Source organism: Hyperolius riggenbachi, chromosome 3 (assembly GCF_040937935.1).
Source record: "Hyperolius riggenbachi isolate aHypRig1 chromosome 3, aHypRig1.pri, whole genome shotgun sequence".
NCBI lineage: Eukaryota > Metazoa > Chordata > Amphibia > Anura > Hyperoliidae > Hyperolius > Hyperolius riggenbachi.
Window position 1 is genome coordinate 328,537,761 of NC_090648.1, and position 471,742 is coordinate 329,009,502.

Sequence of the window (471,742 nt, forward strand, 5' to 3'; positions counted from 1 at the left end):
AGGCAAACTTCTGTTTTGCATATCATTTTTGTAAGAGGACTTTTTGGTCCTTTTTAGCTCCTTACACACTGGTTCTGGTTCACCTGAGCTTGCTGGGCAATCTGTAACTTAAAACAATTTTTATAATTTACATTTTTGGAGGATGAGGGAGAGCCACTTATACTCAAATACAATTTCTGTATTTGTATTCTTCATGGATATGCATGGCAAAAAATAAGAAATAATAGATTATTTATTAGAGTTCATGGCATATTATATTTATTTATAACATAAGAAATATTTTACAAGATTTCAATGAAAAACAGGGCTTGTATATTCTGAAAATAATCTGCACACTGGCTTTATACACTGTTAAATATTACAAAATATAATGTTTTCCTTTTCATTTAAAAAAAAAGTAGTTACATTTACATTGCCCATGAAATATTGGCTGTGTGTTCTTTCGCTTTCATTCGAAGGACAGCAATACTCGATGACCGTCTTTCAAATTCAGGCTTAGTTTCGAAGGAATGTCCATTTGTAGATCCTGATAATAATGATTCAGTGAAGAAATTGTTAAGTGGCATATGGCTAAACTGGTTCTGGTGATTTGTGAAGCTGGGGTATGAGGAATCTGTACGGGAAGAGTGAGAATAAGGGGACATACAAGATGATGGCTCACGAGGCAGCATACACGACGTCACCACAGATCCTCCAGGTGGGTTCCCTGCCCACAAGTTGTTCTGAATCTGTAAAAAAATGATAATAATATTAATTGCTTCAATACAAACCTTACATTTTTAAAGTATCTATATTTTCTACTATAAAATTATTATTATTATACACAATGCACCTATAAAGTCAGGATTAACAACGGAGAGAGGTGTGATCATGGGCGTAACAATCACCCCTGTGACACCTGCCATTGCAGCGGGGCCCAGAGGCTTTGAGGGCTCCTCCTCTTTCCTTTCCCCAACCGCAAGTGCAGCCAATTAGAAAAGAACTATCCACTATCGCTCACAAAAAAACGTGTGCAGGAGCATGTGTAATTTTTTTTCTGCTTCCAAACGCTGCTTCACAGCAGAACACTCTCTGCTGCCATTCGTTGTCTCCCAATCACATGACCCTCATGGGGTTCAGGGACCAAGGGGGCCCCATGCTATCATTCTTTGCAGGGAGGCCCTATTAAGTCTAGTTACACCCCTGGGTGTGATATTGAGAGTGAGAACAAAAACATGATATTTCATGTATGTTCTCTGTTACAAAGCCTGAAAGAATAAATTCATGAAGTGTCATTTGATTGGGCATTGGTTATGAATAATATTTGCATGTTATCCCTTTTTAATACTTTTTGCCTTTCAAAAGTTATCAACACTTGCTATAACCAGCTGGCACATGAATTACGTGAACAAGTCTTTAAAAAAAATAGAAACAGATTACTTGCATTTTAGCTACCTTGCAAAATGGTAAGCTTTGAGCACAAAAGGATGCCTGAGGGAAACAGCTTATCAGTTTTAGTACAGTAGAAGAAACAAAAAAGTTCAGAATGTATCTCACGCCATGATACTCAGTTTTTACAACAGAAGAATGGATGTTATGTTATATGTTATATCAGCAAAAAAAAGAAAAAAGAATAACAAAACAGTTACAGCTTCTTATGTCTGAGGTGCTGGCCTCAAATAGATCAGCTATCGTCTTTACTTTTATAAAGTTAATTGGTATAAAAGCTTCAATAACTACTAGGACATATTTTAATCCATGGCCTATAGCAGCATTATTACTTAAGTTAAGGGATGCTATAGGGATGCCCCACGGATGATTGTCACACAAATACAAATACTCTGCTTGCTCCAGTGGTTTTGGTATCCAAAGTTTTTTTTTTCTTTATCATAAATACATTAAATTTTTACCTAAAATATTTAAAATCCACCTTCTGGAGCTCAAAAACTTAGCTATGTGACCAAAACAGGACAAAGTAAAGCAGGTAAAAGTGTAATCTCCGGAGTATCTATTAAAAACTAAATCAACTAACCTCTGTTATTTTTCATTGGGTACAATTAATTGAAGATCGTTGCTCTTTTGTCTATTAATTAATGCATTAAAACTTGAGATATTTTACTTCAGCAGAGGTTATTGATTATGCTTCTATGTTTCATAGCAAGGAAGCATTATTTACCTTTGCAGGAAACATTTTTTGTCTTAATTAGAATTTCTTTGCAGTATTTTTTCACCCGGCAAAATTACATAGTTACATAGTTATTTTGGTTGAAAAAAGACATACGTCCATCGAGTTCAACCAGTATAAAGTACAAAATGCAATTTCAGGGCAGTTTCTGGACATTAGCACTAGCTTGAGTGCATCTGTTCCTCTACATACAGTATACTACAGCTGAGACTATGTTCATATGGGGAATTTTATTGCACTCCTTGCAGAAGTGCAATGGAATGGGAAAGTCGCCCATTCCACATCTTGCATAGCATACAGGGATACATACACTCAATGCGGTATGCAGTGCGCTGAGAGGCCGTACACCTATAAACCACACTGGCTGGCTGTGAACATCACATAGGTGGTGCATTGCAGTGCATAAAGCACCATTACATTGGAGCAGCACAACGCACAACTGTAAATATAGCCTGACAGAGAGGTCTCTGCATATTAACCACTTCGGTACCAGCAGCCTCTGCCCCCTTAAGGACCAGAGACTGCTGGTACGCTAAAACGCTGCATACCGACGAATCGCCGCAATAATCCGTCGCTCCCGCCAGTCACGCCACACTCTATGATGGCAGAGCGCTGTGCGCCGGTCAGGAGCCGCTTTCATTGGCTCCTGACCCTGTCACTCAATGTAAGCCAATGGGATTGGCTTACAGTAATGACAGGACCAGGAGCCAATGAAAACGGCTCCTGCCCGGCTCACAGTGCTCTGCCGTCATAGAGGCGGCAGGGCAGCACATTGCGGCGGGGGCAGAGCGCGAGAGCGGCGGGAACGGGCGGGGTGCACAGTGAATTGGACGTAGAGTTTACGTCCGGTCAGAACCGCAGCACCACCCGCCCGACGTAGATTTAAACTGCGTCGGTCCCTACGAAGTTAATGGCGGTTCAAACTTTACACTAAACATTCTGGGGTAAGTAAATGGAGCTTGTAACATTTCACGGACTAATCAAGCCATTTACTGCATCCAAGATGTTATTTACTGACTAAAAATACCAGATGTGGTCCATAGCAACAGTTTAATGAATCAATAGAGTTGGAAATAATACAATTTAGGGAAGTTACCACAAAAAATGTTAAATATCTCATGCAGTGCAGTTTAAAAACCTACTAAATCCAAAACCGAACAAGAGAAATGCTCAATGCAGTCATGTTTATTAGTGTAAATTATACATTATAAATATTAACTTTGAAGGTGAATTTTTCAAATCTGAAAAAAACATTGTTAAGCTTTGTTTGCCTACAGCTGTACATGCATTTATACATGCTTAGCACCGCTATTGTCTGGCCAATTCCCTGTAGCTCATCATAACCTTCTTCCTGTAAACTGCAAGTCCCGCCTCATCCTCATGCAGACAAAGGGTTTCTACTTTAGTTGATGGGAATGGTAGGCTTGTATTTATTGGTCTTCCTACTTTGAGTATCACAAGTTTACATCTCACAACTCCTCAAACAGCTGAGCCCAGAGAGCAGTGGAAGCAAGCAATACTAAAGTTTCAAGTACATACGCCATATGAAACAGACTCGTCTACCAGTTTGCGTCTATAAACTGCTTACATTGCTATTCAAAATGTCTTTCTTCATTTTTGGGTTTAGTTGGACCTTAACCACTTATGGTTTTTGGACATGAATCTCACATCCACTTTAGTGCTCCTGTATGTTCCCGGACATGAGACACACATCCTGCACTAATTGCCACTTCAGTGCACTTGTGCACACATTTTACAAGTGTATCATTTAGTAATGTTTTAGAAAAAAGTTTAAGAATTTTATTTTTAAGTTTATCAAAGTTACAGTGTCTAGTAAAAAAAAAAAAAAATATATATATATATATATATATATATATATATATATATATATATATATATATATATATATATATATACATATATATATATATATATATATATATATATATACACACACATATATATATATTTATTATAATATATATATATATATATTCATTAGGAATGCTCGTTTGGATTCTGCGGAAATGCAATTTCCGAATTTCCGATCAGAAATTGCATTTCCACATCGAAATTCGGAAATCGGTAGTGGAAGTGCAGTAGGTGAATTTTCATGGAAATGTTTGCGGAAATCGCAGAAATTTCCGCCGATTTTAGCATCAATTTTCTCAAAAACTACAAGGACTTTTTGAAATATTTGTTTTCCCACTTATCTGCTTAACATTCGTGTTTCTAGCATCTATGGGGGATTTGCTATTAACCTCTAAAGTCGGCATCATACCGCATAGCTGTTCCAATGCGGATTTTCCTGGTATATTCTGCCAAATTGAACATCGATTTTCTCAAAAACTACAAGGTCTTTTTGAAATATTTTTTTCCCCTTGTTTTCACTTTTCTGCTTAACATTCCCTGAAAATTTGGTGTTTGTAGAACCTACGGGGGCTTTGCTATTGACCGCCAAAGTTATACCGTCACTGTTGACCTTAATGTAAGATGCAGAAGATTTGCATTACCGATATGCGGTATTATGCCGACTTTAGAGGTTAATAGCAAAGCCCCCATAGGAGCTAGAAACACCAAATTTTTAGGGAATATTAAGCAGACAAATGGAAACAAGAGGGAAAAATATTTCAAAAAGACTTTGTGGTTTTTGAGAAAATCGATGTCAAATTTGGCAGAAATTACTGTGAAAATTCACATTGGAACCACTATGCGGTATGACACCGACTTTAGAGGTTAATAGCAAAGCCCCCATAGGTGCTACAAACACCATATTTTCAGGGAATGTTAAACAGACAAGTGGAAACAAGAGGAAAAAATATTTCAAAAAGACCTTGTAGTTTTTCAGAAAATAAATGTTAAAGTCAGCGGAAATTACCATGAAAATTTGCATCAGAATGCGGAAATCGGTAACAGAAAGTGGAATCGGTAGCGGTAATTGGAAATAGCGGAATGCAGATTTTTGACGGAAACAGAAATTGGCATTTCTGACCATCCCCAGGCCCGGATTTCTGCAAAGGCTACAAAGGCCATGGCCTAGGGCGATAAAATCAGATAAGATCAGAAGGGCGGCATGACTTGGAGAGAGAAGAGGTCATATATCAAAGTAAATCATCTCCCCTGTTCCCGCAGCGCAGCCATCCAGCGCCCTGCTCTGCACTAATAGCTGAATTCCAGAGTTCCCCAATCCCTGCACCTCTCACTTCCTGATGTGTTATAACAATCAGGATCAATCATAACTGTCACCCAGTGATGATCCAATTATGATCGACATACAGTACAAGTGGATGTGAGAAATACCAGGGATTTACATTACAAAGCAGATAAAACGAAGTTCCGCTGAGTTCTAATGCAGGCATTCACAAACATTTCTGCTAGTTTCTTTGCCTTCTTTTTTACAGCTGTGACACTGACCCCAGCAGTTGTAAATTACACTTTCTTATCTAGGCCTAATTTATTGCTTTTTTTTCTTCCTAGCCAGTGATCTCCTCTCTGCTTAAGTTAACTCTTTCCTGACTCATTTTCTGTCCTTCAGCTCCGACCATCTATGAGAACTGCTGCAGCCTGGAATAAAAATGCTGTATGCTTCCCTTTCATTGCTAAACTGTCACTGTCACCTGAGCTGTTACTACCTCTATGCTAGTGTGTATGGTTTGGCATCCTTCTGCTTTCCTGTAGCATTAGAGCATTCTACCATCTTAGCCATCAGGAAAAGCAGAGAGTTTTGAATCAGGATGATACCATTTATTGGCTTAAAAGAAAAAGAGTAATCTTTCTGCTAATAAGCCTTCTTCAGACTTTGTCCCCGTATACTGTCAATATGTTAGAGCACACCACCATATGTACATTCAGCATTCAAAAGAGATACGTAGATTTTTTCAGCAAATATAAATAAATGTCATTCAGATGCTTTAAAGTGGAGCTGAACTCTTGCACAGGACAGAAGGAAAACAGAGAAATGCACCCTGTATGTATTTAGAGAGCCTTTCGAATTCTTCCACATCTGTGTCTAATCACAAATTTTATATCTTCCCTGTGTCACCTGACTGCCACAGCATATAAGCTTATTTTAAAGCACAAGATGTTAACATATTTGCTTCCATGAAAGTAGGAATTAGACACAATGGCCCATATGCAATTCACTTTTTCACCTGAGTTTTCTCCTAGGAGATAATTTTTCATCTTCGATTTAAGATAACTTTCCAGTACTTTTCAATTTAAAAAGTACCATAAAGTAGGTAAAAAAAGTAGTATCAAATTTATTTTCAGTATGTTCTTGCTTTCTCATGGCTTAAAAGGCATTTTATTGACAAGTTTAAAATTATCATCTAGGAGAAAACTCAGGTGAAAAAGTGAATTGCATATGGGCCACTGTCTATTTATTGCAGGATTTGTATCAGCTTTAACAAAAAATGTTTTTATGTAAAGGTTATGTTGTTGCGTATCTTTTAGAGCAGAGAGGAAGTACTGAGTTCAGAACATCCAAAGTGGGTCTTGACAGGATGTTTGCTACTTGCCTGTTCTCTGTTTTGGATGGGCTTCTCTCCAGTGCTCTGCCCTGCCACCTGTTTGTGGCTCCGAGTGCAGCCAGTCGCACAGAGGACAAAGAAGCAGCGCATGCTCTGGCCACTCACGCTCCCTGTCACCTGTGTGTGGCTCTGACTGCAGCCAGTCGCACAGAGGATAAAGAAGCAGCGCATGCTCTGGCCACTTGCGCTTCCTGTAATTTCCTGCTCCTGCCCAGACAAGTACCGATCATACATCACCGTAATTTCTCAAGTATGCATGCCCAGAACACTATCGGCTGCTGTGCACATTCGGGCAGGAGCGCAAATTTCCATCGTGAGAGGACAGAGCATCCACTGATTCTTTGTTCAATGAGGGGCACAGCAGCACAACTGAAATGAGCCCATTCAAACCAGTGATCGCTAGTCAGATAGTTGGCCAGAATGTTTTTTGGTGGTGGTGGTGGTGGTGGCGGGGGGGGGGGGGGCGCTTGGTGACAGCCGGCCTAGGGCACTGGTAAGTACAAATCCGGCCCTGACCATCCCTAATATTCATGCATTGAAGTTTTAACCCCTGCCAAGCCTATTAACCTCTCATGTCACCTATACTTGGCCTTAAGATCTCTTGACACTTGTAATGGCTGCCGCTCGTAGTCGTAGCGATGGATGTGATCACTAGGGGGATGGTTTGGGGACCCAACACAGTACAGATGCATCACTGTGCTGTTGCCTAGTGATGCATCTGTACAGCACTGGGGTCTTTAACCCATTCAGGTTCCGTGGTTTTCACGTGAGAAATGTTCACCTCCCATTCATTAGCCTATAACTTTATCACTACTTATCACAACGAACTGATCTATATCTTGGGGGGTACATTTTGCTAAGAGCCACTTTACTGTAAACGAATTTTAACATGAAAAATAAGAAAAAAATTGAAAAATTCATTATTTCTCAGTTTTCAGCCATTATAGTTTTAAGATAATACATGCCTCCATAATTAAAACTCACATATTGTATTTGCCCATATGTCCCGGTTATTACACCATTAAAATTATGTCCCTATCACAATGTATGGCGACAATATTTTATTTGGAAATAAAGGTGCATTTTTTCCATTTTGCATCTATCACTATTAACAAGTTTAAAATAAAAAAAATATAGAAATATTTCATCTTTACATTGATATTTAAAAAGTTTAGACCCTTAGGTAAATATTTACATGTTTTTTTGTTTTTTAATTGTAATGTTTTTTTTTTTTATAGTAAACATTTTATTTGGGTAGTTGTGGGAGGGTGGGGGGTAAACAATAGATTTATAATGTAAATGTGTGTTCATTTTAATTTATTTTTATTTTCAGTTATAGTATTACTTTTTGGCCACAAGATGGCGGCCATGAGTTTGTTTACATGACGTCACTCTAAGCGTAACACACGCTTAGAGTGGCGCATCGGGGAGGGAACGGCCAGAAAAGGCGCAGCTTCCGAGAGAAGCTGTCGCTTTTTCAGCGGGGGAGAGGAATCAGTGATCGGGCACCATAGCCCGATACATTGATTCCCTGGCTAACAATCCGCGGCCGGGAGTGCGTGTGCACGCACGCGATCGGCCGCGGGGGCGCGCGGCAGCGCGCATGGTTTCTGGACGTAGTTTCTACGTCCAGGAACCAAAATAGGTTAAACTGTGTGCACTAGTGATCGCATCCAATCAATACAGATGCACAGGTTGGAGATGATCCACTACATGCACAACTAGTATCACAATATGGCATATATGGTATCATTAAAATTGGGACAAGCCAAGAAAATATGTTTTAAGATGTTTTATACTGTAACTGTGGCGCTTGTCATGTGAAAAATAGGAAGGGTGAAATGAAAAAAAAATGTGTATTCTGCGTTTACGCCATTTTTTTCCATGTAGAATGACTAAAATTTAAAAATTATTGGAAAAAAATTACCAAAAGAAAGCCTATGTAGTTTCTACATTTTTCAAATTAAGTTTTTTTTAATGGCCGCCATGTTTTCCTGCCTAAAAATTGTTATTTGCAACCACTGTAGCAGAGGCCTTAAATATTTGGCATTTATCTGCTTCATTTTTAAAGTGCGCGGTGTTCAAAAAATATGCCACTTGTGCAACGTGAACCTAACACTGCATTACCAACAGTGGTGGAACTTCAATTCATGGGGCCCACCAGCGAATCTTTGATGGGGCCCCTTTATGTTCACATCACTTCCCTTCCCTCCCTTTGGTACTCTTCATGGACTTGGGGCCTATCTCACAAGGGTCATAACACAAGTGTGGCCATCATCCTCTTCACACCTGATCTGAAGTATAGTTATCTGTATCAGAGGAAGGGAAAGATATTAATTGGGGCCCTCTTACAGTTCTGGGCCCCACTGCAATCACAGGGGCTGCTATCGTCTAGTTACGCCCCTGTTACAAACTCAACAGTGGTGTAAAATGCTTTGTGTGACAATATCAGGTGAGGTGGCACAACATTGCTGTCACAAAATATGTTGCTTGTGCAGTGTGGCTCTAACATTGCACTACAAACTCAACAGTGATTTGAGACACTTTATGTAAGAACAGTGCAGTCACAGGTGAACTGCTAGGAGCAGACACCCTATGGAAGCAGCTACATAGCACTGGATAACACAAAACATTGTCAGCAAGCTATCTATCTCTCCCTAAATCAGCAGCACAGATTTCCCTACACTGACTCCGGACAGGCTGTAAAATGGCTGCCAGGTTCATTTCTTTTATAGGAGTGTTGTGGCCATGTGGCAAAAATATTTTATTGGCTGTCCTCTCCAACCTGACTTAAGAATGAAGGGTCAAAATATGGCTCTTTGTTAAAGTATGGAGAGAAAGCAAATTTAGCACCAAGTTAGCAGTAATTGCAAACGGTGAATGTTTGCCACAAACCACAGGCTATCTCAAGTCAGGTATACTTTAACTATATGGAAAGAAGGGCTGACACTCCAAAGCTAGTAAAAGGTAAAGGGTCAAACAGGAACTTTCTATTAGATGTTTGAATAACCATTTGTAGTACTCAAAACAGACAGATCCTTAGCAAATTGAATTTTAGTCACATTGATCTGTTCTACAGGAGGAGGAGGAGGACGAGGAGGAGGAGTATTAATAGAGCAACGACATCTTCTGCAGCGTTGTATATATTGTTGTGTCACTAACTGTCCCTCAGAAGGTTGAACAGCGAGGAGAACGCCAGCGCATACCACTAACGCTGCATCTGAAATGACCACCAGCTCAGTGTGTAGCACCTAAATAGATTTTCTGCACACTTTGCATTCAATTCAGATGCAAATCATGTGCAAATCTGCTACTACTTATTATGCAAACAGGAAACTCAGGAGGAGGGGCTGGGAGCAGCTAACCTGACAGTTACATAGTTACAAAGTTAAGAAAAGGTGGGGGGAAAGGCTGCGCGTCCCTAAACATATGTTGCAATTGAATGGTTAATCGCACAGGCATACACTGCCTCTGTTAGACTGGTGGTCATTTCAGATGCAGCCTTAGTGGTATGCGCTGGCGTTCTCCTCGCTGTTCAACCAAATGTAAGTTACACATTTTTTTGCTTAGCTGCTCCCAAGGTTTTAAATTTAGGTTAGGTCACCTGCTCGGAGGTTTGCCTCACCGTGGCGTAAGTGTCTAGTATAATATACTTTGCATGCAAACCATATTGGAAGCTAAAGTTCCTCCGAGTTTAATAAATGTTAGCACTTGTCTTCGATGCAGGGCATGCGTTTTTCAGTCTAACAGAGGTGGTGTATGCCTGTGCGATTAACCATTCAATTGCAACTTATGTTTAGGGACGTGCGACCTTTCCCCCCACCTGTCCCTCAGAAGGGCTCATAATCTAATCTTTATCATATATTGCTTACACCTTAATTTTCTTAGCATCATATGCATCACATAGTTACACTTTGACCTTACTGTACTGTTTAAACATGTAAATTTTGCTTGGAATTCACTTGCAAACCAATGTAAACGTGAAATACAAGACTGCACTAACATCTTTAGGAGCATTTTGTAATTATCCTTCATAGACATGTTTTAGATAGACCTGTTTTAGATAGTTCTATTTACCTCACACTGAAGGGGGAAGGACAGTGCATCTGTCTAATGGTGCCCATACATGGTACCATTTTTTCCATCCAATCTTACCATTTCTATGTAGTATAAGGGTAAATTAAGCGAATATACTGGGTTAATGTAGGCAGTTCCCTTATATTACATAGAAATGGTAAGATAGGATGAAAAAAATTGTACCATGTATGGGCACCATAAGTCTAAGCACATACAATCTGTCATGAAGGAAGTGGTCAGTGTCTAGGCCACCTACCAGGTATTTAAAAGCAACATATTTCAAGATGAGTAATTAAAAAGGTTTAATGCAAACAACCAATCAACTGGGTGCCTACACAGATCTAGAAATCAATCTTAGGTGAATGTGGAGAAAAGAAGATACTGGCATTCCCTGTGTGATGAACTATATGAGATGACACTCTGATTGAAATGATTCTCACCAGATACGTTGACAATTCCTTTGACAATGTGCAGCAATAAGGCTTTCTGCAGATACTTTTTTTCTATATGGCTTTAGACTGATAAGGCTGTACACCTGAATTAAACTACTGCATGTCCAGAGCTATGGTTGCATATTGAGCTCCCCCGGTCCCTGCAACCGGGGTCCTTTTTTTCTTCTTCGCTAATGTGAATGTCTTAGTAACTGTGAATAAGTCCTCACTTTGGAGTGAAGCGGATCAGGATAACAATAGAAATGGTTGTTTTAAAAAAATAACTGCAATGATAGATGTGATGCTATTAAAAAAAGGTTCACTTTAAAGCGTACTTGGAGTGAGAGGGATATGGAGACTGACATATTTATTTCCTTTTAAGTGATGTAAATTGCCTGACTGTCTTTCTGATCATCTGCATATAATATCTTAAGCCATAGACCCTTAACAAGCATGCCGATCAGATGTTTCTAACTAAAGTCTGACTATATTAGTGACATGTTGGCTTAGATGTGGGTCTCAGAATGCCAAAGCATTCAACAGGAGGCCAGGCAACTAGTATTGTTAAAAAAGGAAATTAATGTGGTAGCCTCCATATCCCTCTAAGTTCAGGTGTACTTTAAGGTAAAGCTAGCCATATACAGGTCCATAATAGCAAGCAAATGATCACTCCTCAACAAAAAGTCAATAATGCCCAGTAGAGGTGATCAATTCGGCCACTTTGTCCACTCAATCTTTATTAGATTTTAGAAAAAATGTAGCTGAAACTTGTCTGATTTCCAGTACTGTGCTACTTGATACAGTCACAATACTATCATTCCTCCCCACTCCTCCCTCCCACTGGTTAGACTGAGATTTTCCAACAGGTTTAATCACTGTATCCCCCTGGCCACATTAAATTAAAACTTGATTGGTTAGGCATTTAGGTGAAGATAGATCCCCATCCAATTTTTCCAAGCGGCCATGCTGGAAATAAAAATTGATACATGTATGGTCAGCCATATACAGTACATGCACAGATTCTAAAAATATTTGCTGTTCTGCTCCCAAACCACTTGTTTTCTCAGAATTTCTTAAATTGTGTTTCAAAGTTTGTAGAGGTTAAATCAAATTACACGTTATAAATAATATCATTATGTGCCATTATTCCTAACCTGTTCATGTACCATAAACTTCAATTGGCCACTAAATACACACTCTTGATTGTGCAATCTACCAGTAATCATTTCCATGCAGTTTTAGAACTTACCCAGACAACCTGCTTAGCCTATTCTCAGTCTGTTGGGGCTTATGACTGCATGGATATGGTAGGATAGCACAAGATGTAGATTGATAAATAACTGTATCAAAGTCAATCATTGTATGTAATAAACAATTCAATTCTATTTTTTTTTTTTTGTTAAATGGTCCAATCACAATCTTAGTGGTGTTTTATATTTTAATAATTTAGAATAATGTTTTTTGTTTTAAAGAAGAAAAGTCACTGCTTACAAATCAAGCTGGTTTATTTTATAAAAATAGTTCCTTTGTCTTTAAAGCTGGTAGCATACACATACAACGGAGGGACGACGGAGGGAAAGAACAATACCCTCTGTCATGGTGGATATCCTGCTGGCAAATCAAGAGTAATTGGGGGCCGATGTACACAAGCTAGACTCCCAGCCCAGGGCCATAACTGTACTTATGAACATGAACACAGATATCTGTCCCCAAGAGGGCTACCTGGGATGTACAGATAAAGAGATCTGCACCCCTATGCAATTCAATTTTTCTCCTAGGTTTTCTCCAAGTTGATAATTTTTCATCTTTTCTTAAAAAGAACTTTTTTTTAGCATTTTGCAATTTTGCAATTTAAAAAAGTACCAAAAGTAGTAGAAAAGGTACTATCAAAATTATTTTGTGTATTCTCTTGCTTGCTGGGGGTTTAAAGGCATTTTATTTATATCAATTTTGAGAAAGCTAAGGAGAGAAAAGTAAATTTCATACGGCACCTGATCACTGCTGAAGCCCAGTTTTCAGTTGCACATAATAGTGATGTGTGTGAGTGTGAGTGTGAGTGTGAGTGTGAGTGTGAGTGTGAGTGTGAGTGTGTGTGTGTGTGTGTGTGTGTGTGTGTGTGTGTGTGTGTGTGTGTGTGTGTGTGTGTGTGTGTTGTAGGGGGACTTCAAGGGAAGCACATAAAAAGCAGTGAAAACCAAAAATAGCAGTTTGAACTCTACCAAAATGAACTCAGAAAAAAAAGTTGTAATTGATATCGTATATAGATTAAACTTAAAAAATAATAATAATTTTTTTACCAATTTTCTTCACAATTAAACTTCCTGAGAATATCAACCAAGATGTTATTTAAAACCCAAAAATTATGAGGAAAAAAAAGAATATATATATATATATATATATATATATATATATATATATATATATATATATATACATATACACATACACACACAGTATAGAACTCACAAAGAAACAACTAATATTCCAGTTTCATATAATAAAAATTATTTTGCACCAGTAAAGAGGATATGAAGCAAAAATCACTGAAAAAGGAATAATAAAGGACAAAGAAGTAATAAAAACACATGTACTGGCTGGAAAAATTTATTTCTAGCAATTCTCTGCAACTGTTGGCCACGTTTTATCAAGAAAGTCCCCGAAGGTATGATACTATCTAATATCGAACTGTTTATTTTTCAGCAGTCAACAAAGCCAAAAAAACTACAGTAAAACACTTCAGAGCTCAAAGAAGTTCGGCGACTATGCCTGGAGATTTGGTTACAGTGATGTTATTTTCCCTCCAAATGCTAGTCAGACATTTAGATCTTTCTCACAGAGGAAAATTGTTTGAGAAAAATAAACAGAAACACAAATACAGTCCAAGAAAAATACAATTAAAGGAACACCGAAACTGAAAAAGAAGAGATCAACCAATGCCGTAAAATACATCTGATTTTTCACTAAAAAAGCCAGTACTGCTTGGAACTAAAAATAATATATTAGACAGAATCAGTTCAGCTTTATTGTCCCACAACAATTACATGAGTGAGATGATGGCAGCTTACTGCAGATGCCTCTCAAATAGGCAGGTTTTTTATGGCAAATTCCCTTATACAATGTAAGTGTCCCTAGGGCTGTTTTCCACTAATGATTATGACAATATCCAGCAGGTTTTACACCATGATTGCTGTCAATACAAGCACATGCGGGAATGATGCATGGTGTACAACAGGGCAGCTTCCTTTTGGAGGGCCAAGGAGAGGTTCAATGGATTTGGCCATTGATTTACACTAACAAACCTGGAATGCAAAATCATTAAAGGACCTTGGCAAACTACAGGGGACACCTGTACACATGCTAGATTCTCAGTCAAGAACAGTGGCTTTTATGCTGGCCATACACTAGGCCAATTCCCCGCCGATCGACAGCAGATTTGATCACTGGGATCGAATCTGCTGTCAAATCGTTAACATTAACGCTAAATTTCGATCTATTTCATACGAAATAGATCGGTCCCTTTGATCGCTCCATGTGGGAAATTACCGTCGATCGCCCGCGGGTAGGGAACGCGTCGCTAGCGGCGTTCGAGTGCCTGACGACCGACGCAATACAGCTGCAATACATTACCTGCTTTGCCGGCGCGACTCCCCAGGTCTCCGCTGTCTTCTTCTCCGCTCTGGTCTGGTCTCCGGCTGGCTTCACTGAACTTCCTGTCCCGGCAGGAAGTTTAAACAGTAGAGGGTGCTCTACTGTTTAAACTTCCCACAGACAGGAAGAAGTGAAGCCTGCTGGACCCGGAGACCAGACCAGAGCGGAGAAGAAGACAGCAGAGACCGGGGGAGTCGCGCCGGCGGAGCAGGTAATGTATGCGGGCAGGGGGGGGAGCGGCGGCAGCACCACCACCACCACCACAGATTGTGAACAGTTTCAGGCTGAAATCGGTTCACAATCTGTTTGCAGTAAAGGCAGCCATACGATCCCTCTCTGATCAGATTCGATCAGAGAGGGATCTATCTGTTGGTCGAATCTGATGGCAAATCGACCAGTATATGGCTACCTTTAGATTTAGAAAAAATTGTAGGCTTTAGATTTCAGCATTGTTTGCAGTATCAAAAACACCTAGGGGTTGATTCACTATCACTATAGCTCCCCTTACTGCATGCTTAGCATGCCTTATCAGAGTTAACCTGCCTTATCAGAGTTAACCTGCCTTATCAGAATTGACGTGCCTTATCAGAGTAGCATAGCGAGCGCTACGAACTTATGCCTGCTAATTGGCAATGACGAGAGCTCCACTCCAAACACTTTAAAGGACATTATCCCCACACTTTGATTTGCCTAATAGGCTGCCTGTCACTTGACAGGAAACTTGACAGGCAGCCTATTGGGCCAATCAAAGTGCGGGGATAATGTCCTTTAACCTCCCTGGCGGTACGCCGTTGCAGTGGCTGTGTCCGCGGGAGGGATTTTTTTTAATAAAAAATGTTTTTTATTTATTAGCTAGCACTAGGCTAGCTAACTATGTGCCCCAGGTCCCTGGCACCTCTCTGATCCCCCGATCACCGCCAGTAATATTTACCTGTCCGCGATCCCGCGAGAGCCGCAGCTTCACCTATGAGCTTCACTCGTTGCAATGGGGACGATCAGACATGACGTCATCGACGTCATGCGCAGTCGCGATCCTCCCCATAGCAAAGCCTGGAGCTGATTGGGAGGCTGCGCCATTGCGGGATCCCTGGGGAGGTACGTATTACGGCAGCGATCGGGGGCAATCGGTGGGAGACTTTGGTTAGCTAGTGAAATTGCTAACTTAACAATATAAAACATTTTTTATTAAAAAAAAATCCTCCCGGGGCCATGTCAGCCCCTGCGTCGGCTAGCCCGACCGTAGGTCGGGCTTACCGCCAGGGAGGTTAAAGTGATTTAACCCGCCAGGGCTCAGGGCAGGACGAGTGGAGCTCTTGTCGTCATTGCCAATTAGCAGGCAAAAGTTTGTAGCGCTCTGTAACGATTGGTGTTAGCAAGAACAAAGTTTCTGATTATCAGGTGATCTGCAGTATCACCTATAATACAGATATATACCTGATTATATGATAATCTGCAAAATCACCAATAATACAGATATATAGATACAGATGTGTCAGCTAAGCAATGCTAATATGCCACTAAGAAGTGACATAACCTAATCACACTTTAATGCACTAAGTGTAGTGATTGGTGTAACAGTAGTACTGGCAGTATTTGCACTACCTCACCAGAGGAGCTGGTGGGCACTACCCATACTGAACCTCTCACCAGAGACAGGGGGTCCCTGGTGAGAGTAGAATGGTCAGACAGATCAGATCGGCAACAGACAGACAGGTCAGGTACAGAATCGACAGACAGAGACAGAACGAGTATCAGGCAAGGTTGGCAACAAGGTCAGATGGGCAGAGGTACAAAATCAGGAGACAGAGACAGAACGGTAATCAGGCTAGGTTTGGCAACAGGATCAGATAGGCAAAGATACAGAATCACTGGGAGTAAGATTGGTCAGAACTAGCCAGAGTCATACACAGATAATCAAGCAATAATAACAGTAGTAATAATAATTCCTAGTCTTGTATGAAATCCCTGGTTTCCTCCCAGATCAAAGCACACCGGAACTATCTAAGGTCTGAGCGCTAACACGAAGTATTCACGACAGAAGACAACTAGCAAGTGAAGCCGAAAGGCTTAAGAAGCGGAGGAGACCCCCAAGGCACGCCCACCAGCCTCGGCCAATCAGGAGCGGCAAGCGTGCCCTCTGACGTCAGCCGACCAGCCGGTCAGCTGACGCGCCTCCTCCTAGCATAAAGATCCTGACGGTGAGCGCACGCACGCGCTAATGTACCCCTGAGCCCAGCAGAGACACGCGTCCTCAGCGTGCTAGACGCCCGAGGCACAGGGAGACTGGCAGGCAGAAAACCAGAAGCAGCTGCGGCTGTACTGCTAGTCACCGCAGCTGACATGTCACTATGCATTACACGCTCACTATGCTACTCTGATAAGGCACACTAACTCTGATAAGGCACGTTAACTCTGATAAGGCTTAACTCTGATAAGGCACATTAACTTTGATAAGGCATGATAAGCGTACCATAAGAGTAGCTATAGTGATAGTGAATCAACACCTGAGTAATCAAATGTCTTTCAATCTGTAATTTTCAAGTATTATAAGCTCTGCCTCTGGTGTATGCTCCACAGAGCTTCCAGTGGACGTTTGTTTACTTCTTACAGTGCTATAGCCCTTGCTGCACTTAGGACATGCTGGACCAGTAGCATGTAGTGCCATATCACCTTCTTCTAGGCTGGAAACTTGATGTGTCTCCTTAATTCTCTTCCCTTTCTTTGTTAATTGTGACATTGATGTCAACAACAAAACATTTATAAAGCGCTTTTCTCCCATAGAATCCATAGCGCTGGATCCTATTTATTGGCCTATTAGCTAACTTAACCTTATGTCGGAGAACTGATGACTGGCATATAAACTGGCCTACATTGGGTATATTTGTGCCACTATCCCTAGACAGAAATACCCTGAACAAAACTGTGCTATATCAGTTGCTGACAGGAGGGACACACCAATGTCACAAACTGTAGGGGATGGAGATTGAGGTAAAACATCAAGGGCAGAGTCAACAGAGGGAGAATATAGTAATATATACATAGTTTATTTGGGTAGGTACAAGCAGTCCTAATATTGCTATAATTACAAAGATCTAAACTTTCAAATGCAAACCAAACTTCCAAGTTCCAAAGAAGGGATTAGGGAAATGATATGCATATATTTGTGCTATGATTTAAATTGAAATTCAAACTCTACTTTGTAAATTGCTACAAACTTTCATTAGTGCTTCACTAAATGTTTTGTAATTGAATAAATAATCAATTTTCATTTGAGATCAATTATTAATTTTCAGAACTGAAATAATTCTTCTTTGCAAACCTGAACTTTGTTCTCTCTTTATGGAGTACAGACTGACCAGAAACTTCCTTCTTTCACTGCAAGAGTTATAGCTGCACAGACTAGCTAATAATCTATTAGGTCTTTTTTTACACCAGCAGCATTCTATGTTCCTATGTACTGGCCAGGTGCTTGTCAGCATTTGGCATAGTCAGTGCACAGGCTTTAGCCTAATGAAAGCATATCTGAGCATAGGTGCACTCAGACACAGCATGCAGTGGTTTCTTTCTCACTGATAAATATGACGTGTGTCAAATGCTGACACATGCGAGGTTACAAATGCTGCCATTTAGCTTAATTAAATTGCAGCTTGAAGGCACTCACTGTGACAGAAACCTTATGATTCGTGTTGAATAACTATGTTTTGCCTGCACATTTTACATGCTTAAATTTCACACGTAAGCAAGCTAAAATAAGACTTGCTAACAATGATGAGCGAGCACTGTTTTGTGGGGGGAAAACTGTATCCACATGTGTGCGAACAGGGAGCTGCACACTGCTCTCCATCTGCCCGACACTTCCACTTTCGCTGTGGAAGTTCCTGCTGTGAAGAAAGAAGTGTCAGGCTGATGGAGAGCAGCGTGGAGTGCAGTGACTAGAGACAGGTAAGTTGACCCTCTCTGCCCCAGCATCCGCTCACACACGGGTTACATTCTCATGAAACTGGGCTTGCTCATCCCCAATTGCCAATAATCCTATGTATAAAGCTGAACTGGAGTGATTGCTTTTTCTAAACAGCAGTGAAGCTTCACTTTGACAGCTAAGGTTATCACTGATGATACAATACTGATTGTACAATCATTCCACTTCTATGTAATGTGAGGGAATATAAAAGTAACCATTTAAAGTTCATTCACTTAGTTTAACCTTCTACTACATTGATTTTCATAAGATTGTGCAATCAAGACTGAATCATTGTTTTACAGCCAGATCGAACAAGGAAATGGAATGCTTTTTTATTAGGAATGATTGAATCATTTTGATTGCTTTTCTTACTGAAACCAATCAACTAATCAAGTACAATAGCATAAAAATATTTGTTTTTAATATTACTAAACAAAAAACAAGCAGCTAAAATTAACCCAAGGCCTCCTGCACCTACAACAAATTTTTGACTCCACTCCCAAAAGCGGAATTATATTTAAAGGGGCACTACAGTGAAAAACTGTAAAATGTTAAATATGTGCAAACATATACAAATAAGAAGTACATCTTTTCGAGAGTAAAATGAGCCATAAATTACTTTTCTCCTATGTTGCTGTCACTTACAGTAGGTAGTAGAAATCTTACAGAAGCGACAGGTTTTGGACTAGTCCATCTCTTTATAGGGGATTCTCAGGGATTTATTCATTTTCAAAAGCACTTGCTCTGTCCAACTGCCAAAAAACTGTGTAAGGAGCAGGGAAGCTGGCCAGCATCATTGTTTAAATCCTTTTTAGGGAATATCTTTATAAAGAATAAAAGCCTTGCTGGGTATCCCCTATGAAGAGATGAACTAGTCCAAAACCTGTCGCTTCTGTCAGATTTCTACTACCTACTGTAAGTGACAGCAACATAGGAGAAAAGTAATTTATGGCTCATTTTACTCTGAAAAAAAACATATTTCTTATTTGTTTAGGTTTGCACATATATTACATTTTAAAATTTTTCACCATAGTGCCCCTTTAATAGTGACTGTCATGTACAATCATCAGATAACAGGTAGTTAGACGTGGCACTTTGCGGCTTGATTGTTTTCATTTCCAAATATCTAGGACGTTTTGCAATACTAAAAAAATAAAGAATTTACTTTGACATGTTTCAAGCCAGCATATGTTCATTTCATTTTACTTCGCTGTTATAAACACACCAAAAAAGAGAAAAGAAAAAACTAAACCAAAAGCAATCTTCTGACCACTCAAATGCAATGTTAAAAGCCAACTTTGATGTGTATGGCCTATTTAGGCAGCCCTACAATTGACTATAAAGTCTTTTTCGTGTGACTGCTCATAGGCTAGACATGGCAGATTTTTATTTGTTTGATATGTCTTTCTTTATAACTGGAAAACTTTGTTGGACTTTAACCTAACCCTTTTCTACAATTTTCTATTAGATAATGTTTTATTTGTCCTGCTATTTTGTACCGTGCTTTATATTTCTTTCAATAAAAAAAAGGAAAGTCGAAAAAAAAAACTTTTTTGTATGATTCTGAGAATTAGATATGTATAGGAGTGCTTACCTGAGGGTAGCTGTCACTCCTGGGCAAGACAGAGATATCATAGGTGGCAGCAAAGTGGCTTTTGGCTTGTTGTATCTGACCATAGCGTTCTCTTTTTCTCCACTTAGCTCTGCGGTTTTGGAACCAGACCTGGTAAAAATCAACAAAATGCTTCACTCAAAGCTCACATTCTAAATGTATTAACCACTAATGCATCATTTTATTTCATAATCCTTTTAGTCTACCGCTGCCACTGTGTTTGCACTATTACACAACTGCCAGCATGTGTTTCTGCAAAACATATTTACCAATCATCGTGATGGTCCTTCTGGAGCTTTAAGTCAATTTCACTTTCATAAAAAAAAAAAAAAATACTATGACTTTTTGATATTCAAATTTTGGGCTAAAGTGTGTGTGTGTGTGTGGGGGGGGGGGGAGTAGGGGAGAATTATCTGTGAGTGATAGGCTGATGTGGGAGTGATAGGCCTTTATGTGCAATAGAAGCATGCCCATAGCCATAGCTTCTTCTCCTCGCTCCTGCTCCAGTCCTCATGTCTCCCCTGCAGCTTCATAACTCACCACAAGAACTGCAAGACTTCACTGCAGTCACATGACAGTGAGCTCTCACAATGACTTTCAGAGCTACAGAGGAGATGTGAGGACTGGACCTGGTGCGATGAGAGGAGTGCATCTTGCACCAGGGACACACTTTCAACTCCCGCTCTGAATGGAGGACTATGGTAAGACATTGGGGGGAGGGGGAAGGCCTATCGGAGGATCAATGCAATTAGCCTAGGCCAAAAGTATGTGTGTGTGTGTGTGTGGGGGGGGGTTATCTGTGGGTGAGTTTATCCATGCTAACATACACTAAGGGCTGGTGCACACCGAGCGGCTTTTGGGGCGTTTTCAGATCCGCTTGCGGCTGCGGATCTGCTTGGTCAATGTATCTCAATGGGGTGGTGCACACCAGAGCGGGGGGCGTTTTGCAGAAACGAAAAATGCCTGGGTGAGGCATTTTTTGGATTGCGGGTGCGTTTCTGCCTCAATGTTAAGTATAGGAAAAACGCAAACCGCTCTGAAAAACGGCACTTCAGAGCGGTTTTGCAGGCGTTTTTGTTACAGAAGCTGTTCAGTAACAGCTTTACTGTAACAATATATGAAATCTACTATACTGAAAACCGCAGCAGCAATCCGCAAAACGCTAGCAAAACGCCTCATAAAAATAAAAAAAAGTGTTTAAAAATCTGCTAGCGTTTTGCGGATCTGCTAGCGGGTTTTGGTGTGCACCAGCCCTAAGGGCTTGTTCAAATGCATTAAACAATGTGACTACCCGTGACAATCGTTCATATTGAACAACCCTTATGACGAATCTCTGAACAATCGTTCAGATGACCATTGACTCTCACACAAATACTGTGATTGTTAAAATGTTTGCTCATGTTCCGTCATTCATTTCTGTAGTACACTATTGTGATTGATAGATAGATCAAGGAACAACGGTTTGTCGTTGCCACAAATTCCCCCATCCATCTTTTGGTGAGTACTTAAAGCATGGTTGTTTGACTCCAATAACACATTAAAGAGACTCCGTAACAAAAATTGCATCCTGTTTTTTATCATCCTACAAGTTCAAAAAGCTATTCTAATGTGTTCTGGCTTACTGCAGCACTTTATACTATCACTGTCGCTGTAATAAATCAATGTATCTTTCCCCTGTCAGACTTGTCGGCCTGTGTCTGGAAGGCTGCCAAGTTCATCAGTGTTGTGGTTCTGCTATGAACTCCCCCTTCCAGCCCCTCCATGCACACTGCCTGTGTGTTATTTAGGATTAGAGCAGCTTCTCTCTTCTCTCTTATCTTTTACAAGCTGGATAAATAGTCCTCTGAGCTGGCTGGGCTTTCACATACTGAAGAATTACAGACAAGGGCAAAGCTGTTTGCAGGAAGAAACGAGCAGCCTGAAACTTCAGTGCATGAGAACAGGGGGAAAGAAACACACACATGATCTCTTGAGATTCAAAAGGAAGGCTGTATACAGCCTGCTTGTGTATGGATGTATTTTCTATGTGTGGACATACTGTACATCAACCTACTTCCTGTTTTGGTGGCCATTTTGTTTGTTTATAAACAAACTTTTTAAAACTGTTTTTAACCACTTTTAATGCGGCGGGGAGCGGCGAAATTGTGTCAGAGGGTAATAGGAGATGTCCCCTAACGCACTGGTATGTTTACTTTTGTGCGATTTTAACAATACAGATTCTCTTTAAGGTTAAAAAGAAAACTGACATAATGTTTGTGTCAAAATTCACCCAATGTATAAGCTAAGAAGATTTCACTTTACAGAGTACCTTGCAAAAGTACAACCCATTTGAATTTAGTGAAGACTAAAATTACTACAGGTGAGTTTTAAGAATAAATATAGTTATTTGTTCTTCATCATTTTTTTTTGTCTTGTCCGAAAGCTAATCATGCCGTTGTGTCTTCTTTGGGAAAATATCTGTAGTTAATAACTATGCAGTTTTCAAAACAAATACATTTGGGAATGTGCTGCATAAGTTGTTGATCCATCAGAAAATTAGGCACGGCAATCATGATCCAGCTATACCAACAAACTTCCAAACAGAGTGTAAACCTGTGAACCTGCATTCTTAGATTTGCTAAAGATGAATATTTATTTCTATGAAGGAAGGATAAGGAATACAGGAATGAGACCTTTAGCAACATAGGAAAGCATTAAGAACTGGCCAGGAAAAATCAACCTGATGGATCACTCACTCTTTCTTTGCACAGAAGTTTCCACAGCTTTTTGTTGAGCATATACACAAAAGTGATCATTGCCCAATGCAGACAGTGAATCATTCATGAGAAATCAGTTAATAAGCATATTACATATGGACATTGAAATCTGTGCATGGCAGTGTAAGGGCTGGTACACACCATGCAAGTTCCCATCAGATCGACTGGTCAATTCAATAATTTCTGAACCATCAGATGAGCTCCTGATCGACAACGGGATTAATTTTCCAATCACAACTGCACAAAATCCATCCTGTTATCGATCGGGAGCTGATTGGGCTGGTCATAAATTTCCCATTCAACCCATCGATCTGACAGGAAGTTGCATGCTGTGAAACAGACGTAAGGGCTGGCTCAAATATTTAAAAACGTACCATTTTTTCGGACTGTACAGAGACAAGTAAGAGGACAGGAAAACAGATTAAATGCATGGAACCATTCATACAATTGAGTTCCTTTTAAAGCCACAACCTGCAGTATTTTTCCAGACCTTAAATAAATTCTACTGCTACCATGTTCAAACAGACACAGCGGTAGTCAAGAGGAATGGACAGTAGTTGTTCACACTATACATTTTCAAAGAAAGTACTGCCATCAGCTTTCATGGGAAGTAACAAGGAGTTTTTTGCAGCACACAGCATTGCAAGTGGAGAATCGTCATACTACAGTCCTCCTGTTCTGTCAGTTGCATTCCTGTTCGTTAAAGTGTAACTGTCAGGCATAACATCAAAAATCTATTCTTTATTTTTATCTGGTAAACACGTAATAAGGATGCTAACCAGGCAATCGAAAAGTCAAAAACCACTCTTACTTTTCTTCTCCATAAAACATCATTCCCCAGTTTCCCTGGCTCTTATTTGGTTCCTCTGCCGTACCAAAGAAGTTGCACGGCATGCTGGGTTTTCTTCTTTACTTTCCTCTCAGACATAACTAATGCAGCCTGATTGGCTGAAGCATCTTTCCCTCCTGTTTTCCCCTCCTACACCTCTGTTCCTCTCTACTTGGACAATATTTCTCATGCTGAGACAATGCACTTTCCAAGGGAGGAAATTATGTCAGGATTGGCTTCAAGATAGACATAGTCAAAAATGGAAAACCCTAAGAAAAATTAAAAAAGCCTTCTCTTTTTTTTAATCACTAAAATCAAAATGTTGACAGTGCAATACATATGTTATGTAAGTAGAGCAAGCATTTATCTACTTATATATGAGTTTTTTTCTAAGATAGTATAGCTGACAGCTCCTCTTTAAAACGTATACAAAACTGATGGAAAAACTGAGGAAAATGTACTGGACAGGACTGAACAGGACATTTTCATCTGGTGTATGTGTGAACCAAGTCTTAGACCAAGTTCACACGGAATCCTTGCGGCACATCACTACAGATTTTAAAATTAGTATCTTCCAGTAATGTACAGTATGTCTCAAAGTACCATGTGCGGTGCCTGGCAGGACACAGCTTGACTCACATTATCACAAAAGAATCTGCTGCACCACAGTGGATGCACACAGGTGTTAACGTACCAATTGCCTGATAATTGCAGTATGTCGCTTTATGATCATACTATAACATCACGTCGCCCACATGGTGTGAACATACCCTTTGTACAAATGTTATTTTATAAAATTAATAAATCAGTAATAATCATAACTTTGTTAGCTTCATTCAGCTGACATAAAAGCAATGATTGCATATCATTTTGTGACAATTTTTCAAAGGCAGAGAAAGTATGCAAATACATTCTGTGCGATTATTCAGATATGTTTAAATAGTAAAATAGATGTGTGGAAGGACTAACCCCCCCCCCCCCACCACACACACACACACACACACACACACACACACACACACACACAAATGCCCAAAAAATTCCAGCTAGAAAATCCCCCAAATCATTGCTTATCTCTAGACAAATGCAATCTTAATGTAAAAAAATAAAAAAAACTCCAATTTGTATATAGTTTCAAATGTTTTTCAACACTGTGATCTAGGTGTCTCTAATTTCAGCTACCTAATTATGATGATTATAATACATAACGTATTAGTCAGCACCTAGTTTACAGTGACCATCAGATGCATGGAAACAAAATATTAAAGTCAAACAGTATCAAAGCATGAATTCAAGTTACTAAGAACAACAACAACAACAAAAATTGGACTGTTACCACAGGTTATTATTATTATTTCCTATTTACATAGCGCTGACATATTCCGCAGCACTTTGCAGAGTATATAGTCACCAACTCTAAATCCAGCATATTACCTTCTCCACGTGCAATCCCCTCTGCCCAATTCTTCCCATCTTTTTACATCAGCAGTTTCCAAACCACACATGGCATGAAATGAGAACCAGTTTAAGTTTTTTGACACACAAAAAATTGTTCAACTTAATCTCCTGGATATTTGAAGTAATGGCAAGTTTACATGGCTGTAGTCCAGGCACAGAAGTGTAAAGTAGTGCCTTTATGCCTTCACCAACTGTATGTTAAACCATCTTAGGTTGGGTCCCATTGTTGATGGGAGTGATTTGTTTTAACAAGACGCTACAGTTTTTTGCAGTAACACTACTATTACTGCTATCACTACTGCTACTACTGCTTCCTAAGCTCCTACTACTAGCACTGCTATCACTTCATTTTTTTATTACAAAGTTTAAAACCGAATGGTTTAGATTTTAAAAATAAATGGTTTTTAATTAACATAACAGAGAATTTAGGGCAAACATTCATAGTTTATAAAGTAATAGTACTTTATTGTTATTAATATTGATTTAACAAATGCAATAAAAACTGTGGGCTTCATTTAACCAGGAATATATTTAAAAAATGGTCAAATCTGTCAAACGGATTTTCCTTTTCTTACAGCTCTACTTTCTGGCTTAACCAGTAATAGCCAGTAGTAGTAACCAGTAGTAGTAATCAAACCAGTAGTAGTAATAAAAGTTTCTAGTTTCACAGCTGTGTAATCAATATAACACAACTCTGTAGAGTACCAATGAATGGACACTAGTTAACAACAGTAATAAATTACCATTACGTGTAAATTTCCACTCACCCAGAAAGAGAAGAAATTGAGGAAATTAAAGGCAGCATCTACTGATCAATTCACTGCAGCTAAGTGAACAGAATCAAGTAACAAAAGCCTTCCAGTGAGTTAAGCCTAGCCAAAGCATTAGAATTACATTTGTTCCAGTAGCATTTCTGCCTTAAAAAAAGGTGGCCTGAACAAAAATTTGGATTTATGCTTTAGCATTACATCGAAGATTATTGTTTTTAGAAGATATTTGTTATTATTTTATTTAAATAGTAGCAGTAATATTTATAGAGTATTAACATATTATGCGGTCCTTTACACAAGACACTGTACAATTCACAGCACTCTATATTCTAAAGGGACACACAAATAAACTTTCCATAATGTTAGTTTGGGGAGAAGCCAGATAAACCCACCAATATGTTTAAAAGAGTCATTGCTTTAATCCTGTAATGTTTTAGTGTTGCAATTTCACATTGAAGGAACAGTGATGAATTCACCACAAAGCCATATTTCAAAATAACGTTTTACTAATCTGAGAAAGCAGTGGGAAAGAACACAGATATTACTTGGACTGGAATTAAATTATTTTTGAGGACTCAACTTATTATTGACCAGTGTAGATCTTGGTGAGTTACTGCTCCATGCAGCTAAAGAAGTGCCTTTCATTGAAAAAAAAAACCATCACTTTAGTTTATGCAGTAATCTCAGTACTTTTTGAAGGTAAACCTATACTTGATTCAAGCTTCAAACATTCAATCATTTTATGGCACAATTTTATTTATTTGTATTTTTTTCAATCAAAACAGTCAAACCATAAACAAAGAAAAGATAAGGAATGAAGCATATTTGAAATATCTACTCATAGACCTTTACTAATTTACTTCCTTTACTAATAATGATTGTATATTTTTTTTAAATAATTTACTGAAACTTAATTAGCATTCCCATGAACCTGTGTGTGTTTTGTTGTACTGCGCATGTGCAGCGACGGACACAGAGACACTGAGGGGGAGGAAGGGGCGGGCGCACACGGCGGATGTGCGCGGCGGACATGCATATGCACGGCAGGCGTGCGGTGACAGACCTAGCCCGTTTTTAAATGAGTAAGGTAACTAGTATAAGATATGTATTAATATGATATCAGGAAGAAAATTAATAATGGATAATTTTTAACGTTTGTCTACATGTAAACAGAAAAATAACTATCTGTAAAACACCTGTTTTGCTCTTGTAGCCAATGCTTTAGCTTGCAGTTTCAAAAAGAATGGCACATAAGACATACGGTACTACCTTTACTATAAGTTACTTTTTTTAAAGGCCCAACAAGGTCAAAAGTGTCACAAAAAATATATTGTTGGCAAATTGATTTTTTTTCAACAAAATATGCAGATTATTTTTAAGTTTGCTTTACTGAAGAAATAATGATAGCTTTTTAATAACATTTTGGCAGTAAAATTGACACAAAACTTAGTAAATTCATTGGATTGTAATAAATGCACAAGGCAAAAGAATTTGAAGAAGTTCCACAATGAATGAATCATCTTTTTCTAGTATTTAGTTTCATTACAGAAGATGTAGATTTTATGTCAGTCACATCTATATGCACTGGTATCCAGTTTTGACAGCCACCAAATAAATTACATTTTTGGCACTTCCTGGCAAGCTACAAACTCACACACCTGCTAGTGTTTACACTTTCAGGCAAGGCTGGATAAAGGAAAAATGCATACCTAAGGCAAAAGTTTTACACTGGGGCATTGTGTTATAACATACAAACAAAACACAATTTGCAGTGACATACATTGTAAAGCTGACAAAGAAGCAGCTGACAAACATGCACCTTTATTAACGTGTCATCAAGTACAATTCTAGCAACACACTACATGTTCTGCATGCTAACAGTGAGATCAGTTGCATTGCATCACAATAGTGAGGTATGAACTGATCAGAGACTGTGGATGAGGGGTAGTGGGGGAATTTTAAATAAAGTATGCAAACCATGATGCACACTACTTCCCAATACTAAGAGCAAGCTGATGGAGCTAGGTTTCTCAGTTGCTGATGTTTGCAAAAAAAAAAAAAAGGAATGGAAGAGGAGGAGCAAAAGCATAAGAAAAAAAAAATAGACTTTGGCTATCTTCACATTACAGTGCACAAAACAGTATCAGTTATAATGCAATGCAAGATGTCAGTGAGAAAGTACCCTACAGCTCATCTATTGCTATGGTTCCCCTAAACATGAATAAGCATGACAAAATAACTAAGGGCAACTATGTTTGCTGACTGTAGAAGGCCTTTTTCATGGTTGTGTCTTCATATTTATGTCATCTACATTAATGATCTTCTATCTAACATAGGCAGACTTTATCCAGTGAAATAAAAGCATCTCTGAAACAACTAATTATAAATAAATAATGGTTTAAGGTTTAACCACTTGCCGACCGCGCACTCATAACGCGCGTCGGCAAAGTGGCAGCTGCAGGACCAGCGACACAGACTTGCGTCGCCAGCTGCAGCCTAATTAACGAGCGATCGCGCGGCTGTAGCCGCGCGATCGCTACGTCATACTATTCGGCCCCCATGTGACTTCAGCCCGCCGGCCAATCAGCAGCGCCGGCGGGCTGTAAAATTTCAAAACCACCAATAGAACGCGTATAATACAGTTTGTTTAGGTAACAAACTGTATTATACTGCCTGCCTCCCGCTGGTGGTCACACTTAGCGATCGACCACCAGCGAGGAGAGCAGGCATAGTATCAGCACACACACACACACATTAGGAGCCCCACAGACCCCCCGATCACCCGCAGCACCCATCAGACACCCCCCTGTACCCCCCTGCAGCACGCAGATCAGACCTAACCAACCCCCATATCACCCATCAATCAATCCCTGTCACCACCTGTCACTCCTATTGATCAGATCAGACCCCTAACTACCCCTTAGGGTTATCTGATCACCCCCCACCCCTTCAGATCTCCCCCCCGACCCCCCCCCCCTGTATACTGAACCTATCTATCTCCCCTGCATCTGTCTATCTCCCCAGTGATCAGCTGCCAATCACCTATCAGTCACCTGTCAATCATCCCTTGTCACCACCTGTCACTGCCCCCATTAGATCAGACCCCCAACTGCCCCTTAGGGGCTTCTGATCACCCACCCACCCTTTCAGATCCCTCCGAGACACCCCCCCCTGATCACATCAGCAGTCCATTGTTTACATCTGTTTTTCCCTGTAAACACCCACTTATCACCTGTCAATAACCCATCTATCACCCCCTGTCACCACCTGTCACTCCTATCCATCAGATTAGACCCCCAACTACCCCTTAGGGGTATCTGATCACCCCCCCCACCCCTTCCGATCCTCCCCACACCGTCCTAGTTCATTGATTGCGTATATTCTCCCCCCTGCCATTGTGTATCTTATCTCCTGTCTGTAAGGCTTGATTGTGCTTTGTTTGGCTACAATTGTCTCAATTGCACTGTGATTGGCATCGATTGTCGTGTGATTGGCTTCGATTGTCACGTAATTGGGCTTCGATTGTCGCGTGATTGGCTTCAATTGCCCGTAATTGGTTTTGATTGTGCCAATTGCCCACTGATTGGCTGTTTTGCCCTGTGATTAGCATCGATTGTCGTGTGATTGGCTTCAATTGTCACGTAATTGGTTTTTGATTGTCACGTTATTGGATTCAATTGGTCCGTGATTGGCTTTGATTGCGCCGATTGCTGTAATTGTGTTGTAATTGTCTCGTGATTGTTTTTGATTATTTGTGATTGCTCTCTGATCCCCCCCCCCCCCCCCCCCCTCACCATCACTATCACTATCCTAGTGATCTAAAAACTTTTTTAGTATCACTAGTGGTAACAAACAGTTAGGCCAGTTAGCTAAGCAAAAGGGTTGTTAGTGTCAGTTAGTGCTCAGCCCACTGCACCACAGTCACTAATTAGCGTCATCACTGTCGCTAATCAGCATTGGTACTATATAGTATCTGTAAGTGATTATTAGTGATCACAGTCAGATCTATATTAGGGTCTCTAGGATCCACAAAAAAACGCAGTGTTTGCCCGATCAGACCTGATCGTTCGCCTGCACTGCGTTCAGCCCGCCCCACCGCAGTGACAGAAATTTCTTTTTTCTGATCACTGCAAAAAACACTGTACACAAGCTGTGGCACTGTAAACATCAGTTTTGATTTTTTTAATCTAAACTCAGTGACCACAGCTTTCTACCTCTCAAGTACTCCCTTTCGCTAGGTAGGTGCTCTTTTCCTGGGTAGTCTCAGAGGAATACCTCCTAAATTTAGCAGGCCACCATGGCAAAAAAGAGGTTTTCCAATGAAGACATCTACAGGTACATGGACCAGTCGGATGAGGATGATTGGGTCGACTTATTCGACGAATCTTCGGGTTCAGAGTACGATCCTGTAGACAGCAGTGGCTCTCAGACCGATAGTTCCGATGACGAGGTTGAGGTCCCGGCTAGAGTCAGGCGTACCACACCCCATGTCACTGGACTGCAGGTGGCGGAAGATCAGTCTCAAGGGCAGCAGAGTGGCGCTGATCTGATTTTTCTTGGTGAGGCATGCACCAGCAGCGCAGCATCTCCTGGGCCTATCAACACCAGTACTTCCGCAGAAGACCCTGATGAAGTGGCGGACACCATCCTGGAAGTAGAAACTGGTTCGGTGGTACGTGAATTAAGATCCGATCCGCAGCCACCAAGTAGACGGGCCCGTACTCCCATTGGTTTTCCAGAGGTGCTGGCAAACCCTGATTGGCATTCCCCTGATCCCGCCGCACCCATACTGCCCCCTTTCACCGCCCAGTCTGGAGTCCAGGTGGAGACAGTTGAACTAGGATCGGCCCTAGACTTTTTTGAACTGTTCCTCACCCAGGATCTCCTTGACTTAATTGTGGCTGAGACCAACCTATATGCCACACAATTTATAACCGCCCATCCGAAAAGCTGCCACGCCCAGCCTTTTCGGTGGAAACCACTCCAAGTTTCCGAACTTAAAATTTTTTTGGGCCTTCTCCTCAACATGGGTATTACTAAAAAAAATGTATTGCGCTCTTATTGGTCTACACGCCAAATACATAACATGCCCGTGTTCTCTGCTGCCATGTCCAGGACGCGATTTGAGATCATCCTGCGCTTCCTGCATTTCAATGACAACGGCACCTGTCATGAAAGAGACCACCCAGCTTATGACCGGCTCCACAAAATTCGGCCCCTCATAGACCACCTGTCATCCACATTTGCAGATGCTTATACCCCTGAACAGAACATCTGTGTAGATGAGTCCCTCGTACATTTTACCGGGCGCCTTGGCATCAAACAGTACATCCCAAGCAAGCGCGCCCGGTATGGGGTGAAACTGTATAAGCTCTGTGATAGGGCCACAGGCTATACATCTCGTTTTAGGGTCTATGAGGGAAAAGACTCAAAATTGGAGCCGGTCGGATGTCCTGACTACCTGGGGAGCAGTGGAAAGATTGTGTGGGACTTGGTGTCACCCTTGTTCCAGAAGGGGTACCATCTTTATGTGGACAACTTTTACACAAGTGTGGCCCTCTTTCAGCACTTAAAGTTAGAAGGAATCCGATGCTGTGGCACCGTGCGGCCTAGTCGCCGGGGCTTCCCCCAACGGCTCGTTAACACCAGACTTCAACGGGGGGAGAGGGCCGCCTTGTGTACCGATGACTTGCTCTCGGTGAAATGGAAGGACAAGAGGGACGTTTACCTTCTGTCTACCATTCACACAGACACAACAGTACAAATTACACGGGCAACAGAGGTCATTGAAAAGCCCCTCGCCGTCCACAGCTATAATGCCAACATGGGAGGGGTGGACTTCAATGACCAGATGTTAGGGCCCTATTTAATTTCCCGGAAAACCAGACGCTGGTATAAGAAAGTGTCTGTGTATTTAATTCAATTAGCGATGTACAACAGCTTTGTTCTCTACAGTAAGGCTGGGAGAACTGGATCTTTCCTTCAATTCCAGGAAGACATTGTTTCGGCACTCCTCTATCCAGAAGGTGCCAGAGCCCAACCCCCAAATGCAACTAGCCGGCTGCATGGAAGGCATTACGCCTACCCGATTCCCAGTACCCAAACTCAACGCAACCCCAGAAAAAGATGTCGTGTCTGCAGCAAGGCTGGAATAAGGCGTGACACCCCCGTTTACTGTCCCCGCTGTCCTGACCAGCCTGGCCTATGCCTAAGGGAGTGTTATGAGAGGTACCACGAGAAGACACACTTTTAGAACCTAGGGAACTACAGACACAGCAGTAGGCACACAAGGGTCTCTCAGTGCTATTTCACACTGGCGCGATGCGTTAGGGCAAATTGCCTAGCAAAAGTCACACTTTGCGGTCCCCCCCTACGCCGGAAGTGCTTGACTTAACGCTAGTGCATGCCTACGTTACTGCGTGGCTTCTGCGGCAATTTGGGTCGGCCCGGAAGTCATGTTAGTCTACGGCGACGCAGTTAATTACTAGGCCGAATGCTACTCTTGTGGTATTCCCTGAAGATCTATTTTGGGCGAGACGGTGCGGCGGGCTCGACCGACCGGATAGGCCAGTATGCAGTGTGAACCCAAACATCAGGTTTTGAGAGATCCAAATACACTGGCCTGCCAGAAACCTCTCCTTTCACTTGGGACAGAATGCATAATGTACTTCGCCACATATCTGTGCGATTTGCACTTTGCACATTGACCCATGGGGGAGGAGAAGTTTATCCTCAGCTCGCAGGTAAAAAAAACAAAACAAAAAAAACAGGTAAGCAAAAAAGTTAATATTTGGTTACCAATGTTATTGTTTGGTTTGAACATATTTAATAAAGTTTAAAAAATTAATGTTATTGAAGTGCTTTGCTGCTTGCTTGCTTTTTTTTTTTTTCTTCTTCTCTCTTTTTTTCTAACCGACCAATCAGCTGCAGCACTGATGATGCATCCTGACAGAAGCATTGCGCTTCTGTCAGGTTACACAAAATCGGTGCATGCAGCGCTGTAGGACGAGATTTCTCCTCCACAGTACAAAAGATACGTTTGCCGAGGCATATGGACCAAGGTGTGGTGTTGGGGATTCATATGCTTTGGCAAGCACTTTGTATCAAAAAAGAACTCAAGCAATGATTTCTCCATTCACATCGATCAATGTGGATGAATAAATCAGGATTGCCTGGGCATACGAGCTGGTGGGTTTGGATTTTTGGGGTGGCAGCTCCTATGTCCAGGCGGACGCCTTCCCCTCCTTTTTGTTTTGTTTTTTTCGTTTTTCTTCTCTCTTTTTTCTATCCAGACCGACCGACCGACCGACCAATCAGCTGCAGCACTGATGGTGCATCCTGACAGAAGCATTGCGCTTCTGTCAGGTTACACAAAATCAGTGCATGCAGCGCTGTAGGACGAGATTTCTCCTCCACAGTAAAAAAGATACGTTTGCCGAGGCATATGGGCCAAGGTGTGGTGTTGGGGATTCATATGCTTTGGCAAGCACTTTGTATCAAAAAAGAACTCAAGCAATGATTTCTCCATTCACATCGATCAATGTGGATGAATAAATCAGGATTGCCTGGGCATACGAGCTGGTGGGTTTGGATTTTTGGGGTGGCAGCTCCTATGTCCAGGCGGACGCCTTCCCCTCCTTTTTGTTTTTTTTTTTTCGTTTTTCTTCTCTCTTTTTCTATCCAGACCGACCGACCGACCGACCAATCAGCTGCAGCACTGATGGTGCATCCTGACAGAAGCATTGCGCTTCTGTCAGGTTACACAAAATCAGTGCATGCAGCGCTGTAGGACAAGATTTCTCCTCCACAGTAAAAAAGATACGTTTGCCGAGGCATATGGGCCAAGGTGTGGTGTTGGGGATTCATATGCTTTGGCAAGCACTTTGTATCAAAAAAGAACTCAAGCAATGATTTCTCCATTCACATCGATCAATGTGGATGAATAAATCAGGATTGCCTGGGCATACGAGCTGGTGGGTTTGGATTTTTGGGGTGGCAGCTCCTATGTCCCTCTTTCTTTTCTTTTTGTTTCACATTTTTTGGCAGATATTTGTTCATCCACATTGATCGATGCGAATGAAGGGATGTTTGCCGTTCATTTTTCCTTTCAGCCCAGAATGCACTACCTGTATGCCCAATATAAGGAGTATAGCAGAAATACTGGCCATACATGTAATGATTGCAGAGGCCCTAAAATGCCAGGACAGACCCCACAAATGACCCCATTTTGGAAAGAGGACACCCCAAAGTATTCCGTGAGGTGCATGGTGAGTTCATAGAAGATTTTGTTTTTTGTCACAAGTTAGCATAAATTGTTGTTTTTTGTTTTTTTCACAAAGTATCCTTTTCTGCTAACTTGTGACAAAAAAGAATTTTTTTTATAAACTCACCATGCCCCTCATGGAATACTTTGTGGTGTCTTATTTTTAAAATGGGGTCATTTGTGGGGTTTGTTAACTGTCCTGTCATGTGGGGGGGGGGGGCTAAATTGTGAGCACCCCTGTAAAGCCCAAAGGTAGTCATTGCACGTTGGGCCCCTTAGCGCACTTAGGCTGCAAAAAAGTGCCACACGTGCTATCGCCGTACCCGGGAGAAGTAGACCAATGTGTTTTAGGGTGTATTTTTACACATACCCATGATGGGTAGAAGAAATCACTCTGTAAATGACAATTTTTTGATTTTTTTTACACACATTTGTCCATTTACAGAGATATTTCTCCCACCCAATATGGGTATGTGTAAAAATACACCCCAAAACACATTGTACTACTTCTCCCGAGTACGGCAATACCACATGTGTGGCACTTTTTTGCACCCTAACTGCGCTAAGGGGCCCAGAGTCCAATGAGTACCGTTAGCATTTCACAGGTCATTTTGAGAAATTTGGTTTCAAGACTACTCCTCACGGTTTAGGGCCCCTAAAATGCCAGAGCAGTATAGGAACCCCACAAATGACCCCATTTTAGAAAGAAGACACCCCAAGGTACTCAATTAGGAGTATGGTGAGTTCATAGAAGATTTTACTTTTTGTCACAAGTTAGCGGAAAATGATTGTTATTGGGTTTTTTTAGCAAGTGTCATTTTCCGCTAACTTGTGACAAAAAATAAAATCTTCTATGAACTCACCATACTCCTAACGGAATACCTTGGGATGTCCTCTTTGTAAAATGGGGTCATTTGTGGGGTTCCTATACTGCTCTGGCATTTTAGGGGCCCTAAACCGTGAGGAGTAGTCTTGAAACCAAATTTCTCAAAATGACCTGTGAAATGGTAACGGTACTCATTGGACTCTGGGCCCCTTAGCGCAGTTAGGGTGCAAAAAAGTGCCACATATGTGGTATCGCTGTACTCGGGAGAAGTAGTACAATGTGTTTTGGGGTGTATTTTTACACATACCCATATTGGGTGGGAGAAATATCTCTGTAAATGGACAATTGTGTGTAAAGAAATCAAAAAATTGTCATTTACAGAGATATTTCTCCCACCCAATATGGGTATGTGTAAAAATACACCCCAAAACACATTGTACTACTTCTCCCGAGTACGGCGATACCACATGTGTGGCCCTTTTTTGCACCCTAACTGCGCTAAGGGGCCCAGAGTCCAATGAGTACCTTTAGCATTTCACAGGTCATTTTGAAACATTTGGTTTCAAGACTACTCCTCACGGTTTAGGGCCCCTAAAATGCCAGAGCAGTATAGGAACCCCACAAATGACCCCATTTTAGAAAGAAGACACCCCAAGGTACTCAATTAGGAGTATGGTGAGTTCATAGAAGATTTAGCTTTTTGTCACAAGTTAGCGGAAAATGATTTTTATTGGGTTTTTTTTACCAAGTGTCATTTTCCACTAACTTGTGACAAAAAAAAAAATCTTCTATGAACTCACCATACTCCTAACGGAATACCTTAGGATGTCCTCTTTGTAAAATGGGGTCATTTGTGGGGTTCCTATACTGTCCTGGCATTTTAGGGGCCCTAAACCGTGAGGAGTAGTCTTGAAACCAAATTTCTCAAAATGACCTGTGAAATGCTAACGGTACTCATTGGACTCTGGGCCCCTTAGCGCAGTTAGGGTGCAAAAAAGTGCCACACATGTGGTACCGCCGTACTCAGGAGAAGTAGTATTATGTGTTTTGGGGTGTATTTTTACACATACCCATATTGGGTGGGAGAAATATCTCTGTAAATGGACAATTGTGTGTAAAGAAATCAAAAAATTGTCATTTACAGAGATATTTCTCCCACCCAATATGGGTATGTGTAAAAATACACCCCAAAACACATTGTACTACTTCTCCCGAGTACGGCGATACCACATGTGTGGCCCTTTTTTGCACCCTAACTGCGCTAAGGGGCCCAGAGTCCAATGAGTACCTTTAGCATTTCACAGGTCATTTTGAAACATTTGGTTTCAAGACTACTCCTCACGGTTTAGGGCCCCTAAAATGCCAGAGCAGTATAGGAACCCCACAAATGACCCCATTTTAGAAAGAAGACACCCCAAGGTACTCAATTAGGAGTATGGTGAGTTCATAGAAGATTTTACTTTTTGTCACAAGTTAGCGGAAAATGATTGTTATTGGGTTTTTTTAGCAAGTGTCATTTTCCGCTAACTTGTGACAAAAAATAAAATCTTCTATGAACTCACCATACTCCTAACGGAATACCTTGGGATGTCCTCTTTGTAAAATGGGGTCATTTGTGGGGTTCCTATACTGCTCTGGCATTTTAGGGGCCCTAAACCGTGAGGAGTAGTCTTGAAACCAAATTTCTCAAAATGACCTGTGAAATGGTAACGGTACTCATTGGACTCTGGGCCCCTTAGCGCAGTTAGGGTGCAAAAAAGTGCCACATATGTGGTATCGCTGTACTCGGGAGAAGTAGTACAATGTGTTTTGGGGTGTATTTTTACACATACCCATATTGGGTGGGAGAAATATCTCTGTAAATGGACAATTGTGTGTAAAGAAATCAAAAAATTGTCATTTACAGAGATATTTCTCCCACCCAATATGGGTATGTGTAAAAATACACCCCAAAACACATTGTACTACTTCTCCCGAGTACGGCGATACCACATGTGTGGCCCTTTTTTGCACCCTAACTGCGCTAAGGGGCCCAGAGTCCAATGAGTACCTTTAGCATTTCACAGGTCATTTTGAAACATTTGGTTTCAAGACTACTCCTCACGGTTTAGGGCCCCTAAAATGCCAGAGCAGTATAGGAACCCCACAAATGACCCCATTTTAGAAAGAAGACACCCCAAGGTACTCAATTAGGAGTATGGTGAGTTCATAGAAGATTTAGCTTTTTGTCACAAGTTAGCGGAAAATGATTTTTATTGGGTTTTTTTTACCAAGTGTCATTTTCCACTAACTTGTGACAAAAAAAAAAATCTTCTATGAACTCACCATACTCCTAACGGAATACCTTAGGATGTCCTCTTTGTAAAATGGGGTCATTTGTGGGGTTCCTATACTGTCCTGGCATTTTAGGGGCCCTAAACCGTGAGGAGTAGTCTTGAAACCAAATTTCTCAAAATGACCTGTGAAATGCTAACGGTACTCATTGGACTCTGGGCCCCTTAGCGCAGTTAGGGTGCAAAAAAGTGCCACACATGTGGTACCGCCGTACTCAGGAGAAGTAGTATTATGTGTTTTGGGGTGTATTTTTACACATACCCATATTGGGTGGGAGAAATATCTCTGTAAATGGACAATTGTGTGTAAAGAAATCAAAAAATTGTCATTTACAGAGATATTTCTCCCACCCAATATGGGTATGTGTAAAAATACACCCCAAAACACATTGTACTACTTCTCCCGAGTACGGCAATACCACATGTGTGGCCCTTTTTTGCACCCTAACTGCGCTAAGGGGCCCAGAGTCCAATGAGTACCTTTAGCATTTCACAGGTCATTTTGAAACATTTGGTTTCAAGACTACTCCTCACGGTTTAGGGCCCCTAAAATGCCAGAGCAGTATAGGAACCCCACAAATGACCCCATTTTAGAAAGAAGACACCCCAAGGTACTCAATTAGGAGTATGGTGAGTTCATAGAAGATTTAGCTTTTTGTCACAAGTTAGCGGAAAATGATTTTTATTGGTTTTTTTTTACCAAGTGTCATTTTCCACTAACTTGTGACAAAAAAAAAATCTTCTATGAACTCACCATACTCCTAACGGAATACCTTAGGATGTCCTCTTTGTAAAATGGGGTCATTTGTGGGGTTCCTATACTGTCCTGGCATTTTAGGGGCCCTAAACCGTGAGGAGTAGTCTTGAAACTAAATTTCTCAAAATGACCTGTGAAATGCTAACGGTACTCATTGGACTCTGGGCCCCTTAGCGCAGTTAGGATGCAAAAAAGTGCCACACATGTGGTACCGCCGTACTCAGGAGAAGTAGTATTATGTGTTTTGGGGTGTATTTTTACACATACCCATATTGGGTGGGAGAAATATCTCTGTAAATGGACAATTGTGTGTAAAGAAATCAAAAAATTGTCATTTACAGAGATATTTCTCCCACCCAATATGGGTATGTGTAAAAATACACCCCAAAACACATTGTACTACTTCTCCCGAGTACGGCGATACCACATGTGTGGCACTTTTTTGCACCCTAACTGCGCTAAGGGGCCCAGAGTCCAATGAGTACCTTTAGCATTTCACAGGTCATTTTGAAACATTTGGTTTCAAGACTACTCCTCGCGGTTTAGGGCCCCTAAAATGCCAGAGCAGTATAGGAACCCCACAAATGACCCCATTTTACAAAGAGGACATCCCAAGGTATTCCGTTAGGAGTATGGTGAGTTCATAGAAGATTTTATTTTTTGTCACAAGTTAGCGGAAAATGACACTTGGTAAAAAAAACCCAATAATAATCATTTTCCGCTAACTTGTGACAAAAAGTAAAATCTTCTATGAACTCACCATACTCCTAATTGAGTACCTTGGGGTGTCTTCTTTGTAAAATGGGGTCATTTGTGGGGTTCCTATACTGCCCTGGCATTTTAGGGGCCCTAAACCGTGAGGAGTAGTCTTGAAACCAAATTTCTCAAAATGACCTGTGAAATCCTAAAGGTACTCATTGGACTTTGGGCCCCTTAGCGCAGTTAGGGTGCAAAAAAGTGCCACACATGTGGTATCGCCGTACTCAGGAGAAGTAGTACAATGTGTTTTGGGGTGTATTTTTATACATACCCATGCTGAGTGGGAGAAATAACTCTGTAAATGGACAATTGTGTGTAAAAAAAAATCAAAAAATTGTCATTTGCAGAGATATTTCTCCCACCCAGCATGGGTATGTGTAAAAATACACCCCAAAACACATTGTACTACTTCTCCCGAGTATGGCGATACCATATGTGTGACACTTTTTTGCAGCCAAACTGCGCTAAGAGGCCCACAGTGCAATGACTACTTTTAGGCTTTACAGGGGTGCTTACAATTCCGCACCCCCCAAAATGCCAGGACAGTAAACACACCCCATAAATGACCCCATTTTGAAAAATAGACACTTCAAGGTATTCATTGAGGGGCATGTTGAGTCCATGGCAGATTTCATTTTTTTTTGTTACAAGTTAGCAGAAATGGAAACCTTTTTTTTTTTTTTTTTTTGTGACAAACTGTCATTTTCCGCTAACTTGTGACAAAAAATAAAATCTTCTATGAACTCACTATGCCTCTCAGTGAATACTTTGGGATGTCTTCTTTCCAAAATGGGGTTATTTGTGGGGTATTTATACTATCCTGGAATTTTAGCACCTCATGAAACATGACAGGTAGTCAGGAAAGTCAGAGATGCTTAAAAATGGGAAAATTCACTTTTTGCACCATAGTTTGTAAACGCTATAACTTTTACCCAAACCAATAAATATACACTGAATGGGTTTTTTTTTCATCAAAAACATGTTTGTCCACATTTTTCGCGCTGCATGTATACAGAAATTTTACTTTATTTGAAAAATGTCAGCACAGAAAGTTTAAAAAATCATTTTTTTGCCAAAATTCATGTCTTTTTTGATGAATATAATAAAAAGTAAAACTCGCAGCAGCAATCAAATAGCATCAAAAGAAAGCTGTATTAGTGAGAAGAAAAGGAGCCAAAATTCATTTAGGTGGTAGGTTGTATGACCGAGCAATAAACCGTTAAAGCTGCAGTGGTCTGAATGGAAAAAACAGCGCTGGTCCTTAAGGGGGGGTAAAGGCTGAGTCCTCAAGTGGTTAAAGAATAAGCCCATGGGATATTATTAAATTGTCATTAATTGCTTTTGGCCAGCACTCAGCGAAGCTGATCCACTGGGCTGATTTCTAGCTGAGTCGATCTGCTGGGCAGATTTCTAACCAAGTCATCAGGGAGCAACAGTGACAGCTGTACATGTGCTAGATGCTCTGCAGAGAAAGTCGTTATCAGCCGTCTTTTGCAAATTTTACCTAGGTGTGCACAGTTTTAGTTGGAGAGATAATGATAGATTGCTTGGATGTCAGATTCAAATTATAATTGAATCACCCTGAAGAACAACAAAATGGGTGGACTTTACCTGGGACAACTTGATCATATTCATTAGCATAGCAACAACTGTAGAAATGCCTTCTTAAAGAGACTCTGAAGTGAGAATAAATCTCGCTTCAGAGCTCATAGTTAGCAGGGGCACGTGTGCCCCTGCTAAACCGCCGCAATAGCGCCGCTAAACGGGGGTCCCTTGACCCCCAAATCCCCCACTGCAACACTTGGTCACAGACTTGGTCGCTCCTGGAGGCAGGGCTAACGGCTGCATCCCTGCCTCCAGTCGCGTCTGTCAGCGGCGCATCGCCGCCTCTCCCCCGCCCCTCTCAGTGAAGGAAGACTGAGAGGGGCAGGGGAGAGGCGGAGATACGCGCTGACAGACGTGCGTGGGGCAGGGCTGCGGCGGTTAGCCCTGCCCCAACCAGGAAGCGCTCCCCCGCATTACGGAGGGGATTTAGCCGGGACAGGGACCCTCGTTTAGCCGCGGGATAGCGGCGGTTTAGCAGGGGCACACGTGCCCCTGCTATCTATGAGGTCTGAAGCGAGATTTATTCTCGCTTCAGACTCTCTTTAACCACAGACCAAAACAAAGAAAATTTTCATGTGTAGAAAAAAACAGTGTGAAGTGTTCTTTCAAGGTGGATCTCAAGGGAGTTAACAATCCAACAGCTACCATTGTCTAATATAATGTCCCCACCTCAGTCTAAATCCCTGTACACACCCTAGATGAAACTTGACTGAGGCAGCAGCCCTTGACCCTGCTCAGCTAATGATATGCCTGGCGGATAGCTTCAATCAAGCGACAACAGAGAGCATGTTCTGCCCACTTACACTGCCCACCATGTGACTTTCCTGCCACACTGCTCCATTCCTGTATAGGATCAGAACATATCACTAGCCTGTAAGCTAGTTATGCGTCGGTACAGCCTTATCCCTGCAATGTCACTCGAGGAATCAAGTGCCTGTTCCCATCACTCAAGGAATCGAGTGCCTGTTCCCATTGAGCAACATGCCTCCTACATGTGTACAAGACCAGTTTTGGTATGAAATTACTAACTTATCAGTGCTGGTTGATTTTTGAACCTGGGACACAAGCTTGCCGTTTACACATATTTTTATACATGTCTTTCTAATTTCTCTTTTTATGAACTACTTTGTGTACTTAACTTATTGTGTAACATTGAACAAATGAAAAGGCACTAAACATGACTGTATTTTTATGGGTACCTCCTCATTTCTTAACAGTTTCTCTATTTATATACGTAATACATTTGTTTTTATTTTTAGAATTGCTTTGGGTGAGTGGACAGTGCGTGTGTTCAGAGACACATCTTTGTGATTACCAAAATGTAATTGTCTATTAATACTCACATGTGCTATCATATTGCATCATGTTGGCTCTTTTTATTTTAACTGTTTGGTGTGTGTGTGTGTGTGTGTGTGTGTGTGTGTGTGTGTGTGTGTGTGTGTGTGTGTGTGTGTGTGTGTGTGTGTGTGTGTGTGTGTGTGTGTGTGTGTGTGTGTGTGTGTGTGTATAGAGGGGTTGGAATGTTGAAGAGGTGCCATCCTGCAGTCTTATTCTGCAGTGCATTTGTAAAGTAGTTGATCAGGTAACGGGCACATTCACACCTGTGCATAGATGGATGTAATGGGGCTCTAGGCAAGGTAGTAGATTTGATGCCACCTTGTGGTCTTTTTGGTATGCTGAAGTAAAGAGAGGTCAAAAAAGGTAGCAGGTGGGCCCCTTTGCAGTCACTAGACCCCAAACACCTGCTTAGGTTACCTGGTGGATGATCCTGCTCTGCACCTGTGTGTTAAAAGGTGATTTAACTAAATGTTTAAAGCAGATATAGATGAACTATGAGGGTAAATGTTCTGAGCAGGGGTTTCAAGAACTGCACACATTTCACTAATTTATGCGTCATGGCTGCTCAGTACATGTGTCACATCTTCTTCCCAGCTGTTTGCGTGTTTACTGCTCAACACTGTGATAACATTACACTTACTGTTTGCAATGGATGGGGAAATTTGTTAGGATTTCGTAGGAATCCCCAGTTTAGGCGATAGATAAAATAATATAATATGTAATACATGTTTCTCTGTAACTCTAAAGCAATCCTCGGCCAACATCTAACACTCAATGCCTTACCTTATCCTTCAGCGTCCTGGTGAAAAATGGTGCCCATAAAATAGGGAGCACTTGGCACACACTATTTTATCGATCACCCTTTTCACCAGGCCGTGTCTCATGCCCATTTCAACTGTTCCGCCAAAATGTCACCCTATAAATCAAGTCCTGATCCCTGCGGGTAACTAATTGTGCGTTTGTGTCCATCTTTAGGGTGATAACTCATCTAACTCTGTATTAGGCTCAGTTTTTCACCTGTTCCATTAGTAGTCGGTCAATGGCGCATCCATCACTCCAGAATTATCAAAGCCGGCCTAAACTTGTGGTCCATTTGGCTAAACAGGCCGAACGGATCCTTTCTAACGGAGCAATGTGAACGGATCCTACTGAACACAGGATCCGTTCAGCTCCGTTATGATCCACTCAGTTTAGCTCCACTAAACCAGGACTAATCAATTATGAACACTTACTACAACACTGTCTTAATGTTACCGCCATCTGCCTAAGTGCCATGAACATCTCCAAAAAAATCGTAAAAAAACAGTTTAAAGTGAGTGAAGGAACTGCAGCTATACCCTTGTGTAGATTATAAGATGCTTTTTTGGTACTTTTCAGTTAAACATCTGCAAACTCCTGCATAAAAACTGTTTGAACACAGAGCACTTGCAGTGTTATTGTATGTGTGAGGCCCCCACATGACTATCCAACATTACTACATACAAAGTCAAGGGTATTCTTGGTTATACTTCACTGACAAATAAATAATTCATTTTTTTTATGTACTTTTTTTCTTAACAGTATATTTTTGTATCATAAAGTATTTTGTCCTTTTTGACAGGTTTTCTTTAAAGCAAACCTATGCCACAAACATGCTTTATAAGTTAAATATGTGTACAGGTATTCGGAGTGATTATTATGAGTTTCCTGCTCTCTTTTATAACTTCTGTTTTACAATCTGCCGTGTTAAGTAAAGAATACCTGCGGAAACATTATATAGGCTGCCAAATTTTATAGTTGCTCCTTGTCTGACTTCAGTGTAATTTTTCTTTACACTGAATTTGCCCTCTTTCTTCTGTATATGGAGTGGAGTTGTAAATTATTTCCCCCTTTGTCTGCCTCACTACACGGTTTCAACTGGACAACTGTCATCATCTCTAGTCACGTGATATTGTTGACAGCATTAGTTGGCATCAGTCTAGATTTAACCTAGAACAGCTTTTCCTATGAGACAGATAAAATTGCAGCACAGAGCCTTTTGTGGGAGAAGCATTCTGCTTGTATTTTTGATGAAGGTATGTTTTAAATCTGTGATGACTACAGAAAGTTCAGGAAATCTGCCACCTGAATTTGACTTCCTCAGTGTGAATATAACTGCTGGTTCCCCTGAAACATTTCCCCTGCTTCTGTCAATCCTTCTGTGCCGGTCTGCAAATTAAACTTGTTTCTGTGGGATAGTCAGTTATAAAATCAAAATCCATTTGCCTACTGCTCTGTGTTTATTATGTAGTCTACATGCAATCCGAATTGCAAAAATTCCAGTATAATAATAAATGTGTCGGCTGTAATGAATCTTATCTCAGTCAGCTTGGCTCTTAATCTGGTACAGTGCCAGGAAGAGGGAAGCTTATCTCCCCTCCCACATTCCTGCTCCTTACTAATTGGCTGAGGGCAGTTCAGTGTGATACGAGGCTGAGAAGGGAAAAACACATCACCTCTCTGCAAAAGCTGCTGAAGTACAATCTGTGTTTACAAAGCAAGGTATTTATGACAGTGCAGGCTTTAGTACAGAGCTCAGTGGGGAGGAGGTCTGGTAATGCAAACACCATTTCAGGCAGGTTGAAAAAAAAAGAATAAGGGAGGGAATATCAGGACTAGCTTCAGTCAAAGGCAGTAAAAATAAAAAATGCCTGGAACAGTTTCCTCTGTATTTACTATGTAACATTCACTGAAATCAAAATGTGGACAGTACAATACATCTGTTATATAAGTAGAACAAGTATTTATCTACTTATATATGTGTTTTTCCTGGAATAGTATGGCTGTCCCTGCTGCTTTAAACATATCTCCATGAAAGCCCTAAGTTGTAATTTCATGTTCTTCAGTAGAAGACTATATGAAACACTGGTACCCACTCTATCACATAACCAGACAAGGGGACAGTTGACATATGAAGCACCTTAGTTAGGGATAGAGCACAAGTACAATTTACAGCTGAAGTCTTATGCCTCCCATACACTATCACATTTATGGTAGACCATCAAACAAGCAATATCTCCTTTAAAATTATTATTCACCTGGTTAACTAGTTTTCAAAACTTGTATGTAATATTGATAGGAATGCTGTCACTGCTAGCTTTGTACTGCTTGATACAGTACCTAAACTATGTGGCCTTCAATTTCACACTGCTTCCTCCCAAAGCTCCCTTTCTCACCCCTTTCCTTTCCCCATATGCCTGTCGGTACTTGATTGTGATGAGGAAAGCCTTTCCCTATCAGTCACAGAGCCCTTAAGGTGCCCATACAATACTCAATTATCCTGACAGATTTGATCACTATGATTGAATCTGTCAGAGATCAGTGCAGCAACTTGGCTGCCGAATCATGATTATGATTGATTTCCAGGCTAAATCGGTCGCAATTATTGATCGGACAGGATTAAAACCCGAAACAAGGTGATCAGATGTATGGTAGTTACGGTGTTCAATTTTGGGATGACCATCAGACCCCAGGCCAGTCTCCCTCCCTCTAAAAGGTGCTCCACCCGGGCTGTGCAGAGTGTTGCAGTGAAACTCACAGAAGACACAGGAGGAGGTGTGCTAGCAGATACATGGACGGGAGTCCACTCCGCTGCAATACTCTGCATAGCCCCGGAGAGAACATAGATGGCGCAGCAGGTGGAGGAGGCTCCACATATTTCCAATAAATGGCATGCTGAAATCTATTGGAAATCTGTGTACAGTGTGTGATAGGTGGTGGTGGCTGGAAATGGTTCAGGGTTCTTCCTCTGACACAGGAGACCTGAGTTCCAATCTTGGCTCTTCCTGTTCAGTAAGCCAGCACCTATTTAGTAATAGACCTTAGACAAGACTCCCTAACACTGCTTCTGCCTACTGAGCACAATCTAGGGGCTGCAGCTCAGGTGCTTTGAGTCCACCAGGAGAAAAGCGCAATATAAAAGTTATTTGTTTTGTCTTGCCTAAGCAATAGATTCCTCTCTGATCAGACTCGATCATAGAAAGTTCTATCTGCTGTTCAAATCTGGCTGCCATCTAGTGATGTATGGGCACCTTTAAGCCTCATCTACATGGTACAATTTTCCGTCAGATCGGATATATTAGACGGATCCATTCGATAATTTCCAACCAGTCCAATCGGATTGCGTTAGATGTTGCAATAGATTTTGGGTACCTATCAAAGCAAAATCTATCACAAAATTGATCTAAAACAATTTGGACGTCTAAACACGATGCAATTTCTTATTAGCTCTATCTAATAGATCCGTCTATCTGATGGAAAATTGTACCATGTAGATGAGCCTTAAGTTCCTACTACATTTCTGTTAGATTCAACCTATTTTTGTCAAATCTTAAAGCCAATTTGTTAAAAATATTGAAAAGGGTCTAAGAGACTTAACATCATAAACACTTGGTCACAGGTTCATTTTAAGTAAAAGTTACAAGAAAATGTTGCTAATTTTTGCTGCTTCATTGCCTGCCTGGGCCTGGCTGCCTCAGATTGAGCCTATGTCCTACCATATAATGATGTCATTTTGTATTTATATAGCACTGGAATGTACTCCAGCACTTTACCACACACCTGTTTTTGGCCACGCCCTCTTTTTGGCCATGCCCCTCTTTTTGGATACACCCCCTAAAACTCCCCCTCAAAATTATCCAGCACCTGCATAACACCCCCGTAAAAAAAATCCTTGAGCCACCACTGTAGGCACCAATCATGACAAAGGGTGTAACCTCACATGGGGGAGGAGGGGCAATGTTAATGGAGACCATGAAGATAGTACTATTCATGTCTGCTTGTAACTGCTGTTTAAATATGGCCTAGATAAAAGATGGGCTGCAATATATTTTAAAATCAAACAGCTCACTGGGCAGCACGTTGGCAAAGTGATTAGCGCTCTCGCCTTGCAGTGCTGAGTCTCTGGTTCGAATCCCAGCCAGGTCAACATCTGCACGGAGTTTGTTTGTTCTACTTGTATTTGCATGGGTTTCCTCTGGGCACTCCAGTTTCCTCCCACATCCCAAAAACATACAGATAAGTAAACTGGCTTCCCACTAAATTGGCCCTAGACTACGATACACACACTACATGATACATACATAGACATATGACTATGGTAGGGACTAGATTGTGAGCACCTCTGAGGGACAGTTAGTGACAAGACAATATACTCTGTACAGCGCTGCATAATATGCTATATAAATACTTAATTAAATAAATAAATATATAATATCTCCACTGGAGATGATTGGAGATTACCCTTAAAGTGGTCCTAAAGTGAGGGGTCAATGGAGGCTACCATTTTTATTTCCATTTAAACAATGCAAAATATCTTGCTGAGCACCTGATCTACATCCTCATTCTGGGTCTGTGACAAAGTATTACAGGCAGAAAAACAGCAAGACAACCACACAAAATGCCTTGTATAAAAGGGAAAAAAAATATGGCAGCCTCAGTAAAGGGTCAATTTAAGCCTGTGGCCAGCTTTTCCCCCAATTACATCACATTACAGGCACACTGGATATGATTAAACTACATAAACATAGATAATTATGCATTAGCGCTGTAACACATTTCCATAAGCCTTACTTGACACACATAGAGCTGTCATAACCTGCATCACAGCAAGTAAATAGGAACCAGATTTCTTACATTTGAAAACTGTTTTATTAGGCTGATGTATTTACTTGATACAACTATTAATCTGGAAGCATTGCTGTTTAAAGAGTTTATAGAAAATAACTCAATTAAGTTCAAAGCTGAAACTGCTAACGCTAATGAAAAATTCTCCCCCTAAGGTACACATAGCACAGTGTGGTAAAAGTGTAATGTCTTGTGGGCCATTCTCAGCCCCAGCTCTTGTAGCTGTGTAGCACCATTGCTCCCAATGGAGAGGAGGCCGCTTAGCGAAATCCTACCTTCAAACGGCTTAATAAACCGATTTATTGCTACCAAGAGACAATAAATATGGCAATGGTGAAATATATGCCTAGGAATAAAAGAAAGGCAAATATCAGCTCGGTAAATGTATTCATCATGTCTGTGACTGGAAAAAGTGTTTCCTGCACTCTCCCCGGGGGACAGCAAGAACATGCTAGGAGAATTTGGTAATGAGACTCTTTCACTAGGGGAAAGAAAGACCTTGACAATCTCCTTTAAATGGGTGCCAATTACTACACTGATGTGAAGCAGGAAAAGCAACCGGTGAGATAAATTAGTTTCAGGTTTTCTTTCTGTGCGTGCAGCAGAGGGCACTGGAAAAGGCACAGTTCAGGCACGGTTTTTATATTCTATAAGACGCTATTATCAATTATTGGCACTCGAAAAGTCTGAAAAAAGTTTAATATCTGAAAAAAACAAAAAGAAAACTACTGAGATACCCGCTACGTGTTGTGGCGCGGCTGCCTGGGTTGGGTGCCAGGTGGTGCCGCTAGTAAAAAAATATTGGAAGTACAATCGGCTACAACTAACGATAGTTTGGGTGCCGGGGTTAGTGCTAGGAATTAGAAGGGGAGGTTAGTTTTAGGCACCATTAGATGCCTGTTGATCGCCACCTGATGACCAGATCTGACCTTCTACTCTATGGGCTCGTTTCCACTATAGCGAATCCGCATGCAGGCACCGCATGCGGATTCGCATAGGCAATACAAGTGGATGGGATTGTTTCCACTTGTGCGTCGTGCGGGTGCGTTTTGGCGTGCGGGGGAAATCTGCACGGCAGAGCCGTCAGATTCCGCGTGCGGCAGGAATGCGGGCGAATCGCCCACAATGCTTTTAATAGGGAAATCGCATGCGGCTTTGTCGAGCGAATTTCCCCGCGATTTTGCGTGCGATTTCGCATGTAATGCTATGGAGCTTTACACAGGCAGTGACATGGTTAAATTCGCCAGGCTCCTTGCCATGCGAAATCGCATGCGAAATCGTGGGGAATCCGCATGCGGAAACGCATCCGCATGCGATTTTGTCTGCGGTGGAATCCAGGCGATTCCGCACCGCAACAGTGGAAACGAGCCCTATCTCCACCTCAGAGACCTACAGCTGCCTGCTTGCTCCCAGTAAGTCTGAGCCCCTTCTGGTTTGGTCACATGGGTGTGCGGGAGGAAAAATTATTGCTCTGTCAGCTGAAACCATATCTCCCTACTGATGGCTAGAGATGGTCTTAGGAAATGCTAATGTATGTATGCCGATGTAATGCAAACCAGCTGGAATTGGGCCAATCAAAACATTTAGTGTATGTTAGCACTATTTTCACTGCTAATGCCCAAGCTACAATGCAGGCATACATAAACACCACACGCATTATTTCAGACCATGGTTATTTGCTTTGCGCAGGAGGTGTATGTCAATTGTATTGTTACTACCACCAATAGTGTAACGCCTGTTGCATTATTAGTGCGACTCGTGTTAACTTCGTCTTAAGTTGTTACTGTATTTCAACATGAATACAGAGTTAATGGTAATTATACAGTGTGGGGTATAGTGCTGTTTTTTATCCGAGGCCTATTTTTAACATGGACTCTCAAGCAATCAGGAACTATGCTTACCAATACCAATCCCTGTTGGTGTCCTGAATAATGGGGGTTTTACTCTATAAACATTTCTTTGTAGGCTGTAGCCTCTTGACAACTACACCCTCCCTTCCTGTGGTTTCTTTAGGAGCTGCTTGGGCTACTTTTGCTATAGTGCCAATATGCACTAAAATACTCAAGCGAATATTGATAGATGACTTCAAATACTGAGAAAGGCTGATGATGACAGAATTAACTTACTATGTGGACTTTCGATTCCAAGTGGAGACCTCAATCGTGAGATTGAATCATTAGGATTACCAACTTTCAACAATTGCCATATCCATCCCAAAACCAAATAATGTCTCAAAGCTGGGACCCACAGGAGCTGTTTCAGCAGCATTTTGGAATCGTTGGCGATTCCAAAAGCACTAGGCTAATGAAAGTCAATGAAGGTGACTCCACAGAAGCATTTGTGATATCCCTATACCACAGTCACAGGTCCTATAGCATTTCTGCGGTAATTGCTTTTCAATACGAAGTATAGGAATACTGCAAAATAGTTTTTCAATTACTGCACAAATCGATTTTGCAGTGCTTTCAATACCCAGAAACACAAAAAGAAATCGCATTTGCTGTACAAATCGTTAACATTCATTTAAAATCACTTCTGAATCACCAGAATTCGCTCCAATAAACGCTGAAAATATCGCTACAAAAAGTGCTTTAATGGAATCCGAGGCGAGAGTGATATGGAGGCTGCCATATTTATTTACTTTTAAACAATTCCAGTTGCCTAGCAGTCCTCCTAATACGGTGTTTCCAATACTTTTAGCCATAGACCCTAAACAAGCATATGCAGATCATGTACTCTGATTCGGCTGATTCGGGGTTTCCTGACTCAGACACTACGTATGCCAGAAGATCAACAGGACTGCCAGGCAACTGGTATTTTTTACAATTAAATAAATATGTCAGCCTCCATATCCCTCTCACCTCACGTTCTCTTTAAGCACTTTTGATTGCGATTCGCCCTTTCTAGGCCCCAGCCCTTAACCATTTACCGACATCCTATCGTATTAAAACGTCATGCTTACCGCTATTAACGGCAACATGACGTTTTAATACGTCGCGCATTCCCGCCGCTGCTACCGCCGTGTGTGTGCCACTACCGCCGCCATTACCGTCGATATCCCGTGCTGGGTGATTGGGGAAGAAGACCGAACGGTCCTCTACCCAATCGCAGTGCCTGGAGTGAATGGATGTGACCGCGAACAGCGGCTACGTCCATTCACATAAACAGGAAATGTAACAGTTTAATAAAGTGTAGAAGAAAAAAAAAAAAAAGTGAACACGTCCCATGAGTGTTCACTAGCGCCATCTTGTGGCCAAAAAGTATATTACACCTACAAAATACATACATTTTCAAGTATATACACATCATTAATAAAATTACACTTCCAACCCTCCCCCCCCCTCCCCCCAAAAAAAAACACTTGTACAAAAAAAAATCAGCTTAAAAAAAATAAATAAATAGTTGCCTTAGGGACTCAGCTTTTTTTATTCTATATTTTATGGGGGAAAATTATTTTTAATTTATTACATAGGGGCTTGTAATTATGGCCAGAACAAACAGAAAAATAACCACTTATATTTCAAAATAATATACTGTCGCCATACATTGTGATAGGGACATAATTTAAACGGTTTAATTATCGGGACCACTGGGCAAATAAAACGTGTTTGTTTTATCCACAGGAGAATGTTTAATTTTAAAACTATAATGGCTGAACACTGAGAAATAATGATTTTTTTTTCTGTTTTTCTCATTAAAATGCATTTAGAATAAAAAAATTCTTAGCAAAATGTACTATCCACAGAAAGCCTAATTGGTGGCGAAAAAAACGAGGTATAGATCATTTTCTTGTGATAAGTAGTAATAAAGTTATTAGGGAATAAAAGGGAGGAGCGCTGACAACTGAAAATTGCTCTGGTCCGTTAGGATAAAAACCCTTGGGGGTGAACTGGTTAAAGTGACAGTGAAGTGAAAAAAGTTATGATATAAAGAATTGTATGTGTAGTACGGATAATTAATATAACCCTAACATCCCCCCCCCCCCCCACACACACACACACACACATATACACATACACACACACAAACACCCTTCCTGATGATTAAAGGTGGCCACTAACGGTCAAATTTCTAGCGAAAAATCATTCGAGCAATCAGAAATTCTGATCGGATTGGTTGTAAATAATCTCCATTGGTGGACACAATCGATTATGAACAAGTGAAAAAAATGTCGTCCGAATGAATTTTCGTCGAACCAAAATTTGGATTTTCTTGTTGGTTGTGATAGATAGAAAGCAAAGATTGGTTCGTTGATGGTGTAGTGAAGTTTAACCCTCCTACCCCACAAACCCCGGTCCTGACACCTAACACTTAACCCCCCACAAACCCAAATTCTGACTCTTACCACTTAACCCCCTACAAAGCCAGGTTCTGACTTTTAGCACTTAACCCCCTACAAAGCCCAGTTCTGACTCTTAGCACTTAACCCCCCACACACACGGAGGAAAATGCAATACTTGCTAAATATCACAGGGCCGCCAATCCAGACCAATAAAAAAGAGAAGAGAAACCAAGCAATATGCTAAATATGATATCGGACACCACCAAGCACCCAAATTTCCACTTTGAAGCTGGCTTACCAATATTTAACATGTAAGTCTTTGTCCAGGAGCCACATGTGCCCGATTTGCTTGATACCCATAAAGCTAGCCCAGTTTATACATTGCCTCCTGTTGTAGAACTACAAGTTACACAGTGTCTTCTGCTGGTTGTACAGCTTTTATCTGCGCAGTAAATATAACTAATGCATTTCCTGAGATGTATGTTACCCCAGTATAACACAAAGACATTCCTTCGAGATGACTGAACAATTCCAGAATCTATAATATGAAAACACACTACATCATCAATCTATTGGATCTAAAAATACATTCCACATGTGGGATTCTCTGCTGCGGCTATGCGGAAAACAAGCTCAAGCCCTACAGCTTTGTACTGGGAGACTTCTGTGCTGCCCGTGCTGCAGCCTCTCAATCTGCAAACTATAATAATGAGAACATAAAACAGTGCCCCAAGCTGCAGGGTGGGTTGCAGAGGCGGACACTACACTGTGATGTACATGGCTTTTGCCATAGAAAGGACATTTTATAAACTTTTCTTGAAGAAACAAAGCTAAATACTTTAAAGTAAGAGGGTGAGTTCTAAGAAAACATTTACCTTACCTCAGCAAGTCTGTTACTAGTAAGGGAAATGTATTTTATTCCTTAGTTACAGGAACATCTTAATGTGCAAAATCTGAAGTTATTGGTCTAATATACACCAGAAGAATGAGAAAAGCCTGTGGGCATGAATTACTGCAAGGGTGTTCTGTACACATAACTCATCATTTACAAGGGACATTCTGTTTCTCTTAATTTACCTGATTCTGTATGAGTGTTGTAACCGTAAAACAAACGATCCTGATTTTACTTTTTATTGAGCAGTTGTGTAATAGTGACTGTATTTCAGAAGAATTATGCAAGGAAGGTTTGCAAATGACCCAGTTTAACACTGGAAACTATTATTATTAGTATTGTTGTTATTGGTATTATTGTTGTTGCTCTTGGTGTTGTTCTTGTTGTTGCTATTTACTTCAATTACCTTCTATTGCATAAAGAAAAGAAAATTGGATCCCAGTGTGAATTCAATTAACAAATCCATTAAATTTGTAATGTACTGTATACACAAATTGATTTATGTTTTTTTTTTTTTATCTCTGCTTATTTATAATCTGATAATGTTTGCTCACTACATTACTTAGGTTTGTGCAGTTTAAGAAGACAGAGTAAAAATATTGCCACATAACCTAAAAGCATGAGCAGCTCACTGAAAATAAAAATGAATAATGCATAATAATACTTAAATCCATATTTGGACTTTTTTTATATTTTTAATGTAAGTGTTGCTCATTTACACACAAAAGTGAAGCTGGTCATACAGTTCTGATTTAGGGCCCATTTCCACTAGAGCGAATCCGCATGCGTTGTCTGCATGCGGATTCGCATAACCAATACAAGTGGATGGCCCTGTTTCCACTTGTCAGTTTTTTCCTGCGGTTTTCTGTGCAGGATTTTTCTGCACGGTAGAGCCTGCAGAATTCGCCTGCGTGTGGAATGCAGGCGATTCGCAGGCTATGTATTTGATAGGGAAAACGCACATGCGTTTTTTGCCGCGATTTCGTGTGCAAATTCGCAAGAAAACGAATGCAAATTGAACCAGGCAGTGACATGTTTAAATTCGCATATACCCTGCCTATGCAAAATCGCGGCAAAAAACGCACGCGGAATCGCATCCGGATGCGATTTCGTCAGCGGTGGAATCCCAGTGATTCGCACCGCACTAGTGGAAACGAGCCCTTACACTCCACTTCACAACCTATTAGGCCTGTTTCCAGATTTACAATGCATTGGTGAACCACACACACAGCATCACACTGTCAGTAAAGCAAACATGTGATGCTTGCTAAATCCTTAGTAAAGCCATCTCTTCAGGGGCACTGCAATAGCCATAGCAGCTGTGGGGCCCTGGTGTAGAAGGGGGCCAGGTGGCACTTGATGCATTCACTATTAACGTTCTTATCTTCCTCCAGGCTTGGACTTTATCTCAGTGCCCATGGACTATATGGAGTGCAGATTGCATGAGAATGTAAATTGCTCAGTTATTTTTTATCCATAAAGTAGGGACGGGAAGCATTGCTCAAGAGCGCCTACATCTGATGGCCCCATAAAAATTTTGCTATGGGGCCCCAAAATTGCTTTTTTAGTATAGACTATATAGACTAATGGAGGTTGACACTGGTATTTAGTATGATATATATATATATATATATATATATATATATATATATATATATATAGATAGATAGATAGATAGATAGATAGATAGATAGATAGATAGATAGATAGATAGATAGAGCAGGCCAGCACGGTGGCGTAGTGGTTAGCGCTCTCGCCTTGCAGCGCTGGGACCCTGGTTCGAATCCCAGCCAGGGCACTATCTGCAAAGAGTTTGTATGTTCTCTCGGTGTCTGTGTGGGTTTCCTCCGGGCACTCCGGTTTCCTCCCACATTCCAAAAACATACGGATAAGTTAATTGGCTGCCATCTAAAAATTGGCCCTAGACCACAGTACTTGCACTACATAATATAGACATATGGCAATGGTGGGGATTAGATTGTGAGCTCCTTTGAGGGACAGTTAGTGACAAGTCAATATATATATATATATATCTATATATACACACTGTACAGCGCTGCGTAATATGTCGGCGCTATATAAATACTAAATAATAATAAAAATAATAATAGATAGATAGATAGTGTTGACACATTTTTCACAGGACTTCTGGACAAAATCATATCACTCGCTGTCCCTCAAAGAGGCTCATAACTCATTAATAATCTATAACTCTCTATAATTCCTACATTTGTATTGTAAACCAGTTTGAAGGAAAGCCACTTCATTTATCAGTATCTTTTTGGAAGTAAGAGCAGACCATAGTGTCTAGAGACGGCTACACAAACTCTTGGGAGACATACAAACTTCAGACAAATAATCAAACCCAGGACTCCAGAGCTGCTAGATCAGACTGCCAACCACTTTGCCACCATGCATGTCATAATGTTGTGAGTGAGATGCCAAAATAACTTTGAATGATTAACATGGCAATATTAAAAACATCTTGATAAAGCTATTTGCAGATTGGCCCTGAGCATATCACATCTTTGAAGCCGGCAATAACAGTGTGTTTGTGGGAAGACAATGAGCTAATCAGAACTTCTTCCTCCTGGGTGAGGCTATTTAAAATATTACAAGAATAAAGGGGCATATACTTGCATTTTTCATGTCACCCATAGGCCCCATAAAACAACAGTTTTGGCCACAGCTTCACACAGATGCAACGCATGGCTACAGCCAATTGACACATACTGTTGCCAGGGAGGGGAGAGGAGAGACAATGGTGTGCCACACTAGGGGTAAACAATGCATTTTGCTATTACCATCATGTACAGGTCTTTACGTGACCTTGTGGGACACTTGTCAACAGAATAGATTTCATATTTTAAACTGAGATGGCACCAATATGGCCAATTTAGCCAAGTTTGACTGAAATGCATTTGACTGGACAAACTCCAAGTTGTACTTAGCTTGCATACATTTTGGAGGTCTGCATTATTAGCATCTCATTGCCCATCTTTATTAGAACAAGCCAGTGACCATAAGGCTAGGTTTCCAGTGGGCATTGTGTTGCATTCCCTGTAAAAGCAGGAACTCAACAGAACGTAAAAGTTGCACTGCTTGTTATCCACACATTGTGTCGCATACAGTGAAGCATAAAGTCCATTAAACATGGGCTTCATTTTCAGGCTGGTAGCACACTAGGAAGTGCAGAAAACCATGTGTTTTTACACTGTGCCCTTTTATTTATTTTTTTTGGTTCATTTTGGGTGTGTTTTTGCATGCATTTGCATTTACGATTTTTGTACGTTTCACGTTTGCGATTTTCTTAATTACCCTGATCAATAGTGTATAATACAGTAACATATTTAAAAAAAACGCATGTAAAATGCCTTCCTCTCCATTGTGATACTTTATGTGCATTTTGCATGCGTTTTTGTAATTCATGAAGCAAGTTGTGCATTTTTAAACATGCACAATGCAAAAAGCACATACAGTATATGCATTTTTGCCTGTTGCCCATAGACTTTCAATAGTGGCAAAAATGCTAGTGTTTTCTGCAACGTTAGCATTTCTGCCTAATGTGTTCCTAGCCTGACTGTTAACACCATGTGTGGTTTGCGCTAAAACACTGCATGCAATGCATTGGGGATGCTGCACTGTTTGCACTGTGAACATCACATTGGTATTTCTTATCAGTACAGAAAGCAGAGTTGTAATATGGTTGCACTTGCTCTGCCACATCACAATGCCCCACTGTGAGGCCTGGAACCCACTGAAATCAGCAAACGCAAAACGCAACCGCTAGCGTTTTGTCTGAGCGGATTGCAAGCGGATTCATGCGCGTTTTTGGTCGTGTTTTGCAACATTGTATTTTTTTGCCCAGCGGGTGCGTAGCGTTTTGCGTTTGGCGTTTTTATTTTGATTGGTCCTGTGAATTATTTTTCATTTTGTTACAGTGTGCTGAACCGCAAAACGCTAGCAAAACCGCTCAGTTTAGGTTTTGCTGATCGTTTCTGCTAGCGTTTCAATACTTTACATTGAAGCGCTAAACGCTCCCAAAATGCTGCAGGTCCTGCGTTTGCGTTTCTGGGAAACGCAAACGCTCCTGTGGAAGTTGCCCCATCCATTAACATTAGCCCAGCGTTTTGGCAAACTGCTAGCGTATCGCAGTGCTGCCAAAACGCTGCCAAAAGCGCTCCTGTGGGTTCTAGCCCTGAAGGTGGCCTAAGTGAGCTGCCTGGATTTATTTAAAAGCTGCTGCAAAAGTTTTCAACTTTTCCATGTTGTTGTTTTTTGTAGGGAGAACTTTTATAATAATTCCATGCTATCATCATGGATTTATTAAAGAAAAAAAAATCACATTGACAATGCATGCATGCAAATGTTATATTGCTATTTTTTTTTTGCAATCCTTGTTATGTTCTAACACGATCCAGGTAAGGGTTGCAAAGTCTTTCAACATAGCAACTGATAAAATGTGCAAACCCTGAGGACTTGTTCACACCTAGAGCATTTTCCGGGTTTTTTAAGCACCGCCGATTTTTTAAAAACACCCTATGCGCTTGTGCAATGATTCCCTATGAGAGTGTTCACAGGTGGGCGGTTCGATTGCGATTCGCTCACCAAAGCGCTGCCTGTACCATTTTCGGGGCAATTTGCCTCAATGGAAAAAGCGCTTTGTATAGCGATCTCCCCAGCGCTTTCATGAATAAATACATTGTATTTATTCATTTCCGAGTGAAAGAGTTCCCTACCTGACTGACGAATCCCTCTGCGAAAGTGCTTAGAAAAGCGCTTTACAAAAAAACCCTAACGCCCAGGTAAGCGCCGGATGCCGCTTGAAAAAAAAATCGCTCACAAAATGGCAAACTCAGGAGTCAGCGATTGCGATTTATGATGTGTACAAGGCCTTACCAGGTTTGCAGCATGCTTAGTATATTATTAGACAGTTTGTGTTATAAATAATAATATTACATTATTATTATTATCTGTGGCCAGCATAGTGGATAGCACTCTAGCCTTGCAGCACTGGGTCCCCAATTCGAATCTGAGCTAGAACACTATCTGCACAGAGTTTGTTTATTCTCCTTGAGTCTGTATGGGTTTCCTCCAGGCACTCCAGTTTCCTCACATTTCCTAATAACAAAAGTAAATTAATTGGCTTCCCCTAAATCAGTCCTAGAATAAAATGTACATATGACTATAGAAGGGATTAGAAGCACTGCACAAAATGTCAGCACTATATAAGTACAAATCATCATCATCATTATCATCATCACTATTGTGCTTGCTTGCTTATGTTTTCAGCAATAGAAGCTTCTCCACTTGACTGCCTTCTAATTTAATAATTATTATTATATATGCAAAAATACATTAGCAGCCATATTAAGAACAAAACGAATTACTATTTTGACAAAAGAAATGAGACAAAAATGAGACAAAAGAAAAAAGAAATACAGCTCTGCTGTGCATGTAGTCTTGAAAAGAGCTCCTAAAAAAACGTTCTTAATTTTTATAGGTTACTATGTTCACTATATTCTATTACCATCTAAATGGTAACGAAATCAGACCAGATATAACTTATTCTGCCCCCGGTTACTCCATGTTTCCGTCTAATAACTGTTTATTTTCCTACAGCTTTACTTCTTTTGCGTTACAGCCTCTGAGGTTATTTTATAGCGGGTAGATTACAGCAGTGAGAACTAAACAAGTTTAGGACAAAGAAACTTCGGGGGAAGAGAGAGGATTTATGGACTCTTCGGCAAGCATAGGGGCTCAGCTTATGCAGCACTAGAGCCGGTCACCTTGTAGCCGGCTGCCTGGCTTTAGCGCTAGTCCCACTTCTCTGTTTTATCTTCAATGCTCATTATTTTCAAGGAAAAGGGGGAATGAACTCTAACCACATGTTCCACCTTATGGCCTTTAATATAAAATTAAAAACAGGAAAACATGTAGTCAGTTAAATCCCCCATTAGAGCGAGCTGCTGCCTGTCTGCGTCGTGCAGTGATGGGAGATTAGTGTGCCTGTTCAGAAGTGTCATGTTTATGGCTCTGCATTAAGTAGAGACCCTGTCAGCCCCTATGGTTAGCTGTGTATTAGCGGCAGACCCTGCTAGCTTTATGTTACCACTAGTACCTCTCACTGAGCTACACTGCACCCCGGCTTCCCTCTATTACCTGGACAGCAGCTTACCTTCTGCTTCCTACGGGGAATATACACCAAGCACAACTAAAATGTACCCTGTACATAATTGTGCGAAAAAGACCTAAGTTCCTGCCCAAAACGTTTGTTAATGAACTGATATTTTCTTCTTTAAAAAAAGTACAAAAGTAATTTTGCAAATTGAGGCTGAAATGTGGACCTTAGATAAATAAACTAGTATCTAACTTGCAACAAAAATATAAGTGCAGTTATCAAAGTTAGGTGTTTGAAGCTGCCTATCAAACTATATAAACCCCTTTCCACTGTACCGTGCTTTCAACGATGGTTTTGCTGAAGTTAATTTTGTGCATTGCTATAAATGTACACTACTACTTGATAGGTAGTAACAGAAATGTAATATGTAGTAATATAAACATATCATATAGTAACATAAAAGATGATACGCATTATCATCTTATATAGTAACATACAAGATAAGCATTAAAAGGAAAGCACGCCCTGATATATAAACAGCATATGCAAACCACTTACGTTTTGGCACTTTCGGACCAGCAGAGCAGATCAGACATAGGCTGATATTGGAGTGATATGTTATGGTCTGTATCATAACATGCATGTACAGTACGCATGCACAAGTATTGTGCTGGACAGCATGTCAATGGCTGCATGGGCTTGCAGTAGCAATACAACAACAGCAGGAGTAGAGGAAGTAGTATGAAGAGAGAGGTGTACCTGCACTCTGGCTTCTGTCAGCTCTGTCCTGAGGGCCAGCTGTTCCCTGACATACACATCTGGGTAGTGAGTCTTCTGGAAGACTTTCTCCAGCTCCTCTAGCTGCAGGCTGGTGAAGGTGGTGCGGTGTCTTCTCTTCTTGCTGCTGGACACATTGCTGTCACATTTGTCTGCCAGTTCCTCCAGCTCTGCCTTGTCCTGCTGCATCCCTTTCACTGGGGACCCTCTGAGGCTGCAGCAGCTGTCCAGGGGTCTGCTCAACTCGCTGTGAAGAGGCTGCCCTTCCACTTTGGTGATGCCATAGTTCACTGGGGAAGCAAAATGCAGTCTGATCTCAGTAAGAAAACATGGATTCTGGTGGGATACTGATAACCAGAAACATCTGGACAGCATATATCGAACATATACGTGGAATTCTTTGGATAATTTGTTTAGAAGTTACTTACTTTTTCTGCACCTTGTTAGAATGTCTTTAGGGCTCCTTGGCAAAAGTTAGAGAGTGAAAAATCTAGAGTGGTGGCCAGTTTCCTCAAATCAGGGTGGGGATGTCTAGTTGCTAAGGGCAACAGTGATAGTTTTTGCTGTAGTTTGATGAATTATCCAAATGATAGTTACTTATTAATGATAAAAGAAGCTAACAGCAATCAATGTCAGAAAAGGGGAGGGGGGTGCCAAAATACAAACCATCTGATTATCTGTGCAAAAATCACAGTCTGGTAGAGCAAGCAGACATTGGGCCTTTTTTAATTGACTTTTTTTTTTTTAAGTGGTATTTTATTACATTATCAATAAAATGTCTTTTAAGCCACCAGAAAGCAACAAAATACTCAGAATAACTTTAGCAGTACTTTAAAGCCTCTTTCACAGTGGGACGTTGTGTTTGATGCGACGTTAAAGTTGCACAATGTGCCCCTAGCGCAGCGCATGTAGGTTATGAAATTGGACGTTATTTTGCACTGCGTTATGTGCCTCTTGGTGCGCCGTTTTCGTTGCATACTGATGGAATGAAAACGGTGCATGCGTCATATTTTAAAAAGAAAAAAACCTTACTGAGCATGTGCAACACACATATCACAGCGAATGTATAGCTAAACGCACAGAATGCAGCACTTTCTAAATATTGCTACACGTTACACACAACGCAACATGTGCACTGTATAAATGTCGCACAGACTTTGTATAGCTGTGCGTTAGTCTGCGTTATAATTTTTTATAACGTGCGACTTTAACGTCCCACTGTGAAAGAGGCCTTACACCTACTTTTGGTTCTTTTTCAACTGCAGAGTGCTGAAAATTTACATTACACAGAAGATGACAAATTATCTCCTTGGAGAGAATTAAGGAGAAAAAGGGAATTGCGTAAGGATCAGTAAAGGCCTACATACAATTAACTTTTTCTCCTAGGAGATCATTTTCATCTCCTCTTTAGAATAACATCTCAGCATTTTGCAATTGAAAAAGTACCAAAGATAGTTGAAAAGACACAAGCAAAAGTATTTTGAGTATGTTCCTGCTTCCTGGTGGCTCAACAGTCATTTATTAATAAGGTGTAAAAATATCATCTAGTAGACAATTTAGGAGAGAAAGTGAATTGAATACGGGTCAGATTGCTCTTGCTTTTATATGTCTACATTCCTGTTTCTTTTGAATGGGAATATCATGTTTTTGCACATTTATATATCCACCACCAGTTTTGCAAAGAGAAGCCTATTAGCAGCTTTGAAGTAGGGCCATAGTTCTCAGGAGTCATTATTCATCAATGGGATGCCAATCATTTGAAATTGATACAAGTTTTATGTTAAGTTTAAGCAGGCATATATAGCAGCTGTGGATTTTCATTGGTCCATTCCCAAGCAGCATACATTTCCATAAAATGAACATGCCAACATGCTATTTATATTGGCTCTAAATTAATAACATCTTGGTGTCCTATGGGGGCCTTGGTTCTACATAGTCAATGTCCTCCAACATGATAGTGCCATGTCCTCCAACATGATAGTGCCAAGGTTGAATTCAGTATCTTTTTAATTGTGGTATCTCTGCATCTAAAACCATGCCAGCTTTTTGTAGATAACAGAAGGATCTCTGTTTAAAATATGCCTAATGTTGCTCTATTGTTCTTCACTGTCTTAAGCTCCCTTTAAAGAGAATCTGTATTGTTAAAATCGCACAAAAGTAAACATACCAGTGCGTTAGGGGACATCTCCTATTACCCTCTGTCACAATTTCGCCGCTCCTCGCCGCATTAAAAGTGGTTAAAAACAGTTTTTAAAAGTTTGTTTATAAACAAACAAAATGGCCACCAAAACAGGAAGTAGGTTGATGTACAGTATGTCCACACATAGAAAATAAATCCATACACAATCAGGTTGTATACACCCTTTCTTTTGAATCTCAAGAGATCATTTGTGTGTTTCTTTCCCCCTGCAGCTATCTTCCACTGAAGTGTCAGGCTGTTTCTTACTGCAGAGTGCAGACAGCTCTGCCCATATGTAATTCATCAGTATGTGAAAGCCCAGCCAGCTCAGAGGAGGATTTATCCAGCTTGTAAAAGAGAAGAGAGAAGCTGCCCTAGTCTAAATAATACACAGGCAGTGTGCAGAGAGGGGCCTGGAGGGGGGAGATGCATCACAGAACCACAACACTGAAGAACTTGGCAGCCTTCCAGACACAGGCTGACAAGTCTGACAAGAGAGAGATAAGTTGATTTATTACAGAGATGGTGATAGTAGAACGTGCTGCAGTAAGCCAGAACACATTAGAATAGCTTTTAGAACTTGTAGGATAATAAAAAACAGGATGCAATTTTTGTTACGGAGTCTCTTTAAAGGGAACCAAGTATCACTTTTTCTAGTTTCTAATAGCTATATGAGCTGCCATGTTCCCTCCTCCCCTTCTAGCTGCCCATTATTTATCCAGGAGAAGGTGTGAGGGATCTGTGACTTTTCTAAACTCTTTGAAGCATTGTGTACTATCTACCCCCATTAAAGCTGTTGTTTGCTCTCTGCTAATGTGTGCACTAAAATAATAACATCTGTCCTTATCTGCTTAAAACTTCTGTGGTCAGGCAGGTCTCAGAAGTAATGTAATATAACCGTCTGTAAATGAAAAAACAGGTAAAATTGATTTTTTTTTTAATTAATGGGCCACATTGTTGGCATGCATGTTAAATATGCTGTTGAGATGCCCTGGGTGCTAAAATGGTGCTTGCTTCACTTTAGAATGAAGCAGTAACGCTGTGCATGTGAGCTATATGCCTACATTGCACTGGCCAGTCTCATAGGCAATGATCTAACCATCCAGCCTGGAGAGATTTCTTTTATGAGACAGATAATAAACATGGGCAGATTGTGTCCTGTGTACGCAGACTGAGGTGCTTGTTGATGTGTTTCAGGAGGTATGAAACAATAACAAGGCAGTCACGGTTCTGAACTCCTATGTCAGGCCACTGGATAACTGATCCAACATGTTACTAAACATGAAAGATCCCTTGTAGCCTGAGAGAAAACACTCAGTGGTAGGGCAGCTGCTTATTGACATGCAGGCAACTTGGAGACTGCAGCTGCGGTGGAACTGGAAGTCCCAGCCAGCAATGGGAGAAGATGCCAAAGGAAGGGCTAGGATGTGCCAGACCGCAGCTACAGAAGAGACAGATCATACAGATGGGGTGACAGATCCTGCGTGGGCGAGGTAGATCACAAAGCAAAAATGACCCTTTCATTCTCTGTTAAGTTCTTATGTGTCCAGATGATGGCGCTCCCAAGGAAATAATAAGGTTGCTTCAACTGGACATCTTTTTGCTCCTGGCCTGGCATAAATTACCTGTACCTATAAGCAAACAAATGCCCCCTTCACTCATCAGACCAGAGGAAGCTGCCCTGTAAAAGTGAGAAAACATCTTCTAGAAGACAAAAAGATGTCTAGCTGAAGATAACACTTATTATTTTTTTTTTATTATTATTATTATCATTATTATTATAATGGTCTGTCCCTTTAACATTATTTGAAGAAGACAGGATTAGTGAATTACTTTATTTAGCATACACATCTACCACTACCTGACATGAAGCTGGTTCACTGTAGAATGAAGACCATTTGTGGACAGTGAAACTGATAATAATTGTTAAAGGACAACTGTAAGGAGAGGGATATGGAGGCTGCCATGTTTGTTTTCTTTTAAACATAAGGGCCCATATGCAATTAACTTTTTCTCCTGAGTTTTCTCCTAGGTGAAATTTTCAATTTTTTTTTTTTTATTTTTTTTTTTATAAATTGCCATTTAAACCACCAGCAACCAAAAAGATACTCAAAATAATGTTGATAGCACTTTTTCACCTACTTTTTGGTACTTTTTACATTGCAATGTCCTGAAAGCTAAATAAAAGATGAAAAATGATCCCCTAGGAGAAAACTCAGGAGAAATGGGCCAAGGTCTAGCTGTGGAACAGATAAGTGGCGATGAATTTTGTACATTCATTGAAAAATACCTGAAAGAGCCCAGATATAAATGTAGTTAGGGAGGGGGTGTTGAAAGAAGCACAGCTAAACATATTCCCTATGAAATCCCCCCGAACTGCTGTGTATAAATGTTATTGGGGTGAGGAACTTTTAAGCAAGTTATTGCAAAGAAGAAATAATGGTGTCTGTCACTGATCACTGCAGCAGGCCTTCTCTGTCTACAATGACAGGAAAGTCAATTTGTTTGGTGTTTTGTTTTTGTACTTGCTTTGGAGGCATATCTGGTGCAGAAGTGGAGCAAAGCGGCCCATTAGAATCCCTAATCTGGATATCTGCTCCATTTTAGCAAAAGATCTGCTCCTGCGTTGGCTTGCCCTGATTTTCATGAATCTACCCTGTGTTTCTGCAGTTATTTGATGTACATACTGTGGTAATATAAAAGGGCTTATGTCTTCCAATGCAGCATCCTGCTTTATTTTAGCCTGCTGCATTATTTATCCAATGCAGTACATACTTAGCAGACTTTTTATAGCAGCATAGACAAGACAGACAAATAACATTTATATTGCACTTTTCGCCTGGCGGACTCAAAGCGCCAGAGCTGCAGCCACCAGGGAGTGCTCTGTAAGCAGTAGCAGTGTTAGGGAGACTTGCCTAAGGTCTACTACTGAATAGGTGCTGACTTACTGAGCAGGAAGAGCCAAGATTCAAACCCTGGTCTCCTGTGTCAGAGGCAGAGCCCTTAACCATTATACTATGCACTATCCAGCCCCATAGAAAAAAAATTATATACACACACACACACACATATATAGATATATATAGAGATATATATATATAGATATATATATATATAGATATATATATATATATAGATATATATATATATAGATAGATATATATATAGATATATATATATATACATATATATAGATATATATGTAGATATAGATAGATAGATAGATAGATAGATAGATAGATAGATAGATAGATAGATAGATAGATAGATAGATAGATACACACGCACACCCATATATATACTTTATACAGAACTCAACAACAGCAACATGATGTCTATGAACAACCTATCATTATTGTTGCAAATTATTATTATTATAATTATTAAGAGAGACACCTCACATATATTGTATATAAATATATATGCAGATGTATGAAGGTATACCTCTGTACACATAAATACGCATAAATATTCTATAAGACCATGTGATGTGAACTTTAGATCTTTATTCTATCCCTTGACATACCTTACATACTCCGTTTCCTCACAGTTGGACAATTTCTTCAGCAAGATATAATAATTACGCTTCACTAATTATACGGCTTAAGGTAGAGAAAGTAATAAACGTACTACAAATCAAAAACAATAAGCGCTAATAATGTTAATTATTCATAATAATAATACAAATATGATTGTCTTTGTTATTCATAACAGTCTGTTAATAATAATAGTAGTGGAGGTAGTGACGCTACTATCACTGCCGTCCTATGGAGCAGAGCAGCTATATGGTTGCCCATCACACAGATGCTGCCTATGCCCACTATCAGTGATGATACACAGAGGAGCTGGGCAGTGCCTTACCATTGTTATCCTGGCAGGGCGAGCTCCTGTCCATGCGCACATGATGCTCGTTCCTCTGGATGGCATTGAAGGCCTGCACACATTTGCTGGCCGGGTTCTTGCTGTAAAAGGAGTCATTGTCCAGAGTCTCCATAACATGCTCCAGGGTGCCCCCCGCTCCCATGTAAAAGTCGCTGTTTTTACCAGCCTGGCTCTTCAGGGCAAACTTATCGCTCAGAAAATCCATAATCATGAAGGCTGCTTTTCTAGGGCTCCTCTTGTGACAGAGGCGAGAGGTGTGGGGCTGTGCAGCGGCTGCTGAGCCTGTTCATTTGTACTTGTCTAGGAGGGGGGGAGCTATGGGTGCTTTTATAGTGTGCAGCTCTGCAGGACCCCGGAGCTGCCTCCCATCACTAATGAATATGGAGAGAGAGACACAGGCTCCACCCAGACCCCCTAAATCTCTATCCAAACAAGGGGATGACTCTGGCCTGTTGTCCCCAGGCAAGCTGATCTTCTTTCAGCCAAAAGCCTTGCTAGAAAAGAGGAAATCTTTATTACCAAAATCACTGCTATTTTCCAGCACATCACAGGAACCAGACAAGCCATTATACTGGACCAGTAATGTGCCTTATTGCAAGGCCTGGGAGGCCTGACTTCTCATGTTCAGGTGAATCCTTAGCAAATAGCAAGCAACAGATCTCCATCATCATTTACAGGCTGATACTTAGTGACATCTGGCCAAATGATTGGAGGTGTCCAGTGAAAATAGCCAGATAACTAATACATCATTACTAATACATATTCACTGTATTTATAGCTTATTTTTCATTTGTACTCTTTACTTCCAAATGATTAGTTTTTATGGAATATAGATCGTCACTGTATTTTGAGTAATATGCAAGAAGTCTATTCCTACTTCTTTATTGAAGACCATCAACTCATAATATCATAAGCTATCCCGAACGGTGAGGAATCTGATGTGGATTGCTGTCGTAGGTAAATGATGAGATAAACATTTGTATATTATTATTAATTATTATTATTAGTCTTGTAATGTCATATTTGCAAGTCAATTTATCGACCACTGTGTGCATACTGGTCCAATTCACCAATGTCGATTTTCTTTCTCCCTTTTTCCACATGTGTGTATTTGTATAATATTGATTTTATGTTTATTAGGTCACTTATCAATCCGGGGTCATTTACTACCATTCGTACACTAAAAAACACCACCAGTGCAAGTTCTTATGATCACATGACAATAACGTTGTGATATGATATATACCTGACCTCTTTCATGTATATATGAGGTTCTCAATAGAAATTGATAGTATGGCTAATAACTAGCTAAATGATTATGATTATGAATGCGAGTATTTTCTGACTATACCTATTCTGTAGTCTAACTTGAGCAGCCATAAGGTAAGTCTGTCTGTCTAGAAGAGAACCTGTTGTGGTTCTGATCTGTCCAGCCATGACATTGTGTAATATTGTGCCTACAGACAAGGACTGTTTGGCTGCTTGCTAGGACTGCTGGCATGGGCATCAGCATAGCAGCGATCTGACTAGTGCCAGTATGCGTGTTTGGCCAGCTGCCTTTGGTCTCATAGGACCTCTAAATATCATCCTTAGTGCGGGAGCTGACAACCAATCGCTGGCTGGAAGAGACCAGTGGTTCTGATATCCACCTTGATGACTTCACAAATGGACAGATAGAAATCTTTAGACCCCTGATTCGTCTACCCATACACTAGATAGCACCAGAGACAGTAATGGCATGCCATTATTCAACAACTCTCTGCTAATGCCAGTTTCTTCCGCGTGCCCCCTGGATCTATTCTAGATGAGGGTTCCTAAAAGGTTAATGAATCAGGAATTGTGTAACTACAGTCAAGACAGATCCCCACCCGCGGTCTGGGCTAATACACCAATACATTCTGGATATTCTGAAGATAAAGAGACAGTTAGTGACTGACGGTTGTAAATCTGGACCGCTAAATAACTGCTGTCTATTCCAGCAGGCCATGTTAGCGGGATTAGTGGGTGCCGCTAGTGTTTTCAAGTTCTCTAGCTCCAGGTAACTGTAATGAATCAGCCTATGCCCTGAACCAACTAGTGTGTGTTATTTATGTGAGTTTATAAAGTATGCCAGGTACTATCCCTGTATACTTGTTTTTGAAGGGGAGATTACCTGATAGAACTGTATAGTGATTTTAGTGGCAATAAAGCAAAGGGCTTAAGCAGGGATCTAGTAAACTTCAGGGGGTTGATCCCCAGACCCCGGCTTACCTTTGAGGCTGAAGACTCCCTGCAGATGAGGAATATAGAGTCCTTTCTACAGTGTCTAATAAATAACACTTTAAGTCCCCTCATAGCATCATGTAGGAAGCAGCTGCCTGCCTGTTATGGTATATGGATCTCTCTGTAACGTTTACAAGGCTATAGGTGTGCTATAAAGTAGCAGTACTGATATTTATGCCTGGCTTTTCCGGGAAACAAAGGAATCCTTTGCGCATTCAGTCACTGTCCTATGGTGATGCGTTATGGGGGCAAGCTCTTTCTCATACTATAAAATAACCTTTATGTAAAATAGGGCAGTTCTGTACCGTGTTAGCCATCGGTACAAGAAAGAAGCTTTGAATCAGGATGATACCATTTATTAGTTAACTTAGAATAAAAGGAGTGAGCTTGCGGCTATGAAGCCTTCCTCGGGATATACAGGAATCAAGTCATAGCCGAAAGCTTACTCCTTTTCTACTAAGTTAACCGATGTACCAATGTACCCTGATTCAAAACGTCTTGCTTTAAAAAAAAAAAAAGGCAAACTTGTACTTCGTACAACTGGTGCAGTTTGGAGCAGTAGTGGTCTCTGGAAAAATATTCATCACCAATTCATGAATTAGGGCGGCAGGCTGTCACATCTCTTACTATTTGTCACAAGAGGCTTCTACAGTCAGCACGGTACAGACTAACCAGCAAGCTCATGGTGACCCAGAACTCATTGGAGTGTGTCAGCACGTATCCCCTACGCTGGAATCTACCGCGTTTCCTTATCTACAGATATTTTATTGCATGACTTTAGGTAATCCCTTATAATTTAGTGGCTAAACTTCCCAGTTCTTACTGGTAGAGAATGTGCAGTGCCCTAATAGAGACCAGACAGTCATTAATCTCTCTAATGATGAATGAATTAGAGACAAGGAAACATGTCAGAGTCAATGAAGGATCAGCAGCATCCAGCGTGCTTTCCCTTCTCTCTTTATTGCATATGATAGCATCACTAATGTTTGTATTGCTGCTTTATAAAATAATGAGTTACTGCCAGTTGCAGGAGTATAGCAAAGTGGACTATGGTACTAGCAATAAACGGATTGGGTGGGTGGATGGACGGACAAGCAGCCAGACAGGTAAATGGGAGGAAGTCAGGAAGAGGGGATGACTGTATTTTATTCCAGATAAAGACTATTTAGAGGTCCTATGAGAGCAAAGGCAGCTGGGCAAACAAGCATACTGACAGAATGCCTCTCTGCAGATGCCAATACCAGCAGTCCCGGGCTCCCGGCGGTAAACAGCCACGCAGTTTCTGCCTATAGGCACAATGGACACGATGAGCTGTGTGTCACTTGGTCTCCAATCAAGAAAACACTTATGCCACAAGAGTGTGCTATCATTAACCATGTCATAACGCAACCAATCATTCATTATATCAATGTCCAGCTTTATGCAAGGTGACAAATTCTACTAGTGACACTAGTAATTTAAAGATAAGCAGGTCACCGAATAAACTACTAGATACGTATTTCTGTCATCTTTGTTCGGATTGACTGATGTACTGTAGTTCTGCGATATATAAAGTGATGGGCTACATACTAGAGAGATACCTCTTCATAAGACGTTGCAAAGAAGGCAGAGTGAGAGTGGGGTTCTATCTGTTCATTACTAGGCACGGCATGAATATGGAGGTACAGTTCCTATAATTAGACTGATCGTGGTGTTTGTTCTGTACACACAAAAAGTCAGAATTGACAATGAGAATAATTTTATGAAACATACTAGATTAGTGTATCACAACTACTAGTTTGAACACACGTAACTAAAAACGTATTGACATCATTTATTCAGTTAAAAAAATCGACTTTTCTTATATTTGTTTCTATAAACTCTTTTAAATAACTGCATCCACAAACATTGATACGTTTGTAAATATTGATAGCATTATTGATCTATTTGATTAATACTTACTTTTCCTGCAGTGAATACCTGCACTAGCGACGTATTAAATTATCATCCCTCCTAAAGAAAAGTCCTCGCTGGTTTGCATCATACGCTAGAAGGTGTCCCGATGGACTGTGTCAGGCGCAGGACTTGTAAGAGAGTCATTTGCTCAGTTCTACAGTGCAGCGATTTCCTCTAATTCCACACATGCTCAACTCTCATTTATCTGACAAGGGGTTCATCTAGCTGTCACCATTGTACAGATAGGGCTTTCGCTTTTTGATGTTGTTTTCTGTGGTATGCGCCTTATCCTGGATCAGGTCTGGACTCTGGAGGAGTCCCATAACATGAGTGCCTGGGAGCCAATACTGCTCATCCTCTCCTGTCCTCTCATCATAGCACAAGACAAGAGAGGGAGAAACACTGCAACTACCGTTCTGTAAACTTCTACCGAGGATGGCCATCATCATCAAGGACTATAGTGTAGAGTGTGAGCTCTCTAGGCAAGGTGATCTGAAACAGGTTACTAAAAGGTGCACGTATGAGAGACAGCTGACATAGCATAGTGATTGAATTGGCTAGTAATTATACTGCATCAAATCTAGAGACTGCGACAATAGATAGATGACAGATGGCTAGATATTGTTGGATGTAATGGGCAGTATGCACAATAGAGTTCAGTTATATTGCGTAATTCATCAAAAATATGATGTACAGATAGATTTGAGCGTGTGCATCGTGTATGCATAGTGTAACCAGAGAAGAAAGAAAGAAAGAAAGAAAGAAAGAAAGAAAGAAAGAAAGAAAGAAAGAAAGAAAGAAAGAAAGAAAGAACAGGGAGCAGAATGCCATAAAAGGAAATGCGCTATAAACTAGGAAAAAAACTATTGCAAATATGTAAATTAGCTAATTCTTGAAATATGCTAATACTCAATAACACTAATTATTATCCATTTTGAGCCAGGCAGAACCAATATTCAGCATTTACAAAGCGCATCCTAAATAAATCAGGGTCACTTTGAGAACTTTTTATCAAACATGCGTATCTTGCTGTTAGAAAGAAAGGATTATGTAAAAAACAAATAACCAAGAAACAGATAGACATGTGCCAATCACTAACAAGTATTGGTAGTGGTTTATTATCTAATGGAGAAGTGAAGTTTGGGAGTTTGACATCAATTCAGAACAAGCGGCAAGTGTGAGAGATTGTGAAGAATAACTTCGTAGAACATGATTGGATTAGTAACCTGAATCAAAACGACTTCACAGCTCATCTTCTTCATAAATCTTAATACGCTCTTAATAGATCATAATAAACCCCCCACATGTAATATATTTGGGTGAGGAGTCCAGGGCAGCCGTCTGTTTGTGTGTTTCCCAACATGCAGCCCCAGTAGGCACTCATTGGTTTCCCCAGTCCTCATCTCCAGTTTCCCCCACACTGTTTTTGCTGTGCCCTTGGAAAAACAACACATTGAAACGTCCCATGCAAATATTGATATTGGCAAATACTGATATTAGCAAACAAGAGAAATCCCCAGGTCTGTGGCTCCTTGCAGTGTTATTACTGTTACACTGTCTATCAGAATAATATACATATATAGCCCCCTGCACATGCTGCTGACCGTACAGAAGAGCTGTAATCCCACATATGTCATATTCAGAAGACATCTAAGAGCCGGATAGACTATAAAAAGCCACTTCTGATTTCTCCCACCTGCAGTACAGCACAGAGATACGTCCTCCCAGGCTTCACAGCCAACTACAGTCATTTTCTGCCTAGTCAAACTCCAGATGTGTCCATTAATGGGTAAGATGCATATCTCTAGCTTTACATATGAATTATTAGCGACATAGGGCAATGTGACACAATCTATTCTTCTAATATTATACAAAAGTGACATTCCTTTTTTTTGTCAATCTGTGTACTGACCATTTCATATATAATTCCTTAATAATAGTGGAAGGATTTGGTTTGTGGAGCAGATGTGGGCTTTAGCTACCATATAATAACTACCTGCTGAGTGAAATAATACAGATAAATAATAACATATACTACTGGCTCCTATCTGAGCAATTTATCTGAGTGAAACAACAAATACAGCCATAAAAGCCATAGCTTTTTTTTTTTTTTTTACTGCAGGGCGATCTGGCAGCATTGATATGACAAAACTCACAGCGACTGGCACAACTATAACCAATCAATTTATCTGGAGAGATGGAACCGACTGAGAAAATGAGAACCAGCTATGTGCTGAGGTCGGAACCGACTGAGAAAATGAGAACCAGCTATGTGCTGAGGTCCAGTGTCATTCATGTATTTGTGCTGAATAGGACTGTCTGCGTCTATGTACTTGGAATAAAGGGCTACAAAGAATAGATCTATAACATAGGCAGGTATGAGGGGAGCTACATTGAGCCCCATTCTCTTTACAAAAAGTATGAGGTCACTAAACTACGAATTATTTATTGGGCAAAAAACAGTAGCTATTGTAAGAGGGTGAAATACACTGGTGTGATTATGGCTCATGTGCTGTACATATACATAGTATATTCTTAGATGCTGTTTTCCGGCTTCCATGCAGGAACGTCATGTATATTGTGTTCAGTTTGGGTCTGGGCTTATCAAATGCACTTTATTTGGCTGCGCCAGTTCCGTGCTGCATGCCATTTACATTACATTATATGCCATTCACATTATATTTGCCTGTAAGCCGGTATAATGAGAATCTTATTGACTATTTTCTAGCACTGCATATATAGATATGGCTCCGATGTTTTTTGTGAAAGGGGTACATCTGAAATTCTCATTCAAACTATTCAAATACTTCTCTCTTGTTCTTTCCATAAATTATACGTTCAAATGTATAGTTTTTAATAATGTCGATAATGAGCCAATATTGTCTATCTATCTATCTATCTATCTATCTATCTATCTATCTATCTATCTATCTATCTATCTATCTAGTCATAATGTCCGCTGTCCCTCAACAAAAACACAAATATTGAACTTCCGTTCTGGACTACCATCAACTATGTATAGCGCCATGGAAGAAGTTGGCGCTATATAAATAAAAACAAAATAATAATATAGTGTCGCAGCTTGTATCTTCTAGTTGCGCCCACATGGAATTGTCATGCATATTATATATATATATATATATATATATATATATATATACATATATATCCGCATATCTATTTATTCTTTATTTGAGTTTGGGTCATTATAGAACATTTCAAGAAACGTATACATTGTAAACGACTAGAATCTTGTTGGTTCCGGTTGCTGCATTTCTGCCTGTCACTCTCATCTGGCCCTAAATAGTTTTGACACATATTAGAATATCAGGTTATAAGAAAATAGTCCTAAACGCCGGTATACTATACCTTTGCAGCAAGCTGTCCGTGTAAATTGCAGATTGCAGTCACTAGATCTATATTTATTTCCAGCAGCAAATGTCTAGACTTGTCCCTGGTTCGTCTATGATAACATCGCTAGATTATTGATGAAAATTCTTGTTGCCAAATACGTCAGACCCTAGCTAGTGATCTCTTCATCAATAATGGAAATGTACATTTATTCAGTGACATCTAATGAAAAACTACTGAGCCCTTTATGTGGGAGAATCCTGTTCAAATAGATCCATTGGGAAGACGGATGCATGTCAGGGGAAGACCATGTCTGGTCAACATCAAAATCTCTTGGCCAAAATGTCTACAGCCCTCAGTAATTGGCTATATTACTTATACCAGTGACTACAAATACTCCTGAAATTGTGAGTGCAGGGAATCTGTGGAATCACCCACTTAAACATCTATCTATCCATCCATCCATCCATCCATCTATGCATATGCACTGTGAAATGCACATTTATGTACTACATTTTGTAGTATTGAAACCCCTGATGTACAACATTTCTATGGCTGTAATAGCCAATTAGCCATGATAATTTGAGAATAACAATGCAATGCAATAATAAAAGGTTGGTACTTTACTTAGCATCCTATAAGCACAAATAGTGCATAGGAACATGTTGCTTCCACTTTCTATGATGACTATGATCCCCACTGCAGAGAGGCAAGTGTTTGTTCTTCTTGCATAGGCCATATATAAACACAAAGAGGATGCCACAAGGCTCTATAGTCACATCACTTTAAGGAAGATTTGCATGAATATGTCCTGTAGAACAGGGATACAAATAATGAAAGGTTGATACATTATTCTACTTAATTTTATGGTGGAGATTTTTTTTAACTGATAAGTAAAAGACAAAGGGTCTGATTGTAAGAGATCTCCAGTGACCCTCAGTGTGGATACCATATGTGATCCTGCAAGCCAAGAATGTATCACCAATTATCTGCTATAGAGTACTGAACATTTGCCACAGTTGCCTGGGTCATATCAGAACATAGTGTTGGTGAGATGTGTGTGAATAAGTAACATTCACAGCAAAACATTTTTGGAATTACACTTTAGACGGAGTGCATTAAAAAGAACATCTCACTGTGTGCACTTGTATGAGACAAAAATCACAGGACTGTCATCTCACTGTTCAATAACTCCCCATGTTTCAATATGAGCCAGACAGGGGCTCTTTTTTACCACCTAGTCGCAGACAATTTTTGCAATAAAGAAATAGAGTCCCAGGTTCAAATTAGGACTAGGGCAATATCTGCACAGGGTTTGTATGTTGTCCCATGTTTGTGTAGGTTTCCTGTCATTTCTTCCCACATACCAAAAACAAATTGATAAATACTTGGTTACCCTCTACAGGTAGAATTGCACCACAGTAGGGACATTAGAGACTATAGGCCCATACACATGTCGGATTTTTGCGAATGACGGGTCGTTTGAACGTCCCGTCGTTCAGTCGTCTGCACGCCAAATCGGGCGTGTGTACAGACTGTCGTTCGGGTATTAAGACTGGTCTTGAGCAATCCACCTGGCGGATCGCTCAAGACCAGTCTTATCACCCGAACTACAGTCTGTACACACGCCCGATTTGGCGTGCGGACGACTGAACGACGGGACGTTCAAACGACCCGCCGTTCGCAAAAATCCGATGTGTGTATGGGCCTTATGCCTTACCATAGCCGCTTGTTCAATCACTTTTTCCCCCAAGTTTTCTTCTAGGAGATAATTTTTCATCTTCTGTTTAAAATAACTTTTCAGCACTCTGCAACTGAAAAAAACTACAACAAAAAGTAGGTGAAAAAGTACTGTCTAATATGATCTAAGTATTTTTTTTTTGCTTGCTGATCGTTTAAAATGATATACTTGCCCAAGAAGAGGGAAGCCTCTGGATCCTCCAGTGGCTTTCCATGTCCTCCTAGATACCACCGCTGCTGCCCAGGATCTGCTTTATCATTGTGACCACACTCTTCTCCATGCAAGAGCACAGCCATACTGAACCTGCGCAAAATGGCTGCCCCTGCGTTTGTGTACAAGTGGCTCTGGGGTACTGTGTAGAACATAATTTTCACAGTTGCAGTATGGCTGCACTTCTGCATGAAGAGGAGTGTAGCCACATAACATGTCCAACAAGCTCGTCAGATATGTTCTCTGGGTGTCTGCATGCTGCAATGGTGGGGGCATGAGGATGTGGGAAGCCTCTGGAAGTTCCAGACACTTCCTTCTTCTAAGGTGGCTGGATGGTGTAATGGTTAAGGGCTTTGCCTCTGACACAGGAGACCGGGGTTTGAATCTTGGCTCTGCCTGTTAAGTAAGCCAGCACCTATTCAGTAGGAGACCATGGGCAAGTCTCCCTAACACTGCTACTGCCTGTAGAGCATGTCCTAGTGGCTGAAGTCTCTGTAACAGAAAAGGGATGAAGCAAACAGATAAAGGGCTTGTTTCCACTGTAGCGGTGCGGAATCGCCTGGATTCCACCGCTGAAGAAATCGCATGCGGCTGCGTTTCTCCATGCGGATTTCCCCGCGATTTCGCATGCGATTTCGCATGGCAAGGAGCCATGCGAATTTAACCATGTCACTGCCTGTGTTAAGTTCCATTGGCTTTCATGCGAAATCGCATGCGAAATCGCGGGGAAATCCGCATGACAAAGCCGCATGCGATTTCCCTATTAAATACATTAGCGGCGATTCGCCCGCATTCCTGCCGCACGCGAATCTGCACGACCCTGTCGTGCAGATTTTCCCCGCACCGAAAAACGCCGCCGCCGCCGCACACGTGGAAACAGCCCCATCCACTAACATTAAGTAAGCGAATCCGCATGCAGTGCCCGCATGCGGATTCGCTATAGTGGAAACGAGCCCAAAGTGTTAGACCCAGATAAAATATTCACTTTGTTCCATCTATATAAAACATAATAATCCATATATTTTAAAAAGCCAGCCATATGGCCTACTGGCCTACTCAGATGATTTTCTAGAGCCGGGGAGGATGATAAGGTGCAGGTCAATGTTTTGAGCTTTGATGGGCTCCCTAATCTGCCCTGGCTCTGGAATGTCATCCAATCTGAATTATCGCAAATACAGTACTTTCTGTTTTAAGAAAGCAAACTTGTTTTCCATAGCATTTTAGTAAGGGGGCTTTTAGGACCATTGTAGCCCCTTACACACTCCAATGAGTTCTGGGTCACCATGAGCTTGCTGGGTAGTCTGTTTACTTTCTTGAGTCACAGAAAATGTGTATGTAAGGGCCCGTTTCCCCTAGCGCGAATTTGCATGCAGACAACGCATGCGGATTCGCATAGGCAATACAAGTGGATGGGACTGTTTCCACTTGTCAGTTTTTATTTGCGTTTTTATGTGCAGGATTTTTCTGCACCGTAGACCCTGCAGAATTCGCCTGCGTGTGGAATGCAGGCGAATAGCAGGCAATGTATTTAATAGGGAAATCGCATGCGTTTTTTGCATGCGTTTTTTCCCGCGATTTCGCGTGCGATTTCGCATTGAAAGTAATGTAAATTGACACAGGCAGTGACATGGTTAAAATCGCATATACCCTGCCTATGCGAAATCGCGGCAAAAAACGCATGCGGAATCGCATCCGCATGCGATTTTGTCAGCGGTGATATGCGGCGATTCCGCACCACACTAGTGGAAACGGGCCCTAAGAAGTCTCTGTTTAACACTATTTGAAGTGGCCAGAAATCGATTACTGAATATTTGAATGAAACAGTAAGATGCTGCTGCCTGGGTAATTCCCTCATCTGAACACAATGGCTGTAGTATGGTTAATCACTGGCATTAAGGTTGGTTGCCCCAATATGATGTGTTCCACCTTAAGCTGCTCTATGAACCCCATCAACCACTGGAAACACAATACATAATTTCTTGTCTGGAGTCTTCAACTTACTCCCTGGCACAATCCATTTACAGCTACAAGCACAAAAACAATTGTCTGTTTTGAAGTTTTAGAAGTAGAGGTCACATGATCATGCCACTTCAAAATTCTGGTGTTACTTCTCTAATCTTTAAGCGTCAACTTCTATGTGAAACTCCTTAGATAGCCACTGCAGCAGCAGCTAGGAGGAGGGGTGTTTGGTCATCAGAATATTGCACCAAAATAATCCCAGATTTAGAGAAAAGCTATGTCCAGCAATTTAACTACCTAAAGACCGTCCCACGCCAATGGGCGTGGATGCGGCGGCATCCCCAGAACCGCCTAACGCCAATTGGCATCAAGTCATGGGGCTCTGATTTGCAGGAGATCAGGGGCAGGCTGCGCGCGCATCTCCTGCTCGGGGGGCGGAGGTCCGCCCCCTCTTCAGTCTCCGATCGGCGATTGCCGCTCGGGAGACTGTTAGACTGCGTGACCGCCGTCTATTTACATAGTACAGTGCTGCAACCAGCAGACATGGCTGTCCCCCTGGGGGACAAGAGAGCGATCGGCTCTCATAGGCTGAAGCCTATGACAGCCGATCGCAGGATTGGCCGGCTGTAGGGAGACCACAAATAAATATAAAAAAAAATTCCTGGGGGGCGATCAGACCCCACGAACAGAGAGCACTGTTGGTGGGGGGGGGGGGGGGGGAAAGGGGGGGGGATCACTCGTGTGCTGTGTTATGTGGCCCTGCAGCTTGGCCTTAAAGAGACACTGAAGCGAAAAAAAAAACTATGATATTATGATTTATATGTGTAGTACAGCTAAGAAATAAAACATTAAGATCAGATACATCAGTCTAATTGTTTCCAGTACAGGAAGAGTTAAGAAACTCCAGTTGTTATCTCTATACAAAAAATCCATTATCTCTACGACTTTCAAAAGTCGTGGAGAGGACTGTTTTCTGACTTTTATTATCTCAACTGTTATTTAACTATTTACTTTTCCTCTGGCAGAGGAGAGGTCATTAGTTCACAGACTGCTCTGAAAGAATCATTTTGAATGCTGAGTGTTGTGTAATCTGCACATATTAGAGAATGATGCAATGTTAGAAAAACACTATATACTTGAAAATAAAAATATGAGAATATTTTCTTTGCTGCTAATCTTCTAGTAATTATTCATAGTACACAACCAATTCATTATATCAGATATTTTTTTTCGCTTCAGTGTCTCTTTAAAGCTGCAGTAGCCATTTTAGCTAAAATTGGCCTGGTCTTTAGGGGGGTTTATCAATGTGGTCCTTAAGTGGTTAAAATAATTATTATAAATAATAATTAACATAAATTGACTGTACATGTGGTTGGTTTCTCTTGAGTTTTCTACTGGGAAATATTGTTTCATCTTCGATTTAAAATAACTTTTTAGCACTTTGCAATGGAAAAAGTACCAAAAAGTAGGTGAAAACCTTTTGTCAAAATTACAGTTGCTTGGCAGTCCAGCTCTCTTTGGTTGAAGTAGTGTCTGGATCACACACCTGAAACAAGCATGCGGCTAATACAATCAGACTTGCGTCAGTTGCACATAATCTGCATGCTTTTTCATCGTCTATGGCAAATAGCATTAAAGACACAGGATCAGCATGACAGCCAGGCAACTTGCATAAAAGGAAATAAATATGGCAGCCTCCATATCTCTCTCACTTCTGGTTCTCTTTACCTGAACCTCTGCATTAGAAACTCACCAACACGAGGTAGACTGGATTTGTAAGAAATACCACAATTCCCAAAATGCAATGCAAAAATTTCCTGTTCTGTTCCTACATGAGTTAGGGTATCAGCGAAGATGCAGCAGACCCAAATATCCAATCTGAGAGCGTTCTGGCCAATGATTGTCTTTTCCATATCAGTCCCTCTGTTTTTTCAGGGAAAGCAAGTACTATTTATTAAAGATTGCAGTTTTGAAAGGATGAAAGCTGAAGGCTGATTGATTGATATGGATAACGGTTCATCCTTGTTCTTAATAAGTAAGCCCACGGGAATGTAACTTGGATTAGACATGTGATGTTGAAAGCTCGTGGGCTTTTGAAAGGGGGTACAAGAAAAAAAAATTCATCCTCTGCCAAATTATTGAATGTTAAAAAGATTGTGTTTGCTTCCTGTTATTTAAACTGCATAAGACAAGCAGTTTTGAGCATATCCTTAAAAACCTATTCCTGGCAGAGGATTATGTGAGCCAGATAAAGATGCTCTGATATCCAGCATTGTTTCTTATATTCTGGACTTACTGCTATGCGGGAAAGAAAGGGATGTGTGTCTTCAATCTAGTCTAGTTGACATGCAACCCTGATGTTGTAATGGCCACATGCTATTCATCAAAGGGCTTAGATCCCATCGTTAGATCAATATCTGAGATGTATCATATGAACTGTCATGCTATATGCAACCTATTTTCACATATGCTCTCCTTACATATTTACATGTAGTCTGGCTATTCCTCCCAGCTATTTCACATATTTTTCTCCATCTTGCATATTTCCTCAAAAGGAGGCTTTTTATTATTGTTGGCTAGAAAGAAAAGTGAGAGAATGACAGTGTGGTTTAAAATAATATGTGTTGCATAAATCATTACTGACCAATAATCCTTTTATTAGCATTACAGAAAAGACAATTAGGTTGCTAGTTCTTTGATTATACATTTTTGACATTTCCGTATAGTAAACAAGAGCAGCTTGTAGGACAACACATATGGAGACTGGAGAACATACATGGATCAACATCTTCGCCTGACATAAAAATGAACATTGATTACACACCAATAACTACTGCTCATGCCCATTGCAGAGGGTGTAATATTTGTTTCTGCTCTCTCAACCCCATAAAAATACCCACAAAAGGTCAGTAAAATGTGTTTGTGCAGACAGAGAGCACATAAAGTTTACAGGGATTATGCTCATTTAGGCTGCTATTTTACTGTGACACTCCTATTTACCTGTTTCTGGTGGCAGCATAGTGGAACATTTATGCTTTATGTGCAAATAAAAACAAAGTAATCAAACTAAAAAGAAGTTTGGGACCTTCTTTGAAACGCATAGAGTCAAACTGAAAACATTTGACCTAATTTATAATGAATTGTCAAGAGTCCCTAATCCCATATTTTCTCAAAATTGGATCTGAATCCTAAAAGGTTTTTGAATATCTAAACTTTTGAATACTTTCTATAAAAATGATCCGACCTGTGTTAGAAACCTGTGTTAGAGACCTATCTATATAGTACCCCTTCAGATAGGTAAGGCCCCTGCCCCCCTCCCCATTATATAGTGCAGCAACACTACTATACAATGGCGTTTACATTACATGTCAAGAGGCAGGTCTCTCTATGGTAGCTGTTCCTCAGGCAGTGGGTCTCTTTCTGGCACCAGCTTCTCAGGCAGCATCTCTTTCTGGCAGAAGCTTGTCCAGTGGTGGCTTGTCTTTCTCTCTCAGAGCAGTTTCTAGGCTTTTGAGCTCTTGTGGCAAAATTGGAAAAATGATCCCCTCCCAGTTGCAGACTCTGGCACACTGTTGTGATGAAGAAGCTAGCGGTAGCCCCCAGGGTAGGTAGCCCTCCAATAGTTGGTAGCCAGCCACAGGGACATCCCCAGTACATGTAACTAGATGTGCCCTCCAGTACAAGTAGCTGGAGGAGCCTCCAATGTAGGTAGCTGGAGAAGTCGCACCAGTAGAGGTAGCCAGTGAGCCCCCAAGTATAGGTAGAAATTAGAGAGGGTGCTTCTTCCCCCAATGCAGAGTGTGCAGTGAAGGAGTGACGTAACCCACCTCTCCAGGATTCACATACATCCTCTTCCTCCCCTCTATATGGTGCCAGTGCCATCTGTAGTCACATAAGCATCCAGGATAACAAGCTAGGAAAAAAAGATGGTCCGTGTGTGAACCCCAGAGAGGCGAGTGAACTTCACACCTCTGCAGAAGGGACAGCTGCTTACTCACTGATTCTGGCTAGAAATGGCCCAAACAGTTTGCCGGTGAATAGTTCCTGCCAAACATCAGCTGTTCGCCGTTCGTGTTTAACGCAAATTAAAAAAAATTTCACGATCGCATTATTTACATTGAAGCCAATAGTGGCCAACTAACGGTTAATAGCAATGCCCCCTTACATGCTAGAAACACCAAATTTGCAGGGAATGTGGAGGGGGACAGTGGATACAGAGGAGGAAAAAGGAGAAAAGTGAAGAGGAAGAGGAAAAAGTATACATTAGAATGCAGTAAATGACAGTTAATGTAGCAAACCTAACGGTAGTGTAAATTTACATATATCAAAAGAAAGAGCAATGAATTTCATGACGGGCTTCCATGGGGTCCATATGCAGTGTGTATGGACCCCCTGGAAACCCCCCTGGAATCACAACGCTTTAGCCAGGGATCGCTATACAGCAGCAATATGGCTGTATAAAGATCCCTAGCAACTGTACCTATTTTTAAAAAAATTTTTTTTAAATGTTCAGTATGGGAAATTAAAAAAAAAATGACATGAGGTCCCCCCTCCCGAGCCTCTTCAACCCCTTGTCCCCCATGCAGACTGGGATAGCCAGAATGTGGAGCCCCGGATGAGTGGGGCTTTGCAACCTGAGCTATACCAACCCCCTCTAGCCATCCTGTGCCCTTGCAGTCACTCACAGAGCCACCGGTCTCCCGCTGCCAGCTAGTTTAGTTTTTTGCTGACAGGCCCGACAGGCCTGGTCATGCGTATTTTTCCTCACGTTCCGATCCACAATAGCGTCCTGTGCAGGACACTATTGAGGACAGGAACACGAAGAAGGATACGTGTGACCAGGCCTGCACAGGCACAAAAAGCCCGTCGACTCCCTGTAAGGGCCTGTCAGTGAAAACAAAATTAGCTGGTGGTGGGGGACCAGAGGCTCTGTGAGTGACTGTGAGGGCATGAGACAGCTACAGGGGGCTGGTAGAAGCCCCAGGCAAGTAAAACTGATTTGTTTTATTCCTGGCTTAAGTGTCCCTTTAAAGGGGACTCCGAAATTCCTCCATGAACCCCCCCAGGCGGCCCCCACCTCCTCCTGGGGCACTGGAGGTGGGGAAGAGCCCTTGTTCATGCATTAGACAAAGGCTCCGGGGAGAGAGGAAGGCTTGGCTGCCCCTCCCCCCAGAGTCCCCCCATACCACTGACCATGCGGGCTGGTATAGCTCAGGGTGCGAAGCCCCACTCAGCCAGGGCTCCGCATTCTGGCTTTCCCAGCCTGCATGGGGGACAAGGGGTTGAAGAGGCTCGGGAGGGGGAACCCCACATCATTGGCTGTTCTTAATCCACCACACTTTAAAATGATCTTTAAATATTTTTAAAGAATACTAGAGCTGAAGTAAATAGGAAAAATGGGGCAAGCAGGCATGTAGTGGAAGCTGTCTTGATGCCCACCATCCATTCCCCCCGTTCTCCTCTTTGCCCCTCTGATCCTACCAAAATGCCCCCCTCCCGGAAGCCTCTTTCAGGTTGGCCGGTTTGGAGCATCAGTGCGCAGGCCTGGCTCTGCACTTCCTACAACCCCAAGCCAGGGGCACACTGCGTATGCACATGATGTCACAACTATGTCATGCGCCTGCGCAGTGCGCACACAGCCGCGAGTGCACGATTTAGGACACACAAAGCAAGGTATTCACCTGCGAACTGATGCCTGACCCATCTGATCTGGAAGAGGCTGCCGGGGGCATTTAGGTAGGATCTGAAGGGCAGAAAGGAGAACAGGAGGTGCAGTGGGCACCAGGACAGCTTCCACTAAATACCTGCTCCTCCCGTTTTTTTTTTCTATTTACTTCAGCTCTGGTATCCTTTAAAGGGGTTCTTTCGCGAAAAAAGTAGGCAGTTGAAAAATGTGACAGATGACAGGTTTTGGGCAAGTCCATCTTTTTAAGGGGGATTCTCAGGGCTTTCTTTGTTTTCAACAGCATTTCCTGAACAGCAGTTTAACTGCCAAAATAGCAAGATACCAGCCGGCCTCCCTAATCACTTGCACACTATTATGTCAGTTAGATTTTGCAACTGTTGTTCAGGAGATGCTGTTGAAAACAAAGAAAGCCCTGAGAATCCCCCTAAAAAAGATGGACTGGCCCAAAACCTGTAATCTGTCACATTTTTAACTGCCTACTTTTTTCGCGAAAGAACCCCTTTAAGACCAGGTTCTAATCAGAAACTCCATTCACTTAAATACTGTAAATAAATCCTCATTGCGGTTTTCTAGCCCCTGTGGTCGGGCTGAGGTAGTTCAATGACAGTTAAGTGACCAAAAAACACTGATTCTGCAACGAGGCCTCATACAGGGGGTAGTAGTGAATACTAGATGCCAGTAGTGGTGATAACGATGCCAGTAGTGGGGGTTATACAGTCGGTGCACTACTATGACCTCCAGCAGACCGGTCTCCAACAGCTTACATGTGCACTGGACACACAGAACTGCAATATAACAATAGCAAAAAAAGAAAAAGAAAAACAGCCCTTACAAGGGCGATTTATTTATCAAGTCAGTGCAGTACTAGGACCAGCAGACCTGTCTCCAACAGCTAGCTAATGGGTGCACTGGACACACAGAACTTCAAAATAACAATAGCAAGAAAAAGAAAAACAGCCCTTAGAAGGGTGAAATACTGTAGCACTAACCCAGGGGTCAGGAACCTTTTTGGCTGAGCAGCCATAAATACCACATATTTTAAAATGTAATTCCATGAGAGCCATACAATATGTTTCAAACTGGCACAGTGCGCATGCGTAGCACTGGGTTTACATCCCTGTTGCCATGGTAATGTGTCTACAGTTGATCTGCCAGGCATCGGAAGTGTCAGACATGTCTTCAGCTTCTCTTGGGTTTCAGAAACATCAACAATTTTTCCTGAGAGCCAGGCAGGAGAAATACAGACTAACAGCTTGTACAATTAGATAGCTGACTTGGGGGTTGATTCACTTTGTAGGACAAGATCCTTGCACTTTGGCCCAATAAGCTGCCTGACAAGTGACAGGCCGCTTATTGGGCCAATCAAAGTGCAAGGATCTCGTCCAACAAAGTCACTGAACCTGACAGGATCCAGGGTGGGATAATTGGAGTGGCCGTTAGTTTTGGGGGGAGCTCAAGTAAGTTAGTAGTGCACGCTACAGCGGAAGTTTGCCTACTCTGAAAGTTTTACTTGCTCTGCCACACTAAGCTGCGCTGCTTGAGCAGTGTAGCTTAGAGAATCAACCCCTACTGTGAGCCAGATGTAGCCATCAAAAGAGCCACATCTGGCTCCAGAGCCATAGGTTCCCTACCCCTGCACTAAACACTGACTGCACCTGTCTGCAATAGCTAAAGTGCAGTAGTGCACTGTGTGGACACACTGAACAGCAATATCACAAATTAAAAACACAGGCTTTAGAAGGGCTCTGGGGGTTATGTAGATGGTGAATTGGTACTGTATAAGCAAGAAATTCTACTGGGGACACAGAACACAGGCCTAACTAACACTTTCCCTAATAGTAGTACAGCTCTGTCCCTAGTCTCGTTCACAGCAGCCAAAGGCAGAGTGTAAAATTGCTGCTATGCTGGCTTCCTGATAAGTGGGGAGGGGGGAGGGTGGTCCAGGTGGGAGGGATAGCTGATTGCTTACCATGTGTCTCCTGACTCAGGGGTGAGTGTTCAATTTCTGGCTCCATTATAATGTATAGGTAATGTATAGGGGTGGGTGGAACACGCCATATGTGTGTGAAGAGACGTGAACACGCGTTGTTCGCCGGTAACTGTTCGCCACCAAACAGTTCTGTCCATTTCTACTCATGTGGTATTCTCTGTCAAGAGGATATGGCGTTGGATCATTTCTGAGGATACTGTCATGGGATTAATGAAAGGTAATTATTTATGGTTAATTCAGATTAATAAAGGACTTTTCTTGTGGTTGCATTTTTATTTCATTTTAACACTTTGTGGAAATGAGTAAGGGCTACCTTACCCATTTCCACAAAGGGGTAGATTACCCATTTTCACGAAGAGTATATGGGTACATCAGTAACCCTATAATCATTTCACCTGGGGAGGGGGCAGGAATCTGCCAGTTGCTTTCTTAAAGAGGACTCCTAGATGCCACAATGAACCCAGTGCATTAATGCATCACCATGTAAATTTGGTGATTTTAGCATGTATGGGGGCTTTGTTTTTAACTACAAGTCGGCAGCCATTGCAATTTCTAAATAAAAAAACATTAAAAAGCGTTTATATAAAATACATATGACGTCTATTTTGCTATTGATTCCCCTCCACCAAGCCACTGTTTACAGGTTTACACTTTGTACACCTTTTCAACAACAAAAAAATTGGCTACAGGAATAGTGGAGATGTTTTTTAAATGAAAAAGAATATTTCCACACAACTGATTTTATCTACAGCCAAAGGGCAGGCGCGGAGCTAGGGGGGGGTCGGGGTAGGACAAGTGCCCCGGGGCGCCTGGTCCCCGAGGGCGCCCTCAGCCTGGCTGAGCTGCGGGTTTGTTTTTTTTTTGCGGCGGAGGGGAAGGGGGCCAGCGCAGAGAAGAGGGAGAGCTGTGCGGACGGTGGGGAAGGGGGGCCATCTCCCCCCTCCTTCCCTCACCTTAGGTGCTCTCCCTCCCTCGCTGTCCCCTCCAATGTCCTCCAGGTGGCTGGCCTGGCAGCGGTGGGCGGAACTCACCTCCGTCTCGCTCCAGCGCCGGCCGGAAGTTCGGGTGCGCAGCCGCTGCTCTGGTCTGGACCAGACCAGAGTAGTGGCAGATCCATCCGGCGCTGCGACGAGACGGAGGTAAGTTCCGCCCGCCTGAGCCACCCGGACATTGGAGGGGAGAGCGAGGAAGGGAGAGCAGCTCTTCTCTGCGCTGCTCCCCTCCTGCTGGGGAGGGGGACATCTGACCTGGCTACCTACTCTGGGCACATATACCCCTGCCTACATATACTGGGCATATACCCCTGGCTACCTACTCTGGGCACATATACCCCTGGCTACCTACTCTGGGCACATACACCCCTGGCTACCTACTCTGGGCACATATACCCCTGGCTACCTACTCTGGGCACATATACCCCTGGCTACCTACTCTGGGCACATATACCCCTGCCTACATATACTGGGCATATACCCCTGGCTACCTACTCTGGGCACATATACCCCTGGCTACCTACTCTGGGCACATATACCCCTGGCTACCTACTCTGGGCACATATACCTCTGCCTATATATACTGGGCATATACCCCTGGCTACCTACTCTGGGCACATATACCCCTGGCTACCTACTCTGGGCACATATACCCCTGGCTACCTACTCTGGGCACATATACCCCTGCCTACATATACTGGGCATATACCCCTGGCTACCTACTCTGGGCACATATACCCCTGGCTACCTACTCTGGGCACATATACCCCTGCCTACATATACTGGGCATATACCCCTGGCTACCTACTCTGGGCACATATACCCCTGGCTACCTACTCTGGGCACATATACCCCTGCCTACATATACTGGGCATATACCCCTGGCTACCTACTCTGGGCACATATACCCCTGGCTACCTACTCTGGGCACATATACCCCTGCCTACATATACTGGGCATATACCCCTGGCTACCTACTCTGGGCACATATACCCCTGGCTACCTACTCTGGGCACATATACCCCTGGCTACCTACTCTGGGCACATATACCCCTGGCTACCTACTCTGGGCACATATACCCCTGCCTACATATATTGGGCACATATACCCCTAACTACATATACTGGGCATATACCCCTGGCTACCTACTCTAGGCACATATACCCCTGGCTACCTACTCTGGGCACATATACCCCTGGCTACCTACTCTAGGCACATATACCCCTGGCTACCTACTCAGGGCACATATACCCCTGGCTACCTACTCTGGGCACATATACCCCTGGCTACCTACTCTGGGCACATATACCCCTGCCTACATATATTGGGCACATATACCCATAACTACATATACTGGGCATATACCCCTGGCTACCTACTCTGGGCACATGTACCCCTGGCTACCTACTCTGGGCACATATACCCCTGCCTACATATACTGGGCACATATACCCCTAACTACATATACTGGGTACATATACCCCTGGCTACATATACTGGGCATTTATACCCCTGGCTACATATACTGGGCACATATACCTCTGGCTACATATACTGGGGACACATACCCCTGGCTACCTGTTCTGTGGACATCTCTACCCCTGGCTACCTGTTCTGGGGACATCTATACTGCTGGCCACCTATTCTGGGGACACCTATAGACCTGGGGCTACCTATTTTTGGGCAAGCACTGCTGTCAGATTGAGTGTATTTTGGGGAACTGCTGCCAGGTGAGAGGTGTCTACCATATTAAGGGGACATTCTGCCTATTTATGTGAAATGCTGTCTATTTATGTGCCTCATGACTGCTGAATTTGTCTTGTTGGGGGCCTCATGGTTACTGAATTTGTCTTGTTGGGGGCCTCATGATTTGTTGGGGGCCTCAAGATCGCTGAATTTGTCTTGTTAGGGGCCTCATGATTGCTGAATTTGTCTTGTTAGGGGCCTCATGATTGCTGAATTTGTCTTGTTGGGGGCCTCAGGATTGCTAAATTTGTCTTGTTGGAGGCCTCATGTTTGCTCATGATTGCGGAATTTGTCTTGATGGGGGGGGGGGCTCATGATTGCTGAATTTGTCTTGGAACATGCTGGAAGGTAAATACTGAGGGAGGGTGGGTGAGCGTGAGCCTGCTAACTTCCATGTACATTTGAAGGGCCTGACCAAATGTGGAGTACCCATAACCACGCCCACATTTGGTCACGACCCTTCACCTTAGGGGGCGCATTAATAGTCTTTGTCCCCGGGCGCTGAAAACCCTAGCTACGCCTCTGCCAAAGGGAGAAGACAAAATGACAAACAAGCGTGACTGAGGAACATGGAATCATTTGAAAATGATAAGTTAAATTTAAATAATTATGAGCTGATCCAGATGCAAAAGGCTTTTTATCAGTTTTGTCAGTTGATCTCTAGGATGGCTCTTTTGGATATCTTTCTTGTGTTTGAATTAAAGTAAATACAGTACTTTTGGATGCTTTAAATGGGCATTATGGTGAAAATATTTAGGCCGGTTTCACACCAGCAACCAGCATTTTAGTTGTGGTGCGATCGGAAAACACTAAAAACAGGCTTTGGAGATATGTGGGGTAATGCAACCTTTGGTAGCAAGCCGAACTATAAGTGAGGCTCTCTGGTGCTCACTTCTTGTGGCCGAAATATGAATTGAAAGGAAGTGTATACGCTTCCACGCATGCGCACTGCAACGCACATGCAGGCCCGGCCCTAGACTTTTTGCCGCCTGAGGCAAGCTTTAAGGAAATCACCGCCCCCCCCCCCCCCCCCAAGCCGTGGGTGTGAGGGGCCGCCCAAGCTGGAGGGGATAGCGGGCAGGAAGGGGGTATTGGGCCTAGCGGCGGGGAGGGGAGTCGGACCCCCCCTCCCTCGCCTGGGTCCCCCGTCCTCCGCTCCCCTCCAGCTTTAAAAAGTTGCGTGGCTGGCTGCAGCTGTAAGAGGCAACGGGCAGGGATCACTCACCTCTTCCTCGTTCCAGCCCAGCCTGCGCTCCACTGACGTCACTTCCTGCTCCGCCGCAGGAAGTGACGTCAGTGGAGCGCACGCTGGAACGAGGAAGAGGTGAGTGATCCCCGCCCGTTGCCTCTTACAGCTGCAGCCAGCCACGCAACTTTTTAAAGCTGGAGGGGAGCGGAGGACGGGGGACCCAGGCGAGGGAGGGGGGCGTCCGACCCCCCTCCCTGCCGCTAGGCCCAATACCCCCTTCCTAACCGCTATCCCCTCCAGCTCAGGCGGCCCCTCACACCCACGGACGGGTGGGTGCTGCCCCCCCCCAGAAGTGCCGCCTGAGGCAAAAGTTTCACCCCGCCTCATGGACGGGCCGGCCCTGCGCACATGCAAAACAGTTTAAAATATCTGCAGCGCCATTGACTAATATGACTTCTGGTCAACGCACGTTGCTCCGGCTGTTGACCTATAACGCGCTGATGCATTTGCATCAAAATCGGATACTTCCATCGCACTGCATCGGGTATGAAATGTCCCAAAGACTTTCATTGCTTTAGCATTACCCTGCTGTAAAAATGGGTAGAGCAATGAAAACACACAAATGTAAAAAGGGGCCTAAAGGACAACTGAAGTGAGAAGAATATGGAGGCTGCCATATTTATTTCCTTTTAAACAATACCAGTTGCCTGGCTGACCTGCTTATCAATTTGGCTGCAGTAGTGTCTGAATCACACCAGAAACAAGCATGCAGCTAATCTTGTCAGATCTGACAATATCATCAGAAACACCTAATCTGCTGCATGCTTGTTCAGGGTCTATGGCTAAAAGTATTAGAGGCAGAGGATCAGCAAAATAACCAGCCAATTGTTATTGCTTAAGGCCTCTTTCCCACTAAGACGTTGCGTTAGATGCGACGTTAAGGTCGCATAACGTGCCCCTAACGCAACGCATGGTGGTGTGGAAGTTGGACGTCAGATTGAGCCGTTATGCAGCTCTTGATGCGTCCTTGATGCCGTGATGCGTACTTTTTGACGCATGCAGACCACGTGGTCCCGCCAGCCAATCGCCGCACAAAGCGGCCGCTCCAGGAAGTAAACACTGCACGTCACACAGTGCACTGAATATAGTGGACTCTCCCCTCCTCCTCCAACATTGCTGAGCATGTGCAAACAGTCTAACGCAGCTTAGCCGTGTTTAACGTATTGCATGCAGTACTTTCACTTAACGTGCAGCGTTACAATGTAACGCAACGTGGGCACTGTGAACAGCCCATTGATTTTATATTACTGTGCGTTGAGCTGCTCTAACGTGCGCCTGTAACGTCCCACTGTGAAAGCAGCCTAAAAGGGAATATGTATGCATGTTTTAGCACACATTCATCTAGACCACGTTCCAAATTATTTTGCAGATTATATTTTTCTCTGATTTTCCTAAATAGTTGATGCAAGTGGCAGTCAGCATCATTTTTGAGTAATCAACCATTAGATTAGAGGATCATTTGAATGTTATTGAATAAACCTCCTAATTATAACGGTATGTCTTTTAAAAATAGAAAATGTAAAATGCACTGTTTCAAATTATTATGCACCATAGAGTTTCACAACATTTTATGGGTTGTAAAGAACTAAAAATTGTCATTTTATGAACTTGCAGCATTAGGAGGTCATGTTTACTGAAATCAAAAACTATTTCATTCAAAAACATCTTAACAGGTCAAGTTTAGGCATGGTCGGAAATGCCAATTTCCGTTTCTGTGGAAATTCCTATTTTCTGTTTTCCATTTGTCTGATTTCCATTTTTATCTGATGTATGATTTTCGAAGAGCATTTTATTAGTCATTTTTTGCATCAGAAAATGCAAAAAATGAAGAACAAAAAAATCTGAAAAATGGAAATCTGAAAAACCGAAAATCAGTCTTGTGATTGGACTGAAATTAAAATTTTGCAGAAATTCTGCATTATCTGACTGGACTAAAATAACAGAGTTGCGGTAAATCAGATTTCCAATCAGAAATGCGGAAATACAAATGAGCATCCCTTGTCAAGTTACATATGAACATAGTACCTCTTATTTGATAGTAGCTTTACAATTCTTGTGATTTTTGGAGAGTTTCTACTTGAATTTCTTTGCAGGATGTTAGAATAGCCTCCCAGAGCAACTGTTTGGATGTAAACTGCCTCCCACTCTAATAGATCTTTTGCTGAGGTTGCTCTAAAGGTTCTCAATAGGATTGAGGTCAGGGGAGGATGGGGGCCACACCTTGGGCTTGATTCACAAAGCGGTGCTAACTGTTAGCACTGCACAAAAGAAGCTGGTTTGCCTGGCACTCAGCGGGGGGGGGGGGGGGGGGTTATCTATGAGAAGGAAACAGTCTATTGCACCTGTGAGTGCCACCTCCGTCCTGGTTCACTCCACTGCTAGCTTTATGTGAGGAGGCGTGCTTCCGGGCAAATTGAAACACAACAAGTTCACAGAGCATACAAGGCAGTCCGTGCACAGCTTCCCAAAATCACATTTATTTTGCCATAATTTTTCGCCAGCAGGCAAGAAACATGTCACATTGCATAAGACATATACACAGTGGATCGATCTGACCTGAGTGAAGGACGGGTGCGGGAGGGTGACCAGGGGATGAGAGGACGGCGCAACAGCCGTTTCGCGCTGGTGTGGCGCTTGTTCACGTGCGTTTGTCCCAGGGCAATGGCGGCGTGCACGGACTTCTGTGATGTTAGCTGGAAGCCCCGCCCATCACGCTCGCCATTGGCCCGCAGTGTTGGGGAGTGAATGTGTTCGGGTTGAGGGGGAGGAGACCTATTGGGTGTCATAGTGGGTGTGAGAGGTGATGTGTCCGCCTATGGGGTGAGTCTGTGAAGGAAAAAGGGGAGGATCGCCTGTCACGGCGAATGTCAAAGTAACGTGCCTTACTGTATTCAACAAGTGCCGAAATATCATATATAACTTACATTCTTGGGCTAACATGCCAAACAAACCATCCCTGTTTCAAATCTTGGTGAAAGTGCGTGCTATACCTATCAGGAAGACCTACATCACCTCAAATAGATCCCATTGTCGTGACTATTACAGTCTCCATATGCTGACATTAAAACCACCTCGTATCCCTACTTAAAAACACTGAGGGGGAGGGATGAATGGAAAAGAAAAGGAGCAATCGAAGCCTAGGGACTTTTCTCTGGGTAAAATCTTTTACTCCCACCCACTGTCCTATTTCTATTTTGAGCCGACCGCCATTGGTTCGGCTGGACCTGGGTGTCCCCCAGAGTACTAAGTCAAAAAGTGCAAAGAGATGAAAAGAAGCAGAGATCACTGGCACGCAGCCCACCAAAAAGGAACATAAGGGAGCAGCCTTGCACCATAGAAAAAGGGGAGAATTGCATGAGACTAACGCCACCATCAGCGTCCATTGGGGTTAAATCAGGAATAGGGTAAGGGCGTGCTGGACTAGACGGTGCATCAATGAAAAGGTCTCACTCCAAAGGGGGAGAAAGGCAATCACCGAGCCCACTCTTCCCCCATAAAAAGGAGAGTGAATATGGCCACCAAAATACTGGTGGCACCTCTTGTCACTTCGACCTCGGTACTCACTATGCACCTGTCTCTCCGCCCACCCACTCCATGCAACATCGCTCTAGGCATGCCCATGAGCTACGGTGCAGAATTTCCTGTGCCCTGGACGTCCACCGATGTGCGGAAATTTCAAGGAGGCACATACAGAGATATATAAAGCAGGGAAGTCTCCTATTATGCAGAGGAGAGAAATTTCCCAGGAAAGGGAGAAGAGGGGAGGATGGAAGAGAGAAGAGGAGGAAGAGAAAGTGTGTTGGGGGAGGAAGGGAAGGGACACGGGGGCCATACTCACTAGGGCTAGAGAGAGGGGGAAACACTCCCATGTCCACCCACGGGTCTATGGGAAGAGGGGAAGCCCCAGAAGCTCAAGGATCAAGGAAACAGGATAGTTCCAACCTATCATTGAGGCCCAAAGGCCCCATTGCTCCTGTGCGTAAGATTACACGAGATTCACGACGAGTTAACTCCTGATCTCTATTGCCTCCCCTTCTGGGGTTTGCAACATGCAGGAGTCCCGCAAATTTTAAACATTTGGACCTGCCTCCATGGGCTTCGCTGACATGTTCAATTAGGCGAGGGCACCCCCTCCCCGACCTGATGGACTTGAGGTGTTCCCCTACCCTCTCTTTGAGGGGCCGAGTTGTTTTGCCCACATAATAAAAGTGGCAGGGACAGAAGATGACATAAGAGACAAATTCTGTCTGGCAGGTTATGAAAGCCCTAACCTCCCACTGTACCCCTCCCAGCCTGAGATTCGTACCTTCCGACATCTGTGGGCAATATTTGAAGTTGCCGCATTTATAGTCCCCTCTAGGACGTCTGATGGTCAACCAATTGGGTGATGTGACGGAGCGGAATTCACTCCGTACAAGGACATCACCCAACGTCGGGGCTCTTCTGTAGACCACTCTTGGGGGGTCAGGAAAAATCCGTTGCAATGTAAGTTATATATGATATTTCGGCACTTGTTGAATACAGTAAGGCACGTTACTTTGACATTTGCCGTGACAGGCGATCCTCCCCTTTTTCCTTCACAGACTCACCCCATAGGCGGACACATCACCTCTCACACCCACTATGACACGCAATAGGTCTCCTCCCCCTCAACCCGAACACATTCACTCCCCAACACTGCGGGCCAATGGCGAGCGTGATGGGCGGGGCTTCCAGCTAACATCACAGAAGTCCGTGCACGCCGCCATTGCCCTGGGACAAACGCACGTGAACAAGCGCCACACCGGCGCGAAACTGCTGTTGCGCCGTCCTCTCATCCCCTGGTCACCCTCCCGCACCCGTCCTTCACTCAGGTCAGATCGATCCACTGTGTATATGTCTTATGCAATGTGACATGTTTCTTGCCTGCTGGCGAAAAATTATGGCAAAATAAATGTGATTTTGGGAAGCTGTGCACGGACTGCCTTGTATGCTCTGTGAACTTGTTGTGTTTCAATTTGCCCGGAAGCACGCCTCCTCACATAAAGCTAACAGTGGAGTGAACCAGGACGGAGGTGGCACTCACAGGTGCAATAGACTGTTTCCTTCTCATAGATAAACCCCCCCCCCCCCCCCCGCTGAGTGCCAGGCAAACCAGCTTCTTTTGTGCACTGCATTTACTCTAATAGCCGTGAGCACCAGCCGCATCCATGAATGTTGCAGGGGGCACACCTGATGTGGAACTACGTGAATCAGGGAGTGACAGTGATTCCTCCCTGGATTATCCACTCATCAGTCAAGGTGTATCAGAAGGCCGCGCTGGAGCCAGCACAATATTCGATCACAGCGCTAGTCCTGCACCAGTTAATCGGGAGGTAGTGACCAGGGTGTTGGAATTGAGGTTGGGAGGCCTCTGTGAGAAGGAGACGAAGCTTTTTTGGACTGCCACCACCCTCAACAAGTATAAAGAGGCTGGCTATATTGCCCGAGGCTTCAGGTCCTATAGGGAACCCTCAGAGTATCGAGAAGACAAGCAGTTTGTAGAGAGGTGGGAGACAGCTCATCTGAATTACTGTAGAACTCTGCAAGAGATTGTCAGAGAACGGACCATTGTGGAGCATAACAAGGTATCGGGGGAGCTGCAAGAGACCAGGGAACAGCTGCAGGAGGCCACAACAGAGGAGAATTTCGATACGATAATCAAAAAGATAGAGAGGAAGATCTTACCCATACAGAACGAACTTAAAGCTAGGAAGTTAAAGAAATTCCATCGAGATCAGGACGACTTCAAAAGGGGAAAAATTTTCTACTGGGGTCAAGGGGGCACTCCTAACAAAGGGGGTCCAATCAAGAAAGGGAAAGGGTATTGGACAACAGATTCAGGGTCAGACACGGAGGACGAGAGGGGTGAGAGGCACCCCAAGCCCAGAAAGTTCAAAAAGAAGGGATCGAGGGGTAACCCGGATCCCAAGCCCAAGCAACCAACCCCCAAACCATGTGCCTCGACCCCTTTAGGAAACGAGTCCGCCGAGGAGGCAGAAGTCGGAACAAGCCTGGAAAGGACAGTGACATGGGACTCTCCAGTGGCAGTCAGGAATGCCCACGGGAGCAACAGCATGAAGAAGAGGAGAACCAGGGAGTAGTGGAGGGGAGGGGGGAGGATCAGGTGGGGGAATTGCAGGTGGTCAATCTCACTGGGGAATCCATCCCCGAGGCATGCCTGACCCTCCTCAAAAAGGGTCTAGGCTTTTCACCCACCAGGGACTTTGACTATGTGGACTTTTTTGTAGATTTGTACAAGACCACCAGAAAAATGATGCTCACTCAGCTGTACCGGGATGGCAATGCAGAGCCCCAGGGACGGAGCGAAGGAGACCCTATGCCAATGGCGGACCCAGAATCCACTCTGGGGTTTAGCCCCACGGTGGATTGGGATCTGGCTGAGATGGAGGCACTTCGAATATTGGAGGAACTGTGGGAGGAGGGTGGGGATTGTTCCATGGATGAAGAGGGCCCTCCATACCCCTGCCTGAGCATGGGTAATCCTGGGGCCTTCTGGGCGTGCAGGTCCACCCGGGCGGTGACGATCCCCCCCGGTTCGCCAATAGATCAATTTTTCCACCAGGTTGAAAATGAAGGCCCTTTGTTAAAACAAGGTGCCAGATAACCTAAGCAGCTCAGAGAGAAGAGCCGTCCGTTGGCTCAAGCAACGCCGTGACCTGGTGGTGAAACAGGCGGACAAGGGGGGGAATGTGGTCATCATGTCGGGTGAGGCCTACACACGGGAGGCATATAGGCAGTTGGAAAACAGGGAGTTCTATGAGCGCCTGGATCGCAATCCGACCACTAAATACCAGTCACTCCTCCGCACTTTGCTGAGACGGGGGGTTGAGCTGGGGTACATGCCACAGAGGTTAGCCACAGATTTACTGCCTATGTCCCCCCGGTATCCTGTGTGGTACCATCTTCCCAAGTTGCACAAATCGATGGAGAACCCTCCGGGGAGGCCCATAGTCTCAGGATGTGGGTCTCTTACGGAGCGGCTCTCTCGTTTTTTGGACCACCTGTTGCGCCCTCTCCTCACGGGGGTTCCAACACATCTGGCAGACACGCTGGATGCAATTAATGTTGTTGAAAACGTGAAGTGGCGACCTGGATACAGGCTCGCCACAATTGATGTAGAGAGTCTCTACAGTCGGATACCCCATGAGGAGGGTATAAGGGCGGTCCGTCGGTTCCTTGACAGGACCAACAAAGATACGGGATACAAGGACTACCTTTGTGAGTGTCTCAGGTTTGTCCTGACACACAACGCTTTTTTGTTTGATGGAAGATGGTACCACCAGACCTCCGGGGCGGCCATGGGAACCTCTGTGGCGTGTACCTATGCTGGGCTCTTTTTAGGAGCCTGGGAAGAGGACTATGTTTTAAGTCCCTCAAACCCCTTTCGGGGGAACATCAAAAAGTGGTCGCGATACGTGGACGATGTGCTGGTCGTGTGGCAGGGGGACCTCGACGTCTTTGGGGAGTTCATGCAGCACCTCAACGTGAACAAGATTAACATGCGGTTTACATCAGAAATCAACGACAGGGGCGTTTGCTTCCTAGACTTGATGATCAAACCAGATGGGGCTAAACTGATCTGCGAAGGCTTTAGAAAATCAACGGCGGTTAATTCACTATTGCACAGAAGTAGCTACCATCCTGAGCATGTTAAGTCATCCCTGCCATACGGCCAGTACTTACGCCTCAGACGCAACAACACCAATCCTGATACATGTGAGGTGCAGGCGGGGGAGCTTACCACCCGTTTACGGGCAAGGGACTATGATAGTGCTGCCCTTGAGGCAGCCAAGGAAAGAGCTGGGGGGAAGGACAGATCCACCCTCCTGACTAGGCAGCCCAGACCCGATAAAAGTGGTTCCCTCACATGTACATTCGATTATACGCCCATGACCAGGAAGTTATCTCAGGTCATAAAAAAGAATTGGTCATGTATAACCAGGGACCCCACATTGCAACGGATTTTTCCTGACCCCCCAAGAGTGGTCTACAGAATAGCCCCGACGTTGGGTGATGTCCTTGTACGGATTGAATTCCGCTCCGTCACATCACCCAATTGGTTGACCATCAGACGTCCTAGGGGGAACTATAAATGCGCTAACTGCAAATATTGCCCACAGATGTTGGAAGGTACGAATCTCAGGCTGGGAGGGGTACAGTGAGAGGTTAGGGCTTTCATAACCTGCCAGACAGAATTTGTCTCTTATGTCATCTTCTGTCCCTGCCACTTTTATTATGTGGGCAAAACAACTCGGCCCCTCAAAGAGAGGGTAGGGGAACACCTCAAGTCCATCAGGTCGGGGAGGGGGTGCCCTCGCCTAATTGAACATGTCAGCGAAGCCCATGGAGGCAGGTCCAAATGTTTAAAACTTGCGGGACTCCTGCATGTTGCAAACCCCAGAAGGGGAGGCAATAGAGATCAGGAGTTAACTCGTCGTGAATCTCGTGTAATCTTACGCACAGGAGCAATGGGGCCTTTGGGCCTCAATGATAGGTTGGAACTATCCTGTTTCCTTGATCCTTGAGCTTCTGGGGCTTCCCCTCTTCCCATAGACCCGTGGGTGGACATGGGAGTGTTTCCCCCTCTCTCTAGCCCTAGTGAGTATGGCCCCCGTGTCCCTTCCTTTCCTCCCCGACACACTTTCTCTTCCTCCTCTTCTCTCTTCCATCCTCCCCTCTTCTCCCTTTCCTGGGAAATTTCTCTCCTCTGCATAATGGGAGACTTCCCTGCTTTATATATCTCTGTATGTGCCTCCTTGAAATTTCCGCACATCGGTGGACGTCCAGGGCACAGGAAATTCTGCACCGTAGCTCATGGGCATGCCTAGAGCGATGTTGCATGGAGTGGGTGGGCGGAGAGACAGGTGCATAGTGAGTACCGAGGTCGAAGTGACAAGAGGTGCCACCAGTATTTTGGTGGCCATATTCACTCTCCTTTTTATGGGGGAAGAGTGGGCTCGGTGATTGCCTTTCTCCCCCTTTGGAGTGAGACCTTTTCATTGATGCACCGTCTAGTCCAGTACGCCCTTACCCTATTCCTGATTTAACCCCAATGGACGCTGATGGTGGCGTTAGTCTCATGCAATTCTCCCCTTTTTCTATGGTGCAAGGCTGCTCCCTTATGTTCCTTTTTGGTGGGCTGCGTGCCAGTGATCTCTGCTTCTTTTCATCTCTTTGCACTTTTTGACTTAGTACTCTGGGGGACACCCAGGTCCAGCCGAACCAATGGCGGTCGGCTCAAAATAGAAATAGGACAGTGGGTGGGAGTAAAAGATTTTACCCAGAGAATAGTCCCTAGGCTTCGATTGCTCCTTTTCTTTTCCATTCATCCCTCCCCCTCAGTGTTTTTAAGTAGGGATACGAGGTGGTTTTAACCAATATGTCCAAATTAAAAACGTTTTTTAATGGCAGCATATGGAGACTGTAATAGTCACGACAATGGGATCTATTTGAGGTGATGTAGGTCTTCCTGATAGGTATAGCATGCACTTTCACCAAGATTTGAAACAGGGATGGTTTGTTTGGCATGTTAGCCCAAGAATGTAAGTTATATATGATATTTCGGCACTTGTTGAATACAGTAAGGCACGTTACTTTGACATTCGCCGTGACAGGCGATCCTCCCCTTTTTCCTTCACAGACTCACCCCATAGGCGGACACATCACCTCTCACACCCACTATGACACGCAATAGGTCTCCTCCCCCTCAACCCGAACACATTCACTCCCCAACACTGCGGGCCAATGGCGAGCGTGATGGGCGGGGCTTCCAGCTAACATCACGGAAGTCCGTGCACGCCGCCATTGCCCTGGGACAAACGCACGTGAACAAGCGCCACACCAGCGCGAAACGGCTGTTGCGCCGTCCTCTCATCCCCTGGTCACCCTCCCACACCCGTCCCTCACTCAGGTCAGATCGATCCACTGTGTATATGTCTTATGCAATGTGACATGTTTCTTGCCTGCTGGTGAAAAATTATGGCAAAATAAATGTGATTTTGGGAGGCTGTGCACGGACTGCCTTGTATGCTCTGTGAACTAACTGTTAGCACGCCTGTGAAAACCCCCTTAGCACGTCTAAACGAGCTTTTTGCGCATAAAACTTTATGCGCGTAAAACTTTACACGCGTAAAACTTTACGCGCACACTGCACAGAGCGCAGGGCGCACCGCGCGAAGTGCCCATTAAAGCCTATGAGACTTGCCGCGCATAAAACTTTGCATGCGTAAAACTTTGCGCGCGCAAAGTTAGCGCGCGATCTGATTGAGAAATCCGGTGCTAACCTACTTAGCACCCTGGTTACCACGTCTAAAGACTTTAGACGTGCTAAGTAGGTTAGCACCACTTTGTAAATCAAGCCCCATGAGTTTCTTTCCTTTTATGCCAATAGCAGCCAATGATGCAAAGGTAAACCTTGCAGCATGATATGGTACATTGTCATGCATGAAGATGATTTTATCTTGGAAAATATGGTGGTTCTTTTTGTACCATGGAAGAAAGTGGCCAGTAATAAACTCTACATACATTTCAGAGGTCATTTTCATACCTTCAGGGACCCTGAAGGGGCCAAACAGCTCTCTTCCCATGATTCCAGCCCAAAACATTACTCCGCCACCTCCTTCCTGACATTGCAGCCTTGTGGGGATGTGGTAGCTACTACCCAACCATCCACTACTCCATCCATCTGGACTATGAAGAGTTGCATGTTACTTCAGTAAACAAGGCTGTTTGAAAATTAGTCTTCTTATAGTTCTGGACCCACTGCAGCACTTTCTGCTTGTGAGCTTAGGTCAAGGGTGGTTCAATAGAGGGTTTATGCACTGAAATCCTCTGAAGAATCCTGCATTTGGATGTTCGCGGAACTCTGGAGGCACCAGCAGCTTCAAATATTTTTTTGCTGCTTTGTAATGGCGTTTTATCAGCTGTTCTCTTAATCTAATGTATTTGTTTGGCAGAACCCTTCATAATTTTGCTTTTATCTGCTTAAACCCGTGTGTGCAACCACACATCTTTTAACAGTATGATGATCATGCTTAAGTTTTCGTGAAATATAAAGGTCTTCATACCTTATCCAAAGCATTCAACTATTTCACACTTTTCGGCAGCAGAGAGATGATTTTTCTTTCTCATATTGCTAGAAAATAGTAGTCTGCTACAATACCATCAATGAGTTTAATTGAAAAACAAAATATTTAATTTTTATGACACTTATCTACAGTTTGCATAATAATTCGGAATGCAGTGTAAATATTTCTCCATGAGGCTGTGGAAGGGTACTTCTTAAAGTGAACCTCCGGACTAAATATCGACTCAGCAGCACTGAAAAGTCTTGGTGTTTCTTTAACAGTTTCACAGCATCAGAACTTTGTTTCTCTTATACAAACCTCATTTTTAGCTGCACAGAAGAAACCTGCCCGGGCTTTTTTCCCCTGATGCTGTGCAAAGCATGATGGGATTTCTGATGTTGTTTTTCTCGTTCTGCTGTTTTGGTGCAATTTTTTTTTTTACATTTTGAATTTGACATTTGAAGCCTAGTGTGTGCAGCTGGGAGGGGTTATCAGGACACAGGACAGTTGGAACTGTGTCTCCTGCTCCTTGTCACCTCCTTTCAACCAAAAAGATGGCTGCCCCCATAACAAAGATGGCAGCCCCCATGAATCACAAACATTTGCCTGTTCTTTTAAAACAGGGTGGGTGAGAGATTATATTACCTATCTATTCTAATTAACATAACTAATGTAACTTAATAACAGTATGTTTGTTTAGGCTGAAGTTCCCCTTTAAGCGCTTCCAGACTTACGTGAATAAAACCGATTCCCTTTTTACGTATTGTTATCCCTGCCAGGGAGTAGATTAAACCAATCACAGTGATCACAGAATTAATTCTGTGATAAATCATCTCTGGTCCTTAAGAGGCAAGAGACATTTGGTACTTAAAGGTTTAAAGAAAATCTTTAGTAAGCACAGTGGCATCGTGAATAGCATTGTCGCCTTGCAGTGCTGGTGTGAATACCAGACAGGGTACTATCTGCACAAAGTTTGTATGTTCCCCCATGTCTGACAGTGTTTCCTCCAGGCAATCTGGTTTCCTCCCACATCCCAAGATCATACAGATAAGTTAATTAGCTTCCCCTAGACTTGGCCAGCACGCTGATGGAGGAGCATGTTGTCCGAACAGGTGAGTTCGCTTTGCTCATGAATGCTCCACAGAGGACCCCGGAAACCACTATACACTTGGGGGGAGACCTGGGTGGGTCCATTAGCCAGCTTTTGGGAAAACACCAGGGGGCACAGGATCAGAAGCAAAGGAGCCTAATGCTGCTAATGGGGTGGGGGTCAGAAAGTCTAATGCCACCTACGAAGGGGAGATGGGTTATGGAAGCTCCATGTTATTGATGTTCAAGGCCCCAATGTGCCTAGAACCAGCCCTGGATGGGAAGAAAGATGAAGGAACAGGGCAAGATGAAGCAGATTTTAACAGGCAAGATAAGGATGGTCTTGGCCATCACTGTTGCTTAAAGATCTCCTAGGACAACTGTTAACATTGTACATTCTTGACAAAAATTGCCCCGAATGGCAATGAATGCACTAGTGAGTCCTCTCTAAAAGAAATTCTGGTAAAGACATTTAGCCACAGTTTTGGGCTACTAAAAAGGTATGTGGAATGAATTTACTTTTCTCAAATATGATGTTCTTACATATGCAGTAGTTAGAGAAACAGAGCTAGAAAATATCTGAGCCATAGCCCTACTAAAAAAATCATTCTCACAGCTTATTTGACATACCCCACTGATGGTTGTATAAGTGCATGGTACAGAGCTGACTGTTCTACTGCAGCCCCATTGCCTGCATGGATGTAGTTAAATAGCTGGAAAATTGGCACTGGAAGAATTGTGTAAAAAAATGCTGTTGACATTTTATTTGCAATGTCCGCTACCTACGTAGCACAAACGTAATGCTACTTGTACTGTTAAGCAAATGTTTGCTTTGCAGCTTTGTTATTGTGTACCAGTACATAAATAGCTCCTGGAATAAGTTCTAAGAAGACACATTAATCATTTTTTTTCTTGATAAATGATTCTCAGTGTGCAATGGTAGTACAACCAAGGACGTAACTTGGCAAGAAGCAGATGGTGTGCTTAATTTAAGAGTAAGCTTCCTTGCCAACAGGAAAAAAGGCTTTCTGTCCAGCATTGGCCTTAGGTGTCTTAGAAAAGAGTGAGTCAATTTAAACATCCATAAAATAAAATTGTGCAAATATTTTTAACAAAAATGGAAGTAAATATTCCAAATGACTCCAACCCAATTTATTTTTAACAGAGAGTCCTATAATTTATTAGAGGGGCCAAAACAACCTTCACATTTCTAAGGATGAGTTTGTATATGGGCAGAAAAAGCAACATACAATGTTTGAAAGGTGTTCTTATAATACAAAAATGCTAAATCAACCTCAAATTTATTCACGAAAATTGCAATTGAAATGCATTATTGATTTTGCTCCCCTCGATGGATCGGAGGGAGAAAAAAAATGCCTTCTCTGTGCAAGAGTCCCTACTTACGCAACATCCAGTGAGTTGCTGCATGAGGGGGGGGGGGGGGGGGGGGCGGAAACCCTAAATGGAGGTGGCTGAACAAGTTTTATTGCATGGACTGATTCTGAGTGCTACATTCTTACATTTATACATACTGACACTTGTCATGTAGGAGTGCACCGCCTAATATTGGTGTTATCAGCCATATTTATTATAATTTTATATGGAAAAAAATCTTTTACAGATTGTTTTTACCACTGAGTGCTGTAATATTGTTTTTTTTTACATATGGATGATGAAGGAAACACTGGTTTACTGCACTGCAAAATCACTTCTCATCAACTCTCCTCTCCCATACCTGTGACAATACACCAGCCTAAAATGTCCCCTACTTATAATTCCCCTGCTTATAGATAGCATCTTTTGAATTAATGACAGGAGATCTGTGATCATGTGACCACATCAATAACCAGTTAGTATAGCTGTATGGCTGTTTTACTACAACAAAAATGTGATGCAATAGATTCAGGAACCTGCCAAGGTATATGCAGATGGTGTGTTGCTTGCTTGGACTGAGGCTTTAATGCTGTTCATGTATTAAATGGCTGGTTGTGCAGTGATATCATACATTATATAGGTTTTTGTACTACAGTAGAGCTAGTTTTATGGAATGCATATATACAGTATTTTGACTTTCAGTGGAACTTATTTTTGTAGTTTTGAGTAGTGGGCAAAGGTTAGAACTTGTGCTGGGTTTTTTCTATTGTGTGTGCCTTTACTGGAAAGATTACATTTACTTTCTATGGCTGATGTAAAGAAGTTAATGGATATCATTTCCTGTCATTCCAAATGAATCTCAGAGCAAATTATGAAAATTCTCCAGCAGAGATTAAGGCTGATATTTACCTCCCCAGTAAGGTTCCTCCTGGTCTCTGGCCCAGGTCTCTTCTGCCTCAGTATGGATGTGGGATGTTGTGGCAAAGGTAAGAATAGATCAAAGCAATTTTGCAAAAAACCCAGGTACAAGAAGGGGATACAACTGGTGGAGCTTCACTGCTGTTAGAGAAATGTCAAGGGAGCAGAAGCCTGCTGAGGGGAAAAAAAAGAGGACTAGGGACTAGTGGAGGTTTTCTTGGGGGAAAGTTTTCCCTATAGGTGATTTTTGTGTAGTGACTGTAGTTCTGAATTCATATGGAATACAATTGGGAGGAGGTGAGGGTTAGAAAGAAAGAAGAAGAGAATTGGTTAGGGAAAGACAGTAAGCGGGGGAGGGGTTGAAACAAAAGGATGCACTGAAAACTGAAACAAAAGGACCATCACAGAATGCCTGAACCAACTTTTTACGCTTAGGGTGCGATTCCACTTGAGCGGCGCGCGTCTGCGAGACGTGAGATGGCTCTTCTGGGTCTGCGGGGAAAGCAGACAAATCCCATCAGCCATGCCATGCACGACTATGGGATCCGCAGCCTTCCGCGCCAATTCGGATAGAAAAGCCGGCCGAATCGCTAGTGGTAGCGAATCGGCCGGCGTTACCATTGCACCCTATGGCAGTTTCCCCGCACTATTCGCCTGCGGGGAAACTCTGCGGATTTGCGGCGGTTTCCACTCAAGTGGAAACGCGCCCTAACTTCATCAACTATGGGAGTCAACAATTAATTGGATGAACAGGAGGCAACAAACCAGAAGTGTGGCAAAACTGCATCCAATAACCGAGATGCTCGTATTTCAAGATTATGGTGATGTCATCCATCATGGGGGTATGCATAAAGTACTTTCATTCACTTTCACTCACACTGCTGGATGGTACTGAATGGAGTTTTTCTTCAAAATAGAATGCATTGCAATCATTTTCAGCACAGATTTAAAAACAGGGATTTATGATCATTTCAAGACAAAATTAGAGCCCTGACATGCAAACAGTTTCTTATAAATGCTATTTATTATTATTATTTATTTATTTTTTGCCTTACATTTTTATGTAGATCAAATGTAAGGCAGATATATTATAGGGCTGTAGTATACATCAAACAACCAATCATATACAGCGAAGGTCATACCCTCTGCACAGGATTGGATGATGAAGGAAACACTGGTTTACTGTACTGCAAACTCACTTCACTGTTACAGTAAACCACCCCTTGCTTTTGCGAAGATCATAAATGAGATGAGATAAAAAAATGGAGGCAAATAAAGTATAACAAAGTTAGTGAACAAAGGAGATATTTCTTTCTTTCATGTTTACTCTAAAGCTCTTTTAACACAGTCTCTAATTTCATTAAACTGTAAATAAAAAAGAAAAAGAAAATAACATATAATAGCAGCATTTTGCAACTCTAGACATACAAAATGTTTTATTTAAGTAATTTTCCCTTCTTTTTTCCACTACCCCAGCCTCCACTAAGCTGAACTGGATTATCTCGGAATGAAATGCGTTCTTTCCGTTGAGGCCCTGAATTTATTTTCAGCGGAGTACATTCATTTCTGTCTAAAGAGAAAATGGAACAACTATTAGTATTTCAAATAAGTGGATTCTTTGTCATTAGGCACTTCTGAAAATAAATTAGAAGAAATGCACTGCTAATTCTAAAAGCAGTTAATCAATACATTATTATTACTACAGCAACGTTCTTTTGAAAACAGCCTCCCAAAAAAAACCAAAAAAAAAACAATTTAAAGAATATATATTTTTTAAAATACAGCATCTTACTTTTGTATTTAAAAAGGATTTAAATTATTTTATTCTCCTCCTTCATAATTCAAGAATTATTATTATTTTTTTTGGGGGGGGGAGGGAGGGTCAGTAATGCAGATTAGTGTTGGATTTTAACTGTTCCCCACACCGCAAAAAATAAATAAATATTGTTATAGTGAATCAACCCATATAGCCCGTATTCATTTCAGTTTTCTCCTAAGAGATCATTTTCATCTTCTGTTTTCAATATACAACGTACCAAAAAGTAGGTGAAAAGTACAGTCAAAATTATTCATAGTATTTAATTACTGTAGTGGCTGGTGGCTTAAAAGGTGTCTGATGTCACTGGGCAGCAGGAAATACGCACACTGAGAGGAACTTGGAAAGCGGAAGCTCGGGACGCCGGCGCCACCAGAGGATGAAAAATACTGCTGGGCTGTAACACCCGATGAGCTTCATTATCATCTAACTCAAGTGAGTGGGCTGTATTGCACAGGCCCTGTTACTGACTGAATAAGATTGTATTATGCTATATTGTTTTATTTTGCTTTTACATGTGGATTGTGCAATAAATACTGAATTTATACTTTTGGAGAAATGGAGCTGTGAAGGTTGTGGTTTTAAAGTTTGCCGCTGTAAGGCTACGCGCTAGACCCACCTGGACTTTGAGGTGGTGTCCATCTGGTGAGCTGCTATATTGGAGGGGTGCTTGCTATATCACTGAGAGTGGAGCACAGTGAATCACTTGTTGCACGTTTGGGTGGCATGTGTGTTATCTGCAATATGAGACTACAGTAATACACTATGTGAAGCTTTTCTGTTTAGCTTTTCAGATATGAAGAGGAGCGCTGTCACAACATCTTCTACAAACTTAAAAGGCAATTTATTAATAACGTGCGAAAATATCATTTGGGAAAAATTTTGTCAAAAAAGTGAATTAAAAAAGGGCTTATTAAGTAGTTTCAAATGGACACCTACACAATTAACTTTTTCCCCTGAGTTTTCTCCTAGGTGAAATTTTCACAACTTTTTAAAGAATACAAGAGGTGACATGTGATATGATGAGATAGACATGTGTATGTACAGTAGTGTTGGGCGAACACCTAGATGTTCGGGTTCGCGAACGTTCGCCGAACATCACCGCGATGTTCGGGTGTTCGCGCAGAACTCCGAACATAATGGAAGTCAATGGGGACCCGAACTTTCGTGCTTTGTAAAGCTTCCTTACATGCTACATACCCCAAATTTGCAGGGTATGTGCACCTTAGGAGTGGGTACAAGAGGAAATAAAAATATTTGAAAAAGAGCTTATAGTTTTTGAGAAAATTGATTGTAAAGTTTCAAAGGAAAAACTGTCTTTTAAATGTGGAAAATGTCATGTTTCTTTGCACAGGTAACATGCTTTTTGTCGCCATGCAGTCATAAATGTAATACAGAGAAGAGGTTCCAGGAAAAGGGACCGGTAACGCTAACCCAGCACCAGCAGCAGCACACGTGATGGAACAGGAGGAGGAGGCGCAGGAGGAGAAGGCCACGCTTTTTGAGACACAACAACCCAGGCCTTGCATGAGGACAAGAAGCGTGCGGATAGCATGCTTTGTACCGCCATGCAGTCATAAATGTAATAAAGATAAGAGGTTACATAAACAGGGACCGGAAACGCTAACCCAGCAGCAGCACACGTGATGTAACAGGAGAAGGCGCAGGAGGAAAAGGCCACGCTTTGAGACAAAACAACCCAGGCCTTGCATGAGGACAAGAAGCGTGCGGATAGCATGCTTTTTACCGCCATGCAGTCATAAATGTAATAAAGATGAGAGGTTCCATAAACAGGGACCGGCAACGCTAACCCAGCAGCAGCAGCAGCAGCAGCACACGTGATGGAACAGGAGGAGGCGCAGGAGGAGAAGGCCACGCTTTGAGACACAACAACCCTGGCCTTGCATGAGGACAAGAAGCGTGCGGATAGCATGCTTTGTACCGCCATGCAGTCATAAATGTAATAAAGATAAGAGGTTCCATAAACAGGGACCAGAAACGCTAACCCAGCAGCAGCACACGTGATGTAACAGGAGGAGGCGCAGGAGGAGAAGGCCACGCTTTGAGACACAACAACCCAGGCCTTGCAGGAGGACAAGAAGCGTGCGGATAGCATGCTTTTTACCGCCATGCAGTCATAAATGTAATAAAGATGAGAGGTTCCATAAACAGGGACCGGCAACGCTAACCCAGCAGCAGCAGCAGCAGACGTGATGGAACAGGAGGAGGCGCAGGAGGAGAAGGCCATGCTTTGAGACACAACAACCCAGGCCTTGCATGAGGACAAGAAGCGTGCGGATAACATGCTTTTTACCGCCATGCAGTCATAAATGTAATAAAGATGAGAGGTTCCATAAACAGGGACCGGCAATGCTAACCCAGCAGCAGCAGACGTGATGGAACAGGAGGAGGCGCAGGAGGAGAAGGCCACGCTTTGAGACACAACAACCCAGGCCTTGCAGGAGGACAAGAAGCGTGCGGATAGCATGCTTTTTACCGCCATGCAGTCATAAATGTAATAAAGATGAGAGGTTCCATAAACAGGGACCGGCAACGCTAACCTATCACAGATGGTCATTGTTCATGTTACTTGGTTGGGGTCCAGGAGTGTTGCATAGTCGTTTCCAATCCAGGATTGATTCATTTTAATTTGAGTCAGACGGTCTGCATTTTCTGTGGAGAGGCGGATACGCCGATCTGTGACGATGCCTCCGGCAGCACTGAAACAGCGTTCCGACATAACGCTGGCTGCTGGGCAAGCCAGCACCTCTATTGCGTACATTGCCAGTTCGTGCCAGGTGTCTAGCTTCGATACCCAATAGTTGAAGGGTGCAGATGGATTGTTCAACACAGCTACGCCATCTGACATGTAGTCCTTGACCATTTTCTCCAGGCGATCGGTGTTGGAGGTGGATCTGCATGCTTGCTGTTCTGTGGGCTGCTGCTGCATGGGTGTCAGAAAATTTTCCCACTCCAAGGACACTGCCGATACCATTCCCTTTTGGGCACTAGCTGCGGCTTGTGTTGTTTGCTGCCCTCCTGGTCGTCCTGGGTTTGCGGAAGTCAGTCTGTCGGCGTACAACTGGCTAGAGGAGGGGGAGGATGTCAATCTCCTCTCTAAAGTCTCCACAAGGGCCTGCTGGTATTCTTCCATTTTAACCTGTCTGACTCTTTCTTCAAGCAGTTTTGGAACATTGTGTTTGTACCGTGGATCCAGAAGTGTATAAACCCAGTAATTGGTGTTGTCCAGAATGCGCACAATGCGTGGGTCGCGTTCAATGCAGTCTAGCATGAATTGAGCCATGTGTGCCAGAGTCCTGCCAGAATCCTCATCATCCTCTTGTGAGCGTTGTGATAGTTGTTGTGATGCATCATAGTCGTCACCTTCTTCCTGGTCTGCTTCTGCTGACCATTCGCGCTGAATTGTGGAAGTCCAACGTGCACCGCTCTGGCCCTTGTCAGTGGTGGCATGAAATTCCTGCTCCAACTCCAGCTGTTCCTCCTCCTCTTCTTCGTCATAGCTGCTGGGGCCAGCGTTTCCTGAGGCGGATGGCCTGATGTTGGTACCATCACGCTGATCGTTTTCTCCTTCAGATTCCCCCAGTTGCATCATGACAGCTGTTTCCTTGATTTTCAACATTGACCTCTTCAGTAAACACAGCAGTGGTATGGTAATGCTGACTGAAGAGTTGTCACTGCTCACAAGCAACGTGGACTGCTCAAAATTTTGAAGGACTTGGCAGAGGTCCAACATGTTGGCCCAATCGGATCCACAGAAGCTTGGCAGCTGTCCGGATGCGCCTCGGCCCGTCATGTACTGGACCACTGCACTCTTCTGCTCGCAAAAGCGGGCTAGCATGTGCAGCGTAGAATTCCAGCGCGTAGGGACATCACACAGCAAGCGATGGTGGGGGAGATTGAAGCGCTCCTGCATCTTGGCGAGGGCCCCCGAAGCAGTACTGGAATTTCTACAATGTTTGGCCACTCGTCGCACCTTCAACAGAAGATCGGCCACGCCTGGGTATGTCCTCAGGAACCGCTGAACTACTAGGTTCATCACGTGCGCCAGGCAAGGGATGTGTGTCAGCTTAGCCAACCTTAAAGCGCGAATGAGATTACTCCCATTATCACACACAACCATGCCCGGTTTCAGGTCCAGCGGTGCCAGCCACAAATCCGTCTGTTCCTTTTTTCCCCTCCAAATTTCCTCCCGTGTGCTGCTTATCCCCAAGGCAGATCAGCTTCAGCAACGCTTGCTGACGCATGCCAACAGCTGTGCTGCACTGCTTCCACGATCCTACTGCTGCTGGTGCTGGGTTAGCGTTTCCGGATGAGGTACAGCTTTGAGATGCGTTGGAGGAGAAGGAGTCAGAGAGGTAGGTGCTGCTGTTGTTATCCAGTGGGAGGGACGGCTGTGCAGCTGTTTGCGGCGTGGGCAACACCCGCGCCGTAGCAGGTGAGGAATCGCTGCCAGGCTCCACAAGGTTCACCCAGTGCGCGGTAAGGGAGATGTATCGACCCTGGCTGAACGCACTCGTCCAGGTGTCAGTGGTGAGGTGAACCTTGCAGGCAACGGCATTCTTCAAGCTTCGGGTTATTTTGCTGACCACGTGCTCATGCAACTCAGGCACTGCAGAGCGCGCAAAGTGGTAGCGGCTGGGAACCACGTAACGTGGGATGGCCACTGACATCATGCCCTTGAAGCTGTTTGTCTCCACCACTCGAAATGGCAGCATTTCGCAGGCCAGAAGCTTGGCTATGCTGGCTGTTACTGCCACGGCCCGGGGGTCATTTGCTGGCAATTTCCTCTTGCGATCAAACATCTCCAAGACACACAACTGAATCGTAGGGCTGCACACTGAAGGGCTGTTGGTTGTTGTGTTTGATGAACACTGGGAGACCTCAAGAGCACTACTCCGGAAAGTGACAGTGTCAGCGTCTGATGTTTGTGAATGTTGTGAACCATGTAATGGCTGGGCTACTGCTGCTGCTGAGGCGGGTCTGGTGGTGAGTCTGGTGACCCCAAGGGAGGCAGTGTTGCTGGTACCCTGTCCTACCGCGTTTTCCCACAGAGTGGGATGTTTGGATAGCATGTGGCTGCTCATGCTGGTGGTGGAGAGGTTGTTAATACTTTTCCCCCTGCTAGTACCATCCTCAGTGCAGTCTTCAAAGAAAGCCCAGACTTTGGAGCACCTGCCTTGCTGGCGATTTCTGTTTGCGCCTCTTTTGCCTCTCACTTGAACTTCCACGCTTGTGGTGCCTGAAATTGCGCGCCGCCTACCTTGTGGTACAAGGCGAACTCGTGCAGCAGTGGGTTCTTCAACAGACTCATCTGTGCTGCTGCTACGACGGCGATGTTCTCGTTCACAAACAAAATCTGGGTCTATGTCCACATTGTCCATACCCTCCTCTTCCATCTCCTCAAACTCGTCATATGTCATTGTGGGGGGCCGCCGCCGTGGAGTAGAGCTCCCCAGAACAACCTCTGCGCAGCTCACTCCAACGTCGTCTTCCAGATCTTGTTGGCCGACCTCCTGCAATTGCAACCCCTCCTGCCCAACTTGCTCTGGGATTTGGGTTTCGAAGTCCTCGGACTCGCCTTGCATTTCAGTGCGCGGTGCATTTCCCACAGTTAATGGTTGTAAATCCGGGCACAACATTTCTGGCTGTTCCTCCATTGACCTTTCAAAGGTGGAAGTTTGTTGGGCTGGGAATAGCTCCTGCGAATACTCCATTGTGTCCTGAGGTAATTCATCGGACTGGTTATCTGGCAGTTGTGTGCGTGGTGTCGCTGCCGGTTGTGTCAGCTTTGTGCCCACTGGCTCCTTGTAACTGGCTGAGGACTCAGACCTCGTGCGTGATGTGCTGGTGCTGCTTAACCCACTGCTGGACGCTTGAGAGGTCATCCAAGTAATTATCTGGTCCTGTTCTTTTGGATTTGTGAGGGTTGTTGTCCTGGACAACATGGGCAGTATTGAGTGGGTTTTCTTGGGTGCTCCCCTGTGGCCTGTACGTGAACCATCAGGGGAAACACCTCTTCCCTTGCCCCTCCCTCTTTCACCGGATTTCTTCCTCATTTCACTTATCCTTAAAGTACACGCTGACTGGCAGCAGTACAGTGGCAGTACAGAAATGCTATACAGTAGTGGGTGAGCGGTGTTCCACTATTCCCAGCAGCGACACAGAGCACAATGCTATACAGTGGTGGGTGAGCGGTGTACCACTATTCGCAGCAGCGACACAGAGCACAATGCTATACAGTGGCGGGTGAGCGGTGTACTACTGTTCCCAGCAGACACAGAGTGGCAGTAAACACAATGCTATATAGTGTGGCTGAGCAAGGTACACAGATAGGCAGTAAACACAATGCTATATAGTGTGGCTGAGCGAGCGGTGTACTACTGCTCCCAGCAGACACAGAGTGGCAGTAAACACAATGCTATATAGTGTGCTGGGTGAGCGGTGTACACAGAGTGGCAGTAAACACAATGCTATATAGTGTGGCTGAGCGAGCGGTGTACTACTGTTCCCAGCAGACACAGAGTGGCAGTAAACACAATGCTATATAGTGTGGCTGAGCGAGGTACACAGAGTGGCAGTAAACACAATGCTATATAGTGTGGCTGAGCGAGCGGTGTACTACTATTCCCAGCAGACACAGAGTGGCAGTAAACAGAATGCTATATAGTGTGGCTGAGCGAGGTACACAGAGTGGCATTAAACACAATGCTATATAGTGTAGCTGAGCGAGCGGTGTACTACTATTCCCAGCAGACACAAAGTGGCAGTAAACACAATGCTATATAGTGTGGCTGAGCGAGGTACACAGAGTGGCAGTAAACACAATGCTATATAGTGTGGCTGAGCGAGCGGTGTACTACTATTCCCAGCAGACACAGAGTGGCAGTAAACAGAATGCTATATAGTGTGGCTGAGCGAGGTACACAGAGTGGCAGTAAACACAATGCTATATAGTGTGGCTGAGCGAGCGGTGTACTACTATTCCCAGCAGACACAGAGTGGCAGTAAACAGAATGCTATATAGTGTGGCTGAGCGAGGTACACAGAGTGGCAGTAAACACAATGCTATATAGTGTGGCTGAGCGAGCGGTGTACTACTATTCCCAGCAGACACAGAGTGGCAGTAAACACAATGCTATATAGTGTGCTGGGTGAGCGGTGTACACAGAGTGGCAGTAAACACAATGCTATATAGTGTGGCTGAGCGAGCGGTGTACTACTGTTCCCAGCAGACACAGAGTGGCAGTAAACACAATGCTATATAGTGTGGCTGAGCGAGGTACACAGAGTGGCAGTAAACACAATGCTATATAGTGTGGCTGAGCGAGCGGTGTACTACTATTCCCAGCAGACACAGAGTGGCAGTAAACAGAATGCTATATAGTGTGGCTGAGCGAGGTACACAGAGTGGCATTAAACACAATGCTATATAGTGTAGCTGAGCGAGCGGTGTACTACTATTCCCAGCAGACACAAAGTGGCAGTAAACACAATGCTATATAGTGTGGCTGAGCGAGGTACACAGAGTGGCAGTAAACACAATGCTATATAGTGTGGCTGAGCGAGCGGTGTACTACTATTCCCAGCAGACACAGAGTGGCAGTAAACAGAATGCTATATAGTGTGGCTGAGCGAGGTACACAGAGTGGCAGTAAACACAATGCTATATAGTGTGGCTGAGCGAGCGGTGTACTACTATTCCCAGCAGACACAGAGTAGCAGTAAACAGAATGCTATATAGTGTGGCTGAGCGAGGTACACAGAGTGGCAGTAAACACAATGCTATATAGTGTGGCTGAGCGAGCGGTGTACTACTATTCCCAGCAGACACAAAGTGGCAGTAAACAGAATGCTATATAGTGTGGCTGAGCGAGGTACACAGAGTGGCAGTAAACAGAATGCTATATAGTGTGACTGAGCGAGCGGTGTACTACTATTCCCAGCAGACACAGAGTGGCAGTAAACAGATTGCTATATAGTGTGGCTGAGCGAGGTACACAGAGTGGCAGTAAACACAATGCTATATAGTGTGGCTGAGCGAGCGGTGTACTACTATTCCCAGCAGACACAGAGTGGCAGTAAACAGAATGCTATATAGTGTGGCTGAGCGAGGTACACAGAGTGGCAGTAAACACAATGCTATATAGTGTGGCTGAGCGAGCGGTGTACTACTATTCCCAGCAGCGACACAATGACTGGGGGGACCCTGGCTAGCGTGGCTGGAGCGCGAACTACCCTGCCTGCCTACCCAAAGCTAAACCCACAGACAAATGGCGGAGATATGACGTGGTTCGGGTATTTATTTACCCGAACCACGTGACAGTTCGGCCAATCAGAGCGCGTTCGGGTCCAAACCACGTGACCCGTTCGGCCAATCACAGCGCTAGCCGAACGTTCGGGGAACGTTCGGCCATGCGCTCTTAGTTCGGCCATGTGGCCGAACGGTTTGGCCGAACACCATCAGGTGTTCGCCCGAACTCGAACATCACCCGAACAGGGTGATGTTCTGCCGACCCCGAACAGTGGCGAACACTGTTCGCCCAACACTAATGTACAGTGCCAAGCACAAAAATAACTATGCTGTGTTCCTAATTCTCTTCCTATGATGGAAAGAGTTAAATATCAAGTATGCAAGTGACAGTTTCTGTCTAGGTTTGAGACCAGGTTGGACTATAGCGTGACACTCACTGATAAGGAACTACAATCATATAACTCTTCTCTGGCAGAAAACAACTTACAAGAGCAGGGAATAGATAAAAATGGTCAATAGTTTATAGATTTTAACTCTGGCATGCTTCAGTGTCATTGAGCAGAGATAATGAAACAGTAAAAACTTAAAAAGTAAATTTAAATATAGAACAAAACATGAGATAGCTAAAAAAGTCATTTTAGGAGGAGGAGGCTAGATACAATTGTTTATCTCCTACGTTTTATTTCACCTCGTGTTTCTTTTAATAAAATCCTTTTTAACCCACCAGCAAGCAAGAAAATACTTTAAAAGTTTTGATAGTACTTTTCCACCTACTTTTTGGTGCCTTTTTAATTGCAAAATGCTGACAAGTTATTCTAAAGAGAAGATGAAAAATGATCTCTTAGGAGAAAAGTCAGGAGGTAAAGTTAATTTGCCGAAGACATTCCGTCACTAGTGCAAAAAACTACTTCAGTTCACGTGAGGTAAAGAAATATCCAGATATTTATTATGTACGGGCTACACTAACTTTTACACTAAATTAAGTTACTTCACCTACACTAAGTTAAGAACTGGTTCCCTGTACTAATAACAACATAACATTATTATAACATTATTTTGGCTCTGTACATATTAACAAGCTGACACATCATTGCATTCCAGCGGTTCTGGAGGTGTGTTTAGCTTCTAAGGGTACAATGGTTAATTTGCATATATTCAGCAGTGGTGCCTGGGAGACATCTCGAGCTCACTCCAACCTGAATTATCGCAAATTCTTTCTGTTTTAGGAAAGCAAACTTTTGTTTTTTTTTAATAACAACAAGTGTTCCAGAGCACAGAAGGCGTGTCCTGTTGAAACTACCTTATTTTTCCAGTGGTTGGCAACCTAAACTCTTATTCTAAACAAGTCATCTGAGAGTTGGGAATAGATAATATTTCAGAGAGATTGTCAATGAGATACTGTTTGCAGATTTAATGCATGCAGCTTAGAATTAGGCCAATGAATACACTTTCTGATCATCTGGAGTGGCCCAATTCTAAACTGAATATAATCTGCATGCCAGAATTATTAGCATCTTATTGACCATCTGCAGTTGTTACCTGTAATGTTAGGTACACACCATACAATTTTCTGTTAGATTTTCTGTTAGCTAGATTTACCTGCCAGATAGATGTTTCCAACATGTTGGAAATTATCTATTTAACCATCTATCTGCCTAGAAATTAGGTACTGCTTTACTAAGGAGGAGATAACCAGAAGACAATGCACTATATATAGATAATGACCAGTCTCTACCAGTACTTTACAGAAAATAATCTAACAGAAAATCTAACAGAAAATTGTATGGTGTGTACTGGGCATAAAATGCATTATGATCTGAACACAAAATCCATACATCATTTCTCTAGCAAGTACACACATAAGCAAGCTATATTCTACTGTATAACATCTGCTATAAAGAAGAATACATGTGTACTAATCAACAGTGCTAAAGACACCGCCAAGGAGCAGCATTGATGTAGGAGATCACGGCCATATTCAAAGATAATGCTAGGTACACACTATACAATTTTCTGTTAGATTTTCTCTTAGATTTACCTGCCAGATAGCTTTTCTCCATGTAGTAGGTAAATCTAACAGAAGAATCTAACAGAAAATTGTATGGTCTGTACCTAGCATTAGTCTATAAAAAATTACACAGGCATGTACTGTAATGTCCCCTGCTACTTACTTGATGATATTGATGATGATGATGGGGCTCTCTGAGTCTCCAAATGCTTTGCTCTGTGCTGAGATAAGGTACTTCCAGACTTCACAGATACCAGGTCAATATCATCAGCATCCTTGCTTACTGGGTTAGCCTAAAAGAAAAGAAGTCAAGTTAAATGAGAAAATTAGTTTTCTTAAAATATGTGGAAAATAATTTAGGAAACAGGCTTATTTATGGTAGAACCACTATTTGAGTTAAGCTAAATACAAAGTGCACCCTATGGCTTAAAGTGTAACTGTCAGGCATAAAATTAAAAATCAATTCTTTACTTTTCTATGGTAAACAAGTAATAAGGTTGCTAACCAGGCAATCCAAAAGTTAAAAATCACTCTTTTTTCTGCATAAAATATCATTCCCCAGTTTCTCTGGCTCTTATGTGGTACATCTGTCGCACAAAGGAAGTTGCAGGGCATGCTGGGTTTTCTATTTTTCTTCTTACCTTTCCCCTCAGACATAACTAATGCAGCATGATTGGCTGAAGCCTCTTTCCCTCCTGTTTTTCCCTCCCACACCTCTGTTCCTCTCTAATTGGCCACCATTTATCATGTTGAGATAATACACTTTCTATTGCAGAGCTGGGTGGGAGTGTCTGAATTCTGGGGGGAGGGCAGGCAATCATACACAGACAGAGTAAGGGAGGAAATTATGTCAGGATTGGCTTCAAGATAGACACAGTCAAAATGAAAACTCCTAAGAAGGATTTTCTCTTTTTTTTACAATAGAAAAAGCATTAAGATGAAAATGTGGACAGTGCAATGCATATGTTATGCAAGTAGAGCAAGTATTTACCTATTTATATATGTGTGTTTTTTTCTGAGATAGTATAGCTGACAGCTCCTCTTTAATGCATATTGTCATCTTACTGTTAAAGCAATACTGAAGTGAGATGAAAAAGAAAAACAATGAGTTGGATACTCACAAACAGAGATGGAAGGCTCTGGATGTCTTCCCAGTTATCTCTCCGTCCCCTTGCTTTACCACTGTCACCTGTTGAACTTATGCGCCTTCAAGACTTCTTGGCAGGCTTTGGAAGCACTTGTGCCCCTGAGTGCTTTCAAAAACCCGACACATTCATACTGCGCATGCGCAAGCTCAGACTTGCACATGCACAGTACAGATCTGCTTGTCTTTGGAAGTACTCAGGGTAGTACTTCCAAAGTGTACTACTAAAGGCTGCCTGAGGAGCGCTGAAGAGATATTCAACCAAGCTGTTTAAAGATCTTCATCGTGGCCCAGCTGTCGAACAAGAAAGGACAGAGGACCGGGAAGACTCTATGGGATCCAGAGCCCTCCCTCTCCATAGGAATTTAATTTTTTTTCAGCTCCATTCAGTATTGCTTTAAACAAATTAAAAATAAAAATAGTGATCACTGCAAATAAAGAAATATTTCTACATAGAAATATCAGTTGAATTTCTCAAGGTTAATAAATGGTCCGCAGGACGAATTTTTTTTAGCTTGTATTACAGTGTTCCGGAAAAGGATGCAAGTTGTTCTCTGACAACCATCTTGAAGGCACAGCAGTCTACATGCCTGTCTGTTTTTCATCTTTGTGATTGGTGGAGTCACCTTCTTAATAGCACAATTGCAAAAGTAAATGTTACTTTATAAGTTCATTCAAATGACTATTTTACCATGTCCTTGATTTGGAGGAAAATCATGATCAACAATAGGTACAAAGAGGGACAGATTGATTAAGGATCCCCAGGGGTCTCCAAACAGCTCTAACAGGCATATCATTAGTAGGGATGTTCATTCGGATTTCGCGGAATTGAAATTTCTGAATTTCCGATCGGAACTCGGAAAACGGAACTCGGATTTCTGCAGAAATACTGCATTACTGCAATTTGGTAATTTTAGCCCAATCACAGAACTCAAAACCAATGGACCAATCAGAGAATGTAGAAACAACTCAGAAGTATTTAGCTAATCAGAGAATGCAAAAAATGACAAAAAAAAAACACTTCTCAGAAATCAGAAATCCAAACTCGGAAATCGGATTTCTGTAGAAATACTGCATTACCACAACTTGGTAATTTTAGCTTAATCACAGAACTCGGAAGCATTGGACCAATCAAAGAATGCAGAGTCAACTTGGAAGTATTTGGCCAATCAGAGAATGCAAAAAATGACCAAAAAAAACCCGCTAGTCGGAAAGCGGAAACCGATCAGAAATCTGTGGAATTGGTAATCGGCATAGGCGAAAATTGGAATTTCTGTGGAATCGGAAATCGACATTTCTGACCATCCCTAATCATTAGTGATTCAGCAATCCCGGAGTGAAAGATTTAAAGTGAAGCAGAGACTTAACACCCTCATGTATTTTACCATATATATCAGTAGGAACATTAGAGAAAACACTTACCATGCTCTCTGTTTCATCCTCATTGCTAAAAGTGTCTGTTATCAGCTGTGATAAGAATCCCGGACTGAGCATTCAGGCTGGCTTTGCAGGGAATAATTATAGCTGAGTCATTATAGCAGAGCCACAAGGGGGCAGGCTTGGGCTTGAAAAGACACCAGAGAAGACAGACTCAGCTATAATCATTCTGTAGCAAAGCCAGACTGAATGCTCAGTCGGGGATTCTTATCAGAGGTGTTAACAGTCAGATTAAACAGAGAACAATGAAACAAAGAGCAGATTAGGTGTTTACTGTCATGTTCCCACTGATTTATAAGGTAAAATACATGAGGGTGCTTCGTCTCTGGTTCTCTTTAAACCCGTAATTATAAAATGGTCAGAATTTGTCATGCTCACCTGGGTTAAATCAGATCATTGACAGGATTGCTTAGAAGATTTTGAATTTTAAGATTTTTTTTTAAATAAAAGGTTCACATTGCAGGTGCCTGTATGCCTGTACTGGATCCTATAGCTGCTAATTCAGAACATTTTCAGCAACCTCCCATTCTTCCATATTTCAACAGTTCCCAGATAATAATTACAGCTGTTTACTGCATCATAGCAGATCATTCAAAAAATTCCAGTCCAGGCTTGGTGGGTAATTTATAGATATAGCATATGCTCAGGTAATTCTAAAGTTCCCCCAGGCCCAGAATATAATGCACAAAGATAATTATTGACAAAAATGTTGACAGAAGCAGGGGATATTGTTCTAGGTGACAGAGGATGTTCGCTGAGTTACCTAGTAAACATGGAGAGACTCTGAAGCTTTAAGGCCCATAAACACGTCGGATTTTTCAGAATAACGGGTCGTTTAAACGTCCCGTCGTTCAGTTGTCCGCAAGCCAAATCGAACGTGTGTACAGACCGTCGTTTCGGGTGATAAGACTGGTCAAAATCAGTCTTATCACACGAACGACGGTCTGTACACACGCCCGCTTTGGCGTGCGGACAACTGAACAACGGGACGTTCAAACGACCCGTCGTTCGGAAAAAATCAACGTGTGTATGGGCCTCAACTTACAGGAAATGTCCTTTTGTTTAATAGTGAGCTTCTTATTGCACTGTACACACAACCTTTCAGACAATCAGCCCCTTATCAACTGCGTCGACCCTTGGGCATTCATCTTAAAATATAATTCAGGCTGCCCACCCCTAAATTGTGTTGCCCCAAAGTCACCTCACTTTTTAAATGTATCCATATTGCATTGATGTAACTACTGTTGCAGGTAAAATACATTATAAATTATAATTATAGCTAGGGTGCAGTTTTGGAATGGAACTTTAGTCCAGAAGGATTCATGGTTGGGTTAGGACCTGGAAGTGTCAAGGTGTAAGTGGCTACCAGAAAGTAATCTACTCAAAGGCTCAAGTCAGTGCTAAATCTCAGCGTCTTGAAAACGTCAATAAATGAATATATAAAGAACATAACTCAGACAGGAGAAAGAAAACTGTCTGATGCCGACAGTGAATACTGGCAAATCAACACTCCACACTGGACTATAGATCTCCATCAGATCTCACAGAAGATATTGGGATGTCCATAGCATAATAAGGTGAGGAAACTGTGCAATAAAAAAAAATAACAATGGCTCAAACCTTCCCCAAGCCATCAAATACCGAAGAAAACTTTTAGCTGGAGTTCTTCTTTAATTGCATTTCTGCTGAAAATAATGTAGTAGCAAATGTGGACTGTTGACCAAATTTAATTTATTTTAAGTGTACATATAACATCATAACAGATCTAGGCTAGATAACATGAGCCATAACAGACTATAAAACAGCAGCCTATATGCTGATTCTATAGCTGATTCAGTTTTCCATAGATTATCCTAATAATAAATACTGAAGCATGAATAATAAGCATGGAAATTGCATGATCAGTTTCTGATTCCTGATTTAAACCATGTGATATATGTAGCTGTACAACTCTCCAAGGAAAAACCTTGATACAGTCGCAGTCATTATTTATGGTCTGCCATGTATTACGTGTAGTATCTCGGCAGACAGTTGTACAATATGTGTAACACATGGCTACTTATTGTATGTAAATGTATTCAGAGTACTTGGCAGCCTCTGCTCTATCAGTACATTATCAAGATCTTACCACAAGCTGAACACGCCCACCATTCAGAACTTCATGATTCAGTTCAGGCAAGAATCTCTTACTGCAAGACAAGAAAAACAACACGCTATACTTTTAACTCTTTGACCAGTGGAAGGAAACAGAAATGGAAAGCTTGGTTGCTAGACAAATATAACTAACCACATATTTTCATGCCTATCTTTTCAAACAAACCTCACTAGTTATCCATGAAAAATGCAAGCCGAGGCCATGTAGACTTGTGGTCTAGATGTGGTCTGTGCAAGATGAGCACATCATCTAAGATTCTACATGCATGGGATTAACATCCTACTGGCATAGAGATAAAGGTATTCTAATTTAATAATATGCACCTTTTATTAATGCTTCCACAATCTCTTTCATACACTTCCACAATCTCTTAATTTAGGTGAACGTTACTAGCCGCTACGAGAGAAGAGCATAGAAACACATTCTATCACTTAAAAGTTACATTTGGAAAATAATCTAAACTAAATAGACTCGATCCTAGTGCAAAATCCTTCAAATATTTTTTCTTCTTTATATACAATGATTTAAATTACCAGTATTTCTAATCTCAATGCAAAGTCCCTCCTCATGCCTGATAATTTAATATGCACCTACTGTAGCTTTACAATTTAGGCCTGCTTCAAAACCTTATGGAATAGGATTTTAAAAATGTGACTTCTGTATAAAGGAGAATTGTATCTACAGTACTGTATCTATACGCAAACACGTATGCACACACTTACACACACACACACACACACACACACACACACACACACACACACCTACAATCATCCACTCTCTTTAAAAGACCACGATTACAAAAACTGTAAAATTTAAAATACATGTATGTGTATAGGAAGTACTTTTTTCCCACAGTGAAATGCACTACAAATTTATTTTCTCCTATGTTGCTGCATTTGGCACCAGATAGGTTTTGAGTGGCTGGATAGTGTACTGCTAATGGCTCTGCCTCTAACACAGGAGACCAGGGATAGAATCTCGACTCTTCCTGTTCAGTAAGCCAACACCTATTCCATAAGGGACCTTGGGCAAGACTCCCCATCACTGCTACTGTCTACCCCAGTGGCTGCAGCTGTGGCACTTTGAGTCTGCCAGGAGAAAAGCACCATATTCAATGCTCTGTGTCTTGTCTTGTTTCAAACTTCCATGTTTTGTAATTATCTGTATGGAATGCTTCTGCATGATGCAAAGGTCACCAATGGTCAACAATAGTAAACCAAATAATCATATGATTCCACTACTGCATTAGCAGGAGCAACATCACTCAAGCTACAATCTAGTCTCAACAACAATCATGGTAACACCGCTTTGGGATTCAGTTATCAAAATGCAGCTTTATATAAGCTACTGAATCCCAGAGCAGTGTTACCATCATTGTTGTTGAGACAAGGTCACCACTGGCTCAGATACCGAACTTCATCTCTCCATCTCTGCACAAATACTTGTGTTATTCCCACTTTCACATCCAGCATTATTACTTTGCTAGAAGCCTACAATTAATAGAGAATCTCAGTATAGTCTGTCATACATTACTTCAATTAACCACTTACAACAAGAGTAAAATAGCAAGTAGGTATTTACCACTTAGATGTTGTAGAACTTATTGAGTCTGAATCTCCACATTGAGTATGCAGCCACTGGTATGTAAGCTCCCTACTTCTTGCCAATGTCTCTGAGGATAACTCATGCAAGCGGCTTGATTCTTCTTCTACTGCTGAAATAGATAAAAACATATACACAGTGTCACCAAAATGTCACATAATTTAGGCACTTTTGTTAGTTCAACTCAATATCAGCTCTTAGACATAATCATACATTAGCACCAATATAAGAATTAGACCAGACATGATAAGTTCTCTGTGATTCATCAGAATGTTACTGCAGAAGATGTCTAATGAATAATAACAGTAATGAAACTGGTAAAGGTAACATGGTATGAGAAATATGTTTTCCATATGCCATTTCCCCAGGTCAAGTATAAAGTGGAAATATATTACTTTTTTTTAAATGCTATTAAATAAGAAAACATGGATACAGTACACTAGGAATGTGCATACAGGATTTTAAGTGGTGGTGAACTTGCCTCCTTGAAGTAGACAAGATACTGTCAGCTTTTTAACAACAACAGGTTTATTTATATACTCCAGACAACCATGCAACACGTTTCACAGGTATATTCCTGCTTCCTCAGGCCTCAACAAATAGTACAGTCTCTAGGTCACGATAAGTGTCTCTATCTTTATCTTAACCTAGAGACTGTACTGCGTGTACTCCTATTTGTTATTGCCTGAGGAAGCAGGAATATACCTGCAAAACACGTTGCATGGTTGTCTGGAGTATATAAATAAACCTGTTGTTGTTAAAAAGCTGACAGTATCTTGTCTACTTCAAGGAGGTGAGTCTACCACCACCTTTTTAAACTTTTTACTACCTTTTATCCTGCTGGCACCTCTGTTCACTCTTATATTACCAATATCCACCCCTGGTGGAGGGGTCGATCCCCGTCTCTTTTTTCCTGATCTACAGAAAGCGACTTTTAATCCTGAGTGAGGACAGGTCTAATCTCACCTGCCTGTACAGTGGTTACCTAGGAGGTTACCCACTTTTGTGAGTATATACACTATATACTTTTCAATTCCAACCTATTGTTTTGCTTACTACACTATATTGGGCTCTCGGTGTCCCCACTTTTGTTTATTTTTAGAATAACCACATGCTAGTTTAAGATCAGCAGGACTGCCAGGCAAGTGGTATTCTATAAAAGGAAATAAATAAGCTAGCCTCCATATGTCTCTCACTTTAGGTTCCTTTAATCAAATTATCACAATGTATTTGTAGGGCCTCATCTTTTACAGGATTGTGTAATAGAAGAAGACTTTACATATGAATGAAGAAAGAAGACTACTTTGGCTTCAGTGAATCTGGTGATAGAATAGAAATTAATTTGTTTTATTTCCAAAATAATTTATTAAAATTAAGCCTTTAACCTCCTTGCCGGGTATCCCAAGCTCAGCTCGGGGTAACCTACGTAGGAGGATTTCTCAGGCCCCGCTGGGCCGATTTTCAAAGTTTTTCTCCCTACACGCAGCTAGCACTTTGCTAGCTGCGTGTGGTACGCGATCGCCGCCGCTACCCGCCGATTCTCCGCTACCCGCCGCGCCCCCCCCAGCGCAGCCTGGCCAATCAGTGCCAGGGCGCTGAGGGGTGGATCGGGATTCCCTCTGACGTCTCGACGTCCATGACGTCGGTGACGTCATCCCGCCCCGTCGCCTTGGCGACCGGGGAAGCCCAGCAGGAAATCCAATTCTGTACGGGATTTCCTGCTTACTCTGATCGCCGGAGGTGATCAGAGTGGGTGGGAGGATGCCGCTGCTCAGCGGCTATCATGTAGCGAGCCCAGGGCTCACTACATGATTTTAAAAAAAAATAAAAAAAAAGTGCTCTGCTGCCCCCTTGCCGCGGGAATTGGACCGGCAAGGGGGTTAATCATTAATTATATGTGCGCTTTTTATTCTTAATTTATCTTGTTGCCCAAAAATGGACAAAACTATTTCTTCACCAGCTCATCGGGAAAAGGTATTGCAGCTTCCCTGATAACATCAATATGTAAAGAGGGCCATGAAATTTTTAAGAAAATAAAGTACTGTATATAAGTGATCCACAAATGCTTTATTTATCAGTTTCAGATTTTGTAATAATGGACAAAATCTAGCAAATACAAAAACAAAGCAAGCTTCCTTATAATACAATCATGTAAATACATGTATCCAAACATTCAATTCATAAATACCGCACTTTACAGAAAGCAGTGCTGGCTACTGGCTAGGTCTGCAGCATGGTGTCCCTCTATTTTGCAAAAAGGATTATAGCATTGAGGCAAATCACACTTAGATAATAATTTTATAATAATATACCTATAATAATTTTCAATTTCACATTACCTATAATATATAAATGTGTCCTCCTGGCCAGCTCATGACTTGCTCCATTATGGTAATAAATAATGACTGTTGGTGCTATCTAGCATTTTTCTTGTTTGCTATTAGTAAAGATGATGATGTGCATGCTCATTGTGGATCAAACAACATGAACCAATTACATGGCAAATATCAATCATTTCTTGATCTCTCTTCTATTTTTAACTTCTCACTTTGCAATGTATTGATTCTTTAAGTTCCTCTTTAAGACTTGAGTCATAAATTGTGCCCACCCTTCCTTTTACATCAAGCTGTTTCTATTGGGAAACGGTCTTTATATAGATGAGCTGCCCACTAACCCTATCACTAATATCAAATGGTTAGAGAAAGTGAGTGGGAGGAGCTTATTAAGGAAGGGAAAGGGTGAACAAAACTTATGACTTAAGCCCGAGTCTCACAGCATAAACAGATGGACACAGGTTCACTTTAAATATCAGTGAATCAAATAATATGAACACATGCTGGATTAGATTGGGTTGATTGGCATCAGAATGCATACGTAACTATTCACACCTCTGTAGTTGTCACTTGGGAAGCAAAAAATGTCTCTTTGTGGATGTAAAAAAAAATGTATATTTACATATCTCTTCTCGTAAGTGCAGAGTAAGTTAATAAGTGTTTCTTAGACGTCATTTGAATTTTTAATGTTCCTTGGAATAAGCAATTCAGCAGCCATTACGTCTGCCCATATCTAAATTACCAGCATTAGCAGTTGGGGAAAGACTGAAAAGTTTAATACTGAAACATCAGAAACAGAAACCCCATAGGAAAAAGTCAGTATTTTAGCAGTAATTACAGTAAACAAACGGTAAAGATTTGAATCAAGTTATTTGAAAGTCTGAGTCGGAAAAACAAACTCGAGTAAGACGGAGAAACCGCGTCCCAAGGTTTTTAAATGCATTTGTCCTGTGGGCAAGTAGCTACTCAAAACCAGCTGCCATGACAAAATCTTTTATCCTGTGCAAAAATAAGCTATTGTTTACTGATCAATGGGCAGATAAAGCAAAACAGAGAGATATAGATCTTGCGTGTGTTATAACCCAATGCCAATCTCGCAGATTGCTCCCAGGAATGTTGAGGAGTTGGAAAGTGTACGCTTATATAAAAAATATACACGCAGTCCATAATTTTGTTTACTCTGAATTTGCTGGAATTTTCTAATGCGCTGTACTTGAGAAGGGCTACTGTTGTCTCCGCGGTTTATATAATTATTTACCAATACTGTGCTCACTATTTATACATTTTCTTAAAGGAAACCTGAAGATAGAGGTATCTGGGAGCCACTATCTATATTAACAGTCAAGTATTGGCAGTGGGAAATTAATTAAATAGTGGGACATACATCCCCTGATGGTATAATTAAATAAATACCTCTAGAACTGTAGAAATGTAGAAAAGCAATATCAAACTTTTTTGTTTACTAAGTGAAAATGCATAAAAATATTAAAAGATACATGGGATGGCCACCCCGTCACGACTCATACATCCAGACAGGGCCGGATTTACAACTCAGGAGCCTGTAGGCACAAGGTTTCTGGCGCCCTAAGCTCCACCTCTGAACCCAGGCCACACCCACAACTCCCGTTCATTTTTCCTTATGTCACATAAAGCATTCACGGTCGTTGAAGAGCTTACAATCAAATTTCATGCCTGCAGACAGCACAGCAGTAGCCATGAGCCATCACATCTGGGGACACCACCAGATGGTCAGCAAGATTTTTCGCTGAACATCTGTGGTAGTGTCCCCAGATTTGATGGCTTATCTCAGGGACGTAACTAGCAGCATAAACATTTCACCAGAAAATAATCGTAAGGCCCCGTTCACATCACAAACGCGGATGGCCATGCGTGCGGAATGCGTGCGGACCGCAACGCGTACGAACGCATGACATCCGCGTTTGTGTGCGTTGTGTGGCTGATCCCATCACTGAAAAGTGAATGGGACAGCCATGCGTTTTTACAAAAAATGCGTGCAGCATGCGTTCCCGGACCGCACAGGTCCGGAACGCATGCAGTGTGAACATCAGACATTGCACTCTATGCAATGTCTGATGTCGTGCGTGTCGGCCACCTGCACGCGTTTCCAAAACGCGGCTGGAAACGTGTGCAGTGTGAACGGGGCCTAAAGTGGGCAGCATTTCACTAGAAAATAATCACAAAGTGGGCAGCCTTTCACCAGAAATTCATTGTAAAGTGGGCAGCATTTCACCAGAAAATAATCGTAACGTGAGCAGCATTTCATCAGAAATTAATTGTAAAGTGGGCAGCATAAGCATTTCACCAGAAAATAATCGTAAAATGAACAACATTTCACCAGAAATAAATTGTAAAGTGGGAAGCATAAACATTTCACCAGAAAATAATTATAATGTGGGCAGCATTTCACCAGGAAAAAAAGATCGTAATGTGGACAGCATTTCACCAGAAAATAATGCACATGCAAAAAAATAATTGACTCACCTGGCAGAAGTCTACTCTGCCCCAACAATTCTTGTGTAGCAAATCTCCCACACGGACAGGCAGAGAGCAGGGCTACGGGAAGCCCAGTACTGTGGACACAAATAGTCTCCAGTGCAGGGCTTCAGACGCCATCTTCCCGTAGCCCTGCTCTGCCTCCCGGGAAGACTCCTGAAGGCTGAGGTGAGCTGTGGGTTGCTGGGAAAGAACTGGCTAACTAATAGACACCGCGGCCAGCTCAACACCTTAGGGGTCAACAATTGGGCAGCATCGCCTGCTTCTGCCCCCCCAAAATGGCATCTCTGCAGCTGAAGGGGTTGCAGCCCCTATAGTTACACCCCTGGCTCATCTGGCTATACATGGTCTGTAGGTATACTGGAGATCATCGTAGTACTGTGCAATATGATGGCTTGCATACAGGGCAGAATTGTGGTTAGCATCTAGCTGATCATTTGGTACTGGTAGTGTCTATAAATTTAAAGCGTAAGTGAAGATAAAAAAAAGCGTTTCACTTAAGCCAGCCCCTTGCAGCCGTCCTGTCCTGCGCTGGTCAACGATCCTCCATTCCCCCGCCGCCAGCTAGTTTCAGTTTCACCGACAGGCCACTGCGACTTAGCAGCTCTGGCCACGTGTATCCTTGCTCACGTTCCTGTGCGCAATAGCGCCCTGCGCAGGCCATGGTTGCAGACGGGAACACGAACAAGGCTACTCATGGCAGAGCTGCGAAGGCGCAGTGGCCCATCGACTTACAAGTCGACCAAACTGAAACTAGTTGGTGGCGAGAGAACGGAGAATGGTAGAGGACCGGCACGGGACACGAAGCCTGCAAGGGGCTGGCAGAAGCCCCAGGTAAGTAAAACTCTGTTTTTGTTTTTTTATTTTCCGTTCTGCTTTAATGGCTCATCATGGTTGTACTGCCTGTAGGCAGCAGACATGTAATGTGATGGTCAGGCCATCAAGTGCCTGCCATTGCCTACAGAGAGACAGTACAGGCATGATGAGCAATCAGATCTGGGGACACTACCAATTATGCCATGGCATGAATGCTGAAGAACAGAAAGTGTCACTTACTTTGAGTGAGTTTCTGCCTCTCTGGTCTGTGTCCTCCTCGCCTGAGTGCCACTGCCACCACAGCAAGTCAGTCTCCACAGACCAGGGAGCACTGTGTCACACATGTCTGCCACATGTGCACAGACAGCCTCAAGCCCCCAAGTATACACACAGGGGGCGGAGCTTCAGCGTACATAGAGCAGGGCTATCTCTCCTACAGGGCTGCTTTGATCACCCCCTCCCTGCCTGTCACAGTGTCACTTGAACACAGACCTCCTGGCTGGCACGCTGCTTTTGTGTATCTGACAGGAGAGGGGGCGGAGCTTTAGCGCATATAGAGCAGGGCTATCTCTCCTACAGGGCTGCTTTGATCGCCCCCCTCCCCGCCTGTCACTGTCTTGAATAGACATCCTGGCACCAGCACACTGCTTTTGTTTTGTGTATCTAACAGTAGAAGGGGGGGCGGAGCGGAGCTTTTTGCCTACCTCCACTCGACTCCATTGTCTCTCTATCCCCCTCGTTCAGGTTCAGGGCTCTGGGTGCAAGCAGGCTAATTTCACTGCGGCTGCCTGTAAGTGTTGCCCGCCTCGCTCTGGCCGCCCACGTGGTTGCTCGAGTCCCAGACAGGAGTCCCATCCCAGCGGGCAGCAAAGTCTGAAAAGCCGCCTATGCACGCAGCTGCTGCTCACTTGCACTGCGTGCAGGCATGAGAGCGGGACAGACTGACTGTACTGTGTATAACTAGCCACCCGCCCCCCACTGTACTTGCGGCCACCGGATAAAGGCGCAAGTGGGCGGGGCAAGTGGCACTGTTACGGAGGATCGCTTTTAATGTTTTTAATTGTTAAGGGGACATTATTTAAACCCGCCCTTGCCCAATCAGGCGCCTGAAGGCACGTGCCTACAGTGCCTTATGGTAAATCCGGCCCTGCATCCAGAACTCCAAACACACTGACATTCATATGCCGACTTATAGTTTGACAGGACGAGACTGATGACAACGGGCTTAGATCCAAATGATAGCCAGCAGATAGTAGAGCTTATTATATAGTTCATATTATGAGTAGAGATGTCGCGAACCTCCGATTTTAGGTTCGCGAACCTCCGCGAAAGGTTCGGTTCGCGAAAAAGTTCGCGTACCGCAATAGACTTCAATGGGGAGGCGACCTTTGAAAATTTAAAAAAATTCTACCGGCTTGAAAAATGATAGAAAACATGTTTCAAGAGCTCTAATACCTGGAGGCACACCTGATTGAGTGAAATACACATCACTGCTGGAGGACCCGCCCTCCCTCCCTCCCTCCTCCAAGCAAGGTCCTTATACCATTTGACTCAGTTGTCTGCCTACACTAATTAGTTATGGGACAGCTGCTACACACTCTGCTAGGGAGATTTTAATTAGCCTCTTGTGGGTCTCCTCCTCCCTCCTCCCTTTTACCCTTCTACCTATTCCCTACCGGAGGGAGGAGGGTCTCATCTGCCAGGGAATTATACTATTTCAAAAACCAGTTTACATCATACCATGGCTGGGAGTCGAACCCAGATCTCACTGTGTGGTGGGCAAGCACACTAACCACTGTACCACTACAGTAGTAACTGAAGATGGCCTAAAATTTACCATGTATGCTCAATGCAATAGAAACATTAGGTTTCTTAAAGGGAACCTTAACTGAGAGTGATATGGATGTTTCCTGTAAACAATACCAGTTGCCTGGCAGTCCAGCTGATCTTTGTGACTGCAATAGTGGCTGAATCACACCCTGAAACAAGCATGCAGCTAATCCAGTCTGACTTCATTCAGAGCACCTGATCTGCATGCTTGTTCAGGGGCTGTGGCTAAAAGTATTAGAGACACTGGTTTAGCAGGCGATTCAGGCAACTGGTATTATTTTAAAAGGAAAAATCCATATCCTTCTCTGTTTAGGTTCCCTTTAAGGATTTGTAGCATAAAAGCCAACTCACATTGGCTGGGATTTGAACCTGGGTCTCACTGTGTGGTGGGCAAGCACACTAACCACTGTACCACAACAGTAGTAACTGAAGCTGGCCTAAAATTTACCATTTATGCTCAATACAAGAGAAAAAGTAGACAAGACAAATAACATTTATATCACACTTTTCTCCTGGCGGACTCAAAGCACCAGAGCTGCAGCCACTAGGGCATGCTCTATAGGCAGTAGCAGTGTTAGGAAGACTTGCCTAAGGTCTCCTACTGAATAGGTGCTGGCTTACTGAACAGACAGAGCTGAGATTTGAACTCTGGTCTCCTGTGTCAGAAACAGATCCCTTAACCATCACACCTGCAGCCACTGCTTACAGATATGTAGCCAGACATGGCCTTGTCTTTTGTGTTCAACAGTTGTCAAGAGAAAATTTAGACAAGATAGCAGTGTTAGGAAGATTTGCCTAGGGTCTCCTACTGAATAGGTGCTGGCTTACTGAACAGACAGAGCTGAGATTTGAACTCTGGTCTCCTGTGTCAGAGGCAGAGCCCTTAACCATTACACCATGCAGCCACTGCTTACGGATATGTAGCCAGACATGGCCTTGTCTTTTGTGTTCAACAGTTGTCCAAAGAGAACCCCAGATAGCCAGGTAGATTCATCTCTCTCTCTCTCTCTCTTACCAACACTACATGCTGAAGCCAGCCTAGCATGTACCATTTATGCTCAATCTATTTATGCTCAAAAATACAATTCCGCGGAAAGCGGTGACCATCCATCCCTACGAGAGAGAGAGAGAGAGAGAGAGAGAGAGAGAGAGAGAGAGAGAGAGAGAGAGAGAGAGAGAGAGAGAGAGAGAGAGAGAGATGAATCTACCTGGCTATCTGGGGTTCTCTTTGGACAACTGTTGAACACAAAAGACAAGGCCATGTCTGGCTACATATCCGTAAGCAGTGGCTGCATGGTGTAATGGTTAAAGAGACTCTGAAGTGAGAATAAAACTCGCTTCAGAGCTCATAGTTAGCAGGGGCACGTGTGCCCCTGCTAAACCGCCGCAATAGCGCCGCTAAACGAGGGTCCCTTGACCCCCAAACCCCCCACTGCGACACTTGGTCACAGACTTGGTCGCTCCTGGAGGCAGGTCTAACGGCTGCAGCCCTGCCTCCAGTCGCGCCTGTCAGCGGCGCATCGCCGCCTCTCCCCCGCCCCTCTCAGTGAAGGAAGACTGAGAGGGGCGGGGGAGAGGCGGAGATGTGCGCTGACAGACGCGCGTGGGGCAGGGCTGCGGCGGTTAGCCCTGCCCCAACCAGGAAGCGCTCCCCCGCATTACGGAGGGGATTTGGGGGGACAGGGACTCTCGTTTAGCCGCGGGATAGCGGCGGTTTAGCACACGTGCCCCTGCTATATATGAGGTCTGAAGCGAGATTTATTCTCGCTTCAGACTCTCTTTAAGGGCTCTGTTTCTGACACAGGAGACCAGAGTTCAAATCTCAGCTCTGTCTGTTCAGTAAGCCAGCACCTATTCAGTAGGAGACCTTAGGCAAGTCTTCCTAACACTGCTATCTTGTCTAATTTTTCTCTTGACAACTGTTGAACACAAAAGACAAGGCCATGTCTGGCTACATATCTGTAAGCAGTGGCTGCATGGTGTAATGGTTAAGGGCTCTGCCTCTGACACAGGAGACCAGAGTTCAAATCTGAGCTCTGTCTGTTCAGTAAGCCAGCACCTATTCAGTAGGAGACCTTAGGCAAGTCTTCCTAACACTGCTATCTTGTCTAATTTTTCTCTTGACAACTGTTGAACACAAAAGACAAGGCCATGTCTGGCTACATATCTGTAAGCAGTGGCTGCATGGTGTAATGGTTAAGGGCTCTGCCTCTGACACAGGAGACCAGAGTTCAAATCTCAGCTCTGTCTGTTCAGTAAGCCAGCACCTATTCAGTAGGAGACTTTATGCAAGTCTTCCTAACACTGCTACTGTCTATAGAGCATGCCCTAGTGGCTGCAGCTCTGGTGCTTTGAGTCTGCCAGGAGAAAAGTGTGATATAATTGTTATTTGTCTTGTCTACTTTTTCTCTTGTATTGAGCATAAATGGTAAATTTTAGGCCAGCTCCAGTTACTACTGTTGTGGTACAGTGGTTAGGGTGCTTGCCCACCACACAGTGATGACCCGGGTTCAAATCCCAGCCAATGTGAGTTGGCTTTTATGCTACAAATCCTTAAAGGGAACCTAAACGGAGAAGGATATGGATTTTTCCTTTTAAAATAATACCAGTTGCCTGAATCGCCTGCTGATCCTGTGTCTCTAATACTTTTAGCCACAGCCCCTGAACAAGCATGCAGATCAGGTGCTCTGACTGAAGTCAGACTGGATTAGCTGCATGCTTGTTTCAGGGTGTGATTCAGCCACTATTGCAGTCACAAAGATCAGCTGGACTGCCAGGCAACTGGTATTGTTTACAGGAAACATCCATATCACTCTCCGTTAAGGTTCCCTTTAAGCAACCTAATGTTTCTATTGCATTGAGCATAAATGGTAAATTTTAGGCCAGCTTCAGTTACTACTGCTGTGGTACAGTGGTTAGGGTGCTTGCCCACCACACAGTGAGGCCCCGGGTTCAAATCCCAGCCAATGTGAGTTGGCTTTTATGCTACAAAATCCTTAAAGGGAACCTAAACGGAGAAGGATATGGATTTTTCCTTTTAAAATAATACCAGTTGCCTGAATCGCCTGCTGATCCTGTGTCTCTAATACTTTTAGCCACAGCCCCTGAACAAGCATGCAGATCAGGTGCTCTGACTGAAGTCAGACTGGATTAGCTGCATGCTTGTTTCAGGGTGTGATTCAGCCACTATTGCAGTCACAAAGATCAGCTGGACTGCCAGGCAACTGGTATTGTTTACAGGAAACATCCATATCACTCTCCGTTAAGGTTCCCTTTAAGCAACCTAATGTTTCTATTGCATTGAGCATAAATGGTAATTTTTAGGCCAGCTTCAGTTACTACTGTAGTGGTACAGTGGTTAGGGTGACTTGCCCACCACACAGTGAGAGCTGGGTTCGATTCCCAGCCATGGTATGATGTAAACTGGTTTTTGAAATAGTATAATTCCCTGGCAGATGAGACCCTCCTCCCTCCAGTAGGAGGGAGGAGGGAATAGGTAGAAGGGGAGGAGGGAGGTGGGAGGAGACCCACAAGAGGCTAATTAAAATCTCCCTAGCAGAGTGTGTAGCAGCTGTCCCATAACTAATTAGTGTAGGCAGACAACTGAGTCAAATGGTATAAGGACCTTGCTTGGAGGAGGGAGGATGGGTGGGCTTACAGCAGTGAGTCTAGTGTGTTTGGCAATAATGTGCCTGCTGACAGTGATATAGAGGTTCAAAATTTTGCTCAATAGAGCATTATGGGGTGAATCAAACTTCCGCAAAAGTTCGCCTGCTGCAGGCGAAAGTGAACCCCCAGAGTTCGCCTGGAACCGTTCGCCGGTGAACAGTTCGCTACATCTCTAATTATGAGCTTGACCCTCCAAGATGATGAGGAGCCACTTAAATGTGATTCTTAAAACTCTTCCTTATAAAACTATTACCTTATAAAAATAGCAACTGACTGAATAGCTATCCTGCTGATCTTCACTATTGGTGTCACACCTGAAAAAGCATGCAGTCAGTGGAGTCAGAGTGGAACCCAAACACTCAGCCAGTGATTAAATCAGTAAGCCAAGGTAAAAGCCTCATACACTTGTAAATGGACGGGTTCATACGTTAATAGAAAAAATTATAAGATAAAAAAAAAACCAGTAGATCTAAGCCTTTTATGAGTCTTTTTACAGGCGCTCAATGCCGATCCTCTAATTGCCTTTGACGATTTTGACCTGATGAAGCAGGAAGTTACCCACGAAACACCTAGTTAAGTGTACTTGATAAATCATTACTTGTGACCTTGTTTTTTTTTTTTTTTTTTAGAAAATTACAATAGGTAAGACGTTTCTTACCTTTTAAACGGTTTTAGATCATTTTAGGGGGTTCCCCCCTCCTGTTGATCTCAAGAAAACTCACTGAGGGGGATCGGGGGCTGCTGCATACATTCTAGACCAGAAGTGCCCACACATTTTCAGCTTACTTTGCAAATTACAAATTGAAAGTGGTCTACTAGGTAGAATCTGACTATAGATGCAAGCCACAATTGCAGCACCTGCACAGCAGCAGTTCATTAGTGATTACCACAAGCTGCCGGGCTATTAGAGTAGTCCTCCTCAGTAAGCCAAATAGAACAGTGCTTGAACAAATAGAGGCACAATACCATGCTTACAATATCATGCTCAGTGTCCAGCAAAATTGAAATCAGCAGCAAAATGCTTCTAAATGTATGACTCCTCACCTTGCAGCATCATAATTCTCTACACTGCTGCATAAAACGTCAGGAGAGCATATCACACTAAGCTGTGCAAAGTCAAAGAAACAGAGTACGATGCGTATGTCACTCAGGTAGGTGGTGTGGGATTAGCCCAAAACTCCTTTGTGATCTACCCAGTGGGCAACCCTGCTCCATCTAGCAGGTATACAAGGATTAAGTCAGTGATTTAAACAGAGGCTAAAGATCAGCACAAATCCATGCAAGTTGCATTTTGAAATGTAAGTCAACAGCAGCACCCCCTCCCTTCAGGTTTCACTTAAATGTTGAAGTGAATAGGGGCACTAATAGAATAAAAGTAGCTAAAACTTTAAAATAGAGGAGGCAGTGGTGGACACAGAATAGAGTTGATGTATTAACAAATAGATTTATTTATACACTCCGGGGTTCAAGTAACGCATTTCACAGGTATGCCCCTGCTTCATCAGCCAATAAAAGATGGAGTATACAGCAAAAATAGGTTTATGACTCAGCCAAGTGCCTCCGTGAACATAAAAATAACCTACCACTTTGGTGCAGTTTTCTATCACCTTCTCCTGCACTGGTGAGTAGAATGAAATGGAGACCTCACAGTGGACATCATGCCACCAAAATACATCACAACATCTGATATTTATCTATAATGAATCAAAATAGTATCCCCAAACAAAAGCCATTACTTTGCTCACAGTAATGCTGGGAACACACAATACAATTTCCCGTCCGATCGAATAGGAAGTTGTAACGTGTGTAAATGTCCAAACTGCTCCTAATTGATAAAGGATTGGATTTGTCAATGATAACTTTGCAAAATCGATTCCTTTCTTCATTGGAAACAGATTGGACATGTCGGAAATAATCGCCCTATTCCTGTCAATAGGATGGGAAATTGCATCATGTGTACCCGGCATAAGTCCTCTATGCTTGATTAAATAACCATTATAAAAAGTTAAAAAGTATACCAAGTAGGACAGTAATAAAAACATTCAATCAGCTCATAAATGGACTCCTCACATTGCCATCATTAAATCAATAATTAGTGCACAAACTAATTGCCACAAGAATAAGTATCAATCTATGTACAATAACCCATTAGGTGGACAACTAAACTAGCCTTTAAAAAGTTTCCCATGCAGGGTTATAGTTTATTCACGTGGAACAAGTTTATAATACCTGTAATTGAATGAGATTCAGTTTACATTATGGAAACAATTAAGAGTAATACTAATAATGCACAGCTTACATGCAGCATTTGTTAACATCCATGGAAGACTTGGCTAATGACAGAGCGATTCAACCTATGGGAAAGTTACTTGAGTTTTACGAAAATCTCACAGCTAGTTAATGAAAACTGTCAGTTGGTTTAAAAAAATGTAAAGGAATATTCTTCCGATGTATTACTTAATAGCAGAGCTGTCTATCACAGAGTAAGACTAGACAGTTATACATTTAAACAGGCAGTGGTGGGAAGAACAGGATATTTTTGGAATGTCTGGGGTTGGTTTGTTGTTTTTATAAATGCATTAGTGCTCTAACCAGCAAGTCAATCACAAGTCCTATTTAATGACCTTGCAGAAAACAGGCTGTACTGCAGTACTTACCAGCCATTTATATTAATAGGGAACTTTAGCCAAAACTTTTGTTTTTTAAAAGCTCTGAAAAGAGTAAGAGTTAGAATAACTCATGTTTTGCTGTCTGTCTTGGCTGTAGTTATGGAGATTACCGTAATATTCACTCTCTACACTAGATATCAGAATACATAGAATAGGAATTAAAGGCCCACAATCAAGACAGCTTTTAAGATATAAAATACATACATATACAATGCACATTTATTTCCAGAGTAAATTGTAATATAAATTACTTTTTTCCTATGTTGCCATCACTTCTAGTACATAGTAAAAAGCTGATAGATCTGACAGATTTTGGACTAGTCCATCTCCTCGCGGGAATATTCTCCATATAGCCTTTATTCTTTACAAGAGCACTCTCTGGAAAGTATCTATACGGAGAAGCTAGCCTCTCTACTCATTTGTATATTATTTTGGCAGTTAGATAGTTGAGCAACTATCATTCACTAAGTTCTTTTGTAAATAAATAAATGAGAGCAGTTGGCTCATGGGGGATTCTCAGTTATTTCTTTATTTACAAAAGCACTTACTGAATTGACAGTTGCTCAGTCCAACTGCCAGTTGCTAGTCCAAAAACTGTCAGCTCTTTACTACCTACTGTAAGTGACAGCAACATAGGTAACATGTAATTTATACTGCCTTTTGTGCTAAGAGAAAATCACATTTTATATGTATGCATTTTAAAGTTTACAATTGTTTGCAATAGCTGTTAGACAGCTATTAGACAGCAAAAGACCACCAATTGGTACTTAAGAAAGCGTAAGTATATTAACCTTACCGGCGTTCAATCATCAGTACTCGACTACTGCAATCAGCTATTGTTTAGCTGATTGACTACTCTATAGCCAATCAGCTATTGTATAGCCAATAGCCAATCATTGCTGCACCCAGGTCAACTATTACGATTAAGTGGGTAGTATTAAGGTGGCCATACACTGGTCGATTTGCCATCAGATTGACCAACTGATAGATCCCTCTCTGATCGAATATGATCAGAGAGGGATCGTATGGCTGCCTTTACTGCAAACAGATTGTGAATCGATTTCAGCATGAAATCGATTCACCATCTGTGGAGCTGCCGCTGCCACCCCCCGCCAGCTATACATTACCTGATCCGACCGGTGCGAGTCCCCTGGTCTCCGCTGTCTCTTCTCCGGTCTAGGCTCCTCCAGCTTCACTCTACTTCCTGCCGGGGGAAGTTTAAACAGTAGAGAGCGCTCTCCGCCCAGGAAGAAGTGAAGCCTGCCGGATTCGGAGCCCAGCGCGGAGACGGAGCAGCAGAGAGAGTGGGGACTCGCGCAGGCAGAACAGGTAATGTATTGCCGCTGTATTGCATTGGTCGTCGGGCATTCGAACGCCGCTATCGACGCACTCCCGACCCGCCGGTGATCGAGCGAAATCTTCCACACGGACAGGAACGACAGGAACGATCGATTTCGGACAGAAATCGATTGTTCGGTCAGCATTTGCGCGACGATTTCACAGCCGATTCGATCACAGTGATCAAATCGGCTGTGTATCGGCGGGAAAATCGGTAAGTGTATGGGCCCCTTTAGGCGATATGGTAGGGGAAGAACAAGAAAAATAGTCAGGGTGAGGTACATAGTGTTAGGTATCAGGGTGAGGAGGATTGTGTTAGTTGAAGAATATGCTGTTGGTATTAGAAATTTAGAATGGTGGTGGGATAATGATTTAATAAGGCTTGCGATAGTGGCTGAGCAGTTTTACATAATGATTTAAATAAAGTGATTAATATAGTTAATTAATTAATATTAATATAATATTTTGTTGTGCTCACACTTATGTTTTATACAGTAAATACTTTCCCTGACAAAGGGGTATATTCATGAAAGTGTAGTAAAATTGCTGCGCTATATGCATAACGCACATCATTCTAGCACATTGTGTACATAATGCAAGTTATGTTATGTGCGCAACACACATCATGTTACTCGCATAAACTCAGAACATTTTTGGTGTGCTCTGTCTGCGCACAACAATTTTACTGGACTTTAATGAATAAACCCCCAAATCCCTCTCCACAAAGCAGTATCTCTCGCTTTTTGCTTACAAACACTGCAGCCCTCCCCTGGAGCATAAAGCTACACAATGAAGGCTGGGAATCTTATAGTGAATTCCTAAAGTGACAGCGTGTGTTGAGCATGTGCCTGCTCTTGGCCAGGCAGCTTTGGTAGGTCCAGAAATGGGCTTTTTAGCCCAATTGTGGGTCACTGCTGATCACAGCCTAATGGGGCTTTCAAAAAACAGTCCCTATAGTTCTCCAATATAATATTTGTAACAGCTGAGTCTCCTTCTCAAGGTCAGAGGTGCCAACACTTTTTCGGCCTGTGAGCTACTTCAAAAAATTAGCAAGTCAAAATGATCTACCTATGTACAAGTTTAGGAGCACACTCGTATATACAGACTGGAAAATGTAGTGGGGACGAGATCTACCATAAAGTCCTTCACGATCTACCGGTAGATCCTAATAGGCACCCCTGCTCAAGGTCAACAATGCCAAGTAAATGTGTACAGAGGAGAATCAACTCGATGTGCTGCAAACACCCATGTGTACACATCAAGTTGATTACCCTCTGATATCAGAGCACGAGGAACTTATGGGCTACACCTTATGGTGTGCATCACTGCTTTGATTGCATGCATTTAAAGCCTGATACACACCTTCAATTTGGATTGGCCAATGACTGGCCAAATTTACCACCTCTATCTAGTACGAGGACCAACAAATTCTGAATACTATGAACAGATTGTGTAGGGAAACTTTCATACTACATGGAGGTGGCAAAATTGGTCAGTGATTGGCCAATTAAAAGGTGTGTACCAGGCTTAAGTGATGATAAAATGGGTGTCCATTCATTTAGGAGAAAAACGTACCCAGAACCTATGTGTAATGAATAGCGGAGATGCCACCGCGCGGTCTGGCGGCGGGGCGGCTGTCTCCGCGTTCAGACCGGCGGTTTCCGCACAGCAGCATGCGTCTGGTTTGCCTGGGCCTTCTAGTGCACACAGATGGAGAGCTACGCGCGTGCGCGCTAGAAGGCAGGACCTTTATGCCAGCAGGAGAGGTATCAGCTGACCAGGACGATCAGCTAATTCCAGCGGAACTCCTGATTGGCTGAGTGGCTGGGGGCGGCGCTGAGGAGCGCTGGAGTATATATACATCTTGCCTGTCAGTTGCTGGTTGTCTGTCGTTGTGAATACTTACATGTGAGCACTCAGACCTCAGTCAGATCCTACAGTGTGTTAGAACCAGGTGGACCTGGGAATTCACACTTAGCCAGATTACTTTCTTGTTATTTTCTGTGTTATACCGACCAGTTCCAGGGTGTTGAGACCAAGGACCTCACACCCAAGATTAGGATTACTGTGTCATTGCTGTGTTATATCTTAGACCAGTTCTGGGGTGTTGAGACCAAGGACCTCACACCCAAGCATAGGATACTGTGTTATTCCTTAGACTAGTTCCTGGGTGTCGAGACCAAGGACCTCACACTCTAGATTAGGATTGTGCTTTATATCTGTTATGACCATTTGCTCTGTTGACCTCTCCTTTGCTTTCTGATTCGGTACCTCTGCCTATCTGCCTACCAGTTGCCAACCTTGCCTGTACCCGGTTACCGAATCAGCCTCCTGTCTTTGTACCTTATCTGCTCGTGTGTTGCCGACCTGGCCTGCCCGACCCTTCTGACTGGCACTCATCCCTCGAGTGTTCAATCTGTCTGTTCTACCCGTGACACTAATCCACCAAGTGTCAGTTAGCTGCAAGGACCTCTATCCCATAGGAGTCCTTTGGCTGCAGTGCAGTCTGATTACCAGGTTACCAGGGAATCACTGGCTGCCAGAATATCTCTATCTCCTCTCTTAAGGAGATAGTCCCTGCACAGCCCAGAGCCACCTGCTCCTCAGGTGGTCTCTGGCCTAAGTTATCTATGTCTCTCGCCCCACGGGAGATAGCCTACAGTTGCACCAAACACTTACACTTCATTAGGTGTCCAGAGGTTAGTCATACTTGCATTATTGGTGATTCTGCAGATCATCCATAATCAAGTATACATCTGTATTGTTGATTCTGCAGATCATCAACAATCAGATTATTCTCTCTGTGTGCTGACACCGATCGTTACACTATCCCTATTATTTGTATCCTTTTACCTAGTTTAGAGAGAAAAGCGCTTTACAAATGTTATTGAATTGTAGTGTAACCCTAAGCTCAATGAACTAAACCTAACACCCCATCCCACCAGCTAGCAATAACACTAACAAATCATTTCATAAAAACTCTTTCCATGTCATCATGGGGGAGGAACAATGCTCTCGGGCATCGCTCGGCTGAAGTGGTCAGCCAGGACCAGCCGAAGGGGTCAGGGACTACTGTACACACACTAGATTCTCAGTAGAAGCAGTTATCAGCCCCATTGGCTGCCTTTTATCTACTGTGTGTACACAGCATAAGGGTGCACATTCAATTTTGATAAGTTAATTTTACCACTTCCATGTAGTATGAGGGCTAGCTACCTTACCTACACAATCTGTTGACAGTATTCAAAGTCTTTTGGCCAGTATACTAAATGAAAGTGGTAGATTTGTCCAGTTTTCACTAGCCAATTAGAAACCTTGATGATAACCCCATGGTCAAACAGCACTTTCCCTGACTTTCCCATTTCGCAGAACATGAAATAGTCACTTAGTGTCAAGAAATCTGCTGATGGTTAGTATTGGTTATCTGTTCAAATGAACAGAGTAACCAAGCAGCTTGGGGTGACCCAAACCACTAGGAATGTATAGTAGGATCAGCGGTTCTGGATGCTTGCCTGGCTTACGGGGTGAAAAGATATCATTTGCATATTCAGTAGTGGTGCATTGTGGGTAACCAAAAATGTTCACTTATAGCTGAATTATTGCAAGTTTCCTTCTGTTTTATGAAGGCAAATTTCACCAGTCATTGCTTACTAGTAGGAGGGCTTTTCGGTCTCTTTTATCCCCTATACATTCCTAGTGGTTTGGGTCACCCCAAGCTACTTGGTTACTCTGTTGTACTGGTCCAAGCCCTATCCCACACAGCCGTAACAATCCCTGCCATGTACTGATGAATACCAAAAGTCTGAAACAGGCTGTCTACATGTGAGGTTGATGTGGCTGTGTAATATTTAAAGCTATAGGTTTGCTATATACCAGTGGTTCTGGATGCTTGCCTGGCTTACGGGGGCAAAAAGAGAAAATTTGCATATTCAGTAGGGGTGCATTGTGGGTGAATTATTGCAAGTTTCCTTCTGTTTTAAGAAGGCTAATTTCACCTGTCCAAATGAACACCCAGATTATCAGCTTCAGCGTGGCGCTATAGGAGTAATGGTTTGCCTATTTAAAAACAAATGCCTGTTCAAAAAGGCATTTTAAAAGAATTCACTTGAATTAGGATCATAACAGTTTTGTTCTGAAAAATTTGAAAAATGTTTCATTACTGACATCTGCCAGCGCACTACATGAATCTACGCACAAAGCAGACAAACCGGACAAACAGTCAAACTGTTGCAATAAATAGCTCTAATCAGTTTGTAATTCATTCCCACTGGGAACACAGCTTCATTTGTTACTTCAGACACCATTCGTCTTTCATAACAACATTTACAAATCACAACTTTATCTATTCTGTCATCTGCTGTGAAAAAGGAAAGTGGTTAGTCAAAAGTCAATCAGTAGATCCCTAAGTGCCAATCATGTCCTTCCTGCAACAGCCCAATGTGCTCTTTTACCCTCAAGACATGTTTAAACAACACTTTAATTGATCTCTGAGTGTGGCTGCCCACAAGCACATTCATAAACTGGTTTTGTCCTTTTAAATGGGCAGAAAAAAAGCAGATATACATTAAATATAAAACACACACAAACTGTTTGTTCAAGTTCAAGGCACTACATTTATTTCAAACAGCAAGTATAGGGAGCACAGAGCTAGTGGGAAAAAACTGTATAGAATCGTGAAATGTCAACATAAACGCAGTGACTAACAAGAACAATACATATACCCTCCCCTAAAAACAAAATGGAGCTATTTCTAGGGCTATAACGAATGTCCTGATTGGAGTGCACTCCTATCTAAATCAGAAGCAAATGCATATGCAAATCTTCACGCCCATAGTAATGTAGATAGCATCCAGGAATAAAAGCCTTAGAAAGCAAAAGCAGTAGCAGTTGAATGTGAGCCCCACGTGTAATTAATATACATGCCTCTCTGTAGTATATTACATACACCCTCATTACTGACACTAAAGTAAAAGTGTCAAACCTCTACCTTTTGTCCGCTGCTAATCCCCCAATTATGGGGAAGCTCACTCACATATATGATCCGCCAGTTTTCAAGATATAATTATTAATAATAATAAATATAAAAAGAACCGATACTTACCCGCTGCTTCCTCCTGTAGCATAAACACGTGTGAGTCCCTCGCCGTCCTCCCACGGTCTGCAGTTCAGCCGCGATCAGACCCAGTAATATGCTCAGTCGGGATCAGTCTGGGCTATTGCACATTTAAGCTTTAAATCAGGAATAAACAATGGCAGGGTCGTAATTAGAGGGGAGCAGCTTCTGTGATCGCAGGGGAGCCCCAACTACTAACCTTCCCTTCCTCCGATACAGGGGACTAGATCAGGTTTTTGTGGCTACACTTGTTATGGGTGTGAAGATCAGGATGGCCACACTTGTTTTATGACCCTTGTTAGATGGGCCCCAAGCCCATTAGGGTCACCATAGGGAAACAAGGGAAGGGGTGTGAACACTTGGGGGACCCCATCAAAGTTTTGCTGGGGGGGCCCCATGAATTGTAGTTACGCCAATGAACAACAGGTATCAGACAGTAGTACTAGAGGACATATACAAAAATTGCCAGATTTGATAGTCACCATCACAAATCTACATCAACATTAATGAAATTACTACATGGAGCTATAGCCCTATGAGTACCAGAAACTGCACTTTGTACAAGCTAGTTGTAATTACAGCTTTTGTTGGATAGCAAAAGAGAATCCTGAGGTGGTCAAATTGGATAATTACACACAGAGCTTCAGTGATGTCATATGCCACATTTGACAGACCTTCTACAGCTAGCATCTACTCCTCTACCATAATAACAGCAACCTAAATACACTGTAGTTGGTGAACTACTACAACATATAATGTAATAAATCTGCAGATTGCGGTTTTAATTAAATTACAAAAAAAAAAATGTATTTGTAGTCAGATTCTCATGAGAAAGAATTGCCTAAGCAATCAGCGCACGTAAAATGATTTTGTGTCTGCTGTTTAGTGGCCACAGGCGTAACTGTGTGTAGAAAGAACAAAATTAAGCATACTAAATTAAATCTTAAATGTAATCATCAACATGCAAATTTAGTTTTTTACAGTTGAACTTGAGAGAGGAATGATTAAGGGTGCCTTCACACCTACAGTATCTCTGCGATTTTTGGCCATTTTTGTACGTTCTTTTGAATTTGTGATTCAGCGTATTCTGATTTTTCATGCATATCAATTAAGTTCATTAACCTGAATTTTTATACAATTAACTTTACAATTATTTATTTATTGTATTTATAAAGCACCAACATATTACACAGCGCTGGACATTAGTTTAGGTTACAGACAATATTTAGGGGTGACATACAGCAATAAGACAATACAGGAATACAAGAAAAACCAGATCACGCAGCACAGTATGAGTACAAGGTAATGCCTAGTCAGTCACTGGATGGGGGTATGGAGATTAGGCAAGTCGAGCTCACTCAGATCCCTAGGATGGGTGTACAGTAATGAAGGTGCGTTAAAAGGTAGGAGACATAAGGAGGAGGAACCTGCCTCGAAGGCTTACAATCTGGAGGATTTGCATGCAAATGTTCACATTTGAATTGCATTGTATGTCCGTTCTGAAAAAAGCATACATGTACTGTAGGCCGGGTTTTTTTTCTTCAGAAAATTCAGATGCAAACATTTGCACAACAACGCAAGTCAAATGCGATGCCATTGAATCTGCATCAGATGGGCGGGGAACACAAATTCACAAAAATGGAAATTGCACAGGAATTCAGTCGTGTGTGCAAGGGGGCCTTATTGGTCAACTTGACAAAGGCAAACTAAAATGCACTATAGAAACAGCAAAACAATACTGAACAAATATTTAGTTGAAATAAGTATTTCACACTTTATTGCTAGCAAAACCAAATAACCTATTAAGTGTGTAACATAAGTCTTCCTTTGAACTGGCAGGGAATTCTGTTATTCTTCTCTTATTTAAAATGAACAATCTAGTCCCAATACCTTCAGAGGTAGAGTAAGAAATGTAGCTAAGAAGCAGGAGTCATGCCTATTATCTGGCGCTCTCAGGGGTATCGTGTAATCTGAGGTCACAATCGAGGCAACAGAAGCAATGTCACAATACCACAGAATGGGCCAATTCAGGGCTCCCCTGGACAGACGGAAAGGTCAAGACTTGTGGCACATAATTGTATTAAACCACAGCGTTCTGTGCACACTTTTAGAAATGTCATCTGAACAAACAAGACAGGGTCATTTGCAGGGTAAATTAAATCAGACTATTTCCTTATACTTTTTTTCTGACAATTAAATATTTTGATGCTCACTATATACTAATAATGCCTACAGAAGCAAATGCACCGATAAACAGTGGAAATGAGACAGGCAGACTAATAGAGATAAATGGATAGACAGATCTGGATTAATATCTATGATGGGTTAAATACACTCAGTATTTATTGGTCCTTTTCAGTTTTACAAGGAAAGACTACACAGGATAGTGGTAATGCAGATTACTTGTTGACATGAAGGACCTGAAGCCTGATTTCAGTATAACACATATTAGCTTTAGGTGCAAAGAGGATTAGGACACTATTTTTTTTACTGCTGTCTGTATATCTACCTGGAAGAATTGAATTGCTTGACAAGTGAGTACTTCTTTAAATGAGAGACCGCAAAACACAAAAATACTTTTTTTTAGCACAAATAATTATTGTAATTAATTTTTATATAATGGATATTGTATCTGCAGCACTTAACAGAGTACATAGAGCAAAGTCATGGCACCTACTGCCCCTCAGAGGAACACACAATTCCTACACAGTCACAGTTTATTGTCCCTACTAAGCTGGGTTTGCACAGATGTGTGTGTTGTCTAGCCGGTACATTTTGTGAATACCATTAAATTAATTTTTACAAAACGTGTTATACTATTAAATTTTATGTTTCCAGAGTCAGTCATGTTGCATGTTCTGAGTCCTATTTTGGGAGCTTTAAATAATAATATTTGTGAGGGTTGCTTGTTCCTACTACAGTATAGGGTCAATCGTGGGCGGGGGGGGGGGGGGGGGGGGGTGTTAGGGTCAGCTAATCAGCAGGTGGGGGTGGGCTTATCCACAGATGGGCCTGTCCATGGTGATATATAGGCTATATGTACAAGTAATACATTTATTCTAGCAAACAGTCTAGCTAACTAACAGCTATTATTACACTAGTGTGCATGCAATGGGGCAGGGCTAAAGCATGCAAGCTAGGTCCAGCCCCCCCTCCGTTAATGTTGAGCCGCCTCCTCACTCTAATGTGCCGAGGTAGAGAGCCCTCTTCAGCACACAGCAATCACTCATGTCACACCCCCTCAGGAAAAAAGTAAGTGCGGGAGAGGGGGGGGCGTGGGTGTTTGTTAAACAGATTGGAAAAGGTTAAACGTAGAGTATTTAAAGCAAAAATACCAGCATACAAAGTTAAAAACTATGTACATTACAGGTGAAAACTAAGCAACAACATAAGGTCATGAGAACTGGGTTATTACCACAACTGTGGTATAAAAAAATGATGATTTCATGTGCATACATCCCTGGTACCAGCTATGATTACCTGGAGAGTCAGGGGATGCAGGCCAGGCATACATCACCTTCATGTTGGTAGAGCAAGAAATACAAAATACAAGTAGTTTGTTAGGTCACTTGTGAACATAATTGGTGCTGTTTTATGGAAAGACAGATTTGCTTTCCATGAGCCGTTAACCAAACGTGGCTATTAAGTTTCCCTTACCATGTTATAGGCTCATTGAATTACATTCGGTGACTGGCAACATGTCAATAACATGATTGATTCGTGAGGCTCCCTTTGCCATATCGACTTGTTCATTTGGCACTTTTATTGGCCTGATGAAGCGGGCTTGGACCCGCAAAACGCGTTGCCTGTGCTAAATAAAAATCTTTTGTCATATACAAGGATTTTGTTATTGAGGTAAGCCACCTCATATTATTTCCTCATATTTTAAGCTGTTTTTAGATGCTTTTATTTCAACCAGGGCGCCTCTTTACCTTCAATTGTGCATAGCTATACCCCCAAACAATCTGTGTTTGAGGGGTGGTGACAGACCACCTGTGGGTGCCCCACAGTGGACACCTGTCCCTACTTTTTCAAGGAGAGCGACCACATCCAGGTCCCGGCTGGGACTACCCCGAGTGGAGTCAGGTTTATGGTCTCCACCTGCTTCCTACGGTTGGTTGCCCTTGCAACCTCCTTTTGTGAGTAGTAATTTATTGAAATTCCTTTTTTCAATTGCATACTAATATACTACACTATTGGGCTCCCGTATTTGTCTCCTATATTTTTTTCCCTGCAAGGTGCTGAGACACCCCCACTACACTATGTAAATAACATTATTGGGTATAAAAAGGGCAACTCAGTGAGGGTGAGTTTCTCAGTAGTGTAGAGTAGGGTATGCAAACACAGAAGAAAAAAACAGTGAAACAATTGAAGAATACCATACCTCACTGGAAATCAGCATAAAGTTCCCTAAAAATGTATTGTTTCTTCATCTACAGAAGTTATATCTTTAAGATATTGCAAGAAAGCCCCGATATCACTGGTATAACGGTGTAAAAAAAGGCTGATATATGTATTGCTACACAATTGATCATGACAAAAAAAAAAATGAGCGTAAACCTCCAGCCTTATAAATGTTTAGTTAGCCATATGTGAAAGTGGCTGATCACAGCATCTGAGCTTACTACCATCAATAAGCCTGCAGATACCGCTAGCGTTCACACCATTCTAATGCAAAAGCTGCCAGATTTGTACCTAGAAAGCCAAGAAAGTAGAATGATTTGATAGCTATCTGCAAGACAGTCTATTATATTTCAAGTTGTATTTTCACTGGCATCTTTCCAGTCATTTTGTCCTATCAGATTAAAAGATAAATGCCATTAAAATCCTGTACAATTTTTTTTTCTATCATTTCACCAATGATCTTGTTCTGGTAACAGAAAGCATAACACGTGAATATGTCATAGCTTCTGGTACATAAAGAATGAAGATTAAATAAAAACAGAGAAATGTAATAGTTTCAAAATAAAAACTAAAATTACTGTACATTGAGCAGTATGTCTAGTCTCAAAGAAATGGGCATAAACGGGGGGAGCCACTGAACTCTCTTCGATGCTCTAATGCACAAGTAACTAAATTGCTGAACAAAGATTGCCGATAACTTGCTTCATGATTCAATTAAATTAACACTTGGCTTAATTAAATGAATATAGGCTGCAGGAGCACAGCTGTTTGCTGGTGCTGCGCCTATCCTTCACTTAGGAGAGCTGTAATGATTGGACTACCTCTGAGGCAGCCCCTCTCTTCGAATCTCTCCATTGGTTACCAATTATCCAAAGGATCCAGGTGAAACTCGTCACGCTACCATACAAAGCTCTTCACAAGTGGTCTCCTCCATACATTTCCTCATTAATCTCCAGATACCTCCCTGCCCAAAACCTTCACTCCTCCCAGGAAATTCTTGTGTCCTTTAGCTTGGTCACCTCTTCTCACTCTCGCATCCAGGACTTCTCACAAGCGGCCCCTCTCCTTTGGAACTCTCTCCCACAGCCTGTCCGTCATACACCGAGGCCTGGAAATCTTTAAATGTATTCTAAAAACACTCCTTTTCAGATAAGCCTATAAGTTGTTATAGGTAGCATTGGAGGTTCACTTTCTCTTCCACTTACCCCTGTGTCTCCTTCCCTAATGTTTCCATCTCACCACCCTCTAGATTGTAAGCTCCCAAGGGCAGAGACTACCAATTTACCATATGAACATGTACCAATTTTAGTGATATCTCAAACCACACATTAACTATGTATGTATTTGTACTTGTATTGCTGGATGTCATGATGATGGCTGTACAGTGTCTTGAACTTCTCATTTTTGTATGTTCCCCAATATTTGTTTTGTACCATGTATAATGCTACAGAAGATGCTGACATTATATAAATGAAAAATAATAATGAATCTGAGCAGGTACAAAGAAAGCTGAAATATATAAAGGTACATACACACGCACTACTATAGAGAACGACGGGTCCGTCAGACCCTCCCGCTGAGCGGGCGTTCTCCCGACAGTAGTGCATGTGTACATGCTGTTGGCAGACTGATAAGGCTGTCTCTGAACGATCCGCTGAGCGGATCGTTCAGAAAGAGCCTTATCAGTCTGCAGACAGACTGTACACACGCACTACTGTCGGAAGAACTCCCGCCCAGCGGGAGGGTGTGACGGACCCGTCGTTCTCTATAGTAGTGTGTGTGTACGCACCTTAAAGGAAAGGTGCACTTAGGTGGTAATGAATTGTGCAATCTCTTTTTTCTCTCTCTTGTGTTCTTTGGCTGCCTGTGATAATGACATTTTGGCTGAATCAGGGTCTGAGTCACACACTTGCAATCAGTATGCAGGTAGTAGAGTTGAGCTAAATATACATTTAGGATTATTGTCGCACATAAACAATTCCTGATAGTTTCAGGTAACTGTTTACCCAAAAGCCTTGTAAAACACACTGATTATGTCTCTGCTGAGCTTGCTCTTCTCTATGGAATGAGAAAATGAGATTGACAACAATGGTCACCTAAAATGATCATCAACAGTCATGTTAGGCAATGAAAACCTAGTGTGTGTAGATAGCATATGAGTGACATTAAACTACCTGATCTGCATACTTGTTTAAGGTCAGTGACACAACAAGTATTAAAAGTCAGGCATGTACCAGTGTTGCAGAGATTATTAATGCCTTCTTCCTCTCTGTTCACGTCTCATTTAAGCGACAACTGAAATAAGAGGTATATGGAGACTGCCTGATTTGACTGCAGTACTGTCCAAATCACACCAGGAACAAGCATGCACCTAATCTTCTCAGATTTGATAAAAATTTCAGAAACACCTGACTGCTGCATGCTTATTCAGGGTCTATGGCAGGACTGGGCAACTTTGAGCGGCCCGGGCCGCATGCTGCGGACCGCATTCCATGAATTCTCCCCTTCCCTCCCCCCTCCCTCCCTGCAGAGTCACGAGCGGGCGGTAACGGGGGACACTTAAAACTCACCTGATCGCCATCCAGCATTGCGTCTCCATGGCAACAGGGCGCCACATGACGTCGGGACGTGCCAGCGTATTACACACTGGCAGCCAGCGTGTAATACGCTGGCTCGTCCTGACATAATGTGACGCCCTGTTGCCATGGAGTCGCGTAGGTTTGCATAAACAATGAAGGTGAGAGGGAGAAAGCCAAGATGGCCACCGAAACAAAATATGTCCGCAAATGACGATTCCAGTGGCCATTTTCTTGTAGTCCCATAGCAACTTCTATAGGACTACAGTAAATGCAAGCGGAGCAAGCGGCAGAGCGGTGGCAGAATGTGATACTTCAAGTTGGAAGGGGGCCCCACTCTCCCCCCCCGCCCCCTCCTTCCCTCCCAACAACTCAATCGCAGCAGGGGAAGTTGGAGAGGAAAAAAAAGGTGTGTATACACAAGGGTGTTTGCCGGGCCCCATACACCAGGCCCACCTGTGATGCCCTATCAGCGGCCATGGGTTATTATTATTATTTAGTATTTATATAGTGCTGACATCTTCCACAGTACTGTACAGAGTATATATAGTCTTGTCACTAACTGTCCCTCGGAGGAGCTCACAATCTAATCCCTACCATAGTCTTATGTCTATGTATGTATTGTGTAGTGTATGTATTGTAGTCTATGGCCAATTTTAGGGGGAAGCCAATCAACTTATCCGTATGTTTTTGGGATGTCTGAGGAAACCCACGCAGACAGGGGGAGAACATACAAACTCCTGCAAGATGTTGACCTCGCTGGGATTTAAGCCAGGGACCCAGCGCTGCAAGGCGAGAGCACTATCCACTACGCCACCATGCTGCCGGGTTGCACTATAATAAAGTTAGCACTATGGTGGCACTAGCATACTAAATAATACCCTTCATATCCCATTACATTTAACCTGACAGCTGACTCTACATAAAAATAGGCAATGTCTAAGTACTTGTTCAAGAAACAGGGTACTTAGTACAGTATTACCTAAAAAATTGCTCCTGCATAAAAACAGAGAATGTCTTAACACTTCTGTTCAAAAGCAGAGACTCTAAAGGCAGCCATACACTGGTCGATTGCCACCAGATCGACCAGCAGATAGATCCCTCTGCTATCTAATCTGATCACAGAGGGATCTATTGGCTGCCTACACTGCAAACAGATTTTGAATCGATTTCACTATTAAATCGATTCACAATCTGTGGAGCTGCCACTTCCCCCAGCATACATTACCTGATCCGGCCGGCGCGAGTCCCCGCGGTCTCTTCTCTGCTCTGGGGTCCGGCTTCACTTTACTTCCTGTCGGGGGGAAGTTTAAACAATAGAGGGTGCTCTACTGTTTAAACTTCCCCCGACAGGAGGTAAGTGAAGCCAGCCAGAGCCCAGCGCAGAGAAGGGACCGCAGCGACACGCGCCGGCGAAACAGGTAATGTATTGCCACTAGCGTCGGTCGTCGGACATTCGAACGCCGCTATCGACGCACTCCCGACCCGCCGGCGATCGAGATCCACATGGGCAGATCGACAGAACCTAAGGAGTATACTATAAGGAGAGTACCATCGAGTGTACAGCATTTCACTAAAATGAGGTAAGTACTAACAGGGAGCACTGTGAGAAAAGCATAAGAGGGTTACTATTATGAAGGGAGCTCTATGGGGGTCATAGTGGGAGGTCAGCACTAAAATGGTGGAGACACTGTAATGAAGAAGCAGAGGACACACTACAGAAGTGTGGACTCTGTTGGGAGTGTCTAGAAGCATACGTATGTGTTTGCCACTGGTCAGTTGGGCGCATGGTGAGCCCAACCCAGGGTGAGCCAATATCTGCTGCGTCCTGCACTGAGGTGAATGGAAATGTTCATCTCAGTGCGTTTACTGTCAATTGCCGACATCAATAGAAAATGTATTGTTCAAACCTTACAGTCAAACCTAAGCCTGAAACTGATAACTCATTTTCCAAAGGTTTTTATTTCATGTGTGTATGCATCTTTAAACAATTGCAAAATAATTAACAATAAACAATTACAAAAGAAATCAGTCGACTTTTCATGATTATCAAAAGTTTGCTTTCTTAAAGAGAACCCGAGGTGGGATTTAATTATGTTAGTGGGGCACAGAGGCTGGTTGTGCACACTAACACCAGCCTCCGTTGCCCCATGGTGTGCCTCCAGGATCCCCCTGCGCATTGCTATACCCCCCCGCAGTGCTAGCGAAACACACCCCCCTTGGAGGGAAGGGACGCGGGCGGGTAGCGCCGATACGGAGGAGGCGGGGAGCGGCGCTGACTGACACCGCATAGGTAAACATTGTGCTGGCGACACGCTGTGTGTCGCTAGCACTGCGGGGGGTATAGCTGCGCGCAGGGGGGTCCTGGAGGCACACCATAGGGCAACAGAGGCTGGTGTTAGTGTGCACAACCAGCCTCTGTGCCACACTAATATAATTAAATCCCACCTCGGGTTCTCTTTAAAACAGAAAGTATTTGCAATTATTCGGGTGGTAGTGAGCTCTGAGATGTCTCCCAGTGCATCACTGCTGAATATACAAATCATCCCTTGGTGTCCTTGTAAGCTATTTGATTGGTTTCAATCAGACTGAGCACGTTTCTGAATGCTAATGCATTTTATGTAGCAAGAAGTGAATTTCCATGAGAAATGAACCGCAGAAATGGAAATCTAATGAATATTATGATATACTGTATTGCAGTATAATACAGGGCAATATATTGCAGGATAATAAGATGAACAGTTTCTTTCATCTCCATACACATTACAAATGAAAACTATACAAGTGGAGTTTTAGAAGACTTCTCATTGATTTGCTTCAAAAGACAAGTACATCAATTACATTATATAGCTACTTCTACTGAGATGCTACAGAAATTACCATCTTTACATGATACTAAATTGAGAATGGGAAGGTCATTCAGATTCAAATGTCGAGCAGTAGAATAAGAGAGGTCAAAACTAGTTGAGTTGATAAAATCAAGGGATAAAGCCACATGCTTACGCTAGATAAACCTCAGCTAATAACGAACACCTCTGCCGAGAATGCAGCACAAGCACAGCAGCCCCGGAACCCCCTTGGCCAGTAATCCACCTGGTGGATCACATTAACCGAGTGCCAGATGAAGGCATTGTGCTCCCCACTCACCTGGCTCCCCATGATGTCACACCTGTGCCGCTCTGTTGGTCCTCCGCACAGCAATCAAACAAGACATCAACCTGCAGGTTAGCAACACACTTGTACAGCATAAACCCTGCAATGTCACCAAAAATATTGGACAACATTCCCCATCGGGTGGCATTCCTTGTATGCAGCTTAATACAGAGTTACAGTTGAGGGTTGGGACACACAACCTCACACATTAGGTGCAATTAAACTGGAGCCAGGACTCAGAATAAAATGTATTTTAGACCTTTTTGTGTAGAAGCAGAAGTGCAGTTTGAGTAGAATGAGATCTTATGTGCTGGGATAAACAGATTTCTCAACATGGTGAGGGTTTATGAGTAGGGGTATTAGCAAAGTTTTAATAGGAGGTATGTACTGCTGTTAGGTAATAAGCACTAAGGGGTAGCACTTCTGAAGGATAAACTTATCCATCAGTTTTCCCGGCAGACCCCAATAACAACACTTTCAACTCTCAGCATTTTCAGGTAAAAAGGTCTACCCTTCTGATGCACATCCCCATAGAAGTATCCCTAGAAACATCTTATAGGTGGCCTCTCCAGCCTCGTGCTCATTATATGCCTAATACAGCCCAAAGCAGAATAGGCATGGGTACTGACCCCAACCTAAAGCAAAATATTTCTGCAAGTTGGGGGCTTTCCTCCTTATAAGATCTCTCGTAGGTGATATTTTCATACCTTATCAATAAAATGCATTTTAGAGAAACGGTCAGGCATAAAATAAAAAAATTATTTATTTTTATCTGGCAAACAAATAATAAGGATACTAACCAGGCAATCCAAAAGTTATAAATCACTCTAATATTTCTTCTCCATAAAACATAATTTTCCACTTTCTCTGGCTCTTATTTGGAGCATCTGCCACACAAAGGAAGTTGCAAGGCATGCTGGGTTTTCTTTTTTTCTTCTTTATTTTTCCCTCAGACTTTTATTGATTTTATTTAAGTATTTTTATAGTGCCAACATATTATGCAGCGATGTACAGAGTATATTGTCTTGTCACTAACCGTCCCTCAGAGGGGCTCACAATCTAGTCTCTACCATAGTCATATGTCTATGTATGTGTGGTGTAATGCATGATGTATCATACTCTAGGGCCAATTTTTAGGGGGAAACCAATTAACTTATCTGTATGTTTTTGAGGTGTGGGAGGAAACCCGAGTGCCCGGAAGAAACCCACACAGACAATGGTAGAACAAACAAACTCCTTGCAGATGTTGACCTGGCTGTGAATCAAACTGGGGAATCAGCGCTGTAAGGCGAGAGTGCTAACCACTACGCAGTATGGTGGTACATAATTAATGCAGCCTGATTGGCTGAAGCCTCTCTCCCTTCCGTTTTCCCCTCCTACCCCTCTGTTCCTCTCTGATTGGCCAATATTTCTTATGCTGAGACAATGCACTTTCTACTGCAGAGCTGGGTGGGTGTGTCTGAAGACTGGGAAGAGGGCGGGCAAAGTATACACAGACAGAGTAAAGGAGGAAATTATGTCAGGACTGGCTTCAAGATAGACAGCCAAATTGGAAAATCCTAAGAAGTATTTTTTTTTTTTTACTATAGAAAAATCACTAAAATGTGGACTGTGCAATACATATGTCATGTAAATAGAGTAAGTATTTCTCTACTTATATATGTGTTTTTTTTCTGAGATAGTATGGCTGACAGCTCCTCTTTAATCTACCAGCAAGCATTAAAATACTCAAAATAATTTTGACAATACTTTTTCACCTACTTTATAGTAATTTCTCAATTGAAGAGTGCTGAAAAGTTATACAGAAGATGAAAACAAATCTCATAGGAGAAAACTTAGGAGAAAAGGTGAATATTGCCCAGAGGGCCATATGCAATTCACTTTTTCTCCTGCATCTTCTCCTAGGAGATAATTTTTAATCTTCAATTTATAATAACTTTTTAGCACTTTGTAATGGAAAAAGTAACAAAAAGTAGGTAAGGAAAAGTACTATCAAAATTATTTTGAGTATTAGTTTGCTTGCTGGTGCTTTAAAAGGCACTTTATTGACAAGTTTGAAAATTTCACCTATGAGAAAACCCAGAAGAAAAAGTGAATTGCATATGGGCTAAAGTCTCTAAAATGTGAACCCAGCAAACAAAACACTAAAGTGCTCTATTAATATGAATGCAATATAAACTGTGTTTGCCTACTGACAGTCAAGGCTGTAAACCACATTGGACCCAAGTACATAGTGGATCTATTGAAACTATACCTCCATGCACCCTCCACTCTGAAAATAAGACAAATTTGGTTATTCCCAGGAACTACTCAAAAATATTTTGGTGCACAGGCCTTTTCCCATACTGCCCCTTTTCTTTGGAACTCTCTTCCAGAATCAGTGCAAGAGGATCCATCTCTGGACAGCTTTAACCACTTAAGGACTGCAGTCATAAAACCCCTTAAGGACCAGAGCCTTTTTTTCCATTCAGACCACTGCAGCTTCAACAGTTTATTGCTCGGTCATACAACCTACCACCTAAATGAATTTTACCTCCTTTTCTTGTCACTAATACAGCTTTCTTTTGGTGCTATTTGATTGCTGATGCGATTTTTAGTTTTTATTATATTCATCAAAAAAGACATGAATTTTGTCAAAAAAATTTAACTTTCTGTGATAAAACTTGTCAAATAAAGTAAAATTTCTGAATACATTTTTGTCCAAATGTATTGTGCTACATGTCTTTGATTTAAAAAAAAACATTCAGTGTATATTTATTTGTTTGGGTAAAAGTTATATTGTTTACAAACTATGGTGCAAAAAGTGAATTTTCCCATTTTGAAGCATCTCTGACTTTTCTGACCACCTGTCATGTTTCATGAGGTGCTAAAATTCCAGGATAGTATCAATACCCCCCAAATGACCCCATTTTGGAAAGAAGACATCCCAAAGTATTCACTGAGAGGCATGGTGAGTTCATAGAAGATTTTATTTTTTGTCACAAGTTAGCGGAAAATGACACTTTGAGACAAAAAAAATCCATTTCTGCTAACTTGTGACAAAAAAAAATGAAATCTGCCACGGACTCACCATGCCCCTCTCTGAATACCTTGAAGTGTCTACTTTCCAAAATGGGGTCATTTGTGGGGTGTGTTTACTGTCCTGGCATTTTGGGGGTGCTAAATTATAAGAACCCCTGTAAAGCCTAAAGGTGCTCATTGGACTTTGGGCCCCTTAGCGCAGTTAGGCTGCAAAAAAGTGCCACACATGTGGTATTGCCGTACTCAGGAGAAGTAGTATAATGTGTTTTGGGGTGTATTTTTACAAATACCCATCCTGGGTGGGAGAAATATCTCTGTAAATGACAATGTTTTGATTTTATTTACACACAATTGTTCATTTACAGAGAGATTTCTCCCACCCAGCATGGGTATGTGTAAAAATACACCTCAAAACACATTAAACTACTTCTCCCGAGTACAGCGATACCACATGTGTGGCACTTTTTTGCACCCTAACTGCGCTAAGGGGCCCAAAGTCCAATGAGTACCTTTAGGATTTCACAGGTCGTTTTAAAAACTACGCCTCACGGTTTAGGGCCCCTAAAATGCCAGGGCAGTTTAGGAACCCCACAAGTGACCCCACTTTAGAAAGACAACACCACAAGGTATTCTGTTAGGGGTATGGTGAGTTCATAGAAGATTTTTTTTTGTCACAAGTTAGCGGAAAACTCAATAAAAATCAATTTCCACTAACTTGTGACAAAAAAATAAAATCTTCTATGAACTCACCATACCCCTAACGGAATACCTTGGGGTGTCTTCTTTCTAAAATGGGGCCACTTGTGGGGTTCCTATACTGCCCTGGCATTTTAGGGGCCCTAAACCGTGAGGAGTAGTCTTGAAACCAAATTTCTCAAAATGACCTGTGAAATCCTAAAGGTACTTATTGGACTTTGGGCCCCTTAGAGCAGTTAGGGTGCAAAAAAATGCCACACATGTGGTACCGCCGTACTCAGGAGAAGTAGTATAATGTGTTTCGTGGTGTATTTTTACATATGCCCATGCTGGGTGGGAGAAATATCTCTGTAAATGACAATTTTTTGATTTTTTTTTACACACAATTGTCTATTTACAGAGATATTTTTCCCATCCAGCATGGGTATGTGTAAACATACACCACAAAACACATTATACTACTTCTCCTGAGTATGGCGATACCACATGTGTGGCACTTTTTTGCACCCTAACTGCGCTAAGGGGCCCAACATCCTATGAGTACCTTTAGGATTTCATTTGGTTTCTATACTACTCCTCACGGTTTAGGGCCCCTAAAATGCCAGGGCAGTATAGGAACCCCACAAGTGACCCCATTTTAGAAAGAAGACACCCCAAGATATTCCATTAGTAGTATGGTGAGTTTATAGAAGATTTTATTTTTTGTCACAAGTTAGCGGAAATTGATTTTTTTTCCCACAAAGTGTCATTTTCCACTAACTTGTGATAAAAAAAATAAAAACTTCTATGAACTCACCATACTACTAACAGAATACCTTGGGGTTTCTTCTTTCTAAAATGGGGTCACTTGTGGGGTTCCTACACTGCCCTGGCATTTTAGGGGCCCTAAACGTGAGGAGTAGTCTGGAAAGCAAATGCCTCAAAATGACCTGTGAATAGGACGTTGGGCTCCTTAGCGCACCTAGACTGCAAAAAAGTGTCACACATGTGGTATTGCCGTACTCAGGAGAAGTAGTATAATGTGTTTTGGGGTGTATTTTTACACATACCCATGCTAGGTGGGAGAAATATCTCTGTAAATGGACAATTGTGTGTAAAAACATCAAAAAATTGTCATTTACAGAGATATTTTTCCCACCCAGCATGGGTATGTGTAAACACCCCAAAACACATTATACTACTTCTCCTGAGTACGGCGATACCACATGTGTGACACTTTTTTGCAGCCTAACTGCGCTAAGGTGCCCAATGTCCTATTCACGGGTCATTTTGAGGCATTTGGTTTCTAGACTACTCACGGTTTAGGGCCCCTAAAATGCCAGGGCAGTATAGGAACCCCACAAGTGACCCCATTTTATAAAGAAGACACTCCAAGGTATTCCGTTAGGTGTATGGTGAGTTCATAGAAGATTTTTTTTTTTTTCAGAAGTTAGTGGAAAATGACACTTTGTGAAAAAAACAATAAAAGTCAATTTCCGCTAACTTTTGACAAAAAATTAAATCTTCTATGAACTCGTCATACACCTAACGGAATACCTTGGGGTGTCTTTTTTTTTTCTACAATGGGGTCACTTGTGGTGTTCCTATACTGCCCTGGCATTTTAGGGACCCAAAACCGTGAGGAGTAGTCTGGAAACCAAATGCCTCAAAATGACTCTTCAGGGGTATAAGCATCTGCAAATTTTGATGACATGTGGTCTATGAGGGGGCGAATTTTGTGGAACCGGTCATAAGCAGGGTGGCCTCTTAGATGACAGGTTGTATTGGGCCTGATCTGATGGATAGGAATGCTAGGGGGGGGGGTGACAGGAGGTGATTGATGGGTGTCTCAGGTAGTGATTAGAGGGGAAAATAGATGCAATCAATGCACTGGGGAGGTGATCGGAAGGGGGTCTGAGGGGGATCTGAGGGTTTGCCAAGTGATCATGAGCCCACATGGGGCAAATTAGGGCCTGATCTAATGAGTAGGTGTGCTAGGGGGTGACAGGTGGTGACAGGAGGTGATTGATGGGTGTCTCAAGGTGTGATTAGAGGGGGGAATAGATGCAAGCAATGCACTGGCAAGGTGATCAGGGCTGGGGTCTGAGGGCGTTCTGAGGGTGTGGGCGGGTGATTGGGTGCCCTAGGGGCAGATAGGGATCTGATCTGATGGGTACCAGTGACAGGTGGTGACAGGGGGTGATTGATGGGTGATTACAGGGAAGAACAGATGTAAATAATGCACTGGCAAATTGATAAGGGGGGGTCTGAGGGCAATCTGAGCATGTGGGCGGTTGATTGGGTGCCCGCAAGGGGCAGATTAGGGTCTAATCTGATGGGTGATAGGGGGTTATTGATGGGTGATTGAAGGGTACTTAGTGGGTGTTTAGAGGAGAGAACAGATGTAAACAATGCACTTGGGAGGTGATCTGATGGTGGGTTTGCGGGTGATCTGATGGTGTGGGTGGGTGATCAGATTGCCCGCAAGGGGCAGGTTAGGGGCTGATTGATGGGTGGCAGTGACAGGGGGTGAAAGGGGGTGATTGATGGGTGATTGACAGGTGATCAGTGGGTTATTACAGGGGGCTAGATGCATACAGTACACAGGGGGGTCTGGGGAGAATCTGAGGGGTGGGGGGTGATCAGGAACCCCCAGGGGGAAGTTGGGACCTAAAATAAAAAAATAGCGTTGACAGATAGTGACAGGCAGTGATTGATTGGTGATTAGGGGAGTGATTGGGAGCAAACAGTGGTCTGGGGGGTGGGCAGGGGGGGGGGGGTCTGAGGAGTGCTGTGGGCGATCAGAGGAAAGGGGGGGCAGGATCAGTGTGTTTGGTGCAGACTAGGGTGGCTGCAGCCTGCCCTAGTGGTCCCTCGGACATTGGAACCACCAGGGCAGGAGGCAGCCTGTATAATACACTTTGTATACATTACAAAGTGTATTATACACTTTGTATGCGGCGATCGTGGGGTTAACAACCCACCGGCGCTTCCGAACGGACGGCGGGTTGTCGTCGCGGGTGAGCGGAGCCTATTGCCGGCGGATGCGCGCCCCGGCCTGGAAGAGACCCAGGACCCGACAACAATGTGCGTTACGTGGTCCTGGGCATGCCACTTTGCCGCCGCCAATATACAGTCGGCGGTCAGCAAGTGGTTAAGAAAAAGCTAAAAACCCACAGAGCCTTTGAGACTGCAGAACGTAGGGTCACAGCACTTCGAGTCCCCTGGGAAAAAAGTGCAATAAAAATACTATTGATTTTATTTACATCTTGCTTCATGCCTTGCAAGTGTAATACTTTTCATCATGAATGAGAAACACTAGAAAACACAGCGAATTAAAATAACTAATTTATTTTATATAATTAAAAAACGGATAAACTATCAGCTATATTACTCATTGTCATTCTGACCTCAGAAGCTGCACATAAAGGTATTTTGCAAATAACACAGACTACCTGCCTTGTCAAGTCCTATAGAATTACACTTCCCCTTCCTGGATGTCTCTCTTCTTAACAGTGATGTCTGAGCAGGAAGAGAAGCTACAAAGTGAATTAAACACATCTTCAGATCTGTTTCTAATGGCGAAGGAAAAACAGTGTCCTTCCATTTTATGTTATTTTATTTAAAGACCACCTGAACCTCCTGAACTTCAGCACATGGCTGCAGACCTTCTGTTTATTTTTAACTATTCCGATTGAATCCAAGTGTGGAAAAGCAGAGTTTACCACGGAATTAATTCAGACTTTGTCCTCCCCCTATAAGAGAAAATCATTCAGGTTTAAATGAAAACTAAAATTATCTGTATCTTGCTCTGCCTGACCCAGGTCATAACCTTGTTTAGGCACAGGAAATAGTTATCAGGTCATACAATGGTCAGATGAAAAAGAATGTGAGTGGTCCTAACCCTGTCTCAGTGGGAGTAGGTTCAAAAGAAACTGTCTAGGAGGAATCAAATTGACAATAAAACATATCATCAACTAATTACACTTGCTAAGGTGTTTGAGCTTTGGCCTAGATTTGCCTAGATTTGTCTCTTTCAAAAATGTTTAATTGTTAAAATAAAATATAAAATACTGGATCTTCCTGTTAGGATTTTGCTTTCCCCATCTTCACAATCGTATACAGTGATGCCAGCAAATGTCACTTTAGATTTCCAGCACTAATTATAACACCCCCCCCCCCCCCCCCACATTCAGCTTTGAATCTGTTGCAAAAACCTCACTTAGTTAAAGGGAATTAACATTTTTTAGCAATTTCATTGTTGTTGTTTTATTTATTGTTATTGTCTTAAGTGTAACTTTTTTTTATTCCACTTATTACAAATACACCTTTCAGCTGTTGGTGCTCTGCTAGTAATATTCTTAAAGCAGAAGAGGCTCTAAAGTCAACTATATAGTAGGATTTTTGCAGATATCTTTAGCAGATTTAGACATATTACATTTGATAAAATATATTTAATTTAGAAAACATCTATTAAAAATATCAATAAAAGTAATTTTTAACTTTAATTAAAAAAAAAAAACTTTGCACCTTGATTATGACCCAAATAAGCCTTCTATGTAGAAAGCTTGTCAATTTGACCACTATGTAGAGTTCCAAACAAATATCTCATTAATTTATGTATTGGGTTTAGTACAAAAAAATATTTTTACCTATTTTGCCCGCGGTTCGTTAGCCAGGCAATCAGTGAATCGGGCTACGGTGCCCGATCACTGATTCCTCTCCCCCGCTGAAAAAGCGACAGCTTCTCTCGGAAGCTGCGCCTTTTCTGGCTGTTCCCTCCCCGATGCGTCACTCTAAACGTGTGTTACGCTTAGAGTGACGTCATGTAAACAAACTCATGGCCGCCATCTTGTGGCCAAAAAGTAAAACTACAACAAAAAGTAAAAAAAAATTAAATCAACACACAATTACATTAAAAAAATAGGGTTTACATCCCACCCTCCCAAAAATACCCAAATAAAATGTTTCATATAAAAAAAACAAAAAACATTACAATAAAAAAAAACAAACATGTAAATATTTACCTAAGGGTCTAAACTTTTTAAATATCAATGTAAAGATGAAATATTTCTATATTTTTTTTTATTCTAAACTTGTAAGTAGTGATAGATGCAAAACGGAAAAAATGCACCTTTATTTCCAAATAAAATATTGTCGCCATACATTGTGATAGGGACATAATTTTAACGGTGTAATAACCGGGACATATGGGCAAATACAAAACGTGAGTTTTAATTATGGAGGCATGTATTATTTTAAAACTATAATGGCTGAAAACTGAGAAATAATGACTTTTTTCAATGTTTTCTTATTCTTCCTGTTAAAATGCATTTACAGTAAAGTGGCTCTTAGCAAAATGTACCCCCCAAAGGAAGCCTAATTGGTGGCGGAAAAAACAAGATATAGATCAGTTCATTGTGATAAGTAGTGATAAAGTTATAGGCTAATGAATGGGAGGTGAACATTGCTCAAGTGAAAACGATGGAACGCGAATGGGTTAAAGGTGTTTTTTTTACGCTACGTTCACAGTGGGACGTTATTGATCTGCTTAATAAAGTGTTATAATGCAGGTTACCACACTACAATGTTAAGGCTATTCGACGTTTAAAGTGTGACATTAACACTGCATTGTAAATGTTGCGTTATGGTAACACATTGCTGCAGTGCATTACCTCTAAAAGCACACGTTACCAGGTACAGGGAAGCATACTTTTCATTGTCAGTATGTTCCACTGTTTCTACTATATGCCACGGTAACGCAATGTTAAGGTGCATTGTGGCTTTTTTGTTGCATTGTAATTATGTATTGCGACTTTAAAGTCGCATTGCAATGCAACGTCCTACTGTGAACATAGCCTTGATCAGGAAAGTATTGTATGTCACAAATAAAAAACCCAAAAAAAAATATCACTATGCATCACCTTTAAAACTGGACAAACTTTTGAAACAAAAAAAACAAAAGTCAGCTTAGAAGATATCTGGAGGGTATCATCAGTGGCTGAATAGTGTAATGGTTAACCACTTCACAACTGAGGGGTTTTACCCCTTCAGCATCCAAGCAATTTTCACCTTTCAGCTCCTTCCATTCATTTGCCAATAACTTTATCTCTACTTATCAGAATTAAATGTGTTAAATGTGTTTTTTGTTATCACTAATTAGGCTTACTTTGGGTGGTAAATTATGCCAAGAATTATTTTATTCTAAATGTTTTTTTATGGAAAAATAAGACAAAAATTGGAAAAAAATCCTTATTTTTCAGTTTTCGGCCATTATCATTTTTAAATAATGCATGCTACCATAATTAAAATCCACGTAATTTATGTGCCCATTTGTACTGGTTATTACACCATTTAAATGATGTCCCTATCACAATGTCTGGAGCCAATATTTTATTAGGAAATAAAGATGCATTTTTTCAGTTTTGCATCCATCATTAATAAAAAGCCCATAATTTATAAAGTAACAGTATTATACCATCTTGACATACATATTAAAAAAGTTCAGTCCCTAAGAAAACTATTTATGCATTTTTTATAATTGTAAATTTATTTCATTGTATTTTTTTACAAAAAAAATAAATGTTGGTAACTATTGGGGAGTGTGGGAGGTAAGGGGTTAATTTAAAATGTAAAAACAGGTCTTTGCATTTTAAAAAAATACTTTTAGATGTAGTTTTACTATTTGGCCACAAGATGGCCTCAGTCTTTTTTTTATACGTCCTGTAAGCAAAATATGTATGCTTACAGGAAGTGTACTGAAGATGGGAAACTTTTATTTATTAGAATGATCGTGCAGCTTCTCATAAAAGGCGCCGATAATTGCTACGGGGACTTAGATCAATGATTAGGAATTGCTTTCCCATTCATTGATCTCCTGGTGGGCAGATGGCAACATGAACGAGCGCACAAATAAGCGGGAGCGGGTACAGTAGTGGTAGCAGCGGGAGTACGTATATTTACTCCCCTGGGCGGTTAGATGAAGTCTGCAGGGGAGTAGATATACTGTACTGGAGCTGTGAAGTGGTTAAGGGCTCCGCCTCTGACACAGGAGACCTGGGTTCGAATCTCGGCTCTGCCTGTTCAGTTAGCCAGCCCTTATTCAGTAAGGAGTTCTTTGGGCGAGACTCCCTAACACTGCTACTGCCTACCGAGTGCGCTCTAGTGGCTGCCTCATACATGCTTTGAGTCTAACAGGAGAAAAGCGCTATACAAAAAAAGGAATTATTATTATCTGCTTTTGTTCACATGTAGTAATTAGAAGAGGTGCTGCAGTGTATGACTACTCAGGCTTATGAGCAAAGATAGATGGCTGTCATGCTACAAGTAAATATTTAGATATGTGATTTCGAAACTGAATGGAAGCAGTGCCTGGATAGTGTACTGGTTAATGGCTCTACCTCTGACACAGGAGACCAGGGTTTGTATCTTGGCTCTTGCTGGTCAGTAAGTCAGCACCTATTCAGTAAGGAGACGTTGGGCAAGACTGCCTGGCTGCAACTCCGGCGCTTTGTGTCTACCAGGAGAAAAGCGCAATATAAAATGTTCTGTGTCTTGCCTTGTCCAATCACTAAGCTAGCTCGTTAGCATTAAGGCGTACTGGAAAACCATGCCTCATCAGTACCATTATGCTGCAAATGCTTACTCCTGTATATATTGTCCTCCCTCCCCTCCCCTCTCCATAGAGTTGAACATGGTTATTGTCAGAAATCTGGTCAGCGGGTTTGTAGAAAAAAGTGATCAAGAACAGAAAAATAGAGCATGTGCACAGGACATCAGCCAAGCAGCCAACCAACTTTGGTACTGGTTTAGTATAGGTCTGATTTTGTGGATAATCTACATAACATCTTGTAATCTACAGTAGACCACAGTTTGAGGCAAAAGCACTGAATATGTGTGACTCGTTTAAAAAACATACTCCAACCTATGATTAAAAATTTTAACTGAATTAAGTAAAATGGACACAAAACTTGTGTCAGTGGACAGCAGTACTTTAGAAGCTAAGCCATGATGTCCAATATGCAGACTAACACCAATCAGCATATTCCTTTATTGGACTGCTTGAAAAGGCACATTATGGTTGCTATGAGTTACTAAGCTTGGCACATGACTGCTGTTCTTTCAAACTATGGATAAAGTCAACCGCATATGTCAGCATTTGAATATGGCTATGTTTTGGTTGTAAGATGCTGGAATTCAAAATGCTATGCACGCTGTATTTCATGTTTTATTCTATTTAAAAAAATGGTTATTAAAGCTTTGTCAGTACACGCAAGACCACAACAGTATTTTTCTTATGGCCGTGCTAGTGAACTGGGTTTGCACTCTGCCAACAGAGGAGATCTGACCCATGGAGAGCACTCCTTCAGATCAACACTGCCTCAGGCCTAACTACTTTCTCCAAGAAGTCTAACATTTCAGGCATCAAGTTGAAATTCTTCTGGAGATGATTAACCCAAACCCATGACAGATTTTTTCCAAGATATCCAACTCCTCATGTTTATTTTATCCTGGCTCTTTTTTTGGATGTATTGGACATAACTAACCTCCTCATTTTACATGTTAAGGGGCTGGTAGAGAGCCATTTATTTCTTAAAATGAGAAAATATTCCAATGTGCAAGCCTCTATTGTTGTGTGAGCTCACACTAGATAATAAGAAACAAAGCTACAAAAGCCCTCTGATTCTCGGATTCAAACTTCCTCTGTTTCATCACATCTTAAGATAAAGATCTTACATGTTTTTGGAAATGTATATGTTTAAGTTTTACTCGCTATGTCCAGAGTCAGAGTTGAACTGCTTTAATTAAAAGTTGATTGATCAAAAAAAAAAAAAAGAATAGGGTAAATAAGTACAGCTGATTCTATTTTCAACTAGATACGTATACTTCTTGATCTTGAAGCACACATTAACAGCAGTACATATAGGGGGTTTTAAAGATTACAGATGGTGTAAAAATGTCATATCCAATGAGAAGCTTGATAAGAGATTTTTCTTTCACCATTGCCAGAAAGGTTCTCTCATTGCAAGCACACTGGGGGAAATCTATTTGCAGCATGATAAATGAACATAAAACGGTTTATGATATGTACCGTAAATATGTCTACCGTATATGCCATCTGGCAAGAGGAGTGCTGAAAACATTTAAAGAAAACATTTTGAATATGGCCATTTTACAAATAAAACTGTGAAGCATGATAGGTAATAAGCATAAAAGATAAAGAAATGAATTGTGCTGCAGATTTGGAAATTAAAGCCCAATTACAGGAAATTTTTATGTACTTATCTTTTGTTTGGAATAATAAGGGGATTGGCTTGGACAAATTTTTGTGTTTAACTGCAGTGTGCATTCCCACTGAGGAGTCTTCAGTACCTATTATCTCCTTTGGGATACCCATGAGACTGGACATACACTATTTTACCATGAAAAGATTATAATTTTTTTTATGATTGATACTTTGATGCCCAGACTGAGACTCTATGGACCCTGTAAAATTCACTTTTTCTCCTTGGTGATATTTTCTCAGCTTACAAATAAAATGCTTTTTAAGCCACCAGCAAGCAAGAAAATACTCAGAATAATTTTAACAGTACTTTTTACAATATTTTTGGTACTGTATCAATTGCAAAGTCTTGAAAAGTATGTTAACCTCTTCAGCCTATCAGGACGAATATGTTCGTCTAGATAGACTGTGCTGCTGCAGCTGCGCTGTGCGCTCCTGCCGCCTGCCGTCAGCCCCCCGATTAGTGAATGGGAATATAGTTCCCATTCACCGATCTAAGACCCCCGCAGAAAAAGTGACGGTCTCTTATCAGAGACCGCCGTCTTTCTGCAAAAAAAAAAAGCAACATTTCCCATCCTCTTTCTACTTCCTAGATGCGAGATCGTTCGCATCCAGGACTTTGACTGTGGCCATCTTGTGGCCAAATAGTAAACTACACCCACATACATTTTTTTTATTAAACAATTACATTAGATTACATTTAAAATTAGCTGTTTCCCTCCCACACCAAAAATTACCCAAATACATTTTTTAATAAAAAACAAAACATAAAAATTACAATTAAAAAAAAAAAACCCAACATAAATATTTACCTAAGGGTTTGAACTTTTTAAATATGCATGTCAAGAGAGTATATTATATTTTTTTAAATTATGGTCTTATAAATAGTGATGGTTGCAAATTGAAAAAATGCACATTTATGTCTAAATAAAATATCGGCGCCATAAATTGTGATAGGGACATCATTTAAATGGTGTAATAACTGGGACAAATGGGCAAATAAAATACCTGAGTTTTAATTACGGTAGCATATATTAATTTCAAACTATAATGGCCAAAAAATGAGAAATAATGATTTTTTTCCATTTCTTTCTTAATCTTCCTGTTAAAATGGATTTAGAAAGAAATAATTCTTAGCAAAATGTACCACCCAAAGAAAGCCTAATTAGTGGTGGAAAAAACGGGATACAGATCAATTAATTGTGATAAGTAGTGATAAAGTTATTGGCGAATGAATGGGAGGTGAACGTTGCTCGGATGCATAAGGTTTTCGACACTGTGGTGCTGAAGTGGTTAGACAGAGGATGAAAAATGGTCTTCTAGGAGGACTTAAAAGAAAAGTGAATTGAATTAAGGCCTATGTCCTTCATCAATCATAATACCATAAACTGGTTGGATTGTGCTTCTATATGGTGATCAATTAGATTTCTCAGTTGGGGCTACTGTCCTATTAAATCTGCAAAGCTGAAATAAAATGATACAATTAATCTTAGATTAGACATCAAACTATGCAATACAGGAACCTTTTGCGTAATTTTTCTTCAATCGATTTTAACAATACTGAACTAGAATTAATTGAATACAGTAAGTGGACTTGATCATGAGCAACCTGACAGTTTTATTGTTTCTTAAGATCAGTTGTAGTATGTTTTATCAATTGAATTTACTTGAGAAATACTTGATTTTCACATCAATTACTTTTTGATTGGAGGATTCATCTGCTTCAATGTTGAATAGTGTATGCCCACCCTTAGAACAATTCTACCAGTCTGGACTACACACCTACACACGCACGCACGCACGCACACACACACTCACACCTTCCAGAAATCAGAAAATCAGAAACTTTATTTTCGCCAAGCACGACTGGGTTGTGCCCGGAATTGGGCTTGCCACGTACAGGGGTACTGATACATGAAGAAGTTACAAATACCGGACAGGACATGCAGTAGGAACAGAACATTATATAGCATTTATGCAAAAGGAAACAATGTGGCATAAGTAACACACATACAAATAAATAAATAAATAAATAAATAAGTACACTTGAACTGGAGCGTCGTCTATGTGCAGAGTGCCTCAGTGCGGGCATGTTATTGTGGGGTGGGGATGGGCATTTCCATGGAGAGAGTTTAGAAGGTTGACAGCCGAGGGAAAGAAACTGTTCTTATGTCTTGAGGTCCTAGTGAAGATGGATCAGAACCGGGGTCTCCGGCTCGAGGGGAGCTGACTAAAGAAGCGGTAGCCTGGGTGTAAGGGGTCGTTGGTGATCTTTAAAGCTCTGGAGTTCAGCCTGGAGTGGTAGAGGAGGTCTAGAGTGAAAAGGGATCTTCCGATGATCTTCTCAGCTGCTCTGATGACCCCCTGCAGTTTGAGCCTGTCGCTGGCGGAGGAGCTGGCATACCAAACCAGGATGGACGAGCATAGGACAGATTCGATTGCGGCGGAGTAGAAGTTTGTCAGAAGTTTTTGGGCCATACCGAACTTTTTCAGTTGGCGGAGAAAGAAAAGTCTCTGTTGGGCTTTCCGCTGTGTTAAGGCAGTGTTGGCTTTCCACCTCAGGTCATTGGAGATAGTTGTGCCCAGAAGGCGGACACTGGGGACTCTTTCTACTTCCTTGCCATCAATGCAGATTGGAGGTGGGGTGGAGGTGCGCCTCCTGAAATCAACGATCATCTCCACAGTCTTCGCTGTGTTTCGGATCAAACCGTTCTCTCTGTACCAGTGGCAGATGCTTTCGACCTGGTGGCGGTACTCCTTATCGTTTTTGGTGATGAGACCGACAATGGTCGTGTCGTCGCCAAATTTGATTACTTTTACAGAGTCTGATGTGGATTTGCAGTTGTTCGTATACAGAGAGAATAGAAACGGCAACAGGACGCAGCCTTGCGGGGCTCCTGTGTTGGTGATCCTAGGTTGTGAGGAGTGCCTAACCTGACGACCTGGGACTTGTTGATGAGGAAGTCCGTGATCCACAGGCGTAGGATGGGGTGGATTCCTAGCGCAGCGAGATTGTCTTGAAGTATTTCAGGGCTGATGGTATTGAATGCCGAGCTGAAGTCCAGTAGAAGGATCCTGGCGTAGGAGTCTGGTCTGTCCAGGTGTTCATAGACGAGCTTCAAGCAGATGTTGATGGCATCATCAGTGGACCTGATTGCTCTGTACGCGAATTGGTGCGGGTCCAGCAGTCCCTCTGAGGAGTGCTTAAGGAGGGGGAGCACCATGCTTTCAAAAGCTTTCATGATCACGGATGTAAGTGCCACGGGCCAGATGTTGTTTAGGTTGAGGCTTCCCTGCTTTTTGGGGACAGGGATAATGGCGGACCTCTTAAAGCACAGGGGTACTTTGCCTTCCTGGAGGGACCTCGTGAAGATGGAAGAGAGGGTAAGAGCGAGCTGACGAGCGGAGGTTTTCAGGCAGGCTGGTGACACTCTGTCTGGACCCGAGGCTTTCCTAGCATTTAGCCTTAGCAAGTGTTTCAGTACATCCGCCTCCCTCACTGACGGAGGGTGCGGAGTTAGGGCCCAGGGCTTCAATGGCAGATTGTGCAGGTGGCTGTGGGAGTCCTGCGGTGGCTGATTCTCGAATCTGCAATAGAAGTCACTGAGACTTTTGGCAAGCTCAGTGCTGGGTGTGGCCTCCTGGGGGGGGCAGGGCTTGTAGTTGGTGGCCGCCTTCAGCCCTTTCCACACAGCTCGTGAATAATTTGAGGAGAAGTTCTGTTCCAGCTCTTCCGCGTAGCACTTCTTTGCGGACCTCAGCTCTCTGTTTAGGTCGTTTCTTGCCTTCTTGTATTCATCCTGGTTTCCGGACTTATATGCAGCTTCTTTGCTGGGTCATAGTTGTTGTAGTCTTTTTGAGAACCACGGTTTATCATTTGGATACAGTTTGAAGGTTTTTGTTGGAATACAGGAGTTCTCGCAGAAGCTAATGTACGAGGATACGTTGTCTGCCCACTCATCCAGGTTAGGCGATTCCAGAGCCTTCTAGTCTGTGCAGTCAAAGCAAGCCTGAAGTTGTAGTTTAGCCTCACTTGACCACACTTTGAAGGACTTGGTGACAGGCAGCTCTTTGCGGAGGTTTGCCTTGTTGAAATCCCCCAAGATAATGAACAGCGAGTCCGGGAGGGCCGTCTTCCACTGCATGATGATATCACTGAGATCCCGCAGGGCAGCATTTACCTCTGCATCAGGAGGGATATACACACCCACGAGGACGTAGGAGGACGTAGAACGTAGGAAAACTCCCTGGGTGTGTAGGTTGGTCTGCAATTATATCTGAGTTATAAACAAACCATAGTGAAGTTTGTTGAAATGTTACTGAATTTGATTTTGCAGAATCACACACAGTATCTTTAATAAATCCAGGGCAGTCTGCCTTAATTATTGATACAGAAGCTGCCATCATGGGCCACTGCCACTGTGCACTATCTCAAGCTAAGTACACACATGCAAAAAATGTTGTCTGTTGAGGGTTGGAAACGATCTCTCGGATGACAATTTGAGGACCAATGCTGTACAGATACATCTCTAGCCTTCAGGCTAGCGAAGCGTTCTGTTGCTATGCAGTGGGGCAGAGAGAGATCAGTCAGCAGACAACAGAGGGGATCCCTGTAGGTTGGGGGAGTGGAAATGAAACTGCAATCAGTCCGATCAGGATCGGTCGGGGGGCCTCTATAAACACACTCGACTGTTGGCGTAAACAGTCACTATTGGCCATTTCAGCCAACATCTATCACATGTGTATGGACCTTAACCTTTAACCTCCCTGGCGGTATATTAAAAACCGCCAGGGGGCAGCACTGCCGTTATTTTGCTTTTTTTTTTTCTCTTTAAATCATGTAGCGAGCCTAGGGCTCGCTACATGATAGCCGCTGCTCAGCGGCATCCCCCCAGCCCCTCCGATCGCCTCCGGCGATAGGCGATCAGGAAATCCCGTTCAAAGAACGGGATTTCCTGGAGAGCTTCCCCCGTCGCCATGGGGACGGGGCGGGATGACGTCATGGATGTCATGGACGTCGTGACGTCTAAGGGAGTCCCGATCCACCCCTTAGCGCTGCCTGGCGCTGATAGGCCAGGCAGCGCAGGGGTCTAGGGGGGAGGCTCTACGGCGACGCGGATAGCGTGATCAAGCGCGGGTCGGCGGCGACCGGTGTGCTGGCGCAGCTAGCAAAGTGCTAGCTGCGTCCAGCAAAAAAAAAATTACGCAAATCGGCCCAGCAGGGCCTGAGAAAACCTCCTGCATGGCTTACCCCGAACTACGTTCGGGGTTACCGCCAAGGAGGTTAAACAACTTCTCCCTATTCTAATATTACCCAGATAATGGTGGCAAGCATTTGCCACTTAATAGACAATTGTTTAAAAATCCTGTTCACTCATATTCTCATCGGTTTTGCAACTTCAGTAAATCAACCTGAAAGAGATAAGCAAAAATCACACAAGAGACTCTTATTCTTGTTCTTCTTGTTTGTGATGGGTGCCAGTACTTTTTCACATTAATACCTAAACCTCCCCTACCCACCCTTTCCTATAAAGAGCCTTACTCTAATTACCATTCCCAATTTAGTTTGCAAGCAGTAGCTTGTTATATGCTTGTTAAATACTACCCCAACCCTATCCTAAGGGCCCAATGTTGATTGCCCAATGACTGTGCAGTTTTACTACCTCCATGTGGTATGAGAGCACTTATGTGAACCAAGTAAAAGTGGAATGATCAGTTGCTTTACTTTCATTTTAGAGCTGCTACTCGAATGTACTTGGCGGGAGACTTTGGCCTTGCACGTGCATTCATTTGCACTAGTGTTCTTTTATGCTCCATCTGTATTTACAATCCAATTAGGAGCAAGTCTTCCCATAGAATCACTGAAAAGCTCTATGCTGTTAAAAATGTGGTGCAATACTGTATTTGAGCTTAGGCCTCATCCCCACTTTAACCCTGTAATTGCATTACCTTTCTGTAGTCATTATCAACATTTTTTAACAGGCTGGTATAAAAATAGACTGAAAATATTAAAAATGGCAAAATATATATTCTTTGCCACAGATCCGATAAGGTTATCAAACAAGCAGCTGAGTAATCCTAGGCTTCTAACCTCAAATCCCCTGACTACTAACCTTCTCCTATAGAGGAGGCTTCACTTACTACTTCCTGGCTGTGGTGTATGCGGAGCACATGGAATCCAGACACAGTATGAATGTGGGATTTTTAAATGGAATGCAATAACATACCATATACCTCCTTTAAAATATACTTTGCTTATACTACTGGAGAAGGAACTCAGAAGTAGAGACGACAAGGCAGAGAGCTTGCCTTGCTATCTTAAACAGGCACTGTAGTGAAGTATAGTAAAATGCGGTAAATGATTCAGGATACACACTTTTATGGTAATTTTCTTGGTTTCAGCATCAGAAACACTTCCTATATCTATATATAGCTATATATTAGCATGCATCCCTACCCTCTTAATGATGCTCAGCCTAGGCTGTTTAGCTATGTGAAATTCAGCAATTATTTTCACTGGCTGTGGAATTCTTAGAAACAAACATTCTGCAGAGCTGCACCTGACAGAACAAATGATGTCGCTACCTATGATAAATTCAGAATGGAAATCAGGGCGACAAAAGATTTTACAGTGGGCAAACATTGAGTAAATAATTTATGAATGAATATTGTAAAAATAAATATGCAATTTTGTTAATTACATTTTTTTTCAGAACAGTGTCTCCTAAGAGCTGCAAATGTTTAGAAGAGTTTGGGTACATGCACTGAAAAGAGTTTAGTCTTAAATCAAACTGAATATGTGCAAGGAGAATATGGCAACTTTAGGCTGCTTTCACAGTAAGACGTTACAGGCGCACGTTAGTGCAGCCTGCAATGCAGCCTAACTCACAGCAATGAAAACTAAATGGGCTGTTCACAGTGCCCACGTTGCGTTACATTGTAACGCAGCACATTTACACAAAGTACTGCATGCTGTACATTATACGCGGCTAAGCCGCGTTAGACTGTTTGCACATGCTCAGAAATGTTGGAGGAGGAGGACTCCCCTCATACTCTGCGGCCAGCCACATGGCTAATTAATATTCACTGCACTGTGTGACGTGCAGGGTTTACTTCCTGGTGCGGCCGCTTTGTGCGGTGATTGGCTGGCGGGACCGCGTGATGCCACATGCGTCCAAAAGTACGCATCACGGCATCACGGACGCATGAAGAGCCGCATAACGCGGCTCAATCTGACGTCCAACTTCAACCCCACTATGCATTGAGTTAGGGGCACGTTATGCGACCTTAACGTGGCATCTAACGCAACGTCTTAGTGGAAAAGAAGCGTAAGTGTCAGTTACCAGTGGCAGGTATAGCTTTGAAGCACTGTTATCATGGTCTTGTATGAGTTGAAGACAACAACACTGTGCTGCTTGAATGCTTCCAACTTAGATCATTGGGACATGTGGCTATGTTTATTAATACAGTATATTTACGGTAGTACGTTGCAAACATTATGATGGTAATACACAATTTAACAACGTTTAGGGAAAAGTTACTTAGAATATTACTACTATGTGAAAATAGCTGCTGCCTGCTGTAACTAAAAGCTAATGCAAACACAATCAGGCTAAGTAGTTAAAGCTGTAATGCCTATCCTATGGCTAGAATGATCACTTGGAACAAGCAGGCATATTAGGTGATATGACTTTTCTCAGCTGCTCCTACACGTCAGATGTGATCAGGATGAGTGAGTCAGAAAGTATTATAACCAAAGGATCACTTGGTGTGATTTGCCTTCTGACCCTACTCGATGCCTTCTTAAAACAGAAGGTACTTGCAATAATTCAGCTTTAAGTGACTTCAGTGGTTACCCACAATGCACCGCTACTGAATATGTAAATTATCTGTTTATGCCCCTGAAGCCAGGCTTGCATCCAGAACTGCTGGTGTAAAGCGCGCCTATAGCTTTAAATTTTACAGAGCCACATCAACCCCACATGCAGACGGCCGTTTTGGACTGTTGGACCTCCTCAGTGCATGGCAGGAATAGGTATGGCGCTATGACATAGGGCTTGGACCAGTACAACAGATTAACCAAGCAGCTCAGGCAGAAATAGCATATAGTTGTTTTTTTTTAATTCATGAAACATGCTTAGAAGGTTACTTGATCAATAATTCTACTCATTTTACTTATTGATGTTGACCCCATTCCAAGATATCAGTACAGCAACAGTGCAGTGTACACAGTATCACCTGGCTTTAGCTGGCCATATGCTGATATCACCCATCACTGTACTGTAATACTCTGATCTGCCCACCACATTACTACAAATATATAGCACAGCAATGTGTCTAGTGAAAACGGGCCCTAAGGGTGTGGTTTTGGCATCTTGGCATGGGTCCCCATTTAATAATACAAAAATAAAATGCATTACACATGGTTACCCTTTAAGTTATTTTATTATAATGTAGCTGTTACTGAAGTTACACTTTCAATTAATAGTTGATGACAACTGGTGGATTTTGTGAGAGGTTCAACAAAATTGACTTTTTTTTTAATTTTACACAGCTATATAGATAAGAAAATAAGTATAAACATTAAAGGCAACAGGCATGCTGCCCAACAATTGTTTTGCCCTTATCAGTAAAACTTTGAAATTTAAAGGGAACCGAGTATCATTTTAAACTCCCAGGACAGCTCAATAGCACAGTAAAAACGCATGCTAAAATGTGGCTCATTAATAAAAAAAACATTATTTTACCTAATCTTTTTACATTTAAGGTTTAATTACAGGCAGTATCCTTCTACTTCCTCTACTTACTCCTTCCACAAGCTGTCTGCAAGTAGCAGAAAATAGAAGACAGATAAGGACTCTTCTAATTAGACTAAATTGACCAGAAGCTGAGATCAAACAAACCCATTCAGCATTAGGGAGGGAGAAAGAGGGAGGATGCTGTGCTTTAAACAGATAACATAAGTCACACTTGATTAATTACACAACACCAACCCTGGACAATGGCGGTAAAAAAGGAGCGGGGTGGTAGGTTAACTTCTCAAACATGGCATCCCTTTCAGCTATTTAAAACCATGAGCTGCTAACATCCCTTTAAGAAGGTACAACTCAAAATATTGTGCTAGATTGAATTCCTGTTCTTTTTTCATTAGTTCATCTTAGTTATACTTTAATAATAATTAAAAAAAACAAACATACTTATGTGAATTATACAGCTGTAAAAATTAGACATGGGTTCTTTGCCCCCCCACCCTAAATTAAACTACAGATTATAATCTTATCTCAGGACTCCTGTACAACAATAAGTCAGGCCACCCTGTTATTTAAGTGGATTATAAATGCCCCTCAGGTACAAAATAAGACAGCTGAAGCATGAAACAAACAAACAAAGGCTGTTTTATTAACCTTAAGGTGCTCATAGACTGCAGAAGGCAGATGGAGGTACAAGCATGATCTGATTGCAATGAGGGCTTTGCACTATTTGTCCGCACTACTATTATGAATGGGGATGAAATGTTCCTACCACCAGCATGTGCTTATTGGGATCCTTCTCTGTGTTTTCAGCTTTGCTGAAAAATTGTGTAGAAATGGTTTATAGGATATTTGAAGCTGGTTGTTGGTTTATGTCCAGAGAGGTCTTTTCAGGCAATTGTAATGACTGAAAACACTTCAGATCTGATTAGAGCAGCATTTCACAGGCATTAAGCTGTCAACTCATGCATTTTACATTTTAGCTTTGAATAGACTTAAGGGAGGATCATACCTTTCAATTTCTGTGACAAGAAAGAGGAGCATATTTAAGACACACCCCTGCCAGGCTCTTAGTCATGCTCCGTCTCCCAAACCACACCCCTACCCACGCAATTCTCGAGCAAAAGATGTGCACTTGCTATTTAAAAACACTCTGATCCTTTCTATGATCACTACTTTTCTTTTATATTAACATTTGAAAATAATCAATTTAGAGGGAAGGAATAACGTTTAGAAACACATTTCCACAGAGAATACATATTTTTAAAAACACCTATAAACCAAAAACAAAAAATCCGCTTAACATTAATGTGCTGAAATGTAACAAGCCATTTTATTACAACAGACTGGACAGATAAAGGTATACAGAGAATCAGTAGAACTGACCGCTCAGCCACTGAACAGCTGATGCGTTTCTGACCCTGTCCAGGTCCTTAGCCATAGCCATGTAAGCTTGCAAACAGTCAGTTATTTATATAAATGTTGCCCGAAGTCCAACCCGATTCCTCCTCCAATCATCAAATTCAACCTGCCCCGATGATCGTAATGGGGACTCACCCGGCCCTAATAGACAGGAGGAGGGCTCAAGGGGAGGTACAGGCTCTTACACAATAACAAAGTTTGATGACTTGTCTGTGAGTCTACAGGTTTGCAGCATCCTGTCCTGCACCACCAACCCCTATGGAACATTCCACACATGAGCAACTGCCCCAGAGGATTAAGCTGTATTTTGGTGTTTCAACCAATCTACCGTAAAACCAAACCTACAGTAAAAGTAGGACAAATGAGGCATAAAGACAGACAAAAGAATTTGGTTCCAAAAGATGAACAGCTTCTAAAAATTGACAGTTAGAAGCTACTAAGGATTAAAATATCTGTCTGAATTTTATTGATTTCTATGTCTCTAGTATAGAGTTTTTCCCTCATCTCCTGTTCCTGGCGACCTTTTCAGGGATACAGAAAGTGAAAAAATCTTAATGGGGTGATAGCGAACGACTAAAATACCACAAAATGTTCTGACAAGTTTCAAGGGCGCTAAGAGAGTCATTTATTATTAAGCCATCAGAACGACAATGGTAACTTAGCACTGCTATTGGTGGTGTTGTCACTGTGTGCGTTTAGTACTTGAAAAAAAACATGATAAATTAAAATGAAACACAGCAACAAAGGTAACCATTTAACTGCATTACTGATATGCTTCCAGCAGCAATAAGACAGCAAGAACAGAAGCAAAAAACAACCATCACAGTGTGGTACCTGACAGTAGCATCCAGCCACTGCTTTGCATTGGCATACCATCTTCACGATGGCAATATCTACTACTGAGCAGTTCAGTAACTTATAACTAGAGATGGCCCGAACCTCCGATTTTCGGTTCCCGAACCTCCCGCAAAAGTTTGGTTCGCGTGAACTTTCGCGAACCGCAATAGACTTCAATGGGGAGGCGAACTTTGAAAAACATGAAACATTTATTCTGGCTACAAAAGTGATGGAAAAGATGTTTAAAGGGGTCTAACCCCTGGAGGGGGGCATGGTGGAGTGGGATACACGCCAAAAGTCCCCAGGAAAAATCCGGATTGGACGCAAAGCAGCGTTTTAAGGGCAGAAATCCCATTGAATGCTAAATTGCAGGCCTAAAGTGCTTTAAAACATATTGCATGTGTATACATCAATCAGGGAGAGTAATTAGAGTGCTGCTTTACACTGACACACCAAACTCACTGTGTAACGCACCGCAAACAGCTGTTTGCGTAGTGACGGCCGTGCTGGACTGGTGCGCACCATGGCCAGAGTGCAGGCCATGGCGGTTTTCAAGCCCATATGGTCACTGGGCTGTGGTAGCTCAATGATAGAACAACAGTGACTGTCCAGCTGATCAAATTTGGTCTGTATTATAATTATATAATAATATAATATATAAACTAATTATATAATTAGTATAGCGTCCGCTGCTAGCAGCGGCCTTATAAATACAGGAATCCGCCTGGAGTCCTGGACCCTGTTGGTGGTGGCGGAGAAGGCAAGCGGCCTGCAGGCAGAGATGCTGTGTGAGGAGTGACTTAGTCTTGGGGCAGGCAGCCAGTCACACGGCATCCAGGCAGGGATGCTGTGTGTGGGGACTGACCTAGTCTTCGGGAGGGCAGTAGCCCTCCAGGATCCATGCCTCATTCATTTTGATTAAGTTTAGGTACTGAACACTTTTGTGACTTAGGCGACATCTCTTCTCAGTGACAATGCCTCTAGCTGCGCTGAAGGTCCTTTCTGACAGGACGCTTGAGGCAGGGCAAGACAGAAGTTGGATGGCAAATTGGGACAGCTCTGGTCACAGGTCAAGCCTGCGCACCCAGTAGTCCAAGGGTTCATCGCTGCTCACAGTGTCTACATCCACACTTAAGGCCAGGTAGTCGGCTACCTGCCGGTCAAGGTGTTGGTGGAGGGTGGATCTGGAAGCGCTAAGGCGAGGCGTTGGACTAAAGAATGTCCGCATGTCCGACATCACCATGAGATCGCTGGAGTGTCCTGTCCTTGCCTGCGTGGACATGGGAGAAGGATTACTGGCAGTGGTACCTTTATTGCATTGTGCTGTGACATCACCCTTAAATGCATTGTAAAGCATAGTTGCCAGCTTGTTCTGCATGTGCTGCATCCTTTCTGGCTTCTGGTGAGTTGGTAACATGTCTGGCACTTTGTGCCTATACCGAGGGTCTAGTAGCGTGGCCACCCAGTACAGCTCATCCCCCTTGAGTTTTTTTATATGGGGGTCCTTCAACAGACTGGACAGTATGAAAGACGACATCTGCACAAAGTTGGATGCAGACGTACTATCCATCTCCTCTTGCTCTTCCTCAGTGTCGTCAGGTAAGTCCTCCTCCTCCCCCCAGCCACGAATAATACCACGAGAAAGTCAAGCAGCACAAGCCCCCTGCGACGCCTGCTGCGGTTGTTCTTCTGCCGCCTCCTCCTCCTCCAAAGAAACACCTTCCTCATCATCCGAGTCTGACTCCTCTTCCCCACGCGACGCTTCCTCCTCCTCCCCCCTCTGTGCTGCCGCAGGTGTTGAGGAAACATCTGATTCTGATGTAAATTGCTCCCACAACTGTTCCTGCCATAACTGTTCCTCTTCACGCTCCTCCACAGCTTGATCCACCACTCTATGCGCGGCACGCTCCAGGAAGTAAGCATATGAGATCAAGTCACTGATGGTGCCTTCACTGCGACTCACCAAGTTGGTCACCTCCTCAAACGGCCGCATGAGCCTGCATGCATTTCGCATAAGTGTCCAGTTCGGGGGCAAGAACATTCCCATCTCCCCAGATTGTGTCCTTCTACTGTAATTGTACAGGTACTGGTGGACGGCTTTCTCCTGTTCTAGCAGGTGAGAGAACATGACCAGGGTCGAATTCCAGTGAGTCGGGCTGTCACAAATCAAGCATCTCACCGGCAAGTTGTTTCTTCTGCTGAATGTCCGCAAAGCGTGCCATGGCCGTGTAAGACTGCCTGAAATGCCCACACAACTTCCTGGCCTGCTTCAGGACGTCCTCTTAGTCTGGGTACTTTGACACAAATCTTTGAATGACTAGATTCAGCACATGTGCCATGCAGGGTACATGTGTCAGCTTTCCCAAATTCAATGCGGAAAGGAGATTGCTGCCGTTGTCACACACCACGTTGCCGATCTCCAGCTGGTGCGGGGTCAGCCACTGATCTACTTGTTTGCTAAGAGCAGCCAGGAGAGCTGGTCCAGTGTGACTCTCCGCTTTGAGGCAAGACATGTCTAAGATGGCGTGACACTGTCGTACATGGCATGCAGCATAGGCCCTGGGGAGATGGGGCTGTGTAGCTGGAGAGGAGATCGCAGCACCAGTAGACTTGAAGTGCCACTCAGCCAAGGAGGAGGACGACGACAGCGAAGAGGATGTAGCAGGAGGAGAGGAGGTGGCAGGAGGCCTGCCTGCAAGCCGTGGAGGTGTCACAAGTTGGTCCGCTGCACAGCCACGTACTCTCTGCTTGCCATCGGTCACCAGGTTGACCCAATGGGCTGTGTAAGTTATGTACCTGCCCTGACCGTGCTTGGCAGACCAGGCATCCTTAGTCAGGTGGACCCTAAACCCGACGCTGTGTGCCAGAGATGACACCACTTGCCTCTCAACTTCATGGTACAGTTTGGGTATCACCTTTTTAGAAAAAGAATTGCGGCCTGGTATCTTCCACTGCGGTGTCCCAATGGCCACAAATTTACGGAAAGGCCTCAGAGTCCACCAGTTTGTATGGTAACAGCTGGCGAGCTAACAGTTCCGCCACACCAGCTGTCAGACACCGGGCAAGGGGATGACTGGCAGAAATTGGCTTCTTCCACTCAAAGATTTCCTTCACGAACACCTGGCTGCTGTGGGCAGAGGAGCAGGAACCGTTCAAGGGCAGAGGCGGAGAGGAGGCGGGTGGCTGTGAAGGTGCAAGGGAGAAAGCGGCTGAAGATGCTGCACCTAAAGGAGGAAGAGGAGAAGGAAGTTGACTTTTCTTTTGTGTGCTGCTTTTGCTCAGGTGCTCTTCCCATTGCAGTTTGTGCCTTTTCTCTATGTGCCTTCATAGGGCACTTGTCCCTACGTGAGTGTTGGCCTTTCCACGGCTCAATTTTTGGAGGCAGAGAGAACAGATGGCATTGCTCTGATCTGAGGCAGACACATTAAAAAAATTTCCAAACCGCTGAGCCCCCCTGGGGTGATGGAACTATGGTGGCATCAGCAGCTGATGCTGAAGGGCATGTTGGCTGGCTGTACATAGGTGGCGATACATGGCGCTGCTTCTTTCAGGAACTCGTCTCCTCCTACTCCTCTCTGACTCCCCCTCTGAACTGTCCCCTTGGTCATCTTGTCTATTAGGAACCCATGTGGTATCCATATCATCATAATCATCATAATCATCCTGCCCAGCTTCGCTTGCCTTAGACACCTCCAAAACTGCACCAAGAGCAGGTACTTCATCATCCTCCTCCTCACACATTACGTCCATAGTGTCGCCGCCTAAATCAGACATATGAGGTGGGGTAATTTGCTTAGCGCCTTTATCTGGTTGTAACAATAATGGTTGTGAATCCGGTTATTCCACACCAATTAACTCCTGTGAAGTGTCAAATGCAACGGATGTGGTGCTTGTAGTAGCGCTGGTGGCTGCGGAAGATGAGGTGTTCTGTGTTAAATACTCAACCACGTCCTGACAATCTTGGGAGTTGATGGGACGTGCCTTCTTCTGAGCACTGTACTTTAGGCCAGGGCCGCACAAAATCACATCAACACGACCTCGCACAGACCTGCTGGGTGGCCTGCCTCTGGGTCTGCCTCTACCTTTGCCTGTTTTGTCCGTTGTGTCCATATCGGGAGGGATGAAGTGAAAGGTATGCACTGACTTGACTAATACAATGTGCAGTCACACAGGTGCAGTTAACAGGTATGCACGGAGTGGTATATCACACTGCGTGCACTCACGTAGGTAGGTGGGTGCACTGAACAGAAAAGGCAGGTATATGCAGTGATGAGGTGGGTGCACCAAACACAACAGGTAGGTATATGCAGTGATGGGTATTACAATGTGCACACAGACAGGTACCAGACAGGCACAGTGACACTGCGTGTGCTCAACTCAAATAGGTAGGTGGATGGGTGCACTGTGAACAACAGGTAGGTAGGTATATGCAGTGATGGGTATTACAATGTGCACCTGTCACACACAGCCAGGTAGTGGACAGGCACAGTGACACTGCGTGCGCTCAACTCACGTAGGTAGGTGGGTGCACTGTGAACAACAGGTAGGTAGGTATATGCAGTAATGGGTATTACAATGTACACCTGTCACACACAGACAGGTAGTGGACAGGCACAGTGACACTGCGTGCGCTCAACTCACGTAGGTAGGTGGGTGCACTGTGAACAACAGGTAGGTAGGTATATGCAGTAATGGGTATTACAATGTGACCTGTCACACACAGACAGGTAGCGGACAGGCACAGTGACACCGCGTGCGCTCAACTCACGTAGGTAGGTGGGTGCACTGTGAACAACAGGTAGGTAGGTATATGCAGTAATGGATATTACAATGTGCACCTGTCACACACACAGGTAGTCACTGAATGTGCTGGGCCTGGCAGTGGCACAAACACAGTATAAATTAGCAAGGCTGTCTATGCAACACAAGTGTCAGTGGGACACACAGAAAAAAAATACATCAAAAGAACAAGATTAGCTCTCAAAAGAGCTGTTGTGGGGTGCTATTTTAGCAATAAGAATCAGCAAGGAGCAAGCTAACAAGCCTACAAGAGCCTAACTAATCTTTCCCTATGAGAGTGTGCAGCAGCTGTCGCTTCTCTCTATTTACTGCAGGCACACGAGTGAGTAAAATGGCCGGCGATGCCTGCCTTTTATTAGTAGGGGGAAGTGGATCTAGAAGGGAGTGTAGCCTGATTGGCTACAATGTGCCTGCTGACTGTGATGTAGAGGGTCAAAGTTGACCCTAATGGTGCATTATGGGGGTGAACCAAACTTCAGCAAACGTTTGCGGTTCTCCGCGATCGCGAACCGACCGGAAGTTCGCCGGGAACCGTTCGCCGGCGAACCATTCGGGCCATCTCTAAAACAGCAGGAAGAAGGACACCACAGCAAGGCTCGGTTCCCACTTGAGTGGATGCAAATAAGCATGATAAGATTTTGCACACGCTCGCCAATCGCCTGGCCCGAAGCGATCACCACTTTCGTGTCCTACTGCCGCTTGGTCCCTCTGTACTTAGCTCAGAGGCCAGCAGGAGCATGGGGCTCTCCATAGGCTGCATTACACCAATTATCCCTAGCAACAGGGAGAATTTTCATTGGTACACCATGAATCAGTGAGAATTCTCCCTGTTGCTGAGGATTCCCATTTGTCTTTTGCAGCCCAGTGGATATCCCCATGATTCTGCCAGCCACTGGGCTGTGTACAGGGACTGAGAGGCAGTGGGACATGTCGCCCGGGGCAGATGCATTACCCGCATAGGCTATATGGGGGAAACGAATCTGCCTGCCCAGGATTATTGCAGACTTCACAAAATTGTGTACAAACAAAGGAAAAGAGACGGCACACTACTGGCTGCAAACTTTTGCTGTATTGGGTGGACAAACACTACATGTTGCGGATCCAACGATCCTTCATCAGGTGTTAAAAACATGATGAAGGATCGTTGGATCCGCAACATGTAGTGTTTGTCCACCCAATACAGCAAAAGTTTGCAGCCAGTAGTGTGCCGTCTCTTTTTCTTTGTTTGTATAGCATTGTGGCTGTGGGAGCAATCCAGCCGAGACAAGGCACCGGCAATTGTCCAGGTTTATTCACCTGGATCACCGTTTATCCAGCTCTACGTATCTTCATTCACAAAATTGTGGTCTGCTTACTGCAACAGATCCCATGGATCCGTTGCAGAGTGGCAAGTGTGTACACTCTTGGGTGCTGCCTCTGAACCAGAGCCCCCGAATCCTGAAAATTATCGGGCCGTCTGGGGGAGCTGATATTTCCTTTGCTTCTCTTGCCTGTTACCTTGCCTGAAATTTGCCTGTATATTGACTATCCTTCTGATTGCTGCCAAGACTGACCTGCTAGTATTTGACCACTCTTCTGAACCTGGTAGTGTCTGTAGGCCAGATTTATACTAAGCATTACTGACAATTTTTTCTTCCTAAACAGTCCTAACCCACAGTAGGAACAGTTCTGCATGATAATAAAAACATTCCTAAATTCTACTTTATGGCGGCAGTTTAGTGTGAATTTCTAGAACTGCATTACAGTTAAGAAAAGTGCAAATCCATTACTAAACTGCTGCGTCTTAAGGAGTGCTTATTAGCACTTCTACACACCTTGTGCAGTGCAGACTAGACATGATTTGTGAAGTGCTCACCCCTGCTGCCAGGTGTCCTGTGAAGCTGTTCTGTGTTTAACCCTTTCAGTGCCGGGCATTAATCCACTGTTTCAGTTCTAATACCTTTATATTAAATACTTATTTACATTACATCTTGTCATTTAATCTAAAATAATCTACCGTAAATAATATATTTATGCTTGTAAATAGCAAAGTTCTGAAAGCGCTCTTTATCAGAGTCTGTGTAGTCCAAACGTTACAAAAATAGTCCTTATCTTCCCTTCATAACATATAATCCTCTCACCAGATGTTGTTGCTGATTATATTATAGATCAGCAATGACAGCATTGGTTGATAGCATTGGTTGATATCTCAATCTTCACCAGGCTTCGAATTCACCAAAACATGGATTACCTCAAAGAGATGTATAGAACAACACATAGCGTAATACTGTCACATATATTGTGATTATCACCGTGCACCAACACCCTATGTGTGCTTCCACCTCTCGTTTATGAGCAACTTAAACGCTCACCAGATATTATGCTGACCACGTGGACCAGCCAGTACGCTTATGATCGGTTAGTCCCTCCTATGGATATATCCGCATTGACCTCACTCCTCTGCGAAGTACCCAGGTTGCTGTGAACTCGAATTAATAAAACAACATAGCGTAATCCAGATCACAAAGCTTAGATCTACTCCTACACCTCAGTGCAAAACAGCAAACCACCAGTGCTCCCAGGCATATAGTAATAGGTTACGCTCACCGCATATAGTGGCTGACCTCAAGATGACCAGCAATCGCGTTTAAATGGCGTTTAGTAGTCTTCTATGCACGCTGCCAAAAGCACACTTCCATATCCTCCTTCAACTCAAACAAACAGCATAGCATAGCATAATACTGTTTTATTTTATGTAAAAATTTAAAAGGTTACACTCACAAAAGTAAAATGATATGCGCATATCTCAAATAAGATCCCAGGCTCACCGCCGCTGCAGCTTGTACATGCGTCTAACCCGTCTGCCGGAAGCCACGCCCTACCGGTTTCGTCACTTGTGACTCATCAGGGGCTTGTCCAAGCACGGCAGGTCAGACGTTAAAGAACCCTCCTTATGCAAATTACTGCTTATGACGGCGGTATATGTTAACTACTTGTGCGACTACATAACCAGCAAACATCATGTAGTGTTGCGTAATTGCTCTATAGTTTCCTTTGTATGAACGATCTTTTGACATAACTACACCCAATCCCCTGCCTACCTACAATACTCCCAAAGCGTTATATTTATATTAATGTGAACCCCTCTCATTTAAACCCTCCATTTAAATGCACAGACTGCATACATATAATAAAAAATAAAAAATAATAGCATTCCCTACATTCCCATAATCTAATATACCATATTATAAACACTCATTCCCCGAGTTGCATGTGAATTCCAAATCTTATCTGCTGTGATTAACTTTACCACCCCCATATATGGTTGGAACTGAAATCTACACCCCCTAGTGGTCATAGCCCAAAAAAGGAGAGAGGGGGGGGGGGGAGAACATTTGTGCAAAGAGCATCCCATATGGGATATTACCTCAGCCCAGTTGAAGATCATAGTTGCCAACACATGAAATTACAACTGGACTGGATTAAGTGCATACTGCCCACACCAATCAATTAAATATTACTATTAATCCTTTGTTGCCCTGCCTCCCCTTACATTTATATGTGGCCATATTTGCCAAATGTCTTCCATAATATGAGCCACACTGTTCATCTTGCAATAAAATGAATATATAAAATTATAAAATTATAAAATCAAAATTGAAACGTATCAGAAACAACTGTACATGCCATCCAATTTACATATACATGTTGTCTCAAACCTCCAATGTTTTCTTACTCTTTAAAATATCAGTCATCTGCAATAAAGCAGTTCAAATCCAATTCCACATTCAATCCTCCTGGCACCATAGTTTTCATGTTGTATATCCACTTAGTCTCCATCCGTGAAATTTCACGGATTTTGTGACACCCCCGCCATCTGGTGGTCAACTTCTGCAATGCCCCAAAATGCATCACAGCAGGGTTTTTGTCGTGTTTCTCAGCAAAATGTCTCGATACATTGTGGCTCTTAAAACCCTTTTCAATATTTTTGACATGTTCATTAATTCTAGTCTTCAACATACGTTTCGTTCGACCAATATATTGAAAACCGCAAGGGCACCATATGATATACACAACATGTGTGCTACTGCATGTAATAAATTCTTTGGTAGGGAAGCTTCTTCCAGTTACAAAGGAAACATTACATTTTGATTTATTTGTTTGTGATACTAAACATGGGTTACACTGCTTGCATGGAAAGAAACCCACTTGGCCACATAAATCGGTCTTATTCTTCACCAGTGGTTCGTCTATGCATGTTTTAACTAGACTCCTTTCTAGGTTGTTGGCCCTTCTGTAAATAAACTTTGGGTTGGATGGGATGTTGGTTTTCAGGAGTGGGTCATTCATCAATAACCCCCAGTATCTTTTAATGATGTGTTCAACTTGTTTGTGTTGGGTATTGTATTCAAGGCAAATGGCGTAATCATATTTGTCATTAATGATAGTCCTCTGCTTGTCCTGCAACATTTTGGTCCTGTCATATTTTTCAATTTTATGTATTTCTTGTCTGAGGGGTGTTGCATGGTAACCCTTATCCACGAATCTCTGCAACAACATTTCAGATTGTTCTAGGTAATCTTTAGTATCCGTACAATTACGTCTGATTCTGGTAAATTGGCTTCTGGGAATTCCATTTAACCACTGTCTGTGGTGGCAGCTTGTGACCGGAATATATGCGTTTCTGTCCGTTTGTTTAAAAAATGTTCTGGTCCCAAAACCGTCCCCCGACTTGTATATAACTACGTCCAGAAAGTCAATACTGGTATAGTCCCATTTTGCTGTCAACTGTATACCCTTATCATTGTCATTGAGCCATCGTATATATGTTTCTAATTCACTTTCTGTTCCCTCCCACACCCATAGCAAGTCATCTATGTATCTTTTCCACGACATAACTTGAATACTGTTGGGGTGGGCCAGGACGTTAAGTTCCCAGTCGTCCATAAATATATTTGCCACACTTGGTGCAAATTTTGCCCCCATGGCACAACCTAGTGTTTGTAAGAAGAATTGTCCGCCATACCAAAAGTAGTTGTGTGTTAAAGAAAAATGTAATAGTTTCAAAATAAAATTAATCTGAACGTCTTTCAACTCTGTGTAAACATTTAAGGCTTGTCTGACTGTTCTCAGGGCCTCGTCATGTGGAATTATTGTGTACAATGCTGAAACATCAGCTGTCACTAGTAAGTGTTCCGGTCTCACCTTTAGGTGTTCCAAACTATGTAACAGTTGTTTAGTGTCTCTTAGTAGCAGAGTCAACTTCTTCACAACAGGCTGTAAGAAGGAGTCGATGTATTCCCCAACTCTTTGATTCATGGATCCCATGCCACTAACAATAGGTCTCCCCGGTGGTTGTTGCAGATCTTTGTGGATTTTCGGATTATAGTACATAACGGGAATTCTCGGAGCGTCTATTATTAAATATTTAAATTCCGCATCGTTAAGGACCCCCTCCTGAAGGCCTTCTTTCATCAGAGACCTTAATTCCCCCATGTAACGACTGGTGGGGTCCCCTTTCAGTAGTTTATATGTGGATTGATCACTTAATATCCGTGCCATTTCACTCCTGTATTGGTCTGCATGTAAAACCACAACACCCCCTCCTTTTTTGTCAGCTGGTCTGACAAGTACATCTTTCTTCTGACTCAATTCACTTATCTGTTTCAATTCCGTTTTATTTGATTTAACCTGTAATTTCTCCAAGTCCTTTAAAACCATGTTTTTGAAAACCTGTATTGTGCCATCTTTACTGTTATCTGGAGGATTGAATGTGGACTTATTTCTCAATCCAGTGTGTACATAAGTTTGTGCAGTAGCCCCCCCCATTTGCTCTAGTGGTGGGCCCCTCTTTGGAAAGAAAGTATTTCTTAATATTTAGTTTTCTTACATATTTGTTAACGTCAATATAGGTTGCAAATTTGTTTAGCCCTTGTTTCGGAGCATATTTAAGACCCTTATCCAGGATTTTTAACTCATGATTTGACAAAGGGACCCCGCTAATATTAAATATACCCTCCCCTTTGCTCATCTGCGCCTTTTTGCTGTTTCTACCTCCTCTTGTTCCTCTTCTATTCCTCTTTTTCTTACATGCCTCTGATGGTATTCTAGATCTTCCCAGTCTTTTCTCGGTGACTGCCCCCCTAAAAAATGATGATGGACTGTCTCCGCTGTCTGCCTTTCCAGTGGCTCAAATCTGTTGTAAGTGGGTAAATATCTATCATTGTTTCCCATGTAATGAGCATATGATTGGTTGTATTCTGTATTCCTTTTTGGTCGATTTTTTATATTAGGTCTATAGTCACTGTATTCTCCTTCATATTCAGGGCGTGAAGGGCCTACGTTATCGTACATTCTCTCATAGCTAGACTGTGGGTATTTTCTGCTATTATCAAATCTAGGATGCTGTTGATCTCCGCCTAGTGGTCTCTTATTTTGAGCAGGTAAGGGCCTATTCCTCGGGGATTGGTATATCCGGGGGTTAGAGCGGGGAATAGCACCCCCACCCCTTCCACCGGTTCCCTCCTCTTTTTGGATGACCCGTCCTTGATGCTGTATCCTGTCCGAATCCTGTACATTATCATGATTATCTCTCTGCACTGTGCTCTGAGTCTGCTGCTCACTAATTACTTCCTGTGCTTTCTTTCTTTTCGTTTGTTCCAACTGCCACTTATAAGCCGTTTTATTTTTGACTCTGCTACTAAGAGACACTAAACAACTGTTACATAGTTTGGAACACCTAAAGGTGAGACCGGAACACTTACTAGTGACAGCTGATGTTTCAGCATTGTACACAATAATTCCACATGAGGAGGCCCTGAGAACAGTCAGACAAGCCTTAAATGTTTACACAGAGTTGAAAGACGTTCAGATTAATTTTATTTTGAAACTATTACATTTTTCTTTAACACACAACTACTTTTGGTATGGCGGACAATTCTTCTTACAAACACTAGGTTGTGCCATGGGGGCAAAATTTGCACCAAGTGTGGCAAATATATTTATGGACGACTGGGAACTTAACGTCCTGGCCCACCCCAACAGTATTCAAGTTATGTCGTGGAAAAGATACATAGATGACTTGCTATGGGTGTGGGAGGGAACAGAAAGTGAATTAGAAACGTATATACGATGGCTCAATGACAATGATAAGGGTATACAGTTGACAGCAAAATGGGACTATACCAGTATTGACTTTCTGGACGTAGTTATATACAAGTCGGGGGACGGTTTTGGGACCAGAACATTTTTTAAACAAACGGACAGAAACGCATATATTCCGGTCACAAGCTGCCACCACAGACAGTGGTTAAATGGAATTCCCAGAAGCCAATTTACCAGAATCAGACGTAATTGTACGGATACTAAAGATTACCTAGAACAATCTGAAATGTTGTTGCAGAGATTCGTGGATAAGGGTTACCATGCAACACCCCTCAGACAAGAAATACATAAAATTGAAAAATATGACAGGACCAAAATGTTGCAGGACAAGCAGAGGACTATCATTAATGACAAATATGATTACGCCATTTGCCTTGAATACAATACCCAACACAAACAAGTTGAACACATCATTAAAAGATACTGGGGGTTATTGATGAATGACCCACTCCTGAAAACCAACATCCCATCCAACCCAAAGTTTATTTACAGAAGGGCCAACAACCTAGAAAGGAGTCTAGTTAAAACATGCATAGACGAACCACTGGTGAAGAATAAGACCGATTTATGTGGCCAAGTGGGTTTCTTTCCATGCAAGCAGTGTAACCCATGTTTAGTATCACAAACAAATAAATCAAAATGTAATGTTTCCTTTGTAACTGGAAGAAGCTTCCCTACCAAAGAATTTATTACATGCAGTAGCACACATGTTGTGTATATCATATGGTGCCCTTGCGGTTTTCAATATATTGGTCGAACGAAACGTATGTTGAAGACTAGAATTAATGAACATGTCAAAAATATTGAAAAGGGTTTTAAGAGCCACAATGTATCGAGACATTTTGCTGAGAAACACGACAAAAACCCTGCTGTGATGCATTTTGGGGCATTGCAGAAGTTGACCACCAGATGGCGGGGGTGTCACAAAATCCGTGAAATTTCACGGATGGAGACTAAGTGGATATACAACATGAAAACTATGGTGCCAGGAGGATTGAATGTGGAATTGGATTTGAACTGCTTTATTGCAGATGACTGATATTTTAAAGAGTAAGAAAACATTGGAGGTTTGAGACAACATGTATATGTAAATTGGATGGCATGTACAGTTGTTTCTGATACGTTTCAATTTTGATTTTATAATTTTATAATTTTATATATTCATTTTATTGCAAGATGAACAGTGTGGCTCATATTATGGAAGACATTTGGCAAATATGGCCACATATAAATGTAAGGGGAGGCAGGGCAACAAAGGATTAATAGTAATATTTAATTGATTGGTGTGGGCAGTATGCACTTAATCCAGTCCAGTTGTAATTTCATGTGTTGGCAACTATGATCTTCAACTGGGCTGAGGTAATATCCCATATGGGATGCTCTTTGCACAAATGTTCTCCCCCCCCCCTTCTCTCCTTTTTTGGGCTATGACCACTAGGGGGTGTAGATTTCAGTTCCAACCATATATGGGGGTGGTAAAGTTAATCACAGCAGATAAGATTTGGAATTCACATGCAACTCGGGGAATGAGTGTTTATAATATGGTATATTAGATTATGGGAATGTAGGGAATGCTATTATTTTTTATTTTTTATTATATGTATGCAGTCTGTGCATTTAAATGGAGGGTTTAAATGAGAGGGGTTCACATTAATATAAATATAACGCTTTGGGAGTATTGTAGGTAGGCAGGGGATTGGGTGTAGTTATGTCAAAAGATCGTTCATACAAAGGAAACTATAGAGCAATTACGCAACACTACATGATGTTTGCTGGTTATGTAGTCGCACAAGTAGTTAACATATACCGCCGTCATAAGCAGTAATTTGCATAAGGAGGGTTCTTTAACGTCTGACCTGCCGTGCTTGGACAAGCCCCTGATGAGTCACAAGTGACGAAACCGGTAGGGCGTGGCTTCCGGCAGACGGGTTAGACGCATGTACAAGCTGCAGCGGCGGTGAGCCTGGGATCTTATTTGAGATATGCGCATATCATTTTACTTTTGTGAGTGTAACCTTTTAAATTTTTACATAAAATAAAACAGTATTATGCTATGCTATGCTGTTTGTTTGAGTTGAAGGAGGATATGGAAGTGTGCTTTTGGCAGCGTGCATAGAAGACTACTAAACGCCATTTAAACGCGATTGCTGGTCATCTTGAGGTCAGCCACTATATGCGGTGAGCGTAACCTATTACTATATGCCTGGGAGCACTGGTGGTTTGCTGTTTTGCACTGAGGTGTAGGAGTAGATCTAAGCTTTGTGATCTGGATTACGCTATGTTGTTTTATTAATTCGAGTTCACAGCAACCTGGGTACTTCGCAGAGGAGTGAGGTCAATGCGGATATATCCATAGGAGGGACTAACCGATCATAAGCGTACTGGCTGGTCCACGTGGTCAGCATAATATCTGGTGAGCGTTTAAGTTGCTCATAAACGAGAGGTGGAAGCACACATAGGGTGTTGGTGCACGGTGATAATCACAATATATGTGACAGTATTACGCTATGTGTTGTTCTATACATCTCTTTGAGGTAATCCATGTTTTGGTGAATTCGAAGCCTGGTGAAGATTGAGATATCAACCAATGCTATCAACCAATGCTGTCATTGCTGATCTATAATATAATCAGCAACAACATCTGGTGAGAGGATTATATGTTATGAAGGGAAGATAAGGACTATTTTTGTAACGTTTGGACTACACAGACTCTGATAAAGAGCGCTTTCAGAACTTTGCTATTTACAATCATTTAGGGTGTTCATACCCCCCATATCTGAAGCGATCCAGAGCCTTTTTTGACTGGTGTGTTGTATTTGGGGCAGGTTTGCCCAGGGAGGAGCGCTCTGTCCACTGTGTACATAAATATATTTATGCTATTATAACTTCTTTTTTCTGTCTTAATACAGCAGATGTATTGGTTACCACAGCAACTGCAATTTTCCTCACACACTGCACTGTCTGAAAAACATTCCTAGCTCCTCCTATTTTGCAACAGTTTAAGAAGGAATCTGTACTATCTAGTGATTTCTTAAGATGTCTGAGACAGTTCTCCATGGATTTCTAAAAACCTACCAACATTTTGTCTCAGACACTCTGTATGTGTATGACCTCTGGCTTGCTGACTACCATATTGTATACCACTCTGATTGACGGTTATCTGATTACCGTGTATGACCCTGGACTGTTTGACTACAATATTTGTATCACTGCCTAGTGAGCCTTGGTAATACCACTGTCTTACGGCCTTCAGTTTCTATACCTTGTGCAGTAACCATGTGCTCGGTAGACCTAACTTGTCTCTTGAGCAGAGACATGCCACATGGGGTGAAGACTGAGGTTGAAATTGGGGCATAGGAACTGATATAAGGCGGTGGATCCACTAGGCCTTACAATACCAATAGCTGCACATTTACAACTTTAGAGTAATTTAACTGCTTAATACTATAATGGATCCCTTTTAACTGGCAGTGCAATAATTCTCCAAGTAACAAAATGTATTACCGTAAATACTATGCTGCCAACATGTCGTTTTGTGACTAATTCTGCAGTCACTAAAAATGTATATCTCTGACTGAATTTTGAAGTGGAAATAGCCAAGAAAGGGATATGATTGTGTAAAAAATAATTATACAAAAATACCAATTGAGAAAAATAATGACACACAGGTATCAGTCAGGAGTATCGTAAACCATGTAAACCTGGGTATTAATGGACACATCCAGTGAGAGACAAAGACAGGTCCAAGAAAAGTGCACACACACACTTACACACACACATATATGTGGCATGCTTAGTGTTCACAAGATTAAATGTTACATACAGTAACGTAAACATTGTTACTTTGATCTTTGAAAGATTTTTGCTTATCTAAACCATTAATTTCATTTTTTTGCTTCAATAAAAGGCATTTCCATGTTTTCCTCCAAAGAATTTCCACACTATCCAAAATTAAAATAACTTATTTTCTTTTTTGGAGTTGGGTCTTACATGTCATGTGGACACCTGAACTTTAGGGATTGCATCAGTTTGAAATAGCACTGACTGTGAAATGCAGATGAGGTGATCTTCATCTGATGTGGCCTATTTTATACATGTTTGGAATTGAAGCCTAAGTTTGGGGACATCAAGAGGGTCTATCTCCCCTCCCCCCCCCACATCAATAGCCATAAGCATTCACATTTGGGCAAGCTGAGCATGCAAGTTTCAGGAAAGCAGTTCCATAAAACAATCAGCATGACGATAACCGTCTCTATTTTTCTATTTTCCACTACGTTTTTGAGATAACAAATTAATACTATTAGCCTTTGATATAGGATTTCACTTTTTGCTGGTGTTTAGGTCTGACTGTCTCTGTTCGCTTTGATTCTCCCCTTTGTGAGGATTTCTGGTCTGTCTTGCTTTCCTAACCCTGACATTGAACAGTAATAGAATCATGCCATTTTTACCACAGGCTTTCGACCACTGGCCATCTGTGCTTAATGAATAACTGTTATTGTTTTGGCCCTTTGGAGCCTCATTGCTGTTAGGTGGTGTAAATGATACAGCTTTATGCCTTAGATGTCAATTTATTAAGCTCTCATCTTATTTAAAAATCTGTTTAAATTATTTTATTTATTTAGCCTAAAAGCAATATTGAGCTATTTGGCACACAGTTCAATACGACCTTAAGAACTATGACAAGCGGCACAAATCACAAATTATCAGAGCCAGACCAATATAGCTACAAAAGCAATTACACATACTAGTTACTAGCTTTACCACACTATGAGAACAAAATATAGTATTCAATATCATGCACAATATTAGACCTACTAATTTTCACAGGTATTAAGCATATGTATTGTCTTTTATCATTATTTGCAAATAGATATTATGTAATTTATTTTGATTCACATCTTGCATCCATGGATTTTGTTCTATCCTGTGAGTATTGGTATGTTGTGATTTGTAATACAAGCAAAGCAATGCTCCATAATGATATTACTACACTATCAAAAATCTGTCAGCTGTGTTATACATGACATACTGGGTAATATGAAATTACCCAGTGTTAGAACATGATATCATTAAACCCACCCAGAAATATAAATTCCATTTAAAATTGTAATTTCCCTCTGTACATTTATTATTATGTTTTATATAGCGCTGACATTTTCTGCAGAGCTTTTGCATTGTGTATATAATCAGCTCAGGGGAGCTCACAATCTAATTCCTACCACCGTCAGTCATTGTCTTAAGGTCCTTTTCCACTCGCAGTTTTGCTGATCGCTAGATCACCCCAATATCAAGTAAATCGCGGTGCTCATTTTCCAGTACTGCGTTTCATGTTTTGCAGAATCACGATTGCGCTACATTCCCGAGCGAGGGCAAATGTGCTTAGTGGAAAAAACAGCCTGCACAAGCGCAGGTGATTTGCGCATGCTATCAGGCTTGCTAGTGGAAAAGGGCCCTTACAGTATGTTCCTATTGTATTAAGACAAATTAACATTTAATGTACACCCTTTCGCTCTAGTGCTGGGCCCTTCGACAATATTGATGAAAATGCTGCTGGTGGCCACTCATCTTCGTGGACAAGCGCGGCTGCACTGTGCATGTGTGAGTCTTGGCTGTGCCTGCTCATACATGGAGGGGAGAGGGGTGAAGGGGGATCTGGGAAGCCTCTGGAGCATTTAGAGGCCTCCCTACTGAGGTAGGAATTTCGTTTTTTTTCCTATGACTTCAGATTTTATTTTTTTTAGAAGGGTTCAATTACAATTATCTCTTTTTCTGATTCTTTTCCTAATGACAAACACTGTACAATTTATTTATTTTTTTTGCTTGTATTTTGCTGTACTACTTAATCAGCCCTTAATGTTCCCCCATACAGTCAGCTCTTGCTCTCTCTGCTTCACAAGTATCATCAGTTATGCATTTTACTCCCTCCCCAGGGTGTTGGCACCAAAAATTATGCACTCACCACTTCCCCAATCCCCAATGTAGTCACCCCCCCCCCTCCACACACTCAATAATTTGCCTGATTCTTCCTCAGCACCCTTAATCCTGTGTTTACACCCTCCCAGTACACCCCATCCCCGAAGCATCCACAATCATGTGCACACTCCCTTCCAGCACACCCCCTCTCCCAGCACCTACAATTCATGTGCACTACCCCTCCCAGCACCCAAAATCATGTGCACACTCTTTCCCAGCACACCCCTCCCTCCAGCACCCACAGTAATATGCACACTCATTCCCAGCACACCCCCTCCCCTCCCAGCACCCACAATCATGTGCATGTTCCCCCTCAGCACACCCCCTTCCCCAGCACCCACCTAGAAACTGCCCTTTGGCTAGCTATACTAAGGGGCTATATAGCTACCTATACTGAGGGGGGCTACATGTGGCTACCTATACTAAGGGGACATCTGGGTAACTGGGGGCTGCCTAATATTAGAGTTCTCGAGCCTACGGGAGAGTGAAATGTTTAAACCCTCGCCCTGGGAGCGATTTAGCCTAGATACTGCCCTGGTGCCAGCTATAGATTATCATATAAAACACTTATTTTATCAGGACTACAGATCCAGACAGTAACACAAAACAGTTTATCACAAGGGTCCATTTGCACTGTGCACACTGTGTTGCAACACCATCACAATACAACGCTGCTGAAAAGTCACACTGCATGTTACATGTTGCAGTGCTACTATACAGTGAAGCCACTGCCACTGTAAATGCACACATTGCATGCTGTGCATTACTCTGTCCGAACTCCACACTGAATGTGAAAGCACCATTGATGCGATATTGTCTGTTGCGGTGGAACACAACTGTGACAGTGTGAAAGGACCCTAACAATGTAAAATAATAATAAGAAAAAAATATTCAGTTCAACTATTGCTTAGTGACAGTAGACTTTGATCCCCAACTAAAAACAGACATGTCATAGATACATACACACGTCTTAGACTCCCTGCAAATCCATTTTGCGATTCCGATTCGCAATTCCGATTTTCCCTGAATGCAATCAACAGAAAAACGGAAGAAAAAAAGTAGCATGCAGTAACAATTAAAAGTTGGAATTGGATGTAAAAACCGATTAAAAATCGGAATCGCATGCATTGTGCAGGGAGCCTAAATATTATTTACTGACAAGAATTAACAATTTTATTTATATCTTTTTAAGAAGACTTGAGAGACAGTATAGACATATTAGGGAGAAATATTCTCAGGTACTAACCTTGGAAATATGCTATTTTTGTTAACGGAGTCTTCTTTGGTGGTATTACAGGAGATTGTTTATTTTCATTATTTTTGAACAACGCCAGGCGCACAGCTGGGTCTAGATGAAAGAAAAGTGCATTCAAAATTAAAAGAGCATGATATGTTTTTACTCTTTAAAGGTTAAGTCACTCTTGCTAGGATGTATACGCCATGTGCAATGTCTTTGGGAGGAATACATTACCTTTAAGAATTGATCATGGTTTTAAAAGTTACAAACAGTAAACGCGAACAAAATGGCAAACAATACCACTCATGACCAAAGACAATTAAATTGAAAGGCATGTCATTTTCAGTTTGAGTACAATATAACACAAAAAGTTACTATTTATACTTCTATATACACATTACAATTAACATTATTCCCTCACAAGTTTATGATAAATAAGGTTTAAGCGATTTCTAAAAAGGAATAACAGTACCAATATGAAAACATGATACACAGAAATAACCTTAAAATAGTCTAAGCTTTGTACTAGCAGACACAAGACAAGATATACAAAAAGGCACATATACTTCAAAAATACCGTGCAAATTTAATACATCAATGCAAAAAAGATGTAGCTAAAAAATGGATCCTACAGAATTATGCAACTGAAGTTCTCTAATCAAGAATCAACTAAGTAGATGAAAATTTTTTGAAAATTTAGACTGTCATGCTTCTGAAACCTTGAACCAATTTTTTTTTTAAACTGTTTCAACTTCAAAGCATGTCTGTGCTATGATGCTTCTCATTTGTTTGAGAAATGCCTCTTTTCTGAAAGACTCCATTTGAAAACCACTGAAATCTGAACATGCGTTTAGGTACTGTAAGCATTTTGGATGTATTACTGTTTTTTATCATTGCATTAGCAGTCCAACCCTTTGCCATCATGATGACCTGTTAAAGATTAATTCTAACTTATGCTAAGGATTACGGTAATTCTGTTATAGAATGTTGTTTTCAAACTATACAAATATATCATATCATCCTGCTTGTAATGTATATGTTGTTAAGCAAATGAAGCTGCACAGCGACACAGCATGAATGACACAGTAAAGACCAATGAGTTACTGTATTAGAACTCTGCTTTTTGGAGTTTCTGTCCCTTTCCAAAGCTTTGACAGTCCTCATAGTTGACATCTTAAAGGGACACTTAAGTCAAACAAAAAAAATGAGTTTTACTCACCTGGGGCTTCCAATAGCCCTCTGCAGCTGTCCGGTACCCTCGCCGTCTCCCTCTGATCCTCCTGGCCCCGCCGGCAGCCACTTCCTGTTTCGGTGACAGGAGCTGACATGCTGGGGACGCGAGTGATTCTTCACGTTCCTGGCCACAATAGCGCCATCTATGTTGCTATAGCATATATCATATACCATATAGCAGCATAGAGGGTGCTAATGTGTCTGGGAACGCGAAGAATCACTTGCGTCCCCAGCCTGTCAGCTCCTGTCACCGAAACAAGAAGTTGCTGCCGGCGGGGCCAGGAGGATCGGAGGGACACTGTGAGGGTACCGGACAGCTGCAGGGGGCTATTGGAATCCCTAGGTGAGTAAAACTCATTTTTTTTGTTTGACTTAAGTGTCCCTTTAAGTTATTCTTGCTGAGGGAGATAAGACATAATCAGCAAAGTGCACCTGCTGTTTTATAGTACTCAAGAAATACAGAACACATATAGATAGGTAAACTGGTAGAGCTACCTACCTGAGTAAGTGTTGTAGTGGCTCTGTTGTTCCTCTGCACCGCCATATGGCATCATCTCGCGCAAGCTCCCGTTATTGTAAACAGTGGGGCTGATCAGCTGCTGTCAGGCTGATCGTTGTCTGCCAGCAGCTGATCACCACTGGCAGGCTGTTTTTTCTATTTATATGAGTAAATGTATTTATATAGTGCTGACATGTAACGCAGCACTGCACAGAGCCTTGTCACTTAAAGAGGAACTCCAGTGAAAATAATGTAATAAAAAGTGCTTCATTTTTACAATAATTATGTATAAATGATTTAGTCAGTGTTTGCCCATTGTAAAATATTTTAAATCCCTGATTTATATTCTGACATTTATCACATGGTGACATTTTTACTGCTGGCAAGTGATGTAGCTGCTACTTGCTGTTTTGGCATTCCCACAGTGCAACAGGGTTCACAGACAGGAAACTGCCAAGAGTATGTACTCAGAATTTCTTTGTGGGAGGGGTTTCACCACAACATCAGCCATACAGTGTCCCTTGCTGGTCTGTTTGTGAAAAGGAATAGATTTGTCATGTAAAAGAGGGTATCAGCTACTGATTGGGATAAAGTTCAATTCTTGGTCGAAGTTCCTCTTTAACTGTCCCTTGGAGGGGCTCACAGTCTAACCTCTGCCACAGGCAAATGCCTATGTATGTATAGTGATTGCATTTTAGTCTAGGGCCAATTTAAGGGGAAGCCAATTAACTTAACTGTATGATGATTTTTTAAAAAGATTTTTGTCTTTTTTAAATTAAAAAAAACTACAAATCACAGCAGCAACCAAATACCACCAAAAGAGAGCTCTATTAGTGAAAAGAAAAGGGGGTAACATTTATTTGAGTGGTAAGTTGTATGACCGAGCAATAAACCGTTAAAGTTGTGAAGTGCTGAATTGTAAAAAATTGCCTGGTCCTCAAGTGGTTAAACTCTGTAAATTAATAGCTTCACGATATACAGTATCTGTATTTAAAGTCTAAAATAATATTAATTAATGGCATATCCTAAGGCAGAAGTGTGAATTATGGCATCTGTGGGTTACCCAGTTTGCAGGTCAGATCAGGGCAGCATTTACTGTAGTTGTGTGTGATTGTCAATCAGTAGAGAAAGCATCCATGCACAGGATAATAAACGCCAGCTTTGGAGTGCAACTCACCATCCAGTAGGTAACAACTTTTGTAGACGAAAGAGTAGTGGTGCACATCCAGCTAAAACACCAATTTTATTGTTCCAATTAAAAATGCACTTCCAGCAATGACACAAGTCTTGTCCTGATGATGCGCCACACTTTATAGGGAGCGAAACAGTTGTAGACTGCTTAACTGCCTGTACCTTTCTCTGTCTTTTTTGGATTGTGTCATTGCTGGAAGTGCATTTTTAATTGGAACAATACAATTGGTGTTTTAGCTGGATGTGTACCACTACTCTTTCTTCTACTCAAGCATTTAGTTGTGTGCGAGTTAGATGTGGGCCAAGTGAGGCTGGAAAGTATTGCAGGTCGTGTCGGGAGCAAGTAGGGATTTGTAGAATGACTTTGTATGGCTGCCTGCTGTAGGTATTCCTATGCTGATTTTAATACTACTGTTTTTGCTTTAAGATTCAGCTTCATGGGTAGCTGAACTCTAGGTAGATCCGGTCTCTTGCATTGTTAGCGCTGGAGATGCTACCATGTAGCCGAATTCCAGGTTGTGGTGGAAGTGGTGGTGAATCAATCGCAAGAGTTCGTGATAGTGGTGGTGCAATTTGGCTACTAGGTTGCTGAACTCCAGGTTAATGGCAGTGGATAGCGGCTGCCTCAGTTTTAGGTGTAGGAAGGGCGTAGCTTAGTGTTGGGTGAAAGTAGGGGGTAGGTTAGTGTTACACTTAGATAGGGAAGAGTCTAGTGCAGGCATGGGCAAACTTGGCCCTCCAGCTGTTAAGGAACTACAAGTCCCACAATGCATTGCAGGAGTCTGACAGCCACAGTCATGACTCATAAAGACAAATGCATTGTGGGGCTTGTAGTTCCATAACAGCTGGAGGGCCGAGTTTTCCGATGCCTGGTCTAGTGTGAGGATAGGATAATATAAGCGGATAGTAGAATACCTGAAATAATACCAATATTCTACTATCGGCAACATCTCATGCACAATTTACCTTGAGTTGCTTTTAAATGTACTCGCTGGAGTGTGCCATCTGATCTTTGCTAGATTACTCTCTTTTGTTCTTTTGCATGCGCTATCCACTCAAAGCCCCTGCCAAAACTAACAAATCCTCATGTAAAGAAGTGTCTGCTCAGCATGCACCTGTGTGCAGGTTGTATGGAAAAAAAATGTTATATGACAACAGTGAAAAAAAACCAAAATGGGGGTTTCAGTGGAATTACAAATATCATAAAACCACAATTGTATTAATTACAATACAGATACACGAAATACACAGACACTAAAATCAAACATACACATATAGTTATGGTGCAAATTAATGGGAAAGCCCTTAATTATATGTATGAGAATAGGTAAATAAAACAAAAAAATCCCTGCCACAAAGAGCAAAAGATTATTAAAAACAAAAAAGTCTGCACCCAAAGTCCCGTTTTCAGACAGAAGCTCTTAACAATACTTAATTCTACTTCAGTGCAGGTATTTGATCTTCCACCACCACACCAAAATATGTGAATATGTTTACCAGCTCTTAAAGGGACTCCGAGCAGTGCAGAAACTATGGAAAGATGCATATCATTTTAAAGCTCTCTTTCTCCTCTTTCCAATGATATATAAACTGCCACCCTACGCCTTTTAGTTTTCGCTATTTTCGCGATTGAAATTGCCGCGGCCGCGATTTCAATCGCGAAAATAGAGAAAACTAAAAGGCGTAGGGCGACGATTTAGGTGTCTCCAGAAAGAGGAGAAAGAGAGCTTTAAAATGATATCCATCTTTCCATAGTTACACTGTATTACACAGGACGACTTTTTCCTAAAGTCAGCAGCTCCATTCTGCTGAATGGAGCTGCTGACACTGGGGAAAGTGTCGTCCTGTGTAATACAAGTAACTATAGAAAGATGGATATCATTTTAAAGCTCTCTTTCTGGCGACACCTAAATCGTCGCCCTACACCTTTTAGTTTTCTCTATTTTCGCGATTGAAATCGCGGCCGCGGCAATTTCAATTGCGAAAATAGCGAAAACTAAAAGGCATAGGGCGGCGGTTTATATATCATTGGAAAGAGGAGAAAGAGAGCTTTAAAATGATATGCATCTTTCCATAGTTTCTGCACTGCTCGGAGTCCCTTTAAGACCCAAATTACAAAGTCTTATCTCATATTATGGATCAACAGCAGGCATCCTCACCATCGTCCTCACATAACCAGGCTTATACTATTCATGAAATCCATCATATCATCACAAATTAAAAAAGCAATAGAGACTCCTCTAACTGTAGACTGTTGACATTTTATTGCACATTTAGGTGAAAAACTATATAAACCGTATAAAATGGAAAAGGGAATAATACAACACATGGGGGATGTGTGCGCAGTTATGGTGCCCTGTTTATATTGGTCAATGCCTTATCTCCAAATTGGGTCCCTGTAATTTGGACCCAGATGTAAGTTCTATTTCTTTTTATATGCTTTGTAACCTAAATGGTCCATAATATGAGATACGACTTTGTAAATTGGGTCTTAGGAGCTAGTAGGCATATTTGCTAATTTTGGTGTGGCGGTGGAAAACCAAATACCTGCGCAGAATAATTATTAGATATATGTATATGTTGCTAATTGGCTGGCTGTCTTGCTAAACTTTTTTGCTTCAGTAGTGCCTGATTCACAAACTTGAACCAAGTATGGAGCTAGTGGACTGTCAGTATATATGCATTGTTTAAAGGGCAATAAATGTGCCAGCATCCATATATCTAGCTCTACAGAGTCACTATAATTAAGTAAAATAGAGGAGACTGAATAGTCCAAATTCCTGTTGGTATGAGGTCAGAGCTATCCGATTATTAACACTTACTATAAGTGGTAGTGACAAAGGAAGAAAGTCATTACAGTATACTTTACTCTGTGACAAATGTACATCTTATATGTAAGTGTACATATGTAATTTAAAATGGATAGTCTTTTCTATTAGTGCGCCTTTAACTGCTTCGGGACTGCCTGCAGTAAAACTTTTGCCCCACTTGTGGCTGCTTACACCTGATGCAGCGTAGATTTTATTACACCGGCTCCCTTGCATGGGACACAATCCCCACCGGCACTAAACTCCGTTGTCTAAAGACAGCTGAGCTCTGAACCATGGTCAGGAGCCAATTAAATTACTTGTCTTATGCCCATTGACTTCAATGCAGTTGTCAAAAACTGCCCATATACTCTTCCCATATTTTCATCTGTGCAAAAATGTTACATTTTCACAAAAATTATAGTGTAAAGAAAATGGCCATATTTGCTCATCACCCAGAGGTAAAGTACTAGTTCAGGGGTCAAGAGCCATTTTGGCTGAGAGAGCCATAAACGCCACATATTTTACAATGTATTTCCGTGAGAGCCATACAATGTTTTAAAACTTAGACAGTGCGCATGTGCAGCAGAGGGCTCACATCCCTGTTGCCATGGTGATGTGTATACAGTTGATCCCCCGGGCAGCGGACGTGTCAGATATGTCTTCTGCTTCTCTTGGGTTTCAGCAACATCAGCAATTACCCAGAGAGCCAAACAGGAGAAATACTGACTAAGGCCTAGTGCACACCAGAACGGTTCTGTTGCGGTTTGTGATCCGCTTGCGGGTGTGGATCCGCTAGGGTAATGTATTTCAATGGGCTGGTGCACACCAGAGCGGGAGGAGTTTTGCAGAAACGCATACTCCCGGGCTGCTGCAGATTTTGGATTGCGGATGCGTTTCTGCCTCAATGTTAAGTATAGGAAAAACGCAAACCGCTCTGAAAAACGGCACTTCAGAGCGGTTTGCCAGGCGTTTTTTGTTACAGTAGCTGTTCAGTAACAGCTTTACTGTAACAATACATGAAATCTACTACACCAAAGACGCTTCACAAAACTGCAAAATGCTAGCTAACGCTACAGAAAAAGAAGAAAAAGTGTTTCAAAATCTGCTAGCATTTTGCGGATCTGCTAGCGGTTTTTGGTGTGCACCAGGCCTAACAGCTTGTACAATTAGCTAGTTGATTCACTTTGTAGGGTGTATTGCACTGCCACACTAAGCTGCGCTGCTTAAGCAGTGTAGCTTAATGAATCAATCCCTACTGATATGTCTGTGAGCCAGATGTAACCATCAAAAAAGCCACATCCGGCTCCTAAGCCATATGTTCCCTACCCCTGTACTAGTTTGATATATTTTTTTGCCTGCACCGGGGCTTTAAAGGCTAAAAGCAGAGTAAAGCCCTCTAAATTCATTATGGTAGCCACTAATGATCCAATCTTTTTCATCCAATCTTACCAAATCTATGTAGTATAAGGGTAAATTGAGTGAATATACTGAATGGATACTTCAGGCAGTTACCTTATATTACATAGAAATGGTAAGATTGGATGAAAAAGATTGGATCATTAAAGGTCACCCTTAGGCTTTTGATGATAGTGTCTGCCGATTGTTTGATCTCTACAGGCAATATCCAACATCATTCATCAAATTTTGAATCTGAAGTAAATGGCTGCGGTAGAACTTTGCAAATGAGTGATTTATACCCATCCACAATTAGAAGCCACATGCTTCTCTATTCCCTTTTTTCCTTATAGGGTATTATATATTACTCACTGGTGAAGAGAAACTGGTAGACTGTTGAATGACAAAAACTAATATTGGTTCAGATCAATATTTCAGTCAGAAAATTTACAAAAAAATTGCTGGTAACGAATTTGTTGTTAACAATACCACTTAGTGAAGAGCACATATGGGCACGTGTATACAACTATTTTTTTAACCTTTTTTATTTATTACAGCTAAATCTGCAGTGTGTCTACTTCCAGCTTTCATGGCAGCAGACATATTAACATCCTGTGTTTACAAATTAGCTGCTCTGCCGTGGCAGAGGAGATTCCTAAGCCGACACAGATTAGAGATCAAACTACAGTGGTGATTAGTCACGGAGGAGGGAAAAGAAGAACGGCTGAGCTCCCTAAATACATACAAGGTGCATGTCTCTATGTTTTCCTTCTGTCCTGTGCAAGAGTTCAGGCCCACTAGAATACTAGCCTTTGAGCTATGTCATAACAAACTGATGCTATAAAACAACATGATAAAATCTTTGAATGGACATAAGCTGTGGAAAGTCTTGAAGGTAAAAATCTGGCTAGTCAACAGGGGAGTGGACAGTACAGTTAAAAAAACAAAATCTGCAATACTTTCCTATATATACTGTCATGACACAGTGAAAAAGAAATGCAAATGGAAATACAATATTATGGGTACAGTTGTATTAAATTGTATTCCATATGCCACAATCATTATTATATGGGGAAGACCAAAAGCTGTCACACTGATCCGAAGCTGAAATCCCAACGCTGAAAAAGGTGACGGAAATATGGAGCTCAAGTGAGGTAATTTGTAATCCCCAGCAAAACTCTGATGCGTTCCATCTGTCTCTTAAAATATTAAATACATCTTGACAGACCAAAAGCGAATATAATCACATTTTATGCCCATTTTCCACTTTACTATACTTGCCTGCAGGATGAAAAGCTTGGTGGCTACAAATTGGGGCAAAGTTCTTCAGTAAATGATGTCACATAATGAAAAAGTTTATTAAGTTTAGTACAATAATAGTAAAGGAAAGAATACTTAATTAATTAAGAAGATATTATACATTCATCTATAGTCCCTGTCTAAATGTTGTATACACAGCAAATCTGGCTGCATCTAAAGAAAAACATCCACAAGGCACGATGAGCTGTATTTGTTAGGTGTGGGGAAATGATGCCTTGATCCAGTAAGGGATATATTTCCTGCCCTGGTGGCTTTGCATTCCTCTAGATTAGGGGGCAGTGAGGCTGAACTTGATGGTCATGTCATTTTTTTTCAACCTAGGTACCCATGTAGTTCTGTGACGTTTTTACAGGGCTGAGCAGTTGGTTGATCCATTTGAATTTAATAGCAGTTGCAAAAGTTTGTAATATTGCCCTCAGTGTACCTCCAGAGGGGATAGACTCTCTATTAGAGTAGACTCATGGTTTATCCAGAACTCTATCAACTGGCAGTCTCAATCAACCAGCAGGTCATGGGGGAGCCATGGGGACATAGCTCTCTAAGTTTGCAGACCAGCGCGCATCAGAAACTACTTATAAAAGCTCCAGACGCCGGTCCTCTTTACCCTTGCAGCTGCTGACTGTTCTGCTGCTTTCATATAGCTCCCAATGTGTTGCCGACCAACATCGGGTCATGTAACGCAGCGTGAACCGTACAGGGTGATGCAGCAAAGAATAAAGAGGACCGGAGTTTGGAGCTTTTGTAAGTAGTTTCTGTTGCACACTGCTCTGCATTTGCTCTGTGGGGAGAGGTAAGTGTAAAATTTAGACCTGGTTACTTGACTTCTCAAGCAACCTGTAAGAACACATACCCGTCATCAGGCAATCCCTACGTTGCCAGAAAAATGAGGCTTTACTGCACTTTGAATTTTTTACCTTTACTCATTTTAAATGCTTATAAAGGTGGCCACTAACGATCTAATTTCTAGCGTAAAATCGTTTGAGCAAATCAGAAATTCTGATCGGAAGTGAAATCGTTCACTACACCATCAACGAACCAATCTTTGCTTCCTATCTATCACAACCAACAAGCAAATCCAAATGTTGGCTTGACGAAATTCGGATGACTGATTTTATAATCGTATGTAATTGATTGTGCCCATCAACAGAGATTTACAACCAATCTGATCAGTATTTCTGATCGCTCTAACAATTTTTCGCTAGAAAATGGACCATTAGTGGCCACCTTTAGAGACTATCATGCTTACTGCTTAAAGACCACACTAAGTGATCTGAATATATTCTCTTAAAGTACCCCTGAACTGAGAGGGGTAGTTGGCACGCATGCTAAATTTTGCTTGCGGTGCTGTGCTGTAGTGCCCAGCACCATCCTCATGTCGCAGCTTTCCCAGGGGTCCCCGCAGTACTCAGTCGAAACCTTCAACTGGTACCGAACGTCAAAAGCGGGCAGGGGGAAGTGGCAGTTTCCTCTCCTGTTGCCCCTAGCAACACCCACGATCATGTTCTGCAGCTTTATCCTGGATCTGTTTAAAAAAAACCATCAGATCATAACTCACCTACTCCGCTTTCCAAGCGCTGCCTTTGCCGACCTGCCAGCTCCTCCATTCAGCCGCAGTGTGACTCGTAAGCACTGGCATCTTCACAGCAATGGCGCTGACCCGGAAGTACTTTGTATCAGTACTTCCGGGTCAGCGCCATTGCTGTGAAGATGCTGGTGCTTACGAGTGACACTGCGGCTGAATGGAGGAGCTGGCAGGTCGGCAAAGGCAGCGCTTGGAAAGCGGAGTAGGTGAGTTATGATCTAATGTTTTTTTTTATAAATATGGTCATAACCGCATAAGGAGTACTTTAAGAGTGGTCACTCATTCATTCTCCACTGAAATATGTGTTAGCTCACAAAGTCTACACCCAATCTTTGGTTTGATTTCTATTTGCAAGCAGGATTGTCAGTAAAGTTTAGCAAAGCAGGTGTACAAATCTATATGTATAGGTATGTGGCATTAGACAACATATTACTTGCTCTCCCACTGCAAAAAAACCCTGTGGGCATCAGTCAACTGAATCTTGTGGTTTCACCCAAGGCCACAAATACTATAATACTTACAAGAAACCTGAAGTGAGAGGCCCATAGAGGATTCAGTTACTCTTATTTTAACTATTCCAAAGGCTTAGCTGTTATTCTTGCATTTTGCCTTCTGCCATTTCTGACTCTTACCTAAAACAATCATACCACTTGTGCAATAATAAAAAAAAACAGTCTGCATACTCATCCTAGGCTAGTGATTTATAAATTGTTAAAGGCAGAAGATCAGCAGAGCAAAAGCTAGGAACATAGCAAATTTTAATGGGGAAATTTTCATGGTCCTTTCACTTTAGGTTTCTTTAAAGGGACACTGTGGCGAAAAATGGTAAAATGTAACATATGTTCAAACATAAACAAATAAGAAGTACGTTTTTCCAGAGTAAAATGAGCCATAAATTACTTTTCTCCTATGTTGCTGTCACTTACAGTAGGTATCAGAAATCTGACAGAAGCGACAGGTTTTGGACTAGTCCATCTCTTTATGGGGGATTCTCAGGGATTTATTTTCAAAAGCACTTAGTGAATGGCAATTGTTCTGTCCAACTGCCAAAAAACTGTAGCGAGCAGGGAAGCTGGCCAGCATCATTGTTTAAATCCTTTTTAGGGAAAACAAAGAATAAAAGCCTTTCTGAGAATCCCCTATGCAGAGATGGACTAGTCCAAAACCTGTTGCTTCTGTCAGATTTCTACTACCTACTGTAAGTGACAGCGACATAGGAGAAAAGTAATTTATGGCTCATTTTACGCTGGAAAAAAACATACTTCATATTTGTCTATGTTTGCACATATTTTAAATTTTACAATTTTCGCCACAGTGCTCCTAAAAAAAACAACAAAAAAAAAAACATTTAAGAACTATGTTTTCTTGTATCAAATCAATATATAAATAATGAACTGACTCTGTAAGTAATAAAACGTATTTTAGGCTGTGGTGTTGCAATGATGCAGTTACAGTTCTCTTCTGCAATGGTGTCCGTGATCTTTCAGGTTAATGTGAGGGTTTAAGAGTGAATTGCCATGTGATTGGGTAGACAGTAAGTTCGACCTTCAAAAAACTCTCAAAGCAGTTCTGAAGTAAAAAATTTACTTCGGGTTTTATACATACATATGTAAAGGGAAAGCTCTGCATTCCATAGAGCCTTCCTGTGCCTCAGTCTGTCTAGTCATTCCTGTGCCATCCCTGGTGGAAGCAACTTTAGAACTACTCTTGAGCTTGGACTCATGGGTGCGCAGTATTGGCTGTGAGTAGTTCCGAAGGCTGCCTCTGGATTACCAAGAGATACTTGATTTAGCTGGTTGAATAGCTTCCACCGGAGATGGCGCAGGGACGATGGAATGGACTGAGGACCAAATAAATGTGTCAGCCTCCTCTCACTTCAGGTGTGTTTTAAGGAAGGGTACTTTTTTCTGTCGTGTCAATATCACAAATATTCTAAGGTATCAAGAGCCTTCCCTCTACATTTGTATGTATAAAACATGAAGTACATTTTTCACTTCAGATTCCCTTTAAAGGGAACCTAAAGTCTTGTAAAAAAAAAAGTTTTACTTACCTGGGCCTTCTTGCAGTCGCCCTGTGTCTGTACTCAACTATCCTCCGGTCCCCACCATGGCTCAGTTTGATTTCGCGGACTGAGCTTGTTGCTGGTTACTGCACCTGTGCAGCCCTGGATACGCATGTCCTTGTTTTGTGCTCCCATCACCAGGACCATCCTCTGCAGGTGCAGTAGAGATTTTCTCATACTGCACCTGTGCAGGACACTCCCGGCAGTGGGAGAGCAAACAAGGATGCGGGCGGCCAGGGCCGCGCAGGCGCAGTGGCCAGCGACAGGCTTAGTCGGCAAATTGAAACTGAGCAGCGTTGGGGGACCAGAGGATTATTGAGTACCGGCGCTGGCACAGGATGACTGCAAGGAGCTGGTAGAAGCCCTAGGTAAGTAAAACTGGCTTTTTTCCAAAGACTTTAGGTTTACTTTAACCTGTTGGGGACCGCCGCATGTTGAATCAACGTCCGGCAGGTGGTGGTACCCTTCTGACCAGACGTTCATTCAACGTCCGCGATAAACCACCGCTCCCAACGCGATCGTGCGCACCCGGAGGGGGAGATTAAGCTGTCATATGACAGCTGGCATCTCCCCCTAGTGATCAGCAGATATTGCGTAAGGCTGCTGATCACGTGATCACTACGATCGCCGTCGGATCGTAGTGATCACTCTGACAGCGGCGGCGGCAGGGGGAAAAGAAGAGGATCCACTCACCTCCCTGCCGTTCCAGTGGCGATCAGCACCCCCCTCTTCTCTGGCCGGCATCTCTGCTCCGTCTGACGTCAGCGCCGAGTCCCGGCTTGATGACGTCATCAAGCCGCGACTTGACCTGAGCGTCATTTGGAGCGGAGATGCCGGCCGGAGAAGAGGTGGCTTCTGCGGCTCATCGCTGGAGCCTGGAAGGTAAGTGATGGATGCCAGCTACAGGGAGGACACTTTCCACCATGGGGGGGACACTGCCCAGCCAGCCACAGAGGGGATCCGGCCGCCCGACCACCCTAAATGCGCGCACCCCCCTCCACCGCAAAATGCCCTGGTCCTTAAGGAGGGTTAAGCGGCCAGTCCCGAAATGGTTAAAATAACTGGGATAGCAGAGAATACTTTTGTTGTTGTTGCAAAAATAGTGTTCCGTCTCCATTTCTAATACAACTTCTAAAAGGTTAAAAAATGGTTAAAACAGTTGTGTTGCTTTGACCCAGATGAGAAATCATTATGCACCAAACTATGAGACTGTTTACTCCTTACACCTATGATTTGTACTGTGCAGGTTGCATAATGCACACATTCTAATGTGTGAACTGCAATGGACACTGCGCATTATAACATACATATATAATTCAAAGCCTTCAAGCAGCGAGTTAGAATAACGTGATGCATTATAACACAGAGATGTCAACAGGCCCATAGCATTGCATGAGCCATAAGTTGACATGCAGAATTTTTCTGGAATGCGAAGGATATAGTGTGAATGCATCCGTAAGGTGGCCACACGCATTACAATTTTTTTTAATTTTAATTAAATTTGACCAATCTGATCCAATTTTTCAGTTAATTGGAGGTTTTGAAGAAATTGTAAGATCTAACACACACACAAGCATTCGAATTTCGGAAACAAAAAGATTGTAAATATAGAAAACCTGGTGGGATAGAAAACTCTTCCTGTATGGCAAAATTTCACTAAATAATGAACTTTTGATAATATTGTATTTTTATAGAACTACATTTTCCACTGTGACATTTATCATCATTTTCCATTTCTATACATCTATCAATATCTCATGCGATCATCATTTAGTCTTACAATTACCACTGATCACCACATTGCTACTTACAACTTCATGTACCACACTTTATTTTGCTAGAAACACTTAATTTCTGTTTATTAATTATGTAAATAAACCAAGGGCAATACAGTTACATATTATGACAATTCTACAAACAAAAACAAAACACAAATCTATATATATTAGTTTCACACTACATATCATAACATACTCTTTCCATCTTTTCATCACACACCATACAATTCTAGGTAAAGCTGATCTGAATTTTCTAACATGTCCAATTAAAAAACAAAACAAAACAAGAAAAATGGGAAATTTGATCAAAAAAACAAAAACAAAACAAAAACGTTTTCATTTTATGGTACAACCAATAATTTTAATCAAGCTGTGGTAAAATCAAACAGAAAAATTGTAACACGTGTAGCCACCTTTAGGGTGAACATATTTTCAGCTTACAGTAATGTTAAGAAGTAGTAACTGAGAATGAAAGTCAACAAGCACTTAATTGTTCAAATCCTTCAATCATCTCTTCTTAAAAGATCCTTAAACTCTCTAGATGAGACAACATAGTTCTAGTTGTTCTTCTTCCACCGGTTCCCAACTTCTGCCTGTCCAATGAAAGCTGTGCACACACATTGTACAACTTGGAGCCTCAAATAACATTACAACAACCTTATTTCAAAAAGTCACTGTTTTAAATTTAGAGGAAAAAAATGTTAGAAGCATGCGTATGTATTTATTAGTGACGTCGATCCTCATTGATAAAAACGTATGTCTATAAATATATTTTCCCTAAAGTGTTAAAATTAGGTTTCTTATAGGAAACCTGTACTTACTTTCAGATATTAGTACTAACTAGTGCACAGAGTACATTATCAATGTTTATAATGACTTTTTAAACTGGAATTGTACAGTATTTAGAATCTTACTCAATTTAAAATATATATTATTTTATCTTAAATATCAAATAGAAATAGTGTGTCATTAATAAGAAAAGGTTTATAAAGGCACACCATGCTTACATGCAAAAGAAACAAAAATGAGAATATCGCAACGTAACTCGAAGGAACTAACATGTCATGACCTTCAGGAGGGCTTCACATTCTTTCATGTGGGTTTAGCTTAGGGATTAGATGTGCAGTATTCATAAGACTGTACCATAATCCTGGAGCCTGAATCTCTGAAAACTTGAGGGGATGAAATCTAATGGAAAAGGCATGTTCTATATAGTTTGGTGGTGAAATAACAGAGTACTGAAATGCTGTGCTTTGAAAAGCTCCAGCGTTCTTTCAGAGAACATGCTGCCTTGCAAAGCTTTAAGTTCCTGTGGTGGTTTCCATTTGTGAACCTGGAGATGGCTTCTCTAAAAAGACAGGCTACTGTTTTAGATCATGTATGTAGCGTTACTATAATGATGTAATAAACATAGCTGGTTTATAAAAAATAGTTAAAACATTTTGGGATAAGTAAGATAAAGCTTCAGGAAATTATCAGAACTGCATATATTTAAGCTGAATGTGACTAGGTACAGAACAAGAGCTTCTTATTTATAGAAAATTATGAGAAACAAAAATTCAAAATGAAGTTTTTATCATTATATAGCAGCTGGCAATATCTAAAATATCAGTGGGAGGCCAGGATATTCACTAACTGGGCAATGCATTTTATGTCTACGAGAGGCAGGCATCCTCAACAACCCCTGAAAAACTAGTTTTGTTGACTTTTTTTTGTATAAACACATTAATTTATCCCAAAATAAGGCTAGTAACTCAGTTGTCAGAATATTTATCTTTTTTTCAATATTAGCATGAATATACATATCTGGGCATAATGAGAGGGTGTGATATTGAAGTGATAATTCAAAATGGGACAAATAATAAATTGGACATTGCCCAGCATCTATCTACACATGTATTTCATATTTTCCAGGTAGAAGCAGTAGAGTATTGTACCGTGTTAGCGATACGTTACTTTTGTCTATATTTTACAGGCGTGTGTATATGTGTGTGCCTGCAGTACTTCTCTAATCATATTTATTGTAAGAGTGGGAGGGTTAGCAGGTATCATTATAATTTCATGCTTCATGGGTTGAACAATTTATAATTATGTGTGCTGGCATTTATTTTTACATGTTTTACTCTATAAACCTTTTAGTTATTTTATTGTGTTACATGATATTACAAACATTATCAGCGCTTTTGTCAAGGTTGATTAACCCTGACGCATGCATACAACACTGATTAGAGTATATATCAGCCACAAAGATCTGTCTCCTAATCACTTACCCAACATTCTTTTATGTTTTGCTTGCTTAGACTTCATCTTCTGGGCCCTTCTCAACATCATCTGTGCTGTAGCCGCATCTTTAAAACCCCTACAGGAAAGCATATTTTCTTACATACATATGCCATGTCCACATTTTGGTTCCACGATGACACATCAACACAGAGTAAAAGGAAGTCTTTTACATACCACTCCTGGGAAATTTTTTCCTCTTTTTCTGACTTGAAGGAAACATCAATATTGGACTTCAAGCTAGACACATGTGACAAATTTTGTTGCTCCAACCTGACATCAGATGAAATCATAAGCCAAATCAGTTAAAAGAAAAACGCATTGAGGCTTTGTAGTCTAAGACTGTTTCAGCTAACTGTTTATGCATTCCAAAATCTGAAATAAAATCTAGTTTAAATAGTGGTAGGAAGCCTTACCGTGAAAGGTTCTAAAAGTCTGTTAGCATTTTGATATGTTTACATTTCAATTACTTAAAGAACATTTCAAAAATTACCATCAGCACACAAATCCCGACCTGCACAGAATAACATCTATATCTATATCAAGATAGGTAAAGGCATGTTCTTCCACTAAATGCAACAGTTAAATGCGTTTATATGACCTTACAGTCTTTAAGCCTCATTTTTTTTCTCAAATAAATGGCACTATTTCAAGTGAAGATATGGATGACAAAATTAAGCTGCAAAAATTGCATCATAATATTTCGTTGCTTGAATACGTTGAATTTGCTTTTAAGCCAAGCAGTGCCCAGCAAAACGAAAGAAAAAAAGATCTTAAAAACACACACACACGCACGCAAACACACGCGCAAGCACGCACACACACACACACACACACACACACAGAGTTTATTATAAGATGTTTCTGTGTGTAGGTAGTTCAGAAGAATATTCTAAAGAGAATATACATTACAAATAAGTTATTCAATAAGCACACGCATACACACACACAATGTAAATTATAAGATGTCACTGTGTGCAGGTAGTTCAGAAAAATATTCTACAGATAATATACATTAGAAGTAAATTATTTAATAATAAGATTGGAGAGAGCACTGCTATGCACTACAAGAAATATATGTAGAAATATAAACTGCCTTTATTTCATGCTAGCACTGCTTGTCCCATTAAACTGAAAACTCATATGAGCAGGACCCTTTCTCCTAGCGAATATTTCTTTATACACCTTGCTATTTAATCTACATATATTTTTTTATTAGATGTGCTGCATTACTGTTATCCGTTTTGTTTTTGTTGGTTCATATTTACTATGTATTTATTGCATGTGTCAGCTTCATTGCACAGTGACACAGAATATGGTGGAGATACAGGATATGATCATGATAATATTACCAACTACCTACCACTACTAAATAATAATAATGTTAATAACAACACTTGAGCTTTTTACCATTTTTAAATGACATTTGTAGTAAATGTGTAGTATAATCTACAAATATAGTTAATGTGTCTTTGGGTATGGGTTAGTAAGTAGCTCATTATGAACTGAATATGGGGAAAAAAACAATATTTATTTAACAAAAGACAAAGTACATTTTGTAACTACATCTCCGCATTTATTAATACTTATTTTAATAATTTTACCTTTATCTATGTTTGGCATTCAGTCAATAGTCTAGCAAACAGCAAGGGGTACTATGCAAAACGGACTTAAATGAGCACATAATAAAGCACAGAAGCACTAGTTTACATTAGACCATTTGTTCAGTTTTACATCAACAGCACACACTCTACACGCCTCCAGTCCAGACTCTCATGAACAAAGCTATTATAGATGAAAAGCAAAAGCACATGTTTATAAACCCGTAAATAAACATTCAGTGGCAATGGGAAAAGTACAAGGCAGTTGATACTCCTGCAGCACCATGTCTTATATGCTAAAATTCTTCTATTTTATCTCGTTTTCTATTCTAAGACTGTTAAACCAACTTGCTACATTACTTTCCTGTTAATTTAATTATCAGTTTGAAAAATGCATATAGACATGCTAAAGGATCTAGACCCTATAGCCCAATAATATTGTTTTTTCTTGAAAGGCCATTCACAGATTAAATTTAAAATAACATTCCTACCTGCTCTTAAGGCGTTCCCTGTCCTGAGTTACTCCACTGTGTAAAGACGCTGCATCAGAACCTGACCAAGCTTCTTGTGGTATCCATGGCAAATAATGAGTTCTGCTTTCCTGAATGCCACTCATCTGGGCAACAACAACAACAAATCAATAAACACAGCAGTAAAAAAAGAGTGGAATATGTACATAAAATTGGCTGGCTTTGGTGGCCATTAGTGAGTTAATCAGTAGCATGAATTTGCCTAAACGTGTGCACGTAAGTGCTGAGCTTCACTGGCAGATTAAAGGCTCTTGTTTAAAAGGTTGCCAATTATAAACAATATTGAAGTTATCTTTTAGTAAAATGGGTGCCAGGAAACGCCATAAAATATAGTTTATGATACGGATATTCTAATATTTCTCACTGTAGCCTCTATTTTTACGTTTAGTAAAATGGGCCCAAGTAAAAGTGTTAAAATATTGTATAATTTACCGATATTGTACTACTTCAGTCATATAGTAAAATATCTTTAATACTTGGCAAGAAAAAAAAGGTTTACAGGTGAGCTAGTCATTAAAAATAATCCTTAATCCCACCCCTCTTTTATCAGGAGGGAAGGCTGGTCTGTAAATGTATACACCACAGACCAATAATCACACTGCCGCACACCGGGACTTATAAAAGGTTTATTGGGATCGAAATAGTTCAAAATTGTAACAAAGACACCCCTCAAACACCAAATCCCTTTAAAAACACTGAATACTAGACATACTATCAGGAGCGCTCCCAACTACACCACTCACTATTGACCTTACATTCATGCACACATTGATTGGCCGATCATATATACCAATACTTACTAATATTTTACTATAACCTAACCTCTCCCTACTCTCACGTAGAACCCCTCCTCTGTTGGTGCCTAACTCTAAGACCCCCCTAGTGTTCCATAACCATAAGACCCCCATGGTGGTGTCTAATCCCAAGACCCTTCCTGGTGCTGCCTAACCCTAAGAGGTATGACTAAGAACCTGGCAGGGTCAGACAAAAGTATTCTTTCATGTTGTCATGGCTTGTGCTGTTTGATCGATATCTAATAAAGTGATATTGCCTAACCTTAATTGGCACTGGTGGTGCCTGACCTTAACCCCCCGGAGGGAACCTAACCTTAATCTCCCATTTTGTTTGTGTAATTAAAGAGAGTCTGAAGCGAGAATAAATCTCGCTTCAGACCTCATAGATAGCAGGGGCACATGTGCCCCTGCTAAACCGCCGCTATCCCGCGGCTTAACGGGGGTCTCTGATCCCCCAAATCCACTCCGTAATGCGAGGGAGCGCTTCCTGGTTGGGGCAGGGCTAACCGCCGCAGCCCTGCCCCACGCGCGTCTGTCAGCGCGTATCTCCGCCTCTCCCCGGCCCCTCTCAGTCTTCCTTCACTGAGAGGGGCGGGGAGAGGCGGCGATGCGCCGCTGACAGGCGCGACTGGAGGCAGGGCTGCAGCCGTTAGCCCTGCCTCCAGGAGCGACCAAGTCTGCGACCAAGTGTCGCAGTGGGGGGTTTGGGGGTGAAGGGACCCCCGTTTAGCGGCGCTATTGAGCTCTGAAGCGAGATTTATTCTCACTTCAGAGTCTCTTTAAACTTTAGTATATGATGGTTTGTGGTTTTATTTAACATAGAATAAAAAAATGATAATTGAGGAGTCATATATATATAAAAATGATATATATTTTTATGAGGAATTTTAGCGATTAAGGGAAAAAAATAAATCAACACACTGCAAAGTGAGAAGTTAAAAAATACAAGAGAGATCAAGAAATGATTGATAATCGCCATGTAATTTGTTCATATTGTTTGATCCACATTTAGCCTGCACGTAAAATCCTCTTTACTACTGGCAGATATGAAAAAAAGACAGTCCCAACTGCCATTATTTATAACCACACCCCCTAAGAATTCCATAGTCTAAAAGATTATTTTTTTTATAGATATACCTATACACAGAGGCAGGAACTGGTTACTTGGCAGTTGGATACAGCCAATATGTCCCACAATGAAACGAGGCTCCCACAGTTTGATGTCAGGACCTAAGTCTTGACATCACACTGTGGAGGGGTTTTACCACATCAGCCATACAGAACTCCCTGATGATCTATTCGAGAAAAGGTAAAGATTTCTAATAGGAAAAGGGGTATCAGCTACTGATTGGGATGAAGTTCAATCCTTGGTTACAGTTCCCCTTTAAATTGGTCTGAGACTCAGCAGTTTTTTCTTTGCTTTAAAAGATTATTTACAGTCTTAAACCTACTATCACAAAAAAATTGTAGCAGAACAGCATTCAAACGCAGAACATTGCTCTTTAGTGGAAAGCTCCTTTAGCTTGAGATCCGCATCTGAAGAAGTGATAACATTATCTTTTGCTTACATTCCTCTGTTTCTACAATTAGTTACAGCCATTAATGGAACAGAAACGGAATTTTACTGAGCTGACAAGCAAAGACAGATGAGAACTTTTCACTAGATAGCTGCTGTAGTTACAGGGCCGGTCCTGGACTTTCTGCTGCCTGAGGCAAAGATCGTAAAGGCCCCCCCCCCAATATTTCTACAAAACATGAGCGGCGGCCGGCGGCAGCCAGCCAGCCTTATCATTATCGACACGTCGGCGGCGCTCGCTGCTCAGTGACTGACCGTGACAATCAGCCGCAGCCAGGGCAGCAGAGCGGGCGGCAGCCGCCGCCATCAAATCAGCAGGCTTAGGCACTAGGCAGCGTCACCAGCATGCAGCCTTGGAGGAGACAGGAGAGGCCGCAGAGCTCAGAGTCATCGGACTCGGAGGCCGGCGGCAACAGTGCAGTTTCTAGGCTAAAATGCACCCAGGGCGAGGGTGTAAAAATTGCGCCCCCCCCCCCCCGGTATAGGTAACCAGCTATAGGTCCCCCCAGAGTATAGGTGGCCAGGCATGGGTGAGCCAGTAAAGTTGCCCCCAGTATAGGTTAGCCAGGTAGTTGCCTCCAGTATAGGTAGCCAGTATAGTTGCCCCCAGTATGTTAGATAGGCAGGCACCCCCCGGTATAAGTTAGATAAGTAGGTGCCCCCAGTACAGGTTAGCTAGGTAGGTGCCTCCAATATAGGTAGCTAGTATAGTTGCCCCCAGCATAGGTTAGATAGGTAGGTACCCCCAGTATAGGTTAGTTAGGTAGGTGCCCCCAGTATAGGTAGCCAGTATAGTTGCCACCTGTATAGGCTAGCTAGGTAGGTAGGTGCCCCCAATACAGGTTAGATAAGTGCCCCCAGTATAGGTTAGATAGGTAGCTTCCCCCCAGTATAGGTTAGATTAGGTCGCTGCCCTTCAGTATAGGTTAGATTAGGTAGGTGCCCCCAGTACAGGTTAGATTAGGTAGGTGCCCCCAGTATAGATTAGACAGGTAGCTGCCCCCAGCATAGGTTAGACAGGTAGCTGCCCCCCAGCATAGGTTAGATAGGTAGCTGCCCCCCAGTACAGGTTAGATTAGGTAGGTGCCCCCCAGTATAGGATAGATAGGTAGCTGCCCCCAGTATAGGTTAGATAGGTAGCTGCCCCCAGTATAGGTTAGATAGGTAGCTGCCCCCCAGTGTAGGTTAGATAGGTAGCTGCCCCCCAGTGTAGGTTAGATAGGTAGCTGCCCCCCAGTGTAGGTTAGATAGGTAGCTGCCCCCCAGTGTAGGTTAGATAGGTAGCTGCCCCCCAGTGTAGGTTAGATAGGTAGCTGCCCCCCAGTATAGGTTAGATAGGTAGCTGCCCCCCAGTATAGGTTAGATAGGTAGCTGCCCCCCAGTATAGGTTAGATTAGGTAGGTGCCCCCCAGTATAGGTTAGATTAGGTAGGTGCCCCCCAGTATAGGATAGATAGGTAGCTGCCCCTAGTACAGGTTAGATTAGGTAGGTGCCCCCCAGTATAGGATAGATAGGTAGCTGCCCCCAAAACAGGTTAGATTAGGTAGGTGCCCCCCAGTATAGGATAGATAGGTAGCTGCCCCCCAGTATAGGATAGATAGGTAGCTGCCCCCCAGTATAGGTTAGATTAGGTAGGTGCCCCCCAGTATAGGATAGATAGGTAGCTGCCCCCCCAGTATAGGTTAGATAGGTAGCTGCCCCCCAGTATAGGATAGATAGGTAGCTGGCCCCCAGTATAGGTTAGATTAGGTAGGTGCCCCCCAGTATAGGATAGATAGGTAGCTGCCCCCCCAGTATAGGTTAGATAGGTAGCTGCCCCCCAGTATAGGATAGATAGGTAGCTGGCCCCCAGTATAGGATAGATTAGGTAGGTGCCCCCCAGTATAGGATAGATAGGTAGCTGCCCCAGTACAGGTTAGATTAGATAGGTGCCCCCCAGTATAGGATAGATAGGTAGCTGCCCCCAAAACAGGTTAGATTAGGTAGGTGCCCCCCAGTATAGGATAGATAGGTAGCTTGCCCAGGTAGGTGCCCCCTCATAATGGCGGAGGGGGGAGCCGGAGCCGCAGTGAGGGCAGCCCGACCTCTCCCTCCCTCTCCCCGGGCCGCCCTCCATGCTCCCCCCTCGGACTTTAGGCAGCAGAGTTAGCGCGCAGGGAAGCGCTGCTGTACACAGTCACAGCCTGTTACTCACCTCCCTGGATCCGATCGCCGCTCCCGCCCTGCTGGTCTCCTCTCTGCCTAGCCGGCTGATACACACGCGGCTGCTTCCTGTGTAAACAGGAAGCAGCCGCGTGTGTAATGTATCAGCGGCTACATTGCAGAGAGGAGACCAGCAGGGCGGGAGCGGCAATCGGATCCAGGGAGGTGAGTAACAGGCTGTGACTGTGTACAGCAGCGCTTCCCTGCGCGCTAACTCTGCTGCCTAAAGTCCGAGGGGGGAGCATGGAGGGTGGCCCGGGGAGAGGGAGGGAGAGGTCGGGCTGCCCTCACCGCGGCTCTGGCTCCCCCCCCCCGCTCAGTCACAGCCATTCATCTGGTGCCGCCCCTCCACTTCCTGCCGCCTGAGGAACCCGCCTCACCCCGCCTCATGGGCGGGCCGGCCCTGTGTAGTTATATATTAAAATCTATGAATACAATGCAATGTTAGCTTTCAGAGCAGATAAACTGTACTTTGGCACCTTGTAATTTGTAAACAGACAATATTACTTGTGCACAAAAGCAAATATGGTAACTGTATGGGTAATAAAAAGTAGGAAAACACATTTATTGAATGTTATGTCAGAATTGTATTCCACTTTAAGTTTGATGAAAAATGATAATTGGTAACATAAGTAAGAATCCAAAAAAGCTGCTGGTTGTGGTGCAAAAAGCTGAAACGTAAAAAATATTTCCTGAGAAATCATACAGTTTCAGAAATGATTATTTGTTAAATAATGGGTTATTAAAATCGATACATTTTCTCTGGAAATGAAAGTTAAACATAATAAGGGATATAGTTGTTTTATATTTACACGGCGTCCTTTTTATACACCTAATGCCCATAGAGAAATGATTTACATTCATGTGAATGAGGCGCTCTTTTTAATTGACACCATTATTACGTTCTACCACTAGAAGTGCAGATCTGAAAATCCTGGCCAGTACACCGACCCTTAAGAAACATGTAAACTTCCTTCCCTTAAGTGGTGCCACAGCTGTGTGTTGTGTAATAGCTCACTACAATTGATTCAGCTTAAACCAGCCCTAAAATAGACATATCCTTCGTTCAGCTCTGTTCACCACAAGGGATTTTGCAAATATTAGTTCAAAATTGTTCCCTCAATGTCATTTGCATTGCATCTTCCTGCCAATACACTGAGTGAATAAGTTTCAGTATCATGCCATTTGATAGTTCGCTAGAGCTGCAATACTTTCTGCTCTTTTCCGCTAAATACTCACGCAGGAAGAGGAGAGTTACCAAGGCATTACTGGGCATTTACTGCTTTACAGAGAATACCAAAATGTATTAATCGCTTTCTTAAAAAAACTGCCATCTAAGCATTTGGGCCCTTTAATCACTTCGTATCCAAACCTTGTTTTCTCCTTGTGGACCAGAGCAGTTTTGACGCTTTAGCCATGTCCCTATTTAAACAGTCATAACTTTATCCCTACTCACGACACCTAAATGATCTACATATTGGTTTTTTTCAGAACATACTAGACTTTCATAGGGGGGTATTTTGACCCAAGAAAAAAAATTCTATGCATGTGAAAAAAGAGGGAAAAAATGAAAAATTGCACATAATTGTAGATAACAAACATACCACCAGCATTACGTCCCCCAAGGATAGATAGCCAGTTGTGTCCCCAGTATACGCCCCCCCCAGTATAGCCAGATGTGTCCCCAATATCAGCCCCCCCAGTATAGCCAGATTTGTCGCCCATAATTGCTAGCCCCCCCTATAGACAGATGCACCCCCCAGAATAGGGCCCATCATTATAGCAAGATGTGTCCCCGGGATCAATGTTCCCCATTGCAGCCAGATGTGCCCCAAGGATTAGCGCCCCCTCCCCATCATAGCCAAATGTGCCCCCAGTATTAGGTTATGCCCCCCCAGGACCATCAGATGTGCCCTCATTATCAATTCCCACACCCCTAGTTACCCAGATGTGCCCCAAAATACATTTCAATCCCCCCTTTCAGATGTCTGCCCCCCGACACTCTGTTATGGGTAGCCAGATGTGTCCCCCCCCCCCCTTAACACTCTGCCCACTCCGTGGCAGAGTGTTAAACAATGCCCCTGCAAGGAGAATATCTCACCTTACCTGGTTCCTGTGATCATTCTTCAGCCCCAGCTTCCATTCACCGCGGTGCACGCAGCCCTGTTATACTGAACATCTGAGTCCCGACTTGATGATGTCATCAAGCCTGGACCCGGATATTCGGCATCACAGGGCTGAGTGAAGAGCGGTGAACAGCGGCTGAGGCTGCAGGATGATCACAGGAACCAGGTAAGGTGAGATATTATTCTTGCAGGGGCATTTTTTTATAAAGATCTGGCAACAGAGGGGGAGAGATGAAGGATCACTGCTGTTGGATACAGCAGTGATCGTTCATCCGTGGGAAGGGGGGGGGGTCATTAATTGGCTACAAGGGAACATGTTCCCTTTCACCAATTAATAATGCAGCTGACAGTGCCGGGGTACGCTCTGAAGTGCACCTGATCATGCACAGCAGGGCTGCAAACTAAAATCGTATATCTAGGTCGTTGTGGCTTGGAGGATGCCACAGACGACGTAGATGTACTGTATCAGTGGAATAAGTGGTTAAAGAGGAGTTGTGATGACTCATAGCAGAACATAAAAAATGATATAGGACAGCCATTTTTACCTTAATTATCCTGGTTTCAGCCTCAGAAATGCTTCTTATAGCAATATATTGGTGTATATTGCTATGTAACCCCGCCCACTCAGTGATGCTTGGCCTAGGCTATGATAAAGCCAGTTGCGTGTGGTCCGGTATTAGTCATGGAGAGAATCTGAAAACATAACAACAAAAGTTGTTTAGGTGATACCTTTAATGACTAACTGTACAATATTTTTTTGCAAGCTTTCAAAACTTTAGGTTTCTTCTTCAGGCATGTTTCAGAACTGGATCCAGTTCTGAAACATGCCTGAAGAAGAAACTTAAAGTTTTGAAAGCGTGCAAAGAAATCTTGTACAGTTAGTCATTAAAGGTATCACCAACTTTTGTTGTTATGTCTTCGGATTCTAGGCTATGATGGCATACAGCCTTCTGCCCCAGAGCGCTCAATTTACTTTGCCAGCAGTAAAGATGCCACCATCACTGATACATTTCAAACCGTAAAATGGGGTGAAATAAGATTTTACTACAGGTAGACATTTACAAAATAATAAAAAGTGCATATTGTAAAAAAATAAGCAATTTTATTCATTAAGATATTTTTCAGTAACATTCCGCTTTAAAACATACCAGCAAGCTGCTAATTAAAATGGAGAAATAATATTTAATAACATTAAAAAATTAGTTGTTGTACCACTGATCCATGTTACTGCAATTTTTGTTTTAAATGAAGATGGAATATCACATGCCTGTAACCAGATTTGCGACCCCAGTTACTGGAATGAAGCAAAGCTGCCAACAAACCTGTTCAGTATGGATCATGTGGGCTTTTAAAAATGAAAATTCCAGTGAAATTGGATGAAATGGTTTATATATAAATGTACTGTGTGGCTTCAGTCTTTTGCCTTTTTCAGCAGAAATGCCTAGATCTGGTACAAGTTATTGGTTATGGGATAAGGTTAAAGTGTACCTGAGACAAGTACACTAAAAGATTTTTTACTTACCCGGGGCTTCCTCCAGCCCCATCAACAGTGATGCGTCTCTTGCCGTCCTACAGAGGAGGACTCTGTTAGCCTGGTAATCTGTCTCAGTTGCGCCAGTCAGCTCTTCTGCGCATGCGCGTCAAGGCTGAGCCAGTTACCAGGACCGATACCAGGCGAACTGAGGCACTTGGGAGGACAGCGAGAGACACATCAGTGCTCATGGGGCTGGAGAAAGCCCCGGGTAAGTATAAAATCTTTTAATTTGCCATCTCAGGTTTCCTGTACTAATCCGTGTCTCTCTTTGTTTCAAAATATTATCAGTTATTTGTGGCATGGATCGATTCCACAAGATGTTGGTGATGAAAGCATTCTTTTGAGCTTCTGGACTATGACTGGACTGCATCATGCAGTTTCTGCAAATTGTTCTGCTGCAAATTTGTGCTACAGATCTCCCTTTCTACCACAACCTAAGCCACCATCAGCAGGGACTGAAACAAGTTAAATTGTGTCCATCGATTCATGCTGCTGATACCACATTATGCCTCTACCTTCTGTATGCCTCAATAAAATTTGAGACTTCTCTTATAAGCCTTAATTTTCCTTTCAACTTTCCAGTTTGATGACCTCAGATCTACTACACGTTCAGTTTTCTGTTCTTGTCCAACAGGAATAGAATCCAATGCGATTCAACATGTGTTTGTAGTGTTTTTGTTGCTCATCACATACCTAACGAGTGGATATTTGAATTAGCCTAGCCTGTCAACTCTTACAAAAACTACTATGTACCACTTGATAAAAGGTTTGCCCATTGAAAATGAAGTGCTAGTTCGCGGAAGCTATCCTACTGACCAGAGTACGTTCGCAACCCCCCCTGGAGCCGTCCTTTTCTGCTCTCTGAAGTCCGTCCACGTGCCATAAATGCACGTGCCATAAATCTTCGCATTTAGCTAGTGTTTGTTATTTTCCTTGTTGTTCTGATTGTTCTTGCTTGCTGTGCCTTTTGCTACTCTCGTATTCTGCCCTGCTCAGTCTTGTGTCTGTTGGCAATAGCCCGTCTTGCGATTGCATTCGTACTTTGTTTCTGCGGATGTGTGTGCACCGTTGCTGGGTGGCGACTAGATTGGTGGACACACATTCATTCTGTCTCTGTGCTCTTTCTCTACACTTGTGCTCTGTCTAGTTCGGTCTTGGCAATCGCTACTCTTGCGATTGCGTTCCCACTTCGTTTCCATTGTTGTGTGTTCACAGTCGCAGTCGCTGTGTGGCGACTAGATTGGTGGACACACATACACTCTGTCTCTGTGCTCTTTTTCTACACTTGTGTTCTGTCTACTTCGGTCTTGTGTCACTTTTGGCAATCGCCACCCTTGCGATTGCGTTCCCACTTCGGTTCTGTTGTTGTGTGTTCACCGTCGCTGGGTGGCGACTAGATTGGTGGAGACACATACATTCTGTCTCTGTGTTCTCTCTCTTTAAGGGCCATCTTTCCCTGCATTGCTCCAACTCGTACAATTCCCATCTGGCATCTGTGGCCGTGCAGAGGCTCTGCTCATCTGCACTCCACAGCTCCATCTGCCGGTGGGAATTGACCTCTACAGGTGCATCGCACCCAAGCTGGGTTCTATCAAATTACACGCTTGTGGAGGATTTCTGCAGTGTCAGCGCGTGTCCTGTGCGCTGACCATGGAAATAGTTCCGCAATCGTTACAGAATGACCAGCCAAACTGAAATTCCCAGTGTAGAGGGAATGTTCGATTTGTTTCATATTTCATTGCCCAAGGCAAAAGCATATGTGGATCCTATTATAGGTAGGATTATACATTGTATTAAAGCAGTAAAAAAAAATCTGTGCATGTTTCAGATCCCCACCCGTATTGTTGGAGCCTCCATTAGCTCCGTGGGAGATTGGGGCTTTGATTGAGGAGTTTGAATTTGATTGGAAGGCGTTTTGCGATTTTTACATCGCAGAAAGTGAAGAGATTATTAATGCTTGTGTTGATTCTATGTACACTTTGATTGAATCTGGTGAGTGTGACGAGTGTTTAGTGGATCCGGTGATTTGTGTGTGGCAGACGATTTTGGATGAATAGCACACATACCAACCAATTGATTCCAATAAAGAGACACCGTTATCAGATGATTGTTCCTGCCTTTCTGGGGTAAAGCAAGTGAGTTTAGACACTGTGCGACCTGAAATGAATGGGTGTACCTCGATTGTGGACACCTGTGTGAATTCTGATAGATTCTCTTCTGCTTGTGTGAAGTTTGAGTCTGTGCGATCTGATACCTGTTTCTCAGAGGATCCTGCTATGGGGAAAATTCCTAAACCATGCAGCCTCAAGAATAATGTTAATATGACTAATAAAGTTCCTCATGTTGTTGTCACAACCTATTCTGCAAATAAATCTATGTCTCACTCTGTTAACACCTGTAAAGGCACGTTGCCAGATAACAGTTGTGCCAGCATTTCTGTTTTGAACACTTTGCAGTCTGCTCTACAAATTGCAGAGACTTGCGCTTTGGAAGTCTCAGTTTCACAACCTAAAGCAATCTTGGATTCGCAAATTTTGCGTTCTGTCTCCTCGGATTCGACATTGTTAGCCAAGTCTAGGGGTGAGACAGCGCTTCGGTTTTGCAAATCTGATACTGAGGAAAGTAATGATTTTCCACCCTGTACTCTGGATGAGTCAATATTGCCTTGCAATGAACCTCCAGCAGGGAGCCCAGAGGCTCCTCTAGGTATTGCAGCTAATTGCATCTGTTGTTCTTCCATTTCAGAATTGCAGTCTGGTTTGACTGCTATGAAGGATTCTGCCTGCAGTGAAACAAGACTCAAGGAGTCAGAGTTAGTTTCACTAGATATTCCTGTGCATCCTGTTCTTGATGATGAAATTCAGTCTCAGCATATGGTAGAACCATTCCTGGGACATCTGCCCTGTCTGCAGAAGGAATTTGATGTTCGGCCCTGTAACATGGATAGTTCAGAATCCTTGTCAGAAAACTTGAGAAATTATACTTCTGAGGTCTTGATTGATGTTTTGGAGGTTTTCAAGTTCCTCCCAAAGGGTGCAGAACTTTTAGGAGATTCCTCCTGCCCCCCAGATCCGTCTGAGGTTATGCCCACTTAAGTGGGCATTGCTATTATGCTGACTACCTTTGCAGCTCTTGTGGAGCTTCAGTCATGCATAGTCAATGATGAGTTTTGGTTAGATACAATTATAGTCACAGAAGCTTCTAAGTCTGAGTCCAAGTCTTCTTTTGAAAGACCAGTACCTGTGACCACTATTGTGATGATTTTCTGCCCGGTCCTGGTTTTGGTCTTGTCGTGTCGGACTCTGAGGTTGGCAGTTCCCCAACATGTCCCGAGGTTTCTCTTGTGCTAGTGTACCCCGATGTGCTCTGTGACCCAGAAAGCCCAAGTGTGCCTCGGTTACCAGCATGCTCAGATGTTTCCTCGGTGGAGACATGTTCTGATATTGCCTGCCTGCCTGCATGCCCAGAGGTGGTCCCTGAAAGCCCTGATCTTGATGGTTGTCCTGGTAATCCTGAATCCGGAATTGTCAAAGGTTCCATAGGGGTTCTTGATAGTTCTCCAATCTCCATGTGAGCCTGGTGAACATTCTGGCCTCTTGGGATCTCTGCGGTGCTTCAAAGTGTTCTGGGAGATTCCGGGAGAAATTTTGCTTGGTACCCTGGATGGGATCAACAGTGGCTTTTGTGTTGAAAGGGACACTTCGAATAGGTATTGTGGCAGGTTTGGTATTTTTGGACTGTCCCTGGAAGGTGGTGGGTATTGCTCGGAGTGTGTCGATGGGTTCTTCTCTGGCATTCACAGTTCTGATGGGTGTTACGCTGAGACTTGTAGTACTGACGGGCATGTTTCGGTGGCTTCTGCTTGCGACGAGGTCGGTTTCGGGAGGATTGACTCTGGAATTGGGCCTTGTCGGGCTGACCCGACCTTCATGAGTCTTCAGTTAGATTTTTTTGGAAACGTCAGTTTTGAGAGACGTCTGGAAGCCATCCCTAGAGGGGGGCGGGGGGGGGGGGGAGGGTACTGTAATGATCTGCTCAGCTGTCTGCATGGGCAGACAGCTGTTTGTCCATTCTTTAGGTCTGAGTGTTGCAGGTCTCTGGAAAAGAGACCTGTCTTCGCTTTGCAAGTTTCAGAGTTGCTCTGCTGAGGAATTAGCATACACTTGTCATGCAGATTGCCTAGCTGCCTCCTCTGATGGCTTGCAGTATAAATACCTTTTGCTCCCAGAATCCCTTGCTGGTCATGATGGTTTGTTCCTGCAAACTCTCCTGGAGTGTCAGCCTTGCTGTCGTTTGCTAAGATTATCTTAGAGTAATTCCTGGGGACTGCACTAGGCATCCCTTCTAGTGCAGTCAGGATGTATTATCTGTATTGCCTTGTTCTGTCTCTCTGTCTCGATTGTCTTGTCGCCAGGGGAGGTCAACAGGACATCGTTCTGTCTGTCTGGGAGTGTAGGCCAGAGCTGCGGTTGCTACTGGCTGCTCCATCTGTCTGGATTGCATTCGCCCTAGTGGTAGTGGCAGTGCTTCCTTCTGCATTCTGCCTTAGGGGTGCTAGCCAGAGCAGCGGTTGCTACTGGTAGCCCCATATGTCTATCTTGTCTGGTACGAACGCTTGCTTTAGGCTCAGTGAGGTAACCGTTTAGCAAGCGTTCGCGTTCTCTATTTCATGTTTGTGTTTCATTGGTTAGTTAGGGTGGCACGCTTATCACTGGGCGCCTAACGCGCGGTGATCGTGTCTTTAACGCGTTCGCTGTTGCGAATGGGTGCGGTGTTCGCGTTTAGCTAGCGTATGTTATTTTCCTTGTTGTTCTGATTGTTCTTGCTTGCTGTGCCTTTTGCTACTCTTGTGTTCTGTCCTGCTTGGTCTTGTGTCTGTTGGCAATCGCCAGTCTTGGGATTGCGTTCGTACTTTGTTTCTGCGGATGTCTGTGCACCGTTGCTGGGTGGCGACTAGATTGGTGGACACACATTCATTCTGTCTCTGTGCTCTTTCTCTACACTTGTGCTCTGTCTAGTTCGGTCTTGGCAATCGCTACTCTTGCGATTGCGTTCCCACTTCGTTTCCGTTGTTGTGTGTTCACCGTCGCTGGGTGGCGACTAGATTGGTGGACACACATACACTCTGTCTCTGTGCTCTTTTTCTACACTTGTGTTCTGTCTACTTCGGTCTTGTGTCACTTTTGGCAATCGCCACTCTTGCGATTGCGTTCCCACTTCGGTTCTGTTGTTGTGTGTTCACCGTCGCTGGGTGGCGACTAGATTGGTGGACACACATACATTCTGTCTTTGTGTTCTCTCTCTTTAAGGGCTATCTTGCCCTGCATTGCTCCAACTCGTACAATTCCCATTGGCATCTGTGGCCGTGCAGAGGCTGTGCTCGTCTGCACTCCACAGCTCCATCTGCCGGTGGGAATTGACCTCTACAGGTGCATCGCACCCAAGCTGGCTTCTATCAAATTACACGCTTGTGGAGGATTTCTGCAGTGTCAGCGTGCGTCCTGTGCGCTGACCACGGAAATAGTTCCGCAATCGTTACAGTTAGGTCATAGTAAAATGCCGGATATTTTGCTGTAGGAATTAACTACTTAAATATTGGTAATACCGATATCCTACTAGCAGCTACTACATCCAGCTCCCTTTTTACCAGGCACTTTTTTTACATGTACGCAGCAGATGAAGAGGAGCTGGTCACTTGTCATGTTAATGCATGATCAAGTAAAGAAATATCGGCATTGTAGAAGCTTTTTCGATTTAGTCAAACTATTGTCTATGTATTCTATGGGAAGGGGATGTACAGAGGCAATTACCTTGAATTCCTGAATTAGACTTTAATACATCTAAATACCTGTAATTCAGTACAGTAAAGAACTGTATTAATTTGACTTTGGGTAACATTATTTTTTGGGAAACAGATTTTGTTTTGTATGAAATAACATAAAGTGGGGTTTGTGCTTCCAAACTGCTTTTTATATTTTTTTTGCCTTTAATAAGTGTTTAGAAACTTACCTGTAAGTTTGTTGTTCTCATTTTGTTTAATGTTTTTTTTTTTTTTTTCATTTTTGTGCATTTTATTTTTATAAGAGAAGAAAATCCCAAGACAAACATTGTTAGAATGTAAAAGCTAAAACATAATTAACATAAACAATAAACTTGTTGTTGTCCTGATAATACTCAGCTGTTGATATGAGAGATTTTTAGAACTACTACATCAGCTGGCCATTTTTCAACTACTGCCAAAAACACAGCTGGTAAATATCAGAAACGTTCTTTTTGCCTGTTTTTCTCCCTTAATGTTGTGCTACTGTGATGCAGTATTGAAATGTATCCAAAGCAAAGACAGTTGAATAAAAAAAGGAAGAAGAATAGCATCTGGGGATATGAAATAAGTCAGTGGCATCTTACAATAAGCCAGTAAATCACTACATTAATCATTCTGGTATAGAAAGCTTTAGTGGATGATGAAAGAGCGAAACACTGCAATGATATGTTACCTTTGCTTGCTCTGCTTTATTGGAAAGATGTATAATTCCATGATGTGAAGCTGTAGAATCTAGTGACCAGCCTTTTTCCAGAATATCCTGGAAACAAAAAACAATGTGCATGAAGAAAATAGATCATACATAAAAAGGAATGTTTGTCACTGAACAGCAACAGAAAAAAAAACATTGGATAACTGGACAAGCATACATTGCAATACACTAAAGAGAAAGGGCTTGATTCACTAAGACAAATAGCATGCCTTATCAGAGTTAACACGCCTTATCAGAGTAGCATAGCGAGCGCTACAAACTTATGCCTGCTCATTGGCAATGACGAAAGCTTCACTCATCCTGCCCTGAGCAATCACTTTAAAGGACATTATCCCCGCACTTTGATTGGCCCAATAGGCTGCCTGTCACTTCACAGGAAATTTGACAGGCAGCCTATCGGGCCAATCAAAGTGCGGAGATAATGTCCTTTAAAGTGATTGGTCCCACCGGAGCTCAGGGCAGGCTGAATGGAGCTCTCGTCATTGCAAATTAGCAGGCATAAGTCCATAGCGCTCGCTATGCTATCCTGATAAGTCGTGTTCACTCTGATAAGGTGTGTTAACTCTGATAAGGAATGCGATTTGTCTTAGTGAATGAACCCCAAAATATTTTACGATTTATTTTAGTTACGTTGGGGCATATGCACAAAAGTTTGGTAAAATTGCCATGCTCAGTTATGTTACTGTTTCTTATGCACACAAGTTGGCATGCATTGCGCAATTAGTGTGACCCACGTTATGTAGGTAACACGGGCCACGCTTATTGCACACTTGTGGTAATTCCCATAGTAATGTCGGTAAATGTTACCAATATTTTACTAACGCCAAACTCAACCCACTTCTCACACTAGCCCTCCCTCTATCGATGCCTTACCTAAACATCCCCCCCATGATGCCTAACCCTAACTGCAACCCACCAATGCCTTACCCTAACCAAACACCCAACAATCCCTAACTCTACCCTACCCCCCATGATGCCTAAACCTAGCCCACCCCCTACCGATGCCTAACTCTAGCTGACCCTGTACCCATGCCTAATACTAACTGCCCTTCCCCCTGCAGCAATCCATGGAAGTATGGGCCCCCCATAGGCACTGATGTTAACTGTGGCTATGGGGCCGCCTGCTTCATGCTTGATATTTGTAGCTGAAGATCTTTTAGCAAGCAGCCCTGGATATTTTATTTCCCTTTATAGCCCCAATTAATGCCTTAGCTGCACCACTGGCACCCGATTTCTCATTACCACCACATGATGCCCTCAGGGGTATTGTAGAATTCATGTCTCAATAGATCAAAGCCGTTTTGAGAGCACAAGGGGGACCTACACAACATGAAGCAAGTGGTTTTATGTTATTGCTGATGAGTGTATGCAGCCTAGAATATATAGGATAAGCACATTCACCTACTTTTGCACATATGACATATTTGGAGGAAAACACTCTTTTCTGTTGACCTTAGAACACTAAATGGGCATGCTTTATTGATTTTGTCCACTGAGGAGATCTGGAACTCCCTTCCCCCTGCTGACTAATATTTACATGTGCTTCCATTTTAGCATCAATCTGTACACATACACAGCACAGCTGGGACTAATACCTGCTTCCCTGACAGCTTATTCACGCTTCTCCCTGCAAACTTCCATACTGCTCTGTATGATGGCATTGCTCACATATCAGTGATTTGTTTTCTGCACCAATAAGACCTGATGTGTAGATAAACAAATCAGAGTAATGCTGTTTGATACATCAGTAGGCAGGTAGTGGGGACTGTATATAAGGAAAGTCAGTGGAAAGTTCTCAGACGAGCAAGCAGCAACCACATATTTGCTCTGTATGTATATGGACAACCACTAAAGAATACAATTAATAGCCAACCAAGGTGTCCCATATCTTTTCAAAGAGGTAAACAATTATAATTTGATATAGCAAGGGCAATGTACTACAATTTAGTATCATTTATGTAATACATATAAAACAATTGTATTTTAATCAGTCCATTTGTTAAGTGAGCAGCACGTGACATTATTCATTTTGCAAAAGATCTGCAGAGGAATCGCCTGTATTATTATGAGCTTTAGAATTCCACTGTGGCTTCCATAACATAAATTCATGTATTTGACAATGCGTGGGGAAGGCTAAACAGTATGAAATCTATAATATATACTTAACAGATGCTTTGTGAGAAGAGAATTGAGTAAAGAATTTTTAAAGGTACATGTGTCAAACAGACACGCAATAATTGCAGTACTGGTTGCGCACACATGTAGCAACATTTTTGGACTAAGCTACACCAGTGGGTTTTGATATCTTGAACTCTTTAAAATTACCAAAATGTAGCCACTGCTAATGTGTAAGAACTGTATATGCATTCCAAAGATTTTAGCAACGTTTGAAAAGCATCTTACTGCTTTGTGACTATTAGTGACTATGCTTTACACCTTAAGTTGAAGAGAAATCGAGAGCCCAATATGGTGTAGTATGTCAAAATTGATTGGATAAATGAAACAGTGAGATGGTAATACTCACAAACACGGGTTACCACCTAGGTAACCACTCATTAGGCAGGTGAGGAGATTAGACCTGTCCTCACTCAGGATTAAGAAGTCGCTCTCTGTAGATAGGAAGAAAGGGGGTAGATCACCCCTCCACCTGGGGTGGACTCAAATATATTGGTAGGTGAACAGAGGCGCCAGAAGGATAAAAGTACATACAATTTTTAAATAATTGCTGGGAGGAAGTGGTGGACTCGCCTCCGTTAAAGCAGACACCAAGGACTGTAAATGTATAGATATACACATTTATTGAAAATACCCCAAAGATGCAACGCGTTTCGCGGGCACAGCCCACTTCTTCAGGCAATAAGCAGGGGATAAACAACAGCAATTCAGTTATAGCAAGCAGAGCACCTCTGAAAATTGATTTTATGGTTTCAAATGGTTTTTAATTTATCTTTGAGTTATTATTGATTCATATTTAGCCTCCCCCATGCACTGTTGAATGCATGAATTTATGTTATAAAAGCCACAGTGGAATTCTACACATACTTGTGTCTGTAGCAAGCAAGCACACAAAAATGGCCTATAAGCAATTAACTTTTTCACCGGAGTTATCTCCTAGGAGAGCATTTTCATCTTCACTCTAAACTGACTTTTTTGCATTTTACAATTGAAAAAGAACCTAATAGTTGGTGAAAAAGTGCTATCAAATTTATTTTGAGTGTTTTCTTGCTTGCTGGTGGCTTAAAGAGAGACTGAAGCGAACAAAAATTGCTGTTATTACCTGCTAGTTCGCTTCAGTCGTCTCATTAGATCTAAATCGCTGCATCCTCGCCGCAAAATGAGCGCTTTAGACCCCCCAAATCCCTGGGGGGCAATCCGGCCGGCGCTTCCTGGAAGAGGCAGAGCTTTCAGCTGCAGCTTTGCCTCTACTGATGTAAATCACCACGGATCGCCACCTCTCCCCGCCCCTCTCACTCTTCCTTCACAGAGAGGGGTGGGGAGAGGCGGAGATCTGCACGGCGATTGATGTCAGGAGAGGCAGAGCTACAGCAGAAAGCTCCACCACTCAGGGAAGCACAATCCATGACCAAGTTGGTTGTGGATGTTTGCCCAGGGATTTTGGGGGTCTAGAGCGCTCGTTTTGCGGCGGGAATGCAGTGGTTTACACCGAATGAGACTTCTAAAGCGCAGTAGCAAGTAAAAATAGCAAATTTTGTTCACTTCAGAGTCTCTTTAAAAGGCATTTTTTGACACGTTGTGAAAATATCATCTAGTGAATTGCATATGGGCCAATGGCCTCAATTCACTAAGCTTATCTCCTGTCTTAAATAACATTTCTATAGTTATCACCATGGTGATAAGGCATGTAGTATTCAGGAAACCTTTTACCTCAGGCAAATCTAAAGTTAACTCTTCTGTCTTTAAGTTAACTCTTCAATCCTTAAAATAACTTTAGAATTCTAAAGTTAAAGACCGGCTGTTAAATTTCCTGCGTGTGAAAATAACTACAGAGGAGGTCACTTAACTACTGAGGATGTAACTTAAGGAATGAAGAGATAAGATAACTCTCTCACTGTGTGGTGGCAAGTTATCTCTTGCCTTATTATCTCCAGCTGATCTTAGTGAATGGAGGCCATTAATATCTGTTATTCAGTTATCAACTTTTTCTAAGTTTTTCAGGCTTTAATATTTTAATATATGCTTAAATAAACAGAATACATTGCATAATGCAGGGCTGTGGAGTCAGAGTCGTGGAGTCGGAGCAATTTTGGGTGCCTGGAGTCGGAGTCGGAGTCGGGAAAAAAATGCACCGACTCCGACTCCTAATGAATTTAAACTGTAATTAAAATAGAAAATATGATAAAATGTTCTATTTCTCAGATACTAGTCATCATAAATAATTTATACCTACAGTAATAGCTGTGCTTAGTTCACAAAAATGAAATAAACCAATCAAAAATGAGCTACTTGTGCTGCTTCAATAAAGCAGTCCCCGTATTTTTAAAGTCAGATATACACATCTGATTGTGATTGTATATATGATGTGTACACAGGAATCTCATATATACGAAATAACATATATGCTGTAAGTGTAAAGCCTAATTTGTAGCCGTGTCACTAATAGAGATGGTCAATGAGATGGAAATAATTCTGTGTTGATTCTGATTTATGCAAATGCACTCTCTTTGCTCATGAAATCAAATAATTTGATAAGTTGTTAAAATTTGGTTTGGTGACTACGAATTAAATGGTACCTAAGAAGGATGAAAAGAAAAAGTTTTATACATACCTGGGGCTTCTTCCAGCCCTTTTCAGGCTAATCAGTCCCTCGCTGTCCACCTCCACCACCTGGATCTTCTGCTATGAGTCCTGGTAATTCAGCCAGTCAGCGCAGTCCGGCCGCATGCCGCTTCCACAGCCAGGAGCGCTCTGCACCTGCGCAACAGTGCTGCGCAGGTGTAGTACGCTCCCGGCGGCGGAGTGTGTGCATGCGCACTACGCCAGATTGGCTCAAGTACCTGGACTCATAGCAGAAGATCCAGGTTGCGGGGAGGACAGTGAGGGACTGATTAGCCTGAAGGGGGCTGGAGGAAGTCCCAGGTATGTATACAATTTTAATTTCATCTGTCTCATTTTACTTTGTTACACAGTAGTACTATACTCTACATATGCACTCTCCACAGAGCTGCAGGGAATCCACTGAGAATGTTGTGCACATTGAACACAGAGGTGTTGTCTATCACCCATAAACCTGGTTCAGATTGTGCATGAAGAATGTGTAATAGAGGAAGAATATCCTTATTCCCCTGCAGAGTACCTGCACATCACTCTTACATGTACCCACAGTTACATTGCCTAGGGCCTGATAGATGTTCTTTGTTCTGGCCTCTACCTTTTACAAGTACTCTTACCAAGGACTAGTTTTAGTCTATGACTAAAGGGAATAAATATGGCAGTCTCCATATCCTTCTCACTTCAGTTGTCTTTTAAAAATCCTAAGCGTTGGCAGTTAAGAGACAAATTTCATGTTACATACTTTCAATCAACAAGATTGTAATATGCAAATTAGAGGAGTTGGAGTTGAGGAGTCGGAGTTGGAGTCGGTGGAATCCTAAACTGAGGAGTCGGAGTCGGTGGATTTTTGGACCGACTCCACAGCTCTGGCATAATGTACAACTCCTTACATACACTGCATACATTATATACAATAAATAGTTTACATACATTATATGTTATACACAATGTACATATAAATGCATTATACATATTTATATATACATTATACATAAAAGTCTCAAAGTGATTAAATCACAAGCAATGTACACAAGAAATAATAATAAGCTTAGCAACTGAAGCAACATAAAAAAAAAGTTTTCTAAGAAATTAAGAGCAAACATTCTTTATTCCTACACAGACATTTACAATAACTTTTTTCTTACTTCATCAAATACAAAATGGTCTAAATTCACTTCTTCAAATTCATCATCTAATTCTTCACTTTTAATAGCACTAAATGCAGCAGCCATTCTTTTTCTGAGGAAGAATCCTTTCCAAGCTGCCTAAACAAAAAAAAAATGCAAAGGATGTCATAGAAAAGACATACATCAACTCAAAATACAGATTCACAACGTTATCCCATTAGAAACATAAAACATCTCTGAGCTTCATTTAATAGCTCAATGATCTGTTTTTTGAACTTTATGTGACATCTAAAACTACATGACAAATTAAATGCCTGCAAGTGTCTGAAGCTTAGAATACCCAGGAGGGTCTCTTCAAGTAAGCAGAAAGGAATTCTTCAACTCCCCTCACTGCATGCAGCCCGGGTCAACTAATTAATAATTTGACAATTCCTTTAGGGTGTTTAAGAGCCTCAGGGAAAAGATGATAAAAAGAGAAAGCAAAGTGTGTACTTGCAACCTTTAACTTTCAAATTAGTGAGACTCAAACAACCTCTTGTGTAGAATTTGTGAGCTTTGCGAGTCTGGCTATTTATAGAAACAGCTATAGGCAGCTTAAAGCTATTCTTAGACTAATCTTAGCTGCATGCATCCTTTTCATAATTTACAAAAGAAATTGTGCAAAGAAGGAAATGTGCCAGATTGGACTTCAATGGACCACTTGTTGCAGTCCTTGAAGAAACACATGAAAAACTAATAATAACAATAATGACATTTTTTCCTGAAATACATCACTCTGCACAAATGAATATCAATTTATAAATCTAAATTTTTCTACAAGCATTAAGCTGTTTGTTAGTACACCTCCATGAAAAAAAGAACCCATAACTGTTTCTGAAATAACTTGCAACTAACAAAATAATTAGAATCCATTATTGTTCTATATTTTATCAAAACCTAATCTAAACCAAAGGTTAAAAATGATCTCCTAGAATCAAACAAGAATTGGATCGGGCCCTGTATGTCTGCAATTCTGTGGTTGAATTTTCTCTTGAGAACCCAAAGAGGTTGAAAACAGTCCCACGGACCTTAAACTTCTTAATAGTAATATTTGCAACTGTCATCACTAGGACATCAGTCTACTTGGAGATTCTTTTGTAGTTGTAGTCTCGAACATTCTGGTCTATAATTTTATTTCTGATCTCCTCAGACAATGCTCTATTTTTTTCCCTCTGGTACTTGACATTGCGATAATACCAAGCAGCAGAGTGACTGCTTTTATCCATGCAAATAGGCCCTATGACTGTCTGCATGATTGGAGACGTGAGATACTATTAAAAAAAAAAGCTGGTTTGAAAAATCACTGTAATCCAATTATCAATGTTCCTTTCTAGAGGTTCCAACAAATTTGACCAAGCTACTTTAGTATTTTTTTGTAGGATACAAAATATTTGATCTCTTTACACATTAGCTGTTCTTTACATCATTAACTATCAATGGTTGCAGATATGCATGATATAATTGCTTTCATTTAATCGTTTTTGAAGAAGCGTTATGCATTTTTACAATGTAAGGAAACCATCACATTTATATAGGCCTTCATTACAACAGCAATGCTGGTACAGAGGTTACAAATGCATTCAGCCTGCTGATCATGGCAACAGCAGGGGTTCTTAGCTGAGGGATTGCAAAATGCAATGCACGTGCGTAGTAAATTAGACTCACAGTCACAGTCTCCTTTTTATAAGTAAGTTAGTTCCCTCATCACACAAAGTAATATTTAAATATTCACTACATGTTCCTACTGAATGTCTTTGAAAAAGGACCACCTGGTATACTTAAAGTGTACCCGAGCCAAAGTTCGGGTACAAAATCAAATAATTGCTTAAGAAGAGGGAAGCCACTGGACCCTTATGAGGCTTCCCATGGGGTTTTCTGCTCATAGACCCCACAAAGACTAGGAATTGTATATGCAGACAGAGGCACCAAAAGAATAACATTTACCAAAAATGTTACAATGAGAGGAGGCAGAGATGGACTTACCTCCTCCAAGCAGACACACAGAGAGACTGTTGTATATATTCGAAACAACAAGGATGTATTTGTATACTCCAAAAAGTGCAACGTGTTTCACAGACATCTCCTGCTTCATCAGGCAATAAGAAAAAGAAGCATGTAATCATACAGGTCTTGTGCAAAGCTCAGCTCCTACAAAGACTAGGCCTTGTCGATAATCTGATTGGGGCTGCACTCCTCTTCAAGCACAAGCACGGCTATCCTGCACCTGCTTGAGTAAGGCTGCACCTGCGTAGTAAGCTGGAGCCGCTTATGGACAAGTGGCTCTTTGCTACAGCACAGGTGCAGCCATGCTCGCACGACTACAGCACTGCCGAGCTTGTGCCAAAAGAGGAGCACCTACGAGTGGCATCAACGGACCAGAGGATGCAGTGGGAAGCCTTATTTGGATCCAGAGGCTTCCCTCTCCTTAAGTGTTCACTTTTTGATACCGAAAACACCTCGGGTTCTGTTTAAGGACTGATGTTTCTGTACCTTGAGAAACATAATTTCATGACTAACAGTACACTAAAAGAAGTCCCTGCATTTTCAATACTTGTGATATTCCAATTTATTGAGAATTGTATAAAATGTTGTAGCGTATCATATACTCCCAAGCAATACAGGTCAGTCGGTGTTACAAATATTTCCTTTTGCTTGCTATGGATGGACAATTAAACCCTTCTTCCGAACATTTGACTTTGTACCAAACTCTGCTCAAGTCAGCTGAGCTCAAACTGGGAGAAAATACAGCACTATTGTTTGTCTGCAGTTTATCACAGCTCTGATCACAGACTTTAGAAGGCCATAGACAAATCAATTTTCACATGCAATTCCTGGCAGATTCGATCACTGATTGAATCTGTAGGGAGTCCATCTCTCAACATGTCCAACTGATAAGTAAATTGGACAGAAAAGAAAATTTCCATTGATAAAGGGAGGAGCAGGAGCAGTAGCTGATCCATTCTCAGTGACAGCAAATGAGGAAAAATCTTCCCATTGGGGATAGAGGCAGTAATAAACCTCTGAAAGTGATTCTAATGCTACTCAAGACTGTTAAAAAAAGTCAGTTTAATACACTTTTCTACATTACTTTATATTAATTCATGTCACAATGACCCCAACATTTGTCACACAAAGCCACCCTATTGTTTACACTGAATAAATATTATCCACAGTAAGACACGACACAAAACATTTATATTGCTATTTTCTCCTGGCCTCAAAGCACCAGAGCTGCAGCCACTAGGAGGAATTCAACAGGCAGTAGCAATGTTAGGGAGTCTTGCCCAAGGTCTCCTACTGAATAGGTGCTGGCTTACTGAACAGGAGGAGCTGAGATCCGAACCCTGGTCTCCTGTGTTGAAGGCAGAGGCCTCAACCAGTACACTATCCAGACACAATGTTCTGCACCTAGTACCAGTTAAAGATTGGTTTAAATGTATAGAATGATTTACTCCTCCTCAAACCAGTGTAACATATATTTTAAATACCATAGATAAAAGAAAAAAGTTCAGCAACTCTGCAGTGTACACACATGCTACTAGCCTTGTATATATCTGAATTCAGATCATTGGTGTTTCACATTAATTGTATAATTAAAGCAACCCACACAGACGCAGCAGTATAGTGGACTAAATATTTGAGACATTTTTACCAGATTGAATAAGTTATGTTGGAATGTCTTCAAAATCTAAATAAACCTTCTTGTGTGTACTATACACTTTAAGGAACCTAGTATATACTACACTCAAATCTCTCATAAACCCACACACTTTCTACTGTGTCAGTGGAAAGAAACAGCTGATATAATAGGGAATCAATCCAAACACTGCAATATCTGCCATATTTTTCAATGTGTATACATAGGATTCTCAGAGTACCCACTTTCTGTGAGGTCATACTTGCAATATAATACAAAAAAAGCAACTCAATTCAACATGTAGCTATTTATAGGATAGACTAGTTTTTATAAAAATAACAGAAATGAAGTAAAGGCTAAACAAGACTTCAGTTTCCATATTAAAATATGTTGTCATCTGTTGCTGTTCCAAATGGGTGTCTGAGTGTGCTTACCAGAATCCGGGAAAATATATGGGTAAGGGAAAGGATGTAGCCATCTGCTTTTATTCAAAATGATTTGAGATCATTTTCTAATCAGATCAGAATAATTACTTGTTTGCATTAAACATCGGGGCACCAAATTTCACAATTCCAAATCTACCAAACAAACCATTTTCACCATGTTTGATTTGGAGGTCAAATGACCTGTAAGAAACGTATCACTTAAGATTAAAAAAAGTTAAAGCTTTGGTGGGAAAAATTATCAAGATGGCTGTCAGGAACACATTAGGGTTAGGTTTCTACCGGGGGGGGGGGGGGGGGGGAGGGGTGGTTAAAATGAATATCCAACCAACAGCTTGGAGGAAAGGACCCCTCAAAAACATGAATCCCCTACCCCTTCATTTAGCTAAACCTAAAGATAGATATCTTGAGGGATCCATAGGAGTTCCAGGGGGCATATTGACAATGAGAATGCTCATATATGAACTTGCCACTGCTGATAAACTCCCTGAAAGAATATTGGCATGGTAACCTGGTGCCATAGGATATTGAGGCACAGATAAGTGACAATATACAATATACTCTGTACAGCGCTGCAGAGGATGTCGACACTATATACTGTAAGTACTAGATAATAATATTTTCAAACCTGCCCCTGAATAAATAAGGGCAGCTGGAAGGGAGGGGCAAACATGGCCATTAGAAACCAGGAGAAACTGCAGGATAAAAAATGAGCCAAAAAATAGGTCTACATAGATTTTCTTAACAACCCAGGAGGAAGAAGAAATCTGGCACTAGATGCTTGCAGGCTGGACATGCAGCTGTAGTGGTGCTACAGATATGTACACACTTGCCAGAAGATCCAATGCATCAACAAATAGAAGAGCATGGCACTGTAGCTGAAAAACCCACCTTTATTACATATGGCCGGGGTACAGACAGACTTTCCCAGGTATGTGAACTTACCTGTATTACAGTTGCTGCCTGCATTTTCAGCTCTGATGTTTTAGTCTCAGGACAGTGTTTCATCTTCAATAATTTTCGCCTTCTACAATAATTGCGCCATGCTGACTGTATTATGGAGGCAGCCTCATGAAGCTTTGCATAGAAACAGATATCTCTTCTTATTATATACCCTCTCCAAAGGGATTGAATGCGTATAGCTGCATTGCTAGATAAAATAAAATAGTGAAGTCACATAGCCAATCTAAGCAAGGTAATCATAGTGCATAGAATGTCAAAAATCCCAATAGAAAACACCACAATCCTTGTAATGCCATATTATAAACAGTATAGTGCACTGAACAAAGGGGTGTTGAGCTGAATCTTAGCTTTGCATAGAATGGAGAAGGATTATTAGTCTCTGTAACGGTTTTACATCTGTCTGATTTGCTGAGGTTTTCTCTCCTCTTCCTACAGCTGCGTACACCCCTTTGACTCATGTTGACCATCATAGATGGGGACCCGCTCGCCCTGGGTGACATCTCTGGGCCGTCCTGTACAGATGCACGTCAGCTGTGTAGCTGACAACGCAATCTGTTTCTATGTGGGGGGAGGGATGACGGAGGGAAAATAAGTGGCTTGTATGTACTGTCATTCGGCGGACGGAGGAGTGGTGTGCACAAAGGAGTTGGCCATCGTCGTAGCAGTCTCTTTAGCAGGTCACGGTAATTTTCAGCATGTTACTACTTGGATAATGAGTGTAGAATGGGTACCCATGGTATGCAACTTTAATGCAGGCTTACAGCTTTTTCAAGTCTACGGATATGCACAGCTAATGACTTAATAAAATGATTTTGATAGAATGTAAACACAGATAATTGTGCACACCGGATGTGACTGGCCCACAGTGCAACAACTAAGGGGCAGGTATTTGTAATTCTTACTTGGGTCATATTTGCCCAGAATGGAGGTTGCTAAAAGACCACTGAATTGGTGAGACTTCTGACAAACTCATGCACCAGCACTGAGAACCATGTTTTTTAAAGCAGGATTGTCACCATAAAAATCAAGTTTCAACAGCAACTGGTCTGAGTGTATTAAGTAATAAAGATGTTAATCCTGCATTCAAAAGGTTCAAATTGTTTTCTGCTGTTATGGTTTGGAGTTATCACATACCTTAGGAGCACTGGCCCTTTAATAGCCATTGCCAAACAGTTGTATGCTGGGGGATCTGTTTATCTACAATATATTCCTCCTCTTCCCTTTATTTCCCCCTCCTTCTAATGACATAAGACAGTGCACTTTCTAGTATAGACCTCAGTGGGAGTGTCTGAAGACTCTGGGAGGAGGGCAGGTAACGAATACACAATTAGCAAGAAGAGAAAAAAAGAGTGAGGTAGGAAATGATGTCAGGAGGTCAAAGGTAACCAGGATGGAAACTGTCTAGAATAGGATTCTCTGCTTTTCCTTTATAAAATTCACAGGAATCATAACGTGGACAGTGCAATACATCTGTTATGTAAGTAGAACTAGTATTTATCTACTTATATGTGTTTTTTATTTCTAGGTTAGCATGGGTGTCACTTGTTCTTTAACCTCCCTACTGTTCAATTTCTACAGGATTTCTGTGCAAAAAGTGGTTCAATTAATTTTCGTGAAATTTTTGCTTGCAACTTACTAAAATCCATCAAGCAAGGGTCTAGTATCCATTTTGAGTATAATAAAAGTTTCAAATACAAAATCATGTAAAAAAATAAACATTTCTAAAATAAACTTTTTAATCACAAATAGAAAAATCTTCCTCAAATATGGATGAAGAAATAAATCTACAGATGCAGAAATAAATACCGTACAGTGTTTACCTAAAATATCTCCCTTGTGTGGTACAACAACTAAGGGCCAGTTCACACGAACACTTGCACGTCATTTACCGCTGTTTATGCAAAAGCAGCATTTTGATCTTTATTTTTTCCACTGTCTGGAAGCAGCACGGTCTGGTCGTTCTGGGTTTCATTAGCGCCACACTCCTGTGTCCCCCTGCGGAATGAAGAATGACGATCGCTGGGAATCCCCATGGAATGTCAACAAGTGCTTTTCTGCACGGTTGCAGAAAAGCATTTGGACGAGACACTGGGCAGGTGATTGAGACATCCACCTGAACCAGCCCTAAAGGTCCATACACACGTTGGTCTGAACTCTGAGTGCTACACCATAATGACTGCCATGGCGGGGGTGGTCATTATGGTCAGACCAGCGTGACTACATCATGCGCAAAATGATTGCATGAAGATGCGGCGTGTTAGATTTTTAGCAATGCCCGGGCATAGCACAATAGCATGGTCTCGATGCTTCCACCACCAGTAACTTCTCCATTACGCACGCTCATCGTTTGCTCCACCCTGCATAGCAAAAGACGTGTCGTGTGTAAAGGCTGATGACACTTCTGTACAGTATTGTTAGTGCACTGTCGCCTTTGGCTGATGATACCTTTGTTGTGATGAGCGGGGGGAAAGGGACGACAAGCGCATCAGATGGAGCGGCTTCCAGTGGGTTGGGAGGTGTCAAGAACAATGCCATTGGGTCATGCTTAGGCATAGCTAAAGGTCCGGCATGCCAGATCTTTAGGGATCATCACTGGGCCACTTTACATACTCTGGTCTGCTGCACAACTCTTAGCCATGGTGGTCGTTATAGTCCATCATGGCCGAGTTCATACCAGTGTGGCAATAAGTGTCATTCTCTGTACAATATACAGTATGGTATTAGATTCTAGAACTGAATTTTCTGTAATGCTGTAATATCTACCTACTGCCATGGAGGTGGTTATGGGTGTCATAACCACCTCCATGCGCAGCACAGTGACATAGTGGATAGCACTCCCACCGTGCAGTGCTGGGTACTCGGTTTGAATCCCAGCCAGGGCACTATCTGCATAGAGCTTGTAAGCAGGACCACAGTGCTTAACCCCCCTAAAGACCAGGCTATTTCTTTCCAAATAGGCCACTGCAGCTTTAAGGACAAGCTGCAGGGCCGCACAACACAGCACACTAGTGATCCCCCCCTTTTCTCCCCACCAATAGAGCACTCTGTTGGTGGGGTCTGATCGCCCCCCAGTTGTTTATTTTTTTTTGTAATAAATATTTATTTTCATTCTTTTTTAATAAATAAACCTGTTTTTTTTCCACCCTCCCTCCCCCAGCCAGCCTATCACAGCAATCGGCAGTGATAGGCTTCAGCCTATCACTGCCGATCGCTCTTTTGTGCCCCAGGGGGACAGCCATGTTACACGGCTGTCCCCAGTACAGCGCTGCTGCAGATCGCAGTGCTGTACTTAGTAAAAAGACGGCGGTTTCACCATCTGACAGTCTCCACGCTTGGAGACTGAAGGCGGGGTGGAGCTCCGCCTCCTAAGCAGGAGATGCGCGCGCAGCCTGCGCGCGATCTCCTGCAGTAGCCGGCCCCAGGACTTGACACCAATTGGTGTTAGACTGTCCTGGGGCTGCCGCAGCAATCACGCCCATTGCGGTGACACGGTCTTAGGGTAGTTAAAGGAACTGTTAAGTGACAAGACAATATACTCGTAGGTGCTATGGAAGATGTCAGCACTATATAAATACTAAAATAATAATAACTCTTATTTAAGAGCAGGGGTGCAGCTCAGCCTCCCATGCTGCCAGGTCTGTCCAGTCTGTGGCCTGTATGGCTGCCACTGCCTTCCCGTCACTCATATACAGACCTCAGATCATTGGGAACGTGAACAGAGGGGAGAGTGGCTCAGTGATCACAGAGTACACTGCAGATGCGGAAGTGACATGATTGCTCACTTTCTGAATTTGTGTGCAGCATAGTTACTGTGTGCTGCATTTCTTTCTTCAGTACCTTCAGTTTTGGGGAAGACATCTTTGGCTACCTAATATTATGTGAGAAGGGGTCTCTGACTGGGCGGAGGCAGGAGGCCACAGATAATATGCTGCTTGGGGTCACGAAAACCATAACCATACCTCTGCTAAAGAGGCACTGTAGTGACACATAGTAAAATGCAGTAAATAATTTAGGACACCAACTTTTACAGTCATTTTCCTGGTTTCAGCATCAGAAACGCTTTCTATATCTATACATTACAGCATATTGATATGTAGTGATGCTTAGCCTAGGCTTTTTAGCTGAGTGGAATTTTCGGGAGAACAGGCATTATCTTCACTGGTTTTGGGAATTCTCAGAAACATACACTCTGCAGAGCTGCACCTGACAGGACTAATGGTGTCGCCACCTGTGATAAATTTCAGAATGTAAATCCGTGAGGAAATATTATGTAATGGGCAAACCCTGACTAAAAAAATGTATAAATGTATATTGTAAAAAAAATAAAGCAATTTTATTCATTACAATATTTTCACTATGCTTCCTCTTTGTTTGCTACCATAAGATTCTTTTATTCACACATTCACTCATTATAAATGTTCTACAATTGTCCAGATGGACAGTGACATAGCAATAGGGATGCAGAGGTTGCGACCGCACCAAGGCCCTTGGGCCAAAGGGGCCCTCCCTCAACCTTAGTATTAGCTCTCTATTTGTTTAGTGCTGGTAATAATTACTTCTATAGATGCTTTAAATTGTAGTAATCATTAGCAAATTGTTCCCCATCCCTTTCTTGCACCTCTGGCACTACGGTTGTCCTTGGCAGGTTTTGGTGTGCCATATTAATTGTTATGTATTGAGTACTTAGGGGGCCCCAATGTAAAACTCATACTGGGGCCCATAGCTCCTTAGCTACACCACTATGGAAGGAATAATGTTAATTAATACTGAATCTTCATAACATACACGTAATATAACAAAAGAAAAAAGTATACAAGATTTCTAAAATTAAATGAAATACCATATGCATGTTTATCAACAATTACTTGAATGGCACTTACATTTCTTTGCTTTGTGTGGGCTGAGAAGGTTTCTTAGATTTCCTGGAGCCTTCATATGTTGTGTTTTTTGAAATGTATATGGAATTTTCTAATACTGGAGATTGAACAAATGTTCTTGAGTTTTTCACCAAATCTATTTTCTTAGTATGTGTAAGGGAGTAGTCAGCCAGTGGCTTAGCTTGCTTCAGGATGATCTGTCTTGCGTGATCATGTTTATCTTCATTTGCACTACTGATAATATGACTGCTTTGCTGACTGCTGTCAAAGACCAGTTGGCTCACACTCTCTCCAAGTACTTCTGGATCATCTCTCTCAGAAACCTCTGTGTCACCATATTCATGTGCATATCTGTGCTCAGTGCTGAGTTTAAACAGTTCCTTCAAAGTATTACAGTACAGGTCTAGTCTCTCCAGAGAAGAGCACTGGCTAAATAGAGGCATAAATGCAAATGTCAGTCAATAAACATTTTGAATAACTTTCACTTTTAATTTTCCCAAGAGACTAGTTCAAAAATAATGTAGTCAGAACCCCTGTTACAACAGCTTCAAGGATGATGAAAGAATAACTATGAAGGCTGGAGTACTAAACAGACCTCAGAGTAAATGGTTCACAAGCCTAATGCAACAGATATTGCCTTCCTATCTGCTCCATGAGTGCCCCCATTCATTTGTGCTATACAAAAACATCAGTAAAGCACTTTTTTTTCCATAGGACTTAAAGAGACTCCGTAACTAAAATTGCATCCTGTTTTTTATCATCCTACAACTTCCAAAAGCTATTCTAATGTGTTCTGGCTTACTGCAGCATGTTCTACTATCACCATCTCTGTAATAAATCAACTTATCTCTCTCTTGTCAGACTTGTCAGCCTGTGTCTGGAAGGCTGCCAAGTTCTTCAGTGTTGTGGTTCTGTGATGCATCTCCCCCCTCCAGGCCCTCTCTGCACACTGCCTGTGTATTATTTAGAGTAGGGCAGCTTCTCTCTTCTCTCTTATCTTTTACAAGCTGGATAAATCCTCCTCTGAGCTGGCTGGGCTTTCACATACTGAGGAATTACATACGGGCAGAGCTGTCTGCACTCTGCAGGAAGAAACAGCCTGACACTTTAGTGGAAGATAGCTGCAGGGGGAAAGAAACACACAAATGATCTCTTGAGATTCAAAAGGAAGGGTGTATACAGCCTGCTTGTGTATGAATGTATTTTTCTATGTGTGGACATACTGTACATCAACCTACTTCCTGTTTTGGTGGCCATTTTGTTTGTTTTTAAAACTGTTTTTAACCACTTTTAATGCGGCGAGGAACGGCGAAATTGTGACAGAGGGTAATAGGAGATGTCCCCTAACGCACTGGTATGTTTACTTTTGTGCGATTTTAACAATACAGATTCTCTTTAAAGTACATGGCATGTCTCAGCTTAATAACTAGTAGTAAAAAGTTACATGTCTGTAAATGTTTGACATAGGTTACCACTCATGTTGGATTTTAATGGATGGATGGAGCTGTCCTGATTGAGTGTGGTAAGGAGTGAAAAACATTAGGAGCAGCATGACAAAAGACTCTAAATACACAGGTATTAAGGAAGAGCCTGGGGATGACTAATTATTACATCCTGTTGACCTGAGGTCACATAAGGTGTGGTTCAATTCCAATATAAGCACCAGCTAGCCAGGACACTAACGTAAAGGTCCTTATTTGAAGGGGCCTGCATAGAGGTCCTGCCAAAGTGATGAAAGCTACCTTTCTCTGACTAACACGTTACACACAACAAATACTACTATTCTATCAATGTTATGTTTTAATTTGTGAATTAATCACTCTTGAAGTACTTGGTCAAACATTTCCTTCACTACAGACTTTCAGATGCAATCCTGTGTCTGTGACCTTCTCTCCCTTCCTGTGTAAACAGTATGATGCTGAGACAAGAGGCAGTCCAACCCAAAAAGTCTATTGTTAACTCCATCAGCTAGACTTCTTCATAACACATGATCACATTTTAAAAAGTGGATTGTAAGCTGCTGAAGGAAACATTTGGTCACTGTGTTCACTATATTTAGAACTGCAACTGAATTTGGACTTTAATGTATAACTTCGGGTATAAATTAATCCTAATCTTTCAAATTTGGCACTTGCCCCAGAATCAGTGAAGTTTTGTGAAAACCAATCGCAGAAGGTAACACTGAGACATTATGCTTAGAGACCACGTTTTTGTAGGGAAAGTTTATGCCATAATGCATGTCTTGGACTGCCCGTTGCACATCTGTAGACCTAAGCAGAGTATGGCGGTGTAAATACCTTTATTTCATCCTGAAAAATGTAAACAATGTTTTCATCTGACTCTGGTCAGAAATTAATGCTTAGCTGCATACATTATGTATGGTCCGCAGATGACTACATACAGAGCAGCGGAGTCTTGGTGTTAGGTGCAGGAAACTGGAGGGACAGAAGTGTGGACAGCCTGTGGTTTACAGAAAAAGATCATGCAATGGTATACTGTATTTTCTTGGCTGCTGGTCAGTACCAAAATTACCTTTATTATCATGGGAACCCATTTGTGTTGACAGAAAATGACTTATAGTTGAATCTTGACTATATTTCTCGATAAGTATAAGTGCAAATTCAATAACACAATTATTGGCTGTAAAGGCGCAACAGCACAGTGCCCCAGGTAAGTAAACCAAGTCCACCGCACACCACTTAGCAGGATGCATGGGAAAAACATGCTGTGATCAGCCACTAACCAAACCCAGATGGCTAAAGTGCACCAAATGCTTTGTATTTGATTTCTAGAATCACAGAGCCTGATTTACAAGGGAATTTCCAGGCCAGGGGTCATTGAAGATTTTAAGTGATCCCACAAAATGTAATTTATTAAAATTCATCTGCTAATAAGTGTTAGGGTTTGCAACCCCTCTATGGATCATATCAGTCTACAGAAAGGGTTGCCAAAAGCTTAATAAACATTCTTTTATAGGCATACAGTTGTGTACATGTACAAGGGAAAAAGAGGCGTCCAGGGTATGATGAAACTAAGTTAAAACCAGTTAAAAAGTAAAAAAAAAGTTTAGGTGGCTTACCTCAAATGAAGATACAATCATACAATTAATGACTTACAATGTGCACTGGCAACGCGTTTCGTGGGACTGCGCCCACTTCCTCCAAATAAAAGTGCCCAGACAGTGCTTAGAGCCAAGTTGAGATGCCTCTTGTAAACTTGCACCCTCAGCTAAAACTTACGTGCAACTGTGATAACACAATTGATAATTCTATATCCTATCAGCAACTCTGACAAAGGCAAGGCTTGCAAACTCTTACCACTTAATTGTAGTTAATTTGTAATACATCTAGTGCAGTTTTGCATGATCAATCTTGAACTTCTATTATCTTTGGCCCGAAGATGCATAGCAAATAAGGCCTAATGTGTATTCCTTAACACTTAAAGAGACACTGAAGCGAAAAAAAAAATATGATATAGTGAATTGGTTGTGTACTATGAATAATTACTAGAAGATTAGCAGCAAAGAAAATGTTCTCATACTTTTATTTTCAGGTATATAGTGTTTTTTCTAACATTGCATCATTCTATAATCTGTGCAGATTACACAACACTCAGCATTCAAAATGAGTCTTTCAGAGCAGTCTGTGAAGTAATGACCTCTCCTCTAGCAGAGGAAAAGTAAACAGTCCAGGAACAGTTGAGATAATAAAAGTCAGATAACAGCCCTCTCCACGACTAACTTAGTCGGAGAGCTTAATGGCTTGTTTGCATAGAGATAACAACTGGAGTTTCTCAACTCTTCCTGTACTGGAAACAATTACACTGATGTATCTGATCTTAAAGGATACCCGAACTGAAATGTGACATAATGAGATAGACATGGGCATGTACAGTGCCTAGCACACAAATAACTATGCTGTGTTCCTTTTTTTCTTTCTCTGCCTGAAAGATTTAAATATCAGGTATGTAAGTGACTGACTCAGTCCTGACTCAGACAGGAAGTGACTACAGTGTGACCCTCACTGATAAGAAATTCCCCTTTTTTAACCTCTTTCTTGCTCTCAGAAGCCATTTTCTGCTAGCAAAGTGTTTTATAGTTGGAATTTCTTATCAGTGAGGGTCACTCTGTAGTCACTTCCTGTCTGAGTCAGGACTGAGTCAGCCACTTACATACCTGATATTTAAATATTTCAGGCAGAGAAAGAAAAAAAGGAACACAGCATAGTTATTTGTGTGCTAGGCACTGTACATACACATGTCTATCTCATTATGTCACATTTCAGTTGGGGTATCCTTTAATGTTTTATTTCTTAGCTGTGCTACACATACAAATCATAATATCATCATTTTTTTTCGCTTCAGTGTCTCTTTCAGTGCACCGCTATCACCTTCTAGAATTTATTTGCCCAAGGACCATAAATCTAGAGTAAGGGTCAAAACATCCAAAACATTTCTAGAAGTGCAACAAAAGAAAAATAAATGACTTCATATGCAAAACACTTTGCTTATCAAAGCATGTATTACCGTAATTTAAATTTTATTTTATACAAGCTGGTTTTACTACAGTTTCCTCTATATTGATTATAACACATTACATTGTGCTAGAGAATTTGTTTTTTTTGCAACCTATTCAAGTATATCTAACTATGTCATAGGCTTCCTACAACAAAATGTGCTGTTTATTGCATTTGTTTTTTGTCTGTGTGATTTACTCAAGGAAAAGTCAAGTGCAGTAAAATAAACCTGCCTTCACTTCAAATAACCAGCCATGGAAATAGGAGTTTTGAAACAAAAACATTAAAAGTTGTGGATGGGAAAAGCTCTCAATTAAAAGGGAATTCATTGGCTACCACTGTGTGAAGCGATGTGGTGGCACTACTAGGGAGAGAGTTTGTTTTTTTGTTTTTGCTTTTTAGTGGGGGCTACATTGAACTTCACTGCATATAGGGACTTTATTTGTGTGATACAGAAAATAATTTGGTATGGGGTATGGAATTGTGTACGGGTGTTAGACAAGGAATGTCTTGGTACACTGCTAATTCAGAGCAAATGAAGAGGGAGATTTCTGAATTAAGCTCCTAGGCTCATATGCAATTAACGTTTTATCTTGAGTTTTCTCCTAGGAGACCATTTTACATCTTGTATTAAAAATAATTTTTCAGTCGTTTGTAACTGAAAAAGTACCAAAAAGTAGGTGAAAAAGTACTATTAAAGTTATTTTGAAAATTTTCTTTCTTTCTGGTGGTTTAAAAGGCACGTTATTGACAAGTTGTGAAAATATCACCTAGAAGAAAATGCAGCTGTAATGATCTGCTCTGCTGTCTGCACAGGCAGGCAGCTTTTTGACCATTTTTCAGGTCTGCATGCTGCAGGTCCCTGGAAAGGAGACCTGTTTTCACTCTGCAAGTTCAGACTTGCTGTTCTGGGAACGGATTTGCATTCACTCATCTGGTTATTGATAGCTCTGCCTCTTTTGAAGGCTTGCAGTATAAATGCCATTTCCTCCCAGAATTCCCTGCTGGTCATAAAGGTTTGGTTCTGCTGGACTTACCTTGAGTTTCAGTCCCTCTGCTGATTGTTTGCTAATATTGCTTTAGAGTAGTTATCCTTGCATTCCTTCTAGCGCAGTCAGGTTGTTATTATCTGTATTGCCTGGTTCTGTCTTATCTGTTGCGATTGCACTTTCTCCAACAGTGGCTGACAGTGAATCGCTCTGTCTCTTTGGATCGCATTCGCCCTAGCGGTAGAGGCGGTGGATCTTTCTGTATTCTGTCTTGAAGTGTAATCCAGAGCAGCGGTTGCTACTGGTTGCTCCATCTGTCTGTCTGCTGGGATCGCATTCGCCCTAGCGGTAGAGGTGGTAGATCTCTCGGTACTCTGTCTTGGAGTGTAGCCAGAGCAGCAGTTGCTACTGGTTACTCCTTCAGTCTGTCTTGTCTAGCACGAACGCTTGCTGTTGTCTGGTGTGAGGCAACTGATTAGCAAGCGTTTGCGTTATTTGTCTGTCGTCATTTTTTGTGTTCCATTTGTTAGTCAGGGTTGGTACGCTTTGTCGCTGTTGTGCTTAACGTGCGGTGACCGTGCCTTGCACGCGCTTTGTCGCTATTGCGCTTAATGTGTGGTGACCGCGTGTAGCTAGTCCTGTCTGTTCCTTCGTGTTGGATTACAGTTTGTTAATTGGTTCTGTCTTTTTTCTTCCTATGATCTGTCTTTACTCAGTCTGGTGTCTCTATTAGCAATCGCCATTCTTGCGATTGCTTTCTCACTTGGTCTTCGTTGTTGTATGTCAACCATCGCCGAGTGGCGACTAGATTGGTGGACATACATATATTCTGTCTCTGTGCTCACTCTCTCTCGAGAGGCTATCTTGCTCTGTATTGCTTCAATTCGTACAATTTCTATCTGGCATCTGTGGCTGTGCAGAGGGTTTATTCCTCTGCACTCCACAGCTCCATCTGCCGGTTGGAATTCCTCTCTAAAGGTGCAGACCCATCATCTTTCATGATCACCAAAACTGGGTTCCCTTTACAGCGCTTGTGGAGGGTTTCCGCAGTGTCAGCGCACATGTTGTGCGCTGACCTTGGAGATAATTCCACAATCGTTACAGCAGCAGAAAATGTTAAAATAAAAGGTCTTACGCGGATTCTGTTTTTTACGCTTCTTGCTGGATGACAGAAATTTATAGTTCTTCCCCATATATGCCGATACACGTACGTAAGTTAATTTACAGCTTAGTTATGGCCATTAGTGTTGGAAATGTCTAGAATAACTCATGGAGAAGCATGTGATTAGTTTGATCAGGTGGTATATATGCAAGTCTCTGATTTGCTAGTCATCATAATCATGTGCTAAAGCACAAAGTGATCACAGAAAATCAGAGCTTTGTAAATTATCAGCTGATCAAACAAATCACATGCTTCTCCATAAGTTCTCCTAGACATGACTATCACGAACAGCCATACAACATAAAAAAAAACCTCAGCTAAAGGCTCCAACTAGTTTCCCTAGGTGGAAACTGAAGTTGAAAGAACAAGCTTGTTCCTGGGCATATTCATACTCAGGACAACACTAAGCCATAACAAAATGAGATTAGAGACTTTTTTAACTTGTATGTTCAAATGGATAATAATCAAGTGAAAAGAGGTATTAAACAAATAACCTTCATAATTGATTTAACAGCATAAATAAAAAAACATAAGATACAACAAACTGATCTAGTCCCCCTTTCCCAGATTTAAAACAGGGTTTCTACTTTCATAGCAGCATTACTACTTACATTTCTTTACTATCGAGCAGTTTCCATAATTTACACATACTGGAGATCTGAGCTTGGCACAATGCTAGAAAACTTCCCGAAGAAGGTTTGTAATGAACAGAGTTTTCAGGTGATATTTTTTCATCATTAAGATATTTTAGTGTAGGCAACAATTTTAATAAAGTGCATCTGAAATAAATGAATAAAAAAAAGAAATTAAAAAAGTTAAACAGGACAATGCTTTAAAAATAAACGTGAACTGGTAACAAAGGCCTGGGTTGAAAACTTTTGCCAACTCATAGCAGACTTTTTCTTAAAAAGCAGACCCAGCATCATTTATGATCTCCAGTAGGGATGATGCAAATACTTTTGAGTTTATGCAAATTTTTATGCAAATATATGCAGTTCGAAAATGGACTTATTTAAACCCAGGTTTAAATTGATCGGTCCATTTTGAAGCTGCATATATTTGCCTGAAAATTTGCATACATTTGCATCAAGTATTGCATATTTTGCAGAAGCATTGCAAGTTTGCAGATGTAATTGCATATCATTGATCATCCCTAATCTCCAGCTCATGAGAGACTGTTTGTAAATCAACCTTATGATGTGTCTATAAAACTATAAGGCAGAGTTTAAACTTATTAAAATTGGCATTTGTGAATTTTCTATGTAAATTCAGATGGCAGGTCTGCTTTTGTGTGAAATGTGTGATTGGTGTTTCATTGCAAGTCATGAAGTCAATAGGAATGCAGAAAATGTGTAGAAAATTTGCATTTTGCCTGAAATTTTTCATAAGGACAAGTGTGATACACACTGTCAACACCTAATGGAGTGTGCAATTGATCATCATAGGCAACCAAGATTAATAATATCAATTAATATTAATCCTATATAATAAAACCTAACAGTCCCTGCGTCATCAACTTTCCCTGTCTGTACGTCCGTGGCTTTTTTGTACTGCGCATGTGCGCAGTACAGACAGCTGATGGGATGGGAGGTCGGGCCAGGGAGCAGGGTGGCCGTGTGCGCACGCGTGGAGGTAATTTCACTACTTAGAGCCAGTTTTCAAATGGGCTTAGGTAGACTATTCCTATACAATAAAATGCAAGTGTCCCTGCGTCATCAACTGAATGGTTGTGTATCCCTGGCTTTTTTGTATGGCGCATGTGCGCAGCCAGGGCAGGTAGGACACAGGGCCGGACCTGACATTTTACTGTCTGTGGTTCACAGAGGTTTTCATTACATTGTGGGAAATAACAGCTTTTTCCAACTGTCAAGCAAGCAGCTCCCTGTGTGCATATACTTCAGCTAGTGGAGGAAAACAGGCAAGCAGGAGGCGTATGTGCGCGCATTGCACGAGGGGGGCTGGGTGGATAGCGGCTGTGACCTAGCGCCTGTTTTTTTAACGGGTGGGCCTTTTTAATAGTCCTATATAATAAAACCCCTGTCCCTGTGTCCTCCTGTGTCTGTGTGTCCAGTCCTGACAGTTTGCTGTCTGTGAACCTCATTGCATTGTGGGAAATAACAGCTTTTTCCAACTGCCAAGCAAGCAATATCTCCGTGTGCGTAGACTTTGGACAGTGGTGAAAGATGGGTAGGCTTGACCATGCGTGCGTGAGGGACACGTCCATGTGCGCGGGGTGAGTCTGTGTTGCATGGTAAGGGGGTCACGGGCGTAGCCTAGCAACCATTTAACAGGCGGGCTTTTTTACTAGCGATCAAATAAACAGCTCATAGGTACGTTTCCCCTTTAAAATGTTGAGAAGATTAACGGAAAGGAAAAAACATCCAGATTCAGAAAATACTGAAAGTGGTTTTCGTGTACCAAATATCTTGTTAACATCAGAGCTTGTGGAAAGAAAATATTAAACATACTTCAGAATGATACATGGATGATACATGGATATTTTCACTGTCACTACACTCACTAAATTCTGTCCATAACTACAACTGTAGCAATTAACACGTATTTAAAGATCTGCTTCTTTTATCAACACTTTACTTTTAAATAATGTAAGCTATTGTTTGAATGTAGAATTCCACTTCTGTTAAAAAAGCAGTGTCTTTAATTTAGTTCTATAAATGGAATTTATATTTGCAAACATTGTTTCAGCATGCTGACCTTGTCTTTATCTACACATAGGGCTTGATTCACAAAGCGGTGCAAAGTGTTTGCACGCCTGTGAAAAGCCCCTTATCACGCCTAAACTCACTTTAGGCATGATAAGAAAAAACTCGCACGAATTTTCCGCGCACCCGCGCGATTGCGCGCGCAGCACTTCGCGCGCAGCGCCCATTGAACCCTATGGGACTTTGCGCGCGCAAAACTTTGCGCGCGGGAGCTTCGCGCGAAGAGCAGCAAAAATGGTGATAACTCAGCTTTGCACGGCTTATCACGCCTAAAGTCTTTTAGGCGTGATAACTGAGTTATCACCGCTTTGTGAATCAAGCCCATACAAACACAGCCATTCAGAATGTCAAATGATTGCATCCCAGCCTGCTATAATCACGAGGATTCATTCATTAAACATCTGTAATATTACCGTGCATGCACAGCTCTGTGCATACGTACCACTAGAAAATAGTTACTAGTAGTGTGACCCGCAGTACTCCAGGAGCACGACCAATACTATATAAACATTCGCGTTACCGTAGTAGCAGGCCCACTACTGAAGTACCGTGGGTCATGCGACTAGCAAATCTTGCGGTACTTATGAGTGGAACAAACGATAATATTGCCTGCGCTGTACATGCAGGATAATATTATCGATGTTAAATGAATCAACCCCATGATTAGATGCAACAATAACAACAAACCCTCCTGGTGTGTACCCTCAATTACTCAAGTATTTGATGTGTAGTCTATATTCCAAACAAAGGACTCTTACTTGGCTGTAATGAATTGCAGCTCGAGCTAACATTTAGAGATTCATAGTTGGCTCCAACCTCAAGTAGGAAAATCTTTTTTTTTTTTTTTTTTTTTATATAAAGTCACAAAAATGTATTATTATTGGTTTACATAAGTTTAATGAATGTAGAATTGCACTACAATACTAGAGTTTCCATGGTTTGCCTACAATTCGGGATCTAAAAAGGTAATGACCCCTTTGTTTTTAGTGTCATTTCTGAGGTGTTTAAAGCATGCACTTGCTGTGGATATTATATTTCATGAAAAAGATCTGGTTTCCTCATATTCCTTTAAAATACAGGCTTACAAGGGTAGGGCTCTCTCCCTTGTGTTAATTTGCCATCCATTTTGTTACCCATGGTGTTTTAATCACTGTGACATTTATGTTGTCTACCAACTTTGAATAACGGTTTGTACCAATGTTTGTGTTTTTATGTACATATGTAAATGTATTACTCTGTGCAGAGTGGTGTGTGCAGAAGATAATCATGCTATATATTAAATATTAATAATAAATACAAAGGCCCTTATTCAATTAAATTTTTGTCCTAGGTTTTCTCCTAGGAGATAATTTTTCATCTTCTCTTTAAAATACTTTTTTGGCATTTTGCCATTGAAAAAGTACCAAAAAGTAGGTAAAAAGTACTGCCAAAATTATTCTGAATGCTTTCTTGCTTGCTGGTGGCTTAACAGGCTTTTTATTGACAAAGCATAAAAATATCACATAGGAAAAATCATTGGAGAAAAAGTGAATTGAATAGGTGCCTATGTCCCATATATTTAAAAAAAAATAATGTAAACCTTTAATTCTAGAAAACTAAATGCAGGAGCCAATGGGTTTCATGCCTGCACTATAGCATAGAGCCACTTCTGCACAGAGAAAAAACTTCACAAGAGGCTCCATAATACCGCACAGGCACGGGCAGTACTATGCACCTGCGCATTGCAGCCAGGCTTGCACACAGAGGGGAGTTTGGTTGTGAGCAATCTTTGATTTTAGTGTTTAAGATTGTCAACACAGCACAGCATATAAGGGGTGTAGGGAGACTGGGAAGCCTCTGGAACATTCATAGGCTTCTCCCTCCTAAGAAATACATTTCTTCCAGATTAAAAGGATCCACAAATTACTATTCTCCTTTGTTGCTGTCACTTACAGTAAGTACTGTATATTCCTGCGTATAAGACTACTTTTTAACCCTTGAAAATCTTCTGAAAAGTTGGGGGTCGTCTTATACGCCGGGTGTCATTGATGCCGGGTGATACCCCCTATCCAGTTACCACCTCTCAGATCTCACTGCTGAGGACTGTAGTGAAGCGGCGCAGGTACACATGTGTGAGATCTGAGAGGCAGAGAAGGAGGTAAATAGGATACAAGGGCGGGCCAGAAGGATGAAAGAGGAGTCTTTTATGGGCACAGCGCAATCTATTCTACCATTCCGCTCTGATAAACAGGAAGAGCTGACCAATCCACTTAGGGAGAGTTCACCAATCCAACCAGTCAATTGACTATATACTGTTATATACTGGGTACCACATACAGTACAGCACCAGTATATGATTTTTTTTAAATTTGGTGTACGTTGGAAGAGGGGTAGGTAGTCTTATACGGTGAGTATATCACAAACTCTATATTTTAACTGAAAAAGTTGGGGGGTCGTCTTATACACCCAGTCGTCTTATACGCCGGAATATACGGTAGTAAAAATCTGACAGAACCGGGATACCACTGCCAGGGATAACCACCGTGCTCATTTGTTTGGGATCACCTTTTTAAAAAACGTGCCCCAGCACCAACAGGAACCGTGCTCACCTTAAAAACTGGCTGCCCCAGTCACAGACAGCATCAAGCATTTGTGTGCACGATTTCACTGTTTCCCAGCAGCTCCTGTATATTTGTATTCACTCCCTCCAAAGTACTCAAAAAGCAGCCCACTGCAACTTAAAAAGACTTGTATAGTGTAAAACTTGAATATAAAAAAAAGTACAAAAGGTAGCGCTACTCACAAACATTGAAGTAAATCAAGCATATCAAATCACCGAAGACGTCTCCTCCATGTACTGCCACGCTTCCTGCCCGCTGTAGCCACGCCCTACGCATTTCATCTAATGACTCATCAGGGGCTATCATCATAGCCCCTAATAAGTCATTAGACGAAAAGCATTTGCGTGGCACCCAAGGCTAAGCACCCAAGGCTGAGACACTAAAGTGCGCCCCCCTCATCCCTCCCACCCTAGCCGTCACACACTGATTGCTATTAGATTATCTCTAGTTATCTGGCTTGCAGTCACTGCCATGTATTCCCTTTTCTTATTTATCTTTGTTTCAAGCACAATAAGGGAATGATAGCCGAGTGAGTTGTGTGCCCCCCTCCTACACTGCGCCCTGAGGCTGGAGCCTCTCTCGCCTCTGCCTCGGCCCTGTATGGCTCATTTTACTCAGGAAGAAACATACTTCTTATTTGTTTGTGTTTACATATATTTTACATTTAAAGATTTTTGTGACAGTGGTCCTTTAATTATTTAACTTTTTTGAAAAGATACCCTTTAAAGCTCTGTGAGAAAGTGAGGCAAAATCTCTCCAATAGGGACATCAACAACAATAAAACTCCAAAAGTTACTATCCCTTCTATGTGCCATCCACAACTAAATTAAATTAGATCCTCAAGTTGGGTTTTAATTGTAATGTGAAGTCTGCTACCAGTTCATAAGAATGACGTAAGTAACGAGATGTGGGGTACCTAATTCAATGCTGAGTGTTGGCATCATTTTCACTGAGGCAAAACAAACAGAAGGACATGGCACTCAAAGGCCTGTATGCAGCAACAAGCTGTATTGGAGCAAGTGGACACAACCACTACAGGTTTCAGGCAGAGCCCTTCCTCAGGTGTATAACCCACAGTCCAAACAGGTAATATATACCCACCCCCAGGAAGTGACATAAGTACAGAGTTATACACAACCAATTAGGGAACTACACACCAATGTCTAGCCTGAAAAAACAGGAAAAACATACGTGTGTAGTCTAATAATGAAATACAACGTAAATCTTAAGCAACATAATTCTTAACGAAATCTAATAGACTGTATCAATATCTGAATCAAAAGCACTTATCAGTCTGAAGAGTTCATTATTCTTCAGTAGAGTCCCCCCCCCCCCCCCCTCATTTCCACTAAATCTTACAGACCAAAGGTGGGCATGCAAAGGACGAATTCAGCTACACGGTAGTATTTTGCAAACTAAGCTACTGGCCTAACAGGTCATCTATGTACCGTAGATGGTCAAAGGTCTATGTGCAAACCTGGGAAACAATTTCCCTGAAAGAGGCAGCTATCATATTACCAGCAAAGCAAAGGTCAATAGCAACCTGCATTTATATTACTAGTAGACTAGTATTCCATCACATTTACAAATCTGTTATAAAGGTCTACACCAAAGGGAATGCTGTTCACATGTACAAGGGTTAAACACCAACTTGATTTATATCAAGTTTCTCTTTGCAAGGGATGTTGATGAGTGAATGTGTTATGACCACTGAGGAAAAAAATATGGACAAAGCAGCGTTGAATAGTTTTAAATAAAATAAGTGTCAAATCAAGTTGATGAATGTGTTAAGAAATATATCTGGGAGTTAGAGGATCTCAAAAGTAGTTTTTGATCCAGCTGTTCCTCACATGTTAAAGGGATGAGTCAATATTTCATTTAGTGAAAACTTCCTAGTGAATAAATACTCGGGCACTTAGAAGGCTGCATTAATCATAGCCGCAATGAAACACATTTCCCTAGGAGTGTAAGAACAGATCCCTGGGTTTCATTTGTAAAAGCACAACTTCTTTGTATTTGGGGTTTGATGGTGTTATAGCTGGCTGCACATGAAAGTGGCTAGTCGATCAGAAACTTTTACAGTTAATTCCTTTGCAGGTATCAAGGGGTTACTTAAAGTTCATTAGTGAATACAGTTTGAAGAACGTCAACTTTAAATTCAACAACGCCATAATTTTTAATATCCCATTATTCAAAAATGTCTCAGAAACATAATCCCTTGTCTACGGTAAAAAAAATGTGAATGCGGAATTGATTTATACAAGTCTACCGGCAAAAAATAAATACAAAATTGTGGCTTAATTAACACAGACAAACCCTCGAGCCACTAACAACACACAAGCATACTGTACATTCACCAGTTATTTTTCTTGAAGTAATTGGTCATGTTAGGCAGACACCCAGTACAAGGTTATAAGATGATGACATGAACCTTTGAATGGAAAATGTACCTTTTCATCATAGGGAAGAAAATAAAATGTGCACATATATTTTCTCCTGATAAACATAAACGACTGCTGGGGAAGTGGTCTGTCAATTAAGAAATACGTTTAGAGTTTACTTCAGGACAAAAACCTCTTTAAAGCAAATCTAACTTACATACAGCTGTTGTATGGTGTTTGTCCCTCATAAGTGCAAGGTAGAGTTTTGAATTGTATCACTACTTTTGAAGCCTCACCACATAAAGGATCGTTCAAATCCATTTGTACCATCCAGCTTTAGGATACAAACCATTGTGCCTACCAGCTTTAGGATACAATATGCTACATGGAATTTAAGCCTCCAACATGTCTGCACACCAATCAGCATTCTGGAATCTCTAAACCTGGTGTACTCTAGTAAACAAAAATGATCCAGTTTCTGTCAGCCACTCTAATCTTCTTACAGACACCCTCCAAGAAGCAGAATATGTTGGGTAGGGGCAAGAGGGTTTGGAAGAACAACATCTGCAACATCTAAGCTAATTGTACAGTGTATATATTTGGAGGAGGAAGCGCCCAACAGGTATCTGATAAAACCATAAGTAAATAAAGAGGTAAGTGAAAAACTTACTTCGCAAATAAGAATCAGGGGTAGGATTTAAAAGCTTTTCATTAGCATACAAAACACGTTTCATGAGTCTGACCCATTTTTTCATGTTATGTGCCTATTTCAGCTGGTCCTCACTAGTGTATAAGCCATGACTATCCTCTCTCACATAGCAGTAGCTACTCTGTCTTCAACATTGCAACTAACATGGCAGCAGTTGTTAAACCAAGGTTTCAATAAACTAATGGGGATAACATGCTGAGACAAATTGGATCTTGCCAACCTCATAAGTCAGCAATAGTCTGCAAAGTGGCTTCCAACGTAGAAATCTCTGATGCAGTCAACCTTTCTAACAGATAAAAAAGGAGGTCAGAAGAGTACGTTTTAATGGATACAAGGTAAAAGCAAAAGAAGACAGCACAGGTATTGTTATACCAATTCATTGTTTATTGCTGGAGGCCTAAAGGCAACAAAGGACTTTGGAGAGCTGCAATAGGCAGTAGTGCTATCAGGACCTGGCTATGCAGTAGGGCAAGCGTATGTGCAGAACTGAAGTGTATGAAAATGTACATTTTTTCCAGATAAAACCATTAACATATATTTGTATTTGACTGTTTTAAAGCTGTTCGGAAAGGACTTTACATGATATCAAGAGGGATACTGGTATGAATGCATTCAGCATACATTTCGCAATGAACAGGCCTAAAACTCAAAATGTCCCTTTATAAACAGGTTCCTATTAAACATATGGCTCGTTTCCCACTAATCAGTCAAATCTGATAAATCCCACCATGGTGAAATATGTTTACTAATGGTACACTGTACAAAAGAGCCTACTGAATCTACAATCTCTCCAATTTTTGATATTTTGTTCATATTATTTATCAAATCAGCAGAAGTATTTGGCAAATGCACACAAACATCAGTTTTCAATTAATCCTGGAATATCATACAGCCCTATACATTTTGTTTTGCCATAGAGCTCAATCAGTCTAGTATATATATATATATATATATATATATATATATATATATATATATATATATATATATATATATATATATTCAACAAAAAGGTATTTATTGAAAGATTCAAAGCTAACAAGACACAACAGCTCCAAATGCAAAAGGCAAAAGACAAGATGTGCACAAAGATATAAAAATGTACATCAATTGATATACAGCAAACGCACATTAAAGGACACCCGAAAAGAAAATAAACGAATGAAGCAAACGATTATATCTATCTTCCTTCTCCTAAAAATGAATTTTAAAGATAGTCAACAGTTTTATTTTATGTTTAAAGTGGATCCGAGATGAAAAACTAACTATACCAAGTAACTTGTCTATATATCTTATGTACAGTTTAGATAGTTTACACAGCAAATCTGTCTGCATACTGCTTTAACCTTCCTGGCGGTAACGTTCGGGGTAAGCCGCGCAGGAGGTTTTCTCCGGCCCTGCTCGGCCGATTTTCTTACTTTTTTTTTGCTGGACGCAGCTAGCACTTTGCTAGCTGCACCAGCACACTGATCGCCGCCGCCCCGCGCCCGATCGCTGCTATCCGTTGCGGCGCGTGGGCCCCCCCCCAGACCCCGTGCGCTGCCTGGCCAATCAGTGCCAGGCAGCGCCGAGGGGTGGATCGGGACTCCCAATGACGTCACGACGACGCTGACGTCGGTGACGTCATCCCGCCCCGTCGCCATGGCGACGGAGAAGCCCTCCAGGAAATCCCGTTCTTTGAACGGGATTTCCTGATCAGAGATCGCCGAAGGCGATCGAAGAGGGCGGGGGGATGCCGCTGAGCAGTGGCTATCATGTAGCGAGCCCTGGGCTCGCTACATGATTTATAAAAAAAAAAAACCTGCCGTGCTGCCTCCTGGCGGAATTTTTCATACCGCCAGGAGGGTTAATAGAATATGATTATTTCTTCCTGTGATACAATGACAGCAGCCATGTTGTTTGTAAACATTACACAGAGGCAGGCTTATCTGCACCATCAGCACTCAGACTGAAAAAAAACCTAATCCCCCCTCCTCCTCCCTTCTGTCTCTGAAATCTCTGACTAGTAATACCTCCCCCTCCTCCTGCCCAGACTGAGCTCCCATGAGCCCTTGCTACTGCCAAGGCTCTCTGAAAACTGTGGGTGTGGCCTATTTAGTTTATAGGGAATTAGAGTATTAATACAAAAACAAAAAAGTATTTGGCCTGAGGAATGCCCTATTAACAATAGGAAAGGAACACAATTATGCAATGAGTAAAAGTTCATCTCGGATCCACTTTAAATCTACTTCTTAAATTTTAACTGTTTTATCGTTTTTTGCTCAATGACACATTCATTGAAGTATGCCAGAGCTAAAATCTATGAACTCTCAGAAGCCATTTTCTGCTAGGAAAGTGTTTTATAGTTGGAATTTCTTATCAGTAATGTTCACACTGTAGTCACTTCATGTCTGAGTCGGGACTGAGTCAGCCACTTACATACCTGATATTTAACTCTTTCAGGCGGAGAAAGAAAAAAAGGAACACAGCATAGTTATTTGTGCGCTAGGCACTGTACAGACACATGTCTATCTCAGCATGTCACATGTCACCTCGGGTAGCCTTTAAATATCCGCAAGGCATAATAACAAAAAATGCAAAATAACATAATACAAAAAGCTCACAACAGAACCCCACCGGCAAACCAAGCCTATTAAAGAGCCCAACCATTTATGTGAGAACTTGGCCACCCATGGTGACCAAACGGAAGCATTACAAAAGTGTGCCAAAAGTTTGTTACTATCCTTGGTAAGGGAAGGGACTTCCTGATTAAAGAGGGCCACCCACAGATCAGGTGATACCACATATGTGAGTACTAAAGATGCCACCCGAAAACATTCTTCCCAGAAAACCTGAACCCCAGGGCACTCCTACCAACAGTGAGCTTGGTTAGCAGGAAACCCACACCTTCTAAAGCATAAATTAGTTGGTGACAAGCCCCTCTGGGGTGGGGTTCTGTACCACTCATATACAGTAATATCTTGTAATCACGCACTTTTGACAAACTATTTCTGGAGAATTTGACCTGGTCGAAGAATAACGATTCCCACTCTTCAGGCGTCCAAATCTTTTGGAGCCTGGCATGCCATTTAACTACCTAACGACCGCGTCACTGCAATGCCCTTTATGCTGGCCTCCCCAAAAAGGACCTGCGTCGCCTGCAATTAGTGCAGAATGCTGCTGCCAGATTGCTAACAAACCAGCCTCGCCACTGTCACATTACACCGATCCTTCGCTCACTGCACTGGCTACCAGTAGAATGGAGAATACTCTTCAAGATTGGACTGCTGACATTCAAATCCCTGCACAATCTGGGCCCTGGATACATGAAGGACTTGCTGAAGCTGCACCACACCTCTCACAACCTCAGATCAGCAAGTTCTATAAACATGGTCACTCCCAGAGTGCACCTCAAAAAATCTGGAGATAGAGCCTTCTGTCATGCTGCCCCTACTCTTTGGAACTCCCTGCCACACCCAGTAAAGACAGCACCATACCTGGAGCTATTCAAATCCAGACTGAAAAGCCACCTGTTTAGCCTGGCATTTCCAGACTTATAAAATTCTTCCTCTGTACCACAATGGTCGGAGCCATGCTTATGCGCTTTGAGTCCCACGGGAGGAAAGCGCTTTACAAATGTTATTTGTTGTTGTTGTTGTTGTCACGCAGATGGGCATCAAATCCTGGAGCTGCAGTTTAGAAGGGTATGCATGCGCACATGCGTGATCGTTCCCTGCCGGTTCACGGAGTGATCGCGGCTAGCAGACTGTTTAGTGCCGAAAGGGGAAAGTATTACCCTTTGTTTACATTTGTACAGCGCTGCGATCTCCTGCAGCGCTGTACAGCAGACACTCAGCTGTCCCCCGGATTGGGTAGGGAATAAAGTCCTCTCATAGGCTGATGCCTTTGAGAGGTGGGGATAAGTGCTGATCGCCATCCTATGGAGGGAGAGGGAGGGAGCAGCCTGCCCTTTCTCAATTAAAAAAAAAAAAAGGTTGCGCAAGCGATCAGAAACCTCCGGTAGAGTATCCTATTAAGGACAACAAAAGGAAGGAAAATTCAGTTATGTGCCAAGTTGTAGGGCTGTGACTTGGATATACCTGAAAAAGTCCTGAGAGAATAGAGCATACTTGGCCTTAATCTGGGGCCAGGGATGAACTATATAATCTGCAACCAGGTCCCTTAGCTTAATTGGGCCCAAGGATAGCCAGCTTGCCCAGATGGAAATATTGCAACCAGGGGAGAAGTCCTCATTCAAGAGAAGAGACTCTTCAAGAGAATGTTTACCCAAGATAGTTATTTCTTTTAGGGCTCGTTCACACTAAGTGAGTTGCAGTGAATTTTAACTCACTGCACATAGTGTGCCTTTTACAAGGGAACATGAAAGTCCATAGACTTTCATTTTATCATTCACACTTCAACAGTGAGTTGCTGTTGTGTGCATTTTAACTCGTCGGGAGTTAAAACTCGTGGAAATGCATGGAAAAGAACAGAAACAAAAGTGAAAGTAAATTGCAAACTGCCATTGCTAGTTTCATTTAACCACTTGCACCTGCGCTACAATACATTCACATCCTCTCTGCCACTAGTTGTAGCAGAAGGACATGAATGTTAGTCTGCAACGCTGATGAGCACAGTGCGCATGCTAGAACACAACAGTACTCATCACAATAGCAACAAGTAGGGCACTAACTAGGGTGTAATAGAATACCCTGTAGTCTGATCCCGCTTCCCCCCCTTGCAAAGTTCGGCAGCAGCTGGGAGGGTGGCTGGTAGGTGTTACCCCTCCTGATTTTTGCAGAAAATGTCTCTCTCCTCTCACTAGTACTAACACTGGTCTCTTGTGTCGGCATGTACATGTTCTAGCTTGATGACGTCGTGCCAGGACCCGGTGCAGGCTGATACAAGAGGCCGGTGATACAAGCAAGAGGTGAGAGCCGATCACTGCAGGCAAGATTGGTAAAAAGGGCACCAACACAGGTGAAATGCTTGGTATTTGCAGCCGGAGTTTGACTCCGCCCCCAAATCACTGCTAATAGCCACTTATTACGGCTATTAACATCAGGGCCGGCGCTACCATAGAGGCAAAGGGGGCAATTGCCCCAGGGCCCCAGAGCTTGTAGGGGCCCCCAGTGGCTACAAGAGGAAAACAAAAATTTCAAAATCGACCGTATAGTTTTTGAGAAAATCAATTTTAAAGTTTCGAAGGAAAAAAGTATACTTTTAAATGCGGTAAATGTCACTTTTAGTAGCAAACCTAATGGTAGTGTAATTTTACATGCATCAAAAGAAAGAGCAATAAATTTCCTGACGGAGTTTCCTGGGGTTCCATATGCAGCCGCAGCGCTTTGGCCAGGGATCGCTATACAGCCGCAATATCCCTGGCATTTTTTCCCATTTTCCCCCCAAAAAATTTATGTTTAGAGTGTGGGAATTTTTTTTTTAAAATTATGTGGGGTCCCCCCTCCTGAAACTTTTTAACCCCTTGTCCCCCATGCAGGCTGGGATAGCCAGAATGTGGAGCTCCGACCGATTGGGGCTTCTCACCTTGACTATACCAGCTGCAAAAAAGGTCCCTTAATGCCGATTTTTGTTCCGGGGTATCTGTTGGGGGGCCCCCCAGGTTTATTTTGCCCTGGGGCCCCATTGTTGCTTAAACCGGCCCTGATTAACATTGTTGCGGATAGGCTGCAGTGGTGGTGGGGGTTAGGGTTAGATACCAATGGGGAAGGGGGGTTCTTTAAAGTTAGTAGTCGGGGGTGTTTTAAGATTAGGCGCCACCAGGGTTTTATGGTTAGGCAGCGCTTATCAAAGTGTTAACATGCATATCACAGTGCATTAAAAAAGCCATGAGGTAACGTGAGTGCATTTTGCAGTTGGGAGAAGACCGATATTCTACTATTTACTGTTACCCTTAGCAGAATATTGATAAATTTACCGTTATTCTACTACCTACTTTTACAATTAGTAAATTATCGGTACGTTTACCAACAGTCTACTATTACTTAACCCTAACTTAAATCTCAAATAAGACCTCCCCTATGTACGCCTAAACCTAACATCTCCACCTACACCTAACCCCCGCATCCTACGCTTAACCCTAACTTTCCCTACCTACACCTAACACACCCTACCTACGCCTAACCCACACTACTTATGCCTATCCCACAATATCTACACCTAATCCTCCCGACCTTCGCCTAACACTAACCCCCACACCTATGCCTAGTCCTAAACCCCCACCTACGCCTAACCTAGACACCCCGCGTACGCCTTACCCTAACCCACACTACCTACGCTTAACCCTAACCCCCACCTATGCCTAGTACTAACCCACCTACACCTAACACTAACCTGAAGTTAGCCACTAAATTTCAAAGTATAGCGGAACTGCTGCGTATCATAGCCATTAGGTGTCGAAGCGACAACATTTCAAATTGGAGTTCCACTATAGTATAGCCCGCCATAAACACCTATTATACCACTTCTAAATTACTGCCACTGCACCACCATAGCTGCAATTTATACAGCAGCCTATGATGGCACCAAAATTATTAGGCGCCCAAATTAACCTGACGTGTATTACAGTGCCTCTCAGTGTGTACAGTTGTCTCGAACCTCCGATTTTAGGTTTGCGAACCTCGAACCCAAACACGCGAAAAAAGTTTGTGAACATGCAAACATTTAAACCGCCATAGACTTCAAAGGGCAGGCGAACCTTCAAAACTACAAACATTAATTGTGGCCACTAAAGTGATGGAAAAGATGTTTCAAGGGGTCTAACACCTGTAGGGGGGCATGGCGGAGTGGGATACACGACAAAAGTCCCGGGGAAAAATCCGGATTGTACGCACAGCAGGGTATAAGGGCAGAAATCACATTTTATTGCTAAATTGGAGGCCTAAAGTGCTTTACAACATCTGTCGTATACACATAAATCAGGCAGTGTAATTAGTGTACTGCTTCACACTGACAGACTTAACTCACTGTGTAATGCACCGCAAACAGCTTTTTGTGTAGTGACGCCCATGCTGGACTGGTGCGCACCATGGCGAGAGTGCAGGCGATGGCGGTTTTCAAGCCCATATGGTCGGGCTGAGGTAGCTGAATGACAGAACAACAGTGACTGAGTGACCAGCTGATCAAATTTGGTCTGCCAACAATGAAGCAACGACCTTATTATCTTCTTGGGTCAGGTGTGCCCCCCAACCCCAACACACTCATTTAGCCCGTCATTGCTTCATTGTGATATGCAAGTCCCTTCACAACGGCAAGGTAACGATCACAAAGGGGAATTGACACATTGTGACGGTTCCGAGACCACAGAGCCCAGAGACACAGTGTATAGCGGCAGATTAAAAAAAAACCCGACTGGCGGGGCATTTATTGGTCACACAGTTCACACAAAAAGTTCACAATATTACTATATAATCCACAAGGGAGTGTCACAGATTCCCCCTACCAAGCAGTCACAATTCCCAGCTTCGCAGGCAAAGCAACATAAGTCCCAAAGTTCCAGTAACTCCACCAATAGAAGGTGTCCAAGAAGTGCACAACAGATCCCAACAGTCCCAATAGATGCAGTTCTCATCAGTCCCAATATCCAGTAGACATCCGACAAGTCTACATGACCAGATGCGGGTGAGATACACCAGTCCACAGTCCAGGGCCTCAGGACACTAAGTTCAGCAAACCCTCTCTGGGTCCTAGCCGCATGGGGACTTCTCCTGGCTCACCACAGATCCTGGGAGCTGTTCTCCCTTCCCCAGACACAATCCAACTCCTTTCCATGAGGTACAAACATGAAACCAGCTCTGCTCTCAGGTGCCTAGCTGTCTGCCTCCTGCTGAGAGCCAACCACTCAGCAGCCTAAATAGTGAATGGCCTTAGGCTGATAAGGTGTATCTCTGAGGTCTCTAGAGCGTGGGGGGCAGGTGAGTTTTCTATGGGACAACAGATACAGTACCGTACATTAGAGTCTGCAGTCCTAATCCAACCATCCATTGTCACAACTTCTCCCCCTCCCCTCTTAGGCATGTACCAGGGAAGACCTTCACAGGTCCCAGTGCTGGTACATGCCCCTGTGTGGGCTCTGACCTCTTGTAACTGTACCAACAAAGTAGCAATGGAGACCACCAACATCATTTCCCAGAAGTACATCTGCAGGCAGGCCACTCATCACACCTACAATACAATTCTGGGGCCCAAAGCCATAGTCCAAAGTGACCCGAGCCCTTGGTATAGATTGTTGTGCGCCTCCAGCCAGTTGAATCACCAAGTTCTTCCCAGCCTGGATGGCCTCAGGCTGCACTAGTTTAGGATCCACAATTGTAAGAAATGCCCCAGAATTTCGAAAGCCAACAGCTCTATTACCATCCACAAAGACTTCCTGAAGGTAATTTTGGTGGACTTTAATGGAAGGAGAGACCAGGGGTTGCACCCCATAGAGGCCAGGGGTTGAATCCTGGAGCCATTCAGCTTGCAGAGGTGGCAGTCCCTCTGAGTTCTGAGGTACTTCCACATAATCACTAGTCCTTGGGGCCCCAGGTGATGCATTCCTCCTTCCCAGGTGACAGTAAGCCTGGTCATGCCCCAGTTGTCCACAGCCAAAGCAGGTACGCTGTGGAGGGTGTCAGGGCAACTGAAGTCGTGGCGTACAGGGCAAAGGGGGTGTGGTAACTGCAGGATGGGTGGATGGACTTGGCCCTGGAGAAGACTGTGTTCTGTGATCTAAAGCTGCACCCTCATCTAGTATGACTGGATACCTGTCTCGTTCCTCTGAGTTCTGTGGTACTTCCATATAATGAATAGCCCTTGGGACCCCAAGTGATGCATTTTTCCTTCTCAGGGGACAGTTAGCCTGAAAGTGCCCCAGCTGTCCACAACCAAAGCAGTGACGCTGCCGAGGGTTTGGGGCAGATCGAGATTGTGGCATATAGGGCAAAGAAGGTGAGGTAACCACAGGATGGGTAGAGGGAGTTAGGGCTGAAGAAGTCTGTGTTCGGCGATGTGGGGGGCAGTACAGTTGGGCTCCCTGGGGAGGTGTGTTACCTGTTATGGGTGCCTCTGCTGACATCTTTCTCCAGTGTGGCTTGATAGTCAGTGCCTCATCTGCTAAGGCTGCAGCCTCATCCAGGGTACCTGGTTTTCTCTCTCGCACCCACTCACGGACTTCAGATGGGCACTTGGAGAAGAATTGCTCCATTAGAAACACTTGAATAATCTGCTCTGCGGTAAAGGCTTGCTCTCCTTCCAGCCAACGGCGGCATGCTTGTGAAATCTTATGAGCAAAAATTTTAAAAAAGAGTTTTCCAGGTTGCAAGGGGTGCTCCGAAACTGGCTCCTGTGAGCATCAGGCGTTATAGCATAATAATCCAATACTGCCTGCTTGATCGCCACATAGTTGCGCTTTTCTCTTGGATCCAGCATGCGGTATGCTTCTGCAGCACCCCCCTCCAGCAGCCACACAATATGACAAGGCCAGTACATAGAGGGAACATCCAGTAGTTCACACTGCAATTCAAAGTCCTGAAAGAACCCATCAACATCTCCCAATATTTCAACAAATGGTTTAAAGTTCTTGCGAGAGATTTTTGGGGTCTCTCTGCGCGCTGATATGGACACAGTGGCTAGCTCGTGGTTCCGAGTAGCCTCGAGCTCCTGTCTCTGTTGGGCCTTACGGATAGCAGCAGTTTTCATTTCTAGCGTTGCATCATCTCCTAGAATTGCCATCTCCTCCTCATACCATATGACCCACTGAATTTTTCCAGTCTGTGGAGGTGCCTCTGACCTGCTGATCGCTGGTGCTGCTAGGGATGTCTCTGTAGCCTCACATCTCTGCTGTTCAGCTTTCTCCAGACTGGCCACCAGCTGGCCCTTAGGGAGTCCTCTATAGCTCAGTCCCAGCTCTCTGGCTCGCTCTTGTAGACTGGCGACTGTCCAGTTTTGGTATTCAGATAAGCAATTATCCTCCATGATGGTCAAGTCTTCGTCTGCCAACTACTGTGCTCTGACCCCACCACTGCCAACCAGTTGTGACGGTTCCGAGACCACAGAGCCCAGAGACACAGTGTATAGCGGCAGATTAAAAAAAAACCCGACTGGCGGGGCATTTATTGGTCACACAGTTCACACAAAAAGTTCACAATATTACTATATAATCCACAAGGGAGTGTCACAGATTCCCCCTACCAAGCAGTCACAATTCCCAGCTTCGCAGGCAAAGCAACATAAGTCCCAAAGTTCCAGTAACTCCACCAATAGAAGGTGTCCAAGAGGTGCACAACAGATCCCAACAGTCCCAATAGATGCAGTTCTCATCAGTCCCAATATCCAGTAGACATCCGACAAGTCTACACGACCAGATGCGGGTGAGATACACCAGTCCACAGTCCAGGGCCTCAGGACACTAAGTTCAGCAAACCCTCTCTGGGTCCTAGCCGCATGGGGACTTCTCCTGGCTCACCACAGATTCTGGGAGCTGTTCTCCCTTCCCCAGACACAATCCAACTCCTTTCCATGAGTTACAAACATGAAACCAGCTCTGCTCTCAGGTGCCTAGCTGTCTGCCTCCTGCTGAGAGCCAACCACTCAGCAGCCTAAATAGTGAATGGCCTTAGGCTGATAAGGTGTATCTCTGATGTCTCCAGAGCGTGGGGGGCAGGTGAGTTCTCTATGGGACAACAAATACAGTACTGTACATTAGAGTCTGCAGTCCTAATTCAATCATCCATTGTCACACACATGTACATGCCTTTTGTTTTGTTGTTGCAGCGGCAGTGCAGCTGCAGCCAGAAAAAATTAGGCAGGCATGTACACGCACCAGAAAAATTATTATAGTGGCTGCTGCTAGCAGCGGCCTTAAAAATTCAGGAATCCACCTGGTGCAGGTGCAGTGACTGCTGGTACAACAATGTGCGGTTGAACAGGTTGCAGTGACTGCTGGTACAACAATGTGCGGTTACACAGGTGCAGTGAACAGGTTGCACTGACTGCTGGTACAACAATGTGCGGTTACACAGGTGCAGTGAACAGGTTGCAGTGACTGCTAATACAACAATGTGCAGTTACACAGGTGCAGTGAAAAGGTTGCAGTTACTGCTGGTACAACAATGTGCAGTTACACAGGTGCAGTAAAAGGTATGCAGTGACTGCTGCTATATAATACAATGTGCGGTCACAGGTATGCACGGACTGGTATTACACAATACAATGTGCAGCTGTCACACACACAGGTCCAGTGAAAATGAATGCACTGACTGCTGGTATATAATACAATGTGCGGTCAGTCACAGGTGCAGTTACAGGTATGCACAGACTGGAATTACACAATACAATGTGCAGCTGTCTCACACACACAGGTGCAGTGAACAGTTATGCAGTGACTGGTATAATATAACACTGCGTGCTGTCACGCAGGTGCAGTGAACATCAACAGGTATGCACGGTTGGACTGGTATTACAAATGTGCAGCTGTCACACACAGGTGCAGTAAAAAGGTAGGCACTGAATGTGCTGGACCTTGCACAATACAGCAATTAGCAAGGGCCAGCTGCGACACACAGGGCTGTATATGCAGTGTCAGTGGGCCACACACACACACACACAAAAAAAACTTCACAAGAACATTAGCTCTGAAAAGAGCTCTTTTTGTGGTGCTTTTCAACAACAAATATCAGCTAGGAGCAAGCTACAAGAGCCTAACTAAGCTTTCCCTAATCTCTGCAGCAACTCTCTCCCTTCTCTCACTACTGCAACAACACCGAGTGAGATAATGGCCAACGCAGCTGCCTTATATAAGGGGGGGGGGGGGGGCTCCAGGACGGAGTGCAGCCTGATTGGCTGTCATGTGTCTGCTGACTGTGATGTCTGCTGACTGTGATGTAGAGGGTCAAAGTTTAGCCCAATGATGTAGTATGGGGGCGGGTTGAACTTGCCATAAAGCTTGCGTTTTGACGCGAACGCAAACCACCGATGTTCGCGCGAATATGTTCGTGGCCGAACCGTTCGGAACAACTCTAGATATGACCTGTACTGGCAGTCACAGCTGAGCTAGTATAAGATGGTCCAATCATGCAGATGGAATTTTTTTTTTATTGGCTCCTCCTTGAATTTATTGTTTAAAATTATACAAATTAAATTAAAGCACAATTCTGGCCTAAAGTTAGAACTTCCTGTACTAATAACTGGGCAAAAAAGCTTAATCTTTCATCCATAGAATATGCTTACAGACTACAACTACAGCCATTACTATCATTAGCAGTGGGAAAAAATGTACAGTTTATAACTCTACAATTCTAAACTTTTTCAGGCAAGGCATTGAGTTTTATAGTGCATGTGGTGCTGTAAAGTAAGTAGTCAGCAGTCAAGTTTGACAAAAAACAAGCCCTTTACATTAGCACACAGGAGCTCTTTCCTTCTAATACTGAAAATTGGCAGTTAAATCAGATCATTGCTCCTCTGGGAACATAATCAGATGAAAACCTGAAAATTAACAGCAACTTCATAAGGGTGCAATGTTTATGAAGCAAATCCCAAGTCATTAAGCAAACATTGCACTGTTTAACTTTTACTGTCTGACATCCCAATTAATCAGTACAAATATTTAAATCATAACTTTATTACAGCACTCCTACTTTAGGCTGTATTAAGTTAGTTTTCCCAAAGACTGACATTACTTAAACTTTAATAATAAATTGAAAGGTTCCTTGTCTGATGCCTGTAAAACCTTATTTCAGGAAACACTATAACATATATAGACATGAAATAAAAAATGTACTGTCTGGAAGCTGTTTATTGTACATAGTAAAGCTACTAAGCTCCAGCACAATCTTTGTTTATAGCTCCCTAAGGGTCACACTAGTATAGCAGTAATAGATTAATTAGGAATATATAAGCAATGTAAAATCTATTACTGAATACCAATAAAATGTCATTTTAAGGCTAGACTCAGACAGCTAAATGTACAGTAGAAATAGAATACATGTGAACTGTCTAAACTGGCAAATTGTATACTGTATTTTTTGGGACTATAAGATGCACTTTTGCTCCTCCAAAAGGGGGCAGAAATAGTGAGTGTGTCTTATATTCTAAATGTAGCATATCGATGATTGCAGGGCGCAGCAGACGCAGTTGTTACATATGCAGCCAGCGCTCCTTCTCCATCTGCTCCTCCTAAAAACATAGCACCAGCCTGACCATGCTCCGAGCTCCGTCTTCTGTCCCATCTTCCTGCTACTGGTGCAACTAGCGGGAGTCCTCCGTCTTCAGCCGCTGCAGTGTAATTTGATCAAACGCTGCACCGGCATGCTCTGAGTCCCGTCTTCTGGCACTTCCTGGTCTAGTGCCCTTGCAGTGCAAGACCCCAGCTGTGGCTAATTTGACAGACAACTCCTCCTCCTGGATTGGCTGCAAGGACTGTAGTGCATAGGCATTGGTGGAGACTGGACTTCTAGGTCCCACCTGCAGAGGTATCAGAGCCAACAGTAATTTTTTTTTGAAGGCGCGGATTACTTTTGGCTCCAATGCCTCCGTAAGTTTACCTTGAATTTTCAAGTTTCACTTCTCCATATGCAAGAGCCTATACTAATAGTGCATGCATGTGAATCACTCCATTACGATGTCGTAAGGAATACATCAAGAAAGGTATAAAAGAACAATCTCCACAGATCATCCAGTATCCTGAAGTGATTTTTTGGCATTACAAATTTCTTCCACATTAAGAAAGCACAATTGTACTTTGCGGTATATTTTCATGTACCATATATGTAATTTTTAACAAAATTCATATGCAAAAAGGCTTGTTATGTCATGCTATATATAAGGCATCTATTTTATAAGAGTCAAAGCTTCCATTTAAAGGGAACCTAAAGTGAGAGGCACCTAGTGGCTGCCATATTTATTTCCTTTTAAACAATACCGGTTCCCTGGCAGTCCTGTTGATCTATTTGGCTGTCTGAATCACATGCCTGAAACAAGCATGTGGCTAATATAGTCAGACTTCAGTCAGAGCAACCAATCTGTGTGCTTGTTTGGAGTCTATGGCTTAAAGTATTATAGTCAGAAGCAGTGGCGGACACAGCCAGCAGTGGGCTCCTGTGCAAAATTGCAATAGCGGGCCGCTAAATGGGTGTGGCTATAACCTGCGGCGCGCGAAGCGTGGCAAAAAATAGGTGTGGATAGAACCTGCGTCAGTTTGAATTCTGAGTTAGGTTTAACATCCCACTCAGATTCAGTAAAGCTAAATGGATGGCCTTTTGAACTTTCTCTGCTATATTTGGAGGCCAATTTTACACTTATTTATTTTTGTAGTTGCAGTGGTGATGCGATGCTCCTGCTGGGCAGGAAGTACGTCGCTGGGATTCTTGTGGTCTGCGCATGCGTGCCACACCATACTGCTCTCACATCGATAAAATTCCTGCGTCCCCCATTAACTCCAATGACTTCTACCACCGTGTCACCCTAGATGTCATTTGGTAAGACGCTGCAGACTTTGTGTCGGCTCAGCAGGTGGCTCAGAAGCTTACGGCACAACGTGATGCAGTGAGAGTACAAAATACCTGCAAGGGTATCCAATGATGTACTTTCAGGAAAAACTAGGGAAACTCAAAGTACCATGAAGACATATATAGCTTATTTCCAAGAAGCTGGAACTGATGGTTTAGGAGGGTTAGGTAGGATCTAGAATAGGACCTTCTGGACGGGGTTTAGGTGGCTTGTAGTTTGGATCTGTACAATTGTGCTTTGTCACGGCTTGTAGCCAATACTTTTGTATCATTGTGAGAAAAAAATAAAAAATAAAACATGTTTAAAAAAAACCCCAAAAAACATTTAAACATTTACTTGCATTGCCTTTGCTTTACCCAGCAAAAAAACAGGGTAATGTGCTGCAATGCAATTGTGGAAGGGGCATAAGTGTTTGCACAGCCACAAAACACCAGTTTAATCACAAAGGTTTAAAAAGCCCCTTTTAGTTTTTAGGAGATCCATCAGTGCAGTGTAGTAACTATTGCAATTAGAAAGTGACTACAGGGAAGGTCTAAGTAGGATTGGTACATGGGGTATATTTACCAAACCCCATTATACGTAACTTTCACAGGCAGTGCACGTTAACTTTAATGGACTTTATGCAAACTATATAATGTTACTGGCGTACAGGCAACATAGCTGATGAACATGTATCATGAGCAAGACATCGCTAGTAGCATAAGATGCGGACTGCGATAGCTACTTACCTAAGAGGACGTCTAACACTAGTGCTACCAGTCCAACCTTTTCCACCTATCCACTACCCCACTGTGATAGTCAGCCAACTACTAGCTGCAAGCTTGTGTCAAATGGCAGGGCAGGCAATATTCATATGCTCTTCCCAAAACCATTAGGTTTACTAGTTAGTACAAGACAGTCAGGACCTGCAGCAATGAGTCAGGATATCAGGTTATGTAAGTCACTGTAGCAGCCATACCTTAAGAGAGTCATAGGCTGTAGATAGTAGACTATCAAACAGCCCACCATCTTAAGACTATTCAACAGACACTGCAGAACAGGGCCCTGTTGCAGAAGTGAAGCCGTAAATGAAAGGTTGTCTTCAAGTGTGGCTAAAACAATCCAACCCAATGGACTGAATATTTGAATGAGAAAGAAATTTCAATCTGATTAAGGCTCAACACACACCATACAATCTTGGTTGTTCAATCCTACCACTTTCATGTAGTATAAGAGCTTATCCAATCAATCATTCAAGGTATTTTCAATCTGTTGGCCCTTATACTACATAGATTTGGTAAATCCGTACAACCAAGATTGCATGGTGTGTGTTGAGCTTAAGAAAGATCTTTCTTGAAGCAGATGGTCATCTAAGAAAAGTATCAAACGGGTATGGTAATGACTGTGGGTAATGACTGTGCATTTCAGCCCTCAATTCCTGTGTCTCAAAAGATTGTCCACTAAAACCCCTATACATACCCAAAAGGGTCCTCCACTTCATAAAGAAACATCACCCCACTTAGGCCATAATTATCTTTCATAGGGGACAACTGACAGACCATCCCCACCCTTTTCCACAATACCCATTGGACAGAATAGGAGGGTGAGCGAGTTGCTATTGTAGACATACTCTTAGACATAGGAACTAGGTGACGGAAAACCACTGCCTGGAGATTTTGTGAGCTTCCGGAGCTTTTTTTTTTTTTGGGAGGGGGGGGGGGGTTAATTTAGGGGCCCAAGAAGGGCTCTGAAATGTACTTTTTTTAAAGGCCTGCAAAAGTTTCAATATCTGGAAATGGTGGACTTGGGAGAAGGCCAGGAAAAAATGTGCTCAATCTCTTTTAAAGCACAGTTTTGTTTTAATTTTGCAAATATCTGGCAACTATAAATGGGTTTAGCAACTACGGTATAAAAAACATTTAGCCTAAAGTTCTTACAGTGGTCACCTGTAATAAGTTTAAAACCTTTAACTTGCTGTGTTATGTATTGTTAACATAACTTCACATATATATAATTTATTATTGAATCTCTTCTTGAAGCCTGATAATTTCATACCATACTGCGGGACATAGCATAGAGACACTGTGATTTATTTAGAAACATATCCCTTAGGAAAAAAAAACAAAAATATACTGGAAAAAATATCCTTCAATGAACAGACTGCCTTGAGACATACACTGCTTCCAAGTCTAACTGTATAATATAACTGAAATGTTTGAATGTTTGAAGGATATTGAAGATGTTGGTTTTGAGATATGTACTCAATTCATTAAAAATGAAGGAAGTGCCATCTGCTGGTTTAACAAAGTATAATAAACCAGGAATAAAATGTCTAAAAGGCTGGCAATATAAATTGAGATAATAAGGTACAATACTGACATCTGGTGGTCAAAGATGAAACATACAGGTAATAAATTGCAAACCCAAAATAAATTCACAAACTCTGTAAAACTTAAAAGCTATGTTTTATGAGATTTAAAATTAAAGGACAACTATTATGAAAAATGTTAAATAAATGCGTACACATACAGAACTACCGTATATTTGTCCCAGAGTAAAATGCACTACAAATTCATTTTCTTGTATGCTGCTGCCACTTACAGTAAGCAGTAAAATTCTTACAAATATGTCAGGTTTTGGACTAGTCTATCTTCTCATGGGGGATGCTAAGTTTTTCCTTTATTTTTACAAAAGCACTCTATGGAAAGGATCTATACAAAGACACCAGCCGACCTCCCTACTTGCTGCACACTATTTTGGCAGTTGGACTCAGCAACTGCTTTTCAGTGAGTGCTTTTAAAGATAAAGAAGACCCCAAAACTCCCCCATCAGGAGATAGACTGGTCCAAAACACGCCAGATCTGTCAGATGTTAACTGCCTACTGTAAGGCCCAGTGCCCACAAAAGGAATTTCTGGCAATTGCAAAAGCACTTTGTTAACGTAGGCCTATGCCGTTGATTCTACCGAAGTGCTTTGTTGAAATTGCAATTTTAGTGCCTGCAGCATTTTTGGAGCTATTTCATTCAGGGAATGCAGGGTCCAAAATCACATTCCATGATGCTGGTTGTTTAGTGCAAAAAAATCGCTATAAGGCCTCTTGCACACTTCAAGTGATTCCGATTCAGATTCCGCTTTTTTGTATCAGTTTTTACATCCGATTCAGATTCCGATTTGCAGTTTGCTCCCTGCACACTGCAAATCGGAATCTGAATCGGATGTAAAAACTGATTAAAAAGCGGAATCTGAATCGGAATCACTTGCAGTGTGCAAGAGGCCTTAAAACATTAACATTTTTGATAGTGATTTTTGATCTCTATGATGGCAACATAGTAGAAAATTAATTTATAGCGCACTTATAAAGAATTTTCCTCTGGAAAAAATGTACATTTTATACATATGCATACACATGTATTTGAAATTTTATAATTTTTCGTGGTAGTGGTAAAGCAATATTTGCATTTTCTTCCGGCAGTTTGGGACTATAAACATTTTAAATTTTTCCATCAGCTGCAATATACCACAAAATATTATATAAAGCTATAGAATGGAAAATTAAAGCCAGGTTGTAATACTCTTGAGATTACAGCCCTAACTTGTATTTATATAACTGCAACAAAGTTTAACCACTTCACCCCAAAGGGGTTTTTACCCTAACGGCAAGAAGTTTTAAATCAGGATGATACCATTTATTGGCTAACTACAAATGAATAAGAATAAACAAGCTTTCGGCCTTGCAGCCTTCGTCAGGTTCACATCCTGTTAGTTTGCAAGCTGGTGGTACAGACAGCTTATATACATGCAACATCAAAAGGGAAAACAGATATTTTTTTCAAGCATAAATACGTCATTAAGATGCCTTAATACAAACAGACCATCTAAATGGGGTAAGATAAGGATCCTTGTTTACTCCATTGCTCACAGACCTGGTATTTAGGATTGACCCAGAGGTATCGTAAATTCTTAGTTCACAAGTTCAGCTAGAGTGGCTGAGACAGTTCATATATCATCAATCTCATACCAATATAGAAAGTTGTTGTCCTTATTCAAACCCTTCTGCACAGCTTTGAACTAATTTATACATTTTGTTTCTGCTATTAATCGGTCATTTGACGTTTTGAAGCCGCCCTTCAGGGCAGTGACACGAAGATCATCCATGCTGTGTCTGTTGGACCGAAAGGGTGTAGCAACTGGGAGTCCAGATTTGGTATCATTAATAGTGTGCCTGTGTCCATTCATACGTTTGCGCAGTGTTTGTCCAGTTTCTCCCACGTACATACCATTGGGGCATTTAGCACACATGATCAGATATACCAGATTGGTGGACGCACAGAAAAATTTACCTTGTACTCTGTACTCCTGTTGTGAACCTGGTATCGTTACCCTGTCAGTGGAGTAAATGTGTCTGCAGGTCCCACATATTTTTTGTCGGCAGGGTGATGTTCCGTTTTGTTGAGGCCTATTCAAAGAGCTCCTGACAATCATCTGTTTTAGATTGTGTGGTTGCCGATATGACAAGAGTGGAGGTTTAGGGAATATCGTTCTCAGTCTGTGATCCTTGTGTAAAATGGGATGAAGTTCCTTAGCAATCCTCCTTAAGATTTCCAGGTGTGGGTTGTAGGTGACAACCAAAGGGACACGTTCCTCTTTCTGGTTTTGCTTATATTTCAGGAGTTCAGTCCTGGGGATGTTGCTGGCTTTCCTGATTTGGGCCTCAGCCATGGGAGGACTGTAACCTTGTTTAATGAAAGTGTTCTTAAAGAGAAACTCCGACCAAGAATTGAACTTTATCCCAATCAGTAGCTGATACCCACTTTTACATGAGAAAAATAATGATTTTCACAAACAGACCATCAGGGGGCGCTGTATGACTGATTTTGTGCTGAAACCCCTCCCACAAGAGGCTCTGGTACCGTACGGTACTCTGGGCAAACTGTCACAATGTAACAATGTTCAGACAGGAAATAGCTGTCTGTTAAAGCCAGACCAGCTAGAAACAGCTCCATAATCTGCCCACAGTAACAATGTCACCATGTAATACAAGTCAGAATGTGAATCTGGGAGAGGAAAGATTTTACAATGAGCAAACACTGACTAAATCATGTATACATAATTATTGTAAAAATGAAGCACTTTTTTTATTACATTATTTTCACTGGAGTTCCTCTTTAAGGTGATCCAGGTGCTTGTCTCTGTCCATCCTGTCAGAACAAATCCGGTTGTACCTTATAGCTTGGCTGTAAATTATAGAGTTCTTAATGTGCTTGGGATGAAAACTGTCATATCTTAGGTATGTGGGACGGTCTGTAGGTTTGCGATACACAGAGGTTTGTATGTTGTTACCCCTGATGTATATGGTGGTGTCCAGAAAGTTAATCTCTGTGTCAGAGTAGGCAAGTTTCAATTTGATTGTAGGATGGAAGGCATTGAAGTTCCTGTGGAACTGGAGAAGATCATCCTCACTTGCGGACCAGATGATTAAAATATCATCAATGAAGCAGAAGTAGGCCAAGGGTTTTATGCCACATGCATTGAGGTATTCCTCTTCGATTTTGGCCATGAATAGATTTGCATACTGTGGAGCGAATCGCGAACCCATTGCCACGCCCATCTGCTGTAAATAGAGGTCCTGTCCAAAAGTGAAATACTTATGAGTGAGAATGAATTTGATCAGTCCAGTAATAGGCTTTACAGGTATGCCCTGACCCTGAAGATATTTACGGCAGGCCGCAATACCATCATCATGGGGAATGTTCGTGTACAGGGACTCCACGTCCATCATGGCCAGTATGGTTCTCTCAGGTACTGGGCCGATGGCTGTCAGTTTGTTCAGGAGGTGGGTGGTATCCTGTAAGTAGCTGGGTTTTTTTACAGACAAGAGGTTTCAAGATGTTTTCCAGCCACCCTGAGATGTTCTCTGTAAGAGTTCCGCTCCCTGAGATTATGGGCCTGCCTGGGTTTCCCTCTTTGTGGATCTTGGGAAGCATGTAAAAGCAGGCTGTTCTAGGCTCTTCAGGGATAAGGGTCCTTACATGTAGTCTGATGTTTGCAGGCAATCTGTTAACCATCCTATTAAGTGCCATCCTGCAGCCTTTTGTGGGGTCCCCCTGTAATTTGGCATAGTGGGTACAATACCCTACTGCTACTTACCCTAACGGACAAGAGCAATTTTCACCTTTCAGTGCTCATCCCTTTCATTTGCCAATAGCTTAATCACTACTAATCACAATCAAAATGCTCTATATCTTGTTTTTTTCTCCACCAATTAGGCGTTTTGGAGTGGATATATGTTTTCAGTAATTACTTTATTTTCTATGCATTTTAAATGAAAAAACAAACAAAAAAATTAAAAAATAAACTATTTCTCCAATTTCATCCCCTATAGTTTTAATATAAACACTGCTATTGTACATAAAACCCACACATTTTATCTGCCGATTTGTCCTGGTTATCACAAGATTTGAATTATGTCCCTAGTACAAAGTATGGTGACAATATATTATTTTGAAATAAATATGTATTTTTTTCTATGTTGTGTTTTTAGTTTTACTAATGTCCGGGTAAGAGTCACGTGCACGCGCCCAGAAATGTGCGGGCACACGTAGGCACGCGCACAGAACTGTTTAACGTATAAACCGTCCTGGAGCCGTTAAGAGGCTCCAGCAGGATATTTTAATATGCCGGCTTGTCCAAGTGGTTAAATCTCAATTCTGGGTACAAATCTATACATTTTAAAAAGCCAGATTTCTGCAAAGACCACACATGTCTTAGCCTAGTGAGGATGCTGCACATGGAAGAAGGAGGATGCCGCACATGGAAGGAGGAGGATGCTGCACATGGAAGAAGGAGGATGCTGCAAATGGACGAAGGATACAGCACATGGAAGAAGGAGAATATTGCACATAAAAGAAGGAGGATGCTACGCATGGAAGGAGGAGGAGGATGCACATGGCATGAGGAGGATGCTGCACATGGCATGAGGAGGATGCTGCACATGGCATGAGGAGGATGCTACACATGGTAGGAGGAGGATGCTACACATGGCAGAAGGAGGATGCTACATATGGCAGGAGGAGGCTGCTACACATGGCAGGAGGATGTTGCGTATACCAAAAGATGTTGCGTATACCAAAACATGACAGCATCATATAGTTGCTGCAGATTTGCCAGCTGCACATCCATGATGCAAATCTCTCATTCAACCACATGCTAAAGGTGCTCTATTCTCATCTTCAAGAAACCAGTGTGAGATGATGTGAACTTTGTGACATGGTGAATTATCCTGCTCACGCATGCGCAGTACGGAGCAATCTTTGGAAACACATGTGGATACAAGTGCTTCCAAACCCTTCTGAGGATCCCTAAAGGTGTATTCAACCAGTTGAGATAATAATGTCAATGGGGTTAAAAAATTGCTGTAAGAGGACTGGGAAAGCTCTATGAGATCCAGAGCCTTCCCTCTCTATAGGTGAGTATTTGATTTTTTATTCTCACAGTTGCTTCAGTGGTACTTTAACATAACTGCAAAATGTATTGCTGATTTACACTACCATTGATACATTTGCACACGAGTAAGATATGCATTAGGAATGGGGCACAAAAAGACATGCATTGGGGCTGGGGCCGCCATAAAAAGGTCCCTGGGTTGTGCCCCCCCCCCCCCCCCCGTCCAACTTCCTTTCCTGGGGCTAGTTCTGTCTAACACACAGTCATATCCCTCACATTTAAGCATCACTCCAAGAATCATCTTACCTCCAGCTGGCTTCTTGCAGACATGGATTTCTGTTCAGCGACAATCTGCTTAAACTCATACAACCTTCCAACCACAAGGTCACAGATTGTAGATCTTAAATACAAAGAATACGGTTAATTTTAGGTATATTTTAACACAATGAAATGACATTTTAAAATGGATTCTTAAACATACCTGATACGCAATTACTGCTCAAGTCCAAATCTTCCAGAGAAATAAAGGAGTTTAATGAGGCAAGATGTGTCAAGCTGTAATCATAAAATAAATGCATAAATTGGTTTCTAGACTCTGAACGTTGTTAAAATAATTTTCTATGTAAGTACCATACTTTTGAAATACCATGTTTGTTAGTATGCATTTATATAAAACCAGGGCCAGATTTACCATAAGGCAATGTAATGTGATGTAAATCCAGGCCCGTATAAAACTCAAATCTCCATCAGCATTGTACAGAGTACACTAAATAATTCATGTCCCTAACTGTCCCTAAAAAGAGCTTTCAATCTAATGTACAGTATATGCAATTACGTTTCTAATATTACTACTACATTCACAATAATACAATTAGAATTGCCAATGTTAAACTACCACTACTGGAGGAATGTCGAACTCCAGTCCTCAAAGGCCGCGGTCCTCACACATTTTTGGCACAGCTCAAATTAATAATGGGACTGAATCAGGAAAGGTGTGGTTTATCAAGAAGAATGCATTCCTCCATTTCTCACTCAATCCTAAACACTGGCATGGCTATGACCCCCAAGGACTATGCACTCGTGAGTAGCTGCACAGAGCTCAGGAACAGGGAGAAAAGGCCGTGAGGTCATATGGTGGGGGGTCAGATCAGTACTAGTAAGTAAAATCACTGCAAGACTTCAAATAATTTTGAAATTGTACTTATATACTGTACTTGTGTATACTTGTGAAGAGCAAATGTTTAGGCCTGTGTGCAAGTATAATGAATAGTGAGCCTTCTGTTTCCCTTTAATGGATAACTACTTTTTAGATAGCTCAAAATGATAGCAAAGTCTTTAGTGGCAGGCCAGCAGCAGCTCTCGCATGTATTGTCAACCAGCTGGTTGGTTGCAAATAACACATTGCCCCTTTCCATGCAATGCAATACCAAATCACCAGCTGTAAGGTTTATTTCTGCACTGCTCCTTTGATGGGAAAAGAGGATGAGAACAGCTTTAAAGTTTCAGAATAACAGAAAAGTGATCAGTAAAAATTGATACTAGGTGAGCTAATCACAGGGTAGCAGCAGCAGATATTGCTGATAGGGACAGATTGGCCGACCTGATACATAATGGGCTGCTTCTGCCTTGCAACAATGACCTTGCAACAATTGAAGAATATCAGTTGCTGGTCTGACATAATATTCAGTCAGTAAAAAAAAAGGGTTTACTTTAAGTTAGGGCCAACTGATATGAAATAATCAACATATTAAGATTGATAATGACAGAGTCATGGCCAAAAACATTGACATACTTGTATTTAAGTCAGAAAATATCCCACTTCTCTCATAAAACTTTTGCAATTACAAATGATTTGGTATTGTCCTATTTATTTATTTTCCTGGGACTTAAAGAACAAAAAAAAGTTAAAAATGAAATGCAATGGACAAAATTATTGATAACTCATCAGCACCGTACAAAATAACTGATGCTCCTTTAATTTGTAATTAACTCACTTGTGGCAATACACAGCTGCTGGTAATATGGCTATTCTCACTAGAAACCAGTTAAAATGAAGAAATGAGGACAGTCTTGTTTTTGGTTGTTAGTGTGTACTACACGGAGCATGGAGAAAAACAGAGCAAAGAATAGTCTGAAGTTTTGAGAACCAAAATTAGAGACAAGCATTAGAAATCCCAAAGCTACAAATCCCACTCCAGAGATCTAAATGTTCCCGTGTCCGCTGTGCATAACATTGCAAAGAAGTATACAGCCCGTGGCAATGTAGCCAAATTCTCTGGACGTGATTGAAAGAGAAAGTTTGATGATATGTTAAAACAACAACAAAAATGTTTAAATGTTGGATAAAAAAAACTAAAAAAAAATGGTTTAAGAAAAAGCCATAGGGAGTCCAGATCTAAATCCCATAGAGTACTTATGGAGAGATCTAAAAATTGTAGTTAGGAGAAGAAACCTTTCAAATCTAAAACACCTGGAGCAGAGAGATGAGTGGCCCATAATTTCAGTAGACAGATGTGAAAGACTCATTGATTATTACACACAAGAAATTAAAGAAAATTGGAATGATAATAATAATAAAAAAAAAAAAATCAACCAGATAATTACCTAAGGAGAGGGAAGGCTCTGGGTCCTATAAAGCCTCATCTACACGCGTAGATGAGGCTCCGATGTTACTTATCAATCGAGCCGCTGATGCGGCTCAATTGATAAGATCCGACAGGTCGGATCTTGCTACCGTCGATTCCCTGCTCGTTCCCCGCTAGGGGACAATGGCAGGGAATCGAGCGGAAGATAAGTGGCGCAGCGCGGGGACGAGCGGGTATTGAATCCGGGGTACGCGGAAGAGGCGATCCGGCGGCTAATTGAGCCGCCGGATCGGAGCCTCATCTACGCGTGTAGATGAGGCTTAAAGCCTTACCGCTCCTCTCACAGATCCCTCACTCCAGCGCTTGTTCCTTCAGTAGCAGTATTTGACCGATTGGTCAAATGCTGCTTTCTGCTGCTGAAGGAGTTTACGGAAGTGTTCGGGAGCCCGAGTGCTCCCGAAGACAGGCGGCTCCGTACTGCGCCTGCATTAGCACTCTCTCTCGCACGCATGCACAGTATGGAGCTGCCTGTCTTCGGGGCACTCAGGCTCCCGAAGCCTCCTATGGCAGGGGATTCATAAAGGGAGCCAGCACTTAAACGAGGGGACCATGAGAGGATAGGGAGAACTCTATAGGACCCAGAGCCTTCCCTCTCAGTAACTTTTTTTTGTTAGATTCCCATTTGCTTTACCATCAGTTATTTCTTCCAAAGGGATACCAAGTATAAAGTTGAGGGTGCCAATAATTTTGTTCAAGTCATTTTTAATGGTTTGTGTGGAATGTCATTTGTGTTCTTCCAGCGTGACCAAAGAAATAAACATGACAATACTAAAGCATTTGCAATTGCAACAATGTGCTGTGAGAAAGGTGTGTTTTCTGACATAAATGCAAGGCTGCCAATGATTTTGGCCATGACTTTATATCAAGTCAGTATATTTAAACAACATTCATCAAATACCTGTTCTTTGACATAGCAAAAACACGCAACAATGGCAACCAATACGATGGCATATTTTTCAGTGTTGTAACTGTGTTATCATCCAAGTATATTTCTCTCAAAAGAACATGATTATCCAGTCTGGGAACCTGCAAACAGAATTATTTATATTAATTAAGAACATGAACCTATATTCTCAGTTTTGAACTTACACACAAAATGTCTAAGACCAAGGCCCCTTCCCATTGTGATCATGAAAAAGTGCCAGATATAATCTTCTAATATTGCCCTCAACAGTTTATGAACTGGTAAATTACAGGGTCATTTATCAATTCTTTCACGCAACACAAAAATAATCAGTGTGAGAAAAAGTTCTCAGAGCAGGGCAGATTAATTCATAGATCTCCCCGTTTTATTTTCATTACACTAAAATAGGAAATGCTCTGGCCAAGAAAACTGCCTATGACTCTTTCATGCAGACATTTGACAAAGGTGTTTCCTGTAGATCAGTCCCCAGCAGATCAGCGAGTGGACTGTGTGACAAGCATGCAGTTCAGCCATCCATGAGTACTCGCCCTCAGTGTTCAGATGGGCTTTAGCCTCAGCATTTCTGTAGTCTAGTGTAATTACCTTGACCTGAACGTCACATGCACTGCTCAAGCAGAGCTTTGCCTGAAGGAATTGGACGCTGCTGCTACAACATCTTGTAAGTGGAACATCCCATGCAGGGCTTGCCATAAGTTATTTTTTTGTGCTCAAAGTGCCAATGGATAGACACAACCATTGAAGCCCAGCTTGGATCTTTTTGTGTGAAATGAGGCTTTTGCAGCTACAAATCATAACATGTCTTAAAATGTTGATCAAAGAACTAGAAGTACAGAGTTCAGTGAGTCAGTATTCAGACTTTGTGGGCGTGGCTGCTGCTGATATCCTCAACCATAAATGGCTGCTCAGCTGATCATGTGCTTCTCCTCAACACTATAGTGGGCACATATGTAAAACAAAAGTAGGAAACCGAGAGCCCAATATGCTGTAGTAGTTTGGTTACAAATGAATACATTAAACCAATAATAGGTATACTCACAAGTGTGGGTTACCAGCTAGGTAACCATTTGAACTGCAGGTGGGGAGATTTATAACCTGACCCCACTCAGGTATAAGAATTTGCGCTCTGTAGATAGGAAAAATGGGGATATCACTCCTCCACTAGGGGTGGACTAGACTACATACAAAGGTTTGAACAGAGGCGCAAATGTAGAATAAAAACGTCTAAAAGCAGTTTAAAAGGGGAAAGTTGGTGGACTTACCTCCCTCGGGGACAAACAGACAAAGATTCGTTATTTTAATACAAAAATAACATTTAATTGTAGCTTTGCATAATGGAGCTACAATTAAATGTTATTTTTGTATTAAAATAACAAATCTTTGTCTGTCCTTGAGGGAGGCAAGTCCACCAACTTCCTCCTTTTAAACTGCTTTTAGACTTTTTATTCTACATTGGTGCCTCTGTTCAAACCTTTGTATCTACTATAGTGGGCGGGTTCCCAGTACGCCCTCCGCAGATGTCAACATTGGTCAGTTGACCACGGTCAACTGACAGCGTGGTGTAAGCTGACGTTACAGCTGACACCTAGGTAGATTACCGATGTGTGATTGGATGTGCGGATTGTGGCTGGCCACCGATTGGATGAAAGTTGTATTTAAGCCTGCAGAGTGCTCCCAGTCATCACCCGTGATAAGCATAGCTGTGGCTAGTTGCTGGGTGCGCACTCACATTGTTGAATTACTGAATCTCAACCTTGGCTTGTAATTGACTATTCTTGTCTGCTTTTATTAACCCTTGCTTTGATTCCTGGACACTCTTGCTTGCTGCCTGGACCGACCTCTGCCTGTTATTGGATACTCTTGCCTGCCACCTGGACCGACCTCTGCCTGTTAACTGGATACTCTTGCCTGCCACCTGGACTGACCTCTGCTTGTTAACTGGATACTCTTGCATGCTACTTGGTCCGACCATTGCTTGTTACTGGACACTCTAGTTATACCTGGACTAATCCTTGCTTGTTGCTTGAATAACCTTGCATGTGGACCTTGCATGAACTCTCTCACAAACTGCTTGGATCATTCACTGCCCGTTCCTGAAACATCGGTCATTACTGGCACTCAACACTGAGGGCCTCATCCTCCTGAATCAAGGTAATAGTCCTGTGTGATACTTATGAACTATTGAACTGTGTTACTTGCCCCAGTGGGGTTTTGGTGGGTAATTGTCATCTCTACTATAGTCTGTATGCCTTGCACGTTAAAGAGAATCTGTATTGTTAAAATCGCACGAAAGTAAACATACCAGTGCGTTAGGGGACATCTCCTATTCCCCTCTGTCACAATTTCGCTGCTCCCTGCCGCATTAAAAATGGTCAAAAACAGTTTTAAAAAGTTTGTTTATACAAGTTTTTACATTTTGTATACAGCCTTTCTTTTGAATCTCAATAGATCATTTGTGTGTTCACCCCCTGCAGCTCTCATCCACTGAAGAGTGACAGGCTGATTGTATCTTCCTGCAGACAGCTCTGCCCAGTGTCTGTAATTCCTCAGCATGTGACAGCCCAGGCAGCCAACTCCTTTCACAGCCTAACAGAGGATGATTTATCCAACTTGTAAAAGATAAGAGAGCAGAGAGGCTGCCTAATGTAAATAACACACACGGGAGTGTGCATAGAGGGGGCCTGGAGGGGGGCGTGCAAAACAGATCAACAACACTGAAGAGTTGGCAGCCTTCCAGACACAGGGCGACAAATCCAACAAGGGAAAGATAAGTTGATTTATTACAAAGACGGTGATAGTAGAAAGTTCTGCAGTAAGCCATAGCACATTAGATAAAGGTTTAGGAACTTGTAGGATGGTATAAAACAGAATGAAATTTTTGTTACAGAGTCTCTTTAAGCCCTGGGGGTAACCGTAGATGGGAGACAAATAATGTGTCCTGTTCACGTGGGGGCTTGTCTATAGGTGAAGACCATGGGCCGGGCTCAGAGCCATGGCAATAGACTGGGGCATAGAGACTGATTGGGGACATAACCTGTCAGGCCTTACAGTTCTATTAAACATGCATTTAGCACTTCAACAATGTACTTGTTAACAGCTTGCGCATTGGAGTGATGCAACAGGAAATTATGACAATGCGCTGGTGACTTTAGTAAAATCGTAATATCAGATAAGGTGCCCATTAATGGTATAATTGCCTGTACAACTGTATAGGATGCTGTTAATGCTGCGATCGATGATGAACGATTGTTCTACTCATCAAAATTTTGGAACAATTATTTTTGCCTGATTGAATTGCTTCTTATTTACCCCTCTGTTGGTGTAAGCGAACAATCGTTTCCGATTAAAAAGAAAAGGAATGGTAATGGGCACCTTAAGGCATAGTTAGCATGAATAGAGTGGTAATGATTGGCAGAATTAGGCAACTGAGCCCCAGTGGGAGAGACTATGCATGCATAAACTGGGCCGAAGAATTGTTTGGGTGGTATAAGATAACTCTCACATACTTAAGGGCCACAAGGACAGGTAAATTATGCGTGAAAATGATTCAGAGCACCAAATTTTGATTCCGGTTTCAGCACCAGAAATATGTCTTATATCTATATATTGCTCAATATTGGTATTGAACACCGCCTTCCAGTGATGCTAAGGCTAGGCTATGATGTCATCCAGCCTTCTGCACTCTAGGAGATCAGGTGACATTTCTACTCACTTCACAGGGCAGAGAAAGAAACTTTACACAGTGATTTTCCTAGCCAGCAGTAAAGATATATCTATCTCTGATACATTTCTGTATGTAAATCAGGGTGAGGTAAGACTCTTCAATGGGCAGACACTGTAGGCAATACAATATTTTAAAAACAAGCTATTTTATTCATTAAATGCAATACATTACAGTTCCTCTTTAAATCCAGGAAACCTAAAATACATGGCATAGGTTTTTCAGTTATGAAAGAGTTACATACAAAAATTGCAGCTACATTCATCATTTTCAACATATTTGTAAGATGTAGGAAAGCCACAGCTTATTACCTTACCTCAGACAAGTTGTTCCCTTGTAATTTTAGAACCTGCAGTAAGCCACAATTCTGAATTCCTTCAAGTTCAGTAAGGTAGTTGTAGGAGCAATCCAAGAATGTAAGCATAGGGGTGGCCTCAAGACCTCTAGTGGAAATTAGTTGATTATGATCCAAGACTAATCTCTGAAGACTTCTGAGGGAATCTAGCCCACCTAAACCAAACATATATAATCAGCATTATTACTGTGTGCAGTCTTCATTAATAAATAAATGTATTTAATAAAGATAGGAAGGCAGAAATAAACTAAAGGTAGCAATACACTTACAGATGGCCACCTTTACCTTTAGATAGACCCCGTCACATCAAATCTGACAGGGATCTATCTGATGTGTGCCACATATAAGAAACATAATTATTCTCTGTGGCTGACACCTCCATAAACCAAAATGGCACCGACCGCCCACATGACCAGACCCTGGTGTCTCTGTACGGAGCAGCTACACTGACAAGATAGCAGGCAGCTCTCCCACAGCTTAATTCCAAGCTCCAGGGACCCAGCAGCACAGCATTTTAAGCAGAAGCTCCTAGCCTAGCACACGCACTTCTCTGAGCCCTGTCAAATCTAAACCCAAAAACGGATCACACTGCAGAACAGGTAGGAGAGGCCTTAGCAGCCCAACCTGACAGACCCCTGGTGATATTCCATGCCACTGATCAAACAATTTCCCAGGCTTTTCTGAAAGATTTCATACTCTCCTTTGGGGAGACATTGTACACAGACATTAGAGCTCTTTCTGATCAATATTATACCGTATCTGCTGTTATGAACACCAGAGTCTCCAATATAGAAACTAAACTCAGTTATCTTACCACAACGCATTACCTATTGCAGTTCCTAAATCTTTTTTTTACGAAGCTCTAAAGTAATGTCTGGTTATACAAAAAACATACATGCATAGCTAGCCATATTATGGTGTTGTTCCCCAGAGAATTAGGAATGGGTAGTCCAATCTTAGAAATCTATTACAGGGCTTCCATCATCAACCTAGCAAGTGCTATATGGAAAAACACTATCCCTCTAAGGTGCGGATCAGTATAGAAGCTGAAGGTTTGAAGCATAAGAATTACAGAGATAATTTAGGAGCTCTGCTCATGGGATGGGATGACCCCTGACCCAAAACCTTCTACCAAATACCACTCTGGAAAAATGGAAGCTCCTGAACACACTTATTAAAAACAATGACACTCTACAAACTAAGTTTGGGATGCCATTATCCTGTCTCTCCTCTATGACTGAAAACCTATCTCTTGGCAATCGGATAACACCAGGTCTTCATGACCTTGACTCTCTATTGGACTCCCTAGGCCTAAAATCCTTTTATACTCCTAAAGAACAATACAAGCTACCATCTCTATTCATGGAATATACTTTTCCCTGATATTAAACTCTTCCTACACTCATAAAGCAATATCATCCTTGTCAGAATTATCAAGATCATGTACTTTAGTTGTTTTTTTTAATAGTTTCTATGGCTCTCTAATTGATCCTTATTTAAGGCTAAGCATTAGCTTCCATACACATAAACTTGGCCCACAACCATTTATGTTGTTGTTTATCTTCTATGTGTCTTGCCCTGCCCTCCCTATCCTGCTCTTCCCCTTGTCTCTCTCTATCCCGTTCCTTTTCCGTTACTTGCCCCATATTAACTACAACTTACCTACCTTACACAGTGGACACCCCCCCCGCTAACCTCTAACAGGTATTGTGTTGAATTTTGCTCTGACACTATGAACCAATCTGGTGCTGAACACAGAATTTTTTGTTTCCTAAACTTGCATCTTACCAAAATGCTGTGTATTGTTACTATTCTACTGTATATAATGTTAGAGGAATAGCCCTCAGCTCAGAGCATTCCATCCAAGATTATCACTGTATTGTTTGACGTTCATTGACATTGTCTTTCTATGTACAATAAGAACTGATCAGATCTGTTATTGCTGTTGTATTTCCTTGATGATCACCTTCAGTCACTTGACTGTCATTTATTTGTAACCTTTTCCATGTTGTTTATTATAATTGCCTTGCAGTGCTGAGTCCCCGGTTTGAATCCCAAGCCAGGTCTACATCTGCAAGGAGTTTGTACGATCTCCACGTGTCTGTGTGGGTTTCCTCCGGGCACTCCGGTTTCCTCCCACATTCCAAAAACATACAGATAAGTTAATTGGCTTCCCCCTAAAAATTGTCTCAAGACTATGATACATGCACTACGTGATACATGCATAGACATATGACTATGGTAGGGACTAGCCTGTGAGCCCCTCTGAGGGACAGTTAGTGACAAGACAATATAAGATGTGCTGCGTAATATGTCGGCGCTATATAAATACTTAAATAAATAAAATAAATATAAGTAAAAACAACAAAACATTTAAAAAGTGCTTTTCTCCGGTAGGACCCAAAACATCTAAGCTTGTCTCAGATCAGTACATAGTGATCTGTTACAAAATCTATCCACTGTATCATTGCACTGTTGGATCCAGTGCAATGCTATAGGCCGTCGATCTGCCGCCGTTTTTGACCTGCCAATTGATTGATATTTTCCACACAAAGCGATGTAAATTTTGGGCAAAAAACGAATGTGCAATTAATTGGGCCACCCACTGCGTCAGTTTCTAGCAGATTTGATCAGAGTAATGGAATCAGCTGGATATCAGTGGAAAGAATCGATAAGTATGGCCACCTTAACCTCCTTGGCGGTTAATTTTTTCTGCAAAAATTGCAGAATTCCAATTTTTTTTTATTTTTTTTTTAATGTTTCATGTAAAGCTACCAGAGTGGTAGCTACATGAAACACCACTAGAGGGCGCATGTGGCCCTCTAGTCCGATCGTCGCCGGCATCTATAGCAAACAGGGGAACGCGTATATAACGCGTTCCCCTGTTTGGCTTCTCCTGTCGCCATGGCGACGATCGGGATGACGTCATGGACGTCAGCCGACGTCCTGACGTCAGGGACACACGATCCAGCCCATAGCGCTGCCCGGAACTCATTGATCCGGGCAGCGCAGGGCTCTGGCGGGGGGCCCTCTTCAGCCGCTGCGTGCGGCCGATCGCCGCAGAGCGGCGGCGATCAAGCTGTGCGCGCGGCTAGCAAAGTGCTGGCTGCGCGCACAGCAATTTACAAAATGAAAATCGCCCCACCAGGGGCTGAGATCTCCCCCTGCGCGGCATAGCCCGAGCTCAGCTCGGGCTTACCGCCAGGGAGGTTAAGGTAAAAGACAAATGCCATGTCACCTGAGAAAAATAGAGGAGCAGAGGCAAAGTGTAAAGTAATTTTTATACTATGAAAAGCAATTAGTAAAGCAATTACATCAAGCACACAATAGCAGCATAGAAAGCTTTTATTCAATCTCCATTTAGCCACTCATGACATAGATAGAGAGAAATAGAGAACAACACACAAATGGGTAACAAGCCAGGCTGTGGTAATTATGCCATAGGATGGACAAGCCAGATCTACAAGAACACCAAGATATGCCTCAAAGGGAGACAGAATACTTACTGACTCTGGTTATTAGGTTGAATGAAAGCTCCAATCTCATAAGGTTTTTGCAGTTGTCTAGCCCATGTATTGATGTGATTTGATTCTTGTTCAACAACAGCACAGTTACATTTTCCAAATCTTCGCAGTTAATTACACTAATACAGTTTTCCTGTAAGAACAAAAGCTTGAATTAGCTGTTAATGTTTAAAAGCTTCCGCTTTCAGAATAAATTCAGGCATTAGCAATATAATTTGTACAGTGAGCAAACATTACAGTAAATGTAAGACGCTGACATTTATTGAATGGTGCATGTTAAAAAAGGGAAACTGTGACACATTTTCATTTGTGTAACTTTCATTTTTAACAAATACTTTTTTTAGATAAATATTCTATAGTACTGTATACCAATGTCCACTAGGTAACATAAGCTGATTGATTGCAAAATGAAGCTGGTTGGCATTCGTTGAGAAAATGCAGGTTAATTTCAAACTAAAACAAGCTTAAAGAGGAACTTTAGTGAAAATAACACAATGAATAAAGTTCCCTTATGTATTTCTTACAATATTCATTTATACAGTACATTATTTAGTCAGAATTGTAGATTATTTAGTTAGCCTATTGTAAATTATTTCCTCTCCCTGATTTATGTTCTGAGTTTTATCACTGGTGGTGACACATCTTTAGTTCTGCCAGGTGATCTGTAAGTGCCCATTAATGGTTCAATTTTTCACCAAATGCAATCTTTCAATGAGATTTTAATGATCGAATGGAATAGAAAATTCGCCATTTATGAAGGCAATCAATAAAGAACGATTCTTTAGTCAATTGCTTAAATGATCATAAAATCCAACTTTTGGATCGATTTTATCCTAATTCGAATAAAGAATCGTTGGGTAAATGTGAACAATCGATAATTACCTTCCGATTATTTCTGATTGTAAAAATTGCATCAAAAGACCGCATTTGGTGAAAAATTGTACCATTAATGGGCATTTTTACTGAGAGTTCTATGCACAGAGGAAGATACTACTTGCTTGGCCGTTGGAAAAAGTTGTTATTTCCCGCAATGAGGTTCACACACTGCAAACTGCCAGAAGCATGGTCAAATCATCACACTGTGGGAGGTGTTTCACCACAAAATCAGCCACACAGACCTCCCTGATGATCTATTCGAGAAAAGGTAAACATTTCTCATGGGAAAGGGGGTATCAGCCACTGATTGGGATGAAGTTAAATCCTGGGTTAAATTTCATCTTTAAAGAGAGCCGGATATGTGGAATTTAAAAAAAAAAAAAAAAAAACGCATTCCTGCGGCTTCCTCCAGGCCTCTTCAGGCGTATCACTTCCTAGCCATCCTCCTCCACCTCCTCGTTTATCTGCAATTGGCCCTGGAAAGTCCTCTGGTCCTGGACCAACTGCACATGCATGGGTACGCACATGCTCTCCTCGCCGGGAGCGTTCTGCACCTGCGAAGTAGTAGTACTACTACTACTACTCCCGGGGGCTGGAGCACGATGGGGTAGAGCGCACGTCCGGACTGCGCCTGTGCCAAGTGGCCCACTTACCGGGGCCATTTGCTGACGAACGGAGGAGGGCAGCGTGGGAGCGGTAAGTCTTGAGCGGGCTGGAGGAAGCTCCGGGTATGTATATTTTTTGTTTAATTGCACATCTCAGGTACACTTTAAACAGCAAAATATACAATGGAGGTGCTGATAAAATAGATATTAGTTATTTGCATTCAATTACCAAATTTCAAACTCTGTAATTGCTAAATACAAACTCTATAATTTATCCTCCAATATTATTTTGCCTTGGCTTTTTTGGAATAGATTATAGGATAGTTGACCTGCTATAACTACAGATTCCAGGGTAACATGAATATGGTAAGTCAAATGTATAAACTCTGCTGTTTCTAACAGCTAGCAGTATTTTGTAGCCGCGATGGGTGGTAGACAGAGCTCGTTGGTTCCAGTGTTCCAAGTTTTAGCCTTGAGAGGGACTGCAAATCACAGTCTTCGCCATTACGTTGAAGCGTATCGGCTTAAGGTACCCATTCACTCATTGACTTTCCTGATCGATTTCCTGCAAATTCAATTCCACTCCCGGAAATTGATTACCCCAAAATGTCCCATTGATTGAGTTTCTGAAGTGGGCAGAAGCGGTAGTCGATGGACAGGCTCTGTGTTGCACAGCACTAAACAGTGCAATGCTGCAGTTCGATCAATCAATAGATTTCCTGCTGGAACCTAGTGAAAACAGATGTGCTGCATGTGGTAGAAATCAATTCCTTTATGAGTCAAAGAGGAATCGATCATTTTGTCACATTAGGAGGCAATCTATAAGTGTTTGGGCAGCTTTATACTGCCATCCACTCCATCTTTTATTTGAGTACGTGATTATACATATGCACTTTTTTGGTGTTTTAATACATTTACTGCACTATTAGAGGCACTTCTTTCTTTTCTTGCTGCCAGTAGTAAGGATCGTTTAGCTGACTTCTAAGTCCTGGCAGCTACTTTCTTAGCTGCAAGAGGCTAGGAGATATTCAATTTCTTTGGTAAGTGCAAAAGTATTTATGTCAATGCAAAGTAGCAGCAGTTGTAGGCCTATATTATTAGCATGTTTGATCATATCATTAATAAGGAGAATGGATCTTCCCAGGTCATCTCATCTCACAGTGTGCTGTATCTTCATGAGAGTTTTCATACACAGATGTACATGTCTCTAGCACTAGAAGCTAAATTTAAATAAGGGTAGTTACTGTACATACTCGCGTATAAGCCTAATTTTTCAGCACAAAAAATGTGCTGAAAAGTTGCCCCCTCGGCTAATATGCGAGTCAGTGGAGCAGAACGGATGGTGGAGCAGGTTTTGTTACTGGCATTGGAGGGTAAGGATTGTGCACTAGTAATCCTGCTCTTGCCATCTGGCTCCCTGCTGTTTCCGTGCCCCCCATTCCCTGCAACATGGTGTGCAGAGTGCACTGCTCAAGACTACCTGTGTCTCCTGGCATGTGGAGCAGAGCGTGCCAGAAACCTCTCAGCGCTGCAATGATCGGGAATTCTTCCTGTGTGGCGTCTTGAGACACCGCTGTATCATCCTTGAGGCACATCTGGCTATGGGGAGGGGAGCAGACTTGTACTGGGGGCACATATGCTTCTGTGGAGGGGGCTATACTGGGGAAGGGGGCTTATACACGAGTCAATCACTTTTTTCGATATTATTAGGGAAAAGTGGGTACCTCGGCTTATACCCAGGTCAGCTTATATGTGAGTAAACATGGTACTTCTAATTTACAAGGAGGACCCTTAGTGAGGGTTTACACTTACATACATGGAAAATGATAGTGGTTTTCCACTGATGATGTTTCATTTGCAATGAGGGTCTTAAATAGACACCGTAAGATACAGTAGAATGCAGTCAATTATTCAGGATACCCACTTTTACGATAATTTTGCTGGTTTCATAAACACATGCTATATCTATATATTGCTGTATATTGGTATATAACCCCGCCCTCCCAGAAAAGCTTAGCCTAGGCTGTTAGGCTGTGCAGAATTCTCCTTCCAGAGCATTCTAGGAGACCAGACATTATTTTCACTGGCTTTGGAATTCTCAAAAAAAATTCCCTAGTGATGCACCTGACCACCTGTGATAGATTTCAGAATGTGAATCAGGGTGAGGAAATATTTAAAAATGGGCAAACACTGGCTAACACAGGTAATTTAGGTGCCGTTTGCTATTTAGTAAATTGGCCGTTGCATAGACCGCCATTTTAATTGCAGCCATAGCAACACCCAAGAGGTAATTTGGGTGCCAGCAGTGCCCGATAAATAGCATAGGAGACTGAGAATTTAGTGGTGAAGGTAGCACAAATATAGGCGGAAATTTCAGCAGAGGGAGGGGTTAGGTTAGCCAATATTCTACTAGTAGCTTTCCCCCCCAAGATCCAAATTACCACGCCGCCTTTTTTAAATGTGAGAATTTGAACATTTAGGGTTTTTTCTGCTAAAATGTATTAGCTAGTCTATAAAGAATCAAATTTCAATCAACAATTGTAGAAAATATGAAAATACCTGCATGTCAATGTACTGTAGCTGCTTGCAGTTAGTTATCCCATCGAGTACATGTAACCCACAGCTTCTCATAGACAGATATTTTAGGTTTTCACATTTTGATAATGTAGAAAGACTACATCCAGGCAAGTCCGAGAGAGTTACTGTTGTAACCTAGTTTAAAAAAAGGGGAAAAAAACAACAAAACCTGGATTTATTTGTGCTAGATACCATACATAATTTGAGCGATACACTCCAATTTTCTCAAGTAAGAGTGCAAGTGTTGCTGTGAAGTATCAGACATACAATATATTGAAATGACATTGATGTGAAGCACAAAATGATCAAAGCTTCATATCTGGGGCAGAGTGCTTAGAAGTCTCCGAACTCTGATTACTTCTGCGAGTGAAGAAACACAACCACACACATCACGACATACCAAAGTGAATACAGTACTTTTATTATTGAATGTTATTTCTGCCTTCCTACTTTGCATAGTTCTTATAAGTCTTTGATAAGCAAAAGCTGAAGGCTTTGTAAAATTGAAGTGAAATTTCTTATTTGTTAAAAAAAAACAAAAAAACAAAAAAAACCAGCTGTAAACATATAGTACATCAGTGCTAAAAAGGTCTTTGTAATAAATTATAAAGATAATAACACATCCTTTCACTGGTCTTTGCATCTAGTAATGAGTGCAGTGCAGTCACAGCATTATTTTGTGACAACCCCATTTGGTATTTGTTTGACGTGAAATGAGAAGAAATGTATCCAACGAGGTCACAGACAGAAAAAAAATAGGAATACAGATAAACTAATTCATTACTCAAAAAGTATTTGCTAAAGTGTGACTTAAAGAGACTCTGAAGTGAGAATAAATCTCGCTTCAGAGCTCATAGTTAGCAGGGGCATGTGTGCCCCTGCTAAAACGCCGCTATCCCGCGGCTAAACAGGGGTCCCTTTACCCCCAAACCCACCCCCGCAAAAGTTGGTCGTAAAATTGGTCGTATATTTTTCCTTCCTGGAGGCAGGGCTAACGGCTGCAGCCCTGCCTCCAGTCGCGTCTATCAGACGCGCATCGCCGCCTCTCCCCCGCCCCTCTCAGTGAAGGAAGACTGAGAGGGGCGGGGGAGAGGCGGAGATATGCGCTGACAGACGCGCGTGGGGCAGAGCTGCGGCGGTTAGCCCTGCCCCAACCAGGAAGAGATCCCCGGCTGCTCTGAGGGGATTTGTGAGGTGAGGGACCCCCGTTTAGCAGCGCGATAGCGGCGGTTTAGCAGGAGCACACATGCCCCTGCTATCTATGAGGTCTGAAGCGAGATTTATTCTTTTTTTTTATATTCTTTATAGCGAGATTTATTCTTGCTTCAGACTCTCTTTAAAAGGAAACCTGTAGAGAGAAGAATATAGGGTTTGCTATCTTTTTTTTTCTCCTTTAATGAATGCCAGTTTGCTGACTGGCATGGTGATCACTTGGCTCAATGGTAATCGATATAAACAATCAACACAAATGGCCAGGAAACTTGGATTATTTTAACGGAATAAAGATAGCAGTCTTCATATTTCCTGCATTAAATGACACTGTATTATGCAGTCACCATGCGGGGTGCCTCCCCCAGCATGAAGCTCCCTCTAGAGCCTCTAAATGAGAGCGTGAGTGGAGGCCCCTCTTTCTGCTGGTCATTCTTGGGGCGAAATTGAAGTATGAATGAGCGGCAGTGCATCTCGTGTGGAGCAGTAGCAGGCAGAATGTTTTCCGGATACCAGAGGCGGCGATGTGCGTTCCAGCGGGCGGAAATGACGTCACATCCGGAAATCTGCGCAGCCAATCACGCTCCACCAGGGGGCGGCGCATGTTCTCCGCTTGGGGATGCGGATATGGACTTAAGCAGAGTGGCGGCGTTCAGCCACGCCGCTGCAGCACACGGGAGCTCTGGAGACGTTACTGCTCAGACGGTGGGGTAAGAGATCCTACGATTGTACATTGAATGGTCACACAGTGCCTGATATCCTAGACAATTATATGATTGCGGATTCGGTTTTTCTTGCAGAAGAAGCTGTGAAACTGTTTGGCTCTCGGTGCAAGCCGCAGTGTGCATATATCAGGTACTTGTTTGTGGCATATATATATTGCAGTTACGGTAATTGGATGTGTGATATTCCTTAGAAAGTGCTAATTAGGTACCATTACTTGTTTCAGCCATTGCTGAGGAAGTTATGGACGCTACTGCTCAAGCAAGTGACCAGTCACAAATTAAGGGGTAAGGCTCTAGGGTAGGTATATAAGTATAATAGAGGCAAAATTGATGTATTTTTGTGCAGAGGAAACTAATACACAATATTGTGTATTTCCTTTTCTCAGATCACATGGCCCTGCAAATGCATCAACATTGTCAAGTCAAAGCTCATCCTCAAGACAAAATAGGGGAGAAAGCTCACGCAATCAGAATGACAAACCTGATAAAAAATATTGTTGAGCATGTGGTAAAAAGACTATGCCGGGGAAACTTGTATGTGAAGATTGTTTTTTCTCCTTTCCAGTGGAGGAAGAAACACAATCGCAAGACTTACCGTCCTTAATTAAGGAAATAGTACAACAATCTTTACAGGAACATACTCTAACAGCCTCAGGCACTAGTTGTCCTACGGACGCACAGGCCTCGGTAGAGGACATAGAATATGAAGACGACATAGCCATAGGATTTGACTTTAACCTGGTCCCCCCTTTTGTCAGGGCAGTAAGAGAGGCCATACAATGGGAGGACTCAACGGAGCCCCCTGCTAAATCAAGGAAGTATTACCCCCATTTACAGAAAAAGACGATATCCTTTCCAGTAATGGATGAAGTATCGGACTTAATAAAAGACGAATGGTCCAGGATGGAGAGGAAACCAGCTCTAGCCAATCGACTCACTAAGTTATATCCGGTTGAGGGTGAAATAGTGAACCAAATAGAGTCAGCACCTATAGTAGATGCTGCTGTGATGCGTTTGGCGCGTCATGTTACTTTACCTATGGAAGACTCTACCTCTTTCAAGGAAGCCCTAGACAGGAAGATGGATTTAGACCTGAAAAAATCATACGTTAGTACAGGAGGGGCTTGCAAACCTGCAATAGCCTTAACATCGGGGGCTAAGGCCTTAAAGGTTTGGGCGGACAATCTGGAGGGAGCAATTCAGGCTGGAGAGGACAAACAAGTATTATGCGGAGCGTTGGATGAGTTTAGATTAGCTTCTGATTTCATAGGCGAGGCGGCATTCGATATTCTGTGTTGCGCTACCAGGGGTATGTTGTACGGTGTAACGTCTAAACGAGCTATGTGGCTGAGACCCTAGTCGGCTGATCCTGGGTCTAAGGCCTCTTTGTGTAAAATACCTTTCAACGGGAGAAATTTGTTCGGTGAAAAGCTAGATGCGGCGATTTCTAGAGTTACAGGGGGAAAGTCGGGATTGCTCCCTCAGGATAGGCGCCCAAAAAGAAGACAACCGGCCAGGAGTTTTCAGTCAAGAGGAGGAGATTTTAGAGGTTCAAGAAAGAACCAGCCTTTTCGTAAACAATGGCACAGCGCTGCGTAATATGTTGGCGCTTTATAAATACAATAAATAAATAAATAAGAAATACAATCGTCACTTAACAAGTACAACAAGCAGCGCACCAATAAGAGCCTTCAGCCCTCAAAGTCGTTCTGAAACGAGGTCTGCCCATCGGGAAATAGTGGGAGGCAGGTTACGCAACTATTTCCGAGTATGGGCAGATTGTATACAAGATCCATGGGTACTCGACACGATATTAAAAGGCCATTCATGGATCTTCAGGTCACAGACACCAAAAGATCATTATGTAACTACAAGTATGCCCAAAACGCCGGCCAAAATTCAAACTTTAAATCAATATCTACAGGAACTGAGATACAAAGAAGCAATTGTAGAAGTTCCAGTGGATCAAAGACAAACAGGGTTTTACTCCCCTTTGTTTTTTGTCGCCAAAAAATCAGGAGGTTTACGCCCAGTACTAGATCTCAGGCTATTGAACATTCAGATACAACTAGACAGATTCAAGATGGAATCGTTGCAGACGATTGTTCCATCAATACAAAAAGAGGATTGGCTAATCTTTGTGGATCTGGAGGATGCTTATCTCCATATCCCTATACATGAGGACTTTCAAAAATACCTCAGATTTTCAATAAACGACTCTCATTACCAATTCAGGGTGCTCCCTTTCGGCATATGCACAGCACCCAGAACGTTCACCAAAAGTGCTGGTCACTATTATAGCGTTCTTAAGGGAGAAGCACCTAAGAATACATCATTACCTAGACGATGTATTGTTGATGGCATCTTCAAGGGAAAGGCTACTGGAGCAGGAGCACAGAGAAATATTACTGACAACTCTGGAGAAATTCGGTTGGTTAGTGAACGTCAAGAAGAGCGAACTAGGACCCACGCAGAAATTGATATTTCTAGGGGCAGAGATCGACACTCGGAGAAATACAATCAGTCTGCCGGCAGAAAAGAGAGAATTAGTTCGACAGAGAGTACTGGAAGCGTTAAAGTATCGGAGATTACCTGCCAGACATTGTTTAAAACTGATAGGAAAATTCGCAGCGACAATACCAATGGCGAAATGGGCAAGATGGAACATGAGGGTGGATCAGTGGTCGGGGGAACACATGCACCAGACCATTCATATGCTACCTTGTATGAGGAACGAGCTAATGTGGTGGATAAATCCGCAAAATGTATCAAATTGTCACGCAATTCAGATGGACAAGCCGATCTATATAACAACAGATGCAAGTACATGGGGCTGGGGAGCTCATTTAGGAACCAAATTAATTCAGGGTCAGTGGCTATCGACACAAAGGAATACTTCTGCGAATATACTGGAGATCAGAGCAGCATACAGAGCACTATTACATTTCAAGCAAGAAATACAAGGCAGACCAGTAGTGTTGAAAATAGACAATACAACAGCAGTAGCTTATATCAACAACCAGGGAGGCACTCGCAGCCGATCGTTGCTGATGGAGGTGATGCCAATAATGGAACTAGCGCAGCAATATGTACTTTCTCTACAAGCGATACACATCCCAGGTTTACAGAATATGCTCGCAGACTCGCTAAGCAGGAGGTGGCTCGACAACAACGAGTGGGAACTCAAGCAGGAGATATTTCTACAAATATGTCAGAAGTGGGGACAACCACACTTAGATCTCATGGCGACTCCGCAGAACTCGAAGTGTATACGATTCCTATCGAGGTTCAAATTCCCACAAGCTCAGGGCTGGGATGCTCTGACAGCGCAGTGGAGGTGCAGATTGGCTTATGTTTTCCCTCCAATCCCTCTGATCTACAGGCTACTCAGGAGAATAATGAAGGAGACAATAACAGTAATAGCGATTCTCCCATTCTGGCCGAGGAGACCATGGTTTCCAATGTTGGGGGAGCTGGCAATAGAGGAACCATGGGAACTTCCATGTCCCAGAGACTTATTGACACAGAGGTCAACCTTACATCCAGATCCCAAGATCGCAGCGACAATACCAAGGACGTTTAGAAACTCAAACAGGTTATTCGTAATTCCGTCTGGATATCGGAAAGGACAGGGAGCTACCGCAAGGACCATAGCCAGCTGGTTAGTGAAAGTGATTAAAGCAGCCTATACTGCTGCAGGCAAGGAACCCCCTGCAGCTGTAACAGCACATTCAACCAGGGGTATTTCCACCTCATGGGCAGCTCAGGCGGGTGTAGCACCAGAAGTTATATGCAGAGCAGCAAATTGGGCATCTGCTAACACTTTTATAACACACTATCGTGTAGATCCAGCAGTTTCATCTACTATAGACTTCGGCAGAAAGGTGTTGGCAACAGCACCTCACGACACAAACAATTAGCTATGTTGTATGGATATTGTTAAGTATGTATCTATAAGTCAAAATAAAGACTTTGTTTATTTTCAGCATCAATTCATGACTCCCTCCCTTTATTACTTATAATATAGTTAAATCCCATAGTATGCTGCCATGGACTTGACAGGAAAACGGAAAATTGTATACTTACCTAACAGTAATTTTCCTTTCCTGTCGAATGCCATGGCAGCATACGGGATACCCACCCATGGTAGTATAGAGACCTGGGGACATAGTTACAAAAGCAATGGGAAGTCAGTGGGAGGAAAAATTTATAGTCACCAGTCCTGATTGAAAGGAGGGCAGGGGTTAACCCATAGTATGCTGCCATGGCATTCGACAGGAAAGGAAAATTACTGTTAGGTAAGTATACAATTTTCCGTTTTTACATGTGAAATCTATTCCTTTTCACAAACGGATCATCAGGAGGCTCCGTGTGGCCGATATTTCCTCCCACAGGAAACTGTGAGGACCATGGTCCTGGCTGTTTCCTGTCTATGAACCTCGTTACATTGTGGGAAATAGCTGTTTACAGATGTTTCCAACTACCAAAAAAGCAATCAGCAGCTACTTCTACTGACATCACCTGCCAGCAGTAAAAATGTCACCATGTGATAAATGTCAGAATGTAAATCAGGGAGAGGAAAGCTTTTACAATGGGCAAACACTGACTAAATAATTTATACATAATTATTGTAAAAATAAAGCACTTTTTTTTATTATTTTCACTGCAGTTCCTCTTTAACCACTTTAGCCTTCAGGACGTAGCTCCTACTTCCAAAAATGCATGCTGGACGTAGGAGCTACGTCCAGGGTTGCCAACCCAATTTCTTATTTTTCCTGGACAAAATGGTAAAAAAATCTGGACACCCCTAGGTTTGGACGGACAGGGGGTGGAGTCAGGGGGAGCGGTCATTAGCGGGCTTTTTAGGAAACTTCTTGTGAATTTTGGGAGCAGAGAAACATAGCTAAAGCTGGCGATTTCTGCATAAGGCTCATCTGAAACAGTCCTACTGAACTGGCACACAATGCTGTCCTGTAGAAGCCTGCCAGTGCCACACACAGTGCTGCCCCGCAGAGGTCTGCCACACACAATGCTGCCCCGCAGAGGTCTGCCACACACAGTGCTGCCCCGCAGAGGTCTGCCACACACAGTGCTGCCCCGCAGAGGTCTGTGACACACACAGTGCTGCCCCGCAGAGGTCTGCCACACACAGTGCTGCCCCGCAGAGGTCTGCCACACACAGTGCTGCCCCGCAGAGGTCTGCCACACACAGTGCTGCCCCGCAGAGGTCTGCCACACACAGTGCTGCCCCGCAGAGGTCTGCCACACACAGTGCTGCCCCGCAGAGGTCTGCCACACACAGTGGTGCCCCGCAGAGGTCTGCCACACACAGTGGTGCCCCGCAGAGGTCTGCCACACACAGTGCTGCCCCGCAGAGGTCTGCCACACACAGTGCTGCCCCGCAGAGGTCTGCCACACACAGTGCTGCCCTGCAGAGGTCTGCCACACACAGTGCTGCCCCGCAGAGGTCTGCCACACACAGTGCTGCCCCGCAGAGGTCTGCCACACACAGTGCTGCCCCGCAGAGGTCTGCCACACACAGTGCTGCCCCGCAGAGGTCTGCCACACACAGTGCTGCCCCGCAGAGGTCTGCCATACACAGTGCTGCCCCGCAGAGGTCTGCCACACACAGTGCTGCCCCGCAGAGGTCTGCCACACACAGTGCTGCCCCGCAGAGGTCTGCCACACACAGTGGTGCCCCGCAGAGGTCTGCCACACACAATGCTGCTTGTTGCACAAGCAATATGGATACAGTGTTCTATTTACTAATCAGAAGTCATTTCCTCTCTGCAGAGCTCAGCAGCATCATCATTTCTCTACAGTGGGAGACACATCACTTACACCCTATGATGTTCCTGCAAGGGCACGGCACACTGAGATCACACTGCCCCTCTATATAGTACAGAGGGCTGCCAGGGGCACATAGAGATCACGCTGCCCCCCCATAGTGCACATGGGGGTAAACTGAGACACACACATCCCCCTCCCACCACCACTCACTCTCCCATAGACTAAAGATTACAAGGTGCAGGGGGCACATAAAGACCATTTCTCACCTGTGGCTGTACAGCTTATGGCCAGCAGTAGCAGGGGGATAAAGTTGGGGGTGTCGATAGTGCAGGATGAATCTCCCTGCCCACTGCCTCTGACTCCTGGTCTGGAGTCAGGCAGCCAGTGACATCACCAGCATGGATACCTCACACGTACTGAACGTTGCACCACATCTCTGCCCTGACAGCTCTCTGCACAGTCACATGGCTCTATTACTACACAGGAGATAAGTCAGGGATCTATGGCTGTAAGCAATCTGACATGCAGTAATGTGACAGCTGCCCCCTCCTCCCAGCCTCCCGGCATAGTAAGCCTACACATAACAGACATCCTGGGCTGACATTATGTGAGTAAGGAGCTCTATGGACTTGAGGATGGACTCTGGAGACAGAAGAAGGGACAGTCATGCAGATAGAACAATGCAGGAAAAGGCATCATCATGACATCATGTAAATTACACAGCTAGCGAGATAAGACTAAGCATACAATAATTTCTCTGCTTTTAATGCACAACCCTGACCAGCACTAGAGAAAAAACGTTCAACAAAGTTTGCAAACTTAACTTTGGTCAGCTCATCCCCGTCACTTACCCTGAGGAGTGGATCTACTTTGAGTTCCTTCGGTCCCACGTGGTGCACTGCTTACTCACTTTCCTGCAGCTGCCGCTGGACGGAGATATGTGGGCGGGCCCAGCTGCCTCTCTCTTTTAATTGGCAGGAGAGAGGCGCTGGCCATTCTTTTTATTGGAGGGTGCCACGAGCCAGGGAGGAAGGAAGGGAGGGAGGGGGTTGGCCCAGGGACAGAGGAGAGAAACTTAGCCGCCTGAGCAGTCCGTGTACAGCGAAGCGGGCATGCGCAGATGGCCATGATCGCTGTAATTAGACGGACAGCTGCTCGCAGATACGGACAGGAACGGACAGCAGCTTTTTGGGGTCAAAAGTACGGACTGTCCGTATTTATACGGACGGTTGGCAACCCTGGCTACGTCGTCCATGAGAAAACAGAGCCGCAGGCGGTGCGCAAGCTGTCCCTTAGCCCGGAGATCAATGAATGGGAAAGCAGTTCCCATTCAATGATCTTAGTCCCTTAGAACGATCGCTGGCTTCTATGGAGAAGCCGCAATTGTTCTGTTACACATCCCCTTTTCACTTCCTGTAAGGACGCCCACAGGAACCCCCCCCCCAAAAAAAATGGCCATCTTGTGGCAAAATAGTAAAACTACATCTACATACATTTTTATTAAAATGAATAGACATTTTTACATTTAAAATTAACTGTTTACATCCCACACACCCAAAAATATTTAAATAACATTTTTAATTAGAAAAGAATTACAATAGAAAAAAACCAAATAGTTACCTAAGGGTCTGAACTTTAATATGCATGTCAAGAGGTTAAACTACTAATATTTTTTTAAATTATAAGCTTGTAAATAGTGATGGACGCAAAACTGAAAAAATGCACCTTTATTTCCAAGTAAAATATTGGCGCCATAGAATGTGATAGGGACATAATTTAAATGGTGTAATAACCGAGACAAATGGGCAAATAAAATACGTGGGTTTTAATTATGGTAGCATGTTTTATTTTAAAGCTATAATGGTCAAAAACTGACAAATCATGAATTGTTTCCATTTTTCTCTTAATATTCCCATTAAAATGCATTTAGAATTTCTTATCAATATGTACCACCCAAAGAAAGCCTGATTAGTGGCGGAAAAAACAAGATATAGATTAATTATGATAATTAGTGATAAAGTTATTGTTGAATAAATGGGAGGTGAAAATTGCTCGGATGCATAAGGTGAAAAAACACTAAAGGCTGAAGTGGTTAAGGTGGCCACTAATGATCCAATATTTATCAAAAAATCATTAGAACAATCAGAAATTCTGATCGTATTGGTTGTAAATAATCTCAGTTGATGGGCACAATCGTTTACGAACTATTTTTCTTCCAATCAGAATTATCTGATCTCTTTAAAGAGTAACTGTCAGGCTGCAGAAGCTAATTTAAACCTCTATTCTCCTGTGTTAAACAGTTTAGAAGGAAGCCCAAAAGCCATTAGTGAAGATAAAAATCTCAGTTACCTTTGATGTGTGCTTATCAGCAAGGCTGTTAAAACCCAAGAGGACGCAAGCCGCATACTATACTGCAAAGCATTCTGGGGCCCTCCCCTCGGCTGCTAATGAGACGTTACAGCAGCTTGTAATCAGTCCAGCGCGTAGCACTGATAAATCTCCGGGCAGAGTACACTGCAGGAGTCAGCTATTGTTCCTAGCCACATGGCTCATTAATATTCACTGCACACTGTGTTGTTCAAGTACAAGCTTATCTGTGATCAGGAAGCAGGCAGGACATGACGACACATTTGACAGAAAAACATGGAACCTGCCATGAGCTGTCAGGAGCATCATTCTCTGCAAATACTATATAAAAATTATGTGAAATCCAAACGTGGACAGTGAAATGCATATGTAATGTAAGTACAGCCAATCTTTAGCTACTGATATATGTGTTTATTTTCTCTGAGACCTTATACTTAACAGCTCCTCTTTAAAGAGGAGCTGTTAGGTATAGGGTCTCAGAGAAAAAAAACACATATATCAGTAGCTAAAGATTGGCTGTACTTACATTACATATGCATTTCACTGTTTGGATTTCACAGAATTTTTATATAGTATTTGCAGAGAATGATGCTCCTGACAGCTCATGGCAGGTTCCATGTTTGTTTGTCTTGTATGAAGCCAATTGTGAGGTCATATCCTCCCTTACCTTGCTTCCTGATGATTTGACTCACAAAAAAGATCAGGATCAAAGATCCTAATGGCTCATGATCCAGACAACACTACTGTGCAGTGAATATTAATTAGCCATGTGGCTAGGAACAATAGCGGACTCACGCAGTATACTCTAACAGAACATGTGACCTGTGAACAGCACATTGATTTTTCAGTGCTGGCTGCTGTTACAAGCTGCTGTAACATGAGCCTGTAACTTCCCACTGTGGAAGCAGCCTTATGGCGGGATAGGGAAATGAAAGGGAGGACCAAGGGAGTGCACTGGGGAGAAGCAGCCCCAGAATGCTTTGCAGTATCTGTTATGCGTCCTGCCGGCCTTCTTAGGAGCTTGGGAATACAGAGCCTTGCTGTTCAGCAAACATCAAAGTAAGAGAGATTTTTAACTTCAGTATTGCCTTTTTGGCTTTCTTCTAAACTGTTTAACACAGGAGAATAGAGGTTTAAATTAGCTTTTGCAGCCTGACCGTTACTCTTTAACATTTGAGCGATTGGATAATTCTGATAGGAAGAAAAATCGTTGACTGCACCATCAACAAACCAATCTTTGCTTCTTATCTATCACAACCAACAAGAAAAACCAAATTTTGGCTTGACGAAAATCCAATCGGATGACTATGTTTACAATAGTTCGTAATCGATTGTGTTTATCAACTGAGATAATTTACAGCCAATCCAATCAGAATTTCTGATCACTCTAACGATTTTTCGCTAGAAATTGGACTGTTAGTGGCCACCTTAAGATGCTTATCTGAATATCATACTGCATTTTATGGTTCTCTAGCTTGAACTAATATATATATGCTAAACACTGTCTATTGAGTTGTTGTTAAAAAAAAAAAAAAAAAACACCAAAAACAAATTAAAAGCCATAAAACTTTTTTTTGTTTTGATGGAGCTGTAAAGCATTAAAAAAAAGGTCTTCATTTACCTGCAACAACACAAATATTAAAATTGGATTCTTAGCTTTTAAACATAAAACAAGACCATGGGATTCCAAGGAAGTTCTATTTATGATTATAATTGTTTATCTTGGTTTATTTTCACTTCAAATTTACTTTAAGATCTTATATGAAACTGCATGGTGGTGCAAATTTTAGTTACATCCAAAACTAGAATACAGAAATATCCATCAGCTAAACACCATCTGAATACACTGGTGTAGCAATACCCATCACACTGCCCTCTAGTGCTGCATACTTATGCTGTAACAAAAGCTCATTTTGACAGAAAACTCATAATACGACCTGAACACAAAAACACAAAGAACTGGAAATAATTTTGCAGATTAATCTGAGCAACAGCAAAAGTGCCAAATGGTATTTTTACAATGTGTCTCCATGTGTGTTTTTAATACATTATGTTGCTAAATTATATGCACTTAGGATATTACTCACTGCACAACCACAAAACTTTCAATTTCCTGTGCTTTCTACCTCATAGAACAAAGCACAAAAACATGTTCTGGACACTCCATTTTCCAATTATTTTTAGACTAAATCAGTAAACAGTTACCATTTCTTCTAACAAATACAAACTGTAATAAAGGCAACACACACAAGTTGAGAACTGAGAGTGGAAACAATGTGCATGCCTTAAACTAACTAACCATATTCATCTGTGTTATGCATCGAAGAAATGCATGACAGAAGAATATTGGAAAATGCTGTCTCGTGTGATTTGTGACACCAGGTAGAGGTCATAGTTGTAGCTCTTTGCTTTGTACAGTTATGGATTAGGTGTTTCATGTACCTACTAGTCTATTAAAATCAAAGTTCAACTATACTTGTGATGTTTTTTCCACAGTACAGAAATTGTGTTCTCTTCCATAAAATATGTACAAATCCACTATACTGAGCTCAGATTGCACAACTATGGCATCCACATGTCTGGTTCTTACACACCACAAACTGGGAGAAAAAAAAAAAAAGGAGGATTCATAATGTCATCAATTGCTTTTAGCAACCTGGCACTGCACGATTAGCACTGTAAAAAAAAAAAAAAAAAAAAACTACCTGAATAGATTAATTTTGTGGTATAATGTGGCAATCATGTCATCACCATTGCAAATTCTTTCATGCAGATGAAAGAGAGACTCTTCTTTGCACTCATGAGAGAGCCAGCTAGCTAAATACCCATGCCCTCCTGCAATCGTGCTAGACGCATCATCCGATGAGGAAGGACCACGGGCTTAAACCCCCCTAGTGACAGGCCATTTTTAACTAATTAGGCCACTGCAGCTTTAAGGGCTCACTGCAGGGCAGTACAACCAGCACACAAGTGATCCCCCCTTTTCTGCCCAACAGAGCTCTCTGTTGATGGGCTCTGATCCCTGCTGGGATGTTTGTTGTTTTTTATACAAATATTTATTTCATTTTTAAATACATTTTGCTATTTTATTATTATTATTCTATTCCCTCCCTTCCTCCTCCCGCCAGCCAATCACTGTGATCGGCTGTCATAAGCATCAGCCTATGACAGCCGATCACCCCTGACCTTCCTGATCACACGTGAGCATCCCGGGGAACAGCCGTGTCACACAGCTGTCCCCAGTACAGCGCTGCTGTAGATCGCAGTGCTGTACACTGTAAATTCGCCATCTGTCTACTAGCGGCGACCGCCGCTGGGAGACTGATGGCGGAACGGATCTCCGTCATTCATGCAGAGACGTGCTCGTATTGGCGCACGCGGTCGCCTGCAAAACACGTCCCAGGGACTGCACGCTGATTGGCGTTAGACGGTCTTGGGGGTGCTGTCACGTCCACGCCAATTGGCGTGGAGCGGTCGCTAAATAGCTTTTTAATGGTAGCTTGGCCACACCTCATGCCTTGTTTGGGAGTGGCTGGGCATGGCCGGTCCCCCCTTACCTCCCAGAAGGCAGCATGAATCAGGTATACTCAGGTGAGAATCTTTCATGAAGCAGCTGTGATCATCACCACTGTTTAACCTCCCTGGCGGTATGATTATTTCTGGATTTTAGGATCTAAACGAGGTGCATGCTTTTGGACCCTAAAAGCAGAAAAAAAAAACCATACCACAGTGAGCTCTGCGGCAGACTCAACACCAATGCATAATCCACTTGAAAAAATGGGTGGAGTTACATTACAAACATGACCCCACAATCTCCAGTATCTCCTTAAAACAAACTGACCTCTACCTAGATATCTCTGCTGTATAGAACAGTTATGCACACTCAGTTCTGATTTGACAGTGGTTCTCACCAATAAGCGCCTAAAATCTCTATAATAGATAGCAATGTTATGCTCTGGCAATCTAGGGTTAGGAGTAGGAAATCCAACATTAAGGGTATGCTTAGGACTCCAAAAAAGATTTGTGAAATTAATTTTTCACTAGAAGTATTCTGTTTTTTCTCTAAAAGATAAATGAAAGGACATATCTTCCTTCTGGTGATCCCTAGTTCCTGTACTCAGGGAAGACAATGCCGGGGGCACTATTGCTAGCAAAGCCAAATTAAGGCAAGACCCATGTTCTTAAATGAGCACTTTCTTTATTTGTAATTATGCACTTTTGCAACTTTTGTACTCTGTACCTTTAAGTCTGATCCATTCGTATGTATCATCGAATGGATTGCCCTAAAGGGCGGGATTGTGCGCACAAACTGTTGCTCCTGCGGGAGCTTTTTTAGCTATGACTAAGAAGCGATCACAAGCTCGGATACTTGTGAGCTGATATACCTATTGTCCAGTATTGATGACTTCTGAATAAAAAACAGACTTTTATCCATCCACTTGAGTGGACCTTCCCTCTTCTACATTCGTTTGGCCTGCCTGTACTTGGTCCTGCACCTGGTGGAAGTGGCAGGGTGGTGAGCGGTGTTTTCTTCCATTTATGTTTTACGTATACTTGGTGCCTCCGACAGAACTTTAAAGTGCACCCGAGCTGAAGCTTGGGTACAAAATCAGATACTTACCTTAAGAGAGGGAAGGTTCAGGATCCTATTGTGGCTTCCCTTACTACTCTGTTGTCCTCCGTCGCTGAGCACAGCCCCCCAAAAGATTAGCGACAAGGCATTGTCGCTAATCACATCAGGGCCGCACAGCTCCTCCTCCTGGATCATGGCCCGCGCATGCACAGTAAGCCGGAGCTGCAGGCTCCGTTCTATTGCGCATGCACAAGCAGGCATGTGCGGCTACAGCACGACGATGATCCAGAAAGTGAGGCAGTGCTCTGCACCGGGGGGCTTCAGACAAGCAAGGTAAGCCTCAATAGGATCCTGAGGCTTCCCTCTCTTCAGGGAAAGTATCTGATTTTGAACGCAAGCTTCAGCTTGGGTTCACTTTAAAGGAGTGCGACCAAAGTTTCTATACAGCAGACCAGGAAAACCAATCAGGGATGGTTATCTTTCCGCAGGCACTGCCAGTGGTTGCAAGTGTTTGTAACTGACCTTTGTGAGTATAATCATAGATATAGAACATTTATACTGATACTGCACTACTGGGCTCCTGATCTCTCTTCTAACTTAGACGATCCTTGTGTGCACTTCCCTAAGCTAGAATATGATCAGATCCTTAAAATTAAGTATTGTAATGCATATAAAGCACATTAAAAATGGAGAAACAGCGAGACCAATATAGTGTAGTATGTATTACAACACGTGAATAATTAAAGAGTGATACTCACAAACATGGGTTACCATTCAGGCAACCACTGTATATGCAGGTGAGGAGATTAGACATGTCCTCACTCAGGAATAAGATGTCAGTCTCTGTAGATTGGAAAGAAGTGCGTAGGTTACCCCTCCAGCAGGGGTGGGCACAGTATAGTAGTAAGAGAGCAGAGGCGCCAGCAGGATAAAAATTGATAAAAACTCTAAAAAGTTGCCGGGAGGAAGTGGTGGACTTTCCTCCGGAAAGCAGACATGAAAGACTGTCTAAATTTATATAAACACATTTATTATAGGTACTCCAAAGGATGCAACACATTTCGCAGGCACAGCCCGCTTCATCAGGCAATAAAGTGGGGGACAAACTGTGGCCAAGAGACAACAAACATTGCTATAGCGAGTTCTGAAACTGGTTACTTGTAAAATGTATGCAATACTTAGCTATCAGTTTTTCAGAATAAAAACATTACATGTGTTTTAAAACAGTGTGTCATGTAGTAGCAATGTACAAAAATGATGGTGTAAAGATGGTAAAGTGTTGGATGCTAAAAATAAAATAGTAATGAGCGTATACACTAAAGTGCTGAGTGCAAGGAACATTAGATACAAATAGTCACATAATGTCACATAAGGGTGGATGCCCAGTTTTACATGGTAAAATGAAGGGAGGAAGTGGGTGACTACATAACAGCAGGACTAGGGATACATAATATGGTGCAAAAAGTAGCAGGTATTCAAGATATAAGGTGCATAAGGGAGTAGCAGTAGTAGGATTGCTAAAGTGTTACAGTGGAGTGTTGGCATACAATGGCAATAGTGGATGTAAATAAAAGAAGGTATAAATCTTTCCAGAAATTCGCCAAGAGCATGTGTAGCGCCTCTGTAATGATATGAGGTTAAATCTGGTGCCCATAGCTTGTTAGCCAATTGGGAGAGGCCGGGCAGGGGTGAGTGGGTGGGGCCTGGCAGCATGGGTTCGTACTGTGCAGCCAATAGGCTGACGCCAGGTGTACATGGGTGAGTTGTGCGCCGATAACGGCACACTACATGGGGGTGGATTAGACGCATGCGCCAAAAAAAGGCGCACCACGTGTGAAGGCAAATTGCACAGCGCAGGCGCTGTGAAATCTGTATTAATGTCGGAAGTAGGGGGAAGAAAGAGATACGAGGGTGCATGCGCCGTGATGATTGTCGGCACTAGGATGGCCATGTTGGAGGGCATATAGAACTAATAGAGTAAGCACCGTGATAGCAGCCGGCACACTATGCTAAAGAGGGGGAGTGGCCAGTACGGTGCTGGGGAAGATATAAGCATAATATTAGTATAAATATATGGCAAATTACACGAGTATCGTGTGTAAGGGGGGATGTTAGTATTCTGCTGCCATCATGTGGTGAAATAGAATATAACATCATTCTGCACAGAAAACACAAAATAAACAGGTATACAATATAATGTAGTATTCAAATCATATGTGGTTGAGTATTATTAATCATATGATTGTAACGGAGGAGTGATTAAGCACTTATATGGTAAATTACATGAAACGTTTATCATGAGAAGTAAACCATAAAATATAGTATACTAGCCGACCCGCGGTGTAGCATATGCCGCATAAGGGGGTAGCAGGCAGGAAGGGGATATTGGGCACAGCGGCAGGGAGGGGGGGGGGGTCGTTCCCCCCTTCCTCACCTGCGTCCCCCATGTGCGCTCCCCCTCCAGCTTAAGTTTGCGGCGTGAAGGGGGGGGTCGGACCCCACTCCCTCAGCTGGGTCCCACATGTGCACTCCCCCTCCAGCTTAAGTTTGCGGCGTGAAGGGGGGGGGGTCGGACCCCACTCCCTCAGCTGGGTCCTACATAAGCACTCCCCCTCCAGCTTAAATTTGCGGCGTGAAGGGGGGGGTCGGACCCCACTCCCTCATCTGGGTCCCACATGTGCGCTCCCCCTCCAGCTTAAGTTCGCGGTGGGGAGGGGATCGGTCCCCCCCTCCCTCACCTGGGTCCCCCATGTACGCTCTCCACCTCCAGCTTAATTTCGCGGCGGGGAGGGGGGGGGGGGGGGGGGGTCAGACCCCCCTCCCTCACCTGGGTCCCCCATCTGTGCTCCCCCTCTAGCTGAAGTTGAGCAGCAGCCGCCGCTATTAGTAAGAGGCAGCGGGCGGGGATGGCTCACCTCTTCTGCGTTTCAGCGTGCGTTCCACTGTTGTCACTTCCTGCAATGCCGCCCACTGTATTGTAAGTGGATGGCATTGCAGGAAGTGACGACAGTGGAATGCGCACTGGAACGCGGAAGAGGTGAGTGATCCTCGCCCGCTGCCTCTTACTAATAGTGGTGGCTGCTGCTCAACTTAAGCTAGAGGGGGAGCGCAGATGGGGGACCCGATATCCCCTTCCTGCCCGCTACCCCCTCCAGCTCGGCGGACACCCTCCAGCTCGGCAGCAAGTCTAGGATTGCCCCTGGGGGCAGGGCACTACGTCTTCTGCTTGCTTGGACCGGCCCCTTCTTCTGCTTGGACTGGCCCTGGGGGCAGGGCGATACTTCTTCTCGCTCGAAGGTTGAGGCACGTAGCCTAATATATATATATATATATATATATATATATATATATATATATATTAATTCCACATGAAAGACCAATACGAAGTGGTGTACATGTGAGAAGTGGATCGAAAATCATACATCATTCCAAACATTATTTACAAATAAAAAACTGCAAAGTGGGGTGTGCGTAATTATTCGGCCCCCTGAGTCAATACTTTGTAGAACCACCTTTTGCTGCAATTACAGCTGCCAGTCTTTTAGGGTACGTCTCTACCAGCTTTGCACATCTAGAGACTTAAATCCTTGCCGATACTTCTTTGCAAAACAGCTCCAGCTCAGTCAGATTAGATGGACAGCATTTGTGAACAGCAGTTTTCAGATCTTGCCACAGATTCTCGATTGGATTTAGATCTGGACTTTGACTGGGCCATTCTAACACATAGATAGGTTTTGTTTTAAACGATTCAATTGTTGCCCTGGCTTTATGTTTGGGGTCATTGTCCTGCTGGAAGGTGAACCTCCGCCCCAGTCTCAAGTCTTTTGCAGTCTCCAAGAGGTTTTCTTCCAAGTTTGCCCTGTTTTTGGCTCCATCCATCTTCTCATCAACTCTGACCAGCTTCCCTGTCCCTGCTGAAGAGATGCACCCCCCGAGCATGATGCTGCCACCACCATATTTGATAGTGGGGATGGTGTGTTCAGAGTGATGTGCAGTGTTAGTTTTTTGCCACACATAGCATTTTGCATTTTGGCCAAAAAAAGTTCCATTTTGGTCTCATCTGACCAGAGCACCTTCTTCCACAAGGTTGCTGTGTCCCCCACATGGCTTGTGGCAAACTGCAAACGGGACTTCTTATGCTTTCTGTTAACAATGCCTTTCTTCTTGCCACTCTTCCATAAAGGCCAACTTTGTACAGTGCATGACTAATAGTTGTCCTATGGACAGAGTCTCCCACCTGAGCTGTAGATCTCTGCAGCTCGTCCAGAGTCACCATGGGCCTCTTGACTGCATTTCTGATCAGCGCTCTCTTTGCTCGGCCTGTGAGTTTAGGTGCATTGCCTTGTCTTGGTAGATTTACAGTTGTGCCATACTCCTTCCATTTCTGAATTATGGCTTGAACAGTGCTCCGTGGGATGTTCAAAACTTTGGAAATCTTTTTGTAGCCTAAGCCTGCTTTAAATTTCTCAATAACTTGATCCCTGACCTGTCTTGTGTGTTCTTTGGACTTCACGGTGTTGTTGCTCACAATATTCTCTTAGACAACCTTTGAGGCCCTCACAGAGCAGCTGTATTTGTACTGACATTAGATTACACACAGGTGCACTCCATTTAGTCATTAGCACTCATCAGGCAATGTCTATAGGCAACTGACTGCACTCAGACCAAAGGGGGCCGAATAATTATGCACACACCACATTGCAGTTATTTGTAAAAAATGTTTGGAATCATGTATGATTTTTGTTTCACTTCTCATGTGTACACCACTTTGTGTTGGTCTTTCATGTGGAATTCCAATAAAATTGATTCATGTTTGTGGCAGTAATATGACAAAATGTGGAAAACTTCAAGGGGGGCGAATACTTTTGCAACCCAATATATATATATATATATATATATATATATATATATATATATATATATATATATATATATATATATATATATATATATATATATATATATATATATATATACATACATAGATAGATAGTTTGGATGTTTTACTATGTGTGTATTTGTATGTATTGTTAGGATAAAAATTAGTCTCCCAACAGTCTGTATACAAAGCATGCTAATGTGGAACCCTTTTTATATAAATATATAAAGTGATCTCATAACACTGCTATAGACAATGGGGTATATAATAATAATAAGATACGAACTAAAAACATAACATAAAATATACAGTATACATTAGAATCATAAAAGTTATGATAAAATCATTATAGCCATAATGATTATTATGAGAACAATTAAAGGAAAACAAAATTAAAAATTAAAAGAGAGTGGCAAGGACTAAAAAAACAGCTAGATATGGTTTAATTAATTTTTTCAAGTACTTTGTTCATACCCTCGGGGTTAAGAGTTTTTAGAATTTGGATTCAGTACATTTAAATTTTTTTGAGACGATCAAAGGCATCTGGCAATGGAGCATCTACTGAGTCAATGTGATACGGAAAAAAAATCAGGATTATTGTCGTGATGGGTGCAAAAGTGACGTGATACACTGTGGAGGGGAAATTTGTTGATATTTATTTTATGCTGGCCAATTCTGCTGCGAGCCATCCGGGTGGTCCGCCCCACATACTGGAGCTGGCAGGTGCATAATATTAGATAAATGACGTATTTTGATTCACATGTAAGGTGCCTTTTGATGGGATATTGGATAGGTGTACTGAATGAAGTGAAGGATGAGCTGGGTAGTAGGAATTGACAAGCTGTGCAATGGTGTTTGTTGCAAGGAAAGCAGCCAGGGTCCTGCAATGGTATGGTGGTCTGTTGGCTGGTGTTTGGCCTGGAAAGTCTGCTGGGTGCTAGGATGTTGTGGAGGATGGCCGGTGTACAGTGTAGTATGGGACGAAGGAATGGGTCCTGCATAAGGATTTCACACCTGTTTTTGATGATGTTGCATATTTGTGGATGTTGGGCATTGAAACGAGTAATGAATCTGGGTGGACCTTCTGTATTGGACGGGGTGGTGGGGCTAGAAATGGGGTTGGAATGTTTGTCTTTGTATTTTGCATTATTGATTAATTTTTGGGGGTATTGACGGTCTGTAAATTTCTGGGTGAGTATTTTGGATTGAATTTCATATTGTTGTGGATCTGTACAATTCCTATGTATTCTTCTATATTGACTATAAGGTGTATTGATGATCCATGGGTGATGATGGAAACTGTTGAAGTGTAATAGTTTGCGTCAACCGGTTTAAAATAAGTCTTAGTTTTAATGTGATTTCTGTCGATGTAGAGTGTGAGATCTAGGAATTCTATGGAGGAGGTGTGGTAGTGGTGTGTAAACTGTAGTCCTGCTGGATTGGAGTTAAGGTAACTGACAAAATGAGGAATGAGAGTGGTATCATCAGATAAATATGAGGTCATCTATATATCGTTTATAGAATATGATGTTGTGTGAAAAGGGGTGTCAGTAGACAATTTTTGCTGTTCGAGGAGTACCACAGTAAGATTGGCATAGGATGTGCCGCTGATCTGATGATATATTTTGTCGTTAAACGTGAAAATTGTATTGTTCAAAATAAATTCTGCACATTGTATAAGGAAGGTTTGTTGTGTTCGTGGCATGGATGTATCTAAGGCTAGGAAATGCTGTATTGAGGTGAGGTCGAAGGAGTGGGGAATATTGGTATAGAGGGCTGTGACATCGCATGTCAGCCAGACATAGTCTGGCTGCCAGGTAATGTTCTGCAAAAGGAGTGTTACATTTTGTGAGTCTTTGAGAAAAGAATCTAGGGACTGCACATGGGGTTGAAGGTGTTGATCCAGAAGTTTGGACAGATGGCTGGTAGTAGAGTCGATACCTGATATGATGGGTCTGCCTGATGGTTTTTGTAAACTCTTATGTATTTTTGGTAGATAATAAAACAGAGGAGTTTTGGGTAGAGTGTTGATGATGAAGTTTCTATAAGGATTCCTCCTGTGGTGTGTTCTGTCCATCACGATGGAGCCGCAAACGGACAGTTCTGGCTTGTCTGCTTGCATTCGGTTTCTGCATTCGCAATGAGTCACATTGTCATTTGCAATTGCTCTGCAGTTCTGGGCAGCTCAGGATGCTGTCATCATTCCACAAATTGCTTACTATAGCTGAGCTGCGGCCAGATAGCCCTGGATTTCCTGCAAGCATGTTGTTACATAATACTGCATGTATTTCCTATGGGAGTCCTTTGCATTCACAACCAGCTAGCAAATGGTAATCAAGCCAGCTCAGGATTGAATGATTACCATTCAGCTGTGTGGAGATTTGCATGCTTGCATCCATTGGTCGATGCCGGCATAAAATTCTGTCTCCCCTTTTAGACCTCGCCCATTATAGCGATCCCTATGCTGGTCTGCTGGGCACTGTGCTACTCTGTATAGTTCTGTTATTGTAGTTCAATGCGACCTTATTACTTGTGCTTTTGCCAGTTCTTGATAAATATATATGCAGATTTGCTAATATATATGTTTATCCATTAGTTGAGCCGTGTATTATTTTTCTGTATTATTGTTTATTGCCTAGTTTCCATGCCTGATGGACGTTCATTGCATCCGCGGTGGGTCAGTGAAGTCCATTATCCTGATAGCTTGGATTCTGCCATCACCATGTTGGTGACTGGTAGTATTCCTGCTACTCTAGTTCTGGGAACATAACTATAGGCTGCGGTTGCTATTAGTTATGTTCTTTCCTGTAGTCTTGTCTGTGTGAATGCTTGCTGATTGATTGTTGTTAGCCTACTTGCTCTGCTTCTGTGGACGTGACTGTAAGCTGTGGTTGCTACTAGTTACGCTTCAATCTAGTCCTGTCTTGTACCTGTCTGAATGCTTGCTATCGCTAAGGCAGCGCAACATCGCACTTCGCTGCCATTGTGTCTTACCCTGTCTAGTTACACTCCAATCTATAGTCCTGTCTTGTACCTGTCTCATTGTTTGCTATCACAATGGCAGCGCAACATCACACTGCGCTGCCATTGCGTCTTATTTGTAGCGATATCGGAAGCCCAGAGCTGCAGTTGCTCTGGGCAGCCTGTGTAGCCTCTTCCATTAATCATATACGTTAATAGGGCTGCGCTGCCTACCAATATTGCTATGTAAATTAGTTTTCTGTATCCACTTATGGCTTATATTCGTTAATATGGTTAATTCAAACGAATTCCTCAACCCGGATAACGATTAGGACAATAGTCCACTATGGTACAGTCAGACCTTACTGCACCTAATATTTGCACCAGTCTATTATTTCAATACAAGTCCACCAGACCTCACTTGAAGCCAACCAGAGGATTTTTGCTGGATCAAATCAGTTAATAAAGTCACTTCCTGTGGGATCGCTGCTTCACTTTTCCAGAAATGTAATAGTATAAATCACTGAGCTGCGCTCACCAAAGTTCCTACAAAACATAAATGTGCTATACAAAGCATAATTCCATTAAAACATGGTGAATTCTGTGACAATTGTGTATCCACTCCCCAAAGTAGATTACGCTCATCAAATTGTAGCCACCTCAGATATCAGGTGGATCTAGCGTTTTGGTTTAAATCACCACTGGTACTTGTGATCTTCAACTATAGTTTAATATCCAGATAAAAAGTTTTCTTCACATATAAAACATAAAAACACATAGACCCATCATAGTGTAATACAGCCAATACATTTAAAATTGGCGCGCACTGAATGCGCACTCACGGAGCTACGTCCATGCGCGTCTGACATCACTGCGAGCGGAGCCAGGCCGGTATTGCTTACAGGAAACGGGAGCCGAGCGGACGGAGTGAGAGGGAAAGCGGGACGCCGCATCCACCCAGATGCCAGGACAGACCCCTCTGCACAGACTATATTGATGTGCAAGAACTCAAGCAAACATACGTGCGCATTCAGTGTGCGGCGATTTTAAATGTATGGGAATGGGAGTGGATACACAATTGTCACAGAATTCACCATCACTTGGGTGTGTATGATGTTTTAATGGGATTACGCTATTTATAGCACATTTATGTTTTGTAGGAACTTTGGTGAGCTCAGCAATTTATACTCTTCCATTAATCAGCTACCAGTCTTGTTGCTCTGGGTGGTCAAAGTTTAACCACTTGAGGACCACAGTCTTTCTACCCCTTAAGGACCGGCCACTTTTTTTTCCATTCAGACCACTGCAGCTTTCACGGTTTATTGCTCGCTCATACAACCTACCACCTAAATGAATTTTGGCTCCTTTTCTTGTCACTAATAAAGCTTTCTATTGGTGCTATTTGATTGCTCCTGCGATTTTTACTTTTTATTATATTCATCAAAAGAGACATGAATTTTGGCAAAAAAATGATTTTTTTAACTTTCTGTGCTGACAATTTTCAAATAAAGTAAAATTTCTGTATACATGCAGCGCGAAAAATGTGGACAAACATGTTTTTGATAAAAAAAAAAACATTCAGTGTATATTTATTGGTTTGGGTAAAAGTTATAGCGTTTACAAACTATGGTGCAAAAAGTGAATTTTGCCATTTTCAAGCATCTATGACTTTTCTGACCCCCTGTCATGTTTCATGAGGGGCTAGAATTCCAGGATAGTATAAATACCCCCCAAATGACCCCATTTTGGAAAGAAGACATCCCAAAGTATTCACTGAGAGGCATAGTGAGTTCATAGAAGATATTATTTTTTGTCACAAGTAAGCGGAAAATGACACTTTGTGACAAAAAAAAAGAAAAAAAAAAAGAATCCATTTCTTCTAACTTGCGACAAAAAAAAAATGAAATCTGCCACGGACTCACCATGCCCCTCTCTGAATACCTTGAAGTGTCTACTTTCCAAAATGGGGTCATTTGTGGGGTGTGTTTACTGTCCTCGCATTTTGGGGGGTGCTAATTTGTAAGCACCCCTGTAAAGCCTAAAGGTGCTCATTGGACTTTGGGCCCCTTAGCGCAGTTAGGCTGCAAAAAAGTGCCACACATGTGGTATTGCCGTACTCAAGAGAAGTAGTAGAATGTGTTTTGGGGTGTATTTTTACACATACCCATGCTGGGTGGGAGAAATATCTCTGTAAATGACAATTTTTTCATTTTTTTTTTACACACAATTGTCCATTTACAGAGTTATTTCTCCCACCCAGCATGGGTATGTGTAAAAATACACCCCAAAACACATTGTACTACTTCTCCCGAGTACGGCGATACCACATGTGTGGCACTTTTTTGCACCCTAACTGCGCTAAAGGGCCCAAAGTCCAATGAGTACCTTTAGGATTTCACAAGTCATTTTGCGGAATTTGATTTCCAGACTACTCCTCACGGTTTAGGGCCCCTAAAATGCCAGGGCAGTATAGGAACCCCACAAATGACCCCATTTTAGAAAGAAGACACCCCAAGGTATTCCGTTAGGAGTATGGTGAGTTCATAGAAGATTTTATTTTTTGTCAAAAGTTAGCGGAAAATTGATTTTTATTGTTTTTTTCACAAAGTGTCATTTTCCACTAACTTGTGACAAAAAATAAAATCTTCTATAAACTCACCATACTACTAATGGAATACCTTGGGGTGTCTTCTTTCTAAAATGGGGTCATTTGTGGGGTTCCTATACTGCCCTGGCATTTTAGGGGCCCTAAACCGTGAGGAGTAGTCTGGAAATCAAATTCCGCAAAATGACCTGTGAAATCCTAAAGGTACTCATTGGACTTTGGGCCCTTTAGCGCAGTTAGGGTGCAAAAAAGTGCCACACATGTGGTATCGCCGTACTCGGGAGAAGTAGTACAATGTGTTTTGGGGTGTATTTTTACACATACCCATGCTGGGTGGGAGAAATAACTCTGTAAATGGACAATTGTGTGTAAAAAAATCAAAAGATTGTCATTTACAGAGGTATTTCTCCCACCCAGCATGGGTATGTGTAAAAATACACCCCAAAACACATTGTACTACTTCTCCCGAGTATGGCAATACCACATGTGTGGCACTTTTTTGCACCCTAACTGCGCTAAAGGGCCCAAAGTCCAATGAGTACCTTTAGGATTTCACAGGTCATTTTGCGGAATTTGATTTCCAGACTACTCCTCACGGTTTAGGGCCCCTAAAATGCCAGTTCAGTATAGGAACCCCACAAATGACCCCATTTTAGAAAGAAGACACCCCAAGGTATTCCGTTAGGAGTATGGTGAGTTCATAGAAGATTTTATTTTTTGTCAAAAGTTAGTGGAAAATGACACTTTGTGAAAAAAACAATAAAAATCAATTTTCCGCTAACTTTTCACAAAAAATAAAATCTTCTATGAACTCACCATACTCCTAACGGAATACCTTTGGGTGTCTTCTTTCTAGAATGGGGTCATTTGTGGGGTTACTATACTGCCCTGGCATTTTAGGGGCCCTAAACCGTGAGGAGTAGTCTTGAAACCAAATGTCGCAAAATGACCTGTGAAATCCTAAAGGTACTCATTGGACTTTGGGCCCCTTAGCGTACTTAGGGTGTAAAAAAGTGCCACACATGTGGTACCGCCGTACTCAGGAGAAGTAGTATAATGTGTTTTGGGGTGTATTTTTACACATACCCATGCTAAGTGGGAGAAATATCTCTGTAAATGACAATTGTTTGATTTGTTTTACACACAATTGACCATTTACATAGAAATTTCTCCCACCCAGCATGGGTATGTGTAAAAATACACCCCAAAACACATTATACTACTTTTCCTGAGTACGGCGGTACCACATGTGTGACACTTTTTTGCAGCCTAGGTGCGCTAAGGGGCCCAGCGTCCTATTCACGGGTCATTTTGAGGCATTTGTTTTCTAGACTACTCCTCGCGGTTTAGGGCCCCTAAAATGCCAGGGCAGTATAGGAACCCCACAAGTGACCCCATTTTAGAAAGAAGACACCCCAAGGTATTCCGTTAGGTGTATGGCGAGTTCATAGAAGATTTTATTTTTTGTCACAAGTTAGTGAAAAATGACACTTTGTGAAAAAAACCCAATAAAAATCAATTTCCGCTAACTTTTGACAAAAAATAAAATCTTCTATGAACTCGTCATACACCTAACAGAATACCTTGGGGTGCCTTTTTTTCTAAAATGGTGTCACTTGTGGGGTTCCTATACCGCCCTGGCATTTTACGGGCCCAAAACCGTGAGTAGTCTGGAAACCAAATGTCTCAAAATGACTGTTCAGGGGTATAAGCATCTGCAAATTTTGATGACAGGTGGTCTATGAGGGGGCGAATTTTGTGGAACCGGTCATAAGCAGGGTGGCCTTTTAGATGACAGGTTGTATTGGGCCTGATCTGATGGATAGGAGTGCTAGGGGGGTGACAGGAGGTGATTGATGGGTGTCTCAGGGGGTGGTTAGAGGGGAAAATAGATGCAATCAATGCACTGGGGAGGTGATCGGAAGGGGGTCTGAGGGGGATCTGAGGGTTTGGCCGAGTGATCAGGAGCCCACACGGGGCAAATTAGGGCCTGATCTGATGGGTAAGTGTGCTAGGGGGTGACAGGAGGTGATTGATGGGTGTCTCAAGGTGTGATTAGAGGGGGGAATAGATGCAAGCAATGCACTGGCGAGGTGATCAGGGCTGGGGTCTGAGGGCATTCTGAGGGTGTGGGCGGGTGATTGAGTGCCCTAGGGGCAGATAGGGGTCTAATCTGATAGGTAGCAGTGACAGGGGGTGATTGATGGGTAATTAGTGGGTGTTTAGGGTAGAGAACAGATGTGAACACTGCACTTGGGAGGTGATCGGACGTCGGATCTGCGGGCGATCTATTGGTGTGGGTGGGTGATCAGATTGCCCGCAAGGGGCAGGTTAGGGGCTGATTGATGGGTGGCAGTGACAGCGGGTGATTGATGGGTGGCAGTGACAGGGGGTGATTGATGGGTGATTGACAGGTGATTGACAGGTGATCAGTGGGTTATTACAGGGAAGGACAGATGTAAATAATGCCCTGGCGAATTGATAAGGGGGGGTCTGAGGGCAATATGAGCGTGTAGGCGGGTGATTGGGTGCCCGCAAGGGGCAGATTAGGGTCTGATCTGATGGGTAACAGTGACAGGTGGTGATAGGGGGTGATTGATGGGTAATTAGTGGGTGTTTAGAGGAGAGAATAGATGGAAACACTGCGCTTGGGTGGTGATCTGATGTCGGATCTGCGGGCGATCTATTGGTGTGGGTGGGTGATCAGTTTGCCCGCAAGGGCGGGTTAGGGGCTGATTGTTGGGTGGTAGTGACGGGGTGATTGATGGGTGATAGGTGATTGGCAGGTGATTGACAGGTGATCAGTGGGTTATTACAGGGAAGGACAGATGTAATTAATGCACTGGTGAATTGATAAGGGGGGGGGGGGGGTCTGAGGGCAATCTGAGCGTGTGGGCGGGTGATTGGGTGCCCGCAAGGGGCAGCTTAGGGTCTGATCTGATAGGTAACAGTGACAGGTGGTGATAGGGGGTGATTGATGGGTGATTGATGGGTAATTAGTGGGTGTTTAGAGAAGATAACAGATGTAAACAATACATTTGGGAGGTAATCTGACGGCGGGTTTGCGGGCGATCTAATGGTGTGGGTGGGTGATCAGATTGCCCGCAAGGGGCAGGTTAGGGGCTGATTGATGGGTGGCAGTGACAGGGGGTGACAGGGGGTGATTGATGGGTGATAGGTGATTGGCAGGTGATTGACAGGTGATCAGTGGGTTATTACAGGGAAGAACAGATGTAATTAATGCACTGGCGAATTGATAAGGGGGGGTCAGAGGGCAATCTGAGCGTGTTGGCGGGTGATTGGGTGCCCGCAAGGGGCAGATTAGGGTCTGATCTGATAGGTAAAAGTGACAGGTGGTGATAGGGGGTGATTGATGGGTGATTGATGGGTAATTAGTGGGTGTTTAGAGGAGAGAATAGATGTAAACAATGGATTTGGGAGGTGATCTGATGTCGGATCTGCGGGCGATCTATTGGTGTGGGTGGGTGATCAGATTGCCCGCAAGGGGCAGGTTAGGGGCTGATTGTTGGGTGGCAGTGACAGGGGGTGATTGATGGGTGATTGATGGGTGATTGACGGGTGATTGACGGTTGATTGACAGGTTATCAGGGAAGATAGATGCATACAGTACACAGGGGGGGGGGGGGGGTCTGGGGAGAATCTGAGGGGTGGGGGGGTGATCAGGAGGGGGCAGGGGGGGGGATAAAAAAAAAATAGCGTTGACAGATAGTGACAGGGAGTGATTGATGGGTTATTAGGGGGGTGATTGGGTGCAAACAGGGGTCTGGGGGGTGGGCAGGGGGGGTCTGAGGGGTGCTGTGGGCGATCAGTGGGCGGGGGGGGGCAGATCAGTGTGTTTGGGTGCAGACTAGGGTGGCTGCAGCCTGCCCTGGTGGTCCCTCGGACACTGGGATCACCAGGGCAGGAGGCAGCCTGTATAATACACTTTGTATACATTACAAAGTGTATTATACACTTTGTAGCGGCGATCGCGGGGTTAACATCCCGCCGGCGCTTCCGTATGGCCGGCGGGATGTTACGGCGGGTGGGCGGAGCCAGTTGCCGGGGGAAGCGCGCGTCATCAATGACGCGATCGCTCCCCCGGCATGCCTAAAGGACGCGCCGCCTGAAGGCGTATTGCGGTCCTTTAGGCGTCCACTTTGCCGCCGCCCATGGGCTGTGGGCGGTCGGCAAGTGGTTAACCCCCAAGCATTACACTTGTGACTTGCAAACAGACAGTATTGCTTATGCACACAAGCATTACAGTTTCTTTCATTTTTTGTGAGCTTATTATTCAAAAAGGCATTATTGATGAAGGTTTTTAATGAATTATTTAGTGCCAGGGAGGGGTCAGTGTGTAATGTTTTGGATCATCTAGAAGTCTGGCTGTTTCCTCTAGATAATCGGACTAAAAGAGGATGACAATTCACCCTCCCTTATCTGCTGTTTTTATGACAAGCCCATGATTGTTTTGTAAGGTTTTTAAAGCAGAGGATTCTCGCTGATTGAGGTTGGATTTGAATGTGGGTAGATTGTAGGTCATTGAGTACCACAGAATAAAACGTGTCGATGTAGTTACCTTTGGAGGCCACAGGGTAAAAACGTGACCTTCCTTTAAGCTGAGTGGTGATATACTTCTCTGTTTCAATTTCCGGATGGAATACAACGGTAGTTGGTACTGCGTCATTATTGGTGATGATGAGTGTGGTGGGATCTGTACTAATGGTAGGTTTAAGTTTTTTTTATTGCAAAATGCCTTTTTAAAGTGAGTTTTCGTATATACTGTAACTGTTGAGATCAGAAAAAAGCTTGAATAGATTTACCTGGTTTGGTGGGCAGAAGGAAAGTCCTTTTTCCAAAAGTGAGGTCTCATGGGTTGTGAGGATGTGATCTGATAGATTGAAAATACATTTAACGTTTTGGGGTAGTGGAGGTGGATTCAGAGGAGGGAGGGTGGTCAAAGTTTGTTTCTTTTTCCCTTTCCCTCTACTTCCTCTTTTTCTGTGTCTGATAGTTGGCGTTTTGACTTGTTCGAGGGTTCGTAGGAATACTCACTCTGATCGAGGGCTAGGTAGTTGGGTGGAGAGTATGTTTTGTGATAGTGCTAAGGGGAGTACTAAAAAAGAAGAGGAGAGGGTATTATTAACTGAGTCATTGTTTGTCTTAGGGATGTTGTTGATTGGCTGGAAAAAAGTTTTAATGGAGGTCTGGTGTGATTGGGGACTTGTGTTCCTTTTACTGGGTGGAGTGAGGTAGGTTGTGTGTTATGAAGGATTGTGAAGTTGGGTGTATTGAGTAATTGGGTGACCCAGGGTTTGAGTTGCAAACACTGATCTGGGAGACTGTGATGGGCGAATTGGAAGTTAAGTTACGGGGTGATGGGGGAATAATCTGGGGTTCTGTAGTGTTGATTTCATGAGGGGCTTTGGACAGGGTTGTGGGCGGTCCGTTTGGAGCAAATTTATAGTTGGCGTTGGTAGGTGCGGAGTCATTCGGGTGTTTGCTCAAATTTTTGCCAGCACCAGTACGAGGGGTGGAGGTAGCAGAAGTATTTTGATTCTGGTGCATATTGGTGACTTTTGTTCGTTGAGCCTTGGGTGCTGACGATGAACCAGTGGTGAAATCAAAGCTATTTGGGGGAGGAACTGTCCCAAATGGAGTGCTCGGTTTGGGAGTGTTATTATCCATGTTGCCAGGTTTGGTGGTCTCTGTAGGTGGTGGTAGTGCTATCTGTGGGACAAGTGGTTTTGGACTGGGAGGTGGGGGTGGTAGAATAGGAGGTGGTGGATATGGAGGAAATCTAATGGGGGGTGGGGGGAATATTCAGGCTCAGGGGTGGGTGGTGGTGGTGCATACATTTTACAAGTAACCAGTTTCAGAACTCACTATAGCAATGTTTGTTGTCTCTTATCCACAGTTTGTCCTCCACTTTATCGCCTGATGAAGTGGGCTGTGCCTGTGAAACGCGTTGCATCCTTTGGGGTACCTATAATAAATGTGTTTATATAAATTCAGACAGTCTTTAGTGTCTGCTTTCCGGAGTTAAGTCCACCACTTCCTTCCAGCAACTTTAGAGTTTTTATCAATTTTCATCCTGCTGGCGCCTCTGTTTTCTTACTACGATTAAAAGCACATTGCTTACCTCTCCATTCCAAGGAAAGCTGTACAGTAGGCAATCCTATTACATGCAGGGAAAGTATAATCCTTTTAACGATCAGTGCAAAAATAGTTTTTGCTGTAGTGTGTTTATTCAATTGGAGTTTTAAATACCAAGATATCACATTTACCACTTAAAGCCTCTAGACATCGATAAGGCCTAAAAACTAGTTTCTAATGTAAATAATAAGGGTTACATAAAACATTTATCTCTGTCGTCTTTAGCCATTTATTAATACCATATACTGCATCTGGAAATTATTTTATTATGGTGATCACTAAACTATCTTTTGAAGAGCAGGGCTGTAAACACATGCAAATAATGTTATATTTAAATTATTTTCTAAAAAAAAAAGGTTGCCAATAAAAAAAAACTAAGAATATCTGGGTACAATGAAGAAGGTGGAATGTATATGCCAAGATGGCGGTTTGAAGCAGTTTACAATACATTCTTGGTTTGGGGTTATGAATGTCTTGGCAAATACATCTCATGAGGGATGACAAATGTTTTATGCACATCAAGGGATTACAGCGGTATGGTAAATAGTGTCTCTGTAAGATATTAAACTGATGTAACAGTAGGTATTAGGCATCCCATAGTCACTTTTGTTTTTCAAACTGCTAAAGGGTTCAGGAGAAGAAATTCAGCAGGCTTGGCACCTTTCGTCTAAATCTTGTAGATGCTGCAGCTGGTTTTGTTAAAACTCTTCTGTGCTTGGACAATAAAAAGAATTTCATCTAAAATGCTGCACGTCACATGCTGCTACCACATTACTGAAACCAGATTCTCTTCTAAAGTGACTCCTAATCATCCTATTTATCATTCAACTGTTCAGAATAGATACAAATTTACCAATTTGGGGCACATAAAGTGTCCTCAAGGAGATTCATCCAAGATTACTCAATGTCCTTCAAAACGTTTAATCCATTTAAAGTGTGTGGGACAAATTTTAAAGCTGCAAACACTTTAACGTGCCCATAGATTGCTCGACTTGGTGGCTGATCGGCCATCTGAATTGGATGAAAATCAGTGCCACCAAGAGCATGCCCGATCGATGAGGCAACAAAATATCGTCCTGAAACTGGATGTATGTATCGATCAGATATTCCGGAAAATCTCAGGCCGACATGCTCGATCGGGAGTGCAGCGGTAACTGTGTGCGATAATCACGAACGATGAACGCAACATAAACCCCTTAGCCACTGTCTCCCCTAATGTTTTATGTCCCTCAGTGCCCGTGCAGTTATACTTTACCTGTCACGTCACCCGCTAGTGTCCACCACTGTGTCCACAGTACTTTCGCATTCTGGCCCCACATGAAAAACCGGCATATAGCACGTGGAGTGCAGGTGCTAGAACACCCGTAACCAGGTGGGGCCTGTTATAATTTAAGTAGGCCTCAGTTACTTGGCCTGAGTTTTATGTAAAAGGCTTGTCCGCAGTGTATGCCTTTAAAATAAATAGAGGTTTTGTGATGCAGGCAGAGGCATCTCAGGGTCTGCGTGTAGCAGAGGATACACGCAGATACTGAGAACATGTTCCTAAAAGAAGGCCATCGGACTACTCTGACCTCAACACTACACCACAGGAACAGAAAACATTGGCCATATTTACTAAACATCCACGGTCCTGCATATAGGCCAAATGCCTCATTGATTATTAATCAAGTAGGTGTGTATGATGACACCACAAGTGGGTCCACCAATAGACTAATCTAGGGGGTGGCGAAGATGATGTCATATTTAACTCTTTCCTAGTCAGTATTAAAGGCTGAGGGAGCTACGAGAGGGCACTTCTGCTTCTGCTTCTTCCTTCTGCACTAGCTAGCAAGGCTGACTGGGACGACTTCTAAGCATGTTCTTCCTTTCTGTAATCTGATATAATGTATGCTGTACATAGGTAGTTTAGTTTAACGTAGTTAGAAAGAAGGTACCTGATAGACTCCAGCAGGGAGTCTAATCACGAGCTTGTAATGCAACATGAAGATTGGCATGGCTAGGATATGATGTATGTATCTATCTGTATTCCTGTTTCCTGAATAAATACCGTAAACATTGAAGAAGCCTGAGAAAGTCTATATCCTGTTTGCGGTGTGGAGAGTCAAGTGATCTCACAGTCTGTGAGACGATGGTGTCGAAGCAAGGTGATTAGAACAGTTCATAACAGTGGTGCTGAAATCCTTCCCTGCCTAGCAATACAGGCAGACGGGGCCGGGGCCGAAGAAAGTGGTTTCAAGATATTCCACAGCAAAACAAGCGGAATAGACGGACACGGACTGTAAAGCTTATCAAGCTGATACTGATAAGCTGGGGTGAGTGTGTGGGAGCCGAGCACACACGGGCTGCAATTCGAGGGAACCAGCGGCGACACTCGTGGATGTTAAACTTTGACTGTAAGTGCACATCAGTCATAGCCTAAACCGGATCGCAGGTGACTGGAACGCTCCGAGGCCGGCTGGCAGCTGCCGCTGGATATCGATCCGCTGAGCCAGAGTGGGTACACAGAGATGACGCTCAGGAGTTCCAGAGATCCACTCAGTGTCGTGAAAAAGTTGCCATAAGCTGGTCGAATTCGCAGGCTTACAAAGTCCTCTGCTCAGGCAAGTATGTTTTACGTTGTTATGTTGCATTATCTTTATTGTATGAGAGGAGGAGAATGTGTTAATGTGTACATTCTGTGTTAATTGCAGCGTGGAGGCTGCGGGCTTCTCATCTCTCCTGTGCGTGGTGGGAGGGGTGAGGAGAGGTGCAGCTCCGATGTAAATACAGAATGTGTTTTCAGAGTTTATGCGCTTTGATTGTTTCTTAGGATTCGATGTTCCTGTGTGGCAGATGTTTTGTTTTTCTCTCCCTGTCCAGAGACTGGGCAGGATGATAGATAAAGGGGGGGGGGGGTCCCCCGCGGCAGAGGGAAACCAACAGTGTTAGTGGTGGACAGGGGAGAGAGGTAGCCGAGTAGACAGGAGAGGGAAGGAGAGAACAGTTGTAAAACTTGGAAGTAAGTTTTTTCTCGGTGAGCTGTTTTTTTTTTTCTTTTTTCTTTTTTTTTCGGGGAGCTGGGTGGACAGCCCTTGTCTCTGGGTAGCTGTGTAAGTTCGCATAGTGACAGCTGAGATAATGGGTGAGGTTTTTGTTTGTCTTTCCTCCGTGCGTTTCCAGTCAGAGTTGCTAACATGCTTGTACATATCCGCATCTGTTATGTTGTTCAGCCAGCTCGTCTGTTGTTCGTCTCAGCAGTACTAGCCGTTAATGTGGTTTAGAGTTATGCGGCGTGCTGTAGTAGTTCTGAGTTATGGCTGAGATAAGCTGCAGGTGATTTGTGGAGAGAGGGAGTTTTCCACGTCCCAAGGATTTCTCCTTAGGTTTTTACGGACATCCAGGAATGTATGATTTTTTTTTTACTCTGCATTGTGGATAGATGCTTTGTAATTATGCATAAAATGTTTGTTCTGTTTGTATTTTGTTTTCTCTCCTAAGATATAGGAAACGAGAGGCTGCTATGGGAGCAGCCATCTTAGCTGGCAGTCCAGGACTCAAAATGGCGGCAGTGGAGAGAGCCCGCCCCCGAGAGTCATGGCCCCCACACGTCATGGCAGGGGGGGAGGAGGGGCTGGGGGATCCACGTCACGTCAGGCTGTGCTCGCGGCTCCGGGCAGAGCAGCTGAAAGGGAGGGGGGTAGAAATACAGAGACAGTCTACTGAGTGTCTCGGGTCTCAAAGTATTTCCCCAGAGGTTTTCCCTGAGTCCGTGGAAAGGAATGCCAGGATACGTGCAACAAGCTATTACTGTATGATTAGCAGGAGCACGGATAGGAAAAGTGTCCCAGCTAGGTGCAGGGACACACGTAGCAGTGCAGGTCAGGGAAGTGTCTGTACTGAGTTGCTTACGGGATTATTCCTGTAAGTGGGGCACCTTAATGGGTGGTGCAGCATGAGTTCCCAATAGCGTATGGGGGGGACAGTGCATCAGGGGGGTGCCGGAGTTGGAAAAAAGGGAGTTGACCAATTCGGGTTTCCGTCGCCGCTTCTGCAGAGCGGTAACGTTTTTTTCCGGTTTTTGTCGTGGACAGGGCCAGAGCTTGACTGAGTGGTCTATGCTGGGCTGGGGCTGGTTTTTTTTGTGCGTTTTTTTTCGTCCACTGATTGGTCAAATATGTTTTTTCCAGCTCCTATCAATGGTAACACAAAGAACAAAAACTGACCGCAGTTCTTGGGGCAATTATACAGATGATAGAATTGCCATGTACAGAGTGACAGTGTATCAGTACGCTGTTTGCCATGTGACTACCTACCATGTGGGTATTCAGGGATCTGCATACAGGCATGCGACGCTGGTATGCTTAGCCCTGCACCCTGTGTAGTTTAAGTGCAAAGTGCTCCTTCCTACAGGGAGGCAGCAGTTTTTTTTGGTAGTCTAGGTAGTGGCACGGCAAACATTGATCAGAGGGTACAACACACAGAACTTCTAGCAGAGCTGGTATCGCGAGGAAGTTCTAGATAAGTAAATGCGATAATGAGTAAGAGCATTGCAGGCTCACCTGCAAAGCATCAGGTGTGGCATCCGTAATCTGTGCATGCGACGGCTGCGCATGGACAGATGAGGGGGGATGTGGAGTGAGCTGCAATGGGGTGAGAGCTTCCAAAGGTGAAGCGAGCTTCCAAAGGTGAAGTCCGCGGGAGCATATTTTAAACAGGTAAGTACTGAGGATAGTACTGAGGTAGGGGGGTGAAGTTTAACTCCAATCTACCAATAAGAGTAAACAGAGTTCATGAGAACCATAAAACAACGAGATCAATTACGGTAGATATTGATCATTTTAAAGGGTAAAGAGTACAAGCCGCAGGGCGAATCCCAAATCATTAATAAGAATTGATTTGTTTGTATTTCGATTTCAGGTGTTTGGCAATATGGAATGGAGACAGCTGCAGTGCTGGCAGCAAGGATGGAGATATCAGTCGGATAAGCGAAAGGTTCCAGATGCCAATCTAAGCTTGGAGGAACACGAGATTCCTGAAATCGGAAAGAGACTAAAACACGAGATTCCTGAAATCGGAAAGAGACTAAAACACGAGATTCCTGAAATTGGAAAGAGACTAAAACACGAGATTCCTGAAATTGGAAAGAGACTAAAACACGAGATTTCGGAGATCGGAAAGAGACTAACAAAACTGTCTGAGCAAAGCATAATGCAAAGTGCTAATGTTTTTCTTTCCCAAGGTGGTGCTTTGATAATGAAGAGTACCGTGCTGATGGTGATTCTAGGTTGCCATTCCGTCCTAGGAGAACGAAGAGAGGACATTCTCATGTATAATAAGGGGTTAATGAGAATGCAAGGCCCAAACATGTTGATGTTGGGTGACAAAGGTACTGATCCTTTCACACCTCCCTCTGATTGGCACAGATGGACCAAGCAGGAATGGAGGGAAAGAGCACTTGTGCCAGGAGAAAACAAATTTCATGGCACAATGTGGGTGAAAGGTCTGAAGGGTCAGGTGTGCGGGCAGTGGGAATTGAATGGCAGTATAAATCTGCTATTGAGTACCACACTCCCAGAATCGACGCACCGATCCAAAGGTTTGTTAAAAGGTACATTGCAGTACAATGGGTACGTGCAAAAGGTGGAGTGTGTGATTCAGGGGTACCTTGTCTTGGTTATGCAGAGTGAGATGGTTCCAGATTGGAGAGGAACGAGTAGGAGGCGTCAATTCTCCTGCCGGAGAGACGCGGGGGACAACATCACACTCTGGAGCTACCAACAGAGAGTGCCTCTGAAACAACTATACACACGTAAAGGCTGGAAAGCCGAGGGTGGGTGGTTCTCGAAACAAGAAGTAGAAATCGAGATCAAGCCACATTTCCAGGTGACAAAGAGGGTGGGGGGGAGCGGTCCCGGGGGAGGGAAAGCCCACACAGGGAATCCCATTCACACCACACGGGTCACAACAGGGGACAATATTACACAGTCCATATGCAGCAGCTTATCCTCATGATAGTTGGGTAAGTGAAGAGGTACTCTTAATTGAAAGATTGCAGAGAGTACTGTCTTCCCGACCTCAGGTACATATTGTGCCTCAGGACGTAAGGGGGGAAGAGGTCCAATCAGGACGGTTGGGGGCATATTTTGTCAGGGAGATGCTTAAAGATCCTGTCCAACTGAGATTGGACAAGGGGAGATATATTAATTTTTCTGGAGAAGGATCTTTTGCATGGCAGCTTCGAGATGTTTGGGTGAACAAAGGGAAACGGTGCAAGATTCCTTTAGGCACCGCCACTTCCTTAGTTCCCACCTTAACCCGTGTCTTACACCAGGACCTGAGAGGTCAACCTTTTTTGGTGCTAGACGGGGAGGTGAAGCAAGTAGAGTTGTCCTCATGCGGGCAATTCTTGCAGAAGTACCTGCGTTGGCCGGGGCAAGTCAAATTTAGTGAAGAAGCCTGCTGGCTCAATAACGCAGAATGCGAGGCTACCATTCAAAAGATCCACCCTGAAGCCCAACCAATAGTTCCGGTGGCGGAAGGAAAGGTTTGGTTTTTTAACATAAGTTCTAATGATACATTCAAGGTATATTCTCATAATTGTTCCGATAAGGGGGAGTTTCCAAGGGGAACATATTGAGGGGGCGGAGATCCCATATGGATCCAGTCATCCAGGTTGGATGACGTTGTTTCTCAAATTTTTAAGAGAACTCTAAAGTGCAAAGTTTCACGGGTAGTTCCCGTCCTGAAAGAGAACACGACATGGGACAAAGGGGAACAGGTTTTGATCCCAGACGACCACATTTTGTTACAAAGGTTAAACAAACAGTACACTAAGCTAGAGGTAAGATTTCACCATGATACAGGTGATCTTAACGAGGTAGAACACAAAAATGAGCAGGTGAGTTCCAGTCTGACCTGGTGGACAAAGGTTCCGGTGATGTTCCAGGGACACTCAGACTGGGCCTCTGCAGTTTCAAAGTTCTTTCTACACCCACTGGTCGTCTGGATGGGGATGACAACGTTAGGCATCATTATCCAGGTGAGGTTGCGTGTTAAAATTACGTAAAACAAATTAACCTGGGCCAGAGATTGGTGCCTCATAAACAATCTCCTGAACCAATAGTTTAAATTAAGGGATATACAGGGTTATGGGTATAGGTTAAGTAGTACCTGTGATGGAGCTGATTGTATAAAGGCGCTCTTTTAGAAGGCACCTGGCACTGCTCAGTTTTGTAACAACCAAACGAGTTTCACTTTTCTGTGGTCATGCAAGTTTGTGAGTGATACGTAAGTGACGCAAATGCTGAGCATGTGGTATAGAGGGAGTTAGAAGTAGGGCCTCCCCAGAGAGCCTGGTTACAGGAAGACCAAGAGGTCTTGCTCTCTCTCTTCCAGGGGTAATCGCCTAGAGCAGAGAAGTTGTGTGAGCACGAACATCGAAAAGTGAAACATAAAAGAAAAGAAACCAGGTACTGGGAGGTTCAGACGCTGGGATCTGCGGGTCAAGCCGTTTTAGGGGGGATTGTTATAATTTAAGTAGGCCTCAGTTACTTGGCCTGAGTTTTATGTAAAAGGCTTGTCCGCAGTGTATGCCTTTAAAATAAATAGAGGTTTTGTGATGCAGGCAGAGGCATCTCAGGGTCTGCGTGTAGCAGAGGATACACGCAGATACTGAGAACATGTTCCTAAAAGAAGGCCATCGGACTACTCTGACCTCAACACTACACCACAGGAACAGAAAACATTGGCCATATTTACTAAACATCCACGGTCCTGCATATAGGCCAAATGCCTCATTGATTATTAATCAAGTAGGTGTGTATGACACCACAAGTGGGTCCACCAATAGACTAATCTAGGGGGTGGCGAAGATGATGTCATATTTAACTCTTTCCTAGTCAGTATTAAAGGCTGAGGGAGCTACGAGAGGGACTTCTGCTTCTGCTTCTTCCTTCTGCACTAGCTAGCAAGGCTGACTGGGACGACTTCTAAGCATGTTCTTCCTTTCTGTAATCTGATATAATGTATGCTGTACATAGGTAGTTTAGTGTAACGTAGTTAGGAAGAAGGTACCTGATAGACTCCAGCAGGGAGTCTAATCACGAGCTTGTAATGCAACTTGAAGATTGGCATGGCTAGGATATGTTGTATGTACCTATCTGTATTCCTGTTTCCTGAATAAATAACGTAAACATTGAAGAAGCCTGAGAAAGTCTATATCCTGTTTGCGGTGTGGAGAGTCAAGTGATCTCACAGTCTGTGAGACGATGGTGTCGAAGCAAGGTGATTAGAACAGTTTATAACAGGGCCAGAATGTGGAAGTCCCAGGACACCGGCAGGTAAAGTATAACTGCAAGAAGCACATAAAACATTAGGGGGACAGCGAGGCGGCCTGGTGGTGTCACAAAGCCGATTCCCGCAAGATTTCACTCCAAAATTGATCAGGAATCGGCCTACGGTTTATGACTGCCAACCGATTTCTCTACAATTAGATTCGATCAGAGAGATCCATTTATTGGTCGATCGGCCACCAAAATCGCTATATGTACAGGTACCTTTAAAGTTAGACACGTTTACCATTTAGATTTGTGCTTGATCAGCTAAACTTGTATGAGAATTTCATACAGAGAAACAGTGCTAATTCCACAGCGCAACACAACTGCTCAAATATTCGTTCAATGTGACAAACCACATCAATGTTTTAGATCCCACATTGAACTCCCCTGCAAATCACAATAACTGTGACCAAAGTTGTATAATTGTTTTTCACCTTGCTAAAGACCTCTACTATGGCCCTGAAATATTGATTTCAACTTCACACTAAGGGCCCCTTCACACCAAGGCAGTTGAGTTGTGATCAGGTTGCAACACAACTTATCAGAAATATCCCACCACATGTGATCACTGTGGTGTGACCATAAAGTGAGGCACAGTACAAGTGTGGCTCACTGCCACTGAAAATGCATGTTACTTGGTTAACACACAGCACACTGTGTGTTTCTGCATCCAAACCCACTGCAACGCGCAGCACACAATGTGAAAGCCCATAGGAATACCAGTGCATCATGTTGCGATGATATTGTCTTTTGCAAAGTAACACAATGGACTTAGTGTGGAGGGGCCCTTTGGCTTCATAGAAGTTAATTCTGGATTGCTTGCTTCTCAACACTTTTACCAACAGTAGTTCCATTGTAGGCCACTGGATCCAGCTTGGACTGGCACCAGCTCTATAATACTTCACATAATCATTCTCCTGGTCAAGCGCATGCCAACTCTCCCACTATCAGAATATCTCCTTACATTTGTATTGTTCAACAGCATAACCTAGGCAGAAGCATGTCCTCAAGTGGCAGTTATCGCAGTGGTGTAATGTTGTAGCTGACATGCAGTACTGCTAAGCTGCTGGGAGAACACAAACCTCACAGATAATAGCCTTTTGTGTGCATACATTTGCAGCCATTAGCCAAAATATATTTGGTCTTATGTGCCAATCCAGGAAATGTAATAGGTATAGTGCAATTTCAGCACAGCCAGTAAAGCTGATTTTTCCAGTGTGATGCAAACAAAATAAGGGCAAAAGACGACCCAAATACAACCAGTCAGGCTTCACCTGTTAAAAGAAGCATTGTGACTGGTTGCTTTTAGCATCTGCTGCACTTTTACTTAAAGGATACCCAAGGTGAAAATAAATTAATGAAATAAACAATATTTAAATCTACTTTTCAAGTTTTTACTGTTTTATTGTTTTGCTCAATGACACATTCATTGAAGTATGCCTGAGCTAAAATCTATGAACTATTGACCCTTTTATACATTTCCTATATAAAGTGTTTTATAGTTGTAATCAGTAAGGGTCACACTGTAGTCTGACCCAGTCCTGACTCAGACAGGAACTGCCACTTACATACCCGATGTTTAACTCTTTCAGGCAGAGAAAGAAAAAAAAGAAACACAGCATAGTTATTTGTGTGCTAGGCACTGTACATCTCATCATGTCACATGTCACCTCGGGTATCCTTCAAGGTTGCACCGGTCTTGATAAATCTGGCCATGCAGATCATGCTCTAACTATCTGCGTGCAGCAAAGAATAAAGATTTGATCACACAGACCCACACACCATGCCTCCTGTAAGCTTTGTTCAAAGACATACAGTAATTCACACCCGAAAAAACATGTAATGTACATGTAATTACCTGTTGGAGGTCATTCCAGGGTCCCTTTCTGAGAATGAGTGTTTCATTTATAGGTGGTAATTTCTTCACTGCAGCACTTTTCCTTTGCTTTGTCTTTTTAGTTGCTTTATTTTTTCCTGTGTCTCTCAAAATTTTGGACCATGGCTTACAGGACTTCATCCAGGCTAGCCTCTTCTCCTCAATATGGTCTGACAGAACAAGAGGCCTTGATGTTGTGGGCAAAACTGGAGATCTGCTTTGTAGACTTACACCTATATTTTCTTCTACAGTGTGGCTATCAGGGGCACTTTCTCTCATCTGGTACTGGTCAGTTCCATGTCCAGATATGCTACTTGTAATGTTCTCTGCTTGCGTATAATTTAAACTGGAAGGTGTAAGGGAAGGAGGAACACTTCCATTTTCAATCTCTTCTAGTAACGGTGTTTGTACGCTGAGTGCAGGAGAAGACAACTCACATGCTGCCTCCTGTCTCTCTTCAGCGCTTCTAAGTCCCAATGAACCATCATCAGTTAAGTTTTCTTTTGGGCTGGTTTCTATTTTACTTAACCTTTCCAAATCAATCTCCACTTCTTCATTAATAGAACATTCATTAATATTTTCTTCTGGCTGATGCACCTCTACTAATACATGTTCTTCGTAACAATCTTTTGCCACTTTGTCAACAATTTCAGGGCAAAAAGAACAAGGATGGTCCTGCTTTGATTGCTTTTGTTCATCGTTACAATAATCTTCTGCTGCCTTTTCGCACATTTCTGGACAAGTATGGGTGCGTTTATGCTCTACTTTATCAGTTTCACCTAAGTTCCCATTACTGGACTGATCTATGCTAATTTTAGATTTCCTTTTTGATTCTTCTTTTTTGAAGAGCCTTTCCTGCTCCAGCCTTTGTTTTTCTTCTTTTTTCTTCTTCTCATACTCACTTTGTCGTCTCTCTTGCTCCATAATTTCTTCTCTCAAGGCTTCTTCCATTTTCTTTTTTGTAATCTCTTCATCGAGTCTCCTCTCCTCCTCCTTCCGTTTTTTCTCTTCAAGTTTAAGCTTTACTTTTTCCTCTAATTCTTTCTTCTCCCGCTCCATTTTCTTCTGTGTTTCTTTTTTCCTAATAAGGTCCTCCTTTCTCTCCTTTAAAACGGGTGAATATTTTTTATATGTCCGGTGTGCTCTGTAGACTGCCTGAATTTTAACAGCCGATTTACACTGTAATTCTTCCAGACATTTTTCGGCCATGGCTTTTTGCTGCTCGAAGATATTTTTCTCTTTTGTTAGCTCTGCATCCATTTCCTCAATTAGGCTCTGAGAAAATACACACAGACGAAATAAACTGGTAGCGTACCTTGTTAATTTGTGAAAAAATAAACAGCCTAGAACAAGTGAATAATGTTCATCCATGTATACAAATACATTGGCTATAAATACAAGACTTGAAAACGAATGAAAATGATATTATCTAGATATGTGTACCTAATGAAGTCATCTTGATTCACAGGCCGAAAATGACAATGAAGTGCAATAAACATAAACCAGTTTCTTTCCTTATTTATACAGTACATATGCTATGCCAAATAATCATCTACATCCATATAACAGCCACAGTATGCAGTGGGAATGTAATACCCTTTCACAAAGCTACAGATACATCTAGCTATAAAGCAGATTTGTTTTTCCACTAAAATGGCTAAATTACTGTCATAAACGAAATAATAATAGCAATCGGGAGCCCTGCAACATCCAATTATGCAAATCTTGATAGCAGCTCACAAACTTAGATTAGATCTGTATGTTGTGAATTATTAACTATTTCCCAGGACCCATTTCTTCTCTGCAACTCGTTATTGGCGAGTAAGATCACTGCGCATATTGATGTTCCAGCAGTAAAGCCAGGGCCAGTTCTTGTAACAATGGGGCCCCCAGAAAAAATTAGCCTGGGGCCCCCCGACACCCCCAATCAAAAAGCAGAATTAGGGGCCCTTTGTTGCAGCCAAATTTCCTTCCTGGGCCCCTGAGCCGGCTGCTGACCCACCCTCCCAATCACCTCCCAACTTAACTGTGCCCCCTGGGGTCCCTGCAGAGTCTTTGGCAGTGTACGGTCTCACCTGCCTGAAGCACAGATGAGAGGCAACACTGCCAAGTACTCTGCAGAGGCCCAGGGAAGCAACAGTTAAGATGGGGGGGGGGGAAGACACCTCGGGGGGCCATACAAGCTCTTGCTCCCTTTGCCTCTATGGTAGTACTGGCTCTGAGTAAAGCATGGGACATGAAACTATGCAAGAATAGATTTAATTTCCTGGGGAAAAAAAAAAATCAGGAGCTACTGTAAATAATAGTTTTAAGAATGTGTGGGTGCTGTAGAGGGAGAAAGGGGTGGAGGAGTATTGTGTCGTCCATGCACTATGTGCAGCTTGGAAAATTAGATAGAAAGCACAAGTCTACTTTATAGTCTGGTATTACCTATTCAGACTATTGTACTACTACTGCCTAAATGTGATGGACTGTCCAATAGTGAGGTGCATGAGGCAGGATGGGGTAAGCCAGGTGCTGGTATATTAAGGTAAAGTAAAGGCATCCATAAATAGTTATATATGGGCTCCCCTAGTGCATAGAAAGAAGTCTAATTGGACAGCAAGGGTTTCGTTTAGAATCTTTACCATAAACACAGGTCTATGTTTCTACTTACGTAGACAGTTTTCTTAAAAAAGGTATAGTACATCTTGTTCAACCAAAATTAACATTATCCTGCAATCTCACAAATCCCAGATCTTCCGTCTGGAGCGATCAAATTGATCGAAATGTGGCCGGAAATCGATAGATTTCAGAATGAAATCTATTGAAATTCGATCGAAATGCAGTGTTGCACCATTCGATCCAATGCAACCCTATGGGCCATCGATCAGCTGCCAGCAGCCGATCGACCCAGATCTTCCGTCTGGAGCGATCAAATTGATCGAAATCGGCCGGAAATCGATCTGCTGATTAATCATGGTTTCTGCTGCGTCAATTTCTAGCCGATTCGATCAAAACGGTCGAATCGGCCGTCCATCGATGGCTAAAATCGACCAGTGTATGGCCTGCTTAAGATCATGCTGGTGATAATAAGGCAAGAGAAAACTTTTCACCACACATTGATCGGTATTTACAGTGTTAATTCACTAAAGAAGCATGCTCTATCAAGGTGTACAGATAAGTTTTCACAGTGAGAGAGTTATCTTATCACTTCAGTCTTTAAGTTACCTCCTCTGTAGTAAATGTCACAGCAGTTAATTAACAGCCTGTCTTTAGAATTCTGTAGTTATTTTAAGGATTGAAACGTTAACTTTAGAGATCTTTCCTTAACTTAAAGACAGAAGAGTTAAGTTTACTACATGCCTTATCACCATGGTGATAACACTAGAAACAGTTTAGAAACGTTATTAAAGACAGGAAATAAGCTTAGTGAATTGAGGCCAATGTCATGATAGTGGTTTGGCTAATGTATAATGGTATAGCAAGGGCAGGAGGAAGAGAAGTGGCAGGGCTAGAACTGGTCCTGACAATTATGTATGAGTGGTGCGAATATATTAGATATTCTTTCTCTTCATATACATATTGTAAACTTGTGATAAGGATAAGAACCAGAGGCGCCAAATCGCCACCCATCAAACAGGACTGAGGCGCTTAGCTCGTTCCAGACCCCCAACTGCTTGTGCTCCTGTTTGATTGCCTGAGGAAGCGGGATAATCCCGTGAAACGCGTAGCACCCGGGAGTACTAATAAATTGCTGAATTTTTGACCAGACATTGTGTCTTCTATTGGTTTTTGGTCTGTTTGATGGGTGGCGAGTACGTCTCCCCCCAATTTTTAATCTTAATATTGTTTTTACTCTTTTTGGCGCCTCTGGTTCTTATCCTTATCACAATGCAATCCACCTATGGTGGCAAGGATTCTTCCTAATTTCCTTCTACAGAGAGCGACATCTTATACCTGAGTGGGGTCAGGTACTAATTCTCCCCACCGGCATATGGAGTGGTTGCCTAGGGGCAACCCATGTTTGTGAGTATAACTTTTTCCACCTAATTTGTCTCTATTGCTTTGAAATACCGCACCATTTGGGCTCTCGGTCTTTTGTTTTTGTTTCTGAAGTGCATATTGTAAACTTGTGTCATGTTCTGGACTGATTAGGAAAAAAATATTTCTGTGGATTCTGCTTGCAGCTGCAATCAACCACCTACTAATTCACATACCATACTTCTTACTTATGCCTCAGGTGATGGCAGAAAATCCTAACTAAATAGCAGACAATAATACATTTTGTCCAGGATTGAGGCCGGTTTTACACTTGATTTTTGCATTGTGGTGGGGATGCCATGTTCCTGCTGCATCCCACTGCAACACAAAAAAATGACAAATATAAGACTCTGTGGCAGAGTGCACTGACAAGGTCATATGTATAGTGCCGACCCCGCTCATTGACATACGTCCTTCTAAACAGGAAGTACTTTCCTGCTGGTCCGCGTATTAATGCCGTGACACACCGCGCTCCATCATCCACACTTACTGCGTCACCCATTGACTTCCCTTATCCCAAGCAGTAGGCGTTAAGTGTGGTGCTTGCAGTAATGAGCTGCAAGCTATGTGTCCGGATTGTGGCGGTATGAACACTTCTACCATAACGTGATACTATGCAACATGTTCAGAAGGCCCCATTGACTTACACTGCCGTTGCGGTACCCTGCAGTAAAACAGGGTAACCCAACACACACTTGCAAAGCAAGTGTAAAAGGGGCCTCAAGGATCACTAGTATCCCACCAAAGTGTTTTCAAATCTCAGGAAATATTCAATAAATTATGTACTTACTTGGTGGTTTCTTAGCTCCTCTGCCAGTGCATCATTCTTTCTCTTTACATCTGCATCAAGTTTCTCTTTATGCTCCTTAAAAGCACAATCATTTTTGAAAAGTGAATTTTAGAATCACACAAAAATATGTATAAAAATTAAAGGATTGTGCTAAAGCTCAAATAGGCTTGATGTGCCACCATGACTTAATGTGCATTTATTTATGGACAGATTAATCCTGTTTATTAATGACAACTGCAGACAATGGGGTTTTTGCACACCTGCTGGAGGGTGTCCCAGAGGGTTTTTTTTCCCTGTGGTTTCTCAGGTCTTCTCTAACTGACTTTCTGAAAGTCACCTTTAGCATAGCATATAAGCATGTCCAGAGAATCATAGTGTTTGTGTTTGTCTCTAAGCAAGTATACTTTTTTATTTTATTTTATAGTGCAACACATTTGGAAAAAGGGTAAACTTGTAACTTAGGTAAGGATGCCTCCATAACATCATATATCTAAAAAAACAGCTAAAAGTAACTCTCCGGATGAATACTGCAGATATATAGCACTATGGTTTCTGAATACTATCATCTGTTAGTTACATACAGAATGGTTATCGGTTTGTTGGTCAGGCCTATTTAGTGGCACATACTTCTATCAAAGTACCATATTTTTCGGACTATAAGACGCTCCTGACCATAAGACGCACCTAGGTTTAGAGGACAAAAACCAGGGGAAAAAATATATACTAAACCTGGTGCATCGATGGTGAATTGGCATCTTGTGGATTATGCCCCCTTTATACCTCATGCCCTTGTGTCTCCCTGTGTCCTCCTCTGTCATCCTTGTGTCCTCCTCTATGCCCCTTTGTGTCCCCCATGTGTCCTCCTGTCCACCTTGTGTCCTCCTGTGTCCGCCTCTGTCCTCCTTGTATTCTCCTCTATGCCCCTTTGTACTCCCCTGTGTCCTCCTCTGGATGGGCACAATACAGGGGTCCCTGACATTGCGGCAGGTTAGAGGTTCGTATTGGCAGGAATTCACAAGTCAGGAACTCTCTGCATTTGGACTATAAGACGCAGTAACTTTTTTTTCCCCACTTTTGGGGAAAAAAGTGAGTCTTATAGTGCAAAAAATACAGTCAGTATGTTTTGAACCTACTTGAAATAAAATAATCAGGTGCAGTACTACCTTTTTAGTAAAAATCTGACTCAAATTTGACACAGTGTCCATTAAGGATTAGGTTTGCTCTAATGCCTTACAATATCCCTACAATGTTCATTTGGGAAATAAGTCTATAGGGAGCTGTGCAGTATGAGGTCTTTCTGTTTCTAGTACTTACTAATAGAGAAGGACTTTAATCACTTCTGCACATGTCCATCACACTACCTCACTATATACAGTACTGGCTTAGAAAACACAAGACTCAGGGGACTTATCTGCTACGCTGAGAGTACAACATTTATTCCATCATGGACTAGTAGTCACAGTCAGTGGAACTGCCTTTTAGTCATACGAGGGAGAAGAATGTGTGACCATGCACTGATAAGTCACACCCGCCCACCCACAGGACTAAAAATCAGTCACCTTGAGTGAGATAGGTAGCAGAGGGATGTGTTATGGGTATGGCTATGCCGCTTCCCAACCTTGTAAGTTTATGGTAGTTTATCCTTCATTGCAGAGAATAGCCGTCCGATGATGGTGTTCATACTGACAGTGTTCAGTACAAGGAAGTACTGCCAACAAATGACAACAAGCAATGCAGGGGGAATGGTAAGGCAATGGATCTTTACCCTTAGTGGTCACTATACCAGGTTTGGCATGGAGAGACTTTAAAAGATGATCCATGTCTTAACTGAATACCCCATAACAAAAATACACTCTAAGTTAATAAAAGTGGATCTGAGATGAAAAACTAACTATAACAAGTAACTTGTCTATATATCTTATCTAAAGTTTACATAGTTTACACAACATATCTAGCTGCAAACAGCTTTAATAGAATAGGATTCTTTCTGCTTGTGATACAATGACAGCAGCCATGTTGTTTGTAAACATTACACAGAGGCAGGCTTATCTGCATCTAGAGCAAAAAAACCTAATCCCCCTCCTCCTCCTCCCATCTGCCTCTGAAATCTCTGACTAGTAATACCTCCCCCTTCTCCTGCCCAGACTGAGCTCCCATAAGCCCTTGCTACTGTCTGAAAGTGCCTTGGCTCTCTGAAAATCTGTGGACGTGGCTTGTTTAGTTTATAGGGAATTACAGTATTAAAACAAAAAAAGTATGTGGCTTGAGGAATGCCCTATAAACAATAGGAAAGGAAACCAATTATACAAGGTGTAAAAGTTCATCTCGGATCCACTTTAATAAGTCAACAATTCAAAGAAATCAAATCTGCCAGGATATTGATGCCGTGTACAGTCATCTTTATAACAGTGCTGACTTTTCTAGACTGAACCATTCATTATAATAAATGAGCAGATGTAAGCTAACACTGAGAAAACAAATTCATTAGAAGGACCATCAAGCTGCCTCTGCGTAAAAGAAAGATTAAAGATTAAAAACAGGGAATGTCTAAGTACATATGTTATGAAGGAAGGATTCCCAGTATTAGCCAAAGGTTTGGGGCTGCAAAAAACAGGGACTGTCTAAACACAACTGTTCAAAAGCATGGACTCTTAATATCAATTACTGCAGTATCCACATATGTTCACCAATGTGACCAGGGATGTAACTAAAAGGGAGCAGCCCCGGGACAGCAGGGGAGGGGGCAGAGCTGTAAGGGGGCCCTAACTTCTACTTCATTCCCACCGATAAAGGAGTTAATCTTTCAGATCAGGTGGTTTTTTTTTGGCTACACTTGTTATGGGTGTGAACATATGATGTCCACACTTGCTTTAGGATGCTTGTAAGATGGGCCCACAGGCTGTGAGGGTCACCAGATGAAGGCAAGGGGAAAGGTGTGAACATTGAGGGGAACCCATCAAAGTTTTGCTGGGGGGCAGCATTATTTGTAGTTACGCCCCTGAATCAGACCCTAACTATCTGGCATGCCTCAGTTGGAATAAGCAGTCCCCCCTGAGCATAGTGCATTGTAAAGGTACTTCGCCAGGGAGAGGGGATTCACAAAACCAGGGATTATGCCGTCGATCATTGGTTACTGCAGTAAACGTAACTAGGAATCTCTGTTTTTGAACAGAACTGTTTAAACAAACCTGATTTTTTGCAGAGCCAGCAGCCAGTTAAAATCTAGTGGAGTGTGGAGGGTTAATTGGATAGGTTTGTTGCAGTAAACATGGTCACATCCCCTCCCAGCACTTCCTGTCAGGTATATAATTGCTGAATGGTGAGAGGGCAGGCTATTTTGTCTTCCATTCAAAGGACTGCCTATTAGATTGAAAATAGACTCTATTCACGAACAAAGCAAACATCATTTGCAGGAAAAAGAAAAGAATACGGATTTTGTCTGTATCAATATAACAGCATGCAGTCGTTAAACGTCTATCTTACTTTTTGAAGAATATTCAGCTTTGAAAGCTCTTTCTCAAATTCCTTCTTCCAATTTTCTCTCTTTTCATCTTGTTCTTGGATTTCTTGTTGTAAGACCGCCTTCTGGGCGATGAGTGCAGCACTTTTCATTTCATTATGTTTCTCTTGTTCTTCTTCCCACTGCTGCAGTTTTTGTCTACAGTTTTTTTCCACCTCCACATAACAAAAGCTTATAAGCTCCTGGCTGCCATCTCCTATAAAACAAAATCTTCCCTGAGACCGTTCAGAAAATAGATTTTTGTGGCAGTAGTGTAGAACAGACCAGCTGCTTCTGAAGTCATGAAGCGCTCTTTTCCCTCACAGCAGTGCAGAAAAAAAAAGTATCAATATAAAACTGTTCAATATTTTATAATATGAAAATGTAGCTAAGCCCAAAAACTTTTGCGAATAAAATCAAAATATTTTTTTATAAAAATTATAATGAAACAGGAACTGTAATGTATAGCAGTATGTAATATTCAGGATAACCAATTTTACTGTACGTTTTTTTTTTTTTTACAGGTTTCAGCATCGGAAGTACAGGGTGGTGCCCATAAAACCGTCCCCAGCTGCCTGCCACTAACCCTAGTGTATAGGCGGATGCTGGTCAGCCCGTCCTTGTGTGCCTCTTACTCCTTCCATGGTGTGTGTGTGTGTGTGTGTGTGTGTGTGTGTGTGTGTGTGTGTGTGTGTGTGTGTGTGTGTGTGTGTGTGTGTGTGTGTGTGTGTGTGTGTGTGTGTGTGTGTGTGTGTGTGTGTGTGTGTGTGTGTGTGTGTGTGTGTGTGTGTGGTCTCCGGGTTTAAGTCTGTATTGCCTGCATTTGCTACAGTATAAGAGTGTAAGCCATATACAGTAGCGGTGAATACAGTTGACACAGGCTTTAGTAAAGCCGGAGACCACACAAACCAGGGAGCGAGTAACAGGTGTACAGGGATGGAGGTGTAGGACCAAACTAGGCAGAATCACATATTCGTTTTCCATAGCACATAGTAAACAACGCATATGCGATTCTGCCTAGTGTGTTCCTACCCTAAGAGTTACTGCACATGGACCTATGACATCAGCTGAAGGCAAAGATGGATTAAGATAAAATAGGTGCCTAGGCAAGGTAGTACCTTTGGCTTATCCTTATGGTCCTTTTGGTAATCTGAATTGAGAGAGGGGTCGGATAAATTGTCAGTCGGGTCCTTTGACACCCACTAGGCCCTAGGCATCTTTCTAGATTGCTCAGTGGATGATCCTGCTCTGACTGAAGGCTATGCTGAACGTAAAAGGAACACAAACTGATTGAACTGCAACTTATCAGATCAGCCTGCAACTGTCTTACATTAAAACTAAATGTGATATGAAAAGTCAATCACTAATATTTGAAATCAATTTAAGAAGGAAGACAGTGGTGGACTTACCTCCCTAAGTAGAGTCAAAATAGTCTCTTATCAGCAAAAAAAACTTTATTCGTAACTCCATAATTTGCAGCGTGTTTCACGAGTCTAAGCCTGCTTCTTTAGGCTATTACAGCAGTAAGGGCTCGTTTCCACTAGAGCGAATCTGCATGCGTTTCCTGCATGGAGATTCGCTCAAACAATACTAGTGGATGGCGCCGTTTCCACTTGTCAGGAATTCTGTGCGGCTCGCTCTGCAGAAAAAAAATCTGCACAGCAGAGCCGTCAGAATTCGCACGCCACACACACGCACGCGAATCGTCGGTCATGTAACTAAATAGGAAAACCGCAAGCACTTGAGTCTTGCGGTTTTCCCAGTGTTTCCGCGCGCGATTTCGTTAAAAAACCCATGTCAATGCTTGCCGGCATTGACATGGTTAAAATCGCGTTGTTAAAATCGCGAACGATTTCGCGTGAAAATCCGCATGAAAACGTCAACGAATCCGCAATCGTATGCGGATTAGTTGACGCGTTTTCCGTGAGCAAATCGCGCCGCACAAGTGGAAACGTACCCTGACTGTAGTTTGAATCCAAGTCAGCAAAAGTGCCTTTTAACCCGAGTGGGGCCAGTTCTAGTCTCCCCACCTGCCGTTACAGTGGTTGCCTCAGTGGCAACCTACCTTTAGGTGTACCCACCTTTTTTATAACTATATTTCATATCGACTTACTACACGGGATCTCGATCATCTCTTCTTTTGTATTTTGAAGTCAATCACTGGATGTTGCTCCTAAAATCTAATCTGAACAATGCTTCAGAAAAAAAAAAAATCAACAATGTCCTTCCGAATAAACATCCTCTATTAACTCCTTAAAGAGTACCTATACCCATTTAAAAAGAACTTGGAGAATAAGGTTTCTACTGAGCATCCTTACTGCTGCTACTTGCTGCTTCAAATTGTGCAGTAACACTACTGACTCTACCATGCCCCACATTTGTAGGTGCACTGTGATGCTATAGGAACTTACCCCACCTCCTCCACCTAAAAACTTCAGTACAGGAAACTATTTTTATTGAAATCCAATCAAACCAAACTTCAGTCAAATATGTGATCTGCATGCTTGTTCAGAGTCTATTAGTAAAAGTATTACAGGGAGAGAATCATCAGGACAGCCAGGCCATTTGCATTGTTTAAAAGGAAATACAAATGGCACGGTCCATATCCCTTTCACTTCTGGTGTACTTTAATGCAGGAGATAAGGCTTGAGAGATCGAGCTTTGGTATGTAAACTAGAAAGATATAGAGTTCTGCTGTTTAAAAAGTTAAAAAAGAAAGGGAAGTAAAGAAAGTCGATGCTGGTGCACACAGCTAATTGCATAAAACTTTTCTTTCTTATGATTATTCTAAAATGACTTTATGGGTCTACGAGACTTTATGGGTCATGTATAATAAACACTTGCATTGATACTAAATAGATATCAGGCAGTCAGGGGGGTGTGGAGGAATAAACATTCATACTTTAAACTGTGTACCAGGCTTAAGTATTGGTAGCAGATGACCAGCAGGAGAGCCAGGCAATTTGCATTGTTTAAAATGAAATTAATGGGTCAACCGCCATATTCCTCACACTTTAGGTGTGCTTTAACCTCATTGGTGATATTCCCGACCCAGACTGTTGTGAAAAAAAAATGCTGCTAGCAGTAATCCTAAGCCTGGGTCAGGGTAGCTGCAGGGAAGAAATTTTAGTGCACACAGCTGGGTGATATTTAGAGTCCACCTTCCCTGGAGCCTGAACACTCACAGCCCGCCTTCTTCTGGTCCTCCGAGGCTCCCCATCGCTCGAGTGATATCGTCATCTTTCACATGTTGACAGATGGCAATCTCACCATAGAGATAGAGTGCTACCCAGAGGACAGGAGAAGGAAATGTAGCAGTAGATCCCAGAAAGGGCGGTTTTGTGCAGAGGCTGCTGGTAAATGAATAACCATATTTAGATTCTCATTTATTCCTTTCCACGCTGCTGTTCACCAGATGATTAGGATGTAGTGGCCATCTTGGGAGCACAATTGGAGGATAGCTAGAGGATCTTCACCAGTGTTGTAGCAGCAGAGAGAAATGCCTTCAGAAGGAAAAAGGGGAGAACCAAGGACCATATGGAGCCTCCTGAAGAGCTAAGTGTATACTGAACCTTCCTGTCTGAAAATTAATTTTATCATAGCCCCAAGATAAGCTTGGATATCTGTACTGTGCATAACACTGTACCAATATCAACTTACCTAAAAGCATAGGTTCTTCTGATTTCCCATCACCATCGAGATTTTCAGTAATGTGACAGCTGGAAAGCGCTCTTTCATCTTCATCTTCTACATCAGCTAACACCTAACATCGGAATTTGTAAAAAATAAATTTTCTTTACTCAAACTATTTTGAACATGATCTCAATCTCCATGGTATTGGTACATGGCTAATACAGCTGAGCCTGGAGTCTGTGGTGTTAAAAATACCTCAAATATAAACCTCTGGGGTTGTAGAAAGGTCAAATGAGTAGAGAATGGATACTATAAGTGGAGTGGCGTGCCACTGATCAGTTCACACCTGAAATCCATTTAACATGCACATGTTTCATGTCATTGAAACACAGGGAACATTATACGTTGGATTACTTTCAATGGGAAGCTGAATCATGCTACAAATGCTTGGTTCAGCCACCCAGCATCCACCAATCTACCACACACTCAGTTAATGCACATGCTGCTAAATGTGACCATCCACACAAGCCGTGGAGAAGTCATCAACTAGGCTGTTCCAAACATGTACCTGTAACATCTGGTGGGTGATAACTACGTGCCCAGATATTGCCTAATTAGTACCGCACTGCGGAAGCACAGGATTGCTGCCACCTACAAATGTCTACTGAATGTTGCATAAACGGGACATACTGACAGGCTGTGAACAGTCAGTAAATCCACCACTTTCCTTGTGGAATTAGCCTACACATTAAACATTACCCTTTCACATAAACCCAGCCAAATGTATTGTCTAAAACTAACTAGATTTTTAAATTTTACTTCTTTGCAAACATGGCAACAGTATATACGACGACACACCTGCCCCCTTCCCATGGGAAATGAGAATAGAAAGTACTGATGTACACCTTACCCATTTACACAAAGAGTTAAAAGTTAAATAAAATACAGCCATGGTTACTCCCACAACAGTATCCTCAGAAATGTCCAACGCCAATATCCTCTCAATAACGATACAGAGTACATGTCAATCCCTGCCACTTCTTGAGGACAATGAATGATGAAGAGTGCAGCAGACGTCAATCACTGCTGGCACTTGCTATACGTAGTATAGCAAGCCCCAGAGCATCCTTAAAATTCCCTCCAGCACCCCCTATTGGTCCTTTAACAGACCAATGGGAATACTCCCAGGGAGGATTCTCATTGTTCTGTTAAAGGACCAATAGGGGGAACTGGAAGAAATTTCAAATATGGTTTGGGGCTAGCTATACTTTGTATAGCAAGCCCCACACTGCCACCAGCACTACCCTCTCCATGCCCTTCTTGTTCCCACTGTTCTCCTTAACATACCCTACAAATTCAGTGATTCAAGCATATATGGGGGATTTGCTTTAAACCGTGAATGCTGGCACTTTAGACTTCAATGCAATTTTACTGAATTTGTACAGTTGAATTAGGTGTTTTTCAGGAGGGCCCAAACCAATTTTGAACAGCCATATTCGGGTCGAATATAGCAATGACCTAAATTCAAACAATACTACCGGACACTTACCACTTTGGCTGATTTCTGGTTTTGCCCATAACATATGCAAACCAGCTCACAAATTCCCATTAACATGCTTTTGTAAAGGTCATCTTTATAAAAGATATAAATTTGCAAATCTGGAAATACACTTGCATTTAAAGGGAACCTGTACTGAGTAAAATTATTTAAAAATAAACACATGAGGTAACTTCAAATGAACATTACATAGTTGCCTTGCTATTAGTTCCTCTCAGAAGCTCACCATTTTCTTCTGACAATAATAACTTCCAGTTCTGACAATATTTTGTCAGAATTGAAATATATCAGTTGCTGTCAGTTATTTATCAGTTGCTGTCAGTTATGGCTGAGAGGACAACTGATGTGCCAAGTAATGGCTATGTTTTCCTATGGCTCAAGTGCATGATATTACAGTTTAACAGTGTAACAGCGTGCTGACCAGAAAGTTGTTATGGGGTAATGGCCATTTTCAAAATGGAGGACAGAGAATTCCCTTGATCACAGTGGACAAATGGGATGCAGTAGAGGAGATAGAGATTGATAAGTAGACTGCACAGGAGATAAGTATGACCAGTGTATGGTTATTTTGACTTTTACTTTTCAGTTCAGGTTCTCTTTAAAATGTACAATAATTCTACATTACCAAAAGTTACAAGTAGCATACCCGTTTTACAAGTGCGTCAGGGTCTTCATTATACTCAGAAGCCAGTTGCGCCAAAAAACCTGAATTAAGGTCTTTTAAAGGTTGCAGAATCTGATCTGTTATAACAAAAAAAAACAAAAAAACAAAAAAAAAAAACACACACACATGGAAATTCTTAATAAAGCAATCACAAATTATGTGCAGCCAAATCCATTCAAAAATATAAGGTATGGGTATGGATTCAGAACCAACTTTCATATCTATTCCATACTTCTAAAGTAATAGAGTGACATTTCTAAAGTGCAGCCATATTGAAAGGAAACTTGAACCAAGTAAAATTATTTCAAATAAAAAACACGATGTGCCTGCAAGTTAATATGACATACTTACCTCGCCGTCATGTCCTCTCAGAAGCTCACCATTTTCTTCTAACAATGTGCAGTAAACCATTTTCTCAAAAGAATCTCACACCACAAATGCCACAGAGCCCCCACCACCCAAAGCCTGAGTGTGCGCCTCCACCGGCCAAAGTCTGCACCACATCCGCTTCACTAAGCCTTGACCACAATAGTGCCGCCCACACTAAGCTGCTACCCATGGTCCATGCATTCTTACAAGCTTCAGTTGGGAATACACGGGTCGATCCGGTGGCCAAATAAGCCGCCGGATCGACACCAGCCGCGTCCCCGCGGATTGATTACAGCTCGATTCCCAGCCGGCGCTCCTTATCAGCCGCTCGATTCCCTGTAATTTTCCACCGGCGGGGATCGAGCGGGCGGGGGTTGAGCAGCGTGATCGGACCAGCTGAATATTATCAGTTGGCCGGATCAGCTGCTCGATACACGGTACAGAAACGTACATGTATCCCCAGCATTAGTATATAGAATCCCTGTCTGATCTGCTGTAAAATGAGCAGTTGCTGCTTGCCAACTGTGCAGTTTAAAGGGGCACTATAACAAAATAATAGCTTTTTAGTTAAATAATTAATATCTGCCAGAGGTCTGATAAACAACAAAATCATAAAAGGCTTGACTTTAGTAAGTTGACTTCTGATGCCCTGAACAAACCTTTCATATACAATGCGTCTCTCCTGTTTACTGCAAACAAGCCTTTTACGTTTTTTTCAGTTATTTTTTATATAACTAAAAAGCTGTTAATTCGCTGTATATACCCTTTAACTATCAACTGGACCCAGTGTGTCCACACCATGCATAATTACAACTCTCTTAGTTATAAAATTCCTTCCAGTTCCGACTAGATCTAGTCAGAACTGGAAGTTTTATGGTGCTTACACACTAATCTTTTTGTCCAATCTTACCATCCCTATGTTATGTAAGAGACTGCCTAAAGTATCTATTCAATATATTCACTGAGTTAACCCTTCTACTACATATATTTGTTAAGATTAGACAAAAAAGGATTTGATCATTAGTGGCCACTAGAGATGACCCGAACAGTTCGCCAATGAGCAGTATTCTGCGAACATCGTCTGTTCACATTTGTGGCGAACAGCGAACATTTGGCATGTTCGATTCGCCCCCTATACATTATCATTGAGCTAAACTTTGACCCCTTACCTCAAAGTCAGCAGACACATGGCAGCCAATAGGCTAGCACCCCTTCCTGGAACCCACACCCCCATATCAAAAAGCAATAGTGGTGGCCATATTGAATTAATTCTCTGCTGGCTGCTGACTGGCTGCTGACTGTTAGTGAGAGCAGAGTCAGACTTGTTGCAGATAGGTAGAGAAAACATTAGCTAGGCCTGTGTTCTTGTTTCTCACTTGCTGTGAAACCACCCTAAACAGACCTGTTGAGGGCTAGTATCCATCTCCTGTGTTTTTTGTGTGTGTGTGTGACACTCCACAGACCACTGACACCCAAAGCTGTGTGCACACTACTGCTGTTGCCTCATTAAGTTGCAGGCACAGGACCACTCCAGTGCATTATTATTTAACTGTAATATGCTAGTACTATTGCATTTCTCTGTGTGAAACACTCCACAGCCCACTGACACCCAGAACTGTGCATAATGTGATTTCTGCCCTTTGGGGATTAAAACCCGACTTTGTGTCAACTCCGTAATTTTTGGTGAAACTTTTGGCATGGATCCCCCTCTGGCATGCCACAGTCCAGGTGTTAGACCCCTTGAAAAAAACTTTTCCATCACTTTTGTAGCCAGAAACTTCTGTGGCCAGAAAGTATTTGTAGATTTAAAAAATTCCCGGCCCATTGAAGTCTATGGCGGTTCACCAGATTCGCGAACATTTGTGGAAGTTCACGTTCGACATTTGCGAACGGAAAATTATATATTCGCGACATCTCGAGTGCTGACCCGCAAGCTGTTACTTGGTCATCACCATTTTTAAAATGGAGGACGGAGAATCAAGGGATTGATGAGTAGACTACACGGAAAGAGGCAAGTATGATGCGTGTATGTTTATTTTGACTTTTATTCTTCAGTTCAGGTTTGCTTGTAGCAGAAGAAGGGGCACACACTAAACTAATCTATATTACATGACCTTGAAGGCTAGTAAAGCACACCCCAGGAAATACATATTGAGCCATTGGCTCAGTATGCAACTGCAGGGGCGAGTACCATAATGAGATGTCATCACTACTCCGTGGCTGCAACTCTACTCTAACTATTCAGCATGTAGTCAGCTAACGCTTAACCCTTTCAGCTCACACTGTATTGCACAACAACAGGCACATATACTCTCAAAGACAACAACAATACAATGATCACCTGCATAATAATCAGAGCTGTTGGATTCCAAATCTTGCAGAATGATTTTCTCTGCACCTTCACTCCTTTGTTTAAGAAACTGCAAACATGAAATTACAGATTCTGGAAGCTCTTCTATCACCTACAAATGAAAATGCAAGCATTACATACTACAGTACTACATTGAAGCACACCTGAAAAAAGAGGGTATGGAGGGGGAGCAGGCATATACTGTAAGTTGTCCTGATGCCCACCGCTCCCCCTGTTCTTGTAGTCGTGACGTCATGCGCAGTACGCTGTAGGCCACGGGTGAGTGATGTAGGACGTGCACAGGCCGACCAGCATCTGCGCAGTAATGCCCAACCCCGGTGACCCGGAAGAGGCTCCTGGAGGGGCATTTAGGTAGGAATGGGGGGACAGAGAGAACAGGTGGAGTAGTGGGCATCAGGACCACTGACAGTGTATTACAATATATACCTACTTCCCCCATTTCTCCATGTTGATTTAGCTCAGGTGTGCTTTAAACAATACAAGTTGCCAGGCCATCCTGTTGATCTGCCTCTTATACATTTAACCATTTAACCATAGGACCTGAACAAGCATGATCAGATCAGATTCTCTGACTGAGGTGTGACTGAATAAGTCAAATGCTTGTGTTAGGTGTGGGATTCTGCAACGCTGCTACAGGCCAAGAGATCAGCATGACTTTAGGCAACTGGTATTGCTTCTAAGGAAATAAATATGGCAGCCACCACATGCCTCTCACTTCAGGTTCCCTTCAACTATATAATCTAATCTAATCTAATCTAATTTATCTATCTATCTATCTATCTATCTATCTATCTATCTATCTATCTATCTATCTATCTATCTATCTACATACACACACACACACACACACACACACACACACACACACACACACACACACACACACACACACACACACACACGAGCACTCAGTTAGTATTTTATTTCATATTTAATCTCGTCAGCCAACATCATTTTTAAAAAGCAAAAGATAAATAATAGGGCAATGGGAACATTAAGCTGCAGCATTTTTTGAACAGTCATTGCAAACAGTAAGTCCATGCGCTGACCACAGCATCTAGTCAAATTTAAAATGCTCATTAGGAAATAAACCAAATATCCAATGCAGAACTTTATTTTTTTCTTCTGTCCACACATAAGAAGCGCGTAACTATTATTCCACAGATACATTGCTAAGATGGTTACCCCTCACCACAATGACACTGTAGGGGCTGGAACCCACTGAAATCCGCAAACGCAAAACGCAACCGCTAGCGTTTTGTCTGAGCGGTTTGCAAGCGGATTCATGCACGTTTTCGGTCGCGTTTTGCAACAGTGTATTTTTTTGCTCAGCGGTTATGTAGCGTTTTGCGTTTTTATCCTGATTGGTCCTGTGAATTATTTTTAATTTTGTTACAGTGTGCTGAACCGCAAAACGCTAGCAAAACCGCTCAGTTTAGGTTTTGCTGAGCGTTTCTGCTAGCGTTTCAATACTTTACATTGAAGCGCTAACGCTCCCAAAATGCTGCAGGTCCTGCGTTTGCATTTCTGGGAAACGCAAATGCTCCTGTGGAAGTTGCCCCATCCATTAACATCAGCTGAGCATTTTGGCAAAACGCTAGCGTATCGCAGCGCTGCCAAAATGCTCAAAAAAACGCTCTTGTGGGTTCCAGCCCTAAAGGAGTTCTTGTGCTATTTTTAACCCTACCATGGATACCTTGATAAATACTACCTTTTAGCTGTTTTTTTTTTGTTCAGTCGCTATTCAGTCATGTCTGACTCTTTGTGACCCTATGGACCACATCACGTAGGTCCCCTCTATCCTCTACTGCCTTTCAAAGCTTGTCCAAGTTTATGAGTGTTGCTTCCATGATACTATCTAGTCATCTCATTCTCTGACATCCCCTCCTCCTTTTGCCCTCAATCTTTCCCAGTATCAGGATGTTCGCCAAAGAATCTTGCCTTCTCGTTACTGTATGTGCTCAAAGTATTTCAGATTTGTGTGAAATTGCTAGCATGAAACCTGGTACAGTAAAACCTTGCTAGCATGTAAAATGAGGGCAATTATTCGGTATGTTGAACATCCCTTGGAAATGCCCTTCTTTGGGATTGGGATGTAAATCAACCAACCAGGACTATGGCCACTGTTGCATTTTCCATATTTGCTGGCATATTGAGTGCAGCAGTATTTACAGGGGATTACATACCGTAATTATGATGGGAAAGACAGGTCTAGACTAGTGATTCTAAAATGAGGGTCCAAAGGCCACTGGCGTGCCAAGGAATGTTTCACATGGTCTCCAGCCATGATCTGTAACTTCAGCACCTCTATTTAATTTACATTCTTTAAATATTTAATCATCATACTAAATAAAAACCCATAAATTTGTGCCCATGGGCTGCGCATAAGGGAAGTAGTGGTTGTGTGTGGGATAGTGAGCATGCCAGCATGGACGGGCACGGGCATGTGCGTGCAGGAGTTGTGAACATGTGCGCTCCCAGGTGCTAGTAACTGATAAAAGGTAGACATGAATAAATAACTCCATGGGGAGTGTTTTTTTAAAGGCTAAGAAGTTGATGCAGGGGAATCTGTCAGGCCTGGAACCCAGTACAAAACGCTATCGCTAATCGCAATCGCTAGCGTTTTGTATGAGCAGTTTGTAAGCAATTTCATGAGCGTTTTAGGGAGCATTTTAAAAAGTGTATCAATTTGCCAGCAGTTGTGTAGCGATTAGCGTTTTAAAATCTGATTGCCAGCGATTACATACTTAACATTGAAGCGCTAACGCTCCCATTTTTCTAATCGCAATCGCTCCAGTGGAAGTTGCCCCATCCATTTACATTAGCTGAGCGTTTTTACAAAACGCTAGCGTTTTCAAATGCTCCCTAAACGCTCAAAAAAAAAATTGGACCACTGATTTTTTGGTACCCTTGTGCTAGACAATAATGCCATCTCACATGTTGGCAGGTCGTATTACATTACAAAACTAGCTTCAGCCTTTTATTTTTGCTGCTTAAAGTAGATCCCGGTGAAATTTTACTCATTGCATAATTGTGTTCCATTCCTATTGTTTATAGGGCATGGCTCAAGCCAAATACTTTTTTGTTTTAATACTCTAATTCCCCATGAACTAAATAAACCACGCCCACAGGTTTTCAGAGAGCCTTGGCAGTAGCAAGGGCTCATGGGAGCTCAGTCTGGGCAGGAGGAGGAGGAGGTGTTACTAGCCATTGATTTCAGAGGCAGAGGGGAGGAGGGAGGATGGAGGAGGGAGGATGGAGGAGGGGGGGATTCGTTTTTTTCACAGGCTGAGTGCTCAAGATACAGATAAGCCTGCCTCTGTGTAAAGTTTACAAACAACATGGCTGCTGTCATTGTATCACAGGAAGAAATAATAATTTTCTATTAAAGCTGTTTGCAGCTAGATTTGCTGTGTAAACTTTGGATAAGATATATAGACAAGTTACTTGTTATAGTTAGTTTTTCATCTCGGATCCGCTTTAATATTGTCATTCTCCTTTTTCTCACACTTAGGAAGTGGGTCAGATGGAAACTTCCTGCGTACTAAAGACCTAGTCACAGTCAGGGGAGGATTGGGACCTTTTGGCCTGGGGGGGAACACTAGAGGCCCGTTTTCACGGCAGCCCCAGCCTAAATGACATCACACACGTGCCCCATGTGCTATATACCGATAGTCATGTGGGAAATACAGCAAGGACACTCCTTACAGCTTGACAGGTAAAGTATAAATGCACTGGCACCGGGGGGGCACATAATACATTTTGAGTTACAACGGTTGGGGTTTCTATGTCTTACACAAGTCCTGCAAGCAGCCTTTCTGGAGTCTAGGGACTGTCGAAAACTTTTCAGCCTAGACAATATCTTATGTAGCTGTGCACATGCAGTTAACAATGGTAAGAGACCAGACAGATTTTTTCCCCACGGACCCTGCAGGCAAGCCTCTGCTCTGTATCATGCTGTGTATATTTACTAGCTTGCCCGCCCTGCAATTGCTCTGTAATTGGGCATTTATTTCCCTCATTCAGCCTAGTGTTTCACATTGCCTTATACAAAAACCTGAATTCACCATTCACAGTGCCAGCCCTAAATCATTAAATGAGAGGCAGCCTGGGGGGAAATCTCCCCCCTTCCCCCCCTGGCCAGTCCTCCCCTGGTCACAGTTCACGCATTGCGTTCTAACACACTGTATTTGTACTGTCTGTGCTTTTGAATATGCATGTTGATACTGTGCATGTTTTAAACATTACATTGTTATAATACACTGTTGTGTGCATTTTTAAGCACAATCTGGCTGTGGAGGAGAGATTTCAGACTGGCCATAAGATAAAGCCACATTTGGTGCGGCGAGGTCTAATGGAGTATGGTATTATTATTATTTAGTAATTATATAGTGCAGACATCTTCAGCATCACAGTACAGAGTATAAAGTCTTGTCACTTAACTGTCCCTTAGAAAGGCTCACAATCTAATCCCTACCATAGTCATATGTCTATATCGTAAAGTGTATGTATCGGAGTCTAGAGCCAATTTAGGGGGAAGCCAATCAACTTATCTGTATGTTTTGGAATGTGGGAGGACCCAGTGTGCAGAGGAAACCCACAACAACACAGGGAGAACATTCAAACTCCATGCAGATAGTGCCCAGGCTGGGATTCAAACCAGGGAACCCAATGTTGCAAGACAAGAGCACTAATCACTATGCCACCGCGCTGCCCCGCATAATGTATGCATTAACAGTATACAATGTAATGCACCCATAGCTCGCGGTATGACTTTTTCATTCAGTTGCATTCCTGTGTGTACAGGGAACACAATGCAAATCCCGCTGTTAACGCAGTCTTATGTTTAGGCAACCAGCAATAGGCTAGGTTGAGGTTTGGGTAGCTACATACAGCTACAGGAGATGAAGAAATCCCGGTTCTTTTCCATTAGCCGGGCGCATCCTCTAGGTGGCGATAGAACTCCAGCAGAGTTACATCTTTCCCTACTATCCATGGCAGCCTGGAGGGGGAAATAGTAATTATCGCCACCTAGAGGATGCGCCAGGCCAGGGGCATCGCTAGCCCTATTTTGGGGGGGCAAGTGCCCCCAAACTGTCCTGGGGAGCCACGGATCTCCGCCCGGCCGCTGCTCACCCCCTCTGTCAGCGGCTTCCTCCAGCCGCCGCTGCCGCGTCACTCAGACCTCGGGATCAGGCGGCGAGCCGGCGACCAACCGTGCAGGCGCTCGGACCCAGCGCCCGCATTGATATGCGGAAGTGACATCACTTCCGCATATCGAGCGGGTGTGTCCGGCGCCCGCTGGTACTGGTCAGGTCGCCGCTGATCATGAGGTCTGCTGCGAGGTAATGGGGGGGGGGGGGAGCGGCGGCGGCTAGAGGGGGGGGGCCTCCCTGTCACTCACTCACTCCCTAAAGGGCCTCCCTGTCACTTACTCCCTAAAGGGGCTCCCTGGCACTCACTCACTCCCTAAAGGGGCTCCCTGGCACTCACTCACTACCTAAAGGGCCTCCCTGTCACTCACTCACTTCCTAAAGGGGCTCCCTGGCACTCACTCACTCACTCCCTAAAGGGACTCCCTGGCACTCACTCACTGCCTAAAGGGCCTCACTGTCACTCACTCACTGCCTAAAGGGCCTCACTGTCACTCACTCACTACCTAAAGGGCCTCCCTGTCACTCACTCACTTCCTAAAGGGGCTCCCTGTCACTCACTCACTCACTCCCTAAAGGGGCTCCCTGGCACTCACTCCCTAAAGGGCCTCCCTGTCACTCACTCACTACCTAAAGGGCCTCCCTGTCACTCACTCACTCCCTAAAGGGGCTCCCTGTTACTCACTCGCTGCCTAAAGGGGCTCCCTGTCACTCACTCACTGCCTAAAGGGGCTCCCTGGCACTCACTCACTCCCTAAAGGGGCTCCCTGGCACTCACTCACTCCCTAAAGGGGCTCCCTGGCACTCACTCACTGCCTAAAGGGGCTCCCTGTCACTCACTCACTCACTCACTCAAGGGGCTCCCTGGCACTCACTCACTGCCTAAAGGGCCTCCCTGGCACTCACTCACTGCCTAAAGGGGCTCCCTGGCACTCACTCACTGCCTAAAGGGACTCCCTGGCACTCACTCACTGCCTAAAGGGGCTCCCTGTCACTCACTCCCTAAAGGGGCTCCCTGGCACTCACTCACTGCCTAAAGGGGCTTCCTGTCCCTCACTCACTGCCTAAAGGGGCTCCCTGTCACTCACTCACTACCTAAAGGGCCTCCCTGGCACTCACTCACTGCCTGAAGGGGCTCCCTGGCACTCACTCACTGCCTGAAGGGGCTCCCTGGCACTCACTCACTGCCTGAAGGGGCTCCCTGGCACTCACTCACTGCCTGAAGGGGCTCCCTGGCACTCACTCACTGCCTGAAGGGGCTCCCTGGCACTCACTCACTGCCTGAAGGGGCTCCCTGGCACTCACTCACTACCTAAAGGGGCTCCCTGGCACTCACTCACTACCTAAAGGGGCTCCCTGGCACTCACTCACTACCTAAAGGAGCTCCCTGTCACTCACTATCGGGGTCCCTGTCACTCACTACCTAACTGGAGGCACCTGTCACTCACTAGCTAACCTGGGGGTCCCTGTCACTCACTACCTAACTTGGGGGGCTAGGGGGAATTCTGCCTATTTATGTGAAATGCTGTCTATTTATGTGCCTCATGACTGCTGAATTTGTCTTGTTGGAAGCCTTATGATTTGTTGGGGGCCTCAAGATTGCTGAATTTGTCTTGTTGGGGGCCTCATGATTTGTTGGGGGCTTCATGATTGCTGAATTTGTCTTGTTGTGGGCCTCATAATTTGTTGGAGGCCTCATGATTGCTGAATTTGTCTTGTTGGGGGCCTCATGATTTGTTGGGGGCCTCATGATTGCTGAATTTGTCTTGTTGGGGGGTCACATGATTGCTAGCTGCGAGACTATGGGAAAAGCTGAATCCTTATCATATGAGACAATAGCATTAAACCTACTTTTTTAGCTTTTTAAAACAGAAAATAAAACTGGGAGGTTCTAAAAAATTGAATACATTTTTCAGGAGTAGGATGGATGAAATTGTTTATCTTCACAGTTTATTTTCAACTTGAATTTTCCATAATGTTCATGTATGAGTCAAAACGTTTGTACAGTATTTAGTTTAAATTGCTGTTGCCACTTTGCGATAGATAAGTGACTTTTGGGTTGCAGTTTGGGCACTCGGCCTCCAAAAGGTTCGCCACCACTGTCATAATCTAATGTCCCACCATTGCTAGGTTCATGTAAATTTGTCTCCACCCGTTACCACACCTATATTCTGGTCCATGGCCCACCCATTTTTCGGTGCGGCGCGATAAGCACGCCGCACAACGTGATCCTCATGTTTTTGGCACGCTAGCTGCAGTGTGCTGAATTCTGCTGCCTACAGTATGTACAGTATACGCTGTTCTCTACTGCCTGCACTGTGTGCTGATTTACCTCCAGTGTGTACAGTGTAAGGTGTTACTCTGTGCCTTTACTGATTGTAAACCAGCTGTATTGTATGCTGATCCCTGCTACTTTCAGTATGTACAGTATTAGCTGTAAAGCCTGGTACACACATACAATTTTGATTAGCCAATTTTAGCTCTGTTCATAAAATTCATTGTCTGTTGGCCCACTTACTGCACGGGGGTGGTAAAATTGGGGGTCAGTGATTGACCAATCAAAATTGTATGTGCGTATACATCTTTGATCTATGCCTATACTGATTGTAAATGATCTAAATAAAGGACAGGGGGCTCCATCCAATATTTCGATGGGCAGGCCCGTTATCTGTAGCTTACACCGCTGCTAAGTTCATGTACATTTGGCCCCACCCATGGCCACACCCACTCACCTCATGGTCACGCCCATTTTTTGCCATATACCTCCCCACCTGGTGCCCACAGGTGCCCCCGATCTCCAAGGACCCTAGAAACGCCCCTGCGCCCGGCTAACGGATAAGTACCGAAATCCCAAAACCTTACATAAGGGCAAGGGTGTCTAACTCAAATACACAGTGGGATGAAATTGAAAACTGGGACCAAGTCGAGGGTCAACCTCGATGTCTAGTGGCCACTTTCCTCCCTATACAGTTTCCTTGTGTCTAGTGGCGCCCCTCACTACCTCCCCTTATACAGTTCCCTGGTGTCAAGTGGACCCCCTTTTTCCCCATATAGAACTCCTTGGAGTCTAGTGCCTTCCCTCCCTCCCTGCTCTATACAGTTTTCTGGTGTCTAGTGCCCCCCTATACAGTTCCCTAGAGTCTAGTGGCCCCCTCCTTACCTCCCCTATGGCACTGCAGGCCAAAGTTTTCCATGTATGCATAGGGTGATAGTGTTTCGAAATTGTACACTGATCATCAGAAGTCCTGCCACACTGTGATAGAAAACAAGCATGTTTGCACAAATATTTAGGCACACATGTAGTTACATGACTACAATTGGAAATTATATATATATTTGTATATATATATATATATATATATATATATATATAGATAGATAGATAGATAGATAGATAGATAGATAGATAGATAGATAGATAGATAGATAGATAGATAGATAGAAACTTGAAACAGGCATGAACACCGAAGACATGTTTGGAAATGTATGATGCCTAAAGCAATAGCCAGAGAGAGGGGAGACCAGCCAGTCCAGGTTCTGTACGCATGCGTGAAATAGGCATATACAGACAGCTGAATGGTTGCCTAGCAACATGAACACAACGCTTCTAACTGCAGCTACTCTCTGCACACCTCGTCACCGCCGCTGTCCGCAGAGCCGTCATATTCATCCTCGCTTTCTTCTTCAGAGGAATTGCCCTCCACCCGCTCTGGAGAAGATGTAATCAGCTGAAGGCATAGTTCCTCTCCCATGCTGTATTAGTTCCCGGTCTCTTATCTCCGTCACCTGATCATTCCGACCAGTACACGAAGGATGGGAGGGGCTGCGGCGCTGCACGTCACTAAGGGTGGGGAGACCCAGGAGAGAGGGTGATCATGCGTATTCTGGTTAGACGGCTGCGCCGCTGCTGGTGTAATTATATCTAGCAGATGAGGTTCTGTACGTGAATGCAGCAGTAAAAGTACAGACAGTGACTAGAGAGCATGGAAGGAAGGAATTCCACACACACAATTCACTTTAGCTCAGCTAGGGACTGGACTGACTAGTCTGTGTGATTTGTCCACACAGGAAAAAGCTTGCTAGCAAGGCAGGTGTTAGGTAACCAGATATACCCCTAGAATCTAGATACAGTATGATAATCATATGGCAAGCATTTAAAAATGGCACTAGAAATAGCCGCTAATAGATTATCTACTGATATTCTACTAGGTCTAATGCTGGGGATACACAGGTCAACCCTGTGTATCAACTCCCGCCGCGTCCCTGCGGGCGCTCCTTATCTTTCTCTCGATTCCCCGCTATTGTCCGCCTGCAGGGATCGAGCGGGGAATCTATCCGGCGGGTCATCGGACCTGTCGGATATTATCAATCGAGCCATCAGCGGCTCGATTGATAAGCATTTGTCGCCCGTGTATCCCCAGCATAACAGTAAAATATTGGTAACATTTTAGCTAGCCCTCCCTCTCAATGCCTAACCCTAGTCGATCCGCCTGGAGATTCCTGCCTTAAAGTGAACCTTAAAGAAAACCTGAACTGAAAATTAAAAAAGTTAAAATAAGCATACACAAGTCATACTTACCTTCCATGTAGTCTACTCATTGTCTTTCTCCTGTCCTGCGTCCTGTTTGTTCACTGTGATCAAGGGAATTTTCCGTCCTCCATTTTGAAAATGGCCATTACCCATAACAGCTTTCTGGTCAGCACACAGTTAAACTGTAACATCGCCCACTTGAGCCATAGGGAAACATGGACATTACCTGGTACATCAGTTTTCCTCTCAGCTATAACTGACAGCAACTGATATATTTCAGTTCTGACAAAATGTTGTCAGAACTGGAAGGGATAATTGTCAAAAGAAAATGGTGAGCTTCTGAGAGAAACTGATGGCAAGGTAACTATGTAATGTTTATTTAAAGTTACCTCGTGTGTTTATTTTAAATATTTTTACTCAGTACAGGTTCTCTTTAAGTCTGAAAAAAAAATGAGTTTTACTCACCTAGGGCTTTCCTCAGCCCCCTGCAGCTGATCGGTGCCCTCGCCGTGTCCCTCCGATCTTCCTGACCCCCGCCAGCGGCCACATCCGGTTCCGCCGTCACCGGCCGTCAGGCTGGGAACGCGAGTGATTCTTCGCGTTCCCAGCCACAATATCTGCCCCTATGCTGCTATTGCGGCCTTCCTTGCCGTTTGCATGATTATTTAATGACTGACATAAAATAACTAACATTTTTTGATCAATATTTTGTTCGATTTTATCCTTTGACATCAATAGAAAGTTGAAAATTATCGAGTGCAGTGTTTAACCCTCCTGGCGGTTTATTAAAATCCGCCAGGGAGCAGCACAGCCGTTTTTTTTTTATATCATGTAGCGAGACCAGGCATGGTCGGAAGAGCCAATTTCCGATTCCGCGGTAATTCCGCATACCGCCACTACCGAAATTCCGCTTCCGCTACATTCCGGTGGAATTCCGCTACATTCCGCGGAATTCCGCGGTATTCCGCCACGTGCACTTTCCGTATTTTTAAACGGACTTCCGTAATTTTTAAACGGATTTCCGTAAATTTAGGAGGAAACACTCAATTGCTCATTTGAAATATCTATTGTTAATAAAGTTGATTTGTGTTTTGTAAATTTGGATAAAAAAAATGTTGAAACCGTTATTTTAGCGCAGTAACTCTCCGCTGATTATGATTGGTCAACTCATTCCGCATCTCCTGATTGGTCAATTCATTCCGATTCCGATTTTGCCGGAATTCCGAATTCCGGATTGCAAATTCCGAATTCCGGATTGCAAATTCCGAATTCCGCGGAACCATGCGGAAACCCCAATTCCGGCGGAATTTCGGAATTTTAGCTTCCGCGGAATTCGGAAGCCCATGCCTGAGCGAGACAAGGTCTCGCTAAATGATAGCCGCTGCTCAGCGGCATCCCCCCAGCCCCTCCGAAGAACGGGATCTCCTGGAGGGCTTCCCCCGTCGTCACGTCAAAGGCGACTCCGATCCACCCCTCAGCGCTGCCTGGCACTGATTGGCCAGGCAGCGCACGGGGTCTGGGAAAGGGGGGGGGGCGGCTGCGGCGCGATGGGGAGCGGCGGCGATCGGATTGCACACGCAGCTAGCAAAGTGCTAGCTGCGTGTAGCAAAAAAAAAATTATGCAAATCGGCCCAGCGGGGCCTGAGCGGTGCCTTCCAGCGGCATAGCCCGAGCTCAGCTCGGGCTTACCGCCAGGAAGGTTAACATAATTCAATATGTGATTGATTAAACATTTTGAATGTCTAATTAAGCAAAACATTTTTTAAAGTGTATAGCGAACCTTAGCACGATTATTATTATTATTATTTTTATTGAAAACATGGCCAACCAATCTTTTGATATCGAAATATGTGATTCATTGTAGTGTTTTAAATGTCACTTAGATTTGTGATCAATTGGACGGTTTGTCTGATCAAATGTGCTAGATGTGACATGTCATGGTTCTCTGCCCTCTGAGATTAGAGTTAGTTCACAGTGCATCAGTTTAGCATGTCAACTCACTGCCAATACAACTCTATGGGCCTGTTCACATCTCTGCCTTGTAACAAATTGCATTATTCTAATTCGCTGCGTGCAGGCTCTGAACAAATGTCTATGTCCAGTCTCCATTCATTTTATGCTTAGTTATGCTTAGCGCTGTCAGAGTATTGCAATGCCTCATGGGACTTGTAGTTCCACCACAGCTGGAGTGCTAAGGTTAGCCATCACTGCTCTATAGCTTTACTTTTGTATGCTGTATTGTTGCTCGATTCAACACTGATCCACCATACAGGGGTACTCAGATTCATTTATTGTGCTTGGCCCATGGTAGATTTAGTGACTTCCTGTCCTGCTTCTGAGAAAATTCACCCAGTTCCCATGGTGGTGTACATAGTTATCTTCTGATGCAGGTCTGGGGTGCTGGAATCCATGAGATAGATCAGAGCACTGCATGGGTAAACACATTCATGTGTGATGTGTGCCTTAGGGCTCATTCAGACTATACGCGCTGCCGTGCGTATTTTGGCAGCATGCATAGTGTGTGACATGCAAGAACGGTAGAAGTGCATAGACAGCCCTTCTACTGCTCCCATCGCAGCAGCAGCAGTGCGATGCGCTATCGCACTGCTGCATGAATTTTCGGGAATCGCAGCACAGATCCCATTCACTGTAGTCAATGGGATCTGCAGCGCATAGTAGCGCAGATAGCGTGCGATAATACGCGTTGCATTCCGATTGCACAGCCATCTGCGCTGAATGATCTGAATGAGGCCTAAGAGCTAATTTTAGGGCCATGCTGTACTTCATACATTTTTCCAATGTTACACTAGATTAAGTAGACCCAGTAAGGCCATATAACTCGCTCATCTCTGTTATCTTTTTTTCGATGTTCTATCTAGGATACCTGAAGTGAGAGGGATATGGAGGCTGCCATATTTACCTTTAAACAGTACCAGTTGCCTAGAATCCTGCTGATCTCTCTGGCACCAGCAGGGCCGGTTCTAGACAGGCACATATAAGGGGGCAGCCAGAAATTTGCAGGGGGCATAAAAAACCCCTGCGCCGCGCGTAGCGCGGCGCGCCAAAAAATGGGCGTGGTCATGCAGCAGACCGTGGGTGTGGTCATGGGTGGGGCCAAATATACATGACTTTAGCAGTGGTGTTAAAGGTCTGCTGGGATAGTTTGAGCTCTGCTGTAGTGCATCCCCCAAAAATATATGTGATCTGACAGCATTTCACCAAAAATACACTGCCAAGTTGCTGATGTATGGCACCCTTAAAGGAAACCAAAGATGATTGATACTGTTTTATACATACCCAGGTCTTCCTCCAGCCCCATGCACACAGATCGCTCCCACGCCGCCGTCCTCTGCTGCCTGCTGCTGCGGTATTGGGTCCCGTTAGTTCAGCCAGTCTGCGCAAGAGGAACTGCGCTCTTTACGTATCTCTCCAGCGACCACCGAAGAGATACGTAGAGGGCGCACTTCCCTTGGGTAGACTGGCAGAACTAACGGGACCCAATACCGCAGCAGCAGGCAGCAAAGGACGGCGTCGTGGGAGTGATCTGTGCGCATGGGGCTGGAGGAAGCCCCAGGTATGTATACAACACTGTCAATCATCTCTGGTACACTTTAAGACATTCTTAATAGGAGACCAGCAGCAGCTACAAATGATTAAATTAGGATACACAAAGCTTAAGAAGCTAGGACAGGCAGTGAAAGGGTTAAAAGAAAATGCAGGCTGAAGTGAGCAGAGCAGATAGAAGAGCAGAGGGCAGGTCAGTCAGTGAGACTGAATAGTGAAAAGAAGGGGGGTGAGCCATTACACAGAGTATATCTGACCTCTGTGCAGATTGTTCCTGCTCCCTGAGCTGCAGATAGGAATCAGTTATTAATAAAAGAGTATCCCCCTGCCCACCAATCATCACAGTGATGTGGGCACAGGGTCCTCAGGTCAGTGTGGGAGGTCAGGGGACTCGTACATTATACACAACATAGCGCCGTCCATCAGCAGCACACAGGCAGTCTGACAGGCTGTGTCCTGTGTATGCAGAGAGCTGGGCGGCTGGGACTGGAGACATAAATCACTTGCCTTTTCCTCTCATGTCTCCCCAGCGCGCCCATCCTTCTCATTCAGATACAGAGATACTTGTGGCTGGCTGGCCGAGATCACATGGGGCGGGCAGCCAGTGAGAGAGCAGAGTGTCTCACTCCTCTCTCACTGGCTGCCTGGCCCCATGTGATACCCGACCAGGCTACTGAGTGTCTCTATCTCCGCCCTCTACACACAGCACAGCGGAGATAGAGGAAATGTGTCTGCGTTCCATGGACCAGGAAGCAGCAGCATATTTGAGGGGGCAAGAAGTCTATTTGAGGGGGCTCTGCCCCCTCTTGCCCCCCCCTAAAGCCGGCCCTGGGCACCAGTAGTATCTAACTCACACACCTGAAACAAGCATGTGCAGTAGCTAATCCAGTCAGACATCAGCCAGAAACATCTGATCTGCTTGCTTGTTCAGGATCTATGGCTAAAAGTATTAAAAGCAGAGTATCAGCAGGACAGCCAGGCAATGTGCATTGTTTAAAAGGAAATAAATATGACTGCTTTTATATCCTTCTCACTTCAGGCGATCGATCAAAGCATGCACTAAAGGTCTCCCGGTTCACTAGTTCACCTTGCTCAGGTAGCTGGGGTCTGGCCATAGCCAATACTTCACGTATGGGAAAATCATCATATTATATTTCATATAATATAACAGTGCACCATCATCAGCAGAAATTAAGCATCTTTGTATCCTATACAATAGTGTATATAAATCTGTAATGTAATGATTTTTCACTAGAGGTCAGTGTTGTAGTTCTTTACTTTGCTTTTACAAAATTCAACATTCTATGTGCAAGTAAAATGAATGGATTTAGCAGACAATTGCTAAACATTTATACTGTATACTAATACATATACTCATACAGCAGTTTGTTTTCTGTATGTAACTTTTTTTCTCTCTTTACATGTTCATAATGTATTCATGCTTTTCTTTGTTTCTGCTAAAGGTTATAGTAGAAGAAATCCAGCTTTTTGTGCCTTTATATTTTTTTATCCTAACTAATAAAACCTAAGTGCCTCTGCGTCGTGTGTGTGTGTGTGTGTGTGTGTGTGTGTGTGTGTGTGTGTGTGTGTGTGTGTGTGTGTTTGCGCTCTGCGCATGTGCAGGGACGCAGAGATACTGAGGGGGAGTGACGCACGGTTTGCAGGGGAGGCCGTGTGCGTGCGCGAAGTGGATGTTTGCGCTAGTGTGGCGGACGTGTGTGCGTGCAGCGGGCTAATGCGTGGTAACAGACCTAGAGCCCGTTTTGAAAAGGGCTTAGGTCAGCTAGTTTCAGATATATCTATACATTTAAAGCATACCAGAGCCAAATAATATACAGAAAACATGTCTTTGAGGCCCCTCAATGTCCTCTGGGAGAAGCAGTTCAAAATAGCGCAAGAGGCACCTTGTTCAAAAGGACGCCCGCTATAAAAACATGATAATACCATGTAAATTGCAGCTACAAAATTAAATAGGTATCTCTTTCAAATGTAAGCCTTCTGGGCCCCCCTGCTGTAAAAATCTCCAACCTGGCTGGGTCGTTGCCGTTGGGTTCTGTGCATGTGCGTTTCACAAAATAAATGTGCGAATGCGCAGAATGCTCCTGGCTATGGGAGTGAGATCGAAGAAGAGTGACCCATCTGGGTTGGAGATTTTTATTAAGGCCAAAAGCGGCAGGTGCCTAAAAGATTACTTGGGGCTGGAAGATGAAGCAGGTTGCTTTTTCAAGAGGCGCTGCTGAGCACAGAAGCTGAGTGCTGCTATAGCACTAGTGATATACTACGCTCCCTGCACAAGGGTCATTTGAGGTTACGGCGATCGCCAGACCCCAAATGACTTCTCATTTCACGTTGCTGCGACTCTGAGGGGGAATAGTATTTAATGCAGTCAGGGATTTGGGTGGCAGCAGGGTGAGACGTCATTTGGCTCACCCTGCTCCTAGCTCACCAACAGCTTATATATATATGTACACCTTGAAGAAATCCCTGGTAAGTAAAAATCCACTTTTTGATCCAGTTCAGGTGTGCTTTAAAATAATACTGTGAAGGATATTATGATACTAGAATACAGTACTTATTTTTTATTGTTTCCAGAGGGAAGTAGCTCAGGCAATGTTTACAAATGGCTTACTAAAAGAAAACTATTAATTGACGTTTCCACCTCCAGCATTTACTGGCCAGTAAAGGAAGCCCCTTTCATACTTTACAGCCAGCACTTGTTAAGCTTGGTGGTAAATCCTCCACAGTCAGCACACAATGCGGATTCTGACGTGAAGGAGGTACACACACTAGCAAAGTAACAATTGCTGATAGCAAGAGCTGAACTGGAAGGACTCACTGACCCCTTCGCAGGAGTCAGTGCAGTCCACACGAGATCTAGGAGCGAGGGGGGCCCAGACAGAGTAACAGACTGATCTGAAACTATGATAGCCCGTGGAGCACTGCAGGAAGCAGTCCTTTATACTAAGGTCATCCAATGGGAGCAGACATGCAGATTCCCACACAGGTGAATGGTAATCAATCACAGGCTGACAGCAGGAAAGAGCAGACAATGATATGCAGCCTGCAAGAAAGGGATTGCAACTCCATTGCAACAGACAATGTTTGTTTTCACAAAAGCATATTAAACCTGTCATTAACTTCAGAGCGACTGCAGATGGAATCAACGCTCAGTGTAAGCGCACGCAAAACTATGCGAGCAAATGCACGCAAAGAAATCAAAAACTGATGGTCTTCAGTAAAACTGCAGCCAGCAGTACATGCTGCAGAAGTGATCATAACAGCACGCCAGTCCTGGCAATCTTGTTTATGTTTTACAGGACAATATACTTTTCTGAACTCAATCTTACAGAAGGCAAAGGTGCCTGTACCAAGTTCTGGAACTACTTTCCTGAATTTCTATACTCTGGGAACTCAGGACAATTGTTTCTAGCTTCCACGACAATGGATTTCAGAGCAGGACACTACTCTATGAAAAATGAAGATGGTGGTTGGACAATGATGATGACACCAAAGCAATGTTGTAGCAATAGGGAATGCAGAGGTTGAGACTGCATCAGGGCCCCTGAACCTGAGGGGCCCATTTGGGTCTCTTCTCCAGTCATTGCAGTAGAGCCTTACTGTTATAGAGGTGAGATGATCATTACCAATACAATATGTGTTTAAATAGTGATAATCATTAATAAAACATTGCTTTTCCTCTGATTACATCTATCTAAGGCCCGGTTCACACTTGCGGTTTTGCAAAAACCGCACCGGATGTCCGGACCGCACCGGAGCCGGATCGGACCTGAACCGTACGGTTCCTGTCCGGATCCGGTCCGGTTGCATACGGTTTCCGTGCGGTATGAACACGGTTGCGGTCCGGATCCGGATTCTAAAAGAGATAACAACCTGTATAAAAACAAAAAAAAATGTTGGGGTCTGGGAGGTCAGCAGAAGGGGGACCTGTGGAATCAGGCCCTCCGCTGTTTAGCACTCACCTCCACCTCCAACATGCTGCCAACATCTCCAGCTCGTGCTGCTCCACTCCAAAATGGTTGCCCATGTGTCCCCGATACAATATCGCCGCAACAATCCTCATAGGAAGTGGGGTAGAACATCCGGATTTTTTGCCAGTGTGTTGTGCGCTCTCCGGTTCTCATTGGTTTCCATTGGCCGGATGGTGCAGTCCGGCTCCGCCCCGGATACGGCTGCCGGAGGAGCCGGACCAAAAAATAGCGCATGTTGGAACGGACACCGGAGTCCGGATCCGGTCCGGCTCCGGTCCGGACGAAACGGACACATGTGAACCCTGGCATAGACTTACATTGCTATGCCGTGCGTCCGTTTCGTCCGGCCAGCATGCGGTGCGGCTCCGGCACGGCTATTCCGGATAGCCACCGCTAATGTGAACCGGGCCTTACACAATGGCTGTGGTATGAGTCATGTCATTACTAGGGATGCTCATTCGGATTCCGCGGAAATGAAATTTCTGAATTTCCGATCGGAAATTGCATTTCCGCATCGAAATTTGGAAATCGTTAATGGAAGTGCAGTAGGCGGATTTTCTCGGAAATTATTGCGGAAATTTCCGCAGACTTTAACATCGATTTTCTCAAAAACTACAAGTTCTTTTTGAAAGATTTTTTTCCTCTTATTTCTACATTTCTGCTTAACATTCCCTGAAAATTTGGTGTTTCTAGCACTTATGGGGGATTTGCTATTAACCTCTAAAGTCGGCATCATACCGCTTAGGGGTTCCAATGCGGATTTTCACTGTTATTTCTGCCGATTTTAACATCGATTTTCTCAAAAACGACAAGGTCTTTTTTAAATATTGTTTTCCTCTTGTTTGCACTTTTCTGCTTAACATACCCTGAAAATTTGATGTTTGTAGAACCTACGGGGGCTTTGCTATTAACCGCCAAATTTGGCCACTGTTGAGTGTAATGTAAAATGCAGAAAATTCGCATTACCGATATGCGGTATTATGCCGTCTTTAGAGGTTAATAGCAAAGCCCCCATAGGAGCTAGAAACACCAAATTTGCAGGGAATGTTAAGCAGACAAATGGAAACAAGAAGAAAAAATTATTTAAAAAAGATTGTTGTAGTTTTTGAGAAAATTGATGTTAAATTCAGCGCAAATTACCACGAAAATCCGCATCGGAATGCGGAAATCGTTAGCGGACAGCAGAATCGGTACCGGTAATTGGCAATGGCATAATGCGGATTTTCGGCAGAAACGGAAATTAGCATTTCCAACCATTCCTAGTCATCACTATACATTCAGTACAGGGGTCTATTTCAAAAATATGCACATGGCTCTACAGCTATGCCACGCCAGACAATATAAAAAAATGTCTTGCTTTACAAGTCAACTTGCGTTCTTTCCACAGATGGCTACTGCTGGAGGACAGATATATTTTGCTGGCAAGAATTTCAGTACCCCCCTTATCTCCCAGCACAGCAGTCTGAAGGATGACTGCGATTGTTATGTTGTGGAGTGGGCTTAAAAGGATAGAAACTAAAGATGCTTTGATCTCGGGGATTTCAATATTCCCATCAATGAACCCAAGAACTCTGTTGTGACCTGGCTACTCACCATAGCCAACTCACATGGCCTAGAACAACACACCAACGCCCCCACTCACACTGCACGTCACACTCTCGACCTTATATTCACTAAATAAATCCACCACCATTGCAGACCTCGGCATCGCACCATTTCCACCCTCAGACCATTACCTTCTCACCTTCAACCTCCTCACGGAAGGCACCTCCAAACTACTCGCCCACCCACCTGGTCGATGGCAGCGAGACCTACGCAAGCTCAACCCTGGCGTCCTTGCTGACTTCCTCCATGGACTTTCCTCCACTCTCCCCACCCTAACCTGTCCTAATCTTGCTGCAGCTCAGTATCACCAAACTCTCTCATCAGCCCTAGAGAAAGCTGCTCCACCAATATTCCGCCGCAACCGACCCCCTAACCCCCAGCCCTGGCGTACTACCCATACTCGCAACCTCCAGAGGGAAACACGTGCCACTGAACGGAAATGGAGGAAAACTTGACTAAACCAGGATTTCTTACAGTACAAGACTAACCTGCTGCAGTTCCACACTGCTCTTGCTCATGCGAAGCAGGAATACTTTACCAAGCTCATCGGAGCACAAGCTTCCAATCCCCAGCGTCTTTTTGGCACCTTCAACTCCCTGATTAAATCCACCCCCCACCTTTTGTTTCCTCCCTCTCTGCCACAGATTTAGCCACCCACTTCACCAACAAAATAGTCTCCATCCGTCAGGAAATAACCAATCTTTAATCTTCACCTCCCACCCGCTCACAACCAACTCCTCCTCCACCCTATCCTCCCCTCACCTTCTTCACTCCTACTACCACTGAGGAAGTCAACCACCTACTGCAGACTTCCCATACCACTACCTCCCCCCTTGACCCTATCCCTTCTGATCTACTTCAGCCTCACTTCACGGATCTGGCCCCAGTCCTCACTACCCTGTTTAACCTCTCCCTATCCACAGGCACCTTCCCCTCAGACTTCAAGCAGGCAACACAGTACTGCCCCTGCTCAAGAAACCCTCCCTCGACCCCTCGCTACCCTCCAACTACCGCCCGATCTCCCTCCTACCCTTCGCCTCAAAACTCCTTGAACGTCTGGTTCATAAACGCCTGACCTAGTACCTCAATGCCAACTCACTACTAGACCCACTGCAATCTGGATTTCGTCCTGTCCACTCAACCGAAACGGCTCTCACCAAAGTGGTCAATGACCTTGCCTTAGCTAAAGCTGAAGGTAAATACTCCATTCTCCTCCTCCTTGACCTTTCAGCTGCTTTTGATACAGTAGATCATCCCCTACTCCTCCAGTCCCTCCAATCCATGGGCATTCACGAATCTCGCCCTGACCTGGCTTTCATCCTACCTCTCCAACCGCTCCTTCATGACCTCCTTCAATGAGTCCTCGTCCACCCCCAACCACCTCTCAGTGGGAGTCCCCCAAGGCTCGGTCCTTGGCCCCCTACAGTTCTCCCTATACACATCCTCCATTGGCAAGGTTATCTCCTCCATCGGTTTTTACTACCATCTGTATGCAGATGACACCCAAATCTACCTCCACACCCCTGACATATCCACCACTACCATGGACAAGGTCTCCTCCTGCCTATCTGCCATCTCCTCCTGGATGTCCGCTAGGTTCCTGAAATAAAATCTAGACAAAACGGAACTTATGATCTTCCCACCCCAGTCATCCCTGGACCTCCCAGATGTGCAGGTCACTGTTAACCACACTACCATTCGCCCTACCTCTCAAGCCCGCTGTCTGGGTGTCACCCTGGACTCCGCACTCTCCTTCACTCCCCACATCCAAAACCTCACAAAGTCCTGCAACTTACACCTTTGTAACATCTGTAAGATTCGCCCTTTCCTGACCCCTTCCACCACCAAACTCCTCATCCATGCCCACATAATTTCCCGCCTCGACTACTGATATGCCCTTCTGTCTGGTCTCCCTAAGACCCGAATAGCCCCACTGCAGTCTATCATGAATGCGGCAGCCAGAATTATCCACTCCTCCCATCGCTCCACCAGGGCGGCTGCCCTCCGTGAATCCCTCCACTGACTTCCTATCCAGTCCAGAATCAGATTAAAGATATTGTGTCTGACCTACAAATCCGTCCACAAAACCTGTCCAACCTACATTTCTGATCTTACTTAGAGATACACACCAAGCCGCTCACTCCGCTCCTCCAATGAACTTCGCCTGACCGTCCCCCGCATCACCCAGTCCCATGCACGCCTCCAAGACTTCTCAAGAGCCGCTCCAACACTATGGAACTCCCTACCTCCACCCATTAGGGCAGCCCCCTCCTTCAACACCTTCAAGAAGGCCCTTAAAACTCACCTTTTCACTCTGGCCTACCACCCTTCACAATTTCTCTAAACCCACAGCTGAACTCTGGTCCCCTACCTCTCGTGTCCCTACCTCTCCCTCTAGATTGTAAGCCTTTGAGCAGGGTCCTCCCCCTTTGTGTCCTACCTGATCATGCACCTCCATTACTGTGCACCCATGCTATGCATTTGAGTGAACCTAACTTGCCTAATCTCCATGCTCCCCTCCAGTGACTGACTAAGCATTACCTTGTGTGATCTGGTTGTCTTGTATTCCTATATTGTCATATTGTTGTTTGTCACCCCTAAATATTGTCTGTAACCTAAATTAATGTACAGCGCTGCGTAATATGTTGGCGCTTTATAAATACAATAAATAAATCTCCACTTTCTTTGAGAAGGCTACAACAGATAGGAAGAACATAGTATTGTCCTTATACAGTTTAGATGGAAATAGAGACGAGTCAACACTCAATTTAAAATATCTTCAACAACATATCAGAAATACGATTTGTCCAGGTCCAAGGCACTGAAGCATGGTAACAGGCAATGTTTTCAGCTCTGTTGAAAGGGCTCTACTTGACTTACAAGGGTTTGTTGTGGATACTAAACTTCCATGCAAATGTTTTGAATACTTTTTAAACTCAGCTTCACCCATTCCCCAGCATGCAATGCAGCCCTCATGGCCTCCTTCCCTTACAAGTAATGACAAGAGTCCTGTAGAGTACATTGTGTAGTATGTATGTTGTGGGAGCAGCTGAGTCCATCAGGTAGTCTACCACTCCAGCAACATAGACCAACTGAAACAGTGATTCAGGCTCAACCAACAATATCAGATCATTTTGGGTGGGAAGTCCTTTCTCACGGGCACTTGAAACACCATGCTGGTTCTCACTATGCACTCCTTCGAATAAAGGAAAGTTATCCTGATTTCATTGGTCAAGACAAAGGCCGGTGTTGGAAGCGTTGGGGCAGCGCTGTGGTGCAATGATCACACACAATGCTTAAAATAGCCTTCGGGGATTACTGTGGCAATGGGCTGTAATCTACCTTCTGGCTGCAAGCCAAGCAAGAAGTGAGGCGCTCTAACGCTCACTTCCTGTGGCCAAAAATCAAATTGCACAGAAGTGTATGCAATACAATCGCCATAGCTTTTCATAACTTCCAGGTTCGCCACTGTCACTTTGCATTTTACCTGACAACGTTTTAGCTGCAAATTGGGTACTTCCGGTGGATTGCATCGCACCGCGCCAGGTATGAAATGCCCCATAGACCTTCATTGGTGTAGTGTTACCCTGTGGCAAAAACGGTGATGCACCTTTTTAAACTTTTAGCGCTAGCTACATGATACCCCCCTCCCAGCAGAATCCCACCCACCCTTCCGATCGCCGCCGGCGATGATGGCCTTCAGGAGATCCCGTTCTGAACGGGATCTCCATCAGGGCTTCCCCCGTCGCCATAGCGATGGCCGGAATGACGTCAACGACGTCGTGACGTCATAGGGACGATCCACCCCTCAGCACTGCCTGGCACTGATTAGCCAGGCAGCGCACGGGGTCTGGGGGGGGGGCGCTCATTACGCGGCAGATAGCGGCGCATCAGCAACGAGCGGCGGCGATTGTCTACAACACGCAGCTTTAAAAAAAAAATTATTAAACTCCGCCCACCAGGGCCTGAGCGGCACCCTCCGGCGTCTCTGGACGAGCTCAGCTCATCCAGAACGCCAAGGAGGTTAAATATGTCAAAGCCACATTTAGAGATTTACTTATGTTCTCCAGTGTTTTCCATTGTTCTTCAGTTCGTACTGTAATAAATCAGGCCCAAAGTAATAATGTACAGCTATTAGTAATATCCAAATGAATAAATGTCATTATTTCCTTAGAAGCAATCCACACACTTTAGTGGACTACCATTCACCGCAATATCAGAACTCTCATAAAAGGTCACACTCACCATAACACACCACTCGTGCAATCTGTGAACTAGTTTACATCACCTTAAAGTAAAGCTTTAATTATCAGTAAACTGCTAATAAGACAGGCCAATTATACTTTAACATTATCACAAGTATGCTCTGCTTCTCATGAATAAATAATATAACTAATTGTGGTAATAGATATACTTCATCTTCAAATGGAACTTACTGTATGTAGCCAAACAAATAGAATTGCTTAATTATTTAACAATGTTAATTTTTAAGTTATTTAGTCAAGGTTTACCCATTGTAAAATCTCACCTTACCCTGATTTAAATTTATCAGAGGTGCTGGCATCTTTACTGCTGGCAAGGTGAATCACTGTGTAATATTTTTGTTTTGTTTTTTTACTAGGGGAAATCATATTTTTACTTCTCAGAGTTTTTGGAGGAGAAGGCTGGATGTCATTAAAGCCAATGCCAAATCACGTTACATACTAATATACAGATAAGAAACATTTCTGATGCCAATACCAGGACAATTAAGGTAAAATGTGTACCCTGAGTAATGTATTATATTGTACTATGTATAATTTTGGTTCCTCATTAGGTAAAAAAATGTAAATAGTAATTGCTCACCAGATTTCCCATTTATACAAAAAGAATACATTAGAAGTATTGTAACAAATGTTCAGAAAGTAAAAATTTACTCTGAATTAAGTGTAACCATAAAGTATCCAATCTAACCTCCAGGTGCAATAAAATAAATTATTGTAGAATAAAACAATGCACACACCATCATTAGCAAATGAATTAAGAGTAAGTGAATTGCTGCACTGCCAAAATAAAAATGAAAGAATATGAAAATATAGAATGAGGAAAAATTGTGGAAAATTCTATAAAATATAACTACAAATTTCAGGGAAAACTTTATTCGCTTAAATGCTCCCTTTCCCTTCAAATGTAAGAGCTGCATATAAAAGATGCAAGCTAAGGGAATTCCAATTTGGCACTATGATATGATTCCTCCAAGATAACCATTCTCAAACTGTAATGTGGATCACACTTCAGAGGCACAGGGATGTTTGAAATAAGATATCAAAAGTTAGTCAACTTCAAGAGTTCTCCTTCAGTATTATGTATTTACGGTAGCTATTCATTAATACACAGTTGGGAGCATCAATGGCATAAAACCACTGAAACCTCATACCAGAGGGAAAGTAGTAGGAACATTAGGAGGTCTAAGTTGAAGGGGGAGTCCAGAGGAAGTCAAAGCAGAAGAGTCATAGCAGAAGTGGCTCAGGTGGAGGTGATGGAAATGAAGAGTGCTGTAGCCAGAAAAGTTGACATGGGTGGAGAATGCATTTATTTGAGCAGCAAATAATAAGGGCTGTTGGGTTGTTCTAGAGAGTAACCAAGCAGCTCAGGGTGACCCAAACTACTAGGAATGTATAGGGGGATAAAAGGAACCAAAAAAGCCCTCCTACTAAAAAAGCAAAGCTTGGTGTAATTGCCTTCTTAAAACAGAAGGAAATTTGCAATAATTCAGTTATGAATGAACATTTGTGGTTACCCACAATGCACTACTACTAAATATGCAAATGATCCCTTTTCACCCTTGTTAAGCCAAGCAAGCATCCAGAACCGCTGGTGTATAGCAAGCCTTTAGCTTTAAGTTTTACACAGCCACATCAAACCCACATGTAGACAGCCTGTTTCGGACTTTTGGTCCTCATCAGTACATGGCAGGGATTGATAAGGCTGTATGAAATAGGGCTTGGTCGAGTACAACAGAGTAACCAAGCAGCTCAGGGTGACCCAAACTACTAGGAATGTATAAGGGGATAAAAGGAACCAAAAAGCCCACCTACTAAAAAAGCAAAGCTTGGTGTAATTGCTTTCTTAAAACAGAAGGAAATTTGCAATAATTCAGTTATAAATGAACATTTGTGGTTACCCACAATGCACTACTACTAAATATGCAAATTATCCCTTTTCGCCCTGGTTAAGCCAAGCAAGCATCCAGAACCGCTGGTGTATAGCAAGCCTTTAGCTTTAAGTTTTACACAGCTTTACACAGGTTGTTCTAGTAAATGGAATCTGATGCAATTACTTGAGATAAAAGACTCACCATATGCAATTTTTCTATTTCCCCGTCATCACACACACGTTGTACTTACACACAAGGTTTACTTACCAGGTCTTGACCATTGTAGGGCAACTTTAGACCCTGTTCACACTGTGACGCCAATGCAGCTGAAGCAGAAATGGCACTGGTGTCCACGCCATATTGCTCACATACTTGCCATTTTGCATATGCACCCTTCACGTCGCCACCCATCGTCCGCCACTGCTGCTGATCCTCAACTTATCTCAAAACTCATTGAATCCTGGCAGAAGCATAGGGCTACAAAGTTTTTGAGTACAGCAGTGCATCCAATGCTTTCCTTTCAATGTTGTCACCTGTTCAGAAACCTGGATGAAAGCGTGCGTGTTCAGAAGCTCCTCCCTACGCGTTTCGTCACTCTATGGACGTGACTCATCAGGGGCTCTGAAAGGCGTAGGGCGGAGCTTCTGAACACGCACGCTTGGTAGAATACACACAGACGGAAGCAGCCGGCGCCACAGCGAGGAAGCCTGGAGGGTGGTATGCGGCTATATGAGATATGCCTTATTGATTTTATTATCTGGAACGCATATATATGTGTGGGATTTTAACTTTATTAAAGAAGTTTTTTACGCTATGTGGAGGCGGATGTCCTTATGTTTTATAAAGCAAACCGTTGGTGGTTATTGACGTGCCTGTTTTCAAGCTTATTTCTGGTGAGCAGGGAAACGAAGGGGGGAGTGTGACCCCCAACCTGCATGTGGTGATAGAAATCCCCTGCACAGTGTGTTTGACAACACAGGGTGTACTTGTGCTAAAAGGATCATACGCTATGTGTATATATTTTTCTCTTGACAACATTGAAAGGAAACATTGGATGCGCTGCTGTACTCAAAAACTTTGTTGCTTTAAGTGGAATCCCTGGGTTTCACCTACTTGGCAGCTAGCTGCATACAAACTAACTGTACGGGAAGGGTGGTGAGCGCTGTATCTTTTCGAACTGTAACCAGAAGCATAGGGCTCCCTGTTGGATTGTAAAAAAAAAAATCAACTGGAGTCCTACCTAGCAACAGGGAGGATTCTCATTGGTCCACCATGAACCAATGAGAATTTTCACTGTTGAAGTAGGATTCCCATTGTTTTTTGAGAACAAATGGGGTGCCCCATGCTGCTGCTGCGCTTCGATCCATTTCGGACTGGAAGGCAGGTGTCAGCTGGTGAGTTGGCATTCTGCATGCGGCGCCTATTCCCATAGGCTTCCATTGCTTTCATTGTTTCTGATGTGTCTGATTTGTGGCATTTGCGTTGTGACCTGGATACAGAAAAATGCAGCAGGTCTGGATTTTGGATAAGCGGTCCATTCCATGTGTTTACGTTCTATTTGACATTAATAACACAGGATGCGTTCACTGTCTGATTTTGCATTTTTTTGCGTTCCGGAAAACACTGCATTTTTTACTATTAGGCAAGATGCTGGCTGATTTCAGAACAGGATGCTGGGCATGGAGCTGGAGCAGTGTAATCGGGCCCTATTAGGCAAGATGCTTTTGGAACAGGATGCTGGGCGTGTAGCTGAAGCAGTGTGAATGGGCCCTCAGGCAAGATGCCGTCTGATTTCAGAACAGGATGCTGGGCATGGAGCTGGAGCAGTGTGAATGGGCCCTCAGGCAAGATGCCGGCTGATTTCAGAACAGGATGCTGGCAGTGGCGTAGCTACAGACCTCAGGGCCCCGATGCGGAATCTGTATGAGGGCCCCCCCCCGCCACCCCTTGCCCCCCCCCCCCCCCCCGGCCACCCCTTGCCCCCCCCCCCCATGAACACACACGCCAATTAACTAGCAACACACTTTGGGACCCCTGACACTCAAACACATGCCTCCAACAGATGCAATTCAACAGAAACGATTCATATTAATAACAGAATAAATAGTATATTACAAACCTTTACGTTAGATTTGCCATGTCAGAGTTCTGTCTGGCCTATGCGGTTTCCAGGAGATAGATGTATATAAATATATAATATGGTATATGCAGGAATAGCCTGTTTTCTTGCTTCGAAGTTAACATCAGATTGGCTGGCCTAGACTGTACTGATTTATGGATGATTGGCCTGGACTTTAGTGATGTAAAGATATCTGGAGTCATGGAGAGATGGCTGTACAGAGGCAAAGTTTGCTGGATTTGACTGTACTAAGGCAGAGATAGCTGAAATCTCTGTATTGAGGCGCAGAGATGGCTTGACTTGGCTGTACTAAGGCAAAGATGGATAAGCTGCACTGTGGTTGAGATGACTGTACTGAGGAAGAAAGAGATCGCTGAGATCACTGTACTGAGAAAGAGATTGCTTTATGTGTCTGTAGTAAGGCAAAGTTGGTTTAGCTGGACTCTACTGGGGCAGAGATAGCTGAGTTCACTGTACTGAGGCAGAGGTGGCTTGACGTGTCTGTACTAAGGCAAAGATGGCTAAGCTGGACTGTACTCAGGTTGATATGGCTGTACTGAGACAGAGCTAGCTAAGAACACTGTACTGAGGCAGAAATGGCTTGACTTGTCTGTATTGAGGCAAATATGGTTCAGCTGGACTGTACTGAGGTTGAGATGTCTGTACTGAGGCATAGATAGCTGAGATCACTGTACTAAGGCAGAGATGTATGGGCTGGCCTTAAGGCAAAGATGGTTAGGTTGGACTGTACAGAGGTAGACATGGCTGTACAGAGGCAGAGATGGCTTGACTTGGCTGTACTAAGGCAAATATTGTTCAGCTGGACTGTACTGAGGTTCACATGGCTGTACTGAGGTATAGATACCTGCGATCACTGTGCTGAGGCAGAGATGGCTTGACTTGTCTGTACTAAGGCAAAGTTGGTTAAGCTGGACTGTACTGAGGCAGAGATAGCTAAGTTCACTGTACTGAAGCAGAGATGGCTTGAGTGTACTACGGCAAAGATGGTTAAGCTGGACTGTGCTCAGGTTGACATGGCTGTACTGAGGCAGAGATAGATGAGATCACTGTACTGAGGCAGAGGTGGCTTGACTGTACTAAGGCAAAGATGGTTCGGCTGGACTGTACTGAGGTTGACATGGCTGTACTGAGGCAGAGATAGATGAGATCACTGTACTGAGGCAGAGGTGGCTTGACTGTACTAAGGCAAAGGTGGTTAGGCTGGACTGGACTGAGGTTGACATGGCTGTACTGAGGCAGAGATAGCTGAGATGGCTGTACTGAGGTGTAGATACCTGCAATCACTGTACTGAGGCAGAGGTGGCTTGACTGTACTAAGGCAAAGATGGTTAGGCTGGACTGAGGTTGACATGGCTGTACTGAGGCAGAGATAGATGAGATCACTGTACTGAGGCAGAGATGGCTTGACTGCACTACGGCAAAGATGGTTAAGCTGGACTGTACTCAGGTTGACATGGCTGTACTGAGGCAGAGATAGATGAGATCACTGTACTGAGGCAGAGGTGGCTTGACTGTACTAAGGCAAAGATGGTTAGGCTGGACTGTACTGAGGTTGACATGGCTGTACTGAGGCAGAGATAGATGAGATCACTGTACTGAGGCAGAGGTGGCTTGACTGTACTAAGGCAAAGATGGTTAGGCTGGACTGGACTGAGGTTGACATGGCTGTACTGAGGCAGAGATAGATGAGATCACTGTACTGAGGCAGAGGTGGCTTGACTGTACTAAGGCAAAGATGGTTAGGCTGGACTGGACTGAGGTTGACATGGCTGTACTGAGGCAGAGATAGATGAGATCACTGTACTGAGGCAGAGGTGGCTTGACTGTACTAAGGCAAAGATGGTTAGGCTGGACTGGACTGAGGTTGACATGGCTGTACTGAGGCAGAGATAGCTGAGATGGCTGTACTGAGGTGTAGATACCTGCGATCACTGTACTGAGGCAGAGGTGGCTTGACTGTACTAAGGCAAAGATGGTTAGGCTGGACTGAGGTTGACATGGCTGTACTGAGGCAGAGATAGATGAGATCACTGTACTGAGGCAGAGGTGGCTTGACTGTACTAAGGCAAAGATGGTTAAGCTGGACTGTACTCAGGTTGACATGGCTGTACTGAGGCAGAGATAGATGAGATCACTGTACTGAGGCAGAGGTGGCTTGACTGTACTAAGGCAAAGATGGTTCGGCTGGACTGTACTGAGGTTGACATGGCTGTACTGAGGCAGAGATAGATGAGATCACTGTACTGAGGCAGAGGTGGCTTGACTGTACTAAGGCAAAGATGGTTAGGCTGGACTGAGGTTGACATGGCTGTACTGAGGCAGAGATAGCTGAGATGGCTGTACTGAGGTGTAGATACCTGCGATCACTATACTGAGGCAGAGGTGGCTTGACTGTACTAAGGCAAAGATGGTTAGGCTGGACTGAGGTTGACATGGCTGTACTGAGGCAGAAATAGCTGAGATGGCTGTACTGAGGTATAGATACCTGCGATCACTGTGCTGAGGCAGAGATGGCTTGACTTGTCTGTACTAAGGCAATGTTGGTTAAGCTGGACTGTACTGAGGCAGAGATAGCTGAGTTCACTGTACTGAAGCAGAGATGGCTTGACTGCACTACGGCAAAGATGGTTAAGCTGGACTGTACTCAGGTTGACATGGCTGTACTGAGACAGAGATAGATGAGAAAACTGTACTGAGGCAGAAATGGCATGACTTGTCTGTACTAAGGCAAATATGGTTCAGCTGGACTATACTGAGGTTGACATTGCTGTACTGAGGCATACATAGCTAAGATCACTGTACTGAGGAAGAGATGTCTTGACTGTACTAAGGCAAAGATGGTTAGGCTGGACTGTTAGAGGTCAACATGGCTGTACTGAGGCAGAGATGGCTTGACTTGTCTGTACTGAGGTAAAGACGGTTAAGCTGGACTGTACTGAGGTACACATGGCTGTACTGAGGCAGAGATAGCTGTACTGAGGCATAGATAGCTGAGATCACCCCTCCGTTTATAAGATTACCAGTTTATTACCCTATCTTTTATGCACTGAGTGCTCCCACCCATGTTTAAAAATCTGTAGCAAAAGGAAGGAGGTCCGCACATGTCCTAAAATGAATCCTTTATTATGGACGTATCCAAAATCAAAACACCAAATCACGCATCTACAGCTGACATGTTTCAGACCTACTGGTCCTTATTCATAGCTAAAGTAAAAATGACACAAAGTACCCATATATACCCACCCCCTGTGAAGGGGGCGGCACCGATGACCAGGGATACGCCCTCAAACTTCACAGATGGGAGGGGATATTAACAGGAAAATGGGTATAGGGTTGCAAAATATGGAAAATTTAGTTCAAAGCCAAAACAATTGATTAAATCCAAAAAACCAACAGATAACAACCCCACTCGAATATTGTATACAATAAAATGATAAAATCAACTTTGTATAAAGATAAAAAGAGAAAGGGCGGGCTCATGAGCAATATTATGTAATTAGAGCTAAGTCCCATCGAGAATTCAGACCTCGAGGGAGCCTCGTACTTAGCCTCTCTTTTTATCTTTATACAAAGTTGATTTTTATCATTTTATTGTATACAATAATCAAGTGGGGTTGTTATCTGTTGGTTTTTTGGCTATAATAAATTGTTTTTGCTTTGAACTAAATTTTCCATACTTTGCAACCCTATACCCATTTTTCCTGTTAATATCTCCTCCCATCTGTGAAGTTTGAGGGCGTATCATCGGGGCCGCCCCCTTCACAGGGGGTGGGTATATATGGGTACTCTTTGTCATTTTTACTTTGTATTTTTACTCTATGAATAAGGACCAGTAGGTCTGAAACATGTCAGCTGCAGATGCGTGATTTGGTGTTTTGATTTTGGATACGTCCATAATAAAGGATTCATTTTAGGACATGTGCGGACCCCCTTCCTTTTGCTACAGATTTTTGGATTTGGCCTTCCTGGTTCCAGCACTGTCCCAGTCTGAGTGAGCGGTGTTTTGGTGCTCTTTTTCCCCATGTTTAAAAATCACAATGGCAGCAAACGTGGCAGTCCGGTGAATTATTTTACCCCGTGTTAGGCAAAGATAATCAGGTGTTACTTTTCAAACACAGGCAAGCAATTTCAAAAGGCTCGTCGTCTAGATTTTGACTCTGCAAACTTGTCCACCAAGTTATCAATGTCCATTTTTTTGGCTCGTTCATTTTCAATGCTTAATAAAGCAAGTCCAGAAAGTCTTTGTTGGGACATGGTACTTCTCAAATAAGTTTTAATGAGCTTTAACTTAGAGAAAGATCTTTCCGCAGATGCCACTGTAACTGGTATTGTAAGAAACAACAGTAATACTGTACACACATCTGGAAGTGTTGAAGACAAAGCAGCGTTGTCAACAATAAGTAATTTGCTTAAATCCTTTATTGTGCTGCACTTATAGATTTCCTCCTTTAATGCACTTCGAAAACTCAGCAGCTGGATGGGAAAGTCAGGGGAAAGATCTTCCTGGTACCTGTGTTGTAGCTCAGTTGCAGCTTTTACCAAATTATCATCGGATTCTGTGGTAAGCACGACTGGTTGCAGAATTTTAAAGTTATTAACTATAGTGTTCATCCCTGCAAAGCGTCTGGATAACTGAGCATTAATGATATCTAAAGTACCATAAAAGACTTCAGCTTTAAATCTGTTTTCTGGGTCCATCAATCTTTCATCCTCACACAGTTCGTCGAAGTGTTTCTTAATTTTTGCAGTTCTTTTATTGTCAAAAGTAGCAGAGATTCCCCAGTGACCTGCAAGTGAGACTGCTGTGTTTTTGGCATCCTCATAATTATCTCTGAAGGCCCTAAGAGCTTCTGTTGCATTCTGCAGGAGATTGGCAGCATTAGATATATCCATTTTCTCAGACTGCAACACTTTCGATATGGAATTTATGGTTTGCAATATTTTGCTCTGAAGGACAACAAGAAAAATAAACTGAAAGGATTCAATTTTTTTCTTTAAACTGCTAGCCTCTTCTCTTTCTTTAGCTTTAGAGGATGTGAGGATGATTTTTGAAAGGGCTTTCATGATATCCATGAAGCGAAATCGGAGTGCAAGTACTGATTCATATCGGGATGACCAACGTGTTGGGCATAAACGTTTGAGTGTTAGCGTGCTCTCGGTGGTAAAAGTTGAAAGAATATTCCAACGTTTAATACTTTCACCAAAAAAAACATACAGAGCTTGTGTCACATCATAAAATCTTGACACCTCAGGAATGCCAGCAACAGCATCTTGTAGAACTAAATTAACATTATGAGCAGCACAGTGCACATATAAGGCAGTTGGTTCTTTTCGTAATATACGAGATTGGACACCTGTATACACACCACTCATTGTAGCTGCTCCGTCATAGCCTTGCCCACGACACTTAGTAAGCTCCAGACCCTTTTCTTCAATGCTTTGGATTATGTCTTTCTCAAGACCCGCAGCACTTTGGTCTTCAACTGCATTGAAACCCAGAAACACCTCATTTATAGTAATATCTGTAGCCCTAAGGGACTCATCCCTTGTAACAGTGACATAGCGATAAACTTGGCTCAACTGGTCTGTTTTAGATATATCTTGAGTGGTATCCATAATGATGGAGTAAAATTGTGACAATTTTATATCTGAAACAATTTCACTTTCGATCTGTTTTGCCAGCATATTAATAACTTCATTTTGTACAGTTGGACTCAAGTATCGGACCGTGCCCTGCGGTAATTAGAGAAGGTCTCTCAAAACATGGTCATAGTGTGCCAGCAATTCAATGATGGCAAGAAAATTGCCATTATTGCTCTCTCCTACTTGTTCCCTGTGGCCACGAAAGGCTAGATTAGCCATTGCCATTGTTAGTGTCACTTTAATTATTCTGTGCATGACCTGTCTCCAAAATTTTTTTTCCTTCAAAATTGCCTTTTCATTCTCTGCATCAATGGTTTTATTTTTCCTCCACTGGTCATATACAATACATGCATCAATGTGAGCATGGGAAACCTCATGGATTTGCATTCTGGCTGAAAGCCTCTGCCACTTTTGTATGCCCTTGGCCCATGCAGGTTCAAATCCCTGCTTTCTTCGGTCTCCAAATAACCAGCATGGCTCACAGTATGCAGCATTTAATTTTGGGGAATAGCACAGCCACATTATTGGTATTTTATGACCCGCCTTTGTAACCCTGTGATAATAATTTTCTGTAAAACAGCGAGCCTTTTGGTCAGAGTCTCTTGGGAATGGTCCTTTAGGTCTGCATGGACCATTTGCCAGAATGAATTTTTTAATGTTTGGGTCTGTAATATTAATAGGGTAGTGACCTCTGTCTGTAACAAACTGTTCTCCAATAAGGTGCTCTACAGAAAAAGGAACAATGTCTGCACTACCAGTTGGCTGCTGGATAGCAGAAGCCGTAAAACCAGTTAGAGGCTCATTCTCTTCTGAGCTGGGTAATGAAATGGCTGCTTCTTTGGGGTCACTAAACAGTGAAAGAGGATCAGGAGAGAGGATACTCTCAATGCCACCAGTACAACTAGGTTCTCTGCTGCCTACTTCCTGTTGTTCAGTTACAGTGTCAGTAGCTACCATCACTGGACAAGAAGACTGGCTGCTCTCATGTACAGCTGAACTACTCTGCACCTCTGTGCCTTCTAGATTTCCTTCAGCTTCAGCATCCACAGCTTTGGAAGTGGTTGCACCTGCACTCACAAAAAAACTGCTTATTTTGGGAAGTTTTTGAGACTGTTCCTCAGCTATCCTTTTTCGTTTTCTCTTTTGAAAACCACTTTGGTGTACATAGCCTGACATTTTGCTGCACCAAGTCAGTTTATCGGCAAGATTATTCTAGACAAAGTAAAATATAAAAAATATTAATTGAAATTATTTTTCATTACAAAAATATTTTATAACAGGTAGTTAAAATTAAATTTGGGTTTAATCAGTCCACAGTGCCTGGAGACAGGGGTGGACAAACTGCAGACATGTAGAGCAGGGGAGTACTTGGACCTTTTGGCCTGAAGGGAAAACACAAACTAGAGGCCCGTTTTCACGGCATCCCAAGCCCAAATTACATTACACATGCGCTCCACGTGCTATATGCTGGTAGTCACGTGGGGGCGTACATCAAAAAAGGACGTCGGGAAAAAAGGGCGCGTGGTGTAAACGATAAACAGTATTATCGTTTATTGAAATATTGTGTAGAATTTCGTTTAGAAATGGTGTTTTAAGAATTTATAAATCACTAAATAATGTGTATGAGATCGGCAATTCTTAAAACGTTAATCTTCCCTATTTGTCAACTGAAACTTATATTTACGTTTGTTAAAAACCCTCCCTGTACCTATCCCTAACCCCTAGACCCCCTGTTGGTGCCTAAACCTAAGACCCCCCTGTTGGTGCCTAAACCTAAGACCCCCTGTTGGGGTCACAAACATAGTTATAAATCCTTAAAAATCTCCGCGCGCCGTTTGTTAAAACGTTAATAATCTCCGGCGCCTTTTTTTCCCTGTTCGGCGCACGGTAAACGATATTTATAATGGGAGTGAATGGGGCGCCCTTTTTGTCCACTTGTCTCATGCGCCCAAATCTCCTGCTTCCCCTCAATGCAGAAATACAACAAGGACGCTTGAGGGACAGCGTGACAATTGTTTTGGTGGTCAGTGGCACCCTCCCTGTCCCTGCCAAACTCTCACACAAGTTCTGCAAGCAGTCCTTTTGGAGTCTAGGGACTGTCAAAAACTTTTCAAACTAGACAATACCTTATATAGCTGTGCACATGCAGTGATTTTAACAATGGTGAGAGACCAGACAAGATTTTTGCCCACAAACCCTGCAGGCAAAACAGGTAATACAGTTTAAGTATCTCCAATGACACAGAGATATGCATTTTGCTGTTCAAGCATTTTGACTTTTCAATGACATCTACTCACTCGCTTAAAAAAAATGTGATTGCACTACAAAGTACACACAAAAGATGCCATGGTGAAATGCCTAAAATCGATGAAAATTTTTCAGTAATCAAGCATCCTCCTTTGCATTGTTTCAAACTACTACAATCATGGTCAGATGTACATATCAGCAACTTGTAAGCACAGACCACCTGGCACATTCATAGCTAACATAAGCATCACCCCAAAAAAAAGCAAAAAAACAGCCTAGGTGTGCTTCCATCATGCTGATAAGGCAAAAAATTAGGAAATCAAGGACTCAAAAAAAAAACCGTGAGAATAAGGAGTTATCAGGCTTTTTATGCTCCCCCACGATCTACTTACCCGTGGGTTCCTGCAGCCCGTACCCGGCAACATGTCCCACGACACAGCTCCACTCGCCAGTACTGAGACCGACCTCTGGGTTGGCCTTGCACTGCGCATGCACGAGCGACGCCGTCAATCACGCCCACGTTGCCCGCGGTGTACTGCACAGGCACAGTAGTCCTCAGTACCAGCGGGGACACCGGGCCTTGGGCTGCGAGCGGAGCTGGGAACCAGCTGCAGGAGGCCATGGGTAAGTAGATCAAGGGGGGGGGAGAGCATAAAAAGCCTGATAACTCCATTAAAGAAAAAAAATTATACGCACCTAGGGTTTCCTCCAGCCCCCTACAGGGTGACTGGTTCCTTGCCATCTTCACAGGCCACCTGGATCCTCTGCTAGGCAGCCCAGTTATTCTACCAGTAGGAGCATACTGAGCATGGGCGGACTGGCCACGTGCACCCCATCATTGGGAGAGTAGGCACAAAACACTCCAGGCCATGGGAGTGAGCCGGCTGGACTGCACCGATGGCTGTCTAGTGGAGGATCCAGGCAGCAGAGGAGGGTGGCGCAAGAGTGATCAGCCTAACAGGGCCTGGATGAAGTCTCAGGTATGTATAAATGTTTTCTTTTGCTCATCTCAGGACAGGTGCGCTTCAAACAACAACAATAGTAAGAGTAATCGAAGCCATACTAAAAACCATTACTTGACTCACATATAACAAGTGCAACCATCATGCCCCTCACTTCAAGCGCAGGCATTTTGTCTCGTATATAACAAGAGCAGGTATCCCACCAAAAATATCAAATCAACCCATATTCCCAGTACAAAAAGACATCATATCCCCCAATTACCAAATTCAAACCTTTGCCTGAATGCAGAAATAATACAAAGTCAGGCATTGGGGTGTATTCACAAAAGGTCAGCAAAATTGACATGCACAACACACAATTGTGCGTTACACAAACCCCTTAAATTACTTCCGAGGTGACTATTAGAATCTATGTTTATTCACCTGGGCCTCCTTCCAGCCCCTAGCAGCCGTCTCAGTCCCTCGCCGCAGCCCCGGTCCTCCTCGGTGTCCCACTGGGCATCTATATTGATCGGTCTGTGCATCCACATGATCTAGCGTGAACTGTGCCTGAGAAGAAGAGTCAGTCACAGAAGAGCTGACCTGCCGTTGGGTCGCTGATCATTACTGGTGGCCAGCGGGACACCGAGGAGGACCCCGATTGCGGCAAGGGACTAAGATGGCTGCTAGGGGCTGGAAGAAGTCCCAGGTGAGTAAACCTAGATTATAATAATCTCCATTGAAGTCCTTTAAGTAATGCATCTTACACAATATTAGCAATTCCGACTATACACAGCAATATGTCACCAATAGCATAATCAGCATGTAATAATTTTAAGCACCATTCCACCATACAACAAATTTGAAACTTTGAAAAACAAATTTTACACAAATGTGGGTAGGAGAGGCTTACAGTGCATAATAAAATAAAATAGAAGATGCATAATATTTGTATACGCACATGAATATAATATACTGTATACTATAATATAATGAACCGAGATGCCACTGCCAGTTAAAGGGAACCTTAACTGAGAGGGATATAAATGTTTCCTTTTAAACACTACCAGTTGCTGGCTGTCCTGCTGATCTCTTTGGCTGCAGTAGTGGCTGAATCACACACCTGAAACAAGCATGCAGCTAATCCAGTCTGACTTCAGTCAGAGCACCTGATCTGCATGCTTGTTCAGGGGCTGTGGCTAAAAGTATTAGAGACACAGGATCAGCAGGCGATTCAGGCAACTGGTATTATTTTACAAGGAAAAAGCCATATCCTTCTCAGTTTGGGTTCCCTTTAAGCAGACATGTACACCCAAGATAACAGAAGTAAACATCAGTGACTGTGTCCCACCTTTAAATAAATACCACTGTACCTCCAGACATCTGAATTGGTTAGCTGTGTGCCCCCATACAACACAATTAGGTAGCCTGGTGCCCCACATAAAGACTTATGGCCCCTTTCCACTGAATCCAATTATGCAGTGTTTCCCCGCATGTGAGCAGGTCGGAGAAAGGCTTTACAGTAGAATCCCTTTATAGTAAACTCAAAAAGAATGGGTAAAGTGGCGTATTATATCATAAATTGACATACTCATGCACAAAGTATACTATGGTACTGTATATTCATTCAGTCAATAATTGGGAGTCATTTTTTTCTTGTCAATGCTTCAGCAAGCGAGCACAGACAGGGTTTGATTCACAAAAGGGTGCTATGTATGAAATATCACACGTGCTATTTATTAGCATGCGTGCTATTTTGCACTTTGCACGCTAATGCTCGAGTCGTGTTGTAATGCATTGCACGCTATAACGTTATATAATGCGATGCGTTACAATGCGAGCGATAGCACGCAAAATAACACGCGTGCTAATAAATAGCACGCGTGATATTTCATAGCACCCTTTTGTGAATAAAGTCAAAAGTGTCTAAGCTAGATAGAAATGCACAGTGCTCTGTATGCAGGGATTTGTATGCAATAATCATGCGACAGCTTTCAGAGGAAGTATAGGTCTCACCAGTTAATGCAGGTACAGTACTGATAGTGTGCTCCTCTGTCCACATGTCTGTGCAGCCTGCTGTGGCGTTGCAGCCATGCACAAACAAGTCACAGATGACAGACAATTCCCTCAGTAATCAGGCCGCAGCTTACACAGGAAGCATAGGTCACATTGGCTGGTGCTTCTGAGGTAATCCATGCAGGCCCAGAGTAGTGTGCAGACAGCGAGCAGCCTACAAGTGGCTGCCAGCCAGCCTACTCACCAACCATGGCTTATGCGTTTCTGACTAATGAATGAATAGATGCTTCAGAATACTGAAGAGGCCAGAAATCAGGTTTACTAGAACAGAAGTTTTACATCAAGGTTTACTATACCAGGCATTAGTCCCTTATACTTATGGCCCCCACGGAGGCGTAATGATTAGCGCTCTCGTCTTGCAATGTCCCCAGTTTGAATGCCATCCAGGGCACTATCTGCTAGGAGTTTGTATGTTCTCCCGGTGTCTGTGTGGGTTTCCTCTGGGCACTCCGGCTTCCTCCCACTTCCAAAAACATACAGATAAGTTAATTGGCTTCCCCCAAAATTGGCCCTAGACTACGATACATACACTACATGATTCATACATAGACATAGGACTCTGGTAGGGATAAGATTGTGAGCCCCTCTGAGGGACAGTTTGTGACAATATACTCTGTACAGCACTGTCTCCGTCGGAGACATGTAATCTTTCCTCTGCCTGCGCAGGGAGGCTGCGCAGGACTCAATTAAAGCGAAGATATGCAGAGAGACAGATAAGGCGACCCTGGCAGCGGTCGTCTGTCTCAATGTAATCTACATCTAGATAATGGCAGCAGAAAAACGGACAAGGAGGCCAGTGGGGATGTGTACTGATGTCTGCTCGAAGATTCAGGTACATTACTTTTTTTTAAAATCTGACCTCGTAAGTCCTTTAAGCAAAGCCTGATGACTCCTTTAAATTAAAAAAAATATATATATGGCAATTGACTAGAACCGGACACATAGTTTACAATACCCAAATGTTTACTATATCTGAGCTTACTATAATGGGTGTTCCCACAGGGACCCAGAGTCAGCTGGCGGACCTACCATGTTTGACAACCGCCTTCCTAGTGGTCTTTGCTGTCCCTGCAGAGTATTCATATGGGAGTAAATTCACCTGTCTGGCCTGCACACTCCTCTGTCTGCCTATGTGCTTCTGCCTTCACCCTCGCAGGTGCCTCTTTTCATAACATGCTGCGGTGATCACAGAGAAGAGACGCCCACAAGGATAAAGGTGAAGGTACACAGGCTGATGGAGGAGCTTGCCGGCCACACAGGTAGGTTTGCTTCACTGCAAATACTCTGCGGGGGCACAAGGGGACCACTATTCACTGGGAAGATGAGTGTCAGACCTGGGGGATCCGCAAGCCGGCTCTAAGTCCCTGGGCAAACTAGTAACTGGGGGAAATCAGGAACAAACCTGAAGAGGAGAGACCTGGGGAGACGCTAGCTGGCTCTATCTAACTTTTGGAACCCCCAATACTGGAGTGTCCGTGGCAGAAGGGGGGTTAACTTGCTGGAGGGGCCCATGTGTTCCACACACACATTGTACACACACACCCTGATACATACACACACACACACACACACACACACACAAAATACACACGAACCCTGATACATACATACACACACACACACACACACACACACACACACAATAGCGGTTCTACTCCCTGGGCCCCATGCAGCAGGGGCATAGGGCTCATGGGCGCGCCTGTGTGCTGGAGGGGCCCATGTGTTCCACACACACATTGTACACACACACCCTGATACACGCACGCATGCACACACACACCCTGATACATACACACACACAAAATACACACGCACCCTGGTGTACACACACACACACACACACACATACATACTATACACACTCACCCTGATACACACACACACACACTATACACACGCACCCTGATACACACACACACACACACACACACACACACAATAGCGGTTCTACTCCCTGGGCCCCATGCAGCAGGGGTATAGGGCTCATGGGCGCGCCTGTGTGCTGGAGGGGCCCATGTGTTCCACACACACATTGTACACACACACCCTGATACACGCACGCACACACCCTGATACACGCACGCATGCACACACACACCCTGATACATACACACACACACAAAATACACACGCACCCTGGTGTACACACACACACACACACACACACACACACACACACACACACTATACACACTCACCCTGATACACACACACACACACACATACTATACACACTCACCCTGATACACACACACACACACACTATACACACGCACCCTGATACACACACACACACACACACACACAATAGCGGTTCTACTCCCTGGGCCCCATGCAGCAGGGGCATAAGGCCCATGGGCGCGCCTGTGTGCTGGAGGGGCCCATGTGTTCCACACACACATATTACACACACACCCTGATACACGCACGCACGCACACACCCTGATACATACACACACACAAAATACACACATACCCTGATACATATACACACACACACACACACAAACACACTATACACACGCACCCTGACACACACACACACAATAGCGGTTCTACTCCCTGGGCAGTGTGGGCCCCATGCAGCAGGGCATAGAGCTCATGGTCATGGGCGCACCTGTGTGCTGGAGGGGCCCATGTCCAGGCGACTGTGGCAGGTACTCACACCATGACACACTAGAGTAGCATTTACCACATCTGCGTTGCAACGGGACTCTGGTGTGCCGCTGCATCCGTGCAAGTACCCGACGGCCGCCACAGCCACCTGGAAGACACATGGATGGGTCCCTCCAGCACAAGTTCAGGATAGGTCATCATCATGGCCCAGGCCCTCCACCCCTATTTTAGGGGGCCCACTAGTCACTGTTTTTTGGCGCACAACAAACAAAGCATAAAGGATATAAAGAAAAGCAGTTAAAAAAAAGGCATTATGGCAACTTAGCCAACTCACCCACACTATGGCAGCCGCAGCAGCAGGCAGGCAGAGACTGTTTCAGCCAGGCACGTGGGTGGGCGGCTGGGCGGCAAACACGTCTTCCAAGTTCCACAGACACAGTTCACTGCACACACACTGACTGTGACAGACTGGCAGGCAGCTCTCGACAGCCACAGCTCTGAGCTCTCTAGGTAGATCATGGGAGGAGCGGAGGAGCTAGGCCTGCCCTGCCGTTGCCACACAGAGATCAGTGACAGTGAGTGAGGGCTGAGGGGGGCAGGCCAGGGGGCTGTACAGGCTGCGGAGAGGGAGAGTGATGTGACGTCTTAGTCCAGTCGTCTCACGGTCTCAGGCGGCCACCGCAGTAGATTAGAGGCCAGGCCCATCAGCATCAGGCCAGTCACAAGCACCAGGGGGAGAGAGCGAGTGACGTCATTAGTCACAGACAGTGACATGACTCATCTCGCCTGGCTCCGCCGGCCGCCGCTAATGACTGTGCTCTGACTGCTCACTCTGACGCTGGGCTGGGGAGGAGGGGGGCAGAGCCAGCCGAGGGAGAGAGAATCTTCTTCTGCACTCTGCCGGAGCCGGCGGCCGCGCGGCGCCGCAATTAGGAAATGGATGCCGGCGGCCCGACCCACAGGTCCCACACACTAGTAACGTGCAGCAGCATGCAAACAACAGGGAGGGGGGGCCCGGCGGCCGGGCCCCCCCTCAAGGCTTCAGGCGGCGGGCCCGGTCGCCAATGCGACCTTTGCGACCTCTATTGCTACGCCCCTGGATGCTGGGCGTGGATCTGGAGCAGTGTGAACGGGCCCTTAGGCAAGATGCCGGCTGATTTTGGAACAGGATGCTGGGCATGGAGTTGCCTTCAGTACCACATAGTATTCTCAGCTCAATTTTTTTTTTACTTTGTTTTGAATTGCTTTTATTAAAAGATAAGAAAGCACCATAGCAACCCTCCTATATGCTGAAAGATATTGCCAGAACAGCAGAGCCAAACAGCATGGAGTCCCATCACCTGAGCAATATATACATGGTATTTGACATGGGGAGAGCTCTGAAAGAGTCAGGAAAGATTTCCACCCCTTTCTTGCAAAGTCCCCAACCATGTCACGGACAAACAGGGGCGGCACCAGGTGGGTGCTTTGGGTGCTGAACAACCCCCTAAAATCCTCCAAGCACCCTATTAGCACCCCCTAAAAAACAGGTGCTGATTTGAAATTTTTTAATTTTTTTTTTCGTACAGCGCCGCTCTGTTGATTTAATTTTTCCCAGGCACTAGCCCAGCCCACTAGCCCAGCCCCAGCCCCGTCTAGCACGCCACTCACGCTGCTGTGCTCTGCTCAGGCTCCCCCTTGCTGTGTGCGCCACGGGGATTGACGTCAGATGTTCCATGCGCAGCACACGCTGACATGACGTCACTCGGCCAGGCAGCATAAAACTGCGCACGCTGCGTGGTGTTGGCGTGGTGAGGGCATGGGCGTGAGGAGAGAGGGAGCCCGGAGCGGGGAGATTAGAGCCGAGCAGCGAAAGAAAGACCGTCACTCAGAGCCTGGACTGGAGACAGAGAGTGGGGAGGTCTGGAGTCAGAGAGAGGAGAGCCAGTCCCATTGTGTGAGTGAGGGAGGCCCAGTTCAGCACGGGCATCGGGCGGGCGGGAGGGGGGGTTGGGGCCCCTTTTGCTGCATCATCATTATTGCCTGCCAGCGCTACCTGGGCCGGGGAAGAGCTCACAATCTAATCCGACCATACTCTTATATCCTACCATATCATTATGTATTTATATAGCACTGGAATATACTCCAGCACTTTACCATGCCCCTCTTTTGTTGGTCACGCCCCTCTTTTTGGCGGCCTTACCCCTCCCAGGTAAAGAGCTTCATTTTTTGACACCTTACCTATTTAGAAGGAGTGGTTAAAAGTCAAAAGAAAAAAGTTAAAAGATCTGAGTATAAGGGATGAGGGGTGGCAGTCCAGCCCTACATACCAGAGAGGAGGTGTGGCAGACCACCAACAGCACTGCAAGTCACATGACCACTATGATACACATTTATGCCTGAAAATGGAAAAACAATAGCATGCCTATGTCCATGTGGCCCAGTACTACACAGATCTATATTTGCAAATGTTGCAAATGCTTTGGACTGCTACATCATTCTCTTATTCTCTTTCTCAATACGTGAGGATGTACAGTGTCTAGATGTAGCGCAGGAGTTTTCTGAGGTCATTTGAAAAATGTAACAAGGAAACAATTTATCTTTTGATAATGTGTTTTTGTTTTTTTTTTATATTACAACACTGAGCGATAATTATTTTTTATCCGCTGCTTAAAACCCTTTCATCAGCAAGCTATGTCCACTCGGATTAGCCACAACGCGTGCATCTGGACCTATGTCAGTGAGAAAGGTGTTAAGATCTTTTGTTGAAGCTGGATGATTCCAGACAATGCCCAGACAGATTCAACAAGCAGAGTTATATCAAAGCTTAAGTGCTCAGTGGCAAATCCATTCTCAAATGGCTCATATTTGGATAGCATCTCTATTTATTTTACCAGGCTTCCCCCACTTCTGTCTGTATATACTAGGAAAATGGCTTGGAGCGTTATTCTTCTACTGAGAAAAATAACGTAGTTCCAGCACAAGTGACTTTATAAGTATGGATAGAATATTGATTTGTATTAGAATATATACATAAAATAAATTTTGGTGCATGTATAAAACTACATCTTCTGGCTCTGAGACCTTACGAATATTACATAAAAAAAACAAACATATTTTTATGCATGCAATAGAAAATGTATTACAAATGTAAATTCTTTTAAATGTTTATCATATGCTGAAAATTAGTCGAGACTTTTAAGATTAAAAGCCTAGGCACAGTTTTTACACATATCATTGAATAGCATATTGAGCCCAATGTCAAAAAAGCAACTCCTTTGAGGCTCGGTCCACACTAGATGCGCCTGCAGAACGTACCCTGCGGTCCGGGCTCCAGTTTTCTAAACCAGAACATAAACGGCTGGAAAACTGATCGGTGCTGCAATTTTTGCAGCACGTTTCCAGTCTGTTTACGTTTTTGCAAACGGATCCATGCTGTGGGCCGATGGGTGGGGAGGGGGGTCGCCATGCTGGAGGTGGTGGCAGGCAGGAAGGGGGGCAGCCATCAGTGGCGGGGAGGGGCGTCAGACTCACGAGCATGGAAGTCACTCACTTCCTTGTTCCATGACTTTCTCCAATGCCACCCAGTGAAGTACAGAGGGTGGCATTGCAGGAAGTGACGTGGCTAGTGGTGGAAACGCAAGGAAGTAAGTGTGTTCCCCGCTTGCTGTCGGATTGAATTTAAAAGAAACTAGCTGGAGAGGGAGCGGGGAAGGGGGGTCCCAGGTGAGGCAGGCGTGTCCGCTGTGCCCGCTGCCCCCCTTCCTGCCTGCTACCCCCTCCAGCATGGTGGCCCCTTCCCCACCCACAAACAGGGCTAGGACACTGGAAAGGCATCCGTTTCTGTGTCTACAGCTGTCTGTGTAGAGGGAGATCTGTTTTTGCATTGGGTTTCACTACCCCTGCGTGTATCCTGGGTCCGTGAAAACCCTGCAAATCCGGATTTTTCGTTCAGTTTTTAAAGGTGGATCCCCCCGATTGCCCACGGGTGAAGACGGTCGCTATTTTTAACATTTGTATCCGTGGCTCCGGTTTTGGTCCGGGCCCCAAAACGGAGCCACGGATACGTTTTAAAAACAAATGTGAACCCAGCCTGTGCCGAATGGTGCAGCTAAAAACCGTGATTAGAAAATGTGCGCAGTTGACATAAAGCAGTTGACTTGAAAGGATAAACAGCAGGTTGTCGTGCAGTACATACCCAGTGCTGAGTACAGTTGTGTGCTCCTGTACGTATAGCTATATCTGGGGCCATGAGGATGCTTAGAGGCTTGGTTCCCAAAAAGAGATTGGAGACCAGTAAGTGTGGTTCCCAATTGTGTGACCCGCATAAGCATCATATGACTGGCCAGTAAAAGGAATAGGTTTTTTTTGCAAAATAATTCTCCCTAAGGCCTCGTTCACATTGCGTTTGGTTCGCGAGGCCGTCCGTGTAGGGCGGGTTTTGTGGCGGTTTTTTGTTTTCGATTCCCGGCGATTACTTGTGCACTTTTTTTTTTTTAAATGCTTTTCTAAGCAGTTTTGCCAAGCGATTGCGGTTTTTCACTTCCTGACGTCAGTTTTTAAAAAGCTCAAGCGGGTGAAAAAAAGGCAGAAAACGCCTGCAGTGTTAAGAAGCCCTGAGTTATTTTAATTTTTTGTTGTGGGAATGGTTTGTTGATTTAGGAAACAACTAGTGAAGGAGAACACTACCCTCCTCTGTTATCAAGAATTAACATCACTCTCTCCATCCACACCTATATTTTCCTCTGGGTAAAAAAACAAACAAGCAAGCATATGACTGCAGGCTAGCGACATGCTCTTTTGCTATGGTAGGGTGTTGTAGAGATATCTGCATGGCACACATTGTGTACAACAGAGTAGGTGGGGTGAATCTGGCAACAATGGACTGGGCCTGGACAAGATGATCTGAGCCTCCACTGAGCACAAACTAGTATGTGTAGACAACCTTCCAGACAGCCATCAAAAGACAAAGAACAAAATCAAGCTATCGGGATAAAGCAGCATATTTCTAGAGAAAAGATAGAGAGTGGATGCAGCAGGCTTTAGACAGCCATGTTGATCCCATCTATGCCTATACCATCAAACACCTCCTCTGACTGAGAGCATGACTAAGGCCAGTTTCACAACAGCAACCTGCATTTTGATTGCGGTACGATCAGAGGATTGCATCGCACCACAGCATTTAAAATAGGGTTTGGAGATTACCGCGGCAACGTGCTGTAATCTCCCTTCTGGCAGCAAGCTAAACTATAATTGAGGCTCTCTAGCTCTCACTTCCTGTGGCCGAAATACGAATTGCACGGAAGTGTATTGAAAAAAAACGCTTCCCGAACCTGAAACTTTTTAAAATATCTGCGTTTCCATTGACTTACATGACTTCCATTCAAGGCACATCGCTGCAGATGTTGACCGGTAAATCGCTGATGCTTCTGCGTCAGATTGGATACTTCCAGTGTAGCACATCACACCGCGTCAAGTTTAAAATGTCCTATAGACCTTCATCGCATTAGTGTTACCATGCGGTAAAAAAGGGTAACGCAATGCAATGGAAACATCCTAGTGTGAAAGGGGCCTTCGTGTTCTGGGTATTCCTGTGCAAAGAAGAGTTCTTCCCTCCCAATATGTAGAACTGGTAGTTCTACCAAGTGCAAAGAAAAGTGGAGTAAAATGGTGCATTTGACCAAAGCAACCAATCAGATTTCAGGTGGCAAATTAAACAAGGCTTCTGACTGGTTGCACTGGGAACTTTCTAAGTTTTGTTTTCTTTGAACTTGCTTTAATAGATCTGTCCCAGTACATATTACAAAGCTGAATTATTAATTGTATACGCACTAAACCTGAACTGTAACATGTTCTTAGCATCATTTTGACAGTACGACAAACAAAACAAAAAACTGCATGTATCAGTGTTGAACAGTGTATCTTTCTCTTGGCCACACAAAGCTGAAAAGCATCCATGAACACTTATGAGTAGTTAAATGCAGATAATCAGCTCAACAGATTAGATGCTTGGAAAATTATTCCCATCGGATGTAGGGTGAAGGTCACACAGGCATTCTGACATACTGCACTGTTCTTCGGAAAGTGCAGCGTAGATATGAATGGGGAATATGCTATATGCCTTTTTAGAAGTGACTCACCTGTTATAATGCTTGTGATTTAACCACTTTGCATCCAAACCTGGTTTGCCCCTTATGGACCAGCGCTGTTTTGACGTTTTAGCTATATCACTATTTAGTCAGCAATAACTTAATCCCTACTCATGACACTTAAAAGATCTATATATCTTTTTTTTTATCAAGACCCCCACCCCAAATCGCTTGCCAGATGACCCCCTCCATAGCCAGATCGTTCAAAAGAAGCAGCAGAAAGCAGCCTCTCTCACCTTACCTTGTTCCTGCAACATTCCTGCAGCCCAACCTATTCGGCATGATGGGGCTGACTGCAGAGCTGTGAATGGAGGCTCGGGCGGGGTTGTGCTCGAAAGCACGCCCGCTCATGGTGCACAGTTGGGCTGCAAGCTGAAATCGTATATATCTATATCTTCATGGCTTCGATGAAGTCACAGAGGACCTAGATATACTGTAGAGTGGAATAAGTGGTTAAAGGAAAAGGGGGGAGAGAGGGAATAGATGTATCCTCCTAGTATTGATTGCAATAAATGTTATGACTTTTCTTAACAACTTTTACTGCTAAAAAACTATCCTGATTGAAATACTGTTAGGTTACGTCTGGAGAGGAATTTAGGCTAGCAAGTGCTGCTAAAGAAAACTTGTGTAAGATCAAGCTGGACAACACTTATTCAAAACAAAGATCCTATTCAAAGTAAAGATCGTGTTACTAAAAGCTTTGTTCTGACTCATTTTTATGCATATTCTAGGCAACAAATCATTTGGAAAACTGTTTTTGCATAATTATTTCTTAGTACCTGACTTGCTGGGTATTTAACGTTATCTTCCTGTTCCAATGTTAGATGCTACTTGACTGATTGAACAGCAGTCTTACTGTACTTCTGTGCAAACACATCTCATTTACCCACATATGGCATCAGGGAGGAGCTGGGAATAGGCATCTTCCTGTGAGAAAAGAGTTGACCTGTGAGAAAAGAGTTGACCCTGTTCACCTACACACACAAGAGACAAAAAGAGACGGTGAATGAGTTCAGGGGATCAGCTGCCTGAAATGCCCTCAGACTGGCAAGGACTGCGCACCACTGTGTACTTCCTGCATGCAGCACTTCTTGAACCCATAAGCCCTACTACTCTAACGCTCTGCCCCCTCCCACTTGACTCTATCCAATTGCCCTAAATCTTTTGTCTACTCATTTGTGGGGTGGAGGGATCAATTCCTTGTAGATCAATCAAAATTTCAGGCAATTGAACAGGAAATTGATAAGTGCATAGGCACCATAACACTTCCATACCACCCACAGAAGGGAGGAAATATACTTCCCCCTCCCTGGAGGCTGCAAACCCCATCATGGCATCCCTCCCCCATCCTTTGACTGTCAGCCCTATCCTAATCTTTAACTATCCCCTACTACTATTTCTGTAACACTAATTCATTATAACTTTTCTGATTGATGTTATTAGTGATTATTACCATACCTCAAAATATGTATCCTACTTATTTTGTAGCTTGTATCTGATGTTGTCAAAATGTAAATGTTTGACTGTTTCTTTTTGAAAATTTTTGAATAAAAAATATTGAAACTAACTATCCCCTACTAGACTTGGAGTATTTCATTTATGCCCTTAGGTAGTGTTCCTATAAGACTTTTTCTGTTGAGCAAATATACCTTCACCTACATGCTTTGGAGCCCAAACGGTCAATCTACAATTATCCATTTGCTTATATTTTGTTTGCTAATAAGCAACCTAAAAACACATGAGTAGCATCTCACAATTGTTTCATCTCTGTTTACTAAGAATTTACACAATTTAGGCTCCCCTTCTGATTTCCCTCCTCTTTTTGAGATCTATTTCAGACTCCTACTTTGCAAAGTAACCAAGGAGGACAAAAGTTCACACTTTTCAGGTTTCACAGGTAGGTGAGCGTCTCACTGAGTAGATCCCAAAATCAGGATTACAGCCCTGAGACTTGTGCTTTTAGTTTGCCATAGTTTGCTCCTGAGGGCCCTTTTCCACGAGCAGTTGATAGGCTGTAAAAATACTGTTGAACTCACAATTTCTTGCTCCCTGGTAACTTCTCGCTGTTGCTCGGTAACTGCTCACCGAGCGCACAAGTTCAGCCGCCTGTGAAAATGGGCCCTGAAGGTTTATCCTCTCAGATTCACATTAACTTTACTTTTATCCCTTTCTGACATAATGCATGCCTACTGTTCAATGTTACCCATTGTTTTTCACAGGCTGACAACAGTTACAACTCTGTGACGCATTTTCATGTCTCTTCCGTTCATTACAAGCATTTTCTTTTATCGTATTTTTAAAAAGTCACATTGCACAAGACAAAACTTGTTACCAAATAATTCTTTCAAACAATATAAATATGAGACGCCAGTAATGAACAAAGGATTAAAATTGTGTTTTTCATGTTGGGTTACTTGAGGCAAAAATAATAAAATGTACCTCATAAATCAAGAATCTTGTATATGGCTGTTTTATGGACTTCTGAATTACCTCTCTATGCTGTCACATTTTAATTATGTGGAGCATTAAAGAAGGTTATAATGGAAATAGTAAGTAGCGCTTTTGATGACATCTAATGGTAAATGCAGGTCAAGCAAACATGGCCATTTTAATAAAAAGAAAACAGAGACTCACTGGTTAGTTTCTCAGTTCCAAGTGTAGGGACCATGAAAAATGGTGGACATTTAGATTGTAAGATCACAAAGGCAGTGTCCTCTACTTAGTATTTTTCTGTCTCATGTTTATTCCAAGTTACAGTTAACATGTACCTGTATTCCTAGATGTTTTAACAGAGTAACCAAGCCGCTCGGGGTGACCCAAACCACTAGGAAAGTATAGAGGACAAAAACAGACCGAAAATCCTTCCTGCTAAAAGCAATACGTGGTGTGGTTTGCTTTCTTAAAACAGAAGGTACTTGCGATAATTCAGTTTTAAGTGAACATCTGTGGTTACCCACAATGCACCGCTACTGAATATGCAAATTATCTCTTTATGTCCCTGAAGCTAGGCTTGCATCCAGAGCCACATCAACCCCACATATAGACAGCTTGTTTCGGACTTTTAATACTTCTTGATTGATATGGCTCTATGGGATAGGGCTTGGATGGGTAAAACAGAGTAACACCTTGGGGTGACCCAAAACCACTAGGAAAGTATAGGGGACTAAAAGAGACAGAAATGCCCTCCTACTAAAAAGCAATGCTTGATGTTTTAATATAATTATTTCAACTATGCTTATAGTTTTGTACTTGCTGGATGTTCCAATTGTACGATGAATGAGCTATGTACATAGTTATGCTACCAATTATTGTCCATGTTTTACTCTGAGCAACACCACAGAACATGATGGTGCTATATAAATCAAGTAATAATTATATATTTAAGAAATCCCAGTACACAGAAAACTCCAGTACAAGTCTGCCCTATGGCAAAGCAGCACTCCGTTTTGCTGGCGCATGGTATGTGCATCACTTAGGACTTGTACCATTAAAAGATTAAAGTATACAACCACTTAAAAAGCTTGATAAAGGACCTGTTGAGGACCAATGTCGATGCTTGCCTTCTTTCTTTTTTTAAAATGGTGTTATATTTACTGCAATACCCATTTTTCGGGATATGAATCAGTGCAGTGTATGTGAAGATTTGTGTAAAGATTGTGTAATAAATATTTTTATCCAGTGACTTTCTCCATCCTACTCTACGGCACTGATCCAGTGCTGAAATCGCCTGAACATATTTGGCAAGGGCACAAAGAATGAGGTCAGAGGAAAACAGGGGGAGCGGTGGGCATGAAGACAGCTTCCCATATATGCCTGCTACCCTGTTTTTCTAATTGTTTTTTGGCTTTGGTATACTTTAAGTATGTAGCTTTCCCCCCCCCCCACAGTTTAGCTTTAAATAGAAACCATAACCAAGAATTGAACTTCATTCCAATCAGTAGCTAATACCCCCTTTCCCATGAGAAATCTATTACTTTTCTCAAACGGATCATCAGGGGGCTCTCTATGGCTGATATAGTGGTAAAACCCCTCCCACAGTGTGATGTCAGCGCCTCACAGCTCTGAGATCCTGACATCACACTGTGGGAGCTTTGTTGCGTTGTGGGAAATAACAGCTGTTTCCAACTGTCAAAAAAGCAAGCAGCATCTCCTTCCAGTGACATCAACTGCCAGCAGTAAAAATGTCACCATGTGATAAATGTCTGAATGTAAATCAGGGAGAGGAAAGATTTTACAGTGAGCACTGACTAAATCATTTATACATAATTATTGTAAAATTAAGCACTTTTTTATTACATTATTTTCGCTGGAGTTCCAGTTTAAGAGTTATTTAACCACTTAATTACATGCTGACTTATAAAAACGTCCTGCTAGAGCCTCTTAATGGTTCCAGGACATTTTTATAAATCAGACAATGCTGCTGCCACTGTGCACATGCACGTGCACGCTCCCGTGCATGCATGTGCATTCACGTGCATGTGAAAATAGTGGGGAAAAAAACCACCAAAGAAAAAATACACCTTTATTTCCAAATAATATATTGTCACCGTACATTATACTAGTGACATAATTAAAATCTTGTGATAACCAGGACAAATAGGCAGATACAATGTGTGGGTTTTATGTACAGTAGCAGTGTTTATATTAAAACCATAGGGGATGAAGTTGGAGAAATAGTGTATTTTTCATTTTTTCCTTGTATTTCCCTTTAAAATGCATAGAAAATAAAGTAATTACTGAAAACAAATCTCAACCCCAAAAAGCCCAATTGGTGGTGAAAAAAACAAGAAATAGATTATTTCATTGTGATTAAGCTATTGGCAAACGAAAGGGATGAGCACGGAAAGGTCAAAATCGCTCTTGTCCGTTAGGGTAAAAACTGCCTTGGGGTGAAGTGGTTAAAGAGAACTGTCCGATTTGTACAATAAAAACATACCAATCGAGTCACTGTGATTTCCTGGATCCCTCTTTGCCATTTCTGCAACTCCCCGCCGCGATCCTGGCTTTTAATCGTCAGTTTTAGGCAGTGTTTACAAACAAAAAACATGGCCGCTAACCAGGAAGTGATGTGTGTGTATGTATATATATATATATATATATATATATATACATACACACACACTAGTGTGTGTGTGTGTGTGTGTGTGTGTGTGTGTGTGTGTGTGTGTGTGTGTGTGTGTGTGTGTGTGTGTGTGTGTGTGTGTGTGTGTGTGTGTGTGTGTGTGTGTGTGTGTGTGTGTGTGTGTGTGTGTGTGTGTGTGTGTGTGTGTATACACACACAGTATACACACACACACATACACTAATACGTGTATATATATATATATATATATATATATATAGTACAGACCAAAAGTTTGGACACACCTTCTCATTCAAAGAGTTTTCTTTATTTTCATGGCTATGAATATTGTAGATTCACACTGCAGGCATCCATACTATGCGTTGCAACCCTTGTTTGGAGTATATGAATAAATTATTATTGCATCAAATTGACAGTACATGTGTCTGTTTTGGGTTGGCTGGTCCACCACCGCAGCCCGAATATTTTAACGTTTTTAGTAGCTTTTATCCTACTGGCGCCTCTGTACAACTTTGCTATTCCATCAGGTTTGCGTTTAGTTGGACCATTATTTATTTTTCAACAGGACAATGACCCCCAAACAATCCTCCAGGCTGTGTAAGGGCTATTTGACCAGAAAGGAGGGTGATGGGGTGCTGCGCCAGATGACCTGGCCTCCACAGTCACCAGACCTGATCCCAGTCGAGATGGTTTGGGGTGAGCTGGACCGCAGAGTGAAGGCAAAAGGGCCAACAAATGCTAAGCATCTCTGGGCAGGGGCGTAGGAATAGGCCCTGCAGCCCCTGCGCCCGCGGGGGGGCCCGGCCCCCCCCTGGGGCCCGCTTGGGGCCGTTTTGTGGGTGCTGGAGGGGTGGCAGCATGAGGGGAAAGCCTTGCCCACAGTCGGCGGGGAGAGGGGTAGTTCCCCCCTCTCCCTCACCTCGGGGCTCTCCCCTCTGTGCTCCCCTCCAGCTCGTAAGTGTCTGTGGGGCTGTGGTGGGCAGCGAGCGGCGGGCAGATACATACCTGCTTCCGTGCGTTCCATCGGAGACTTCTCCCTCTAGCTCACTTCCGGAAGTGACGTCAGCCGCTAGAGGGAGAAGGCTCCAATGGAACGCACGGAAGCAGGTATGTATCTGCCCGCCGCTCGCTGCCCACCACAGCCCCACAGACACTTACGAGCTGGAGGGGAGCACAGAGGGGAGAGCCCCGAGGTGAGGGAGAGGGGGGAACTACCCCTCTCCCCGCCGACTGTGGGCAAGGCTTTCCCCTCATGCTGCCACCCCTCCAGCACCCACAAAACTCCGAGCGGGCCCCAGGGGGGGGGGCATATTACGATTTTCTGGTGTCTGCTGCCCACATTACGATTTTCTGGTGTCTGCTGCCCTCATTACGATTTTCTGGTGTCTGCTGCCCACATTACGATTTTCAGGTGTCTGCTGCCCACATTACGATTTTCAGGTGTCTGCTGCCCTCATTACGATTTTCAGGTGTCTGCTGCCCTCATTACGATTTTCAGGTGTCTGCTGCCCACATTACGATTTTCAGGTGTCTGCTGCCCACATTACGATTTTCAGGTGTCTGCTGCCCTCATTACGATTTTCAGGTGTCTGCTGCCCTCATTACGATTTTCAGGTGTCTGCTGCCCACATTGTGATTTTCAGGTGTCTGCTGCCCACATTACGATTTTCTGGTGTCTGCTGCCCTCATTACGATTTTCTGGTGTCTGCTGCCCTCATTACGATTTTCTGGTGTCTGCTGCCCACATTACGATTTTCAGGTGTCTGCTGCCCACATTACGATTTTCAGGTGTCTGCTGCCCTCATTACGATTTTCAGGTGTCTGCTGCCCTCATTACGATTTTCAGGTGTCTGCTGCCCACATTACGATTTTCAGGTGTCTGCTGCCCACATTGCGATTTTCAGGTGTCTGCTGCCCACATTGCGATTTTCAGGTGTCTGCTGCCCACATTGCGATTTTCTGGTGTCTGCTGCCCACATTACGATTTTCTGGTGTCTGCTGCCCTCATTACGATTTTCTGGTGTCTGCTGCCCTCATTACGATTTTCAGGTGTCTGCTGCCCACATTGTGATTTTCAGGTGTCTGCTGCCCACATTACGATTTTCTGGTGTCTGCTGCCCTCATTACGATTTTCTGGTGTCTGCTGCCCACATTACGATTTTCAGGTGTCTGCTGCCCACATTACGATTTTCAGGTGTCTGCTGCCCTCATTACGATTTTCAGGTGTCTGCTGCCCTCATTACGATTTTCAGGTGTCTGCTGCCCACATTACGATTTTCAGGTGTCTGCTGCCCACATTGCGATTTTCAGGTGTCTGCTGCCCACATTGCGATTTTCAGGTGTCTGCTGCCCACATTGCGATTTTCTGGTGTCTGCTGCCCACATTACGATTTTCTGGTGTCTGCTGCCCTCATTACGATTTTCTGGTGTCTGCTGCCCTCATTACGATTTTCTGGTGTCTGCTGCCCACATTACGATTTTCAGGTGTCTGCTGCCCACATTACGATTTTCAGGTGTCTGCTGCCCTCATTACGATTTTCAGGTGTCTGCTGCCCTCATTACGATTTTCAGGTGTCTGCTGCCCACATTGTGATTTTCAGGTGTCTGCTGCCCACATTACGATTTTCTGGTGTCTGCTGCCCTCATTACGATTTTCTGGTGTCTGCTGCCCTCATTACGATTTTCTGGTGTCTGCTGCCCACATTACGATTTTCAGGTGTCTGCTGCCCACATTACGATTTTCAGGTGTCTGCTGCCCTCATTACGATTTTCAGGTGTCTGCTGCCCTCATTACGATTTTCAGGTGTCTGCTGCCCACATTACGATTTTCAGGTGTCTGCTGCCCACATTGCGATTTTCAGGTGTCTGCTGCCCACATTGCGATTTTCAGGTGTCTGCTGCCCACATTGCGATTTTCTGGTGTCTGCTGCCCACATTACGATTTTCTGGTGTCTGCTGCCCTCATTACGATTTTCTGGTGTCTGCTGCCCTCATTACGATTTTCTGGTGTCTGCTGCCCACATTACGATTTTCAGGTGTCTGCTGCCCACATTACGATTTTCAGGTGTCTGCTGCCCTCATTACGATTTTCAGGTGTCTGCTGCCCTCATTACGATTTTCAGGTGTCTGCTGCCCACATTACGATTTTCAGGTGTCTGCTGCCCACATTGCGATTTTCAGGTGTCTGCTGCCCACATTGCGATTTTCAGGTGTCTGCTGCCCACATTGCGATTTTCTGGTGTCTGCTGCCCACATTACGATTTTCTGGTGTATGCTGCCCACATTAGGATTTTCTGGTGACTGCTGCCCACATTGCGATTTTCTGGTGACTGCTGCCCACATTGCGATTTTCTGGTGACTGCTGCCCACATTGCGATTTTCTGGTGACTGCTGCCCACATTAGGATTTTCTGGTGTCTGCTGCCCACATTACGACATTCTGGTGACTGACTGCTGCCCACATTAGGATTTTCTGGTGACTGCTGCCCACATTACGATATTCTGGTGACTGCTGCCCACATTAGGATTTTCTGGTGACTGATGCCCACATTGCAATTTTCTGGTGACTGCTGCCCACATGGCGATTTTCTGGTGACTGCTGCCCACATTGCGATTTTCTGGCCCACATTACGATTTTCTGGTGAACACTGCCCAAGTTACGATTGTCTGGTGAATGCTGTCCATGTTACAATTTTCTGGTGAACTCTGCCCACATTACGATTTTCTGTCCCACATTACGATATTCTGGTGAACGCTGCCCACATTACGATTGTCTGGTAAATGCTGCCCACATTACGATTGTCTGGTAAATGCTGCCCACGTTACAATTTTCTGGTGACTGCTGCTCACGTTACTATTTTCTGGTGACTGGTGCCCACATTACGATTTTCTGGTGAACTCTGCCCACATTATGATTTTCTAAAGGCCCACATTACGATTTTCTGGTGAACTCTGCCCACATTACGATTTTCTGGCCCACATTACGATTGTCTGGTAAAATGCTGCCCACTTTACAATTAATTTACAGTGAAACGCTGCCCCATTACGATTATTTGGCACCTATGGGGGGGGCCCCATCCAAATATTCGCAGGGGGGCCCAGTGATTTCTAGTTACGCCCCTGTCTCTGGGAACTCCTTCAAGACTGTTGGAAGACCATTTCAGGTGACTACTAGTGATGGGCGAACATCCAGATGTTCGGGTTCGGGGGGGTTCGGCCGAACATGCCCCCGATATTCGGCATGTTCGGGCCGAACCCCGAACCCAACCCGAACATGTCCCTTTGGGGCCCCTATAGGGTCCCAGCATAAAGAGAGAGCATGCCCCGAGCGCGGGGGGAGGGTCGGAAATGCCCCCCACCCCTCCCCGCTAAGCTCTCCCTTCTGCTGGACCCTATAAAATTAAATCTAAGTCCTCCGAAGGTACCTTTCAGGCTGGCAGGAGGAGGGCTGGAAGCGGGCAGCCGGAGAGCATAGGCGCTAGTACCATCTGATACTTCCGCCCTCTCTCTGACGCACTTCCTGTTTACATTTGTAAGTCACGTCAAGAGAGAGCAGAAGTACCGCGATGACGCGTACAAGGGTACGCGTCATCTACATGATGACACGTACCCTCTTACGCGTCATCGCGGTACTCCTGCTGTCTCTTGACGCGACTTACAAAAGTAAACAGGAAGTGCATCAGAGAGAGGGCGGAAGTACCAGATGGTACTAGCGCCTATGCTCTCCGGCTGCCCGCTTCCTGCCCTCCTCCTGCCAGCCTGCAAGGTACCTTCGGGGGACTTAGATTTAATTTTATAGGGTCCAGCAGAAGGGAGAGCCTAGCGGGGAGGGGTGGGGGGCATTTCCGACCCCCCACCCGCGCTCGGGGCATGCTCTCCCTTTATGCTGGGACCCTATAGGGGGCTATGTTCGGCCAGACACGGCTGTGTTCGGCCGAACAAAGAAGGCCTGTTTGGGTTCGGGCAGCGTGGCCGAGCACCATCCCGAACACCATGAGGTGTTCGGGGGGTGCTGAACCGAACCCGAACAGGCCAAAATCCGGGCGAACCCGAACAGTGGCGAATCACTAGTGACTACCTCTTGAAGTTCATCAAAAGAATGCCAAGAGTGTGCAAAGCAGTAATCAAAGCAAATGGTGGCTACTTTGAAGAATCTAGAATACGACATATTTTCAATGTTCATAGTCATGAAAATAAAGAAAACTCTTTGAATGACAAGGTGTGTCCAAACTTTTGGTCTGTGTATATATATATATATATATATATATATATATATATATATATATATATATATCATGTTACAGTATACTACAAGTTTTTATTACATAGTGAATTATCTGTACTCCAGTCTGGGATTAGTCACAGTTTCTCTGCAGATGACAGGCAGCTCCCTCCCCCCTCAGCCTCACAAACTGTCTGTGAGGAATACACAAAGCACACACACAGAGCCTGCAAGGGGCGTGCAGGGGGGGTGCATAACTTCTCCCTATCACAGCAGAGGCAACCCATTCCTCCATGGGTCGACAAAGCTTTACAAAGAGAAGAAGATTAGATATATTACAGAGACAGTGCAACTAGAAAGGCTGCAGTAATCCAGAGCACATTAGAACAGGTATAGGAATTTATAGGATAGAAGAAATAAGGCTGAAAATTGTGTTACAGAGTCTCTTTAAAGTGAACCTCCAGACTAAAAATCTACTCAGCAGAACTGAAAAGGCTTGGTGTTTCTTTAACAGTTTCACAGCATCAGAACTTTGTTTTTCTTACCAAAGCATCATTTTTAGCTGCATTTTTACCTAAGCTCCACCCATCCAAGAAAAAAAGCCCAGGCTTTTTTCCCTGATGCTGTACAGAGCATGATGGGATTTCTTATGTTGTTATTCACGTTGCCTAGCAACTGGGAGAGGTGCTCAGGACAGTTGGAACTGTCAGCATCAAAAAGAAAAAAGACTGTTAAACCAGGCACTGCAGTTGATTCTGTTTTAATAGTGTTTTCAGTGTGAATGAAATCACCACTTGTAGGAAAATGTCTTGCATTCAAAGGTAGGTACAAAAAATCATGTGCAAACATCTTGTGCATTCAAAGAACTGCATGAAAAGGATGTCCTACCATATCAGAGGGTGGCGGTGGAGGGTGCAGGGCAAAAACGGTTGCCCTGCACCCACCACTGCCACCCTCTGATATGGTAGGACATCCTTTTCATGCAGTTCTTTGAATGCACAAGATGTTTGCACATGAATTTTTGTACCTACCTCTTTGAATGCAAGACATTTTCATACAAGTGGTGATTTCATTCACACTGAAAACACTATTAAAACAGAATCAACTGCAGTGCCTGGTTTAACAGTCTTTTTTCTTTTTGATGCTGATCCTTAGTACTCCATTTCGCTAATTAATCATGAGCACGCAGTGTCTGCAATATTGTCAAGGTGGCATTGTTGTGAATCTGTCGACTCTTACTTACAGTGATACGGCTGAGGATTCCGTATTGCCGGCAGCCATCCACTTCCAGTTTTTTGACAGTTGGAACTGTGTCTCATGCTCCCTGACACCTCCTTTCAGCCAAAAAGATGGCTGCCATCATGAAATCAAACATTTGCCTGTTCTTTTAAAGCAGGGTGGGTAAGAGATTATATTACCTATCTATTTTAATTAACATAACTAATGTAACTTAATGACAGTATGTTTGTTTAGGCTGGAGTTCCTCTTTAACACATTTTTTTGACTTGGCACACGGAAGGTGATGATGACAACCAAATGCTTCTGGTACAATCCCAAAATGTTATATATCGTGAGGATTGTTACATTATTGCAGCTCACACCTTTATAATTTGAATTGGATAATCACTATTAATCTTTTTTTTTTTTTTTCAGAGCCTGCTATATAAGAGCATACCATAGTTAAAATGTAGTATTAAAGGTTAATCCATGTAATCAGCGTATACTATATCCGTATAAAGAGTTTGCTGAGTGTGTATTACTTGCTAATAATCCATCTCAAATATGAAGGGAATCTTTGTAAGCATTTACTTTTTCCATTCTAATGTTAATCACTGGAACCTTTTCTACTACAGTGAAATAAAGATTTGGTTATTTGTTCTAGACGTGACCAGCAGTGTACGGAGGTTCCAACTTTTTGTATGAACTACAGCCTTACTATTTCATATACATTTATGTTTAGTTTTCTTTATTGATCCTAACATGTTCATTTTCTACATATCACACCGTCAATGCATTTCCGACTATAACTAATATTAACTCTTTTTTTTCTCATCTGGTCACTAAGAAACTTACATTTACATCCTATATACAGTGTATCAAAAACTGGCCACAATACTGATTTTCTAAGTATGTATATTAAATGTAAATTAGCTATTCTTTCTCCTGTAGGGAGAAAAAGTGCTTAGAAAGCTAAACAGAGCTGTAGCCACTAAAGCCACTTAAAGTGGACCCAAATTAAAAATACAAGATTTCAGAAATAAACTCTTTTTTCTAAATTATAATAATAAATAGCAGTTGTTTTTCAGCTGCATGATGACAAACATAAAATCTTTTAAATTTATTGGAGGAACCCCTCCCTTCCTTTTATTTTGCCGGGACAGAATCCGGCAAACCGGTGGAGTAGGTGGTGTCCGGCAATGGAGGAATTGCTAATGGCTGCCACCTGTATAACCCTTGTTATGAAAAGAGAAGGGTGAAAAGCATGCACTGAAATGTTCATAGGCTTGAAGGAGTGTTTATTTATCTTTGTATGTGTCAGAGTGGAGCAACTAAATATTTTGAATTAAAAAATTGTTTTGGTTTGGGTCCGCTTTAAAGAGACTCCGTAACAAAAATTGCATCCTGTTTTTTATCATCCTACAAGTTCCAAAAGCAATTCTAATGTGTTCTGGCTTACTGCAGCACTTTCTGCTATCACAGTCTCTGTAATAAATCAATGTATCTTTCCCCTGTCAGACTTGTCGGCCTGTGTCTGGAAGGCTGCCAACTCTTCCGTGCTGGTCTGTTTATGCACTTCCCCCTCTATGCACACTTCAGTGTGTGAGTTATTTACATAAGCCAGCAGCGTGTCTGCTATCTTATCAGTGATAGAAGAGAGCTGGATAAAAATCCTCCTCTGTCAAGGCTGTGAAAGGAGCTGGGCTGACACAGAGGAATTACAGACAGGAAGAAAGGATCAGCATCACAGCCTGTCAATAGTATTCAGTGGGGAGAGCTGCAGGGGACAGAAGGTAAACACACAAATGATCTCTTGAGATACAAAAGGAAAGCTGTATACAGCCTGCTTGTGTATGGATGTATTTTCTATGTGTGGACATACTGTACATCAACCTACTTCCTGTTTTGGTGGCCATTTTGTTTGTTTATAAACAAACTTTTAAAAACTGTTTTTGACTACTTTTAATGCGGCGGGGAGCGGCGAAATTGTGACAGAGGGGAATAGGAGATGTCCCCTAACGCACTGGTATGTTTACTTTTGTGCGATTTTAACAATACAGATTCTCTTTAAAGAATGCTCAGTAAGCTACTACAGGGGTGTAACTACAGGTGTTCCTGATCAAAATTATACAGCCCAGCCCCCAGGCTCACACCACTAATTTTATAAGTAAGTGTGGGAACCATTACCTTTACCTTGTCCCATCACAGTGCAGCCATTGTGACTCTCACCACCCATAACAAGTGTGGCCACCTTGGCATCAAAATTCACCAGAATCCTATCAACCATGCTTAGATAAAGGAATTCAATTCTTAAAGGACCTTTGAAAGAAAATTATGGCAGAGAAAAGATTAGTTGTTGGGTGGGTATACGTGTGGGCTGCCAGGTAGAGAATATAGCAGCCAGTTATCCTGTACTTGAGTGACTAGCTGTTCAGCTAGCATGTCCAGTGTTTCTAGATACTTCTACACTGATGCTTGTCAACATAATTATTATAGAATGTACCCCTTTATTAATGTTTGTGAAGAACCCAGTAATACAACTTACTGCTCCAAGTGTTCCAGTGGTGACTTCTCAGTTACCGGAGAATGTCCACTTGGCAAATTTCCGGGATTGGCGTCCTCGTGCAGCGCGGCCATATCTTGCTAGGCGTGAGCGTGTACACCCTTGATCCTTTTACGTCATGAGAAGGGAGCATGGCCACAGCAATGGTGCGAGAGTCAGGGTATTTAAACCCCAAAATCTCATCACTCTGCTGCATTGCCTTGGTACATCTGCGGCATATGTTCACAATGTACTTTAACTGATCCTGTGTTTTCCTGCTGTCAGACTTGGCAAGTTATTTATCTGCAGATCAGCACTTATGCTCCAATCTAGTGCCGTAGCTCTGAGCCTGGGCCACGATCTTCACCTATGGACAAGCTCCCACATGAACAGGAGACTGAAAGCATCTCCTGACTGCGGTTACCCCCAGGACAGAGCTTGCAAGGTATAAATGCTGATCGAAGAGCAGAATTAGATAACCCATCACAGCCAAACAAGAGACAAGAGTAAGTCCAGTGACAATCCGAGTTCATACATGTAAGGTCAGAGATATCAAGGTACACAGGTAGCAGGCAAAATCAGTCAGGCAATTCAAGGTCGGTCCAGGCAGTGTTCAAAGAGTAGTCTAGTTCCAGGCAAAGGGTCGGTACAGGCGGCAATCAGAGAGTAGTTGGTTTGCAGGCAAGGGTCAATACAGGTGGCAATCAGAGAGAATAGTCGGGTTCCAGGCAAGGTCAATACACAGATAATCCAATATTCAATAACACACCCAGCAAAAGCACACAGCCAAAGCGATCACGGGCAACATCAAAGTGTCACAGCAAGGTTTAAATACTGGCAGCATCCAATCAGTGGCCGGCCACACAACACAGCAACCAATCACACACATAGCAGCCATGCCTGAGTGTCAGCTGACTAACAGATCAGCTGACACAAGATTACAAAGCCTACCTATATGTCAGCTGACTAAAACTGTCAGCTGACACTAAGTCTTATGTTTTCTTAGTGAATAGGACAGACGTCTACTCCAGAACATCCGTCCTCTTCAGCGCTGGAATGCACAGTGTCAGAAGCGGCGCGCAGCCCCGTCGGGAAGGATGCTAGTGTTGCTAGGGGCTGCGTGCGCAGACACGGAAAAAAACGGAGCGGCTTGTGTCTCGCCGCGGGAGCTCTCATCGCGGAAGCGTACAGGTAAGTCCCTAACACCTGCCTTTCTTACCTGTTTTGTGGCAGCCATATCTGCCTGCCAGTCTGTCCCCTGCCAGTCCTTTGTCTGCCTGCCCCTAATTGGTCTGCTAGTTCCCTAGCCTTCCTGATCCCTGCCAGTCTGTCTGAATTGCATCATTTTATACTTCAGACTGGGCACAGACAAAGACCTTACCAGGCATTTTGCATTTAAAAATTGATTTATTTGGCAATTGGCACAGTGAATCAAGAAGCTTAAAGACAAGAAAAAAATTAGGTGAATGCTGCACAGAACTACAGAAACATCTGTGCCTGGAATAGGGGAAAATGTTAAAAAAATATAAAATAAATAAATAAATGGTGGTACTGTATTACTTCAGTCAGGGTACATCAGAGGCAACTGCTGATGATTAGTCTCCACTGTTTTCAATCTCTTACGGTACTCAGATGACATTTTCTCTGCAGTGCAGCTTTAGGTATCATCTCTGTGCATGACTCTGCTCAACTTTTTTGTGCTCTAAATTGCAATATTGTTATGTATCTAAATAGCGCTAGTGTATATAGCTATGGCACTAATTATCCCTCAGAGGACCTCAAAACCCAATTCTTACTATAGTCAGACATTTTCTAAAGTTCTTAATGTAGTCTAAAGTCAAATTTTTAGGGGGAGCCAAGAAATCTATCTATTTTTGGGTTGTGGGAGGGATTCATAGTTCCTGGAAAAAAAACATGAAAATACAGGGAGATCATATAAACTTCAACCAAACACGCAAACTCCATACAGGTAGTGTCCTTGCCCACATAAGAACAAGGGACCCTAGTGCCATATATATGATCTCAAATTTGTACATTCACATCATATATAAAACATAATATTTGATAACTTAATAAAATATATATATATATATATATATATATATATATATATATATATATTATTCAGTATGTGAAAGAATGTATAGCAATGTGACCAGTCATAGTCTATTTTTATATTTGAGGTACCTGTGAAGCTTAGCTGTTACTGGAAGTCAGATGCAGCAATCTGAATGCCTGGCACCAATGTATATCAATCATTAGGTAGGTGGGTGCCTTTTGGGTAGGTTCCCATAATAGATACTCAGGGGCGGCCCTAGACTTTTTGCCGCCTGAGGCAAATTTAGAAGAAAATTGACGCCCCCCCCCCTCCCCCGCGGGGGGCCGCTGAGCCGGAGGGGTAGCGGGCAGGACGGGGGTATTGGGCCTGGCGGTGGGGAGGACTCACCTTTTCCGCGTTCCAGCATGCATTCCACTTCCTGCATCGCCGCCCACTGTATTGTAAGTGGACGGTGATGCAGGAAGTGACGTCAGTGGAGCACACGCTGGAACGTGGATAAGGTGAGTCCTCCCCACCCGTGCCTCTTACTATTGGGCATCGGCTGCTTACTATGTACAGCTGGAGGGGAGCGCAGATCGGGGGACCCAGGCGAGGGAGGGGGGGTCTGACCCCCCTCCCCACCGCTAGGCCCAATACCCCCGTCCTGCCCGCTACCCCTCCGGCTCGGCGACCGCCCCTCCCCCCACACCCACAGACGGGTGGGTGCCGCCCCTAGAAGTTTGCCGCCTGAGGCAAACGTTTCACCCCGCCTCATAAGCGGGCCGGCCCTGTAGATACTACATTTCTGGCTGATAAAGATCTATTATAACTGTGAGAATAAGTAAAGTGAGTGAAATGCCCCTTTGAAGGACAACTGAAGTGAGAATAAAATGGAAGCTGCCATATTTATTTCCTTTTAAGCAATACCAGTTCCCTGGCGTTCTGCTGATTTTTAATGCATCCGTAGTGTCTGAATCACTCATCTGAAACAAGCATCCGTCATCCAGTGAAACTTCAGTCAATAATCTGATCTGCATGCTTGTTCAGGGTCTATAGATAAAAGTATTAGAGACAGAAGATCAGCAGGACAACCAGGCAATGCGCATGGTTTAACCTCCCTGGCGGAAAGCCCGACCTCAGTTCGGGCTATGCCGCGCAGGAGGATTTCTCAGGCCCTGCTGGGCCGATTTGCATGATTTTTTTTTCACGCAGCTAGCACTTTGCTAGCTGCGTGTACAAACCGTTTGCCGCCACTCCACGCCGATTCGCGGCTACCCGCCGTGCCGCCCAATCAGACCCCTTGCGCAGCCTGGCCTGTCAGTGCCAGACAGCGCTGAGGGGTGGATCGGGACTCCCGATGATGTCACGACGTCGATGACGATCGTCGCCATGGCGACGGGGGAAGCCAAACAGGAAATCCCATTCTGAACGGGATTTCCTGTTTGCGCTGATCGCCTGAGGCGATCGGAGGGGGATGCCGCTGCAGAGCAGCTATTATGTAGCTAGCGCTAGGCTAGCTACATGATTTAAAAAAAAAAAATTAAAGTGCTACACTGCCCCCTTTTAATAGACCGCCAGGGAGGTTAGAAGGAAATAAATATGGCAGCCTCCATTTCCTCCTCACTTCAGGTGTCCTTCAAAAGAAATACGAGAGAGGCAAACAAAGAAAAAAGCATGTTGTTTTCTTTTAAAGACACATAATGCCACAAACATGAAGATTCATGTGCCTGCAGACACATCTAATTATGATGTCGCATTTAACATTCCATCATTCCTTTTTCGCCCGTGGCTTGTTGTTGCACATCGTGCAAAATAAAAGGAAAGTGATAATAAAAATGTGTAATTAAGAGAAATCTAATCCTTAAAATCATCTATTTTATTTTAATCCACAGGAAGAGAACATAAAGTAATTGATTAAAACAAATCAACATTAAAGAAGTATGCGAGTGCAGCCAAAACATCATAAATCGCTTAGACTGCACCGAAATTATTTAATTGGAGAGCGTTGGCAAATGGAAATAGTGTCTAATATCATAACCTACCTAAATAACATATTTTAATGCTATTTTAATTGTTATAGCCTTGCCTCTAAAAACAACATAAAAAATCAATATTGTATATTTTAAAACAGTGGTATAACACATCAGCGGTTTAAATTTATATTCTGCTCAGATAATCGTATAATTTCCATTAGCAGTTTAAAAAAATAATCTTGAACATTTTTATGCTCAACCCACTAGTGCTTGTGTTTAGCGGTACATAAACATATAATCCAACAAAACAAGCACTTATTTAAAATTAGGGTAGGGTATTAGCGGTATAACAAATTCATTTTATTGCTAGGATATGCATGTTTTAAATGTGCCTTGCTAAAATAGGTCCACTCTGCTGGGTTGCATTTTAAACATAAAAGGTGCAATCACATTTTTCTCTGGATTAAGACTTGTTTGTAAACCACTGAAGTTAATGTAATATCATAATGCAATAACATAAAAGCCAATAATTACTCTTACCGGCAATTTGTTTTCCATGTAGCCTACATGACAGGTCCACCAGGAGATAGCCCCGCCCATCCTTGGGACAGGAAGAACAGACAAGTTTAAATAGCCACCTCCTACCACCTACCTCCAGTGCTTTGACTGTCACCATGTAAGGGTAGAAGACTTACCGTTTAAGTTGTGGGTGGGTTGCCCCACCTGTCATCGAGGCTACTTGGAAAGCCAGTTACCAGTAAGAGTAATTATTGGCTTCCGCTTGCCTTCACAACAGGTCCACCAGGAGATATAAAATATTACCTCTCTCAGGGTGGGACAACCATAGACAGTACTTTACGACCAAAACCTAAGTCTTGATTACTTGGAAGATCCAAACGATAATGCTTTATGAATGTCTCATAAGAAGACCATGTGGCAGCTTTGCAAATCTGAAGAACAGAGGCAGTTTCTCTCTGCCCAGGAAGACGAGACAGCCCTAGTAGAGTGACCCTTCACCTTCTCAGGAGCTGGCTTCCTTGCAATATCATATACTTTGTTAATACAAAGTTTCAACCAATTACTAAGCTTGCTTTTAGACGCTTTCAGTCCTTTTCTGGCACCCTGAAACTGAACAAACAAATTATCTTCCTTTCTCCAAGAAGAAATTTTGACAAAATAAGCTAAAATTATTTTCCTCACATCCAGTGAGCTGAATTTTTCCTCTTTTAAAATTTGATTCTATTCTCCTGGATAGACATAAATGGTGGTTTAATACTAAGGGCCTGTATTTCTCCGATATGCCTGGCCGTAGTTATTGCCACCAAAAAACAAGTTTTTTTAAAGCTAAGTCCTTAATGGATATCTGATCCAAAGGCTCGAAGGGAAACTGAATAATAGAGTGTAACACTAAATTTAGGTCCCAAGGAGGAACAGTAGTTTTTCCCACCACTGACTTCCTTTTCACTGCTTTGATAAACCTTTTAACCACCTGAGCGGTCTGGACGAGCTGAGCTCGTCCAACACCGCCGGAGGTCGCCGCTCAGGCCCTGCTGGGCCGATTTTAATCAAATAAAAAGCAGCACACGCAGCCGGCACTTTGCCAGCCGCGTGTGCTGCCTGATCGCCGCCGCTCTGCGGCGATTCGCCGCGAGCAGCGGCGAAAGAGGGTCCCCCCAGCCGCCTGAGCCCAGCGTAGCCGGAACAAAAAGTTCCGGCCAGCGCTAAGGGCTGGATCGGAGGCGGCTGACGTCAGGACGTCGGCTGACGTCGATGACGTCACTCCGCTCGTCGCTATGGCGACGATATAAGCAAAACAAGGAAGGCCGCTTATTGCGGCCTTCCTTGTTTATTCTGGGCGCCGGAGGCGATCGGAAGATCGCCTCCGGAGCGCCCTCTAGTGGGCTTTCATGCAGCCAACTTTCAGTTGGCTGCATGAAATAGTTTTTTTTTTATTCAAAAAAAACCCTCCCGCAGCCACCCTGGCGATATAATCAGAACGCCAGGGTGGTTAATCAAAGAGTTGGATGTGAAAGGAACATCAAAATAACCCCCAAGGCTGAAAGTTGCACTTTAAGGTTGTTCAACTTTAAACCCATATCTAGGCCTTTCTGCAGGAAATTTAGAATATTTGGAATAGAAACATTTATTAGATTTTCCAGAGAATTTTTGTTGAATTCACAAAAAACTTTCCAGACTCGTAAATAGATTGTAGAGGTAACAGGCTTTCTAGAATGAAGCATAGTTTCAATAACTTTCTCTGACAGGCCTCTGTTTAGTAGTAAGTGCCATTCAAAAGCCACACCTTCAGGTTCAGAGTGGCCACTGCAGGATGGTACACTTGTCCCCAGAGATGCTCATCATGGATTAATCACGAGTAACCAAAGTGGTTACCCGTGATTCAAATGAACTTTAATTGCCGCACCTGAGCGGCTAGATGCGGAGGGGTTAAATACCCATAATGCCTCTCTCCGCTCAGCGTTTCAACGAGGTGCAAGCGCCCTAATGGATGCAATGCAAGCCTCGCTATGGAGCACTTCCTCTTTTCGGCTTTAAGGAGGAAGTGCGCCATAGCGAGGCTTGCAATGCATCCATTAGGACGCTAGCATCTCATTAAAGCGCTGGGCGGAGAGCGGCATTATGGTTACTCATGATTAATCCTTGATGAGCATCCCTGCTTGTCCCTGTGTTAGGCTTGGTGGTATATTCTCCACAGTCAGCACGTGGTGTATATCCTGACATGAAGGAGGTACACACGCTAGCACAAGGAACCAGGATATCCCCAGTTTAGTGAAGGAGAGGACTTACTCCAACAGGAGATGTGGCGCACAGAGCAGGCGTAGATCCGAACATCCACAAACAATCCTTACACTATAGTGGCTCAGCGCAAGGTAGCGCTGAGCACATAAGCCAGAATTTAGAAAATCAGGACAGGTAACAGAATGAACGCTTTCTTAACTAGTCACTGCTTAAGTGACAACAAGCGTCCATAACAAGACAGACTGGAATGAGGCAGCCAATGCGATTGCAGCGGTGGCGTGCCTCACAAGGACAGGACAGAATAGTCGGGAAATAGAGTCAAAGAAGGCAGACGTAATACACACAAATATACAATAGGTATGATTTCCTAGCGTATTCTGATTACAGCTATCAATGAAACTACAAACGACTGACTGACATATGTATATATCGGCGATAAACCGATATATGACATAAGCAAGGAACACTAACTAAGAACTGGAGCAGGACAAGGAACAGGACTAGGAAGGATTCTCTACTTCTACGCAGCAGTGAGCGCAATCCACACAAGGTAACAGGAACAGGACTGAACTAGCTAAGCGCGGGTGATCACGATACGCGCAACCTACCAAAACGTGCTGGAAACTGACTGACTGAACACAGGATATAAACAGTTCGAGTACGTATATATCAGCGAAACTGATGTATTAACGTAACACGAATACAAGGAAAATAACAAACACGCTAGTATTCGTATATATTGGCGATGAACCGATATATGATGCAGGACTAGCAAAGTAACAATTACTGATGAACAGAACTAGAAGGACTCACTGACCCCTGTGCAGGAGTCAGTGCAGTCCACACGGACTAGGAACGGGGGGCCGAGACAGAGTAACAGACTGATCTGAAACTATAATAGCCCGTGGAGCCCTGCAGGAAGCAGATCTTTATACTGAGGTCATCCAATGGGAGCAGACATGCAGATTCCCACACAGGTGAATGGTAATTATTCAATCCTGAGCTGGCCAAAACCGCAGAGCCACTGCAGATGGAATCAGCAACTAGTTTGAGTGCAAACCAAACTATGCAAGCAAATGCATGTAATGACATCAAAAACTGCTTGTCTTCAGTAAAACTGCAGCCAGCAGTACATGCTGCAGACGTGATCATAACACCCTGCTTCAGAAGCTGATCAGAAATTGGTAGGATTATTGGATCTTCTACCACCAGGGAGAGTAGAAATTGATACCAGGCATTTTTCTGCCAGTCCGGAGCAATCAGAATTAAATTGGCCTACTCTCTTACAACCTTTTGCAGAATCCTCCCTAATAGGTTTAAAGGAGGAAAGGCATATTCTCTCTCCAGTCCCCAGTTCAGCAGGAATGCATCTACACATTCTGGGAAGCCCCTGGGGTTGAGGGAGCAAAATCTGGGAAGAAGAGCATTGTCCCATGCAGCAAACAGGTCCATGGATGGAAGACGCCATTTGTTGCAAATCATCCTGAATACATCTTTTTTCAGACACCAGTTGCTCTGAATAATTTGTTTGCGACTCAACCAATTTGCTAGAATGTTGTCCTTTCCTTTGAGGTAAACCGATTTCAAGGAAAGAACCCTGTTCTCTGCCCAGCAAAATATCTGGAGAGAAAGGGATATCAGAGGTGGACTGTAAGTCCTCCCTTGCTTGTTTATGTGAGCAACAGCTGTCTAATTGTCTGAGTGGATGATCACATTTCAGTCCAATAGCAGATCTTCCCATTTCTGCTTTCCAGATCACAAGCAACTCCCTGTGGTTTGAGGAGAATGTTTTCTCTAGGGGAGACCACCTGTCCTGTACGCAATACTGTTCCAGATGTGCTCCCCAACCCCAGAGACTTGCATCTGTTGTAATGACCAGAGGATCTGGATTTGTCCAGCTTATGCCTTTTTGCAGGTTTGGACGGCAAGTCCACCAGTTTAGGGAGAGTCTCACTGGATCCGACAGCCAGAATGAATCTTTACAGCTGCTCTCAAATACTTCCAGGGCATTGGATGAATGGGGACATAATAGTACGTGTCCATCAGGTCGATGGACGCCATGAAGTAATTCTTCCCCAGAAGGAGGATTGTGGAGTGAATAGATTCCATTCAGAATCTTTTGTATTTCACATACTGATTCAGAAACCGAAGGTTGATAAGGCGAAAATCGCCATTCGGCTTAGGAACCAGAAAGAGAGTGGAATGGAAACCTTGCCCCCTCTCTGGTCAAGGTACATCCTCCACAACTCCCTTCTGAAAAAGAGATCCCACAGCTATTTCCATTGCTGCCTGGTGAACTGGAGACTGAAGAGAGCCTGTTTTCCTGGATGATCTCGGGGGAACTTGAGTAAACTGAATTTTGCAACCATGTTTGATGGTTCAGCAGATGTATCTGTTTTTTGATATTGTCTGCCATGCTGAAAAAAAGTTTTTTAACCTTCCTCCCAACTGAATATAGTCATTGTTCTGATTGGGACTTGGAAATATTGTCAGATGGTTTAGGTTTGAAACTTTTTTTTTTTTAAATCAGCCTTTATTAAACAGTTTAAACCAAACATCATAATATCATCATTTTTTGACAAACAGACAGAGCAGCAGTACAGTTTTGACTCATAACGTATCAAACATCAAATTTCCAGATACTTTGGCAGTACTTCAGTGCGAACAAACAACAGTTGTTGATTTAAACATCCCTATCAGTACAAAACATACATATCCCCTACAGAGATAGTATACATAGAAGGTTTTTTTATTGGACTGTGTCTAAGACCTTAATTCCCATCCTTATTTTAAGTTCTTAGCTAGATCCAGAGAACAATCTATCCTGTATTAAGGAGAACTCAGGGAGACCCGGGGTATCCAACCAGCCTGCCCAAATCATATCAAATTTCTGCGGAGCCTTTCTATGTAGATAAATTACCTTTTCCATTTTTAGATATGTATTGACTTGTTTAATCCAAGTGTCAACAGTTGGTGCATTTGGGTCCTTCCATATCATTAAAATTAATTTCCTAGCTTGAAACAGTAAGCGAATAATCATAGTTTGTATATGATCCTGGGCCTTTAACCCGACCGTTGAACCCAGAATACACAGTTGTATATTTCTGTTTAAAGGACTTACGAGGCCAAAATGTCTAAAAAACCAAAGTACCTGTAAGCTGTTTAAATGCACGGAGGACGCCGTCCGCACCCTCCGTGCAGTTCCGCCGGGTCCCCTTCCTGAGATCGCCCCCCGCGCCGACCCCGACCCCCCAGGCCGGGTCGGGCTCTCGTGCCGCTCTCAATATGGCCGCTTCCATTGGCCGCGGCTGCGCAGTCCGCCTGGCCGCGAGTGCGGCTGCGCAGCTCTACGGCCAACCCCTCCGATCCACGCTACAGTGCGTGGTTCGGGGGGTTGGCCGTAGAGCTGTGCAGCCGCACTCGCGGCCAGGCGGACTGCGCAGCCGCGGCCAATGGAAGCGGCCATATTGAGAGCGGCACGAGAGCCCGACCCGGCCTGGGGGGTCGGGGTCGGCGCGGGGGGCGATCTCAGGAAGGGGACCCGGCGGAACTGCACGGAGGGCGCGGACGGCGTCCTCCGTGCATTTAAACAGCTTACAGGTACTTTGCTTTTTTTAGACATTTTGGCCTCGTAAGTCCTTTAACTGTTGATTGGAAACCGAATCTATAATGTCCAGAACTTCCTTCCAATACCTATGTAATTTGGGGCATCTCCACAGCATATGTAACCCCGTGGTCCCTGTTACACCTGGGGCAAGTTGGGTCACTTCTACAATTAATGGAGAAGAGTCTTTTAGGGGTCAACAGGTTTCTATACAAAATATTAAGCTGTGATAGTTTTTGGGAAGCGTTGGTGGAGACCATAGGGACATTTTGAAGAATATTTACCCACTCCTCTTCTGCCAACTCTCCCAGCTCCTGTACCCATTTATCATAGCAGGTGAGCGGGAATTTTTTCAAAAATAATCCAAGAATCATAGAATAACATATTGAGATAAATCCGCTCCGCCCTCTATACTGACTAATAAGATTAAAAACTGGTGACGGTTGTATTTGCAAGGAGTGAGTAGTACGTTGTTTCTTAATTGCATGTTTCAGTTGCATATATTGAAACTTTACCAGTAGAGAATTAGGTTTTTGCAATAAAGCACAAATTTGTTGCTCAGATATTAGATTCTGGTCTATCAACACCTGGTTCATAGAAGAGAAGAGGAAACTTTTAGCATTTGCGCCTTTTTTATTCTGCCATTTCTTACCAGACTCCTTGTTTTTCTGATTCCTCCTAAAGAAGCGAAATTTCCTTTTACCGGTAGGTGCTTGCTTGTTCTTACCCACTGGAAAAATCTTTTTCTTTTCCCCTGCTCTCTCTAACACAGATTCTAGAGCAGAGCCAAAAAGCAATTTACCTTCAAATGGGAGAGCACAAAGTTATTGTTTAGTGATATCATCACCAACCCAGTTTTTTAGCCACAGGAACCTCCTCTCAGAATTAATTAACGCCAAACTGCGAGCACATATTCCGACCACTTTGCTAGACATATCAGCAAGAAACTTTGCTGCAAACCTTAATGTCGCAACAGAATGCAAAATATTCTCAATTTGAGAACAATACAATACAATACAATAACATTTGTAAAGCGCTTTTCTCCCATAGGACTCAAAGCGCATGAAGAACCACTCTTCAAAATAGATTGCAGCTCTTGCAACCATATAATTAAACACCTAACAGTGCATGTAGCTGCTAAATTAGGTGCACATGAGGCTGAAACAGCCTCCCAAGACTTCTTAAGAAGAGCCTCCATTTTCCTGCCGCATACATCTCTGAGGATTCCTGTGTCCTCAAATGGGATCGGTGAAAATTTGGACAAGTTTGAAATGGCTAAGTCTAATTTAGGACACTTGGCCCAACTAGACTGTTCTTCATTAAACGGATATTGTCTTTTAAATTGCTTGTTAATTACCAATTCCTTATCTGTCTCTTTCATTCTGTTTCCATTAAGTTATCCATGGCCTTATGCACAGGAAACACCAACTCCTTAGACTCTAAATGTTCCGAATAGATCACATTTTCAATTGTGGAAGGTTTCGGAACTTCAGACTGAATGTTTAGCGCAGAATAAATACATTCCAACAATTCATCTGTTTGCTAAGGGAGGAGTAATTTGAATTCCCCACTTGAGGTGCACTTAGGCGTCTCGTCATCCTGGCCAGAAGACCCCCCAGCTGGCTCCGTTTTTTCTCCGAAGAGGACCCTAAAACCCTTGGCAGTTGATAAGGTCTAGGTAAATCTGAATCCTCATTTGGTTGAGATACCATAGAAGCAGATGGTAAAGCAGCGGAAACATTAGCATTAAGAGATGTTTCAGCTTACTGATCCTGAAAGCATGGTATTAAACATGTCTTCCCCACCGACAAAATTCAAGCATTACACAAGGGTTTTGGATAGGATACAGCAAGCTTTTTACAGCAAATTCCACAAATCTTAGACTCAGATTCATCCAAGGTAGCAGGCCTTGGGTTCTGAAAAAAAAAAACACACATTAGTGGGCTGCCAACAAACTTGCTATCCCTCAGCTAGTATCAAAAAAGCTTCTTACCTAGCTTGTACTGAGAGGTGGAAAGCTCCATGGTGGCAGAGGGAGCGGCGGATCCTTCAGCAGCGTTAGCCTGGGGCTGCTAGTAGCTGCTATGCCTTTTAAAAAGTGTCTATTTAAATAGACGCCGCACAGCGCAGCGTCCCACATGCAACCTAGTCCGCCTCCAGCCGAAGGAAGAGCCGGGATTTAAATACTTCTGCCAGAAGCCGCTTGTGAGACACATGCCCGCCTCCTGGAATGCTGGGCAATAGGTAGAGGAACTTCCGCAACCATGCTAAGTGGAGCGAAGCTCCGCTAGGAGAAATCTGCTGCCCGACCACCGAAGTGGTTGCCTGGGACCCCCCCGGAGAAGGATGCGTCTAGGCAGCCACAGAAACCCCAACACTCACCCTCCGGTCTCCCGGAAGACCAGGAACAGTGTCTGTCCTTCCCAGAGACAGAAAGAACACTGGAGGTAGGTGGTAAGATGTGACTATTTACACTTGTCTGTTCTTCCTGTCCCAGGGATGGGCCGGGCTATCTCCTGGTGGACCTGCTGTGAAGGCAAGTGGAAGCCATGTATACACACATTTTAATGCATTTTACCATGGTAAAGAAAGCTTGGCTCTTAATCAACATCTGTTTAACAACATAGATTCAAACAAGAGGACTAGGAAGCTACATCGAGATCAACATGTTGCTAGAAGTAAGCAGTGCCAAATGACAGCAACATCAGTAAGGAGTGTGAGAAACTGGGGAAAAAACAGGGCCTTGAAAGATGAACTAATCAGAAGGCAAAAAGTTATGGTCAAAGTTGGCCTAGTTGGTAAGTGCATGCATAGCTTTAAATCTTAAGCTGGGATTGTAACTTCAACAGATCACTGGAACAACACCGGAGCTTTCTGTACAAAATAGTTCTCTGCTAGGAGCAGCTAAGATACTTTGCAGAATGCTCAGGCTCCCAGACTGGTACCAATCTCCAGAGAAAACACTTAAACACACAGTAAATCACTGTAGGTAGTAGAGTAGTTTTATTCAAATTTTGAACAGGTTCTGGAATTGACACTTAAGTAAACTACATTTGATAAGGGGACAATGGATTGGGCACCAGGTGCTGATGCAGTAAGTACTTTGGCTATGTACTTAGTCACCAAAATAATTATGGCAATGGGATGGTGGATTGGGATATGGACATAAGGCCTAAGGCAAAAGATGATGAAGGGTTGTGTATCCTTTAGTATCAGGCACAAAATAGGACGGCAAGTTTAAGAGAGGGTAATCCTCTTCATTTAGTGCTATTAGGTTAAGGCCAGGCATCAGAAATGGGGTTTTTCTTGATAATGTGGTGTGAAAAATATAATGCCAGTTTGCTAACCTTGTTTGCTTATTGGAGAAAGAATCAGCTCTGTGATCTCATGGGGAAACTGAAAGCTGGTGCAGGCAGGGAACGTGCCGGACTCACCTGTTCCGGGTTCCATGGAGCTCCGGTCTTCTCTGTTGAAGCGCTGCTCACTCTTCTTCCGCTAATCAGGAAGTAGAGCGGCGCTGGACAGAGAAGATCGGAGCTCCATCGCATGGAACTTGTAAGAGGCGAGTCTGGCGCATTCCCTGCCCGCTGCTGTCATTTCTGGAGGGACAGCACTGAAAGGGGGCCCGAGGCGAGGGAAGGGGAGTAGGTCAGGCCCCCCTCCCCGTGGCTGTGTCTGGGGCCCAGGGTGGACACTTTCATCATTTGCCAAGTCAAAGACTTGGCTACTGTAATATAATGTAACACAAATGCTGTGAGACTCAGCAATTAAGAAGTTTGCCCCTTCTGAATATATTTGGTAAATGTAAAATTGTGATGTATAATATGTAATATTTACCTGCATAGAAAACGTGTTTCTGTCTCTAAGCTATAATGTACATACATATATGAACAAAAAAAAAAAAAGAGAGAGATGAAAAAAAAATATTGATTCAGATCAGTACGCAAAGTTCTTTCCCACATTCATGTGACAGTGTACACAAGGCATACAAAGTAGATTCCATAATGTTTGTGCTAATTAATATATTCTTATTCTTCATAGCTTACAGCAAAACACTTTTTGTGTTCTTTACTTTAATGGTATCCATTTTAATGAGACGCCATGAAAATCTGTCTTCACATACTTTCAACAAAGGATGCAGTTAATTCTTTGAATTATCAGAACTACTTTCATTTCATGATTTTATCTCATTTTTAGGAAACACCTACAGGATATATATCTCAGCAATTCCACACTAGAATCTTTTATGAGTCAGCACAGAGGAAGTAATTGTTATGTGGTTTCTGATGCATGGCACAGAAATATTTCATCACCCACATTTAACTAGCTGAAAATAAATAAATGACCAAAGTACAGTTTGGTAATGTTATTATTCTGTTAGATTTTTGGTCACATAAGTGACTCTGTTCATACCTTCTAATAGAAGCAAACTCAAACTCAATAGAACAATGTATAATAGCACTATTGGTCTGCCAATTGTAATCTTTAAAGAACAATCTAAAAGTACTGTTAGCTTTTGAGAAAAACAAAGACATGTGGTAGTTAAAAAGAATAAATATTTAACACAGAAGTCAATGAATTGTTTTCACTTTTATATAGAATAGGAGCATGGTGGTAAATTGTAACTCCTTAAAAATTGTCAAAAAAAAAAATGCACTCTCTGCAATCAGCAAGGAATGTAGGAAGGTGACACAATTTTCTGTGTCTTTGTTATTGGCAGTCTCTGGTGACACCTCCATTGCGTGCATTTAATCACCAAGATGAGATATTGTACTACCTAAGGTTATAGGTGGCCATTGAGATGGAACTAATTACAATTAGCTGATGCATTTGATATTGTATATTTTCAAGCTGCATACATTTGCATAAAATTATCATAAACATTGCATCAACTCAGAATTATTTTGATCTAATGGACCATTCCAACTCCATTGAAGAAATGGGCATTTCCACATCTAGCACGGGGCATTCAATGCTGTCCTTTGCCTCGCGTCTCACAGTGCAGTTAACCGAGCATTCACACTCATGTAAATTCTCACACACCTCCTTCTATAATGAGGACTATTAGAAACTCTTCTTGTAGATATAAATTGCTGTATATTGGTATGTCATCCAACCATCCCAGTGATGTTTAGCCTAACCGATGGGGCCACGCAGCTTTCTGTCCCAGGGCAGGTACAGTAGCGGCAGACTGCAAGCTCAACCACAAAAAATTCTTTGTTACCAGGGAGTCAACCAGCATACACCCGGATCCACCAAGGATGTAGGACAGTAATACAGTAAAGAAAAGATAGCTGGGTCTCCACCTGGATTTGTGCAAATAGCTTAAGTATTTATTTCCACCATAGCATTGCTATGGTGGAAATAAATACTTAAAGAGAAACTCCGACCAAAAATTTAACTTTATCCCAATCAATAGCTGATACCCCCTTTTACATGAGAAATCTATTCCTTTTCACAAACATACCATCAGGGGGCGCTGTATGACTGATATTGTGGTGAAACTCCTCCCACAAGTAACCCCTCCCACAAGAAAAGTTAGAACTTTTGTGGGAAATAGCTGTTCACAGCTGTTTCCAACTGCCAAAAACCATGCAGCAGCTACGTCACCTGCCAACAGTAAAATGTTCACTGGAGTTCCTCTTTAAGCTATTTGCACAAATCCAGGTGGAGACCCAGCTATCTTGTCTTTACTGTATTTCTGTCCCGGAGCACTCTGGGAGATTAACTGATGGTTCTGCTCACCATTTAGTACAGCCGAATGGCAACACTTATAGCCCCATGCTCATCAGCATTTGACATGCAGTGTGGTTAACCAGCAACAAAAATCCTCTCAGGTCACGTTTGAGTACTGCCATTGCCATGCTGAGATGTGACTCAATGCAATAGTTATTTTTTTCTGTCTTTTCACTGCAGTGTCCTTAGACTTATTTGCAAAGTATGTGCCACAGCAAGGTTTTTTGCACAAACTCCCAGCTCTAGCCTTCCATCCACGGACCTCCTCCTTGTCACAGATCCTGATCCTCCCCTCCTCTCTCTTCCACTGTAATGACAGCTCACTTATAGTGACATAACTACAATTCATGCCCCCCCCCCCCGCGAAACTTTGATGGGGCCCGACCAATGTTCACCCCCCTTCCTCTGCCTCCCCTTGGTGCCCTTCATGGCCTTGGGGCTCATCTCGAAAGGGTCATAAGACTAGTGACTAGACATAATGATCTTAACATGCATAACAAGTGTAGCAACAAAAAACACCTGATCTGAAGTATACTCTCCTGTACCGGAGGACGGGAAGGTTAGTAGTTGTGGCCACCGTGTGATGACAGGGGCTGCTTCCCTCTAGTTAAGCCCATGCTCACATACTCTTGTCTAGTTACAAAGATAGACCAGTGGCATTGTTTAGCCAGGTCAGCACATGCCTGACGATCACGGACAGCTCTGCTTCCTAGCAATGCTACATCACACTGCATATCACATTTCCGGCACTGGAGGCTGCACAATGCCAGCTTGTAGGTAATGTAGCGAATTTTTTTCACAAGCAATTTTTTTTCCTTTTGTTTAATTACATGTCATGAAAATTGTTGCAGTGTCTAGACAAAGTATTTTTTTTAAACGTGTTTTCTCATTATTGTTTTTTAATTTAAAAATGTATAATAACTTTTTAATACATTTTCAAAAAAAATCGAAACGGAAAACAATATATTACAGAGCATCACTGCAGCCCTCTTCAGCATTGGTTCTAAAGGCTGCTAAGCTTCATGGCTTTGAAGATTAAAAAACGTGGCCTTACATGACCAGTGAAATTGTTACATACCGTGTACTTCTGCGCTGAAAAAAGGGATGTGTTCCTTTGTGCTTTCCCAGCAAAACCTGCTATTCAGATGCAGATTAATGAATCTTTGCACGTTCTCTGCATGGTCAGCACCGTATGGCTCCTAATCTTGCCATGGATTTCCCTCTGCTGCTGAAGCAACAATACCTTGAATATGCTCGCTTAGTTGTATAGGTAGGAAATAAACATTGTGCCAAAACTTTTTCAATACTAATGCATATCTACGAACATAACATTCTTCTGAAAGTCATATGTATTTTGTGAATGTTGCCATGCTAGTTAATATATTCATAGATTTTCCTTCTTTCACATGACATCTTATAAAGTTTAAAACTGGACCAGCCAGAGGTCGCATGATGCACTGAAAAGTTGTAGCATGCTACTTCATTTGTACCCATGTACATTCCCAAGCAAATCTGAATAGAAAATAAACTTATGATATAATGAATTGTGTGTGCAGTAAGGATAATAAATAGTAATTAGTAGCAAAAAAAAAAAGAGTATTTATTTAGTATAATTTTGCTTCAGATTTGCTTTAAAATGTGTTTTTTTCTCTCCTTATTTATGAATTTGTGCATCAGACAATGCTGTATATTTGAACGGTTTACAAGAGGCAGAGAATATAATCACAGTGTCAGCATTACAAACATTCCGTTATGTGTCTAGAGGGCAGAAAAGGAGCAATTCACCACATCAGGAGCTGGGCTCAGTTGGTGGGGGCTTTCAGTAAGAATGTCATCTCCACATTTGTAGTGGCAAATAGTGTTGTCCGGATCATGAACGATTCAGATCTTTGATCCGAATCTCTTTTGTGAGTCGAATCATCCGAATCATCAAAATGAATGATTCGGTTCACAAAGGGGGTGGAGCAAGGAGCGGCACGCCCCCCTCTCAGCGGGCAGGGGGGTCCTGGAAGCAGAGCAGAGATGGATCGCTCAGTTGGAGTGGAGCCAGCCTTGCAGGGACAGGTAGATGAGAGAGGGGAAATGGGTTCCACTGCCATATATGTGTAGAGCACACGTACTGGCTGTAATGTGCTGCTCATTTTAGGCTGTCTGTTCCGTGGTTGTGCATAGTGAACAAATAGGAAACTTTTGGCTCAGAAGCACAGCTCAGTAACTTTGCAGACAGCGTGCTGGCCTAGAATGACAGGGCAGGCACTGTGATTCCAGTGCAATATGATCCTTATGATGAGTGTTGGAGGTGAGAAAAGGACACATTGGGATGAGGAATGCTTTCATTCACTGTGAGACCTTTGCATTCAAAGTATACAGATGAACATATAGGTGAAATATATTTAAAGCATATGATTGCAACATGTGGGTAATGTGTGCAAAAAAACATTTCTGCTCTCTGCTCACCCCTCTTCGTCAACCTCCTCCCTTCTCTGTCCACTCCCTGCCCTTCTCTGTCCACCATCCCCCCTTCTCTGTCTGTCCACCCCCCTTCCCTTCTCTGTCCACTGCAGGGAAAGTCCTGTCCTGCTAGTCATTTCACCCCTGAATGCTTCCCTAGTAAAATTATTCGAGATTCGGATCAAAGATCCGGATCTTTTCATGGATCCGATTCGAATCATCCGATTCATTGAAAAGATCTAGACTTCCCATCTCTAGTGGCAAACAGCAGTCTTTGACCACAGGATGCGAGACTACAGTCAACTTGGACACAACTTGGGCAGAGCTTGCTACAAACTGAAATGAGAAGATAACTTTTAATAGGGTTCAATTAGAAGTAACATATTTAAAATTAAATTAGAAGCAGTAAGGCATTGTTGAGTTAGCCATCAGCAAAAGCAAGAAGTTTTGAATCAGGATACCATTTATTGGCTAACTTAGAAGAAAAGCAGTAGGCTTTTGGCAATGAAGCCTTCCTTAGACTGATTCCTATATACTAGCAAAACTTAGAATACAGCTTATTTACACTGGACGTTGTATTGAAGAACAATGTATCTCCTTTTCAATGTCCAGTGTATATAAGCTGTATTCTAAGTTATGTCAGTATACAGGAATCAGTCTGCTGAAGGCTTTATAGCCGAAAGCTTACTGCTTGTCTTCTAAGTTATCCAATAAATGTTATCATCCTAATTCAAAACTCCTTAAAATTAAATTACAAATATATATTTTGATGACATTTACTTAACACACTAATTGTGTCTCACTTTCATATTTAAGAACATTTTATACCAAAAATGCAATTACATTTCATCATGAGATGAAAGTCCTGTCTAGATGTTTTATTGATCTTTTAAAATCAGTACATTTGTCAATGAAAGGTGGCAGTAAAACTACCTATCTACCTATACAGTAGTCAAAATGCAATGCAAAGGTGCATACTTTGAAAGTCAAGTTAATTCTTTGATTAACTGTCTCAAAAGAAATACAAATGACTGACTAACTGTAGGCCATTTTCTTCCAAACACCAAAGACTCAGTCAACTTTTGTCTTACTCCTTTTACCAGAGTAAGGGCTAGGGCTCACCAAAAAGCGCTAGCGTAATCGCAAATACTCAGCGCTTTTTGACGTGATTTTTCTAGGTGATTCTAGGCACGTGCCTAGCAGTTTTGTAAGCATGCCTAGAGAGTTTTGGAGCATTTTGGTGTAGCGTTTTAAAACCGCTCTGATCTAACGCTTTTCAGAACGATTTACCACTTTCCTATACATTAACATTAAGGCTGAATCGCCTCAGAAATGAGCAAAAATGCTGCAGGACCCGCGTTTTCATTTGGGAAAAAAGCACATCGCTCCTTTGTGCTCCATCCTATTCAAATACACTAGCCAAGCGCTTCTTGAAGCGCAAGTGTTTTAAAAAGTGCTCAGAAGCGCTCTTGGTGTGCACCAACCCTGACATAGGAAATTTAATAACAATGATTATTATTTGCTAGGAAAGAATTACAAAATACAAGAAAGTGCCAGAGTGCAGCTATCCTATTAGGGTTTATAGGATTATTACATGACCAAAATAAGTGAAAACCTTCGGAAGAATTACAAAATGATGTACAATGAGGCTAGGTGCACACTAGGCAGAATTGCTAGCATTATGGAAAATGCATATGTTTTAGCCCATAATGTAAGTCTGTGGGCTGCATAAAAAATGCATATATATCTGCATTTTACAATGTGCTTTTTCCAGAACTCACAACTTGCTGCATTTTTCTCAAAAACATATGTAAAATGCACATAATATATTTCAATGGAGTAGTAAAAGACTGTGTTTACGTCTGTTTTTTTTTATGTTTTTTTTTTCAATTAAATAAATATGATACTCCATTGAAAAAGGAAAATTACTGAAAAAATGCAAATGCAAAAAAAGGATAGAAATCACAAACACAAATGTATGCAAAAATGCACCCAAAAATGCAGAAAATGCATGGTTTTCTGCGCTTCCTAGTGTACTCCTAACATGAGACACATCTCACATAACCCAGGAAGAAGTTGTCAGATTCAGTAGATTTTATTGCCATACACAGTGGAGTTGTTTAGACCTCTGTCACACAGGAGGCTGAAGGCAATAATTTTGCTACCTGTCAGCTTCTCCTGTGTATCTGCCTGGCAATGGAAAGCACTCAGGACAGGTACCTGAGAGGAGTATGTTTTCTGGAGTCACACCCAATTGCATAACTTCAAATCATGCACCCCCCCCCCCCAAAAAAAAAAAAAACTGTGATTTGATCCCAGTTGTTCAAACCCACTTTCCTCCTCTTGGTGATCCTCACAGAGGGCCCATCTTGCCATGATCATAAAGCAAGTGTGATCATCAAGATCATTCATAACAAAAAAACACAGCCACAGAAAAACAGGATGTAGAGGTTGGCCCCCTGTATAAAAGGGAGGAAAGGCTAGTAGTTTGCCCCCCATAGCTTTTGGCCCTCTTGTTGTTAGATCTCCCATAGTTATGCACCTGGTAACATCTGAGCTTGGCTGCTGCCAGGTAACTGTGCCACATGTCAAAATCTGACACATGTGTGGTTATAAATGCTGCTATTCGACGGCATGAAATTACAGCCATAGAGCAGTCAGTGGCTGGCAGATCGGAGGCTGAACTTCTGTATAAAAAAATCTTTTTTGTCTTTGACGAGTAGGTTTTGATCAGTGTCAGGTGCCCCAATTTTGCTTTCCCCAATAAAGTGTGCTGGTAAGCATATAGTTACCTTTTCCTTATCCTACATCCTGTTGATATCTGATGTCCTCCCATACAGATGATGATATTGATATTTTGAAGGACAACACATGGCAACAATACAGCAGGATTTACAACTGGTATGCTTTATACTGATATGTGCCATCTCTGCAGGTGTGATGGAATAGTTGCACTATAATGTACTGTCATGATCGGTGTCAGCACGCAGAGAGTATCTGATTATTGGCGATCTGCAGTATCACCAAAAATGCAGATGTATACCCGATTATCGATGATCTGCAGTATCACCGATAATACGATATATTGCTAACCTCTGAACACCAGCAATAAACACAATAAGACAGTAATATATCAGATGGTGTGGAAATGTCTACCACACGGTAATTCCTCAGAGGTGTGGTTACCTCTGAATGGGAACCCCGTGCGTGAAATCCTCTGACCAGACTGAGTGAGGAATCTCGACCCCCAGCAGTAATCGTCTGCTTTGGGAAGGCATCTCGGAGAGGCAAGCCTCAGAGGTAACCCTCCAGTGGGAGACGTTCCACTGAAGGGAGAAAGGTCAGACAGGCAAGGGTTCGGCAACAGAGATGGCAGCGGCAGTACAGGAGCGGAAGGCAGAAGAGAAATCGTTAGACAGGCAGGAGTCGGCAACAAGGATCAGATAGGCAAAAGTACACAATCAGCGAGAGAAAGAATAGTCAGGGATAGCCAGAGTCAAAACACAGATCAATATACAATAATTCCTAGGCTAAGGTGTAAAATCCTTAGTATCAACACCAGGGCACTATACTAAGGTCTGAGCGCTAACACAACTAGTGTATTCACGACAGCAGACAAAGAAGAACTGACATCCAGCTCTTTTTATGCTGAGTGTAACTCAGCCAGCCCGCAGGAGGTAAGAGTCCTGTCGCCTCGCGCGTGTGCGCATGAGCCTCTACCTCTGAATGTCAGAGAGGCCAGGCTCCCGGTCAGCGTGCGCTCCAAAGTCCGCCAGGTGAATTGCGGGACCCGCCGCCATATTGCCAGCGGCGGCGGTGTCCCCTCTGCTCTGTGCCGGCGGCTCCGCATGAGTGGCGGAACCCGCCGGCTTGGACACAGAGAGCGCCATCTGTGAAGCGGAGACCACCGGCATGCTGCCCTGTGCGGCGGCGGCTCCGCTGTGCCTCACAATAACACTTTAATTGAGGGTTTTGTAATTGAGGTAGAAGGGCCTACAAACGACTGTATGATCCAAAAAGCAATCTTCTGCAATCCTAGCAATGGCAGTGGCTATAAACACCTTTACACGTTTCCTGTTGATCAACAATTCCAGTTAAATTATAGAATTAGAGAATACCTTCAACAAGATAAAGTCTAAACTACTTGCAACTGGTGATAGAGATCAGTAGCAGGCTGGCACTACAGTGTTAATCCCAAGTTTTTGAGCTGGTGTAGCATAGTTGTACAGTCAGTGCTCCTTCCCTGTGTATGCCAGGCAGCCTCCATAGCGTGAAATGGCCGTAAGGCACCAGCACCCAACGCTCACCTACCAACCACCATGTCACCTTTCCTCAAAGGGTATGTTTTTTAACTTTTGTATGCTTGCATGCTTGTACGTAAGATATTTCCAATTTTTCTATACATTTGAATAAATGAGCCTAAGAAGCAGTGCCGGTTTCTCTACCTTTGTCTACCTACCACGATAAAGTCTAAACTACAATAAGTATATTTAAATAAAAAGGGCCATATGCAATTCACTTTTTCTCCTGAGTTTTCTCCTAGGTGATATTTTCACAATTTGTCATAAATGCATTTTAAGCCACCAGCAAGCAAGAAAATTCTCAAAATATATTTGATAGTACTTTTTCACCAACTTTTGAGTACTTTTTCAATTGTAAAATGCTGAAAATGTAGTTTAAAGGGAAATCAAAATTCTCTCCTAGGAGATAACTCAGGTGAAAAAGTTAATTGCATATGGGCCAAAAAGCCTGTAAACTGAGATTCCAACCCAGCATTGCACCATGGCATGTTAGTTACCAATATCTGGAACGTGGCTGGGGTTTTCATGCATCAATAAAACGGACCTCTTTGTTAGCCTTTTTCACAATTTTCATTTAAATAAATACTGCCTGTAAATGTTTCTACACCTATAAGGATTCAGCATATGGACTGTGCTGGAAAAATTCACCTCTCCTTGGTTCACCTGTCCAATTCTACAGTGCTGATGCTGTGCTCCTGTTAGCCCGATGATTAGCCTCATGGATGGCATCATGGTTAGCTTCTGCCATGTCTCTTCCCACCAGCATGATCACACTTTGAACAGACAGATGCAGCAGGTAAGAGCCAGAATGCTAACAAGAATACTCAGTCAGAAGAACAAGGAAGCAGCAGTACAGAACAGGATCCAATTCCAAGGACAGGTGTGGTGAATATCTCAAATAGCATGAATGCTGATACAAGAGATTTTCTGCAAGAAACTATAAGGAGGGGAGAGCTATATATTGGAAGGCACTGTATTGGAGGGTTATTATGAAAGGCATTGTAAAAGAAGACACTGTGGTTACAGTACAGTGACTTTGCTTGTGCCCGTAACAACTAGTCATGTTTCTTGTTTCATTTCCAAGCTTCCACAGTAGAAATGACAGTAAATAACATTTAAAGCAATTAATTAGCCAGTCTCATATACAATGAGGAAGGCAGTGACATGCAGATGCATAAGCATATTTATTTTGACTATGCACACAGATCTAAAATTACGCTTCCATGATTGGCCAGGTTCTGCTTTTCTTCTTTGCACCATTCTTATTCTCTCCAAATAGGTTCCCTTTAAGGAAGTATCTGCTGTCATTCCTTATAGAAGTTTTTAAAAGGTTAAAACTCAAGCTAAGGAGGTAAATTGGTAATATATGGTTTATGTTATATTACCGGCATTAGCATGTCTAAAAACTGAACAATAGATAAAAAGATTCAGACGCCAAAGATTAAACACCATACAAAAATTACTGCTCAAGGCATTAAACAGCTGCGTCACAGGATGGCTGGGTGAATTACAGTCCTCCTAAACCTCCCAAACTCTAATTCAGGTTTCTGTACACAGGAAACAGTCATGATTCAAGTTATGCACTTTATGATTCTTCTGCATTCTGCAGTAAGATAAGCATGTATGATTTCTGAAACATTCAGAATTCATTACTTTGAATCACGTACATACTTTAGAAAATTAGAAGTATCGGTAAATCATGAAGTAGCTCTCCGTGCAATGGTAAATAGATTAGAAGTAGAAGGAAATAAGCTTATAATTTTGACTAGTTCTAGTTCACCTTCAGAAATATGAGGGGAAAATAGTAAAGTTTTAATCATCACCTGCAAGTTATTATAGTATATTGATTACTTTTTTGTCAGTGTCATCTTTGGTTCCTAAGTGCATGATGTTGAGAAAATCAGTTAAATGTAGCCTTTATTTCTTTTACAGATTGTGTCACAGCAAGAGACTAAAGTGTGAGATGGAAAAGGTTGAGGCTCGCAGCATGATCAAGTTCTTGCATATGAAGGGTAATAGTACCCAGCAACTTCATGATGAGGTTATGGCAGTTTATGGAAATGGTTGCCCATCTTATAACATTGTTTTTGTCCCCGGGGTCCCTGTTTACGTAATTACATACACCAGGTCATAGAGGAGAGGCATCCTTGCGAGGATAAAGACGGGAGTGCAGGGCCCAATAAAGGAGTGCCACAGTCATTACAGGTGATTGGAAATTATACCAAAAACCCTGCAGTGGCCCCGGGTCAAAAACAAAGTTTGAGGGAGATCTGGGTGGAGCTGGCTTAGGTACCTTGGGGTTGAAATTGAAAATGGGACTCTAATGTTACTTAAGAGGGAGTATCAGGTCACCCCCGGTTTATTTTGACCCAGAACTCCATTGTGACTAGAATTAGCCCTGTTTGTTCCAGTTGCATCAGGTTCCAGCACCTGCTGATGGATTCCTTGCAGCTTACCTTGATCTACCCTACTTTCGTTTTGAACTTTTACACAGCTGACAGATTTTGCTTACAGCTCTGACTACTCAGAAGAGATGAGTTTACCTCACAAGTGGTTGAGCAGAGATAGAGATCTCATGCTTCCCTTTATCTTCAGATTCTTGGTTTCCTGAAAATGATGTCTTCCTGTAGCCTGCCATTCCTGATCTTGCCTGCTGTGTTCTCTGATCTCTATAATCCTAATCTTACCTCTATTTAGTCTAAACCTCATCTATTCTGTATTTGTGACCCTGGCCATTCCTGATCCTGCCGGCAACAACCATTAATCAGAATTTTGTTTTTTCCTCATTCGTCTTTTGCCGTACTGGCCAAAATGTGGCTTAGTCAGCTGTAACTGTAAGGATTACTTTTCGCATATCCCCTTACCAGTATAGAAGGTTTACTTCCTAGCTGGTGACCATAGACACAAAAGGAGCCACTTCTACCATAGGCACCACTAACCCCCTACTCTTGTAGGAACAGGACACATCACATCTGTACAGCCTTGGCCCTGCAATGTCGCCTGGAAGATCAGGTGTCGATCCCCAACAGACGCCATGCCTCGTACGTCTCTATGAGTTTTAAAAGTATCCTTTAGCACTGCCATTTTAACACACAAATATAAATGATTCTCACCACATTTTTTTGTCGGGTACCTCTCATTCTCCTTCAGAACCCACATCTGTAGGTTCTATAGTACTTTATCTCAATTAGACCACTGGCTTTGAGCAAACATTACTGGATTCTAATGGGTAACCATTATGCTTATTTTCACAAATAGAAGGGTTAACAAACTTTAATAAAAAGCCAAGAGACTATAACATTTTTCAATGGTAGAGAAGTAGATGGCACACCGCTCAACCCCCATCGCGAGGACAGTGTTGGAACCAGGATACTCAATCCCATCAACATCCAATGAAGAAAAAGGGATCCGCACTTGTCCAATTGTAGTAATCAGACGTTATTAAGGACATATCCCATGCGAACATATGAACATACGGACACCAGCATCAAAGTAGCTACTTTGATGCTGGTGTTCATATGGGATACTGTATGTCCTAAATAAAGTCTGATTACTATGATTAGACAAGTGCGGATCCCTTTTTTCTTCGTTGGATTTTTCAATGGTGTTGCTGCCTCCTACTAAGAATAATCCTCAACGTTACACATTAATGTTTAATATTAAGAAATAAATAATCTCCTTTTAAATAAAAGAGCTAATTAATTAAAGGAAAGGTTCAGGGAGGGTGGGCAAAAAATAAAAATCAAATTCCACTTACCTGGGGCTTCCTCCAGCCCGTGGCAGGCAGGAGGTGCCCTCGCCGCCGCTCCGCAGGCTCCCGGTGGTCTCCGGTGGCGCGCCCGACCTGGCCAGGCCGGCTGCCAGGTCGGGCTCTTCTGCGCTCCAAGGCCCGAACTTCTGCATCCCACGCCGGCGCTCTGACGTCATCGGACGTCCTCCGGGCTCTACTGCGCATGCGCAGAACTACTGCGCATGCGCAGTAGAGCATGGAGGACGTCCGATGACGTCAGAGCGCCGGCGTGGGACGCAGAAGTTCCGGGCCTTGGAGCGCAGAAGAGCCCGACCTGGCAGCCGGCCTGGCCAGGTCGGGCGCGCCACCGGAGACCACCGGGAGCCTGCGGAGCGGCGGCGAGGGCACCTCCTGCCAGTGCCTGCCACGGGCTGGAGGAAGCCCCAGGTAAGTGGAATTTGATTTTTATTTTTTACCCACCCTCCCTGAACCTTCCCTTTAAGGAAATTACTTTGATTAAGAAATCAACTGGTGGGTTTACAATGATATCATATTATGCAAATCAATTCTATTCATAGATCCCCCTTTCTGAAGCTTTCAGAATGATGACAGCAGCTTTTTCTCTTTCTTTATGTTTATTTTGTAGTGTTTTATTTATTTATTTATTTATTTTTTATTTATTTTTATCTCCTTTTCACATTACTGCATTACTTTTTCACTTGCACCTTTGTAAAACTGTGTCATTAGTAAAGGTAAGGCATGTTGCTTTGCGTATGTACTTAAAAATGCTACATTATTCTATGGTGAACAAAAACTCCAGAAGGAGAACTTTGAAGAAAGACATATCGGTACATGGATGCAAACATTGTTTGTTGCTTTTTATTATCAAAACTATGATGCTAGGACTTTCTTTCCTTGCCTTTTCCCAAAACCAAATCATTCCTTTGTGGGACTTGTAGAAGTCAGTTGAAGCAAGTAGCATCTCCATTAAGCTCACCATCAGGACATGTCAGCACAGAGCTGGTTGGATCCATTGCTGCCCACCCAATAAACTCAGCAGCTCTCATTCTTAAAAAACTGCAGTGGACGTTGGAGGCTACTAGCATTGGATCACCAATACAGACCTTAAACAACTGGGCATGGTGCCATTAATCTGATACTATTTACAGCTTGTTCTATTGATCTTCCAGGCAATTTCCCTGGACTTTATAAGTGTTGTGTCATCTTCACCTTATTAGGTTTGGCCTTAGGGTGCATGAAGCCTTATGTGTATAGTGTCCAAATTAGGGTCCACATTTTAACTGATCCCTGTAACGATCGGTGGGCGCAGAGAGTATCTGATTACCGGTGATCTGCAGTATCACCGGAAATACAGATATATACCAGATTATAAGTGATCTGCAGTCTCACCGATAATCCGATATACAAACTAACCTCTGTTCACCTGAGTAGAGTGTAGTGTTTGGTGTAACAGTAACACTTAGAGGACAAGGCCTCAATGCAGCAAGGAGTACTGCACAGATTCCTTCCGCAGACCTGAGCTCTCCAAGATGGGAGGAGTCAGACTGACAGTAGGAAGGTATATCTGAAAGTGACCCTCAGGAGGAAGGATCGCTAACAGAGCGAGGAACCGCCTCTAACGGTAAGGTCGGTTCTCGAGGTCGGACAAGCCAGGTCGTACACACACGGACAGATAAAGTACAAGATCAGGAGGCAAAGGCGGAGTCAAAGTACAGGCAGGGTTCAGCAACGAGGTATCAGATATATCGGGGTACAAAATCAGGAGGCAGAAACAGAGTCAAGGAACGAGCCGGGGTTCGGCAACAGAGTATCAGAAATATCGAGGTACAAGATCAGAGTTCAGGAGGATAGTCAAAGCAGGCAAAAGTCATAACATATAATCACAATCAAACTAGTACTTTAGCTATCAACAGAATCTAGCTAAGTGTAGGATTACAGCTCCAGCTGGTCCCGGCACACTTAAGGATCTGACTACAGGTCTGAGTGCTCCCACATATGTGATCGCACGCCAGACAAAGAGCAAGTGAACAACCAGCAGTATATATACTCTAGGACCTTTCCAGGACCTCCCTAATTGCTGGTCCAATGAGAGCAGTGGAATTTGTCAGCTGACCCAGCTGGTCAGCCGACACCCTTCTAACTGCTATTTAAACTCTGCCTCTGTGCTCGCGCGCGTGTAAGTCTGAATCCTGGTGGACTATCAGTCCCAGCCACACCAGTACTGTCATGCAATGTATCTAGTGCGGGGGCCGCCTCTGATGCGGCTTCCGCCGTTACCAATGCGGATTCTGCTGCACTGCCCATGCGGCATGCGGCGTTTTTTCCGCGTTGTGACGCCATGCTGGACGCGGAAACAGCCGCCTCACCTCGAGAGACGGCGGCTTTTCCGCGTTTCCTCACAGTACCCCCCTCCCGAGGAGTGGACTCCGGACAACTCCTACCAGGTTTCTCGGGATGTAAGGCGTGAAATTCCCTCCTTAATTCGTCCGCATGCATGCGACTCCCCGGTACCCATTGTCTCTCCTCAATGCCGTACCCTTTCCAATGTACGAGATATTGTACCGAGTTTTGTACAACGCGTGAATCTAAAATCTTTTCTACCTCGTACTCAGGTTGGTCATCCACCAACACAGGAGGAGGAGGAGTGGGACCCACATGGACTGCTGGCTTAAGCAGGGATACGTGGAAGGACCTTACCCCACGCATGCTAGCGGGAAGATCAACAGCGTAAGTGACGTTGTTGATCCTTCTGGCTATCGGGAAAGGCCCGACAAACCTGGGACCCAACTTGTCTGAGGGCTGTTTCAGGACCAAGTGACGTGTGGATACCCAAACCAAGTCTCCTGGTTGGAATCTCCACTCCAAAGACCGTTTCTTGTCAGCTTGACCCTTCTGACTCAGAAACGCCTTTTCCAAACTGTCTCTCACCGTTCGCCAAATGTCTTTAAAAGACCTTTGCCAAGCCTCCAGAGCTGGAAACGGAGTGGAGGCCACTGGTAACGGTGAAAATTTGGGCAATCTTCCAGACACAACCTGGAACGGAGAAAATCCAGTGGAAGAACTTTTCAAATTGTTTTGTGCAAATTCTGCAAAGGGCAGAAATTTGACCCAGTCATTCTGCGCCTCTGCAACGTAGCATCTCAAAAACTGCTCTAACGACTGGTTGACCCTCTCCGTCTGACCGTTGGTCTGTGGGTGGTAGCCCGATGAAAACGACAGCTTCATGCCCATTTGATGACAGAATGCCCTCCAGAATTTAGATACGAATTGGACTCCCCGATCGGACACTATGTTTTCCGGAATGCCGTGTAACCGGAACACGTGTTTGATAAACAAGTCGGCCAATTCCTGGGCCGAGGGGAGTCCTTTCAAGGGCACAAAATGGGCCATCTTGCTGAAGCGGTCGACTACCACCCAAATGACCGACATGCCCTCTGATCTGGGAAGCTCACCCACAAAATCCATGGACAAGTGGGTCCATGGTTCATTCGGGGTGGGTAAAGGCTGCAACCTCCCTACAGGTGCCAGCCGGGAGGGTTTGCTTTTAGCACATACCGCACTATCCTTAACAAATTCTTTGCAGTCGGCTGCCAGAGACGGCCACCAAGCGCACCTGGCCACAAGATCCTGCGTTCTAGATGCCCCAGGATGTCCCGCATTCTTGTGTGAATGGAATATCTGTAGCACCCGGAGACAGAATGGCAGAGGCACAAATAAAACCCCCTCAGGCTTCCCCTCAGGGACATCCTGCTGAAAAGGACTCAAGGTCTCTGTCCAGTCTTCCCAAGTCTCTGTTACGGCCAGCACCAAATTTTGTGGGACAATGGTTTCTGGGGCAGAAGGCTGTGCTGTCTCCAACTCAAAGCATCTGGACAGGGCATCTGCCTTAATGTTCTTGCTACCCGGGGTATACGTAATTATGAACCTGAACCTCGAAAAAAACAAAGACCATCGAGCCTGACGGGGACTTAATCTCTTAGCCCCCTCGATGTATTCTAGATTCTTGTGATCCGTGTATACAGTAATTGTATGTTCTGCTCCTTCCAGCCAGTGACGCCACTCCTCAAAGGCAAGTTTAATGGCTAAGAGCTCTCTGTTGCCTATATCGTAGTTTCTCTCTGCCGGAGAGAACCTACGAGAGAAATACGCACAAGGGTGTAGCCTTCCCTGCAAGCCTGACCGCTGAGACAGCACAGCCCCTACCCCAACCTCCGAGGCGTCTACCTCAACAATAAAAGGATAAGAGGTGTCTACATGTCTCAGGATGGGTGCGGAACAAAACAAATCTTTTAAAGTGGAGAAAGCACTTAATGCATCAGGAGACCAGTGGGTGGTATCTGCCCCTTTTTTCGTAAGACAGGTGAGGGGTGCGATAACCGTGGAATACCCCTTTATGAACCTTCTATAATAATTCGCAAAGCCTAAAAACCGCTGTAAAGACTTCAACCCAACCGGCTGAGGCCATTCCAAAACAGCGGAGACTTTGGCGGGGTCCATAGACAGGCCCGTGGTGGAAATTATGTACCCCAGAAAGGCGACAGATGTGACTTCAAAAATACACTTCTCAATCTTAGCATAAAGTGAGTTTTGTCTTAATTTGTTGAGTACAAATTTCACATGTATTCTGTGCTCAGAGAGGTTGTTGGAGAAAACAAGTATATCGTCTAGATAGACCAGCACAAATCTCCCCAACACCTCTCTGAAGACCTCGTTGATGAGTTCCTGGAAAACGGCCGGGGCATTACATAACCCAAAGGGCATCACCAGATACTCGTAATGCCCGTCTGGCGTGTTAAAGGCCGTTTTCCACTCATCGCCCTTTCTAATGCGCACCAGGTTGTACGCGCCCCGTAAATCCAGCTTTGAGAAGATCTTAGCATCGGTGACCTGCGTAAATAAATCGTCTATCAGGGGTAACGGATAGCGATTCTTTACCGTGATCTTATTTAGTCCCCGGTAATCAATACAGGGCCGCAGGCCCCCGTCTTTCTTTTTAACGAAAAAGAAACCTGCTCCAGCAGGCGATCGGGACGGCCGGATGAAGCCTTTGGCTAAATTGTCACGGATATATTCCTTCATAGCCAATTTCTCTGGCCCAGATAAATTGTACAAATGACCCCGAGGGGGCATACAACCTGAACGTATATCAATGGGGCAATCGAAAGAGCGATGTGGGGGTAGCTTGTCTGCAGCCTTGGGACAGAATACATCAGAATATTCCACATATTGCTCAGGTACCCCCTGAACATGAACCCTGGTTTGGCCCAATGTCACCTTCCCTAAACATCGCTGAAAGCAGTGTGCTGACCAAGAAATTAGTTGGCCGGTGGCCCAATCAATGTGTGGAGAATGAAGGTGCAACCATGGCATGCCGAGTATAATGGTGGAGGTTGTCATATGCAACACAAAGAACTGTAACTTTTCCCAGTGCAGTACCCCTATGGTGACCCCCACCTCTGGTGTCTGAGACAGTGAGTGATTCCCTTGCAGAGGAGAGTCATCCACTGCCGTAACCTGGATGGGTGGTTGTACTGGTGTGAGCGGAATACACAATCTCTTAGCAAATTCCGAATCCATAAAATTTGCCGCGGAGCCTGAATCGATAAAGGCTTCCGTGACCTCAGTCTTATCTTCCCATGTAACGGTACAGGGAAGAAGCAATCGTTTTTCTTCTAGGGGTAAAAGTCGGACGCCCAGGGTGTTACCCCCCACCACTCCTAAGCGGCAGCGTTTTCCCGGCTTATTGGGGCAGTTCTGTACTATATGCCCCCCTTCACCGCAGTACAAACACAGCTGTTCGGTCATTCTCCGTCTTCGCTCTACCTGGGTTAATTTTGACCGAGCAATCTGCATCGGCTCGGAAGGAGGCACGACAGGAGAAGGTGAAATAGTAGTAGGTGGAGTCACTGGGACCGTGGTGTAAGATACCCCTCTGAGACGGGAACTACCCCTGGTCTGTTTTTGGTAGCGCAGCCTGCGGTCGATTCGGATGGCCGCTGAGATGGCCTCATCGACTGTTCTGGGCTCGGGCTGGCTTAACATCAAATCAGAGACCTCATCGGACAGCCCTAACAAGAAATGATCTAATAGGGCATAGGTCTCCCACCTGGCCGTAACTGACCACCTCCTAAACTCGGCCGCGTAATCTTCGACCGGACCTTCGCCTTGACGCAAAAGCTTGAGCTTCCGCTCAGAAGTCGAGGCAAGGTCCGGATCGTCGTAAATTACCGCCATAGCTTTAAAAAATTCCTCTACAGAGGTAAGAGCTTTGTCTCCGGCGGGCAGGCTATACGCCCAAGACTGGGAGTCGCCGGACAACAAAGTTTTAATAAACGTGACCCTCTGGGTCTCAGTACCCGAAGATTGGGGTCTCAACTCAAAATAGGACAACACCCTACTCCTAAAATTCCGGAAGTCAGATCTGTGGCCGGAAAAGCTTTCAGGTACAGGCATACGTATGTCAGAGCTAGGAGAGGATCGCACATGATCCACTGATGTCTGGAGGGTTTGTACAGACCCTGATAGGGCATCAATAAGAGTTATGTGAGTGCCCAGTACTTGATTGATGTTGTCCACCGAAGCGGCAAGTACACCCAGACAATCAGTGTTTGCGTCCATTTTGTATTTTGGTCTGGCGTTCTGTAACGATCGGTGGGCGCAGAGAGTATCTGATTACCGGTGATCTGCAGTATCACCGGAAATACAGATATATACCAGATTATAAGTGATCTGCAGTCTCACCGATAATCCGATATACAAACTAACCTCTGTTCACCTGAGTAGAGTGTAGTGTTTGGTGTAACAGTAACACTTAGAGGACAAGGCCTCAATGCAGCAAGGAGTACTGCACAGATTCCTTCCGCAGACCTGAGCTCTCCAAGATGGGAGGAGTCAGACTGACAGTAGGAAGGTATATCTGAAAGTGACCCTCAGGAGGAAGGATCGCTAACAGAGCGAGGAACCGCCTCTAACGGTAAGGTCGGTTCTCGAGGTCGGACAAGCCAGGTCGTACACACACGGACAGATAAAGTACAAGATCAGGAGGCAAAGGCGGAGTCAAAGTACAGGCAGGGTTCAGCAACGAGGTATCAGATATATCGGGGTACAAAATCAGGAGGCAGAAACAGAGTCAAGGAACGAGCCGGGGTTCGGCAACAGAGTATCAGAAATATCGAGGTACAAGATCAGAGTTCAGGAGGATAGTCAAAGCAGGCAAAAGTCATAACATATAATCACAATCAAACTAGTACTTTAGCTATCAACAGAATCTAGCTAAGTGTAGGATTACAGCTCCAGCTGGTCCCGGCACACTTAAGGATCTGACTACAGGTCTGAGTGCTCCCACATATGTGATCGCACGCCAGACAAAGAGCAAGTGAACAACCAGCAGTATATATACTCTAGGACCTTTCCAGGACCTCCCTAATTGCTGGTCCAATGAGAGCAGTGGAATTTGTCAGCTGACCCAGCTGGTCAGCCGACACCCTTCTAACTGCTATTTAAACTCTGCCTCTGTGCTCGCGCGCGTGTAAGTCTGAATCCTGGTGGACTATCAGTCCCAGCCACACCAGTACTGTCATGCAATGTATCTAGTGCGGGGGCCGCCTCTGATGCGGCTTCCGCCGTTACCAATGCGGATTCCGCCGCACTGCCCATGCGGCATGTGGCGTTTTTTCCGCGTTGTGACGCCATGCTGGACGCGGAAACAGCCGCCTCACCTCGAGAGACGGCGGCTTTTCCGCGTTTCCTCACAATCCCATTAGAAGGTGTTAGCTTATTTTTGGCCTTCTCTTGTAACCAATCAGAAACTGCCATTGAGTAAATCACATACCACAGAATAAAGCAGATTTAAAGTATAGTAATGCAGGAGGACAGGACTTGAAAAAAAGACCACTCATAGCACTGTGAGCAAGGCTCAGTAAGTGAGTGGTTTTTAAAAATAAGTTATTTTGTGATGCATTGAGTATTGTCCCCAGTTCAATCCGGTACAGGACTTTTATTATCAAAACTGCATTGGTTTCCTCCCACATCTCAAAATCATACACACATTTGGATTCCTTTTGCAAAAACTGGCCTTAGTTTAGGACAGGGACATATGAATATTAACTATGATAGGGGTTAGAGTGTTCCCTCCTCTGAGAGATACCAGTAGAGACATTTTTTTAACCTCGGGGACCCACCCATTACCCCCCCTTAAAGAGAACCTTTACTGAGTAAAATATTTAAAATAAACACATGAGGTAACTTCAAATGAACATTACATAGTTACCTTGCCATCAGTTCCTCTCAGAAGCTCACCATTTTCTTCTGACAATAATCCCTTCCAGTTCTGACAATATTTTGTCAGATCTGAAATATATCAGTTGCTGTCAGTAAAATATCAGTTGCTGTCAGTTATAGCTGAGAGGAAAACTGATGTACCAGGTAATGTCCATGTTTCCCTATGGCTCAAGTTGGCGATGTTACAGTTTAACTGTGTGCTGACCAGAGAGCTGTTATGGGTAATGGCCATTTTCAAAATGGAGGACGGAAAATTCCTTTGATCACAGTGAACAACCAGGACGCGGGAGAGGAGAAAGACACCGAGGAGTAGACTACATGGAAGGTAAGTATGACTTGTGTATGCTTATTTTGACTTTTAATTTTCAGTTCAGGTTTTCTTTAAGGACCAGCGCTGTTTTAGCTGATCTGTGCTGGGTGGGCTGTGCAGCCCCCAGCACAGATCAGGGTGCAGGCAGAGCGACCAGATCGCCCCCCTTTTTTCCCCACTAGGGGGATGATGTGCTGGGGGGGTCTGATCGCTCCTGCCTGATGGGTGTTGCAGGGGGGGCACCTCAAAGCCCCCCTCCGCAGCGAGATTCCCCCCCTCCCTCTCCTCCCTGTCCCCCCTGGTGATCTGAGCTATCTGTCCTGTGTAGCCAGTGACAGGCTGTCCCCTGTCACATGGCGGCGATCCCCGGCCGCTGATTGGCCGGGGATCGCCGATCTGCCTTACGGCGCTGCTGCGCAGCAGCGCCGTACAATGTAAACAAAGCGGATTATTTCAGCTTGTGTTTACATTTAGCCTGCGAGCCGCGATCGGCGGCCCGCAGGCTCTTCACGGAGCCCCCCGCCGTGAATTGACAGGAAGCAGCCGCTCGCGCGAGCAGCTGCTTCCTGATTAATTAGCCTGCAGCCGGCGACGCAGAACTGCGTCGCTGGTCCTGCAGCTGCCACTTTGCCGATGCGCGGTATGAGTGCGCGGTCGGCAAGTGGTTAAAGTACTGTGGAAGAATAATGATCCTACAGATGTTTAAATACCTAATAATAATAATAGCTGTTTTTAAAGAAACTGATGCCATTCTCCTAGAGTGTGTGCAGGAAATCCTGTGCGGCTGCACAGATCTCACATATTAAAGACTAGTTATAACCTGTACTAGCTGCCTGTTCCTTGCTTTAATTTGTTGCCTGACACGTGCATTGTGGAAGATACCATACAGCAGCAATTCTGTTATTACTTCTCAGTTGTTTTCAGATCTTTGTTCCTGCAAAGCATGGTTGTCCATATCGCTTCAAAAGATGGTTGTATGGATACTGTGCATGCATGAGCCTGGACTCGCATATGCGCAGTACAGATGCACTCATTTTCAGAACTACTTGAGGACTTGAGTACTTCCAAAAGCTGCCAGAAGAGTGCTTAAGAGCTATTGGACCTAGCAGATTAAGTAACTTCAATGGGTGATGGTATCCCCTCTACTTAGGTATGTATCCGGAGATAGGTACCATATATTCCGGTATACAAGACGACCCCCAACTTTTCCAGTTAAAATATAGAGTTTGGGATATACTGGCCGTATAAGACTACCCCTCTTTAAATGCACACCAAGTAAAAATTTTAAAAAATCATAAACTGGTGCTATGTATTAACAGATACTGGTGCTGTACTGTATGTGGTATCCAGTATATAACAATATACAGGTGATTGACTGATTGGATTGGTCAACTCTCCCTCTCCCTAAGTGGATTGGTCAGCTCTCCCTGTCTCCCTGCTTATCAGTGTGGTATGGAAGAATAGATCGCACTGTGCCCATAAAACACGCCTCTTTCACCCTCCTGGCCCACCCGTGTATCCTATTTACCTCTTTCTCTGCCTCTCAGATCTCGCACATGTGTGTCTGCAACGCTTCACTACAGTCCTCAGCAGCGAGATCTGAGAGGCGGTAACAGGATAGGGCGTATCTCCTGGCATCAATGATACCCGGCTTATAAGACGACTCCTGACTTTTCAGAAGATTTTCAAGGGTTAAAAAGTCTTATACTCCAGAATATACAGTATTTCATTTTCTTTATATTTTCAACTTGTTTCACTCATGTATTTTTTTTTTAAGCTAGTAATGAATGGAAACTTTTTATCTAACGGAAAGTCAGTTTCATGAGACAATTTCCACAACACCACAGCCTATAAGGACAGTTATAGACCCATTATTCAAAGGTCAGATGAAGTGAAACTGGTTTGCATAATATTATTGAAAGTCTCTGTGTGACACAGGCTCTATAACTTCCACAAATGTAGGTACGAACAAGTTAGTTAATACCTTTTTGAAGTATATAGACAGATATGTAGAGTCTAGCAATAGGAAAATCCCACTGGAATTTTAAGCCAGGCACCAATTAAACAGACTGACGCTGCTTAGGGATTTAGATAAGAGTATTAAATATGTGAACTCACATGCATTCAATACATTAGTAGACAATGCCAGAGGGGGCTACTGAACATTTTCAACCCTTCTGCAAAAAAAAAAAAAAAAAAAAAAAGGTTAACAAATGGGAACCTTTAAATACTTAAAAGATGATTTCTTTGTTATGCTGTAGTGTCACAACATGAATAATCTGCTTTAAATACAAAATCTTATTTTGATGTAATAAAACATATTTGACATAAAATAAGTACATTACACCATCCGCTGCTTTTTTGTTGTTTTTTTCCACAAATCCTCTGTTCAAGAAAACATCATGGTTGCATCATTAATGTGCAAAATACAGAATAATACAAGTTCATAACAACTAGGAGGTGCATGGACATCATCTAATAAGTGAAAAAAAATATATTCACTGCTCCCGTACCTTGCTGATTGAAATCTACAACCTGTTTGGGACCTGTTATCCCTGCCAGGGCGTATATTTTAATTTTTGCGACACACACTCCCGCCAACTGCAGCCCACTCGCTCCACTGTCGCTATGACAGCAGAGCTCTGTGAGCCAGTCAAGAGCCAATTTCATTGGCTCCTGACCCTTTGATCACTGTGAGCCAATCAATGAAATTGGCTCCTGACCTGCTCAAGGAGCTCTGCTGTCATTGAGACAGCAGAGCAAGTGGGCTTCAGCGATGGGTGAGCGACATAGACGGTGTGAGCATGGGCTTAGCAATCACCGCTGCAACCCCTGCCATCATAGGGGGCCTTCCTCCACCCTTTCCCCAACCGCAAGTTCAGTCCATTAGCAAAAAACCTCCCTGTTTGCTCACAAAAAAGTCCCTCCTTTATCCCGCCATGCAGAGTAGCAAGTAGCGGGAGTGTCTGTAATTTTTTCCTGCTTCCAGACACTGCTTCACATGAGAACACTCTCTGCTGCCATTCTTTGGCCCTCATGAGAACCATACTAAGTCTAGTTATGCCTCTATGCGAGATCAGCAGGACCATGCGGCAAGACATCGGGAAGCCCTGTTTTTGGTACCAGCAGTCTCTGGTCCGGACATGGTTAACCAATTATTTATTTGCTGATGTTTGCACAGATAAATTTCATTGTGGGTCATTCGGTAATAAAACAAGATCTGTACAAATTGTGAGGCATATTAATGAATGTAGTGCAAAGACAGTGGCAGCAAAAGAGGAGCAGCTTCCCATAGCAACCAATCAAATTAAGGTATTGCTCAAATGAAGGAAGGCTTCTGAGTGGTTGCTCCTGGCAACTGCTCCGAAGTCGCTGAAGGTTTTTTTTGTACTTATCTTGCTAAATGAGCCACAGAAGATGTCTAACTAACAGAAGCATCTGCTGATGTGTGGCATTAAATTCCAGGCTTTATTTCTATTAAAAAATCTTTAGATAACTCAGGTTCCAAACACTTGTCAGTCGCATCCCAAGACAAAGCAGGATTTTCATTATTTACAGGCAGGCAATAGTAAAAAAAAATGTTTGTCTTCTGAGACTCCAATTACTTCCTGTTTCCATGCACACTTGGGGAAAAGGACAAAATGCCCTTTCCTCTAATCAATGTACACATTTTAGATAACTGATGATTTTAGTAGGACATCTAAAGTATTACCATGTTCACAAGCTTCATCTTTCAGGGACATTTGTTACCCTGAGGCGGAAGGAAAAAGAAACATGAATCCTACAGAGGGATACCTGCCATGATAAAGCAATATGAGAATTGTGAACTGGTTTGAGCATTTGTTTTCTCCTTCAGTTTCCTGCCTGTGCCTAGAATACCATAAGTAAACAACTCTCACTCATTAGCACATTTTCCTTGGTTTCTATGTTGTGTGGTATATTAATAGCACATGTACACAGAAAAGCTGCAGGACAGGGTTACACAGGGCAAGGCTGTTTCACGCTATAATGTAATATAGAGCTGGTTTTAATGATTATTTAAAGAGAACCCGAGGTGGGTTATTAGGTCTAAAAAAGGGACACAGGCATGTTCCCATCTGCAGGACATATCTCTGTGTGCCCTGAACGCCACTAACTAACAGGGAATGGGCGTCCTACTGCAGGCTAAGGAACGCCTGCAAAACGCCCCTTCCCCACCTATCAGAGCCTTCCAACAGGCTTTAATAGGCTCTCTTCTGGCTGCTCCCCTACTCTCCCCGCCCCTTCCACGTAAATCAGCGCTGTGCTAGCACATGAGAGCACAGATGCTTTTATCTGCAGTGTTATGACCCCTTGGCCACAGAAGTAAAAATGATGGATGGCTGCAGCTAGGAGCGGCGGGGAAAGGAGGTAATGAGCGCTGCCTGGTCTAGCAGCTCCGACAGACCAGACAGCATTTTTTTTTTTACTTGCAAACCCACCTCGGGTTCTCTTTAAAGTAGATTACAGGCAAAAAAGAGGGATATTTAAAACTGCTGTAAAATGAGGAATACTTTTATTTAAAGCAGGGCTCCAAGAAATAAACAGTTATGGTTAGGAAGTTTTGTACAAGCCAACATGGGTGTCAAACTCAAGGCCCATTGGCCAAATGCAGGCCTCCTGCATTTGGCCAATGGCCAATGATGGGCATCATTGTAAGCAGTAAAATAATCACAGCACACTGCCTTCCCATCCAAAAGAGAGCACAATGGTGAACGTGTTTTTGGTTGAAACATTGTCAGTTTGGGCCGAGTTGCAGCAACAACCCGTGGAGCCCATCATCGAAATCAGCATTAGGTCTCCTCTTGGAATCCAAACTTCCTTGTGTGGCTGGTAAAACACACACCTACACACTTTCCACTCCAAGCTCCAAGCCGCCCCCCCCCCCCCCCCATCATCCCTTCCCCACATTGCAGAGAAGCGCAGTCGAGCAATTCGGAGCCAAAAGGTATGCAGTATAGAGCATGTGGCTGTCAGGACTATCAGAGCCCTGAAGCAACACTGGAGCAGGCAAGCGTTAGACTGCTCCACTGGGCTACTCTGAAAAAGTGGGAGGAAAAGGCCCCCGGTCTCACCAATTAATTTGAGACAATAGTTGTTAATAAACAATTTGGCCTGCAACTTAGACTATGTTAGATTTTGGCCCCTTACATAAGTTTGACACCCCTGTACTAACCATATTGCATGACCACTGCATTTTTATGACCTTCTCCTGTATTTCAATATGGACATGGGGTGGAAGCCTAGAGGATGTGGATGAGAGAAACTAGTAGACGGAATGACTACCCTTCTAAAATAGAACTCCAGTGAAAATAATATGATAAAAATAGTGCTTAATTTGTACAATAATATGTATAAATATTTAGTCAGTGTTTGCTCATTGTAAAATCTTTCCTCTCCCTGAATCACATCAGACATTTATCACATGGTGACATTTTTACTGCTGGCAGGTGATGTCACTGGAAGGAGATGCTTTTTACTTTTTTTGGCAGTTGAAAACAGCTGTTATTTCCCACAATGCAACAAGGCTCTCACATTGTGATGTCAGTACCTCAGTGCTGTGAGGCGCTGATATCACATTGTGGGAGTGGTTTCACCACAATATCAGCCTTACAGGGCCCCCTGATGATCTGTTTGAGAAAAGAAATACATTTCTCATGGGAAACAGGGTATCAGCTACTGATTGGGATGAAGTTCAATTTTTGGTTACGGTTTCTCTTTAAGTTGCTTAACAGTACTGTTATTGGAAGAGAAAAGACCTTTTATATTACATAGAAATGGTAAGATTGGATGAAAAAAATTGGATCATTAGTGGCCACCATTAGTCTGCCCAGAGATGTCCCATCAATCTGGGCAGCAATCTGGAGCTGGGAGAACAATAGTCACAGTTCACACTCTTTATTTAAATTAGCAGTAGGGTATTGTACCGTGTTAGCCATCAGTAAAAGCAAGAAGCTTATAGCAAGCTGTCTGTACCACCAGCTTGCAAACTAACAGGATATAAACCTGACGAAGGCTGCAAGGCCGAAAGCTTGTTTATTCTTATTCATTTGTAGTTAGCCAATAAATGGTATCATCCTGATTTAAAACTTCTTATTTAAATTAGTAACTGCAATCGAAAGTAATGTGTGTCAGCACTTTATATAGAAAAGATAATAATAGTAATTAAAAGACAGTAATGCATTTACAAACTAAGCATTTAGCTGCAGGTAGAAATGTTCATATGGCCCTGTTTTGGTAGTCAGTGGCAGAGCCTGTTTTTGTGTGTATATATAGAAAAATCTCCCCTAACCTCAAAATCACTATAGCCCAGGAAGTGAAAACCCCACTTGCAAACAAAACCCATGAGATGCAAAATTATTAGCCAGTAGTTGTATTAAAATGTAACTGAATATGCCTTGTATGTGATGTCCAGAGCAGAGTACTGACACTGGAGAAGGGCAATGTCCAGTGGCATAGCAATAGGGGATGTACAGGTTGCACTCTTACCTTGGCCTGTGGATCAGAAGACCAGTCAAGAGCCTTCCTTCAGATACTGAATTAGCTCTTCATTGATGTTATAATGGCAATGATCACCTTTAAATGTGCTTTGAAAAGTGATGGTTACAAATTATTTTCCTTATAAGGTACAAGTGACATGATGAGATAGACATGTGTATTGTGCCAAGCATACAAATACCGAGGGCTTTGTTCCTTTTCTTCTTCTGCCTAAAAGAGTTAAACATTAGATATGCAAGTTCCTACTGGAGAGTAACTGATACTCTCCAGTCGGAACATAGTCGGACTATAGTGTAATCCTCACTCAAGTCAGTTGGCCGAAGTCCAAAACGCACAAATCCCAAAACATCGCGGGTCCTGTCCAGCACCATGAATGGCACTCGGAACTTCCTCTCTGCTCTGAAAGATACAGCATAATAATCGTTTTAAGGAAAAGCATTTCTTAGTTACAGCTGATACAAATCCTGCAATAAATCTGCAGTATCCTGCTTTCTTGGGAGCAGACATATTGTTAACATCCTGTGCTTTTAAATTAGCTGTTCTGCTCAGGCAGTCAGGTGACATAGGGGAGAGATCAAATTACAGTGGTGATTAGTCACCGGTGAGGGGGCATGCTTTGCTGGGGGTCTGTGCATGGCTGTGGGTGCTTTGCTGGGGGGCTGTGCATGGCTGGGGGGGGGGGTCTTTGCTGGGGGGCTGTGCATTGCTGTGGGTGCTTTGCTGGGGGGCTGTGCATGGCTGTGGGTACTTTGCTGGGAGGCTGTGCATGGCTGTGGGTGCTCTGCTGGGGGGCTGTGCATGGCTGTGGGTACTTTGCTGGGAGGCTGTGCATGGCTGTGGGTGCTCTGCTGGGGGCTGTGCATGGCTGTGGGTACTTTGCTGGGGGGCTGTGCATGGCTGTGGGTGCTTTGCTGGGGGGCTGTGCATGGCTGTGGGTGCTTTGCTGGGGGGCTGTGCATGGCTGTGGGTGCTTTGCTGGGGGCTGTGCATGGCTGTGGGTACTTTGCTGGGGGGCTGTGCATGGCTATGGGTACTTTGGTGTGGGCTGTGCATGGCTGTGGGTGCTTTGCTGGGGGGCTGTGCATGGCTGTGGGTACTTTGCTGGGAGGCTGTGCATGGCTGTGGGTGCTCTGCTGGGGGCTGTGCATGGCTGTGGGTGCTTTGCTGGGGTGCTGTGCATGGCTGTGGGTACTTTGCTGGGAGGCTGTGCATGGCTGTGGGTGCTTTGCTGGGGGCTGTGCATGGCTGTGGGTACTTTGCTGGGGGGCTGTGCATGGCTATGGGTACTTTGGTGGAGGCTGTGCATGGCTGTGGGTGCTTTGCTGGGGGGCTGTGCATGGCTGGAGGGGTCTGTGCTGAGTGATTTTCATGCCTGGAAATGCTTTGCATGATCGGGGGGGGGGGGGGGGGGCTTTGCATGGATGGGGGTGGGCTTTGCTGGGTGCCTTGCATAGCTGGAGGTGCTTTGCTGGGCTGGGGGAGCTTTGCTGGAGGCGCTACTCAGACCTCCGATCAGTGTTGAATGACGTCACGTCACTTCTGCATTGAAGTGTTTGGGTCCTGCGGGTCTCATGTGAGCTGGCAGCTGCTATGCCTCTCTCTGCCTCCCTGTTGCGGTCGCCCTGATCGGAGGTCTGAGTAGCGGGGTAGGAGAGGTGAGCGGGGCTTTCTGGCGGTGGGGAAAGGAGAACAGCTGGCGGCAATGAGCAGGACTTCGGGTCTTGGCCGGCCACGTGAAGTCACAATGCGTTCTGGCCCGGCCAAAGTGCGATATTCATGCCCGTTTTCTACATTGGCCGCATGAGCCCGCCACTTCGCATTCTGACCGTCCAGAACCCGAAGTGGCCAGACTTCGGGTTCTGGCCGTAACATATTAACATTATTTATGCTGTAAATAATCTATTAGAGCAAAGAAGAAATGCTGGGTTTCATTCCGCTTTAAGATTTCAAGATCTCAAACTGACCTATGCAAAAGATCTCAAACTGACCCAGGGCACACCTGCTCACACATCGTTAGCATATGAAAAACACCTCAAAGCTCAGGCGATTTCTTCAGCCACAATAAAGCTAGCTTCCACTGCTGCATAATTTCTGGCTATAGCTTTAGTATACACTTCGAGCTGTAAATGCGGTCTGTCTGCCTTTTAATTCTTGGACAATTTAATGTTTTTCTTGAAGGGTGTATTTAGCATAGTTACGTAGATCCAGGTTTGGTATCGAAATGGAGATATATAGTGTACTCCTTCACTACTGACTGGCTCATAACACAAGATACATCCTGGAATATCTTTGCATAGCTCGCACATCTATTCATGTTCCCGTCTTTAAATTGTCATCCTTCGGCGTCAACTTTTCTCTTCTTAGACATTTCAGGATTTGGTTATTGATATTTCTAATCTCCACTCACTGAAAGAACAGTTGTGAACTGCTGAACTAGAAACACTGCACTCTAGCAGTGGGATGTCACTATCGGGTCACAAATCAAGGTGCACTGTGGGAGATGTAGTTTACAGGCATTGTGCACTTGAAATTAGCCTAGACCTTATCTGAGACACTCAGGCATATTTGAAGCTCTGGCTGGCCACATAAATGGAGGCCTTTTAGTTTGACACCTGTGGTGTAAATAGTGTCAGGAAAACCCAGCACATGCGGTATTAGGTGGATCAGGGTGGTCAGATATCACCATAAACATTTGCTTCTATTATCGGGCAGCTATCTAGCAAAGGGAATTTCCTTAACAGCCCCCTCCAACTGCCCACCAGTGATGTAGATGGGGCTGTGAAATGGGGTTAGGGGGTTTGGGAGGTGCGTATGTCACTCCACTGCTGATGGACATAGGCCTCTTTATGATAAAGCTCAGTGTTTTTGCCCACTTTTCTTAGCGTTACACATTTAGCACTATGGAAAGCTTTTTGTACTGTGATCGCTGAACAGATATGTTCTCCCGGCTGCAGTACTTAATGAGTGGTGTTATGTCATAAAGCACCAGCTCAAATGTGAGCATAACCTTATGTAACTGTAGTGAATCATGTCTGAAAGCAGACTTCAGTGAGAGGAGCTAATAGTTTACCAGCAGTAATTTGGTGTCATTTGAGATCTTCTCCCAGAAGGCTTTTGCCATGTTGAGGCATATTTGAACAAGTTTATTTGGGCATTTTATGTTTCCCTGTGAGCAGTGAAGCTCTCTTGGATCTCCTGATATACTTTGCTCTGTAGCTGAACTGGTGAGGGATGGAACAAAGTCAAGCTTTACCCTGTGTCTTGAAATGTAATTTGAAGCTCACAAAAATATGAACAAACCTTTTCTGCAATCTAATTATTTTTTCTTGCAACCACATTAACCCTCCTGGCGGTATGAAAAATTTCGCCAGGAGGGAGTGCAGCATTTTCTTTGTTTTTTTTTAAATCATGTAGCGAGCCCAGGGCTCGCTACATGATAGCCGCTGCTCAGCGGCATCCCCCCGCCCGCTTCGATCGCCTTCGGTGATCTCCGATCAGGAAATCCCGTTCAAAGAACGGGATTTCCTGGAGGGCTTCCCCCATCGCCATGGCGACGGGGCGGGATGACGTCACCGACGTCAGTGACGTCGTGACATCATTGGGAGTCCCGATCCACCCCTCGGCGCTGCCTGCCACTGATTGGCCAGGCAGCGCACGGGGTCTTGGGGGTGGGGGCGCGCTGCAACGGATAGCGGCGATCGGGCGCGGGGCGGTGGCAATCAGTGTGCTGGCGCAGCTAGCAAAGTGCTAGCTGAGTCCAGCAAAAAAAAAAAATATGTAAATCGGCCCAGCAGGGCCTGAGCTGCACCCTACGGCGGCTTACCCCGTGTCACACACGGGGTTACCGCCAAGGAGGTTAATGGAGATTTACTATAAGCCATTGCCAATATATCTTTATTTATTAAAGCAACACTATCATGAAAATCTTAAAATTTTAAATACATGAAAACACATACAAATAAGAACATTTATTCCAGCATAAAACGAGACATAAATTACTTTTCTCCTATGCTGTTGTCACTTACAGTAGGTAATAGAAATCTGACAGATCCGACAGGTTGTTGACTAGCCCCTCTCCTCATAGGGAGTTTATTTAGATGCTTTAGATTGTAAGCTCGCAAGGACAGGGCTCTCTCAACCTTTTGTGTCTTGGAATTTGTTATTACTTTCATAGCTTGCACTCTGTTATACATTTTATCCATCATGTTACATTTGTGATTATACTTATCAATTCTGTATTTTGTACCAATGTCCATATTTGATGTATACCATTGCCTGTATTATTACATACCCAATGTTTGTCTTTCTTACTTTATACAGTGCCATGGAATATGTTGGCACTCAATAATCATAACCTGTGCCGAGAAAGTGATTACATTGTCTCTTGTTTATGTTTCCTTATCATTCACAATTAGTAAACATTCCTCATGCCTCAGCCGCATGCTTCACAGAAGGTGGAAAAGGAGAGAAACGGTTACTAGACACTTTATAACATATAAGTTCAGCAGCTATGCTATAAATGCAATGGTAGCATCCAGATCAGATGAACTGTACTTTGGAAACATGTAATTTGTAAACAGATTATATTACTTGTGCACAAAAGCAAATATGGTAACTGTATGGATAATAAAAAGTAGGGAAAAATGTTTTATTGAATGTTATGTCAGTTTCATTTTGATTTTTTTTTAAAAGTGGGGCTATCACAAAGGCTAGGGCAAGGGGAGAAACGGTTGCCAAGAGCAACCAGTCAGAATACTTGTTTAACTTAACATGTGGAACCTGATTGGTGTCTCTGTCAACTGCACTTTTATTTTTGTTTTAAGTAGAGTTGATAAATGGTGTGATAATAAACTCATGAATGCAGCTCTCCCTGGGCATAACAGCTAGGAGATGACTTACTACTGTGTCACATGGCCACTGTACTTGCAAGAAGAGAGAACATCAGTGGTTGAGGAGGAATTAGTAGAGCAGGTATGTATGCTTAACCAGCATGTTTCCAGCCAAACTCTGTGGGGGAAGGATACTACTACTAGTGGAACAGGCAAATTGAGGCACACAAACTAGAGGCACCGTATGATGGTGCCTAGTAAAATTGAGGTACAGTGTGAAGCGAACACGGCGAATCCAGCGCTGGAGACTTGGGCGCAGCAGCGCAGGAGACTTGGGCGCAGCCGGCGCCACCATAGGCCGTAATAGGAACTACAGCTATAGCAGGCACAGGGAGTAACTTCAGCACCGTCAGAAGACGGAGCTGAAGTTGCATTTAAAACAATAATTCGGCTTCCAGCAAAAGCTGTAAACCGAAATATTTCATTCCCCCACTATCCATGGCGGCCCAGAAGGGGAATAGTAATTCTGTCACTTTTGGAAATTCATAGTTTCATACCAGGCTGCAGATTGAAATGGAAAGATTATTTTTCATAACATGAAATGTCCAAGTCTGCAGACTAACTTGTAGCATCCCCTGTGGAGACTCTTGGAGAAGCCCCTGTGAATCAGCAGATGCTTGGAGATGCCTCAGTTAATAAGAAGATGCTTAGAGATGCCTCAGCGAACCAGCAGATGCTTGGAGATGCCTTAGCAATTCAGGCTCTCTGCCTCCATTAGCACCTGTATAATTGCAAGCATATGAATTTGTATATGAAATGAACAAGAATTAACTGCTTGAAATATGCTTTTACAACTTTTAAAATGTGCCAGTAAATTTGAAGAGTTATTAGGATTTCTACATAATACAAAATAATACTTAGTATTTTTCTTTCTTACTTTTCTTCCATATGCCTCTTTTGCTTGTGATCACGATCACCCCTGCCCCCACCCCTCACCCACCCAGGAGCTCCTGGATTCAAGATGTTGAGCGATCGTTGAGGTAAACAGGAAGTTATCACTTCCAGTGGTCAGGTTCACCACAGCATAGATGCATTAAGTGTAGAGATGTGTATCTACATGTATGTTAATAAAGAAAAATCGCAGCCATTAGAAATGGATCATAGGTCCCTTTGTGGATTGTATTAGTATGCAATGAAGTGAAAACTTCCCACCTTTTCATGAAAATACATCTCCCACTAATTTATTCAGTCAATACCTAAAGTGTTGGAGTACATACACCATGCTGATGTAATAATACATTCTAATTTTAGAATTACAATATTTAGTTTTAATTAATTAAGCAAATAAGCCTGGAATGTGAATTAGAGTATGTGAAATTCCCTGCTCTGGTTATCTTGATTATGTTTTGTGAATCAATCAGGATATGGCTGTAGGCTATTCAGTGAAGGGGAAAAAAACATCTTTTAATGAAATAAGGGAGTTTATTGATTTACTATTTTTTTTTTGCCTTTTTATTTATTAGTATTGTATTTATGCCATAATACGGGCAGCACGGTGGCGTAGTGTTAGCGCTCTCGCCTTGCAGCGCTAAGTCCCTGGTTCGAATCCCAGCCAGGTCAACATCTGCAAGGAGTTTGTATGTTCTGCATTGGTTTCCTCCGGGCACTCCAGTTTTCTCCCATGCCCCAAAAACATACAGATACGGCCTAAAAAAATTGGCCCTAGACTATAAAATATATAACATCAAGGAATGAGTCGGCACCACCTCAATGTATTTCAAAGCTCTTTTATGGTGAAGGCTGCAATGACAGACCGCTGTTTCGAGCACAATGCTCTTTCTCAAATTGCAATAGCCATACGTGTTTACAATGATACATATATAGACATATGACTGTGTTAGGCATTAGATTGTGAGCCCCTCTTAAGGGACAGTTAGTGACAAGACAATAAATATTCTGTACAGCGCTGCATAATATGTCGGCGCTATATAAATACTTAAATAAATAAATAAAAAATAAATAATACATTTTAAAATAATATGTCAGTAAGATACATTCACTGAAGTTGGTCTGAGTTTAGCCAGCTTTCAAGCATCATTCGACTAGAATTGCTGCAAATTGCTGCAAACTAATTACTAACTAATAATGCTCCTCCAGGCAACTAATAACCTTTCCCTCGAGCAACTAATAACCTTCCCTCAGGTGACTAATAACCTTTTCCCCGGGCAACTTATAACCCTCCTTCGCTTGGGCAACTAAAAAAAAAATCCGCCCCCCCCCCACCACCCTAGGGCTCGCTCAGGGACTTCTGTGGGGCAGGAGGGGTCATAGCATAAGAGGAGAGCGTGGCTGCAGATAAGTGGGGAGGGGGGACATTCCCCCCCCCCACACCTCAAGCTCTCCTCTCAGCGCTCCCCTCCTGCAATGAATCATTGGTGGCAGCGGGCAAGCAGCGGCTGCGGCAGGCTGAATACATTACCTCCTTTTTGCCGGAGGTCTTCTGATCTCTAAGAGCAACTTCCTGTTTACACAGGAAGTTGCATGAAGCTCTTAGAGTTCGGAAGACCTCCGGCAAGAAGGAGGTAACGTATTCAGCCTGCCGCCGCTGCTTGCCCGCTGCCACCAATGATTGATTGCAGGAGGGGAGCGCTGAGAGGAGAGCCCAAGGTGGGGGGGGAATGTCCCCCTCCCCACCGATCTGCAGCCACACTCTCCTCTTATGCTGCGACCCCTCCTGCCCCACGAAAGTCCCTGAGCGGGCCCTAGGGGGGGCCCGCCCCCCCCCCCCCCCGCGGTGGCAGGGGTTGCATCCCCTATTGTTACGCCAGTGCTTCCCGTCCACTATTGGTAGCTGCAGTTCCCATAGGGAGCAACCCATTTTTGCCGTGCTAGTATTAACTGCTTCGACTTTTGGACTTAGTTAAAGGAGCTGGGAAACAATGCAGGAAATTTGAGAATACCGTATATACTCGCATACAAGCCGAATTTTTGGGACAAAAAAAAGTGTCCCAAAAGAGTGTGTGTGTGTGTGTGGGGGGGGGGGGATGGGGGGTCAGCTTATATGCGAGTCCTGTGTAGTGGGTCCCCCAACCCCTCCCCCCCGAGCACAACACCCACAGCAATGAAAGATAAAAAGCGGCACGTAACCACCCCGTCATGTGCTTATTGTGTGCTGCAGGTCAGGTGGCCGTGTTCCCCTTCAGTGCGCTGCCAGACAAGATTGCTTTGAATTCCCCTCTGCGTCTCTCTCTCTCTCCCCCGAGTGTCTCCGCAGAATTATGCAAAGTGGTGCCGATTCTTGCCTCCTGCTATGGACTTCAGTTACGAAGAAGTCTCGGCGGTGGCAGCCCGGAGGTAAGAAGCCGCTTCACTTTGCATATGATTGTGGAAAGACTAGGGGGGGCAGAGTGACACAAACGGACACTTCATAGCTGCCGGACATTATTGTCTGGTAGCACGCTGGGGGGTAACACGGCCACCTGATTGTGAAAAAAACACACTATTTTGCATAAGTCTGCGCGGAGACACTCGGGGGGGGGGGGGGGGGCGGGGGAGAGACGCAGCGGGCACTTCAAAGCTGCCAAACATTCTTTGGTAGCGCGCTGGGGGGTAACACAGCCACCTGATTGTACCTGCAGCACTGAGCACATGAGTGGGGGAGGGGGATCACGCAACAGGCAGCAGATAGCTTTTTATTTTACATTATGATGGTTGCTGCACTCGGAGGCTACTACCTGGGGGGTCCTGCAGCCTTCAAAGCATAGCTTTGTCTTTTACCATATATTGTAGTGGGGGCTGCATCAGGTGGGGAGGCACTAATGACTATCCTGAAGTCCATAAATGCACCCTCTTCCCACATCTTCTGCCAAAGCCTGCAATAAATGCAGCACAGTGGAGCACTCTTATCATTTTTCTGAGTCTCAGATTATCATTTCCATCTGCACCAGTACAGCATTTCCTACCCTCGGCTTATATGCGGGTGGATAATTTTTCCATTTTTTTTTTTAGGTAAAAGTTGGGGGGTCGGCTTATATGCAGGTCGGCTTATATGCGAGTATACACGGTACACATATTCGGCATATGATTGCATTGTCAAATTGAACACAGATTTCTTTAGACAGTTTAAGTACCTTTGTGGAAGGTTCACACTAGTAGAATGCAGGCAAATCACACATTTTCCTGCACACCATGTGCATTCATCTCCATTACAAAATACAAGTTTAGACAATGAAGCTAATGAAATCAAAACAAATAACACGCACACGATGTGTGGGAAAATGCCACACAGCTGTAAAGGATAACTATTGCTAAAACTGTGAAGTCAAAAATACATGCATATACAGTATGTTTACATTTCTCCCAGAGTAAAATTAAATATAAATTCTTTTTTTCCTATGTTGCTGTCACTTACATTACGTCATGAAAGTCTGATAGATTTGACAGGTTTTTAATTAGTACATCTCTTCATGGGGGTTTCTCTCTATTTTCTTTATTAACAAAAGCACTTACTGAACTGCAGTCCAACATCCAAAATAGTGTAAAAACTAGTAGGGAAACTGGCTGACATGTTTGAATAGATCCTTTCTATAGAGAGATTTTGTAAAGAATAAAGAACTATACATCACAGACATCTCAGGCAACACCTATTAAATGGAATATTTCTGTGATTTGATTTGATTTACTAGGTTTAGTGCTTAAAGAGACTCTGAAGTCTCATAAAATGCAGGTTTCTATATTAAAAATCTCTTTAACATCATTACCCTAACTAAAATGCTGCATCCCTGCGGCTGAACACTAACTAAATCCCCCTAAACTCCCCAGCAAAAATCCACGACTTTCTTGGTCATGGATTTTGCTGCTGGAGGAGGCAGAGCTTTCAACTGCAGCTCTGCCTCCATGCGCGTCAATCCACCGTGGATCTCCGCCTCTCCCCGCCCCTCTCAGTGAAAGAAGACTGAGAGGGGCAGGTGGAGGCAGAGATACGCGCTCATAGACGCGTGTAGAGGCAGAACTGCAGCTGAAAAGCTCTGCATCTCACGGAAGCGCTCCCCGCAGTGTGCACCAGGGAGTTTGGGGGGATTTAGTTAGTGTGCAGCTGCGGGGATGCAGTGTTTTAGTTAGGGCATTTATGTTAACCAGTTCGGCCTATCTGGACGAGCTTCCTCGTCCAGATAGGCACTGGTGCTGCCGCCGGCTCGTGCGCGTGATCGGGCCCCCTGATCAGTGAATGGGAATATAATTCCCATTCACCGATCTAACTTCCCCGCAGAAATACCGACGCTTTCTCTCCAGAGAGCGCGGTATTTCTGCCCCCAGGAAACAACTCCTCAGCATTTTAGTTCCTAGATGCGAGCTGGTTCGCATCTAGGACTTTTTTCACTAGATGGGTGCAGTTCACTAAATAGTAAACTGCACCCACATACATTTTTGATTAAAAAAAAACATTATTTTACATTTAAAATTAGCAGTTTCCCTCCCACACCAAAAATTACCCACATACACTTTTTTTATTTAAAAAAAAAAAAAAAAACAATTAAAAAAAAAACATAAATAGTTACCCAAGGGTCTGAACTTTTTAAATATGCATGTCAAGAGAATATGTTATTATATTATTTAAAATTATAAGCTTATAAATAGTGATGGACGCAAATTGAAAAAATGCACCTTTATTTCTAAATGAAATATCGGCACCATAAATTGTGATAGGGACATCGTTTAAATGGTATAATAACCGGGACAGATGGGCAAATAAAATACATGCGTTTTAATTACGGTAGCGTATATTAATTTCAAACTATAATGGCCAAAAACTGAGAAATAATGAATTTCTTCCGTTTTTTTCTTATTCTTCCTGTTAAAATGCATTTACAGTAAAGTGGCTCTTAGCAAAATGTATCACCCACAGAAAGCCTAATTGGTGGCGGAAAAAACAAGCTATAGATCAATTCATTGTGATAAGTAGCAATAAAGTTATAGGCGAATGAATGGGAGGTGAACGTTGCTCGGATGCATGAGATTTTCAGACCGCGGCGCTGAACCGGTTAAAGAGATTTTTTAAATAAAAACCCAAATTTTATGAGACTTCACAGTCTCTTTAAATGTATATTTTGATGATTTTGACAGGTAAAGTATTTAGAATCGCAAATTAAGCAAATACTTTCTGTTTGAAGAAAATAAACTTTTGTTTTCAAATCAAGATAAGATATGCATTTCAATGTCAATCTGCGATTTTGACTGCCAAGATTTGCAAGTACAAAGGAGGCATCATTTTGCTGTAGTGCAGTAAAGATAAAGTAGCTTTGTATAGAATCAAAGGGCCTATTTACCAGTCACCATGTCTGAAAATAATACAACAGGGAAGGAGGTACCCAAATATCTATTTCTATATATGATTATATAAATAGAAGTAATCTTACCTGTCCAGCTGAACAACAAAGGCAAAGAGGCGCCCAGGTTGGATAAAACTAGATTAAAACCAAATTACAAAAAAAAAAATAGAGGTGGCTTACCTCTCAGATGACACAATCAATTTGAGAAAAAATTATTAATTTTTATTTGCACAGCCTGTGCAAATAAAAATGGATCCTTTATTCTCAAATGGATTGTGTTGTCTGAGAAGTTAACCACCTCTTGTTTTTTCGATTTGATTTGGTTTTAACCTAATTGTATCCATCTTAAGCGCCTCTTCACCTTTGTTGTGTTAGCTCCACTTCCCGCTCTTCCCAGAAAGGTGAGAAAGTTACAGTCTACAGTACCCCACTGGTAGTACTAGTTCCTTTTATCAAAGAGTGTGACCAACTTGCATCCGGTCACTCCTGGAGGCACCCTAGTGGAGACGGGCTTGTGGTCTCCATTTGCTCCATGTGGTTGATTGCTCCTCACACAACCCACCTCAGTGAGTATATTTCCTTTTGAAAGTCTATTCTTAGATAAACCAAGTGACATATTGCACTATTGGGCTCCCGTTGTCTCTGTGTTTCTCTTGGAATTTTTATTCGAGCACAACTGCTAGGATGACAACCCGTTTCACGGGCAGTAACCCGCTTCTTTGGGTCAATTTAAAAGATCAAGTGCCTTTTTTTGTGACTGTCTGGTGCCTTTCAAATACTTTTGGTATTTTCATCCATAGAGGTAATATTACATCTATTTATATTATTTTTATCATTATATATAGAAATAGATAAGTAGACATCTCCTACCTTGTTGTATTATAGTCACATCTTCTCAGGAGGCGATACCTTTTAGCTTTAGTGCCTACACTGTAACGTTTCAGTTCCTGTGAAGTACTAGAAAAAACTAGCGGGGACTATCAATTCCCTATAGTCTTTTACGGTGGTTGCAAGGATTGCAACCCACCTTTGTGAGTATAATTTGTTTACACAATATACAGCCACAGTCTAATAGATGATACTGCACCATTAGGCTTCTGGTCTCTTCTCACATTCATAGATGACCAATGTTCAACGAACCACTGAGATCACCTGCTCTTTACTATGTCTGAGAACTTTATCCTTGTAACATTAGAAACTTTATAATTCTATTCAAAACATTACACACACACAACGTCTATTCACAAAACATTACACACACACAACGTCTATTCACAAAACATTACACACACACACAACGTCTATTCACAAAACATTACACACACACACACACACAACTACTATTCACAAAACATTACACACACACAACTTCTATTCACAAAATATTACACACACACAACTTCTATTCACAAAACATTACACACACACAACCTCTATTCACAAAACATTACACACACACAACCTCTATTCACAAAACATTACACACACACAACCTGAATGGAGTATTTCTATTTTTTATCTGATTTAAATAAAATGTAATTTTTATGATAAATATAATCAAATGCTATAAAATTATAATATACAGTATAATCATGCAAAATAATAATAAAAAACCCAAAAACAAATAATGCTGCAAATATTTTTACCGTATACATATTTTTTTTTTTACTTTAACACGCTATTGCTGACAGTCATACAATAATTTTAAAAAGTGTTAAAAAAAAAAAGGAAAATAATGTAGCATATTAACAAGCAAGAACCTGCTGAAAGAAGTGAGAGGTGCACATTGAGTGAGTCACTGTAAGACAGGATTTTAAACCCCTGCTAAGCCTACAATTGAACAAGTTCTCAAAGCAGTCATGTCGACTAGTGTAAATTATAAGTATTACCTTTGGAAGTGAAATTTTCAAAATTCTAAAAACCATTGTGTAGCTCTGTTCACCCACAGCTGTGCAGCTACCCATACAGACTTAAAACCTCTCTTGCCTGACTAGTTCCTGTTTAGCAGATTTATTTCTCACAACGTCTCACCTACATTTTATTAGACACATGGTTTATACTGTAATGCACAAAATGTAACCAAATCTGTAACCAAAAATGTAACATGGTAACAGCTGTTTAACTCAATAAACAGCTGTATCTGAAGAGGAAGCAAACTGTAGTGCAGTTGCAAGCATATTTCACCCATAAAACAGGGCTCTGTACACAACTTGGTTTCTATTTATAAACACTTATCATCCTGATTGCTATTAGAAGGTGCCTAGTTTAGTTTTGGGTCTAGCTGGCCTTTTAAACAGTTTCATATTTCTTAAATCAGCTATTGAAGGCTAAATTAAACTTGGTAATTGTTCTGTGTCCCTGCAGCATAAATATACCATGTTCATCTAAAGTTTCTGTGCATTGTGCTTCAGAAAAAAAAAATCAAATTGAAAGAAAATCATACATAAAGCTTCCAATTTATAGCAGACCCAGGTGACATACTCAAAGGCATTATTTACCCCCTCCATGCAGATTAGTGTGGACCCAAATCGAGCCTAAAATCTAGATCCACTTGAATTTCTGTATATTCTTATTTTGCACAGCAATACAGTAGGATACTCCACCCCAGAAAAAAAAATTAAGAATTTTCCCAGTTTAGTGCATCAGTTAGTAAATTGCCAAGATTCACTGTGCTGCACTTTCTCTTTGCAAGAAGTTTTGAATCAGGATGATACCATTTATTGGCTAACTTAGAGATGGATAAACAGTGAGCTTTCGACTTATAAAAAGCCTTCGTCGGACTGGTTCCTGACCAGAACTGAAAAACACAGCTTATATACACTGACATACAGAGGAGAAACATTCTTTAGCAAACATAAATGTAATTAGATGCCTTAACTGTTACTGAGGAGGCTTTCCCAGGCATCCTATCTAAATTGATAAGATCAATAGAATCCTCAACATGACATAAAGCAGACTCTGGTGATGAAGAGACATCGTAAATTCCGAATTCAAATGGTAACTGGCCTGGTTACATGCACCATTAATTCTAAGCTTAAGAGAA

The 471,742-nt window shown here is 43.0% G+C and overlaps 2 protein-coding genes across 5 annotated transcripts; both read right to left on the minus strand.

Annotated features, from left to right (window-relative positions):
* Positions 1 to 309: 309 nt before the first annotated feature.
* ALX1 (ALX homeobox 1) lies at positions 310 to 66,175 on the minus strand. Its single transcript, XM_068272784.1, has 4 exons — positions 65,872 to 66,175; positions 59,814 to 60,121; positions 20,405 to 20,533; positions 310 to 728 (listed from the first exon to the last, which is right to left on the minus strand). The coding sequence occupies exons 1-4, from the start codon at positions 66,101 to 66,103 to the stop codon at positions 408 to 410; spliced, it is 990 nt and encodes a 329-aa protein (XP_068128885.1). The 5' UTR covers positions 66,104 to 66,175; the 3' UTR covers positions 310 to 407.
* A 38,736-nt stretch (positions 66,176 to 104,911) lies between these two features.
* Positions 104,912 to 363,976, minus strand: LRRIQ1 (leucine rich repeats and IQ motif containing 1). 4 transcript variants are annotated; one of them, XM_068276847.1, is made up of 26 exons: positions 363,778 to 363,976; positions 354,963 to 355,083; positions 352,235 to 352,329; positions 350,058 to 350,160; positions 346,382 to 346,614; positions 342,899 to 342,973; positions 338,068 to 339,360; positions 296,612 to 296,764; positions 292,554 to 292,704; positions 289,009 to 289,202; positions 284,948 to 285,075; positions 281,886 to 281,959; positions 281,711 to 281,804; positions 251,696 to 251,863; positions 244,423 to 244,848; positions 239,525 to 239,729; positions 234,479 to 234,598; positions 228,504 to 228,590; positions 213,739 to 213,863; positions 211,824 to 211,919; positions 211,637 to 211,725; positions 195,506 to 195,607; positions 121,920 to 122,049; positions 120,309 to 120,369; positions 115,763 to 115,892; positions 104,912 to 105,073 (listed from the first exon to the last, which is right to left on the minus strand). In XM_068276847.1, the coding sequence occupies exons 1-26, from the start codon at positions 363,895 to 363,897 to the stop codon at positions 104,940 to 104,942; spliced, it is 4,707 nt and encodes a 1,568-aa protein (XP_068132948.1). In that variant the 5' UTR covers positions 363,898 to 363,976; the 3' UTR covers positions 104,912 to 104,939. The 4 variants fall into 4 exon arrangements, with proteins under 4 accessions (XP_068132948.1, XP_068132945.1, XP_068132947.1 ...); XM_068276844.1 differs by having other exon boundaries at positions 121,920 to 122,052; XM_068276846.1 differs by having other exon boundaries at positions 104,912 to 105,069; positions 115,759 to 115,892; positions 121,920 to 122,052.
* Positions 363,977 to 471,742: the final 107,766 nt, after the last annotated feature.

What these genes read in the sequence shown, in the direction of transcription:
- LRRIQ1 (XM_068276844.1), bottom strand. Translation starts at nt 363,897, where the DNA reads ATGGGAGAGGAACTATGCCTTCAGCTGATTACATCTTCTCCAGAGCGG. An exon ending in CAACCTAATAACCAGAGTCA is followed by an intron (nt 289,203 to 292,553) that starts GTAAGTATTCTG and finishes TGTTTGGTTTAG; the next exon opens with GTGGGCTAGATTCCCTCAGA. An exon ending in CTGCAAGAAGCCAGCTGGAG is followed by an intron (nt 251,864 to 281,710) that starts GTAAGATGATTC and finishes CATTTATTTCAG; the next exon opens with ATGCACTTTATTAAAATTGT.
- ALX1 (XM_068272784.1), bottom strand. Translation starts at nt 66,103, where the DNA reads ATGATTATGGATTTTCTGAGCGATAAGTTTGCCCTGAAGAGCCAGGCT. An exon ending in GCCCTGCCAGGATAACAATG is followed by an intron (nt 60,122 to 65,871) that starts GTAAGGCACTGC and finishes TTGCTTCCCCAG; the next exon opens with TGAACTATGGCATCACCAAA. An exon ending in GGAGTGACAGCTACCCTCAG is followed by an intron (nt 729 to 20,404) that starts GTAAGCACTCCT and finishes ATTTTTTTACAG; the next exon opens with ATTCAGAACAACTTGTGGGC.